At 43.0% G+C, this 567035-nt stretch overlaps 2 protein-coding genes, 2 non-coding genes and 1 pseudogene across 8 annotated transcripts; 3 read left to right on the forward strand and 2 right to left on the reverse strand.

Moving 5' to 3' along the window:
- Positions 1–42388: 42388 nt before the first annotated feature.
- Positions 42389–67871, reverse strand: LOC126272655 (gamma-glutamylcyclotransferase-like). 4 transcript variants are annotated; one of them, XM_049975659.1, is made up of 4 exons: positions 67694–67871; positions 65553–65674; positions 65349–65482; positions 42389–43209 (listed from the first exon to the last, which is right to left on the reverse strand). In XM_049975659.1, exons 1-4 carry the CDS (start codon positions 67788–67790, stop codon positions 42912–42914), a joined length of 651 nt encoding a protein of 216 aa, XP_049831616.1. In that variant the 5' UTR covers positions 67791–67871; the 3' UTR covers positions 42389–42911. The 4 variants fall into 4 exon arrangements, with proteins under 4 accessions (XP_049831616.1, XP_049831615.1, XP_049831619.1 ...); XM_049975658.1 differs by lacking the exon at positions 67694–67871 and adding an exon at positions 65953–66091; XM_049975662.1 differs by lacking the exon at positions 67694–67871 and adding an exon at positions 65902–65996.
- A 77611-nt stretch (positions 67872–145482) lies between these two features.
- On the reverse strand, positions 145483–484795 carry LOC126271976 (nascent polypeptide-associated complex subunit alpha, muscle-specific form-like). Of its 2 annotated transcripts, none has more exons than XM_049974441.1 (4): positions 484392–484795; positions 358950–359140; positions 220374–220510; positions 145483–150848 (listed from the first exon to the last, which is right to left on the reverse strand). In XM_049974441.1, exons 1-4 carry the CDS (start codon positions 484532–484534, stop codon positions 149331–149333), a joined length of 1989 nt encoding a protein of 662 aa, XP_049830398.1. In that variant the 5' UTR covers positions 484535–484795; the 3' UTR covers positions 145483–149330. The 2 variants fall into 2 exon arrangements, with proteins under 2 accessions (XP_049830398.1, XP_049830397.1); XM_049974440.1 differs by having other exon boundaries at positions 358704–359140.
- Trnat-ugu (transfer RNA threonine (anticodon UGU)) lies at positions 327645–327718 on the forward strand. The gene has a single exon. It is a non-coding gene; the product is annotated as a tRNA-Thr (tRNA).
- LOC126274939 (U6 spliceosomal RNA) lies at positions 465987–466097 on the forward strand. The gene has a single exon (XR_007550483.1). It is a non-coding gene; the product is annotated as a U6 spliceosomal RNA (small nuclear RNA).
- Positions 484796–518216: 33421 nt separating the features above from the next.
- On the forward strand, positions 518217–518334 carry LOC126274358 (5S ribosomal RNA; annotated as a pseudogene).
- Positions 518335–567035: the final 48701 nt, after the last annotated feature.

Genomic DNA, 567035 nt, shown 5'->3' on the forward strand with positions numbered 1-567035 from the left:
ATCGAGTATGCGAACCAAGCAGTCAGCAGTCTACTGGGGGCGTCGTCCGGAGGACATTGGTCGCCCCGGTGGAAAGCAGGGCAGACGGATCAGGAGCCAGCATAAGTCACGTGTACGATACACGAGGGAACCTTCTAGCATCGAACCACAGAGGTCAGTCACTGTGCTACAAACGTCACGCCGTCAGCAGGAACACGAAATAAATACCCCGGAAAGAGGCAGCTCCGTCTCGAAGTTTGCAGCTCCTTCTGAAGTCTGCTGGGAGTCTGCTCGAAGTCTGCTGGAAGTGCTGGTCAACTTATGGAGTACGCTTGTCATGTTCCGGAAGCCTCGTGACGGTACGCATGAAGAAGAAGCGGCAGCTGTGGAGGTCATAGGACAGCATCGAACCTGATAGCAGCGTCTAGTTACCACGACTTACGAAGAAAGAAGATGTCGTCCCTACGCCAGTAAGTCACAGAAGTCGAGTCTTCGTTCTGAGTCAAGTCATTAAAGTCGAAGTCTCACCAATAGCAACGGAGGAAGACGTATAGTGAATAACCTGGGTGACTGGTTCGGACGAAGGGATGCGGCCGCCAGTGAAGTCACCCGTGAATTGGGAAGAACTCCAGTTCAATGGACGCCGCCCACAGCCGCCGAATCTGAGAACACGGGTTCGCTCGTAGCACGGGGCAACTTTCGTCATCGCAGTGGCCGGCCAGCCGCCCGGAATTGCCAGCCAGTGCACTCGCCGGCACACAGTCTTGCCGCGTAAGCAGCGCTCGCCACGTGCGGCCGTCGTCAGCTGCTGCTTCTGGGGCATTCCTTGCAGTCTACGTTAGCATCTCCCGCCGCCGCCAGCACCGAGGCCACTACGCCGTGTTGCTACGGAAGCACTGAACCAAGCGAGTAAGGTAAACCGGTTGAAATCCGCTGAATGCACTGTTGTCAAGGAAATGTTTGTCAATAAATAACTCTTGGAGTAAGGGATGTTTTATTGTACCTCATCCTCTGAGCCCAGGGAAGAACCCATGTAGTCCAGCTCTCCATGCCTGACAAATAACAAGAAAGAAATAAAAAGAGACCCTACAATGTGAAAACAGGATCAGTAAAATTTCTACACATATCCAGAAGGTGTGGCTAAAAGAGGCCCTGATGAGGTATGTAACCTACTTTGGTTGAAGATTCAGGATATGAGTCCAACTGTTAAAGATCACATTTTTAGCGAAGCTTGCGGTGGACAAAACCGAAATAATACTGTCGCCAGGTTTCTACTTGCCTTGTTATCACGTGGCTGTTTTGCTACAATTCACCAATATTTTCCTATTCGTGGGCATTCGCTCTTGCAGTGTGATAGGATCTTTGGCGGTATCGCCAAGCGTAAGATTAGGAAAATGGACAGAATATTCACTCCGGATGAGTACTGTGAGTTGCTACAAACATCGAGAGAATCTCGATATTCTGTAAGAAGGGTGACTTCAGAACAAATCGTGAACTATAAGGATTGGTGGCCAAAGTCTTCAAGAAATCAGCGAAAAGTTTCGTATTTCTATATACCGACACCTTCAATATTCAACTGATTTGAAGGGTTCTGTAATAGCCTCCGAATTCATTGATGGCATCGTTCAGACAAGATTTGTCCTTCAAAAATCAAAGTTATTGGATGAAATAAAGCTTCCTACAGAGACTGCAGGAAAAATACCCATAAATGAGAAAAAAATGCAAGACGTAGAGAAGATAATCACCTAGATAACTACAGAAAAGAAAGACTTGTACGAGGACTTAATGCTCTGGCCTACCGCCTAAGATCCAGATGATCATGATGATGAGTGATTTTTATGTCCAAGTTTTTCTCTCTAAAACATTCTGCGCATTCTTGGGGTCATTTGATTTTTCAGCTATGTACATTTTTCCAACAGCCTATAGTGTTATGTTTTTACAGTTTTGAATAAAATTTCTTTATTGTTAGTCACATTTTCAATCAGTTGGAAGATGGAAACAAATCCATCATCTTTATTTTAATTTGACGAGGCAAAATACAATACCTGGAAATTGTCTGAACACTACAAGCAGATGGAAATTGTAATATTATTGGATTTCAGATACTTTGCATATGAGATGTTTGTCATAAAAGGAGAGGACAGCCAACGAGCTGTAATTCTTAAAAATGCTAAACGTCTCAGCGCGAGAGTAAAGAGACGAAATAATTTTTTTAATGTGCACCTATACCAAGACGCTCGCGGTTCTAGGCGCGCAGTCCGGAACCGTGCGACTGCTACGGTCGCAGGTTCGAATCCTGCCTCGGGCATGGATGTGTGTGATGTCCTTAGGTGAGTTAGGTTTAAGTAGTTCTAAGGTACAGGGTACTGATGATCTCAGATGTTAAGCACCATAGTGCTCAGAGCCATTTGAACCATTTGAAACACATAAGCATGCCCAAATTGTTCAGCCTTACTAGATAAAGTGCAGAAATGAAATTCAGTGTGCATTACTGTACTTAAAATTACTTTTGTTGGATGAAAAACATCTTTCAGAGAGCCCCACAGCTATAAGTCACACGGATTAAGATCAGGTGGTCGGGACGGTCAAGCTGTAGGGAAAAGGTGGCTGATAATTTAATGATTTCCGAAATGGCCCTTCAGAAGCTGCTTAACTGGATTTTCAATGTGCGAGGGTTCGCCATCTTGCATAAAAATGATCCCATCCACACATCCACGCGGAAGGCTGGAATGACGTCGTTGTGCAAAAGACACTCATAGCCCTTACGAGTGACAGTACAGGTAACAGGGCTGAAAGCACCTGTCTCTTCGAAAAACTATGGCCCTATGATAAATAATGCGGTAAGCCCGCACCACACAGTGACCTTTTCAGGATGAAGTGGTATTGGTTGATTTTCGTTTAAATTTTCCATTGCCCATATTCGACAATTCTGTGTATTGACATCCTATCACATGGAAGTAGGCTTCATCTGTCCACAAAGTCTTCAATGGCCAATCATTGTCCACTTCCATGCGAGCAAGAAATTCTAAGCAAAGGATTCTCTTGCTGACAGGTCGACAGGAAGCAACTCCTAAACATGGGTAATTTTCAATGGATAGCAAAGAATGATGTTTCGTAGGATTTTACCCAACGTGCTCATGGGTATGTCCAATGTTTGGGCAATTCTCTGTGCACTACATGTTTGCACAGCACCTCTCGTCTCCTCCTGCATTGCTGTGGCCACTGCATCCACTGATGTCAAATCAATTCGTTTCCTCCCCCTACCAGGTTGAACACTATAAGAACCCCTCTTTACGATTTCAGAATCATTTCCTCCAGACTCACGGCAGTCATCGGATCAACAGCTTTTTTCGAACCCTGCAGCGTCTGGAACTTTTGCAGAGCGACGTGTGCACAGTCATCATTCTTGTAATATAGCTTTACAAGCATAGCGTGATCCTGCATTGAGACAGTCATGGCGAGCATCGCAGATGCGAAAGGAGGAAAAGCCGTGTACCCGGCATGTTTATACCAACTTCAGTGGATTGTGCGAATGACAGGTTTTCATTTATGTATTCTGACCCCCCGCCCCCCAAGAACCATGGACCATGCCTTTGGAGGGGAGGCTTGCATGCCTCAAAGATACAGATAGCCGTACCGTAGGTGCAACCACAACGGAGGGGTATCTGTTGAGAGGCCAGACAAACGTGTGGTTCCTGAAGAGGGGCAGCAGCCTTTTAAGTAGTTGCAGAGGCAACAGTCTGGTTGATTGACTGATCTGGCCTTGCAACACTAACCAAAATGGCCTTGCTGTACTGTTACTGCGAACGGCTGATAGCAAGGGGAAACTACAGCGGTAATTTTTTCCGAGGGAATACAGCTTTACTGCATGATTAAATGATGATGGCGTCCTCTTGGGTAAAATATTCCGGAGGTAAAACAGACCCCCATTCAGACCTCCGGGCGGGGACTACTCAAGAGGACGCCGTTATCAGGAGAAAGAAAACTGGCGTTCTACGTATCGGAGCGTGGAATGTCAGATCCCTTAATCGAGCAGGTAGGTTAGAAAATTTAAGAAGGGAAATGGATAGATTAAAGTTTGATATAGTGGGAATTAGTGAAGTTCGGTGGCAGGAGGAACAAGACTTTTGGTCAGGTGAATACAGTGTTATAAATACAAAATCAAACAGAGGTAATGCAGAAGTAGGTTTAATAGTGAATAAAAAAAATAGGAGTACGGGTCAGCTACTACAAACAGCATAGTGAACGCATTATTGTGGCCAAGATAGACACGAAGGCCACACCTACTACAGTAGTACAAGTTTATATGCCAACTAGCTCTGAAGATGATGAAGAAATTGATGAAATGTATGAGGAGATAAAAGAAATTATTCAGGTAGTGAAGGGAGACGAAAATTTAATAGTCATGGGTGACTGGAATTCGACAGTAGGAAAAAGGGAGAGAAGGAAACATAGTAAGTGAATATGGATTGGGGCTAAGAGATGAAAGAGGAAGTCGCCTGGGAGAATTTTGTGCAGAGCATAACTTAATCATAGCCAACACTTGGTTCAAGAATCATGAAAGAAAGTTGTATACATGGAAGAATCCTGGAGATACTAAAAGGTTTCAGATAGATTATGTAATGGTAAGACAGAGATTTAGGGGCCAGATATTAAATTGTAAGACATTTCCAGGGGCAGATGAGGACTCTGACCACAATCTATTGGTTATGAACTGTAGATTAAAACTGAAGAACTGCAAAAAGGTGGGAATTTAAGGAGATGGGACCTGGATAAACTGAAAGAACCAGAGGTTGTACAGAGTTTCGGGGAGAGCATAAGGGAACAATTGACAGGAAAGCGGGAAGGAAATACAGTAGAAGAAGAACGGGTAACTTTGAGGGATGAAATAGTGAAGGCAGCAGAGGATCAAATAGGTAAAAAGACGAGGGCTAGTATAAAACCTTGGGTAACAGAAGAAATATTGAATTTAATTGATGAAAGGAGAAAACATAAAAATGCAGTAAATGAAGCAGGCAAAAAGGAATACAAACATCTCAAAAATGATATCGACAGGAAGTGCAAATGGCTAAGCAGGGATGGCTAGAGGACAAATGTAAGGATGTAGAGGCTTATCTCACTAGAGGTAAGATAGATACTGCCTACAGGCAAGTTTAAGAGACTTTTGGAGAAAGGAGAACCACTTACATGAATATCAAGAGCTCTGATGGAAACCCAGTTCTGAGCAAAGAAGGGAAAGCAGAAAGGTGGAAGGAGTATATAGAGGGTCTATAAAGGGGCGATGTTCTTAAGGACAATATTATGGATATGGAAGAGGATGTAGATGAAGATGAAATGGGAGATATGATACTGCATAAAGAGTGGAAGAGTGGAAGACCTGAGTGGAAGGAAGGCCCCCAGAGTAGACAACATTCCATTAGAACTACTGACGGCCTTGGGAAAGGCAGTCCCGACAAAACTCTACCATCTGGTGAGCAAGATGTCTAGGACAGGCGAAATACCCTCAGACTTCAAGAAGAACATAATAATACCAACCCCAAATAAAGCAGGTGTTGACAGATGTGAAAATTACCGAACTATCAGTTTAATAAGTCACAGCTGCGAAATACTAACGCGAATTCTTTATAGACGAATGGAAAAACTAGTAGAAGGCGACCTCGGGGAAGATAAGTTTGGATTCCGTAGAAATGTTGGAACACCTGAGGCAATACTGACCCAATGACTTATCTTAGAAGAAAGATTAAGAAAAGGCAAACCTACGTTTCTAGCATTTGTAGATTTAGCGAAAATGTTTGACAATGTTGATTGGAATACACTCTTTCTAATTCTGAAAGTGGCACGGATGAAACACAGCGAGCGAAAGGCTATTTACAATTTGTACAGAAAGCAGATGGCAATTATAAGAATCGTGGGGTATGAAAGGGAAGCAGTGGTTGGGAAGGGTGTGGGACAGGGTTGTAGCCTCTCCCCGATGCTATTCAATCTGTATATTGAGCAAGCAGCAAAGGAAACAAAAGAAAAGTTCGGAGTAGGTATTAAAATCCATGGAGAAGAAATAAGAATTTTGGGGTTCGTCGATGACATTGTAATTCTGTCATAGACAGCAAATTACTTGGTAGAGCAGCTGAACGGAATGGACAGTGTCTTGAAAGGAGGGTATAAGATGAACATCAAGAAAAGCAAAACGAGCATAATGGAATGTAGTCGAATTAAGTCGGGTGATGCTGATGGAATTAGATTAGGAAATGAGATGCTTGAAGTAGTAAATGAGTTTTGCTGTTTGGGGAGCAAAATAACTGACGATGGTCGAAGTAGAGGAGATATAAAATGTAGAATGGCAATGGCAAGAAAGCGTTTCTGAAGAAGAAAAGTTTGTTGACATTGAGTATTGATTTTAGTGTCAGGAAGTCGTTTCTGAAAGTATTTGTATGGAGTGTAGCCATGTATGGAAGTGAAACATGGACGATAACTAGTTTGGACAAGAAGAGAATAGAAGCTTTCGAAATGTGGTGCTACAGAAGAATGCTGAAGATTTGATGGGTAGAACACATAACTAATGAGGAGGTATTGAATGGAATTGGGGAGAAAAGGAGCTTGTGGCACAACTTGACTAGAAGAAGGGATCGGTTGTAGGACATGTGTGAGACATCGAGGGATCACCAGTTTAGTATTGGAGAGCAGTGCGGAGGGTAAAAATCGTAGAGTGAGACCAAGAGATGAATACACAAGCACATTCAGAAGAATGTAGGCTGCAGTAGGTACTGGGAGATGAAGCTTGCACAGGATAGAGTAGCATGGAGAGCTGCATCAAACCAGTCTCAGGACTGAAGACCACAACAACAACAACAACAACAACATTCTGACACACAGCGCCACCTATTGACCAATTTTCACACTATTTTTTTCTTATGCCATACGTTTCCCCCCTTCACCGATAATATTCCGTTGTAATTTGAGGTCATTCTGGCCAGTGGTGTTATTTCTACAGCGTTCTGAAAGTTTAATTATAATCATCCTGTATATTTTCCTTCACTATTTACGACTGTCTGCCAACACTGGGGTATCTTTCCGATTCCGTGACCGTAGGAATCACGTGGTTTTGATGTGAAGAACTCATCGAGCCTTGTTTGGAGCATCTTTTCATTCGGAAAAAAATTCCTTGAAGGTTGTTCGATATAGAGCGGAAAAGGTGAAAACATGAGGGCGCAACATAAGGCGAGTAAGGTGGGTGCACAATTACTTCCCAATCCAACTTCTGTATAGCGTTTCCTGTCAGCCTAGCGGTATGTGCACAGATGTTATCGCGGAGTAGCATCACTTCACGCAGTCTTCCTGGTTGTTGTTGTTGTTCTTTGACAGCGTCTGCAAGACGTCTCAGCTGTTGACAGTAATGTCAGCAGACCTCAGAGAAGCAGTTCATAGTTTACCACTCCATCGCTGCTCCATCAGATGCATAACATCTTTTGTGGACAGATACAGATCTTCGTATGGGTAGTTGCTGCTTTGTCTCTGCTCAACCATTCCTTTTTTCCTTGTGTTAGCATAAAGACACTTGATTTTTCCTGCCGGCCGGTGTGGCCGTGCGGCTCCTGGCGCTTCATCCTGGAACCGCGTGACCGCTACGGTCAGGTCAGGTTAGAATCCTGCCCCGGGCATGGATGTGTGTAATGTCCTTAGGTTAGTTAGGTTTAAGTAGTTCTAGGGGAAAGACGACCTCAGATGTTACGTCCCATAGTGCTCAGAGCCACTTGAACCATTTGATTTTTCCTCAGCAGTAGTGATACAGGATGGGAAATGTTAGTGTTGTTGACGAGTCAATTGATGATGAACAATGAGCAAGCAGAGATGCATGTGGCCACCTGCTGATTTTTGTGATTTTTGGCTAGAGCACGCTAGACTCACATATCCAATACTTGAACCTTCTTCACTGCATGAAAATCCACGACAGTGGAATGATCACAGTTCATCACATTTGCCAGTTCTTGAATACAATGACTTGGATCGTTACAGATTAACGAATTTAAAGGATGTACATTAAAGCGCGAAGATCTTCCTAAATGTGGAGAGCGGCTAATGTCAAAACGATCCTCCTTATAACGAAAAAAAACAACATTTTTTGTCATGCACTATTCAATAGGATTATCCACATACACGGTGCAAATGTTTCTTGCTGTCTCCACTGCTGTCACCCCTCTATTAAACTCAGACAGAAGAATATACCGGAAATGTTCCGATTTTTCCACTTGGCACTCCGTTTTCTAGCGTCCACAACTTCACTCGCTTTCTCTAAATGACAGTGTGTAAATTCAAATAGCAACAGTGAACTACAAAGAAAAAATGACAAACGATACGTAAACTCATACAAACGGAATACGAACACGCCAAACGAAAATGCTACGAACTTATGCACCACCCTAATAACTTTAGTAGTTCATTGTTTCCTTGGTAAGAACAGCAACTGAAATAAAATCATCTAAAATCTGCCTGGTGAGGACTGGCTTTTTCTCGAAAACGTAGCAATTGCAAACACTGTATTGCTGGCAAGTAATATTTATATTCTTGTCCTCTACAACAACAAGAAATTAGGAACAGTTACTCTGAAACGCCTCTATATAAACTTGATGCTCTGCATTGGAACATTGCACTATTTCTTTAAGGGCATTCGCTTTTTAAATACAGTGCAATTACATGTCACAGTATGTAAAATTTCCTCGTATGTTTATATGGTCAGTAGTACAGGACGACAATGCACCCAGCATGCAACAAGAGTTAGTACTGCTAATAGAGGCTCGATGATACAAGTGTGTATACTACCACACACTCTGAGTCAACCTACACTGACCATCTACCTAACAGCCAGTATGTCCATGTTTGCCAAGGAAGCAATGAGGTCTTTGGCATCACATCTGAAGACGTAAGTCCCCTAATTCCCAATAAATTCTGAGCGGGGGGGGGGGGGGGAGGGGGGGAGGAGGGAAGCAATGAGCTCTTATGCCACATTCAATTACATCTCAGATGTGTTCGATCGGTTTTAGATCTGGCGAGTTGGGGGGCCAGCACATGAATTGAAACTCGTCACTATGTTCCTCAAACCACTCCATCACTCATGGCCTTGTGACACGGCACATTGTCTTGTTGGAAAAAGCCGCTGCCATCGGGAAACTTGATCATGAAGAGGCATACCTGATCTGCAACTAATGTACGATATTCCTTGGCCATCGTGGTACCACGCACGTGTTCCACTGTACCAATGAGTGCCCATATGAACGTTCCCCAGAACATAATGGAGCCACTGCCAGCTTGTCTCTTTTCGCAGTACAGGCGTTAAGGAACTGTTGCCCTGGAAGACGACGAATTCGCGCCCTCCCATTGGCTTGATGAAGAAGGTATCAGGATTCATTAGACCATCCAACACTCTGGCACTGCACCAAAGTCTGGTGCCCATTTCAGTCGTAGTTGGAGATGTGATGTTAACATTGGCACATGCATGGGTCGTCAAATGGGGAGGCCCATTGTTAGGAGTGTTTGGTGCACTGTGTTGTTCAGTCATACTTTTACTCTGCCCAGTACTAATTTCTGATGTTAGTTCTGTCCAGTTTCCGACTGTCGCTGTTTTACCAGTCTGCACAGCCTGCAACGTCTGACGTCTGTAACGATGGATGGCCGTCCAACCCCACAAAGTCTGGACATGGTTTCGCCTTGGTTTTGCCATGTGTCCAACACACTAACCGCAGCACTCCTCGAACACCCAACCAGACGTGACATTTCCGAAATGCTCGTGCCAGGTCTAAGCAATAACACAATCTGTCCTCAGTCAAACTCAACTAGATCATGTGTCTTTCCCATTCTACGTGTAGACAGCACACTCACTGATAACACATCCACTGTGTGTGTGTGTGTGTGTGTGTGTGTGTCTCTAGGAGTCACTCCTGGTTAGGTGACACTGCTATCGCCTGGAGGGGGTTTATATCGAAATGGGTCGATGGTCATAAAGTTCTTGCTGATAAGTGTATTGCGCCATGAACAGCTATTAATTCGCTCGAATTTTGCTGGCAATATATCGTGCGACGTATAGTACCGTAGTGCAAAACAGTGGAAAAACGCTCCTCTTGGAGTACAAAAAGGCGAATACGTCTCCCTTTAAGAGACTGACAGGAAAGTGGGGAACCAGCTGCCTCAGTCCTCCTACAAATTTCCTCACCAAAAATTTATGCATACAAACATTTCTGCGGTTTTTCAAAACAGGAAATTCTAAATCTTATTATCCCGTCACCCTCTCAGCCTTCATACTCAGGATATCCCTCCCATTGCCATTATGTCACTCTCCAAGTGTATTTTTCCCATTGATTTACAGTATATCCCACTGTCACTGTTTCCGCTCTCACTTAGATTATCCTCTTTTGTCTTTCTTTCCCACTGCATGTGTCTCTAGCATACCTCAGCAGCTCAAAAATGGGTGGGGGGGGGGGGGGCAACTAAATTTCCCCTACAGCCATGCGTTTAAAATTTAGCTTCAAAATGCATCCTCCCTTATACCTGCTTTTCCTGGCACTGTCTCTTAGTACCATCAACATCTCCCTCCCTCCCTCCCTCCCTCTCTCTCTGTCTCTCTCCCACTCACTGATGCTGTCTCTCTCCCACCACAATCACTGTCTCGTCTGTCCTCTCCCACCGGTATTTTCTCTTCTACCATCATCGTCTTTCTGCCATTCTCTTTCAGCATAAAAAGGCGCAGTCATGTTCGAATGCCAAAATTTTTCGCAAGGGTGGCAGAACGCGGATTGAGGCAGCTGGTTCCCCACTTATCTGTCAGATTCTTTTGAGGGGAAGATATTCACCTTTTTTGTGCTCCAACAGGAGCATTCTTCAGCTGGTTCCCTTTTTTCCCTGTGACAGCAGTATATGCACCTCATTGTGAAGTTTTACATCTTATACTCTTAGACGCATTTATATACTTTGACAAATATAACCAACAAATAAGTATGCGTAACATATGCTTGACACAAAATCATTTGTTTTACGTTTTTTCTCAATACTTTGCTCATCGATCACAATTCATCGAAAATGCAGACCTTTTGATTTTTTTGTATGATTAAAGAGTAAAACTTTTATTAGAAATATTTTCTGAATTTGCAGTTTTTCTAGCTGTACATAATTTTTGACGGCCGTTAAGTTCTTTCAACTCTTTTTAGCCCATTTTTTGTTGCTGTAGTGCCACTTTGGGCATGTTTGTATAGACTTGAAGAGCCCATTATACAGATATAGTGCGACATAAAATATTACTTGTGGACAAATGCTGGCTAGAAACATAGTTTGGTGACCTCAGAAACCTTGCGATAATCCTAGAACACTTGTCAAGCGTTCACATCAATTAAAACTACATTTATGCCTTGGACTGGATATTATGACCATATCTTACTGCATAAATACAACTCCGAACCCTGGATCTTGGTAATGGATAACGATACCGAAAAAAGTTTCGTAGTTCCACGAGAATATCATAAGATATCATCTTAAGAACATACCATATAGATTGACGATATGCCATCGGTAGAAATGATCGAAGTGACGACGTCCACAATTAGTACTTTTCTTGCCCAAAAAAATCCTAGTTTTTCGGGATTCTCAGGAATTGCCCATGAATAAATGTTGTTTTTATAAGCCGCGTAGCCGGCCGCTGTGGTCGAGCGGTTCTAGGTGCTTCAGTCCGGAACCACGTGGCTGCTAAGGTCGCAGGTTCGAATCCTGCCTCAAGCATGGATGTGTGTGATGGCCTTAGCTTAGTTAGGTTTAAGTAGTTCTAAGTCTAGGGGACTGATGAGCTCAGATATTAAGTCCCATAGTGCTTAGAGCCATTTGAACCATTTAAGCCACGCGAGGTCCACCCTAGACAACACCTAATACAGCAGAACCAACCAAGTTTGTCAATTTATCTGGCATGGAGAAAGTTTGTAATGTTTAAATTTTGGCATTGCACTGTAAGATAGTTACTGTATGCTAGTTCTTTTGATAGGTATACACATAATCGCTGGGCCATAGGCTGCCCAAAACAGTTGACCTCTTAGCTATGTAATCAATAGAAGCCGATATATGACATTCTGAAAGACAGCATTTTTGCACACGACTCTTGTGGAACATATTGATGCCATGCACGGATCGATTGCATTTGTGAAGATATGTTTAGTGCTTAATAAGAAGTTATAGTTCTTCAGTATTTCATTCCAATGCACATTTTTGTTTATGTCCAATTTTCCCCGAATTGCGTTATGTTTAAATTATGTCAAACCTTCATAAAAGTAATGACAGAATTAAGTTTGTATATTTGGAGATGGGGTCCAGTCCTGGCTCTCAACAGCCCTGAATGAATCACAATACAAACTTGTATTATACAATCAATGAAAGGTTTTGCAGAAGTGACTCGAATTGTAAAATGTGCGACTCTAGAATTCCAAATCGACACAAGCAGTCTCGCACAAAAGAAAATTCCTAAGTTCTCTTTTTCCTGAGAAAATGAGAATTGCACAGAGGTTTTAATTAGCTGATTACGTGTCGACTTGTACTGCAGCGTGAGTTTGTCAGTCAGAATACAGACTAATGTACAGCATGTCTTCTGCTGTCACAGCTAACAATGCAATGTCTGAGTGAAAACAAAACTATAAAACAGCGTCTTACACAAGGCCTCTCGCTTTTCTTAGCATGCACGAAAATAAAAAGCTCTTCAGCGTCCTCTCATTAGTACCTGCCGGTCGATAATCAGCATTCTGACTGCGTCCCTACTGGTTATCAACCGGCCAGGCCTATTTTTTCTCTGACTATTGGAAACTTGTATGACCTGTTTGTAGAACGACTTTGATCTTAACTACTGATGTTACAGGAGTTTCGCTTTTGTTGGAATCGTCTAAGGTGGCTAGGATTTCTAGTGATTGTTCTGAGCTGATTATGGTGAAAGTTAGCAGCTACCTCTGCAAGCATTTAGGCATCCTCTAGGTAAATCAAAGAAGTCCTCATCTCACGGTCTATTGGTGGAAATGTCCAACACTCTGCGGACACGCCCAACCCCAGATCTAGGCCAGAAACACTCAAAACAGTTGTGCAAAAGCTCAATAGTTCCACCCTGTACTCTGATAACAAAAACTTGCTTCGCATTTCAGCTGCTGCTCAAACATATCTTTTTCCAGGGACCAATGTTGAACCTGTATTATTGACCCTTTGACTACCAATGGGAAGTATAAGTCCCTTAAGAGATTATCAGAGAATCAGCTGCAATTTATTACATGTTATTGATATGTAGCAATGTTCCACTGGTAAAGTGAAGACTGTTAATGGTTAGCAGAGTATTGGAACAAGGGGGTTATGGACCCAAGTACCAAGATGGCAACGATGACGTCATCCAATATGGCGGCGATGTTGTTGTCTTCAGTCCTGAGACAGATTTGATGCACCTCGTCATGCTACTCTATCCTGTGCAAGCTTCTCCATCTCCCAGTACCTACTGCAACCTACATCATCCTGAATCTGCTTAGTGTATTCATCTCTTGGTCTCCCTCTACGGTTTTTACCCTCCATACTGCCCTCCTGTTCCTCCTGCCTCCGAACTTCACTAATTCCCACTATATCTAACTTTAACCTATCCATTTCCCTTTTTAAATTTTCTAACCTACCTGCCCGATTAAGTGATTTGACATTCCAATCTCTGATCCGTAGAAAGCCAGTTTTCTTTCTCCTGATAACGACATCCTCTTGAGTAGTCCCCGTCCGGAGATCCGAATGGGGGACTATTTTACCTCCGGAATATTATACCCAAGAGAACGCCATCATCATTTAATCAAACAGTAAAGCTGCATGCCCTCGGGAAAAATTACGGCTGTAGTTTCCCCTTGCTTTCAGCCGTTCGCAGTACCAGCACAGCAAGGCCGTTTTGGTTAATGTTACAAGGCAAGATCAGTCAATCAACCAGACTGTTGCCTCTGCAACTACTTAAAAGGCTGCTGCCCCTCTTCAGGAACCACACGTTTGTCTGGCCTCTCAACAGATACCCCTCCATTGTGGTTGCACCTACGGTACGGCTATCTGTATCACTGAGGCATGCAAGCCTCCCGACCAACGGCAAGGTCCATGGGCGGCGATGACGTCATCCAATATGGCGGAGATGACGTCATCCAATATGGCGGAGATGACGTCATCCAATGAGCGCATTTTGGCCGGAAGTTTGAACTTTGGCGGGAAGAAGAACTCAGCTACCTCCACTAACGTAACACCCTCCCCTCCCCCAGAAAAATGGTGCAAAGTTCAAATTCCAACAGGATAATCCATCACACCCTGGTTATCTCTGCTAAGCAAAGGAAATGGTGGGAAGATAGCTCACTTGGGCTAACGTAAGTCACCCGACCGCCACTTCCTCCTACAAACTGGCATTAAGTTTGAATTTTGGTGGGAAGGTAGCACTTGGGGTTTCGCTAATAATTTAAGAAAATTGCGGGAGAGAAAGGACACTTCTACTAACTTCAGTGGCCACCTCCTCCTAAGGATTTGTGAGAAAAAAGTACTTGTCTTTATTATTTAACCAATTTCAAGCAGGTGTGTTCACCACTGGGTCTGGACTCCAACTGGCTTAGTTCATATCGGTGCCATCAGAGGGCGATACTGTCACGTCGGGTGATGACGCGAGTACCATTGTTCAGTATGGCTGCATACACTTTGTTCGTCATATGCTCTTGGACACAGCCACTGCACGATCCCATTACGTATTTCAAGATCGTCTGATCTTTCTCTCACACGATTATAACGGGATACACGGCGCGTGTACGGCCAGCAAGCGCGTGACTGACGATATCACAGTCTTCAGCCAGCACGTTCATACTCGCACCACAGATAGTCTTCTGCAAATACCCTAACGAAGGTAACTGAACACATATAACACCCACATCGCGCATCGAACGTATCAATTGCCCAAGTACTTAATTTCATTTCAATGTTAATAATATTCAGTGAGCAAATAAGAAGTTACACATTTTCCCACTAGGAGCGCAGTGTTCCTTCATAACCTAACACCACCAACCCCTAGAATGCTACTCTTCTATTGGCTACTTCATTAGTCACGTGATTCGACGGCATAGAACCCCAGATAGTGGTCTGTAGAGGGAAAATGGCTTGGCTTCACAATACACAGTCTGCAGACACGCATACAACTCCTAGTTTTCCAGGATAATTTCACTACAGACCTGAAAACTGTTCCTAAATAATGAAGCCCAGTGACCCGTAGACACGCTCAGTACTTGTAAACTGTCCAAATAGCTCATGGCACAGCCTACAGGCCAGCTTGTAAAATAATGCAATCAACACGTGCAAGCACCGCCTCCCTACAGCCTGTCCACAGGACCGCGAAGTGACGTGGCCGCAGGTTTCAAACCACGTACAGACCCACGCTCGGGACCTCCAAGCATGAGGAAGCCACATCCCTTTCATACTTAATATGTCAAATTCCTATCATAATACGTGTTCACTAGACACAGGTCCTGGCGCGACCGGCCACTGTTACACGCGCGGTCACAGTTGTGAGCCACTGCCGAACGCAGGTGAAAGCTGCATCTTGGCGCCATTGATAGCGCAATCGGACGGGAGTGAAGACTTATTTACAGACAGCAAATGCTCCAAGCCTGTCCGCACACTTGGGTTCATCGCTACCCTCGCTGTAACTGCGTCCGGCAAAGGAATGCATATGTCCATTCCAGAATAGCACAAGCTGCTTTCTCCTTAGCAATTCTAACGGACAATGCGTCACGTGTGGTTCACTCTTCGCCATGTGTAGCTACTTACCGTCGCAACCCCATATAGCAATGTTCTCAATGTTATACTGCAACCACAATGCTATCTAAAATAATAGCCAAGTCGAACTCTAGTAAATTGCATATTCCCCCCAGAAATACTTAATGTGCGCTTTTGTAGGAGTCTTCATGTTGCCTCAGCTAGAATGCACGGAAATTCTTGCCCTAACAGAACCTCTTTACGAAAATAACGCACAGTAACGTCGAATGCAGTCTTCCTCGCTGACCTAACGTGGTAGCCACTCCATCACAAGCTGCCCTTCCTACTCTCAACATACGCAAATGTACTCACCACTGTGCAGAGGCTCCTATATCCCACCACATAGGATGTCAATGAATCGAGCATTAATATTTGCTATTATCGAATTTACCCGCCGAATTACTGATACAGCCGATATCAAAGCACTGTCAGCTTCTTTTCCTTCTGCAGACGAGAGTTCAGCCATTATTTTACACATCGCCATACTGCACTGACAAGTAAATCATACAAACTAACATACATATCTTAAAACAAGGAAGTACTCTCACCACACGACACACAGTCATCCTCTCTACTCTTGTCATAACATAAACCATACTAACTTTACAATGCAATATATACACACATTTTACACAACAAAAGCCACAGTAACTTTACAATACAATATATACACATTTTACATAAAGATTGCAAATATCTTTTATATCTGTACAGCACCCATAAAAATTATAGTTTGCCTACACTCAGGCTATATGGCACCTTACTCCCCAGTCCTAGGGAAGCACCGTCAGGCTTTACTTTCTTTCTTTTTTTCTGCAGACGTGACATTCAGCACCATACAAAATCATACCTTTTACATCAGAGCACCCTCAGCGTACCAAAGTCGCACTCAAAACTCTTCTACAAGTTCGAGATCCTTTCCCCTCGGCACAAACGGGTTACTATTTCTGCTTCGAACCTGATCCCTTTTCTGCAGACATCTCCAGTCTCGGCGATTACAAGAACACACTTATTTTCACCATAATATTATAGCATTTTCGCCGTACTTCGCGATATCAAGCACTAGGCAGCATCGTACCGATCGCTAGCACAACATAATTCCCAGGGTATAGACTGGAAATTATTTCTACACAAACGCCAAATTTTAGCGAGGTCCAGCGTGCTGTAAACCACTCAGTAATTAGAAATAAATAGAGCAAACTGGTATTTCCGCTCTCGAATACGGAAGTCGGCGATGTAACAGATTCCAAATCACTCCTATAATTTACAAGCGAACTAAGGTATTTCTCATGTCTAGAGAACAGGCAAACATGTCTTCCTCACTCCATCTTCTCAAATTTCCACTTGATTACAAAAGCCGCTCAACACGTACATCAGTTCGATATTCGGTCACCTTCAGGAACGGAAAGTTAACTCACATACATTGCTACATTCCAACAGGCCTCTGCATTCGGATGGATGCCGCAGTTAATGGGAAACGTGAATCGTTCCCACCACAGGCCATGAATGCACAGAATCATTCTAGGAAACCTTTCACAAATATATTTTATCATTATACTCACAATTAAATCACATGATCGCGGTCTCAATTGAACGCATTCGACAATGAGCGAAGTATCGGCAATAGACCCTGCTGTCGGCAGTGGCTCTGGAAACAGAAATATCACTACCTTTCTTATCACTTCACATACTCTTCCCTTTGCTATCACAGTACTCCAAGTCCAATCCATACCATCCTTACGACTGGACATAGTCATTTCCGTTCCACAAACACATACTTTATAAACCTAATGCTGAAATGCGAACATATCACACACACACCACTACTACTAAGTGAGATGTTTTTTTTTGTGGACAAATACCCTGACGGTGATCGTAGGAGTGTGTGAGCTGCGGGCATTCAAATATAAAATGCAATGATGTTGGCCCTCAACTATGTACCCTCCGACTCATTGTTGTTGAAATATTAAAGGTTTGGGATGGTTTCGTTGTGTAGGGGCTCGGATACGCAGTTGCCACATTACAGGCCAAATATTGATGACTCTACAGTATACGATAAGAATCGAATGATCAAAGGTTTCTATCACTGGGAAATTGCAGATTATGATATTAACAAGTAAATTTATCAGTGAAAGACTGCAATTATATAAAATCTGTATTTACTATCTTAACGAATTTAAATGATGAGTATGACAGTAGAAGTACTTTTGAGAATGCGATATATTTCTGCAAAACACTTATTGGTGTCGATGGTCCAGCAATTACATAAAATATAAGTTGAATAACAGGAAATCAGTAGATTCCTACAGCATGTTCGGATGAGAACAGTGGACACTATATGTTTCCGAAAAGCTATATTGTGCTCGTATCACGAAGAGCAAGTGTGTTACGGTTCGATAACATAGTTTTTCGTAGAGAAACCGGGAAGCAGGATGTATGTTATGAGGTTGAATTTTATTTCCCACAAAGGAATATTAACAAGGCTACATTCCATACGCTTGAAAGGTCGGAAACGCAGTTGATCTAACATTATAGGCCCGTTTTAAGCGCAGAATGTTGTAGCCTTAGGAGTGTGTGTGTGTGTGTGTATTTACGTTCTCTCTTACCAGTCCGATCCTACACTCTAGAACAGTACTTTATAGTTGATAGCTTGGTTAATTTACGTAAAAAAGCGTCGAACTCCATGCGTCTGGAGCTCCATCGCCTATAAAAATCATTCCTTTCTTGTTCTTCTTAACTCTCCGCTATAGCAGCACGGCAATTTGAAACCTGGTACTATACATCGATAAGGAGTGCTAAGCCCCTCGACATGGACGCATCTCGAGATTGGTGAGGGATTGGGAAGCTCCCTTCATTGACGAGAGGTGGAGTGTAGCGGTCTTCTTCTGATGTACTGCAGATTAATTCGCTAAAGTTGCATTGCGGGTTGGTCATTGACAATGTGAGGAGGGTCTTCCAGTCTCTAATTTTACCCTAAGATATCGAGAATGCTCTGTGACTCCCATACGCAGAGAGATATATCGTAAATTTATGTTCGAGCTAATGGAAATATGTCAAGCACTGCACTGTCTGGTATAATTTTATTATTTATTTGTTCCAGAATGTATGGATGTATAGCATAGACATTTTCGCAGTGATACTCGCAAAGTGGAGAAGGGGTGGTTTAGCTATAATACTCAAATTGGGGAAACATACTGTCACATCAGTGGGCTGTGTTGAAGTTAGCGTAAAATTGTTTGCGCTATCAACTGTAAATGCTTATTATTAGAGTAAATGGATGGTGACTTCCATCCCATCCATGATCTGGTTACCACATAATGATTGACTGATATCACTTGTTTGAGTTGGGGAAAACGTTTTGGTGGATGGACAGCAACTTCTGGGGTGGATAGCACAGAAACACCGTTCGCGTACATGAATGAAATATGAGGAATCAGTCGAAAGGGACTGCAGAGTCATCAACTATTCGGGCAATATGAGAGAAGAGTTTACATGTAGAGCTCGCGAATGACCAGACTGTAGTTTGGAGACCTCCGTGAATCCAGTAAAACTGCTCCAGTTTGCTTATGTTGTATCTGTCTTTTATTTAAAATCAACTGGTGTGTGGTGTGTTATGTTATCCAAAATAAGAATATGATTTACATCGTGCAAGGTCTAGTTTCCTGCGAAAGGCTGTGGATCAGAAATTCTTAATCTCAGTTTAGAACCTGACACTGGCCTCGAAGTCGTGGCAGAAAAACTAAATGTTTGGCATTGTAAAAAAGCGTGTTAGAAAACATTGTTTGAACCAGGACCAGAGGGAGCGTCTCTTGCAACTTAGTGTAGTATGTGGGATACGATCATTCGCATAGAGCATAGGTGATCAAACTTTAAAGTGCCGACTGCGCTGTCTGTATATTTAATAGGCGGCAGTACCAGCAGCAGTTTGAGGTGTGAATTCAGTGAGGAATTGGGTATACCATTAGGAATGCTTGGATGGTTTCACGCTTCACTATTCTGGGGTGAGCATTGCGAAATCGCTTCCTCCGCACTGCAGGCTTACCGCAGCCATGCGTCATTGCGGCAGCATCGGTGCCTATGTGACTTCTATATCAGATGAAGTCAGTGGAACTTGTATAGTTCGTAATTTTTCTATGTTGGGAGGGGGGGGGGGGGGTACAGAATAACGATGATAGCATGTTGGGCTGATTGATTTGAATGGACACGGATCTGTAGTACTTGTATGTAATTTGGGGAGGTACCACAATGTGCACATTTCCACCGAATGGTGTAAACCTGCTCCTGTTGCACTGACTCAGGTCATTCTGTTTCTACACGGGATGCAGAAGGTGGTGGATCTATCTTTCTCCTACTTCTGCTCAGTTACAATTTAATATGGAATGATCATATGCGCGGAGCTGTAGAAATGGGCGCGGCTGCAAGATGCATATGGGTGACTAAAACTAGGATGGAATTTTAGTGCAGCAGACAGGTTCGAGGAAGGTGACTCATTTTGAGATGTGATAGCGCCACAAATATGATTCACTTGCGGGTGTGATCAGATGCAGGTATGTCCTTGAATGGAAAAACCTGATTCCAAATGATGGACATAATTTCTAGCAGACAGAGTAAGACTACATATCTGAAAAAGTTAGTGTACGTTTCATATGGCTTCAATCGGCTCAACATCTACTACTACAGTTTGCGTTCCTTCTCAATCAGTCAACGCCTATAACTCAGTGGATATACAGGGTGGTCCATTGGTCGTGACCGGGCCAAATATCTTACGAAATAAGCGTCAAACGAAGAGAACTACAAATAACGAAACTTGTCTAGCTTGAAGGGGGAAGCCAGATGGCGCTACGGTTGGCCCGCTGCCATAGGTCAAACGGATATCAACTGCGTTTTTTAAAATAGGAACCCCCATTTTTTATTACATATTCATGTAGTACGTAAGGAAATATGAATGTTTTAGTTGGACCACTATTTTCGCTTTGTGATAGATGGCTCTGTAATAGTCACAAACATATGGCTCACAGTTTTAGACGAACAGGTGGTAACAGGTAGATTTTTTAAATTAAAATACAGAACGTAGGTACGTTTGAACATTTTATTTTGGTTGCTCCAATTCTGATACATGTACCTTTGTGAACTTATTATTTCTGAGAATGCGTGCTGTTACAGCGTGATTACCTGCAAATACCACATTAATGCAATAAATGCTCAAAATGATGTCCATCATCCACAATGCATTTGGAAATACGTGTAACGACATTCCTCTCAACATCGAGTACTTCGCCTTTTGTAATGTTCACATATTCCCTGACAATGCGAGAATGCATGTTGTCAGGCTTTGTCAGTGGATCACGATAGCAAATATCCTTCAACTTTCCCCACAGATAGAAATCCAAGGAAGTCAGATCCGGTAAACGTGCGAGCTATGGTATGGTGCTTCGACGACCAATCCACCTGTCATGAAATATGCTATTCAATACCGCTTCAACCGCACACAAGCTATGTACCGGAGATCCATCATGTTGGAAGTACATCGCCATTCTGTCATACAGTGAAACATCCTGTAGTAACATCGGTAAAACATTGGGGCCAATTATCCTTCCTCCCATAATGCCGCACCGTGCATTAACCCGCCAAGGTCGCTGATGTTCCACTTGTCGCAGCCATGATGGATTTTCCGTTGCCCAATAGTGCATATTATGCCGGTTTACGTTACCGCTGTTGGTGAATGACGCTTCGTCGCTAAATAGAAAAAAATTGTCATCGGCCCATAATTTCTCTTGTGCCCAGTGGCAGAGCTGTACACGACGTTCAAAATCGTTGCCATTCAATTCCTGGTGCATAGAAATATGGTACGGGTGCAGTCGATGTTGATGTAGCAATTATCAACACCGACGTTTTTGATATTCCCCATTCTCGGGCAAATTTGTCTGCAACTGATGTGCGGATTAGCCGCGACAGCAGCTAAAACACCTACTTGGGCATCATCATTTGTTGCAGGTCATGGTTGATGTTTCACACGTGGCTGAACGCTTCCTGTTTCCTTAAATAACATAACTATCCAGCGACCGGTCCGGACACTTGGATGATGTCATCCAGGATATCGAGCAGCATACATATCCACGCCAGTTGGGCATTTGGATCAAATTAGCCATACATCAACATGATATCGACCTTTTCTGCAATTGGTAAACGGTCCATTTTGACACAGGTAATAATGTATCATAAAGCAAATACCGTCTGCACTGGAGGAATGTTACATGATACCACGTACTTATACATTTGTGACAATTACAGCGCCATCAAACACAAAGCAAAAAAAGTGGTCCAACTAAAACATTCGTATTTCTTTACGTACTACACGAATATGTAATAAAGAGTGGGGGTTCCTATTTTAAAAAACGCAGTCGATATCCGTTTGACATATGGAAGCGCCATCTAGTGGGCCAATCATAGCGCTATCTGGTTTCCCCCTTCAAGCTAGACGAGTTTCGACCTATGTAGTTTTTTCGTTTGATGCTTATTTCGTGAGATATTTGGCCCGGTCACTAGCAATGGACCACCCTGTATAGCAGAACCTATGACATAGTATTGAGACAGAACGGGCTACCAATAGTATACAATTATCAGTTTGAGAGAGTGTCAAATACATCTTACATACTATGTTCCTTAGCAGAATCACTTTCAAAATGAGGTAATTTTATCCCGAGGGTGCATCATGAGATTACAAACTCCTACAATCACCGTCAGGGTATTTGTCCAGAAAAAAACATCTCATTTAGTAGTAGTAGTGGCGTGTGTGTGTGATATGTTCGCATTTGAGCATTATGTTTATAAAGTATATGATTGTGAAACAGAAATGACTATGATCAGTCGTAATGATGGTATAGATTTGACTTGGAGTACTGTGATAGCAAAGGGAAGAGTATGTCAAGTGATAAGAAAGGTAGTGATATTTCTGTTTCCAGAGCCACTGCCGACAACAGGGTGTATTTCCGATACTTCGCTCATTGTCGAATGCGTTCAATTGAGACCGCGATCATGAGATTTAATTCTGAGTATAATGATAAAATATATTTGTGGACGGTTTCCAAGAATGATTCCGTGCATGCATGGCCTGTGGTGGGAATGATTCACGTGTGCCATTATCTGCAGCAGCTGTCCGTATGTAGAAGCCTGATGGAGTGTAGGAACGTATGTGAGTTAACTTTCTCATCCTCTAGACGACCGAATAGCGGCTTTCGTAATCAAGTGGTAATTTGAGAAGATGGTGCGTTTGTGCTGAACTGTTATTCCCTCCCATTTAAATTATTGCGTTGACTGCTTGTACACATTTCGTGCCTTTATTTAGTTGAGAGAAGATCGATTGTGGTGTGTGGAAGACATGTTTGTCTGTTCTCGAGACATGGGAAATACCTTAGTTGGCTTGTAAATTATAGGAGTGATTTGGAATAGGTTACATCACCGACTTCGGTATTCGAGAGCGGAAATACCAGTTTGCTCTATTTATTTCTAATTACTGAGTGGTTTACAGCACGCTGGACCTCACTAAAGTTTGGAATTTGTATAGAAGTAATTGCCAGTCAATAACTTGGGTATTATGTTGTGCTAACGATCGGTACGATGCTGCCTAGTGCTTGATATCGCGAAGTACGGCGAAAATGCTATAATATTATGGTGAAAATAAGTGTGTTCTTGTAATCGCCGAGTCTGGAGATGTCTGCAGAAAAGGGATCAGGTTCGGAGCAGAAATAGTAACCCGTTTGTGCCGAGGGGAAAGGATCTCGAACTTGTAGAAGAGTTTTGAGTGCGACTTTGGTACGCTGAGGGTGCTCTGATGTAAAAGGTATGATTTTGTATGGTGCTGAATGTCACGTCTGCAGAAAAAAAGAAAGAAAGTAAAGCCTGACGGTGCTTCCCTAGGACTGGGGAGTAAGGTGCCATATAGCCTGAGTGTAGGCAAACTATAATTTTTATGGGTGCTGTACAGATATAAAAGATATTTGCAATCTTTATGTAAAATGTGTATATATTGTATTGTAAAGTTACTGTGGCTTTTGTTGTGTAAAATGTGTGTATATATTGCATTGTAAAGTTAGTATGGTTTATGTTATGACAAGAGTAGAGAGGATGACTGTGTGTCGTGTGGTGAGAGTACTTCCTTGTTTTAAGATATGTATGTTAGTTTGTATGATTTACTTGTCAGTGCAGTATGGCGATGTGTAAAATAATGGCTGAACTCTCGTCTGCAGAAGGAAAAGAAGCTGACAGTGCTTTAATATCGGCTGTATCAGTAATTCGGCGGGTAAATTCGATAATAGCAAATATTAATACTCGATTCATTGACATCCTATGTGGTGGGATATAGGAGCCTCTGCACAGTGATGAGTACATTTGCGTATGTTGAGAGTAGGAAGGGCAGCTTGTGATGGAGTGGCTACCACGTTAGGGCAGCGAGGAAGACTGCATTCGAGGTTATTGTGCGTTATTTTCGTAAAGAGGTTCTGTTAGGGCTAGAATTTCCGCGCATACTAGCTGGGGCAACATGAAGACTCCTACAAAAGCGCACATTAAGTATTTCTGGGGGGAATATGCAATTTACTAGAGTTCGACTTGGCTATTACTTTAGATAGCATTGTGGTTGCAGTATAACATTGAGAACATTGCTATATGGGGTTGCGACAGTAAGTAGCTGCACATGGCGAAGAGTGAACCACACGTGACGCATTGTCCGTTAGAATTGCTAAGGAGAAAGTAACTTGCGCTATTCTGGACTGGACATATGCAGCACCTTTGCCGGACGCAGTTACAGCGAGGGTAGCGATGAACCCAAGTGTGCGGACAGGCTTGGAGCATCTGCTGTCTGTAAATAAGTCTTCACTCCCGTCCGATTGCGCTATCAATGGCGCCAAGATGCAGCTTTCACCTGCGTTTGGCAGTGGCTCGCGACTATGACCGCACGTGTATCAGTGGCCGGTCGCGCCAGGACCTGTGTCTAGTGAACACGTATTATGATAGGAATTTGAAATATTAAGTATGAAAGGGATGTGGCTTCCTCATGCTTGGAGGTCCCGAGCGTGGGTCTGTACGTGGTTTGAAACCTGCGGCCACGTCACTTCGCGGTCCGGTGGACAGGGTGCAGGGAGGCAGTGCTTGCACGTGTTGAATGCATTATTTTACAAGCTGGCCTGTAGGCTGTGCCATGAGCTATTTGGACAGTTTACAAGTACTGAGCGTGTCTACGGGTCACTGGGCTTCATTATTTAGGAACAGTTTTCAGGTCTGTAGTGAAATTATTCCGGAAAACTAGGAGTTGTATGTGTGTCTGCAGACTGTGTATTGTGAAGCCGAGCCATATCCCCTATACTCACCACCGTCTGGGGTTCTATGACGTCCAATCACGTGACTAATGAAGTAGCCAATAGAAGAGCAGCTTTCAAGGTGTTGCTGGTGTTAGGTTATGAAAGAACACTGCACTCCTAGTGGGAAAATGTGTAACTTCTTATTTGCTCACTGAATATTATTAACATTGAAATGAAATTAAGTACATAGGCAACTGATACGTTAGATGTGCGAAGTGGGTGTCATATGTGTTCAGTTATCTTCGTTAGGGTATTTGCAGAAGACTATCTGTGGTGCGAGTATGAACGTGCTGGCTGGAGGCTGTGACATCATCAGTCACGCGCTCGCTGGCCGTACACGTGCCCTGTATCCCGTTATAAACGTGTGAGAGAAAGATCAGACGATCTTAAAATACGTAATGGGATCGTGCAGTTGCTGTGTCCTAGAGCACATGGCGAACAAAGTGTATGCAGCCATACTGAGCAATGGTACTTGTGTCATTACCCGACGTGACAGTATCGCCCTCTGGTGGCACCAATATGAACTAAGCCAGTTGGAGTCCAGACCCAGTGGTGAAAACACCTGCTTGAAATTGGTTATATAATAAAGAAAAGTTCTTTTTTCCCGCGAAGGAGGTGGCGACTGAAGTTAGTAGAAGTGTCCTTTCTTTCCCGCAATTTTCTTGGATTAGCAGTGAAACCCCAAGTGCTATCTTCCCACCAAAATTCAAACTTAGTGTCAGTTTGTAGGAGGAAGTGGCGGTCGGGTGACTTACGTTAGTCCAAGTGAGCTATCTTCCCACCATTTCCTTTGCTTAGCAGGATAACTGAGGTGTGATGGATTATCCTGTTGGAATTTGAACTTTGCACCATTTTTCTGGGATAGGGGAGGGTGTTAGGTTAGTGGAGGTAGCCGAGCTGATCATCTTCCCGCCAAAATCCGCCGTCTTAAATGACGTCATCGCCGCCATCTTGGATGACGGTACTTGGGTCGTGCTCCCTTTGTCACAATACTTAGCAGAATCCTTATAATTACAAACTGGACCTGTAAGCTGTGCTGTCCTAAAGTTTCATGTTAACCCTTGTCACTGTATGGACATGTTGAATTAGTTCGCACCTGTAAATAGGCAACCCAATTACCAGAGTCACAAAGCGGGCTGCCTTCGCGTCTTTCCAGACACGTTGTGTCAAAGGGACACCCACAAACCGACACCTGGTTCAATCGTCTTATGAAACCCTAGACGTACTTATGAACAACCCCGTATAACCTAGACAGCCCCCCCCCCCCTCAAATCCTCTTGGAAAATAAAACTGCTAAAAATATTCATGTTGCTACTCTAAGACATTAATTAAAATAACCATATATTAATGTTTTGACATAAAATTGGTTGTCAAAGGGTTAACCAATGAAACTTTGTAAAAATTCAATCTGATGAATTTTGGAAGACAGTACAGCCAAGTTCCAATGCTGATAAATACTTGCAGAAACGTGTTCAATACTCATAGGTCAAATGTTGTGTGTTAGTGGCAGCCATAACTGTCTGCACAGTCCCTGATCAATTTAAGTAATTTTTTATATTAATCTAGCTTACTGCTCCTGGTAATATTGCAGATTTTTGTTGGGAGCACATGAGTTATTTTGTTTAATTACGCAGAAAAAACGATAAATATGGAATGTTCTTTACGTTTAGTATTTTTATTCATTCTTTTTATAACTCCACACTGAGTATACAGGTTATTTTTAATATGTGATCATAATATACATGCAATAGATCGACCAGTTGCAATAGCGTCACATATAAGGATGGAACAAATCTTTATTGTATCTCGTTAATTCCAAGGACTAAGCAGACCTAACTTACCTCTCTGGCCTCATCTTCATACCGTACTCCGAGACACTGATGTAAATCCAGAGAGCAATAAATATCTTTGTAGTTAAAACGAGTCTGACTTTTCCTATAATGCAAGTATCAAAATGAGATATTTTACACTTCGTATCCCTGACTATTGAAGTAAATGATTGTACCTGGTTCGCACTTTCTGCCTCAGGGGCCATAACATGAGGGAAAACTATGTTCAGAGGAGTCGGCACTGGCACAGACCACTGCAGCATCCAACAGAGGGACGGAGTGCGGTGCCATGACTTCAAACATGATGTCCTCACTATGGTTGTTGCCACTTCAAGTGGTTCCCCAGGCAGAGGGACCTGCCCAGCGTCTAGCAACTGCAACGTGACGTGACTGCACTCAGCTGATTCAGTCGCTGGTCAGCCATGACACTTAAATTTCATTCTTAACTTACTGGATAATTCATGTTCTAATTCTACATACTGCACAACAAGTTTATCAACAAGAGCTGACTCAACAAAGGGGCACTTCAAAGAAATCAAAAGTGTAGTAGCTGATAAGATTTCATAGAATTAGAACAGAAATCATCCACTGAATAAAGTATTGAAATTTTAAGTGTCATAGCTTACCAGCGAATGAATATGCTTTTTATGCTCACATCCCTGTCGCTAACACACACCATATTGCCCCAGCATGCCATACTTAAGGTAACAATCAAAATGTGTAATCTCTAACATATGAAAGAAAAACATTCAGCCTCAGAAAATGTGTGTAACATGCTGTTATTAGTCCTACCAGCACTAGCAATCTACAGAGAGGAGCATATAATTGCCCTGAAATATTTCAAGATTCTTTATTCCGCTTTTGAAACCAATATACCATAGGCTAATATGACATTGCACTTTATTTTCTGGAACATCACTGAATATTCTAAATCTCACGTTTTCCACATCAATGTCGTCAATACGAGGTGTGATTGGAGAGTTTTAAGAATGGGCTTGTAATTGTACAGTGTTGGTACTTACGCGCTACTGTGATGCATCTCCTTCAGAATAGTCTCCTTCTGACTGAACACACCGACTACAAAGGTGTTTCCACGTTTGGAAACATTCCTGGTATTTTTTTTGTCCTGAAGTGTATTATGGAAGCTCTCCATATTTACCTGGATATCTTCAATCGAGTCAAATAGCTTCCCTTTCAGCGAAAATTTCAATGCAGGAAACAGCTAGCAGACCACAGGGCCCAAATCAGGGGAATATGGCAGTTGTGGAAGCACAGGAATTTTGAATTTGGTCAAAAATTCAACATTGGAGAAGACGCGATGAGCCGGAGCATTTTCATGGTGCAGCACACAACTCCTATCTTTCCACGATGCAGGCCTTTTCTTCCACACCTTTTGGGACACACACTCAAGGACACATTTGTAGTACTCCTGGTTAATTGTGTGTCCTCCAGGTGTAAATTCACGATTCACAATACCTGTAGGATCGAAAAAAAAAATCACCAATATTGTCTTCACCTTTGACCAGCTTTGCTGTGTTTCTTTTTTGGTCATCGTGAACCTGGAGTCTTCCACGGTGAAGACTGCACTTTGGTTTCAGGATCATATCCATATACCCACAATTCGTCACCCATAATAACCCTACTTAGCAAATCTGGGTCATTTTAGTCCGATTAATCAGTTCTTGGCACACTTCAATATTGTCTCTGGTCACTTGACAGCTGCCACAACGAGCTGAATAAAAGAAACACAGTTTCCTGTCAGAGGACGTTCAAGGACTCACTCCCCACCCTCCATGTACCTGACGCTAAACCAGTAAGCAGTAGCGGATCCATTCTTAAAACCTTCCAATCACACCTCGTATGCACTTCAAGAGTTGTGTTCGTTTGTATGTTAATAACCTAGCAGAAAAAAAATAGCTAATGTGATCACAGTACTTCCTTCAGACTACACAAATATCCCAATCAGATCAAGTGATGAAGGCAGCCTACAGGAAACTGCAGTACTTTAAGTAAAAAATTGATCAGAATTGTTCAAAATTAGCTGCCTTGTATGAATCCTGAGAGGAAAAGCTCAGCCAATCAATTTGCACAATGCAGTCAGCAGCTCATGGTGTTGCAGTGCCTTGGGTTCAGTTCCTGGCTGGGTCAGGGATTTTCTCCACTCATTAGTCTCATCATCAGATGCAAAAGTCGCTGAAATGGTGTCTAAAAGAAAAAATTGCACTCAGCAGCCAAACAAACCTACTTGGCACCTCACAGGCAATAATGCATTGCGATCATTTCATTTCATTTCCACGACGCATGGAAACTAACATGCAATACCAGTTTTTCACATGGAGAAGAACTTGAAATGGGAGCTACACATACATATTCTAAATATAAAGCTAAATACATTCACATGTGCTGTAAAAATCCACATGCAAAATACAAGCCTTTCATCTGTGAGAACAATGTACCACAGCAGTATCCAGTCATTACTGACATATGGAGTTATCTTTTGGGGACGTCCCCCAGTTAAAAGCCCAAGCTTTCAATGACTGCATCCGTTACTGTCATTAGGGGCTAGATTTGAATGTCGTGGAAGTGATAAGGCTCACACTTTTATGCCTACAGGACTGCTAGTGATTCACCCTGGGAGTTCCCGTTTTAATGGAACATGTTAAACTGGTTGAATTTGGAAGGTATCGCATACTTCAGTAAAGTACAGCCTTTAATGAGTATTTATGACTATATAAGAGTTATTGCGTATGTTAACAATTATTGCATAACATGTCTCCATAAACAGTCAACCCGTTAAATTATACGGTATAACTGACCCATACAAAAGTTAATATCACTTGATCACTGATGCAACAAATGTCATCATGCAAAAACACTAAGTTCATCTTAAATAATTAATATGAAGTACGAAAAATAGTGGCCAACTCACGTATTTTGGATCTCTTAAATAAAAATACCCAGTGAAACCTATTTGTTCACTAGAGCCGTTTTCACTCAGTATTCACATAAACACTTCTATTTTAGACGAAAACCAATGTAATTCTTAATAATTCATGTTATTTACTTATTTATGCAAATTAGAGAAGTCAAATGACCAACTTCTAAAAACCTGCCTTTTTGTAACAAGGAATTATTCTGTCAAGTCAAAAAATCTGTCATTTTAATAACCTGTTAAATTATGTCACTCGATATAAATTAATAACTTTTCTGCACAAATTACGATAACAGATGTACATGTGACCTATAAACTATATCTCTTTTTATTAGTTCTTTGACAAGGTTATAAATACAAGCAGGAAGAAGGGTCAGGAGCGCAGTCGAAATGTCACTTTGGTAAAGTGTGTATGTGTGTTATTGCTCAAGGTGGATAAACAATGCAAAGAACATGTAAAAGAAGTACTACTTAGTGTTGTGTCATTGTCTTTGGTGGACAGTGGAATTAAGATGGCCACCAGAGTAATAAATATTTGATGTTTAAATATTTGTTGGTTTCGCTCGTTATTTATCATCAAAAGCACGGGACCATCTTTTTATCCCTAGACAACCAGAGTTAGAGCCAGCATCAACATCGAGACACAGCGGAGATCCAGCAAGCAGCAGCGAATACCACAATCAGAATGCATTTTAATGGCGCCAACCTAACATCAAGTGCTAATAAGCTCCGTAAATGGAAGTGAAATAGTGCGATTATAGCAATATCTACGACTAGGCGACCATTACACCGTGCAGTGAGTCTTCTTATCCAGGAGCAACTTTGCCAATGCGAAGCTATTATAGTAATTGTCCATGTACATGTGGTGACCAGCATTCAACTTTTCATCCAGTAAATGAACTATTTTTTTGCACTTGGACTCTTCCTCCTAAATCGTCCAGCATACCAGTGTATACCACGAATTTTAGGACCATTCCAGTGGGAGTTGTCAAACTATATAGCTCTTTGCCATACTTCTGCTTTTTATTTTTGATGTATTGGCGGAAAAGTAATCTTCCACGGCAAAGGATCATTGATTCGTCCAGTGACAGTTTCCATCCAGGGTAGTACACTTGGCCCATCCAGTCATTGAAAAAAAATTGATAACTGGTCGTATTTTATACAACCTGTAGGATGGTTTTGGTTCGCCGTCTTGGATTTTCGGAAAAATGCAATTCATGTAGTATCAGAAGAAAACGGTTTTGTGAAATACTATCGGCAATTCCTTTCACGTTGAAATAAAGAGTCTTTTTTCCAATAGTCCTGCAACTACCTCATCTTTACATTTCTCGTGTGCAGGAAAACTCCCAAAACACTAACAATTCGCCAACCGTCACATCTTTCCCACAATTTATTGGTGATTGTTCTTTGGTTCCCACAGAAAGGAGTAATTCAATTGCGTTTCGATTTGTTCCATCTACAACTTTCAATACAAATTCGTCCGTCAGCAAAAGACGAAAATAATCTAAGGGAGAATTTCCCATTGATTGAATTAGCACTCCCTCAGTTTTTATAAACAGGCAATTTACCATTCCAACTGGCTCGCTTTCCAATGCAACATTTGTATCAGCTACGTTACCACGTTATCATTCCTTCTGCCCTTTCCCTGTCACTTGGATTTACAGCCATTTCTACAGTCTCATCTAAAGCAAACTCGGCTCCATCAGACTCTTCACTGGATACCGCACTGTCGTTCTCACTGGCCAATTCCGTTTCCGAATCGCTTTCTTCTAATATCCGTAATAATTCCGCATCCGTTAGTTTTTCTACATTTATTGTGTCCCATGTTTTACGTTTCTTAGGTTCTGAAGGGTCCGCCTAGACACAGAAAAAGTATCAATATTTCTGAGTATCGTGTACATTTATATCAATACCGATACTTTTCTACTCAATATTTTGAAAATCGATTCTTTTACTCAATGATTACTTCATGGTAGGTATCACAGTTTAACATAACAGTCGCGACACTCACTGCTGTGAAAGTTGTTGCCGTTTGACAGATGGAGCGACACTAGCGCTCCAAGCGGCAGGTAAGGTGAAGGTCAGACGCGTCGTAAGCATAATTTCCGAATTATTCGAGTTATTTTCTTGCCTCCAAGAGTTTGTGTAGTATCAGAAGGCATATATGTTTCTAAAAGTGATCCTAAAATAAGTGCAAGTATGGGCAAAAACCATGAATAGAGTGGCAAGCTACAACACATTCGTGAAAAAACACTTGTGACATTGGACAGAACTGCAACTTACCATGTTGATATCAAAAGAATATAAACACACAGATTCACATGTAAGAAACACAGACATGTACCTCTACATGCAAAAGCGATCGACAGCTCATTTATTGTTCTGTAGGCCTACTGTGTTTGTCATTGTCGCCTGTCGCCACAAGTACGACCTTCATCTTTATATTAGTCTAAGTGGGACAAGCAACTGCCAAATAGTGGGAGAAATATACTGAAAACATTATAATGAGCTGATTACATTACATTTCACGAAAAACCAAATATTTGAATAATTTTCAGACAATCTGTCTGTAGGCATTTTCCTTGTCCCATAATAGTTTCGCTCGAAGTCTAGCGATCTGCACATTCTGACACTTCACACGCTTTTGTAAAACACGAACAGCTGCACTTAATCTAACCACTTCATCGTCAAAGCAGGTCTGTGTTGACGACTCACACGAATCTGGCACTGATACATTTAGAGTTGAACTGGCTTCTTCTGTGTCATAGGACTGTTTTACAGCTTTAGATTGACTGTCGAATCTTTGTGGCAGTTTCCTCTTCATCGTCAGCTGAGGTGGCTTATTTGGAATGTCAAACTGTGTGGGTACTGCATTCCACACGAGTCTGTTATTGCCTGCGTTCCTGAACTGGTTTTGTTCAAAATATAGCGAACAAAACCTCATTATTATACAGGTAAACTGGGTCTTTCTTCATAAGGTCTTCTCGTCTGCTATCAACTAGCCATTTTCTGCTCCTAAAACGAAACAGTCATCATTTGTACACATACAGTTTGCAAGTGAATCCTGACGATACAGTTTTGTAACATGATGGTATTTACCTCTGAGGATCCTTAGGAAACCTAAAAAAGACAGCTGTGGTGTCTTCTTCCTGTTACTGCTGCATTTTATTTCGCTACAAACGCTCCCGATGATAAAAACCACTGTATAAATCAAAATAAACAATCACTATTCGCTTTCACGATCGCGCCGAACTCACAGTTGAACTTACCGGCCGCTTGGGGCGCTGAAGGCAACAAAATCGAGGCGAAGTGTCGCGATTGTTATGTTAGACTGACGCGACGCGACTGCGACGCCACGAAGATTAGGTTGGCTATACTGTCACGACGCTATCAGCTATTCGAAACGCAAAAGAAATACTGTATGTCCGCACGTGGTACTTTGTATTAGAAACGTTAAACGAACAATTTAGCTTTCTTGAAAATAAAAATTGGTTTGTCAGGTGTCAGTAAGTGGTTTGTATGCACGCCTACGATGGTGCCTGTGAAAAGTGAGCTGTGCAACTATTACACTCGATTAAACACCAGTGAAGTGAAATCAAAATTTGCTTCAGAAAATTAAAATCATCAGGGAATACGTCGAATATGAAGAAACATTTGCAAAAGCATAGCACAAGCACAATATCAAGGTAAATTTATTAATATTCTTAGAATATAATGCTTTTTAGATTTTTACTTTTTCTGAAACCAGTTCATTTCTATTTAGAAAAAAAAACTAAATCGTCTATCTGAGAATACAGGAAAAAGAAGATGTCTGAAGTGTTCTACGCTGTAAGCTCTTATGTTTTGTTTCATAAATGATCACTCGTTCTGTATTTTTAAGTGAAAAAGGAAATCTGACACAGGGACAAATGACAATCGAGTTACCACCAAAATGGTTGAAGATAAAAGAGCAACAACCATCACTGCCATCACCCAGTGGGCCCATCGACGTCACTTCTGTGGATAAGGTCTTCAACCCAATCATCAGAAAATTCAATGGACGCAGAAAGCAGAGCAGACAGTCTAACAAAAAGAAGCAACTTTCCATCAGAGGAACACTACAGAGAAACCTATCGTATGGGGAGGGAGAGCGAACACTGTTATGCACATTGTTTTTTTTTTATTTGTGTGGACAAACGACCATTCGACATTGTTAAAAGGTCGTGGATTTCGGAAACTGATGCGTCGGGTTTGTCCATCTTTTAAAATTCCGAGGGTAGGCATTCAAAGAAAATCTAGACAGTTTCGAAAGAGTTATGCGATCGAAAATTGAACTGAGATTAGAAACTTTAAATCTTATCTCGCTAACCTGTGATGTATGGACCGAGATAATGACTACCTCTTGTTATGCAGGTGTCACTGGCCACTATTCCGATAACAATATACTTACTTCACACTAAATTGTTACTGTTGCGCTAGATCAACGGCATACTGGTGACTACATTTCTGAACAGATGTAAGAAATTTGTCGAGGAATGAATATCAAATCTGAGAAAATCGCCGTTATTATTACTGATAATGGTGCAAATACGGTAGCCAGTATTACGATATTCATAGGTAGAGGGAAACATTTATCTTGTTTTGCCCATAACATCAATCTTATTGCTGAATCGACTAGACGATCAACGATTTTAATTTATTGTGTAATAAAGCAAGAGATGATAAATATTTCAAGTCAAGTGTGATTCAAAGTAATTTATTATGGCAAAAACAAACTGGAACTACTCTGAAGTTGATCTTGAGTGTAAAGACTCGTTTGAATTCTGTGTATTATATGCTTGAGAGGTATAACGAACTGGCTCCTTTCGTGCATCAAATTTTGATGCTCAATGCGAAAGCACCGTCTACGCCATCGGAAATAGAAATGTAGAATATTAAAGATCTGCTTCACGTTTTGAAGCCATTGGAACACATTTATAAAGAAATATCTGGAGAGTAGTATGAGACCATCAGTAAAATTATACCGATGATCAAATGTTTAAAAGCATAGATAGATGCTTTGAATCTGTCGAGTGACAGTGTGGCAGGAGCCCTTACAAGCGAAGTCATGAAACAGATTCAGTGCAGGTTTGGACAAGTGGAAGACGGTCATTTAGTAGCCATGTCTTGCTTACACAATCCCAGATACAAAAACATCAATTTCCAAGATGCCAGAGCTTGTGCCCGAACAATATCTCTGATAAACAAATCCTGTCACCACCAACACTAGTACTGAGACAGATAGTGATTCGTCAGCTGAGACACATCTTATGACTTTGGGAGCCATCACAAAACGTTGGCCAGTAACACAAAGTGAAGCCACTTCCTACTTCATGAACCTGCAATCTTCAGTAAATCTGAATAATGAAATGACGCTACATTTACTCTATTATTAAAGATAGATAATTTCCTCAGTACAAAATAATGTAAAATCAATTTATTAAAAATTACTTGCAAATATGTTCTCTTGACCTATCCAATATCATATGTACAACCATACAGTTCTATGATTTGTATTAACTGTTTTGTTTAAGATAGATAATTTCCTTGATACAAAATGTAAAAAATCAATTTGTACAAATTACTTGTAAACATGCTCTCTTGACCTGCCCAATATCATGTGTACAAATGTACAATACTATGATTGCCTGGATCAATAAAATACATCTGTGTCGCCACTATCTACAAACCCATTTGAACGGTGGGAAGATATGAAAAGTGTATCTCCACAATTATATACGCTGGCTAAAGGATATCTGGCAATCCCAGCTACGTCCGAGCCTTCAGAAAGATTGTTTTCGAAGGCAGACACTACTATGTCTAAAACGAGAAATAGGCTATCACCGAAACGGTTGGACAAACTTCTATTTTTAAGTGGTTGTACAAATGAAGACTGGGAGGTTTGAAATATAAAAGGATAATTTGGATTTCATATTGTGAAATATTTATACTAAATAAAATGTTAGATTACTTGAAATATTGCTTATTATTTTCAATGTTAACACATTTATAGGGCCTGCAGTGTATCTTCTGAGTAGATATGTATTATGCTATACCAAGCAGACTGTACTGTGTCTTGTGCATTACATTACTACTTACCAACTGTATCTTACGACTAGACGAAGTTGTAAAGTTCATTTAAATTTCTCAAGTCTCAAAATATGGATAGATGTTGAATTTCTATGAGATAAAGAACAAATTACATAAAAAAAACTTCATAGAAAATTTAAAAACCATACCCTGGAGTATTGATACTTTCAATTTTTCTACCATGATATTTTGTAGACGTTCATATTTTGTTCGAAAAATCTATCTATACCAAAAGTGTCGTGTCCATACCTTGGGGTATCGATGCTTTTATGATTACGATACTTTTTGAGCGATACAATGCCTTAATTCATACGACATTAAGTTATGACATAACTTTGTGAGGAGGTACCTCGAAAACAAACATTAATAAAATATTTAAATTACAAAAAAGAGCCATAAGAATGATATCCAACATTAAATGGAAAGATTCATGAAAACCAGCATTTAAAGCTCACAAAATACTAAAATTACCCAGTATGTACCTATATGAACTACTCTGTTGGAAAAAATCCAAATATTCTCTCGATACTAGAGATAACAAAACACAACCATGACACTAGAAAACGGAACCTCTTCCATGAGTCTACTAACACCACCACAAAAAGCCATCATATGCTGGACCAAAAGCCCTTGAAAAACTCGAATCTTGAGAGAAATAGAGAATAAAAATATTTTCAAAAACTGTCTCAAGAATTTTCTAATAGGAAACTATTCTCACAGTGTAAATGAATTTATGCGCACTACAGTTCAAAACAATTGCAATACCATTATTGTATCAAAGGAAAAATTGTACAAAACCTAATTTACTATGAAGTAGCCCTAGAATAATTCTGTAATTATATTTTTGTTAAACAGCAGACAGTAAATGCTATGTACCTGTCGGTGCATGAAATGCAAAATATATCTTGATCCATACAACGTACTTTGTCAAAGGATAAATACTCTTGAGTACAGTATCCATACTTTTCATTCGATATCGCGTCCCTAGGCCCGCCATGTAAACGCTAACCACACCTCTAAAAATTGAAAACAATACGTTCTTAGAGTGCCTGCGCAATAAACCACACCGAATGGCTGTGCAAGACTAAACCGTGGTGCCTCACAACAACTGAGTGTCCCACTGCGCAGACGCGTCTCTGGCATGTGCACCTGTATCGGCCGAGCACGCTGGTGCGCCGAACATGCTAATACTACTGACAAGTCACTGTTGCACTACAGAAGTCTACTGGCTCAGTGTATTAGGTAGTTCAACAGCTCTTGTATGAGTTGGATGATGAAGAGCTGTGCCGCCGAGATTTAGGCCTACATGTGTCTGCTTTTGATACACAGAAGATATGGGAATCTTCCACCTGCTTCCAATTCAACTAACACATCTAAGATTTCCTCTTTATACCTAATAGTTTGGTCTACACTATGTTCTATGTTAGATGAACTGCAGCTCTCTGCCACACCAAAAAGTTAAAAATTTATTGTCTACATATCTTGAGATGTGGGATGGATGGACAGGGGTCGAGTTGAATCTCCATTCTTCAAAATCCTACAAGATGAAGCACTTTTCATTAAATAAGTTTCATTTGACACTGGAACTATTAGCTATAATTACAGAGAGAAACAGTTTGTTTCAATATTTTTGGTACTCAAAAACAAAGAACACAATGAATAAGGTAAACCAGCACTATGTTTAATCTAACAGAAATTGTTTTGACAATATATATATTCAATACTAAATAAATTATGCTTTGACATCACTTTTCCTGTTGTACTTCCCAGCATTTTACCATACACATTTTATCAAAAACATCATGATGATGTTTGCTTTTGCCATTAATGAATTTTATAAATGTTCGTTACCTAATTCTGATACTATATCCTAGGCTCAGATCTTGGTTTCTATATGTGTGAAGACTGACAATCAACTGGAACTAACCTAGACCTCGCAGTATGCTCGAGATCTGCACAATCAAAATCTATAGGTAGTTTATTTACCCTGACTTCTTATTTCCTAACAGTTTACCACAACAAATCGTGCTAAAAGACGCATTTTGGAGATAGCTTTAATGTTTCTGGTGTTTTTATTTCTAAACTTCGGACTTTTAATATTTTGTATGCTCAGACCATGGCATTTGAGTTCGTGATGAAAGTGATGTTACACGTCTTTTGTTGTGACTGGCTGACATTAGCAGCTGTCATGTTAATTTACATAATGTATGTCGTACTATTTATATTGTGTATTACGAATTTATGCATTTTATGTAATCTTGCACATGAAAGATCTCTCCCAAACATATAGTTTTCCGTAGTTTCTTGCACTAAGATGTCAGCAAATTTGGCATTTAGCACAAGCTGTACTATAAATGAGGATGTGTTTTGGAAATGTAAAGTCAGTGGATAAACATGTCACTACTTTTTTATGCACTTAATTTTATAAGCTAAACTGCTAATTACAACATAGGAAATGCTTCATATCTATTAATGATGCACTTCTGCTTACCTTATTTCATTTGTTTGTAGATGAAATCAGCTTGTCTCCCCTACTGTGTTGCTATGACCACTTCATTGAAATTTGGCCGATTCAGTAATTCTTTTTCGAGAGAACACATCGCAAGTGCACAACACATCACAAGTGCACAAATCTGTCCTTCATAATACGAGGGTAATCCCAAAATTAAGTTTTTTTTTTTAAAGCACATAGACCTGTTTATTTCTACAATGGTTTACATCAGTTTACAGCTTGAACATTAGCTATTTTTCGACATAATCACCATTTCTGTCGATGCATTTTTGTAGATGCTGTGGCAGTTTTTGTATGCCCATGTCATACCGGCTCACCGCCATGCTGTTCAGAAAGTTATGTACCTCTTCTTTCATCTCATCGCCGGAGCTGAACCCCATCTTTTTTGCAGTTTCTTCAGTTTTAATCTTTTTTATTTTATTTTTTTATTTATTTATCCATCCGTAGACAATCAGGATTGTATGGATGTTGTCAACATGAGTATATACAATAGGTACACAAATTTATAATTGTCACAATCGGAATTCATGAATATTATAACAAGATGCATTTTTAAACCACTTAATGACACAGTTGCTAATTTTTACATATTTCTATGCATTCACATCATCTCAAGTAATCATTGAGAGTATAAAAGCACTTTTCCGAGAGATATTTTTTTAGCGATTTCCTCAGGTTATCTATTTTGCTTATGTCTTTGATCCCTTGTGGAAGTTTATTGTATAATTTAATTCCATTATATAACATGCTATTTTGAGTTTTTGATTTGTTTTTCCTATAGAGGTGTAAGTGTTGTCTGTGTCTGGTGTCATGTGCATGTATGGAACTGTTTATCGGGAACTGGTCAATGTGTTTTTTTATGTATATTACTGTCTGCAAAATGTATTCACATGGAACTGTCAATATACCCAAAGATTTAAATAACTCTGTGCAATGGGATCTACTGCTACTTTTTGTTATGATTCGTACGGCCCATTTTTGCAACTTAAATATTGTTTGTCTGTTCTGCTCTGTTGATCCCCAGAAGGTTATGCCATAACTAATTATAGAGTGGACATACGCAAAATATGCAGTTCTAGTACACCGGCTACTACACAATGAATTTATAATCCTAAGTGCATAGCATGCTGAAGCTATTCGCTTTCCAAGTACCGCAGTGTGCTTGGTCCAATTTAGTTGAGAGTCGACATGCATGCCTAAAAATTTTGTTGATGGTACACATTCTATGTGCTCGTCATTAACTTTTAGCTTGCTACTGTTCGGTTTTCTGTTTAAGTGGAAGCTAATACTGTTGGTTTTTTTTTACATTTAGGGTTAATTTATTAGTCTCTAACCATTGGCATACATGCTTAAGTGTTTCCTCAGCTTTTTCATTGAGTGCACTTGGCGACTCAGCTTTGATTCGGATGTTACTGTCATCAGCAAACAGTACTGATTCACCATGTTTGACACTTTGTGGAAAATCGTTTATGTATATTAAAAAGAGGATTGGGCCCAGCACACTTCCTTGGGGGACTCCTATGTTGATGTATTCTGGGTTTGAAAGGTGTGAAAAGGTGTGATTGAGTTGGTTTGAGTGATCTCCACCTGTTGGACCCTGTTTTGCAGGTATGAATGAAACCACATGTTTGTTACTCCTCTTACTCCTAGTGCATTTAGTTTGTTTAGCAAAATTGTGTGGTCTACCGTGTCAAATGCTTTGGTCAAATCAAGGAAGATCCCTGTTATGTGGTCTCCTTTGTCTAGTGCTTCGAGGATAAGATTTGAGAAGTGAGCTACAGCTGAATTTGTGCTTTTGCCAGCCCGGAAACCAAATTGCTCTTTACTCAGAAGATTGAACTTTGTTAAGTACCCCATGAGCCTGTTTTTCATTATGGTCTCTATGACTTTTGAAAAGGATGACAGTAATGAGATTGGTCTGTAGTTTTCTATGATTTCTGGGTCACCTTTCTTATATATAGGTAGGATTTTTGCATGCTTTAGTATTTCTGGAAAGCAACCCATGGAGAAGGATTCATTGATGATGTGCACTAATGGGTCTTTGATGTTGTCTATGCAGTCCTTCAAATCTTCAGTTCATCACCAATAGATTGTGGTCAGAGTCCACATCTGCCCCTGGAAATGCCTTACAATTTAAAACCTGGTTTCTAAATCTCTGTCCTACCATTACATAATCTAACTGAGACCTTCCAGTATCTCAGGTTTCTTCCATGTATACAAACTTCTGACATGATTCTTGAACCAAGTGGTAGCTATGGTTAAGTTATGGTCTGTGCAAAATTCTACCAGGCAGTTTCCCCTTTTATTCCTTACCCCCATCTCATATTCACCTACTAGCATATATAAAAGCCCAATTTTTGGTCCCAAGACAGTCAAAGGCTAATTTTCAGACGGGAAGTCTGTATCAGACAGAGTAACAATAATGGATTAACTTAAGAGTGGAATTAGTGCAACACAAATAGGCTGTGTGTTGACACAATGACAATGTCTGTCCAATTTGAGAAATAGTGTCACACATACCTTATTATTTTGCAAGTATCACACATACCTTATTATTCTGCAAGTACTGTGAACCGTGTGGTTAGGTTTTTACTGTTCATAGGTATTCAACAATAAACTATTGTAGCAGTATGCTGATGTTTGACTGTAATCTATTAATGAGGTTTATCAAAATTTGTCAATAGTGAACTGGTCATATAACTCTAATATGGGGTAGTTGCGAACAGTGAAAAAAGAACTGTGAAATGCAACTGTCGGCTACATCATTTACAGCAGTCAGTGTTAAACAAACTTTTTGTACAAAAGCTAAATGACTGTACACTGGCCTGTGATACCTTTACTTGGTAAGGAGTAATCTGTCCTGTTTATGTAGTATTTGTAATATTTACCACACATGTAAACTAAGTTGACACTCGTCATGGTGGCTGAAGGGAGCAACTATAAAGGCATTTCCCATTTACAGGCACTCCAATCAGTCACAGTGATGAGTGCCAAGTTAGTTCACACATTTATTATTACTATATTATTATTATTATTATTATTATTATTATTATTATTATTACCTACAGCATGAAGTAAAACTAATGCCAACAAAAGAAATTTATAACATGCTACAGTTCAGAGTAAAATCCAAATTTTCTGAAACATTGTCAAACATTTTAGGGCTCTGCAACATACAACTGTTCACAAACTATACAGCTAGCAATTTTATTCACCACAGCCAATATCAACACCGCCTTGACAGATGAGAATGGAGAACTAGAAGCTCAATACACCCAGAGTCCATTGATTCTAGGACAAAAAAGTTATCATCTACATTACTCCATAACAATACTTTCCTAATTATATGCTTAGTAATCGAAAATGCTACATCTTCAGATTTTTTGCACACTAATAATACAGTGATTCAAAATATATCATGAGGACCTGGAATCTGTAACAAAACATCTGCCATCAATGAGTAAATGATGAGACTAAGATAATACATAAGTAAAAGATGACTGGATCAGGACATGTATATTCAATACTACATAGGCAACAGAGTTGACTTGGATTTGCACACTGTAAACAATGAAGAGACTTCCTCCACCTTGTGATTCTATCTTCTCTCTACCACCTTTACATTTCACCATATCTTTCCTGTTCCTTTCCTTATTCTAATGATAGAGTAGTCATTACTATCCAATTTGTAAGAACAATCCAAGAACTTCTTACATGAATTAACATGTCTGTAGCTCTTGCATGAGTAAATACTCACTGGCCTGAGGGTATCATGGGAAAAAAATACTTAACTGGGCATCTTCTGAGGCACGTGATCTGTGGTACACAAATATGACCTATATTTACATTGTCATATTTAAACACACATTCTTTTTATTGTCATATTTAGACATCCTTTTTTTAAATTCTCTCTCCAATTACATGTAGTCACACTTCAAACTGGCTTTAACAAAACCACTTAAGTTTCCATCACTACCGAAGTTCATAACAGATAAGAAGTTTTTAAATTTACACATTCAAGTACCTCACACCTGAAATTTGTGTGATAGTTGTTCATGGGGTTAGTCACAAGAAGTTCAGCTAATGTGATTCCTAAGTTTTTTCAGTGACCTCTATTCTGTATGCAATAGAACAAGTTCCTCTATGGCAAAAAGGCTTGCTTTCATCCACATGTTGCATAACTCTCTTCAAAACAAAACAAAGTATAATACATGTACACAGTATTTAAATACAGAGCATCTTAAATAATTTTTATTGACAAAACCTAATAACAGTTAAAACTATTTTGACCGTTTCAGTATCTTACCCTTGGCATTACGTTAAATGTAAAGTCGTGTGTGTGTGTGTGTGTGTGTGTGTGTGTGTGTGTGTGTGTGTCACATACACCACACTTATGAACTTGATACCAGAGAAGACAATATTGTGCTGTTGTCACCTTTGTAGCTATTGTGAGATATTTTTTCTAATTGCTCTATATATTCATTTGGGAGACCTGTTTCTCGTGCTCCTTGTATTATCACACTCAGGTAAAGTTCAGAGGGAAGTCGGTCTTCTGGAATAGGCTGCCCTGGTTTTAGCTCTGTTGGAGTGTTACATAGTTGATAGCAGCGGCACAGCAGTTTCTTCCCATCTGGTTTCTCAACTTCAACCTCAAACGGAAAGTAAATGTCTGATGAAACACCTTCTTGTCTGCAAAATAAGATACCCAATCTAGAAAGCTGAATTCAAACTTGCATCTTATTTTGTATTAACACCAGTAATAACACCAATTACAGGTTGCAATACAGGATACCTCATCAAAATTTGTGTGTGTATTTATTTCACTGTAACTTCTAGTAAAAGCAGCAGTCTTGCACATACCAAGTAATGGCCATTTTATTTTGCTTAGTTTGCAGACATAAGAATGTCACAACCAAGTCAAAATGATAGCACGTATCTTTTTATCTGCAGGTTAAAGTGTTCACGCAATAGATTTCTCAGCAAAATAGACTGTGTCAGTTCTGCGCAAGACAGAAGAAAAAACCTTATTTATGGGCAAGTTTAACAGAAGTATCACTGAGAAGCAGTGACTAATAAAAAAATGTTTTTTCAAGAATTTGCAGAAGTGTTCCAAAAGCTAATAAATAATGGCAAAGAAAATATATACACTTGATGTACAGAAGGAAATTACCTCTGTCGATAAACTTCAAACTTTTAGGAGCACTATTACCAAAGGAGATTGAGGTTTGCCGACAACATTGTAATTCTGTCAGAGACAGCAAAGGACCTGAAAGAGCAGTTGAATGGAATGAACAGTGTCTTGAAAGGAGGGTATAAGATGAACATCAACAAATGCAAAATGAGGCCAACGAAATGTAGTCAAATTAAACTAGGTGAAGCTGATAGAGTTACATTAAAAAATGAGACACTTAAAGTAGTAGATAAGTTTTGCTATTTGGGGAGCAAAATAATATGATGGTCAAAGCAGAGAATACAAAATGTAGGCTATCAATGGCACAGAAAGTGTTTCTAAAAAAGATAATTCTCTTAACATCAAGTATAAATGTAAGTGTCAGGAAGTCGTTTCTGAAAGTATTTGTATGGAATGTAGCCATGTATGGAAGTGAAACATGGACAATAAATAGTTTAGACAAGAAGAGAATAGAAGCTTTCGAAATGTGGTGCTACAGAAGAATTCTGAAGATTAGATGGGCAGATCATGTAACTTATGAGGAGGTACTGAACAGGATTGGGGAGAAGAGGAATTTGTGGCACAACCTGACTAGAAGAAGGGATCGGTTGATAGGACACAATCTGAGGCATCAAGGGTTCGCCAATTTAGTACTGGAAAAAAGTGTGGAGAGTAAAAATCATAGAGGGAGAGTTATTCAGAGATGAAAAGGCTTCCACAGGATAGAATAGCATGGAGAGCTGTATCAAACTGTCTCTGGACTGACGACGACAACAAGATCTATTGCAGGACACTTAACATTACCAAAAGACAACAGTCTAGGTCTTGAAACGGGTATTTAATGTGTCCGGAAGCTTCATTATAGTGTACACACTGCACAGCTATCGTTCAAAATCTAGGTTAAAACCATGAGTCGCAGTGTAAGAATGATGCAGGCAAAGATTAACAATTGTCTTTAGCAGCACTAATTCAAGCTCTGTAGCGCCGATAAGGTGCTGCTATCGTAGAAATGCATGGACTGAAACTTGGAAGAAATCTAATAGTAAAGAATGTCGAACATGTAAATTTAGTTTCAGGGATGACAAACAAGATTCATTATGCTTTAAATTTAATGATGGCAGTGCAAATCAAAGCGTATTCAAGGCCTGATTTGAGTGCATTTTTCAAGAAAAGTGTCTTATTTGGCCACCTTCCCTTCCCATGTATACTTTTGCCTATGTCAGTTTTTGCTACTAACTGATGTGCACTGTATACAAATCTTGCACCTGGATACCCTTGGTGGCCCCAAGAAACCACAACTAACTGTGATACATCCTGAATAGAAATCTTCCGTGCCCCTAGCATCCTTCTTAGCTTGGTGCCCCAAGCAGTGACTTGGGTCACTTGGACCTTAAACTGGCCCTTAGTATATTCTGCAGTAAAATTGTGCAGCATTGATTATCATGATTTTGATAATCTCCTTACAAGGGACTATCCCCCTATCATAGAACAACTTTAAACACACAACCATGGGGATGTAGCCATGAAAAATCTTCTTCCATAGCTTGTATTACACCTTTATTGGAATAGGCTGCTCCAACACTGCCCCATTGAGCAAGGGTGCCCAAAGGCACCCATCAATAAACCTGCAGGTAGGCACACACAGGGTAGGCAACCTGCCAGGTAGTCTTACTGCACAGTTTTAGGTGAATATAGCTATAACAATGACTTTTTGAAATTCCTATTACCCCTTTGTTGGAAAGAACAATTCTTATTTGTTGGAAAAGATGGATTGCCCTAGTACCTAGCTTACAGTAAGATGCTTAATACAATGCGGACAGACAATAGTCAAGATCACTACGTGAATCTGATGGAACCTGGTCCTACTCCAAATCCCATGCCACTTTCCTAGACGTTGACCTCCATCTGTCCAATGGCCAGCTGCACACATCCGTCCACATCAAACCCACCAACAAGCAACAGTACCTCCATTATGAGAGTTGCCACCCATTCCATATCAAACGGTCCCTTCCCTACAGCCTAGGCCTTCGTGGCAAACGAATCTGCTCCAGTCCTGAATCCCTCGACCATTACACCAACAACCTGAAAACAGCTTTCGCATCCCGCAACTACCCTCCCAACCTGGTACAGAAGCAGATAACCAGAGCCACTTCCTCATCCCCTCAAACCCAGAACCTCTCACAGAAGAACCCCAAAAGTGCCCCACTTGTGACAGAATACTTCCCGGGACTGGATCAGACCTTGAATGTGGCTCTCCAGCAGGGACACGACTTCCTAAAATCCTGCCCCGAAATGAGATCCATCCTTCATGAAATCCTCCCCACTCCACCAAGAGTGTCTTTCCGCCGTCCACCTAACCTTCGTAACCTCTTGGTTCATCCCTATGAAATCGCCAAACCACCTTCCCTACCCTCTGTCTCCTATCCTTGCAACCGCCCCCGGTGTAAAACCTGTCCTATGCACCCTCCCACCACCACCTACTCCAGTCCTGTAACCCGGAAGGTGTACACGATCAAAGGGAGAGCCACATGTGAAAACACCCACGTGATTTACCAACTGACCTGCCTGCACTGTGACGCTTTCTATGTGGGAATGACCAGCAACAAACTGTCCATTCGCATGAATGGACACAGGCAGACAGTGTTTGTTGGTAATGAGGATCACCCTGTGGCTAAACATGCCTTGATGCACGGCCAGCACATCTTGGCACAGTGTTACACTGTCCGAGTTATCTGGATACTTCCCACCAACACCAACCTATCCGAACTCCGGGGATGGGAACTCGCCCTTCAGTATATCCTCTCTTCTCGATATCCGCCAGGCCTCAACCTCCGCTAATTTCAAGTTGCCGCTGCTCATACCTCACCTGTCTTTCAACAACTTCTTTGCCTCTGTACTTCCGCCTCGACTGACATCTCTGCCCTTACTCTTTGCCTTTAAATATGTCTGCGTGTGTCTGTGTATGTGTATGTGTATGTGTGTGTGTGTGTGTGTGTGTGTGTGTGTGTGTGTGTGTGTGTGTGTGTGTGTGTGTGTGCGCGAGTGTACACCTGTCCTTTTTTTTCCCCTAAGGGAAGTCTTTCCGCTCCCGGGATTGGAATGACTCCTTACCCTCTCCCTTAAAACCCACATCCTTTCATTTTTCCCTCTCCTTCCCTCTTTCCTGACGAAGCAACTGCCAGTTGCGAAAGCTCGTAATTCTGTGTGTGTGTTTGTGTGTTTTGTTCATGTACCTGTCTGCCGGCGCTTTCCCGCTTGGTAAGTCTTGGAATATTTATTTATTTATTCATCTACAGAACAATACACATTATATGGATGTCATCAATACTTCACACATTGCTACTTATATATAGTCCTACAACACAACACAACACTAATACTTAGGCTGACTAATGATTTGCCCCTTTATTCTGATGCGTGCCACATTTTGTGTAGTGCTTTCTTTCAAGATCAGCTATGCTAAGATAGAAAGCACTTTAAGTGGACCACCACTCGGTATGCAGTTTATAGACACAAAATGCATAAACATCAGTAAACATCAAAATTATTCTACTATATCGTGTTCATCACAAGAAAAAACCTTATGTAAACATTATACCATGTATTCTTCCGCATTTGCTTGAGTCTCACTGGATTTCATTTTGTGTGGGCAGAAGCCAAGCTATATTCAGTACAGTCAAGTACAATCATAAGGATACATTTTATGCTGTGTTACAGGCATACAGACTGAGCGATAATGCAGAAAACTAAACAGCTTCACCAGCGCATTTAACTTTGACAGCAATGGCTAACCAGGGTCCAAATAACCTGCAATGATGTGAACAGTTGTAGTTCAAATGTAAAAGGAGACAAGCAGAGAAACTATACAGCTTCAAATGTCATTTAATTTTTAAAGAGACTGGAATAATATTTGGCAAAACTCCATGACTACTGCACCAGAAAGCATAAAATGCTCTTGTTCTCACCTAACATAGTATTCTAATTACAAACCAACAGTGATGAAAATTCCTAACTTAAACATAGGGTAATTTTTCTGAGCAAACTATATGCGATGCAAAAGCATACTGCAGGGATTTATTTCACTGTATTGTTGAATGCTAGTGCCACTGAAGGTATTCATTCAGTCAGTCCTCTGGTAATCTCTTAGCTCCTTCCTTATCCACAACCGAGATATACATTTCAGTTCTGGAATTGTCATCTGCTACATTAATAACCGAGTCGACGACCAACAGAATTCACGAAGCCACCCGTTCTACACTCAGCCAGCACTCGGCAGTGATATGTGAAAAAGCTGTGTGCATTAGTTCCAGTATGTCTGGCGGCTTAAGATGATTGTTATTTCTCATGACCCATCCCTTAACTTGGTTCCAGATGTGTTGGGTTCATATAGCAATGGTACAGTGGCAAATGTAAAAATGCAGCAGTTGTATCGTGTACTTGAAGCTGTGAAAATTATTCTTTTTCATGTTTCGATGGCACTTATCACTCTGGTTCATGTGAGACTACATCTGCTGTATAAAACAACTGACATAGACCAAAATAAAGAGTATTTGGTTTTTCATTTTTGTCGTAAAAATTAAATTATGTTTTCTTAATTTAAACAACCTCACATAACACACTTTCATAAGATATCAATTATTACAGATTTATATTTGAAATGGAAACAGGCATTTCGCATGCAATATGCAATTAGAAACAAGAAGACCTGCATTTTTCATAAAATCTGAAAGAGTGATCCATGATCTGCATCAGATTCCACTATACATTCGGCGTGTATTTGTACCTCACCTGTATCAAATATAGTCCTGAGGAAAACTTCAAGATGATTTTTTTTCTGTAAAGTTAGGAAAAAATGTTACGAACAACCTGTTTCTCAGCATATTCCACACACGTGTTTCACTATGGAGCAGGAAGCACACTCAACAATTTTTAAATAAACAGTACAGAGACTGACTGTAGACATTTTTGAAATAATAGCTACATAGCTAAAGCGTGATTAAGAAAAACATTTATGGGTGTTAATGTCACATTGAAGATGGTGTAATTAGATGAATGACTATCACTAACTTCACTTAACAAAGGTTTATTCAATACTTGCAAATACAAGAGCATGGTGCGAACTGCCTCCAGCCAGAACACATACGGTGTATACACACCTGGAAATGGAAAAAAGAACACATTGACACCGGTGTGTCAGACCCACCATACTTGCACCGGACACTGCGAGAGGGCTGTACAAGCAATGATCACACGCACGGCACAGCGGACACACCAGGAACCGCGGTGTTGGCCGTCGAATGGCGCTAGCTGCTCAGCATTTGTGCACCGCCGCCGTCAGTGTCAGCCAGTTTGCCGTGGCATACGGAGCTCCATCGCAGTCTTTAACACTGGTAGCATGCCGCGACAGCGTGGACGTGAACCGTATGTGCAGTTGACGGACTTTGAGCGAGGGCGTATAGTGGGCATGCGGGAGGCCGGGTGGACGTACCGCCGAATTGCTCAACACGTGGGGCGTGAGGTCTCCACAGTACATCGATGTTGTCGCCAGTGGTCGGCGGAAGGTGCACGTGCCCGTCGACCTGGGACCGGACCGCAGTGACGCACGGATGCACGCCAAGACCGTCGGATCCTACGCAGTGCCGTAGGGGACCGCACCGCCAATTCCCAGCAAATTAGGGACACTGTTGTTCCTGGGGTATCGGAGAGGACCATTCGCAACCGTCTCCATGAAGCTGGGCTACGGTCCCGCACACCGTTAGGCCGTCTTCTGCTCACGCCCCAACATCGTGCAGCCCGCCTCCAGTGGTGTCGTGACAGGCGTGAATGGAGGGACGAATGGAGACGTGTCGTCTTCAGCGATGAGAGTCGCTTCTGCCTTGGTGCCAATGATGGTCGTACGCGTGTTTGGCGCCATGCAGGTGAGCGCCACAATCAGGACTGCATACGACCGAGGCACACAGGGCCAACACCCGGCATCATGGTGTGGGGAGCGATCTCCTACACTGGCTGTACACCTCTGGTGATCGTCGAGGGGACACTGAATAGTGCACGGTACATCCAAACCGTCATCGAACCCATCGTTCTACCATTCCTAGACCGGCAGGGGAACTTGCTGTTCCAACAGGACAATGCACGTCCGCATGTATCCCGTGCCACCCAACGTGCTCTAGAAGGTGTAAGTCAACTACCCTGGCCAGCAAGATCTCCGGATCTGTCCCCCATTGAGCATGTTTGGTACTGGATGAAGCGTCTCACGCGGTCTGCACGTCCAGCACGAACACTGGTCCAACTGAGGCGCCAGGTGGAAATGGCATGGCAAGCCGTTCCACAGGACTACATCCAGCATCTCTACGATCGTCTCCATGGGAGAATAGCAGCCTGCATTGCTGCGAAAGGTGGATATACACTGTACTAGTGCCGACATTGTGCATGCTCTGTTAACTGTGTCTATGTGCCTGTGGTTCTGTCAGTGTGATCATGTAATGTATCTGACCCCAGGAATGTGTCAATAAAGTTTCCCCTTCCTGGGACAATGAATTCACGGTGTTCTTATTTCAATTTCCAGGAGTGTATATACAGTTACAGAACATTCTACTAAAATGATTCTTGATGTTTGTGGACACTTCTAGAATGTCCTCGAAAGGAATATACAAATTAAAATTTTACAGCTGAGTTTTGAACTCGTGACCCTTCATGCAATAGTCTAGTATCATAATTGCTACACCACAGTGACGGTGCTACTCAGCTTCTTCTGTGACAATACATTGGAATATCTATACATAAGTAGGACCTAATTCCAAGAGTGTAACAACACTAGTGTGTGTGCTACATCTTCTGACTAATCATCATGTTTGTGCTTGTTTACATCATGTTTATTCTTACGATGAACAATACTCAGTGCTTTCATCTCCATTCATTTGTGGCAGTTTGTTCAATTACATTATGCCACCATTCCATTTTGAACATCCGTTGAATGGCTTTGGTGTGTCAAGCACATGTCTCTAGAGAAGTGTGTGTATAGAGGGAAACATTCCACGTGGGAAAAATATATCTAAAAACAAAGATGATGTAACTTACCATACAAAAGCGTTGGTATGTGATAGACACACACAAACAAACACAAACACAAAATTCAAGCTTTCGCAACTACTGAGGAGGCAGCTCTGGGGCCCACTTCGCTGACGTGGTTTTTCCGAACGTGTTCTTCCCTGTCGAATGGTTAGCCAGAAACATTTGCCACCACACAGTGGCAGTTCATGGGCTGAGCATGTCATATGCCTCAACCTGCCAATGAGTTGCATTAACCAACCAGATTTGCATCAGCATATTACCTTTTGTCAACGTCGGGTCAGTTCAGCTTGTATGAAATGGAACTCAAATGTATTGTATTTATGGCTTAATAGGAACTTGCTGGGTGTCAGCAGCATTCTGTTACAAGTATTGGTTGGTTGGTTTGTGGGATTGAAGGGACCAGACTACTATGGCCATCGGTCCCTTTTTCCACAAACTTGAAGCACCTTCAAAGAATAAAAACAAATAATGGAGATGACAAGAGACGGCACAGGACAAGAAATATACAGAGACTAGACAAAAGGAATTAAAATCCCACCAAGTGTGACAGTGGTTGGCCGACCATAGAAATAAAAAAGGAAAAGCCAACCACCAAGAAATGCACTAAAAACCCCAGTCTAAAATTGGCCAGACTCAACACAAAAATAGGACAAACACTTCGATCAAGCAATAAGAACCTCCTGCACAAATAAAACTCAAAACTTAATCTGCCATCACAACGTCAACTGATAAAAGTGCAGGAAGCGTATTAGGCAGTGCAAACGTCTGCCTGAATGGAGTTAAAAGCTGGCAGTCCAACAAGATGTGGACCACCGTCAAAGCTGACTGGCAGCAACATAAAGGTGGGTCCTCACGGCACACTAAATAGCTGTGTGTCATCCAGGTGTGGCCAATATGCAGCCAGCAGAGGACAACAAAGTCCTGGCAAGAGACACGCAAGGAGGAGTGCCACGCACCAGTAGCCTCTTTGATGGCCCGAAGTTTGTTGGGTTAAGGAAGGATGTGTCATTCTTCACCCCAGCTGCGAAGTACTTTCTGCTGCAAAACTGACCTGAGGCAACTCTCCAAGGCTTGTGCACCGACAGCCTGTATGGCCAGCGTGTCAACGTTTTCATTTCCCGGGATGCCGACATGACCCAGGGTCCACACAAAGACCACAGAGCAGCCGCAATGGGCAAGAGTATGGGGGGACTCCTGGATAGGCATCACCAGACAAGAGCAAGGAAAACACTGGTCAATAGCTCGTAAACCGCTCAGGTAGTCACTACATGTAACGAAGGTCTCAACTGAGCAGGATCGGATATACTCAAGGGCGCGAGAGATGGCGACCAGCTCGGCAGTGAAAACACTGCAGCCAGCCGGCAATGAGGGTTGTTCATAATGATTCCCTAGAGTAAGAGCATAACCGAAACGACCAGCAACCATCGAACCATCAGCATAGACAACGTCAGAGCATTGAAACGTGGTAAGGATTGAAAGAAAGCAGTGCCTTCAGGCCCTGTGCCAAATCGAGCCAAAGGCGTGGGCGGGGCACACACCACAGGGGTATACGCAGAGGTGCCCAGAAAAGGGGTGGAAGAGAGAAAACCTCAAGCCCAGGGAGAAGAGCTCTGATGTGAACCACAATTTTACACCCTGCCGCCATTCCGGAAGGTGGACGACCAACTGAGGGAACACGAGACAATAATTGGGATGCCCGGGCACGCTACAAACGAGTGTAGCATAAGCGGCCAGTAATCATTGGCACCAGAACTGCAATGGAGGGACACCTGCCTCCACAAGTATGCTGTTAACAGGGCTTGTCTGCAAAGCTTGAGTGGCGAGTCTGATCCCACTGTGAAGGATGGGTCCAGTTACTGCAATGCGGAAGGGGATGCCGAATCGTAATCCAGGTTCCCATAATCTGGACAGGACTGAACTAATGCCTGGTAGAAGGTTAGACCGATCGGCACCCCAGCTTGTGTGACTCAAGCAATGAAAACATTAAGGTGCCACCAGCATATATGTTTAAGCTGCCAACTATGAGGGAGCCAAGTCAACCGGGTGTCATAACCAATCCCAAAAACCGATGTTTCTCCACCACAGCAAGAGGTTCAACACCAAGAAAAAGCCATGGCTCAGGGTGAACAGCGCGTCGCCGGCAGAAACGCATAACGCAGGTCTTGGCAGTCAAAAACTGGAAGTCATGCGCTACAGCCCAAGACAGCGCCTTGTGCATAACGCCCTGCAGCTGCCTTTCAGCAGCTGCAATGACAGTGGAGCTTAAGTATAGGCAGAAGTCGTCAGCGTACAAGGAAGCTGAGACGGATGTTCCCACTACTGCAGCGAGCCCATTGATTGCAATTAAAAAGAGGCAGACACTTAAGACAATTCCTTGTGGTACCGCATTCGCCTGAACTCAGGAGGAACTATGGGAGGCCGCAACTTGCACACAGAAGGAACGAAGCAACAGCAAATTTTGTATGAAAATCGGGAGCAGACCCTGAAGACCCCAACCATGAAGCATAGAGGAGATGTGATGTCACCATGTCGTATCATATGCCTTCCGCATGTTGAAAAAGACGGTGACCAGATGCTGATGGCAGGCAAAGGCCATACAGATGGCAGACTCTAGGCACACCAGATTACCCGCGGCAGAGCGGTCCTTACGGAACACACCCTGAGACTGAGCCAGAAGGCCTAGAGACTCAAGCAGTCAACTCAACCTCCGGCTCACCATGCGTTCAAGTAACTGGCAAAGAACATTGGTGAGGCTAATGGGGCAGTAGTAGCTGTCCACCTCCAGCCTACCATTGCAACGGGAACTCACTCTCAAGCCAGATACGGTTGAATAGGTCTAGGAGGCGTCGCTGGCAGTCCACCGAGAGGTGGATGCGATCTGGCCTGAGAGCCATATCAGTGCGGGCGGCTAGAGCACTTTGGAATTCCCACTCACTGAACAGAGCAATGTACGATTCAGGGTGGTGCGTGTGAAATGAAAGGCTCCAACGTTCCAACCGCTCTTTCAGGGAGCGGAAGACCAGTGGGTAATTCGCAGAAGCGGAACTCTGAACAAAATGCTCCACTAAGCGATTTTCAATTGTGTCAGAGTCAGTACAGACTGCTCCATTCACTGGAAGCGCAGGTACGCTGACGGGGATCCGACAGCCATAGAGTCACCTAATCTTGGCCCAAACCTGCAATGGTGAGGTACGAATGCCAATGGTGGAGACATAGCTTTCCCACCACTCCTCCTTGCGTTGGCAAATGAGGTGGCGGGCTCTAACACGGAGCCATTTAAAGGAGGTGTGCCAATGAGGGATGCCGCCTGTGATGCTGGAGTGCCCGCCTGCAATCTTTAATTGCCTCAGCGATCTCGGGCGACCAACAAGGCAAAGTCCTCCGCCGAAGGGACCCAGAAGAACAGGGAATGGCAGATTCTGCGGCAGTAGCGATGCCGGTGGTGACCGAGTGAACCACTGCATCAATGGCATCGTTGGTAAGAGGCTCAATAGTGGCAATGGAGGTGAACAAGTCCCAGTCAGCCTTATTCATAGCACATCTGCAGGGGTGCCCAGAAGACTGACACTGTGGCAGTGACAGAAAGATCGGAAAGTGGTCACTATCACACAAGTCATCATGCACGCTGCATTGGACAGATGGTAATAGGCTAGGGATGCAGATTGAAAGGTCAATGGCTGAGTACATGCCATGCGCCACACTGAAATGTATGAAGGCACCAGTATTTGAGAAATACCGAGCTATGACAATACTTGTTCAACGATGCTGCCTCGTCCTGTTGCCACTGATCCACCCTACAGAGGGTTATGGGCATTGAAGTTCAGTAACAAAAAGGGTGGCGGCAGTTGGTCTATCAGTGCAACCAGGACATGCTGCGGGACATCACCATCCAGTGGAAGATAGAGACTGCATACAGTTACACCCTGAGGTATCCACCAAAACAGCAACAGCCTCTAAAGGTGTTTGTTGAGAGACAGACTCGCTGTAAAGAGAGTGAATGACGTAGATGTAGACACCACCACATACCCTCTCATAAGCTGCCCGGTTCCTATAACAACCCCAATAACCACGGAGGGCGGGAGTTCGCATCACTGGAAACCAAGTTTCCTGAAGAGCAATGCAGTGGAAAAGGTGAAGACGGAGAAGTTGTCGCAGCTCAGCAAGATGGTGGAAAAAATCGCTGCAGTTTCAGTGGAGGATGACAATGTCCATGGTCGAGAAAGGCGTGAAGGGATGGAGGAGGCCGATTACGCTGCTGGGTCACCTGCTGCCACTGACTGCGTACCAACGGGAGCAACATCCATCATGTCTGATGGACCAGCGAGATCTAGGTCCTCAGCGAACACCAGAATCTCCACCGCGTCCTCAGATGCAGAGCTTGTAGGTAGCGGTGGAGTGGGTGCCACTGCAATTTCCTTGGTCTTAGGGGCTCTTTGATTTCTATTTCTCACACTGTTCCTTTCGTTGCCCTTGCTGGGAGGGCTTCTTTGATTCAGTCTCTGGGACTGAAGAGGACCGCGAAGCCCTACAACCAGCTACCTGGGGCTTCTTCAGCCCCTGGTGGGGGTCTGGTTTGCCACTGGTAGGAATCTGGGAAGGGAGTGACCCAAGGGATCCCTTCCGAATGTGAGAAGTGGGGACTGGTGTCCCCAATGGTTGAGCAGGTGCTGCTCCCGAGGTAGCTGGTGCGGGAGCAACAGGAAGAGAAGTGCTCCCCCACCATCAAGGGGGCAGGTGTGGTCCTTCGGCTTGAGAGCTGACTGTATGAGGTGCGATGGATGGAGCTGTAACAGGAGTGACAGTGGCGGCATAAGATGACATCATGCGCACATAGTGAAGCCGTTCAAATTTCCGTTTAGCCTCGGTGTAGGTCAGTCGGTCTAGGTTCTTGTATTCCATTATTTTCCATTCCTTCTGTAGAATCTTACAGTCCAGCAAGCAAGGGGGATGGTGCTCTCCACAGTTGACAGTTAACACAGATGAGAGGCGGGGTACATGGAGTATTGCCATAGGATGGACAACCACAATCGCAACATATGAGGCTGGAAGCACAGCGGGAAGACATATGGCCGAACTTCCAACACTTGAAGGACCGCATGGGGGAGGGATATATGGCTTTACATCACAGCGGTAGACAGTCACCTTCACCTTCTCGGGTAATGTGTCACCCTTGAAGACCAAGATGAAGGCACCGGTGGCAACCTAATTATCTCTCAGCCTCAGTGGACACGCCGGATGAAATGAACACCTCGTCGCTCTAAGTTGACTGTTAAAGAAGGTCCCTGTGGAAGATAATGCCCTGCACCATATTTAAGCTTTTATGGGGCATGATAGTAACTGAAACATCCCCCAGCTTCTTACAAGCAAGTAATGCCCGTGACTAGGCAGAGGATGCTGTTTTTATCAAGACTGACCCGGACCGCATTTTTGATAAGCCCTCCACCTTCCCGAACTAGTCCTCTAAATGCTCTATGAAGAACTGAGGCTTCATGGACAAAAAGGATTCCTTCCCATCATCCCTCGTCCAGACTAGATACCTGGGCGAATACGTCTCGCTGTCATTCATAGCCTATCATTCCTCCCATGGTGTGACCAGGGAGGGGAGTGGTTTGGTGTCATACGTGTTTGCATTAAAGTGAGCCCTCTAACACTTAGAGACTGCTGGTGGTTAGCCACCAGCAAGAGAAGACGTGCCACGCTTCATTGCGTGTCGTCCACCCTGATGCCACCTACACCAACCAAGGGCCATCCCCACAGGTGCCACCCAGCCACAGCAAGGGCCACCTGGCAGGATGGCCATTGTGGGAGTCCTGATGCCTCAGGGAGAGAGAGGTATCTACTCATTGACGTACGTGGGGAGTTAATGCCGCAGGTATCAGTAGAGCAATCCCCGTGTTGTCAGGGAGCTACAACCAGCTACCGTGCTGGATATTAGGTGGCAAGTGGTCCATGGTCGACGTCAGCACAGAAAGCGACACTGCAGAGTGCATGGCGGAAATCACACCCAGGAATGTATCCTCATCCAAGAGATGGAGAGCGAGTGGGACTGCAATGCAACGACAAATAAGCTGGCTAAAGGTCTCAATGCAATAATTACCATTGTCATGCCTGCCAGAAGATATGGCAGAGAATCCGAGAAAATTCTGGTCGTATGTAACATCATTAAGCTGGTCTAAGGCTTCCATTCAGTTTCTTGCTGACCAGTCTCGTGTGGCAGTTGGAGATAGTAAAACAAAAGATGAAGTTTTAAATTTCATGTTCAAGAAATTGTTCACACAGGAGAATCGTACAGACATACCATCATTTGGCCATCAGACAGACTCCCATACGGACAACAAAGTAATAAGTATCCCTGGTGTTGAGAAGAAACTGAAAGAGTTGAAATCAAGGAGGACACAAGGTCCAGATGGAATCCGAATTCAGTTTTTCATAAGAGTACTCAACAGCATTAGCCTCCTACCTAGTTCGCATTTATCACGAATCTCCAACATGAACAGTCCAAAGTGACTGGAAAAATGCTCAGGTGACCCTGTATATAAGAAGGGCAAAAGAATAGACCCTCAAAATTACAGGCAACATGCAAAACTTAGCTTGCCCTTTTTTCACTCGATATACTGTAAGCTATGGATGAAGGTCAACAGGCAAATTCCATACTTCTAGACTTCTGGAAAGCGTCTGACACAATGCCCCATTGCAGGTTGTTAAAGAAACTTCAAGCATACGGTTTAGGTTCATAGATATGTGATAGGCTCTAACAAGTTATAGAACCCAATATGTTGTCTGACGAACATTTGCTGTCGGGAAGTGTAATAAGACTGCTATTACTTTCTATACATGTAAATGATCTGGAGGAGAGGGTGGGCAACAATCTGCAGCTCTTTGCTGATGATACTGTGGTATACAGGAAGGTGTCGAGGTCGAGTGACTCTAAGAGTATAAAACATGACTTGGGCAAAATTTCTAGTTGGTGTGATGAATGGCAGCTGCCTCTAAATGAAGAAAAATGTAAGTTAATGCAAATGCATAGGAAAAACAAACCCATAATATTTACACACAGTATTAGTAGTGTCCTGCTTGAAACAGTCACACCATTTAAATATCTGGGTATAGCGCTGCAAAGTGAAAGGAAATGGAATGAGCATATGTGGAAAGCAAATGGTCAACTTCGGTTTAAAGGGAGAATTTTATGATAGGAAAGGAGACTGCATAGATGACACTAGTGCTACTCATTGTTGAGTACTGTTTGAGTGTTTGGAATCCCAAGAGATCAGATTAAAGGAAGACAATGAAGTCCAGAAACAGACTGCTACATTAGTTACCAGTAGGTTTGAACAACACATCAGTGTTACGGAGATTCTTTGGGCACTCTAGTACCTGTACAGAAGAGGACATTCTTTTCAAGGAAAACTATTAAGAAAATTTAGAGAACCAGCATTTGAAGCTGACTGCAGAATAATATCAGTCGTTTTTCCCTTGCTTTATTTGCAAGTGGAAGAGGAAAGGATACTACTGGTGGTGGTACTGGGTACCATCCGCAAACAATGCCTTGTGGAATATGTTTGTATATGTAGATGTAAACTATGAGAAATGCAAGCAGGGTCCACTATGGAATCCACCGAGTTAGGTGAACTAAATTAAGTATAAGCTTTTGTCACATGCTGAATAGTTCAATTTATATTGTGACAAAAATGGCAGTGTTACTGTTAATAAACTGAGTGTTAATAAACTGAGATACAGAATTGCTGATCATTACTTACCATCAGAAGGAAAACCATATAGTACTGGCCACAGACAAATAAAAGTGACACCTTAGCCTTGCTTTTTGGAACTGTTACTTTCTTTCTTGGGGGAGGAAAGAGAATTTGGAGCAGTTTAAAAAGATAGGATAGCATGTAGCCATATTTACAAAATAAGTGTAAAAGGACATTCCACATATCTACAATTTATCATGCACAACAATCCATGGAACATGAAACTAACTCAGACTCCAAGATGAGGGAGAATGGCTAAATCTGTAGTGAGGATGAAACAGATGAAGCCTTAGTACTGCCAGCATAAGCATGTACTACCTGGTAGACAGCATACAAAATACAGCCAAAATCTCAATTGAATAAGTGTGTCATGTGTGAGATTCGAGGTCATTTAGATGGACAACTTATACTGGCGGTTTCAAATGTGAGTAAAGTAAAATTATCACAAACACTCTCTGCATTTGGCACAGCAGACTGACTGCTGTTAAACATGAGGATATACAATAAACTTCCAGCCTACACTTGACTGTAGGTTACAGCTATCGTTCTACACAATGTATGCCTTTGATAACACATTAACAAATGTTACAATGTAAGGTGACTAAGCAATTCCATGTATTCTAACAGTACAGCACTAAAATGGGTTTAGATGGTGTTTGGTTTATGGGGCACTCAACTGCGCACTCCATCAGTGCTCGTACAAAGTCCCAATTTTTACACAGTCAAATCTAGCCACTGTCATGAATGATGATGATGAAATGATGAGGACAACACAAACACCCAGTCCCCAACCCACTGGGAATCAAACTCGGGACCCTATGATGCAGAGGCAGCAAAGCTAGCCACTAGACCACAAGCTGCAGACTAAAAACAAAATGAGTTTAGGTTGCTGGTATGCTCTTTTAGAAGGCCATTAAAAACCACATCCCATGAGGGGTTGCTTGTCCCCCATCGGACGCCTCCCCAGGTGGCGGATAGGGGAATGCTCACCAGATATGGTGGGCCCCGGAGAAATAAAATACCCGGGCTGGACCAAAATCAGTGAAGAGCATTCGAACGGCAGAAGAGGTGGAGGGCATCTCTACGGGGCAGGCAGAGCTCGGAGCCTGGGAAAGGCAATCTGCTTACGAAATGGTAATCCAAAATATTACTCAGCAAACTTGGAAGCTGTGAGGTGGCAGCCCCATCACCAAGCTCAACCTGAGCAGCGTTCTTAACGCGGCCAGGGGATTCTTTACCTACCAGCTCACATCAATGATTTGCCTCGGATAATGGATTCAAAGGAAACAGGCATAGGCTATGGAACAGGAATTTACGAGATAGAAACAAGAAACATTGCTTCACATTTGAGACGTGGAATGTTCATAGTCTGAACTAAAAACATAGAAGACAGATATTGTAGCTCTACAAGAAGTTACATGGCCTGGAGGAGGGATACACACGGAGGATAATTGTGTCATTTTTTATGGGGGAGATGAAAAACACCATGAATTTGATACTGGTTTTACTGTTAATCAGGTTAAGGAATTCCATCCCATTAACAAAAGAATGTCTTACATAACAATCAAACACCAGTGGTATGATAGAACATTTATGAATGTCCATGCACCAACTGAAGATTTAACTGAGGATGAGAAAGATGAGTACTATGAAGAATTAGAGAGAGTAGTCAAAAGTATTCCAACAAGAAATATGAGAATTATCTCAGGGGATTTTAGTGGAAAAATAGGTAAAGAGGATATGTTCATCCCCACAACAGGAAAACATAGCAAGCACTCAACCACAAATTAAAATTGATCAACTTTGCACTGTCAAAGAATATGAGAATTTGCTTAAAGATGTTCCTTCACAAAGATATACACAAAGGTACATGGTGCTCTCCACGTGGCAAAACAGTAAATCATATTGACCATGTTATGACATATCAACATTTCACTTCATTTATAAGAGACATCAGAACGTACAGAGAAGCTGAAATTCGCTCAGATCATTTCCTAGTGGTAGGAAAGATGAAAATCAAGGTGATTTTGAACCAACAACCAAAATCCACACCAAAACCTAATTTAGACATCAAACAACTGAAGGAACTGTCTGTTAAAGAAGCCCATGTGATGGAAATAAATAACTGATTTACAGCATTGCAAGAAGCTGAGGAGGAAAATAGTGTCAAGAAAGCTTGGGAAATAATAAAAGACTGTAGTAACAAATGCAGCAGAAAAAACAATTGGCAAGCAAAAGAAAACGAAGAAACAGAAATGGTTCAAAAAAAGTGTCAGAGCAGTAGAAAGGAGGAAAGAAGCCAGGATGATGTGGCTGCATAATAGAGAGAAACAGCAAGAGTTCTACGAACAGAGAAAAGGAAATATCTAACTGGAGTCCTAGAATCTATGGAAGTGGAAAGCAGGAATGGAAACTCAAAGAAGTTGTTTCAGTATACAATGAAAAGCAAGAGATGTTATCAAAGTGAAAACCTATTCATAAAAGATAAAAATCAAAATATGCTAATACAACTGGAAGGTATCCTAGAGAGGTGGAAAGAGTATTTCTCAGAAATGTTAAATTGCACTGATCCGCAATTTAAATAGTAGTGTTTCAACCAAAATTTACATGAATTATTTTACTTAAACCTTAATCTATGAAGTAAAATAAGAAACATGCATTATGGTACTAATAGTGCCAAACCACACACATTTTAGAAAATACATATTTGCATGTAATGTAACAAAAATAAGTATTTCAATAAATACCTTTTATAAAAAAAAAATGATAGTTCATAGTTCTTCTGATCTCCATAACTTACATCAAATTGCAGCCTTCTATTATTGCTATTAAATGGTTTGCAGCAAAATGTAATTACGTAATGCGAGTGACTGTATTAACATTAGTTATACTCCTTGGGAGAGTTCCATCACAAATTTTGGTAAGAAAATAACATAAAACAATTATTTTCTTTGCTCAGCTGGCAAAATATCATCTATGGTAAAATAAGGCAGAAACAATGGCGAGGAGAACTATAAAAGGTAACATGAAAAACATCATGCAAATACAGGAAGGGGAAAGAAGAAAGAGATGTTGAAGTGCTATGAAAAAGAAACAAGAATAATAGCAGAAAAAGAAGAAAGAACGGATACAGTAGTTTGTTGCAAAATGTTGATGCTTAAAAAAGGGAAATCTGAACAAAGGCAAATGTTATTTCCTTTAAAGAATGCAAGCCACAGCCCGTGTAGAGAAAAAAAAAAAACCTACAAAATTCACCATGAAATAAAGTGTCCTGTTAAGAAACTTAAAGTTTTATTGGAGATGTTTCGCTCACTGGTAGTAAGGAAAAAGAATTCACCGCTACTTCCAATGAACTAGTTGGCACTTGTCAAAATCAACTAGTTGGCACTTGCCTCAGTTGTTAGAGGGGTTTATTCAAGAGATGATGGAGATCACTAAGCACCAAGCCTGAAGGATATGAAAACTATTTGAAATACAGACTGTCCATGAAAGAAACTGCAAATCACACATTTTTATTCTTCTTTGAGTGACACACGTTCTTTTCGGGGTCGACAGAAGCGTCCGATCCCACGCGTCAGCTTTGACCCGTGACGTAAGGGTGTTGTCGTGTGTGACGTCATGACGGCGCGTAGTTTGGCTTGTGGGTGTAGCGTGTTTGCAGATGTCGTCGTGTTGTGGTTTGTTGTGCTCTCTGTTGGTATGTTCAGGGTTTTCGTTTGTGTGGTGTAATGGGCTCAGTTTGCTTTTGCTCGTTATCCAGAATTGTTCGAGTGTCGACTGTGTTTGTAGTGGAATTCGTTTCAGTGAGTTAACGATTTTAGAGTTGTTCGCTGTACATCGTGTGGTAATTTTAGTCAAATTAATCAGTTATTGTTTTTGTTCAGGAATGGATATGACGGATAACATTAACAGTGCGCATGTCAAGGGAAGTGATCGATCCAAATGTGTGGCTGTGTATGTTGATATTGGTATCAGGAGAAGTTTTTGAGCTATATAGGCCAACAGAAGTGTCACATTCTAGATGATATTGTGTTTAGTGGTATTTGGGGAGTTTTGTGATGTCAGTTTTTTTTTGTCATTTTGTGTGGTTTTGTATGGGGGTGGATGTCTAAATTTCTTTATATTTATTAAAAACACACACGTCTGCTTATGTCTGTACGTGTGTGTGTGTGTGTGTGTGTGTGTGTGTGTGTGTGTGTGTGTGTGTGTACACCTGTCCTTTTTTTCCCCCCTAAGGGAAGTCTTTCCGCTCCCGGGATTGGAATGACTCCTTACACTCTCCCTTAAAACCCACATCCTTTCGTCTTTCCCTTTCCTTCCTGAAGAAGCAACCATCGGTTGTGAAAGCTAGTAATTCTGTGTGTGTGTTTTGTTCATTGAGCCTGTCTGCCGGCGCTTTCCCGCTTGGTAAGTCTTGGAATCTTTGTTTTTAATATATTTTTCCCATGTGGAAGTTTCTTTCTATTTTATTTACATCATCATTAATTTGTTTATATTTAGTTTGCCCCCACCTAAAAACACTCCATTTCCCGCACTTGTCTCGTTAGTGTCATTAGGCTTTTTGTGGAAAGTGAAAGTGTGTGTGACAGAGAGAGAGAGAGAGAGTGTGTGTGAGTGTGTGTGTGTTTTAGATTTTCGATGTATTTTTGTCCTCATAATGTGTACGTACCGACTTTGTATGTGCCATATTGGAATTGTGGTTTATGGTCGTTTCTGCCATATTTGTACATCATGGGTCAAAGGAGACGGGCGGGATCAGACACTTCCGTATTTCCTCTTTTTGTTTCTGAATATGGCATGATTGTTAGCAAGTGAAGATTTGCTGAACTTAAGACCTAAACATGTGGTTTTGAGTTCTGAAGTACCACATAACATCCATTTATGTAAACGCCACGAAAATTTTATTTAGGTTGCAAACACTTTAAGCAAAGTTTTCAAGCACTTCCTGCATACTAAACCTCCTATTTAAACACAATCGAATGTGAGCCACCTAAAGAAGACTGTTGCACTATGACGTTCAGTGACTCAAGATAGTAGTTTGGTGGAGATGTATTATTAATGATGCTCACACTTCTAACCTCAATTGTTCCTGGCAAATATGGGAGCAAGGAGTCCACCTCACCAGAGTGCAACGAGAAGATATTGCAGTTGAACTGGCACAATGTACAATTTCTTTGCTGCCATTTTTACTGGAGCACTTTTTTCTGAAAAGAAAGTTTGCAAAACTGTGCAACAAAGAAAGAGCAATAATGTCATCTTCACTGCTAAGTCTAATTTGCGAATTTTTCTAAAAATTGTACTGGCTCTGTACAGGAGGAAATAGGGTTTTCACTGTATGCAAGCACAAGTCTGTTTACATCATGAGTCTGGTACTCTAATAAACACAATTTCATACTAACAGTCTCAGATCAAGAACACTTTGATTGCTTACTCTGATAGTTTGCTTGGAGAAATTTCATCTAAAGTCAGTGAAATGTATATTCAGTCAGATAGACCCAGATCATGGTTCAAGAATAGATATATTGAAGCTAGTCTAAAAGTAATTTGAAGGAAGTAATGTGGAATTATTTTGCCACTTCACATGGGAGAGGTCCTGTAAACAGACCTTGAAGTGAAGAGACAAATTAGAGCTCATACCTCAGCAAGAAATTGTCAGCTTTTTTATGAAAAACAATTTGCAAAAGTAGCTAACAAAATATAACCTGTAAAAGTGAGGGAAATATATGAAACAGGTATAGAAAAAAGAAACTGTTTTTAAAGACAAGTACCTAAAGACATATCAAAAATACAGGTCACCTTTCTTAAAAATGAATTGAAGACTTATCCCTTGTCAAAGCATAGTGATAAGACAAAAGATTTAGCAATCAGAAAGGATACATTTCATAAAAACTGTTACTAGTAGCAAATATACCATTATGAAGCTACATGGAAGGCATACTGTGTATTGTTATGCAGCAATCTGTCAGCCTTCGGTTGGTGACCAAGTGGAATTGAAGGGAAGGTGGGAGAGAGTAAATCTCACTTCAGTGTGAATGATGGGGGCACATTTTGAAACAGTGGCCAAATTAAGTATGTCCTTTCAGATCTTTAACTAGAATGGATGAGCAATAGAATATACTACAACCTTGATGTCTAAGTTCATGCCATTTAATATGGTTTCTGCTCAGGCAAATGGCAGAAATATTAGCTATACTGTCTCTTCTCTTTGTTACTTTTCTTATATTGGTTGTAAAGGTATATACTGTAATGGCTGTATTTCTCTCATTTCTCTTTATTATGCAATGAGAGTGACAGGACTACAATGTCAGTGGCATATTAAACAATTCTTTCTGTGTTCAGGGTAACTGTGGAAAACAATACTGTCAACTTATTCAAGAGCAGAAACATTTGATCACATTTAAAAAGAGATTTCCTATGTTTTCTGTAATATGAGTGACAGTTTTGTTTTTAACAGTCTTCACTATGTGGTACAAGCAAACTATACAAAATACAAACTAAAACAAAAGAAATGTTATCAGTAATAAGATTATTTCACTCGAGCGTAACATTTGAAACTTAAGTTCATTCATATAAAAAAATATGAAAGCTGTCAACCTATAATGTGAGTAACTGCAGAATGACCCTGTCGTCTTGGGTGATCAACTGAGTGGTGGCATCATCTTGTCAGGTGTGTGTGTGTTTTCCACGTTACAGATCTTAGAAGACTTACCGGTGGAAAAAATTTCTATAGGTAAGTAAGATCCTAAACAGAGTGTAAGAACCTGCAGTTACAATAAGATTAACGTCTGCCTACATAATTGTCCAAGTACCCTTTGATGGTACAAAAATTTGATTACCTGTCCAAGTTGTCCATATCGGATTTGTCCATTTGCCATACAGCTCCCCATACATGTTTTCCTTGGTGAGGAACAACCGTGGCAGCAGCACCTTTCCAGCGTCGAGACCAGTATCCGAAATCAAGCCGATAATCCTGTAGGAGTCGGGCGGTTATTAACTATCGAGATTATCACTGTTTACATGGTGGTGCTTGTACCACTTACCGCAAGTTTGGCCTTAGAAATTCTAACAGCAGTTGGGTTATTTATATGTATTCTCTTCGCCAACAGGTTACTGCCATAAGCAAAGTATAGAAATTTATCTTCAAGGTAATCCTTTGTGTCATCTGTAACAATAACAATATCACAAGAAACAGCCATGCCAACGAAATGATCGCTAACGTATACTGTGCACCTTATCATCCATGCATCATTCGCTCACAATTCCTAGATAACGTTTCATGTCGGATGATTTTCAGCATGTTTATATATCATAACGAATGGAAGCAGCATATGTCTCTTGCAAATTATCCAAAGAAGCATAACAAAGAATAACTTTCTCGGTGCTTCTTACGCATTTTTCACCTATAGCACCACCTGCTACAGAAATTAGTTTACTAATTACTTTTTTCCTCCCATTTCACTGCCTGCAAAGATAATGCATCGAACATACTACAGATAACCAATATTAACGGGGTAGCTTCGAATTCTCTTTGGTTAGACGTTGATGATGTTTGGTTTGTGGGGCGTTCATCAGCGCCCATTCAATGTCCCAATTTTTTCACACTACAGTTTTTTTTTTTTCCACTGTGCGATATAGCCAGTATAATGAATGATGAGGATGAAATGATGAGGACAACACAAACATCCAGTCCCTGGGCAGAGAAAATACCCAATTCGGCCGGGAATCGTACTCGCTACCCCGTGATCCCAGAGGTAGCAACGCTAGCCACTAGACCACGAGCTGCGGACTCTATGGTTAGGTGTAGCGTACTTTACATTCTCTACGTTTACATGCGACTTATCTTCCGAAAACGTTTTTCGCTCTCGTTTTTACATATTAAGGATCCCACTTAAAAATGACAGCATGGAAAACAGCTGTTATAGTTTTTTATTTCATCAGCACAAACGCTGTATCTCTTCAATAACAGCTTCAGTCTAATATTACTACTTTTACTTCATTGTACAAAAAGCTACACCGTCCATGTTAGCCGGATTTTTTTTTTTTAAATAATACGAAACCTGGCAGCCCAAGTCACGTTTGAAAACCAGTTTTGTTTACATGGGAACGAAAATCGATTGCGAAATTTGAAAACCGGCAACTAGAAGCGGATTTCCGGAATAGATTTCGAAGTGTTTACAAGATCACCCGGAAGAGGTATTAGGAAACCTGTTCATGAAATCCGGTTTTGGGAACCCCATGTGAACAGGGTGATTACAGAATTTATTCTTTAATACAGTTTTGAGTAACCTTACCGTATGGGTAACAGCATTAAATGAAAATCATCACCATTAAGTAATAACTACAATCCACATGGTCCTCGGACAAATGGCGCCCAGAAATGTCACTATCAGATTTTTTACACTTCCCCAAGAAAGACAAACATACCGCTCTTCCAACATATCGCACCTCAATTGGCTCCATTGTTTTCGTGTACTTCTTGTGGTCTCTCCGTGCGCACCGGATTTACTACCATCGATGAGACGTTTTAATCATTGTTGTTTGAGAAAACAGTCTTTCACACTTGATTAATGGTCAATACGCAGCTCTTATTCTTCCTACGCCAAACTCAGATCTGATCATATTATATGTCCGCTAGGGTGAGTTACCGATCATTACAAGCCCCAGGATTTAGAGTAAAGTCGAAAACAGGAGTGAATTTTAATACTTGGTGCCTGTGTTATTTTTTGGCGGCGGATATCCATAATTCTGACAACATTAAGATAAATGCCTGCCCATGAAACAGTGTCTAGATTGCTGCAATCGAAAACAATCTTTTATATGGCGAGGTAAAAGGGAAACTACAAATATAGGCTACATTTACAAGCAATAAGGGGAAAACTTTATATCTGCATGAAGACTGGGTTATTTACATCTCGTGCCTCGGTAATCTGTGTAAAATATTTGCTTTGACCTGCTATGAAAGCAGTTTTCGTGGCACCTTCGATATGAGAAAAATACGAAGTAAGATCCAGAATATTATTGAACTGGTAACGGAATTAACGAAACCTGACAAATGGCTTTCGTAAACACTAGCAGTTTCAATGAATCCCTGTTCAAGCTGTACGACAACTGTGCAGTTTCAAATATAACAATAATAACGTGTAACATAATTATCTATTGTAGCACAATTATAGGTACTTACTTCTGTCAGCAGTAGTATTAACATCAGCTGTTGTTACTTGGCACGCCACAAAGACACCAGTCACTGCTAAGACCACTGCAACGAGGCGGCAGAGCATGCTGCAGGTTTGGTACCTCCGCTAAGACTGCTTAACTCCCGCCAATATAAAGCGGCACAGACCTTGACTAGACAGCGACTAGCGATATGGCTGACGATTTACAGTGTGTCCTCCACGATGCGCGCAACAAGACGAAAACGAAATCCGACAATCGTGGTTTCCAAGCCACGTTGGCTGCTTGTAGACTTTAGCAACTGCCCCACTAAACGCAAAAAAAGCTTTTAGTAAAGCACAAACTAGAAAACAGAAAATCGTCAACGGTGCGTTGCATCAAATTCAGACTTCAGATAACAGTCTTACCGAATTCACGCAATTTATGATGGAACAAAGTTTATGTTACATTTAAATTTTCTTAATTTGTCCTGAATGTGGATTAAGGTATTAGTTTTTCCTCGGAAGTCTGAGGTCCAGCAGCATCCAATACACGTTCACTGTCTCATATTAGCGTAGGCGCGAAACACTGGCTGTAATATTGAACAGATACTTTTGCGCAAGTGTTGACCTTTGCACAATACTTGAGATCCAAGACTTATCTGATGCAGCTCGCCAAGCAAGTTTATCCTGTCGGAGCCTCTTTATCTCCGAATAAATTCTGCAATTGTTGCCCCCCCCCCCCTCCCCCCCTTCTAGCACTTCCTCGAGTATCAAAGTGACAGTTCCTTGATGTTTATGTACTTAGATACCGAAATTTATACATAGCTCAAGAGCGCACCCATCTTTTTTCGTTGATTCGGAACTGAATTTATACATTTGTGTTTTTGATGGGGCGGGATGCGATTTCGGCCTGCCCCTGGCTGCGTATACTTATGACTCGTTCAGTGTAAAGCTAACTAAGCGCTAATTCGGGCGCGTATAGCACATGTGAAGTGACACGGCATATAGCGCGACGCGCCCTTTCCACACGTGCCGTGCAGGTCCAGCGCATATTGAGACACGTAGACATTCTTCGCGCGTTCCTGTTGACACACTGCGCTGAACTAGCAGAATCGAGGCGCGCGTCCTGTAATTTGTCTCAAACAGATTTACAAAGCAATCTTGTAAATAAATTTGATTTTTGCGTTGCTTGTAGCTTTATAGGCTTATATGTCAGCTCTCACTAATGACCAATGACATTCGCATTTAAGTAAGACACTGCGCGAAATTCGAAAAGTTTACAAGAAAAATTCGAGTCGCTACGATTTTACATTTGGTGCATTTTACATGAAATGCTGCAGTGTATTAAATTTAGCTAACACATCGATTTTTTCTTTAGACTCGGGAGGTTGTCTCTAAATGTCTCCAGTCTCGAGAAAATGCATTGTATGTAGAGCGTTCACTTGCGATCGCACACGCGCTAGAATGAAATACACATAACAGCCTACATAGCTCCTAAATCGCTCGATATATCGAAACCGAATCTGGCGAATGATAGCATACGAGGAGGAGAGTATTTTGCCAAGTCGTGATGACTGGGTGTTGTGTGATGTCCTTAGGTTAGTTATGTTTAAGTAGTTTTAAGTTCTAGGGGACTGATGACCATAGATGGTAAGTCCCATAGTGCTCAGAGCCATTTGAACCATTTTGCCAAGTGGTTAACACACGGAAATTTCTATAGCAGAAGGTTTTATTTTATTTTTTCAATCCACTACTGTAAATTTTTAGTCACTGACGGCTAATAAAAAGGCAATTTCCCATTATGAAAATAAACATGAAATTTCTTCTCTTGCGTTACTGCAAACCGGGACAATGGGTTTTACCATAAGCTATTGACCTCTCTAGTTGCCAGTTGCTTGGTTGATGAGACACTGTTTCAGGAATCTGTCGCAATAGCTACTGTAAGATGAGTTCGTTCAAGTTATACTGTATTTTGGCAAAGAAACACAATTCACACTGTCACGATTCAAACATAGCCGCTACTCATAAATTACGATTCTTCTTTGATTGAGGAAAGGTTAATAACTCACACAAAAATAAAATTCTGTTGCAATTCTGTTAGAATACTCGTGACACATCGTATTTTTAATGGCGAACGACTAGAATGGAAACTTACCAAAGACTTGGCACACGTGCCTAACACTGGTTACTCACCTACGTATTGCCAAACTGTGTGGTTCGCTAATAAAAGAATTATCATTGATAAAAGCAAACAATCGATCCACTGCACAACACGGTGATTGGTGTACTGTCAGCAGCTGAGAATAATGTGTGCGACATGTTGTTCGAAAAACATTGTCATGAATGTTGGCCTGCCTCTGTCAGCAATACATTTCAACAAATTAAATGTATCAAACCACCACGTTCTTTCAGGATACTCATACTTTGGGAATAATGCCGACCACATTCTTCATTTGTGTAGACTGTTGTATAATTAGTTTATTGGCGCTGAGGAGCTCACTGTTGTCACTACACACCAATGAAAACATTGTCATTCGTGGTGGTTTCTCGACTGTTTATAGCTCGTAGTGAAAATGTGATGTCTGCATGCATGTAGTATGTCTCTTATCACATCCACATCCAATTAATCGAAAACTTAGATACTTCAGGTCTAGAGCACTTTTTATCAGAAGCAAAAAGGGATTCATCCATGAAAATTTCCACTTTTCAAATTTTTGTAACAGATCATACAGATACGCTGGCAGAATAGGCAATATTGCTAATAGTACAATAGGACAATATTGCTAATTTCCTGCTTCGCTTTTTGATCATATAATTTTATAATATTGCTTACTATTTCACTAGCCTCACGATGAATCATCTGTCCCATCTTGCGATCTGAAGACACTGTGGTGGCAGAAAGTATATCTCAGGGGCCAGTGCTGCACCATTCATTGGATTGTTCACTGTCTTTGACAAAATGAAAACGATAACGAAACAAAACAGCAAAAGTATATAGATATAAATAAGTGAAAAATAAAATATCATAAGATCGAGTGCTTTAATTGCGAAAAACTAAACACTACTCAACGACAACAAAGTTCAGTAGTAAGACAATATTTTCAGTCCCGGATCTACGGTATTTCCGAACGGGTGGGAACTTGGTAGTGGCGCTCCCCCCCCCCCCCCCCCCTCCCCCTCCCCCTCTCGTGAGTTTGTGATAGGATGTCAATTTTTTTTAAAAAATCGATTATTCACAAATATGTTCATTTTGTAGGACACATCTTTCTGAAGACTTTTTGATAATTAAAACATATATGTTCGAGGAAACTTGAGACGTGTCACTTGGGCTTAAGTGTGCCAAGGTGCAGTGTCATGTCTCTTCACTCAGCATACTTCTGTCGCACGTCAATGTATTTCACTCTGTGGAATTCAAACATGTATATTCTGTAATGGAAGCGATCAGGCCTCTCCTGCTCTTAGTCGGTAGATTTGACATCCTTTACTCCTTAAAAAAAACTCACAATTAATACTGAGTGGAATTATTTGTGACAGGGAAAATAAGAACTCTTCAGAAAATTTGCACTCTTTGTTTCGTACTAGCTAATAACTTTCTTTTCTGTGTGACATAAAATTAAATACAGGAAACATAAAACCAGTAAAGACAAGAAACAAGCAACTTATTACACATTTCTTCAATCCTTAGGTCTTAGCATTTTTTTCTGTCTAATCTTGTTACAGCTTTACACGGCGTGCTTTCATTTCTCGAAAGAATCTATTACCTCATCAAAGTTCGTCAAACGTTTTGCTACATGAATATCAAAATGTCGTCGTCTAAGACTGAAAAAGTTGTTAGTACGAATAGTACCCAAGACTGGTGTGGTTTCCAGATTTGATTACGTCTACTTTATAGCCGTCTGCTAGATAAAACGAAATAGGCCATTCTAATATTGCAGCAATTGTAACACATGCCAAATAAACAAGACTGTTTGGCAGAAACGATCATTTTTATCAACCTCATTTACACAAATAGCACGACAGAATATAATTCGCAAAGTGTCAATATCAAATGCCTATTAGGTCTACAACAAACAAAAAGTTTTACGTTAAAAATGATTTCACGATTCATTCACATGTCCCAGTTTCTCAAGTATGAGGTCGAAAAGTAGTAGTACGAAATTTTTATATACATTTGGCACCGTCATACTATTCCGTGTAATTAGTCTGATGTTCCCATTTCTTCTCCTTCCTCCTTCTAACAAACAATCTTGTCATCACTAATTCTGTAACTATTCCTACCATTGTCAAAACTTATTATCTGATTAACTTCACTAACTCTTCCAGAATCAGCGGTTTAGTTATCCCACGTTTATTCTCCGGTTGGGCGTTGTTACATGTTCGTACAACGCGATTTCGCGCTATTCCAATAATAGAACTTAATCAGCTGTTAACCGGGACTGTACAAGTGCCCCTGCGTAGTGTAGTGATCTGGCAAAATTTCATTTTCTTGGTTACACCGAGAAGATAACATGTAATCTTTCTTACCTGTTAGTCATTTATTTCCACTCTGGTAGCCTCAATCTCTGGAATTCGCTAATAATTATAACAACGCTTGTCACTCGCACACCCAATCAACCACATAAACAAACAGCGATCGACATTCACCCGTTCTTGTTTATTGGCTCAGTTCGTATAGTCGCGTCCTCTTTCGTTTGCAGGAAAGTTTTTTTTTATTTCTAATGCGACGGGGATTCTCCGGGCAGGGACGTCATGTACATTATGCACGCATTCGATAATCAACTTATGGTTTGTTCAGATATCAACTTAGGATGTGCCCAAAAATGATTAAAAACCAACAGGTATGCACTTCAAAGTCATATGAATAATCAATAGACAAACGTGCGCTGGATGCTAGGCGCTTTGTGAAACAAGACTTTTTTTTTTTCTTCAAGAATATGAATTTGGCGCCTTCTGAAATTACGGCCCGGACCAGATACTCCGGTTTGCCCCCCCCCCCCCACCTTCTCCCACCGCTATCCCTATCAGGGCCTAATATTTTTCGGACTGCCCATATGCGCGGTGTCGAAGGGAGCATTTGGGAGAATTGCTATCCAGCCTTCCGCCTGACCTCTCCCATAATGAGCACACTGGCTGGCTTCATAAGACTAGCAAGACAGTCTGAACTAGATCGAGTCCCAGCGCTGGGTAACAATCGTTGGTTATGGTGTTTCTTTCTTGACCCTTTTCCATACCGTATAATAAAAGTACTGGTTGATTTCTTGTCTTCGTCTGGAACTCAAACACAAGAAGTTGATCTTTTAGGAAAGAATCGATTATCTTTGAAACTGAGTTTTAGTTTTGCTACTGAACCACACTTGTTTCACTTTACTTAATAGTTTTTGGCATCTTCAGCGGTTTTTACATGTTATAATCAAGTGGGTTTGGTTGAGAGAAACAAAAACAAGGCTAACAGACTAAGAATGACTACAAATACTATACATAAAGAGCCACGTCCTTACCTGCCATTAAAAACGCGTAGATTATTTATGTCTTAGGTGAGCAATAGAATTTAACGTAGTATATTATGAGTAGTGATTCACGTCAAATATACAAAGAGCCAAAGAAACTGGTACACCTGCCTAACATCGTGTAGGGCCCCCGCGAGCACACAGAAGTGCTGCAACAGCATGTGGCATGGACTCGACTACTGTCTGAAGTAGTGCTGGAGGGAACTGACACCAAGAGTCCTGCAGAGGTATCCTTAAATCCGTAAGAGTTCGACGGGTGGAGATCTCTTCTGAACAGCACGTTGCAAGGCATCCCACATATACTCAATAATGTGCTTATCGGGGGAGTTTGGTGGCCAGCGGAAGTGTTTAAACTCAGAAGAGTGTTTCTGGAGCCACTCTGTAGCTGTTCTGGACGTGCTGGGTATAGCATTGTCCTGCTGGAATTGCCCAAGCCCATCGGAACGCACAATGGACACGAACCGATGCAGGCGACCAGACAGGATGCTTACTTACGTGTCACCTGTCAGCGTCGTACGTAGAGGTATCAGGGGCCTCATAACATGCACCACAGCCTCCATGAGTTTGAACAGTCCCCTGCTGTCATGCAGGGCCCATGGATTCATGAGGTCGTCTCCATACCCGTACACGTCCATCCGCTCGTTACATTTTGACACGAGACTCGTCCGAGCGGGCAATACGTTTCCAGTCATCAACAGTCCAAATTCGGTGTTCACGGGCCCAGGCGAGGAGTAAAGCTTCATGTCGTGAACTCATCAAGGGTACACGAGTGGGCCTTCGGCTCCGAAAGCCCACATCGACGATGTGTCGTTGAATGGTTCCCTCGCTGACACTTGTTGATGGCCCAGCATTGAAATCTGCAGCAATCTGCGGGAAGGGTTGCACTTTTGTCACTCTGAACGATTCTCTTCAGTCGTCGTTGGTCCCGTTCTTGCGGGATTTTTCTCTTGCCGCAGCGATGTCGGAGATTTTGATGTTCTACGGGATTCCTGATATTCGCGGTAGACTCGAGAAATTGTTGTACGGTAAAATCCCCACTTCACCGCTGTGTCCCATCGCTCGTGCCCCGACTATAACACCACTTTCAGACTCACTTAAATCTTGATAACCTGCCATTATAACAGCAGTAACCGATCTGACAACTGCGCCAGACATTTGTTGTCTTACAAGGCGTTTCCGACCGCAGCGCCGTATTCTGCCTGTTTACATATGTCTGTATTTGAATACGCATACCTATACCAGTTTCTTTGGCTCTTCAGTGTAGAAGACAGTAGGTAGCGGATCCCTGGTTGATGTGTTTCTTGGCTTATAGAAAGCCTTTGCATGAAGAATTCCTCTGAACAGAACTCAGCGCCTCATTCATAATGGAGCAAAGTCAGGGGCTGCCATACCTAGTGACACGGAAAACTTATCGGTACTTCTTGATACTGACAAGGGGAACCCTACATCGCACACCCTACAGATTTAGTGAAAAGATGACCCAGTGGGTAGCAAGTCAAAAACTGAACACATATCAAACACGAAAACAGAAAGAAGGTGTACTGAACTATGAAAAAAGCGAAGTAGAAACGGCGAACCGGTCAAGAACAAGAAGTGCAATGAAGAAGAAAAGGATTTAGCAACGGCGGCCTGGGTATGTGGTCATGGTGGTAATTTGCAAAGCGGGCGAGCCGTGTTCAAAACTTCCTCATGCTAATTTTTTTTCCCATAACATCACGACGTGTCCGCCCGGTCACTGAAATGTTTGTTCTCTTTCTGTAGTCTTTGCAGTTATCATACTATGCACTGAATACAGAATGTGATTCATCTGCTAAGGATACGTTACCGTCGTAAGAAAATGTGATGAATAGTGAGAGCAGGCGAGATACCACACACACGTCTCACAGAAATGAAAACAACAAACAAAAGGTGTGAGCTATGTTACAACAAAGTAATTGCAAGAGTCAAGACTTCCGAAGCGGAACGCAACTTCAAGAACGTTAAAAACGTATGTTTTGACAGAGCACAGAGAAACTGTGTTATTATGAAACTGTTGCTTTCATTTGTTGCATCGTATGTGACATAACTACTATGTTTTCATAATTTCCTTGGGAGTGATCAAATTCTCATTCATACCTATATCGGGAAAGGAGGCACATCTCACTCACTCTCCAGTCATACAAATTAGGTGCTTCGGCTGCTAGTAGTGTAGTTGTACAGAAGCAATTGTCATTACAGGTTCAGCTTTGCTACTTTGATCAAGTGCTCGTAACGTTTAAGGTATGCGTTTTAGAGCACATATTTGCTGGACATTTTTTTCTTATTTTTGTCCATATTACCACTCCCCAAAATACGGAAAGCGATTTAATCACAGCATCTAAGATGAAAAATTGCTCGTAGTTCTTAAGGTATGCATTTTCGGCCCATGTTTACTGAGACTTTTTTGCTTCTAGATCGTATACTTTCAAATGTATGCGTTTACGCCATTAATTATGACACAGCCTGTATAGACTTGTGATGTACTTGGAAGACCGAAGAAGACCCTGGAGAAAAACGAACTACAACTGGCTTTTAAAGGTATGAAGAACAGAAAAGCTACTGGAAAAGATGGAATAAATGCGCAGTTAATTCAATATGGAGTGTGGATAATAGACTTTTAGAATTAATAAAGGAATGTTGGACGAACTGCAAGATCTCAGATCCTTGGTATACAGCAGAAGTAACCTCTCTTTTCAAAAAAAGAAAAATGTAATGACTGTAAAAACTATCGTGTGATAAGTCTTCTAAACACTTGCTACAAACTATACTCAAAGGTAATCAATATCCACATGAAGAATATCACAGAAGCTTATATTTTGGAAGAAAAAATAGATTTAGATCAGGTCGTTCATGCGCAGACAATGTATCTGTAATTAAAAACATCAGAGAAAAACACGGGAATTTAATATAGAAACCCATACGGCCTTTACAGACCTTGAGACGGCCTTTGGCCGTGTGAGCAGTGATAGCTTATGGAATATTATGTCTGAATGAGGATATTCTTATCACCTAATACAGGTAGTGAAAAGTCTATACAAAACTACACGCATTGTAATGAACACAGGTAGGAACCGATTAGAAAAAATAATTATTAACCAAGGCGTTAGACAAGGGTATGGACTATCACCTACCCTTTTTAATATTTACATTGACTTCATTCTTCGCAAGTGGAAATGGAAAGTAAACGAAAGAATTACGATAAGGAATGAGGAATATGTGAATGTACTTTTGTTTGCTGATGACATCGTTGTTATTGAAAAGAATGAAGATGACTTCCAAAGCTCAGTATACCAACTGAACGAAATTTGCAAGAACTACAACCTTAGAATTTCTAGCAACAAAACGAAAGTAATGGCATCTGAGCAAAATATTAAGTCAGATCAAAAATTGTTTTGGATAATTCAGTTTCAGAACAACTGTTTCATATCTCTTATTTAGGCTGTGTTTTGATTTGGACCCTGATATTGAATATAAAATACACAAACTCCGAGCTGTTGTGGTACCATGAGTAGAACATTGAACCATTACATCTACATCTACATCTACATGACTACTCTGCAATTCACATTTAAGTGCTTGGCAGAGGGTTCTTCGAACCACAATCATACTATCTCTCTACTATTCCACTCCCGAACAGCGAGCGGGAAAAACGAACACCTAAACCTTTCTGTTCGAGCTCTGATTTCTCTTATTTTATTTTGATGATGGGCTCAACAAAATATTTTCGCATTCGGAAGAGAAAGTTGGTGCCTGAAATTTCGTAAAAAGGTCTCGCCGCGACGAAAAACGTCTATGCTTTAATGACTTCCATCCCAACTCGTGTATCATATCTGCCACACTCTCTCCCCTATAACGTGATAATACAAAACGAGCTGCCCTTTTTTGCACCCTTTCGATGTCCTCCGTCAATCCCACCTGGTAAGGATCCCACACCGCGCAGCAATATTCTAACAGAGGACGAACGAGTGTAGTGTAAGCTGTCTCTTTAGTGGACTTGTTGCATCTTCTAAGTATCCTGCCAATGAAACGCAACCTTTGGCTCGCCTTCCCGACAATATTATCTATGTGGTCCTTCCAACTGAAGTTGTTCGTATTTTTAACACCCAGGTACTTAGTTGAATTGACAGCCTTGAGAATTGTACTATTTATCGAGTAATCGAATTCCAACGGATTTCTTTTGGAACTCATGTGGATCGTCTCACACTTTTCGTTATTTAGCGTCAACTGCCACCTGACACACCATACAGCAATCTTTTCTAAATCGCTTTGCAACTGATACTGGTCTTCGGATGACCTTACTAGACGGTAAATTACAGCATCATCTGCGAAAAGTCTAAGAGAACTGCTCAGATTGTCACCCAGGTCATTTATATAGATCAGGAACAGCAGAGGTCCCAGGCGCTTCCCTGGGGAACACCTGATATCACTTCAGTTTTGCTCGATGATTTGCCGTCTATTACTACGAACTGCGACCTTCCTGACAGGAAATCACGAATCCAGTCGCACAACTGAGACGATACCCCATAGCTCCGCAGCTTGATTAGAAGTCGCTTGTGAGGAACGGTGTCAAAAGCTTTCCGGAAATCTAGAAATACGGAATCAACTTGAGATCCCCTGTCGATAGCGGCCATTACTTCGTGCGAATAAAGAGCTAGCTGCGTTGCACAAGAGCGATGTTTTCTGAAGCCATGCTGATTACGTGTCAATAGATCGTTCCCTTCGAGGTGATTCATAATGTTTGAATACAGTATATGCTCCAAAACCCTACTGCAAACCGACGTCAATGATATAGGTCTGTAGTTAAATGGATTACTCCTACTACCCTTCTTGAACACTGGTGCGACCTGCGCAATTTTCCAATCTGTAGGTACAGATCTATCGGTGAGCGAGCGGTTGTATATGAGTGCTAAGTAGGGAGCTATAGTATCAGCGTAATCTGAAAGGAACCTAATCGGTATACAATCTGGACCTGAAGACTTGCCCGTATCAAGCGATTTGAGTTGCTTCGCAACCCCTAGGGTATCTACTTCTAAGAAACTCATGCTAGCAGATGTTCGTGTTTCAAATTCTGGAATATTCCATTCGTCTTCCCTGGTGAAGGAATTTCGGAAAACTGCGTTCAATAACTCCGCTTTAGCGGCACAGTCGTCGATAACAGTACCATCGGCACTGCGCAGCGAAGGTATTGACTGCGTCTTGCCGCTTGTGTACTTTACATACGACCAGAATTTCTTCGGATTTTCTACCAAATTTCGAGACAATGTTTCGTTGTGGAACCTATTAAAGGCATCTCGCATCGAAGTACGTGCCAAATTTCGCGCGTCTGTAAATTTTAGCCCATATTCGGGATTTCGCGTTCTTCTGAACTTCGCATGCTTTTTCCGTTGCCTCTGCAACAGCGTTCGGACCTTTTTTGTGTACCACGGGGAATCCGTTCCATCTCTTACCAATTTATGTGGTATGAATATCTCAATTGCTGTTGCTACTATATCTTTGAATTTGAGCCACATCTCGTCTACATTCGCATAGTCAGTTCGGAAGGAATGGAAATTGTCTTTTAGGAAGGCTTCTAGTGACACTTTATCCGCTTTTTTAAATAAAATTATTTTGCGTTTGTTTCTGATGGATTTGGAAGAAATGGTATTGAGCCTAGCTACAACGACCTTGTGATCACTAATCCCTGTATCAGTCATGATGCTCTCTATCAGCTCTGGTTTGTTTGTGGCTAAAAGGTCAAGTGTGTTTTCGCAACCATTTACAATTCGCGTGGGTTCGTGGACTAACTGCTCGAAATAATTTTCGGAGAAAGCATTTAAAGACGTTTTCTGCCTACCACCGGTTTTGAACAAGTATTTTTGCCAACATACCGAGGGTAGGTTGAAGTCCCCACCAACTATAACCGTATGAGTGGGGGATTTATTTGTTACGAGACTCAAACTTTCTCTGAACTGTTCCGCAACTGTATCATCGGAGTCTGGGGGTCGGTAGAAGGAGCCAATTATTAACTTAATTCGGCTGTTAAGTATAACCTCCATCCATACCAATTCGCACGGAGTATCTACTTCGACTTCACTACAAGATAAACCACTACTGACAGACACAAACACTCCACCACCAATTCTGCCTAATCTATCTTTCCTGAACACCGTCTGAGACTTCGTAAAAATTTCTGCAGAACAAAAGGAAACCATTATGAAATTCTATAAAGTAATGACAGTTCTTGTGGCATCCTATAGAAATGAGAACTGGGTTACCACAAAAAAGAAAAGAAAATTCAAACAGCAGAGATGAGACTCCTAAGAAAGACGAACGGCTACACAAGAAGAGATATGATTAGAAACGAAGATATTAGAACAGAATTAAATATTTTCAGCACTAATGAAAAAAATCAAAAACATGGTGAAGACTAGAAACAACACCTCAAGAATGACAGATCACACAGTTCCTCAGAAGATCCTGAGCTTGCGATGCCACTATCCGAATTTACTGTATTATTATTAGACCATGCGGCATCGGACTTCCGGAAAGCTGCTGTCGAGTGTAATAGGTTTGAATAGACAGCCTATGGTGATCCAACTACTACACGGAATTTTTGAAATAAATAATGATAATGGCGCATAACAAACTTATTTTTACGTCTATGTTTGATTATTAGTAGCACTGATAATCTCTTTGAAGTGACTGAACAGGGAGCACTTAATTCTGTATGTTTGATATTGCCTAGCAGGAGGACATCATTCATTTAAAACAATACCATAGCCTGAAATCGTTTCACAGTACATAAACACGCATGATAAACACTTGAACTTGTTTTAGCTTAATGTAAACTACACAAATTGTAATTACTAAATTTAATGTTATTGAGCATGCATTGTGCTGAAGTCACAATGTGTACTTTGGTGACAGCAATTTCCTTGAACGCTTAATTAAAGAACAATATAGATCTGCTTGTCAATATAGTTACTGAAAACACTAATTGAGAATCACGTTTCTCTGACGGAACCGAGTAATTTTTGACTATGGCAATGTACGGAAAGGCTACCACATCGAGCTGCATAGCAATTAAGGTGGCACAGTACCTGGCATCTTCCATGCGTTGCATGAAGCGGCGTCTGCTGGCAAATTCGGCGTTAATTCCGACTATTTTCTCTTGTAATATAGCTACGCCGATACTCAAGCACCATAACTTTTCACTGAGGTTGCAGCACATAGATATCACTGGATTTGGGGTAATAATGGGCTATTTCCTTCAAATAATTGATTACACTCGGAGAATGCAATTTAAACCACAAAATTATTAAGGCCTCCAAACTTCACACACTGTAGAGAACTTGGTTTGACTATTACACAAACGGATTCACAAAATATAAATGTACTGTTAATGGCGTCGGTATAACCACCACTGTTCATAATAATACTCTTGTAAGATAACTTCTAGTTCGTTGCTACCGAAGTGAGCTCACCAATGGATCTCATCAGTTATTGAGACACAATATGCCGTTGGATGCGGCTACTGGCTCCTTCACACCTCGCCGTTGGCACAAGAAACTCGTCGCAATTAACACAGCATTGCACCATGCACTGCCATGTACCTCAGAGCGGGAAACCGTACTATATTGCCGCTCACAGTCCATCTCCGTCGCAATACCGCGTCTTACAAGCCTTAGTGTCCATTTAGCTTGTAGCCATACGATAAACCAAGTCCATATCTGTTTTCAGCTCACTTCTAAATGGCCTGTATCACACGCCGGCAGTCACTTGTTGCGCCTCAGAGATACGCCAACTTATTTCTACCGCCAATATTAGGCGCCAACCTGTCACTGTTCTCATTATCGGGGATTCCCGCCACACCTAAACGTTATTTTACGTTATGCCAAGTTCTCTGTTTACAATTAAACATACCATAGCATTACAATATTCAATTACAGTCATTTTCATATACACTACTGGTCATTAAAATTCTACACCACGAAGATGAGGTGCTACACACGCGAAATTTAACTGACAGGAAGAAGATGCTGTGATATGCAAACAATTAGCTTTGCAGAGCATTCAGACAAAGTTGACACCGGTGGCGACACCTACAACGTGCTGACATAAGGAAAGTTTCCAACCGATTTCTCATACACAAACAGCAGTTGACCGACGTTGTGTGGAGAAACGTTGTTGTGATGCCTCGTGTAAGGAGGAGAAATGCGTACCATCATCTCTTCGACTTTGATAAAGTCGGATTGTAGTCCATCGCGATTGCGGTTTATAGTATCGCGACATTGCTGCTCGCGTTGGTCGAGATCCAATGACTTTTAGGAGAATATGGAATCAGTAGATTCAGGAGGGTAATATGGAACTCCGTGCTGGATCCCAACGGCCTCGTATCACTAGCAGTCGATATGACAGGCATCTTATCCGCATGGCTGGAACGGATCGTGCAGCCACGTCTCCATCCCTGAGTCAACAGATGTGGACGTTTGCAAGACAACAACCATCTGCACGAACAGTTCGACGACGTTTGCGGCAGCATGAACTATCAGCTCGGAGACCGTGGCTGCGGTTACCCTTGACGCTGCATCACAGACAGGAGGGCCTGCGATGGTGTACTCAGCGACGAACCTGAGTGCACGAATGGCAAAACGTCATTTTTTCGGATGAATCCAGGTTCTGTTTACAACATCATGATGGTCGCATCCGTGTTTGGCGACATCGCGGTGAATGCACATTGGAAGCGTGCATTCGCCATCACCATACTGGCATATCACCCGGCATGATGGTATGTGGTGCCACTGGTTACACGTCTCAGTCATCTCTTGTTCGCATTGACGGCACTTTGAACAGTGGACGTTACATTTCAGATGTGTTACGACGCGTGGCTCTATCCTTCATTCGATCCCTGCGAAACCCTACATTTCAGCAGGAAAACGCACGATCGCATGTTGCAGGTCCTGTACGGGCCTTTCTGGATACAGAAAATGTTCGACTGCTGCCCTGGCCAGCACATTTCCCAGACATCTCACCAATTGAAAACGTCTGGTCAATGGTGGCCGAGCAACTGGCTCGTCACAATACGCCAGTCACTACTCTTGATGAACTGTGGTATCATGTTGAAGCTGCATTGGCAGCTGTACCTCTACACGCCATCCGACCTCTGTTTGACTCAATGCCCAGGCGTATCAAGGCCATTATTACGGCCAGAGGTGGTTGTTCTGTGTACTGATTTCTCAGGATCTATGCACCCAAATTGCGTGAAAATGTAATCACATGTCAGTTATAGTATAATATATTTGTCCAATGAATACCCATTTATCATCTACATTTCTTCTTGGTGTAGCAATTTTAATGGCCAGTAGTGTATTAAGGTAATATTACATTTATAATTTTTGCTACACATAACAATATTATTTAGTTTAATTCTTTTGTTATTTCGCTGTCAGAGTGCAGCGCAAGCCAGACACTGTCTCCCACATAGAGTTCTTTAATTTAGCTGCCACCAGGCGGAAGAACTTTCGCTTTGCCTTCGATTCTGGCCCACAGATTGCATAAGCGTCCACTTTCTCTACTGTTGCGCCTTGACTATGCCTGGCATTCACTAGACAGCACATTGTCACATTACAAGCTACAGGCCGAATGACAAAAGAAATGTTGGAAGACCTAGAGAAAGATGTGAATTATCTTGTTTGTGAGTTCGGAACAGGCAACAGCCTAATCCTTGAAAGGAGAAGATGATGATGATGAATCTCTGAACTCGTAAAAAAAACATAACACATCTGAGTGAAAATTAAAACTACGATTAACACTTGTATTATTGTATTTACAATACTTGATAATAGTCTACTTGTCTCTGTTATCGATAGATTTCAAAACCTGGAATGGAGTATTTGGACCCAAGTGTCTACTTTAATCTTCTTCTCAAAAATAAGTCTGGATAGTTAAGGTATCGATACTTTTTTGCACACACTACTCCTGAGTGAAGTATCGATACCGTGTCTCAAACCATTCCTCAAGTGTACCAAGCACATCGTAAGCCCTAGCAGCAGAGAACTAGGGAACCACCATCCCATTTAAAGGCTGCCTTTGACACAATACAAATGACTGCGTCTGGAGTGATCGCGTGACCAGGAAGCATGGAATGTTCATGAATGACATTCCATTGCGTTCAACGATGATTGATTGATTTGGGGGTGAGGACTAAACAGCAAGGTCATCAGTCCCATCAGATTGGGGAAGGATGGAGAAGGAAATCGGCAGTGCGCTTTCGAAGGAGCCATCCTGGCATTTTCTTGAAGAGATTTAGGGAAATGACGGAAAATTTAAATCAGGATGGCCGGACACGGGTTTGAACTGTCGTCCTCCTGAATGCGAGTTCAGTGTGCTAACCATTGCGCCACCTTGCTCGGTGTTCACCGATGAATCGCTGTTTTGCACACCGGATGACCGACCGTCGTTAGCGAGCAGGGGCATCCACGGGTTTTCATCTCAATAGAGGCAAAACATTTTCAACATACATGTAATTTAGAAATTTTGAGGACATTATTATCTGTTCTCATTTTCTCCTATTTGTTTCTACAGTTTTCCTGGCCATGAGTTTGGAAGACAGAAACTTTTGGAGGGAAAAGTAAATTTTTGTTTTTGCGTTCTGTAGTGTAATTTGGTATCGACATGTCTTCTATATCAGTCATTTATATTCACACCAGGGTATTTGCCGTTGGAAGTGTTCTTGAAAGTAGAGTTTTCTATGTGTAGGTCATCATATTGTTCTATTGTTATGTTCTCCCCTTGAGTGATCATGTATTCCACTTTCCTTCATTAATTTTTAAACCGGTTTTCACGTAATTTCTTCAACAGCGTTTCAGTTTCTCCACTGTTTTTTCCTAGCAAAACGACATCATCTACATATCCGAGTTTATTTGATTGATTATCTGTAATGTTTCCATTTGTTGCTTGTTTGGTTTCTCTTAATGATTTATCCACGACGTGGTTGAAGACACGTAGGGATAGAGCATCACATAGCTTCATTCCGGTTTTTTTGTCTCAAAACAGTCCGATAACGAGCCACAGTATATCACCCTACGTAACTCCCCACGCTTTTTCATTGACGGTCTGGATGCAAAACATGCCGTGTCTTGTAGACCTGTTTTTCCGAAAAGCATTCTGTAGTCTCTATTATATCCTCGGTGTGGTGAGTCGTTGCAATATTATGCATGACAGTACTTCTTATGCCGTGACTGGCAGGAAAATTCCTCTGTAATTCCTCTATAATTCGTTCGTCTCCTTTGCTGTGTACAGCGATTCTTTCCATTCACCTGGTATTTTTCCATCTCGCCAAATTTTAAGAATATGATGAAACAACTTCTCATGTATCAAGAATGAGATTTTCACTCTGCAGCGGAGTGTGTGCTTATATGAAACTTCCTGGCAGATTAAAACAGTGTGCCGGACCGAGACTCGAACTCGGGGCCTTTGCCTTTCGCGGGCAAGTGCTCTACCAACTGAGATACCCAAGCACGACTTATACCCCGTCCTCACAGCTTTACTTTTGCCAGTACCTCGTCTCCTACCTTCCAAACTTTACAGAAGCTCTCCTGCGAACCTTGCAGGACTAGCACTCCTGAAAGAAAAGATATTGCGGAGACTTGGCTTAGCCACAGCCTAGGAGACGTTTGCAGAATGAGATTTTCACTCTGCAGCGGAGTGTGCGCTGCTATGAAACTTCCTGGCAGATTAAAACTGTGTGCCGGACCGAGACTCGAACTCGGGACCTTTGCCTTTCGTGGGCAAGTGCAAGTTTCATATCAGCGCACACTCCGCTGCAAAGTGAAAATCTCATTCTGGAAACATCCCCTAGGCTGTGGCTAAGCCATGTCTCCGCAATATCCTTTATTTCAGGAGTGCTAGTTCTGCAAGGTTCGCAGGAGAGCTTCTGTAAAGTTTGGAGACGAGGTACTGGCAGAAGTAAAGCTGTGAGGATGGGGCGAAAGTCGTGCTTGGGTAGCTCAGTTGGTAGAGCACTTGCCCGCGAAAGGCAAAGGTCCCGAGTTCGAGCCTCGGTCCGGCACAAAGTTTTAATCTGGCAGAAAGTTTCAACTTCTCATGTAGTTTATGACCGCAACATTTCAGCAATTCCAATGTTATTCCATCAATTCCAGATACTTTTTTTTAAAATGTTGGTTGGTTACCTATTTGTATGTTGGGTGATTTACAAAAGGTCAGCTGCTGGAGGGCAACTTTTCTTCAGTTTGTTTTCCAACTCAGGGCAGTTCAGTAAGTCGTTAAAATGTTCTCTCTAAGCCCAAAATATAACGTAGGGCTAGGATAGCTTAGCATGAAGGATAACGATCATGAAGGTATCGCTGTGCCGTAAGGGTGCCGCAGACGACAGCCAAAGGGGTCCTGTTATGTAAAGAAAAGCATCCCAGAAGATCACTCATTGTCGGGTTGTAAGTCGGGCGACATTCAGGTTGGTACCCACCCACTGTCCGGGGCATCTCCAGGCCCATCTTCGGTCTGGAATCTCATTGACTTCAGCAGAATTGTCCTCAGATCTGAGTTCCACTTCGAATTTAACCCCGATGACCAGCGAAGACTTTTCTGGAGACGACCAGGACAGCGGTTGGATAGCGATCTGACTGTTGCCCGTCATACAGCCCGACAGCCTGGAGTGATGGTCTAGGGTGCCGTGTCATATCTCTGCAGTACCCCTTTGGTTGTCATTCGCGGCTCTCAAACAGGACAGCGGCACGTCATCATATTCTACGCACTTTTTTGTGCCCTTTATGGAGAGCATTCCTGGCCTACATTTCAGCAAGATACTGCCTTGCCACATACTGCATGTCTTCATGTTTTCCAAACCCTACTCTGAGTCGGCCGGAGTGGCCGTGCAGTTCTAGGCGCTACAGTTTGGAACCGCGGGACCGCTACGGTCGCAGGTTCGAATCCTGCCTCGGGCATGGATGTGTCCGACGTCCTTAGGTTAGTTAGGTTTAAGTAGTTCTAAGTTCTAGGGGACTGATGACCTCAGAAGTTAAGTCCCATAGTGCTCAGAGCCATTTTTGAACCGTAGTCTGACCAGTAAGGTCGCCCGTCGTATCTCTCCCCAACTGAGAACATTTGGAGCATTATGGGCAGGGCCCTCCAACCAGTCAGGATTTTGACCATCCAACTCGCCAATTAGACAGTATTTGGCAAGATAGCCCTCAGGAGAACTTGCAACAACTGGATCAATCGATCAATGCCAAGCCAAATAACTGCTTCCATAACGGCCAGAGGTGGATCAACGCGCTAGTGGATTGCTCAGTTTGTAAAGCTCTTTCTCTTGAATAAATCATCCAATTCTTCTGAACTTGTAAGCATCTGTTTGTCCGTACATCACATCTACCGATTTTCGTCCCATTCGGATTTCTTCCTGTGAGTGTTTTTCATTTAATTTGATTTTTGCCTTAAAGTGAATTCGCAGTAGTTATTAGGAAATTAATTGAACGAAGCTTATTGCACAGCAGGTATTCAATGAACGCCACCCATTGTTAAATCGCATGCTCCTGTGTCGGCAGCAGTTCCAATGACGACGACTTGTTACTTTACCGACAAGTGCCGATTAGCCTTAATCAAAAAAATGGTTCAAATGGCTCTGAGCACTATGGGACTCAACTGCTGTGGTCAATAGTCCCCTAGAACTTAGAACTACTTAAACCTAACTAACCTAAGGACATCACACATCCATGCCCGAGGCAGGATTCGAACCTGCGACCGTAGCAGTCGCACGGTTCCGGACTGCGCGCCTAGAACCGCGAGACCACCGCGGCCGGCTAACCTTAACCCCTTCAGTAAATGAAAAGAAATATAACACAATATGCCTGACAACTGTTAGGCATTATTTTAATTATGAAGGTGTAGGTTCATGTCGAGTGAATCTTGTCGTGGAATTGATTATTATATTTTTTTTATAATAATAACCATTTGAGGCTTAACGAAAATGTGTGCACCTGGGGACTTAGAAACTCAGAGGGTGACGTTTTCATTCCCTAGAAAGGCAATATTTCCGAGATAGAGCTTTCACCATGGATATCCTTCATAATGGTATTATATACATTTAACAGTTTCATCACTCAGTTGATCAGCGGCTTTATTTCATTTTCTTATAGCTTATCAGTGGCGTCCAGAGTTTCTTGACGTGTAATCTACACTACTGGCCATTAAAATTGCTACACCACGAAGATGACGTGCTACACACGCGAAATTTAACTGACAGGAAGAAGATGCTGTGATATGCAAATGATTACCTTTTCAGAGCATTCACACAAGGTAGGCGCCGGTGACGACACCTACAACGTGCTAACGTGAGGAAAGTTTCCAACCGATTTCTCATACACAAACAGCAGTTGACCGGCGTTGCCTGGTGAAACGTTGTTGTGGTGCCTCGTGTAAGAAGGATAAATGCGTACCATCATCTCTCCGACTTTGATAAAGGTCGGATTGTAGCCTATCACGATTGCGGTTTATCGTATCGCGACATTGCTGCTCGCGTTGGTCGAGATCCAATGACTGTTAGCAGAATATGGACTCGGTGGGTTCAGCAGGGTAATACGGAACGCCGTGCTGGATCCTAACGGCCTCGTATCACTAGCAGTCGAGATGACAGGCATCTTATCTGCATGGCTGGAACGGATCGTGCAACCACGTCTCGATTCCTGAGTCAACAGATGGGGACGTTTGCACGACAACAACCATCTGCGCGAACAGTTCGATGACGTTTGCAGCATCATGGACTATCTGCTCGGAAACCATGGCTGCGGTTACCCTTGACGCTGCATCACAGACAGGAGGGCCTGCGATGGTGTACTCAACGACGAACCTGGGTGCACGAATAGCAAAACGTCACTTTCTCGGATGAATCCAGATTCTGTTTACAGCATCATGATGGTCGCATCCGTGTTTGGCGACGTCGCGGTGAACGCACATTGGAAGCGTGTATTCGTCATCGCCATACTGGCGTATCACCCGGTGTGATGGTATGGGCTGCCATTGGTTACACGTCTCGGTCACCTCTTGTTCGGATTGGCGTCACTTTGAACAGAGGACGTTACATTTCAGATGTGTTACGACGCGTGGCTCTATCCTTCATTCGATCCCTGAGAAACCCCACATTTCAGCAGGATAATACTCGACCGCATGTTGCAGGTCCTGTACGGGCCTTTCTGGATACAGGAAATGTTCGACTGCTGCCCTGGCCAGAACATTCTCCGATCTCTCACCAATTGAAAATGTCTGGTCAATGGTGGCCGAGCAACTGGCTCGTCACAGTACGCCAGTCGCTACTCTTGATGAACTGTGGTATCGTGTTGAAGCTGCATGGGCAGGTGTACCTGTACACGCCATCCAAGCTCTGTTTGACTCAATGCCCAGGCGTATCAAGGCCATTAATACGGCCAGAGGTGGTTGTTCTGTGTACTGATTTCTCAGGATCTATGCACCCAAATTGCGTGAAAATGTAATCACATGTCAGTTATAGTATAATATATTTGTCCAATGAATACCCGTTTATCATCTGCATTTCTTCTTGGTGTAGCAATTGTAATGGCCAATAGTGTATCTTTCCTTACGAGATATGCATTGTTCACAAGTACTAAAACTGCGATTATTCTGGATATACAAATATAAATTTAACTTTGCATTTTTCGTCATAGATGTACCACCTTTTATTAATTTTTTAAACATAATGTTATTTTTAAGGTTTTACTTCATTTTTTTACTTTTTTGTATTTGAAGTCCATTTATGACACAAGAATTCATTCTTTAAATGTTGACACCAATGAAAAATGCACGTGCATCTAGGAAAAATAGAACAGTATTGCTGAAGAATATATTCGTACATGTTGGAAATAAATAGATGGTTCATCTGTTTACTATCATTGTCACGTCACCTGCTGCTGTTAACTTGTACCATGTATGGGTATTGACACAAATATATCGACATTTTTATAGCCGAATCCGCAGGTTGGTGCGGCGGCTATGTTGTCAGGGGGCTGTCCGAGAGGTGAGACTGGATGTCAAGCTGATGAGACCCAAGAAGAAGCGGCTGTAAAAATTAACACTTTGTATCCAATTTCTGTATTGGTTCTGCGGCGTGGTGAGGAGGTGATCACGCCCGTCCCCCTCAGGAGTGGTCCGGTAGCCTGTCGGTCGACGGCCAGCGTCCGTCCAGAAGGCCATAACACAGGCTGGCGGCCAGCTTTGCTAACGTCTGCACCGGTCGCCCGGTCCGCGGCTGTATTGAGTGAGGCGCAGCTTCGGCGCCAGTGGCGCGTACTAATATCTGGCAGAGGTAATCTACCGTCGACGAATGACGACGCCCAGGCAGCTGGGGCGAGCGGCGAGATACATGCCAAGGTGGCTGCTGTGCTCGGGGTGTGACCTGCTGCCCCTAGCATGAGTCCGACTGCTGCTGGAGTGGACCAACAGGCACGTTGCGCTGTGGCAGCAAGTCCGGTGGGCGGACTTAGTGTACCCCGGCAGAACTCGAAACTGTGGCTGGTCCGTGTAGTTCCTCATCTGCCGCAGCCCGCGACCTTATGGTACTACTGTACTCCCAATGATCTGCTGCAGAGTAAACGACATTTACATCAGATGGCAGCGCACTTGTGACAGCGCTCCTCTCCTGCTCACGTACGTTTGGCAATATTGTTTTAAACCCTGCTGATGGAGGTACTGCCTTGCCAGCACCATGCGTTAGTGCTGTTCGCACAAGTTAGTGAGCGAAGCTAACCTGTCTCACCATAACCTGACGTGACAAAACTCATGGGATGCCTCCCAACATCGTGCCAGACATCCTTTTGCTCAGCGTAGGGCAGCAACTTGACGTGGTATGAACTCAATAAGTCGCTGGAAGTCCACTATAGAAATTGAGCCACTGCCTCTATAGATGTACTGCGTGAGGTGGCGTAGCATTCGGGAGGACGACACTTCAAACCCGCATCCGGTCATCCACATTTAGGTATTTCCTGATTTCCCTAAATCGCTCACGTCAAATGCTGGTATGGTACCTCTGAAAGGGCACAGCTGGTTTCCCTCCCAAATCCTTGACACTATCCGAGATTGTGCTCTGTCTCTAATGACTTCAATGTCGACGTGACGTTAAACCCAATATTCCTTCCTTTCTTCTTCTATAGAAGTCAATAACTGAGAAAGTGTTGCTGGAGCATGATTTTATGCACGAACTGACCTCTCGATGTTGTTGTTGTTGTCTTCAGTCCTGAGACTGGTTTGATGCAGCTCTCCATGCTACTCTATCCTGTGCAAGCTGCTTCATCTCCCAGTACCTACTGCAACCTACATCCTTCTGAATCTGCTTAGTGTACTCATCTCTCGGTCTCCCTCTACGGTTTTTACCCTCCACGCTGCCCTCCAATGCTAAATTTGTGATTCCTTGATGCCTCAAAACATGTCCTACCAACCGATCCCTTCTTATAGTCAAGTTGTGCCACAAACTTCTCTTCTCCCCAATCCTATTCAATACCTCCTCATTAGTTACGTGATCTACCCATCTAATCTCTCGATTACGTCCTATAAATGTTCGACGAAATCCATGTCTGACTATCAAGGTGGGCAGAATGTTCTGACACGGCGCAATGTCACCCACAAATATTCCATTCTTTTTAGGGAACATGAAGTCCATGAACTGCTGCAAATGGTCTCCAAGTAGTCGAACATAACCATTCTAGTCAATCATGGCTCAGTTAGACCAGAGGACCCCGTCCATTCCATGTAAACAAAGCTCATACCATTAAGGAGCCACCACTTCCTTGTACAGGGCCTGGTGAGAACTTGGGTCCATGACATCGTAGGGCGTGGGGTCTCTGCTACACTCGAACCCTACCATCAGCTCTTACCAGCAGAAATCTGGACTCATCTGACCAGGGCACAGTTTTCCAGTCATCCAAGGTCCTACCGATGTGGTCGAACCCAGGAGAAGAGCAGCAGGTAAAGTCGTGCTGTTAGCAAACACACCCAAGTAAGGTGGATGTGACCTTTTCCTGTAAGGAAATTGTTACTCAACCCACCAAAATGCATACCAAGGGCTGAAAATCATTTTAACGCCACACCATCAGACTTTCTATCAACAGTTTAATCGTTTATTTAAATAACAATGCATCAAGGTAAAATGTTAACATTAAAACCGTAGATGATAACAGGATTGCAGACTGGCAGGTGGAGCTCAAGTGATGAATCAGCAGTGTTGAGCATAGCCTTCCACACATTGATGAAGAGGTGTGGGCAGTATCTGCACTGACTGCATCTTCAGCCGTCTCTCTCCAAAACACTCAGTTGTAGATGTGTCGAAAGCGATAAATTTCCCACAACTGATATTTCTGGAGAAAACAACTGAAAATGCTTAAATATACGATAAACGGTATTAAAGATTTAGACATATACCAAGCAACAGTATTAAGTACTAATCTAGGTCGTATAGATGAAATATGTGCTACTTGTGGCCAGCAAACGTCTTCTGATTTCAGCTACAGTAATGTCAATTGTGATGCATGTGTATTGATTGATTTTAAATTGCATCATAATATTTTTATGATATCTTATACATATGACATGCAGCTGGCATGTATTGGGGCATAGCATTCAGAGTGAATGAGATTACCATTTACTCATGCACACAGAACTAGTGCACATATGACAGTTCCGTTTTGGCACCAAGTCTTATCTAAAAAGCGTCGTCTTCCCAGTATTACAGCACATGTGGTGTCTTTCCTTCCCTAAGAGGTAATCATGACCTCTCCTCTCTACTGATTTCTCCATTTGTATAATGTTTTTTTCATTTCTATGTGTATGTGTATGACACCATGTGTTCTCTCCTTCCCTCTTTGTCAATAAATATTTTTTTCAAGGAGAATGCGTGCTCTGTCAGTCTTTACCACAAATCTTGCAGTCTATTGGAGCAGCTGGAATTTTAATTCTAATAGCTCTCTCTTCCTTGGTACAAACTTGTAACTTTCTAGGAAATTATCCAAGATATCTGCAGACACTTTGATCTAGTGCTTACATCACAAAAGATTTAGACTACTTCGACCATCTCCTATCCGGGTTTTACCGTTTTTTCGGGTTTTTTACCCCTTTTTTCATATTTTTCTATTTTTTCCATTTTCCAGTTTTTTCCATATTCTATATGTAAATGTACAAGTGTATATATGTTATTATTGTTTACATTAATAGTTGTGGGTTGCTATTTCTACCATCCAGCTGAGATACAGAGTCCCAATCCAGATAAAAACACACACATACATTTCTGTGGGAGTAGAGTATTGACATTATTCTGTTGTAAACACAGACATAGTTCAGTTACGCTATTTTGTGTGAGATCTTCCCACAAGGACCCCCACTCCACCTCCTGGACCTACCACAGGTGAATCAATTTCTGGACGCGACCTGGAATTTTTGCACAGATAGATCCATCCCGAATATTATCCTGGAATCTGTACAGATCAATCCACCCAACCATTCTCCCAGAATTCACATTGATGGATCCACACCGAACATTATCCCCAAACACAGCGTATGGTATATTCACCCTGAATAATATTCCTGAACGTAATGCATTCTGGATCCACCGTGAACAATATATTGTACCCAATGTGGGCAGATCCATGTTTCGGACGCTTCTTGAAACCCACACCAGACAGTGGAGATCCCCATCAGAAAGCATCACACAAAATAGTGTAATTGAGTTATGGGTGTATTTGCAACAGAATAACGTCAACACTCAACCCCCACAGCAATCCATGTATGTGCATATGTTTCAGCATTGGCTTGGCACTTCATTTAATGTGTGTTGACATTTGGAAGAAGTATAGTTTGTTGATATGATGGCTGGGTTGGCACACTATACTACAGATGGATGGTAAAAATAGCAACACATACCTAATAATGTAAGCAATAATAATGTATACACACATGTACATTTACATGTAGAATGTAGAGAAATATGAAGTAATGGATGGTAATATGTGTCAAAACGTCTGTGAAAATGCAGATAGGACATTGTCATACAGAATATCTGTATTTATACACAGGAAATAGTCGAAATTTTTTGTGACATAAGCACTAGGTCGAAGTGCCTGCAGATATATCAGACAAGGAAACCTTAAGAAATATTTTCCATCAAAAGCCATCTGGCTACTTCCAGCATCCCATGGTATAAGGGCGAAAAACGTATGATACTGCAAAACTAATAATGCTTCTTTACATATCTGCCAACACAGTTACTAACTGTGAATGCATAATTTTATTTGCAAAATATAATATTTTCCTTCTACTTATGTGTAACACATGAGTATTTGAAAAACGTGGACTGCCTGGGAGTCTGAAGTGAGTAATGTCTTAGTAATTCATGCACAGTATATTTTAATAGCGTGTTCCATTATTTTACTGAATACAACAGTAAACATCGGAGAGAAATTAATTATCATCAATACAAGATGCCCCATGAGGAACGGTCAGAACTCACAAATATGACATCAAAGATCATTCAGTTCAAACAGTCTAATAAAGAATGCTCTGAGATGTATACATATTCAATGCTATGAAACAAATGATCTCTTCTGTTGCAAGTTCTTAGCTTTCCATACTTTGAGAGCTGGTAGTATGGACCAAAAAACATAAAAATTAGGTAAACATGGGGCCCAAACTATGTACATTAAGGGTATGAGCATTTGTTAACAAACTCCTGGATAGTTTTGTTTGTGACATCAGTAAAGCGCCGTTTTCATAGTAGCAACACGTGACACAGTTTTGTTTGCTTACACTGCGACTGAAACGTGTCTGACTTGTTGGCAACTAATACCATCTGCAATGGACACACTGCTGGGGAGTAGTTCATAGAACACAAAACCATTTTTGAGCCACCACATGAAAAATATTGAGTTGACACTGTCTTTTGCTCGAGTATACGTTTTTTGTTAGGGCTCAGCCGTCAAATTCTGCTTAAGAAGTTAACATAAATACATAATAACTTGATTTAAAGTGTGCAGTACTATTAAACCCGGTTTCTGAATCTTGGCTTTTGAATGCAAATATAGCACGACATTTTAATAGCCCCAATTCATCACATATGCCAGTTATCGAGACCCTCTGGATGTTGAAAATTATTCATGCCAGAACTATCATTCTTCAAACAAACAAAATCTTCTTATTACATGTCTGGCTTGAAAGCACCAGCGTATCACACAATATGAAGGATTCCAGTTGCCACTGCTGCCTTCACTTCTCTATTAAACTCAAAGCGAACGATATGTCACAAATGTTAAGATTTTTTCCACTTTTGACTCTATTTTAAAAACTTTCACAAGGTTGATATGTTTCACGTATGGAAAAACCAATAAGTAGCTGCAAGATAAATACTACGACTTCATACAAAAAATGGCAGTTGATAAACACATTCATGATACCACACTGCAGTCATCTGACGCAACGGCACTTGACCTGAAATGGTGGGTGTGGCGTGGGCAGTTGCCATGGCCGTGGCCGTGATCTTGACGAAGCCTCGAGCTGTTTTGTAGAATTCTTTGTGGAAGTTTTTGCTACTACTGAAGCAAATTATCTTTGAGTTTTTTGTGAATGATAACTTCAGCAGACAATTTGAAAGATAAGAGAGAGAGAGTGGGAACGAAATCGAGGCCTCGTATCTACATCTTGCGACGTTGACCACTTTTTTGGGCTACAATACTTCCTCCAGATACTCCCAAAATTTACAACGTTGCCAAACTGTGAATATGGCCAGTCTTAGAGTTCTGTGGAGCGACTGGTTTTATTGGCCCCCTTAAGTGGACGACTCAGACTTAGGCTCTATGGCGGCCAGGTTTTATGTCTAAGACATATTGTGATACTGTGCTACAGCTGGAAGTAGGGCAGTTGCATGATTATGACAAATGGTTCATATGTGAGTATGGGATTGGCACCCTCTTGTACTCATTCTGTGTCACTGTGTCATTAATTTATTTACAAATAGTGAATCATGGTTAAATGATGATGATGATGATGATGATGATGATGATAGTGAATGTATGAGTGAAATAGTTGGAAGACCTCTTGTCATAGCAGCATTTGTGTATGAGTGTGTGAGTGAGTATGCAGGCCTGACTGCAAACTACTTGTATATATAAGTAATTTGCATGTAAATATCGCGTGTATTTGTGTGTGTGTGTTTTATGTTGTCTGTGGTTTTTTCACTGCTGCTGCTAGTCCTCATATCCCCCCCCCCCCACACACACACACACTCATATATATATATATATGACCTGAATGAAGTGATTACAATGCAAGTACTGTGTATATGTATAGAAACAAATAACAGAAATGGAAATTTTGTATATAGAAATAAAATGTAAATAAAATTATTAAACTGGAAATACTGTATGTAGAGAGATAATAAGAACTGTAGTATTTAGTATCTTCTACCTTCTACCTGATAGTCATAAGTTATCAGAAAAATAACATTGTAAATAAAAGTATTGGCTGTGTGAGTACACCAAAACAAATTTTGACTGTAAATAAAAGAATGCTGTGTGTACAACAAATGGCCTTGTAAAAGAAAAAAAATGTTAACAAACAATAAATGGTTGTAAAAAATGTATTATAAGAACAAAATTGTTCATAATAAACTGTTAGCTAATTTGTTATATCACTGTTATTATTTCTAAACCCTGCGATTGCCAATGTTCGTAATCATTTGCTTATAACAAACCTGATCCTCTCCCCCAAGACATACAGAGCTCCAATGAAGAGCCTTAAACAGTTGAGTTAGTTATAAAGGATGATAGTGGGCAGCCAACTCGAATCTTATTGGTCCATAGGGATTCCCGCCATTTTAATGAGCTTTCATTTGTCCAGAGGTTTACCACCAATTTTGTATCATACGACCAACGTCAAGCTATGTCAGGAACTTGAATGTAACTAGTCCACTCGCCCTCGGTGTGTGGGGGGTTTGCTCTGGACGGCATTGTGTGGTTTCCAGGAGAGAGGGGAGTGGGGCATGACCTTAATTGTGAGTCACCAAAGTGTGTAACCTAACACCAGGAGTCCTCATCAGTGACTTTGAGATAACATCCTTATCTGTTCCCATTCTCTATTTCATAACCTACTGATTATCAGTTACAATGTTATCATATCACTGGATGAGCAGGTTGCCTATCCCTCTTGTTTCTGGGTTCGTACCCATCCTTGACAACTACTGGTGTGGGATAGTAAATTTGTGGCTCTGTGGCTTTGAACACAATTAGTATTTTAGTGACACCTTGTGTGCTGGATGGGCCTTTGGCGCCCCCTTGGGGCCAGCACCTGGATGCAGTGGGCCCCTTGCTGGGAGATGCTACAAGACGGCTTGCATCGCGGGGAGATTTGAGCAATCCTCATGTAGGACGATGCAGCTGACCTTGGCGTGGACGCAGAAGGGACACCTGATCCAAGAAACACAGCGCTGCCGGCCCACGGGGCGACTTGGTTAACGTGATTTACGCTCTCACCGTCCTCCAGCAGCAGCTGCCAGCTTTATTTGGCTTGCAAACCACATAGTTTGCTTACGGAAATGATCGTGGTTAAAAATTCTACATTAGCTGTATTAAAACGCCCATTTCCTTCCTTTTCCATACCCCAGTCATATTGCTCTACCCGTAGTACTCCTAAATAAAAACTCCAATACCCATAACATGTTATAAGACAAAAAGGAAAGTTCCATTACCTGTCAATAAGGACATCAGCTTGTAGAACGTTACAAAATCAGGTACTTGTTTACTTACTCCTGAGAGACAGCATACTTACGTTTGATGAAAAAAAATCTGAACACAGAAGGATGGAAGCCCGCTACACATCTTTTAACAATGCGGCGACTCTACCAACTACATTATGCTGTATTTCTATATTGAATGATCTGGTATTTCATGTTTTGATCTTCTGAAGACTTTAATCGCCGATATGTTATTAATTATAACAAATCATACCAATCACGACGAGTTTTCGATACAACCTCAATATGCTGGAGCTTACAAACTGCATATAGTAATAGGTTGTAAGTGTTAGTATAAAACCTCACAAAGTATGTGCTTCAACTGAAAAGTACACATACAATATAGCGTCTCGCAAGTTCTGCTTCTGACATAGAAATCTTTCCTACCTCTTATTGGTCTAGTTTAGCGGCACGTTGCCAAAATATCCCAGAACTTATTTTGTGTTTCACGTGGCGAAATGGCTCCTCAACGTTTAGTAGCAGTAAGTGACTTCACAAAACTCGTTCAGTTCCACGTCAACATTAGCTAAATCATTCCGTGTGAGGATGTCTTCAGGCTGCGGTCACAGTGGCACCGACAACGCTTCAGTTTTTGGCGGGATCGGTGACGTTAGAATCTGTTATATCGGGGAGATTAGAATCTACTCTATCCTCTGTGGACGGGATGTATGCCCCGACGCCTCTGTATGCCTACTTGGAATTGAGTGCTTAATAAAGACTTTTGCCATTAAAATGACGCATAACGCTTGTGAATTACCTATATCTGTCTCGAAAAGAAACTGGTGAGTACTATACATTCTTTCTTCAGTTATTGGAATAATGAAACAAGTTTTACAAATATATTAAATGAAGAGAGGAACGTTCTATTACACAGTCGAGGTACTTTGAGGTGACACTGAAAAGCTAGATTACGAACAGCTTCAAAAAATTTTGTAAAACAGACGTATATAAGATAACCTTCAATTACTGTCACTCAACAAGTGGGTGAAAGACAAACAAAAATTTTAGATTAAGATACCCTAAACACCTAAACCACTGAGAAGAGGAAACATACGCTACATTCGCACATCAACTCATATGACAGAATCACCATCCTTCTGGCATAAAAACACCAGTAAGCGGTAATACACGGAAGCACAAAAGAAACTGGTATAGGCGTGCGTATTCAACTACAGAGAAATGTGCAGGCCGCTGTGGCCTAGCGGTTCTAGGCGCTTCACTCCGGAAATGCGATGCTGCTACGGTCGCAGGTTCGAATTCTGCCTCGGGCTAGGGTGTGTGTGATGTCCTTAGATTAGTTAGGTTCAAGTAGTTCTAAATCTAGGGGACTGATGACCTCAGATGTTAAGTCCCATAGTGTTTAGAGCCAATTTGAGCAGAGATATGTAATTAGGCAGAATACGGTGCTGCAGTCGAGACACCTATACAAGACAACAATTGTCTGGCGCAGCTGCTGCTGCTACAATGGCAGGTTATCACGACTGAAGTGCGTTTAACGTGGCGTTACAGTCGGTGCACGAGCGATAGGACACAGCATCTCCGACGCAGCGATAAAGTGGAGATTTTCCCGTGTAGCGTGAATATCAGGAATCCGTTAAAACATCAAATCTCCGACTTCGCTGCGGGTGGAAAAAGATCCTGCAGGAACGGTACCAACGATGACTGAAGAGAACCGTTCAAAGTGACAGAAGTGCAACCCTTCCGTGAACTGCTGCAGATTTCAATACTGGGCCATCAACAAGGGTCAGGGTGCGAACCGTTCAACGAAACATCACCGATATAGACTTTCGGAGCCGAAGGGACACTCGTGTACCCTTGATGACTGCACAACACAAAGCTTTACGCCTCCCCTGGGTCCGTCAACACCAAAATTGGACTGTTGATGTCTGAAAAAATGTTGCCTGGTCGGACGAGTCTCGCTTCAAATTGTATGGAGCGGATGGACGTGTACGGATATGAAGACAACCTCATGAATCCATGGGCACTGCATGCTAGCAGGGGACTGTTAGAGCTGGTGGAGACTCTATAATGGTGTGAGACGTGTGCAACGCCCTCTTCAGAAGAGATCTCCGCCCCTCGTATTCCTACGTAATTATGCACAGCCCTGGGGATTCATGGTGTCAGTTCCCTCCAGCACTACTTCAGACGTTTGTCGAGTCCATACCAAATCGTATTGCGGCGGTTTTGGATGCTCGAGGGGCCTTACACGATATTAGGCAGGTGTACCAGTTTCTTTGGCTCTTCAGTATAGTAATTCATAGTCAGCTAATGCTCAGCTACCACCAAGCGAAAAAGATCCACTGCTGTAACTTTAAGCAACAAAATTAACATAGTCACCTTTCTCACTTCAACACATCCTAATTTTTGGAGTTTATGATCTGGGTCTAAAATTTCCAATGAAGATTTTCTCTGTGTTGCAGATGACATTGTGCAATAACCAAAAGCGTCAAGCTGAGATGGGTAGACAGTCACAGAACACACTTAAAATTAATACAAGGAAATGTTCAGTGAATTACACAGGCCAACGACGGAAAAACTTTTTTGCTAAAAATACCCTATTCTTATGTTTTTTAGGGTGGGAAATCCAAATATTATACTTAAAAAACTGTATCACCCATCATTTCTTCACATTTTACGGTTAAATTTATTCTATTAAGTGACTTTTTAAAGAATTTTACAGCTTGTATATAGTTAAAATAATTTAAAAAGGAGATGTAATGAATGTAGATGACGTTGGTACCACTGCTGAAAAACATTTGCTGGCAAATAACGTCGATTCTATTTTTGTGTTAACAGATGGTGTTTGTTTACTGTCAACCTAACCTCACTTTCCGTTTTCTGTACGTGTGCTCAGTACAATGTCTTATCGTGGTTTCAAAAACTCTGCTGACAGTTTTTGTTATATTTATGGTGAATTTGTGATTAAAAACACCAAAGAAACATTACAGGCTTTGTGAGAAAGGTTTATCTATCATACTTTGGATCTAAACTTGGTAATCAAGATAAGTCTTGGGCACCACATAAGGTATGTTATGTGTGTGTTGAAGCTCTGAGAAAATGGTCCAAAAAGGAGAAGAAAAATCTTTAGATTTGCGCCTTTAGATTTGCTGTTCCTATTATATGGAGGGAACCAAGAAATCATTCAGATGATTACTACTTTTGCAGTGTTGATATTACTAGTCATAATTCGAAAAACAAGAAGGTAATAAGCTACCCTAACCTTCCGTCCACCATCCGACCAGTTGGGCATGGTGTGCCAGATGATTTAAATGCTGTTCCAACAGAAGTATTTTCTATTGTACTACGTGATTTAGATGAACCAGATGATGATGAATTCCATTGTAATAAGGACGTCTAGAGTCCAAATTGTTTACTCAGACCGAGCTTAATGATTTCGTTAGGGATCTGTCCTTAACGAAAGAAAAAGACGAATTGCTTGGCTCTAGATTAAAAGAAAAGTACTCACTGGCAGTTGGAACCAGTATATACATGTGTAGAAAGAGGGAGCAGCAATTTTCCATGTTTTTCCAACAAGAGAGTGATTTAGTAGGCTATACTATTCAGACATTCCCAGTCTGATGAATGAATTTGGTACTGAACACAAACAGGAAGACTGGAGGCTGTTTATTGACTCATCCAAAACTAGTTTAAAGGCTGTTTTATTGCACTATGGTTACATGTAGCATCTACACCTGTTGGACATTCTGTACATATGAAAGAAAGCTATGAAAACCCAGAAACAGTGCTAAATAAAATAGACTATTCTGCTCATGGTTGGATGATATGTGGCGATCTAAAAGTAACATGCATGCTCCTTGGTCAGCAAGGTAGCTTTACCAAATTCCCTTGTTTCTTGTGTGAATGGGCCAGTAGGGTTAGGGATCAACATTGGTGCAGAATGAAATGGCCTGTGAGGGAGTTTTTAAAACCTGGGGCCGGCCGGAGTGGCCGAGCGGTTCTAGGTGCTACACTCTGTAACCACGCGACTGCTGCGGTCGCAGGTTCGAATCCTGCCTCGGGCATGGGTGTTTGTGATGTCCTTGGGTTAGTTAGGTTTAAGTGGTTCTAAGTTCTAGGGGTTAAGTCCGATAGTGCTCAGAGCCATTTGAACCTTTTATTTTTTAACCTGGTGATAAGAACATTCTAGGCAAAAACCTTGTAGATCCAAAAACGTAGGCTACTCCTACCACCTCTACATATAAAGTTAGGCCTAATGAAACAGTTTCTTTAGCCTTTGCCTAAAGATGGACCATGTTTGAAGTATCTCTGCCAAAATTTCCCACCACTTTCAGAAGCTAAACTACAAGAAGGCGTCTTTGTCGGACCTGACATTAGAAAATTGACGTTTGGCGTTAACTTTGCATCCAAAATGACCTTAAATGAGAAAGAAGCATGCGTATCATTCGAGAAAGTCGTTACAAAGTTCTTAGGGCATGAAAAAGACCCAGAATATGTTTTTACTATAGCTACAATGTTGAAGAAGTTTAAAACTTTAGGGTGTTTAATGAGCCTGAAAGTTCACTTTTTGGACAGTTACCTTGATTACTTCCCGGACAATATGGGAGGTGCTAGTGAGAAGCAACTAGAGCGTTTTCACCAGGACGTTAAAGTGATGGAAAAACGCTACCAAGACTGCCGAGATGTTCAGCAAGGGACTCATCGTAGAAAAAGCTACACATGGAGCTTCAAAGAAAAAAGAGGAAGAAAATACAAACCAATTCCAGCTCACAAGTGAAACCTCAATTAACACATATCATTGTTTTAAGTAGGTTAGTGTAAATACAAACCATGCTTATATTGTAACAAAGTATATCATTAATTTCCCCGTTTACAGTATAGCATAGGATTTTTATACTATATAATAACAAGAATATTGCTCGAAAACTATGGGTGATACAAAAAAAACTAAGGCTACATTTGTATTCAGCTCATAAAAATCTATAAAGATCAGCTATCAAAATAAAAAAGTTTTTAAAAAAAACTTCGTTGGCCTGTGTTATTATAAAATTTTTAAGTTGTTCGAAACTCGTGGTTTCCAATAAAGTTGCGATTTCAGCCCGCAGGTACCGAAATATATAACTGTTACTACATTTCTCATTCTCAGGATGCCACAAACTCCTGTCTTGTTCTAAACTCACAAGTTTCTCAAAATTCGTGTTCTACACGTGAGAACGCCGCTTAATTCGACAGAAGAAAACAATCCGAATCGAATTCCGCCAACTGTTGTCCGAAATCTGTACGTTGGCGCATTAAGATCGGTTGCACGAAGACCGCGCACTTGCTGGCAGGCTGTTTCTGGAAGATCGGCCATCTTCGGCCGCTGTTGGTGATCGGGGGAATCCCTCGATTGTCACTGCCACTGTGACACAGCCTTATTCAGGAATTCGGAGAGCATCTGTTGCAGCGTAAATCAACAAAAAAATGGCTCTGAGCACTATGGGACTTAACATCTGAGGTCATCAGTCCCCTCGAACGTAGAACTACTTAAACCTAACTAACCAAAGGACATCACACACATCCATGCCCGAGGCAGGACTCGAACCTGCGACCGTAGCGGTCGCGCGGTTCCTGACTGAAGCGCCTAGAACCACTCGGCCACCAACGGTCGGCGTATATCAACAAATGCACCACCTCTTCCAACACATTCCGCACATAATGACCGCGACGCTGAAGTTCTGACTCATACGGAGAGATACCGTTAGAATTTCTATGCGCCTACCATCTGCAGATGGAATAGGAAGAGGCGAAAAATGAAACTGGTATAGAATGCGCCCACCGCCACACACCTGGCGACGGCTTGACGGAGTACAGGCGTAGAGCCAGGTGAACGGCAATCACGTACAAAACGGTTTTCACACGATTCACAGACACAGCTGGCCCACATGAGATGGCTCCAGTGTGGGTGACTTACGATTAGAGCAACACACAGGCCATCCGGCTACTGAAAAAAAAGTAGTAAATCATGGATGGATTACTGCTCGTCATTACCGATCCTTGCTGTAATGGGAAAATCAGTGAATAAAAAAAGAAAGAATTATAGTGCAAATAATGGCAGCGTCACACACGTAAGAGAAGATGCGAGCTTTTGCTGCATTCACTGACAAGGTCAGTTACGACATCACAGAGATGCGCTGAACCGTCACAGAGGCCAAAGTTCTGTTCGTTGACGTTAAGAAATCGCGTCCGATAAGAGCAAGATAAATGAACATAAAACGTAGTAGATGATAAAGTCTCTTAAACACAGCGAATTGCTGCAGAATGTAATGCCACTGAATATCTTATTTCATAACTGGCGGGAAAAGACAACATGAAAGTCTTAATGAGTGCGCATAGACTCCAGTAGTAAGATGGTGGCAAGCACCACGGTGGTAACATTAGAGAGATTCGAGCTCGCACAGATGTTTACCAAAAATCGTTCTTCCCGCGCATCATTCGCTACTGGAACAGGAAACCGGGAGAGCGACAGTGCTGCATATACGAAAAGGTAGTTTGCGGACTATATTTATTTATTGCTTCTTTCCCGTGACCAGATTATGGCCTTAAGGCACTTTCTCAGATCTAGCCAGGAATAATACATTCCAAAGATACTACAAAACTCCCCAATAATAATAACAATAATAATGATAATAACTGACACCAGTAACAACGACAATAATAATAAAATCAAAGTGCGTTTAGAATGCTATGTATTAGCTTAGGACATTTGAAACCATGTTAAGTATTATCAGGCGATCTGTGTGAAACGTTCGCACTTTTATATTTTTAAATAATGACAGTATTTGGAATAAATGTAAATGTTGGTATAAGGGTAACTGTGGGAATGATCAGAAAACATGTTTAAAAATGAACCGAAAGAGCCGGCCGGTGTGGCCGAGCGGTTCTAGGCGCTACAGTCTGGAACCGTGCGACCGCTACGGTCGCAGGTTCGAATCCTGCCACGGGCATGGATGTGTGTGATCTCCTTAGGTTAGTTAGGTTTCAGTAGTTCTAAGTTCTAGGAGACTGATGACCTCAGAAGTTAACTCCAATAGTGCTCAGACCCATTTGAACCGAACGACGTGAAATAATAGTCATGAATATATGATACACCCTTGTATATACATTTCCATGTGTCTGAAGTGTGTGTCGTATTTGGAATGTTTTTCCCGGTTTGTGCGCGGGTAGAGATCAGGGACTGTCATTAGAACCACATAGCCTACTATAATTTTAGCTCGACAAACATTTTCGGTTGCAGTAAGTGCGATAAGCCGTAGTAGCAATACGTAAATAACAATTCAAGCCAGCTATCCGTTTGTCATTTCGGAAAGTACATTCGTTTAGAAAAGTCAACTTATACGATGAGAAGAGATAATGGACTATCGTTGTGGTCGCAAGTATTATCTTTGACAGTGCTGTAAAGAAAGTATCCAGTTAAAAAGTGCTTTAAAACAAATAAAATAGTATTTTTAGTGTATGAAGAGGGAGTCTCTTGTTCGTTATTAATGCACTGAGGTGACAAAAGTCATGGGATGCCTCCTAATATCGTGTCGGACCTCCTTTTACCTGGCGTAGTACAACAACTCGACGTGGCGTGCACTCAACAAGTCGTTGGAAGTACTCTGCGGAAATATTGAACCGTACTGCCTCCATAGCCGTCCATAATTGCGAAAGTGTGGCCGGTGCAGGATGTTGTGCATGAACCGACCTCTCGATTTTGTCACAAAAATGTTCGATGGGATTCATGCCGGGCTATCTGGTTGGCCAAATGATTGGCTCGAGTTGTGCGGACTGTTCTTCAAAGTAATCGCGAACAGTTGCGGCCCAGTGACATGTTATGGAACATGAAGTCCTTGAATGGCTGCAAATGATCTCCAAGTAGCCGAGCATAACCATTTCCATTCAATGTTCGGTTCAGTTGCACCAAAGGAGCCAGTTCATTCCATTCAAACACAGTCCACACCATTATGGAGCCAAAAACTGATGATCTTGTTGAGGGAAAACATGGAGTATTTCAGAGTCTTTTGGATTTTCGTGTGGATGCTGGAGATGAAGATTTAAAACATCATTTCAGTACGTGGGGCCGAAACAGTTCTATGATAAGTAACACAGTCCAAAACGAAGTCATACATTGCATTGGTGACGCTATTCGCTCCTCAATATCGAGGGATGTGAAAAAGGCTAAATTTTTTAGCATTATGTGTGATGAAACAAACTGATGTCAGCACTACGGAACAGATGACATTTTGTATTAAGCGCATTGACATAGAGACCTTTGTTACCAAAGGAGACTTTCTGGGTTTTACTGAGCTTAAATAAACTACTGGCACTTCGATTGCAGAAGCTATCGATGAAGAACTCAGAACACTGGGGTGAGCTATCAGTATCTTTGTGGACAGGGCTATGATGGTGGATCAAACATGGCTGGAAGATTTAAAGGAGTTCGAGCTCTTATTTTAAGTAAACAACCGTTGGCTATTTGTAACCACTGTTTTAGCCACTCTTTGAACTTGTGCATTTTGAAGTCTTGTGATACTCCAATAGTTAGAAATATGATGGGAATTGTAGGGTCAGTTTCGGCATTCTTGTCTGCCTCTGCAAACAGAGAAAGTTTCCTAGAGGAAGTTATATCACGACTATCGTTCACAGAGTCAAAGAATACAAAGTTGAAAGCAATGCGTCCAACACGATGGGTGGAAAGACAGGATGTGAGCGTGTGGGTGCTATTCTGTCATTCTGCGCAACGGATTAATCTGAGATGTACCCTTTACCCGGTGGCTGCTGCAAGATGTAATTTCCACCCCCACACTACTACAGAAGTCAGACAGTCGCCCCTAACGTTCTAAATAGCAATGCCTGAAAAACTTTCAGCAATAAATATTTTCTGGAGTCGTCCGCTGTAAGGAAACGACACAAAAATTCAGAAAATTTCTTACGTAACTAGTGGGATACTTGGGTACTGGAGTAGTTGAAAGCAAGTGTAAGAAAAACATGAAACTAACGAAAATTATTATTTATTTTGCAAAAGTTCTGATAAATAACAATGGCGCTTTTAGTTATGAACTAAACAAGTAGTTTCCGGGTTCTTTTCGGAATGTGAAGTTACCTCTTAAGAATAGGATTCGTTAATGAAATGTCTATTCAAAATTTAAGATTGTTATTGACTTGGCAGAATGGCTGAGAGCTGAGCCTACTGAACTTGAATCATTATCCTTTAGAATGTTGCTAGGTACAGTCGAGGCAGTCGCATGTGAAATGCAGTGAAGTGTACTGTTGTGGAGGAAACATGGGGCTCACAAGAGCTGTAGCACATAATATCGTAAGCTGCGATGACTGCTGTCTGCGACGCTCGCTGCTGACAAATAAGATAACTCTCGATCTATCTGGACTGACCTTCGCCAATCAAACTCTCCCTATGCCTTGATGAAGTCAAGGACTCCTATGCGCCCCTAGTCTAACTATTGGCGTGGTACACCAGTCAGATAACCAGTCTACCGTGATGCCACTCAAAAATTCGCTCGCAGGCGTTTAACTATAACTCTGTCCGTTCACACCGCATAATAAGTGTTTCAGCCACCACAGTGAACAATGCTTAATCGCAAGGACTCAATAAAGAGTGGCACTTCGATTCGCACTCGACAGAGGTGCTCTCCTAGTGAAGTACTGAGAAGAGACTTCTTCCTCGTTCTTTGAGTACATGTACGAGCACACACGCTCTCGTTACGTGTTCTCGCTCCAAGAACGACAACGGAACAGCCCCTCTCCACACCAGACGTGAAGGGGTATATCTTTCGGTCTCTTCCCTTACTCCTTCAGCTCAAGGCGTCAGGAATATCATCTGCCAATCAGCATTGCTCTTCTAAAACGGGAGAATGACGTTTCGTTTAAATGGACCAATCCGGAAATCTGTAGCATCGGCGTTTGGCGTTTGCTGTCTCCCTGTGAAGAACTCTGTAACTGCGTGCTATGTTTGTAAAGAATGCATAGGCTGGGCACTCCCACACAATGTAGCGGAATTTGCTTTTAAGCTGTCTGCTCTACAGGCGTTCGCCGGCCGACATAGATAGGTTGTCTCGTCCTCTGAAGGGACTGGCGCCCAGGCATCCCGTTTGCGTCTCCCGAACTAAAAGCCCCTGCAACAGTCGTGTCTGGAATGTGTGTGAGTACGCCAGCCTCGAGTATTTCAATCTCGGTGCGCATCTGCGATTTACTAGTTATTTGCATATCGTTTACATGAATTCATACAACACTGACTTTATCTTATCGAGTTTGGGTTCGAATGAAGCGTCTTGATGTGTGGAATATGATTGTGAGGGCGGAATATGTAAGCAATGAAGGTTAGGAGACCACGACATCTTACAACGATACCCTTATTACTTTCAAGGAGCTATTTGTCCCGGTCGTGACCTTGCTTGACGAACTTTCAAATGGTCTTGAAACCAATGCAGAAACAGCTAGTAAAGCTTGTATGTTTAGTTCTACTGTCCGAAGAGGAGACTTCGTAGTAGCTTTTGCAGCATATTGCTTCTCTTTAAGACCAAGCAAACAGCTCCAAAGTCCTAAATTGGATTTAACAAGTGCCTTAAATCATGTCAATGATGTGCTTGAGGTGTTCAACCATATAAGGATGGATTCGGAAATAGAATTCGGAAGTATTTTTGAAGACGCTGTGAAACTGGCAGAAGATATTGGAAGTGTAATAGCAATGCCAAGAACTATTTCAACACGAACCAAAAGAGACAATGTTCCTGCTTCAAACGCCGAGGAATACTTCAGGCGAACAGTATTTTTACCTGTTGTGGATCGTTTTATTGCAGAGCTAGAAACAAGATTTCGCCAAGATTTTCGCGCCATATTACCACCTGAAGGTCTTATTCCTGCATACCATTTAAAATACAATGAGGATGAAGTGATCGTGGCATCCGAGAAATATGTACAGTTTTTGGAGATTTCTTTGCTTTTAATGAAAGGAGAGCTGAAACTATGGAAGAAAAAGTGGGTTGATGAAAGTAACAGACCTGAAACAGTAACTGAAGCATTAAAGAACTGTGACAAGCAGTTTTTCCCAAATGTATATGTTTTACTTCTAATATTTGGGACTTTTCCTGTCACCACAAGCACTCCTGAACGAAGCTTCTCTGCTTTGAGACGAATAAAGATTTATTTGCGTAACACAATGGAGCAGGTGAGACTAAATGGATTGGCTCTTGCAAATCATTGACATATTCAGTAAAAAGAAACAGAGGCGAATGAGCATGACAAATTGGGCAGAAGACGGAAATATACAGTGAATTTTGTAACATAATTTTTTTTTATATTCATGTCAAGTTCAAGTTTTTACATGCATGTCACCTTCTGTATCCAGAAAATTAATGAACTCTTATTTGTTATAAGTTGGCGTTTTTCATGGTTTATGTAATTTATAAAATCTCCCATGTGAAAATAAGTTTCTTTTACCCTTAACTCCGAAAGAGTTACCAAAAACTACTTTAAGCCACACCAAATTTTTCCGGTTTGTCGGCGGAGGACCCCAACTCCCCTTTTGTTAAGAGATATTCCACTCCCCCAACCCCTGCTCCTCCAATTACCCCCCGCCCCCCCCCCCCCCGACCGACTTCTAGAACCACCCCTGTCCACAGTTATAAACTGTTTGGAGGTTGAGGGACATAAAAATTCCTAACTCTTTTGTTGTTAACGTGATGGGTACGAGGTGAGTGGAGTACAGTAGTTGATTATTGGAGGAGCTGATGTGAAATTAGTCTCAGTGATTATTTTTTGGAGGGGAGAGGGGGGTTATGAAACAGAATTTAATGAAAGAATGTTAAGAATTGCAAGCAGTTAACGTAGATTTAACAATACACGAAGTGGGTCTAAATTGTGAGCTGGAGAGAATCCGAACTGAAGTAGGGTAGCGAAGTTCGCAAATGTGTGTCAATAACATGAACTTAACATGCATGCAGTCGCTGCGTCTGGAGTAGTAACTGAGCCACACAGCAGCAGTTGCTAAGTGAGGTGCAAAGCTATAGCCACAATAAGGCTGCTCATGACGCAGAAAACAAGCAAATCCACTTCCGAGTACCACTTCGCATATGCTTAGGCAATTTAGCATGCAACTTTGAACTCGAATACTTATTAGTGATACAGTGTTAATAATCGATGGCTAAAGACATGTGATGCATATATATTAATGGTTACATCGCCTTAGCTGTATAAGAAGTGTAAGAGTAGTACGGTTGTGCGGGATATCTTCACAGTTATATGATTGTGACTATAAGGTTTTGGCTAATAGAAGCCAGTACGTCGTACAGGAGGGCGAATGCTCCACAGAAACAAAAGTTATATCAGATCTACTCCAATAAAGCGTAGTAGCACTTCTGATGTTCTCAATGTACATAAATGATTGATCTGATGGAGTGAGCAGCGTTATCATAACGTTTGCTGGCGATGTCGTTGTCTCCCCGACAGTACCGCCGACAAGACGATTTTAAGGAAACGGAGAAAATTTTGGAAAAAATTTGCACTTGGTGTAAGGAAGGGCAATTTTCTTCAAATACTGATAAATACTGTTAAATAGGCGACAATACCGATACCAAAGAGAAAGCAAACAGTCTTGATCAATTACAAGATTCGTGGCGAACATCCAGAGTACGTGACATCGTTTGAATACACTTCTAACTTTCATGGTGGTGTCTGTTTGTTCTATATCGTGTCTCCCTACCACTTTCGCGCAACGACGCTCTGAGCGTGTTTTTTAGGGAATTGACTAGTTTGAACCTGGGACCTGTTGCTGGTAAGGAGACGCGAGACCACACATGACATGTAGAATTCAGAAGATTTCAGTGAGATTAGCGATGATATAACCAAATACTTAATGATTTCAGCGTCAGCTCCACTGCACTCCCTGTAAAAGAATCTTAATACTAACTAAATTTAGTGGAAGGGGTGCAAGGGTTTCCTATTTTTAGTTAGCTGGTAAAATAACGTCGAAAAAGCAGTTAAGTTTACCACTGGAAATTTTATTCTATTCACAAAACATTGTTTATAAATTGCACTATTGATAACAAGAAATGTTTCAATACAGGATGGTAAAAACCAACTGGGTTCAACAATAATGTGAACAAATATTCCCTGAATGGGTTTCCAAGTTCTACAATGGATAGAAGGATGACCTATGCCATATCACATCTATAATCTAAGTTTAAATTAAGTTTCACAAGAGAGAAAACTATCAAAATGGTCTACAGTGACCCTCAATTATCTTTAATTACTTATCTAACTTGTCGTAAATTACAGTGGCTGAGGTGGCTTCTCAATAATTATGTAACAGAGAAATCATCGCGTTTCAGATTTTTACTTCAAGTGGCAAATGTGAACACCATGAGCTTTAATTTACGATCGACACTAGTATTACGCAAAAAGGAGGTGTAACAGATGAGACTTGTGCAGTTCTGAGTGAAGCTTTATGCGCTGTTATGCGTCATCGCGTGCTTTCATTACCTTGTCGTTGGTTAGGCAGCTTCAGGGGGGCAGCGGCCGGCGCAGCAGCCATCCAGATGGCCGTCTCGGAACTAACTAACTTCTCCTTACGACAATTTACCGAAGTTCGCTTAAAAAAAACTATCTGGCTGTGTTTTGATCTGACCAATCAGGATCTCAACGTTAGCCTTAAGCTTCGCCTACAAAAATTCTGTCTATCCAATGAGAAACGTTTTACTTTTCGTGGTGGGGCAATGTTTTTAAAGTTTGCAACGTAACAGAGACGAGAAAAAGTCTCACGCTAAAACTTGCAGCTGGTGTGGTCCTTTTAGCGTTATCGTAAGAACTATACTGTTCTTATGGAGGGCTCTTTCGTTTAACATGGGTTGGGGAGTGGTCCTAACGTAACAGAGACGCGAAAAAGTCTCACGCTAAAACTTGCGGGTGGTGTGACCCTTTTTGTGTTATCGTAAGATCTATACTGTTTTTCTGGAGGGCTCTAGCTTTTAACATGGGCTGGGGGGTGGTCCTAATGTAACAGAAACGCGAAAAAGTCTCACGCTAAAACTTGCAGCTTCCGTTGTCCTAGTGGTTAGCTGACGACGTGGGTGTCCAGTCCGTCCCTTATCGTAGGGCCTTCTAGCTTAACACGGTTCTGCTCTCAGCTTCTGTTGTCGTTTCTGCCCTCGGCATGCATTTAGGCATTCTTGTGTTAGTCTGTGGTATTCCACTTTCTCACTCGTTACTCGTATTACTTTGGTTAATTTAATGTCAAGATTTATTCGGAGCTATGTTCCATACTGCTGGATTTGCTTATCATGTCAGAGTTTTCATGTAAGGTGTTGGATTTGCCTGAGACCTTACACACTGATGAGCAAAACTTGAGGGTGGAAGTAGCTTTCGCATGATGTGTCGCTGCCTAGTAACGTGGGTGGATGAAGTGTAGGAAGAACTGCACAGTGTAGCACGAAAGGTAACTGAATGAAATATGCAATGGAACGAACGGAACTGACACTTTGATTCAAGGACAATAATTACACTGAAGTCACCGCGATTTATGATGATCTCCTGCACGTTACAAAAGACGGGAGATGGTTCTTAAAAGCGTGTGCGATCACCACGGACGGCAGTGCATGCTGTGCGCCGGCCGCTGTGACCGAGCGGTTCCAGCGCTTCAGTCTGGAACCACGCGACCGCTACGGTCGCAGGTTCGAATCCTGTCTCGGGCATGGATGTGTGTGATGTCTTTTAGGTTAGTTAGGTTTAAGTAGTTGTAAGTCCTAGGGGACTGATGACCTCAGATGTTAAGTCCCATAGTGCTCAGAGCCATTTGAACCATTCTGAAGCACGCTGTATAATGTGCCCCCATGCTGGCCACAAAGTTGTTAAGGAATGCTTGCGGTAGGGCCTTCCAGTCTTTCACCAGCGTGGCTGACAGTAGTTGTGATTTCCTCCCTTTACCTTCTGTACTATACCGTAGCACTTGCTTCTGAGTATGGCCCAAGTTACTTGCAGTAACACATCAGAACGAAATTTACTTTCTTCCTTAATTTTTCACACCAATACATTTATTGGTAATAAAGAGAATCGAAACGAAAAGGAACGAAAACATAAATGGTAGGAAAGGCAAATGGAAAACATATGTTGGAAATGTTCTAGGTAAGTGCAGTGAGTTTGTAAGGGAAATCTGATGTAACGCACTCCATCTCCCGTAGGGACAGAGAGAATAAGAAGAGAGAGACAAAGGCACGTGTAGAGGTTACAGTCATTTTTCCCTCGACGTAATTTTACATCGATGTAAAGAGGCCAGCCGACAGCCAGCGCCGAGAAAACGTACTGGATTCTCTCAAATAATATCGTAAAAAGAAAGAAATGAATGAATACTGATTTTGGTAACACTTACGTGTTGCATGTCTTTGAGCGAACGTTGCAAGCCTTGGAAGTATATTTCTAGTCGTACACGTCGTTTTTATCTGAGTGGTAGAATTACGTGTGGTGAGAAGAATACATTTTTAATCATTGACGGTAGTAATACTCAGAAGTCAAATAATTATTCACGCCATCGTATTAGACGAGAACAGAGTGAGTGACACGAATAACGATTCTATTAGTCTCAACCAATAGCTGATATTAATAGTGTTAAGAAAGGTATGACGGGAATATGCTGGAGAACAGTGAATAGTATTATCTTTGAAAAGTCTTTCAAAATAAAGTAGGAATTTTTACTATTTGAGTCAAACAGTCGCCTTGTTGTGTGAAATTATCTATTTTCTTCGGACTGTTATAAGGAAATGACGCTCTTTACTTGCATTAATAACGAATCAAGAAATAACCAGTTGAAAAATGCTCCTATCGGAGCGTTAATAAGCGAATATCCTCCTGTTTAAAAAACTGACTGAAAAGTGAGATATCTTCTTCCTTATTCTTCCTTCCTCAAGATCTTTAACAATTTTACCAAGAATTTTGGATACGAAAGTATGCGCACTCTTTCTAACATGCAACTCACCTCCCCTCTACTTGTAACTCGCTTACATCCACCAATTCAACGTTGTAAATCGCTCACACCCATCCAGTCACACTTACCCATTTCATTCACTCATGCGTCCAACTCATTGTCATTGTCTCTTTTTGTCTCTCCGTCATTGTCTTCTGTCTCACAGCCAAAGTCTCCTCCGGACTCGCATTCGGGAGGACGACGGTTCAATTCCGGGTCCGGCCATCCTGATTTAGGTTTTCTGTGATTTCCCTAAATCGCTCCAGGCAAATGCTGGGATGGTTCCTTTGAAAGGGCACGGCCGACTTCCTTCCCCGTCCTTCCCTAATCCGATGACGCCGATGACCTCGCTGTCTGGCCTCCTTCCCCACTCAACCCAACCAAACCCACAGTCTCCTCCGTTCTGTTCTAATACTACTGTTTCATCTCTCCATCACTGTCTCCCTCTTGCTGTCTCTTACTGCTACTGCCTCACTCACTCCTTTCCATTGCTGCTGTCTCTTTTCACTTTCATTGTTTCTCTCTTCTGCGTTGTCATTGTGACAGATTCTGTCTCACATTATCACAGACTCTCACTCGCTTCCACGTCTCCTTCTCTTTATTCCTCTCCCATTGGCACTATTTCCTTTACTCTCAGCATAAGAATGTGACAATATGTTCGCATGCTAAAATATTTGGAAAATTTTTTAAACCTGCTCAGGAAAGTATAATGAGGCAGATGGTGCCACACATTTCAGAGTCTTTTAAACAGGAGCATATTCTCCTTTTTGTGCTCCGATTGGAACGTTTTTCCGCTGGTTCCCTTCTTTCGCCTCCTACAGCAGAGCACATTGCTCTTACGAAAAGAACTCTATGAATGCCGGCCGCAGTGGCAGAGCGGTTCTAGGCGCTTCAGTCTGGAACCGCGTGACCGCTACGGTCGCAGGTTCGAATCCTACCTCGGGCATGGATGTGTGTAATGTCCTTAGGTTAGTTAGGTTTAAGTAGTTCTAAGTTCTAGGGGACGTGTGACCACAGATGTTAAGTCCCATAGTGCTCAGAGCCATTTTTTGTTAAGTCCCATAGTGCTCAGAGCCATTTGAATTTGAACTCTATGAGTCAGTAAAATTTTGATGCCTACTAATGTAAAATAGAAATAACGCAAAAGTAATTTTACACCTCAGACGGGATTTTACACATACAAAAATTTTGCATGTGCTTCCAAGAACCATTCTCATGATAAAGGAGACCCTTTAGAGCATATTTCTCCGTGCTTCATGCTACGTCACTTTATAAACTAGGGCTTCACCTCACACCGGATTTTACGTGCGTATTTTACGTGTACAAGTAGGGTAACTTTGAACGTTTGTATTACGGAAACGGTTGAAGACATCAAGAACATTTTCAAAGCTGTTAGAGATCGGGATCTTAGGAACACATCGTAAAAATTTGAACCATTTGCGTCTTAGGATCCTCGGTACGGTTTTAGTATCCAAAAACCTTCTAACTGGGTTGTTAATCGATAAAGGATAAAGATTTTTGAAAGCGAGATGCACTTGTAGATGAATGCCTAAAAAATACACCGTTTAAATTTGAGTAATTTTCTGCTGTTAGTTATTTAGATATACGCCGCTGACGGCTAAAAATGATGATAAGCGCTATTTCCGGGGTTTGTCAGGAACCGTCTGTGAACTAAATAGTGCCCTCATAATCCCCTTTAGCGCATCGTAGACCACACCTAATGCAAAACGAACCAACCGTTTGTTCCTTTTGCCTAAGCTGGAGGAAGTGCGTAAAAGTCAAACTTTGACCCTGCACTATAGGATAGTTACAGCAAGACGCTCCTTGTGTTGGGTACACAAATGGTTCGTAGCCTAAGGGCTCTCCAAAACACTTGACCCTACCTTTCCATCACCAATAGAAGCCGAGGTATGAGTTCCGGAAAAATCTCGTTTCTATGTAAGGTGTTTTGGAACAAATTGCTAGTGCACGCTGTCGCACGCGTTCTGATTGAGTTGAATGCTGAAGAAAATATTTGGAAGTTATCGATATTGAAGACGACGTGTGACTGTTTCACAATGTCGATAAAATTTGCCAAACAGTTAAAAAAAAGTTACGTAATGGTCTCCTCTGCATTGGCAAAATGAATCTGGTACTGAGTTGTACAGTAATTTACTGGAAGAATAATAAACGAATACTTATAAATAGCAAAAGATATACGAAGCTAAGAAAAATCTAACGCATTCAGTTTTGTGTTGTGGCGATAGTAGCCATCCAAGTAACATAAACAACTTCAAGCAGGAACCTTATCCAGTCGATCTGAAGATCAGGACTTCGTCGTGAACACCACAGCGTCGCAGTCCGAGGAACGCACTGGAGCTCCATGCGGTGGTGGGGCCTCCTCTGCCTCCATGGTATTGTTCCCCACGAAAGGCCGCTCCCAGAGCTCGGGTTGTATGTGAAACACGTTGCGCGAAGTTGATATACGGCTGACATTAATGTCGCAACATAATATATGTCGCACGAGTACACTGTTACCCAGACAAGTGCAACTGTCGCACTTCAGATGAGTGAGTTTCTTGTATCACAATGGCTGTTCGGTAGCGATTGAACTGGGATGATGACTAATGAGCTTAATCCAAATTAAAATTTAGCATTAGATACTGAAATAAAAATTGACTGAAATGCCACTTGTTTGGGAAGGAGAACGAATCTGGGACCAGTTACTGTCAAGACAAAGCATTTTAACAGCAATCAATGTCTTCTTACTGATGATCTAATTCATCTTATTACTGTAAGTATCATCTTGTACGAGAAACGATTCATCTGGTGCGCAACATACACGAGGCAAGCGAAATACCTCAGGTTTCAACAGGTAATTTTTTCTGATCCTCAAAAGACAAGCACTCAAAAGTGAGAGTACTACAAAGTCACCAGTTTTATAAGTCATGGAGCAAAGTACTGACACGAATTGTTCACAGACGAAGAGAAAAACTTGTGGAGACTGACCGTGGGGAAGAGGAACTTGATATCCAGAGAAATGTACCAACACGCGAGTTGACATTGACCCTACAATGTATCTTAGAAGTTAGGGCAAAGAAGTTCAAACCTATATTTATATCATTTGTTGATTTAGAGAAAGACGTTGGCAACGTTGATATGAATATACTTTTTGAAATAAACAACACAAAGAGAAAAATTATTTGCAACCTGTACAAAAACCAGAGCAGAGTGCAATTGTAACAGTCGAAGGACGTGAAAGGCAAGCAGCAGTTGAGAAGGGAGCAGTACCGTCATGCTCAAATTTATCCGAAAGACTTGAACTGCGTTCGGCCTGATTTGCATGTAGCTCACATAACGTGAATGTCTTGTATGTCCTCTAACCACTTTCCGGTATACAAAATGGTTATCACGAGTGATCACTAGAGAATAATGCTCTGTATGGCAGTAACTCCTGATGTAAACAAATAACGGGATACTGCAGATATATCAGCAAACACCTTGCCAGCCCTTAATACTTGTAAACTCAAGTTTTTTTTCAATAAGTAACGTTTCTAAAATGTTACACCTCTCCTTAGTATCTGTGACAAATAGTACCCGTAACCTTACCACATAAACCATTCCATAACCCTTACTCAAAACTAATTTCATTTGCAAATAAGACATTTTTCAAGAACGTCTGAATAAAAAGTCCACGATAATTTGGAGTATTCTTGCTCTCTATAAGTTTTTCCAACGCCTGTTAACTTTGTTCGCCTGGCCATGATTAACAGCGCCAAGCTGCCTGTCATTACCATCAACAACGTGACATTAGCAATTTCACTGTATTCATGGTGACACTGGATCTATGTGCAATTCAAAAGTCACCTATCTCCCTTGTTATCGAACACAAAGTGACATTAAGAATCTATATACTTTATGACAAACTAGTTGTGCGTGTGCATTAACTTTAAATGGCGTGACGAATTCATCAGGATTGGAACACGGCACATATAGGCAACGCAAGTAACCGATTCTTTGTATCTGACCGAGATTCGAACACAAAACTGATTTTCATTGGTGACTCGGTATAAAGTGACTGGATGTAACACATTTTAGCCAGCATCAGTTAGCGAATACGAACTTGATATTACATGATGAAAATATTTGTACTGTACGGGCAATCCTATCCAGCAACTATTGTCCTTGTTAAGTAACCGCGAAAGATATTAAATACTGTTTGAATCGCAAGTTAACAAATATGAAATGATGTAAAATATTGTGTTGGACGGGTTTTCAAACCCAGCACCTGAAGGATTGTTAACTAGACACAGTCAAATGCCAGATATCGAATTTTCTCATCTGTAGGGAAATGTCTAAAACTGGAATGACGAGACAAATAAATAATTTCTGACTTCCCGGGATTCAATCCCGTTGTTTCTTAGTCACGAATGGACATTAAATGTACGTTTATTTCACCAGTAGCGAGATTTGCGGATGTTTAAATTGGAAATAAAGTGACGAAGAAGTCAGTGCTGCGAATCGAACCCCTCACGTATCGTCTTTGAATCGATAATTAGCTAGGAATGGATATTTGAATTTGTAATGATGTGACGAAAAGTTCTGTGTCTCACTAGGATTCGAAACCTTCACACATCTTTATTGCGTCCACGAATGAAGAAACGTTAAAAATCAATATTATTTTCCACCAGCAGTTAGATGCGTCCCTGCTGCAGCTTGAAGGGTCATAATGAAAACTCTTATGCCGGACCAGCGTACGAACTCAGACACGCAACTTACATTGAGACCTTGAGGAGTTTAAAATTTTGAGCCAACAACGAATTGATGGAATTGTTTCGTGACGAATGGACCAAATCCCGTGAACAGAAAGATGCTGGTTAGAATCCTAGTTCGGAACCAATATACTCAATATATAAAGCTCAAAAGAAAGATGAAATAAGTGCTCTGTGACCTTAAAAAGGGTGTGGTTCATTAACAAAAATAAAATTACAAGTGTAAGAAAGGTAACTGACGACAGACTTTCTACAAACCGCCACTTCCGCCTCTGTCATGGCTCAACCTAACCTCTAGTTGGTAGTGAAGGGACATGTTTAATGTGAAATAGGAATCTGGGTACAACCATACATGGTTCACTTTGCAGAACTGGAGGTAAATAGGATTTGTTTGAGCCTACAAAAATTACCGCCTTAGGTAGAAATTGAACCCAGACCTTACGTACACCATCCTAGCAGCACTCCACCACCCCACCGAACTCCAGATGTCGCATGGCCATAGTTTTGTCGTAAAGCAAATGCGCCATACTGGGTAATATTTCTGATTCCCTGGAGTGGATTACACCTTGTTCAATATACTCATTTCCTTGTTCGACTGCCGGACGGATTAGCCGCCCCGTGGTCTTGGGCGCCTTACCACGGTTCGCGCCAGCTCGATTAGGTAATCACTGAAATAAAATCACATAACGGCCATTTACACAAGCTGCCAACACGGTAGGATGTGGAAGTTTCCACAGGAGGTGTGGTCTTCCATTGCGCTACTCTGCTGCACAACCTGTTCGTGATAAACGTCGTGCAGCGTAAAAGAAAAGCAGGTTTCCTGAGCCCGATTTTTCCGTAATTTAATAAAAAAAACCTCGTCTTTCTGTTAACAGTATCGATCTGTTGGAAGCTCAGGGTAATTTACCTCATTTCCTAGGCCTCCAGTAATAGCAAAGCGTTGGAAAAATATATCTACGAAAGAGCTTGTGGCTGGCTGTTGTGATCAGAACAATTTCTGCGAGACAGCCTTCGGCCCAGGTGATCGCAACGCATTGGGCCTTGAGTATACGATCTATAGTGGAAGTTTCTGTACTCACAAGATTATTTAATATTGTAGTTCGCTTTTCAGCGTGAAATATTTTCGGTAAATTAAGCGTTCGCCATGCAGTAACAACAAAGTTGTAACCAGTGCTCATGCAGCATAGTATGCGGGGAGTACTAAGTTAGTAAGCTACCGTTATGGTCAAAATTTACTCGTCAATTTTGTGTGGCGTACTGGTACTCAGGTTGCTGTAGGTGCTATTTTTCATCTGAAGTTCTAGCACTGTTTTTGCAATGACATCTTGAACGTTACATATTTGGAGGTAAAATGGAAATGTTTAGCGTCATGGGCTGGGAGGCCCCTTACGAGGCAGGTCCGGCCGCCTTGGTGCAGGTCGTTTTACATTCGACGCCACATTGGGCAACCTGCGCGCCGTATGGGGATGAAATGATGAAGACAACACAATATCCAGTCCCTGAGCGGAGCTCCATCTTGCATGAACCACATGTTGTGTCGTACTTGTAAAGGCACATGTTCTAGCAGCACAGGTAGAGTATCCCGTATGAAATCATGATAACGTGCTCCATTGAGCGTAGGTGGAAGAACATGGGGCCCAATCAAGACATCACCAACGATGCCTGCCCAAACGTTCACAGAAAATCTGTGTTGGTGAAGTGATTGCACAACTGTGTGCGGATTCTCGTCAGCCCACACACGCTGATTGTGAAAATTTACAATTTGATCACGTTGGAATGAAGCCTCATCCTTAAAGAGAACATTTGGACTGAAATGAGGATTGACACATTGTTGGATGAACCATTCGCAGAAGTGTACCCGTGGAGGCCAATCAGCTGCTGATAGTGCCTGCATACGCTGTACATGGTACGGAAACAACTGGTTCTCCCGTAGCACTCTCCACACAGTGACGTGGTCAACGTTACATTGTACAGCAGCAATTTCTCTGACGCTGACATTAGGGTTATCGTCAACTGCACGAAGAATTGCCTCGTCCATTGCAGGTGTCCTCGTCGTTCTAGGTCTTCCCCAGTCGCGAGTCATTGGCTGGAATGTTCCGTGCTTCCTAAGACGCCGATCAATTGCTTCGAACGTCTTCCTGTCGGGACACCTTCGTTCTGGAAATCTGTCTCGATACAAACGTACCGCGCCACGGCTATTGCCCCGTGCTAATCCATACACCAAATGGGCATCTGCCATCTCCGCATTTGTAAACATTGCACTGACTGCAAAACCACGTTCGTGATTAACACTAACCTGTTGATGCTACGTACTGATGTGCTTGATGCTAGTACTGTAGAGCAATGAGTCGCATGTCAACACAAGCCCCGACGTCAACATTACCTTCCTCCAGTTGGGCCAACTGGCGGTGAATCGAGGAAGTACAGTACATACTGACGAAACTAAAATGATCTCTAACATGGAAATTAAGCGTTTCCGGACACATGTCCACATAACATCTTTTCTTTATTTGTGTGTGAGGGAGGTTTCCTGAAAGTTTGGCCGTACCTTTTTGTAACACCCTGTATATATAGCTTTACTGGGCAATGATGTAATATAGCTGCCACTTTACTGGTATGTGTTTAAAAGACAGCTACGATGCTTAAAGCAGCGCTAGTAGAATGTAGCGAATTACAGAGGATCGATGGTCAGCACAGGGATTGAATGAGGGTTTACTATATGTGACAATATGCAACGTCAAGACTATTTATTTTTTTGTCCAGCTTTGAGAGCGTTGCCGGCCGCTTTATAGCGTTCGTAGCCAGCACAGCGCTGTGGACTCGTCCTGGTATGTGTGATTAACTACTGCATACAAAATGCAGATCGTGCTGCTAGTAACCACGCAAAAATCAAGTGCAGTAAAGTTACGTCGCACTTGAATAGCACGTGGGAAAGAATGTACAACGCGCTTATTATAAAAGCATGTTTCTGAACCATCTGGAGGCTGTCTATGCATGTTAAATAGTAACAAGCAGTGGCTAAATGTATCTAAGTAGCTCAGCTGACAGTTTTGGCGGGCAAGGTGATGGTGACATCAGCAATGCGTGCCCTATGAGTCTGGTGGAGCTGTCATGTGACAGACGACTTTCAACCATCAAAAAACATTGCTGACACATGGAACTTCGTTGTACGTATCGCTTTACTGCTCAAGGATGCAATATAGGTGGCATGCACACACACAGACATGTAACGGAAAAAGACGAATTTGTCACGGAACACTATTGACAGAATATGAATTCAACGTGACTGTCCTTCCATTATGTGGTCACCATCGTATATCCTGCGTAGCGATCATAAGAGGGATTAGGGTACACCGTAAAATACCTAGTTATAAGCGCCTGGGGCGACCTAATGTAGGATGTATCAAACATATTCCGGGTTCGGATTCACTTGCAGGAATGCACTTCGTCCTCCATCCCATCAGCCTAAGACTCTTACCAATCTGGATTAATACAAAAAAGTGCATGTTTAGCCAGCATGAGAATTTTATAGGGATGCTCGACAACAATAACCACAGTAGCAACATACAACAAGTTTCTACGGACATGCTACACAAGCTGTGCTGTACATCATGAAGACGTTTTTACTGTATTAAAATAAGATTCGAGAGCGAATGTATATTACATCATTCTAATACATCTCCCAAAGTAGCTATGATGATGAATGGCATATGATAACTGATATTTTTTCTTCCTTTCACATGGATTTGGGATGATGGCTGTTGTACCCCCCACGACATCCCTTATGGTTGCATACAAGTGTTAAACATCTCGTTTTCGGCGTGGGCATTAGCATCTAGCATCATCTGGGCACGACCATCGTCATGCTGTACTTCTTCCAAGGAACCCCGTTTATGTTCCTGTAGAGCGTTAAGTTAGGTGATTGTCGTAATACACTACTACGATTAGAAAGCACTGATCTCTATGGTGGTCAAAAAGAGATGCGCTGACTACAAATGTTTGTTAGTACAGATTGCTTTCCCCCTCCTCTGCTGCTGGTGGCTCCTCATCGCCTTCTCCCTCTATCAGGTGGAGGGCGTGGGCGTATGGTGTCTAATGGAGTGTCCTACAGCTGTTGCCTGCTGCTACGGTGTGAGGACAGCAGTTTTTTCCGGCCAGCTTCGCATTCAGTCATTTGTGGACACCAAAGGGACTGCATTTTAATAAAGTGCAATTCCTCTACCATTTCCTATACTATAGCAAAGAGACAGTTTAGGGTGCAATTTATTGTTTGAGTGCTACAGGGCAGTGGCATGGCAGAAGCCGTGCTTTCGCGCGGTGCTGCCATAGAGTAAATATTCTGGAGCGAGCATTGCGATCTGCGCATGTGGTCAGCATTAAACCAGGATTGTCACGTGTTTTCGGAACTTCGCTATGCGTGTGTGCTTTCCGCAGAGTTTGAAGTTTATAATATCAAGAGTTTTTGTTGTGTTTTCACCGTTTGTTGATAGCATAGTAGTGATGGTGAATTACTGTTGTTGCTACGTATGCAAAGAAAAATATGTGAATGGAGGGATAGTAACTTTTCATGGGTACATACCATGTAGCTCTAATTATAGTTAGCATATTAGTAAGAGAAACTATATATGTTTAAAAATTTCGAGACGCATTATAATTAAGGCTTCATTCTGTAGTCCTATTTTTCTACAAATTTATGACTATATAATAGATATTACGGCTCGTACAAAAGCTTACAAACAATCGCTTCCTTTCGTAAATTTGCTAGTGGAACAGGAAAGAGAGTGGTGAGTTGTTTCAGCAAATACTATCCTCTATAGATTTATCAGTGACTTGTCATTATGTATATAGATTTGAAATACGGGAGACAGATAAATTCAATACAGTGGGAGTCTGTAATTGTCTTCGTATAATATCTGTGTCCAAACCTTTTTGTTTACTATAAAGTTACAGTTAAGTGTGTCTAGGACATGTAGAATGATTATTTGTGATTTATATTTTAGTTTCCCGAAGGATGAACAACGAGTAATGACGTGGCTCCAGAAAATAAGGAGCAGTAATTTTGTCCCCACAAAATATTCCAAAGTATGTTCAAAACACTTTGAAGAGGAATGTTTGGACAGAGAAAAATTTGGACGTGTGTGGCTGAAGGTAGCTAATCAAAGTACACATTCATCTTCTTTGGTGTATTTTACCTTCAATTTATTTTCTTCACCATTTGATTAAGAAGCGTAAAATATAAGTAAACACGTCCCCAAACTCTTTCATTTGTGTCACTTCCCACTTCTCTTAATGGTGTTATATGGGTTGACTGTTACATGGACAACTGTATTTGCTTTACAGTACATTTATTCTCCGATCGCATCCCCCCCCCCCCTTCTTACCCAGTCTACTATTTATTTAATAAACTGGGAGCAAGTACGTAAAATTCGTTAAATAAATACGTTCAAAGTGTCACCAGTAAGAAAAATTGTGCTTTAGGTCGCCAAAAAACGAGAAAATAAATACGCAGAAATAGCAGAAAAAAGGACGAATTAGCAGGCATATAATCGCTAATGTGTGGCAAATTCGGTGTTTTTCGGACACTTGCAAAAGTACTAGCGTACTGTCAAGTCGTTTTGCAAGACTATCACTGCAAAAATGTACGGCAGGCTCTGTAATACTATTAAGTGCCGTATCATACCGAAAACTACCAAAAATCGAGTGCATCTGAAGTGTGACACCTATCGCAAAGAAGCAGAATGCAATATCACTTGCTCTTAAAAGTTGCGTAGCTGGTTTATTCCCGATATCAAATGGATAGTGTTAAAATGTCTGCGCAACATACACTCCTGGAAATTGAAATAAGAACACCGTGAATTCATTGTCCCAGGAAGGGGAAACTTTATTGACACATTCCTGGGGTCAGATACATTACATGATCACACTGACAGAACCACAGGCACATAGACACAGACAACAGAGCATGCACAATGTCGGCACTAGTACAGTGTATATCCACCTTTCGCAGCAATGCAGGCTGCTATTCTCCCATGGAGACGATCGTAGAGATGCTGGATGTAGTCCTGTGGAACGGCTTGCCATGCCATTTCCACCTGGCGCCTCAGTTGGACCAGCGTTGGTGCTGGACGTGCAGACCGCGTGAGACGACGCTTCATCCAGTCCCAAACATGCTCAATGGGGGACAGATCCGGAGATCTTGTGGCCAGGGCAGTTGACTTACACCTTCTAGAGCACGTTGGGTGGCACGGGATACATGCGGATGTGCATTGTCCTGTTGGAACAGCAAGTTCCCTTGCCGGTCTAGGAATGGTTCGATGACGGTTTGGATGTACCGTGCACTATTCAGTGTCCCCTCGACGATCACCAGAGGTGTACGGCCAGTGTAGGAGATCGCTCCCCACACCATGATGCCGGGTGTTGGCCCTGTGTGCCTCGGTCGTATGCAGTCCTGATTGTGGCGCTCACCTGCACGGCGCCAAACACGCATACGACTATCATTGGCACCGAGGCAGAAGCGACTCTCATCGCTGAAGACGGCACGTCTCCATTCGTTCCTCCATTCACGCCTGTCGCGACACCACTGGAGGCGGGCTCCACGATGTTGGGGCCTGAGCGGAAGACGGCCTAACGGTGTGCGGGACCGTAGCCCAGCTTCATAGAGACGGTTGCGAATGGTCCTCGCCGATACCCCAGGAGCAACAGTGTCCCTAATTTGCTGGGAAGTGGCGGTGCGGTCCCCTACGGCACTGCGTAGGATCCTACGGTCTTGGCGTGCATCCGTGCGTCGCTGCGGTCCGGTCCCAGGTCGACGGGCACGTGCACCTTCCGCCGACCACTGGCGACAACATCAATGTACTGTGGAGACCTCACGCCCCACGTGTTGAGCAATTCGGCGGTACGTCCACCCGGCCTCCCGCATGCCCACTATACGCCCTCGCTCAAAGTCCGTCAACTGCACATACGGTTCACGTCCACGCTGTCGCGGCATGCTACCATTGTTAAAGACTGCGATGGAGCTCCGTATGCCACGGCAAACTGGCTGACACTGACGGCGGCGGTGCACAAATGCTGCGCAGCTAGCGCCATTCGACGGCCAACACCGCGGTTCCTGGTGTGTCCGCTGTGCCGTGCGTGTGATCATTGCTTGTACAGCCCTCTCGCACTGTCCGGAGCAAGTATGGTGGGTCTGACACACCGGTGTCAATGTGTTGTTTTTTCCATTTCCAGGAGTGTATATAAATAATCCACGACACGTACGAAAAGAATCCATATGACATTCTAAATATACAGGACGCTATACGGACAAACCCACGACGTCCTGAGAACACGTGACCAGGCCGGCAATGTATGTTGACAAGAGGCAGGAGCTGCTAGGGCTCACCATAGAAGCAGTGGCCTGTAGATTGTGATGTCCCTCATGCAACGGACCTTGCGCAGTGACAACAAGGGGAGGCCGCGACGTTTGGAACGCGGATTTACTGCAAACTTCGTACACTCGTAGTACTCCACGAGGACAACAAAATGTGTAAGCAATAGCGCGTACTTCTCAAGCGTTATTGAGAAAGTCGCTAGATAATTTCGGCCGTCAAATATGCGTGGCCATTTTTACCATGAAGCGACTGCAACCCAGTGGTGCCGGTACGGTAGCTCAGCGTGTTCGGTCGGAGTTTTAGCTACCCTTTCTAATAGAAGAACTGAGCGAACGGATCAACGAACAAACTGAACGGGTGTCATCGGACGTCCGCCCTGAACAAATTCAACCAAAAATATAGAACAAAATATTCTTATTTTTTTAAAAAAAGTGGTTGGCGTTCAAGCTGCTGCATCGCTAGATCGAGTTCCGTTCGTCAGTTTTTTTATTTTATTTTCAACGTAGTCATTTTCTTTACTATTTATATTACAATTGATATAACAGGAAAAATACGTGTAATCGGATGAACTTTTATTAAATGTTATTTGGCAGTCTACTAATTTTTATTATAAGATATAATATTCATAACTATCGACTAGTAAACGACCAAACGCATAAAGTGATACTAAAAATGTATGCTTGTCTGTGATTTGAGGAATCCCTTATACCTGGAAGGAGCCCGAACCGACTTCTTACCTCCAAGTTTTGACCGGCACAGACGGCTTTCGAAAGATGTACAATTAATCGTCGCTTTCGACATGACGAGTACAAGTTGCAGGATGGTATTTTTCGTAAAAACATGGAAAACATAAAGTTAAACGGCACCAGCTGCACCGAATAAATGCTATGTTTCCGCATACGCAGTCTTTTGACGTTTTCGGCGGAAAAACAAATCTCGTTAACATTTTCAAAAACCTCTCTTTCATCCGATAGTTTGGAAGCAAACCATGCATAACGCAGTATTTCCTTAAAAATCGGCGCTGATAATTGGTTATGCAGAATCGAGTGTATTTTAATAGCGTCTTCCGAGAAGAAATTTCTCGTTCTCTTTCGATTAAATACGAATAGTTTTAAAGACGTGGACAAGCATACATTTTCAGTATCACTTTACGCGTTTGGTCGTTTACTTGTCGATAGTTATGAATATTACATTATTTGTGATAATAAAAATTAGTAGACTGCTAAATAACATAGTAAATTTAATAAAATTTCATCCGATTACACGTACTTCCCCATTATATCAATTGTAATATAAATAGTAAAGAAAATGACTGTGTTGAAAATATAAAAAACTGACGAACGGAACTCGATCCAGCGATCCAGCGGCTTGAACACCAACCACTTTTTATATAAAAAAACATTTTGTTCGTTGAATTTGTTCAGAGCGGACGTCCAATGACATCCGTTCAGTTTGTTCGTTGATCCGTTCGCTCAGTTCTTCTATGAGAAAGGGTACCTAACGCTCTGGATGAACACACTGAGCTACGGTGCCGGCACCACTCGGCTCTAGCCGCTTCATGGTAAAAATGGCCACGCATATTTGACGACTCAAATTACCTTGCGATTTTCTCACTAACGCTTGAGAAGTACACGCTACTGCTTACTCATTTTGTTGTCCTCGTGGAGTACTACGAGTGTACGAAGTTTGCACCAAATCCGCGTTCCAAACGTCGTGGCCTCCCCTTGTAGTGGCCACACCTCCAATGGTAATGTTTCGTAACTATTGGGTCGGCGAATAAGTTTTCTGGGTGCCCCCAATGCTGTCAGCCCACTACTGACCTCGAACAGAAGAGTATGTCGGAAATGATCCGATTTCTCATCTTTGCACTCCACTTTCTGGCGTCCACGGCTCCACCCACTATCGCCAGATGACAAAAGACACTATGTAAACGCTGGCCGGAATGGCCGAGCGGTTCTAGGCGCTACAGTCTGGAACCGCGCGACCGCTACGGTCGCAGGTTCGAATCCTGCCTCGGGCATGGATGTGTGTGATGTCCTTAGGATAGTTAGGTTTAAGTAGTTCTAGGTGACTGATGACCTCAGAAGTTAAGTCCCATAGTGCTCAGAGCCATTTTTGAACTATGTAAACTAAAACAGCAACAGTGAACTACAAATAAATTAATGACAGTTTCTAAATAGACCCACAGCAACCGTAATACCAACATGCGAAACAAAAACGCTATGAACTTATGCAGCAACCTATTAAATCCTTGCACCCCCACTATCATGATGTCACACACTAATTATGCAGAGAGAATGTAGAAAGCGTGAAGTTGTTGCATTGCAAAAATTGTTGTGTTACCATAATATTGGTTCAAATGGCTCTGAGCACTGTGGGACTTAACATCTGCGGTCATCAGTACCATAATATTACACTGTTCTATTTGTCTAGTGGGGTTTTTTCTTAAATTAGTGCTGCAGTAGTGATTAAACATTTAAAATTGTGTATTTCGATACATCTTACAATGGAGGTGGCGGTATTTGGGGAAAGTTGGTAAAATTATAGCACTGAGATGTGGGTGTGCTTACAGTAAATAATGTCATGATGGCTTTGGGGGAGGGGAGGGAGAACTTAATTCATACTGGCCCACAGGGCATGACCCCGTCATCTGTTTGAGCTCCCATGGTACAGTGACCTCGCCACGTGTTGGGGAGTCTTATCCAGGTCATGGTCATGTAGAACTCCAACAGTCGTGCAGTGAAATTTTCCCGACTTTTTTAAACGCATACGGCAGACCAAGAGGTGGTATCTTGGTTCGCAACGGCGCAGAGGATAGGTGCCTTTATTTTCATGTCAATTTTAGGTCATACAGTGACCTCAGAGGTGGCGGCGGCACGTCACACGTAATTGCCCGACTTGCGGGGTGTCATATACGTGGCCTTTTAAATCTAATATATGTCAGTGACGTTTAAAATGTGTCCCTCTAAACATTCATGGTGGTGTCGGTTTGTTCTATATCGTGTCTCCCTACCACTTTCGCGCAACGACGCTCTGAGCGTGTTTTTTAGGGAATTGACTAGTTTGAACCTGGGACCTGTTGCTGGTAAGGAGACGCCAGACCACACATGACACGTAGAATTCAGAAGAGTTCAGTGAGACTAGCGATGATATAAACAAATACTTAATGATTTCAGCGTCAGCTCCACTGCACATCCTGTGAAAGAATCTTAATACTAACTAAATTTAGTGGAAGGGGCTCAAGGCTTTCCTATTTTTAGTTAGTTGGTAAAATAACGTCGAAAAAGCAGTTAAGTTTACCATTGGAAATTTTATTCTACTCACAAAACATCGTTTATAAATTGCACTATTGATAAAAGGAAGTGTTTTAATACAGGATGGTAAAAACCAACTGCGTTCAACAAAAATGTGAACGAATGTTCCCTGAATGGGTTCCAAGTTCTACAATGGATCGAAAGATGACCTATACCATATCACATCTATAATCTCAGTTTAAATTAAGTTTCACAACAGAGAAAAACTATCAAAATGGTCTACAGTGACCCTCAATTATCTTTAATAACTTATCTAACTTGTCGTAAATTACAGTGGCTGATGTGGCTTCTCAATAACTATATAACAGAAAAATCATCGCGTTTCAGATTTTTACTTCAAGTGGCAAATGTGAACACCATGAGCTTCAATTGACGATCGACACTAGTATTACGCAAAAAGGAGGTGTAACAGATGAGATATCTGCAGTTCTGAGTGAAGCTTTATGCACTGCATCGCGTGCGTTCATTACCTTGTCTGTGTTCGTCAGGGGGGCGGCGGCCGGCGCAGCAGCCATCCAGCTCGCCGTCTCGGAACTAACTAACTTCTCCTTACTACCATTTACCGAAGTTGGTTTAAAAAAACTATCTGGCTGTGTTTTCATCTGACCAATCAGGATCTCAATGTTAACCGTAAGCTCAGCCTACAAAAATTCTGTCTATCCAATGAGAAACGTTATACTTTTCGTGGTGGGGCAATGTTTTTAAAGTTTGCAACGTAACAGAGACACGAAAAAGTCTCACGCTAAAACCTGCAGCTGGTGTGGTCCTTTTAGCGTTATCGTAAGATCTATACTGTTTTTCAGGAGTGCTCTAGCTTTTAACATGGGCTGGGGGGTGGTCCTTGACGTAACAGTGACGCGAAAAAGTCTCACGCTAAAACTTGCGGGTGGTGTGGCCCTTTTTGTGTTATCGTAAGATCTATACTGTTTTTCTGGAGGGCTCTAGCTTTTAAAATGGGCTGGGGGGTGGTCCTTGACGTAACAGAGACGCGAAAAAGTCTCACAATAAAATGTGCGGGTGGTGTGGTCTTAGCGGTAGGCTGGCGATGTGGGTGTACAGTCCGTCCCTTATTGTACGGCCTTCTAGCTTAACACGGTTCTGCTATCGGCTTCTGTTCTCGTTTCTCCCCTCGGAACTGCGTCTGTCTCACGGTGGGAAGGTATGACATGCATTTAGGCATTCTTGTGTTAGTCTGTGGTATTCCATTTGCTCACTCGTTACTCGTATTACTTTGGTTAATTTAATGTCACGCTTTATTCGGAGCTATGTGACATACTACTGGATTTGCTTGTCATGTCAGGGTTTTCATGAAAGGTGTTGGATTTGCCTGACACCTTATATCACCACCCTCCGAACTTAATTTTTGCACTGAATCTAGGCAATGATTGAATCGTTGTCTAAGTCAGTCAAAAATTTTCTAATTTGTTAAATTTTGTTGCGTACTGTTCAGCCACATTATTCTGTTCTATGCTAGTTTGTATTACTAATTTATATTTTTATATTCTTCCACATTATAATTAAAAGTGACAAGAGAAGTATATTTTTATACTATTATTAATTTTTAATTATTTTCTTTCTTTATTTAAGTGTGAAGTTTGTTTTTTAAGAAGTTTGTTATCGAAAGTGAGGAGTCTTTCTCATCGATTTTCTTAGAAATATTGTTTTTGTAAATGAAGTAATTAAGGAAAATCTATTCCTAACACATTTTCTAAATATCATGTACAAGTAAAATGTTTTTGTTTCTAGACACTCATTTCAACATTGTTACACTAACAAATAAGAACTATTTCCAAGAATTGCTTTGACAAAGAAATATATGTACACAAGTATTGAGATATTATCCTAACAAATGGTACAAATGTTAAAAAAAGGTAAAACATCCAACAAGAACTTTTGTTCTTTATATACTGTCCATTTCAGAACTAATGACTTATTTTTATCGACAGTCTACTTTTTTACTTACGTCCATAGTCAATTAATGTTATTTTTTAGTTTATTTGCTGTCTGGTGTGCTTAACTTATTTCGTTTTTCACACGTTTCGTTTGCACAATTCCAACATCACATAATTTGATTTCACACATTCACACAATCCTATGAATGTTCAAGCATGAGGTTGGCGAATGTTTTTGCACGAAGGTGATGGACTTCAGCGAGATGGATGTGGGCAAGTATTTGATGTACAGCTTCGTTCGTCGTTCCTTGTTGGCTTTGCAAGTGTGTGTTGCTGTTGTGGAGGTCTCATAATGGAACGGAGCTGTGAGTGCAGAATCTCGTGGTTTACTGGCTTTGTATGCGTGAAAGTCATCGTTATGTGTCGATGAAAGCGGTCGTTGTTCATTGTAATACTTTACAGACGACTAGTTTACAATAGGATGGGGATTTGGGAAGGTATGTCGTCTATTCTTCACCCATCTTCTTTCTTGGTCTCAATCTTGCGAATCTTCAACTTCTTCCTGCTTTTTCTCTGCTTCTTACTTGCTTCTTGGTTCTTCTCTGGGCAGGATATCGAAATATTTATTTATAACTAGCCGCTTTGAAGTTTTCCTCCTAGTAACAGTTTGATAAATTGTTTGGGCGTGTCATTTTTAATTTGTGGAAGTTCTTCTTCAGTTTCGTGCATCAGCATGCTGCTTAATAGCAGTAGTGTGACTTTTACGCATATTTTTTGCCAGCGGTGGCTTGCCCAAGCGGTCTTCTCGTCGGGCCGTTTGTTGCTCGCTCCGCTGAGTCGGGGGCGCCCTGGGGTTTACGAGCGGTGAAAATCCGGTGTCCTGGCGTCCCGTGGCGCCTCTGCAGGGCTGTCAGTGTGCGGCTCCCTGTTCCATCCCAGCAAGGTTCTACCTAGCGGGCAAATTTATTGCCCACTTTCGCTACAAGGGCATTCTGTTAGTTTCGCTGTCTCTTCCCGTCTCCGGACCCTCCTGTTACGTAGGAATCGTGTCTTGCTAATTACGTCCTTGTCTTTCTTGATACTTCTCGTATTGCAACTTGTGGGTCGTTGCATCTCTTCCTTGCTGGAGTTTTTACAATGGTTCTTACAAAAAGTTTTGTTTATAATCATCTAACATATGTCTAGTACGTACATTGTTTTGTGCCTACTTAAAAAGCTTTACAAATTTCGGCGCCCTTTCCATGTTACAATTCTAAGATATTTGGAGTCTTAACGTCTACTCAAGAATCCTCAAATTCGTTTTTTATTTTTGTGTAGTGTCGTGGTGTATAGCATTTTAGTATTTCATGCTGTTAGACTATTTACGCTTCATCCCTTCGCCTTAATCTATGGTACTATTGGTGTTATTATTGAAACTACTTTCTTTTTCCCACCTTCCTCTCTCTTCATTTTTCTTTCTCCTGACGATCTTATCTGCAATGTAATCTTGAAATATTGTGCTGATTATTTACCAGTAATAAAATTAATCTTCAAACTTTTTGATATGGCTCACATGGTGAAGTCCTAAGGTTTTGCCAGTTTTTGGGTTCATTAGTTCCACAGCATTATCATGACCAATTCGGCTAATTATGACAGGTCCTTTGTATGCAGCGTAAAACTTATGTATTTTGTGTTTCTGTTTGCTGGAGAGATGGTGTGTTTTTACAAATACTTTCTGGCCTACTGAGAATGTTCTTTTAATTGCTGTTCTATCTCCTCTTTCTTTTCTTTTAATGGCTACCTTTCTGATGTTGGAGAGTGCTGTTGTTATGACTTGTTTGTGCTGTCTATGTGGTACAATAGGAAATCTAACATTTTCTCTGGTTATGTTTGGAGGTTCAATATTTTTAAGTACAGTAACTGGAGGTAGTAGTGTAGTGCTATGTGGCATTTCATTTATTACTTCTTGAAAATCTTTAAGGTATATATCTCAAGTGTTGTGTCTTTTGCCTGCATATAATCGGCATAAAGTGCCTATGTCCTTCATAGATCGTTCTGCTGGATTTACACTAGGTTTGTACTTAGATATGTAGATGGGTTTTATTTTGTGTTATTTTAATGTGTTCTGCCATTGCACTGATTTGTATTGTGGGCCATTATCAGGAATTATTCGTTCCATTCGACCTACTTGTCTGAGAAAATCTTGTCTAAATGTTTTACTTATTAGCAAGACCTGTTGCCCGTTTTAATGGTGTCAAGGTAACATATTTAGAAGTAAGTTCCAAAACGACAAATATGAAAATATACCCATTTTTTGTGCGTGGGAGGGGCCCCATCAAATCTGTTGCAGCTATTTGTTTTAATATTTTAGGGATTATTGGAAACATAGGTGGTTTGGTTTGGAAAGTGACGTGTTTAGCCCTCATACATTTTTTGCATTTGACTAATACTGTTCTAATTCGTCTTTCCATGTTAGGAAATGGCTCGTTTGTTTTATTTTTGAAAAGCATTTCTTTGATCCAAAGTGGCATTTACTTAAATGTGTATACCATATGTACGTATTAATTAGTTCATCTGGGATATAAATTAACCATTCATTCGTTGCAACATTTCGTCTAAAAAATAAAACATTGTTTTTTACGAGATAGGGCTGTCGAATGTCTGGAAAATCCTTACTTCTCCGCTTGTGTTTGATTCCTAGTATTTCGGGATCCTTGTACTGTTCTTTGCCCATGTTTTTCAATGCTGTCGTAATGTAGTTTTCGAAAGGTACTTGTTTCATATAGTACATTGTAAACTGGTCTTCTGCTTCTTCCAAACCTATGTTATTGGGTGCACCCAGTGGACATGGTGATAACGCATCTGCTAATACATTCGCTGATCCTGGTATGTGTGTAATAGTGAAGTATAATTCTTGTAGTATTAACATCCATCTGGCTAACCTCCCATGAGTTAGTATGGCGGATAACAGAAATTCTAATGCTTTGCGGTCAGTATATACTTTTGTTTTTCTTCCGAATAGGAAGTATCGTAAACGTTGGAAGCCCCATACAATGGCCAATGCTTCCAGCTCCGTGACTGAATAGTTTTTCTCGCTTTTTTACAGTACCCGACTGGCAAAGGCAATTGTCCAATATGATCTTAGCCCTGCCTGTTAGTATTCTTGGAATAAAACAACTCCTAAACCTGTTTTCGCGCTATCAGTGGCCATACAAAAATTTTGTGTTAGATCAGGATGTGCTAAAATCGGTGCTGTTGTTAGTGCGATTTTCACTTTTAAAAATTCTTCATTGGCTTGTCGATCCCATACCCATGGCGTGTTTTTTCCAGTCAATGCACATAGGCGATGTGTTGCGAGAGATTCGATCCAAATAAATTTTTCATAGAATCCGGTGAGACCTAGAAATCCTCTGAGAGTTTTCTTATTATATTGAGTACAAAATTCTTTGATTGCCGTTAGTTTTTGTGGGTCGGGCATTACCCCTTTCTCAGAAATTATGTGTCCTAGAAATTTGACCTCTCGTCTTCCAAATATGGATTTTGTTATATTTACTGTGACCCCATGCTCTTTCATGATCTGAAAAAACTGATTTAATGTGTCGTTGTGATATTCCCAAGAGGGTTCTGCTATAATCACATCATCAACATAACAAGTAATTTTTTGTAAAATTTCAGGACTGAGTATAGTATTAAATCCCCTAATAAACGCTGCTGATGATATGTTTAAACCAAATGGCAATCGTTTAAACTGGTAACATCTACGAATACGTTAAATGCTGTAAATTTTCTACATTCTGGGGCCAATTCTACTTGCCAGAAACTACTCTGTAAATCAATTGATGAAAATATCTTAGCACCATGGAAGTTTTGTATCAATTCCTCTCATTTTTCTGGACAATCTGTCTCAGTGATTATGATTATGTTGATCTGTCTGGAATCAAGCACTAACCTGATGCTCCCATCTCGTTTTTGTACAATATGGAGCGGACTGTTATATATGGAGGTAGCTGGTTCAATAATAACATTTTAGATATCTTCTGGAATACTTTATTCCTGTAGCTTAATGGGATTGTAGAGGGTGGTACTCTAAATGGTTTGCGCTGTTTTACTTCAAACTTGTACTGAAAGTGTTTGATACTGCCAGTGTTAGGTAAAAATACCTCTGCTTTAGCTCGTAAAATACCCTCTAATTCTCTTTTACTGTGTTCCGAAATACCTTGAACTTCTTGCAATTTTTCGTCGATTTCTTTATGGACTTCTAACATGAGTTGAGGCGATTTCTTCTTTTGTGCATACCATTCTAATTCTTCATCCTCTTCATCTCGCGTCATTCTTAGTTGTTTGTTTATAACTGGTATTTCTTCTAATTTTAGCTTTTACTCAAAGAGAAATGTGACATTCCCGATTGTTGCGCTACCTTTCCCCATATCTATTATCGCTCGACTCTCATTTAAAAAATCTGCACCTATAATCAAATCTACAGTTAGTTTAGGTATAATCACGAAGTTGGCTTCGATCTTTTGACCTTGCCACGAAAGAGTTAACTTTGTTTGTCTCGTAACTTCCGCAGCATTGTTTCTAACAAGATCTCTTACTTTAATCTTACGTGTTTTCAGAACTAGCAATTCCTCATTGGCATTACACTGCATGAATAAATTTTCTGAGATCGCAGTCAGTTCACTTCCGCTATCAATTACAATATTGACTGGGATATACTTTAGCATGGCCTTCACAATTGGTTGAATTTGAAAGGGTTGGTTCTGTTCTTCTTCCTCTTGCATCAACGAATCCTCCACTGAATCATACATGAGTCTTTTTAGGAATTTCCGTTGTGAATTCGAACTTTCTGTAGGATGAGCTTCGATTGCTACTTCTCTCTTTTTTATTTCCTCTTCTCTATTTCTTCCTTCATTTACGCTTTCTTCTACATCCTCTATGTTTTCCTCATCCTCGTCTATCTTCTCCTTCTTCGTCGCTACTTCCACATAGTCGCATCTAAATGCTCTAATTATCGCTTCACAACTTCCTTCATTATATACGTTGGGTTGTGTGCCCACTCGTAACTTATTTTCAACTTCTGTCGACTGCGCATTATCCTCATTGAATTCGCTTTCCCTGGTTTCCATCTCAAATAGCTCTGCAATACTCATTACTTCGTCCTTTCCTCCTACATTCGTTGTGCCTGCCTCTGGTAATTCATCTTCCTCGTCAGTATTCTCCCAATTAATTTCGTCCCAACATGATATTCTTATTTTCTTGTCTTCGTTTTCATCTGGCCCCTGCGGATTTGTTTCTTCCTTCTTCTCTTCTCGTGATAAGATTTTTACTTCTCTGTTCAAGGTGCTGCAGTTGTCCTGGGTCGGTGCGTCATTCTCTTTGGCATGGGCGCTTAGCTGTCAATCGAACTTTTATTGGGGTTTGGTGGTCTTACCTCCACGTCTTCTATCTGTATTCGCTTTTCTTGTTCAGCTTGTTGATAGTGGTTTCTGGGTTGATAATTTGTCGGTCTATTGGTTCTCCAGTACCTGTTCCGCTTGTCGTTATTCCCTCTGTAATAGTTGTTGCCGTTCCTGGGTGAATTACAGTTATTGCCATATTCTCTTCTAAATCCATAACCGGTTCTTTGTTGAAATCTATTGTCGTTTCTTGTTGCGAAGTTATCACGTGGTTCGTAATTATTGTTTCTTCCTACTGTGTCTTGTGGATTCCACTGCTTTTTGCTTTCATTTTCACGTGCGCTTCGTCTTTTTCTTGCGTCATCTTCCGAAAATATGAACTCTAGTTCCCTTAGAATACCTTTAAATGCTTCGACGTCATTGCCTCCGCGACCTATTAATGATTGCTGGTATTTCAATGGCAGCTTCATCGCGCAAAATTTAATCAACTCTCCGTCGCTGTATGGTACATCTAAGCATTGATATTTGCTTGCCATTACTTCGAAAAATTTCACGGGACTCTTCTCTCCTGAATTTACAAAATATGGGTTCTGCAATAATTCGTACTTCACTCTGTTCTGTGCTTCGCTGGACCAATATCGTGAGAGAAACTTCTCTCTGAAATCTTCGGACGATCGGCATGTCGCTGCAACATTCTGCATGGTTTCTGCGACTGTTCCTGACATGTGTGCACATATAAAGTCTAATTTGTGTGCTAGCGTCCAGTGTTCTGGTAATCCTACTCGGAATTGATCAATAAACGTTCGTGGATGTAATGAGTTTCCTTCTCGAAAGTGCTGAAATTTTCTGACTGTGAGGAAATGATCGTTGTCGTACTTGGTCATAGTTCCATATGAAATTCGCGATTCTTCGCCACTTTTGTTTCTGATCATTTCTCCCGTCGTTCTTTCCGGTTGTGGTAGATCCATTGGATATTGTCCATTGCAACTTTCGCCTACCCTTGCGTAGTATCGTTGGAGTGGTACGCAATAATTTTCTTCGATCGGTTGTGAACGTGTTAGCTGAAAGCATTGCACTGTACTCTTCGCGACCTGGCTTTCCATTATCACGTATTGGTTAGGTATCTTGTCTGGCTAACCTTGCTGCTTCATTGCACGATCCAAACTGTCTTGAAACATACATCTGTGGTTCCGCATGTGTTTGTGATGACGTTTGTTCATCAAGAATTTCGAAACGTGTTTGTTGCTGTGCAGGCTGTCTGATTTCACGTATGTTACTTTCCGCCTGTGATTGGAATCGCAAATGCGCAATATCTTCATTAATTGCTTGTTTTTCCGGTGCTGTTACAGATACGGATGTGGTTGCAGACACTGTAATTGTTCGATCCTGTTCACTACGCTCTTCAATGGTTTGCAACAACTCTGTTCGCAATTTCTGAAACTGTCGCTTCATTTCCGCTTCTGTTTTGAATATGCGATTATTATATCTTTTCAGCGCTGCTTTTGTGATACGTTTGTGTAACACACTGTTTTCAACAACTTCACGCGCTGTACCTGCTGCTTGTCTAGTAATTACGTTTATCTGTTTCTTTCGTTTCTTGACTTCTCCCTGGGTATTGTTACGTCCTGAGTGTCATTACGCCATGCTTGTACGTCCACTTGTACCTTGTCAATGTCTGTTCTTAATTGATTGTGACCTGTTTTTAAGTTTCCTATCACTTCTCGAGATTCTTTTTCCTCGTCTTCAATATGACTTAAGTGTAACTGATTTTTTTGTTTTTTTTTTTTTTTTTTTTTTTGTTTTGTGGTTTCTGCATTCTGAATTTGAATTTGGTTCGCTATGTCTTTATTTTGCCTTGTCATGGTTTCCGTAATTTGTTGTAATAATTCTGCCAGATTTGTGAGTCCTCTTGCGTTTTCTTCCGACGTCCTACGCTCTGTGTTTTCGCCCGAGTGTTGGTTCGCAACCGATTGCATTGACCTCTGCTGTGACACGTTTCTGCTCGGATTTCTTGTACTCTGTGGTGAGGGAGCTCTGATTACTTGTACTATGGGTTCTACGTATTCAAGACGCAAGTTAGAATCCTCATCGCCTGTCTCACTACTTTCCTGCTCCTCTGTAGTATGCTGACCTACGTTTTCTGTGCCTTGGCGTACATTATCCTCGTTATGGTGCGTTATCTGTCCTATTTCTCGCAATATTGCATCGCCCGTTGTAATGACCTCTATTCTCTGTCCATTTTCATGCTGGGTCTCTACCTTAATTCGGTCAAGGTCTCGATCTGCCATTGCTAACTTTCCGAATCCCTTATTTTCTGTTTTAAAGGCAATTCACGCGCCCTACTTCGCGTCAACATGCGCTCATACGCTCTCACACGTTCATAAACTTTTTGTTCACACGACTTGACAAACAATTCACTTACTTGTTGGGTCAGAACCAACTTGTCAACGATGTATCCGCCACCTGTGCGTATGCATTAGAGAGAAAACTTAATTCTAACAATATTAAAATTCATAACTTAATTATGGTATTGTCTCTGCGAGACTCATTTCTATTGAATACTTTTACTATCTATCGCTGCAGCTACTGTTTCCGACTATGTATAGCTTTAGAAGAAAAAAAATTTTACTACGAAAATTTTTCAGCAGGTATTTTTCCGACCTAGTTAGGCATGTGGTCGACCTTCAATCATGGTATTTTACCATCCTGGCAGTGTCGCCATTTTCTAAACATTCATGGTGGTGTCGGTTTGTTCTATATCCTGTCTCCCTACCACTTTCGCGCAACGACGCTCTGAGCGTGTTTTTTAGGGAATTGACTAGTTTGAACCTGGGACCTTTTGCTGGTAAGGAGACGCCAGACCACACATGACATGTAGAATTCAGAAGAGTTCAGTGAGACTAGCGATGATATAACCAAATACTAAATGATCTCAGCGTCAGCTCCACTGCACTCCCTGTAAAAGAATCTTAATATTAACTAAATTTAGTGGAAGGGGTTCAAGGCTTTCCTATTTTTATTAGCTGGTAAAATAACGTCGAAAAAGCAGTTAAGTTTACCATTGGAAACTTATTCTACTCACAAAACATTGTTTATAAAATACACTATTGATAAAAGGAAGTGTTTTAATACAGGATGGTAAAAACCAACTGCGTTCAACAAAAATGTGAACGAATATTCCCTGAATGGGTTTCCAAGTTCTGCAATGGATCGAAGGATGACCTATGCCATATCACATCTATAATCTAGGTTTAAATTAAGTTTCACAACAGAGAAAAACTATCAAAATGGTCTACAGTGACCCTCAATTATCTTTAATAACTTATCTAACTTGTCGTAAATTACAGTGGCTGATGTGGCTTCTCAATAACTATATAACAGAAAAATCATCGAGTTTCAGATTTTTACTTCAAGTGGCAAATGTGAACACCATGAGCTTCAATTGACGATCGACACTAGTATTACGCAAAAAGGAGGTGTAACAGATGAGACATCTGCAGTTCTGAGTGAAGCTCTATGCGCTGTTATGCAGCGTCGCGTGCGTTCATTACCTTGTCGGTGTTCGTCTGGGGGGCTGCAGCCGACGCAGCAGCCATCCAGCTCTCCGTCTTGGAACTAACTTCTCCTAACTTCTCCTTACTACAATTTACCGAAGTTGGTTTAAAAAAAACTATCTGGCTGTGTTTTCATCTGACCAATCAGGGTCTCAATGTTAACCTTAAGCTCCGCCTACAAAAATTCTGTCTATCCAATGAGAAACGTTATACTTTTCGTGGTGGGGCAATGTTTTTAAAGTTTGCAACGTAACAGAGACACGAAAAAGTCTCACGCTAAAACCTGCAGCTGGTGTGGTCCTTCTAGCGTTATCGTAAGATCTATACTGTTTTTCTGGAGGGCTCTAGCTTTTAACATGGGCTGGGGGGTGGTCCTTGACGTAACAGTGACGAGAAAAAGTCTCACGCTAAAACTTACGAGTGGTGTGGTTTTAGCGGTAGGCTGGCGACGTGGGTGTCCAGTCCGTCCCTTATTGTACGGCCTTCTAGCTTAACACGGTTCTGCTCTCGGCTTCTGTTCTCGTTTCTCCCCTCGGAACTGCGTCTGTCTCACGGTGGGAAGGTATGACATGCATTTAGGCATTCTTGTGTTAGTCTGTGGTATTCCGTTTGCTCACTCGTTACTCGTATTACCTTGGTTAATTTAATGTCACGCTTTATTCAGAGCTATGTGACATACTGCTGGATTTGCTTATCATGTCAGGGTTTGTATGGAAGGTGTTGGATTTGCCTGACACCTTACATCCCTTTACAGTATATCTTTTTAAATTTCGTCCCTTTAAATCTAGAACTGGCTCTGTTACACTACTTGCACTAACACAAAAGAATGTAGGACAAAGTCTGTCGACGTCAAAGCGAACTACTTCGAATTAAGGAATTAAGATTTTTTTCACTTTTCCATGGAAGGTCAGAGAGCCTTTCCTTTTATAAAGCCGGAATGTGAAGAGCATTTGCAGAAGATGGTGCTATGAACCTGGCCATCCCCATCGAAAAAAAGAAAAACGCTAGAACGACGAGTGTTGTCACGCAATGCATATAAAAAACAGCTGCGAGGGAGGCTGCTGATTCTAGATGCAAATAAGACATCACAAGCCACAGAGAGATGATAGCCCGTCCGAAAAAGTATGTTATAGTCCGCACTTTCCAGTTTATGACAGAGGAAGATTCTGTAACATTTCTCCCTACTCCTTTGCCATTCGCAAATGGTGCACAAGCCTCTATATTAACCAGAGTTTTTCATATTTTCCTGCCATGATCTTTTCACTAGACTTATGTGAGGGTAAATGATTTGTTGCGTGACTCTCCTTGAAACGTACGATCTTAGAATTTCAACAGTAATCCTCTTCATGATGAACAACATGTCTTTTGTAACGTCTACCACTTACGTATGACGAGCACTCGTATAACGTTTTCGTGTTTACTAAAAGATCCAGTAACGAAACATGTCGCTCTTCGTTCGACCTTCTGTGTTTCTTTTGATAATCCAATACGGTAACGCTCCCAGACCGATGATCAATAGTCTAGAACCTGTGGCACGAGTATGCCGGACTTCTTTCGTAGAAAAATTCAAAAATGTTCAAATGTGTGTGAAACCTTATTGGACTGCTAATGTCTTCAGTCCCTAAGCTTACACACTACTTAACCTAAACTATCCTAAGGACAAACACACACCCCCATGCCCGAGGGAGGACTCGAACCTCCGCCGGGACCAGCCGCAGTAGAAGAATTACATTTCTCAAGATTATTCTTGGCATCTGCTTTTCCTGCAGCTAGTATTATGTGATCATTTCAATTTAGGTCGCCCCGGGCAGATAGTACAAGATATTTCACCGTTGTTTCTCTTTCTAGTGACTTATTGCTCAAATGTGTGTCAATTCCTAAGGCACCAAACTGCTGAGATCATCGATCCCTAGACTTATATACTACATAAACTAACTAAAACTACCTAAAACTAAAGACAACACACACACACACACGCACATACACACACACATGCCCGAGGGAGGATTCGAACTTCCGGTGGGAGTGGCCGCACGATTCGTGACATGGTTCCTCTAACCGCGCAGCAGTGATTTATTTCCAACACCGTAATCTTCTGCTTTCACGCAATACATTGCACTTAATTTACTGCCAGAAAGATCACAGTAATTAACGGAAAGTCATGAAGTCAAATAGAAGTAATGACTGGCGTTCTCCAAGGAAGTGGTGTAGCTCCTGTGCTGTCCCTATCTACGTAAAAGATTTAGGAGGCAATCTGAGCAGCCCTCTAAGATAGTTTGCAGATGATGCTGTATTCAGATGACCAAAAAAAAAAAAATCCAATACGATTTAGACAAGATATCAGTATGGCGAGAAAAATGACAATTGATTCTAAATAATGAAAACTGTGAAGTCATCCAGGTGAGTATTAAAAGGTGAGTATTAATTTCGGTTACATGGATAAATCATACAAATCTAAAGGCTGTGAATTCGACTGAGCACTTAGGTATTACAATTATGGATAATTTAAACTGGAACCATCACGTAGATAATTATGTGGGGAAAGCTAACCAAAGACTGTGATTTATTGGCAAAACAGAAAATGCAACAGGTCTACAAAAGAGGCTGCCTAAACTGCATTTGTCCGTCCTCTTCCGGAGTGTTGCTGCGTGGTGTGGGATCCGCATCAGATAGGGTTGACGGCGGACATCAAAAAAGTTCAACGAGAGGCAGTTTTATCGCAAAGCAGAGGGTGTCACGAATATGATGAGAGTTGGGGTGATATTCATTAACACAAAGACTTTTTCGTTACGGTAATAACCTTTTATGAAATTTAAATCGCCGACTTTCTCCTGCCAAGTACGAAAATATTTTGTTAGGGCACCCATAAACAGGGAGAAATGATGTTTGTTATAAAATAAATCAGAGCTCGCACGGAAAGATTTAGTGTTCGTTAATTTTTTGCGCGCTTTTGGACAGCGAAATGGTAGAGAGATAGCTTGAAGGTGGTTCGATGAACCCACTGCCGGCACTTGACTGTGAATCGCAGTGAAGTCACGTAATTGTAGATTTAGACGTTCAGGACCAAAAGTAACTCCTCGTGTCTGTCATCGATCTTGTGCAGGTCTGTAACCAATTCACTACAATTTGCCTGAGTTGCTACTTTCGTATATACAACAGCATCATCTGCGAACATCCTAACGGAACTTTCGGCAGTGTTCACCACATTGCCTATACCGTGAATTGTAAAGTGCCCGAACTTAGTTTGAGATCTGACGATTTCGTCCTGTTAACAACGACGTGCTGATTTACATCTGCTGTCAAGTCCTATCACGTACCTAGTCCGATCTTGGAATGTTTATTATTTTTATTAAAATGTAGAATTGTATCCAATAAATTCGTGGGTCAGTTTTTGTCTTTATTTCGGATCTTGTTACTGCACACATTTTCACCTCGTCGTGTACGGCCAGTGCGGCATGTACTCTGCTTACACCAAAAACATATTTTTCTCAAAACATTGGATTTCTTCAATTAACACGAATTTCCAAAATTCCCAGAAGGAAATCGGCCATCACTTACCTTTTTACTTACCGTATTCGGGAGAAAGACGCCATACTCTTCCACATCAAATTCCGCACATGTAACGACCTTTACTGTGGCATTTGAAATGTCTTCTTGAGTACGGGGTTCGTTCGTGTTTTGGCAGATCAGAGGGTGAACAGGTGCCTAGACTCGTACGCTGCTACACGTAACGTCCTTCACATAACCCCATGTGACCAAACTGCTTCTGCTGTTCCTGATCTATTAAGGGTTCTACAAGCAGCGCAGGGTAGGCGGAAACCACAGCTATTTCTTCCCTTGGACTGAAGCCTTCTTGTTGCAGAGCACTTTCTTGCCACAGGAAAACGCGTTTAAAATCTAGCTTGACGTCAGATGGTAATGTTCATTGCAAATCTTTTTCTAGTCTTAAGGCTATGTGCTGCAACCGTATAATTGTACATCAACTGTTTTTAATTGTACATCAAGTGTTTTGGGTCTTCCATCTGCTTTTTCCGTTCTATTCCCCCGCCGCTCTGTATCTTAAGGGTGCAGGTCCTGTGCTGGGCAATGCTTAGTTCTTTGGTAGTTGTGTTGGGCTAAGGCACATTTAACTAAGAGAACTGACTCGTTTAAAGCCACGTTCACACACAGCTGGCCGGAGAATCTGGGACTTTGTTCCCCATGTAGCACTCGTCAGATTTCTCAAGATGTTTCTGTAGCAGACTTTTCCTTGGCAATCTATACAGTGTGTTCTGAGACATAACTTCAACTACCTAAAACGCCCTCCATTGGACCGCCACATTAATGCCACCGCCTTGCATCTGAAACATATGGCTGACGATTCTTATAGATGTTGCAGAGAATCAGGGACAACATAATGCCTTGAGGCAATCCATTCTCCTGGGTCCTCGAGACCCTCTTCTGACCTTACAACGTTACATATGATCTTCTGCTCTGGAATGTACCTCTGAAACGTTTATCAGCCTGAAATTATTTACCATATCGTATAGTTCTAAGCCTTTTGATATTCACCGTATCGTATGGAGCACCTAGGTCTATAAAAGCTGCATCAGTGACGGCCACTACAGTGGCCACATCAGATACCAAACACAAAGAGCACCGGTATCGAAATAGTGGTAGCTAACTGTTCATAGGAATGTTCCTGGAATCAGCTCCCTTTACGAAAGCAGTCGCCGTCACACAATAGCAGCTCCTGTGACTCGTTTCAAACACAAGGGGGACAGCGCGGAAACACTGTATTAGCATGTGGAACGCATACCGGAAAGACACGACGCCACAGGAAGGGGGGCGTTTATAGCAACTAGCGGAGGCATTAGATATCGCGTCGATAGGAACGAGTCAGACTGCGAACCGCGAGTCCATAGTGTTACCAGTGAGGCCCCTAGACCCATGCGAACGCACGAAAAATATGATAAAATATTGTATACTCTGTCTTTTCCAAAGCTTAGCTGCAGTAGCCTAAGAGTATTTCCATGCACTTTAGAATATCTACATTCACATATCTGTGACAATTTTTGTATTAATTTGCGAATAAAATGAATTCCTGTTTGATTTGCATCACATCCTTGAGAACCATTTCTCGCAAAATCTGTACAATGAAAAGTAAATCTAAACACACAAGAATTTTGTGTGTAATATGTACTTTGTTTATGACATTTTGCTTACTAAAGACGGTCCTCTGGAACGAACAGTGTATCTATTTTATTATACAGTAATCTTATTTGCTATTCCAAGAATTGCAAATAAAACGCCTCACTACACTGATGTAAAATGTTTATACGTACTTTCGGCCCTTTATATTTCTTTCTTTCTTTCTTTCTTTCTTCTCGCTACTTTTCGTTGAACTCTAGTAGTCAGCCAGGTGATTACTGCAACTGCAGAGTAGAAACTGAAAACTTTCTAAGCGCCAGCTCTGATGTTAGGTGGGAGAATGAAAAAATACTTTATCTCGTTTGCATATAATTGATTTCTATCCAAAGATTACGAAAGTATTCTGATGCCACAGAATTATGATGCTCACCACAAAATACAATAAGAAATATTAGAAAGTAAATACTTTATTAAAACGTTCTAAGTGCCATACCACGAAACTGACTGTTCCAAGGTGCCAATATGAATTTTCTTAACATACCCGCAAACTAACTGTTTTACGTGCCAGTAACAAAATTTTTACAACTTGATTCATGCAAAGAAAAAAGCTGCAACCAGCCGCTGTTAATAACGCTTTTTGCTTACACAAATAACGACGTTACAGGTATCGAACGGACAGGTTCATCTTCATACGGCTGTTCACGTTTATATTAGATTTGTTCTTGTTTACAATAGTTGTTAGCTGTTTTTTCCTATAACTAATGTAAACAACAACTAAAATATATGCCTGAACAGCCATCTAAAGATGTACTTGTCGGTTCGAAACCGGTAATGGCACTATTTGTGTAAATAAATAGCATTATGAACAGTGGCTGGTTACTGTTTCCTTGTTTATAAGAAGCGGCTTGTATTTTGTACATAACCAGGGGCCAAAATTGTCAGTTTTCAACAAACTAGCAGGAATAAAGTTTTTGTTCCAAGTGACATTAATACTAAGTTCTACTAACGCATGTTTGAGAGACTTCCTGCAAGATTTGCACTTGGATGAGATATAAAGACATGTAACAGAGTACCGACAAAACAATAGCTTGAAAACGCATTCTTAAAGAAAATTGAACTTCGAGCGTTTTCCATTTCTACTTTTCAACTGATTATAAAGGATAGTAGGGAAAGGAAAACAGAAGTGAATGTGTTACATCATTTTAATTTAGTTGCCTGCAGCGCAGTACAAATGCACAAACTTAACAACATTATATAAACATTAAATATTTGCATTACTGTACAATGTTATGCATATTACTAAAGTTTCTATACAGTCTCACTAATTTGAGTTTGTGTTTTGGCCCAGACAACCAATACATCACAATTCGTGTGTTTCCAGCGACCATCAACTAGTTTCGTAAATAGCACCATAGAAGTACACACTGAACATTAGAAAAAAGGCACACAAATGAATGAAACTGGTGACTGTAGGAGTATTCTGTAGCACGCTGTATCGTGTCTCGCCCTTTTACACACATCCAATTGTATCTGAATACAGCTTTAGGAAATGTTCGCTGATCATAGTTCCTGCAGCTCGTATCATTTCGCGACAAAATTACTGCTACTGGAAAATGGTGAAGTTCTGCTGTAGACAGTAGGAAGCATTTGTGCTAAGTATCCGACATTCCTAACTTTAGGCACTGAACATAAGGCACTCCTGATATGCAGAGGACGCAATCTTATAAGGAGGAAGCAAAAAAGTATCAGGTGAATAAGATAAAGACAGAAACTAATAAGACTTCCCAGAAACCGCGTACCAATCAGGGGAAAAAATCACAACTTTGGCAAACTACGGGTACTGTGATTAACATAATAGAAACGTAAACTTGTAACCAACCGCAGTTGACGTATATGGTACGCTCAAACAGGAAGATTGTCTAGAGTTACAGGACTTTTAGTCAAACACAGGCTGATTAGCACACGCTTTCCTAGACTGGCACATTGGATTGCTTAACTCAGAACGAAACAGCTGTAGGTGCATCTGTACTTGCTTGTTGATGACGCATGCCGAGAATGCATTGGGCTGCCGGACCTACCAACGAACATACCACACAGCTGACTAAATTAAAAATTTCTCTTGTTAGCAGAACAGTGAAATGATACTAGTTCACTTTGTCAGTGCAACAGGATTTTCTCTCCGAGAAGGAGTGTCATTCCATCTACGATGAACAGAAAAAATTGAACTAGTAGCCTCGTGTTCACGGCGCATTAAACATACAAAAACAGAGGTGAGCTTAATGCTGAGCGAAAGGGAGCCATCTACAATGGTTCATTAGGGACCTGAACGGAGCCAGAAACGATCCTGACGGAATGTGTGGCCAGATATGAATCTTCTACACAATCGACAAGCGTTGTTTCCTTTTTTTGTTTGGCGCTGAAGAAGAAAGTTACGATTATGTGCAGTGTCTTGCATGTAAATAGGAGGTTTTTGTCATTATACTGATCTCGTAAATTCCGGGCAACAACTTGCGTCACGGACTGCCGGCATCAGAGAGTGAAGTTGCTCTGTTCTCCACAAGAGTGGGCTACGTACTAGGACGTATGCAAGAAATCGCGCCCTGTTTGCCAGTAGGTGCCGCGAAGTCGCTTTTGGGAGATACTGAGAATAAAGGGGAGTTTACTGACGAGAGGGATTAAGAAGAAATTCCTCCTCTGTGCAATTATGTGCGTGCCAGTGAATTTGAAACTAGCGATGAAGAAGAAAGTTACGATTATGTACAGTTTCTCGCATGTAAATAGGAGGTTTATACTGATCTCGTTAAGTTTTCGAACTCTGTTAAAAAAAATGGGATTCACCTCTCCGCAAAGTGCTTGGACAACAACGGAATTCCAATATCTCCAAACCTTTTTCTTTCTTTCTTTCTTTTTGCAAGCTACCTTTTTCATAAAATTAAGAGCGCAACAAATGAGTAAGCCACAGAGAGAATACAGACGGTCAATCCACTAATAAAACATTCTACGAGACTTACATAAAAGATGTTTATTCGCAAACAAATGAAGACTCAATTCGAAACGGAACTACATGACTGTTCCACCGAAGGTGTGCTGTAACGAATCCCATTCTTCCAGAATGTTTTCTTTCGTCTCCAATTTTTGCGGGTGTCCACTAATCCTGTTTCCTGCCACCCGCATGTTTCCCATCGCGGACGCTCCCCACCATCTTTGCCGTCTCGTATCCTTACCAAAGCGCTCCCCATAAAAACAGTCATCACCCAGTCCTCACTTGTTTCTCAAAATGAACGTATCTCATTTTTTCAACCGTCCCTACTTCCTGACAGACCCAGATCGTGAACCACAGTCATCAGCAACAACGCTAAACACCAGAGGCTTGTATCAGTTTGAATTTATGGAAACATCGAGTAATTCCATTTTTATTTTTTAAGAAAAACTTAAAGAAAACGATTGTTTCTTCTAAATTATTAAATTTCTTTTCAAGGCTCTCGGGCTCAAGGACAGATGAGCAGCCGCTCGTAGTACAGCCCACACTAGTACGGGGGTGAGGAGGTTGAAGCAACAATAAAAAAGTGCGTTTCCTCATTATCGGCTTACTGTCTATTCACACTTGACGGAACGGAACGTCGAAACGTCAACAATAGATTTCAAATGGCGGCACTCAGGCAGTGAACGGTACGGCCCAGCACGTCAAAGATTTCTCGGAAAGATGGTTTTGACGTTGGCGTCCTTGACCGATGGTGTTTTTGTCTGCCATCATCGGAACTTAACTTGTTCTCTCTACATCGCTGATATTATATCCGTGAATTTTGGGATTTTGTGTCTTGTTCGTCTTTATTTTACTGTTTTCTCTGTTTCCGTGATACACTGCAAAAGTTCTATGACGACACGGATATTTGTCCTAGGAATGTGCACCAAGAGACCATATACCTGAAGCGAAAAATGATTTAGATTTTAGAATACCTCGGCAAAGAAGACGTCCACCCTTTTTCAATAACAGTGAAAAGGCTCTGGTGAAGGAGCGAGTTATAGTTCCTTGCTTTGGCGTTATTTAGTTATTAGAAGGGAAACAAAAAAAAAAAAATCGGTAAGGTAAAAAGGCTATATGTATTGCCTTCTAAATATCGTCTGATGTACTTATATGCACATACCTTCCTAGCAAATAAATACAGATGACTTGAAATGGAGGAGGAGGAGGAGGAGATTAGTGTTTAACGTCCCGTCGACAACAAGGTCATTAGAGACGGAGCACAAGCTCGGATTAGGGAAGGATGGGGAAGGAAATCGGCCGTGCTCTTTCGAAGGAACCATCCCGGCATTTGCCTGAAGCGATTTAGGGAAATCACAGAAAACTTAAATCAGGATGGCCGGACGCAGGATTGAACTGTCGTCCTCCCGAATGCGAGTCCAGCGTGCCAACCACTGCGCTCGGTGACTTGAAATGTTTGGACGACACTTTTCCAATTGTTCCACTGTCTGCAGTTTACCATTCACCCTTTGTCAAGCACATTTATCACGAATTTTGCTTTAGCCTTTAATGTACTTTAACACTGTTAGCGACTTAATTCCGGTAAGGCATTTCGACTTTTCCTGTCGGATATGGTGTGTCATAAACTGACTTTCACCGTTCGGTACGCCATGTAATGTGCAGCCTAGTGTGAGGACGCCGCAATATGAGGGTAATGTCGCCTTCTGTTCCATTCCACTGAGTCCATTGTGAATCGCACTTTACTCGGCAGATGATTGAAAGGCACGTGGTCGAAATGTCGGTAGCAGTATTGGAGTTACTAGTGTTTGCACGTCGAAAATATAACGCGCTGTCAACACCTGTAGATGCACATAATTTACTCGTGTTTAACTCCCACAGCCCGTATCACAGTTGACCGTCGCTTGTGTTAGTAATGAGGACGTTCCACACATCCCCCTGTGTTCTCGACAGAGGCTTGCATAGGAAAGGTGAGATTGCACCGGGAGAGTGCCTGAGCGGTCTAGGGGTAGCACGGAATTGGGTGGGTTTGTTGTATGTGAGGGAGGCGTGGCGCCTAGGCGTCGCGCGGGACCGGCTGGTGGCGTCGGCGCGGCGTGGGCAGCGGCGACTTGGTGCGCGGGGGCGACGCGTCCCCCGAGACGGAGGCGGGGGCGGGGGCGGCGACGCCGTTGCGCAGCGGCGGCTGCGGCTTGGGCCCGCGGCCCGGGGGGCTGGCGGGCGGACCGAACGTCTTGAGCTGCGGGGGGCCGCCGGCCGCGGCCAGCGGCGGCAGCACGCGGAAGTAGATCTTGCTGTTGAGCTCCTGCGCCGAGGACTGCCGTGGCGGCGGCTGCGGCGACTCCCTGCGGCCGCCGCCGTCCAGGCTCCTCCTGGGGGAGGGCTCCCCCCTAACCGCCGGGCTAGGCCCGTTCGCCGCCTCGCTCGCCTCTTCTGCCTGCGGCTTGTCCCTCAGATCCTCTTCACTTATGTGCAGCACCGGCAGAGCATTTGAGAGCTTCGTCACTTCAGACTCCTCATCCGCCAAATCCGACTCCGTTATCTGGAGGACCGGCAAATCGCTCTTGTAATGCTTGGTCAGGTAGTCTTCGCGAAAGCTCGCTAGCGCCGATTTGGGGGATTCCAGTTCACCATCTTCCGTGGCACCGTCCACTAACGGCTCCTTTGCGTCAGCCTCCGTCGGTGGAACATCGCTCACAGTCACGTCTGCTCGTTCGGTAGCAGTCGCGGTCTCTACCTTTACGTCGACTTCTACGGTCGGGTTTCCCATTTCTACAGCTGTCACCGGTCGGTTTTGCCCTATTTCGTCCTCCGCGTCACGCTTCGTTTCTTGCGAGACTTCCGCTGCGTCAGTTGAGGTTGCGGTGGGTTCCTTATATTCGCGGATGGTCAGCGTCAACACTTGTGGCGTATTTGCCGCTGGAGCTTCCTCAGACACCAGTTTATCCGAGGGCGACTCTGGCGAGGAAGCAGCCTCGCCTTCTGCTGTAGTCAACTGCACAGTGTAGCTATTCCCCACTTTCTCTTCCGAAAGTTCTGTGATTTGTTGTTCTGTAAGTTCCACCGTCTTAGTGGAGAGCGGCACTGCTTCTGAAGGTGCAGGTCGTTCTGTCCCTTCAGCTGACACCGCCGCATCACTGCTGGGATGGTCTTCAGAGGTGTTTTCAGTCGGTGGCTGGATGGCCTCATCCCTCGGTTTACCTTCGACTCCAGCCTGCCTAGAAGCGTCAGCCCCCACCGACTCAGCGTCATCGACGGCCATGTCTTCACCCTCGGCCAGCGGGGCGACAGCCTCCCGGTCGGCCGGTCCCGCTGCAGAGACAGAAGTCTCCGAGTCGACCGCCACTGCTGCGGGGAAGCCACTACCTTCAGCACTAGCCGCGTCCTCCACTGCTGTCTGCTGTGTCAGGGAGACTTCCGTCACCGGACACTCTTCTGGGCTGCTCGCTGGAGGTGTAGGTGCTGCCACGGTCACCACCACTGTCGTGGTTTCTGTCACCTCTCCCGACGTCGGGGCAACCACCGCCACGCCCACTTCAGCCTGCTGCTCTGCGTTCTTCGTATCGCTTGTCTCCTGAAACAAAAATAAAGATCTACGTTAGGTTCAACTGCCGATATTCCCGAACAACTTCTCCAAGAAATACAAATTTATTCCCATACGTGCAACCTCCCCCCCCCCCCTCTCCCTCGAATGATCAAATAGAACTAATCTCAGATTTCTTTTTGGAGGAGTTCCGAATGCGAGTCCAGTGTGCTAACCATTACGCCAATATTTTTCGGGAAAAAATATTTGAGTAATGGTTAGCAAACTGGATCCGCATTCGGAATTCCTCCGAAAAATATCGATCCATCTACCAACTACCCGCCTAAAATCCAGGAAACCTATATGGGAAGACGAAGTCCTCAAATTCCCAGAAAGGTACGACATAGCAAGGGTATGGATGCAATACTGGTAGCTGAATAATCACCATCCTCTCATCACTGATTTTGATCCTTCGATACCGGCAGAAGGAATGCAAATGCCCAGAAGAACTTGGTGCAGACTTAATCGTGTGAGGACTAACCACGGCAGGTGTAAGACCATTCTCCACATATGGAAACTCACTGATGACCCACGATGCGACTGTGGTGCCTAGGAACAAAGAATCCCTCACCTGGTCTTCGAATGTCCTGCGAGGAGGTTTGAAGGAGAATGGAGGGATATCATGAATGCTACTCCACGTGCTGTTCAGTGGGTGACCTGTTTAGCTGTAGACAGGAGAATGGAGAGATATCATGAATGCTACTCCACGTGCTGTTCAGTGGGTGACCTGTTTAGATGTGGACTTATAATACCTGCAGCGGTTGTCTCCCTAATCTTTCGCATATTGTTGTTTGCAATCAATAATTTAATAATATATTAGTAATTCGTTTATTATGTTAATTAATAGTTTGTGTGGAATTTTACTCTGTAGATGCCATACGCTAAATAAATAAACCATTACGCCACCTCAATCGATCTGTGAAACACAGGCTGAATTACTTTGAAAAGTGGTTAATATCTGTTACAAACTAGTGGTTAGGTGCGAAGAACCAGTCCATAAAGCATTTGTATCCAGTGTTAACCTTGCAGTTATCGCAGTGTATTTTAACGTTTTTATTTGAAATTCCAACCACGCCAACAATCAGCAAACTATTGTCATATTTGAAACTACTGAATAATCAATGGGTATGTGATAACTGCTTGACAGCGTTCCTCGGATATATTCTCACGTTTTAGTGACACACACACACACACACACACACACACACACACACACACACACACACACACACACACACACGTTGTTGTATTTTAAATACAATGTAAGTCGCTTAAAAGAAAGCCATACAACATGTAAAGGCGACAACATGAGTGGGGAACTGTTAAGTGACGTCTCTGAATTGTATAATATCTCTGCTTTTGTCATGGAAGATGTTTTGTAACTTCTGTGATATAGAGTTCCGTGTAAATAAACTTGTATGCTACTTGGAGTTAAAAGCACACATTTTCTGCGGCCGAAAGCTGGTAAAATTCGACACAGACGGAAACGCTGGGAATCCGTGGGACGTCTACAATACTTCGAGGGAACTCACATACCGATTTCTAACGACTAAACGGCGAAATTTCTTCACGCGTAACATACAACGCACTCACTCAGGTACGTCATCTACGCATTACAATCTTCAGCTACTGCAATGTATCAGCTTATTGCGCTTATACTAGCTGCTGGAGTAATATTTGAGTAGAGGGTAGAGCTGACCCTGAGCGAGAAAGTTTACCGTTTACGCTTGTCAAGTGCTGCTACCTGTTAGCGAAGCTACAACTACGACTAAACGCGTGCTAAAATATTGAACTATCCAACCACCTTCCGTGTTAAGTTGAAACGTAAAAAATACTGAAGTAACAAACTGTCTTCCTTCAAACGTAAACTACGAACGCAGCGATTCAACGCCAAACGCCTTGTTAACCAAATAAATTCGTTTGACGCTTTCACGCTAAATACTGAGATAGAATAAGTTCGCAGTCGATTGCAGGAAACATTGGTTAGTGCTATCCAGGACTTATTTGACGACCTGGAATACAAATCCGAAGTCTTAGCGTGTGACTATACAAACTCTGAGAAGCAGGCGATCCTGACGGCAAATAGAGCACTGAAGGCACACTTAAGACATCATGGCCGACACGACGAGTTTTGGGGTTTCTTGTGGCAGTCATAGTGTTCGACTGCCGCTTATTAAATCTGCGCCATTTTCTAGTGACACAGAGCACTGAGCTCGTTTCTGAGAACAGTTCCAATCCTTTATCGATACAGATCCTAAATTGCCAACTGTCAACGAACTCGAGGAGAAACCAAGAGTTGGATAAAATGTATCACCGAACTGCAGCTGTTTATGAACAAACGTAGGAAATTTTATGAAGAGTTAGTTCCTTGTTCCATCGATCAAATTCACGAACATGTCAACGGAACACAGGACACTTGTAGCTGGCTATTTACAGTTTTATAATAACTAAATATCTCTAATCAAGAATTTCTCTATCGTATAGGAGTTGTTAAGAAGAAACATTTTTAGTCTACATTTTGAAACACCAGAACTCTTTATCACATAATTTATTTGCATGGGAAGATTGGCAAAGAGTTTTACAGGTATAAATTTCACCCATTTCTGTGACAAATTCAGTCTCATTAATATGTAACACATATCATTTATACCTCTATTGATGTACGTAAAAATATCTCGCTTACTTTCAAACTTGAATTGGTTGTTGATAAAAATTCTTAAGTGAATAACATTGCCAGCTGCTTAAAGAGATACATGCAAGAGGTATATGTGTCAGCTCCACACACAATTCTAATTACTTTCTTTTGTGCAAGGAATACTTTTGCTTAAGTGAAGATTTACACTATAATATTATTCCAGAATGCCAGTGAAAGAAAATATGCAAAACATGTTAACTTATTATATCATAGCAATTATTCTTGTGACAAAAGTAGCTACCGTTTTCGGAAGTCTACTATTTGGTTTCGCCAGTATAAGTTTTCATGATATGCACACCTAAGAAATTACAATTTTCTACCCTCTTTTATTACTTTTTGTTGGCAGATTATGTTAGTAGGAATTCCTTTTTTTTTTCAAAGTTTAACGCTAGCCCACTTGTGCAGAACTATTCAGTAACTTCAATAAAAAAAATCATTTGCTGTTTTTTCCGTTGCTGCTTCTTTGGTAGGTTTCACAACAATGCTTTTATCATCTACAAGTAGGGCTAACTATGCTTTCTGATTCTATTAAGATGGCAGATCATTAACATAAAGCTAGAACAGTAAGAGACTAATCATCGAACCGTCTGCTGCTCCCATTATAATTTCTCTCCATGCAGATGACGTGCCGCCCTCTTCGTGCTACTCGAACAGCCCTATGGTAGCTTTCTACATGCAGTTTATTTATGGAAACCTGGCATTTACAGAACTACATACTCCATAAAATCTTAACTTCCCTAATATAATATTATGACTGACACAATCAAATGCCTTTGATTAGTCGCAGGAGATCCTATTATGTGGTATCTTACCGATCAAGATTTTGTTATTTGCTCAGTAAATATATCAATAGCTGATTCATTAGACTGGCTAAGTGTCCCATTGCTTCACATGTGGATGACAGCCCTGCAGTTAATTACCGTCTCAAAAATTTTCGAAAACGATATAAGAAGTGACTCTGGGCGGTAGTTACTGACATTTGTACAGCCATCCTTTCTATACACAGGCCTAAGAATGGCTTTCTGGGAAACAGCCAGACTTAATGATGCATTACAGAAGTGATTAAGAATATTACATATTACAGGTCTACAACTTTTTAGTTTATTGTTGCAGATATTATCCACACCACACCAACTTTTACATTTTAGAGTCATGATGATAAACGTTATTTCAAATGATCAAATGTGTTCAATTTTTAAATCACTAAATTTCCTCTGCACTGGTTCTTCAGTGCACTGTTTTGCTTTGTCCTCTGAATTATTTGGACAAGTTTTCTCATGTATTTTTAAAAAAGTAATTATTAAAGATACCTGCTACACAAGAACTCTTTTAAAATAATCCCTTTCTCTTCAACAGAAATAAAGACACTTCCTATACCTTCTTCCCCTAACTGTCTTTTAATAATAATCCATACTGATTTGCTTTTGCCATCTGATCCGTCAATTTCAGACAAGCTGTACGTACTCCTGGATTTTTTATAACTTTCCTTACTATGTTATAGCACTGTTTACAATAGAAAAGTATTTCTGGGCCGTTACTTGTTATGGCTACCTTGTACACGTATTTTTTTCTTTGTGAAGAGAGAGTGATACTTTATTAATGATCCAATGTTTCTTCAACGACTTGAAATTATTTCATTTAACTCTGTTTTTAGGAAAACTACTTTCAAATACAAATACGAACTCATTAAGAAAAATGTTGAATTTTAGAGTTAGCATTAGGCTCGTTGTAAACTACACCCCCATCAACATTCTTTAACCTTAATTAAAATCTTCCGTAGTTTTTATGTTAATCAGGCTCACTGTTTTCTTAGAGCGATGCCCCGTAAGGTCTCTCGTGCGACAGGATGATTGCAAACCGCTCGTTTTAGCATGGCCCCTGCATTCGCAAAACAGTTTAGATTTGGAGTAAATTGAGGCCATTCCATCCGCCTGATTCTATGCTCCACTAGGGACGTAGTCACGAGATTGTGACGATGAGGGCATGCTTTGTCGCCCGTCAGTGTGGATCCGGCTCCAATATGTTCACCAAATGGAGCCTCAATGCGTGCGTGGATGTCGCCCGGGGCACTTCACAGCAGTCATCCTCCCGTGTATTGGCGAAAAAGGTGTCCTGCGGCCATACACGATTTCACTCCAAAATGTGACTGAACTGCCTTGATAAGAGTGGCGGTTTACGATACAGTTAGGGTGTAAAAGTTGTCGTCGTCGTCTCCAAACACGGATATCATTATTGTGAGGTTGATGACTTATACGGATCTCATCAGAAAAGAGCGTTGTGTCCCAATGCTGCCTAGTGCACAAAGAATGGTTACGTTCCCGCGTGACACGAGTCCCTCTCCAAACCCGATTTAGGAGAGGAGCCTTGAGAGGTCTTCCGGCACATAATCCCTGTTCATGGTGCCTATTCCCTGTCGTTAGCGTTGACACCTGCACTGCCGTAGCTGTTGACTCATGTTTACTGTTATACGCAAATATCGTTACTGCTTTTCTTCTGCGGCCACTTCTGTGCGATCCTCAGCTTCTCCTGTCGCCAGACACTTCTTTCACATTCTGGAGGCAACGCTGGGACTCACGACATAAGCTGTGACGCCGACCTGTCTCACTCCATGCTCCATTAGAGTGGCTATGCGGAGCCTCTGGTCGGCATACGTTACTGTTGTCCGAACCATCCTGAGGCAACACAACTCTCGTATGGACGTACAGCCCAAGTGATATGGTTTTCACCGACTGCACATACTGTCCCGTCAATGAAGAACATTCACTGTTTCCGCTACGAAACCATTGTATTGATATTAAAACGTATTTCTGGATCACAATGTGCCAAATTAAAGTTTTAGCAATATGCAACATTTATTTTGACCACTGTATTTTCTGCCACTACACTACATTTATGTATGATCAGTGTTCTATGACTGCGAGCATAATACAGTGTGATTGTGCTGACACGAATATAAAAGTGAATATGTTTCTGTTCTTTTCGTCTTAGTGCTGCTTCCATCACATTTCTGCGCCGTTGCTGTATTGTGAGTAAATGGGAGTTGTGAATCAACGCTGCAAAGAACTTTGCTCATTTGAATTATATTTTTATCAGAAGTGTTTTACAAAAGTGGTTCGCTTTGTTTTTGTATGTTTTTTTTTGTGTGCAGCAATCTTTTGGAGCAGATAATTCTATTCAGTTTTTGTATCTTGGTGTGTGATTACGTAATTGTAAAAGTCAGGGACATAACAAGTTCACCATGTTTGTATTCTATACTTAATTTTTTGGGTGAGCAATTGAGTCAAACGTGTGTCGCTGCACTAGAATAATTGTAATTTTCGACACGCAAGCAGTGGCAATAGCTCAGGATATTCAATTTTTACGCAGTTCAGTGTTATTTCAAAACGGTCATTCTTTTATTACGTTCTGCTCGCTGCAATAGAAATATCAGAATTAATTCATATAATACTTTAAACGTTTACGATCCAATGGACCCGCAGCGTATAGAATATCTGTTAGAGACTTTCTGTAACAAAACCCAGATTGCTGCTACCCTAGTTTTATAATGTCTACATTTAGTCTAGCTTGCCATCTTCAGATCATCTGCGAAAGTTACATAACTTTTTTTATTTTATTATAATGTTGGTTAATCATATTTTCGGATATACCGATTTGGTACTTACGTCTATATATCATCAGTGGTCACTGTCTCTCTGTATCGTATACAACGTGGCGTAGCTTAATCTATAAGCTCTCCTGTTGTTTGCTCCTGTTGCTAATGGCCCCTTTTTCTTATTTTTTATGATGTGAGGTTTTATCGTCGGAAGTGACAGATGGATAGTGGTGACAGTTGGCCACGCATACAGCCCGAAACGATAACTTCAACACACCACAGCAACTTAAACATATGGCATCTTTGGTCAGCTGCCGCAACTGATAATCTGCCAAATCTGACGACTAAACGTCAAATTACACAAGTTACAAGATAGGATCATTAACAACCGAAGCGGACCACAAAACAGCTTATAGCTTACGAGTTCTAAACCTACACCCCACGTTATAATACAAAACTGAGTGACAATGACCAGTGATGACATATGGACGTTTAAGTGCCAAATTTTTATATCCGAAAATATGATTAAACAACATTATAATAAAATAAAAAGCTTATGTAACTTTCGAAGATGGTCTAAAATTGCAATATAACCGAAACAGATCCATCAGAATAAATAGATCATTAAGCTACTATAGCAACAATCTCGATTTTACTTTATAGTTAGTTCGAGAGCTGTTCCGCTACAGGCTGTTCCATACCGCACCTGGCCACGCATGTTTATATTTTCCGTGGTTTCACTAAATGCTTTAGGCAAATGCCAGGGTGGTATCTTTTAAAAGGACACGACTGATTACTTCCACTATTCTTTCTCGTTCCGAGCTTGTTGACCGTCTCTCTCATCGACTGGACGTTAAACTCTAACCTTCCTTTTCCAGTCAGTTAGAACAATGTGGGGAACTGATGTTATCGAAGATCTTTGCATAAGGACCTGCGTTCACTTTACAGTCGGCAATTAATTCAGGAACAAAAACCGGGCCCGACTCCGACAGCTGTTGCAACAATGAGATTCGGGGTATATGGCGAGGCACATTCACGGTGATACCTTGCGCGAAGCACCAGATTGACTACACAGGCCTACGACAGATGATCGCCTTCCGTATAAGCCGGAACCTTCATATCTGCCCGTCGTGGAAACTTCACGAAATGCATGTGAGAGTAGGTAACACGCTATCCGACACTGTTTAAATATTTCCTACATATTCTCCACTGCACAGGTATTCAGTCTTCCGAAAATTTAATTTCAGTTGCTACTTATCATATTCTTCTAATGCTTTTCTTGGCATAAAACATATCATCCTCTCCACTGATCACCACTACCTGACCATCTGCGAAGAACAATGTGTATAAACACTTATCCTTTGCTATCTCAATGATAGAGCACTTGCCCAAAAAAGACAAAGATACCGAGTTCGAGTCTGGAACCGGCACACAGTTTTAACCTGCCAGGAAGTTACACTAACTGTTATTTATCAAACACAATAGGACTACAGCATGAAAAACTGAAGTGTGTATTAATCTGATGTAAACACAAAACTAAATGAAAAGTCGAATACGGTACTTCCCTATTTAAACAGTTTAAGGGTCAAAGTGTTAAATGGTTCAAATGGCTCTGAGCATCGGTGCTATCAGTGAGGTCATCTCAGGGCGACGGGTCGGTCCGATTCCTGCAGAATTGCTGCTCTCGTTTGGAGTAGGGGTCTCTGCAGCGCGATATGATCTTCCTGTGGAGACACTCTATAGTGATAACCTGAACTGCTGCTTCCTACTTGCCGACTCCGGGTCACGACGTATCATACTGTGGTACCGCTCACGTTGGTCATCGCTCAAAAATTGTTGAAATGGCTCTGAGCACTATGGGACTTACCATCTGAGGCCATCAGTCCCCTAGAACTTAGAATTACTTAAACCTAACTAAACTAACGATATCACACACACCCGTGCCCGAGGCAGGATTCGAACCTGCGACCGCAGCGGTCGCGCGGTTCCAGACTGAAGCGCTTAGAAGCGCTCGGCCACAACGGCCGGCTGCTCAAAGTGTTAGAAAAGTTCAGTATAGTTAATGATTTCTTGTACGTCTTTTACGAAATAAACTAAGCACCACTGTTTTGAAAAGATCAAGAACAAGCTAATTGAAAAAAAAATGCTACCGAGAACTTAGTGCAGATATCTGACGTTGGCAAGCGCGTGTAATACGTCGGTTTACTTTAGTATCTACCACTGACTAGTTTAGCTGAATTCTTGTTCTAAGCCTTCTGGAACATCGCAGAAACGTTAACTTGTTTTTGGTTTGAGCTCTTTTTTAAATAAAAGTTACTGTTATGATATGTAAATTCAAAACTTCTGAAGCGTTGTATTGTTGGCTACTCTAAGCGAATTTTACAAAGGAGCCTCAACTTAAGAGATGTGAGTTGTAGACGTGTCTTCTCCGTCAACCGCCGTTTTTGGAGCCTCGTTTGGGTTGAAAACTCTCCGCAATACCATATCGTCAGTCAACTCCTCTTCAACAGCTAAATTTCTGGCTGTATCGATCCATTCGTCAACTTCTCCTGCTGAAAACGCACTCAATTCATTGGCCGACACAAGATTTACCATTTACATCGCTTTCCATTCGGCTACTTCGACCAGTGTATGGCATATTTTTCTCTAGGTCCTACGCAAAGCTTAGCAGCTTTTGCTCAAACATTCATCTGTACGAGCACTTGGAATTTTGTATGGTCCTTTGGTCCATGGGTTGAAATACTGACGTAAACTTGTCAGAAAGGTATGTGCGGATAATATTACTTGACACAAACTCTGATTCTGGATGGTGAGCTCTGAAATTGTCAAGAATGCGAACCGCCTTAGAATTCATAAGTGGTTTGTTTCTTCCAAATTTTCTTTCATATTTGGAACGAAATGGTAAAAGAACTAGTCTTTGAACGACTCGACTTTAACCCAAATATTAATATGTGCACAGTACATAACAGGCATATGTGCCACAACTTTAAGGGGTCTAGGTTTTTGATATTTTACAGTCACAAACAACGAAAGTTTATGATCGCCTGAAGCATTCCCACATAATAAGGCAGTGACTCTATCTTTATTCTTTATAAGTCCTTTGCACTGGACTCCTCGTCCGCTAGAGTTGAATTTGGCAAACACCGACATAACAGGTCAGTCTCATCAGCGCCGCACTAAAAATGTGGAAAAATTTCTATCGGATCTACCGCATTATCGAGTGCTAGATTATCTTGGTCTTACTGCATTTTGGTATAAGGGGCCTGGGGTCTCCGGTGTTTCGTAATTTCATGTCGTGTTTCTTTCTTACCTTCTTTTATCTTCGTATATGTGTTGCTCTGAATATACCTGCGCAGCAGTCGAGTATGTGCACTGTTGTTCTTGTTTGGCAATGAACTACGTAGTTCCATCCACTGAAGGTACTTGGTGTTGACGACAGTGAATCTCTCTTCGCCCTCAAGCGTGCAATTCTTCCTTCTCGTTTGCTTGAAACGGATCACTAATTACACAGATTATACCCATCCATTATTTCGTAATACGAGCACTTAGCGGCTTCCTACAAACTTTAAGTATAATTTCAAACCTTTCGTAGCCTTTTTATCGCTTAAAGTCAAATATTTAAGACATAACTCTCGAAATAATCACACGTTGAAGATGCATTACATAAGGGAGTTCGTTTCTTTAGAGGATCAGGGGTTTACTGTGTGTACTAACATTCAAAAGTTGAAAATTTTTGTTAGCTACATGAACGGAGCAATATTAATTCTAAAGCTGCATGAAAAATAATAGTACGTTGTAAAGAATCCTGTGACATTTTGATGTGTGCATCTATATTCTTTGTAATCCCCTACATATTAAGTTACCAATACAGGATCAATATAAATACAGATACTAAGAGTTGCTTGTCTAATGTTAATATACGATGGCGTGCCGAAAAGTAATGTCTACGATTTTTTTATGTGAAAGCTTTGAAGACTTTTTAAATGAAATAAACTTTATTAACATGTCATATCTACACATTTATTTCTCAATATAGTTACCCTGGCGACGAACCGCCGTCTCCCAACGAGAGACCAGTTTGTTGGTACCGTCACTGCAGAATGTCTGACTTTGTTGTCGGAGCGACAACCAACCTCATCTGTGCTTGCACCGCTTCAACACTATCAAAGTGATTTCTCGAAGGTGTTGTTTAAGTTTTGGAAAAAGATGAAAATCGGATGCGGCCAAGTCGGGGCTATACAGAGGAAGATCGATTACAGTGAACCTAAGACCCCGGATTGTCAAAGATATCGTAGCCCTCGTGTGTGGTCTGGCATGCCAAGCTGAAGGAGAGGGTGGACGAACTCTTCGAATTCGTGTTTTCAGCTTTCTGAGAGTCATTCACTCGTACTGGGAGCCCTCTAGCAGCAGAGGGTTGCAACTTGCTTGAGTGAAGCGAAAACGTCGACAGAGTAGATGCACTGCATGTAATACCTCAACAGATATTAAGAGCGAAATAAAAAATTCGGAGGCATCACTTTACATGAAGTCATCATACAGCTTGATACGATTCACATCCCTGCTGAGCGTTCTCCTTTTTGTTGAGACGTATGGAACACGAAATAGGAGTGAAGGAATGAGACAGTGACAGTATCTGTGAGGGTAGAGGACAGCAGAGGCGTGGCTGGGTGAATCACAGCAGCGTGCATCGTGCCAGAAGCCAGCCATCGACTGCTAAAGATTAGCTGAACGGGCTAGCCGCAGTTCTCTTACACGACTTCCCGTGCTTATCACACGCTTACCGGCAACCACTGAACTACCCACCTCTCATCCTCGCTGGCGCCTACAATTTATCACACAAAAGTAAAATAGATACTACAGTGATCACGTCTAAGAGACGCCCGCCAGTGCATTGATATAGATCATTTGCCAAGAAGTCGTGTCACGTTGCATTCCTTGACAGTGTATGGCTCAGTGACTGTCAAAGGAAGGCTTGGCTTTGGCGCCCCCTTGACTACGAGGTCATCAGAGACGGAACCCAAGCTCGGATTGCGAAAGACGTTGGGCTGTGTCCTTTCCAGGAACCATCCTGGAACTCCGTTAAGCAACTTCAGGAAACCATGGAAAATCCTAATCTGAATGGTCGGACTGGGATCTGAACCGCGGCCCTCTCGAATGTGGTCCAATGTGTTACCATTGCGCCGTCTCGCTCGGTAGATGTTTGTTTACGCGTCCTCCCCCTTGTGTTGGGTGGGGGTTGAGTGGACCTCTCAACTGCGGTTCCAGTGGGGCTCGTCAGTATTATTCTTCCGCTTCCTGTGCGAGAAAATTTGTTGTTGTTTCTCAGCAAGATTGGTCCTACAACGGCGCAACGAAAACTGACAAAGTCTACGTTGGAAAAAACCGTTATACAAAATGCTCATCTCGCTCGGGCTTAAAAATTGTTTTCATTGATCCACATAATTGTTGCAGCTGGATTAAAATTGAATATAAACAGTCACAACCGCAATAAACTTTTTTCTTTTTATATAAGATTACCGGTTTCAGCCTGTTTTAGACCATCTTCAGATCCACATCATGATGGTAGATGTTGGCTCTGAACGGAGCAGACGCTATACCTCCACGAAGCAGTTAGCGTCCGTGAAAGTGTAGCGTCTGCTCCGTTCAGAGCCAAGATCTACCATTATGGGGTGGATCTGAAGATGGTCTAAAACAGGCTGAAACCGGTAACCTTATATAACAAGAAAAAAGTTTAGTGCGGTTGAGACTATTTAGACTCGATTTTAATTCATATAAAACTGCTGTGCTCCATGTTCTCAAAAATTACTGAAGCTGGATTAGTTTTCATATGTTACCGTCTGCTTCCAGAGCATATATCCGCAAGAGTTACGACTGATCGGCTACGTATTAGCTTGCTTAGTAAGACTGTAGTGATTATGTACTAAGTACGAATTGATCCACACGCTCTTCACATATCCCAGAAAAGGAACGTGGGAGGTCAGAGAGAGAGAGAGAGAGAGAGAGAGAGAGAGAGAGAGAGAGAGAGAGAGAGAGAACTTCGTATCTTATCGACAACGATGGCATCTACACGAGGTGTGATCAAGAAGTAACGGGAAATTTTGATTTTCTTAAAGTATCTTTCTCTATTCATCAACTCTAACTTCGTCCCCTGCACAGAAATCCCCCCCTCAGATATAATACACTTGTGCCAGCGCTTTTTCCAGTGTGTGTGTGTGTGTGTGTGTGTGTGTGTGTGTGTGTGTGTGTGCGTGCGCGCTCGCTTCGGCCAGTATTGCACTATCATATTTCTTTGTTAAAGTTGATATGTCAAATATTTATATCAAAGAAATTTGATAGTGTAATCGCCTTTCGTCAAAGAAATATGATCAAATCTAGAGCCACGCCGTAGATTTGATCATAAAAATTGTTCTCTTTTGTTTACTGAGACGTGAAATGTAACCGCTACACCTATTTGACCTCTTTTTATTGTGTTTGCGGACATGGCTTCAAAGTTTAGTTGGTGTTTAATAACTTTGATTCGACTGTAGGGGGGGGGGGGGGGGGGGGGGAATCAAGAGGCACATTGTATACTGCTAATCGTGTGCTGATGGGCAGGTGAAATACGCTTTATAAATCTCTTCGTGGAATTATTTTAGTTGATGTGCACTGTGGCATTCGAGTCCTGTATTGTAAACTAGAGCAGCTCTGTCCTGTATCAAGAAATCGCATTACATATAATTTATATAAGACTTGACGCCCTGTGTTTTGCTGAAAGCTTTTATTATCTTGACATAAAACCCAAGACTTCACCCAAGTACGTTTCCTTTTTTCCCGCACAATGCACTTGTGGTACGAGAAACTACAGCGCATAATAGTAAATTGTTGTTGTCTGTCATCTTGAAGCCTGACGCAAAATATGATGACAGTGTAATACCCCTTTTTAACGCCATGTCAAACATCTTTGTCAAAGAAATTTGACGAATATTTGATCAAATTACTGCGTGTTTATCGGCCTTACGGGCGCTCAACGTCCAGGTTACCAGCGCCCTTTGTCACTCACTTCTCGTTACGGAGTTCAGCTCCTTGAACAATTCTGTTTTTTACCACATCAGTGGTAGCAAAACAACTTCATTTCTGGTTCTCTTGCGCCTCGTGAATAGAAAGAAGTCGCACAGGCCATGTCCGGCGAATATGGTGCCTGAGGCAACACAGCGATTTCCTTTTTTTGGCATTATCGTGATATAATTTCCATGGGTGGTTTTGCCACATTTCTCGTCGTTTCCTTCGGATTCACGCAACCGGCGCATGACTTATAGGTAGGTAGTATTCCTTACTGACCGTACTAGCGTAAGGCAGGAGCTCAGGATGCACCAGCCCATTATAATCGAAGAAAACAGTGAGAAGAACCTCCACATGTAATCAAACGTTTCGAACTTTTGTCGCTCTTAGCTCTTCAGACGGTTTCCAGTGGGTCGATTGGACGCTGGTTTCGGTGCCATAGCAGTACACCCATGTTTCGTCACTGCTATAACCTGCTTCAGAAGTTCTGGAGCGTTGTCGACTTCATTCAGCAATTCCTGAGCGATGTCTGTGCTACGTCGTTTTTAGTCGAAATTCAAATATTACGAAACAAACTTTGCTGCTACACGTTTCGTACCCAAAAAACTTGCTTGGTCAAAGGACCATATGGTTAAAATATTTTTATTATATTGATTAATATTTATTAATTTACTATTTTGATAGTGCCGACATCATCAGCAATCTCTCTGATGGTGATTCGGCGATTTTCCAGAACCGTTTTCTTTACTTCTTTCACATTGCCGTCAGTAACTGATGGCGCGAGGGCGTCCACGGCGGCCGTCGTCTTCATCTTCTCGCCCCTCTTTGAAACGTTTATACCACCCTTAAGTCGTACTTATAGTAGATTCGCCGAAATCAATGGTCAACATTTCGAATGCGGTGCAACATTTTATTCAGTTTTTCAAGCAAAATTTAATGCTGTCACTTTGAAGAAGTTATTCACTGAACAATTCCTGCCATACGCATCTCCGATGTCCGTCATTGTAATTCCGCGCCAGTTATTATTCAGCTGTTACAGAGAAATGACCAAGTACGAGCACCAGGAAAGGGGGTAATGTTTTCTGGCTGAAAAATAAAAATTTTCCTGACAATTTAAGCCAGACTCGCGCTAAACTCGTACAGCTCGCTAATTTGTAAAAGTCACACGACAGAATGTACAAATTTGACTTTCTTGCATGTGAACGTCGTCATACAGTTTTGTGTTTGCCCACATATTACTGTTAGTATACTTTGATAGAATTAATTTGCGCACAGGTTACAAGCTATGTGGGGTAAAATACAAAACATTCAAGACAACAGACACTGAAAGGCTTCTGCTTGATGTAATAGACAGCATCCCCTTTCAGAGTAGGCATCTGTGTGTGTCACGCTGAAAAGTTTCAAAAATAAGACTTTCATTGGGAGTGAAGATGTATAAAAGCCTTGAACGTATCATCCTAAATTTACAATCAGATGGTTTCTTACATGGTGTCAGATAGTAGATGATTTTACGATGTAGACTTTGTAACAAGGTAATGATCTTTCTTGGTTTTAACGACTCATGGGTTAAAAACGTTTTTGTTAACATATTAATTGCGTACATTCTACATGAGAACTTCCTAGCTCTCATTGATCACGAATATGTAGCCTGTGAACTATTCAGACTGTAATATTGAACACATTGCTCAAGGAGAACTTAAGCTTTTCCCAGCCTGTTGTATTACTTGTGAGAATGCGGCTGGGTAAATTCGTCAAAACTCCAGTATTTCGAAACACAAACACTTTCGTTTTCATGTCACGAATTGGAAAAAGCCTTAAAATGAAAGGGAGCGTAACCTGTCCAGATATCGGTGGTTTTCGACGTTATCGGTCATCATTCCGTCGAGTTATTCACAAAAGATGGTTAATTGTTAGCTTGTTCAATGGATCATAAATGCATACTCCCACTGTAATATCGGACGAGTTAGTTTAAACACATAATGCCTGTTTCCACCGAAAAATGTGATAACATACTGACAGTTTTTACGACAGTCTTTTGCACTGGTGTTTTTTACCAGTAATTCTTTTTTTACACATAGTGATTTAAACTGAACAGCAGTGAAACACCCCCAAATATGTGCATTATACAAATTTTAAAAAATATATGGAGTAAAAGGAGTTTTCAAATATAATGATTTCGGTTTGAGTTTGAAGTTTATATTGTTATGTATTACATTTTTACTTCTAATAATGTCCAAATCGCAATAAATGGCAATTATTGCAACTATTTTCGATGATCTTGTGATTGGACAATCGTCGTTTTGAGAAAAATTATTCTTAATTTCTTCACAAAGCTGTATCAGCTGTTCTTGCTTTCCCACGTCACACAAGCAAATGCAGTGGAACAGTGGACACAACCTCAAGACTCAAAAGTAAGATTACTCTCATGTAGATGAATGATCGAAATCGGTTTTAAAATAAATTATTCTCTCATAGATTTGAACGTATAATACGATGTACCAAAGGCAAATGAACGTGATTGTTGTTCGTAGCTACATCGTTCGGCAACAGGTACTTCGATAACTGCCTATCGCTGCGCCTCTATGCGCGGAATCGTCATCCACGTGAAGCGGGCCTTAGTCCTGGCTCACGGTTACTGTAACAACATTTATGTTGAGTGTGCTGCATCCGAATAAAAAAACAGCCCTGGCCGCTTCATTTTTTCGCAAGAAAATGTAGTCCTTTATGACTACGCCATCTCGTTCGCACGTGATACACTTTTTTGTTTTTGACACCTTTTAAAACCAAATCCAACAGACAAACTAGTTTCCAAAATTGTGTAATTTAAAGTTTTCCCGGCGAATTAGATGTTCAAAGAGACTTCGGGATTGCAACCGTTGAGATAAATTTCATTTCACGATACTTCAACTGGACACCTGCCATTCATTTTCGAAGATGGCTGGCAGGTATCCAGTCGAAGTATTGTGGAATGAAGTTAACGAAGACCAGCTGCAATCCCAAAATCTCTTCGAACATCGCTTAAATTGCTGCCTAATGACACATTTATCCACATCGTCTGTGGGATATTTTATTATGTCCACTCTCCTCCTCTTTCTTCTTCTTCTTCTTCTTCTTCTTCTTCTTCTTCGCGTTACATTTTCAACCCCACTCCGCTCAGCATTCCGTTCTTCCTTCCGTAATTTACACACTATCGTGTTAACAGTTTGACTGCACCTTCTGCACACCTGTCATTCCTTTCATTTTCTCATGGTCAATAAATGCTAATGGTGTTAACAACCAGACGTCGCGCACTATCCGTGATCATTTTCCGTGCCTGCACCGCGATGTGTCAGCTCGCACTACTCTGAACTGGGAAACAACTATACTATTTCTACGGACCACTTTGGCGAGTAATACAGCATTTTTCCTATTAAATGCCGTCGTTGTTTCCAGCAAGATTTTTCTCTCTTGTTGATCACGATAATGTAGAATTAGATGCTGTCTTGCAGGACTATACGTGTACAGCCGAATGAGAGTAGTTCCAACAGCTGGTGTGGACACAGTTTCAACACCGAGCTATAGACGCTTAGTTGCTGCGGCCACGCGACAGAGCTGTGCAGTCTGTTCTCAACACCCTGCCCCCTTAGACCACAACCAGCCGATTCCCCAGTCACGTAGTATCTCATCAATCCTCGCGTCACGGCGGTATTCATTCGGTCAAGCTGTATACACGAATAGCACGTTCTTAGAAAAAAAAGAAAAAAAAAGGAAATGCAGAAACACTTTTAGCATCATCATCATGCTCAACGTTTCGTGCAAGGACTGGCAATTGACCCTAAACAAAAAGTACTATAATGAAATTGGCGTAAATATACGATAGCAGCCGACATAATTTGATTATTCACTCAAGTCAGTCAGCCGTCAAGTATCTAGCAGTGTCTGCATAAAGCGATTTACGGACAGAAAAATCATAAATATCTGGCTGTGAGGAAAGGAGATATCGGATTTACAGCTTTATCGTAGGGAAATTAAGGAAAACGCTCTTTAGAGAGATCCCTAATTTAGTTTTCAAACTAGGAGTCATACTTAGTTCAGTTAACGCATGAGTTGGAGGGGACTGAAAGAAGAACATCGTAATGAGTTCCCGACTGCACGAAACCGCCAGAGAAATCCTCAATGAACTCTAGTGGGAGACGCAACAGAAAAGACGTTGTGTGTCGTGGAGAACCTTATACTTAAAGCTGGTCTGAAGACGTGTCGTGACGTTACACGTTTGCAACAACTAGCCTGTTAGGACCCGCACAAGGCTGTACGTGATGCAGCGGGCAAACTACTAGTTGTAACGCTTTGTCACGCCCGATGACAAGTGGATTACGACTCATAAGAGAACACTACGTCCCACGCCCCACTTGCTCGACTGACATTTGGTATTTCAGCGTGGCGCCATCGCCATCCGTATTAGCAGGCAGCGCGGCTACAAATGAGGAAGCCGTCATTTTTCGATTCGCGCCGTTCTCATACCCGACTACTACCTACGGGCGCACTTACCGGCTTCGCTGGCTGAAGATGTGTCAACCAGTGAGTTCGCTGTTAATGTGTTTATGAAATTAAGTATACTTTCGTCCCTTATATCCCCAGCTTTTTCACTAGTTTGATCCAGTACTTACCTTTTATAGCGTTGTACAAATCTTTTGTGTCTACGTAAATGCAACAAACGACATACCTTAATATGTAGTTTCTCTACAGCTACTACCTTTCGCCGCTACTGCCCTTTTAATTACAAGTTAACTATTCGTGGAGGCCGCGGCGGATGTATCTCTAACCTGTACCTTTTCTGATAAACGTCATCAATATACTTATTTTCTCGCATCTTGTTTATACTAGTTCATTTGGTACTTTATCCGCCCACTTAATTCTGACGTTTTACTACGGTAACACATTTCAAATGCTTCAAGTATCTTCGTTTCCGGACTTCCGAGTTCCACTTCCATACAATGATGTCCTCCGGACGTACACGTTCATGACCTTCTTCCTTATTTCCATATCTATATCTTATATCACCAGAGCTCGTGTACTGAACTAAAATTTCTTCTACCCTGTGCCGGTCTACCTCTTAAGTCTTCCTAGCTTTGGCCATCCTGTGTAAGCTGGCATCCGAAACAGGAGGATTCTCTCGCTACTTGCCGCTGCTCTCACTTCCAGTTTTCAAAATGGCTCTGAACACTATGGGACTTAACTTCTGAGGTCATCAGTCTCCTAAAACTAAGTAACCTAAGGACATCACACACATCCATGTCCGAGGCAGGATTCGAACCTGCGACCGTAGTGGTCGCGCTTCCAGACTGTAGCGTCTAGAACCGCTCGGTCACTAAGGCCGGCACTTCCAGTTTTGATGTTTAACAACCCTTATCATCCTTTCTGCTACGCTTCATCGTTTTCGACTTCTCTTTGATTCTCCCTAGGCCGCATTCTGTGTTAAGGATGCTGTTCAACCCTTTCAACAGGTCTTCGAAGTTTTCCGGAATTCGTCCTTTGCGAAGTTGGCACTGGAATGTTAACCTCTTTTATTTCGATGCTTCTTCCGAAATTTTGTTGCTACTGCTTCACCTCACTCAATGTCGCCAATTACTTACGTACAGATTCTAATATCTATCCTCTCCTATAGTTTATGCCCCCGACGGCTAACTGCAATATTATGGATGTTATTTTCTGATATCGTATCACACATCCTTCCAACCATCCCATTGTTTCTTCTAGTTAATGATTTCCATATAATCATTTTCTTGCCGAGTCTGAGCAGAACCTTCTCAATTATTTTCAGAAGAGTTCACTTAATTTTGAACATCCTTCTATAGAACCACGCCTTTTTTTCCGGTTTTCCCTCAGTTCACGACAGATTCCCATACAACTCTGTGCTCCAGAGAAAGAACATTCTGAAAAAATTATCACTTGTTTTAAGGCCTATATTTGATGGACTTCTTTTAATGAGACATGCTCGCTCTGGCTATGCTCTTTGCTTCGTCCGTCATACATTAGTTTGGAGCAAGATGGCAGAATTTTTTCACTTCCTAATTCTGATGTTACGTTTGTCGTTGATCTCCTTGCTTGCTGCTCCTCCTTAATTCCTTCAATAGGTCTTGTAATTCTTCCTTACTTTTACGGAGGATAGCAACGTCACAAACGAACTTACCACTGATGTCCTTACGTCATGAATTTCCCTTCTGCTAGGAGAAAGATTAATTCTTGTTTTACAGCCTCTTCATGCCGAGCACTTCTTTCTTCGTCATCCATTTCTGTTGTTTCCTCTTGATTTTTGCACAAATAGAATATGACCAGTCTCTCTCATATAATTACAAATCCTGTGACACGCCCAAAACACACTGAAAGTTGATCCACGGATCCATACATCTAATACTGCTAATACTGATACTACTTAATCTACAGCGATTGCAGAACAAGAATTGCGAGGCACGTCTACAACGGCCTGCTCGGGGTTCGCCAACTGACACGGTAAATCGTTCTGACTGACTGCTCTCCTCTTTCCCGAGCATTTCCGTTTGAATACACACTTGCGGCCGGTAGATACGATAGCACAGAATACAATACGATGAAGTAAACAAGCCTAAGCGCTTAGACATCCGAGGCAGCAGTGATTATTATTATTATTATTATTATTATTATTATCATTATTATAGAGATGGTTGAATTTAATTTTTGTTCAGTATTCTGAATGTGATACATCAAAAAGAGCTTTCCACTTTCCTTCAATCACCTTTGGACGAGACTAGTGACACCGACACTTAAATAAATTGTGTACTGTAGAGGAGGCAGGCCCACCATTTTAACTCTTACTGCAGAGTTCGCAGCTCGTGGTCGTGCGGTAGCGTTCTCGCTTCCCGCGCCCGGGTTCCCGGGTTCGATTCCCGGCGGGGTCAGGGATTTTCTCGGCCTCGTGATGACAGGGTGTTGTGTGGTGTCCTTAGGTTAGTTAGGTTTAAGTAGATGAAAGTTCTAGGGGACTGATGACCATAGATGTTAAGTGCCATAGTGCTCAGAGCTATCTTACTGCAGAATTTGCAGTCTTGGTGACATTTAAATTTATTTGAATATATAACCGGTTTCGGCTTTACAGCCAGCGTCTGACCTAAAAGAAATGCAGCGACACAGAGAACACATCCTATAAGTCGCTGCCCTCCCCCCCACCCCCTAAAAAAATGATGGCTGTAAAGCGGAAACGGTTTAGCTACTCAAATACGTTTAAATGCGACTGAGACCATAATTCCTGCAGAATGATGTTAAAATAGTACACCTGTGTGATTATTTGTGCTCTGGTCGCATAAAAAATTTCACTTCTGTGTCTAAAAATGTATGCACTGCGTTTTGTTGCAGTTCACCTTCAATCAGTCCTCTGTAATCCACGTGTTAATGTCATTTACTGCCGTATTCACTGAATCAGTTATATTATATATCATTTCTGTCACTATAACATTTGTGTAAACTTCAAATAGAAAAATTCTTGAATCACCTGCTATGTTAGACAGCGCGTGTCATTTAAATACAGAAGCCTGTATCAAACCCCTCTTTAAGCTCTTCAGATCCATTCCCTGTTTGTTGGCATAGGACAACCTTCTGCTTCCTGTTTTCCAGAAATGAAATACAACCTGCAACGGCCGCACGCTTAAGCGCGGATGTTTTTACAAGTGTAAATGCACCTCTACGTTAACCGTCGACTGTGCGACGGAACGGGCATCCAGTCACTAGAGGTTATAAAAAAAATTTCGTTAGTCATGACGTGATGAGCGCTATGACAGCGACGGAAATGCTCTCCATATCCCCATTTGAATTATTTCAGCTTGTGGTTGTCAGTAATGCTTTGACTTTGCTTAAATCTGTGATGCTTTCTCTGCTCACGTGGCATTTTTATTGCATTTCTACACTCAGAAAAGGAGTGGTGATGTCCCAAGAGAACAGTTAACGCTTTCGCAATTACTCAATGATCCTGTAACGAAGAGCGCTGCTCTCCGTTTTATCTTCTCTATCTCTTCTGTCAACCCTATCTGGTACGGATCCCACACTGCTGAGCAGTATTCAAGCAGTGGGCGAACAAACGTACTGTAACCTACTTCCTTTGTTTTTCAGATTGCATTTCCTTAGGATTCTTCCAATGAATCTCAGTCTGGCATCTGCTTTACCGACGACTAACTTTATATGATCATTCCATTTTAAATCACTCCTAATGCGTACTCCCAGATAATTTGTGGTATTAACTGCTTCCAGTTGCTGACCTGCTATATTGTAGCTAAATGATAAAGTATCTTTCTTTCTATGTATTCGCATCACATTACGCTTGTCTACTTTGAGATTCAATTGCCATTCCCTGCACCATGCGTCAATTCGCTGCAGATCTTCCTGCATTTCAGTACAATTTTCCATTGTTACAACCTCTCGTTATACAACAGCATCATTCGCAAAAAGCCTCAGTGAACTTCCGACGTCATCCACAAGGTCAATTATGTATATTGTGTATAGCAACGGTCCTACAACACTCCCCTGCGGCACACCTGAAATCACTCTTACTTCGAAAAACTTCTCTCCACTGAGAATGACATGCTGCGTTCTGTTATCTAGGAACTCTTCAATCCAATCAAACAATTGGTCTGATTGTCCATATGCTCTTACTTTGTTCATTAAACGACTGTGGGGAACTGTATCGAACGCCTTGCGGAACTCAAGAAACTCGGCATCTACCAGGGAACCCGTGTCTATGGCCCTCTGAGTCTTGTGGACTAATAGCGCGAGCTGGGTTTCACACGATCGTCTTTTTAGAAACTGATGCTGATTCCTACAGAGTAGATTGCTAGTCTTGAGAAAAGTCATTATACTCTAACATAATGCGTGTTCCAAAATTCTACAACTGATCGACGTTAGAGATGTAGGTCTACAGTTCTACACATCTGTTCGACGTCCCTTCTTGAAAACGTGGATGACCTGTGCCCTTTTCCAATCCTTTGGAACGCTACGTTCTTCTGGAGACCTACGGTACACCGCTCGAAGAAGGGGGGCAAGTTCTTTCGCGTACTCTGTGTAAAATCGAACTGGTATCCCATCAGGTCCAGCGGCCTTTCCTCTTTTGAGCGATTGTAATTGTTTCTCTATACCTCTGTCGTCTATTTCGATATCTACTATTTTGTCATCTGTGCGACAAATATGATAGAACACGAACCTCATGCACAAACTCTGGACTTTTCTACGTATGAATTTACCGTTAACAAGCAATACATTATATTTTGTTCCGCTTTTATGACATCTCAAACGCATCCCCCTATGCTTCGGAGCGATTGCGCCCACTCGCCTTGCAGATGGTTGCACCTTCGTGTACCTCTATTCCCACCCCCCTGGAGCAGCAAGTGCCCCACTTGACACAGCAGCACCGTGCTATGCGGTGAAGGAGAGGCCCCTAGGGTCATCTGAGACGGCAGGCAGCCGGCGTCGTCGGATACGTCGCGGCCTGCTCGGCTCAATGGCTCGCCAGCTGAGCCTAAGCGGCTAATGCCAGGAAGCGCCTCGTCACGTTAATTGCGACCGCCGCAACGCAAGACGCTCGTTTCGCGAACGGCTTTCGCGCGGCCCCGATTCCGCATGCGCCCGCGAAGCAGGGGCAATATTTGCGAGGCGTCCGACTCCAGCCGGACACGTCCGGCTTTTACGGTCGTTTCTGACCAAATATATACAAGTAGCGAAAACGCGCAACTCGGGTCCGTTCCGAGCTAATGACGTAGGCGCGAAGAGTAAGTGTAGGGAGGATATATAGATAAATCGATCAGTACTATTCTAAAACTAATGTAAAGTTGGATCTTAGTAAATTCTTTGATAAATAATAAAATTTGACGAAATCATAGAACAAAAAGAAAAAGACTACTCTGTCGTTAGAAGGCCTACAATTCATGAAGAGAGAAGTCTATTTCAGATCACAGTATAATGAAGACAATTATTCGGATTTATTGAAATTGGCAGACTATTGTTTTCAATACCTGACCATAATGCAACTGTCGAAAGTATGTTCTCTTTTATAAACGCCCAATGGACAAAGGAACGCAATAAACTGCAAACCGATACAATTACAAAGATCGCGTTATTGTTGTGTGATTAAAAATTACATTGTCAAGAGTTCCACGAAATAATTTCCAAGAAAAATATCGTTCTTCATAAAGTGGGTTCAAATGAAAAATATTATTAGTTAACTAAATATTATTGTCATTCTTTTGAGGTCTAATTGAAATGGCCACAGTTATTCAATATTTTTTCCTTCCTGCCCCAGAAGAATAGATAATTGTTTATTTTGCTTAATGGAGAACATTCAATTTCTTTTGATATAAGATTATTTTAGGAAGAAGACTGAACAGTTGAGAAAACTGAGCACTTAGTTGCCATCATAACTGCCAAATGATAAGGCTGTTTATTGACGGTCTTTTTTCTGGTTGAAGTACGTTTAAGGTTGATTTCGAAAAAAACTTAATGTAACTGATTGTTAATAAACGACTGAAAATGTCTAATTACTTCTATTTAAAATAGGTAGTTCGGCGTTTAGAGCAAAAAGTCCGCCTGAATACAACGTCGAGTCCGGATTTTCTGTTTCTAGACTACCAGAGGCTATAGTAGACACAGGCTGCAGTGTCGCTAACGACGACACTGCAAAGTTCAGACGGGGAACCGGCACAGAAATTCTGGGAAACAGTTGAAAATGAACCACAACAACATGTACACTATCGTAGCGGCAACAATAGGGTGACGACTCTATGAGACTACAGTCCTACCAAACCTGCTGAGCAATTGCACTACAAGTTACAACCTATACAAAATAACATCCCAAAGTCGAATCTAAGAGCACTACCGTGGGAAGCAGCCGCCCACATGGCAGATAAAATTTGTAAGTAGGCGTCCTTCAGTCGCCCACATGACAAATAATTTTGGATCTTGACGCTCTTCAACACCAGATAATGGAAATTGCATCCAGAACAACATGCCAAAATTCCATAAAAGTCATAAAGCACAACTGTAAGCGCAATTTACAATTAACCCCTAGTTACGGTGGTCAACCAATTTAACATTATTACTGTAGTAGGATTTGTGTAACCCTATAATGAATTTCTTATTTGGAATTAAAAAAACATATCTTCTGTTCGAAATATGTTGGTAACATTATTAATGAGCCTTGACAACATTCATCAATTACAAAAAAGTTTTGCTTTTTTCATAACAGCATTATTTCTGAAAGTTCTGAAAAGTTTTGTAATTTTCAATCATAATGATCACACTCTCAATAAGAGAAAAAATAAGTACACTTTAGTTGAATCTATAGTTTGCCTACGTATAATATTTGAAGCAAACAAAATTAATTCAATGTTTTCTTCATTCTCGAGACACCATCCTCCCTTGGAGCAATGTGTTCTAAGCACATATTTACTGCACTTATGGCACCTAGGTTTAGTCCTTCGCCCTAGGAATTACGGTACACCTACTTTGTGATGATACATTTTACGGGAACTTTCGCTGGAATCTCTCTCACAGTTCCTTTCATCCTCAATTGAAGATTTAGATTAAAATTCATTACGCCAGGAAAATTTCCTACGTCACAGTTGTCCTGAGATCCTTACTGAACAACTGAGTTACAAACAGTCAACTCATAAACGAAAAAGAATAAACTTATATTATGGTTTCAACTTGCCATATTTGTGAAAACAGAGACACGCCACTAATGTGGTGGTGTTTGATAAACCCAGCAACTACCTTCCTTCACAGACGAAGCTAAACTGATGTAAATTACAATAACTACAGCCTATAAAAGTAAACTACTTCTTAAGTAAGCTTGAACACACTTTTAAGTACAAATTATGCGCCCTCTCATTACAATGTGAGGAATACGAATATATTGACTGGCGTGTGTGAAAACCCAGCACAGAAACGAAGGATTGAAATTTGTCTTAATATTTTTGCACACGCATCTTAACCCTTAACGTCTCAGGTGCGGTCTCACAGACTGCTAGCGTTTTTTGTTAATCTGTTGCTAATACGTAAACGTGAGGTAGGAGATTACAGCGTTGTGTACTTCCTATTTTCCGGAGCTGTCGTGGTTTCCTTTGTCAATAGCATCTATACTATATTACTCCTTCTTTCGTGCTGGCGGTCTCTTAGACCGCACCTGGGACTTCTTGTTATGGATTCAGTAGCCAGATCTACCTCTACTGTTCATGTTGAACGGACCCTGACTTAGAGGATACTGTTTTAAAATGGTTTGCGGACAGTTTAGCAACTGATGGATCAGATAGTGACAACGTAATTCAACGTGAACATTATTCGAAACGGGAACGGTGCGAAATTAAAAAAAAAAAAAAAGGTTCAAATGGCTCTGAGCACTTTGGGACTTAACATCTATGGCCTAGAACTTAGAACTACTTAATCCTAACTAACCTAAGGACATCACACAACACCCAGTCATCACGAGGCATAGAAAATCCCTGACCCCGCCGGGAATCAAACCCGGGAACCCGGGCATGGGAAGCGAGAACGCTACCGCACGACCACGAGCTGCGGAATGCGAAAGTGAAGACGAATTTATTTTGCCACATATGAAATCCTTCAATGAAACAAGTGACCAAAGTAATGATGACATAATTGAAGAGACTATCTTTAGCTACAGTTTCTTCTAGAAATATATTTACTTGAAGCAAATATCGCTGGTCGTCTAAGCCGCTACCAACGATTTCCAATGGCATTATTTTTCCGCATGTTGGATATAAATGGGGTGAATGCGAGCAGAAGCCGTCGAACGACTGGAAAAACGCAAAACATGCTCCGCGTGTGACCCAAAAAAGAAGAGGAAGACATCTTATATTCGCCATTATAGCGAGAAGTCAATCAAACCTGATATCTGTATACAAATTTCCAGCGAATGCAAAGAAAACCTCTGAGAAAAAAAACTGACCACCTAAAAAGCACCAGGGTAATTTTCATTTTTATGTTTGTGGGAGTTTTTATGTTTGTTTTATTATTATATGTGTAATAAACAATTTTTGTTTCTTTTTTTTGTCACAGTGACTTAATATGTCAGCATAACGCCCAACACAGAACAATGACAAAATTTTGAGCCACTCTTCAAATGTACTATCGCGCAGCCATTCGGCACTAAATTTCTGTGTACACTGTGCCCCCACTTTATCCATGTTTAGCCCTAAAACAACATTCACTGATGTAAAAAAACACCACTTTGACACGGGTACTACAGGTATCACTCGCACAATGTATCCTGGGCTTTGGCAGTCGGCTAGGAACGTAAACAAACGAGGACTTGCCCGCAGGGTAGGCAGCCAACGCCCGTGTTCTCTGCTTCTGCGAAAACTGGACTGACTTAATGGTCATCTGCGTCGCTGATCTCGTCCATAGAGTAGAAATATCTTTGAAGTCAGCATTCAGAAGCGCAGAATTGATTTTGTGTTGTCAACATACGTTGCCACAATGGTCACGTGATCTCGGGACGTCGTAGATTTGTCCGACATTTGTCCTATAAATTTTGAATGTTGTCATGTCGCTAGTAAAGACAGATTCCCTTCTTAAGTGCTGTGGATTTAGTACAGACGTTTTGCAGGCACCATAGCAGTTTACGCCTGATATTTGAAATAAATTGGGCTCTTAAGATTTGTAGAGCAAAATGAACGAGCATGACGTCACAAAAGCTTCACGTCAGCATGTATTTACAATGTGTTTCATGTCACATCTCGTCAAGTCGCTTAACACAGTACTGAATGGCGAAATTGGGGTTTAGAGTCACCATCCCTAATATGCATAAAATGTTAGCGTATAGTATCAGAACTGAGGAGCTAAGAACGACAAAATTTGTCAATGGCCGAAGCAAACTTTATAACCTATGTTCTTGATCAACTATGTTTGGTAAATTACTGAGAACTGAGACAACGTTTCAAAACATCGACAATTATTTGCTAGGGAAAATATGTACATTCATACACATCAAAGAAAGCTTCAAACGAATTAATGAAGCCTGTTAAACTTATCCAATATGTTTTTTCTTACGTAATTAATAACGTCATAAACAACTGTATTTTACTCCTTCATTAAAGCTGACTTTTTTGCTTAAAATGTCATATGGTGGACTTTGCTTCTTCTACTTATGTTCTTATACATATACATCGTGGGCGTCAGCGCCGTTGTGTTTTCGTAAAACCTAAATAACTTTACACCTTCAGATAGACGACCTCGGTTGTGTAAGGAAGTGGAAAAAATATCCCAGTCGTCATGGAACATCTCCAATTTGTCACTAAAACAAAGCGCTATTATAAAATAAAGATTATGAAGATACAACAGTACAAAGTCCACTATTATAAGGAGAATAAGCGCGGCGAAAATAGATTAACTTAAGATGTTAACAGACTGGTACCGTTAAAATTTGCTTCCCGAGAAACCTTGACGTACCGTGAAATGACGTGACGTTCCGTTGACGCCCTTTGCGAATGCCTCCATTCGAAAGGTCTTGTAGAATGTTTTGGTGTTACGTGACGAGACGTGACGCTACCTGATGGCGGACGCGAACTGGCGCTAAACCATCGACGTCGTCCCTAGAGCTCGTGACAATTCCAGTTTAATGTTGACAACATGCGCAGGACGCAATGCTCACTCCAAAGACAATTCTATTCTATGATCCCGTCAGGTGTTGTTGACAGTCGTATACGAAAACCAAAACAGATCAACATTAGTCTCCACAAAATAAAAAAAATGGAGGCATCGAGCAATGCAGAACACAAAGCAAAGCGAAGTACACGAAGCATTCTATAACGGCTATGGCGCAATTGTAAATTGACACAGAAGATTTTGCAGAATATATTCTATGCATCCAGGTGGAGATTTATTATTACTGCAGTGCAAAACAATATGGGCGTCCAACAACACGGGAACGAAGATAGCATAACGTGTATTATAAATGTTTAGCACATATAAATGTAAGAACTATTAGTCGTTAGGAAATTAATAGTGCTGTTACTGTTTTTTGCATGGACCCTGAGTTTTTTTAAAAATATTTTATGTTAAACTACGCAAATATTTTTTTTTATTCTCCATAATTCCCACAAGCCAGTAGATGCAAAATTTGCACACCTGACAGGCACTCAAAAGATTTAGTGAGAAAACCACTAACTTGGAAACGCTGCTCTGCGCGAAGCATGTTTGTAACACTGTATTGTTACCCGTAATTCGCATCATCGCTGCCCCCTGCGATCCTCCGCCAGGCGATGATATCGAGCTGGTTTGTGTTTCGCGCTGCGACCATCGCTCTTAATACCCTCAAACTTGGCTGCCCCAAGGTCACTCCAGCAGTGCCGCGTTTGACGGTGTGTGTGTGCTTCATATGTGAACATCTGCAGGGAAATTACACCGCGTCGGGCAGCGCGAAGTGATGCTGCACCGAAAATGCAACAACTCTACCGCCTAGCAGCGAAGTGCCATCAGCTAGGATGCAGCGTAAACGAGACAAACTCACAACCATGGGGCGTACAAAGAGAAACATAGAACACCGTCATTGTCGTTTTATATCCTTATGGTACATCTTATTCCTTGTCTCAAATGAGCTCGATGCCGGCGGGCCGTTAAATCCTAACCTTCCTTCCATTTATTATTCCTCCTCGGGCTTATCCCTCGCGCTTACGTCGTTACCTTGGAACGGGCTATAGTTCTGCGTTCACTACTTCATTGCTAAAAATCTTATCAGAAGCCAGGCAAGCAGACTTGCAAATATTTATTTGGCCGGACACGACCATAAAAAACCGGACACCGGGCAACCCTAGGAAGATTGAGTACCAACTAAGAATGTTTCGGAGGAAATTTCCTGTTCTGGCATTTGCCTTATGACCACGTGAAACCTCTCAAAATCGTGGTCGGAACAATGAGATGGGATCTATTTTTATTTAAATACTGTAACAAAATGTACCAGACAACATACGGCAAGCCTGGTGTATTTGTTTACAAATATATAGAGTAAAGTATATAAATTGCTCAAAATGTTGCTGTACCTACCGATCGCAAGAAACTTAGCCAACAGCGATCTGCCCAAACCAATAGACTTGGCGAACCGCAGTGTAAATTTATTGTCTACCTGTAAACAAGTCTAATGGTTTAATATATCAGATTTGCTATGCATAATGTAACCTGTATGATTTTGTGCTGTGCCCGACGTCAGCACATGAGTTGCAGATAACAGTAATTACTTAAAATTAACCAGATAAAGTGCATAGAGTCTCTGTCACAAATCTCAGATAAAAGCGATATTTTGTTATCAGTATATGATAAAATAATCAGAGGTCTATCACAAAACGCAGTAGATCAGGAACAGCACGCCTTCCCTGGACAGAGAGACAGGAGAGGACATTTTGGTCCCTCTTTTCTCTAAAGATAGGACAAACGAAATCACTGATGAGCATGTCCCCTCATGCTCCAACTTGCACAAGGTCAGAATTGGTAGGAGCCACACATATTCTCGAATACAACATTGTAACCATTGTTTTCGAAGTCAGCGTTTCACACGTAAGGAAGGGTGGTTCCAAGAGAGAAGCAGGAGGTGTGTTTAAGAAAGTACAGCTTTTAAACGCGGCCGCTGCTACGCTGTTGTCGGCGATTCACACATGCACGATGCCTACCTGCGTTTATTGCCTAACCGCAGGCGCCTAAACGGAAAACACTCAATAGTTTACTTTTGTATGTGATTACATAAATGTAGCGGACCCGGCAATGCTTCGCAATTGCTAAAGATGTATGTGAGTTATATATATATCCTAAATTCGTTAGCCTCCTCTCTCTCTCTCTCTCTCTCTCTCTCTCTCTCTCTCTCTCTCCCTCCCTCCCTCTGCACATCTCCTTCGCTCTCCCCTCTCGCCGTCCATCCCTCCTCCCCCCCCCCCGCGGTCTGTCCATTTTCGTCTGAATGTTCAGTAGCTCCGTACATCTCCTCCTCCCTACCCACTCCCTAATCATAATCTCCTCCTCTTTCCTCTCCATGCTCATTTCTGACTTAATGTTCAGCAGAATATAGCGTAAAAATTTGAAGAAAATCGGTCAAGAAGTGTTCGAGATGTTCGGTAACCACATTTTCCCTTTATACATTACTCATGAAAATGCCATTAGCATCCAAATAACGAACCAAAAATTTTCTTTCATACAAAATTGTTCTGACAATAACGAAGTGATGATCTTTGATACATGCGGCAATTGATTTTTATTTATAAAGGGTGTTTCACGAAGATGTGCAGTTATTTTAATATGTTATTATACAAGTAAAACTAAAGAAAAAAGTCCATAAAACGTAGATCAACAAATGTTTAGTTACGGCTAATAAAAGATTTTTCCTGAAATTTAGCAACTTCGTTAATATGAAGCCATCGCAAAACTGTACGAGGTTAAAGTAAAGCAAGATTTCCATTAATTTGGTTGTTACTGGTCTGGAGAATCTAATGAAACATGTCCCAGACGGGTATCTGCAGTAGTTTTCCAGAACATCCAGAGAAGCAACTCCTCTAATGGTTCGTGCTTTCGGCATCCTTCGAGTTGGATAACGTTCGCGATATTCGTTAACTGCAGCCGTAGCATTACCATCACATTTGCCATAAACAAACACCACATCGGCGCATCCTTATACCGTATATTTGAAGTTATCTATTTTATAAATGCTCTACAAACTACAACAGTTACTATATGGTTTCACTTAGATACACTGTTGTTATTATGTTATTTCACTGAAAATAACAGGGAACTAACTCGTTTCAAGATTAGGAAACGACTGAAACAACTCACCAACAATGACATAAACCTTTCCACATTCTTAATGGAAAGTAATCAAATTTACTTGTATAATAATCTTTGCTTCTCTGCATGTTTCGAAAAACTACTGGAGATACACATCTGGGACATGTTTTATTAGATTCGTCAGACCAATAACAACCAAATAAATGGAAATCGTGCAGTTTTGCGATGGCTTCATACTAGCGAAGTTGCTAAATTTTAGGCAAAATAGCCGTAACTCTGTAACTGAACATTTGCAGACCTGTGTTTATATGAACTGTTTTCTTTAGTTGTAGAATAACATATTGAAATATTTGCATATCTTCGTGAATCATCCTGTATAGCTGTTCAGTAAACTGAAATAACTGCCGAGTGAAGAGTACTAACAGCAAATCATTTTCTGTGTGCAAATGAGGGGAAATCAGTCGAAAGTCAGCAGCACATTAATGAAGTTCATGGAGAAAATACTATTAGCAGTACAGTGATTTTTTAAAAATGGATGAGGTCGTTTATAGCTGCTCGTGCCAATGTTCTTGATGAAGTGCAATGTGAGCAACCTTCTGTCATATTCAAAACTTTGTGTTGTAAAGTTGCAAAAGCTCAAACAAAACGAACGTTTTGTTATTTAGGCCTCTCAGACTGAATCAGTGTCCTTTATAAAATTCTTACAGAAAGCTTAAACACAGTTATTTTAGCTCTAGATGCGCAGTGAAAATCCTGACTAAGGAGCATAAATCCAATCGTGCAGGCTAATGCTTTTAATTTCCCCGAGAGGTACAAAGATGAAGCTGATTAATCTCTACCCGTCGGCCGGCTGGTGTGGCCGAGCGGTTCTAGGCGCTTCAGTCTGGAACCGCGCAACCGCTACGGTCGCAGGTTCGAATCCTGCTTCGGGCATGGATGTGTGTGATGTCCTTAGGTTAGTTAGTTTTAAGTAGTTCTAAGTTCTAGGGGACTAATGACCACAGCAGTTGAGTCCCATAGTGCTCAGAGCCATTTGAATCATTTTTGAGTCTCTACGCCGAATGGTCACTGGAGACAAAAAGTGCTACACCATGTTACGCCAGAACTGATAACAGCAATCTATGGAATGGACGCACTCAAAGTCACCAATGAAATATTAAGTACAGTAAACTCACGTTTATCTATGCATAGATTATCTGCGGCCCATTTTCTATTAACCCAGGAACGGTTACAGGTAAGCCATAACCTCACTTTACAACACGAGAGCAGTAAGCCATGTGCCTTTCGAATACTGTAAAGCCTGGACTGTATTTTGTTTCAAAGTAGTGGAAGATAATGTGAAATTGGATTGTACTGTGTTCGTCGTAAGTACCGAATTTTCACATATACACTCCTGGAAATGGAAAAAAGAACACATTGACACCGGTGTGTCAGACCCACCATACTTGCTCCGGACACTGCGAGAGGGCTGTACAAGCAATGATCACACGCACGGCACAGCGGACACACCAGGAACCGCGGTGTTGGCCGTCGAATGGCGCTAGCTGCGCAGCATTTGTGCACCGCCGCCGTCAGTGTCAGCCAGTTTGCCGTGGCATACGGAGCTCCATCGCAGTCTTTAACACTGGTAGCATGCCGCGACAGCGTGAATGTGAACCGTATGTGCAGTTGACGGACTTTGAGCGAGGGCGTATAGTGGGCATGCGGGAGGCCGGGTGGACGTATCGCCGAATTGGTCAACACGTGGGGCGTGAGGTCTCCACAGTACATCGATGTTGTCGCCAGTGGCCGGCGGAAGGTGCACGTGCCCGTCGACCTGGGACCGGACCGCAGCGACGCACGGATGCACGCCAAGACCGTAGGATCCTACGCAGTGCCGTAGGGGACCGCACCGCCACTTCCCAGCAAATTAGGGACACTGTTGCTTCTGGGGTATCGGCGAGGACCATTCGCAACCGTCTCCATGAAGCTGGGCTACGGTCCCGCACACCGTTAGGCCGTCTTCCGCTCACGCCCCAACATCGTGCAGCCCGCCTCCAGTGGTGTCGCGACAGGCGTGAATGGAGGGACGAATGGAGACGTGTCGTCTTCAGCGATGAGAGTCGCTTCTGCCTTGGTGCCAATGATGGTCGTATGCGTGTTTGGCGCCGTGCAGGTGAGCGCCACAATCAGGACTGCCTACGACCGAGGCACACAGGGCCAACACCCGGCATCATGGTGTGGGGAGCGATCTCCTACACTGGCGGTACACCTCTGGTGATCGTCGAGGGGACACTGAATAGTGCACTGTACATCCAAACCGTCATCGAACCCATCGTTCTACCATTCCTAGACCGGCAAGGGAACTTGCTGTTCCAACAGGACAATGCACGTCCGCATGTATCCCGTGCTACCCAACGTGCTCTAGAAGGTGTAAGTCAACTACCCTCGCCAGCAAGATCTCCGGATCTGTCCCCCATTGAGCATGTTTGGGACTGGATGAAGCGTCGTCTCACGCGGTCTGCACGTCCAGCACGAACGCTGGTCCAACTGAGGCGCCAGGTGGAAATGGCATGGCAAGCCGTTCCACAGGACTACATCCAGCATCTCTACGATCGTCTCCATGTGAGAATAGTAGCCTGCATTGCTGCGAAAGGTGGATATACACTGTACTAGTGCCGACATTGTGCATGCTCTGTTGCCTGTGTCTATGTGCCTGTGGTTCTGTCAGTGTGATCATGTGATGTATCGGACCCCAGGAATGTGTCAATAAAGTTTCCCCTTCCTGGGACAATGAATTCACGGTGTTCTTATTTCAATTTTCAGGAGTGTACTATGATGATTAGTGACCGGGGTGAGTGGGGATGTGGTGGATTTTCTTGGAAGGTAGCATAATCAGTGGGAGATATTGTGATGCCTTAACTGAACTTCATCCAGTTATGCGCACGAAAACTCGTGTCAAGCTCAGTAACGAGATGTTTTTGCTTCATGACAATGCCCGACACCATACGAAATACGAATCATAGCCCTGATTCAGCGCCCGCTAATGACCACTTGTTCGAGTAACTGGAAAAACATTCAGGCTCTCATCGTTTCGACAATGATGTCAAAACGGCAATTCAACAGTGGTTGGTAAACGAGGCGGCAGATTTATAGCAGACACGAATTCAGATGTTGGTTGTTCATTACAACACGTGTTACAACATTGGAAGTTATGTGGAAAAGCAGAATAAGGTAGGCTTACGCATCCATGTAATAATAGGGTAGTTTAAAAAAAATGCATGTGTGCTTCATCTGAAAACGGTACTTAGTTAAAAACGCACGCTTCATATTTCCTATGGCTAGTGCTTCTTAGTATCCCGTATTCCAGTTAACAACAGTGGAAAAGAAAAAATAATACTGGAGTAACACGGACCAGCACGTTAGCGTCAAACATTGGCTTCCCCGTCCGCAGTGTGTGTACAGAGATGGGAAGAAGTGCGGGGCCCCTGTGCCCAGACATACCGCAAATTGTGAGCAGCTGCGGGCAGAACGGGAAATGGGGATGACGACCTCCATTAGCGCAATGGGAGATGAATGCGCGTATCATGTCTGGCCCGCAGCCCGGCGCTGCATGTGACGGCCAGCTCACTCACCGCAGGGTCACGCAGCTCTTAGCTGTGTGTGTGTGTGTGTGTGTGTGTGTGTGTGTGTGTGTGTGTGTGTGTGGCGTCCACCACTAATCCCCTAGTGGAGAGCCGCAGCTTGATCTTCAGGAAGAACTCGTGCGTATATCTGGGTAGACGAGTCCTCTGCGCTTTGGGTAACGACTAATGTGCGCTAAAGTTTTCATTCTCGCTTTAACTCTTTGCTTGAATCGGCTCATCCTACATCTACGTGACTACTTTGCAACTCACAATTAAGTGTATGACAAAGGGTTCAACGAACCACCTTCAAGTTACTTATCTACCGTTCAACTCTCGAACGGCGCGCGGGAAAAAAGAAGACTTCAATGTTTCCTTCCGAGCTCTGGAAAATTTTCATACTCGGAGGAGAAAGTTCGTGATTGCAATTTCATGAGAAGATCCTGCAGCAACGAAAAACGCCCTTTTTTAATGATTGGCAACCAAATTCAAGTGCCATGTCCGTGGCACCTTCTCCGCTATTTCGCGGTTAATACGAAACGAGCTGCCTTTCTTTGAACTTTTCCAATGTCCTCCTGATGCGGATCCCATACCGTGCGCAATACTGTAAAAGAGCACGGGCAAGCGTAGTGTAGATAGTCTCTTTAGCAGACCTGTTGCATTTCCTACGTGTTCTGCTAGTAAATCGTAGACTTTGGTTCGATTTTATCACAACACTATCTACGTGCTCCTCCCGATTGAAGTTATTCGAAATTGTAATCCCTACGTATTTAGTTGAATTTAAAGCCTTCAGATCTGTGTGATTTCTCGTATAACCAAAATTTTCCCTTTTAGTACTCATGTGCATGACTTAACATTTTTCATTATTTAGTGTCAACTGCCACATACATACAAACATTTTCTATAAGTCATTTTGTAAGTGGTTTTTATCTTATGATGACTTTACCAGATGTTAAATGGATGCAACAGCTGCACACAACTAAGATGGCTCCTCAAATGGTCTCCTAAATCGTTGATGCGGGCCTCTGTGACCGAGTGGTTCTAGGCGCTTCAGTCCGGAACCCCGCTGCTGCAACGGTCGCAGTTTCTAATCCTGCCGCGGGCATGGCTGTGTGTGATGTCCTTGTGTTAGTAAGGTTTAAGTGGTTCTAAGTCTAGGGGACTGATGACATCGGATGTTAAGTCCCATAGTGCTCAGAGTCATCTGGACCATTTGAAATCGTTGATATAGATCAGGAAAAGTAGAGGTCCTATAACAACCACTTCCTTGGCGAAGACCAGATATTATTTTCGTTTTACTTGATGACTGTCAGTGGATTACTAAATACTGTGACCTTCCTGACAGGAAATCTTGAATCCAGTCGCTCAACTGAGACGGTACTTCTTAGGCACGCTATTTGATTTTTCGCTTGTGAGGAACGGCGTTAAAAGCCTTTTGCAAATCTAGACATTTGGAATAAATTTGAGATCCACTGTCGATAGCATTCAATACGTCGTGAGAATAAAGAGCTAGTTCTGTCTCACAAGAACAATATTTTCTGCATCTGTGGTGGCTTTTTGCTAGTAAATCATTTTCTTCGGGGTAATTCGTAATGTTAATCACAGCATATGTTCCAAAACCCTCCTGCAAATCGCCGTTATTGATATGGATCTCTAATTACTCGTATTTCGTCCTTGAGTATTTATGTGAACTGAGCAACTTTCCAGTCTTTAGGTAAGGACCTATGGTCTAGCGAGCGGTTGCATATGATTGCAAAGTGTGGATCTATTTCATCAGCGTACTCACCTTTAACAAGTGACTAAAGGTGTTTCGCTACACTGTGGATATCTGCTTGTAAGTTACTCGTGTTGGCAGTTGTTCTTGATTCAAGCTGTAGCTGACTTGCTTCGTCTTCTTTGGTGACGGAATTTCGGAAAACTGTGCTTTAGTGGCACTGTCATCCGTAACATTACTATTGCTATCGCGCAGAGATGCCGTTGATGTACTTTACATACGATCAGAATCTCTTTTGAGATCTCGAGACAGAGTTTCGTTACGGAAACTATTAAAAGCATCTCGCACTGAAGTCCGCACTGAGTTTCGAGCTTCAATAAAACGTCGCCAATCTTAAAGGTTTTACGTTCTTTTATATGTGGTACACTATTTACGTTGTTTCTGCAACAATATTCTGACATGTTTTGTATAACGTGTGAGATTCGTACCATCTCTTGTTAATTTATTTGATATATAACTCTCTCAATTGCCGTCGGTACTATTTCTTTGTATGTAAATCATATCTGCTCTACGCTTACAGATTCAGATTGGAAGGAGTGAAGACTGTCTCTTAGGAAAGCGTCAAGTGAATTTTTATCTGCTTCTTCAAATAAAAATTTTTCCTTTATTTTTGGTAAATTTTAGTGATTTACTTGTGAGACAAGTACAAACAGAGTCTTACATACGGCTAAATAATATCGGCTTTGTTACTGTAGCAAAACTTAGAAGAAAACCGAAGAAAGGCAAGCATTCACACAGAACAAAATTGTGTATAATGGCAAAGTGGTGAAACGGACAGATTACACTCTTTGAAGAGTGTTTCCTACAAACATTGAATCTTATCGTTAGCTTAAAAATATATTTTAGGTAAAAGTAATCGGAATTGAAGTGCTTTATTACATGATTTCTTTCCCTTAAACACTTTTTCGTTAGCCTTCTGTCAGTTAGGGTTTTTAGGATAATGACTGTTTTTTTAATTTCTAATAAAAATGTAACAGCATTCTTTAGCTTACGGTTGCTACAATCCTTACCTGTGGGCTACTGACACACTGCGGGGGCCGAGAGGAAACCACAGGTCTGCAGCTATTTGCCGAGTTCGCGTACTGGTGGTAAGCGTAGTTGTGTGCGAACCGCAGTATGTTCGTCTTAGCTATTGCTGCAGTCATCATTATCATCAGCTATTTGACACCACTGCCGCATAAAAGTCTTCTCGAGATTCAACCAAGCTGCCACCATTTAGTTTGAAGCAACCACATTAATCGCACTTACCAACAATGACGTCATCTGAGAAAAATACCCATAATTTCATGGAAGATTACCAGATCAAATCAGCTAGATGGAGCTGGGTGAGCAGTCGGCCGCGTTTGTATGGGAGTAAATATCGTGCACTCGCCCGGAGCGAAGGAGGAAATTCGCGGGAAATCTAAATCTGGATGGCCGGACCGGAATCCGAATAGCCGTGCACCCCAATGCGACCGGAATACGAACCTGGTAATTAAACAGGGAAGCACCTCGCCCCATGCCACCGAGTTATAATGCTGGTTTACCGTCACTCAGAATCTTGCTCCGAACATACTTTCTCTGCCCGGGTACTGGGTGCTTGTGTTGGCATCTTCATTTCATCATCATCATCATCATCATCATCATTCGCGACAGTGGCAAAATTGAACTGTGAACAATATTGGAATTTCGTACTGCCGCTGATGACCGCGCAGTTGAGCGGCCCACAAACCAAACCATCATCATCATCATCATCATCATCATCATCATCATCGAACATACTTGTCCAATGTACTTTTGATTCGATCCATTAGCAACGGTTAGAGAAAAAGGGTGCGACTATACAATGGATTTGTTTGCAAACAATCTTTTGGTACCAGTCTTTTATTTATATTTTGCACGACACATTTCCGGAAATGATTCCCATTTTCAAGTGCACTTTTACATAAATATTTATATACGTTTGTTATTTATGATTGTATACTGAGTGCAGAAAATTGTGATGGATGTTTAGTATGCGTCTTCATGACCATAGTCCACATCAAGCAGAGTGACGTTAGTTCTTCAGAGAAATATGACTGCAAATCCGAGAAAATCATTAATATCTGCATGCGCAATAGATTAGATATCTAGGTCTCAAAATAATAAGACTAAATTTTAGCTTTCACTGTTGGAGCTGCTACCACATCGTGGTGTCCTGCAGGTTGAACGCTCCAGTCTTTCATTCCCCAATAATGTCCAAATTTCCGCACCTTCGTGTAGTTAACTTCATTCAAACGATCTGGTAAAACTATTTATAACAAGGAAATATCCAAATCGAAAATCGAGGCTTTCACAGGTTTCCAGAAAAGAAATAAAACCAGAACGTCACGGAACGAAGAAGATTTCGGATTGAAATTCCGCTGCATATTAAAACTGAGTGTCGTACTTGGACTCGAACGTGGAACCTTCTCCTTTCGTAGACAAGGGCTCTCTATCGACTGAGCTACCGAAGCACGAGCCACCTTCACACTAGGGATGGGAACAACCGACCGGTTAAAAACGATACCCGTATTTTAGTTCTGAATAACAGGTATTTTTTGGTTGTTGTTTGTTCTACATTATAACCAGCCTTTTTATTTTTCACTAACAACTGGGTAAAAAACGAAATATCAATTAGCCATAGCAGTAGTGATATTTTTTTATTTTCAAATCAACCTTTTTTGAAGAACAGTATTTTTTTTATTCGTAAAACTTCATTTGCTTTGTAATATTGCGTTATTATAGAAAAAAGGAAAAGCGATCAGTGTTATTTTAATGAAATGCCAACGGAAACGAGTAACGAACACCTGGGTTAAGAATTGGTACAGCATTGCTGAGACAATATTTTACTTGTTACCATGTGGTGTGGCCTGTTAGCTGTTGTGTGTGTACATGCAGTGCGGCTACAAGACTTGGCTGCATTTTGTCTATATGGTAGTTTCTCACTGTCGTCGAACGTCAGTTGCGTTACAGAATGGCACCATCTCTAGTCTGGGAATATTCTACAAAATGCAATGCTCTATTTGTTTTAAAATATTATAAAATAGAGGAGGCACAATAAACTTGTGACATAATGAGAAAAGCTGAAACTTAACGATTCAGTCGTAGTTTACAATGAAAATAGGAAACAGCTAATCTACTTCCTGGGTCTAAATAATGTGCCCTTATATGCTCGCGGCCCTCGAAATCGGTCAAATTAACACGAAATATATTCTTCAACCTAAGTTTTCACCCTTTATCACTGACTGTTTGTAGTGTCTAGGTAGTGGTATTAGTGGCATGATCCCCAGTTACAACAAGAGTTTTGAGCAAGGTCAGCAACTGGAAGCAGTTAATTCCATAAATTATCTGGGAGTACGCATTAGGAGTGATTTAAAATGGAATGATCATATGAAGTTGATCGTCGGTAAAGCAGATGCCAGACTGAGATTCATTGGAAGAATCCTAAGGAAATGCAATCCGACAACAAAGGAAGTAGGTTACAGTACGCTTGTTCGCCCAATGCTTGAATACTGCTCAGCAGTGTGGGATCCGCACCAGGTAGGGTTGATAGAAGAGATAGAGAAGATCCAACGGAGAGCAGCGCGCTTCGTTACAGGATCATTTAGTAATTGCGAAAGCGTTACGGAGATGATAGATAAACTCCAGTGGAAGACTCTGCAGGAGAGACGCTCAGTAGCTCGGTACGGGCTTTTGTTAAAGTTTCGAGAACATACCTTCACCGAAGAGTCAAGCAGTATATTGCTCCCTCCTACGTATATCTCGCGAAGAGACCATGAGGATAAAATCAGAGAGATTAGAGCCCACACAGAAGCATACCGACAATCCTTCTTTCCACGTACAATACGAGACTGGAATAGAAGGGAGAACCGATAGAGGTACTCAGGGTACCCTCCGCCACACACCGTCAGGTGGCTTGCGGAGTACGGATGTAGATGTAGATGTAGAACTTAGGATAAGCAAGAGAATACTGATGATTTTTCGTAGTAGTCAACCAGTTATCACTTTTCGAGAAATGCAGCCAACAGTCCACGAAGTTAAGTTTCCTTTTATTTCCGTATTTAGTTTCATATTTTAATTCTATTTCTCTTGAAACCGAGCCAAAATTTTACAGTCTTTGTTTGATTTCTATGTTAATTACAAGAAATAATAGGAATAAAAAACAGAAAACGGTTATTTTAAGCGGTTTCTACTGTCCGGTTAAACTAGCGTTGAAAAAATCGAAGTTTTTTTTTTTAGTTATAACCGCCATCCTTATTTCCCAACTCCACTTCCAAAAGGTTCAAAGTTGCGAATTGTGAGAGTGATAGAATATCGAACAAGTAGAAAGACAGAAGGAAAGAAGTCGATCCGAATTAACGTGATGTACAGATGGGTAAAATGAAAAGAAAAAGAAGAAGAAAGCTACGTGTCGCTTGTCGGGTGGAGACATGTTGATGCACGCAACGGCCAGCGTTGTGTCCAGCTGACCGGATTCCGCTGCGCCCATGCGGCTGCCGGCACAAAAAGAGCGGGAGGAACCCGGCCGCCGCTGCTGTCGCCTTTTAAACGCGAGTCGTCGTCCTTGGCGGATCCGCCCGTCAGCTGTTCGCGTGACGTCAACGGCCCAGCAGCGGCAAAGACGAGCCGGCTGCTCCGCGAGGTCAGGGCCGCCAACGCACGAAAAGGCCGACCAAAAATAGTGCACGTTACGTCGCTGGCCGCGCAGTGACCGTCAGCTGCAACGAGAGCTGGCCAGCTGCGCAGTTTGGCTACATTTGTTCAGACCGTACGCAGCTGAAAACCGATCCTGAGAATAAATCTAAATCATCACAACCATATTACAAAACAAAACTCTTTTTTTTTTTAACTATTTCACTTAGGCAGATGGTACTGTATTTCCTCCTTTAAATCGTTGCACGAGCGTAAAAATGACAGATATCGAAATATGTAACCATAAGACAGAAAAAAGACGGAAATCGTTCATTGCAAGAAAGGCCTCTGGACACGATGGGTTATGATCATAAATACGAGTACAGTATGCGGAAGAACTAGCTCCCCTTCCGTCAGCGTGTACCGCAGGTCGCTGGAGGAGCGAAGCGTTTCTAATAATTTAAAAAAAACCGCTTGTCATTCCCATTTTCAAAAAGAGTCTTCGAAAAGACATACAAAACTATTGGTTTATATCACGAGTGGGCAACCCAAACGATTGGTTTCTATCTGGAACGTGGAAGGAATTGGGAGAGAGCGAGGCGCTGGCGTTATATTCCCTCCGGGGGTATTTTCGGACATTCGCTGTTCTATTGTTCCTCTTTGGCTTCTGTATGATACAGCCGATGTATGCTCAGTTCAAGCTGTTTAGACGCTTTAAAATGAAGAAAGAAATGATGGCTTAATCTACTTAGTGTTGCAAAACCAACCCATGCCTATGCGATAAGTCATCAGAAGTATTTTTGGACAAATATTTAAAAAATGCTTACTAATAGTGTTTGTTCATGTTAACACACTAAATATCAAACACTAAGGCTAGTCGGCTGGGATAGCCCGTCTTATGACCGTATTTTAATTTTGTATTCTTTCTCGTGTCAGCATTAGTAAATACGTTTTGTTCACTGTGTGCAACTGTTGAAAGTGGGTGGGAGGGATATATGTGTGTATGTGGGGGGGGGGGGGGGGAGGTTGATTGTTCAAACCCCCCGAAATGTTGACAGCTAGAGAAAAGGTAGAAGCGATCTCAAAGTCGATTGAAGAGTAATCTTTATTTCACAATAACAGCGTTTTCAAGCCACGGTTGTTACCTTTGTGGCGTGATGCGCGGGGAAAATAAGCAGCTAGGGAGCCAGCGCTAGCGGCGGTATTGACATCAATGTGTGGAAGGACTCTCAAAAGATGTGATTTCTCTGAGCCCTGGAAAGTCCAGGTACGGCTGTCCCTGCATGAGAGTTATGAAAAGTTATACATAAGTAGTCATTAAACGAAAATCGCCCCTAAGCTGTTCTAGAAGTAAGTAAAACCTGGCAGTAACTTGCCAGTGCCAACCTCAGTGATCCAACACTGTTGCATCACTCATAATTTGATTTCATATTCATTACAACTAATAAGAACCCAACTGAATATAACGTACCTATTCTGCCCCTTTTCGTCTGTCATTCCTATTATAGCACTGTGCGGGATGGGTATTGCCAAACGCAGTAGAATCGTTTTCGGGATAGCTGGGTTCAGCCCCAGAGTGGGTCATCCAGATTTGGGTTTTCCGTGGTTTCCCAGTTCACTCGGATGACTCCCGTCCATTAATTAAAAAAGTCCGAGCACTCCTCCGTCTCTATTGACGTTAGCTGTCAACGAGACATAAAACACTTAACTCACTTCGTTACTCGTAACATATCAGATATTCAGTGGGTCTATGAAGTGGAAACTGTGCATGTGTTGTCAGCCATGAGTACTTCTCCTCTTTTTCGTGACGGTCATTGTGCTGCTTTCCCCCTCTCATTAACTCGTTATTGTTTGAAACTGTAGCACTTGTTGGAAAGACGTGGATTGCCGATGTGTATGTGATAATGTTTACTGTCGTCAGAAAACAGCCTTTACTGCGATAGAAAAACACATTTCCTTAGAGATACTATCGACAAAAGAATTTTACTGACTGATCTGTGCTTGATGATGAATATTAATATATATTAGCTAAGTGACCCACAATAACTGAAATTACACATCTATTTTGTGTTCTACTACAAATCCATTTTTTACAATGTCCATTAACTGAACCCCCCTCCCCTTCCCAGAAATTGAAACCTGGCTATGCCTATAATTCATAGAGAATTAGCAACATCGACTTGCTTTTACAGGCGTTTATTTTTCCCCGACTACATTCCAACATCTCTGAAATCCAGTCTTAAGATGCTGATATTTATTTACGTGTTGTGAACATTGTTTTTTTACTAACGGCGTTGTAGAATTTTGGAGCGGAGGTTTTCAAGACAGCTGTTGTAAATTGTAGTAAATAATCAAACCTTTTTTTATAGACGACAATCAACAGCATGTATATATTTCAAGAAATGTATGACAACTTTGCTGTATGAATTTATTCCAAACACTTTGCTTTCTAAACCATCGTCCACTGAAATACAAGAACAAGACTATTTTTACATGTCATACAACATGCCGCAGATGAATGGCATACTCTGTTTTGACATCTGAAAGTCGTATTGCTTTTCTATTTCTCTGGGCGTAGAGCCGGAACATGGCAGGAATAAATTTATGAAATTCAATACAACAAAGTTGTCATGCATTTTTTGAAATAAAAATGTTCACGACGCGCAAATAAATGTAAACGTCTGAGAAGAGAATTTGAATGTACTCTCAAAAACGCGTGTTTTGAGGCATAATTTGCTGGGACGGTGCGTCGGAAAAGCGGAGGGCATTACCGTTATGATTTTATGCGCTAGGAGTGTTGCTATCGCATCACGTGCGAGCCGGCCCGCGAGCTGACTTAGGTATGCAATGAGGCCCGCGGGTGAGCAAAGGCAGCCGATGCCCGCTCTGTCTCTGACGTCGGTCTGTTGTAGAATTTTGGAATACGTATTGTGCTCGCACATTATGAAAATTCTGTAGTAATCACAATGGGTTTCTAATGCTACGATCGTGTGAAACCCAACTCGCTCTCCTCGTCCACGAGACCCAGAAAGCTGCAGTAACAGGCACCCAGCTGTGTTCCTTGACTTCGGAAGCCGTTCAGCACCGGCGCCTAATGAACAAACTACGAGCTTACGGAACATCAGACCATCTGTGCGGCTGGTACAAGAGTTTACAGCAAACAAAACACAGCATGTCATTCTCAATGGAGCGAAATCTTCAGGCGTAAAAGTGAGACTTTTTCTGGTTTGAATGATCGTCTCTGTCATATCCCTGAGCGACAAATTGTGTGTTGGCTTCTGTCTCGGGTTCTTCGGCTGACGTTTGTTTGACGATTTTTCTAACGTTTCGCTAGCACGAGTGCCTGGCATTGTCGAAGCCTCACCCTCCGTTGTGGTGGACAGGAGTCGAGCTCGCGATTGCAGATTAGATTATATGTATGTACAGGTGACAGGCAAAATAATGTGAACAGTGGTAGTAATGGGATGGTTGTGGTTGACGGTCAGCAACGCAGGTAAGACACGCGTGCGTGTTCAGTAAGGGCTAGGCATCAGTGCAGGTTGTTTGGAACAGTGCACTCTCCGAATATGCATTCAGAGACCAAGTCGACGTGCAATGAAGGACCTAACAGAGTTCCAAAGAGGTCAGATTGTGGGAGTCCGATTAGCTGCAGCATCAGTAGCCAAAATAGTCAACTTATTAAATGTTTTAAGTGCAACTGTTTCAGCAGTCATGAGAGCCTACACAACACATGGAAAGACTTCACCGTGTAAACGTAATAGCGGACGCAAATCAAAACTAAATGACAGAGATCGTCGTACGCTAGCACGAATTGTGTCAAAACAACATAAAACTACGGCGGCTAAAGCGACTGCAGAGCTCAACAGCCATCTTCGAGACCCAGTATCTATCGACACTGTCCGCCGAGAACTCCATAAAGCGAATATTCATAGACGAGCTCCTCTGCCGAAGCCAGTAGTGACGACAACCAACGCAAAGAAACGTAAAAGATAGTATCAGGAGCATAAACTCTGGACAACTTAACAGTACAACCACGTCATATGGTCCGACCAGTCAACGTATTCGTTATATCCAACATCGGGCCGCTTTACGGCTGGAGAACGCCAAAAGAAGCCTACAATCCTGATTGCTTGATGCCAACGGTTTGAGCATGGAGGTGGAAGTGTGACGGTGTGGCCAATCATATCATGGTATTTGCTGGTTCCATCATTACTCTCAAAGGCCGTGTTACAGCCAACGATTATGTGGACATTTTACGTGATCAGGTGCACCCCATGATTCAAAAGTTGTTCCCCAAAAATAATGCCGGTTTCAGGACGATAATGCACCCAGTCATACAGTCAGGACAATGCAATTGTGGTATGATGAGCATGGAACTGAACTGCAGCGTCTTCCCTGGCCAGCACAGTCCCCGGACTTGAAAATTATCGAACCCCTGTGGGCGGTATTGGAGCGCGGATTCTGGAGCAGATTTCCGCCTCCCTCGTCATTACGGGAGTTAGAAGAGGTTCTGATCGAAGAGTGGCATAACATACCACTGGAGAATATACAATCATTATATGCCAGTACTCCAAGAAGAATCGCAGCTACATTATGGGAGTACAACCCTTTATTAATAAGCCATTCCCAAGTACAGGTGTTCACATTATTTTGTCCATCCCCTATACTTGTCACGCCAATGTCCGAGGGCTTTTCAGTGGTTATTACCGCAGCGGTTGTCCTCTTGCTACCTGCAACGGTCGTTCGCTACAGCATGGGAAACCAGTGTCGGTTCACCCTGTGTCTTCCTTCTATCTTGTTGAAGCTACTGTCATGTTTGTGTATTTCTATAGCTTTCCTGATCAAGCGGGCGTGATAGCTAAAGCAAGAAATTCTGTATCAGCGAATTTTACTCTTTTTGCGAATGTACAGAGGAACCTCCGCAACACAGAAGCCCTACCACCTCGGCTCTATGGATTAACAAAGGTCCAGGAGTATAAAGTTCCATTTGGGCAAAACCCTTCGCCTCTCTGCCCCGGCCGCACGTGGAATAGTCTGACACATACATAAAGGGCTCAGCACATTTCATTTAGAAGGGCAAGAAACTAAAACTTGGACTAAATGACATTCTGGTCAGCTCTGACGTTGTCTCTTTGTTTACATAATATCACAGCGGTTCCAATGTTCCTTACTGTATAAGGGGCGATCAAAAAGTTTCCGTTTGAAGGCCACAACAACCCCTCGCCTACATACTGATGCCCCACATACAAGGGAGACAGCTTACAAAGCCGTTTTCCGACCAAAACTAAAATACAACACGTTAGTGTGGGATCTGCACCAGATGACATTGCTAGAGGAAACACGGAAGATCATAAAAAGAGCAGCACGTTTCGTTATAGGTTCGCTTACTAAGCGCGGAAACGTCACGGAGATGCTCTGCCAAATGTGGTGGCAGACGCTGCAAATGAGGCGTCCTCCATCAAGGTGTGGTTTAGTGTTTGCAGTTCTGAGAATCAGTCAGTATACTGATTCCACTTTCACGTATATCTCGGAAAAGAACACGAAAGTAACGTTTCGGAGATCCGAGTTCACAGGGGCGCTTACCAGCAGTCGTTCTGCCCGCGGGCTATTCGCGACTGGGACAAGAAAAGGGGGAGGAGTGACAGTGACCTAGAAAGTATCCTCCGCCATACACCATAAGATGACTTGTGGGGTATAGATATAGATGCAGGCATTTCCTGAATGCGAGTGTGATCACTGTGAATGTTTACGAATAAAGCCGTCTACATCACTTAACATTTTCAGATTCGAATCATTAAAAATTAAATGTTTTGAATTTTAGTGTTTTTATTAGATTATTAGACATACATTGGGCCAGAACAAGAGGAACAACAAGTGTTACATAATTAATTGAACACATACGGGGTGGTTTCAATTTGAGTCACTGGTCTTGAAATGCCGTTACTTTTGTTGGTAACGTAAAATGCAGTTCCTTTCTGCAGTTAGGCATAAGGCTACTGGACAGAGCAAACTTGCATCTGTTATGTGAGGTTCCTTCTTTGTGCTACAGTGTACACAGTGTCTTGAGGTACCATGTATTGGTAGACGCTTTACTTCTGTTGCATGTTTTTCAACTGAAACAACAGTTTAATTGGTTCTTTGCTCTCGCGCTCTGAAATAATGCAAGACCACTGATGTTTTCGTTCGAAAATCGAGATCACTGTCTTATGCTAACACAGCTCCACCTTCAGTGCTATTGTCAATCTAAGTGAGCATCAGAAAAAAAATTCTTCCAGAGTAAGTCAGAATTTCCTCTTCCTTCATTTTGCGAGAGTATATCGTGTGAAACTGGAAATATAACAGACTGTCACAGCTACTCATGTTGCCCTTTAGGCTGCGATGGTTTCAAAAGGAACCACCACAATACTTACGAAAATAAATACATAAATTTAATTATTGTCGCAATACACAGAGTATGAATTTGAAAAAGACAGTTTTCTGTATACTCCATGCGGAAAACCTGCTTTACAGACACAAATTCAATCATAACTTGATACCTAAGACAATCGTCGACCTCATACGAAAATGACTCCGTTTGCTCGTCTAACTGCTAACGTAAGATTGGAAGTAGTTCAAGCTGTAGCCGCCAGAGGGCATCATGTACTGAAAACGTAAAGGTTGACTACAGATGTCGCTACTGTGCATATGTCACGAAACGAGAAAATGCTAGGTGGCTCCAAATAGAATTACATCATCTGAAAGGGTTAATTCATGTGGTAATTATGCCTCACTTAGCAGTCCGTTTAATTGCAAATAACAATGAATTTCTTTTACCAAGCTCAAAGTTCTCATGTAATGATAGCAAATGCTGAAGAATCGTTGTAAACAAAGAAATTTGTTTAGGTAACAAGATAGCCTTGTTCACAAAAAAAAAAAAAAAAAAAAAAAAACCATAATCTTCTTCATCGTGAATTCGATACTCTCGTCCATTCTGATCCACCGCACGTGCAAAACGTGACATAATGGGAAATCCTGAAGCGAACACCAGATGAAAGGTGTTCACTGTATAGCTTTGTATGGTTCGCCTTAAAAGTTATTCTTTTTGAAGGCAAGGGCAGAGACAGTCCATAATCCGTCAGTGAGTAAGCTTCTATCAGTATTGTTGATGACGTAAAAAGTTACGATTGTCGGCTTCATGAGAAAAAGAGGAGATGTAATTAATAAATTTCGAATTAACCGCACTTTTCATTTTAGTACATGAAAGTAGTTTCCTACACAGTACAACTGCGAACGACCGGCACTTAAAGTAACACGTGAAGTTAGCAGGTTTGCTCGCAAGCAAATACAGAAAGGGTCTAATCCACTAAATTAACATTTGTTTTCCTTTGTTGTGTTATTTGAACGTATTATTACCAGACAGGCTAAAAAATCTGTACACTAAAGATAGCGTATCAGCAGTAGTAATTGCACAGCATTTTACACAAATTAGCAGTGGCTCGTGACGAAACCTCTTCACGCGTTCTCACAAAAAGTGACACCCTCCTCTGTAGCCCTTGTAGCCGGCACGGTAGCTCAGCCTGTTCGGTTAGAGGGCTGCCTTCTGTAATAAAAAGAATTGAGTGTAGTACTCAACGATGAACTTGAAGTGGTGTCATGTGACATGCCGAGAGCAAAAAAAGTCGCCAACACACGCCTCTGCGGTGGCGCTCGACTCGTAGTAAACTGATTCGAATCCTGGGGTCGAATGAAATTTTCACTGTCCGTATTTGGCTGACAACGGGAGGAGAGGTGGCGTTAAGTTCCTGATCACCAATCCTGGTGCCATATTGTCATGAATAAAATTCCAAACCTTTCCGCAATGTCTCAAGAACTGAGGGCATTGCCACAGTCGATGGTAGTCCGTCCGTCGGGTGACGACGTTAATACCATTAGTTGCTTTTCCAGAGGAATAGGCTATGCGCCGGCACCGGGTTTCACCCTGCCCCTTCTCTCGTCGTCTCCAACACAAACTCGGGACTACACTACACAGACCCACCCATTACACTCACCTGCAATTAACAGATACTCTTACAAACACAGCTCGTATTTCGCGAACGAAAGGTGCCTGCAGGCGCGGATGACAGGAAAAACCTTTCCAGTTATGCGGCTGAACCTGCCCTTCGGGGTCTCCCAGCCATTCATATCTACGACTTCACTAAAGTGTCGTAGTGTGCGCAAACGTGGGGCAGAAGAGCAAGGAAAGCATAAGCTAGAGATAGGCAAACGATTTACCACAGCCGCGGCTTGTAGCCACACTGCAAAGGAGGCTGACACGGTTGCTCTACGATCATGTCTCACGCCTGAACAAAGTCTGTAGCTGTTTACACAATGAAAATTGCAATATCGGCGGCAGTTATTAGTAGCTTTGGCGCGTGTACTTAAATATTACGGGATTTAGCACAGGCGGGTTCTGAGTAGTAACTGAAATTATTCACACCGTAAACACAAACATCACACGTTCAACTGCTTGTAGCATATGTGGAATTCTTATTTTAGGGTAACATACCCGGTCAGTACAAAAACTTTCGGGACGGGATTACTAAAAAATAGAGAAACATTAAGATCGTGGTTTTCATGCTTCGCCCGCCTCGTGGTCGTGCGGTGGCGTTCTCGCTTCCCACGCCCGGGTTCCCGGGTTCGATTCCCGGCGGGGTCAGGGATTTTCTCTGCCTCGTGATGGCTGAGTGTTGTGTGCTGTCCTTAGGTTAGTTAGGTTTAAGTAGTTCTAAGTTCTAGGGGACTGATGACCATAGATGTTAAGTCCCATAGTGCTTAGAGCCATTTTTTTTTCATGCTTCATGTATTCTACAGTCTCCCTTCACTTGAGTGCACCGCACAGAACTTCCATACAACCTTGTGAAAGTGTAAGAAATGTCCTTTGGAATGTTGTTCAACCCGCGCTTCGCTCTGGCTTGAATGACAGTTACCATATGTCGTCAAGGCGTTGACCCTTCACGTAAATTTCTGCACCTAATCGTTTTGTGGTAGATTCGTGTTCATAAAGCGAGCGATAATTTCTTCCACAAAAGAACTGTCCACATTTTGCATTTGAATAAGATCGCGGAAGACGCCCACGCGTCTTTGTTCATGTTCTGGAGGCTTGATGTGTGGGGGCAAACTTTGCACATGCTTTTCTCTTCTTCAAAACATTCCGAAGAGTGTCCTGAACACTTGATTCAGAGATGTTGCTCCGTTGCGTTTGCGACAACAACAACGTTGGCACAGTATGGCCGCACGTCTACTACTTTATACTGCCCTCTTACGTCTGACTGCTCGCATGCACGTCTGTTGTTTACATTTGTTAGTTCCAGCTGCCATCGTAGCTGTTACTGCGCAGACGACTCTTGTATGCCCGGAATAAAATCAGTTTCGGAACTTTTTAGGCGGACATGTATATTCTGTAACAACTGTCGCAAAAAAAGGACTTTTTGGAGCGCTAACACTTTCAGCAGCAACAACAATGATCGATGCTCACATAGCCACTATTACTTCCGCTTTGCTTACTAACAATAAAAAAAATAAAACGAATATATAATAAGCGACTCTGACAACGTGGATTTTCAGGGACCAAACAATTGATAAGCTTACACATGAATTTAGTCAGCTCTCTTATACTTTCCCTATGTTGAAGCAACATATTAATAACTTCACAATAACTCTTACCTTCGATGGTCATATTTAATATCAATGAACCACGAAGAGATATTGAGTAGGTATAAAAAAAGAAAAGATAGCCCATTCGGTAAAACCACTGCGTGCGAAAAATAAGGCCCCTGGTTCAAGTGCTGCTCTGACACACAGTTTTAATCTGCCGGAAATTTCACTGTTTAGTTTTGTTTTCTCGATGAATTGTTACATCCAAACATTTGAATGCCTAACACAAGAAGCAGTTCGCAACTGTCTTTTGGACCTAACTCAGCAAGAGCCTGACATTTGATCTGACTTAATATAAATTTACTTAATGTTTAATGTAAACACCGAACCACGGTGCACTTAGGCATTTTTCACATACATAAATTACTGCCGGAGATGAAAGAAGCGATAAGTGACACAAAGAATCCTACAAGATACCGATGATTGAACCCTTGACCGTCGGAATTGTGGTCTGATACTTTGCCATATCTACTAATTATACAACTGTATGTTAAATGAGAAGCTTCAGTTTAAAGTCCTCACTAAGTTGTTAATTGCTCCTTCCAGTAGGTTTCAGCAGTGCATTTCAGCTGCACTGAACCCTTTTATTGAGGACAGATGGCTAAATTGAATATTTATACATTATGACTCTCATCCGACGGACAGATCTGACTCTCATCCGACGGAAGGACCAGTGCCATAAATGTCACACGCCAACATCCCACGAGACAATGTGGATAGGTTTGTAATTTAACCCCCGAACACTATCGCAACGTTTTGTGATCTGTAATTTTAGTGACGACCTCTGCTACCCTTGCAGAAGAAATTCTGGCCATTAAAATCTTACCCATTACGATTCGAACCGGGTACCTGCGAGCAACCGTCAGTGATCTCGCCTGCGAAGGCGGTTTATGGATACTACTTGGCAGGCAAGGCAAGCGCAAACTGTCTTACCCAGGCAGAGAAATGTGTACTTGAACACTTCGGCACATTAACTGACTTTTCAAGAAGGGCGAGACATTGGGGCTCTACACAGACATCTACTCAAGGATTTCACTGTAATAAGTGACTTCGTGCTGACACTGGACCAATACCCTGTCAGTAACGTAGGGGGAATGTTGAAAAGGCTTTTCAAACTGGATGCACCGTTACTCCTTTCTTCAACTGGGTGAGAGATTTCAGTATGAACATCTATGTTTTGGTTTGAGCGGATCTGTAATTACAGTGTGAAGAACGAGGATGTGAGTAGCTTGGACAGACGTTCCAAGTCACACAAACGGTCACTGGGGAAGTGCTAAATGTGGATTTCAACGTGTTAAAAAATTCTGGCGAGGAACTGTGAATACATAGCACTTAAGAGAACAAATTTAATCTGTGAGCTCGCATACCGGCTTCCACAATTTTGGCGGCAATCCCTTCAGAAATACTGCAGGACAGGAAGCCTATGTCTAAATGGGGCTGTGGTATTTACAGTTTGGAGTGTTAAGGCGACTCAAGTGGAAAGTTCACCAAGTCGTACTTACCAGCATTTAATGCACATATTACGGAACGCACAATTAGACCATATTATTTTCTGAACTTCCACGTCCTCACCTGCCATTAAAAACCGAGCGAGGTGGCGCAGTGGTTAGCACACTGGACTCGCATTCGGGAGGACGACGGTTCAATCCCGTCTCCGGCCATCCTGATTTAGGTTTTCCGTGATTTCCCTAAATCGTTTCAGGCAAATGCCGGGATGGTTCCTTTGAAAGGGCACGGCCGATTTCCTTCCCAATCCTTCCCTAACCCGAGCTTGCGCTCCGTCTCTAGTGACCTCGTTGTCGACGGGACGTTAAACACTACCCACCACCACCAACACCACCACCATTAAAAAGTATAGATTATTTACGTCTTAGGTTAGCAATAGAATTTGACGTAGTGTTTTATAAGTAGTGATACACGTTAAATATACACTGAAGAGCCAAAGAAACCGGTACACATGCGTAATGTCGTATAGGGCCCTCGCGAGCACGGAGAAGTACCGCAACACGACGTGGCATGGACTCGACTAATATCTGAGGTACTGATGGAGGGAACTAATAACATGAATCCTGCACGGCTGTCCATACATCCGTTAGAGGAGAGGAGATCTCTTTTGAACAGCATGTTGCAAGGCAATCCAGATATGCTCAATAATGTTCATGTCTGGCGAGTTTGGTGGCCAGCGGAAGTGATTAAACTCAGAGGAGTATTCCTGGAGCCACTCTGTAGCAATTCTGGACGTGTGGGGCGTCGCATTCTCCTGTTGGAATTGCGTAAGTCTGTCGGAATGGATGCAGGGGATCAGACAGGATGCTTACATAACGTGTCATCTGAAAGAGTCGTATGTAGAGGTATCAAGGGTCCGATATCACTCCAACTGCACTCCACATTCCCCACAGCATTACAGTGTTCCCACCAGCTTGAACAGTCTCCTGCTCATATGCAAAGTCCATGGATTCATGAGGTTGTCTCCATACCCATACAAGTGCATCGGCTCGGTACAATTAGAAACGGGACTCGTCCGACCAGGCAACATGTTTCCACTCAACAGTCCAATGTCGGTGTTGATGGGCGCAGGGGAGGCGTAAAGCTTTGTGTCGTGCAATGGTACACGGGTAGGCCTTCGGCTCCGAAACCCATATCCATGATGTTTCGTTGAACGGCTCGTACGCTGACACTTGTTGGTGGCCCAGCATTGAAATCTGCAGCAGTCTGTGTAAGGGTTGCACTTCTGGCACGTTGAACGACTCTCTTGAGTCTTCGTTGGTCCCGTTCTTGCAGTATCTTTTTCCTGCCTCAGAGATGTCAAGAGTTTGATTTTTTATCAGATTCCTGATATTCAGGATACACACGTGAAATGATCGCGCGGGAAAATCCTCACTTCACCGCTACCTCAATGATGCTGCGTCCCATCGCTCTTGCGCCGACTGTAACACCACGTTCAAACTCATTTAAATCTTGATAACCTGCCACTGTAGCAGCAGTAACCGACTTAACAACTGCGCCAGACACTTGCTGTCTTATATAGGGTTTTCCGAACGCGCCGCCGTATTCTGCCTCTTCCAGTATCTCCATATTTGAATACGCATGCTTAGACCAGTTTCTTTGGCGCTTCATTGGACTTTTTTTTATTCCGTTCTTAATATCAGTTCAGGCACTGCACATCTTGCAACATTGCTCGGTCAACTTTCCCGTTTTACCAACGCCTCTTGCAACTCCCTGTCGCTAAAGGGACCGAATTGTAGGCGTGACTTGAAGATGTGTAAGTAACTGTGTCGGCGCGTGAGAAACAGCGGCCTGTAATCGGATTTAAAATTCGAAGAGATCCACACATGGAGCACTCTCTCCTTCAGCATGACCACAGAATCGCTGCGACATCATCCGACGCGTTACACTCACTGTTGTCGATCACTGTCCCAAGAGTCCCGACTCGGCCCCATCCACTTTTCATCTATTTCCATAGCTTAAAGAACACCTTCGGGGCCTTCACTTTGATGGTGTTGACGCGGTGTGAGCCGAGGTGAGGTTGTGGCTCCGTCAACGAAGTCAAACATTCTACAGTGACGTATCAACAGCCTGTTCTCTCCTCGGGAGAAGTGTGTTCGTTGTCAGGGTGACTGTTGTTGTTGTTGTTGTTGTGGTCTTCAGTACTGAGACTGGTTTTATGCAGCTCTCCATGCTACTCTATCCTGAGCAAGCTTCTTCATCTCCCAGTACCTATTGCTACCTACATCCTTCTGAATTTTCTCAGTGTCTCCCTCTACGATTATTACCCTCCACGCTGCCTACAATGCTAAATTTGTGATCCCTTGATGCCTCAGATAATGTCCTACCAACCAGTCACTTCTTCTTGTCAAGTTGTGCCACAAACTCCCCTTCTCCCCAATTATATTCAACACCACCTCATTAGTTATGTGATCTACCCATCTAATCTTCAGTATTCTTCTGTAGCACCACATTTCGAAAGCTTCTATTCTCTTCTTGTCTAAACTATTTATCGTCCATGTTACACTTCCATACATGGCTACACTCCATACAAAGACTTTCAGAAACGACTTCCTGACGTTTAAATCTATACTCGATGTTAACAAATTTCTCTTCTTCAGAAACGCTTTCCTTGCCATTGCCAGTCTACATTTTATATCCTCTCTACTTCGACCATCATCAGTTATTTTGCTCCCCAAGTAGCAAAACTCCTTTAGTACTTTGTCTCATTTCCTAATCTAATTCCCTTAGCATCACCCGACTTAATTCGACTACATTCCATTATCCTCGTTTTGCTTTTATTGATGTTCATCTTATACCCTCCTTTCAGGGCACTGTCCATTCCGTTCAACTGCTCTTCCAAGTCCTTTGCTGTCTCTGACAGAATTACAATATCATCGGCGAACCTCAAAGTTTTTATTTTTCTCCATGGATTTTAATACCTACTACGAACTTTTCTTTTGTTTCCATTGCTGCTTGCTCAATATACAGATTGATTAACATCGGGGAGAGGCTAGAACCCTGTCTCACTCCCTTCCCAACCACTGCTTCCCTTTAATGTCCCTCGACTTTTATAACTGTCATCTGCTTTCTGTACAAATTGTAAATAGCCTTTCGCTCCTTGTATTTTACCCCTGACACCTTCACAATTTGAAAGAGAGTATTCCATTCAACATTGTCAAAAGCTTTCTCTAAGTCTACAAATGCTAGAAACGTAGGTTTGCCTTTCCTTAATCTTTTTTCTAAGATAAGTCGTAGGGGCAGTATTGCCTCACGTGTTCCAACATTTCTACGGAATCCAAACTGATCTTCCCGGAGGTCGGCTTCTACCAGTTTTTCCATTCGTCTGTAAATAATTCGCGTTAGTATTTTGCAGCTGTGACTTATTAAACTGATAATTCGGTAATTTTCACGTCTGTCAACACCTACTTTCTTGGGGATTGGAACTATTATACTCTTCTTGAAGTCTGAGGGAATTTCGCCTGTCTCATACATCTTGCTCACCAGATGGTAGAGTTTTGTCAGGACTGGCTCTCCCAAGGCAGTCAGTAGTTCCAATGGAATGTTGTCTACTCCGGGGGCCTTGTTTCGACTCAGGTCTTTCAGTGCTCTGTCAAACTCTTCACGCAGTATCGTATCTCCCATTTCATCTTCATCTACATCTCTTCTCCACATTTGGATATTAAAGGGAATAGAAGAGAATGCCATAATTTTGGAAAAATACGCTGGAAGCCTCATCTGTTTCAGACAGTGAAACATAAGACGCAGTTTACTCTTAATTTTAACATTATGATTGTGAACAAGTTTGAGAAAGAAAATTTCAACCGATTGAGCATGCAGTTTCACTTCTTGTTGCTTCAGCACTTGTACTGAATTTAATAAAAGCCATAAACCTAGACGTCTGCTTGTGTAAAAACTGGACGCAATGGAAAAAAGCAAATATTACTCCTGTCAGTAGAAATAAATTAGACGAATTTTCGTAGCATCACTTGAAATGAAATGCTTCCAACAGATTTATACTATACAAGTGCCATGTGACGACTGAACTTAGCGTTGTAAAGAAAAAAGAATCGTTGTCCAATGTTTGTAAAAATTATCTACAGACATAGTAGTAAATAAAATGTTTCAAACATAGTTTATTATACTTTAAGCTGGCCAAATTTTAAAATGATAAATGTTACATACGTATATTGGAAATGTTGCAGAGACACGTTAACTGTAATACTATCGCACAGGGTGATTTTTTTCCACCGTGTGCAAACTCTAGGGATTGATCGATGAGATGATACGGAACAAAGAAGGTCTAATGACCTTGTGTCCGGAAATGCATGGTTTCCACGCTAAAGACCATTTATTAAATCACACTTTGTTAGAGAGACTGCGGTCTTATACACTCTGTACCATGTCGCATCAGTTACAGTACGCCTGGGTTTCCCCTACAGGGTGGCACTGTTCCTCATACGTCATGCCCTAGCGCCCTCTCCTGCCATAGTAATTACTAAAGTTGTGTCCGATTCACTTTTGTTTCTGACTCACCTTGTAGTGGATATGATAGAGCGCTGTACACGATGGTTCTGTATTCGAATTCAGAGCTCGGACATGCTGTTTACTTTCGGAAAGGCAAATAGAAACGGACGGCGGGCAACAAGGTTGTATCAGGGGACCTTACCTCGCCGAAAACTACCACAGCATTCAATGTTTGCAACAGTGTTTCGCCGTTTGTCTGAGACAGGGTCATTTCAGGAAGCAGGAAAGGACGTACACGAAATGTTTGGACAGCAGACTTGGAGGAAACTGTTATTAACAGTGTGGAGGGCGACCGCTGTGTCAGTACCACGAAGTTGGCCAGCCAGTGCTGGGTAAGGCAGACGACCGTGTGGAACATTCCCCATGACAATCGTTACTACCCTTATATCTTACAGCGTGTGCAGGGCTTGCTAACGACAGACTTTCCACGTCGGGAGCAGTTTTGTCACTTGTTTCTTCACCAGGCAACCACGCCTCCAGATTTGAATCGTGCATGTTATTCACAGTTGAGGCCTCCTTTACGCGGAGTGGTATCTTCAGCTTTCATAACAGTCATTTGTGGGAGAGTACGCAGTACCCCCATGGTATAGTGACAGCGAATCATCAGCTTCGGTGCAGCCGGAATGTGTGGGCCGGGATAATTGGCGACCGTATTTTGGGACCATTTTTCACTGAACGTCGCCTAATAGGCAGCCACTACCGGCTTTCTTGAAGGTGAGTTTGCCTCCCCTGCTTAGAAGTGCCATTGATGATTCGAAGGGTTATGTGGCTGTTACATGATGGAGCTTCAGCCCATTTCGTCGCTAATGTCCGGACGCATCTCAATCATGTCTACCCTGGTCAATGGATCGGACGAGGCGGTATAGTTGCATGGCCTGTTCGTTCACCGGATCTCAACCCATACCATTTCTGGTTATGGGGCCATCTCAAAAGTATCGTGTATGCAGAGGCCATTCGATATGTAGATACACTGGAGCAGCTATTCATGCTGCTTTTGACACTGTTCGAATGCAGCCTGGCCGATGTGATCTTGAGAGACAGAACATGCTACGGCGCGTAGGTTGGGGCACATGGAAACCATTTTCAACAAGTACTTTAACTGTTTAACTGTAGCTGCATGGTAAAACGCGTATTAAGACTGCAGTCTCTGTAACAGTGTATGATTGAATTAATATTCTCTACCCTAGAAACCATGCATTTCAGGATATAAGTTAATTAGACTTTTTTCCCGTATCCTCTCATCGATCAATCCCTGGAGTTTGTATACGGTGGAAAAAAATCACCTTGTATATATTATACTATTAAAATACGTCGCTTAACTGAAGACGTCGGCGGAAGGAAGTGCTAACCCACAAGAGCGTATTTTGAATTGTGGTATATAATATGTTTGGTTACATTCAAATACAAGAACATTAATACAGTACGACAAGACAATTTATATAGCAGGCACCATATTCTAGCGGTTCATATGGAACCACTTCTTACTAACACGTGATATATTAGAAAACAAAACAGATAACGTGAGCAAATCAACCCTCACTAAATCGAGGGTAAGTACTTCCTTTCGCTGACCTCTTCAATAGTTCTAAGCAGTGCTTGATATCAGCTAAAATGTGACTGACGTCTCCACTTGTCACAGCGGGTAATGACAAGGATTTTCCTTATTCCACCCATCATATGATTGCGATGTTCGCTTTCAAAGCTCAGCATGGTAAAGGCAGGAACATGTACGGTTTAAGCATTGCATTTATTCTCTTTAGAAACAAGAATTATTATTCCACTATTGTCAAGTAGCAATGCGCCTTGGAAGCCATATACTTAGGCAGGATGAAAGTCACATAACACCGAATATCCGATAATCCGGTTACAAGTGACTTCTCAGCACTTCCTGTTTTTATACGAAAAGTCATCATTAACGCGTACACAACAGAGAAGAAATTTCGAAGTTATTATGAAAGAAAACGAGAAATTTTGCAGCTGTGTGAAAGATGGCATTGATAGAAATAAGGTTTTTGATCGCTGTTCACAATTTACGGGGAAAGGATTAGTACTTAGATAAGTAGGAGCATAGGTGGCGATCGGACGGCACAACACTTGCGGTAGGCTATAAGGAGGGCCTTAAGTAACCCGTTGAAGCACCAAGTTTCTTTAGAAACAAAAAAAGTAAGGTGATGGATACAGTAATAGTAGAAATGAGAATAATGACTTTATCAATAGAAAAACTGGGAACAACACAGCAGTGAAAGAATTATTATTTTTTAGGGAGCTGAGCTACACAGGAATGCCGACGCAAGGAAGCAGACTAGCGAAGACAAAGAAACGGTTACTGACGTAGACATGACGAAGAAATTGCTTAAGTCTGGAGCACAAGCACTGTATGAAAAAGAGACAAGGACCATCTGAAATCCGGAGCAGAAGAAACTGCAAGTGTAGTGCAATCGAAGAACGTTACAAATTAAGTAGACATATTAAGCAGAGAATGAAGAATTATTAACAAGTGCTACACCACTACCAGAAAGATGATCTACATCTACGTGATTACTCTGCTATTGACAATAAAGTGCCTGGCAGAGGGTTCAACGAGCACTTAAATTTATCCGTGCGAGCCCTGATTTCTCTTATTTTATCGTGATGATCATTTCTCCCCATGTAGGTGGGTGCCAACGGAATGTTTTCGCAATCAGAGGAGAAAACTGATGATTGAAATTTCATGAGAAGATCCCATCACAACCAAAAACGCCTTTGTCTTAATGATTGTCACTCCAATTCGCGTATCATGTCTGTGACACGATCTCCCTTTTTTCGCGACAATACAAAACGAGCTGCCCTTCTTTGTACTTTTTCGATGTCATCCGTCAGTCCTACCTGATGCGGATCCCACACCGCATAGCAGTACTCCAGAATAGGGCGGACAAGCGTAGTGTAGGCAGTCTCTTTGGTAGACCTGTTGCACCTTCTAAGTGTTCTGCCAATGGATCGCAGTCTTTGGTTTGCTCTACCCGCAATATTATCTATGTGATCGTTCCAATTTACGTTATTTGTAATTGTAATGCTTAAGTATTTAGTTGAATTTACAGCCCTCAGATTTGTGTGACTTATCGCGTAATCGAAATTTAGCTGATTTTTTTTAGTACTCATGTGAATAACTTCGCACTTTTCTTTATTCAGGGCCAATTGCCACTTCTCGCACCATACAGATATTGTTAGGATTATCTTAGTGGGACACCTGCTATACCATCGACGAATAGTTAACTCGACTGTGGAAGGAGCAGAGAAAAAGACTGGCGTATGCAGAATGGATTATAGACGGTACTCGGAGTAGTAGTTACGTAGTTATGGATAGACTGGCACAAGATATGAAACTATGGAGAACTGCGGCAAACCACACGAGAGACTGGTGACTACTGGCAATTACTAGCCTTTCGCAAATGAATGGATTTAGATTGAAATGTTTTCTTGAGCGTTGACTCCATTTGCCCGTCGTTATCGGCGCCTGTTCGTGAGGAATCCGCGACGGCACGTCGCGGCAGCAGCCAGACTCTGGGGTCAGCTCGTGCGATTGACCGGCGTGATCCACCAATAGGCGCTCGTCAACAGCCGTGTCTGCTCGCCAAGGAACGCAGAGTTTCGTCTGGTGGGGCGGAACAGCACATTTCAGTGGCAACTCACTCACGTGTACACAAATCCGCCCTCAGTGTCACTTCAGCAAACACCGACTAGTTTCAGACACTCTGAACTTTAAGGTATTTGTAGGGTGCTGGTGGCAACAGTTCTCTACGACCCACTAAGTTTTTCCTCGTATCGAACTGGCACGAGGATTCCATTTCTACGTTTACAAAACTTGTCCAGTACCTGATCAAAAGTATCCGGACACCTCTTACGGAATGCGGAATTCACCACTCGATATCACGAGAGATGGAGCCACCAGTATAAAAGACGGCAGGGAGTGTTGTGTTGTCAGCAGAGTAACGTTAAGACCAGAACAGGTCGAGCAGGAGAACTCAATGACTTCGAACGTGAACTGATCATTATATGTCAACTAAACAGCAAATCCATCGTGGACATTTCAACGGTTCTTAAGCCCCCCAAGTCGAACGTTGATGATATGAGTGTGAAGTGGAAACGCAACGAACCACTACAGCTAAACCGAGACGGTCAGACTTCACGTACTGATGAATAGGGACCGTCGAGCAATGAGAAGGGTGGATAAAACGTTCGAACAGCTCCTCATAAGCCACCAATTTCTGTAGTCAGTGCTAAGCAACGCTTGAGGAGGTCTAAAGAGCGACGGCACTGGAGTGTGGTGGATGGAAACGAGTGATCTGGAGTGAAGAATCATAGCACCCTGATATGTTTCTGATCATATCTTCACGTTTCCGTACTAGTTTGGTATGTTGATCGGTGAATATCGTCAGTAGTTACGCCCTGAAAGTCAGTATTCGTAATTTTCTATGGTGTTAACACTGGAAATACACTTGAAGAACGTTTATTAAATGCAAATGTAAAGACAGACAGATGGCAGCAGTGCATCCAAGGCTCGTGCGATGAAGAGGAAGTGTCTTGAAGTGTGCTCCAAAAGCAGGAGGGAAGCACCTACCCAGAGGATGTTGGAGTGGGTGGCAGCTGACCCCATCCCCCTCCAAAATCCTGGCTCGAAACCCGCTCCGTGTCAGGTAGACGAAAGGCGGAACGTGTAAGGGGCCCTTTGCCAAGTGTGCCAGCACCACAACTGAAATCTTAAAACTATTTCGCTACTCACCGCGAAACCAATGCTAATCTTCGTCCCTGCTTCCCATCTACCCACCTCACCCCTACTTCAGATCCTGAGCACATTGCTGATGCGAAGTTGATTGGAATAAATGGCTGGTACAGAAATGTGGTCAGAGTCTGTCGGTTTAACATCGTATTTCTTGAGAATATAATTTAAGGCGTTTTCCATTTTTACTTGTAATTAATAGGGAGTGCAACATTTTGACCACGGCTCCCGCAGTTGTATTGGCTCTGAGCACTATAGCACTTAACTTCTGAGCTCATCAGTCCCCTAGAACTTAGAACTACTTAAACCTAACTAACCTAAGGACATCACACACATCCATGCCCGAAGCAGGATTCGAACCTGCGACCGTAGCAGTCGCGCGGTTCCAGACTGTAGCGCCTAGAACCGCTCGGCCACTCCGGACGGCGCAGTTGTAATTCTGTAGCCACTAGCTACCAAATGAGCGACTTTCAACTCAGGAAGGGCTACGGTAAGTTGGAGAATACGCTGCTCCCGCAAGGGCGTGGGCCGTAAGGAGAGAAACTGTGCTACAATTTCCGCTTCGCAGCATTTAAGTGCCACATCAAGCCTTATTGCTACACCCACTCACTCTAATTAGTGCCGACCACCGTAAACAATTGCCGACCTGGTATGCAAACCAGCGGAGGGACGGCTCCGCATCTTCCGCATGACTTGCGTCCTAAATTAAGGATGTCAGGTTCTGCTCTTCTCACAGGGGATCCTTATTTGAATATGCACCAAAAAGAATTTTTAAAACAATATACATCGTAGTAGTTGTACTATAAAAGAATTGTTTCGAATTAGACGGTGATCAGTAAACCTCTGATTTTTTAAAGAATCCAATTCCCACGTATAAAACAGCTCCAACGTCTGATTACTTTAACAGTTAGTTACTGTGTTAAATATTTGACGTGAAGTAAGTAACGGGGAAAACGTTTGGAAAGGTTTGACGTTATGCTTAAAGTTCGTTGGAAGTCGCTAAGTGCCCTCATTATGTAACTATGTATGAATATAGCATGGCAAATATTAAGCAGAAGTACGTTTTTGACGGATTTCAAAGTGTATGACGTCATATCTCCCGAACTACGAGTCGTACAAAGATTTTGTAGGGGGTGTCAGGGAGAAAAAGTTTCGTAAATGTCTGAAATTGTGTGTAAAGTGTTTTGAAAGGTGCTCTCATTTTCAAATTGTGGATGAATAATGTCCAGGTATTTGCGCGCCGTCAGTTACGCTACGTCAAAAACAACACACAGTTTCTAACTACAATGTCCGGCTTTTTGTTTTAAAGTTATAAGATTATACCCCCCCCCCCAATTAAACCTGGACCTTGCCGTTGGTGGGGAGGCTTGCGTGCCTCAGCGATACAGATAGCCGTACCGTAGGTGCAACCACAACGGAGGGGTATCTGTTGAGAGTCCAGACAAACGTGTGGTTCCTGAAGAGGGGCAGCAGCCTTTTCAGTAGTTGCAGGGGCAACAGTCTGGATGATTGACTGATCTGGCCTTGTAACACTACCCAAAATAGCCTTGCTGTGCTGGTACTGCGAACGGCTGAAAGCAAGGGGAAACTACGGCCGTAAGTTTTCCCGAGGGCATGCAGCTTTACTGTATGATTAAATGATGATGGCATCCTCTTGGGTAAAATATTCCGGAGGTAAAATAGTCCCCCATTCGGATCTCCGGGCGGGGACTACTCAAGAGGATGTCGTTATCAGGAGAAAGAAAACTGGCGTTCTACGGATCGGAGCGTGGAATGTCAGATCACTTAATCGGGCAGGTAGGTTAGAAAATTTAAAAAGGGAAATGGATAGGTTAAAGTTAGATATCGTGGGAATCAGTGAAGTTCGGTGGCAGGAGGAACAAGACTTCTGGTCAGGTGACTACAGGGTTATAAACACAAAATCAAATAGGGGTAATGCAGGAGTAGGTTTAATAATGAATAGAAAAACAGGAATGCGGGTAAGCTACTACAAACAGCATAGTGAACGCATTATTGTGGCCAAGATAGATACGAAGCCCACACCTGCTACAGCAGTACAAGTTTATATGCCAACTAGCTCTGCAGATGACGACGAAATTGAAGAAATAAAAGAAATTATTCAGATAGTGAAGGGAGACGAAAATTTAATAGTCATGGGTGACTGGAATTTGGTAGTAGGAAAAGGCAGGGAAGGAAACGTAGTAGGTGAATATGGATTGGGGCAAAGAAATGAAAGAGGAAGCCGCCTGGTAGAATTTTGCACAGAGCACAACTTAATCATAGCTAACGCTTGGTTCAAGAATCATAAAAGAAGGCTGTATACATGAAAGAAGCCTGGGGATACTGACAGGTTTCAGATAGATTATGTAATGATAAGACAGAGATTTAGGAACCAGGTTTTAAATTGTAAGACATTTCCAGGGGCAGATGTGGACTCTGACCACAATCTATTGGTTATGACCTGTAGATTAGAACTAAAGAAACTGCAAAAAGGTGGGAATTTAAGGAGATGGGACCTGGATAAACTGAAAGAACCAGAGGTTGTACAGAGTTTCAGGGAGAGCATAAGGGAACAATTGACAGGAATGGGGGAAAGAAATACTGTAGAAGAAGAATGGGTAGCTTTGAGGGATGAAGTAGTGAAGGCATCAGAGGATCAAGTAGGTAAAAAGATGAGGGCTAGTAGAAATCCTTGGGTAACAGAAGAAATATTGAATTTAATTGATGCAAGGAGAAAATATAAAAATGCAGTAAATGAAGCAGGCAAAAAGGAATACAAACGTCTCAAAAATGAGATCGACAGGAAGTGCAAAATGGCTAAGCAGGGATGGCTAGAGGACAAATGTAAGGATGTAGAGACTTATCTCACTAGGGGTAAGATAGATACTGCCTACAGGAAAATTAAAGAGACCTTTGGAGATATGGTTCAAATGGCTCTGAGCACTATGGGACTCAACATCTGTGGTCATAAGTCCCCTAGAACTTAGAACTACTTAAACCTAACTAACCTAAGGACATCACACACATCCATGCCCGAGGCAGGATTCGAACCTGCGACCGCAGCAGTCGCGCGGTTCCGGACTGAGCGCCTAGAACCGCTAGACCACCGCGGCCGGCGTTTGGAGATAAGAGAACCACTTGTATGAACATCAAGAGCTCAGATGGAAACCCAGTTCTAAGCAAAGAAGATAAAGCAGAAAGGTGGAAGGAGTATATAGAGGGTCTATACAAGGGCGATGTACTTGAGGACAATATTATGGAAATGGAAGAGGATGTAGATCAAGATGAAATGGGATATATGATACTGCGTGAAGAGTTTGACAGAGCACTGAAAGACCTGAGTCGAAACAAGGCCCCCGGAGTAGACAACATTCCATTGGAACTACTGACAGCCTTGGGAGAGCCAGTCCTGACAAAAGTCTACCATCTGGTGAGCAAGATGTATGAGACAGGCGAAATACCCTCAGACTTCAAGAAGAATATAATAATTCCGATCCCAAAGAAAACAGGTGTTGACAGATGTGAAAATTACCGAACTATCAGTTTAATAAGTCACAGCTGCAAAATACTAACGCGAATTCTTTACAGACGAATGGAAAAACTGGTAGAAGCCGACCTCGGGGAAGATCAGTTTGGATTCCGTAGAAATGTTGGAACACGTGAGGCAATACTGACCCTACGACTTACCTTAGAAGCTAGATTAAGAAAGGGCAAACCTACGTTTCTAGGATTTGTAGACTTAGAGAAAGCTTTTGACAACGTTGACTGGAATACTCTCTTTCAAATTCTAAAGGTGGCAGGGGTAAAATACAGGGAGCGAAAGGCTATTTACAATTTGTACAGAAACCAGATGGCAGTTATGAGTCGAGGGGTATGAAAGGGAAGCAGTGGTTGGGAAGGGAGTGAGACAGGGTTGTAGTCTCTCCCCGATGTTATTCAATCTGTATATAGAGCAAGCAGTGAAGGAAACAAAAGAAAAATTCGGAGTAGGTATTAAAATCCATGGAGAAGAAATAAAAACTTCGAGGTTCGCCAATGACATCGTAATTCTGTCAGAGACAGCAAAGGACTTGGAAGAGCAGTTGAACGGAATGGACAGTGTCCTGAAAGGAGGGTATAAGATGAACATCAATAAAAGCAAAACGAGGATAATGGAATGTAGTCGCTTTTTAAGTCGGGTGATGCTAAGGGAATTAGATTAGGAAATGAGACAAAGTACTAAAGGAGTTTTGCTACTTGGGGAGCAAAATAACTGATGATGGTCGAAGTAGAGAGGATATGAAATGTAGACTGGCAATGGCAAGGAAAGCGTTTCTGAAGAAGAGAAATTGGTTAACATCGAGCATAGATTTAAGTGTCAGGAAGTCGTTTCTGAAAGTATTTGTATGGAGTGTAGCCATGTATGGAAGTGAAACATGGACAATAAATAGTTTGGACAAGAAGAGAATAGAAGCTTTAGAAATGTTGTACTACAGGTGAATGCTGAAGATTAGATGGGTGGATCACATAAGTAATGAGGAAGTATTGAACAGGATTGGGGAGAAGAGAAGTTTGTGGCACAACTTGACCAGAAGAAGTGATCGGTTGGTAGGACTTGTTCTAAGGCATCAAGGGATCACCAATTTTGCATTGGAGGGCAGCGTGGAGGGTAAAAATCGTAGAGGGAGACCAAGAGATGAATACACTAAGCAGATTCAGAAGGATGTAGGTTGCAGTAGGTACTGGGAGATGAAGAAATTTGAACAGGATAGAGTAGCATGGAGAGCTGCATCAAACCAGTCTGAGGACTGAAGATCACAACAACAACAACAACAACAACAACAACAACAAGAACAAGATTGTACCTCTTAATGAGTAAATTAAGACAGCGTCTTAAATTTTTAAACTCGGTCAGACATCACGCTAAATATTGAAAATAAAAATTATGTTGCCCCTAGAAGCTGTTAGGTAGGCAACTAGCCACTGCTACTTGTTCCAGGATAGTCTTTGGTAGTAAACATTAAAAACTCTAAACTCCGCGCAAACAGCGCCATGAGGACCCAATGGTACCAACCGGCCGTCGAGTCATCCTCAGCCTCAGCCGTCACCGGGAACAGATTGGAGGGGCATGTGGTCAGCACATCGCTGTCCCGGCCGTATGTCATTTTACGAGACCGGAGCCGCTACTTCTCAACAAAGTCGCTCCCCAGTGTGCCTCACAAGGGCTGAGTGCACCCCCCGTACCAACAGCGCTCTTCAGTCAGGTGGTCATCCACCCAAGAGCCAGCCGGGCTGTTGGCTAGTAGTATATTTTATAAGGGAAAAAAGACGACGCACCCCGAAGGAATTATCCGGATGGGACAGAAATCGGTATGCGTGATAGACATGTACAAACAAGCGAATGGTTACAGTTCCAGAAAAATTGGAGGATTTATTCAAGAGAAAGAGCTTCTCAAAGTGAGAAAGTCAGTAATGCGTTGGCGCACCTGATGTCTTTATGCGAGCAGTTATTCGGCTTTGCACTGATTGACAGAGTTGTTGGGGTGGTCCTGAGGGATATAATTGCAGATTTTGTCCAAATGGCACGTTAGGTCGTCAAAACACAGAGCTGGTTGACGGACCTTTTCCCCCTGTTCTCAACATTCTCAATTAGGAAGAGATCCGGGTGGCCAAGGTAGGGTTTAGAAAGCACGGAGAGATGCAGTAGAACCTCTCACCGTGTGAGGGCGGGCATTATCTTACTGAAATTTAAGGCCAGGATGGCTTGCTATGAAGAACAATAAAATGGGGCGTAGAATATCGTTGATGTACTGTTTTGCTGTAAGGTGCCACCGGTGACAACCAAAGGGGTCCTGCTACGAAACAAAATACCACCCCAGACCATCACTCCTGGTTGTCGGCTATATGGCGAGTGACAGTCAGATTGGTATTCCGAAGCTGTCTGGGGCGCCTCCAGACATGTCTTCGCTTGTCATCTGGGTTCAGTTCAAAGCGGTGTTCACTACATATGACAGTTATACTCCAAAATCTTAAACATGGCTGCGAAACAGCAACTGTGTAAATCTGAAGAGGAAAAAAATCAGCCAACCAGTTGCAAATAAAGGTTTGTCAGCCCATGACCTAGGTTTCGATATTTGTAAAAGTATCTTCTTCAGAAGTAAACGGGTCCTAAAAATCTATACAACCAGTTACAAAATTTCAAAAATATTTGTGAGGTAAGCGTACTCAGTTGTTACATCACATGCTGATACATTAGATTAGATGAAGCCGAACGGCTCTTGTCAGAAAGAAAACAACAAAAATTATCGCAAGCCATGGCTTTAGGTAGCAGCCAGATTACATATATCGTATTTCAGCATGAATGCTCACTAGTAAATGCCCACAGGTGGAAGATCCTGTCAACATAAAATTGTAATAGGCCTCACACGATAAAATATTTGCCTAAGTTACGTGTACCTCACGTCAGAGACCAAGGCCAGCTTCTACAAATATACAGGCGCAAGCGACCACCAAAAACTGGGCTGCAGAGCACGCAAAATACATGCATTTAAGAACTGCGTCTTGGTTGTGTTGAATAACAGCATATTACATTAAACTGAGCATGAAATTTCCTCTACCAAGGCTATTACAAATATAACAGATTTACAGGTATACATTACGTATAAAATTACTAATACATTTGCTGTCAGAATAATACTGTACAGACGGCCGCTGTGATAGAGCGGTTCTAGGCGCTTCAGTCCGGACACGCGCAACTGCAGCGGTCGCAGGTTCGAATCCTGCCTCGGGCATGGATGTGTGTGATGTCCTTAGGTTAGTTAGGTTTAATTAGTTCTAAGTCTAGGGGACTGACGATCTCAGATGTTAAGTCCCATAGTGCTTAGAGCCATTTGAACCATTTTTAATACTGTACATAAATTAAGCGTGCAGAAGGTTGAGTTCTGTTTACAGAAGATAACTGTTACAAATGCACGGGGAAAAAAGAGCAAATATAAGCGACAACAACTTCACTAAAAAGAATAAACTTCGTGGCAATGTTTTCGGCTGAGAAAAAATGCGGTGTATTACTTTCAGGGCAACCCTCGTATTTCATACCTCCTAGGATCTTAATTCTGTTCTTAAAAAACGGAAGGAAATGTTCACAATGGCTACCAACAAAATGAAACACCTTTAAAAGTTAATACTTTCTTGAAAATGCGATTACTGTACTGTTCAAGATGCCGTCCTCGATCTTTTTTTGGTGTATGAAGAAAGGAAATGGATGAAAAACAATATGAAGAACTTAAAATCGGCGATTACTTCTCACTGCCATTAGTTCTATTTTCTTTGGACTATCTAATCTACAAAGGTTCTTCTAATTTCATTAGACTTCGCAAAACGAATCTTTAATGGTACTTCAATTTTGTAGTTACCACATGACCGGTTTCTTAATTTATTAGCCCACAGAAAAAAATGCGTACTACGAGGAATTTTCCGTATAGGATGGAAATCGCTGTTGTACATGTACAGACAAACAAATGCTTATAATTTCAGAAAAATTGGATGATTTATTCAAGAAAAAAGCTTCAAAAATTGAGAAAGTCAATAACGTATTGGTCCATATTTGCTCCTTATGTTATTCGGCGTAGCATTTATTGATAAAGCAGTTGGATTACTTCCTGGGGGATATCGTGCCAAATTCCGGCCAGTAGGCGCGAAAGATCGTCAAAATGCCGATCTGGGTGGAGGGCCCGGCCCATAATGCTCCAGACGTCCTCAATTGGGGAGAGATCCGGCGACTTCGCTGACCAGGGTAGGGCTTGACGAGCAACAAACTAACGCAGAATATCGTCAACGTACCGCTGTGCTGCAAGGGTGTTGCGGATTACAACCAGTGGAGTCCTGTTATGAAAAGAAGTGGCACCACGGCCATCGCTACTGTTTGTGATTCGACACGCATATTTTCCGTTGATAAAAAAAAAAAAAAGCTAGCGAGATGAGACTTACGGCAGGTGGCGGCGTGACGCTGACGGTCGGGGGTGCGGGCGCTGCTGCTGGTGGCGGAGGCGCTCTCCTCTTCTTGGGCCGGTAGCTGGGGATCCTCTGGGGGAAGCCGCCCTCTGCCAGCGTCCAGTTGGAGCCCGCTGCAACACAACAGGCGCACAACGTCTCAGGGGCTGAAGCTGCCGGCGTAGCAGCGTGCAACTAGCAAGTAGCGCATGCAATCTGGCTTACACGTATACACTTAGCAGGCAATTTTTTCCATCCTCGCATATGCCAATGCACCGCCCAGCCAATGTAGCCCATGCTAAAACAACCAGTCCACCTCTGCTGTCCAGCCCTGTATCTCCCACACGTTATACCAACTGCATTGGTTAATAATCTTCCACCACAGGGCCCATCACTAACAGCAGAACACACCAAACACTACTGCCTTTATGGTCTGTCTGCAGACGTCCGTACTCCCATGGCCAGCAAGATTCCAAGATTTGTCCCAGATACAAGATAAGTGCGACCAGCTCGGATATCAGCTCTATCCCAATGCCAGTATCCAGAATGTCAAGAACCACTTACAGTAGTTGTGGGTCAGCTTAATTCCGAGAGGCTTAAACAGCGCTATGGCACCCTTCTCAACCGAATCAGTCCACCCATCCAGACTAGACGGAATGCACCGACATAGTGATAAGTGGGCTCATACTGTATCAATGTGATCCACCTGATGTGAAAACAATTAAGGAATGGTATAGGAAGTGTTCTGAAATATTCTGGCGGTGCACGTTACGGTGTTTCAGAAAAAGACATCAGACAAACGTTTCTCAGAAGCCCACATAAGTCAATTCGTCAAGCAGCTAGGCAACTTTTGTACCTCGCTCAGCATTGCATCGTGTAATTCACCAGCGTCTTCGTATGTGTGCTTACGAAGTGCAAATTCTGCAACATCTGGCGCCGGACGACAAACCACGCCGACAACAATTTGCTGCGGATATGCCGCAACGTATTGATATGGATGCCAGCTTCCTGGAAAGATGTTTATTCTCAGACGAGGTAACCTTTCATCTATCAGGAAAGTTTAACAGGCATAATATTCGGTTTTGGGGTTGAACATGTTCGCGATAGCCCTAAACTACACGCCTGGTGCGGGCTAATGCACGACAGGATTGTTGGACCGTTCTTCTTTACAGACCAAACAGTGAGTGGGTCTGTGTATCTGGACATGTTGGAGCAGTTTGTGTACCCTCAGATATAAGACTTGCAACCCAACATCATTTTTCAACAAGATGGAGCTCCGCCGCATTGGTCAACGGCTGTTCGCGAGTTCCTGGGTAGGAAATTTCCCAATCGCTGGAACGAACACGGAGGACCCATTGCCTGGCCATCACGTTCTGGCCGCTTGATTTCTTCATGTGGGGATTCGTGAAGGACCACGTGTATGCGACCAAAGTGGACGATATTCCTACGTTGCGATATCGTATCACTAATGCGATTGCAACAATAACAGAGGAAATGTTACAAAGAACTTGGTAAGAAATTGAACATACACTAGACATTTTTCGCGTTACAAATGATTCACATGTAGAGGTGTATTGATGATAAATAAATTCTTTGGGATGCTCTACAATGTGGTGTATTTTTCATCGACGTATCTACTGTGTTTTTTTTTCCTGGGTCTTTGAAATCAGGGAGGTTTATGTGGTACACCCTATATAATTACGTTACAGATCAGGTTGTTCTCATTCTGCTTGTTCCCAGTGATGACTTTATATTTACTTCAGAGAACAACATTTCTTATTTTCAACAGTGTTTCCAAAACCAGCTGTCCTACTGCGACCCCTACAACAAATGACCTTCAGTCTACATAGCGTCAGATTTACAATTACGATGTTGGGCTCTGTTCGCCACACATATTTGATGAAGATGCAGCACATTTCATGCAAAGTAAGCTCATTAGATACATGCGACAGTTACATATATTATTTTCTCCTGTATTTGAGAGTTAACAAAACAGACAAAACATTCAACCAATCTGCAAATTTGGAAGTACCTCATCTGTTATTTTAATGTATTAAACATACAGCAAAAATATGAAATCCGCATTGTTAAAATGTAAGCGCTACTTCAGCTTCATATGAGTACGACTGTTATTCGCGGTTCGATCAGTTAAGAGTATTTTAGCTCGATGTGTTGCTCTTTACCTGTATCAATGAGATCGGGCTTTCTTCAAAAATAAGTGCAGTGTATGTCAGTGCAGAAAGTTGAAGTAAGCAGTTCACATAATATGCAAAAAACTGGTGATTTCTCAAATTGGGGAACAATCAAGAACGGGGTGCCGCAAGGTTCGGTCTTGGGTCCTCTGCTGTTCTTAATACATATTAATGACTTGCCATTCTATATTCGCGAAGATGCAAAGCTGGTACTTTTTGCCGATGATACAAGTATAGCTATCACACCAAACAGACAAGAATTAACTGATGAAATTGTAAACGATGTTTTTCAGAAAATTATTAAGTAGTTCTCTGCAAATGGGCTCTCATTAAACTTTGACAAAACACAGTATATACGGTTCCATACAGTAAATGGAATGACACCATTAATAAATATAGACTTCGATCAGAAATCTGTAGCTAAGGTAGAATATTCAAAATTTCTAGATGTATGAATTGATGAGGGGTTGAACTGGGAAAAACGCACTGAGGATCTGCAGAAACGTTTGAGTTCAGCTATTTATGCTATTAGGGTCGTTGCAAATTTTGGCGATATACATCTGAGTAAATTAGCTTAACACGCCTATTTTCATTCTCTGCTTTCGTATGGTATCATATTCTGGGGTAACTCATCATTGAGTAAAAGAGTGTTGACGCACAAAAGCGTGTAATTAGAATAATTGCTGGAGCTCATCCAAGATAATCATGCAGAAACTTATTTAAAGAGTTAGAGATCTTCACTGTAGCCTCACAATATATATATATATATATATATATATATATATATATATATATATATATATATATATATATATATATTCATTTATGAAATTTGTTATTAACAATCCGAACGAATTCAAAAGTAATAGCAGTGTACATGGCTACAACACTAGGAGAAAGCATGATCTTCACTACTCAGGATTAAGTCTAACTTTGGCTCAGAAGGGGGTAAATTATGCTGCCACGAGTCTTTGGTCACTTATCTAATAGCATCAAAAGTCTGACAGATAGCCATATAACATTTAAAAAGGAAATTAAAAGAATTTCTTAATGGCAACTCCTTCTACTCATTAGATGAATTTTTGGATGTAGTAAGTGGGTAATTTCCCCAACCCCCACAAAAAAAGAAATATTAAGTGTCATGTAATATTTTGTGTAATGTAATGTCTTGTATAGACACCTTTTATTAACCTGACACGTTCCACATCATTACGAAGTGTCGTATTCATGATCTATGGAACAAGTACTAATCTAATCTAATCTAATCACGCCTGGTGACTGTCGTAGGGGAGCGTGTGTAGGTGGCCAGGTACCAGTGGCCGTCACAGTCGATCACGTCAGTTTAGCAGACAGGAAGTGGGTCTCCCACATTTTGGCTCGGTGTCATGCACGGATGTAGGACGTCTCTGATCACTGTCGGGGTACATCTGAGGGCTGTGTAGAAAAGGAACGAGATCATTCAACCGACAGTAAAGCCCTAAAACCAGCATTTCGGCAATGGATCCGTCTTTCAAGATTACAATGCACTGCACCGGTTCCTTCTCACAACCACCTTCCTCCAGGAGTCAATAATCAACCGAAGGGAAAGGGCACGGAGTGTTTGCAGACATGAAACCGGTTTAGTGCGTCTGGAGCCATCGTCGTCACAACACCCGGCGTACAGTGGGCCAGGCTTTGGCGGTCACCTTGCCAAGGACGATGCGAGGATGTTACAACGCACGGGATGGATCAAGAAAGTACTGGACGTTCCAAAGCATTTTGGTTATACACATGAGGAAAAAATGTGTACTTCTAAACATACAGCTTTTATTGTGGTCATTGTTTTGTTTTTAGTTCAAATCAAAGTAATTATTAAGCTCCTTAAGGCCTAGTTTTTTTTTAACTTTTTAGTTTCCCATGAATCAAGCCCATAGACGTTCGCAGATTTATGTACAGTGAAAAATATTTGTTTAGCTGTTTATATGAACGACAATATAATTAGCTCTATGAGGGTATTAACAGACGAAGTAATTGCACACAGCGAGAAGCCATCGTTAGGAGATTGTTGCGGCATTCAGAGAGACTTGCAGATGATCAGTGCTGGTGCAGACGTTGATAGCAGACTCTGAACATCAATTGTCATCTGAAGCGCGACAGTAACTGAAAACCGTCGTAGCAATAACACTTAAAAGAACAGTGTTGTAGTACCAATATCAAACAAGGAAAACGCGGACTGATGTGAATACTACTAGGGTACCACTCTAATGACTTTTGGTCCAAAATACTAACACGAATTACCTACCGAAAAATGGAACGAACGACAAAAGACAATTCGGGGGAAGATCAGTTTGGATTACCGAAAAATGAAGGAATACTAAGACAGTACTGACCCTATGACTTATCGTAGAAGGAGATGGAACACCCTGCGACATACCAATTCCCGCAAGCCATTCAAAAGTAACCTTTGCGAGGGGATTTCGTTCACCATACTTCCGTTTTCGAAAAAAATCTATATCTAATGCCATCAACCAGGATCCGTTTGTGTAATTATTATAACACTCAGAAATGACGTAATTTTGTTTATAAACACCAGACCCGGACGCCAGCAGAGACCGAGGATGCCAAGAATTTATGATTTCGGTTCTTCATAGATGTAGTATGGAACGGATATAATACAGATATGGAACCGTAGTCCGCTCGTTTAAGCTGTGGCTTTGCAGAAGCTTGTTTGGCAAGAGAATGAGGACTATCGCGATATATAATTTGCAACTCAGACAGAACAATAAATGAGAACTATCTTAAATATCTATAAAGTTGCTGAATCCCTCAAGACGATTATATCCACTGTATTCAATTTCAGAAATGTTGGATGATTTATTCAAGGAAAAGAAGAGCTTCACAGATATAGCAGTTTTTTGGCTAGGCATTGACGGGTAGATTCGTTGGATGTACTCCTGAGGAGTATTGGCCCTAATTCTGGGTAACTGGTGCGTTAGATGATCAAAATTACGAGTTAGTTGGACGGCCCTGCGAATAACGCTCCATCCGATGCCAGCCAGGGGGGGATGCTGGCCGAGGTAGGATTTTGAAGCACGAACACAAGCAGTTGAAACTCTCGCCGCGCGACAGTCTGGCTAGTATCCAACCGCTGTCTGGGGCGTCTCCAAACACGTCTTCGGCCTGGAATCTCTTTCACCGGAGTAGAACTCCTTTCAGTGATGAGTACCGCTCCGCTTCGAACTGAACCCTGATGACCAGCAAAGGCGTGTCTAGAGACGCCCCAGACAGCGATGGGAAACCAACCATATGGCCCGGTGTCCAGGGTGGTGGTCTGGGATGGAATTTCTTTTCACAGCATGGCCTGTTTGATCATCATCCGCGGTACCCTACGGCTCAGCAGCACGTCGACAGCATCTTGCACAATTTTTTTTTTTTGTTTGCCCTTCATGGCACGTCATCATCAAGATGCTGCCCACCCGCACAATGTGAGATTTCCCACTGCTTATCTTCATCCTTTTCAAGCCCAACCTTGGACAGGAAGGTCGCCTGATCTCTCCCCATTTGAGAACTTTTGTACCATTACGGACAGCGCCTTCCAGGCATCTCGGGATACTGACGATCTAATGAGCCTGTTGTTACTCCACGTAAAAAAAAATTTCTCAGGAGCAGGGAAGAAGGCGATCGGCCCATATGCCAACAAACTTGGGTAAAAATGGAAATGCCGTGTGGCTAGGGGGCCCCCGTCGGGTAGACCGTTCGCCTGGTGCAAGTCTTTCGAGTTGACGCCACTTCGGCGACTTGGGTGTCGATGGGGATGAAATGATGATGAAAGACACACAACACCCAGTCATCACGAGGCAGAGAAAATCCCTGGCCCCGCCGGGAATCGAACCCGGGACCCCGCGCGGGAAGCGAGAACGCTACCGCAAGACCACGAGCTGCGGACAACAACAACAAACTTGGGTGACGCGAGTTTATTCCTCGGTTAGATATAATTTTTCCATTTTTACTTGCAAAACGTAGGATTATTAATCTCTTTTATGATTTGTAAAGACTGAAAAGAGACCAAAAGTTTTGTCCAATAGTGACACACGATTGTTACGATCGCCTAATTAATGGCACATAACAGATAAAGTTAATAACATAAATTTGCAGCAATGAGCTGTGTGCAACTGCACATATTTAAGAATTCTCCTCTTTAAATTACACTAGTTTATCCAAAACGATACGCGCTGAAATTAACAAGCAAGGGAAGTGCCTCCGTATGCGTAAAAAAAGTATGCGTGCCTCGGTGCAGAAGATTCCCCTGCTTTTGCAGGCGCGAGAAAATTCGAAGCAATGTATGCAGGAGATGGCTCTGACGTTAACGCAGTTAACCGGTGTCGTTCCCAAAAGACTTCCACTTGCAGTATCTGTGTGCAACTCATCGAAATCTGATTTCTGAGAAACAGTTGTGTTACGGATCTGATAGGTGTAAGCCACATCATCGAGTGCTTTAACGGTTCCACTTCCTACTAAACGGATCCCGCTTCATGACATTCGACCTTGATTATTGCGCAAACGGAAGGGCAGTCACCTGTGCTGTTTCGGAGGTAGCATCGAGTGACGCCACGGTCTCACACTGGCTCACATTTATCTACATCTACAGCCACAATACCGGGCACGGTGGACGATATTTTCTATCACTCTTGTCTGTTCCACTCGCAGATGGAGCTAGGGAAGACACTGTGCAAACCTTCGTAAGTTCCCTAATTTCTTTTGTCTTATCTTCGTGGTTCTTTCACGAAATGTACGTTGGCGGCAGTAGGATCTTACTGCAGACAGCTTCAAAAGACGATTTTCTAAATTTTCTCAACAGTATTTCGCGGGAAGAATGTCTTCATCCCTCCAAGGATTCCGATTTGAGTTTACGGAGCAACTCCGCAATACTCTTGTGTTGATCGAACGTACCTTAATTTAGCAGCCAGCCTGTCAGTTGCTTCGATGTCTTCCTTCAATCCGACGTTGCGGGGATACCAAACACTCCAGCAGTACTCAAGACACGTTTTGTACGCGATTTCCGTCATATATATGAGCTACACTTCCCTAGAATTACCCCAATAAACCGAAATCCACCATTCGCCTTCCCTACAGCTTGTTCCGTACCATTTCATTTCACTTTTGCAACGTTACGGTTGGATATTTAGTCGATATAACTGTGTCAGGCAGCACACTACTGATACTATATTCGAACATTACACGATTGTATTTCCTATTCATGTGTTTTAACTTACATTTTCCGTATTTAGTGCAAGTTGTCGTTCATAACACCAAATAGAAATTCTGTTTAAGTCATCTTGTATTCTACTACAGTCGCTCAAAGACGACAGTACAGCGTCATCAGCAAGCAAGAGCGGTCGTATCGCTCTTCCCTGGGTCACTCGCGACGATACCTTTGTGTCTTACGCACACTCACCTCCCATCCCAATGTACTGTGTTCTTTTAATTAAGGTGTCTTCGTGCATACGGAATAGTGTGTCAGACGTACGAGTCACTCGGACCTCCGTTTGCGGTCTGCAATGGGGCAGGGTGTCAAACGCTTTACGAAAATCTTGGAGTATGGAATCTGCCTTTTGGCCTTCATACAATATATGGTTCGCAGGATATCGTGCAACAAAAGATCAAACTTGAGTTTCGCACGAGCGGTGCTTTCTAAATAATTTTCGATTCTTGGGTAGAACCTTAACTCTCTCAAGGAACTTGATTATATTCCAGTCACCAATGCGCTCAAAATTCTGCACCAAACCGATATTAATGATATTATACTTTAAGTTGGTAGGTCGGTGCGCTTTTATCAAACGGTTGGGACATCGCACTGGGTGAGAAACTCTCGATAAATTCAAGCTAATGGCAAGTGCTGTAGAGTACTCTCTGTAAATCCGAATTGGAATTCCATCTGCTCTTGACGACTTGTTTGTATTCAACTTTTTTAACTGCTTTTCAAAGACAGGGATATACACTGACGAGCCGAAGAAACTGACACGCCTGCCTAAAATCGTGTAGGACCCCGGCGAGCACAGAGAAGTGCCGCAACACGACGTGGCAGGGACTCGACTAATGTCTGTAGTAGTGCTGGAGGGAGCTGACAAGCGCCTCCTGCAGGGCTGTAAGATTACGAGGGGAAGGAGATCTCTTCTGAACAGCACATTGCAAGGCAGTCCAGATGTGCTCAATGATGTTCATGCCTGAGGAGATGGTCCCACGGGAAAATCCCCACCTCATCGCTACCTCGGAGGTGCTGTGTCTCACCGCTCGTGTGCCGACTATAACACCACGTTCAAACTCACTTCCGTCTTGATAACCTGCCATTGTAACCGATCTAACACAGTCTTATATAGGCGTTGCCGACCGCAGCGCTGTATTCTGCCTGTTTACATGTCTCTGTACTTGAATACTCATGCCTATGCCTGTTTCTTTGGAGCTTCAGTGTATATTGCTATGTCGCCTATACGGAAGTTCGTGCACGCCCGAAATTTAATGGACTATTCATTACGCCGCGAGAAGTTGAAAACGCACAAATTGACGTCATGGTACGAAGCTAGTAGCCGCAAAGGGATGACTATGATCGCAAATGTGACGATATTGGAAAAAAAATAAAAATGAGGCATACATCCTGATGTTGCGACTATACGGAGTTCGGAAGGTAATCTAATACTCGTGCGGAAATGAGACTGCAACCGTAAGAGTTGAAGGACATGAAATGTAAGCAGCAATTAGGAAGGTTGTGAGATACGATTGTGGCCTATCCCCCATGATGTTGCTCATTCTGTACAATGAGCGAGCAGTAAAAAAATCCAAGGAGAAATATCGGGAGGGAATTTGAGTTTAGGGAGAAGAAATAAAAACACTGAAGTTTGCACATGACATCGTAATTCTCTGAGTGACGGTAAACATCTCGGATGTTAAAGTGAATTGAATAGGTAGTATCATGAGAAAGAGTTACAACGTGCACAAAAAAATGGTGGTAACGGAATGCAGCTGGATTAAATCAGGCGACGCTGAGGGAATTAGATCAAGAAATGAGACGAAAGTAGTGCATCAAATTTGCCATTTGGACAGCAATATAACAGACGATGGCTACAGTAGAAGGATATAAAATGCAGAAAGGCTACAGTATAAGTAGTATTTGTGAAAATGATGAATTTGTTAATATCTAACATAACTTTAAGTATTGGGTAGCCGTTTCTGAAGATATTTCTCTGGAATGCTGTCCTGTACGGAAGTGAAACGTGAACGATAAGTAGTTCAGACAAAAAAAAAGTTTTCGAAAAGTCGTGCTCTACAAGAATGTTGAAGATTAGATGGACAGATAGAATAACTAATGGAATGGTACTCAATCTAGTTGGGGACAAAATAGCTACGTGGCACAATTTGACTAAAAGAGGGGATTCGTTGATGGGACATATCGTGCTGCATCAAATAATAGTTAATTTGGCAATAGAGGAAAGTGTGGGGAGGCAAAATTGTACAGATTACAGAACAAAAAGGTTCGTGTGTGTGTGTGTGTGTGTGTGTGTGTGTGTGTGTGTGTGTGTGTGTGTGTGTGTGTGGACGAGTGAGGGGGAAGGAATTATAAAGAAAGACCTAAGCGTGACAACAGTAAAGAGGTTCAAATGTATAGAGATTGGAGGAGTATGTTGCTGGTGCTGATTAACGGTTCAAGGAGTCTGAACATCTAAGGTCATCAGTCACCTATTCATAGTCGGGTTGAAGTCAATGTACCTCATCTATCTTCCTCTAACGTAAATTCTAGGTGCTATTGTGAGAGAGCTTGGACGCAGGATGCAGGAGTTATGTATAGACGAACGGGCCTGCGCAGGTTAGACGAGTGTGGAGAGCTGCGCCAAACCAGTCTTCGTATTCAAGAGTTCAAGAGTTCAACAGAAATTTCGTACTGGACTGGGAGTCGAACACGGAACTTAACCTAGGCCCAGTCTAATCTTCTCTTCCAGACGTCCCTGTGCTATAAATTTTTGCAGTAGAATTTCTGTGGAAAATAGAGTCGCACGAATAGTACCGCAATTATTTTCATTTATTTCATGAAGCGTTTATTCACAAATCTGTCTTAGTTGCAGTGCAAAGTAGTGTAAAGCACCTACCGCCATTTTTATATTCGTTATTAAGGTAAGGCACTCTCATTGCAGCCTCGGTATGTCAGGCTTAGTACGACAGTTCATCACGAAATACTATCGTCAGTGGAAACAGGATCGATCCCACGTCAAACTCTGACGTATTACAAGTTTCCTCTGCGTCCAGAGGAAATCTACTGTGTATGTTCAACTGTTGTTAGCCAATGGATCCCTCTGACTGGTTCACACCGGGCGTGGTTCGTACCGTGGAAGTCCCGAGGTCGATATCCGCATCAGTGGTTTTTCCCACACTGGTTGCGCTATAGATAACTCGCATGCTGGAAAAAGGGGTTTTTCCATGTTAGCTATTTTTATCTCCGTAACGTATTAACTGCCATTTGTCTACCTACCTATAGAGGTAGCTCATGTACCTGATGCATTTACGTCTTTCTTATTGTATTCGTCACACATCTATCATTATGTTCCGTCGCAGTCAGAGCACATTTAACCGCTCAAACAACAGATGTGTTTCAGATGATTGTTTTTGAATATGTTTACTACCAAGGCGACACATTCGATGCATGTAACTAATCATAAATTGATATAATAGCAACCTGAAAATTTAACTACCAAAAGCCTGTGATTACGTTGTTACGAGCGGGCATGAAATGAGAAGTTGAAACGGATGAAACTTGCTAACTCACTGCAGAAGACATGTAAGTGCAAAGTGATCACCTGAAGGCTCTTCTGTAACAAGTTTGGTGTGCAGTTGGAAATGAACATTTCTTTCGTCAGAATTCGTGTCAGTTATCACCAGGTCCTTTGCTACTGAAGGTTCGACCACGGAGACATTAAACCGTGTTAAACATATGTAAGTGGTACGTACTGTGAAGCTTTCAGTAACACTTGCCGAATAAAAGCAGGAGGGGAGGAAGAGAAAGAGGATCCAAAAAATTTGGAGGTAAACCAGGAGAAAGATTTGGAAAGCGTATCAACATGCGCAAGACCAAAGTGACGACTAAAACACAGACACACAGTATATTAAATACAACATTCCTCGGAAAACCGCCATAAAAAGGTTTTTATACTATATTTTCGCCGTCGGCAGCGGATTAAAACCAAACCGAATATTCCAAGACGACATGCACAGCAAATTGTTGATTTTTTTAAAAGATATGTCTAAGATCCCGGTCTCGAACAACTCTGAAAATTTTCTTGATATCTTTATCAGCTTGCAAGGGACAGAGGTTCAAAATTATCTCGCTTCTACATGTAACATCCGGTATGAGGTGAAATCTAAACAATAAATAACCGCAACAATTTTTCAAATTTTAACGTTATATTGACTGGGCATTTATCTAGAACAGCCCTCTTCCCGTTTTCAGAAATGTTTATCTGCTGTGGATAAACAGACCAAAAACTTATTTTTTGGGTGTCAAAGCCCAGCCGCGGTTTCCGAGACGCTATTAACAACAAATGGCTGCAATTTTTACGATGTATTTCTAAGATCCCAATCTTGAACAATCTTGAAAATTACCTTGATGTCTTCATCCTATTTCGAGATAGGGAGGTTCCAAGTTATCCTACTTGTACACATGAGATGTGCACGCAAAATTACCTGAGAGGCGAAAAGTAGTTTATGAAGTGTCACAGCACGGAGAAATATGCTGTACAGTGTGTCTGTTATAATTGGAAACCTCATGTTGTAGCACTGAAGCACATGCAAAAAATTTGCACATAGTATCCTTCTGAGGTAAAATTTTCGTAATTTCAATTTCACATTAGTAAAGAACCTACAGTTTACTGATCGATACATTTCATACGAAGTAAATGTCCTGCTGAAGCAGGGAAAAGAAGGGAACCAGCAGAAAAATGCTTTTATCGGAGGACAACAACTGTGAAAACGTCTCTGTTTGTTTAAAAACTTTGACTGAAAAGTGGGGTACCACCTGCCCCTACCTTCCTCAGCAACTTTAAAAATTTTTCCAAGACTTTTGATATATTCGCGCTTTATTATGCCGAGAGAGAGAAGAAGACAATGGCAGTGGGAAAGAGACTGAAAAATAATAAATACTGAAAGATAGCAGACTGTGGTTGTCTTATGGAGAGAGTGAAGGAGACAATGGCAGTGTGAGAGAAAGAGGGGGAAGCACTTGGAGTGAAATACAGTTGACAGTGACGGAACAGTGCTAGGTGAGGAGTGAAGGCGACAGTGATAGGGGAAGGGGGGGAGCGAGGAATAAAGAGAAACAGAAAGTGGAAGTGAGTGATGACAGTGATAAATGAGAGGCAGATGATACGACAATGACAACGAGGAAGGAGTGACACTGAGAAAAGACGGCAGCTAAAGGAAGGAAGGAATGAGATGTTAACAGTAAGAGAGAGCAAGGGGAAGACAGTGACAGAGAGAGGAGAGTGTAGCAGTAGGACAGGACGAAGGAGACAGTGGCAGTTGGAGACACGTGAAGGGATAATGACAATGATTTGGGCTGAATAGGTGACTGAGGAAGGGCAGCTGGGAGTGGGTGGGTATGAGTGTCTTACAGTGATGGACTATTGGGTGTCAGTGACTTACAGCTAGGGGAGCTAGTGGGAGTTTTAGGTCAGTTGCACGTTACAAAAAGTGCGAATATGTTCGCATGGCAAAAAATTTCGGAAAAATTTTAGTGCTGAGGGAGGTAGAACGAGGCAGCTGGTGTCCCACTTTTCAGAGTCTTTTAAAGAAACAGGAAAATGTACGAATTATTTGTGCTCGCCGACAGGTGCATATTTCCGCTTGTCGACAATGCGCACCAATGTTTTATGATTTTTTTCGCAAATAAATACTCAAGATTTATTGCTACCCTGACTTTTAATGCTTTCGTTGAAGTAGCACGCCATCAGGCAACAGCGAGCCACACATCTGTGGCTGAGACCGACGCTGTCATCAGGAGGAAACCCGACAAGCAAGTGACTTTAATCCGGCCAGAGTTTGTTCACCAGGTTGCAAGCCAGAGAGTGAGTCCGCTGGGCCACAGTGTTGACCAGTGGGCGCTGTTGCCGCCCTCGGGCCATCGCTGCCGTTTAGCGATGTGCGCAGATCCTTGCCGGCGCGGCCGCCCACTGCCCCAGTTAGCGGCTGCACGTCAACTGGTGCGGGGGCTGCAGCCGACACCGACATTCGCACTTCCTAAATGCCGCCAACCGTCGCCGGCCTTGCGCTGCTTCTGGCGTATTTCGTATCTCAGTGATTATCGATCGTTCACTAATGAGGGGACGTTGCGGTCTCGGACATTCACTTCGGGATGAGTCTTCAAGGGTGGCCACCCATAAAAGTTGCAAAGCGCGCTAGTCACAAGATTCCAAGAAAAGGGCCCCAAGTTCTACGCGCAGCTCATATACTGATCAACTTATACGCTATGGCAGCAAAGCTAAATGGTTGCGCGTGTGGTCTTGCATGCCACACAGGCGATCTAGGTTCCATCATACCTTCGGATAACTTCTTATTTTGTTGTTTTTATTGTTTTAAAAATTATAACAACTTTTAAATAAAGTTACAGAAAATCCGCAGCTGTGATACATTTATGTAAACTGACGCAGAGAGGAAAGGAAAGGAAACGTAAGGTAAGGAACTATTGATGTCACTACTGCGCTACTTTATGCGAAATCAATGGTGACGAGTGGAAATGTGTGCCAGACCAGGTTTCTAATCGGGGATCTCCCGCTTACTATGCACCTGCGTTAACCACTGCGTCATTCGGACACAGTGTTTATCGCACTTGCAGACCACGGGGGTGAAGGCTATATGGGCGAAGAGGCAACAAGCCACGTAGTTCCATTACCGACCGCTAGAGGCGCTAGGGTTCAAATGAAGCTGGAATTGACCAATAAGAGCTGTCTAAACTCCAATGGTGGTTGTTTTGAAATATTCTATCGTCTTGCTCTGCACTGAAGTCTGTGGTCCTCGGTTACAGTCGTCTTTGTATTTGTTCCGTATTTACATACTACTTATCTTCATTATAAACAGATTTTTTACTTTAAATTCATAAAGTTCACTGTGGAATTGAAGAGATTTCGTGCTGAAAAACGTCCACAATTAATTTTAAGGTAAGACATTTAATTTTTCATTAAATAATCTCGTAGCCTATGAATGAAATGTGTTCTCTTCTATCGTGAATTAAGCAGTGTGGTTTCTGTTAGTTTATTTAAATATCTTTGATATGTCTGTAGTAGTTTTATTTAATGAAGACTTTTATGTTTCTTTTCAGAATATTCAACACAACAGATTGACGTTGAAATACTCCTGCAAGTTCCCCAGCTGTTCATCTGGCTATTACGTGGATTAAACGGAGGAAATTTGCAACAAGCATTTCTACAGGTTTCCAAAATAACCTCAAGAGTTGCTTCTAAAGTGGAAGAGTGTTTGTAAACTGTCACCAGATGTGAAATGTGCTTCTTATTTTGTTTGTGAAGATAATTTTTTCGAAGAAGATTTTATGAATAAAAGTAGGCATAGGCTAAACAGGGGTGTGTTTCCAAAACATGTGACAGGTGTTCCTTGTGAAATTGCCAAAATCGATAGTGAATCAGGCGACGCTGATGTTAATAGTGAATAAAAAGTACGTTTTGTTTTCATTTCACTGTTTTTATCAGCCTTTCCTGCTTTTGGTACTTGATATCGATGTTTTCTTTTTTGTGTTAAAGCATTTACAGCAGTAAGATGTAGGAACATTTTTGAGAAATTAAGGGTCAGTAGTGCAAGTTTGCAGCGCAGTTACTCAGAACTTATAGTCCTGAAACACAGTTGTAACAAATTTTAGAATTCTTCATTAATTAATACTGTGATAAATATTTCTTAACTGAACCTCTTTTAGCTGCTGCTTATTCTCTTAATAATAGGCTTTTTTTCCTCCATTGATCCAGCAGCTTGTATGACGTAAAAATTATGACATTATTCAGGAATATCTGTAGTCCAGTTTAGCTGCTACAATGTTATTTTTCTTTTGCTTCAATTATTTACACTACAAGCTTGTTTCTACTTACTCTCAGTGTTGCATCTAGTTCTTATGAACCATAAAATATGCTGGAGCTTTTTCATGTTGATAAATAACAATATAAGCATGCCAATTTAAAAGTCTATTTTTGATGTTTGCGCCTGACAGTCGCTGCTCCTATCATGTTTTCTTCTCTGTCAGAAGCAAACGTCAAAAATAGACTGAAAATATTACTGAATAGGTATCTCTCTGCTGTAGTACAGTGTACTATGGCTGTGTTTCAATTATTTTATTATGATGCCAGCAAAATTATTACATAGTACGCACAGAAAATAAGGTAATATAATTAAAATAAAAATAAAAACCTACAACGTAAGTAAACTTGGGGGTAGCGGGGGGGGGGGGGGGGGGGGGGTTCAACCCGCAATGTTTTCATATTTTAGTTCATCTCCATACAATTTGAGGCGCTGCTGTCGATCTGTGTTTCCCACTTGTAACATGGGAGTTGCGTTTCTCTTTTTTCTTGTTCTGTGTTGCAGACTACCTCGGCACGCCTTGTGGCCGACCCACGTCCCGCCTAGCGCCAAATATCCGCCATGCGCGCTTCTTTGAGATAAGCGCACTTTTGTGTATGCTTTACTAGAGTTTTTTTCCTGCCTATATAAACAAACATCACAGGGCTGAACAAGAGGAGTACAATTTTTAGAAATCACTTTAATGTTACATGTGGGTGATTTCTCGTCATCCAGAGGGATTTCGTCATACAATTCATGCATCTCCTGTCCTCCCAAGGAGTCAGTAATTGATAGAAACTGTTTTTTCCCCACATAAGACCTTAAAAAACAGTTGAGAATATCAACATACAGTCCGGTAATTGGCTTCCCTGATTTCGAAAATAATATTTGGGTCCTTGACTTTATTTAAAAGTTATTATAATTATAAACAATTAAAAAACAAAAAGTTACACGAAGGTAGGAACGAGCCTGGATCGCCCGTGTACCAAGTGAGTCCGCTACAGGCGCAGCCATTTCGCTGTAGCACCAGGGTGTATGAACTGCCTGGCATGTGAGCTGCGCATAGAACTTTACAGCCCATTCTCTCGGAATATTATAGCTAGTGCGCTTTGCAACTTTCATGGGTGGACACCTTTGAGGTATACTACGACCTGCGAAGTCTCATGGCGAACTGAATTTCTGAGGCCGTACTATCTCATTGTAAGTGAAATTCTAGAATGTTTTGGCTGTCTGATGTGTTGTCATCATTAGGTGAAATGATGCACCTAAAATGCAAAGGCTTGTCTGTGATGCGCATTTTCCTTTCTAACACGAAAGTTATCTGCCTTTTATGCTTCGCCTTACTTCCCAAAGCCTGGCACCGATACATCAGATGTTAGAGCTTAGCATCTGCATATTTTGATGTAATCAGGCCTGTTACACATTCTGGAGGGATCAATACCACTGGGTATCGATAACTTCACTAAAGAATAGAAAAATTCGTACGTAACTATGTTAATCAAAATGTACTACCGAGCGACGTGTCGCAGATGTTAGTACACTGGACTCGCATACGGGACGATGACGGTTAAAACCTGCGTCCGGCCATCCTAATTTGGTTTTTCCGTGATTTCCCTAAATCTCTTCACGCAAATGCTGGGATGGCTTCTTTGAAAGAGCACGGCCGACTTCCTTCCCCATCCTTCCCTAATCCGATGGGACCGATGACCTCGCTCTTTGGTCCCCTCCCCGAAATCAACCAACCAAAATTTACTATTCTAGGCATAATTATCTATATTTTATGCAGTTAAGATGGTTCTTAAGTTTTAATGTGAAAAACCGCCTGTTTGCTTCTGTCTCGGGTTCTTCAGCTGACGTTCGTCTGATGATTTTACTGACGTTTCGCCAGCACGAGTGGCTGGCATTGTCGAAGCTTCACCTTCCATTGCCGGTGGTGAACTGGAGCCGAGCTCGCGACCGCAGACTATATGTAGTTGGCGCCCCAACGTCCGAGGGCTTCTCCGCAGTCATTTCCTGTGCGGTTCTCCTCTTGCTACCTGCGACGGTCGTTCGCTGCATTACGGAAAGCCAGGATCCGTTTACCTTAAGGCTTTCCTCTTTCTTGTTGAAGCTGTTGCCGTGTTTGTGTATTTCTACAGCCTCTCTAAACAAGCGGGTGTGATAGCGCTTCTCTACAGCCAGAACTTCCGTGTCGGTGAATTTCATTACGTGGTCGGTCTCACTCAGCGCGTGCTCTGCCATGGTCGATTTCCCCACCTGCCTCAATCTGCAATGTCGCTTACGTTCTTTGATCCTGGTGTTGATTGATCGTCCAGTCATTCCGACATAAACTTTTCCGCATGGGCATGGTAAGCAGTATATCCCCGACAGTAAAATCATCAGACAAACGTCGGCCGAAGAACCCGAGACAGAAGCAAACAGGAAGTTTGTCAACAAGTGGCCACGAAAGCTTTAACAATTTTGTTTTAATGTGAAAATTTGTAAATCTGTTTTACCAACTTTTCCTAAATTATGTATCAGCTAATTGAAACAGTACCTTGAGAGAAAGACGTTAATCATTTAAACTTCTTTGCCACCAATGTTTTCTTTGTACTTCCGCTTGTTGGTACTCGCGGGAAGAATGATTGTATAACAGAGTGTTGGAAAGACGGTTGTCTAAAACAGTAATGTTTAGTTGCGGGAAGTATGGCCTCAGTTGTGCGACTGGATTCACGACTTCCTGTCAGAAAGATCACACTTCGTAGTAACCGACGGAAAATCATCCAGTAAAACAGCAGTGATATGTGGCGTTCCCCAAGGAAGTGTTATAGGACCTCTGCTGTTTCTACTCTATATGGAGGATTTAGGAGACAATCTCAGCAGCCCTCTTATTTGCAAGGAAAACTGTCATCTATCGTCTAGTTAAGTCATAAGAAGATCAAAATCAACCGCAAAATGATTTAGACATCTGTACGATTAGAAAAGTGCCAATTGACCCTAAATAATGAAAAGTGTAGGTCATTCACATGAGTGCTAAAGGGAATCCGTTAAATTTCGGTTACAAGATAAATCACACAAATCTAAAAGCTGTTAGTTCAACTAAATACACAAGAATTACAATTACGAACAATTTAAATTGGAATGATCACATAGCTAATGTTGTGCGGCAAGCAAACCAAAGACTGCGACTTACTGGTAGCACACTTCGAAGATCGAAACAGGTCTACTAAAGAGGCTGCTTATACTAAACGTGTCCGCCAACTGCTGGAGTATTGCTGTGCAGTATGGGGTCCTTGCCAGAGAGGGTTCAACCTCTCGCAAAAGTTCAAAGGAGGGCAACTCGTTTTTTATTCTCGTCAAATAGGGGTAGAGTGTGATGGATGTGATACAAGAGCTGGGATGGCAACCATTAAAACAAAGGCGTTTTCCATTGCGGCGAGATCTTTTCACACGATATTTCAATCTCTAATGTTCTCTTCGGAATGCGAAAGTATTTTGTCTGTGCCAACCTACATTGGAAAGAATGATCATTATAATAAAATAAGAGAAATCAGAGCTCTCACGGAAAGAGTCGATTGTTCGTTTTTCCCACGCTTCGAGAGTGGTGCGGAAGAGAAATAGTGTGAATGTGGTTCGATGAACCTTTTGCAAGGCTCTTAACTGTGAATTTCTGAGTAGTCATGCAGGTGTATATGCAGAAGAAGAGTTTTGTGGAACCTTTTGTAAGCACATCTTGTGAATCTGTTTTCTGTGTGTTTATGATGACAGAAAATTCAATGAAGAAACTGTTTTGTGACAGTTAACAAACCTAGAAATAGCAAATTTGTTTGTACAGTCAAAACTGGAGACCTAAGACATACCCTGAAAAGTAGGAAACGAGGTGAAATCCAAGGCAATCAGCTAAGTAAAAAGTCATATTTAAGTAACGTGAACACGCCCTGCAATAACACTTCCTTCAGAATAATGACATCACTATATAGATGTAATTGGTATGGTGTAGTACTATCTATACTGTTGTTGTGATTTGATGCAGCTCTCCATGCTATTCTACCCTGTGTAAGCCTCTTCAACTTCAAGTAACTACTGCATCCTACACCCTTCTGAATCTGCTTTCTGTATTCATCTGTTGGTCTCTCTCTACGATTTTTACCCCATACGCTTCCCTCCAGTGCTAAATTGGTAGTAATTCCTTGATGTCCCAGAATGTGTCCTACCGACCGATCCCTACTTCTAGTCAGGTTGTGCCACAAATCTCTTTTCTCTCCAATTCTATTCACTACCTCCTCATTAGATACGTGGTCTGTCCATTTAATCTTCAGAATTCTTCATTAGCACCACATTTCGAAAGCTTCTATTCTCTTCTTGTCTAAACTGCTTATTGTCCATGTTTCGCTTCCATATATGGCTACACTCCAGACAATACATTCAGAAAAGACTTCCTAACAATTATATCTGTAGTTGACGTTAACAAATTTCTCTTCTTCAGAAATGCTTGCCATTGGCATTGCCTGTCCACATTTTATATCCTCTCTACTTCGACCTTCATCAGTTATTTCGCTGCCCAAATAGCGAAACTCATCTACTACTTTAAGTATCTCATTTCCTAATCTAATTCCCTCAAGCATCACCTGATATAATTTGACTACATTCCCTCATCTCGTTTTTCTGTTGTTGATGTTCATCTAACATCCTCTTTTCAAGATACTGTCCATTCCATTCGACTGATCTTTCAAGTCCATTGCTGTCTCACAGAATTACAATATCATCTATAAACCTTAAAGTGTCTGTTTCTTCTCCCTGAACTTTAATTCCTACTCCAAACTTTCTTTTGTTTCCTTTACTGCTTGCTCAATATACAGATTGAATAGCATTGGGGACAGGTTACAGCTCTGTCTCACCCCATTCTGAACCACTGCTTCCGTTTCATGCCTCTCGACTCCCATCTGGTTTCTGTACAAACTACAAATAGCCTTTCGCTCCCTGTACTTTAACCCCTGCCACCCTTAGAATTTGAAAGGGAGTATTCCAGTCAACATTGTCAAAAGCTTTCTCTACGTCTACAAATGTTAATGTAGGTTTGCCTTTCCTTAACATATTTTCTATAAGAAGTCGTTGGGTTAGTATTGCCTTGCGTGTTCCGACATTACTTCGGAATACAAGCTGACCTTCCCCGAGCTCGGCTTATAGCAATCATTCTATTCTTCTGTAAAGAATTCGTTTTAATATTTTGCAACCGTGATTTATTAAACTGATATTTCGGTAATTTTCACACTTATCTGCACCTGTTTTCTTTAGAATTGAAATTCGAGGGTATTTTGCTTCTCTCAGACATCTTGCTCATCAGATGGAAGTGTCTGGTCATGGCTGGCTCTCCCAAGGCTATCAGTAGTTCTAATGGCATGCTGTCTACTCCCAGGGCCTTGTTTCGACTTAAGTCTTTCAGTGCTCTGTCAAACTCTTCACGCAGTATCATATATCCCATTTCATCTTCATCTACGTTCTCTTCCACTTCCATAATATTGTCCTTGTATAGACCATCTACATACTCCTTCCACCTTTCTGCTTTCCCTTAGGATTGTTTTACATCTGAGCTCTTCATATTCATACAGTTGGTTCTCTTTTCTCCAAAGGCCTCTTCTGTTTTCCTGTTGGTATCTACCTTTCCCTTAATGATATATGCTTCTAAATCCTTACTTTTGTCCTCTAGCCATTTCTGCTTCGCCATTTTGCACTTCCTGTCGATGTCAGGTTTTAGAAATTTGTATTCCCTTCGGCCTGCTTCATTCACCGTCGACATTTGCGCCTGTAAATGCCTCACACTTTAAAATATGGTTCCCAAATCTCTGTCTTACCATTATACAACCAATCTGAAACCTTCCGGTGTCTCAGGTCTCTTCCATATACACAGCCTTCTTTCGTGATTCTTAAAACTAGATTAAACTATGCTCGGAACAAAATTCTACCAGGCGGCTTCCTCTTTCATTACTTACCCTCAGTCCGTATTCACCTACTATTTTTCCTATTATCGAATTCTGGTCCCCCATGAATGTTAAATTTTCGTCTCCTTTAACTATCTGAATAATTTATTTTATCTCATCGTAGATTTCTTCAATCTCTCCATCATCTGCGGCGCTTGTTTGCATATAAAATTGTACTACTGTGGTGGGTGTGGGCTTCGTGTCTATCTTGGCTACAATAATGCGTTCACTATGCTGTTCATGGTGGCTTATACGCGTTCGTATTGTCTTATTCATTAATAAAGCTACTCCTGCATTACCTCTATCTGATTTTGTATTTACAACCATTTATCGACATGACCAGAAGTCTTGTTCATCCTGCTGCCGAACTTCACTAAACCCACTATATGTAACTACTGCCTATGCATTTCCCTTTTTACATTTTATAACCTACCTGCCCGATTAAGGGATCTACCATTCGATGTTCTGGTACGTAGAACTCCAGTTTTGATTCTCCTGATAACGACATCCTCCTGAACAGACCCGCCTGGAGATCAAAATGGGGGACTATTTTACCTCCGGAATGCTTTACCCAAGAGGACGCCGTCATCATTTAACCATACAGCAGAGCTGCACGTCCTCGAAAAAATGTCAGCTGTAGTTTCCCCTTGCTTTCAGCCGTTCGCAGTACCAGCACAGCAAGACCGTTTTGGTTGATGTTACGAGGCAACATCAGTCAATCATGCAGACCGTTGCCACTGAACTACTGAAAAGGCTGCTGCCCCTCTTCAGGAACCACACGTTTGTCTGTCCTCTCAACAAATAACCCGCCATTTTGGTTGCACCTACGGTACAGCTATCTGTATCACTGAGGCACGCAAACCGCCCCACAAACGGCAAGGTCCACGGTTCATAAGGGGTGGACTACCTACACTGAAATTCATAAAAATTTCAAAACCCACAGAGAATGGTCAAAATCACTGCAAAATAGGGCTCTCTGTACAGCAGCGGAACCATAAGTGATATAAATTGCAGAAGAGGCGTATTAGGCAGGTCGAGCGCGGCCCTCTTTAGTGTGATCGAACAAATCAGTGTGGCGTCACGCTCAGTCGGTGCAGAGAGTCAAACGAAGTCGAAACGTGTAAGCAAGTGCCGGTTTGCCTCGTCGGCGTCAAAGGAAGCAGTATAAGACTGTAGTAGAGATCGAACAACGGGGCAGAATGATGAGACTCTGGGAAACGGCGTTTGTCGTAGCGTCACATTACGGTTCGTACAGGACACGATGCTACGACAGCGATGCGTGTGTGGAGGGAGTTGATATAAGACGGTCGCACACGGAGATAAGAGGGCACTGTACCTCACAATGCGATCACAGCTAAACATTGGAGTCCTGCAACAGGAGTGTACGCCATCTGCTGCGGGCTGCACTTCTAGTACACATGGCTTTGCGTCGTCTTCCACTGGGGCCAGAAACGACAAACGTTTCAGATTCTAATGGCGCCGTCAACGCCATCACTGGCGTGCTGAGTGGCTATATGTGGTGTTTTCGAACGAGTCCTGCTTCAACTGTCCTATAGTGATGGCTGCGAACGTGTTAGATGCTGCCGCGGTGAACGCAGCACGATCGAGCCGCATTGTGGAGATACGACAAGAGTGATGATTTGGGTCGCTATTGCCAATAGCGTTCAATTTTACAGGGTGTTTCAAAAATGACCGGTATATTTGAAACGGCAATACAAACTAAACGAGCAGCGATAGAAATACACCGTTTGTTGCAATATGCTTGGGACAACAGTACATTTTCAGGCAGACAAACTTTCGAAATTACAGTAGTTACAATTGTCAACAACAGATGGCGCTGCGGTCTGGGAAACTCTATAGTACGATATTTTCCACATATCCACCATGGGTAGCAATAATATGGCGTAGTCTCTGAGTGAAATTACCCGAAACCTTTGACAACGTGTCTGGCGGAATGGCTTCACATGCAGATGAGATGTACTGCTTCAGCTGTTCAATTGATTCTGGCGGTACACCTGGTTTTTCAAGTGTCCCCACAGAAAGAAGTCACAGGGGTTCATGTCTGGCGAATAGGAAGGCCAATCCACGCCGCCTCTTGTATGTTTCGGATAGCCCAAAGCAATCACACGATCATCGAAATATTCATTCAGGAAATTAAAGACGTCGGCCGTCCGATGTGGTCGGGCACCATCTTGCATAAACCACGAGGTGTTCGCAGTGTCGTCTAAGGCAGTTTGTACCGCCACAAATTTACGAAGAATGTCGAGATAGCGTGATGCAGTAATCGTTTCGGATCTGAAAAATGGGCCAATGATTCCTTTGGAAGAAATGGCGATCCAGACCAGTACTTTTTGAGGATGCAGGGACGATGGGACGGCAACATGGGGCTTTTCGGTTCCCCATATGCGGCAGTTCTGTTTATTGACGAAGCCGTCCAGGTAAAAATAAGCTTCGTCAGTAAACCAAATGCTGCCCACATGCATATCGCCGTCATCAATCCTGTGTACTATATCGTTAGCGAATGTCTCTCGTGCAGCAATGGTAGCAGCGCTGAGGGGTTGCCGCGTTTGAATTTTGTATGGATAGAGGTGTAAACTCTGGCGCATGAGACGATACGTTGACGTTGGCGTCATTTGGACCGCAACTGCAACACGGCGAACGGAAACCCGAGGCCGCTGTTGTATCACCTGCTGCACTAGCTGCGCGTTGCCCTCTGTGGTTGCCGTATGCGGTCGCCCTACCTTTCCAGCACGTTCATCCGTCACGTTCCCAGTCCGTTAAAATTTTTCAAACAGATCCTTTATTGTATCGCTTTTCGGTCCTTTGGTTACATGAAACCTCTGTTGAAAACTTCGTCTTGTTGCAACAACACTGTGTTCTAGGCGGTGAAATTCCAACACCAGAAAAATCCTCTGTTCTAAGGAATAAACCATGTTGTCTACAGCACACTTGCACGTTGTGAACAGCACACGCTTACAGCAGAAAGACGACGTACAGAATGGCGCACCCACAGACTGCGTTGTCTTCTATATCTTTCACATCACTTAAAGCGCCATCTGTTGTTGAAAATTGTAACTACTGTAATTTCGAAAGTTTGTCCGCCTGAAAATGTACTGTTGTCCCAAGCATATTGCAACAAACGGTGTATTTCTATCGCTGCTTGTTTAGTTTTTATTGCCGTTTCAAATATACCGGTTATTTTTGAAACACCCTGTATATCCCGCGTATTGAAGGCAGTCTGAACAGCAAACGCTAAACCACGGAGTGTTTTAGAGTCCGAATCGTCGACCGCTGTGACCGAGTGATGTTCTTACGTTAGTTAGGTTCAAGTAGTTCTAAGTCTAGGTAACTGATGACCACAGATGTTTAAGTGCCTTAGTGCTTAGAGCCATGTGAACCATTTGCGTCCGAATCGCTGCACCTCCTGCTGTCAGGTTCACATGACATTTTTCAGCAGGATAATACCCGGCCACGCATTTCGAGGAATGCAAGCCTTCTTAGAAGAACCACGGGTACCACTGTCTGGGGTATGGTGTGTCGGTCCTTCTGAAACCACTCTCGATGTTTTCTGGACGCGCCGAAACACTGTGTGGCAATGTGTTCCACAACAGCGCATCCAGGCCCTCTCTGATTCCATGCCGCGACGTTTAGATGCTTTGATTGCAACACGTGACGACTTCACTCTGTACTGTATTCTCAAGGTCAAAATGCACGAACCGTTCTCTAATTCTAATATTTATGTATTGTCGTGTCTCTAATCTGTGGAATAAATGTAACCACATCTCCATCTCTGCGCGATCTCCTGGTACAGTGCGTAGACGGCTGAAGTACATTCGTGGATTCTGCCCTGACGTTAGAAGTTTCCTAAACCGGTTCTCGCAACATGTAGAGTGTCGTTCATGGAACGTTTAGCACTTAAGATTTTTGTTTCACTTTTCCGCCGATCAGACAAAGTTGCGATCATTCGAAACACTCTTTTTTGTATACGTGCGATGTTCCCTGTTAGTCTGACTTGAAACGATTCCCAAGGACGTGGGTAATATTCGAGTATTCACCTGCGAGTTTTTTGTATGCAATCTGTTTTGTAGAAAAATCGCAATGCCCAATATCCTGCCAATGTGTCACATTTGCTTCACCTAAAACTGAGTTGAGGCGGCCTCTCCACTTTATACGTCTACGCACCGTCCCTTCCAGATATCTGCACATGATTGACTCAAGCTGTGACTCATTTATCCTCACGTACACCAATACAGAGTGCGTTCCATAAGTAATGCGAATATTTTTTTTTTCTGACGCAACGGTACGCTACAGCGTGTTGTAACCGGCTGGGCTAAGTGGAGGGGGTGTCAGCTTCAAAACGCTCTTTGTCTCATTCGGCTGCGGGCTGCCGGCGAGTCAGGACGTGCGTTTCCGTCAACACCGTTTTATGTGACACGGCACAATGGATCATTCTGTAGAGCAACGGTACGCTATCAGATCTTGGGTTAAACTTGGGAAGTCTGCCACCGAAACGTTTCCATTAAATCAGCATTCCTTTGGGACTGATTGCTTGTGCAAATCACAAGTTTTCCGATAGCACAAGTCGTTCACGGAGGACCGAGAGGAGATCACCGACGAACCTAGCAGTGGACTGCCATCAACTGCAGGAGTCGACGAAAATATGACGCGTGTGTGAGATTGTTTGAACTCTGACAGACGGCTGAGCCTTCAATTGGCAGCACAAACTCTAAACGTGTCAAAAACAAGCGCTTTCCGCATTGTGACCGAAGATTAGAACATGAGAAAGGTGTGTGCTAAACTCGTCCCAAAAGTGTTGACAAACACAAGCACATGCGAGTGCTTTGGTGCCGAGAAATATTGGAAATGTGTGAAAATGAACCTCATTTTTTAAACTCAGTTGTCACTGGTGATGAGTCGTGGGTTTTTGAGTACTATCCTGAGACAAAAAGGCAGAGTTCAGAGTGGCACACCCCATCGTCGCCCCGTCCCAAGAACGCATGCATGAGCAAATCAAGGATCCAAACCATGCTCATTGTCTTCTTTGACGTCAGAGGGACTGTCCACCACGAATTAGTACTTACTGGGACTACAGTGAACTCAGCTTTCTACCTGGAAGTGCTCAAAAGACTGAAAAGGAGGGTCTCGCGCTGCCGAAGCGACATCAAGGACACATGGAAAGTTCACCACGACAACGCGCCCAGTCACAGCGCCTTCATTGTCAACGACTTTCTGGCCAGCACCACGACCCCATTGGTTCCGCAGTCTCCCTACAGTCCTGACCTGGCTCCCGCAGACTTTTTTTTTATTTCCTCGGATAAAAGGAGTCATGAAAGGAAAACATTGGGACAAAACTGGAAGCATCTAGGAGGATGTTACATCAGCTCTAAAGGACATTCCGGAAGAGGCATTCCAGGATGCCTTCTGCTCATGGAAACACCGCTTCCAGAAGTGTATCGATGCAACAGGGTGCTAGTTTGAAAATTTCTGATTATTTCTACGAATATATTCAATAAATGACTTTTTATGAACTTGGTTGCATTACTTATGGAACGCATCTTGTATTCATTTCTCTGCATTAACAGCTCGTTGCCAGTCGCCTCATGAGGCTGCTGTTTTGTCAAGGTATAACGAGAGACTGCTTCAATCATTACACAATGCATTTTCCTAATACGGAAACGCATCATCTGCTGAAGGCCTGAGATAGCAACACTTGGTTCGCGAGGCTTGTTTAATGTATAATATTGAACGGCTATCCTTGTTCACCGTTTATGATTTAGTGGCTCAATCCAAGGCAATAAAATTTGATTTTCAATCTTTAGCATAATTATTGAACTAATTTAAAATGCTGTCATAATCCACTCATTAAGAGGTCTAATATTATTTTAAGGGTTTAACACAGTATGTGTCTTCAAGCACCGAAGCTGCCGGATCGCAGGTCACCCAGTATTTGAGAATGAAAGCATTAGTGACGGCCAACATACTTTTCGCAGAATGCCAAACATTTACGAAATTTTTTATCGCCGTCCACAAAATGATGGTGTAAAAGTTCAGCATAAGACAAGGCGTTTTAATTTACGATTTCTTTACTACTAATCATATTCGGAACACATTTTGCAGTCAGTACCCACATATACAATGAATGAACCTGCAAAATTATATCATTGTACGATTCATAGTTTAGGAGATATGACGTCATAAATATTGAGATGCGTGAAAAACCAGTTCCTGCTTAAAACAGAGTGCAAATTACCCACACTGTGCTCATCCACTGTTTGATAATGACAGCACTTAGCGACTTCTAATAAAATGTAAACATAATTTCAAACCCCTTCAACACTTTTCTCGGTTACATGCAAATCGTCAAATATTCAACACATTAATTCATTTGTAACTTAATCAGACGTTTGAAGTTGTTTTGTACGGGGGAGTTCGATTCTTTAAAGCTTCGGAAGGCTGTTGGTTAGAACCTGAGATACGATTCCGTTTACAGTCGTACAAGATCTGTTCAAAAAATACTGGAACATTCGTAATTTCGCACCAGTGATGTGTTGGAGTGAAATGCGGTTGGCATCCCGACACACGCATGTGTTTAATGTGTAACTGCCGGACTGTTGTATGTCTGTCAAGTTTTTGTTCAGTGCTGTATTGAGTAGAACTCTATGTCGCACAATCTGCGAATTTCGAGATGGGAGAGCTGCAAGAGCAACGCATTTGTATTAAACTCTGCGTGGAACTCAAGAAAATCTTAACAGAGACATTCGAATGATGTAGGAAGCCTACCGTGATGAATGCTTAAGCCGTACTCGGTATTACGAATAGTTCGCACGGTTTAAAAATGGCCGGACAGAAGGTAAAAACGGCCGTCGTTCAGGACGCCCTTTGACATCTACCGACGACGCTCACGTCAAGAGCGTCAAAGAAATTGTGCGTGTCAGTCGAAGACTGTCTGAGAGATTGCAGAAGAATGTGACATTTCAGTTGGATCGTGTCATGAAATCGTGACAAAGCATCTTGGACTGCGTCCCATGGCTCATGAGTCAAGACCAGAAAGACCTTCGCCTCATAATCTGTGAAGAGCTTTTGGATCGCGCAACTGAGAACAAAATGTTCCTTCAGAGAACCATAACTGGTGATGAGACTTGGTTGTGCGGTTATGATGTTGAGACCAAGGTTCTATCTTCAGAATGGCTCGGGAAAAGTTTTTCCACGACCAAACAAATATTGTTAGGTCAGGTCAAATGTCAAAGTCAAGCTGGCAGTTTTTTCTGACTTTAAAGGATTAGTTCATCATGAATTCGTACCACAGGGACAAACTGTTAACCGACGGTTCTATCTGGGCGTGTTGCGACGCCTGCGAGAAAATGTGAGGAGGAAACGGCCTGAAATGTGGCGAGACAATTAATGGCTGTTGCATCACGATAGCGCACCCGCACATTCATCCCTGTTCGTGCGTAACTACTGACCAAGAAACGAAATCACTATGCTGCATCATGCTCCGTATTCTCCAGCCCTACCCTCTGCAAATCCGGGTGAAAGGACGAAGATTTGCAAGGAGAGACGAGATAAAAGACAATTCGCAGACGGCACTTCGCGCGATCAGCAAGAGACTTACCAAGACTGTTTCTGGAATGAAAACGGCGTTAGGAGCGGTGTATCAATTGTGGAGGCGAGTATTTCGCAGAAGACCATGCACAATAAGCGAAATGTAAGCGTAAAAAAAACTTCGTGGTCGAAGTTCCGGAATTTTTTGAACAGACTTCGTATGTCGAACCGGCAATCGCGAAACTAGTCTCACTTCGCGCGTGTGCAGTTGCTTACGTCCGTCCACCACGATCGTCGGAGCAACATAACTTTCTGTAAGAAACCAGTATGCCAGCACCCAGTTTATTTTGTAGCCAAGTTTTCTCATAACTCGACCCCGACTATGTTTGTGACTGAGCACGAACACCATCTATTTTGGTTGAAATACGATAAAACACGTATGTGAGATGCATCTTGTGCACTAAAAACGTTTTAATACACAACTGAAGATGCGTGCAATCGCCAATAGTTACTTCGTTAAGACTGCAGCAATATCCACATTAGGCAGTTTCAGTCGATATTTTTACATCAACTATTATGTCCAACAAAGGTCAGAACATGAAAAACTAATTAAAATCTAGTACACACCAAAACAGTATGTTCAACACTACCGCTATACCAACTGCATAACGCTGGCATACATAAGTTCACGTTATTTGTATTTGTTTGCTAACAGCTATTCACATAGTTGCAGGTGACATATGTATGTCGAAAAAAAAAACGCGGAAAATATGCCGGAAAAAGCGGCAACAATCGTAAAATCATGCTGTGACGTATAATAAGTGAGGCATTATAAAAGTTATTCACGGAAAACAATATTTGGAACAAAACAATACACACGCAAAAATGTTTTACAATGTTTTGTAAGTATGCTACTTCTACATGTTTCAGAATCAAAGAACCCACTTATGATCGCGATATTTGAAGATGAAATTAGTTTGGGGAATACATAACGAAGGTGTTTTGCATCAAGGCGGACCCACAATACCCTGTTGTTTTTATATGCTAACACGGACAAATGGAAGAGTTTCAAGATAAAATTAATTATTAAGTACGTTCATGTGGTCGTTTTCATCAGGAAGTGCTGATTTATGAATATTCGTTTTATAAATTAAAGTCCTTTTTCTTGCTGCAATAATAATATTTAGTTTTCAGACGCTTTTTGCCTTTGTAGTGAAGGCATCCTCGGTGAATTTTTCTTGAATATGGAATAAAGTTGTGCCTTATTCGAGCAAAATACATAGAAGATGCCCTTGACGTAATGGCGAAACGCGTCTGGAAGTTAAATATAGTTACTACAAAAACAACAGACTTTTACTTGCAGTGAGCCAGGTTAACTGCTGTTATTCAGAACGCGCAGCAACAGTGTCTCGAGTCGCATAGCTTGCAACATTAATGCGAATCCTTTTCCGTTGTTGCACTGTCAGTCAATGTAAATCCGTAAACAACAAACGCAACGCATGCCGTTTACATGTTCGCTACATTGGTCCACTTGGAGCGACTCTGTCTTTATCTACAGTACTAGCTGAAAACAATGCGTCTCCGTATCAGGGAGAGATACTACTCGACATCGATCTAGGCCGTTGCTGAGTGTTTTGGCGCCGAAGGCGAGAATTGAATAACGATGCCCTTATTGTTTGCTGCCATCGTTCTTTTCAATATCCTCTACCGCCATCAACATCTAACGGCACAAAAATGCAAATCTCCTATTATACTTTTAATCATTAAACTAAGATGACCAGACGTTTTCATGCTCTGTCCTCGGTTCCTTGAAAGCAAATTGCCGGTAACAAATGTTATAAATTTCTTTTTTTTTCCTCAATTGTTGAAATTTTCCAGAGTAACTGAAATAACGAGAATGTGTTCAACATTTTAAACTAGGACTCAACTGAAATACCAGTGCAACTAAAATTGCCATCAATTAATCCATCATTAGTAAGTAAAAACCTTTCAGGTCACTGTTCCGTATGCTTTTGAACACAATTCGATTCTCTGTTTTACATTTTTCTCCTCATTTGCTCAATTTATTTCGCTGTTTGATTTGTAATTAATTTTTTCGGTCCTTTCCATCCCTAACATTTTGCCACCTTAAACGGCCGCCTAGTCTTGTCTAAAGGTAGCAGTGGTCACAACCACTTGGCCTCCCGTGGAGATGATAGGAAACATTCGTTGGCGTACAGTTAGACAAGTATAGTGGTGATGAAAGGAAACGCTCGCACTGTGAACGCTGTCAGGACACTCGTGCGTATGTCAAGTGTTTCAACGTGTCTTCGTGAATTATCGCGATAAAAGCTCACTATAAGCAGTAAAGGAAACAAAAGAAAAATTCGGAGTAGGTATTAAAATCCAGGGATAAGAAATAAAAAGTCTGAGGTTCGCCGATGACATTGTAATACTGTCAGAGTCAGCAAAGGACTTGGAAGAGCAGTTGAACGGAATGGACAGTGTCTTGAGAGGAGTATATAAGATGAACATCAACAAAAGCAAAACGAGGATAATGGAATGTAGTCGAATTAAGTCGGGTGATGCTGAGGGGATTAGATTAGGAAATGAGACACTTAAAGTAGTAAATGAGTTTTGCTACTTGGGGAGCAAAATAACTGACGGTGGTCGTAGTAGAGAGGATATAAAATGTAGACTGACAACGGCAAGGAAAGCTTTTCTGAAGAAGAGGAATTTGTTAACATCGAGTATAGATTTAAGTGTCACGGAGTCGTTTCTAAAAGTATTTGTATGGAGTGTAGTCATGCATGGAAGTGAAACGTGGACGATAAATATTTTAGACAAGAAGAGAATAGAAGCTTTCGAAGCGTGATGCTACAGAAGAATGCTGAAGATTGCATGGGTAGATCACATAACTAATGAGGAGGTACTGAATAGGATTGGGGAGAAGAGGAGTTTGTGGCACTACTTAACTAGAGGAAGGGCTCGGTTGGTAGGACATGTTCTGAGGCATCAAGGGATCACAAATTTAGTATTGGAGGGCAGCGTGGAGGGTAAAAATCGTAGAGTGAGTCCAAGAGATGAATGCATTAAGCAGATTCAGAAGGGTGTAGGCTGCACTAGGTACTTGGAGATGAAGAAGCTTGCACAGGATAGAGTAGCATGAAGAGCTGCATCAAACCAGTCTCAGGACTGAAGACCACAACAACAAAGAACAATAAGCCGACCGAAGGGCCCTCACTCCTAGGCTACAGTCCGCGACAGAGTTTGTCGTCTCTGGGCTGGGGTTGCTCGGTGGACAGCTGCGCACTAGCCAATCAGCGCACAGCGTGTTTCCGCGCTCTGTACTATGTAAACTTGTCATTCTTGAGAGTTCTGTCGCGTTTTACGAGCGCGAAACAACGACTGACTGATTTCTGCGTGTTCTGTGATTTCTCATAATGGCTGGAACACCTAAAAGGCGCCAAGTGTTTCACAAACGGCAACGGGAGTTATTTTAAAGTGCATTCGTTCTTCAAACGTGGAGCAGATCAGGCGAGCCAGCCTTGCTACGTTGTCGAGGTGCAGAGACGTAACGTTGTTGTCGTCTCTGCACTTTCAGCTGGGTTGCAGCATTTCTTGTTTGCTGCTCGGCCAGAGGCCGTTAACGCAGTTACCGATTATAAGAGTTCTCAGAATCGTTGATCAACACAGTCCAATGCAAGTGTCCTCAAGATTCCCCTTCATAATTCTCCACCTCTTTCCCGTATTAGTGCCATCCAATGCTTTCTCTTCTTTCCTTTCCTACTTCTTTCTCCCTCTATCCCTTTTTCTTTTGCGCTTCCTAATTTTTTCGCACGTCCCGAAACTGCGCCCCACGGCACAGGTGGCCAGAGCTCGCGCCCCTGCCGCCGTAGCCTGGCGACTCGCGACGCACGGTACCGTCGCGCGCGTTAATTGTGGCCGTTATGACGGCGGCGGCGGCGAAGGCGACAAAGCAGAGTTAAGTGGCGGGGGTAGGGCCGGCCGCCGCCTGCCCCCGGCTGGCTCCGCTCCCACGCAACGCTCGCACAATGCCACGCTTAACTCACCCCGCTAGCCGCCAAACGACCACATTAACTACCGCCTTCAGTAAGGGCCTTCCTGCGTCCAGCAGCTGGCGGCACCCCGGTCTAACCGACAACTATCTAGGTTGGTGCTCCACTGGGTTTGGGTTGGGTTGTTTGGGGAAGGAGACCAGACAGCGAGGTCATCGGTCTCATCGGATTAGGGAAGGACGGGGAAGGAAGTCGTCCGTGCCCTTTCAAAGGAACTGCCTGGAGCGATTTAGGGAAATAACGGAAAACATAAATCAGGATGGGCGGACGCGGGATTGAACCGTCGTCCTAACGAACGCGAGTCCAGTGTGTTAGCCACTGCGGCACCTCGCTCGGTGGTGCTCCACTGGGAGGTGGCCGGATCCAATCCTGCTGGCGGAAGACGTTCTCGAAAACACTATTTGGCCAGTAACGGGAGAAATGGTTAAGCGATGCGCTTCCCGGTCGCCGGACTCGGCAGCGAAGTCACGGTTAAGCCGTCGGCACACGGACCGTGCTGTCGAACGTCAACGTTGAGCGTGCTAAGTTCAACGTGGTGCTGAACGCTCAGGAACGATGCGACTCGTGCATACGGTACGTGGGCCCCGACGTGGTACACGCTATCGCAGCGCACTCCAGCGGCAGTTGCGGGAAGTTTCTAGTTCGTAAATCACACTGTTCACTAAACGGGCGCACGTAAAATTCCCACGTTAGCTCTATTAAAACGCACATTTCCTCCATCGTCCACGAAAAGGAAAGTACCATCTACAATCGATAAGGACACAGGCTTATAAAAGTTCCATTACAAACAGTGAGATACAAATTTGCAATACTTCTCCACATAAACATTATTTCATCATTCCCACATTTGAGTAAAACCCCATGCCAGTCTCAGTCGATCGCTGGTCCTACTCCGGTAGCAGAATCTTTGCAACACGTGAATTACGAAGCATAAAAGAAAAAGGAGCAAAATAGCTTAACACAAGTAGCGCAAGGTGTCCTGTAGATCAAGCCAATCGAACACCCAAAGAAAGGTGAACTTGTATTTACATAACATCAAAAATTATAGTATATACATATATTAAACTAATAATAAAGTAACAGAACCTAATAAAACGCAAATGTTAGGAAAAAAATAAGTACTGGCGAGTCACGAACCACTGCTTAGACATAAATATTTTACTAATCAGTGAAGCTACTCACCATGCTAAACCAATATCATGAAGTTAGTCGCCATTTCTAGATTGTTACGAATTTTAGCACTTGCTGAAAGCTTTAATCGTTGTTATGTTACTAACTGAAATTTAATTATAACAAATTGTGCCAAGAAGAATGCGTTTTTGGTGCATCCTCAGTGTACTGATGCCTTCAAATAGCATACTCTCATAATACGCAAGTTACAATAATTCTTTTGCCACTAATATGATGTTTCTCATTATTTTATTGCAACGGTTCACACAGTTAACAACACCGAGCGAGGTGGCGCAGTGGTTAGCACACTGGACTCGCATTCGGGAGGACGACGGTTCAATCCCGTCTCCGGCCATCCTGATTTAGGTTTTCCGTGATTTCCCTAAATCGCTTTAGGCGAATGCTGGGATGGTTCCTTTGAAAGGGCACGTCCGATTTCCTTTAAACACTAATCTCCTCCTCCTCCTCCTCCTCCACACAGTTAACAACGGGCTACCCAGTTATTCTCAATTAGCTGGTGCTCGGAAACGGCATACATACGTATAGGCTTGAAATGAATGCCAATATGGCGCCTCGCAACTTTGTGCTGAAGGGAGATGGCGTGCCTGTGACGTAGTTGGCGTTGTGCCATCTCATTGGTCGACGCTCAGAATATCTGGCATGCTAGATATTGCTCTGCACGTTCGGAAAGACTCTCGAACGTGCTATTCCACGCTATGACGTCAGAAACTCGGCACGCTCAACGTTCGGATGCACGGTCCGTGTGCCGACGGCTTTAGGTACGAAACGTGTCCGGAGCGTCACGCGGGGCTGATACTATCCGATGTTGAGGCGTTACTCTCAGCGCTCCTCCAGAGGAATACTCGACACACCGGAAAAGCGTTTCACCTTCTACCTTACGCCCCATAATCATTAAAAACATCTATTGAGGTGATGCAGTGGTTCAGATACTGGACACACGCACGCGGGACAACCGAGATTCAGATCCCTGCCTGGCCTGTCGGATTCAGGTTTTCCGTCTCTCCCAAAGCTCTTTTGATGCATACACCGGAGTGATTGGTTCAAAATGGCTCTGAGCACTATGGGACTCAACTGCTGTGGTCATTAGTCCCCTAGAACTTAGAACTACTTAAACCCTACTAACCTAAGAACATCACACACATCCATGCCCGAGGCAGGACTCGAACCTGCGACCGTAGCAGTCGCACGGTTCCAGACTGCGCGCCTAGAACTGCGAGACCACCGCGACCGGCCGGAGTGATTGCTTAGGAAAGGACACAACCGATTTCTTTCCACATCTTTAGATAAAAATCACTTTGCCGCTAGCTGCATCTATTAGCGTAAAAATATTACGTGAGATCGTTCTTCGAAACTAAACTGTTTCATCATCAGGTACGTAAGGACGTAGATAAGCGTCTGACGATGAAGCGTTTTTGCTTCTAAATCGACCCCACACAGTACAGGGAGTTTCAAAAACATCTCTCACGACGCATCATTTCATTTATTGCACTCTGAAAGACCTGCTGCCCATTTTAAAAATCAGGTCGTACATTTTACACTTTTACACGTTACAATACATTGTTCCATATTTCTAATGTTTTTTTCTTCTTTCCTACGCAATAAAAGAAGAGTAACAATAATGAGTTGGTACTGGAATAAAATGAATATAAATTGAGGAAAAGAAAACAGAAACAATTTAAATTTAAGAAGAAGCTAATAGGTGAGAGGAGAGGTTTTTAATGGAAGAAAGTGTCCCACCACCTGGCTGTTCTAGGTGGGAGCGCATCGGAGCCAGTCCCCCATTAAATATAATAAGTTAGTATACATTTCTTATATTAATTTTGCTATTGATTACTGGCAATGTCATAGCTTTTCCTGCGGGAAGGGAGTTCGTCGAGGCTCTTCTTCCCTGGAAGTATCAGCTCAATATACGCTCCTGGAAATTGAAATAAGAACAGCGTTGGACCAGCGTTCGTGCTGGACGTGCAGGCCGCGTGAGACGACGCTTCATCCAGTCCCAAACATGCTCAATGGGGGACTGATCCGGAGATCTTGCTGGCCAGGGTAGTTGACTTACACCTTCTAGAGCACGTTGGGTGGCACGGGATACATGCAGACGTGCATTGTCCTGTTGGAACCTCACATTCCCTTACCGGTCTAGGAATGGTAGAACGATGGGTTCGATGACGGTTTGGATGTACCGTGCACTATTCAGTGTCCCCTCGACGATCACCAGAGGTGTACGGCCAGTGTAGGAGATCGCTCCCCACACCATGATGCCGGGTGTTGGTCCTGTGTGCCTCGGTCGTATGCAGTCCTGATTGTGGCGCTCACCTGCACGGCGCCAAACACGCATACGACCATCATTGGCACCAAGGCAGAAGCGACTCTCATCGCTGAAGACGACACGTCTCCATTCGTCCCTCCATTCACGCCTGTCGCGACACCACTGGAGGCGGGCTGCACGATGTTGGGGCGTGAGCGGAAGACGGCCTAACGGTGTGCGGGACCGTAGCCCAGCTTCATGGAGACGGTTGCGAATGGTCCTCGCCGATACCCCAGGAGCAACAGTGTCCCTAATTTGCTGGGAAGTGGCGGTGCGGTCCCCTACGGCACTGCGTAGGATCCTACGGTCTTGGCGTGCATACGTGCGTCGCTGCGGTCCGGTCCCAGGTCGACGGGCACGTGCACCTTCCGGCGATCACTGGCGACAACATCGATGTATTGTGGAGACCTCATGCCCCACGTGTTGAGCAATTCGGCGGTACGTCCACCCGGCCTCCCGCATGCCCACTGTACGCCCTCGCTCAAAGTCCGTCAACTGCACATACGGTTCACGTCCACGCTGTCGCGGCATGCTACCAGTTTTAAAGACTGCGATGGAGCTCCGTATGCCACGGCAAACTGGCTGACACTGACGGCGGCGGTGCACAAATGCTGCGCAGCTAGCGCCATTCGACGGCCAACACCGCGGTTCCTGGTGTGTCCGCTGTGCCGTGTGTGTGATCATTGCTTGTGCAGCCCTCTCGCAGTGTCCGGAGCAGGTATGGTGGGTCTGACACACCGGTGTCAATGTGTTCTTTTTTCCATTTCCAGGAGTGTATATATGTAATGCACGTCGTTATGAAGTTAAACTTAGCAATTACTTTTCTATAGTTACAATCCTTAAACATTTACACATTATATTTTTATACATTTCCTATCCTTGGATAATGTTCAATATATACTTTTTTCCTTATTATTATTTTTTTTATTATTCTATGACACCATATTGTCTTGTTCTGAGTTTGTTGAGGCATCCGAGTCAGTGGTTGAGTTGTCGGAATCGTTCCATGTGTTTTATTGCCTTGTGCGGTGATTCCCTATTCTCCGTCTCATGTATGGTCGTTCATCTCTGTATATTGTGTGGAGTGCTTGCGAAATTTTGTCGGCGACGGTGTTTAGTTCTAACCAGTCATCTGGCGGTCTTATCCCTTGTCATATGTCAGTGTAGTACTTTTGCGGTCGTATGTGTCTAAATATGTCGCAATATAATGTGATGTGTTCCGCTGTGTCGATTTCTACACATGTGCATATGTCTGTGTCACTTAGTCCCACATGATGGAGATGGTGTGGGTACGGTCCATGTCCTGTACTAAAGTGGACCACACCACGTGTTGGATCTATATATTTCATGCTCATTCGTTCTCGGATGTTCGGGAAGAATGTGTGTGTGTCCTATTTCTATTGCGTCCCATTCTGTCAGCCAAGTATCATTTCGCCATTTATTGAGTTGTTTCTTGTCAGTTATTTGTGCAGCTGTGAAACGTTCTGTACTGTCTATTTGGTACATACGCAGGACGACGCATAATGCTTCTACAGATGTTGTCCTAAACGTCCGTGACATTCTTAAAATGATACTTCTCTGTCGCGTCGTACAATAGTTTTGTGTGATGTGAGGCAGAGACGATGGGTTCATATGCTGGCTACAAAGCTCAAAAAATGGACTCAAACAAGGCGATATGATAGTTTAGTTTCATCTACAGTGGTAGACTAAACTATGCAGTGTTGAGTCTGGCTAATTAATGCATCAGTTTCGTCGCTTTGTCAGTCGCGAGTTTTGTGTGGACTTTCAATGGAAGTTTTCCGTCAACATATACTCAGAGGTATCTCGTCGTAAGTTGTCGTTGTATGGTGGTATTGTCAAATGTGACTCTTTGTTTTGTTGTTGTTGTTGTAATGCTCGCTTTCGCAGTACGTAGACAGTTTTTTTGGCTACTATTTGCAGTTTGTTGTTGTTGCACCAGTTATTTACTTTTTGCAGGATCTGTGTTGCCTTTAGTTCTAGTTTTGCTCTTGAGTTGACCGATGCAATTACCATTACGTCATCTGCATACGCAATTACTCCTATTACCCTGTTGTCCTCATCAAGAGTGCTTAAAAGGGGTTCTACAGTGATGTCCCAGAATTTGGGACCGCATATAGACCCCTATGGGCAGCCTTTCGTAATTTTTTTGATGACCCTTTGATGGCCTGCAAGCCATTCTACAACTCTACTGTCGCAGTAGTCTGGGAGACTGTAAAATAACGGTGTGGGTATCTGCATTTCCTTAAATCTTGCAAATAGTGCAGGCTACCACAGGCTATCAAAGTCGCCGGCTCTATCGATTAGGATCGCAGTTACATATTTGAATGGCGTCATCTATAGACTTTCATGGATTGAACCCGAACTGGTGGGGACTAAGCGGGAAAGCTTTCTGTGCGACTGGAGTGTATCGCACAGAAGTCTCTCCTGAACCTTAGCCAACGTGTTTATCAAGAAAATTGGTCTGTACGTCTTCGGATCCGTTGGGTCTCTGTCCTCAGGCTTCTTGATCATTATTGCATCTGGAGATTTCTAGGTTGTGGGTGTCTTGTGTCGTTGTAAGACGTCATTCAGTAATTCAGTCAGACATGGTAAGATCTGCAGTGCAGCATTCCTCACAGCTTCTTGATGAATTTCGTCGGGCCCTGGGACCTTTTTGGATTTGAGTTTGTTAATTGTCAGGGCAACTTCCTCCTGGGCGAAAGAGATGACTACTTGGTCAGTAGCTTAGCTAATTTCAGTTAGTCGGTGGAGATTGATGTGTTGTTGTTGGTCCTCAGTTTGGTCGTCCGGGAGAAGCTTTTGAAGAAACTCTGCAGAGCTTCCCCAGCCTCGCGTAGTGGAGCCATCTGGACGTCTCAGTGTCGACTCTACAAGTGGTGTTTTGATTTTGTCAGTCTGAAGTTTGTACGGGTCTCCCCACATAGTATTTTCCAACTGAGTACGCCCAAAGATGTCCCATTGGTTCCAAAAAATGGTTCGGAGCACTATGGGACTTAACATATGAGGTCATCAGTCCCCTAGAACTTAGAACTACTTAAACCTAACGACATCACACACATCCATGCCGGACGCAGGATTCGAACCTGCGACCGCAGCGGTAGCGCGGTTCCAGACGGAAGCGCCTAGAACCGCTCGGCCACAACGACCGGCAGTCCCAGTGGTCCTGTCTTGTCTTGTTAAGTTCGGTTTTATACCTGTCTTAAGCGTCGCGATAGATTTGGAATCTAATTTCCCGTTCTCATGCCGTTTTTTACCTTTGTCGTGTCGTCTTGTGTCTCGTGAATCTTTCCAGAGTCTGATCAACGGTGTGGACCACGGAATTTTCTGTTTCCGTCCTTCGTTTGCTACTGCGATTGGGCTTTTAGTAATATGTGTGTCAGTGTGTAAACTCTGAAATCAATGCTACCGTGTGTGGTATAGAGGCTAGAGTTATTAATCTCCTCTCTCAGAGTTTGCCAGTTTGCCTTGTGTAGCAGCAACCGTGGGTGCTGTGTTCCATGTGTGTTTGTGTTAGTAGTGGTTGCTGTGTGTGTGTGTGTGTGAATTTGTCTAGGACACGCCAGTTTAGAATGTGTGTGACTATTTTTCATTTGCGAGAGTAATGTCGATGTTACTGGTTCCAACTGCATATCCAAAGAAGGCATCATCATCTACATGAATGAAGATAAAAACCTGGGGTAAATTTTAACTTGGTACGCTTCTGTAGCTGATGATGAGAACACGGCAAGTGCCGTAATCCGATTTCCGAGAAACTTCGATCTGTGGAAGAGGAGCCAAAATAAAAGAACACGTGTCTAGGCTTATCCGTAGATACTCGACCGTTTCTGAGAGAACGACCAGCAAAATTTTCGACGTAATTTTGATACCTTTCAGCGCGCGATGTGGTCGGCCGAACTGGTAGTTTAGCCGGCCGATGAGGCCGAGCGGTTCTCGGCGCTTTAGTCTGGAACCGCGCGACTGCTGAGGTCGTAGATTCGAATACTGCCTAGGGCAAGGATATGTGTGATGTCCTTAGGTTAGTTAGGTTTAAGTCTAGGGGACTGATGACCTCAGGTGTTAAGTCCCATAGTGCTCAGAGCCATTTGAACCATTTTTGAACTGGTAGTTTAGTGGCTAGCGTCGCGGCCTCTCACCTTTGCGTCCTGTGTTCGAAACCTGATTATTGTTATTATTACATCTTATTTTTTCATTTATCTACTCATGTGCATTGGAGATTAGTAAACGAATGTGTCTTATCAAGTTATGGCATACAATGGTGTTAATGTAAAATAACAACTGGGTTTCACAATAAGTGTCATACATTTATTATATGAAATACACTGATAAGCCAGAACATTTATGACCAACTACATGATAGCCGGTACGCCCGCCTTTGGCACGGATAACAGCGGCACGCATCTTGACGTGAAAGCAACGAGGTCTTGGTAAGTCGTTGGAGGGACTTCGCACCACATTTGCGCACCCAAGTCGCCTAATTCTCGTAAATTCCGGGGAGGGGGCGATGATCTCTCACGCCACGTTCAATCACATGCCAGATGTGTTCGAACGGATTAAGATTGCCGAGTTGGGGGGCCGGCAGATCAACTGAAACTCGCCACTATGTTCCTAAAACCGCTCCATCACACTCCTGGACTTGTGACACTGTTGAAAAACGCCACTACGTCGGGAGACAACATCGTCATGAAGGGGTGTATGTGGTCTGCTCCTTGGCCATCCCGGTGCCTTGCTGGAGCTCCATTGGACCCATGGATGCCCACGATAATGATCCCCAGAGCATAATGGAGCTGCCGCCAGCTTGTCTCCGTCCCGCCGCATAGGTGTCAAGGAGCTGTTCCCTGGAAGACGACGGATTCGCGCTCTCCCATCGGCACGATGAAGAAGGTATCGGGATTCATCAGACCATACAACGCTCTGCTACTGCGCCAACGCCCAGTGCCAATGGCCACGTGCCCATTTCCCGATATCGTTGTGTTAACATTGGCACATGTGTGGGTCTCGGCTGCGGCCGCTCATGTGATCAGACACACTTGTACTCTGCCCAGCATTAAAGTCTAATGTCAATTTCGCCACAGTTCGCCCGCAGCCTGTCATGTTTTACCATTCTGCCCAGCCTATGACGTCCGACATCTGTAATCAGCGGTGGCCGCCCAACCACAACGTGTGGACCTGGTTTCACCATGGTTTCGCGACGTGTTGAAGACACTCACCACAGCACTCCTCGAACACCCGACAAGTCGTGCAGTTTCCGAACTGCTCGTCCTGAACCCCCAGGCCATCGCAATCTGCCCTCGGTCAAACTCAGAATGCTCGCTTTCCGCATTCTACACACGAACAGCACTCTCACTGATGTCACACGTGCCGTGCATGTGTCTGACTAGCAGTCATTCCTCCTCCGGCGACGCTGCTATCGCCTGGGCGGGTTTGTATCGATAGTAAATGGTGGTCATAATGTTCTGGTTGATCAGTGTATGTGTATATGGTATTTTCACATGCTACATTATTTTTAAATACTCATTTCTAACGTTCATATATTTGAGTCTTCTCTCACTTATTAATTTTCGTATTTTATTCTTCAGGAAGATTTGGTGCATTCCCTTAGATGATACCCATTGCAGAAACATTCGAAACAGAGAAATTCGGAGCGTTGGCAATAATTAAGAGTCAAAACACGCTTAACGGATCACTTTTTCGAAAACTGGCGCTTGCATTGATTTAGAATCAAGATACACTAAAGGAATTTCGTCGAAAACAATTTAAAATAATTTTTCCATCATTTACTGATTCTTTCTTTTTCTTTCTTTTTTTAGATTCATTCATCAGACATACAATCAATAGACGAAGAAGGACAACATTATTTCAATAGATATTGGAAAATATTCGTGTAGTAATCTTCGACGAGCATGCGTAGATACTCGTAAATGAGAAATAAAAATCGGGTTTGGACCACAGGCTGCAAAAGTGTGAAGCCATGGCGCTAGCTACTGTGCCACCCCTTCCTTTGGACCGTTTACTCGCTGAAACGCACATAAAATACCTCGAAAACGTTGACCGTCATTTTCTCAGATATCGAATATCTACGGATAAAACGGGACACGAGTTCGCTTATTCTCTGACCCCTCCTCCTGTGAGCGAAGCTTCTGGGGCGTCGGGTTATGGCACATACCGTATTCCTCTCGCTGGCGGCCAGCTTGGCTGATTGCTATGCCCGGTATTCGGATTCGTTTCCCCGTACCGCCAATGATTTTTCCTCGGTGAAAGGTCTGGAACGTGTACTCAGCCATGTGACGCCGACTGAGGGCCTACTTGATCGAATAGTGCAACGACCCGGAGTGCGGTGTGATGACTCCCACCCCTCCTAAAGTGGCGGTCGGTCGGGGTCGACTGGCTCATTTGTGACCGGAACTGCTGTGCTGCTGCTGCTTTTTCAATTGCGCTTAAGATAACGAGTTTTTATTTTCGAAAGAGCCATCCGATTTTATAAGGATATATTTTTGAAATGGTTGCAACCTTTGGGTACATTTTATATTACGTTTATGTTCCAAGTTGTAATATACGATTCACAAATGTCCAGGCTGAATGGACTGGGTACGATTTGAAACAAACTTAGCTGCACTTCACACGGACACATGACGAATGGCTTAACTCCCGGCTGGCACGACCAATTATTTGTCGAAGTGTTGTGCTCTGGACGAAAATCACGGCGCGCACAGTTGAAACGGATTGCACCTGTTGGAACGCAAATCAAATCGCTTTTTGTTACTGTGTTACTGTCATCTAGACGCAGACTGAATGGGCGAGGAAGCAGGCGCTCTGCACCGAGCACACCACCATGTGAACCGGCAAGCTGTAACTGGCGCCACTGAAAACCCTCACTTTCGAAATGTAAGTTACAAGTAATAAGTACCATTTCTATCTACAACCAGCAATCCAATTTTCTACCGGAATGGAACCAAGAAGAGGTCCTAATCGCTCTCGTCGTGCCGAGACGTTAAACCTTCTCGTTTTTTCCTCCTGATCACCAAAACTCCTTTACAACAATATGCATTCATCCCAGTTACCTATAATAAAACAGGTACACTTGAGACACCTGACACGCAAGCAAGGCTTCTAAGAGAACCTGAAATAACGCCTACTTCTGTTGCAGGAAAATGAACGAGGGGGGCTGAGTTATTAGCAGAAGAACAGGAACCGACATATCAAAGTTTTTCGTCGATATTAATCTGTGAAGGTGCAATGGGAAACTACAGAAACAATTGCGATACACATACGTTTTCTAAATTTCGTATTTCATAGTCAGTTACTCACATCCCTCGGTAGACATATTGTATGAGACACATCACACAAAACAATTGTTCCAAAAAATGAAGTGTACAGACATTTAGAGGCATCCTAACGAAGTGTCATAACCACAGTGAAAGTGCAGAAAACGTAAGCATGTCTTTTATAGACTGTCTTTGTAAGTTACGGCGAGGCTGAACGAGAATTTAAAGGTCGGCTCGATCTTTCAAAGATTTCAGAATTGTGTCACACAATTTGGTGGAAGTACATGAGAATAATCCGAAGAATGGGGGCGATCGTGAAACAAATCGTTTAGTGTTTTCCTAAGCTAATATTATGAATTTGTACTAGTAAATATGTATAATGTTAAACAGCAAGCATCTACACCTTTATTAAAAATCATTTTATAAAAATCCATTGCTACCAGTTTCAAAATTTACTTTGTTGGACGATTTGCATGGTTTTATCTTAAGACCTTGTGCGCATTATTTTACAGCTGTACTGCCCTAAACTAAACTGAGATTAACAATTCAAAATAATTATATAAAAGCCGGCTTGCACTTAAAAGCCAATGTTAGAACATAACATAACGCGATATTGCCGTATGTGACACTTCTTTATCGTGCACTACATCATGGGTCATTTGTGAACTTCCTTAAATTACGAACAAGAAAATACGATTTTTATATTCGGTGTTTCAAAAGGGAGGAAACTGTAGCTTTACTCTCGAAATGTTCTGTACAAAATAATGACCACTGTTGAGTTTATAAGACCCAAAGTAAAGTTTTGGTTTTTGTTTTTCACAAATAGTCAGATACGAGGACAGTCAACATTAGAGCATTTCTTACCGTCTGCTTAAAGCAATCGGTACGACAACTCTACAGATGTAAGGATGCGGCAAGAAGCAGCGATTCCAGTTATGCAACACGACATTCGCTTCCCGAGCGAATGCCTACGACGCAGTTAACGCGAGATATGGTAGGTCGAGGATTTTTACTCGTCGTATCGTTCCCTCCTTCCGCCTGCTTGCCCTTTTTGGCTCCTTTGGCGGTACGTTGTGTGACGATCTCCAAGTGGCGATTGTGGGCGCCCGGAATGATCCTTTTACAGCCTTCCCGTCAACTCCATCTATCGGATGCCTTTTGAACTACGTAAACCGTCATGCTGATGGTTTAGACGTTGCTATCGAGGAGTTGTTAATACTTAATACATAATCTGATGTTTGTTTCTTTGTTGTGTGTGTTTATGTGTGTGTGTACAAATTTCGCTAAAGCTGATTTTCAGCGACATAGACACTTGAACTGATTCGGAGGGTGTGCCGCGATTCATCAGAATCGGACAACGGTATTTGTGGGGGCAAGCGTGAGGGCATAACAATTTCGTACACGGAGAACATTGCAGTCGTCGCTAAACTGGGTAAAGAGGACTGGAAAGTGACATCCTGGACACAGAAGAAACGAAATAATTCCGAAAACAGAACTTTTGTGGATGTTATACGAACATTTGAGCAAGAGCAGCTATGAGCAACTTTTGTCCAAGATGCTCTGACACAGGAGTACATGGATCATCGAAATGAGTTTCCTTAAGACATTTTAGACAAGGTTATTACAGTTGGTGAGACATTTATTTCGCGACCCTGGAACGAAACTGTATTGTTGCGAGAAGGTGGGTGAGCATCACCAAGATACAAAAAAAGTACAGAAAGTGTCATTGGAAAGTTGACACGTTTTCAACTTATTCTGGAATTCTAGGACTCCCTTGCACAAGCTTCTGAACAGGAACCATTTGGCTACAATCTTTTTTCTCTCCAATGAAATACGGAAGTTGTAGTGTGTCGAAGACGCGAAAGCACCGTCAGACAGGACTGGGGAACTTCCGTGTGAGCAACTGTAGTAATGGTAGTGGTGGTGGTGGTGGTGGTGGTGGTGGTGAGGGCAGGACGGGGGGGGGGGGGGGTGGTTGTTTGAGGAAGGAGACCCGATGGCGTGGTCACCGGTCTCATCGGATTAGGGAAGGAAGTCGGCCGTGCCCTTTCAGAGGAACCATCCCGGCATTTGCCTGGAGTGATTTAGGGAAATCCAAAAACCTAAATCAGGATGGCCGGACGCGGGATTGAACCGTCGTCCGTCGGATGCGAGTCCAGTGTCTAAACACTGCGCCAACTCGCTCGGTGATGGGGGGAATGACCAATCCACTGGTTGTTCAGCGGCAACATGTGTTGGGAAGTCTCCCAAGCCGCGAGGGATTAACCGAGCGGTCTGGGGCGCTGCAGTCATGGACTGTGCGGCTGGTCCCGGCGGATGTCCGAGTCCTCCCTCGGGCATGGCTGTGTGTGTTTGTCCTTAGGATAATTTAGGTTAAGTAGTGTTTAAGCTTAGGGACTGATGACCTGATGAGTTAAGTCTCATAAGATTTCACACACATTTGAACATTTTTAGTCTCTCAAGAATTTGTTTACGGGTATAAGTGACAACCATCGCGTCCTGGGCCCCACGTATGTACACACAACGGTCCTTGTCTCACGCGCACAACCAGTCGACGTTAGTTTGAGTGTCCACATACAACCTGGAAATCAAATGCGCTAATGCACCTGACTAGTTCAACTGCCACCGTTCAATCTGACTCAAAGGAAAAAAAATTACTGTGTAGAAAAATGACGCACACAAAATTATTGACAATTATTAATTAATACAATTACCATATTACAATATAGACTGAACCGGTATAGGCATGCGTATTCAAATGCAGAGATATGTAAACAGGCAAAATACGGCGCTGTGGAACGCCTATACTGTATAAGACAACAAGTGTCTGGCGCAGTTGTTACGTCGGTTACTGCTGCTACAATGGCACGTTATCAAGATTTAAGTGAGTTTGAACGTGGTGTTGCAGGCGGTGCATGAGCGACGGGAAACAGCATCTCCGAGGTGGCGATGAAGTGGGGATTTTCCCGTATGACCATTTCATGAATGTACCGTGAATATCAAATCTCCGACATCGCTGCAGCAGGAAAAATATTGTGCAAGAACGGGAACTACGACGACTCATGACGCTCCTTCAACGTGACAGAAGTGCATCCTTTTCGCAAATTGCTGCAGATTTCAGTGCTGGGCCATCAACAAGTGTCAGCGTGCGAACCATTCAACGCGACATCATCAATATAGGCTTTCGGTGCCGAAGGCCTACTCGTATAACCTTTATGACTGCGTGACACAAAGTTTTACGCCTTGCCTGGTCCCATTCAACACAGACATTGGACAGTTGATAACTGGAAACATGTTGTCTGGTCGGACGAGTCTCGTTTCAAATTGTATCGAGCGGATGGTTGTGCACAGATATGGCGACAACCTTATGAATACATGGACCCTGCATGTTAGTTGGATATTGTTCAAGCTGGTGGCTCTATAATGGTGGGGGCGTGTGCGTTTGCGAGTGATACGGGGCCCCTGATACGTCTAAATACGACTCTGACAGGTGACACGTACGTAAGCATCCTGTCTGATCACCTGCATCCTTTCATGTCCATTGCGCATTCCGACGGCCTTGGGCAATTCCAGCAGGACAATGTGACACCCCACACGACCGGAATTGCTTAGTGTTACTAGCAAACAAAGAATGGGTGAGGATGTTTTATTATCATTTATTAGGATTCAGTTTCCTCACCAGTGGCCTACGCTGTTACATTTAAATACTAAACGTCGCTGATTTGGTTTTAATGTTATTTTATAAGGGATGTAAACCAAGCAGTTAATTATCTCATTTGTGATTTTTCTGACCCACAAGCAATGTTTGTTACTGACCCGCCCCCATAGACGCGCGGGTTAGCACGCCGCTTCCGAGATTCGGGGAGTTGCGCCGTTCACTGATCGAATACGCCTGATGTGTTAACGAGGACCGGTGTGCCAACCGGCCTGGCAGTAGTTTGCAGGCAGTTTCCTACTTGTGAATAAAAAATTATGACACAATTTGACAAAAAGAAGGGGTCGGCTGACAGGATACATCTTGAAGCGTCAATGAAGCGTGAATCTGGAAATGCAGACAGAAGTGGAGATGGGTGAATACCGGGCTGGTAGCCACGTCCAGCATAAGTTACATGACACGCAAATTTTCGAAAACATTCTCACACTTTCACGTGGGATAACGGTAGGCACAGACAGGTGGGGATGGGCAAATTCCATCCGCCGAGGTCGGGGGTGGGGGTGGGGGAGGGCAAGGAGGTGTGGCGACAGGAATGGGACCCGGTCACCTTGTATCAAATCAGGATAAACATGCAAAACCCGCGCAGTTACGGATAAGGTCAGGAAAAATAGGAATGAATGTACTCGTATACTAATCTGCAGTCTCATTTGAACGTACATACGCTTTAGCGTGAAGTTGCTTAACATTTTGTTTATTTATTCTTCCGTCTCATTGCACATTTAAATTACATGTTTCGATTACTCAGGATCATCTTCAGGTCGCATAGTTGCGGTAGCACCCCGTCTTGTCTACCCAGAAACACAGACCATTCTATTTTTTAGTTTAAGTAGATAGATTTCAGTCATTTGCTCTGTTCTGTTTAGGGGAATTGCTATAAGGCTTTTAAACATATGGACTTATCGTTAGCCCAAAACACCTTTAAGCACATATGTCACTTCTACGTAGATTTTAAAATCACGAAAAATATTTACACGCAGCTAGCAAGCCTAGAGGGATTCTTAAATACTATATCGACATAACGAATGAACAATTTAATTAGGAAGAAAAAGTTTATATTTTATATTCACCTTTAAAGAACGGGTGGATCATTTCTAACGAAAGAAAATTGGAAGCTTCTACACAATTGACTTAAAATTCGATATAAAAGATTCTAAAAGATTAGAAACGATTTTGGCAAGATCGAATTAAAATGGGAAGACCTCTCAAATCGATGAGAACGAAACCGCCGCTGGACGGATAAGCAAACCAGGCGTCCAGAGGAGAGTGCTAACATGCTGTGTAACGAACAAGGTGGTCAGAAGTGCAGAGAGCTGACGAAAGTCATGGGGTAGCGATATGCATATATACAGATAGTGGTAGTATCGCGTTCACAAGGTATGGAAGGGCAGTGGACTGGAGGAGCTGTTATTTGTACTCAAGTGATTCATGTGAAAAGGTGTCCGACGTGATTATGGCCGCACGACGGAAAGTAACAGACTTTGAACGCGGAATGGTAGATGCAGCTAGGCACATGGAACATTCCATTTCGGAAATCGTTTGGGAGTTCAATATTCCGAAATCCACAGCATCAAGAGTATGCCGATAACACAAAGTTTCAGGCTTTCTTCTCACCACGGACAACGAAATGCGCGACGGCCTTCAGTTAACGACCGAGAGCAACAGCGTTTCCATACAGTTGTCAGTGCTAACAGACAAGCAACACTGCTTGAAATAACCGCGGAAATCAGTGTGGGTCGTACGGAAAACGTATTTAGGAGTACGTCGAAATTTGGTGTTAATGAGCTTTGGAAGCAGACGACCGAAGCGTGCCATAGTAATATAACGTGACCGTATCAGTTGTACACTAGACGAGTGGAAGACTGACCTAGTCAGATGCGTCCTGATATGAGTTGGTAAGATCTGATGGTAGAGTTCGACTGTGGCGCAAACCCCACGAAGCCACCGACCCAAGTTATCAAGGTGGTAACCACACAATGGTGTGGGCTGTGTTTACATGGAATGCATTGGGTCCTCTGGTTCAACTGAATCGGTCATTGTCTGGAAATGGTAATGTTCGGATACTTGGAGATCATAGACTTCATATTCCGAAACAACGACGTCATGTCGCCGGGTCACATTTGCCGCAACTGATTTGAAGAACATTCTGGACAATTTGAGTGAAAGATTTGGCCAGGCAGGCCACGCGACACGAATTCCATAGAACATTTATGGGGCATAATCGAGAGGTCAGTTCGTGCATAAAATCCTGCACCGGCAACACTTCCGCAGTTATGGACAGCTACAGGCATAATGACTCAATATTTCTGCAGGGGACTTCCAACGACTTGTTGAGTCCATGCCACTTCGAGTTGCTGCACTACGTTTGCAAAAGGAGGCCCAATATGATGATAGGAGGCATCCCATGGCTTCTGCTCCTCAGTGCTATGTCAACGTAGGCACTAATGGCGCAGTACTAACAGTAAAAGCACGAGAAGTACCCGGTTTCTAGTGACGACGGATGTGATTTTGTTACTCGTCGCTTTGTGACGTCACGGGACGGAACGCACTCTTTAGTACAGCAGTACTAAAGGCGCTGCAGTCATGGACTGTGCTGCTGGTCCCGGCAGAGGTTCGAGTCCTCCCTCGGGCATGGGTGTGTGTGTTTGTCCTTAGCATAATTTAGGTTAAGTAGTGTGTAAGCTTAGGGACTGATGACCTTAGCAGAACTCCCATAAGATTTCACACACATTTGAACAACTTTTTTTTCCATTTTGGGACACAACGCGCACAGAATGAGCCTGCATCAAACCTGAGCCTCTAGTGTGCCGCAAGCTGCCAGCTCCGTTTACCGTCTGAAGCTGCTTATTGTACCCTCCCCCCCCCCCCCCTCAATTCACACACACCCATACCGACCTTTTCAACCCTCCCCCCCCCCCCCCCTACACACACACACACTGACTTCCATTGCCAAATAGACAATTTTTTTAGGCCCCAAAATGTGCTACTGTCCGATCCACCCTTTTAGTCAAACCGTGCCATAAAATTTCTTTTTTGTCCGATTCGACTGAGTATCTCCATATTTCTTGTTCCGTGTGCTTATCTACAGCTCAACATTCTTCAATAACATCGCATTTCAAAAGCTTCTATTTTCTTTTTGTCTGAACTGCTTATCTTCAACGTTTCACTTTCGTACAAGAATGCGTTCATTCAGTCGCCATAATATAACAACTCCGCGTTGGTTTTCTTGAAAAGGCAGGGGAGAGGGGGGGGGAGGAGGAGGAAAGGAGCGAAAAAATACAGATTTTCTTGCCGTAGAACACTTTGTATTGTACGTGCAGTAAAACTGCGATGCATATGAAATATCAATATATCGATATTTTTTCCAAAATGTAGCTATATACATCGGGGTATTTTTCTCCGCTATGCCGATATGTAAATGGCAATATCGAGTGTCGATATTTTTATTTTATGTAAAAATTTTCTGCCATTTTCGATATTATTTGAAGTTTTTCTTTTGATATCGTAGTAGAACATAGTTTTACTTTCACTATGTGAAGGATTCGTACTACTTTTTGAGCTTTCATCACGTCCAGTATTTCTCTTTGACTCTGTGAAGCAATTGTGTATGTGTGTGTGAGGGGGGAGGGGGGGAGCGGGGGGAGGAGTTTGCCGCTGCGAAGGGAATAAGGTATCCGATGTGAAGAACTAACACACCAGTTGCATTAAAAAAACAATTTTTAACCCAACTCGTGAGTTATTTCATCACATCGGCATTCTTCAAAAACATTTGCTGACACTGATGAACAAAAATATTAATAAAAAGACTGAGTTTGGCGGAGACGTGTGACGGGCAATGCTGACGTAATCGGCACTCGGCGCTACCAAGGGAAGCTGCAACGTTTAGCTTCAGCCCGCGATTTTGACACAACTTCTAGTCATTGCCGTTTGCACGAATGAAAAAAAGTGAAGTCGACATTAAGTGTTCCAGACAAATCCGATATGTGACGAAACCGAACGACGGACCCATCGGACAACTTTTACAGTGCCACTTACCTGCAGTTACCATTGTTAGCAAAGTGGTGATCGCTAAGCGTTAACGTGCATCGTTTTCTTTTCAATTCTTAGTCTAAGGGGGATAAGCAGATTGCTAGCTTGTTGATGTACAGAGTATCTAATAATATGTCAACACTAGGAACATATAGCTCTACAACTGGCAGTATATTTACAAATGCGCTGCCGATATTTTTTTCAGCCGTTACATCAATGATTTCCCGTCGACTTATCGATAATGTTTCCAATACCGATATATTTTAAGTATCGATATATCGGATGCCCGATATTTTTAAAAATACCAACACTCCCATTGGTAACACTTTGACTGCTAATTCAGTCAGTTGACGAGGATCGGAAAATTTGGGAGAATCCCAATCCCGATCCCGTCATGTGGCAGCGTACGATTTCTCTCGCTTTTAAACACAAAATCACATGTGTTGACGGGTTAGATCGGTCTTCTTTGTACTGTGGGTAAAACGTAGCTTCTAAAACAGCCATAAATATGGCCGACATTCTGAGAAACGGTAGGTTTCGGTGGCGTGGAGTCAAAGAGTTACGATGCCCCAATGGTGTGGCGGCCTCAGGCATTTTTAAATGAAGTGGCAAGGAGCCAGTGTAGCTCAGTGCAATGTATAAAATTCGTGTTTGATCAACAAATTTACAGAAATGGTTTTCTTATAGGCTGCAGAGAACTTTTGTGTGAGTGACCAATCACTATCAGCTTGCTAATTGCAGGGCCACATTTGAGACACAATAGCTACAATACATCTACATCTACATCCATACTCCGCAGGCCACCTGACGGTGTGTGGCGGAGGATACCCAGAGTATCTCTATCGGTTCTCCCTTCTATTCCAGTCTCTTATTGTTCGTGGAAAGAAGGATTGTCGGTATGCTTCTGTGTGGGCTCTAATCTCTCTGATTTTATCCTCATCGTCTCTTCGCGAGATATACGTAGGAGGGAGCAATATACTGCTTGACTCATCGGTGAAGGCATGTTCTCGAAACTTCAACAAAAGCCCGTACCGAACTACTGAGCGTCTCTCCTGCAGAGAGTTTCACTGGAGTTTATCTATCATCTCCCTAACGCTTTCGCGATTACTAAATGATCCTGTAATGAAGCGCGCTGCTCTCCGTTGGATCTTCTCTCTCTCTTCTATCAACCCTATCTAGTACGGATCCCACACTGCTGAGCAGTATTCAAGCAGTGGGCGAACAAGCGTACTGTAACCTACTTCCTTTGTTTTCAGATTGCATTTCCTTAGGATTCTTCCAATCAATCTCAGTCTGCCATCTGCTTTACCGACGATCAACTTTATATGATCATTCCATTTTAAATCACTCCTAATGCGTACTCCCAGATAGTTTATGGAATTAACTGCTTCCAGTTGCTGACCTATTTTGTAGCTAAATGACAAGGGATCTTTCTTTCTATGTATTCGCAGCACTTTACACTTGTCTACATTGAGATTGAATTGACATTCCCTGCACCATGCGTTAATTCGCTGCAGATCCTCCTGCATTTCAGTACAATTTTCCATTGTTACAACGTCTCGATACACCACTGCATCATCTGCAAAAAGTCTCAGTGAACTTTCGATGTCATCCACAAGGTCATTTATGTATATTGTGAATAGCAACGGTCCTATGACACTCCCCTGCGGCACACCTGAAATCACTCTTACTTCGGAAGACTTCTCCCCATTGAGAATGACATGCTGCGTTCTGTTACCTAGGAACTCTTCAATCCAATCACACAATTGGTCTGATAGTCCATATGCCCTTACTTTATTCATTAAACGACTGTGGGGAACTGTATCGAACGCCTTGCGGAAGTCAAGAAACTCGGCATCTACCTGTGAACCCGTGTCTATGGCCCTCTGAGTCTCGTGGACAAATAGCGCGAGCTGGGTTTCACACGACCGTCTTTTTCGAAACCCATGCTGATTCAGACAGAGTAGATAAATGCTGTGAAGACTTGAGCGAAGTTCAGTGTCACAGGTGTGACACATAAGGCGGACTTTGCGATGACCGCCGGCTGCCGAGCGGTTCTAGGCGGCCGAGCGGTTCTAGGCGCTTCAGTCTGGAACTGAGGGACCGCTACGGTCGCAGGTTAGAATCCTGCCTCGGGCATGGATGTGTGTGATGTCCTTAGGTTAGTTAGGTTTAAGTAGTTTTAAGTAGTTCTAAGTTCTAGGGGACTGATGACCCCAGATGTTACGTTCCATTTTTGACCGATGACCAACGTGAGCGGTACCACAATATGATACGTCGTGACCCGGAGTCGGCAAGCAGGAAGCAGCAGTTCCGGTTATCACTATGCAGCGTCTCCACAGGGAGATCAGCTAACACTGCAGAGACTCATACTCCAAACGAGTGCAGCAAGTCTGCAGGAATCGGACCGACCCATCGCCCTGAGATGACGGCTCATGACGGCGAGAGGTGATTGCATACGCAGGCCTTACGTGACGTCACGAAGTGGCTGCCGGGCGACACTGCCAAAGCTGTGACTGCTGACGCAGCGTCACGTGGCGGCGCGGCGGGAGGCGAGCCGTCAGCAGTTGCAAATAGCAGCCACGTTGGAGGCGAGGCGCTGGCGTCGCGCCACGCGCAGAATTCAGCAGCTGGTCCGTCGAACCAGGTGTCGCTCCGGCAAGCGCACATACAGCACGGTACTCACACTACAACGTTGGTCGCAATGTTTAGAGCATCTGTCCACGCATTCCCAAACACGATGGGGAGAATGCTCCACTGAGACAGCTCGGAAAATAATTCTTCACTATTACTGAAACAAAAGGCTTATCTCAACAATACACGTGTGCGACGTAACAGTATAATGTACAAAATGTGTGTTTGGTTCAAATGGCTCTGAGCACTATGGGACTTAACATCGGAGGTCATCAGTCCCCTAAAAAACTACTTAAACCTAACTAACCTAAGGACATCACATATCCATGCCCGAGGCAGGATTCGAACCTGCGACCGTAGCAGTCGCGCGGTTCCGCACTGAAGTGCCAAGAATTGCTCGGCCACCGCGGCCGGCAAAATGTGTTTTTATGACGTTAATTACCTATCCGTATTCAAAGTCCGTGCAACATATAACAGAGACAACAGGTTGCTTTTGTACAAACGTTCATTTTAGAGGTCACAATTGCTCTTCTTTCATTTCACCCTGGTTTGGGGCACGTTAAATACATCAGTTTTTAATGGTCTTTGCCCTTCTATTAAAAAATGGTTCAAATGGCTCTGAGCACTATGGGACTGTGGTCATCAGTCCCCTAGAACTTAGAACCACTTAAACCTAACTAACCTAAGGTGATCACACACATCCATGCTCGAGGCAGCATTCGAACCTACGACCGTAGCGGTCACGCGGTTCCAGACTGTATCGCCTAGAACTGCACGACCACACCGGCCGGCGCCCTTCTATTAGCTCAAAGTTATTTCACTCTTTCCGATCTTGCTTTCCTTTCTTATTCACAGATTTGGATTGTTCTTTCGGTTTTCATTTTGGCTTGCAAACTCTCTTTCCTGGCTCTGGTTATTTTTTCGCAGTTTTATCCCTGATTTGGAGTTCTTTTAAGTCCTTCTCCGTTTTTTTTTAAACCAACTTTTGTTGCGGAAGTAGTCAAAACATTTTTTGTTGATCTATTTGGGTTCATTCCGAGGATGTGTCCATGCAAGTAAATTCTTCTTTTGTTCGCTGTACCAGAGTTTCTCGGTTGTTTGGTAACGCGTTTCATTTTTATGTGAATCAGTTTGTTGTTGTGGAATCTGGAACCAAGGAATTTTTCTTGATATCTTCCATTCTTTGATCTCCAGCCTTTCAAATGGTCCAAAAGGCTCTGGGCACTACTGGACTTAACTTCTGAGGTCATCAGTCGCCTAGAACTTAGAACTAATTAAACCTATCTAACCTAAGGACATCACTCACACGCATCCAGGCCAGAGTCAGGATTCGAACCTTCGATCGTAGGGGTCGCTCGGCTCCAGACTGTAGCGCCTAGAACCGCACGGTCACTCCGGCCGGCAGAGAAGGTGGAAACTAGCATTAGCATATTTTGAGAAGTCAACCACTAATTCATGTCATGTCGCACTAACATCAATGGTTTTCATATTCACAACGCGTAAGTATAGACCGTCTACTGTGACAAGCATACTTCTATAAATCTAAGCGAGACGCTGTACGCAAGCGAGATTTAAGTCAGCGGCGCCATTATTTTTGGAACAGGATTTTTATACACCCTTTTAAAGAAAGAAGTCATGTCGCACGTCCTCCCGCAGGTAGTGGAGTGCCCTAGTGAGTCAGCAAGCCAGTTTTTTCGGTTCGATTCGTTTCAGCGACTTTCTTCCCACGCGCACTGGTTTATTGGCGCAGTTAGCGGCGTAAACAAAACCTCCGCTGCGCCACCAACAATAGCGGCTCCGCCCGCTAACTGCTGGGAACACATTCTGCGCAGCCGTGTGTCCTACCATCAACGCGTTAAGTGGCCGCTAACTGGGTCCACAGCTATTCTTTTTTGTCGCCAGCCACTTGTAGCACGATGCGCCGCAAACGTGTCCAGTCACACACACATCAATTTTTTTTCCTTCTTCAGCGTTATTTAATACCCCTGCCCCACACGGATTTTACTGGGGTGTCAGCAGAAATACAACCGTTCTTCGCACAGATTTAGAAAGCACATTAATCTGATTTAAAAAACATTACAAGATGTTAGGTTACATATAGATTGTACACTGAAGAGCCAAAGAAACTGGCACACCTGCCTGATATCGTGTAGGAACCCCAGGGGCACGCATACGTGCCGCAAAGCGACGTGGCATTGACTGGACTAATGTCTGAACTAGTGCTGGAGGGAACTGACACCATGAATGCTGCAGGGACGCCCAGAAATCCGTAAGAATACGAGACAGAGATCTCTTCTGAACAGCACGTTGCAAGGCATCCCAGATATGCTCAATAATGTTCATGTCTGGGGAGTTTCGTGGCCAGCGGAAGTGTTTAAACTCAGAAGAGTGTTCCTGGAGCCACTCTGTAGCAATTCTGGATGTGTGGGGTGTCGTATTGTCCTGCTGAAATTGTCCAAGTGCAGGCGTGGTGGTGGTGGTTAGTGTTTAACGTCCCGTCGACAACGAGGTCATTAGAGACGGAGCACAAGCTCGGGTTAGGGAAGGATTGGGGAGGAAATCGGCCGTGCCCTTTCAAAGGAACCATCCCGGCATTTGCCTGAAGCGATTTAGGGAAATCACGAAAAACCTAAATCAGGATGGCCGGAGACGGGATTGAACCGTCGTCCTCCCGAATGCGAGTCCAGTGTGCTAACCACTGCGCCACCTCGCTCGGTTGGATGCAGGCGATCAGACGGGATGCATACATACGTGTCACCTGTCAAAGTTGTATTTAGACATATCAGGGGTCCCATATCACTTCTGCTGCACACGCCCCACATCATTACAGAGCCTCCACCAGCTTGAACAGTCCCCAGTTGACGTGTAGGGTCCATGGAATCATAATGTTCTCTCCATACCCGTACACGTCCATCCGCTCGATGCAATTTGAAGCGAGACTCGTCCGACCAGGCAACATGTTTCCTGTCATCTACAGTCAATGTCGGTGTTGACGGGCCCAGGCGAGGCATAAAGCTTTGTGTCGCACAGTCAGCAAGGGTACACGAGTGGGTCTTCAGCTCCGAAAGCCCTTATCGATCATGTTTCGTTTCGCACTCTGACGCTCGTTGATGGTCAAGCACTGATATCTGCAGCAATTTGTGAAAGGGTTGCACTTCTATCACATTGAACGATTCTCTTCATTAGTCGTCGTCTTGCATTATCTTTTTTCCGGACGTAGCTTCGGAAGCTGTGTCTCATCGCTCGTGCGCAGACTGTAACACCACGTTCAGGCTCACTTAAATCTTGATAACCTGCCAACGTAGCAACACTAACCGATCTAACAACTGCGCCAGACACTTGTTGTCTTCGATAGTCGTTGTCGACTGCAGCGCCGCATTCTGCCTGTTTAAATATCTCTGTATCTGAAGACGCTGGTCTATACCAGTTTCTATGGCGCTTCAGTGTAAGAATGTCTCTAAAGGAAGTTTATATTTCAAGCGCCCTCTAAGGATGCGCAACAGGTCGGAGGAGAGTGGAGGGCCGGTAGAAGTGGCCGAGCGGTTCTGGGCGCTGCAGTCTGGAGCCGAGCGGCCGCTGCGGTCGCAGATTCGAATCTGCTTCGGGCATGAATGTGTGTGATGTCCTTAGGTTAGTTAGGTTTAATTAGTTCTAAGTTCTAGGCGACTGATGACGTCAGAAGTTAAGTCGCATAGTGCTCAGAGCCATTTGAACCATTTTTGAGAGTGGAGGATACGTTCAACGCTTGCTTGGCCTTTAGGAATCCAGTAGATATAAAGCGCTTCTGGGGAGCAGTGCGCACGTTCTGAGTTCGAGAATTTTTCAAAAATGGTGATTTGGCGACTGTTGAACAGGGGAAATTTTGCAGTGATCGTGAATTGCATAATGTAAATGATGCTCCATTCGTTACCCTTATTCAGAAATGGATCAAAACGTTTGAGTAGTTCAACACGGGCCAAACCGAAATCCGGGTGACAAAGGTGATCAAGAACGGGCGAATCCGTGGAGAGTGTTAATCGATCTGTTCACGACGGTCCTAACTTCTCCATTTGCAAGCGTGCAAAATCCTTTAAATGTACCTGGACCATCACTGCGCCGAATTCTGCAGAAAGACCTTAAACTGCACCCTTACAGAATCCAGTCGATGCAAAAATCACAGCCTCAGGATGCCAGATGTAGGCTGCAGTTCGGTGTGACTGCGTGCCCTTCATTAAACGACGTCTTGTTTTCTGACGAGCCTCATTTTCACCTGAACGGTCACGTCAGTAATCATAATTGCCGCTACTGGAGCTTCTCAGTTATTGTATGGGTTGCGATGTCGGTTCGAGAAACAATTGGCCTGTACTTTTTCGAGGATAAGAGTGGTCGTGAAATTACAGTGAATTCGGAACGTTATGTGACGATGTTATACGACTTTTTCTTTCCTGAATTGCAAAACTTTCCTGGTTATAACCAAAGAACACGGTTATAGCACAACGGAGCCACAGCACACACGTTCAATGCGTCTATACTGTTAGTTCGTGAAATTTTCCCACGAAAATTGATCTCCGCGTAGGGTGACACAAATTGGCCCCACAAAGTCTAGGTTTGAGCCCTATGGATTTTTTCTCATGGGGATATGTCAAATATAAAGTGTATGTCAATAATCCGACTTCTCTGGAACAACTGAAACAGAAAAAAATCAGTAGCGAAGTGTATGTCACATCTCGAGCCTACACGCAAAATTTTGTTCATCGTTTAAACGAGTGCCATGGGGGTGCTGGAATGCATTTAAACGTTATTTTTAAAAAATAAATTTCTGAACTGCATATTTTATAATAAATAAAGATTCTGTCGAAAGACTTCAACCTCTAATTTGACAGATCATATACTAACTGTATGTTAAAATAAAGAAACTTCCTTTAAATATTCTTAAATACAAAATCGGGATTTCTGCACAAAACTGTCGCCTTGCACTGATGTTCCTTGGTGATAATGGTGGTGTACGGTGTTAGGATAGAGAGGGAGTAGGAATGGATGAGAAATGTAATTTGTTGATTTTAGCGGGAAAGAGTTTCGGAAACGAACTTGAGGATGAAGGTCCCAAACCGAGCTGCTGGGAAGTGAGAGACAATGGAGGGAAGGAGAGGGGCCCTGACATGGAATGGAAAAGGGAGTGTTCTGTTAAATCTGGAGGGATGGGCGGATTTCATGTCAGATGGGGAAACGACTTTGAAGTCGTGCTGAGACAGATGTGGATAGTGTGTAGATATACGAGTGGGAGATGAGCTGGTATAAGTACTGCGCAGGACGAGCGAGCTGTCAGAAATTAAACGTTTGGGTGGTTGGCGTCAGTTTTGTGTGAAACAGGTGTTGCTTAAGAGAGAGGAAATGGAGGAAATACGAAGCTGACCTGGGGTGCGAGAGAGAGAGAGAGAGAGAGAGAGAGAGAGAGAGAGAGAGAGAGCGTAGAGTGGCATGGAAGGCGAGGCAAGAGAGCATGGCAGTAGAGAATTTCGATGGAGTGGCAGAACTTGGGGGGCGGAAATACATACATAATACGGATTCAGGACTTGAAACAGACGTGTAGTGTGGTGGAGAAATGCAATACCTATGAGCAGCTTTCTGTTTGTTGTGGGCTGCTTGTTGTGTGGTCACTAGGCGGGGATCACGTGTTAGTTAACAGTCGATGGTTAGTTCGAGGTATTTATTTAGGGACATCGTATTACCGTTCCTCATTTCCAACATCATATGACAGTGAAAATAGCAGATATCAAAATTAGTAGTTTAAGTTAAAAAATTAACTAATAAAGTAAAGCTGCTGGACCTGACTAGACACCTAACCCATTCTACGTTGAGTATGTGAAAAAACGTGCTCCTCTTTTGCCAGCCGTCTGTCCTGTACGTTGCAGGAAAGAAGCGTTGCAATTGATCGGAAAGTCTTATATGTTTATCGGCTACAGATATCGATAACGTACGTTCTACGGGCGGCGATAATGAAGTATTATAATCCCCGTCCACGCCAACCTGCCGCGGAGCAAACTACAGAAGGGCATTGTAACCGACCGCAGAAGGGAACTACAGATTCTACTCGGGGAAGAGTGCCGTCGCAATGGAAGCAGCCGCGGTCGCAGAGTACTTTGCCGGATTTCACCGCAACCGCGCCTCTAAGGACTTTGACACCATGGGGCGTAGCGCCTTCGCATCGCTCCTGTCACTTGTTAGGACGATATCGTTACAGGCATGAGTCATCGACAGATGTCACCAGCTGGCATGGACCTGAGTTACAGAGCTGCACGTAGTTGTATTAGTAGGCGGCAGAAGTCGGCAGTTGACGGGCAGTGCTAGCAGTCGTAGTCAAAACAATGTTGTAAAGTTATGTTTGATTAATATTTAATGTATTTGCATAATTATAACTGTTTTATATGTGTAGTAATTAGCAGTGTGAGTGTTGTATGAGTGAAGGAGAACAGAAGTAAATGAAAATTTTTTATTCACGAAGTACGAGTTAAAATATACAGGGGATTTACTATAATTAAATGTGCAGTCAGTTTATGGTACTAATAAATCGTGAGTAGAACACAAACTAATCGGTAATTTCGGAAGGAGTAATTTTATATTTGATACTTTTCTAAATTTATTTATTTAGGAACTGCCATAGAAAGAAATGTTTTACTATGATTGGTCATCGAAGTAAAGCGCGGGTTAGCGCGGGATAATACTGCAACCTGATTTGCTGCTTGTGACATCAGCCAATCAGAAAAAGGCAGGCTCGCGCCAATCTATGCTGGGAACAAAGCCTTTGGTTCGCGAAATAGTACAAAGTGCATTTAAGTGAACGGTATAGTGGAAGTCGTGTGGAATTTCGGACGGAATATCAAAATTATTGCTCTTGACTGTTAGTTAAAACCGCGTGGCTACTTGTGCGATCTAAGACTGGAACAGGTATTACGTGTAGAGCAGAGTGCACAACATTTGAGCGAGCATTTTCATAACCAAACGATCCAGTGAACTCTATTAACTTCGGTAACGGGTGTAAATACCATAAACTGGCTACGTGTGTGGTTATGGTGTGCGTGGGAGCTTTACATTGTGTAGACGCTTAGTACGGACTTGGCAGTATTAACTGTGATCTTTATCGTAAAAATACACCTGAAAATTTACATTGCCAAGTTAAAACTTTTATTTCAGTACTAGCCACATCCCGTTAAGTGGATAATTCGATGTATGTTGCGACCTGCAGTAGACAGTAGTGGTCTAGTATTTTCTACTACAGCTTTTAGCTAGACAAGTGAACATTGCCGAACACTGGAAGGGCGGTAAAAAGAAACATGCCGCGCCGCAACCTGCCGCACTATCGCTAACAGGTGGTTAACTCAGAAATGTCCCCTGGACTCGTTCGAAGTAGCCTTCCCTGCCGAATTCCAAATCGTCACCGATATGGCAAGTATCACTTATGACAGGTGATAGACTTCAGAGGCCGCCGGAACCTTCTGAAGATACACTGAGGAGACAAAAATCATGGGATATCTCCTGATATCGTGTCCGACCTCCTGTTACACAGTGTAGTGCAGCAATTCGACGTGGCATGGACTCAACAAGTCGTTGGAAGTCCCCTGCAGAAATACTGAGCTATGCTGTCTCTGTAGCCATCCATAGCTGCGAAGGTGTTGCCGGTGCAGGATTTTATGCGCGAACTGACCTCTCGATTATGCCCCATAATTGTGCGATAGGATTCACGTCGAGCTACTAGGCCGCCCAAATCCTTCGTTCGAATTATCCACAATATTCTTCAAGCCAATCGCGAACATTTGTGGCTTTTGACATGACGTTGTTGTCTGGAAACGAATTCCATGAATCGCAAGCAGGAAATTGTCTCCAAGTAGCCAGATATAACCATTTTCGCCGAATAATGGTTCAGTTGGATCAGGGGACCCAGTCTATTCCATGTAAACACAACCCACACCTATGTGGAGTCACCACCTTGATTTAGCTCGTCCATGGCTTCGTGGGGTTGGCGCCAAACTCGGACCCTGCCATCAGCTCTTACCAACTGAAATCTAATCAGGTCACGGTTTTTCTAGTCATCTAGGATCCAACTAATATGGTCACGAACCAACGAGAGGCGCTGCAGACGACCCTTGGCATACACTTGACGCTGGGGATCTCGAAATATTGAATTCGCTAACGATTTTCAAAATAGAACGTCCTTTGCGTCTAGCTCCAAGTACCATTCCGCGCTCAAAGCGTGTTAATATCCGTCGTGTGGCCATAATGACGTCGGAAACCTTTTCACGTGAATCACCTGAGTACAGTTTCTCGTCTGGAAGGATCTATTTCATTGTTCCGTGTAAATTTACTGTTCAAGTAAACCAAATTGATGCAGAAGAATACTGATTATCTACTGTACGCCGCAGCAGGAAAATCAACAGGTTATTACCGTTTTCAAAAAACGATCGTCCAACAGATGCACCCAAATGCACATCTATACTGGTAACGTTAGTCTGTTGTTTAATTTTGGAAAATGTTTTACAAACTGGCGTGTTATGACCTTTCTGGAGACCGAAAATGTCATCGTAGGAATTAGCATGGATTTCGCAACCAATAGTACGAATCTCAGCTCCCTCTGTTCGTTCACGAGATCTACGAAGGCAGTAAATGCCATCGTCCAGGTTGATGCCATGTTCTTTGAGTTACGGAAGTTGTTCGATACATTTACGCACTGTAGTCTATGGGGAAAAAATACGAGTGCGTGGAATAACAGACCAGGTCTGTCGAGACTTCCTTGCAATGTAGATGACAGCACATTGTTCTTAACGGAGAGAAATCTTTAAAAGTAAAAGTAGCCTGGAATGCCAAACAAAGCGCTATACAGTAATTACTGTTCCCAAAAATGACGTTGTGTACAATGCTGGAGGCACCATAAGGCTGTTCGCGGGTGGCACAGTTGTTTATAAAGAAGTCGCAACGCTAGAAAATTCGAGCGAAATGTAGCAAGAACTGTACGGAACCGACGATTGGTGCAAGGATTTTTAGCTGACACTCTACATATACAAATAAAATATTGCAGACAATAGGCGGAAAGGCCCATTAAAGTTTCATTACACGATTGCGAAAAAGAAATGGAAACAGTCACGTCCACTGAATACCTAGGAGTATGACAATGGAGCGATTTAAAGTGAAACGACCACAGACAAGATAGGAAAGGCAGGTGCCAGACTAAGACCTCAAGACTTGCCGTCAACCCACGAAGAACTTACGAACCCTCGTGCAATCGATACTTGAATACTACTTTGCAATCTAGGATCCGTACCACACAGGATTAGGTGAGGAAATTGAAAACCTAAGAGGAGCAGCGCGTTTCGCCACAGGTTTGTTTATTAAGAAAGCAAGCTTAGACTCGAGTGGCACACGCTACAAAAGAGGAGTTGCGCGCAACGCTGTAGCTTACTGTCAAAATTCCGAGATGGTACGTTCCCAGAAGAGTGGATCAACGTATTACTTTCTCGTATACAAACTGAGTGACAAAAAAAAAGAAAGTGAACCACCCAACAGAGATGGTCGGATTTCAAAGTAATTTCGTATACGAATACACCAGTCGCGGGAGTTGCAATTCTCTGTGATAGGTACGACTGTCATGACAGTGCATTAGTATTGTTCGTGTTTAATGTTACAGCCACGCCTAGTAGCGAAAAAAAGAGGCGTGATCCGTGTCAGATGTTGAGTATCACTGAAGGACACGGTGCGTAATCGTGTGAGGAAGCGTTATCAGCACGTGTGAGAGTTTGAAAGGAGCCTTATTGTGAGCCTCTGTTTGACCAAACGGTCGAATCGTGCAATATCCGGATTCGTGGGGCCATCGAATGTGACGGTGAGCCGCTGTTGGACTACGTGGGAACGTGAGGACAGACGTACTCTTGGTGAAGGTCTGACCACTACAAGGGGAGGTTACCACAAAGCACACCGTAACCCTTTATATACGGCTTTTCCTGCAACACTGGGTGTCATCCCATGCGTAGGCTACCACTAAAACCTCAACACAAAGGTGTTGGAGCGGTGCCTTCATTGGGAAGCATGGACTTCTGACGAGTGGCTTTACATTGTGTTCAGTGATGAATGGCAGTTCTGCACTACTCCGGATGATCACCAGTGGCGACCTGGGCAGATGGCCCACTATCCAATGTTTTGAGAGGCGATACTGTGTCTCCTCTGGCGTCGTGGTATGGGGAGCCGTCGGGTATGGCTTCAGTTCACGGCTGATAGTGATTGAGGGACCTGTGATAGCACAGTGATACGCCACGGATGTTCTAAATCATAATGTGTGCCCTGTAATCTGACAGTATTGTAGTATTATTTTTCAACAGGACAATGCCTATCCATACACGGCATGTTACCTCCATGATCTGTCTGCATGATTATGAGGTACTCTCGTCGCCAGCAAGGTCCCCATGTCTGTGGGACCAGCTCGGGCGTCAACTCCATCCCAGTACCTGTACCCACGGTATAAATGACCAATTATAACAATTGTGGGCCACCTTACCTCGCGAGAGGTTACAATGGCGTCATTAGATCCTTCCCAACAGGTTCAGTGGATGAATCCAGGCCAGAAGTGGTGCAACATAGATCAGTCAAACACTTTTCAGCACAGTGCAGAAGGGGCTATATTATAACTGGCCCTTTCATTTTAATGGTGGCTAAAATACTAGGCTCTTACTGGAAGAGATGAGAGGACATTGGTGCATTATGTAGTTGTATATATATATATATATATATATATATATATATATATATATATATATATATATATGTGTGTGTGTGTGTGTGTGTGTGTGTGTGTGCGGGCGCACGCATGTGCTTGTGATTTACATGATCTTGTCATTTTCACGGATCATTTAAATACTGCACTTTGATTGGCTGGAGAGGAGGGCGGGAAGGGAAAGGGTGGAGGATAGCTTAAAAAGTAGAACTACGCCAATTCCGCCATCACGGACTTTTTAAAATTTACTTTGAATTTCCCATCGTCTTACATTTTTAAATTTCTCACCAGCACCGTCCTTAATTTTTAAATTTCTCGCCATCTGCGACTGCAGCGCCAACTAGCGGTGGAAACGTTAACTATGTGGTAGAATGCCAATATCCAGACCATTTTATAGGGAAGTTTAATGTTAATATTCCGGAAGAGTACGTTCCAAGAAGTCAGGCACCATTCGTAAAAGGAACAGCGCACGCGATGAGAAGGGGGGAGGGGGGGGATAGGGGTAGAAATAGTGGCACCAGAAGTACCACCGCCACACGGCGTAAGCGGGCTTGCGGAGTACATTGGAGTATACTTTTACGAAGCCTCGTGCAGTTCATGTGTAGCGGGAAGCAGTGTATGCTGGCTAGCAGATGGCGCGCTTCCGGTGCGGCTTCCGAGAGGGCATTTGCCACGGCTGCGCGCTTTGCTTATCAGCTGCCACTAACTGCAGCGGAGCTGCGCACTCAACAAGCTCCTGTAGTTACGCAGTGGGCGCCACTCCGTGCCACGCAAGACGTAACTTACTCTCGTCCTCAATAGAAACCCAAGGAAGCTATTGGAAAGTTCAGGCAGGAAGGTCGGCTGCGGCTTTGAAAACGAAATTGGAATACAGTAAAGAAAGCCATAGTTTAGCGTTCACCGAAATGTAGGCCACTGAAGAGAGTTTGATTAGGAGCGGTATCAGGAGGCATCTTCACACAGAATGGGAACGCGGACGTGGTTCCAGCACGATCACACGGGACGCGCTATCAGGTGCGTGATCAGCGACAGCAACGCCCTCCAAGGGCAGTTGCCGGCTACATATGGAGCGTATTACAAGCTTTTTCTTTCGAAAAGGGACACGTTTGAAATGGCTGCGTCAACTTCATTGGTTGTTCTCAGAGTTGCACGGAGAGAATCCTGACTATCATTGTAGAGATGACAAGAGATTAAACTTAAAAATACATATTTAAAAATATCCAAAGAGGTTTTCCGTGGTTCCCCTAAATCGCTTATGACCAACGCAGGGATGGTTCCTTTGTGAAAGGATTTGAGTTTGTGCTCCGTCTCTAATAAAGTCGTACTCTTCCTTCCTTCCTTGAAACAAACGTTTTAAGTACTTTTCACAACTGAAAACTGATCCGCAAATTTCAGATGCGATATACGTGCACATACACTGCTGTATGTTGCTCAGTGGTTTTCAGTACGTGCCACACTACAAACCCAAACGTCTGGCGTTCGATCTGCACTCAGTCTCAGCATATTTTCTGCCACTTATCCTACTTTCAACTCTGGCAATAATTTCTTAATGTGAAGCATAGAAAATTTCACTATGGAACAGGGTCCAAGTTAAACTATACCCCCCTCGTAAGTGGGTGGGTATATCAGTTAAAGATTGGCAAAGGCGTACTACCTCCAATTGTAATGCCTAGTAAAGCGGTCAAAGCATTTTTCGGTGTGTGGACAGCTTTCTCTTGATAATGGAGAAATTGTCAAAGTCTGTAGTTCTTGGCTTTAAACTTCTTTACCTTAATAACAGCCGAAGATGTAAACGCGCCGCTTACGCGATTCGGTAAGGCGAGCCAGCTCCGGATCAAATTCACCTAGCGGCGTAACGAAGAGCGCTGGATAGCCGACCAACCTGGGTGTAGTTTCCAGGTGAATATGTCAAGAGCCTTCTGGAAGTGAACGATAATAGGAACAACTTCAGTTCCCTTTTCCAAAGTACTCATTAATTAGCGCGAATACAGGGTCATTTGTATTTCACAATGCTGGCATTTTATGGATTCTTGATTGTTAAGTGATAATGCAGTATTCTTCGAGGTACCTGATACTCTTAACTCAATACATATGCGAAACTTCTCGTAAAAATCAACGTTAATGAGACGGGTATAAAAGATGAGCTGTTTCGCCAGCATGTTCTGAAATCAACCTAATTGTGTGTGATCAGGACCAGAATTGCTTTCAAAAGCAAAGATCCGAGAGCACGAAATAAGTTCTCAATCATGTTTAACTGATTCGAAGAATTTTTGAGGAATAGAATCCAGTACGTTGTTCTGGACGGTGAGTGTTCGTCAGAGCAAAAGTTCTTGAGAAGTGTGACAACACCACTCCTATTTCCATTAACATAACGATCAGTCGGATAAGGTGGGCAGCAGTCATAGACTGTTTGCCAATAACCGGACATATCGGCGTTGACGACGGGGGGAGGATTTGGGATGAGTTGTACGGAGTCTGTCTGGTGCGATGAATGGAAGCTTGCTTCAAATTGGACAAATGTACGTTAATACGAATGGGAGGCACAAATATATCCGTTAGGTCTGAATACTGGTTAATGGTATTCTGTTTCACTCAGCCTCTTCGATGAAAGATCTAAGCGTAACTTAAAATATTGCGCCCCTAAAAAGGAGACCTCGTTACAGAACGCTTGTGCAACCCAATATTGGGTACTGTTCGAGCGTGTGGGATCTATACCGGGTCGGATGAAAGGAGGTGATCGAAGTAATTCAGATGCGTGTTGCTGCGTTTTTACCGGTCGTTCAATGAGTACAGTATTGTGGACATGCTCCGTGTGCTCGAATGGGGATGCTCGTAGGGAAGAAAGCTATTTCGCGAAAAGCTATTGAGAAAGTTGAGAGAAAAAAAAAAGGCTCTGAGCACTATGGGAGTTAACTTCTGAGGTCATCAGTCCCCTAGAACTTAGAACTACTTAAACCTGACTAACCTAAGGACATCACACACACATCCATGCCCGAGGTAGGATTTGAACCTGCGACCGTAGCGGTCGCGTGGTTCCAGACTGAAGCGCCTAGAACCGCTCTGCCACTGCGGCCGGCAAAGTTCAGAGAACCGGAATTTGCTACAGACTACAGAACGATTCCACTGTCCCCCCATTTTCATCTCGCTTAAAGCCCATAAGAAACAAAGTGAGGTAGGTCTGTTACAGAGGTTTCTTTTCTTTCGCTCGATTTACGCGAGGAGCAGGCAAGGAATGACCATCAGTTGTATCATGTACTCTTCGCCAGGCACTGAACATTGAATGTGTATGTAGCTGTAAGTTACTCGTGCTTATAATTCCTGATTGAAATTTATGTACAGTGGTAAGCAGCGAAAGTCCGCTTCGAAGTCCCTTCACATGACAAGGAAAGAGTTCCGGCGAAAGAACGCAAACGGTTCGAGAAGCTGACCATTGGCACCAGTAGTCGTCCCGGCAGATCCGTGGGCGGCAGCTAAGACGTCAGATTGGTATACATTACGGGATGTGGGCCATTAGGGGCGGATTTCTCCGGGAAGTGCGGCCTGCCAAGTGGCGCAGCGCCTCGCCTCGCCTCCGCTCCTCCAGCTCCAGTTCTCCAGTTCTGTGCCCGGACGCGGGTCAGCCGGTGTCGCGCAGGTGTCACGCAGTGCCACCAGCTAGCGGGCCCACAGTTTGGTTATGACGGCACACCACTTCCCAAATATATACGTTCTTGATAGATATACTATACTTCTAGAGTTCTCAGTACGAAATTTAAATAGGTCTGCTGAGTTTTCCGAAGAGAATATCGTAAACAAACTAGAACTGTCAATTTGAGAAAAAAAATTATCGTCAGAAATCTGAATAGTTCTGCAAGAGTTCTATAGAAAACACAAATGATATTGAAACTTGCTGGCATACGAAAACTGTGCGCAGGACCGAAACTCATTACACAAAATTACAAGTAGATGTTGTCGAAAACATTGTTTAAGTTCGTTTGTACGAACTTGGAAACTAATAACATCGCTAGTTAGTACAAAACTCAATGATGCTTCTTCATTTACGACTGTCAGGAGAAAGATCTCCTAAACCTTTTAATAAAATTTGTCTAATAGCTACTACCTGTTGGCGCCTATTTGTTATCCACGCGAACGATGGAGGATGTATAAAATGAATGGCTAAATTTTTATGTGACTCGTATAGATTTATTAAAAAGAGGCAGTAGTAGTAGTAGTAGTAGTAGTAGTAGTAGTAGTTGTTGTTGTTGTTGTTGTTGTTGTTGTTGCTGGTGGTGTCGTTTGATGCAACTCTCTAAGCTAGTTTATCGTTAGCATCATATCCGCATAATTACTGCAGCCTTCATCCATTTGAACCTTCTTGCTGTAATCAAGCCTTGGTCTCGCTCTACAGTTTTAGCCCCAAGACTTCTTCCATTATTGATTTCTTCTTTTAGTAAAGTTATGCCATAATAGCCATCAAAAGAAAATCTTGTACAACATGTATATTAAGAATCCTTGTAATACGTAGATGGCTGTACGATCAGGATCGCCAAACACCAAAAGGTATTAATAAACAAGCACAAGCAGTTCTAACGGCAGTATTTCTGAAGAACTGAAGTGCTGTCGGCGCAGCGTCCTGAGGGGAGTGGCCGAGGTTTGGAACTGTGTGTTAAAGGCTGCGAGCACCACATGATGCTCTGTTGCTGATGCCCAGCGACGTTGTACGCAGAGAACGAAGCGATGGTGGTCCAGCCGTATGTAGTGGTCAGTTAGGAGTTTCGACAGCGCGATCTCTGCAGACCATGGGTGGCCAAGAATTCGGCCTGCGGGCCGTACCCTGGGCTGAGCCTTGCTGCCGCGTTTCTCCCACCGTCACGCTGAGCGTGAGGGGGGGGGGGGGGGGGGGGGGGGACTGCGAAAGCACCGCGTTTAATTGGCATGGCAGTCGTACTGCGTAAAACTTGGTTTTATATTTCATATTTCTCAACAACGTAGATAAAAAACAAAACACATTTTCAGTATTACTTAATTATTTTTGGCACGCAGAAGGCATAATTTTCATCTTACAAAATATAGGCATACAGACAGACGCAGACAATTTCACAGACTTTCGCACTCGCGGTGCCAGGTGATCGTAACTTAGTTTCATAATCGAAAAAAACGTCTTTCAGACACACATATTGGTCGGAATATTGTAGTACTTTTGAAACGTCGTTATGCAGATGTCGAAACTCGTCCTGAGGAAAGCAATGCAGACGGCCTGACAGTTAACGATAGAGGGATTTATCTTTATATCGGCAATTACCTTTTAGATGAGTCAGTTACATCTGCACATGCAAAGGGGCGTTTTCAACTGAAAGGACAAGTGTTCTCGAAAACAGATGTAAGGTTGGCAGTGTACCGAAACTGTTTAGGAAACTAGCCGCATAATTCTGTCAAGTGCACAATGAATTTTTCAAACCTCCCATTTTCTTTAAAGCCAGTGAGTTCAGAGAACTGGACTGTGTTTGCCAGAATGCGTTCCTTCTACAGCACGATTTTCTCTTTGAATGCATCTCCAACAAATCAAAACCGAACTGAGTGTCCGATTGTGGGCAATGTGCAGTCCAGTTCACTTCAAATGCGGGGGTCTGCAATCCGTGCTGGGTGTTCCAATTTTCGTTCCTTCACTTCTTTTTCCTTCATAAGTTCAACAAAATGAGTCTAAATCGACAAATTTCCACGTATGTCCAACGTATTTTGAAGTAAGTAAGTCTCTATACTCATCGTTCATTTCCATCGGAAACTGTAGCAACTGACAGAGGAATAATGCGAACGACTTCAGAAATTTTTCTTTTCGCATCGCCAGTTCCTTCACGTACTGGATGATCATACATTTAGCACAAAGTGCTAAGTAATGTACTGAAAACGAATCCTGTCTGTCCAGCGTAGTAATTTTTGGCTCTTTCATTGCCAGCTAAATCTCTGAACTCTTTTTGCATTGTATTGTAAAGCTGTTTCAGAGCAAATTGCAGTACCCCTCCCTAGTGAGACTGCGTAATATGCATTGAAAATTCTCATCCCTCTCTTCTGTCACTCTAATTCATCTTAAAGGATTGCGACCACAGAGAACTTCCTTCACACCACGAATAAACAGCGAAGGAGCGCTGGCACCGCTATTACGCCGAACTTAGAGAGGGTTTTTTTGTGTTCGAGCGGATTTGTGTGTTTGTTACCCCAAAGCTTTGAGGGGAGTTTGAGAAAATGTAAGGGGAAGTTGTATGAGGCTTGCTAGTTGTGCGGTTTTTCGTCGACCGAGGTCCCACGATATTACTCCATCGACCGCAACATGAACATAGCAATTGAAGTTCTCACAGTAAGGGATGGTTAAGCGTAGTCGTGTGACCACTTAATGGACTGCAGTGTAGATTCACCAATTTATTTACTAATTCAACCTCTGCAAGGCATAGCCTCTTTATCCTAAAGCTAACAAATACACTGAAGAGCCAAAGAAACTGGTGCACCTGCCAAATATCGTGTCGGGCCCCCGCGAGCAGGCAGAAGTGCAGCAACACGACGTGGCATGGAGCGACTAAAGTCAGAAGTAGTAAACTGCAGAGCTGTCAATAAATCCGTAAGAGTACGAGGGGATGGAGATCTCTTCTGAACAGCACGTTGCAAGGCATCTCAGATATGCTCAATAATGATCGTGTCTGGGGAGTTTGGTGGCGAGTGGAAGTCTTTAAACTCAGAAGAGTGTTCCTGAAGCTACTCTGTAGCAACTCTGGACGTGCCAGATGACTCATTGTCCTGCTGGAATTACGAAAGTCCGTCGGAATGCTCAAAGGACAAGAATGGATGCAGGTGATCAGACAGGATGCATACGAATGTGTCGCCTGCCACTCGTATCTTGACGTATAAGGGGTCGCATATCATTCCAACTGCACACGCCCCACACCATTACAGAGCCTCCGACAGCTTGAACAGTCTCCTGCTGACATGCAGGGTCCATGGGTTCATGTGGTCTTCATACCCGTACACGTCCATCCGCTCGATAAATTTGAAACGAGACTCGTCCGACCAGGCAACATGTTTCCAGTCATCACTAGTCCAAACTCACATAAATCTTGATAACCTGCCATTGCAGTAGCAGTAATGTCGGTGTTGACGGGCCCAGGAGACGCGTAAAGCTTTGTGTCGTGCAATCGTCAAGGGTTCACGAGTGGGCTTTCGGCTCCGAAAACCATATCGATGTTGTTTCACTGAATGGTTCGCACGCCCACACTTGTTGAGGGTCCAGCACTGAAATCTGCTGCAATTTGCGGAAGGATTGCATTTCTGTAACGCTGAACGATTCTCTTCGGTCGTCGTTGGTCCCGTTCTTGCAGGATCTTTTTCCGGCCGTAGCAGTGTCGGAGATTTGATGTTTTACCAGATTCCTGATATTCACGGAACACTCGTGAAATGGTCGTGCGGGAAAATCCCCACTTCATAGCTACCTCGGAGATGGGTGTGTCCCACTGCTCGTGCGCCGACTATAACACACGTTCTACTCACTTAAATCTTGATAACCTGCCAGTGCAGCAGCAGTAACTGATCTGACACCTGCGGCAGACACTTGTCTTATGTAAACGTTACCGACCGCTGCTCCATATTCTGCCTGATTACATACCGCTGTATTTGGATACCCTTGCTATATCAGTGTCGTTGGCGCTTCAGGGTATATGCCTTTGCCCATCTTCCGACGTTCTTTGATGCGATATATCCTGCCCACTTTCATATTAGAATATTTATACTGATCTCCTGTTATTGCTTAGGTCTGCACTTCTTTTCGAGTCTTTCTTCGTGAGACTTTTCCACAGCTAACGTCAGCAGACGTCCTGATTTGGTCGGGACAGTGCCGGTTTTTGGAATCCAGTCCCCTCGTCCACATCGGGTTCTGCCCAGCGCCTAAATGTTCCGGTTTTTGGAAATCAAATCAAATTTACAGTCATGTGCGATTTGAACACACAACTTTCTATATTAACATTGTAAAAGTGTCTACATTTCAATAACGTATCTTTAATCTAATTTACAACGACGCTCCATATTATGAAATACGTTCACAAGGCCTACGTGATGTTGACTTGCGCTGAAGTTGATACTTCTGAGCTGCATTTGCTCAACGGTAACCCTACGCCTTCATATGAATTTCATTGGCGTGAGTACCGTAGGAAATGTGGCACGGCTAATAGGTTCTTCACTTTGTTTAAACTGTAACCAGCTCTGCAAATCCCAAACGGCACTGTATTTCCAGTTCAGACTTTCAGGAGAAGTAAGCAACGTATTCATAATCCAATGTCGTAAACAAAGTGATTTAGCTCTATTTATAATTAAATCAAGGTTAAGTAAATAAACTCTCACGCATTACCGTATACAATTTATTTACTTTTAAAACAGGCGTCCATTAATAATAAAGAGATTTTGGAATTCTATGACTTCTTAAATTTAAAGGGAAGCAAAGATTTGCTGAATCAAATTCATTCATCACAGCAGTATGATGGTATGAACAACAAGTGTTTAAAGCTGTGTGTAGTTACCGAAGGAAATATTGTGCTCTGTGAACTATCTTTTAAGACTTAAGGGTGTCATAATTATACAGTAAGTAGGAATGTGGCTATATTTTAGATTATGTTTGTTTATTATCATTTGGTGCCTACTACTCATTCCGTTGTAAGCTTCAATAATGTATAACAATTACAGTGCATTGTTGCATTCCAAGCAGTAAGCAGTTACAGAACTGGTCCCAACTTCGACTGCCAGGAACACAGTCACCTGAAGCTCTCTGAGCGGTTCTAGGCGCTACAGTCCGGAACCACGCGACTGCTACGGTCGCAGGTTCAAATCCTGCCTCGGGTATGGATGTGTGTGATGTCCTTAGGTTAGTTAGGTTTAAGTAGTTCTAAGTTCTAGGGGACTGATGTCCTCAGATGTTAAGTCCCGTAGTGTTCAGAGCCATTTGAACCATTTCTTGAAGCTCTTTGAGCTGTTCGAAGTTTTCTTCGGAAAAACTCGTTTAAAATCCAAGTTTCAAAGCCGTGTGTTAGGATGGGAAGAACATACTGTTCGAAAACAAGATTTTTTTTTAAATTTCTTGGCATATTAGATTTGAAACCGGTGACTTTTCTTCCACAAATCCTTCAACCTAGCTTGATTCAGCGGAAAATTTCATGTTTTAAATCTCCTTGGACATCATCAGTTAATAGTTCCAGATAAATGTATTCATAAACATTAAGTAGATGGTTGTTTTCAATATTATTCGCCTGGTAGTTACCTACTTGCGAGTAATTTTTTATCTATTAGTACTTGTTAGTATGTTGGCGTAATTTACGAAAGCAGCTCGTTAGGGGGACCAGAGTGATTGAAAATACCAAAATAAGAGCTGAATGGATGGAGATTACATCCGAAATGATGAAACCCAAAAGTTTATTACTGACATAACAGGAGAGTTTTGAAACGGAATTTTATTGGATTGGATTGTTTTGGGGAAAGAGACCAAACAGCGAGGTCATCGATCTCATCGGGTTACGGAAGGACGGGAAAGGAAGTCGGCCATGCCCTTTCAAAGGGACCATCCCGGAATTTGCCTGGAGCGATTTAGGGAAATCACGGAAAACCTAAATCAGGATGGCCGGACGCGCGGGATTGAACCGTCGTCCTCCCGAATGCGAGTCCAGTGTGCTAACCACTGCGCCACCTCGGAATTTTATTACATGCCGTTACTTTGTCGACGTTTTCAGTACTGTGATGGTATTATGAATTATTTGCAGTTCTTTTAACGTTTCAAGACACGGAATTTGTCGTTTCACATCACAAAACTATATAACACTTTCAAAAAACTTTTACATTTTCGTTTCTAAATAAGAGGCACTGCAAGTGATTATCTTCATACAGACATTATCTATTGAAAATTCCCACACCTTTCGGCTCTTCTGTAAACTTGACTCATTTATCAAGAACTGAAATTCTCAAAGCATCTCCTTATACCACCGTTTCCATCTAAATTTCTACATGTCCGACAACAGCTACAGTATCAACAGTGATTGTTATTATGTTGCCGTTCGCAATAGCTTCTTTAACAATTTTTACGTTTCAGAAAATACTGCGTTTTTTACTTAGTTCGTGCCACACATGGTAATCATCGCATTCTTCTCTCGAATCGTCAAAGGCCGCACGCTTGCGTTCTTACGTGAGCCCCGCCACAAAACTCAGCCAAGGCCGAGCACGCGTTTTATTTTTATGACAGTTCCCACGACTGTGTGTTTCGCAGCTGCGCATCGTTTCCGTGACACACACTGCGAATGTGGTGAACTCGAGGCAAAAGGCAGATTTCCATTTGTGAGTCAAAAAAATTGGTTGAAATGGCTCTGAGCACTATGGGACTCAACATCTGAGGTCATCAGTCCCCTAGAACTTAGAACTACTTAAACCTAACTAACCTAAGGACATCACTCACGTCCATGCCCAAAGCAGGATTCGAACCTGCGACCGTAGTGGTCGTGCGGTTCCAGACTGAAGCGCCTAGAACCGCTCGGCCACTCCGGCCGACTGAGTCAAAAAACATCCCACTTGTTCCCGTCTCTGATATTCCACTCCTCCGCACTGACGGCTCGCCGTGTATATTGCGCTCTTCAATCGAGAGCACTTAAAATATGCATGCATAGTTTAAAAAAAATGATGAAATACGTACAAAATTTTTAAATTAATAAAAAGAACAAAAGGACATTGAATATGAATATGATAAAAACTGCCTGTATGTTTTAAAATGCAAAACGTGGTGGTGGTATTTACAATGAAACAACTACTCGACCTAACCCAGGCAAGTTGTCACACCTGCATAGCGAAAGTACAAGCTGGGAATTGCGCGGTTAAGTGCTGTTAGGAGGAGAGGGGTATTTACGGAGCTGAAAATGAAATGATCGTATGGTATTTTTGGCCCGGAGACCCCAACTACATCTACATGGCTACTCTGCAAATCACATTTAAGTGGCTGGCAGAGGGTTCATCGAACCAACTTGACACTAATTCTCTATTATTTCACTTTCGAACAGCTCGGAATTCCTGTATTTTGCTATGATTATCGGTTTTCCCTATGTAGCTCGGTGTCAACAAAATATTTTTGCAATCTGAGGAGAAAATTGGTGATTGAAATTTCCGTGAGAAGATCACGCCCGCAACGAGAAACGTCTTTGTTTTGATGATTTCCATCCCAAATCCTATCCGTGACACTCTCTCCCCTATTTCTCGATAATACAAAACGCACTGTCCTTTTTTGAACTTTCTCGATGCACTCCGTTGACCCTATCTGGTTATTCTATCAGTACTCCCAAAGAGGACGGACAAAGAGTCTAGGCAGTCTTCAGTAAATCTGTTGCAGTTTCTAAGTGTTCGGCCAATAAAACGCAGTCTCTGGTTCGCTTTCCCCACGTCATCTGGGGTTAATTGGCAGGCCAATGCAAGCCTTTTTATTTGACGTCACTTTGGCAACTTGCCCGTCGGTGATGTTGAAATGATGATGGGAACAACACAGGACCCAGCCCACGGGTGGATAAAATCTCCGACCACGCCGGGAATCGAACCCTGGGTCCTTCGCATGGCAGTAAGGTGTTCAAGCGGTCAGTAATGGAGCTGATGGGTTGGTATGCTGGGATGTGTACTGTGAGATCGTGGGTGGATGATTTGTAGAAGAAGGTTTGTGCAGGTGCGAATGGGCAGCTGTAGTATTACTGACTATGCGGGTGAAAACCACCGGTGATGTGGATATCCGCAGCAATAATAACTTTGTGGTTAAAAGGCGAAGGGCAGAGTCAGTAATACGTTAGTCTATTTTTGCATGCGATCGATAACAACAATTGTTTTTGTTACAAGCCATTATTATTATTATTATTATTATTATTATTATTATTATTATTATTACACTCCTGGAAATTGAAATAAGAACACCGTGAATTCATTGTCGCAGGAAGGGGAAACTTTATTGACACATTCCTGGGGTCAGATACATCACATGATCACACTGACAGAACCACAGGCACATAGACACAGGCAACAGAGCATGCACAATGTCGGCACTAGTACAGTGTATATCCACCATTCGCAGCAATGCAGGCTGCTATTCTCCCATGGAGACGATCGTAGAGATGCTGGATGTAGTCCTGTGGAACGGCTTGCCATGCCATTTCCACCTGGCGCCTCAGTTGGACCAGCGTTGGTGCTGGACGTGCAGACCGCGTGAGACGACGCTTCATCCAGTCCCAAACATGCTCAATGGGGGACAGATCAGGAGATCTTGCTGGCCAGGGTAGTTGACTTACACCTTCTAGAGCACGTTGGGTGGCACGGGATACATGCGGACGTGCATTGTCCTGTTGGAACAGCAAGTTCCCTTGCCGGTCTAGGAATGGTAGAACGATGGGTTCGATGACGGTTTGGATGTACCGTGCACTATTCAGTGTCCCCTCGACGATCACCAGAGGTGTACGGCCAGTGTAGGAGATCGCTCCCCACACCATGATGCCGGGTGTTGGCCCTGTGTGCCTCGGTCGTATGCAATCCTGATTGTGGCGCTCACCTGCACGGCGCCAAACACGCATACGACCATCATTGGCACAAAGGCAGAAGCGACTCTCATCGCTGAAGACGACACGTCTCCATTCGTCCTTCCATTCACGCCTGTCGCGACACCACTGGAGGCGGGCTGCACGATGTTGGGGCGTGAGCGGAAGACGGCCTAACGGTGTGCGGGACCGTAGCAAAGCTTCATGGAGACGGTTGCGAATGGTCCTCGCCGATATCCCAGGAGCAACAGTGTCCCTAATTTGCTGGGAAGTGGCGGTGCGGTCCCCTACGGCACTGCGTAGGATCCTACGGTCTTGGCGTGCATCCGTGCGTCGCTGCGGTCCGGTCCCAGGTCGACGGGCACGTGCACCTTCCGCCGACCACTGGCGACAACATCGATGTACTGTGGAGACCTCACCCCCCACGTGTTGAGCAATTCGGCGGTACGTCCACCCGGCCTCCCGCATGCCCACTATACGCCCTCGCTCAAAGTCCGTCAACTGCACATACGGTTCACGTCCACGCTGTCGCGGCATGCTACCAGTGTTAAAGACTACGATGGAGCTCCGTATGCCACGGCAAACTGGCTGACACTGACGGCGGCGGTGCACAAATGCTGGGCAGCTAGCGCCATTCGACGGCCAACACCGCGGTTCCTGGTGTGTCCGCTGTGCCGTACGTGTGATCATTGCTTGTACAGCCCTCTCGCAGTGTCCGGAGCAAGTATGGTGGGTCTGACACACCGGTGTCAATGTGTTCTTTTTTCCATTTCCAGGAGTGTATTATTATTATTATCACTTTGGGATGGATTGCCACTTCGTTGGCTGGGGTGCACGGTTATCCTGGAGAGAATGTATGTGTCGATGATACCTGCAATGAAGAGGGCGATGTGCTGTTCCTCTCACTTTACACATGCACATCCTGTTTTCCCGCCGCACTGCGGCTGCCTTACGTCTGACTCTTCCCGTTTCGTTTGCAGTAGCAGCCGACAGTTATGCTGTTACTGAAAGCTGCCAGAAAGTGACATGAAAGCTACTCTAGCTGGAATACTCCGTCGTTTGAAACTTCTGCCTCATGTTCTGTCTCCTGTTTCTGTACCAAATACGACATAAATAATGTACAGTATAAAACCAATGAATCTCTCAACACCTCTCTTAAGTACAAGCAGATATAGCAACGTTTATTGCATTGAGAAGTTAGCATGTCAACAGGATTTAACATTATAGCAAAGTAACTTACGTTGGATAAAGTATGTATGGCTAATATTTGACACTGAGCAAGATGTCACGTCAACCTGTGGCACAACTTCATTTGTCTTCGCAATGTTCAGGAAGTATTCTGCAGAAAATTTCACACAATCATTTTCAGTAATTACGTCAGAATATTCTAACTTCAGGGACATATCGATAATATGACAGGGTGAGTTGTTTTGAACAGACGAAAATTCAGACTTGGTGCAAGTCTGCAGACGGAGCTCCTGTATACCTAAACGGTTAAAGTGATCTTAAGATCCGCACAGACTTGTCTCGGAAGTGATGCTATTTGGGATACGTGTGATTAGTATGGAGCCCAGGAGATGGTTATCGAGAGAAAAGGACGGACTCGGAAAAGAGGAGGGAACCCTTATTTGATACAGGATAGTGAGGAATGGGTTGCATCTGATAAGAGGGATAAATGTCTGGGCTGATTTCGCCGTAGGCTGTAGAGAGGTGTTTGGTCGGTGGGATTTGTTGGTACTGACTCGGCACGTGCCAATATGCGTAATTTGGGACAGAATAAAAGGTTTGTTGAGATTCAAGTTAGTGAGGTGCATAGGACAGGCAAGTTGGTATCCCACCACTGTCCGGGGCGCCTCCAAACACGACATCGCTGGTCATCGTGGCTTCATTTGCAGCAGGGCTCATCACTCGAGACAGTTCAGTGAGATTCAGGGCGACGACGTGACTGCAGTGGGATACCAACCTGACTGCCACCCGCCATACGGCCCGATGACCAGGAGCGATGGCATGGGTCCCAGGACCCCTCTGGTTGTGGTCCGCACCACCCATACAGCACAGCGGTGCGTCGACAACATTCTGCGCCCCGTTGTGCTGCCCTCCACGGCTAACTATCCTGTGCGTGCATTAAGGCAAGGTAATGCCCGCACAGGTTCAGATTTTCTACTGCTTTTCTTCGTGTTTGTCAAACCACACATTAGGCAGCAGATCTCTGCCCTACTGAGACCATTAGAGCACTGTTGGCAGGGCGTCCAACCATCTCAGAATTTTGACGATTAACGCGTCAGAATCTGTCGAGATATCCCTCAGGAGTACATAAAACAACTCATCAATCAATGCCAAACCGAGTAACTGCTTGCATATGCGTCAGAGATGGATCAACGAGTTACTCACTTGCTCAATTGTTGATGCTCTTTCTGTTGAATAAATCATCTATATTTTATGAAGCTGCAATCATTCGTTTGTCTTGTCTGTACATATCACCACATCTCCAATTTCTGTCCCATACGGATAATTCCTTCGCGGTGCGTCTTTTTTTGTCTTAAGAGTTTATTTGCTAAAGAATCAGGTTCGGGATTGACATCTCCAACGACTGCTGTCTTGGCGTGTTCTACCTGGAACAGTATTTTGAAGTGGTGACTATCTCTCTCAGCACGTGTAACCGCTCTTGCGCAAGACAGTTTGCGGGCCAACCGCCAGATGGCAACAGAACTATTCACGTTGCCGATAAGAGCGACTGCACCAATCCGTTCACCTGCCACGGTACAGGAAACCGTGTCGACTCCGGTTTATTCTGGTTGCTAATTTTGCCTTTGGATGCTTTACATAACTGGGACGAAACGCAGCACTCGTGCATAGTGGCGCTATGGTACATGAGCAATAGTTATAATTCCTCGTTTCAGTTACTGAATTACTGAAGAGAGAACACGTTATCTGTAAAATATCCGGAGGTAATATCAACGATATTGACTTTGTACGGAACACTAAAAGATGTTGGGCAGCTAAGTCGTTAAAACATGAGTAGCTGTATTTCTAAAAAGAAACGTTAACAGGAATGTACTTGCGATGTACATGGAACTGGTTTGACCTATTCTGAACTTTCGAGCTATCGGCAGTTATTATGATGTTGACTAGCTTACCTCGTCTACCTCCTTTAGCGTGTCATTTTCTAATCTAATGCTCTCGACATGGCCTATTTAATTCAACCTCATTTCTTTACCCTTCTTTTACTTTTTATTACTGTTCATCTAGTAATATCTTTTCAAGACGCCATCCATTACGTTCAGCAGTCCTTTGTCATTTACGGCAGCTCTGCATCATCGACAAACCGGAGAATTTTTAAGTCTTTTCCTTGAACTTTAATGCCCTTTACAAATTTCTCCTTGACTCCTTTCAATGTTTGATCTATACGCAGATTAAATAACATGATGCACTATGGGACTAAACTGCTGTGGTCATCAGTCCCCTAGAACTTAGAACTACTTAAACCTAACTAACCTAAGGACATCACACACATCCATGCCCGAGGCAGGATTCGAACCTGCGACCGTAGCACTCGCATGGTTCCGGACTGCGCATAGATTATATCCACATTTCAAAAGCTCATATTTTTATCTCGTATGTACTATTTATCATTTACTTTTCTATTCCGTGTAAACCCACGCCCTGAATAAGTAGTGCCAGAAAGGAGTACCTAATACTATTTCGTTCTTTTCTTGACTAACGCTTGCCTTTCATGTCCTTCATCTCATAAAGCTACAGACTGGTTTCTAACAAAAATGTAGATAACTCTACACTCCCTGTTTTTTATCTCTAATAACTCCTGAATTTCATAAAGCGTATTCTAGTCACTATAGTCGTAAGCCCTTTTCTAAAACTACTGAAGTTATGAATGTGGGTGTGACTTTTCTCAACCAATTTCGTAAGATATATCCCTGCCTCAATAGTATTCCAATCCCATTGGATCTCCGACGCAGGGTAGTTTCTGTCAATGCTTAATTCTGCTGTAAATGGCGCTTGTTGGTATTTTGCAAGTATGACTTATTAAACTAATATTTCATAATATTCACATCAGTCAGAATAAGTCTTCTTTGGTACTGGATTTTTGCTATTCCGTTTCTTTTTTAATCAGAGGGTATTTCGGCTGTGGCACACATCCTGTATATTATGGATGATTCTCTTGAGGTTCGTAACAGTTCTGAAGGAATGTCATCTACTACAGGTGCATTGGTTCGATTCACAACTTTCAATGCTCTGTCAAAATCCTCTCGCCCTCTTGTATTCCCTATCTTGCCTTCATCCATTTGCTTTTCTCTTTTCATAATATTATCTTCAAGTTTGTATTCATTTTGTATAACCTTTCTATTTATTTGTTCCACCTTACAGTCTTATCTTCTTTGCTTCATTTTTGGATTGTCATCAGCTCTTTTCGTACTGCTGCTCCCGTTTCCTCCAAAGTTTTGCTTAATTTTCAGGTTCTCTCAGTCTCATTCCTTAGGTATTTGTATGGTTTTTTTTCCTTGATTCATTTTTACATCTGTTTGTCCTTGTCTTTTTCCTAGTTTTCCTCTGCTGCATTCACTATTTCATTTTTCGAAGCTACGTATTCCTCTTGTGTTGTATTACTTTCGTAGGTCCCCAGTTATGAGCTATAAACGCAGGGCAACAGAAAACTAAAGTGGTTCGTTGGTACCTAAAAATATTAAAATTGAAAAAAAAAAACGTAGTTGCTTATGTCCCTCACCTTCTACTACTCAGAGTGGCTGCCGAGTAAAAGTCCAGTTTTACAGCAATAAACAGCCCACGCAAATAGTTACCTGTCACGTGGGGGACCTGTGTTCGACTCCAGGCACCGGCGCCGCACGTTGAACTCAGCAACCGCAACGAGCGCAGCTAGGCAGGAGGAGGCGGCCAACAAGCTAATTCTGGTCACATCCGTTAACGATATTTCCAGCTGCGCATACTTGGCTGGTGGCCCGCGCAAATGAAATTATGCTGCACAGAGACAGCCACTCGGATTGCCCACGCAAAGCACGGGGTGCTCACACATCTCTCTGGATATTCCTACCAGCGTCTCGTTTTGCTGCCGGCAGTTCCTCGCTGGCCCCTGGTGACGATGGTAAGAGTGAACAACCTTGTCTAACTCTTCTGTTATCTGTCTCTCTCTGTGTGATCAGATAGATTATTTATTGCAGTCAGAGTCTTCTTCTGTATTAACCTCTAACGGGTGTATGTATCTTTTCAGGGCTGCTGATATAAAGCTTTCGGACCATTTCCACACTACGAGCACTCAGGGCGTCCAAATCCAGTTAAAGTCAACGATACTGGCTACAGTTCACGGTGCCGCAGCCGGTAGCCGCCACTGCTGTTGCAAGGCTCCTGCTGGGCCGTGTACTGCACATTTAATACGAGGTTTTCAGTATTACAAAGCTTTCTACACTTAAATACGACGTTTTCTGCGTGTAACAAAGCTTTCTGCACCTAGCTGCTCCCGAATGCGCGTAAAATGTTTTGACTGCACAATCGGACAATTTCTATACAGATCTGCACCGAACCCCACTAAACATAATACGTCCTTACGAAACACTGCAACAATTATACGATACGATCAAGGAGCACAGCATGTCATCATCCTCAAACAGGACTAATCAATGGACTGCAATCACTAACAACCTTCAAGTATCTGTGAGATAATGAGTGTCTGAGAGGTGCAGAAATCAACCTTCTATGTGATGTATGCATTACACTTCACAAAATTGAAATTGTCGAAATTCAAGAAATGTTCACAACAAACCATTAACTAGCACCAAGAACACTGAATGAAAAATGGCGCGTCACAGTGATCACAATGGTTCGCACCATTAATATCGAAGGCGAACTCCTTGGGAATTAAAAAGCCGTGCAGGACGCTCAGATTGGTATTCGCTGCTAAAGAATGCATATAGAATCATATTCGGGTAACGGGGCGATGAGAACTGTGATGGCATGCAAACAAAATGCGAAACTGTCTGTCGTGGAGCTTAACGAGATCTTGATACAAATCTCGTGGTACTTATAATTTTGCCTCGATAAGCTTGTGGATAGTATGCCACGACGAATACAGGCATGTATGAATGCTACTGGGTACTAGAGGTACGGGTGTGTACAGGAGTCTGGACCACCACCTCTGAAGGTCTCTGTGTATGGTGGTACAACATGCAATGTGAGGCTTTCATGAGCAATAAAAAGGACAGAAATGCTGTTTATGTTGATCTCTGTTCCAAATTTGTGCACAGGTTTCGGAACTCGTTTTGATCTGTGCATAAAGTAACTGACTAGACTACAATATTTTCGAAAATTGGCCAAAAAGTACCCCCCCCCCCCCTCCCCGTATTGCGCAGGTCAAAAGAGCACATTGGCTGCTTTGGAGTTCTATGCAAAACTCGTAACAGGTGGTCACGTGACCCTCTCCTGCTGAAGCGACTCACGGCAGTGAAATGGAGTGCATGTGGCAGTCGCCTGCTTGGAATGAAGTTCCCCTATTTGAGGCGTATCAAAACAAAGTGTTCAATGTACCTACAAGTAATGGAGCGACACACACTACCATGTAACAAGGTGTGAGAACAGCGGCAGTAAAAAGATCCTAACCGACGGGCACCTGAAACTAATGTCACGTATATTCAATGACAAGAGGCTTCCAGTACGATACAAGTCACTACTGCCAGTTCCATCTCAGCCAGTTTCCGTGTGAACAACGTGCAGTCCGGTGAGTCTCGAGTCTGTCTTTTCACATGACGCACGCCGCCCAGTGCACTGACATCCCAGTGGGGCGTTTCACCTGCGTTCTGTGCAGGGTGTAGTGTAGGCCGGAGTTGGTTCTGTGCTATGGTGGCGCTTTTCGTATCATAAATAGGGAAAATCATTCTAGTTACCGTGAGTATTGATCATGACTTTATTTCAATACTAGTTGACAGAGCCGACAATTCATTATGCCAATTTTCTATTAAAAAGGAAAACAAATGACTGTGTTTGTAGTGTAACATCGAAAAAATTTCGTTTCCATGTATTCGTTAAAACGCTTTCGAAATTATGAAATACTCGTAAAAAGAAATATGCATAATGTACAAATGTATAAGTACAGCTGCTTCGCGTGTCACCAACGCATATCTTAAGCGTCTCTATGGAAATGCCTCCTCATAGCTCTAATAAGGCCATTGTTTTCGCTTACAGCCGTTTGCGTTTCGCAGTTGAAAGCTGTCGAAAGCGCTGCCATTTGTCAAGGGTTTCCTTAAGCTGACTCGATATAGGAGTGTCAGATTATTTGTATTAAAACTTCCTGCATGATTCAGCATTTTTTCATGCTTCTCAGTGTATATGACATCATACCTCCTGATCTAAGGATCATACAATAATATAATTTTGTAAGTACATTCAGTGGCAAATGTGGATGGTGTCGTCAAAAATGTGTTGCGAATAAAGTTTTTAGCACAAAAATAATAAATTTAAACTTGCATGACGCGGGAGCTTTTCACGCATCTCTTTGTGTATGACATCAATCCCCTAGACTCTGACAGGTAGATAGTTCTTACCCAGACAGCGATTGTTGCCTGACATTAAGGGATGTTCCTACAAAGTTTGGTGGAAATCGCTCCGCTGGTTTACGAGGGGATGTTGAACATACATACATAAATACATTTTTATGACGTGTACAGATGTTCGGTGACCAATTGTCACCGTCGCCGAATCGAGGCCATTATCAACGCTACAGGTCATGCTGCAGGGGTATTGGCGTCCTGTCTCCTGGGACTGACAAATTTTCGTCAATGTGCCATTTATCGGACGATTTCTAAGGATGTGTAATTCATCCACGAAGGAAGTCTCTTACAAAACCCTCGTTTCTGCCCAATTTTTGAAAAATTTCATTCGATCTCAGACTCACACCACGTTCGTTCAATAGAAGAGATGGAGAATATTCAGAGACGGGCAGCGCTATTCCTCACTGGTTTGTCTAGTCAGTGCGAGTGCATCACAGAAATGCAGAATAAACTTCTGTGAGAAATGCTACAGGGAAAACGTTGTTCAGCACGGAGTGCTTTACTCACAAGACGACGGGAACTCGTGTTCCTGAGGGAAACTTCTGGTCAGTTCACTACACAGCTCCACTAATAACCACGATGCTAAAAACAGTTCTCTGAGGCTACAGACACAGCTATAATACATACCACAGTGTGGCGAGGAATGGACATCTCTAGAACAGGCCATAACAGAAGCTGGGTAGAAAGACACAGATACAAGAAACGTAACAGCGAACAAGTCGTTGAATTGAAACAACGAAAGAAGGAAATACAAAACTGTCGATGAAAAGAAAGGAATATATCAATATAGGTCACTTATAAATGAAATTAATTGGTATTGCAAGGAAGATACGAAATGGGTGCAGGAGAAATGTTAAGAGAGTGAAAAAGTAATGGTCATTGCAAGGACATATCAGTACACAAAAACGTCAAAATAAATTCCGCAGAACTTAAAAGCAAAGGCGTATACATTATTAGCGCTAAGATAATTCCATTGTTAAACGCAAAGGAGAGAAGGAATGTGAGGAACTGATACATTGACGCCCTCAACGACAGTGAGGAACTGTCTGCTAATGTAGTAGAAGAGGCAATTAGTGTCCATTTGGAAGACAAGGATATTCAATGTTGAGTAAGAGTTGGACAGAGCACCGGAACTCTTGAGTCCAAAAATATCAGAAGGGATTCCTTTCGAATTTCTAAAATCATTGGGGAACGGGCTGTTCAGTGATAACTCAATTCCATGCGAAGAATCTGTGAGGCATGTGGCACAATTAGGGCGACACTATCGAAAACCTGCCGCACAGAGTCACAGATGGAATTCTACAAGACAAGAGAATGGCAGTTCCAACTCTTCTGCGAGACATCCAACTGTGAATCCCGAACAGCAACGACAGATGGCAAATTCAATCGATATCATTTAAGTTTTTGAGATGAATCGCAGTTTGCAGCAGACTGGATCACATCTGCATTGAAAAAATTAGAAAAATATGGACGAAATTGTGTCCACACTAGAAAAATTCAAAGCGTACAGGGAAGATGGCCTAGCTACGTCCTTCGAAGGGGCAACACGCAGCTATCAAAGTAAGTTATTGAATACCGACAGTAAGCAAAAAATGACAGGCATGGACACGACCGCAGCACTAACCTGTGCAATAGATGGTGATTAAGATGAATCTACGACAGCGGAGAAATACTACTGGGATTTGGAAGCATTTCGTCCACATAACCCGGAAAATAACAGGGACAAACAAATGAGAGAATGTAAATAGTCTTCATGGGAGTGCCGCGGGATGACGTTGGAAAAAATTCCACAATATCCAAAAGAAAGTCCAAGATCTGTTAGATGACAATCAGTTTGGCCTTATGAACGGTTAGGGCGTTGCGGTTGATAATGCAGGCAAGAAGAAACAAATCAAAACCTGTTCATAGGACTTGTCGATCTAGTAAAAGCGTTCGATAATTAAAATGGTGTAATACGTTTGAAATCCCCAGAAAAATTTATATACCCTATAAGGGGTTGGGTTGTTTGGGGGAAGAGACCAAACAGCGAGGTCATCGGATTAGGGAAGGATGGGGAAGGAAGTCTGCTGTGCCCTTTCAAAGGAACCAGCCCGGCATTTGCCTGGAGCGATTTAGGGAAATCACGGAAAACCTAAATCAGGGTGGCCTGACGCGGGATTGAACCGTCGTCCTCCCGAATGCGAGTCCAGTGTGCTAACCACTGCGCCATCTCGCTGGGTATACTTATGCTATAAAGAAAGACTGTAATAATATGTACAAGAAACGAAAGCTAACGATAAGAATATATTTTGGTTAAAATAACAGTGCAGCGAGAAATGGTCGGTTTAAAAAAGAGTGCAGGACAAGGATGCAGTCTTTCTTCTCTACTGTTGAACCTGCATACTCAAAAAGCACCGGAAGAAATGAAAATGTGAGAAGACGGATCAGAATTAAAGGTCAAAGGATATTTATGTCAAGATTCGCTGATAACTTAGAGAACTGTGAAAGTACGGAAGAATTACAGGACGCTGAATGGAATGAACAGTCTAATGAGCATAGCATGTGGACTAAGAGTAAACCAAAGACGGACGGAAGTAATGAAGAGCAGCTGAAATGAGGGAACCACTTAGTAGAGAAAGTGAAGGGATTCTGCTACGCTGCAAACAAAATGAGCCAAGATGAACGTAACAAGAAGGAAATAGGAATCAGCCTGTCACACGCAAATAGAGAATTTCTCACCAAGAGAAAGGAGAGGAAATCGTCGTCCGCGTTGCTGCAGCACGCATTTGTTTCATTGCCGTTCACCTCCAATGTAAGACTCAACAGCTGTGGATCGCTTTGCATAAACGTAAATACAACGCGGTAATCGCTTGATACGGCAAACCACGACGTCGGCGGGATGCATACTGAAACCTGCAATAAAATGCAAGCCTGACCCGTTAGACGACAGTATTTTGGGTCTTCCTCTGTTAAGACGCTGAATACAGGAAAGTGCTTCAGTAAGACAGGTAGCAGAGCAAGTAGGCCGTCCGCGCCTTGAGCCTTCCTTCTATAAATACGACGCCGTCACAGAGAGCTCGTGACGCGACTAGCGTGCCTTGCGCTGGCAGCCGTGACGTCATGCGCTGCCTTTCCGATAGTGGAGCATCACGTCACTTCTTGAGGCCTCGCATGTTGTGGCCACTTATGGCTCTTGTATGTGTTTTCGGTAACGTAATTTTTTTTGTTCAGTTTTTTATTCCATTTTACCATGTAGGTTTCTCATTTAGATTGTTTGTTACGATTTCAACTAAATATTTACATTTATCAACAATTTGATTTACTCTTCTTCTACTGTAATTTTGTTTGCAAGTTATCGATCATTTGATGCAATCTTGTTTTTTTTTCCAAATGATATTCTACGGCCAATTTTTTGTGCTATCTCTTGTAGTGAATTAACTTGTTGCCTGGCTTCTTGAGCATTGCTGGCCAATCCCAAGCAGTTGAAACTTATACTATTTTTCGCACTCCTTGTTCTTATGTTCTTTGGGTTACCCTTGTACCATTCTCTCATTATATATTCCAGGGCACAGCTGAACAGTAATCGTGACAGACAGTCACCTTGTTTTAATCCTGTTTTTATGACTGTTCAGAAATTTCTCCTCCAAACTTCACTATCGATTTGGTGTTGGTTTGAGATAAGTTCTATTGGTTTCATCAGTTTTGGATGCACTTCTAGATTCCTTAAAAATTTTAAAAATGAAGATCTACACAGTCACATGCCTTCGTAAAATCTACGAATATTATTGCCAGAAGTTTGTTCCGTTTCCTACAATATGCCAATTTTAAACTAAAGATTTGCTCTGCATAGTTACTCCATGGTCTGAAACCTCCCTGATAGTCCCCTAACTCGTGTTCCAGTTGTTCCTTGAGAGTTTTCCATACAGGATCTTGGGTAAAACCATGAACGTGCGGTCTAGGAGAGAGGTTCTTCTGTATTTGTCCCGACTGCTCTTATGCCCTTCCTATGTAGTGGATGGATGGCGGCCGTGGTCCAAAGTTCAAGGAATAGTTATTTATTCAAATTTTTGTTAGAGCCTTGGGTAAGGAGGTTTGACTGTGCCACTTGAGTATTTCCACCTTTCAACAAGAACCTGGTCTTCCCCACACGCCTCATAATTTTTTTTTCTCTTCACCATGGCGTTGACAATAAACAGTGTTTGCATGAGAGCATCTTTCATAGTTATTGGCTTTAATTAATATAAGCAACAAGTATTGCCGGTCTGGCGGCTATATCGGTAGCCCTGAAGAGCAGTAGCATTATCAACTTCAGTGCTCCGTTCCAGCTGCACTACTCTACAGTCAGGTTGCGGATAGCTAGCTGATCAGCCATTGTCACTGAAATGAGCCACATGCTGTTCTGTTTTGTGTGAACGAGCCAATTACTACTTTTAACCAGCAATCCTATTCGCGTTATTGAACAGCTCTTTATTTATTGTACTGAAGAGTCTTTCAGCCAGCTGTGTTAAAATGAACCGAATAAAATAAAATAATGTACGAAAAGATGCGACTGCTATTATGGAGATGTCAAACATAAACTAACATCTCTTAATACATTAATGTGATTAAAAATGTTAAAAGATAACCATTCCCTAAAATCACATGTATACAAACACACACACACACACACACACACACACACACACACACACACACACACACATGCGCACACGACATTAAAGTAAAATCATATTTAAGTTATAAAACTTTCTAAAGCAAAGGAGAAATATATTAAAATAGTGGAACGGATGGATGTGGCTGATTGCTCACTGGACTAAACAAGGCTAAGCCATTCACTCTACAACACAAAATCTCCAGCCTGAAAGCCTTGGATGGAGTCCAGAGAATATGCAAAATTTTACGAGTTTCACGAAACTCGTTTCATCGTCATCCATGACAGACTGGTTCCCACTTAAATGAGCTGTTTCTCAATGTCACAGGAAAATACATCTAACTTGGACGGCGCAGCCAATTGTTTGAACGATAAAAAAAAGAATATGGCGCTGCCAGACACAGACTATGATCTGCATTCACCTCATTGCTGCACACTATTGTGTCTACTCTATGAAGCGGGAGTAACTATCTACGAAGGCGCACTGCTGCAGTAGAAAAGCTGTAGCTCCATGACTTACCTCCATTCTCTATCATTCAGGCTGGCGCCACACTACGTTACCGCATGTGGGCGTGTTGTGGATCGTTTTAACCATTTCTTTGCACAGTATTACCAACATACTTGATAGAAAGCAATAATGCGAATTGAGCATGTTGTTCTGGCCCTGGTATACGTTTAGAAAAGTTCATCTTAGAAGGTTGCTCTGATTTAAACTGTACAATCCTACGTGAATCTAAAATGTACCGTTTTTGCTAAACGCAAGAAGCAAGCTTTGTTAGTTTTCCTAGCTCTAGTTTTTACACAGAGGTGCGCGGTTAGTGCATTGATGGCCCCGCCTCGCAGCCGCCCTCTGGGGTATCGTCAACTACAACCTAACACTTATTTGTTCGCCTTCTACACGTTCCTGCACCATTCATCCGATTACGACGAAACTTTGCTGAGTTGTGCTCACGCCCGAGAATGTGCAGGGGTGAAATAGAAGCTTATCTCAGGAACGTCTGAAGCAATTTCTATCAAATTTTGGGTACAAATGCCTCATTATTTGTATAAAAATATTGTGGGGTAATATACCCCAACCATACCGGGGAGGGGGGGGGGGAGGGGGGGAGAAAAAGTGGCATGAACAATTTTCGACAACGACCGGCATTAGCACCGAGTCCACAGTTTTTGGGGTCGCCAGACTTACTGGTGACAGTCGCGACGACGTTTCACACTTACAGTTAGGGGTTTGGGGTGGGGATGCGAAGACAGTGACACACCAGCATATCTCAGTAACGCCTGAGGGATCATCTACCGAAGTTGGCACGCGACTCACCTGCTGACTAAGAAACGTTACTGTGAAAGTAAGACACCCCTAGCCTCCCGGTAACTCATGGTCTGAGGTGAAAAGCCATAACTCAGAATTGCCTTGAACAATTTCAAACACATTTGCTTATACATTAATCGTTATCTGCATCAAAGAACTGTGTAGTAAGGTACCCTGCTGCCACTAGGGGTTTTGGGGTGACGAGGAGAAGGGTGACTTGTAAAAACGCCCGAAAATGACCTGTTGGTATTTCTTTCCTGTAGGTACTTCACCTGGAATACTTTAACAGTACGAAGAGCCATCTGTCTCGTTTGAATTGTTCAATGCATCAACCACATCGTGCTTCGGGGCCGAAGATGAACCCACGAAATACAATATTACAGATGCATTTAACGTGCTCCCTAGAGTCTCGAGGTGTAAAAAAGCGGGCAATCAGACAGCTGCCAGCGGCAATCCTTTTTCTCGAAACGACGGTCAGTTACTGGCATACATACGACAATCCTGAGAAATCTGATGAAAATGCAGGGCGAAATTCGCTGAAGATACGGATAAATACGTGTGAAATCTGTTAAACGTATGATCAACATAAATAATTATGAAATGTGTATGAACACCTACTCACAAAGGAAAAGATACATTGTAACGTATGCCGTGTACGGCTAGTTAACAAATAAAACTACGTGGCGCCAGACAAGGATGAGAACACACTGTGGAATGGGCTTGACAAGATGCACGTAGAACTCAAGACAGCATTGCACACTAGCATTGTTAAAATGTTAATTAGTCTGCTCTGAGGTATTCTGGAGAGGTGGTATGGTGAATTATACTGCTGACCGCACTGGTTGCTAGACTGGCTGTATAACTGTACAGCTTGCTGTAAACGTATCCCTACAAAGATTGGTTGTCAGTGACGACGGCAGACCTACCTGCGTCCACATTAAATCCCGCGTCGAGATTCCCATATGGAAATACCGATACCGACAGGTAGTTTACGCTGACTTTCGATGTACTCGTATCCTTGCCATCAGCGTGCACCTATGTGAAAAGGAAAAAATAATTTTTTCCTCGTTTACAGAGTTTAAATTAGTCACAGCTTCTGTGCACCGAAGTGAGGAGAGCCGACCGCGGTGGTCGAGAGGTTCTAGGCGATGCAGTCCGGAACCGCGGGACTGCTACGGTCGCAGGTTCGAATCCTGCCTCGGGCATGGATGTGTGTGATGTCCTTAGGTTAGTTAGGTTTAAGTAGTTCTAAGTTCTAGGGGACTGATGACCTAAGATGTTAAGTCCCATAGTGCTCAGAGCCATTTTTTTTTTTTTTAAGTGTGGAGGCAGCCGTGGTGGGTAGAGCTCGCAGGCCGACGTTCAACACTGATGATGTGAGTGAGCTGCTGCCCCGTGTTTCGTCTAGTAACTGTTGACACGTGACCTGGCCAGTGCTGACCATGCTCATTCACACGTTATTGGCAGATGTCGACTCTGTTTCCAGTAGTTTTACTCGAAGCGCGATTATAAAACAGAACGGTGGTAAGAAACGCCAAGCGCCTACAGACTGCCTCTTGCCCATGCTGTGCGGGTCTGTCACACTGATACCCCAATACTGTCCAATGGGGCAGACATCTGCAATGTAAATGCTCTTTAACACGTTCAGTGTAATGTTCGCTACGACTGCACTTTTAAATGTCTTCTTAAGGAATGATTACTAAGTTTGCAAGATGTCTTCTTAAGGAGTGATTACTAAGTTTGTAAGATAAGAAAACTTCGTCTAATGCTCTGAACGCTTTACACTGCTGCATTTTCTTTAGAACTTTGGTCTCTCAATTACACTGAGATGACAAAAGTAATGGGATATCTCCTAATATCGTGTCTCACCTACTTTTGCCCGGTGTTGTGAAGCGACTCGGCGTGGCATGGACTCAACATGTCCCTGGCAGTCCCCAGCAGAAATATTGACACCTATGGCTCTATCGCCTTCCATAATTGCGAAGTGTTGCCGATGCTGGATTTTGTGCACGAACTGACCTCTCGATTATGTCCCACAAATCTTCAATGGAATTCGTGTCGGGTGATCAGGGCGGCCATACCATTCGCTCAAATTGTCCAGAATGTTCTTCAAACCAATCGCGAACAGTTACGGCCTGTTGACGTGGCGTATTGTCATCCACAAAAATTCCAACGTCGTTTGTGAACAAAAGTCCACGAATGGCTGCAAATGGTCTTCCAGTGATTCAGCTGGACCAGAGGACCCAACACAGCCAACACCATTATGGAGCCACCACCAGCTTGCACAGTGCCTTCTTCACAACTTGGGTCCATAGCTTCGTGGGGTCTGCGCCACGCTCGAACTGAAATAGGCACTCATCTGACCAGGCCACGGTTTTCCAATCGTCTGTGGTCCATCCGATATGGTATAGAGCCCAGGAGAGAGAGTGCAGGCGATGTCGTGTTCTTAGCAAAGATACTCGCACTGATCGTCTGTTGCCGAAGCTCATAACCCACAAATTTCGTCGCACTGTCCAAACGACACGTTCGTCGTACCTACAACATTGCTTTCTGCGGTTATTTCACGCAGTGTTACTTGTCTGTTAGCACTGACAACTACACGCAGACGCCACTGCTCTCCGTTCGGTAAGTGAATACCGCCGGTCACTGTGATGACGGTAACGCTTGGAATTTGGTATCCTCGGCACACTCTTGATACTTTCGCTCTCTGTATATTGCATTCCCTAACGATTTCCGAAATAAAATGTCCCATGCATCTCTGACCAACTATCGTTCCGCGTTCGAAGTCTCTCAATTCCCGTCGTGCGGCCGTAATCACGTCGGAAAGCCTTTCATATGAATCACCTAAGTACAAATGACAGGTATGCCAAAGCACTGCCCTTTTACACCTCTTGTACGCTATACTAACGCCATAAGTATTTGTGCATGTAGCTGTTCCGTGACTTCTGTCACCTCGGTGTATATGTCTATGTCATTCTCATATTTTGCGATCGCAAGAGCAATAAAGCTCTTATTTCGGTCAAAGAGTGTTGAAGTTAGTTGACTAGTCAGCGAACTTTCACTGAAGTAGGAGTTAGCTGTGATTCACAATGGATAAGGTAACACTTAATTTGTCTATCGAGAGACGGACAAAGTTCATTCGGCAGGATAGAGAAACGATATTCCGAATTTTCTGTGACTTTTGCACTACAAAACATTTTCCGGGTAAAGAACCGACAAATCTGGCATGCCCTCCGCCTTTAACGTCATTCTGAAGCTAAGTTAAACTCTGACAGATGAAATTATGCAACAGTGACAATGCCAGTCACACAGGATGTTTTCTAGGCAGTCACTATGCCGTATCAAAGCGGTCTCGCCACAAAATTAGGAGAATAAAACGATCGACTTAAAATGATATGAATGATGTACTCAGCTTATTAGCTATGACGCGAGCTATGCGGCACAAGAAATTTAGAAAGCTATTTTTAACAATATGGCTGAATAATGCCATCCGAGGTGCCACAACAAAGCTCCTAACCGAAAAGTCAAGTTTTTGGCTGCACCGCAAATGAAGTGTCCTTTAAAGGGCAACGACAAAAATGTGATGCTCAGTAATCTCTCCTCCCGCCCCCCCTCTCCCTCCCTCCCTCCCTCCCTTCCTCCCTCCCTCCCTCCCTCCCTCCCTCCCTCCCTCCCTCCCTCCCTCCCTCCCTCTCTCTCTCTCTCTCTCTCTCTCTCTGCTTGTGTGTGTGTGTGTGTGTGTGTGTGTGTGTGAATTACCACAAAACAACAAGGTTAAACATGATCAACATAAAATTACATTTTCTTGCGATCGTACTAATTACTTTCCCCAAACAAAGCCATACATGTTTTTGAAGGCGATGTACAGTGAAACACATGCCGAACAAGTCCTCGACTTCATTCTGTTACACATACTCAGAGATATGCATGACAGCACTACATATTCATATTGTTGTCTGGGTCCCAGAAATAAAATAGAAGTAACTCAAATTCCCTGGCTCCGACCAAAGTTTCCCGGATATTTTTCTTGGTAACACCGTCCAAATATTCCCTCTGCTCACTCGTGGGATAGAACAGCCCGTTCTACTCTTTGAGGCGATGACAAAAGGTATTATGGTGAAAAACTGCCATTCGTCGTCATATGAGTGCGTTACGGTGAAATCTGTGTGGGGTATTGAGTGCTATTCAGTACATTAACTCCTCAGTATGCAGGACTGTATTTCTATGCGGGCGAAGATGCTAAACGTAGGAAGTCGAAATCCTTCACAGTAAAGTAGATGTAAAACTCGTCTGGTCAGCGAATTTTGAAACGAGGACAATGGGCGCTGTTAAAGGCGGTGATCTGATTTTGGTTAGCTCGATCGGAACAGCATCCAGTGCGAAAGGCAAGGCTCGAGTTTGGAGTATGGAGTTCCCGCCCAGGATAATGTTTTAGTCTGTCTGTAAGTTTCGTAACAGCGCATACTGCACCGCATAGTGGAAGATTCTAGATGTCATATCTTTGCTATTTAACTAAATAGAAACAACGAAAACGCTACATTGATCGCTGTATGCTGTCATTTCTTCTTCCTTCGTCATAGGCTACTTCTTGACCTACTGAAGCAGCTTAGATTTACCTTTTTTCTAATATTCATCTGTTAACCTTTTCTTTTCTTTCTTCTGCTTTGCATCTTTTCCCCTGCAGGAGTGAAATTTTCACGCTGCAACAGAGTGTGTGCTGATATAAAACTTCTTGGCGGATTAAAACTGTGTGCAGGATCGAAGCTCCTACCTTTAGATGAGGTTCTGGCGGAAGTAAATCTTTGAGGATGGGTCATGAATCGTGGTTGGATAGCTTAGTTAGTAGAGCACTTGCTCGGAAAGGCAAACGTCCAGAATCCGAGCTTCAGTCCGGCACACAGTTTTAATCTGCCAGAAAGTTTCTTCCCCTGCGTGCTTGGAAATGTTTGAAATCTTCACAATGATTAATTTGTTTCTGTTCTTTGATCTGTCTTCAATTTCTTCTTTATTATACCAATTTCTTCTACATATTACTGCATTTTACTAACTCAGTTCGGTTGGTCTTCAGTTGTTCGAAACATTGTATGATTTTTCTTGTCGATGTGCTAGGACTCATCCTCTGAACGTGCTGATAAGGAATTTTAGTCTCTCTCTGTAATTTTGTCCGTAACTTTTTTGGCATGTTTGTGCATTTCTGCGTTACTTCCTAATTTAAGTGTTTCTATCTCCTAGTAACTTCAGAACAATCTTTCTTCAGTTTTTCCTGACCATTTTCATTGGTAGATCATCACATTAGTGTTTCTGATAAACATGTGTGTTATGGTTGCATTATCGTTTTGTAAGGATGAACTTCTGCTTTTCTAGAGCGAAATTTTGGCTACACAGTGCTAAGTCCATCCTCCGTCATTTTGCTCCAATGTGTTATTTTTCTCCGGCAATAAGGGAAGGCACTTAAATTTGTCTGTTCTTCTCCTAATTCCATACTTTGTGATTAATTTTGGTTGTGCAATCTTGTTGTTTGTCAGTACCTCTTTTTTTCTGAAAGAGATTTGAAGTAATACTATTGTGGTGTTTAAATGTCTCTCTCTGTTCTTATATTGCGTCTACACTGTATACCGGAATTTCTAAATCATTTGCACATGCTGAACTAACAGTTTTGAGATAACACCTTTCCTCGCCAATTTATAATTGACTTTTGATGTGAGATCCTGATAATCTGCTCCTCCATTATCTCCTGTCTTGACCTAGTGGCAGTAGGGGGACAAGGGCGACTCTGGCACATTTTGTTAGTGAAAGTTTCCTACATTAGGGACAGGTATGCACACAGGGGCAGACCTAAAGTTCTCCTTTGACTGACAGGTTAAGTATCTGTCCATCAAGGAGATCAATAGGTCTGCCCCTGTGTGCATACCTGCCCCTGATGTAGGCAACCCACCCCTACTGGCAATGACTCGAAATGAGTCTCAAATATCAACGTGGGCACAGCAAACTCACACCGCGAAGTAAAGTCCACAACTACAGAGCATTGCCAGAATATAAGGAGCAGCATGGATTGTACTAGAGCACTGCAGATCTCCGAATTGCTACTGACATGACCTGAATCGATCGTGCATACCTACCGTTGGCTGTAAATTTCGACACGTAGTCGATAAAGTATAAAAGGAGTTTTGCTATTTGAGGAGCAAGATAACTGATGATGGTCGAAGTAGAGAGTATATAAAATGTAGACTGGCAATGGCAAGGAAAGCGTTTCTGAAGAAGAGAAATGTTTTAACATCGAGTATAGATTTTAGTGTCAGGAAGTCTTTTCTGAAAGTATTTGTATGGAGTGTAGCCATGTATGGAAGTGAAACATGGATGATAAATAGTTTAGAGAAGAAGAGAACAGAAGCTTTAGAAATGTGGTGCTACAGAAGAATGCTGAAGATTAGATGGGTAGATCACATAACTAATGAGGTGGTATTGTATAGGATTGGGGAGAAGAGAAGTTTGTGGCACAACTTGACTAGAAGAAGGGATCGGTTGTTGGGACACGTTCTGAGGCATCAAGGGATCACAAATTTTATCATTGGAGGGCAGTGTGGAGGGTAAAAATCGTAGAGGGAGACCAAGAGATGAATACACTAAGCAGATACAGAAGGGTGTAGGCTGCACTAGGTACTTGGAGATGAAGAAGCTTGCACAGGATAGAGTAGCATGGAGAGCTGCATCAAACCACTCTGAGGACTGAAGACAACAACAACAACAACAACAACAACAACAACCCTGTAGTCACCTGACCAGAAGTCTTGTTCCTCCTGCCACCGAACTTCACTAATTCCCACTATATCTAACTTTAACCTGTCCATTTCCCTTTTTAAATTTTCTAACCTACCTGCCCGATTAAAGGATCTGACACTCCACGCCCCGATCCGTAGAACACCAGTTTTCTTTCTCCTAATAACGACATCCTCTTGAGTAGGCCCCGCCCGGAGATCCGAATGAGGGACTATTTTACCTCCGGAATATTTTACCCAAGAGGACGCCATCATCATTTAATCATACAGTAAAGGCCCGCATCTCGTGGTCGTGCGGTAGCGTTCTCGCTTCCCGCGCCCGGGTTCCCGGTTTCGATTCCCGGCGGGGTCAGAGATTTTCTTTGCCTCGTGATGGCTGGGTGTTGTGTGATGTCCTTAGGTTACTTAGGTGTAAGTAGTTCTAAGTTCTAGGGGACTGATGACCATAGCTGTTAAGTCCCATAGTGCTCAGAGCCATTTGAACCATACAGTAAAGCTGCATGCCCTCGGGAATGAATCCCTTATTGCTGACGAGAACAAGCATGTCCCTGCTTTTGACCTGCCAAGATCTGGACAAGGTTAAACACAATAAGAACTGGACCCGATCGCTGTAAAGGCGTAATGCAAAGTGAAATCTTGCAACTGATCCTTTCTCTGAGTGCGGCGAACTTCAAAGTATGGACCATATTTTAAATCGTGATATTTATGGTTTCACAGGAGGAGGAATTAAAGACATCCACTATGTACGAGGAGAAACCCTCCAATGTGCATGGTTCAAATGGCTCTGAGAACTATGGGACTTAACATCTATGGTCATCAGTCCCCTAGAACGTAGAACTACTTAAACCTAAGTAACCTAAGGACAGCACACAACACCCAGTCATCCCGAGGCAGAGAATATCCCTGACCCCGCCGGGAATCGAACCCAGGAACCCGGGCGTGGGAAGCGAGAACGCTACCGCACGACCACGAGCTGCGGACTTCAATGTGCTTTTTGACTCGAGTGTGTCTACAGTACATCCTCCTCATTATTAGAATTCTGTTTTCTTTTTTAAATAATTATTTTAGACTAGAGAGGTTTTGTGCTTTTCATTTCAGATGTGCTATATGTTTTGCAGTGTGTACTGTGCATCTTCGTATCAACTTTATAATTTTTCCTCATATGTTATCTGGTTTATTATGATTCGTGTTTTTTACTTTGTGATATAATATTGTGTTGGCCATATCGAACGAATATACATATCCGTCGTATTTTATTGTAGGTTTTGTATTTCTTGTAGAAGCTCCTGCAGTTTCTTGTTTATTAAATCTGTCTGCAAAGGTATGTCAGTATCAGCTCATTAGTTCTTGCAATCGGCTTCAGACTGATGATTTGTAGTGAACAGTTCTAGTATTTGAAGTAATTTCAATATCTTTGGAGGTCGCTAGTTTATAACAAAAAATTAGAAACAAGAGACCATCTTACATTTAATTATTACCATAAAACTGAACACTGTGTAATATAAACACAGGTGTTATCAGAGAATTATTATGTTGTCTGAGTAAGAAGTTTTGCAAACAATTTCCACGCGTCTAAAAGACGCTCCGTGTAACAACGGGCACGCTCTGACAACGCTCCAGGTTGCTCTGACCGGATAACACCGACCGAAAAGAACGTGGCTTCGGCTTTCTAGTATTGCGTCCAGCTTGTTGTCGGAACAATGGGCGTTATCTGTGTGGGAGGCGAACAAGACTTTTCCGGTTGACTCCTTTGTGTCTGTGTGTTAAGTACGTACGATTGCGACCGCTAACGCCGTTAAATTGCAACCGCTGCCGGCATCGTTTCGAAACAATTAACAGCGTCCATTAGCAGAGGCAGTTCCAGCCAAGTACCTGAAGAGACGACAAACGCCTTGTTACTGGCGACTGCTGCCAGGCAGAACAGGGCTTGTAGAACTACTGCGCCTAGGTTCCGTCCTCGTTGGTCGGCAGTATCTTCGCTTTCCTACCTACGGTGTAAGGCGGAGGGCACTTTGTACCGTTTATATTATTCTAAATCTACATCCATACTCGGCAAGCCACCTGACGGTGTGTGGCGGAGGGTACCTTGAATACCTCTATCGGTCCTCCCTTCTATTCCAGTCTCGTATTGTTTGTGCAAAGAAGGATTATCGGTATGCCTCTGTGTGGGCTCTAATCTTTCTGATTTTATCCTCATGGTCTCTTCGCGAGATGTACGTAGGAGGGAGCAATATACTGCTTGACTTTTCGGTGAAGGTATGTTCTCGAAACTTTAACAAAAGCACGTACCGAGCTACTGAGCGTCTCTCCTGCAGAGTCTTCCACTGGAGTTTATCTATCATCTCCGTAACGCTTTCGCGATTACTAAATGATCCTGTAATGAAGCGTGCTGCTCTCAGTTGGATCTTCTCTCTCTCTTCTATCAACCCTATCTAGTACGGATCCCACACTGCTGAGCAGTATTCAAGCAGTGGGCGAACAAGCGTACTGTAACCTACTTCCTTTGTTTTCGGTTTGCATTTCCTTAGGATTCTTGCAATTAATCTCAGTCTGGCATCTGCTTTACCGACGATCAACTTTATATGATCATTCCATTTTAAATCACTCGTAGTGCGTACTCCCAGATAATTTATGGAATTAACTGCTTCCAGTTCGGCAACTGGAAGCAGTAGCTAAATGATTATTCTCTGTTACTGCACCACTAATGAATGGTGTGCGAATAGAAAGGGTTCTCACTGTATGCAGAACCCACCTCCGTGGTGGATATCGCTTACGGTCGATCCATACTAGACCACAGTGATTTAGTAAGCAAACGCGTTCAGAACAAACAGAATTAGTCCAGCAGTTTAGAAAAATGGTTAGTGGTCTTATCCAATATCGCAGTTGTCCAACAGAGGACTGGAAGCATTTTTTGCGTCAATCAGCTACCAGTAGCTGTCCATTAACAAGTCTCAACATTCTTTTTGTTTCTTTTTTTGGGATTAGCAGTGTTTCTTCGTTAGCTAAGGACAATGCATGGCAAATGAAATGACTCAGCAACATTAGAGTTTTCAGATTTCAAAAGTTGTGTTACATTAATAAAGTGTGTGTGTTTTCCGTTGGTCGTTTATAATGGGTTTGGTGAGGTATTGGCGAAGTATCCTCACAACTCAAGATAAGGTAATAATCCCTCTATCAAAGAAGGTAGGTGCAGAAATGTCTGATCATTACCACAGTATCACTAAGTCTTAGTCGTAAAATTCTGACACAAATTATCTGCAGACACCTGGAACGAGTACTAGAAACCAGCCGGAAGAAAGACTGGTTTACTTTCCGGAGAAATGTGGTAATATGCAAGGCTTAGCTTTGAATATAGATTGAAGAATGACAAATCGACATTTACGGGATTTGCAGATTTAGAAAAACGTTTTGACGATATAGAATACAATATAAGATACAATCTTCGGAATTTTGGGATAAAATGCAAAGAGCCAGATGTTGTTGACATTTGCAGAAACCAGACCGCGGTTACAAGGAAGGATGGAAGAAAGTTGTGTGGTTAGCGTCGCGTCGGCAACGACGTCATTGGAGACGAGTTAGAGCTCGGATTAGGGAAGGATGGGGAAGGAAACCGGCCGTGCCGATTTAAAGGAACTATCCCGGCATCTGTGTAGTGCTGTTTAGTTTGGCTGGTGCTATCAAGGAAAACCTAAATCTGGATGGCTGGACGGAGATTTTCTCGAATGCGAGTCCAGTTTGTTGACCAGTATTTGCAAGTGTCGATTATACAAAGGGGAGGCGGTAATACAAAAGGTTGTAATATGGGTCTACAGCGTGTACACCATGCTATTAATTTTGCACGAAGGCAAAATAGCAAAGGAAACGGAGGAGACATTTGGAAAAGAAAGAAATTGGATTGTCGATAACATTGTAATTCTGTCAGAAATGGCAGAGGACTTGGGGAGATCAAATGAGCTTAAAGAACATAATCTTGAAGAGAGGTGCTGCGATGAAAATCTATCCGGAACCGCGCCGATGCTACAGTCGCAGGTTCGAATCCTGCCTCGGGCATGGATGTTTGTGATGTCCTTAGGTTAGTTATGTTTAAGTAGTTCTAAGTTCAAATTTGTTCAAATGGCTCTGAGCACTATGGGACTCAACTTCTGAGGTTAACAGTCCCCTAGAACTTAGAACTACTTAAACCTAACTAACCTAAGGACACCACTCACATCCATGCCCGAGGCAGGATTCGAACCTGCGACCGTAGCAGCAGCGCGGTTCCGGACTGAAGCGCCTAGAACCGCTCGGCCACGCCGGCCGGCAGTTCTAAGTGTAGGGGACTGATGACATCGGATGTTAAGTCCCATAGTGCTTAGAGCCATTTTTTATGAAAATCCATAAAAGTAAAAAAGAGCAATGGAATGTAGAATAATTGAATCGAGTTGCTGGGACGAGTAGATTAAGAAATATTTTCGAAAAATAGTAGACTTGTTTTGACATTTGGGGACCAAAGTAACTAACGACGGTGGAAGTAAAAGAGGATATAAAATGCAGGCAGCATATGGATATATAAGCATTTCTGAAATTGATATGTTAACATCAATCATAAATTTTAATGTCTTTACTGGAAATATTTCTCTGGAGTGCAGTCCTATATGGAAGTGAGAGGTGGGGAAAAGAGAGCAGAAATTTTGAAACGTAGTGTTGAAGGAGACAGCTGAAGATTATAAGTGTAGATTTGGTAACTACTTAGGTAGTGTTGAACCGAATTAGGAATTTAAAAAAATCTTTTATAAAACTATACCAAAAGAAGGGACATGTTGGTAGGACGCATACATAAGGATCATGCAATCGTGAGTCAGATAATGGAGAGAAGTCTGGGAGGAGGGTGATGTAAAAACTTTAGCCCAAGACATGAAGACAGTAATCAGGTTCAGCTGTATGCAGATCTCAGAAGCTGTGCAGCTGCTAAGGTCATCGGTCCCTAAGCTTACGCGCTACTTAATCTAACTTAAACTTACGCTGAAGGACAACACACACATACCCATACCCGAGGGAGGAATCGAACCTCCGACGGGGGGAACCGCCCGAACCGTGACAAGACGTTCTTCGACCGCGCAGCTACTCCGCGCGGCAGCTGTGCAGAGATGAAGAGGCTTGCACAGGGTAAACCAAAGTCGTAAATTTCATCAAACCAGTCTTCGGACTGTCAACAACAACAAAGCGATAAGTTTTCCCAGCTATACCTTTTTTGAATGAGCATCAGTATGCGGATCCAAGTCTGTACATTTTGTAACAGCAAGAAATGCCTCAATGTTCATCATCTTCCTCGCGTTGGGCGTGTGTGCCTGTTTTACGATTGGTCCCGAATTTTGTTTCTAAAATCTTTACCAGGGGTACATATTGGAAACATCAGACGAGCTGACAAAGGCCAGGCTATACGTATAATCCGTATAAACTATTATGGACTGCTACAATGAGTAGCGTAACTATTGTTTGGGTAGACTGAAAGTCTGCTTGGTTTATCCATTGAATAACTAAAAGTCTGCTTGGTTTATTCGTTAAATAACTAAAATGCAGGCACCTGGAAAGAACTTGCCTACGGATGTTACGATATTACAGCAGAAAATAGGTAAACAAATTGAATAAAATCTTCTCGGGCTTCCAGCCACGTCAAATGGTTAGAAGCAGTAGCTTTTTAAATTACGACTTGACTTATTTGTTCCCCAGCCGCTGCCAGGTGGTTATTGACTAAGATGTGCTTGCTGGCCTCGCGAGCTGGCGGCGACGTCCCTGGTGCGCAGTATATAGCCGACGCGGGTCGGAAACGTAGCCTTGTAAGGCAGTGGACTGCACATCAGTGACGTCACAGCTGATATCACCGAGGCTCACGAGACAGACTGTGGCGTGTACGTCACAGTACGTGACACCGCGGGTCTGAGGAGTGCCAGCAGCCGTCTCCGACGGGAATCCAGTAGCTATTGCAGACGAGTTTAATACCTGTTGACTGCGTTTTGAAATGGATTCAAACTCTTGACAGCACACGACAGAGTTAAGAAGATTAATGAGTACCTTTCAGATTACGCATTGATTTCACTTGGGCCCTGCACGGAGCTGAGCGTTCGCGAAGTGTGGCGGGCAAACCAACTGCTGTGATGTCACAAGTTGGTTGCAGGGCCCGTGTTTCCCGTGCACCCTGTGATACCACAGGCATACGAGGATAACGGTATCACCAGTCGCTGCCGATAGATAGCGACGTTGGTACAAGCACGTGTCCAGCGAGTCATCTACTTTACCCTGGATACGCACAAACAAATATATTTGCTCTAAGCTTACACCTCATATTGTCTGGAATATGATTTGTCTCACAGTTAATTAAAAATGGTTTCCATTCCCAGTTCTGACCACGGTTTTCAGGAGCTTTTCATTTGGTTGCATGACACGTGCCGGAAATGGAGATCCCCTCCCAGATGCTCCAGTTGAGATTCGTTCTGCCCGACTACCAGCTGGTGTGGTATATTGCCTGACTCTGTAATGAGGCACTACTGGAGGTGGCATAAAAATGAAAAGTGTATGGAAAAAGGGATGGAAGACAATAACAAATTGATAATGGCAGAGGATTACCCGCGGTAAGAAGCTGTGAAGATTTTATTCAGTTATATCATTGCAAAACGGTGCTCTCCCACATAGTATATAAATTTCGTAAGTTCTGAAATGAATACATACAGAACGGCCTCACTATCACAGGTATATCTCTCACATCAGACAATGGGGTCGGTACCCCGCGGTGTGTAATATCGGTGTCTCCTACGGCAGGCGGTAACAGGCGCCATCGGGTGGTCACATGGGTCAGGCCGCTGGTGTCAATCCGAGAATAAACACCGACCGCCCGGCCGCTTCGAATCGTGTTACCGAGTGAGGTGGCGCAACGGTTAGCACCCTGGACTCTCATGTGAGAGGGCGACGGTTCAAATCCCAAATCGAGCATTCAGATTTGCATTTCCTGTGATTTCCCGGAAGCCAGGATAGTTCCTTTTAAGAGGGCACGGCCGATTTACTTTCCTATCCTTTCATAATCCGAGTTTGTGCTCCGTCGCTAATGGCATAGTTGGTGGCTCGATGTTGAACTCTCATCTTCCTTCCTTCCCTCCTTCCTTCGAATCGTGTAGTGCTGAAGTCTCTACTTGGCTTACACTGTACTTCCGTGACCCGACTTTTTAACGAATTTCAACTGTAATACCGAGCGAAGTAGCGGAATTGTTACCACATTGGACTAGCTTTCGAGAGGACATCGGTTGAAATCCGCGTCCGGCTATGCTGATTTAGGTTTTCCTTGATGTTCCTAAATCGCTTCACGCAAATGGTTCCTTTGAAAGGACGCGGCCGACTTCCTTCCCCATCCCTCCCTAATCCGATGGGAACGATGACCTAGCTTTTTGGTTCCCTCTCCTAAACCAACCAGCCAACCAGCAACTAGAATGCTTTTGGATTGCTGTTCTATGGATTATTGATGGTTTCGTTTGAAAATGGATTATCAGGTTCAGTTTCTTCGTGTCTTCTACCATTTACGACGACCTGGCCAAGGCTCAACAATCTGCTGATTACAGCGCATCCATATTTTTTGTGTAAAGGAGAATGCGTTACATCGTAGTAAATATAATAATTCTGTTACAGATAGCTGATGACGTGAACAGAAAAAATTACGTTAAGTGATTGCTGCTTTCATATCCCCGTGATAGATACGTTGTGTGGTCACGGTGTTGGACTGTAAAGTTGGAGATCTGTGTTCAAATCACCGCCGTGCTCTTTTTTTTTTTTAAAAAAAAAAAAAAAAAAAAAAAAAAGAATTTCTGGACTTCACGTCCCGTTGCAAGCAAATAGTGAGAGCAGGCGAGTTGCCGCATAGATCTCTCACAGAAATGAAAACAACGAATAAACGGGTGTGAACTATGTCACAACACTGGAATTCAAGAGTCAAAACTTCCCAAACGGAACGTAAGAGTCGTAACATGAGGGACTTGCGTAGAACAAACAGGGGGTACGTACGTCTGGAGGTCCCTTCCTTACACGTCGCTGTTGCAAACGGACGTTACACCACGACACAGACAAAAATTTAAATACAACAGACACTGCAATGACCAGACGGATAGTCTAAAAAAAAGGCCCGAGGAACATTTCAACACGGACCTCCCCTTTTCCAGTCCAATGCCTTCAACTCCGTGACCAAACAACAATGACGCCTTGGCTGTTCGAATTCGCTCGATGTCGCACATCTTGACCTTGGACCGTTCACTGTTGCGATTTTGCTTCTGTTTTCACAGTTCATTACACTTTCTTCCTGTTTTAACGCCTGATCTGTGTTCAGTTTTCGACGGACTTTCCACAGGGTCACCTTAACAATAAATCTGAGGGAGGTCCGATGGGAAGTTTCCCTTGCAAGATGACAAGAGTTATGGGACAGAGATATGCAGTAGTGTCGGGCGGTAGTGTCGGGTACACATGGTGTAAAAGGGCAGTGCATTAGCGGAGCTGTCATTTGTGCTTGGGTGAATCATGTGAAAAGGTTACCGATGTGATTGTGGCACGACCACAGGAATTAATAGACTTTGACCGCGGAATAGTAGTTGGAGGTAGACGTTAGGAAATGCAGTACTCCGAGATTACCATTGTCAAGAGTGTGCAGAGAATATCAGATTTCAGGCATTACCTCTCACCACGGAGGTCATAGTGGCTGATGGCCTTCAGTTAATGACAGTGAGCACGGCGTTGCATAGAGTTGTCAGAGCTAACAGACACGCAACACAGCGTCAAATAATCGCAGAAATCAATGTGGGACGTACGACGAACGTATCCGCTAGGAGACTGCGGCGAAATTTGGCGTTAATGTGCTATCGCAGCGGACGGCCGCCGCAAGTGCCTTTGCTAACAGCACGACATCGCCTGCAGCGCTCCTCCTGGGCTCGTGACCGTATCGAACGGAGCCTTGGCGACTGGAAAACCGTGGCCTGATCGGGTGGGTCCCGATTTCATTTGGTAAGACCTGATGGTAGGATCCGAGTGTGACACTGACCTCACGAAGCCATGGGCTCACGATTTCGACAAGGAACTGTACAAGCTGGTGCTTGCTCCATAACGGTCTGGGCTGTGTTTACACGAAATAGACTGGTCCAAATGAAGCGATCATTGACTACTTGGAGACCACTGCAATCATTCGTGAACTTCAAGTTCCCAAACAACAATGGAATTATATATATGAAGACAGTTCTGGAAAGAACAGAATACTGTTGATGACCGTGCAGCTTTTCCCTGGAATAAATGATGACTAACTGAAACCCTCAGCTGCCGACAGGTGTTGTTGATGTACCTCGATGTGGACAGCTGAAAATGTGTGCCCCGACAGGGACTCGAACCCACAATCTCCTGCTTACATGGCAGACGCTCTATCCACCTGAGCCACCGAGGACACAGATAAATAGCGCGACTGCAGGGACTTATCCCTTGCACGCTTCCCGTGAGACTCACATTCCCAACTGTCCACAGTTCTGGATATGTAATTTACCTTATAGACATTTGCCCATTCACTCATTACTCGCGCACGCTTTGGCGATTCCCGTAAGAGTTTGGGCAACCTGTGTGCATTCGCACAGACGAAGGTCAATGGCTGGGTAGCCTTTAGCTATATATATGAAAACAGTAGCTGTTCTCGAAAGAACAGAATACTGCAGTCGCGCTATTTATCTGTGTCCTCGGTGGCTCAGATGGATAGAGTGTCTGCCATGTAAGCAGGAGATCCCGGGTTCGACTCCCGGTCGGGGCACACGTTTCAGCTGTCCACATCGAGGTATATCAACAACACCTGTCAGCAGCTGAGGGTTTCAGTTAGTCATCATTTATAACAATGGAATTTTTAAGGATGACAATGCGCCATGTTAGAATGTTCTGGTCAATTCAATTCGAGCCATCAACATCTCACAACATTAATCCCATCATTTATGGGACATAAACGAGAGGTCAGTTTACGGACAAAATCCTGCACCAGCATCACTTTCGTGACTATGGACGGCTTTAGAGGCACAATGACTCAATATTTCTGCAGGGAACTTCCAACGACCTTTTGAGTCCATGCCAAGTCGTGTTGCTGCACTACTAAGGGCAAAAGAAGGGCCGACACGATATTAGGAGGTACCCCATGACTTTTGTCACCTCAATGTAATCACTTCGCCGTCGACAAGACACTGACCCTGCTGCTAGCTACCGGTAATGTGCCAGGCACCACAGAGACAGCTGGTGAGCTGCCGCGTGCGCTCGTCTCTGGGAGGGGGTGTGCGACGAGAATGAAGAGGCGGCAGGCGCGAGGCAGCGGCTGCGTGTCAAGAGGTCGGCAGAGGGCGGCGGCGGCGGCGCGCACCTCCATCACCGCCAATTTGCCGGGCCGGCCGCGAGCTGCAATGAGCTGCCGCGTGCAGCTGCGCCCATTTAATGCCGGCCCGCACTCTGCGCGTGTATCCGCACACATCGCCCCGCCACTAGGAGCTGAAATCGTCGACCCGTCGTCTCGCAGAACTGTAACACGAGCCCAGCAGAACAGAATTACCGAGGGCCGGCGAGCCCTACCGTTGCGATAGGCCTTCTGTTACCACAAAACGTTCGCGTGACTCACACGTCCAGAATTGATAGAGTGGCTCCAGGAACACTCTTCGGAGTTTAAACACTTCCGCTAGCCACTAGTCTCCCCGGACAAGAACATTATGGAGCATACAGGGTGAAAAGTATTTAAACCGACAAACTCTGGGAGGTTGTAGGGGACATCAAAACAAATATTTTTCCCTAATGTCATTTTTTCCTATGAGGAGTATTTAAACCGGCGGAGGCCGTATTATGCTCTTCAGTTGTAGGCAACTGCTGTCCACCAGTGTATTAGTGCATTGTCTCTGTTTACTAATGGAGCGATACAGCTGGAGTGAGTACACTGACATGCTTGGTGCGTACTACGTAGCGCACCACAACGGGCGAGCTGCACAGCGGGTTTATCAACAACAATATCCTAATCACCGTATCCCGCATCATGCGACCTTTGCTGCTGTGTACCAGCGTCTACGTGAGACCGGGTCATTTAGCAGATTACCTGGACAGGAACGCCGTCGCACGGTAAAAAACGTTGCAATTTGAGGAAGCTGTCTTGCAGCATGTGGAGCAGGATCCTTCAATCAGCACTCGTGCAATTGCACGTAACGTGGGGACGAATCAGGCGAATGTAAAAAAAGTCCTTCGAGAGCAGTTGTTACGTCCATTTCACTTACAGCGTGTCCACAACCTGGAACCAGTTGATTAGCCACACAGAGCAGTTTTCGCAGTAGAACCTGGGACACTGTGAAATGCACCCTACATTTCCATCCTCTATGCTGTTTAGCAACGTGATGGAGTCTTCAACATGATAATTTGCATGTTTGGAGTGAGGATAACCCACATGCGACAGTTACTAGCGCTCATCAAGTGCGGTTCTTCGTTAATGTGTGGGTCGGTGTTGTTGGGAACTATTTAACTGGGCCGTATCTGCTACCTAGGCCATTAAATGGCATGCACTATTACAATTTTCACACCAGAGCATTGCCAGAATTGCTGGAAAACGTCCCGCTCCCTACAAGACAACGCATGTGGTTCCAACATGACGGGGCGCCGGTACATTTCAGTCGTCGTGTGCGTCGATTCCTGGACCGACGGTTCCCAGAAACATGGCCTGCTCGATCCCCAGATATGTCCCCTCTGGACTTTTTTGTTGGTTTAATTAATTTGTCGCGAGAGAAATCTTCCTCTACCAGTTTAAATACTCCTCATAGGAAAAAATGATGCTAGAGAAAAGTATTTGTTTTGATGTCCCCTACAACCTCCCAGAGTTTGTCGGTTTAAATACTTTCACCCTGTAATTGGGATGCCTTGCAATGTGTTGCTCAGAAGGGATCTCCAGCCCCTCGTACTCTTACGGATTTATGGACAGCCCTGCAGGATTCATGGTGTCAGTTCCCTCCAGCACTATTGCAGACATTAGCCATTCCATGCTGCGGCACTTCTAGCGTGCTCTGTGGGGCTCTATACGACATTAGGGAGGTGTACAAGTTTCTTTGGCTCTTCAGTGTATTTTACTTTTCAGTATTGACAGCTGTAGAATGCAGTGGAACTGAATGTAAAGCCACAAGATATTATGAATGAAATATTATCTTTTTTGCTTGTGCCTCTGTACCGCATCGGCGCAGGGTCTGAACGGATTTGGCACGGTTAGGCTAATGGGTGTCCGAATGCCTCTGCTGTCGCCACCCGGTTATCTCCTGAAACGGAACAAGTGTATCGCAACTAACTGCGTGGAATGCTATTCAAGGGAAAGTGGGTGAAAGGTTTGTAAATGTTTAAGAATCGTGTGACTGATGCGGGACTTGGTATTCACCCTAGAGGGATGTAGGAAACCGCACAAAAAAAACTCATCCAGGCTGGGCGGCACATCGACCCTCGTCATTTATTCCTTGAAGCTACGCTTTAACATGCACGGCCATGCGGGAGGGTGTGTATGACGTAATGTGACACACTGAATGCATCGTAGAAGGAAGCATAACTTTTTTCTGTCTGACCTTGACGAGTTCTGCGAATGTTCAGTGAAACAGTGAGGTAATCGTGAGATCCGTCCTCACGAAAGTCGGACGATAAGCGACGGATTAACGAACCGACTCCTTAGGCCGATAAGACGACTGATAAGTGCTCGCCCAACGCTCACGGGCACACGCCGAGCAGCCGGCCACATCCCGTGCGTTTACGAGGAGCACCTGCTCTGGCAAACTGCACATTAATCCGGATGTTCACATACCAAGACTCGTAAAAAAAATGGTGCAACGTGACAACTGTCGTGAGGTATACACAGCCGAGCTACCCACATAAAAGCCTGACTCTTCAATTATTCGTTTCCCTTTGAGCTCTGAGGCTTAGAAATTTCCGCCGGGAATCTACACAGCGTCTCCCAAACTTTTGGATCAGAATTATACAGGACACTTTGAGATACGACTCTAAAAGTCGGAAGAAAATATTTAGTTTTTTTTTTATTGATGAATATTTTACACATCGTAGCAACATGATGTTTCCTGTCGAGAGCAGCACGAAGCATCACATTAAATGTACCAACATCTGTCTCTTCTAAAAAAAGTTCTGATAATCTGGTAAGCATCTGCTTGTTTTTCCTTATCTGTGACTATTGTTCATGTTATTCCTCCAAGCTGTGATTTCCCTAATATAGCTCCAGGCAAATGCCGGGATGGTTCCTGGGAAAAGGCACGGCCGACTTCCTCGCTGTTTGGTCTCTTCCCCCAAACAACCCTCCAAGCTCTGTCCACGTAAGGAATAGAATCATTTTCCAAATGTCTATAGTAGAATTCCAGACATTATAGAAGGATTCTGTTGACAAAAAGATTGGTTTAACTCTTCCAAGTTTCCACTTTTATATAGTGAAAAAATATGGTCAAAAAAATGAGACCGATAACCTCGCTGTTTGGTCTCTTCCCCCAAACAACCCTCCAAGCTCTGTCCACGTACGGAATAGCAAAAGTGGTTCAAATGGCTCTGAGCACTATGGGACTCAACTGCTATGGTCATTAGTCCCCTAGAACTTAGAACTACTTAAACCTAACTAACCTAACCCAACAGTCACCCTGGCGACGAACTCATGTCTTCCAACGATAGACCAGTTTGTTGATACCTTCGCTGTAGAATGTTTGACTCTGTTGACGGAGCCACAACCTCACCTCCGCTTCATCTACTCCTAGAAGTTGTTCTTATGTTTTCGAAACAGACGAAAATCGGATGGAACCAAGTTGGGACTGACTATATGAATGATGATCGGTGACAAGTGAATCCAGAGCGTCGGGCTGTTGCACATGTCGTAGCGCTCGTGTATGGTCTGGCGTTGTCAGGCTGGAGCAGAGGGTGCTCCGCATGTGGATCAAATCATCGAATCCGCACTTTCAGTCAGAAATTGTTACAGAATGCTGTTTCTCACGCACCGACATTGTTACATTACACATCGCCAAGTTACACGCTACAATTAAGAGTCCTGTAGCAGCAGACGGTTACAACTTGCACAGCGAAGCGCGCAAATCGAAAAGAGTGATGGGCAATACATGTAATACCTCAACCGATATTGAGAACGGAATAAAAAATTCGGAAGCATTACTTTTCAGAACGCCCTCGGACTAGTAATCTAGTGAGTTCAAGACCATAGTTGTTAACCGTTCCATGAACAGATACATAGTCATTTCCATACTTCTTCGTTATTTCACTTTGTACACTTTTTTTTATTCCTAACACAAAACCTGAAATTTTAACTGTGGATGGAGTTGGCGTATCGTGTCTTGTGGTTTGTAAAATAGCACACACTCGAGTTTTCTATCCGTACTCATGCCTCAACACTAGCGCCATCATACTGGTGTCTGACGGAGGTAGGGCACAGATTATAACACTGTTCAGTGTTGTACAGATCTTGTTTTGTAAACAGGTGTATTCCTTCCAACTTCGAATCAGTCCCAGAGTCCCAGATTTTGGCCAGAATAATTTAAAACGGAATTTGCTATATCTGCCGCTATGCTGTCCTCTTTTCCTGATAAACTTAAACGACGGAAGATCATTTTCAAATCCAAAGTGAGTCGAGATAAATGTCACGAGGCATGTCCATCTTAATGATGATGCCCTATTGGACATACGCCTGAGATTTTAGTGCTGCCTTGGAGCTTTTCCTAAATGTCTGACACCTTTACCTTTGGAGATAAAATAGCCTGAACGATGGCATAAACAATAATGTGTCAGGGAACTGTCAGTAGCAACTTTACTCCCTCTGTTTTGACATACAATGAATCTGTCGGCGTCTCTTGCCCCTTGCTTCCAGCTCCGAGTGTCGTCAAAAGATGAGAAATTCAGTTCTTCGCACTTCAGCTTTATTTACAGGATGTCAAATTAAACACTTTTCAGTCGTCTAGTTACCAAACTTAATTTCTTTGGTTACTAGTTTAGGCGATTTACTACGCCATCTTCAGGCCCCTGACCAACTTGTAGGAAGATTCCACCTCGGTTCTGATCAAAAACGGGCCTGAAGATGGCGTAGTAAATCGCCGAAACTGGTAGCCAAATAAAATAAGTTTGGAAACTAGACGGCTGAAAGATGTTTAATTTGACATCATGTACCGAACAGCCAAGTCCTGCAGCCATCTCTGGAAAGACCCGAGCTCCACAGCCATCTCTCAGACGACGCACATACAGCGACATTTCGTGTGCCAGTGCTAAATGTTCTGAGAGTTTTCTGTGAGCTCTCATGCTCACAAATGTAGCGCTCTGTTTCCACCAACATATTCACCGCTATCACTTCCTTGATGTCGTCTCAGGTTCTTCTGTGACGCCACAACTTCCAGCTTCCTTGGAAGCGCTTTAGTTATATAGTTTCTCAAATTTTTTTCTCAGCGTACGCCCTACCGCGCTCTGATCATCACAACTGCTTCGTTTCAGTCGTGGTGTGAGACGTTAGTTATTTCAGAGAGTCCCCACCGCCAAGCGTTGGGTTGGTAACATTTCGTCTAACGGCAGCAGCGTTCGCAGCGAGCCCTCCAGTTACCTTCCTGTCGCTATGATCGCGTTAGGGACACAACATGCTCGGCCTGCAGTGTAGCGAAGTATCCGTAGGATTTAGTGAGCCGCTTTGTGTCTAGGCATCGCGCTGCGAACGGCACCTGCAGCGGTTCGGCGCAGCGCGGCACTTCTGCCGCCAGCAGCCCCATACGGCACCGCCAACGGCTGACCCAGTTTTCTGTCTGCAAGCCACGGCCCTTGTGCGGCGACTAGCAACACACACGCGCAGTGCCCACAGTATAAATGATCGTAGCTAAAATACGGTGACCAAACGTCCCGGAAAACCGTGATTGTCCCGGTTTTCATCCCTGTGTTTCAGGACGCTCAAAAGTCCCTGAATTCAGTTTTTAAATGCATTTCGTGAAACTTTCTCAAATTTTTGGGATTTTACTATATTAAAGGAAATACAACACAAGAAATTAATATATTTTAGCTTATTTGTCTAAAACCTCTATTGTCCCATACTAGTAATCACAGTATCAGTATTGACACACTCAGGCAATAATTTACTTTGAGCGGTACTTTGGCCAACAAGTAGTAAGTTGTATTATTGTAAAAGAGCTATGAAACCGTCCGATTATCGCGCCACTTACACACTCATTGTCAGAATAGCGTAGTAGTTAATGTTTTGTCAGACAAACGCTGCAGTACTGTGAAACGCAATGCCGAAATGTGCCTGCAAGTTCAGTGACTGTTATTCCAAAGAATGGAATTTCATTAAGAAAGAAGCAGAGTGTTTATTAGTATAAGTCATGGTAGACGTTCCGACATAGTTGATCACATCAGGTCAAAGAAACGCATTAACAGATACAGTGCACCAAGCTGCAGTAAAACTCTACAAAATTATTTTGTGAAACATAAGTCAAGTGAAGAGACGAAAGTTGAAGCAGCCGAGCTTACACTAGCCGCCCACACGGTAAAACATCACCAAACTTATAGATCTAGTGATTGTACTAATAAACTTAACAGCATTATGTTTGATGATTCTTCCATTGCAAAAAAGTTTAGTTCAGCACGAACTAAAGTGTCAGCCTTAGTGAATTGAGTTATTGCTCCCCAGAGTGTATAGGAAAGCCTTGAATACATCAAAAAGTCTTCTTTCTACGGTATATCCACTGATGACAGCAATCATAAGGCCACTAATATATATCCGTTTGCTGCTCAGTTTTTCGATATTAATCAGGGAATTCAGACCAAACTTTTGAAGGTGAGTTCCTTACCTAATGAAACATCTGACGAAATTTCAAGATTTTGTATGAATACTATCAAAATGTTTGATCTTGAGAAAAATAAATGTGTGGCATTTTGTGGAGACAACACCAACACAAACTTTGGTGGTTTAAAAGTCAAGGCAAATGCAACGTATATACCAAATTAAAGGCAACATTGCATGAAAACATTGAAGGTATAGGGTGCCCTGCACATGTTTTACACAATAGCGTGCAGACATCAGCTAACAGTTTAAGGCTAAGCTGTGATGCTGAAACTATCGTCATGAAGGTATACTCAAACTTTTACATATATACTGTTAGAAGAGAGAGGCTTAAGGAGTTCTGTGAATATGTGTGAACTAAATATATTAATGTAATGTGTCACTCGAAAACTCGCTGGTTATCACTGTTTCCAGCAGTTGAAAGAGTAATCTACCTGTTTGAATCGTTAGATTTTTTCCTAAATGAAGACAAAGCCCCCAAAATATTGGTTCAGTTTTTCAGTAACCCTTTACGTGAAGTCTACTTATGGTTCTTTCACAGTCAGCTTAGCACTTTGCAGCTTGGGATCAAGGAAATTGTGGGAAGCACGAAAAGTGTAATAGACGTAAATGATGTTTTGAAAAATACTCTGGAAACTGTTACCATGAGGAGAGAACAGCAGTTCATTTCTTTTAATGTTAAATCTGTCCTTAAAAGAGCAGAAGTATCAGAAGCAGCGGAAAGGAGTTTTAGAGAAGAAATTAACAAGTTTTATGACACTTGTGTAGAATATCTCAGCAAGTGGAGTGCCTCATATTTAGCCTCATCGCCGGAGTTTGATTGGATGTTACTGAAGAGAGTGCCAAAATGGGAAAGTGTTGAAGAGACAGTTTCTTATTTGAAGAGTAAAGAGATTCAAATCGATGATTCCATTCTCTTTGATCAGTTCGGCATACTGACAAATTTTGTTGAAGAAAGTCTTTACAAGACAAGTGGAATGATGGGAAAAAACCACCACTGGAATGTCATGAGAAGTGGGTGAGTTTTTTTAAAAGCTGTGACTGTCTTCAGCATTACTCTGAGTTGGTAATAATTGCAAGTTATTTATTTGCAATCCCAGCCCATAATGCCAATGTGGAGAGAATATTTTCGTTCATGAATATCCAGTGGACTGATGAAAGAAACAAATGGAGGTGGACTCTCTTGAAGCAATCGTACAGATCCTGTACAACTACAAAATGGATTGTGCCGAGTTTTATCACTGTGTCTCAAAGAACAGAGACATGATCAAGAAGGCTGGAGGCAGTGAAAAATACCCCTTTCTCCATGGACAGTCAATTCCATCTACATGTGCTCAGTAATATTAAAGGTCATATTAATATTATTTGATTAAAAGTTGAATGGCTGTAAAATTTTGTAAAATCGTAATACATTTCTTTATTACTGTATACGTTTATTAAATGTCATTAATTATACAGATAATCTAGATTATATCAATCTTTTGTATCCTCTTATTAGTTATAATAATCGGGTTAACAAAATGTATCAACAAAAAATTAATATTTAAAATTAAGAAACCTGGGTACATGTGGAATGAGGTGTGCATTGGCACCCGGGTGAATGTGTCCCGGTTTTCACCGAAAATAACTTGGTCATCCTAAGCTAAAACCACATTGTACGTGCACTACTTCCACATGACCTATCGAACACTGTCTTCCGCTAATAGATTTTCCAGTTCTGCTTCCGGTTGGTCGTGTTAAGATGTCCAATATTCCTTCTGGCCGTGTGGTTCTAGTTTCTGGATTTCATTATCTACAAAAGGTTTTCGACGCCGTATATACGTTCTAACGTGTCAAGAGTCGTGACAGGATCGTGAAGTTGCTACTTACTTTTTAAAATATTCGTTAATGCGGAGTAAAGGAAAAGAAGTGGTGGGCTGACCACGAACCTATTACTTCTCTTGTTTCGAAAATAACTATTTTCCGGTATAATCACAACGATTTCAATATAAAATTACCATTTTGAGCGTGAACCATGGCATCTGTCTTATAATCGTAAGTTGGCCATTGTACTGAAATTGCTATGACTGTGCTGCTAAATAAATAATTTTCAAAAACAAACATTTCAACACTCGAGAGTATCTTCAATATGGCGGTATTTCTGTTTCGTGTGATGAATGTCAGCTTGTTCTAAATGAACAAAAACGAAGGATAATGCAGATGAAAAGGAAAAACTATCCTGTAAGGTGTTGGTTGCGTGCCACTTCGAGCAAATATCTGAGTATAATGTTGCAAAGCTGAATGAAATGAGACAAGGACGTAAGGTCGGCTTTACGGAAGGCGAATTATTTTGGGAATTCTAAGAAGGCGTAGCTCATCTACAAAGAAGACCGCGTACAGAACACTTCTGCGACCCAGTCTTGAGTTCAGCTCTAGTGTTTGGGAACCCCATCAGGTCGGATTAAAGGAAGACATCGAAGCTGTCCACAGGCTGCTAGATTTGTTACGGTAGGTTTGATCAAAACAGGAGTATTAAGAAAATGCTCTGTGTACTCAAATGGGAATCCGTGGAGGGAAGAAGACGTTTCGCGAAATACTATTGAGAGAGATTAGAGAACCGAAATTTGCGGCTGACTGCAGTACGATTCTACTGCCGCCAACGAACATTTCGCGTAAGGAGCGCGAAGACAACGTAACAGAAATCAGAGCTCCTGTGGAAGCTTGTAGACAGTCTATTTTCCCTCGCACTATTTGATTACCAATGATTCAAAGTACACTCTGTCATGCACCGTAGGGTGGCTTGCGGAGTGTGTATCTAGATTTAGATGTAGAAATGGCGTTCTTTTCTCATAATTTCCCTTATTTGACGTAAAGCAAAATTTTGCCTTTATTATAATATGGAAAAATAATTAATGTTGATAAATTTGTGGAATTTACAAAAGTACCTAGTTGGCTACAATTCTTTAGCAGGCTAGTTCGCGAATTACCTACTCTCGCTTACAGTGAGAATGGCTCTCGTGCACAATAAATGGCTGGTGACAAAATATTTGAAAATTCAGTACACACTGTTAAGACTGTGTCTTTATTCACTTGGAAATTTTCGCGGCATTGCAAGTCTCCAAGAAAGGGAAGCCTAATAATGTTAGAGCGGTTACTATTTCACACCTTATCTCCACAACGCGCGTAATGTAGGTGGGTGTAAAACAATAATTCCCCACGTATTCGTATCCTTACTTTTTAAAATATATTTTCTTGGAGATTTTTGAATACATTTCTTTGAAAAATCTCATTTGCCCCTCCTCCTCAAGAGTTCACCGACATTAATAAGATAGTCGTACTCTGCATTTATTAAGAATATTATGAAGACACTGGAAAATTTGCTTCTTCGTGCTGACTAAATCAGAACAGCTGATTTACAGACACCATTCGCAATTCGTGTTGTGGCTGTCTTGCATGAGTCCGCCCCGATAGCTGAGTGGTCAGCGCGACAGACTCATGCTATGGAGCCCGGGTTCGAATCCCGGCTGGGTCGGAGATTTTCTCCGCTCAGGGTTAGGGTGTTGTGTTGTGGTGTCTTCATCATCGTCTCATCCCCATCGACGCGCAAATCGCCAAAGTGGCGTCAACTCAAAAGACTTGCACTTGCACAATGCTGTAAGTAGCAAATCAATTAATCTGTTACTGTGCTACAAATCAACTGTCAAAGCTGAACAGACAATTATCTCAGTTCCAAGGAGCAACATACGTGAAATCGGGCGGTCGGTCGGTCGGTCGGTCGCTCGCTCCCTCGCTCTCGCTCTCTCTCTCTCTCTCTCTCTCTCTCTCTCTCTCTCTCTCTCTCACACAACACACACAAATCACTTTGCATGTTACCTTTCAAGTGATGGTTCTCACAGTGGAACAAAAAAAAACTGTCGTTTTGAAAACCGATACTTTTTTAAATTCAACGCAGGAAATGCTATATTACAATGTTTTGACAGTCTATGGCAGACATTAGTTGAGTCGTGCCCTGGTACGAAATTACATAGACACTTTCAGACAGTACACGCAGCAACTGACTCAAACACAGCCGCCGTGCGCACTCCACTACTTCAACTGAGCTGTCAGGTAGACATCGGAAATGCCAAGTGACTAACATCCTTCATATTACGGCGGTGTTGCCACTACTTTTTATCCAACCCAAGTACGTTAATGTGTTATGTGTTGCAACGAAATTATAAGAATACATGATTTGGATCAACTTCCTGTCCACAGTCATACAGAGGGGGTGGTGCTTACTTTGAAGCCGATAGAGGAGTTTGTTGAATTTCCAATGATCCTCGACAATTCCTCTTGCCTGTCCGAGGACAACCGCTTTTTGAACACTGGTATCGTATCTGTTAGAGGGAGTTTGTCATATTTTGTAGTTCCATGTAGAGATTCGTCTTTCGCTAGAACATCTGCTTTTTCATTTCCATCAGTGAAGTGATTAGCGACGCAACCATCGCGGCTCACAACGCAGACCAAATCAGCGTGTTCCACCTGTCGATGTAAGTACAGGAAGAGACCTGCAGCCCTTGCAGAAAACGCCAACGGGACCACGCAGAGGAAGGAGGACAAGAGTACCAACGGGACAAAATGGAGAAAGTGCTACGATTCGGCAAAGCCTATGGAAGTAGAACAAATACCTGAACGAACTACCACTGTATACACTGAGCGACCACTCGCCGGGTAGGAAGTGTTTATACTGCAGCGTCCCGATTTTATCTCTTTCGCCTCTCGAAGCTAACTGAAAACTGATTATTTGATACAGCTAGAAAATCATTTCTGGGCTTCCACATCAAGAGGACAGAGAAAATCAACTTCAGAAATTCAGTTTTAGTCTTCTGAAAGTTGCGTTGTATACAACTTCTGTGTCACTAGATTAACCAAAACCATTTAGGGTAGCATACTTTACGTAAATATACATATTTCATTCACTGATTGTCATAGGTCACACCCTCACTTACGATATAGTTTACTGAATTCCGACATATAAGTCGCGTTAATCTGGATTTGTGATTCGTGACATGTTAAGAGTTCGGTTGTTTTTGTATCCGGAAGTGAATCCTTACGTCGTGACTCGTTTGATCAAAATCAATCACCTCCGGTACAGTGGATGAGCAGATTTCTGCAGCTGTGTTCTATCGCTTTGCTGGAACCAAAAACGGAAAAAGAAATGTAGAAATATTTTTAGCGGGGAAGTAAGTCAATGCAGACGTGTGTGGACTCTTATGACTTTTAAGGCGACCTCCACTTTTGAGCCTATTTGACCGCGACACTTATCAATCATCAGCCTTGTTTCTTTCCTGTCAAACTTCTTACACGACCGCAACAACACGTCTACAATAAGCTGTTCGGCCACTGCCGCTGAGTTCATCTAGCAGGCTGAATCTCGCCACAGCACAAAAATACAATTATAGGTCGATGGGCAGTCGGAAGCAATACTACAACAAATAGTTCCTTAACAACGCGGCCACTTTCGTTTCAGTCCGGCTGAGAAGTGCTTACTGCTTCTCAGCAAAATTCCACTTGCAAGATGAGTAATCGAGCAGTTGCGTAAACACATACGTGGTCTTATCTCTCTCAATGCTAACTCAATGTTGAATCATGCCTTGCTCGGGCATGTGTTTGTTCAGTTATTCTACTACAAACTTCCTGGCGAACCTTCGTAACATTCGGTGCAGAGGTAGTCTCCCCCTCCCCTCCAACATACACGCGCACACTGATGCTCGCGTGACTAATCTGCGCGTGAGCGCAAACCCACAAACCGGGTGCGTTCTGAGTTCATTGTAAATGTAGCTTAGGGACACAGGAGGCACCGAGCGAGGTGGCGCAGTGATTAGCACACTGGACTCGCATTCGGGAGGACGACGGTTCAAACCCGCGTCCGGCCTTCCAGATTTAGGTTGTATAGGATTTACGTAAATCGATCATGGCAAATTCCGGGATGACTGCTTTGAAAGGGCACGGCCGATTTCCTTCCCTATCCTTAACACAATCCGAGCTTGTGCTCCGCCTCTAATGACTTCGATCTTAACGGGATAAATCCCCAGCTTCCTTCCTTAGACTGAACGCTATATTTATTATTTGTGTTACACTTCTTTCAGGCGTTATATTATCTAAAATGGTGGTCATGCAGTTTGCGGTCGAATATCGAAAATTGTTTGTATCGGCATCTATATTTGCGACTATAACAGTAGTCGACTGATTATGTCTTGTGATCTAGTATAGCCCCTTTCCATAGGAGTGAATAGAAGTGAACACAAACGAGTGCGCATTTGCAGCTAATTCGCCAGTATTTACTACTATTCGCTTGTATTTGTGAACGAGAGTTTACACTAGACAGAACATAAAAGAACACTGGATAATGAGCACAGCCTATGAACTTTGTGTTAGTGATTTTTGGTGCACATACGATACTATAAACAGGGAGTCCGTCCTAAGAGCTGTCAGGCGCAATTTCTCTGGCGTTTCGGCAGATATTTTTAATTTCGTTTTTGCAATGTATAGCTGCAGTCGACCCAAACATTTGCCGCTCATCACATCTTTCATGCAGCGTCCAGTGTCGACGGAAAACGACGGCTTGTTTCCGTTTGCAAACAAAATTATTTTTAAATAAAAATTTTGCATGCCCATTCGATATATGTATATCAACGTAGCGTGACTCCGACAGCGGTATATAAGCACTGACATGTTGGCATGGGATTAGTGTGGTATTCTTGTGTTTCCTACGTGCGTGCGCTAAATGCGGAAACACCACCACGGGGACGTTATTACCAAACGCGCCCAAATAGGACCAACGCACTGTTGTTTTTTTTCTTGGCTGTCGAAGGAGAAACACCGGTAGACATGCCATCGGAGAATGAAGAATATGTATGGGGCACCATATCTGTCGAAAATTACCTTTGTGGAATGGTGTGACAAGGGGTGAGCTGCTTACGATAATGCACGTCTCCGTATCGCGAATTTCATAACGGAAAAGTTATACCAACTCAAGTGCGAGACACTCGAGCATCAGCCATATAGCCTGATCGCTCGCCACGAGACATCACGCTTTCTGCCCCCCCCACCCCCTCCCCCCCAAAAAAAAGAAAAGAAAAAAGGGCTGACGAGGATGTACAGCACGCAGTTACGGACTTCTTCACGCAGCAGGACACAGTGTTTTGCTAAGCGGGTATCTTCAACCTGGTGCTTCAGTGCTCACGACGATTTCTCCTGATGGGCGTACCGATTCTGAACTGTGCGGCCTTGGAACAGGAACTTTTTGATCGCCCCTTATATTTCGTTGGTGCATAAGTTCCTAGCATTTTCCATACGTGTAATAAACACAACAGATACTCGTAACAGAGACTTTAATCATCGATAATATATTTCCTTCACTGTTTACAACAGTCTGCCAACGCTGGGGTAACTTTTCGATTCCTAAACTGTCGAAATCGCGCGGTTTCGAGGCGAAGAACTCGTCAAGCCATATCCGGAGCGTATTTTCATCAAGAAAGCAAGTTCCTTGAGGGTTGTGCAATAGAGAGGAAAAGGTGAAATTCTGAGGGCGCAAGATCAGGTGAACAAGGTGGGTGCGGAGTAACTTCCCAACTGAACTTCTGTATAGCCTCGCAGAGTGGGAGCGGCCGTTACCGTGGAGTAGCATCACTTCACGCATTCCTGCTGCGTCTGCCGGACATCTCAGTTGTTCACAATAAATGCCAGCACTGATGGCTACATCTAGGGGAAGCTGTTCCAACAGATGCCAAACATTATCTTTTGTGGATGCGCGAGTCTTTGTGCGGGGAGTTGCTGTTTTGTTTCGGCTCAACCATCCCTTTCTTTTCATTGTGTTACCATAAAGACACCAGTAACAATACAGGATAGGAATGGTCAGTGTTGTTCACGAGCCAACTGATGACGAGCAAGCAGAGATGCATATACGACAACCCGCTGATTTTTGTGACTTTTGGCTTAAAGCGCCTTACATCCAGTTTTCGAACCTTCCTCATTGCATGCAAATGCTGCACGATGGTGGAATTATCACAGTTCATCACATTTACCAGTTCTCGAGTACAATGAACGTGAATCATTGTGGATTAAAGCGCTTAAACGATCTTCATCAAATCCCGAAGGTCCTCCTGAACTTGGAGGCGAACTAATGCCAAACGAAACTCCTTAAAATGACAAAACAATTTTCTTGCTGTGCTCTGTCCAGTGACGACATCCCCACACACGGCGCAAATGTCCGCCGCCGCTACCGTCACCCCTCAATTAAACACGAACGAAAGAGTATGTTGGAAAGGTAAGATGATGTCGGAAATGTTCCGATTTCTCCACTTGGCACTTGGATTTCTAGCGTCCACAGCTTCACTCACTATCTACATATGACAGAATCATAATATATAGTACACACAAATAGCAACAGTGAACTACAAATAAAAAATGATAATCGATAAAGAAACCCATAGCAACCAGAATACGAACATGCAGAACAAAACGATACAAAATTATGGTTCGTTTGTGGAGGTTGAAGGACCAGGCTACAAAGGCCATCGGTCCTTACAAACTTGTGCACCAACCTAATATTATCATCAAAAAACTTTAACATAACAGTGAGACATCAGCCGTGTACTTACGAATATCATGAACCTATGCAGCGTAAACGATCAGGTCTTTCGTATATTTCTATTTTTAATTATCGCAATAGCTACACGTTCGCATTTGTTTACTTTCAAAAAAATTTATTGTACTATTCTTTTTTAATAAAACCAAATAAAAATCTTGTGCTTAAGCATTCCATTTTCGACTGATGTAAACGTTCATTCCGTCCAGCGGTACCGACCGGCCGCCGTGTCATCCTCAGACTACAGGCGCCACCGGATGCGGAGATGGAGGGGCATGTGGTCAGCACACCGTAAGTCAGTTTCCGAAGACCGGAGCCGCTACTTCTCAGTCAAGAAGCTCGTCAGTTTACCTCACAAGGGCTGAGTGCACCCCGCTTGCCAACAGCGCTCGGCAGACCGTATGGTCACCCAGCCAAGTACTAGCCCCGCACAACAGCGCTTAACTTCGGTGATCTGACGGGAACCGGTGTTACCACGACGGCATGGTCGTTGGCCATTTTTGACTGATGCAAGCATCTAATGCGCTTTCGTCTTTCTCATGTCCCCAGTTGGACCACTAATTGCTTCGGCAATTTACTAGAAATCTTATTTCTTTTTTCCAACATTTTTACTGGGATTCTCTTGGATCTCACGGACCTTTGACTTCTCATCACATCACTCCATGGCTCACGCAACTGTCAGCAAAAGAAGACAAGACAGCACACGAAAGGTTTATGTGGGGCTAACGCCGAAGCGGAGAGAACGCGTACTTCCTCTGGTAGTTAGTTAAAAGAACAACAACTAGAAAAACGTGAGCAAATACGAGTACAACCGAATGCGAATGACCGAATGCCGTTCGTTCACGTGTCCCTATCATGTACAGCGGAGAGAATTATAGACTACTGTTGCACGTTATCTTTTGTTCGCTTCGATTTATATAGTGATGTAGGTGGCGTCGATTTTGCTGCTTTGTGAACCATGTGCCATAAAGACGTACACCCCTTGTTAAAAGTTCTTATTAAGGTAACGATCTAGCTTAAAATTGAATTAATTCATGTTGTTTGAAAGGTAAGATGCTTTTTGACGAAGGGTAACTTTCCCATTCTATTGAGCAAACCCAGATCCCGTCTGTGACTAAGACGTTTTTTTCGAAGCGATCGATCTCATTTTATGTGTTGCTATTCGAAGCAACTAGTGTTTCGCTTAGCGCTCACTTGTCAGTCTTACAGTTAAGTACTCTTGGCTGTGACCAACACTACTGGTTTAATATCTTCTTCAGATTTCTACACATTACTCATTTCCATTCATCCAGTACCTACGTGTCCCTGACCAAACATTAACTCCACATGTCCTTGATGAGTTTTGTAAGTGCGTGGTAAGTTTCTTGAGATCTGACTGATACAACCGGGCTAGTTCAAAATTTGAGCTGCTGCCAGAATTCTAAGCGAGTATATTTCAGTCTGTACTCTCGTCGCTGTTCCACGAAGACTGCGTGCTGAACACAATTTGCATTCGATTAAAACACATGTTTACATTTTTTCTTTTATCCTTTGCAATGAAGTATTTGTTTTTGTTTGATGCTTAGATATTTCTGTGTGCATTTATGTTGTTACATTTGGTTTCTGGGACATACGCCACGGTTTAAGAGTAACGTTTCACATTTTACCGTGGAGACATCGTCGGAGGCTGTGGAATTCACTTGTTAGATTCACTGACTTGTACTGTTTCAAAAAGCGAAAATGTGAAACTCATTGCAGTTAAAGATGACTAGAAAATCTTAGCTTCAACAGCTGATTTTGTCGCAACGTCGTCGTTTCTGTCGTTATTCGAACATTGACGAAAATAGACCAACTGATGCTTAAGTGGGCGCAAGGGCTTTTTCAGTAGATGGGTTAGCTCTGTTTACTTTATGTAATTATTAATCCCCAACACTTCTAATTCATGTCATGCTTTTCTGTTGTTGTTCTGATCCGTTGGAATGAATTTTTTTAAAAAAATGAAAACATTAAATCAAATTGTCCCCACAGCCTCTCTCACTGTAGAACGAAACTTGGGGGAAAAATATACCTTCGACTAATCTGAAACACAATATGTCACCAAGAAAATGAGTGATTAGTTTGAAAAACTGAATGTTCACAGTACTGAACTCCGTGTAGTACAAAGTTAAATTACCGTTCACTTACGGAAATAAAACGAAGGTCAAGGATGAATTATGTAGTTTTGTTAGCTTACTGTTGCAAGTCATAATGATAGGTTGGTGTTGATTGCATATTCGTAATTAGAAGCGCAATCATTGCATGCCAAGACATTATTGAATTAAAGTTAATACTTTTAGAGTTTAAACATCGCCACACTTCAGCAACGGTGCACGTAGAAAACTCGATAGAACTAGTCATAACAGCCAACCAGTTGCAGACTTACCAAAGGTTTATTAATCCTTTCAATGGTTTCGACAAATATAAATTTGTCTTCTTGAGAAGCGAAATGAACCTATTCAACAAATCGTTACAAAATACACTCCTGGAAATGGAAAAAAGAACACATTGACACCGGTGTGTCAGACCCACCATACTTGCTCCGGACACTGCGAGAGGGCTGTACAAGCAATGATCACACGCACGGCACAGCGGACACACCAGGAACCGCGGTGTTGGCCGTCGAATGGCGCTAGCTGCGCAGCATTTGTGCACCGCCGCCGTCAGTGTCAGCCAGTTTGCCGTGGCATACGGAGCTCCATCACAGTCTTTAACACTGGTAGCATGCCGCGACAGCGTGGACGTGAACCGTATGTGCAGTTGACGGACTTTGAGCGAGGGCGTATAGTGGGCATGCGGGAGGCCGGGTGGACGTACCGCCGAATTGCTCAACACGTGGGGCGTGAGCTCTCCACAGTACATCGATGTTGTCGCCAGTGGTCGGCGGAAGGTGCACGTGCCCGTCGACCTGGGACCGGACCGCAGCGACGCACGGATGCACGCCAAGACCGTAGGATCCTACACAGTGCCGTAGGGGACCGCACCGCCACTTCCCAGCAAATTAGGGACACTGTTGCTCCTGGGGTATCGGCGAGGACCATTCGCAACCGTCTCCATGAAGCTGGGCTACGGTCCCGCACACCGTTAGGCCGTCTTCCGCTCACGCCCCAACATCGTGCAGCCCGCCTCCAGTGGTGTCGCGACAGGCGTGAATGGAGGGACGAATGGAGACGTGTCGTCTTCAGCGATGAGAGTCGCTTCTGCCTTGGTGCCAATGATGGTCGTATGCGTGTTTGGCGCCGTGCAGGTGAGCGCCACAATCAGGACTGCATACGACCGAGGCACACAGGGCCAACACCCGGCATCATGGTGTGGGGAGCGATCTCCTACACTGGCCGTACACCTCTGGTGATCGTCGAGGGGACACTGAATAGTGCACGGTACATCCAAACCGTCATCGAACCCATCGTTCTACTATTCCTAGACCGGCAAGGGAACTTGCTGTTCCAACAGCACAATGCACGTCCGCATGTATCCCGTGCCACCCAACGTGCTCTAGAAGGTGTAAGTCAACTATCCTGGCCAGAAAGATCTCCGGATCTGTCCCCCATTGAGCATGTTTGGGACTGGATGAAGCGTCGTCTCACGCGGTCTGCACGTCCAGCACAAACGCTGGTCCAACTGAGGCGCCAGGTGGAAATGGCATGGCAAGCCGTTCCACAGGACTACATCCAGCATCTCTACGATCGTTTCCATGGGAGAATAGCAGCCTGCATTGCTGCGAAAGGTGGATATACATTGTACTAGTGCCGACATTGTGCATGCTCTGTTGCCTGTGGCTATGTGCCTGTGGTTCTGTCAGTGTGATCATGTGATGTATCTGACCCCAGGAATGTGTCAATAAAGTTTCCCCTTCCTGGGACAATGAATTCACGGTGTTCTTATTTCAATTTCCAGGAGTGTAGTTACAAATTCCATTCAGAGAAGGAACTAAATTTTATACACAATAATTACAAAAATTGGCTAGAAGAGCAAAATCGCTCGTAAAATCACATATTGCTATAAACGGATGGTAAAGTCATAACGCTCTTTTCTAGTACAATGTGCATGTCACCCACAAATATCAAATGTTAAAGTGCATAATTGACGATAGTAGGCCAATACAATAGGGCCTCGCCGTAAAACTTTAAAAGAAAACAATCGTGACTTATTCTCCAGCAGACATTTAGTGTGGCAAATACAAGGCTAGTGACATGAGCCAACTTTCTAAGATGTGAAGGCGATGGCGGTAGGTGAACTGTGGTAAGTGGAGCTTATTGCGCGAGCTAGTGTGCGCGTGGACGCACGTAGCAGCCAAGGCCTCGTCCAGCAAGAAAAACAGTTAACAGCTAAAATTAAAACATAATAATACTAACGAAAATAGGAAAAGGGAGGAAAGGGCCAGGGAGGCGTTACACTCATATGGCACGTAAAGAGCGAGCGGACTCAGGTAAACAGAGCGTGCATAAAGCAGAGTGAGGATAACTTGTTAATAAATTAGGGAATGTGCCAAGTATCAGCAAAAGAAGCCAATACACCTCGTAAGACAAGTTAACTTAATGTAAAAAAAAAAGGCATAATATGTATAGCCGCGTTAATCACCACTTATCATTTCTATTTTGAATAGTTTTATTCTGTTTTAATTTGAGCTGTTAACCACATTACTTGTTTAATGAGGCATCGGATGCTCACTGCGGCTAGGCGCAAACTCGTTCGCGTGGTAAAGACCCCTACCATAATTTGCCTGCCGCCAGTGCCTGGGCTAATGACAGCCGGACCACGCCACTAGCCTTGTTTGTGCCATACTAAATGTCTTTCCTTTTAAAGTTTTACGGCAAAGCCCAAGAGTACCTTCCGTTATGCATCTGATATTTGGGGTGACTCAGATGGTATTAGACGACAGCTTTATGGCGTCAACATCCTTTATGTCAACATATGATTTTACGAGTGAGTATGCTCCTCTAAAAAATGTTTGTAATTATTATTTATCGAATATGGTTCCTTCTCTGGTTGACATTTCTAGCAGTTTGTTCTCTAGGTCCATTTTCTTTCTGAAAAAGACAAATTTATATTTGTCGAACAATGGTAAAGGGTTAATAAACCTTTAAGCCTGCAACTGGTTGATTTTATTCCAATCCTAACATGTTTTGTAGTTAAAGTTATTATTAGTTTCATCAAAAAATAACTTGAGTTAAGCAGTTAGTGCTGTTTAAGTATCTTTCAGGTCCATACATGGAATTTCAAAACTTTTGCCACAAGGAAGTCTTCCAACATCGCGTGCACCCCCTAATTACTTTTTTTTTTATGAAAACCAAAGCAAAGAAATTCTCCATAATGGTACAACCCCTCAGCCTCGCTTCCATCCTTTTGTGGGCACAAAGCACCCGAACCATATGTTCCCCCAATTTTCCGCGTAATCTGTCCAGGTGTTCTCAGTTAGAACCAGTAAGTATATCGTTTTCGCCCAGATGTTGGAATCCATTCGTGAAAGGCACTCGAGAGAAATATCTGTCGGCAGGCCTTAATGTGAGTTTCGAATCCGCCGTATTGGTCATTTCGTTGGTTGGGTGGTTGATTTGGGGAAGGGGACCAAACAGCAAGGTCATCGGTCCCATCGGACTCGCTCTATCAAAGGAACCGTTCCGGTATTTGCCTGAAGAGAGTTAGGGAAATCAGGGCAAACTTAAATCAGGACGGCCGGACGCGGGTTTGAACAGCCGAAGATTAATTTGATGCAGCTCTCCATGCTTTCCTACCTTGTGCACGCATCTACACCTGCACCCATCTGATTCTTCTTACTGTATTCGTCTCTTGGTCTTCCCCTACGAGTTTTACCTCACTCCCCCCCCCCCCCTCTCACGCTTCCCTCCGTTTCTAAGTTGGTGATCCTTTGATATCCCATTATATGTCCTATCAACCGATCTCTTCCTCTAGTCATGTTGTGCCTCAAATTACTTTCCTCACTAATTCAATTCAGTATCTGCTCATTAGGTACGTCACATCCATCCCAAATAATCAAGAGTTAAAATTACAGACCTTAAAGGATCCTAGGATAAGTGTTATCAAATGGTCGCAATTGTGTGTTTCATGATGTACAATGTATCGAACGAGCAGCGTCTGTCAGAAAGATGCCTGTAAAATGCGTTTCATAACAAACAATGGCTTTCCGTATCAACGATGTTGGCGCTACCTTGAATACCGTTAGGCAATAGAATTGGCGTGTTCACGTTAGAGTTTACCGCTCATTACAGTTCATGATTGGTTTTTGAAAATGGAGCATTCCTCGTTGCAGAAATTCGCGGATACGCAAAAATGGCTCTGAGCACTATGGGACTTAACTTCTGAGGTCATCAGTCCCCTAGAACTTACAACTACTTAAACCTAACTAACCTAAGGACATCACACACATCCATGACCGAAGCAGGATTCGAACCTGCGACCGTAGCGGTCGCGCGGTTCCAGACTGTAGCGCCTAGAACCGCTCGGCCACTCCAGACGGCGCGGGTATGCATTTTTAAGCGTGGTGCAGCAGGACGTAGTGGGCGGAAAATCGAACGAATGAAAACACCACACTTTCGCAACAAACATAGCGCTACTTGGAAAGAATTATCACAGTGGACAGAAACTTGTGAAAAATTAGATCGTTCAAGCTAAACTGCCATCCTTGCCGAAGAGTAGCTCCCTCGTCAAAGAAATGGTCGCACAGAAGAATAAGAGATGTTTGGATCGGTTGTGGAAAGATCGCCAGTAAGCACCCGTCTACTTGCCCATGAAATTCACACTACGAAGACAATTGTGCAGAGAATGATGTTGGAGAAGCATATACACCCATTTCATAAAAAGTGCAAATAAATGACCAAATGATTTTGAACCCAGAATTCAGATGTTTCGGTAGATTTTGTGCGAGGCGCGCTTTGAGGTAGGAGATCGTCGCTTTGAAAAATCGCTATGGCCACAAGTAGCTGCTACTATGTGTTTGTTGATTATGTCAATAAAAAACTAAATATTCACTTTTGACCATTAACTGATTATTAGAAAGCACTCAGTTTAGGTTGTTCTACGAACTATGAGGGGCGTTCAATAAGAAATGAAACGCTTTTTTTCTAGGGCAATTTCGGTTGAAAATTGCGGAATACATTGCAGAACATCTTGGAATACTTCCGCTTCAGCCCATATAGTTACATGAAGTTCCGGTAGGTGGCGGCACTTTACGTAGACTTCAAAATGGAGTCTGCAATGGAGGCGCGTTCCAAGCAGAGAGCTGCCATTGTGTTGGATTTGGCGGAAAACCAGGGCATCTCAGATACTCATAGGCGCTTACAGAATGTCTACAGAGACCTGGCAGTGAACAAAAGCACGCTGAGTCGTTGGACAAGGCGTCTTTCATCTTCGCAGCAAGGTCGCACAAACCTGTCCGATCTTCCGTGCGAGTGGCCGGCACACAGCTGCGACTCCTGCAATGTTGCAACGTCCGGACGCTCTCATTCGACGGGATCATAATCAAAGACCTCGCTGCACAACTTGACGTCTCTGTCGGTAGTGCTGACACACTCGTCCACCAGTTGGAGTATTCAAAGGTGTGTCCCCACTGGATTCTTCACAGTACGAGTTCCGAGGCTGATCGTGACAATTTTTTGTCGAACATCATCACAGGCTATGAAATATGGGTTCATCACTTCGAACCGGAAACAAAACCGCAATCCATACACTGGCGCCACACTACTTCTCCTCGCATAAAAAGTTGAATGTGCGCCCTCAGCTGAAGGGGTTATTCTGTCTGATGCCGTCCCTCGTGGTGCAACGATCAACTCTGAAATGTATTGTGCTACCCCCAGGAAATTGATGAAACGACTTCAGTGCGTTTGTCGACACAAAAATGCAAACGAACTTCTCTTCTCCATGACAACGCAAGATCTCACATACGTCTGTGCACCCGAGAGGAGCTCACAAATCATTAGACTGTTCTTCCTCTCCTACACTACAAGCCTCATATCGCATCTTCCGACTTCGATCTCTTTGGCGCAATGAAGGATGCATTCCTCGGGAAGCAGTACTTGGATGATGGGGAGGTTACCGATGCGTAAGGCCGCCGCCTTGAACGTAGATTTTATTGAAAAATAGGCTTATGAGCAGTGCGTGGCTCGTGTTCGTGCCATACCTCATTTTTACTGTACTACCACCTCGTTTTGTTAATTTCAATTACTGGTGTCACTGAGTTGCTGCCTTGCCTGCCCGTGAGCGGCAGCAGCGGCGCTTATCGATATAAGCCCTGGCGTATTATCTATGCTGACTGCTATTACTTCCCGATTGTGATGTGTTCGGAGTTAGTTCGGGTGAGTTGGGAGGCGCTAGCGTGCAGTTCGGACCTGCCAGTGTTTGGATTAGGACACGGTAGAACTTCAGTCGGGGCGCGGCTGCAGCGAGGTTCGGACAGCTATGACTCGACCGACGGTTGCCGAGGCGCGGCTGCAGCGAGGTTCGGACAGCTATGACTCGACCGACGGTTGCCGATACATACCTGTATCACTTGATTGCGGACCACCTCCATGGGTCGTCGGTCGTTCGTCTTGTCGGACGACGTGTATTTGGCCGGCGATCGCTTATGGGTTGGCTGCGTGTGCCGACTCGTGATTCGTCCTGCTGTTAGTATTGTCTAGTCCTTCGTGCAAGTGTTCGTGAAACTGTGTGCAGCTCGTGATGTCGACTGCTCAGTTATTGTAGTGCTGTCTCCGTGCTGATGTGTGGCAGTCGGTTGGCGTGGAGCAGCGGGGAAATCTCTGCGGGGGCTTAGTTTGGCCGGGCCCCCTGGCGGTATCTACGTATGAGGCTGTTTCCCATTGGTACGAGGTCCGTGGCTCACCGACCCTGGACACGAAAGTCGAGCTTGGATTTAATTTACCAGCAAGTCACGACTGTTCACATTGTGCCGTTTGGTTCTTATTGTTACCTGCTGGGACATTGCTGTGAGCAACAACGTGTGTGTTCCAATTGGCGAGGGTTTAGCCACCATCCGGTAGAGTGTAACTGTATTTGGTTATTTGCAATTGAAGTGCACCAGCGGAATTTTCTGCCTTGTGGCCGTTAACGATCCGGTTACCTGCCCTGGCCATTGACGTAAATTTAGGCAGTGTCCTTTCCTCACCGTGTTGTCGCTGTCCAGCTCGGTGTGTAGTTTGACAGCTTAATGTATGCTTGGTTGTGTTCGTCCATGCCTTTTACGGTTGCACTGAACTCCCGGTTGTGTGCTGGTCGAGTGGAGCGCCAGTCACCTTGTCGGTGGGTCTGTTGATTGGGTTGTTGTCAGTTCGAGAATGGTTGGGCCGACTGTCTGTCTCACCTAAGTGATCGTTAGTATTTACAGCGGTGGCCGACTCCCGAAACTTCTGAACGCCGCTAGCTATCCTGCCTTTTCTTATTTTCTGTTGTAAGTATTTGTATGGCTCATAGCCGATGGTTTTGAAATAAAGTTGTATTGTTTTTACTGGTGTTTTAAGTGATGGGCCTTCAGCCACTTTAAAATTAAAATTCCCTGCTTGTCAAGTGTTAGGTTGTTTGGGGCTTCAGCCTGATTAATATATTGCGATGCTGCGAGGGCGTCCGTTGTGGCCGAGCGGTTTTAGGCGCTTCAGTCCGGAACCACGCTGCTGCTGTAGTCGCAGGTTCGAATCCTGCCTCGGGCATGGATGTCTGTCATGTCCTTAGGTTACTTAGGTTTACGTAGTTCTAATTCTAGGGGACTGATGACCTCAGATGTTAAGTCCCATAGTGCTTAGAGCTATTTTTTGATGCTGCGAGGTCAGATGCTAGTTGCGGTACAATAGTAAGGCAGTACAGTCGTGTCCTTACAGGCAAATAACAGTCCTCTCTTCCTGATGTCCCACGCGGTCGGCCCTATCCTGGTCTCTGGGATACAGTTTCGGTCTCTATAAACTGTCGTCTCATCCGAGAAACAACAGAACGATTCACATTAAGCCATCGACTCACACCAGTTTGCAACTCTCCTGCTTCCACTCTTCCTATGGGCCTCGAGGGCAGAGAGTTTGTACCGCTCTTCTCTGTGCCATCTGGACGTCTGTGACTGTGTACAAAGTGATTGTGGATGTAGGACTATCCTGCGAACACTACCCGGTTTGACAGATGCCCTGACACCATTGCTGAGGTGTTTGTCCTTTGATCGAAATGCCATCTTCTGTGCAGAACACGTACGTAACGGCATCTGTTGACACTTTATATGATTATATCGTGAATTAAACACAGGATGGGGAATTATCAGTTTATTGCTTTAATTTTGGACATTTTGGTAACGGAGACAGATATTTCTCAGAGATGCCGACAGCGGTCACCCAATGACGCGCGCCCTCTGAGCCACGCCTTCAGCGGGTCTGACTACCAGCGCCCTCTGCCGCCGTGATGTAGGGTGGCCGATGGCGGCTGCACGATCCCGTCTCAGTCACAGTCTACAGTCTACAGTCTTAGCCTTTGACAGTTCGCTCCTGCATCAGTAGCGGGAGCCTCACACTGCACTACGCTCTTTAGTTTGCTTCTTGTAATAGCCGAACTTCATTGCTGTCTGTAAAGTTTCTTCTCAATGCTTGGAGAAAGCTACAAGCTAAGTAAAACTTCTGTTTACTGTGTTAATCATTTCTGCTCTTGCCCAGCTTTCCTATGACGACAGCATCTCACTTACCGTTGTGTACGATGTAATACTCAACAACCTGTGTAACCCCTTCTGTTATTGTGAATAATGACTTCAGTGTCATAGAGGGTAATGTTCCACATGGAAAAATGAGAAATAGTATCTCCTGTTATAAATGAAGTAGGCTATGCGGTCCTGACTGTACAGACAATACCAAATCACAGAAGTCCTGCGGTCTTCGACAAAGCGCGTGGTGTCAAAATGACGTCATGTTTGCCTCGAGTGTTGTGAACGGAGTGTTACCCGTCTACGACACACGCGAGCAAGCGCCGTATAGGTTATTGCCCCCCTCCACATCTAGTCTCCTTTCATTTCGTTCCTGCAGTCGGATCTGCGATTGTAAAACGAGAAAGGTGTGAGTGGATAATCATTGAGCGGTTAGTCTCGTCAGTTGGCGAAATTAGAGCGCAGGAATGCCGTTTCAGAAATATAACTGCATCAGAAATCTCGCTAAACTCGATAGTTTGACGTCTCTAACGACCTCGATGTCGACTTTAAATCTCAATCTTCCTTTTCATTCGACAATTTCCGCAACTTTGTGATTTCAAACGAGGAATACTGTATGAACCGTGCGATGCTATATACATTGTCAATTAATCAGTTCAATCGCAATTTTCGCGACCCAATGCATGGACACCTGATTCTAATCCCAGTTCGGCCGTTACAAATCCGCACGCTGCCTCAATTGAACTGTGCACGGGCTAGTTTCAGCAAGGCAAGATAGCTCCATGTATATGTTCAGTAATCTTTGGTGGATTCCGGATTACAATGCTGAAGCCAACTATAAGATATATTTACAGTTTATCGTAATACTTTATCGTAATACGCTTCAGTTGTGCCCTAAAATTCATACATTCTTCAGTTATGCGCTAGTAATTTATATACTCTTCATTTATGCGCTATTAATCGTCCTTGCGTATCACCCGCATGTCTTAACTGAGAAATCTCTCTCCCTATGGGACTGGCCGTTGTAACAAAACAGGCTGTATTGGGTCGTGTGGAGTACCCGATACAGCAGGTTTCGTAGTATGCGATACGCGCTAAAATAGATGTGAGTAGTGTATAAGGACACTTAGTGAATAAGGTCACTTAGTGCAACAGTGTGAAATACTTGTAACGAAAATGTTAAACTGTGTCACAGGCCAATTAATGTATGTTCTTTATCAGGTACAGTAATATACAGTTACATTATCACTTTGATATGAATTTCGGGATGTTTTGAAGAGAAAGAACAAGTTCTGGAATCAGTGTTAATAGTGTATAAATGTTAGTAACCTTTTTCATTCAGTTTTGTAATTATAATTCAAGTAGTAAAATTCATTGTTTACCGTAACGCATCGTAACTGTGTAAACCATTAATATCGGAAAAGCGTAACATATATGTATCTTTGCAAGTCAGAACAACACATTCTTACCAACTAAAAACCTGTAATTAAACTCGTAATTAATGTTTCTGGAACATTCTATAGAGAAATTAAGTGCAATGGCCACATACTACGAAAACTAGAGAAGATTCGTTTAAACCGGAGACATAACCTGATTCAGAAAGACAATTTGTATCATAAATAATGTTAGAAGAACGATTCATTAATTTTTTGTAACACGATTTAAAGATTTTGTGATGTGCGTAATTATTTCGCATTTTAGCCTTCAAATGTTGTAAAGTCATTTTGAACGTTCGGTTTGTAATTTTGATGTTGTAGAAATATCATCAGCTCAAAATTGTTTAATAAAATCACATAATTAATTAAATTACCTAAAGATATTCGAGAATGTTCTGGACTGAATAATAAGAACTTAATTGTTAACATAATGTATGTTTCAAAATTTCACTTGTAAAAGATAGTTAATTTCGGGAATATGAATTATCATTGTACTCGTTTTGATTTCTGAAAAAACTCTGTAATGTCAGTTTTAGATACATTAACTTACTGCAACTGTAACATCAAACATGAAATAACATAATAATGTCAAGGAAGGTAATTGTTGAAAGATGTATAAGTACACCTTGTCCAAAGCCTTGGGGGGCGTGACGAGGGCGGTTGGAGTACTATCTGGTGTGTCCTGATTCCTGTAAACTTGTGACAAATAAACAAGTGTTGTCAACAGATTAATTGGTTTACGTTTGATAGTGACCCAAGACTTTCTGCAGCGAAATTATCGCCTCCAAATATGTAAAAGATGGTACTATCAGCTGTACCATGTTAAACCTGAATTGACAGGATTACCACGTTAGATTTGGTGAATGGAGCTGGTATGAGAAGTTACGTTAGATTGAGCTGGGCTTCTAGATCCGGTTACGTTTTACCGTCTGTGCTAAGACAATGCTACCTCCTATCCTGCAAATAATCCTTTACCCGGTTTAATTTCTCCCTCGTCTAAATAAACGAAACGCTTCCAGTATGGCTCGAAGAGTCGCAACGGAAAACTTAGTTACTGAGTTGTTCAAGAGGATCTACGGTAAAGGACTGTCCGTACAATACTTGGATATAAGGCTGAAGCCATTCAGGTTAAGTTGGAGATGGAAGCGAATAATACATTGTCTCTCTTGCTTGACATTTAGCAGTTTATCGCACGTGCGTCCAAAAGATTAGTTTATTTTAATCGCAAAGTTCATGCAACTTTGTTACCAACATACGCGTAAAAATATCTCGATGTGTAACCCGCGTCAGGTTTTAGTAAAATCACGAGTTTTCCAAGATATTCATTAACTTTATCGTCCGGTGCTCTCTGACTGAGCAATTTGTGTCTTTTGTATACTGCAGTGGTCTGGCGTTGCAGTTGGTGGATTGATGTTATTTGGGGTGGAATTTGCATGCGCAAATGGGAGAAAAGGACAGCGCGGAGAGTACGGGTTCTGCTTTAGTTTGGGGATTGTAAGGAATACTGAGGGAATATCTTTTACTGTTGGCAGAATAGGTTCGCACCATTATTTAACAGTGAACGCATTTCTTACTTGGAGCAGTTTATAATATTTTTTTGTTTAGACACATCCTTCAAGTCTTTTAATTCAGACTGCGGACTGATATTGTCTTAGTTCCGTATATTAAAAATTTTTTAGTCAGAATAGTTCTGGGTAAGTGTTGGACACTCGGTTCGTTATAGTTGGTTTCCTACACATCGAATGGCTCAGTTGCCGATCTTATGTTCCACCGAGTCAAAAATTACATTGTTTTCTTTTCTTTCTTATAAATCTGATACCCATTGTATAGAACTAATATGGTCCAAGAACTGGTTTACATCGTCCGTTCTTTGAGGACAGATTAAGAAAAGCTATCATCCACGTATCGATAAAAACAGGTAAAACAGAAGGTAACTGAGTTTGTCAGGCCTTCATAATCTTCCATGACGAAGTTGCCAGTGGTCTGACATTACGAGGGAACCCATTGCTGTACCACCTCCGGTAGTTGTCCATTTCCCGCACGTACACAAGCGAATCTCACCCCAGGTGACGTCGCTCCACCAGTAATAGACCACTAGTGTGGACTACGAGCTTAGCGCCCGCTGCTTTGCTTGCTTCGACTGTATGGTCTGTACAGGCGTTTTCTTTCTTTTGTTTTTCTGTAATCTAATTTTTATGTTGTTCACAAATTGCAACGGTTTCTAAACTTTTCACGCTATTTAATGACATAAAAGCATTATAGGCTCATTTCATTTCATTGTCTTTTCCGAATGTACTTTTGACCAAAAAGCAATTTTGGTAGCTAAGAGTCCAGAATTTTTCTTAATCAAGGCTTTGGCGTTTTTGTAAAAATATTTCCATAGAAGCTTTCATTCCCCAACACATATTTCTTTATATCTAACCGAGAAGTGAAATACCAACTTCATAGATTTATCTTTCGATTTTTCAACATAACGAAATATTTTGTTAACATTTTTCTTCCCGTATTTCATTCCCTTAGGGAGTGAATTTTCACGGAGAGTAGAACACGTATTTTTTTTTAATTTCTGACAGAAAAGCCAATTACAAATTTTCATAGATTTCCCTTTCTAAGCTCCAAAAACACTGAAACCTGCATTTTTTTAATCGTAATCGAGAATTCTTTTTTATTTTAGTAAAAACATTCACCCAAAATTTCATGTACATATTTGTTAAATTTCCAAAAATGATGAAACACGTATTGCTTTATTGCTGACCAAGAAACCCATTACCAATTTTCGTTCGTACAGCTTCAAAATTGTCTTAATAACGACTTATTTTCAAAAAACCTTTCATCCTCTATTTTACCCCCTTAGGAGTGGAATTTCGAAAAATACCTTCTTAAACGAAGCCTACAGTATAAGATCACTACCCTCTCCAAATTTCACCCTTCAGTCCTTACAGGTTTGGGCGGGCGTTGATGAGTGAGTGAGTCAGTCAGTCAGTCAGTCAGTCAGGGCACTTACTGCGGTTCATATCTGTACATATAAAAGGCAGTCAGTTAATGACGATGAAGGTCTTGAATATCTTCGAAAGGTCGATTTTTAACTCACACAAGACGCGGTTTCACAAAGAGATAATTTTATGCACGTATGTTATTTTATTACCGAGCGCATGCAAAAAGTAATACCATATCCACTGCGGGTTAAGTCTTCAGTAAACGTCCCGTTGTTAAAGTCCTCGGTTCGTGCACCGTCGACACGGGGTCCGCGGTACTCACCCCTAGAGTTGAGGCCGGAGGCGTCGCCGATTGGGGGTGGTGTCGTGGGGATGGCCTGCGACTGACTGCGGCGGATGCTGCCGCGCAGGTCGGGGGCGGCGGGGGGCTGCGAGTCCCTGGTCGGCGGCTTGGAGGAGGCGGGGGCGGCGCCGGGCCGGAAGCGGCGCAGCAGCGCGGGGGACAGCAGCAGGCGGCTGCCCGCGTCCAGGGTGCGGCTGAACGAGAAGCGGCGCCGCGCGGGCTTACCGGGGGTGGCGTCGGGGGCCGGCAGCTGCGGCGGCGGCGGCTGCGTCAGCGGCCGCGGCGGCGGCTGCCGCTGCACTTCCGACGGCGGCGGCGGCGGCGGCGACAGGCTGAGGCGCGGGGGCGGCGGCCGCGCGGGGGTCGGCCCACGCACCGTCACCGCCACGTCCAGCGCGGGGCTCGGGCTCGTCTCCCTGCGGACAGAACGGGGCCAGCTCAGCTCACCGCGTGTGACTGCAATCCGCCCCGTCGCCAGAGCGCTACTGCTTCACGAGCAGCGAAACGCTCGGTAGCTGTCACCGAGACCCAAGCAGCTACGTTAAATTACGTTTCCCACTGTACGGCCTCGCTTGCGGCTGCAACGGAACTCCCCGATGCGACGCGCGGCTGACGCAGTTCCTGTCATAGCACTGCATCAGTAAGCAGTGCTGAGACGGTGTTGTGACAAGGGCAGGGTCTGACATGTGGGTCAGCGATTTTGATCAAGTTTTCACGACGGTCTGTACTGAAAATAGTGAGACACGTGTTTCGTGTTTTTGCTAGACACTCTGCAGTTTTTTGAAAAAACCGAGGTCAGAGTTGATGAATGGAGATCAAAGTTGATAATGGAAAATCGTATTTTAAATGCTATACATCGAAAGATCCTCTAAAAACAAACATGTTTCATTAATATAATACGGGGTCAAAAGTTAATAATCGCGTTATTACATTTTTGGGTTTTCATGCTTTGGGTATTCGTCACTCAGTCTATCTAACAGAACGAAGTTGCCGGTCGGATGGTCCAGGCAATAGACTACCTAATCTCTGGTCCGCATTTGAAACGTGGTCATGGCATTTTTACATTTGAAATTGTTTCGGTGTATCTTATAACATTCCTATAATCGGAATACTTTTCTTTGCCTTTTTTTAAAGTAAAACATCGGTAGGTGTGATTAATAATCAAATAAGTATAGATTATAATGTAATGACAGCTGTTTTCATCGTGACACACTGTACAAAAATATGTCTGAAGTATATTATTGCGTAATGCTAACAATCATGTATTCGTGGTCGTCTGTAATTTACATTCCAAAGAAAGCATGTGCTGACAGGTGTGAATATTACCAAACTGTCAGATTAATACATTATGGTCGCAAAGTACTAACACTTCTTTATAGAAGAATGGAAAAACTTGTAGAAGCCAACCTCGCGGAAGATCAGTTTGCATTCCGTAGTAATGTAAAAACACACGAGGCAATACTGACCCAACGACTTACCTCGGAAGATTGTACAGAAACCAGACGGCTTACTGTATAAAAGTGGAGGGCCATGAAAGAGAAACAGTGATAGAGATGGGAGTGAGACAGGGATATAGCCTACCCTCGTGTTATTCAATCTGTACATTGAGCAAGCATTAAAGGAAACCAAACAAAACTTTGGAGTATGAATGGAAGTCCGGGAAGATGAAATAAAATCTTTGAGATTTTCTGACGACATAGTAATTTTGTCAGTGACAGCAAAGGACTTGGAATAGCAACTGAACGGATTGGACAGTGTCTTAAAAGGAGGATATACGACGAACATCAGCAAAAGAAAAACAATGATAATCGAATGTAGTAGAATTAAATCAGGTTATGCCGAGGGAATTAGATTAGTAAACGAGACACCTAAAGATGAGTTTTGCCATTTGGGCATGATAGAAGTAGAGAGGATGTAAAATGTAGACTGACAATGGTAAAAAAAGCGTTTCTGAAGAAGAGAAATCTATTAACACAATATATGGAGTGAAGAGTTAGGAGTCTTTTCTGAATGCATTCGTATGGGGTGAGCCAAGAATGTAAGTGAAACATGGACGATAAACAGGCAATAAGAGGATACTTTTGAAATGTGGTACTACAGGAGAATGCTGGAGATTAGATGAGGAGATCTTGTAACTAATGAGGAGGTAGTGAACAGACCTGGGGAGTCCAGAACTTTGTGGCACAACCTGACTACCAGATCGGTTGATAGGACACATTCTGAGACATCAAGAGATCACTAACTTAGTGTTAGTGGTAAGTGTGGGGCGTTAAAACCGTAGAGGGAGCCTAACGGATGAATGCAGTATGCAGATTCGGAAGGATGTAGTTATTCGCAAATGAAGAGGCTTGTACAGGAAAGAGTAGCATGGAGAGCAGCTTCAAATCAGTGTTTACATGAATCCATATGAAAAAGTTTTTAGGGACATCTCTCTTCTCCACACGTTCCATTGAAGTTGATGAAAAGTTCTCGATACGTGAATCACGAACTTGTTATGCCATGACCTAATAATTATCGTTTCCGACCCTGTAGGGACACATTTTCTCAGCAGCAATCTACTGAATTCGGTTTCTGTTTCAGACTATACTATACTATACTAACATTTAACACGGCGCGTGGGAAGTGATTTTTCCCGTCAAGGGAACCAGTGGTAGACGTTTCAGTGGATTTCCCGCTATACGTGCAGCCCTGTTCGAGCCGACAGAGATGTTCTCCTTTATAACAACAACTTTAGCGAAGGGCTGATCTTTCCAGAATCCAAGAAGAGTTTGTTCGGGACGTTTCTAGTGCTCACAGTTATAAATCTTCGGAGAGCTTTCTGGGCTGCCTTACGTGGGCCGCTCAGTTATGGAATAAACTACAGTAAAAGAAGACGTTCAAAGAAAAAGTAGAGCAAAGTGGAGCAATGCTGTTCAGAGGGTTAACATCGTGCACCGCTTTTTCCAGTTTCCTAGAGGGAGTAAAGAGGGCTGCAAAGCGCAAGGAACTTAACAAGCAGATCCAAAGAGCTCGTGAGATTTTAACGCCCCAGTCGTTTTCGACAACTGGTTTCATTTGATTTCGACTGCTTTGTTATAAAATGAGCAGATCACGTGTTTAGAAGTAAGTAAAGAATGTTAATAGTAACAATATTTAAATTAGCTCGATCTAATTGCGCACTTTTTTGAGCTTGTTTTAAACATCAAATGTTAACAAACATCGCGATTGTTGCGTTAGATTAGAAAGTCTAAAGTAAGCTTTAGTATAAAAAAATAAATAAATAAACTTGCATTTTCTAACGACCAGGGAGATGACAAAGCTAATAGCGTGCTATTGATAGCAAAGACATTTCTGGAATATCTTCAGTGGAGCTGATGAGATCAATGTATAAATATGTCAAGGCAAATAATATTCACCATACTTTTAATAAGTCATCCAAAATAGCTGGAAGGGACTGGTTCGCAGGGTTTATTACAAGAAATCCGTCAGTCAGCATTCGGAAACCTCATGTTACCAGTGTTAATCGGATCTCAGCTTTTAACGCAAGTGGAGTTAAACTTTTTTTCTCGAACGGAGATTCAACAGTTCAAAAGCTAGGAAAAATTTTAGCCCTCAAAGAAGCTAAACAAGTTGGCCCAGCAAGAAGCTGGGAGCGTGGGAAGAACATTACAGGGTGTTGTGCAGTGAGTGCCAGTGGGGTGTATGTGCCTACCATGTTTATTTTTCCTCGGCTTTGGATGAGCATTGCCCAACAGGGAGGGGCGCCACCAAATTCAATATATCGATGTAATAAGAATGGTTGGATGACAGAGGATGCATTTCCAAAGTGGCTAAAGTATTTTGTTAACTTACCAAGGCATCTCAGAACCATACAATTCCTTTGATTTTAGGCACTCACACAACACACGTATCTTTAGAAGGCTACAACTTTTACAAAGACAATGGAATAGTAGTGGTAACACTACCACCTCACTGCTCCCACAGGCTACAACCTTTAGATGCGGCCTTTCTCAGCATATTGAGGGCTTCATTTAATCATGAATGTGACAATTTTACGAAGTCTAACCCCCACCAGATATTAACACTGTATGAATTTTGTCCTATCTTTTGAAAACTCTTCGAGGATTGCAGATATTGAAAAAGGTATATGTCTGACTTTAGTAAGACAGGAATTTTCTCTTTAGATCCTACCAACTTTAGTGACGACGACTTCATGCTATTGCACCCAGAAGAAGAGACAGCTTTACGACCACCAGTTGTTGAGAATGGGAGCGCTAAAAATGATGAAAGTAATGAGACAGTGGCACTTTGTTCTTCAGAGACAGCGACTGGTGTCCTCGACGATGCAGACAGAGACTTACAAGTTCAGCTTGCAGTTGAGCTACAGTTCAAAGATATTTCTCCATTACCAAAGTCTCTTAAACTAATGAAAAGAGCCCTAACAAAGATAGTTTAGGAAAAGCTACAAAGAATAAAAAATCAAAATTAAGAAACAAAAGAAGTTTAATTATCTTTAGGAAAATCAGAGTTAAAGCCTAAGGGAAAAGTGAGTTTAGAAAGTTTGCATCAAAGATAAAATCTTAGGAATCTGAATATCTGAATCTTGGTCAGATGATGACTTAGACCACTGTTGAACAAACTCTGTAGTGACGATGACATGGGTGACGCTGACCCTTTCGGAGGAACCAATGTCAGGGTCCTGTAGCCTGCCGGGTGCAGGACAGAGAATTATTTTTGGGAGGTCTTCATTTTCTTAAGACGAAGCAGTCATTCACTTTAACCGATAATTCAGTTTAAAATTTAGTCATTTAGCTAACGTGCAATCGCAATTTTCTCGACACTGGCGAGGAGTTTTGTCGCTAGTTCCGAGTTTGCGGCTAGTGTTGTGATATAGCGCATCCGCGTGCAGCTGACACAGGCTGTAATAAAGCTACATATACAAAATTCAAGAGTGTTTAGAGGAGATAAACAGAAAAAATGTTTTACATGACAAAAATATCACAGGTGCATCGCTTCCTTGCTAGGGGTCCTTGAAGGTTTTGACACTACTGATTTTCAGAGACTGTGTCAATCTAAAGAGTAATAAATATTGTTTTAGAAATGTTGCCAGAAATGTCGTCGTCTGGTTAGATCAATGTACACCAGGAATCTGCACACTAATGACTGTCTAATAATACAATCAAAACAAACACGTGTTTCATGAATAACGGCTGCAGCTTAGCATGCAGATGCTGGTAATTCATTAACGTAAACGGACAACATTTGCAGTAATATCTTTAAAACAATACTCGTATCACTGTAGTGTGAATACTGTCTCTTGACATCACTAGCTTCAATACCTTCATTGGCTCCTAGCAGGGACATGGTGGACCTATGACGTTTCGCCAAAATACTCAAATTTTGTTTAATTTAATTTTTACACCCTGTATATCTGTTTCAGCCCAGGTCTCACTCGGACAGTTAGTGAACTACTTACCTTTTCGTTAACGCTCTTAGACATTATGATATTTCGAAACTGGACAATTCACAGCAATAAATTAGAATAGTCTGCAGTGAAAGAATTACAGCCGGCCGAGCGGTTCTAGGCGCTACAGTCTGGAACCACGCGACCGCTACGATCGCAGGTTCGAATCCTGCCTCGGGCATGGATGGTGTTCAAATTGCTCTGAGAACTATGGGACTTAACTTCTGAGGTCATCAGTCCCCTAGAACTTAGAACTACTTAAACCTAACTAACCTAAGGACATCACACATATCCATGCCCGACGCAGGACTCGAACCTGCGACCGCAGCGGTCGCGCGGTTCCAGACTGAAGCGCCTAGAACCGCTAGGCCACCCTGGCCGGCTGGATGTGTGTGATGTCCTTGGGTTAGTTAGGATAAGTATTTCTATGTTCTAGGGGACTGATGGCCTCGGAAGTTAAGTACCATAGTGCTCAGAGCCATTTGAACCATTTTTTGAAAGAATTATCAGTTTACTTTTGGTGCACGTTAAGTAATACATTGCTGTGTATGGAATGTAGTTAATATGCAGACAATTTGTTTAATTTTATAGTGGACTCTCCCCCCCCCCCCCCTGAACCATGGACCTTGCCGTTGGTGGGGAGGCATGCGTGTCTCAGCGATACAGATAGCCGTACCGTAGGTGCAACCACAACGGAGGGGTATCTGTTGAGAGGCCAGACAAACGTGTGGTTCCTGAAGAGGGGCAGCAGCCTTTTCAGTAGTTGCAGGGGCAACAGTCTGGATGATTGACTGATCTGGCCTTGTAACACTAACCAAAACGGCCTTGCTGTGCTGGTACTGCGAACGGCTGAAAGCAAGGGGAAACTACGGCCGTAATCTTTTCCGAGGGAATGCAGCTTTACTGTATGATTAAATGATGATGACGTCCTCTTGGGTAAAATATTCCGGAGGTAAAATAGTCCCTCATTCGGATCTCCGGGCGGGGACTACTCAAGAGGATGTCGTTATCAGGAGAAAGAAAACTGGCGTTCTACGGATCGGAGCGTGGAATGTCAGACCCCTTAATCGGGCAGGTAGGTTAGAAAATTTAAAAAGGGAAATGGATAGGTTAAAGTTAGATATAGTGGGAATTAGTGAAGTTCGATGGCAGGAGGAACAAGACTTTTGGTCAGGTGAATACATGGTTATAAATACAAAATCAAATAGGGGTAATGCAGGAGTAGCTTTAATAATGAATAGGAAAATACGAATGCGGGTAAGCTACTACAAACAGCATAGTGAACGCATTATTGTGGCAAAGATAGATACGAAGCCCACACCTACTACAGTAGTACAAGTTTATATGCCAACCAGCTCTGCAGATGACGAAGAAATTGAAGAAATGTATGATCAAATAAAAGAAATTATTCAGATAGTCAAGGGTGACAAAAATTTAATAGTCATGGGTGACTGGAATTCGGTAGTAGGAAAAGGGAGAGAAGGAAACGTAGTAGGTGAATATGGACTGGGGCAAAGAAATGAAAGAGGAAGCCGCCTGGTAGAATTTTGCACAGAGCACAACTTAATCATAGGTAACACTTGGTTCAAGAATAATAAAAGAAGGCTGTATACATGGATCAACCCTGGAGATACTAAAAGGTATCAGATAGATTATATAATGGTAAGACAGAGATTTAGGAACCAGGTTTTAAATTGTAAGACATTTCCAAGGGCAGATGTGGACTCTGACCACAATCTATTGGTTATGACCTGTAGATTAAAACTGAAGAAACTGCAAAAAGGTGGGAATTTAAGGAGGTGGGACCTCGATAAACTGAAAGAACCAGAGGTTGTACAGAGTTTCAGGGAGAGCATAAGGGAGCAATTGACAGGAATGGGGGAAAGAAATACAGTAGAAGAAGAATGGGTAGCTTTGAGGGATGAAGTAGTGAAGGCAGCAAAGGATAAAGTAGGTAAAAAGACGAGGGCTAGTAGAAATCATTGGGTGACAGAATAAATGTTGAATTTAATTGATGAAAGGAGAAAATATAAAAATGCAGTAAATGAAACAAGCAAAAAGGAATACAGACGTCTCAATAATGAGATCGACAGGAAGTGCAAAATGGCTAAGCCGGGATGGCTAGAGGACAAATGTAAGGATGTGGAGGCTTTTCTCACTAGGGGTAAGATATATACTGCCTACAGGAAAATTAAAGAGACCTTTGGAGATAGGAGAACCACTTGTATGAACATCAAGAGCTCGGATGGAAACCCAGTTCTAAGAAAAGTAGGGAAGGCGGAAAGCAGAAAGATAAAGCAGAAAGGTGGAAGGAGTATATAGAGGGTCTATACAAGGGCGATATACTTGAGGACAATATTATGGAATTGGAAGAGGATGTAAATGAAGATGAAATGGGAGATACGATACTGCGTGTAGAGTTTGACAGAGCACTGAAAGACCTGAGTCCAAACAAGGCCCCCGGAGTAGACAACATTCCATTGGAACTACTGACGGCCTCGGGAGAGCCAGTCCTTACAAAATTCTACCATCTGGTGAGCAAAATGTATGAGACAGGTGAAATACCCTCAGACTTCAAGAAGAATATAATAATTCCAATCCCAAAGAAAGCAGGTGCTGACAGATGTGAAAATTACCGAACTATCAGTTTAATAAGTCACAGCTGCAAAATACTAACACGAATTCTTTACAGACGAATGGAAAAACTAGTAGTAGCTGACCTCGGGGAAGATCAGTTTGGCTTCCGTAGAAATGTTGGAACACGTGACGCAATACCGACCCTACGACTTACCTTAGAAGAAAGATTAAGGAAAGGCAAACCTACGTTTCTAGCATTTGTGAACTTAGAGAAAGCTTTTGACAATGTTGACTGGAATACTCTCCTTCAAATTCTGAAGGTGGCAGGGGTAAAATACAGGGAGCGAAAGGCATTTACAATTTGTACAGAAACCAGATGGCAGTTATAAGAGTCGAGGGGGAAGCAGTGGTTGGGAAGGGAGTGAGACAGGGTTGTAGTCTCTCCCCGATGTTATTCAATCTGTATATTGAGCAAGCAGTAAAGGGAACAAAAGAAAAATTTGGAGTAGGTATTAAAATCCATGGAGAAGGAATAAAAACTTTGAGGTTCGCCGATGACATAGTAATTCTGTCAGAGACAGCAAAGGGTTTGGAAGAGCAGTTGAACGGAATGGATAGTGTCTTGAAAGGAGGATATAAAATGAACATCAACAAAAGCAAAACGAGGATAATGGAATGTAGTCGAATTAAGTCGGGTGATGTTGAGGATATTAGATTAGGAAATGAGACACTTAAAGTAGTAAAGGAGTTTGGCTATTTGGGGAGCAAAATAACTGATGATGGTCGAGGTAGAGAGGATATAAAATGTAGACTGGCAATGGCAAGGAAAGCGTTTCTGAAAAAGAGAAATTTCTTAACATCCAGTATAGATTTAAGTGTCAGGAAGTCATTTCTGAAAGTATTTGTATGGAGTGTAGCCATGTATGGAAGTGAAACATGGACGATAAATAGTTTGGACAAGAAGAGAATAGAAGCTTTCGAAATGTGGTGCTACAGAAGAATGCTGAAGATTAAATGGGTAGATCACATAACTAATGGGGAAGTATTGAATAGGATTGGGGAGAAGAGAAGTTTATGGCACAACTTGACCAGAAGAAGGGATTGGTTGGTAGGACATGTTGTGAGGCATCAAGGGATCACCAATTTAGTATTGGAGGGCACCGTGGAGGGTAAAAATCGTAGAGGGACACCAAGAGATGAATACAGTAAGCAGATTCAGAAGGACGTGGGTTGCAGTAGGTACTGGGAGATGATGAAGCTTGCACAGGATAGAGTAGCATAGAGAGCTGCATCAAACCAGTCTCAGGACTGAAAACCACAACAACAACAGTGGAGCTGTAACTCCAATGTCGAGAAAATGGAGTGTATATTTCTCACTCACTTCCATCGTTAATGTAATTTTTAATGATAATCGATAGCGTGTGAAAAGAGAATTTGTGTACGTTTGTAACAACACAATTGAAAACATTATATTTTTTTACGTGCGTTGTCATAAGTAAATGATCTGTCTTGTCCTCAGCTGCTTGTTTAATGATAAACGCTGTAATTGCAACTGGATTCATTTGTCAGTGAGGTAAAGTTGGGTAAACTTTTCTGTTTAAAAAAAATAAGCAAAAAATAATATGTCAACATGAGAAACGTAGACGTTAACCCAAGCTCGCCACTTTATTTTATTTATTTAATCGTACGGCTAGGGCCCCCCGGGGGTAGACCGTTCGCCGGGTGCCGGTCTTTCAATTTGACGCCACTTCGGCGACTTGCGTGTCGATGATGATGATGATGATGATGATGATGATGATGGCGACAACACAATACCCAGTCCTTGAGCGGAGAAAATTCCCCGACTCAGCCGGTAATCGAACCCGGGCCCAGAGCATTGACAATCCGTCACGCTGACCATTCATCTACTGGGGACGGACAACTCGCCAGTCATGACGCTTCTGTGAAGGAAATAATCGGTAACACGTCTGGAGAAAATAAATCGCCACTTCTGTTGAATTTTCGGAAGTATCCTGTAACTCAATTTGTTTTTAATAATGAACTGCTGTGGCTGACACGTAAGACAGGGTTTTCTTTCTATCCTGCAATGATCTGTGAAACAAGAAAAAAAAATTCAACAACACACAGCGCACCACCGTTTTGTTCCTACCACTGTACAGAACGAAGGGCTGAAATTTTTCAACTCTTTTACTTCACTAGGGGTACTGATCAGCTATTTTCATCTAGATGAGTAGTACAAAGGATTCCGCCAGTCAGGTTGCTCACAGATTCAGAGCAGCGCAATAGCTAATGAAGTTGCAACTCTGAAAGTCTTGTACCAGAATGTATTATTTAACAAGTAACTGGGGACAAGATAGGCCAATAGCTCATGAGAAAGCTTATTAGTATAAAAGTTGTTGCGAACCCATAGAAATTCTATCTTCACCAGATTACGGTTCTCATTAAAAAAATTGTTATTCCATTGAAAAAAAAAAACACTAACGCCACAGTCGGGGTGGATAAGAAAGCTTCACATGTTTACCATTTGGCAAAATACTCCCCTCTTTGCTCGCTATCTTTTGCCAAAATCTCGTTTCGATATCCTGAACCGGCGAAATTTCAAAATATTCTGTGACCACTAACGAAAAGATAGGCAGTTCACAATGAAGCTCCCAAATAGGAACTATAATTCGTGAAAGGATGATGTTTTGTATTATGTGAAAACGGTAGCAGTGGACCTCTCCTCCCCCCTCCCCAGGGAACGTTTCACACCAGACGAGTGTAACCCCTATGTTTGCTTGGTAGAGTAATGGTGGTTTACGCGTACGTGGAGAACTTTTTTGCGCAGCAATCGCCGACATAGTGTAACTGAGGCGGAACAAGGGGAACCAGCCCGCATTCTCCGAGGCAGATGGAAAACCGCCTAAAAGCCATCCACAGACTGGCCGGCTCACCGGACCTCGACACAAGGCCGCCGGGAGGATTCGTGCCGGGGACCAGGCGCTCCTTCCCGCCCGGAAAGCCGTGCGTTAGACCGCACGGCCAACCGGGTGGACTATGCAGCTGATTTTACTTCGTGTTGCTTCAAGCCGACACACGCCCACATCCAGTAAGCGGGTAACCTCCCCCTTCTCTGAGCGGACCCTATTCGACTGTCGAGAGCTGTGAAGTCGAGGGTATTGTGATTTAGCCCCAACGCTGGTTTCTCTGTATGGCAACAGGCTTGTGCTACGTTATTAAGTTGAGGGTCAAAACGCAAATGGGGGTAATAAAAGTTAAATAACAAGAAAAGCAGGGTAGCAACCAGTGGCTAAACTAATGGATCACTTGTCGGTAAGCTTATCTTATAACTTTTTATTCCGGAGGTCCATCCGTTGATTCTTTTTAGTAGCGAAGTTATCAATCACGTTATCTTTAAATTTCTTATCACTTGTAAGATATTTAACCAGCTTTTTTTTCTAAGGCAACTGTGCAGAAAGACCTTAACCTCTCATTTGTCATTGAATTGCAAAGGCAGTTTGTGATTCTTTTATGGGTGCTCAAACTTCTTTCAGAAGAAGCAGCAGTGACAGGGAGTGTATGAATCAATTTGTTAAGCTTTCTTACTTCGTTATAAATATTTTGGAGATCCATGTTCAGTATAAATTTCAGAAGATCTGCAGTGATAAATATTTATGTTTATCAATACAAATGTTTCCTAACTAATTTTCCTTTTGTTCTTCGTTTAAGAATGCGAAAGTTGTGAGGAAGCCTTTCAATTTAATTGTTGGGAAATTTCATTTATAATTTCCAAACATTTTCTTATCAACCACCTCTATAAACTGAATAATCTCATGACCTTCAAAATGCATTTCCATTTGCAGTATCATATTATCTAAGATATGATACGATAAATCTTAAGGGACTGGAAGTCTCGTCACTAACATTCATTTCACTGTGAAATTTCTTGTTACAGCTTTCAGTGCATGAGGTCACTGTTTCTTCTGACCTCATCTCCTTCAACAAACTGACAATTTCTTGATTCCACTATTACACTTAATAATATCACAGGCAATTTTGCGTTGAAGTAGTGCATGGAAATGGTCAACAAATACAAATATTTATACACATCTTCACCCGCTGTTCCTTCTGTTGAAAATACTTCAGCATCTCTGTTTCTTGCATTCCGGCGAAGCGCAAGAACACGTCTGCAGTAAGCTGTTGGTCACTGGCTACTGAGAGGGTAGATTTCGCTAAACCATGTGGCCAACAGTGACACAATTGCACGTCGTGAAAAGCCATTCACTAATACAGTACGACAAATAGTTCCTGACAGTTATTGTTATATGAATTGTTCAGTAAGGCTAGTTTAAAACAAAAAGGTGGTTCCAAACGGTTTAGTAACGAGCTTAAATTGTATGGATTGGGGAAAGTATATCACAAGAAAAAATTATTTCTGTACTTTATATTTCAGGCTCATAATTTACGATGTGCCAAACAATTACTTTAAATTAAGAAATGTTACTTAAATGATTTATTTCTTTTATTCTAGGCAACGATTTTACACTTGGATTAGAAGACAAAACTATAGCAAACGAGAAATAATAACACCTCCCCTTGAACAAAGGTAGCCCTTGATATGCCACGTAATTTACGATTCACGATTGCTGACGCGCTGCAATGTAATAAGTTTTTAAATTTACAAAGTTAATGCCTCAGTTTGCAATATACTGAAAGTCATGGCAGAGAGATATGTTGTGGAGGACTTTGTACACCTCCTGTATCAAAATACAATATCTGTGTTTCCACTGAACTGAAACAGTTTGCCGGCCGTTGTGGGGGAGCGATTCTAAGCGCTTCAGTCTGGAACCGCGCGACCGCTACGTCGCAGGTTCGAATCCTGCCTCGGGCATAAATGTATTTGACGCCCTTAGGTTAGTTAGGTTTAAGTAGTTCTAAGTTTTAAGGGACTGATGACCTCACATACAAAGTCCAATAGTGCTCAGAGCCATCTGAACCTTTCCTGAAACAGTTTTTCGGTCCGTATTGAAGCCAACTGGTTTCGAACTTTTGTCTGAATATGGCCATTAGCGGGTCAGCTGCGTTCTGCCGTAAGCGATGTTGGTGGTATATTTGAAATCATTGATGCCAAAAGCTTGCACAAAGGTTGCTTAGTGCACAGTCTTCGCCACCAGCTGCACTGATATACGTGATAGGCATCAGCGCAGAGATAATCTCTCGGAAAGAAAGTTTAATATTTTTTTGTGTGGCATTCAAAAAATTTAAAAACCTCTCTCACACCGGCCTGATCTAGCTTCACTGATCAGGATAGTAAAAACATGCGTATGTTAAGGGAATTTTCATTCACAAAGCAGGCTTATCACATTCACACAGTTCAGTACGGTTCTATCCTGATTAAATTGAGCTTAACTTAAATTCCATAAGGCAGTGAAGCAATTTAGAAGTCTCGGTGCGACGACAATTGTCAGTCGATCTCCTGAGAACATTTGTAATAATTATTAATTTTCGGTAATTACATGGGGAAGACCGGAGATCTGCTGGTAAGACCGTGTTAGCCTATTTATTTGAAGTAACTGGATATACTGAGCATACAAAACGGCAGGTTCGTCCAGTGTAAATCAGACGTTCCCCACTGATCCCGTGCAATACAGCGTAGTAAGCAGACACTGTCAATAATAATGTTAAATAATACGCGAACACACTTACTTTAGTTTAGTTCATGTATTAAATTCCTTCTCATACAGAATCGCATCAAGATGGTGACTAGCTCAACAATACTTACATATACATCCTCCTCCTTTCACGCCTAATCGGCAAGCCCCTTCATTCTTTTCATAAGAGAAAACAGATAGCAGAGAAGCTATTCCATGGAGTAAATGGACGCTCCAAGGAATAACAAGGCTTGAAACTACTTTGAATTGATAATCATCGTATATTAAAGTTTAGCAATCGGTAAGATAAAAAGAGATATTTCGAGATATGTACTGAGTTATATAATTTAAAAAATTTCTGAAAATATCGCGGAGAGACCGCTGCAAGACACATTACAAAATCTGCACCAACTCGAAATTTTGCTAGATTTGTTACAGTTGGAGCAAATTACTTAGTGTTGCCCCATAGTCCACTGCTTGACTTCCCACATCTGCAGTAAGAGCGTCTACCTTGTAGCAAGGGTACAGAAGATTTGTTACTGTGGGGATAATTCTGCATGTAAATTCTTTTCTCCGTTTTAGGATAACTTCTATAACTGACTGGTCTTCTGCATGTTACTCTGCTTCAGAACTGCTGTAGTTGTTGCTTAAATCACAGAAAAAGCTTACGTCATGTATAGGTTTCAGGAATCGCAAAGCCTTTTCCAATTTCTGCCAAGTCTCGCCCTCTAGCATGTCGGTGCTCACAGCCTTTTCGAACTGCACATTTGGTCAAACAACTGTTTCCTGTATAGTCCCTGTTCTTCAACAAGCTATCAAAACACATTACTGAAGCAGCCCATCGCATTCGAGATGGACGTTTGAGTGTGACAAATGACGCACCAATTTTTTCTTTCCTCTTATCCTACAATATTGCAAAGGGAACATGGATGTACTTAAGAGATTTAACTATCTTTCTGGTTAGATGGTTAAGGTCGTGAAGTGCTTCTAAAGCCATAATTTCTTTTCTGAGGAGGTTGACGCTGTGCGCACCCCATGTTGACGATAAGCGGATATCGATGGCCTATAATATTGCCTGCAGTCAGCATATTTCGAGCATTGTCTGCTATGACAGCAATGAAATTTTCATTGCCTATCGCATCGACAGCATCGGTGATAGTATCTATACAACAATGGGTACTTTCCTTTTACCCTCCAGGACGAACGCTCATGTGAAATACTCAGTGCGAATGGATATTACGAAATTACCACACTATCACCGCAACATCCGTCCAGCCATCCACAGTGAATGCGAGTGAATGTGACGTCTGGATCTTTGTCAAACCAGCTGCCTGCACACGTTGTTATTTTGGGACTAGAGGACCTCCTCCGAGTGCATGACGCATAGATGCCTCATGCGTAGCTCGAATCTTTTGGAAGGTAACTCGCCAGCCACTACTTCATTAGTTCTTCTTGCGAGTGCCTCTGTTTCTACCGTGCCGTAGTTTGTGGCGAACCCCTGTGTGTAACATATTGTGGGCGTACCTTGCAATAATTACATCTGATTTCTGTTTTTCCACCATGAATTCGTGCTCCCTACTGATACTATATGTTGTCAACCGGCAGAAGGCTTGATAACAACGGTGTACACAGACACTTCCACAGAGTTAGACACGGCGATTCAACAGCTCCTACCAATAAGTTTTATGCAACCTTCAAAAACCACATGCGAGATTTTCATGTTCTCTCGCTTGCTACACTCAAATTATTAGTCTTACAGAAAAAATGAAACCGATCTTTTTGTAGGAAATTTAATGTAGTCAAATTTTGTCGAAACAAGGCCCCGGGAGTAGACAACATTCCATTAGATCTACTGACAGCCTCGGGAGAGCCAGCCCTGACAAAACTCTACCATCTGGTGAACAAGATGTATGAGACAGGCAAAATACCCTCAAACTTCAAGTAGAATATAATAATACCAATCCCAAAGTAAGCAGGTGTTGACAGATGTGAAAATTACCGAACTATCAGTTTAATAAGCCACGGCTGCAAAATACCAACGCGAATTCTTTACAGACGATTGGAAAAACTGGTAGAAGCGGATCTCGGGCAAGATCAGTTTGGATTCCGTAGAAATATTGGAACACGTGACGCAATACCGACCATACGACTTATCTTAGAAGAAAGATTAAGGAAAGGTAAACCTACGTTTCTAGCATTTGTAGACTTAGATAAAGCTTTTGACAAAGTTGACTGGAATACTCTCTTTCAAATTCTGAAGGTGGCAGGGGTAAAATACAGGGAGCGAAGGCTATTTACAATTTGTACAGAAACCAGATGCAGTTATAAGAGTCGAGGGACATGAAACGGAAGCAGCGGTCGGGAAGGGAGTGAGGCAGGGTTGTAGCCTCTCCCCGATGTTATTCAATCTGTATATTGAGCAAGCAGTAAAGGAAACAAAAGAAAAATTTGGATTAGGTATTAAAGTTCACGGAGAATAAATAAAAACTTTGAGGTTCGCCGATGACATTGTAATTCTGTCAGTCTGTCTGTGGACTGAAGACAACAACAACAACAAATTCGGTTTTGGTAAATTTCGCTGGAGGCTTTGGTTTTCGAGTTAGTTAAGAAAAACGCGTTTGGTCACTTTTGTACGTTATTCTTGACTAATTCGACAATTGCAGCCTCTAGCGAAAACGTATCCCAGTATAAAATTCAACTACATTAATTTACCTACAAAAAGGTCCTGTTCACTTTTTCTGTAGCAGTAATAGTATGCTCCCCAGAAAACATCGGCCTTCCGGGTTGCAGCAATTTAAGGAACCAAATAAACTCGCAATAAAACCGTTTAAAACCTTGCCTATTGCAATTAAACAATTTAATATGGCAGTTTTAAATCTCTAGTAGACAGTAGTATGCTGAATGGCTGTAATTTGAGAGGGTGTGGAGACGATTTTGGGGCACAACCATGCATAACATTTTCGACATGTGTTTAAGCACGAAATTTTCCACTTGTAATTGACCCTACAGTCCGAATTACATTGTTGGTAACTGGAAATAAAAGCTAGTAGCAAAAGGCCAGAATAGCGTCCATAAAATCGGGTCCTAGAACCACACAAACATGTACTTAGAAACCGTAACTAATCGATTTCCACAATATATTAAAAAAACAACTTTTAGCAATATAATTATTATTATTGTCATTATTATCATTAACGAGGCCTCCCGAAGATCGTTCAGAATTTGAGGTAGATCATCAGAGACTGCTTACTCGTCGTCAATAGTTTGAAGACTTTTCCGAGAACAGGACTGATCGATTTGTCTTCCAGAGAAGTAATATTTACTGTGACTGTTCATCAGTGCATTTAAGATATCGATTCTCTGTCAGTAGGCTGTTTCTGAATGAACTGCCAACAAAGATCAGTACGCTTTGCCAAGGCGCGCTCCAATCGTTCTCTAGTTATACTAGGTGGTCCTAAACTATGAGTCAAAAATGTAAAGGCAATTTCGTATAGAAATGTGAGTGCAGTAATGACACATTACAACACTAGCTTGTACAGCAGTATGAAACACAGAAAACTGAAAAAGCATGTAAAGGCGAATGACATCAGAAATTTATTACTAGTTTACAAGAGGTGTTCGAAAGATCGGCCACCAACAGCGGTACACAATTCACAGCGGCCGCGCATAGATCGGCATACATTAGAAAAGATGTCAGGCATATCGATCACAAGTCCAGCAGCAACAGACACGCGGGCGACTAGATCTTCTTCCGGCTTTTCATTTGACGCCACAAGGAAAAAAAAAATCCATGCAGGTTAAATCGGCAGAACGCGATGGCCAGGGAACTGGACAGCCCCGTCTGTCCACTGCTAACCGTAGACAGCGTCCAGGTGATTCCAGAGCTGGGGCTCCATCGTGGTGGAACCACATTCGTCTGCGGAAAGCGAGGGGAACATCGCCCAGAAGTTCAGGTAAGAACTACTGTAGGAATGTGCTGTATCTGTGGCCACTTAAACGACTAGACAGAATGAACGGTCCTACTAAGTTATTGTGCACAATGCCTGCCCAAACACGTGCTGTTGTGTCGTGTGGGTTACCATGAGCCCACAGGTGAGAATTATGGATGTTCAACAGCGTAGAGGTTACCTTATCAATAAATAAAACATCTACAGGGGAGGTTTCATTGGCTGCAGTCTGGTGTGTTGCAACGAGCAAACTTGAGACATGTAAGGTAATCGTCAGGCATCGCTGCTTGCACTGTCTGTAAATGATACGGATGCGTTCCTTCTTCACGTAAATTCTTCAAAACACTCCGATGGCTAACACCCAATGCACATCCTACACCTACCGAGCTTGTCCGAATATTATTCTTTAGTGTATTTACTATTCGTTGCTCAACTGTAGGAGTTCTGCGACATGTTCCAATGCCAGTCCACGCCCGGAAGTACAAAACGATCCACTCGTGCGCAACCCCAGATAAAGATGCTCGAATGTTGGCGATACGGCTGATTCCTATCCGGGAATCGCTCCCTCTACATCCTCTGCTTAGCTAATCCATTTCCTTGTGCAGTCCCATGTATGAAATGCATGTCGGCCAGCTCCACACTGGTGAAACAATGCATGCGCTTTTTATACACCGCAGTCGTCATCAGCGCTTTCTACCGGCTCAAGGCGGTACTAACGCAGACACATTCCTATACGACCTACTTATTTCAGTGTCCTCTACGCACAGTTACATTTTTAGCATGTAGTTTAGGACCACCTGTACACTGGACCGCGACCTTAGTCGGCTATAAGCAGGTGCTACAATGGCCGACTGTGAAACACGGCGGCCTTCCTTAGCCGCGAAGTAAACATCCGACTGGGGTTACGTCAGAGCGGAGAGGGCCGAGGTTTCCGCCGCACGTGTGTCCTACCGCGTGTACCCAACCTGATTACGTAGCCACGTGGCGGACTGAAAACTAAAAAGACGCCGCCTGGAAAATCTAAAGCGGCAACATTTTATGTGAAGGCGTTAACAACATGTTCATTTCTTGAATGCCTCGCTCAGTGTCTAAGACGTTTGGATGACAAGCATTCAGACAAAGATTTCCGTATCTGCAGACATTTAGGCACTTGATAAAGTAATGTAGAACAGTGGCACATCAGTACTATTAGGATATTAACATAGTACGTTAAATAAAAGAGAAATTAATTCTTTTAGATTAAAATCACTGTGGATTCTAAAAAATCTATCATTAGACACGAATCTCTCGCTTTACATATTTTCAAACGGTTCTCTAAATGTTCTAAGCAGGTCTTTGTGGGATGTGTGGCAACTTTCTTCGAGTATCTGCCAGTTAAGAGTTTTCAACATTTCTATTACTCTCTTTCGCCACTCAAGCACGTGACCATTCGCACCGTATTTTTTGTAAGCATTCTGACTTCCCCTGTCATCCCAACCTGCTAGAGATCCCAACACTTGAGCAGTATTGAACTACGGACATAAACGTGTTTTGCGTGTCACTGTTTTGTTGACACCCGCTCCAGCATTCCTCATTTTGTGCAGTGTATCGTAGGCTACCTTTTCCTTTACTTACAACTGTGTCTGTATAGTTGTCCAAACACACATATCTACACACTGCTACAAATATTTATATGATGATTAACTATCAGCGGCTCATTAATCCAGCAGCTCCATGATACCTAGCTTTTATGTTTCGTTAGTTACCAGTTACCAGACTAGTTTAACTCGATATTACTGAAATTTTTAGCAGATAGAATTCGTCATAACAGCAACACAAGTGAAAAGTTTGAGACTGGAACTAATATTATCCGCTAACTCATTAATTTATGAAATAAGCACCAATGATCCTACTACACTAACCAGGTATTACTTCAGTGTCTGTAGACGACTTTCCATTCCGTACACTGAGCAGTGTCCGAGATGTTGCGAAACGTTCGATCCAGATCTCATTACATGTCCCATAGGAAGGTATTTTCTTTAGAATTTTATCGAATGTAACTGAATCAGACGCCTTTCGAGAGTTCAGAAACATCCAGTCAACCTGTTTTCTTCTGTACACTGTACTGATAACTGTTACGGCGTAAAGTCAAGCGCAGACATCAATTTCGAAAACGTTAGAGCAGAGAGGGCTGTGAAGAAGACGTCAGCCAATCCCAACCCGACCGACCCCTCTCTAGGACAACCCGTCGCGACGGAAGTGCCCTCGACACGAAGAGGACATAAGCGCCGCGCCGCAGACTGCCCAGCTCCGCGACTTCCAGACCAGCGAGTTCAAGAATAGCGCCAAGACTAATCATTTTGCTTCTGCCATGTAGCATTGTCTATAGGGAAGAGATTTCTCATTTTGTCTGTCGTCCTTTGCTTGCGGCCCATCTGTATAAATACACTCCTGGAAATGGAAAAAAGAACACATTGACACCGGTGTGTCAGACCCACCATACTTGCTCCGGACACTGCGAGAGGGCTGTACAAGCAATGATCACACGCACGGCACAGCGGACACACCAGGAACCGCGGTGTTGGCCGTCGAATGGCGCTAGCTGCGCAGCATTTGTGCACCGCCGCCGTCAGTGTCAGCCAGTTTGCCGTGGCATACGGAGCTCCATCGCAGTCTTTAAAACTGGTAGCATGCCGCGACAGCGTGGACGTGAACCGTATGTGCAGTTGACGGACTTTGAGCGAGGGCGTATAGTGGGCATGCGCGAGGCCGGGTGGACGTACCGCCGAATTGCTCAACATGTGGGGCGTGAGGTCTCCACAGTACATCGATGTTGTCGCCAGTGGTCGGCGGAAGGTGCACGTGCCCGTCGACCTGGGACCGGACCGCAGCGACGCACGGATGCACGCCAAGACCGTAGGATCCTACGCAGTGCCGTAGGGGACCGCACCGCCACTTCCCAGCAAATTAGGGACACTGTTGCTCCTGGGGTATCGGCGAGGACCATTCGCAACCGTCTCCATGAAGCTGGGCTACGGTCCCGCACACCGTTAGGCCGTCTTCCGCTCACGCCCCAACATCGTGCAGCCCGCCTCCAGTGGTGTCGCGACAGGCGTGAATGGAGGGACGAATGGAGACGTGTCGTCTTTAGTGATGAGAGTCGCTTCTGCCTTGGTGCCAATGATGGTCGTATGCGTATTTGGCGTCGTGCAGGTGAGCGCCACAATCAGGACTGCATACGACCGAGGCACATAGGGCCAACACCCGGCATCATGGTGTGGCGAGCGATCTCCTACACTGGCCGTACACCTCTGGTGATCGTCGAGGGGACACTGAATAGTGCACGGTACATCCAAACCGTCATCGAACCCATCGTTCTACCAGTCCTAGACCGGCAAGGGAACTTGCTGTTCCAACAGGACAATGCACGTCCGCATGTATCCCGTGCCACCCAACGTGCTCTAGAAGGTGTAAGTCAACTACCCTGGCCAGCAAGATCTCCGGATCTGTCCCCCATTGAGCATGTTTGGGACTGGATGAAGCGTCGTCTCACGCGGTCTGGGCGTCCAGCACGAACGCTGGTCCAACTGAGGCGCCAGGTGGAAATGGCATGGCAAGCCGTTCCACAGGACTACATCCAGCATCTCTACGATCGTCTCCATGGGAGAATAGCTGCCTGCATTGCTGCGAAAGGTGGATATACGCTGTACTAGTGCTGACATTGTGCATGCTCTGTTGACTGTGTCTATGTGCCTGTGGTTCTGTCAGTGTGATCATGTGATGTATCTGACCCCAGGAATGTGTCAATAAAGTTTCCCCTTCCTGGGACAATGAATTCACGGTGTTCTTATTTCAATTTCCAGGAGTGTACAATGTTAAGTATTGTCATTTATTTTCTGTAATAAACTTCATTAACACGACTTGGTGCAGGGAGTGGCAACTGACCCTTAACATAGACAAATGTAATGTATTGCGAATACATAGAAAGAAGGATCCTTTATTGTATGATTATATGATAGTGGAACAAACACTGGTAGGAGTTACTTTTGTAAAATATCTGGGAGTATGCGTGCGGAACGATTTGAAGTGTAATGATCATACAAATTAATTGTTGGTAAAGCGGGTACCAGGTTGAGATTCATTGGGAGAGTCCTTAGAAAAAGTAGCCCATCAAGAAAGGAGGTGGCTTACAAAACACTCGTTCGACCTATACTTGAGTATTGCTCATCAGTGTGGGATCCGTACCAGATCAGGTTGACAGAAGAGATAGAGAAGATCCAAAGAAGAGCGGTGCGTTTCGTCACAGGGTTATTTGGTAACCGTGATAGCGTTACGGAGATGTTTAGCAAACTCAAGTGGCAGACTCTGCAAGAGAGGCGCTCTGCATCGCGGTGTAGCTTGCTGTCCAGGTTTCGAGAGGATGCGTTTCTCGATGAGGTATCGAATATATTGTTTCCCCCTACTTATACCTCCCGAGGAGATCACGAATGTAAAATTACAGAGATTCGAGCGCGCACGGAGGCTTTCCGGCAGTCGTTCTTCCCGCGAACCATACGCGACTGGAACAGGAAAGGTAGGTAATGACAGTGGCACTTAAAGTGCCCTCCGTCACACACCACTGGATGGCTTGCGGAGTATAAATGTAGATGTAGACTTGCTTTGTTGTCTAGCGATCCGAGAAGGAGGTTTCCTAGGCACCCCATATTTAACTAGTAGGCAGGATAAAACAAGAGCATCATACGTGTATAGTGCGAGTGTGGAGTCTCGTATTCCATGATTTTTTCGGAACCCATGTTTATTTCGATTGACTATTATTTTCCTGCAAGTAGGGGATAATGTTTGAGCTCAGAATATGCTGGAAACAGACGCGACTGATAAAGTACTACAGATCTGTGGGTGAGTGTAACTTCCGTAAATGTGTGTAAATACTTTTCCAATTATGGGGAACATATATCTTCTCAATGGACACAAATTGTTCAAATGGCTCTGAGCACTATGGGAATTAACATCCGAGGCCATCAGTCACCTAGAACTTAGAACTACATAAACCTAACTTACCTAAGGACATCACACACATCCATGCCCGAGGCAGGATTCGAACCTGCGGCCGTAGCTTCAGCGCGGTTCCGGACTGAAGCGCCTAGAACCGCTCGACCACAACGGCCGGCTCAATTGACACAAGTCTGATTGTTTCGATCTGCGCTTTTTGTTCTCGGGTATCCCCATTCAGTCACCAACAGACATAAGAACACAAAAGGAAGTACACTATTTGATCAATACTATCCGGACAACCCTCTGTAATGCGAAACTGACAACTAGGTACCACGAGAGTCGGTTCCTCCATTATAAAAGGAAGAAGCTAGTACTGCGTTATCAGTAAAGAGGCTGCACGAACAGAATGGAGCGGTCAGTGACTCCGACAGTGAATTAGTCATTAGATGCCATTTGAAAACGAATGGGTCAGTGGCATTTCAACGCTTCTAAAGCTGCCCAAGTTGACTGTTGGCGATGTGACGGTTCAATTGAAACGTGAAGGGACAACCACAGTTAAACCAAGACCAGCCAGATTTTGTGCACTCGTAGAGCATTACAGAAAATGGTTGTAAAAATAGCATCAAATCATTGGAAGGAGTCACTCGTGAGTTCCAAAGTGTCACCGGCAATCGCGCTAGCACAATGACTGTAGGGAGTTTAAAGAATGGTCGAACAGCAGCTCATAAGCCACACTTTTTTTTTAGTTCGACGCTTGAGATGGTGTAAAAATGACTGGAAATGAGTGATAAATCACGCTATAGCCCCCCCCCCCCCCCATGAACCATGGACCTTGCCGTTGGTGGGGAGGCTTGCGTGCCTCAGCGATACAGACGGCCGTACCGTAGGTGCAACCACAACGGAGGGGTATCTGTTGAGAGGCCAGACAAATGTGTGGTTCCTGGAGAGGGGCAGCAGCCTTTTCAGTAGTTGTAGGGGCAACAGTCTTTATGATTGACTGATCTGGCCTTATAACATTAACCAAAACAGCCTTGCTGTGCTGGTACTGCGAACGGCTGAAAGCAAGGGGAAACTACAGCCGTAATTTTTCCCGAGGGCATGCAGCTTTACTGTATGGTTAAATGATGATGTCGTCCTCTTGGGTAAAATATTCCGGTGGTAAAATCGTCCCCCATTCAGATCTCCGGGCGGGGACTACTCAAGAGGACGTCGTTATCAGGAGAAAGAATACTGGCGTTCTACGGATCGCAGCGTGGAATGTCAGATCCCTTAATCGAACAGGTAGTGTTGAAAATTTAAAAAGGGAAATGGATAGGTTAAAGTTAGATATAGTGGGAATTAGTGAAGTTCGGTGGCAGGAGGAACAAGACTTTTGGTCAGGTGAATACAGGGTTATAAATACAAAATCAAATATGGGTAATGCAGGAGTAGGTTTAATAATGAATAAAAAAATAGGAGTGCGGGTAAGCTACTACAAACAGCATAGTGAACGCATTACTGTGGCCAAGATAGACACAAAGCCCACGCCTACTACAGTAGTACAAGTTCATATGCCAACTAGCTCTGCAGATGATGAAGAAATTCAGGAAATGTATGATGACATAAAAGAAATTATTCAGGTAGTGAAGAGAGACGAAAATTTAATAGTCATGGATGACTGAAATTCGTCAGTATGAAAAGGGAGAGAAGGAAACATCGTAGGTGAATAGAGATTGGGGGGAAGAAATGAAAGAGGAAGCCGTCTGGTAGAATTTTGCACAGAGCATAACTTTATCATAGCTAACACTTGGTTTCAGAATCATGAAAGGAGGTTGTATACATGGAAGAACCCTGGAGATACTAAAAGGTATCAGATAGATTATATAATGGTAAGACATAGATTTAGGAATCAGGTTTTAAATTGTAAGACATTTCCAGGGGCAAATGTGGACTCTGACCAGAATCTATTGGTTATGAACTGTAGATTAAAACTGAAGAAACTACAAAAAGGTGCTAATTTAAGGAGATGGGACCTGGATAAACTGAAAGAAAAAGAGGTTGTACAGAGTTTCAGGGAGAGCATAAGGGAGCAATTGACAGGAATGGAGGAAAGAAATACAGTAGAAGAAGAATGGGTAGCTTTGAGGGATGAAGTAGTGAAGGCAGCAGCAGATCAAGTAGGTAAAAAGACGAGGGCTGATAGAAATCCGTGGGTAACAGAAGAAATATTGAATTTAATTGATGAAAGGAGAAAATATAAAAATGCAGTAAATGAAGCAGGCAAAAAGGAATACAAACGTCTCAAGAGTGAGATCGACAGGAAGTGCAAAATGGCTAAGCAGGGATGGCTAGAGGACAAATGTAAGGATGTAGAGGCTTATCTCACTAGGGGTAAGACAGATACTGCCTATAGGAAAATTAAAGAAACCTTTGGAGAAAAGAGAGTCATTTGTATGAATATCAAGAGCTCAGATGGAAACCCAGTTCTAAGAAAAGTAGGGAAGGCGGAAAGGTGCAAGGAGTATATAGAGGGTTTATACAAGGGCGATGTACTTGCGGACAATGTTCTGGAAATTAAAGAGGATGCAGATGAAGATGGAATGGGAGATACGATACTGCGGGAAGAGTTAGACAGAGCGCTGAAAGACCTGAGTCGAAACAAGGCCCCTGGAGTAGACAACATTCCATTGGAACTACTGACAGCCTTGGGAGAGCCAGTCCTGACAAAACTCTACCATCTGGTGAGCAAGACGTATGAGAAAGGCGAAATACCCTCAGACTTCAAGAAGAATATAATAATTCCAATCACAAAGAAAGCAGGTGCTGACAGATATGAAAATTACCGAACTATCAGTTTAATAAGTCACGGATGCACAATACTAACACGAATTCTTTACAGACGAATGGAAAAACTGCTAGAAGTCGACCTCGGGGAAGGTCAGTTTGGATTCCGTAGAAATATTGGAACACGCGAGGCAATACTGACCCTACGATTTATCTTAGAAGCTAGATTAAGGAAAGGCAAACCTACGTTTCTAAGATTTGTAGACCTATAGAAAGCTTTTGACAATGTTGACTGGAATACTCTTTCAAATTCTGAAGGTGGCAGGGGTAAAATACAGGGAGCGAAAGGCTATTTACAATTTGTAAAGAAACCAGATGGCAGTTATAAAAAGTCGAGGGGCATGAAAGGGAAGCAGCGTTAGGGAAGGGACTAAGACAGGGTTGTAGCCTCTCCCCGATGTTATTCAATCTGTATATTGAGCAAGCAGTAAAGGAAACAAAAGAAAAATTTGGAGTAGGTATTAAAGTCCACCGAGAAGAAATAAAAACTTTGAGGTTCGCCGATGGCATTGTAATTTTGTCAGAGACAGCAAAGGACTTGGAAGAGCAGTTGAACGGAATGGACAGTGTCTTGAAAGGAGGATATAAGATGAACATCAACAAAAGCAAAACGAGGATAATGGAATGTAGTCGAATGTCGGGTGATGCTGAGGGAATTAGATTAGGAAATGAGACACTTAAAGTAGTAAAGGAGTATTGCTATTTAGGGAGTAAAATAACTGATTATGGTCGAAGTAGAGAGGATATAAAATGTAGACTGGCAATGGCAAGGAAAGCCTTTCTGAAGAAGAGAAATTTGTTAACATCGAGTATAGATTTAAGTGTCAGGAAGTCGTTTCTGAAAGTATTTGTATGGAGTGTAGCCAAGTATGGAAGTGAAACATGGATGATAAATAGATTGGACAAGAAGAGAATAGAAGCTTTCGAAATGTGGTGCTACAGAAAAATGTAGAAGATTAGATGGTTAGATCACATAACTAATGAGGAGGTATTGAATAGAATTGGGGAGAAGAGGAGTTTGTGGCACAACTTGACAAAAAGAAGGGACCAGTTGGTAGGACGTGTTGAGGCATCAAGGTATCACAAATTTAGCATTGGAGGGCAGCGTGGAGGGTAAAAATCGTAGAGGTAGACCAAGAGATGACTACACTAAACAGATTCAGAAGGATGTAGGTTTCAGTAAGTACTGGGAGATGAAGAAGCTTGCACAGGAGAGAGTAGCATGGAGAGCTGCATCAAACCATTCTCAGGACTGAAGACCACAACAACAACAACAACCCTTCTGGAACCCGACGGAAGCGATTGGTTTCGGCGAATTTCTGGAAAACGTTATCTGCTATCACGTGTAATGCCACCATCGAAGTACGGAAGAGGTGGTGTTACGGTGTGTCCGTTGGTTCACTAGCGACAAGCTGTCTCTCTAGAACTGGCGTGTGCTCAAGTTTTTCAAGACAATCACGAGTCTCATTGGGTTTTGCTCTCTAATTTGATAATAGCACCATCAGAGACACTGGGATTTACAGTTTAAAGTACAGTAGTTGTCTGTTACATTAAACAAAGAAACCAATCAAACATACTGAGTGCAAGTTGTGGCTTTACTGAAAAACTTAGCTATTAGATAGTGATATGCACTGTGTGAAAAAGAAAATGTCTCCATTGACATATTTTCTTCATGAACTACAAAGAGGAACAAACAAAGCTGGGAGTGACTATTAAATTTCTGCTGCAGTTGAAGCTTTCCTAAAATAAGTATTATCTTTGGAAATTTTAGGGCCTACACAATTCAATAACAATTCGAAATCTGTAGCTTTTATTTGAAAAAAAAAAAAAAAAGTGAAATAGCCCACACCCCAATTCAGCTTTAAGGCAGACGTTAATTTTGTCCCACCACGCTGCTTCCCACTTTTTAAAAGTGAGGTCGTTCACCCTTTGTTTCTTCTTCTCCTTCAGGCCATCAGCTTCTTGCTGTAAAATAAATCTTGCACGTGTGACGACTGTTAAATACTCGTCTTCACTCATATCGGACGGTGTAATTGTAATTAAAACGCTACCGTATAACAATAACAACACAGAAGCTACGTCGGCAAATTACCAGACCCAACTGTGATTCCACGAGTCGAAATCCGTTGGCCCCAAGCCAAGTGAATGAGAAACCGAACGCCAGCGCACTGGCGACCAACGTCCGGCGGAATCCAGCCTCTGTCGTTCGTTGGCCCAGTGTGTGCGCGCCTTTACGGCAGGTCGGCGGCCGTGTCCGGATATGACGCCATCCAGCGAACGGACGCTCGAAACTTGCATAGGCCGGTGGTGTCAAGATTATGCGTGGTACGGGGTACATTTACACGGGCTTCCGCGGTACCTGTGGCACTAATCAAAGGCACCATGACAGGCGTGGACTACAGGAACACCTACTCTGCTTCATGTCTGATGTCTTCCCCGACGGCGAAGGCACGTTTCAGCAGGATTACTACCCGTGTCACAGGGCCAGGGTCGAGATACAGTGGCTTGAGGAGCATGATAGTGAATTCACGTTGAAGTCTTGGCTACCACATTCGCGCTGATCTGAACACGAGGAAACACACCTGGGACGCTATCCGGCACCAGTTACGCGCCCGCACACCATCGGCCCGTAATTTACGGCAACTGCGTGACCTGTGTGTGGATACCTTGTGTCACATACCCCCGAAAACCTACCAAGGATGTGATGAATCTGTGCCGTGCAGAATAGGTGCTGTACCGCCCTCCAAAGATGGACGAACACGTGGTTAAACAGGTGTTCATAAGGTTTTGGCTCATCTGCGTTTGATCCTGCACCGGAGGTTGACAAACACACCACCAACTACAGCAATCAGTACGTACGTTCTTGCTATTCCCTCTGATGGAGACTCCCAACTTAATGTGTTCCTAACAAATACACCGAAATCACACAAGTGCAGACTCGTGAGACACTTCAATACCCTAGTTGGTACTGTCTAAATATGGTCTGTCACGACTGGCAAAGATGCTATGGGTAAGCCCGATTCAAATGGAACAGGTTTCCTCACTAAATGCCTGTTATCTTGGTACCAGAAACGCCCTGTTTAATAACTCGTGGGAACATTATACGTCGAAGCTTTGGCACCTAATTGATTACCTAATTCTGCTTGCCGGAGATAAATTGTGCACAGTATCTGTTCAAAAGTACCTGGAAACCTGATAGTGGACATCAATACGAAGTGCATGCATCCTTACTCTTTGTGAAAGCTTCAGCTCGACAGGCAGCTCTTTCAATGCGTTGTCTCAGTGTCTGTGCCGGAATGGCAGCCCACTCTTCCTCAAGAGCCGAAACTAGGGAAGGTAATGACGCTGCATGCTGGGGTCCGGAACGAAGTCTACGGTTAAACTCATCCCAAATGGGTTTCACTGGCTCCATTTGAGGAACGTCAGTGCTTACACACGATTGCAGCACAGATGCTGCTTTATGACAGGCTGCCCAGTCATGCTGATAAAGTCAACGTTTCTGAACTGCTCCTCTGCCGCGTGCACTGCACAATGCCGTAAAATGTGTTCATATCCTTTCGCATTTAGTGGTTTCTTAAGCGCAATAAAGTGTCACACCCTAAACACAAAAAACACTCACATACCGTAACAACACCTCCTCCGTACTTCAGTGGCGGCACCAGACGTGACATACTATCACACCGTATAGCGTGGTCCATCAGTCAATGCCACTCGCTCCAGTCATCCGTTGCCCAGTCGTGTCAAGCAAGGACTACAGAAGTGTGTGCATTATGAGGGGCTGCTCGACCATTCCACCCCTTTTAAACTCCGTACGCACAGTCCTTGTGCTACCTGGACTGCTTGACACGAGTGAATCCTTCCGCTGACCTCACGACCTGGCAATGTTCCACAGTCTCTGTTCCTCAGTACATCAGGTCTGCCTAGTCTGTAGTTGTTCCTCCGTGTTTCCACTTCACTATCACATTACGACAGGTGACTTGGGAACCTTTAGGAAGGTCCAATGTCCCTGATGGATGTATACTCAGGTGACATCCAATGGCTACTCAACGTTCGAAGAGATTAAGCTCTCCTGACCTACCCAGTCTGCTGTTACTGCTTTTCTGCTGACAATACTGCCCGCCTCCTATTATAGCGGCGGGACCGCCTCTCATGGTAGTCAGTGATCAGTTCCGCATCACATAGCCGTGTCTGGATTCTGCTGATCACGTAGTGTAACTGAAGTCGAACCCTCCACCTCTAGATTTCTAACCTAAAGCTCTAGGCACTGCGCTAACTGGGCAATGCTGTAACTGGGTGCTGAATGAATTGTTGAACAACTACAGTGCTTCGAAAATAAACACAAGATGAAATTTTTGTCGCACAGATTTTTCTATTCCTGACATGCACAGAATCACGCTGTGTAGCCCAAGTGCTAGAATTTTTCTTACCCTGCATATTAAAACATCGCAAGATGTACTCTATCTGTGATCAGTAACTGATGTTTCAGGTGTTTGAGGCTTTTTACTAACGCTGTCGGCGTTGTCATTTTGGTACATGCAAACAAAGAATTTTTTTTAGGTCTTCCTATTCGTCGCAGTCGCACACAGTTGATTCTAGGATGCTGATCCAATAAAACTGTTTGAACCAACCTTTAATAAACATCATGCGAGATATACCGAGTGAGAATTCCCTTCGCAGCTGATCCCACGGTGCCGGACTCTCACCGGCGTGGTCACGACGAAGTTTCTTCCTTACGTCGACTGCGGCGGTCTCGTCCCTTTGTCCTACTTTTTCCTGGCGAGTGCTGTACCTCGCGGATTACGTCTCGTCGCAACAGCGTCGTTATTACTTTTCACTGCAGGCATGCGGGGATCTACTCGTGCATTATGGCAGACAGATGTAAGACCATCAGCTCTGTTAATGGAGCAGCTGTTTGCACACCGTGTGATCACTCGTTAATTAACATACGGGCAACGGAGTCCTGCGCTCTGGACACATGACGCACTAAGGTGACGGGCTTCGAGTTAGGAGGTTAGGCATTTCTAAATGTACAGTTCAGCTGCGCAGGCCAGTATACAGTGTGTGGTGCGGGGTACTTAAGAGTGCCATCCCTCATTACCCTCACGACCCCCCCCCCCCTGCCCTTTTTTATTACAATCATGGATGGTACGCGAGATGAAAAACTCTCTAATCCTCCACGTGAGTCCGAATTTCTCCCATTTAAAGATAATGGTCCTTACGCGCAATGTACAGGGTGATTATACTTAAACATTAAAGCCACTGTACAGATAACACCACTGTCCAGAATAACGTCAAATTGCAACGGAATATTATCTGAGAAGGTGGAAAATGTATGGCAGAAGAAAAATAAATAGTTACAAAACGTAGCAATAAATGGCGCTGTAAGCATCATAATAGCAGCCGACTGCAAGTGACAAATGAATCATACAATGACGCATAAGGTGTACGACTGACTTTAAACAAACTGTACTACTGAGTGAGCACGGATCTACAGTTGTCATATTGTTGCTTATTTAAGCCCATCCAACACAGCACAGTCGTATCACACTCGCACCGATTTTTAATTGTCCTGAGGCCAAAATTCGCATAAAAAGCGCCAGTCAAAATCAAATCGGAAAGCTCCTTTCTGGCCGCACATGGGGTCTGGACCCCTCCACCGTCCTCCACAACTATAAATCCCTCATCCGCCCTATCCTCTGCTACGCCCACCCTACCTGGATCTCCGCCCCTCCTACCTTTTACAAATCCCTTCAAATCCTAGAACGCCATGCTCTCCGCCTCGCCTATCGCATCCGTCTCCCCTTCCCCACGCGGATCCTGTACGACCTTATCCCGTTCCCACACCTCTTCCTTTTCCTCGAACGGATACAGATCCTCTGCACCTCCCGTAAACTTGATCCCCCTCATCCGCTTGTCTCTCCCATCCTCTCCCACCCCCGGCTGCTGCTGCGCCTGTATTCCCACGTCCCACCTGCTCTCCATCTCTCCACTCTCCATGCCCTCTCCCAAGGTGGCTTCCACCAGTTCCCCCTCCCTGATGATGGCCTCATTCCCCCCATCTACCCCTCCTATCAACTTTGATCCTCCTCTTCCACTTCCTTTGTTTTTTCCTTAGGGCACCCTCTCTCCCTTCCTCCCCCCTCCACCCCTCAGGCTTCCCCTGCCCCCCTACCTTCTTTCCTCCTCCCATTTCCTCTGCCACTGGCATCTCCACTCTCCCCTCCCCCTCCTCCCCCACCTTTTTCCCCTTATGGCAGGTCACTGGACTCGTACACGTCCCGTGAACATTAGCGCGCCAGAGATCTTCGCCATCGGTTTTGTGTGTGTGCCATCGTGTTTGTGCTTCAGTGTTTTCGCCGCCCACGCTCCATCGTTCACGTACTCATCAGTGTTTATGTATAGTGCTGACAGTTTTTTGTTTTTTTACGCGTGTGAACGGCTTCGTGTTTTTTTAATTACTGTGTTTACTGTTTTTTGTCCACCGTTATGTTACGTTCATTCTGTGTCTCCATTGTTTTCTCTTTGTACTGCCTGTGGCTGAAAAGCGGCGTACTGTTGCCGCTGCCAGCCCACCTTTTGTATAACGTGTAAAATCACAAGAAAGAAGAAAAAATGTCAAATCGGATTATTAATTTCCGTGTGACAGGCGCAAAACATGTTCAATATGCTGTCCACCGTTTTCTGCAACAAGCTGAAATGGAAAAACAGCATGTTCCACAGCTGATCGAAGTGTTTCTGGGGTCACGTTCAGAAAGTGTTGCGCAATGCGTGCCTTCAATGCAAGTAAGTCTGTAATCGGAACACTGAACACAACATCTTTCAGATAGCCCCACAGCCAGAAATCACACGGATTAAGAACAGGTGATCGGGACGGCCAGGCTGTACGGAAAAGGCGGCTGATAATTCTAGCATTTGTGAAATGGCGCTTCAGAAGCTGTTTAACTGGATTTGCAATGTGCGGAGGTCCGCCATCTTGCACAAAATGTCACATCAACGCTGTTGGAGAGCTGGAATGATGTGGTAGCGCAAAAGACACTCATAATGCTTACCAGTAACGGTACAGCTAACAGGACCGAAACACCTGTCTCTTCGAAAAAATATGGTCCTATGATAAATGATGCCGTAAACCCGCGCCACACAGTGAGCTTTTCAGGATGAGGTGGTACTGGTTGATTTGCATAAGGATTTTCCGTTGCCCATATTCGACAATTCTGTGTATTGACATATCCTGTCAATGGCAAGTGGGCTTCGTCTCTCCACAAAATCTTCCACGGCCAATCACTGTCCACTACCATGCGAGCAAACAATTCTACAGCAAAGATCTGTCTTGCTGGCAGGTCCACGTGATGCAACTCGTGCTCGGGAGTAATTTTGAATGGATATCAAAGAAGGATGTTTCGTAGGACTTTACGCACCGTGCTGACGGGTATGTCCAATGCTCGGGCAATTCTCCGCGCACTACACGTTTGCCCACCACCACTCGTCTCCTGCACTGCTGTGGCCACTGCTTCCACTGACTTCGGGAGGACGACGGTTCAATCCCGTCTCCAGCCATCGTGATTTAGGTTTTCCGTGATTTCCCTAAATCGTTTCAGGCAAATGCCGGTATGGTTCCTTTGAAAGAGCACGGCCTATTTCCTTCCCAATCCTTCCCTAACCCGAGCTTGCGCTGCGTCTCTAATGACCTCGTTGTCGACGGGACGTTAAACACCAACCACCACCAACCATCACTGACGTCGAATCAATTCGTTTCCTGCCTCTACCAGGCGCCAAAGGAACCCGTCTTTTCGAATTTCCGAATCATTTTCTCCAGACCCACAGCAGTCACTGACCAACGCCTTTTTTCAAACCCTCTCAGTGTCCGGAACTTCTGCAGAGCGACGTGTGCACAGTCATCATTCTTGTAATACAGCTTTACAAGCAGAACGCGATCCTGCATTGAGACAGTCATGGCGAACGTCGCAGACGCGAAAGCAGGAAAAGCCGTGTACCCGGCGTGTTTATGCCAACTTCATTGGACCATGCGCATGACACGTGTTTTCATTTACGTATTTTGACACATATAGCGGCATCTACTGATCAATTTTCACACTGTTGTTTTCTTCTGCCATACGTTTTCCCCCTTCTCCGATGATATTCCGTTGCAATTTGACGTAATTCTGACCATTGGTCATATTTCTACAGCATTTTAATGTTTAACTTTAATTATAATTACCCTTTATATTGGAGTAAGTGGTTTCATTTTCTTAACTCGCTGTGGAATGCTGGCTTACAGAGATTTGTAAGGCGCTCCAATAAAGGACAACTCGTTTCTAGTAGCGTTTCTCACTGCAGTTGCACATTTCTACGAGGCTCTCTTAATGATCAGAGAAACGTATGACGAATCGTTTGCTCTTCTTTAAGTCATCTCTATCTTTTCCATTAATCCGGCATGATAAGGGTCACCAACTGGAGAGGAGTACTCAAGAATTGGTGAAACATGGGTTCTGTAGAATGAGATTTTTACTCTGCAGCGCAGTGTGAGTTGACATGAAACTTCTTGGAAGATTAAAACTGCGTGCCGGACCTAGACTCGAACTCGAGACCTTTGCCTTTCGCGGGCAAGTGCTCTACAAACTGAGCTACCCATCATCATCTTTCTTCATGCGTGAATTGCTCTTCGTTACTATTCTGCCAGTAATTCCGAGTGTGGTATTTGCCTACGCCACGGCTATGTTGTGGTCGTTCCATCGTAAATCGCTCCGCGCAGGGTCATTTTTGGGCGGGGCATCTACACTCTTACAAAGTTTCAATCAAACCATGGTAGCTACTTTACTTTATAAAAAGATTACCTCACGATTTCCAGGTTTTCCACAGCAAATTTTACTTTACTAGTATTCGTGGCCCCAAAAGAAACCTTTTTGCATTACCACCATATACGAGTATATAAGCAATTATTCCAAGTTGACTATTGTTTTGTTTCTCAAAGAATAATATCACGTTTGTAACACAGATACTGGAGGGCCATTCCATGAAAACTTAAAAGAAATGGAAAATTTCTTTCTGGCGGCAACGATTATTGAAAGAACTGGTTGGGCAGATCCATTTAAGGAATATTTCTTATAGGTAAGTTTTGAATAACTTTGAAAATTAATCTTTTTTTACTTGCATGTAGACTCTAAAGTACATTTGCATTTAATATATTTATCATTGTTACTTCATATTACCTCACATTGCAACTTTAATTATCATAGTTAAAGTGTCACACTACGTCACATAAAAAATGGATTTTTTGTATTACATTGTAACAATTACCATTTATTCAATGCTGTTCTGTATGATAAGTGAACGTTATATGATAAACGTTCAACAGAATCCTCGCCAATGTCTCTATAACCTGAGAGATAAAACAAAAACAGAATAGCGATGCCCTGTGTGAGATTAATGATTTAGTCAAGCAATTTTAACAAAGGAATCACTGCAAGGACGTTGTGACAATAAGAGCGAATGAACAAAAAGAAAAATTTCAGAAGAGATTTGTGTACACTACTATTTCAGAGGCATGTCAAATACTCAAAAAGTAAAACCCTGATACGGAAGTGGGGAAATCAAAATTCTTTTCACTGCGTCCAAAATTTGTCCTTCCAATCAGTGAAGTGCCTCACCACAGCTGCTTGTGTCGCTATAATGAGAACATCAATTTACTCTTGAATGCTCTATGTGGGTATAAGAAGGATATTCCTAAAATGTCATCAGCACTAATCAAATGGTTCAAATGGCTCTGAGTACTATGGGACTCAACATCTGAGGTCATCAGTCCCCTAAACTTAGAACTACTTAAACCTAACTAAGGACATCACACACATCCATGCCCGAGGCAGGATTCGAACCTGCGACCTAAGCAGCACCGCGGTTCCTGACTGAAGCGCCTAGAACCGCTCGGCCACAACGGCCGGCTCAGAACTAATCACGACATCAGTATGCAATCCTGAAAATGAACTCTGCATGTGAGTCACATGTGATAGTTGTCGTATCAGAAATCTGCTCAGTCAGCTTAACTGCTTAACAGATGAAATAAACTACTTAGCCTGGTTTGTTTGGAACATTGTTAATGAAAAAACTGAAAAGTTATGAAGGAAAATATTGTCTCTGAAGCATTTGAAGAACTTGTTGAAAAAATACCTCATTTCTTAAAACACTGCTTTTTGGTGAAATCTCAGGGTACATGTTTTCAAGAAAAGAAAGGTGCTGTAGATGGTAAAGATAATGCCGAAAATTATGCTGTCAGATTTCAAAACGAAATTCAACCTGCGTGATGGAACTCTCACCAGATTACAATCTTCACAGCAGTTGCATGGATAAGTCCTGGAATGGTACAAACTTATGCAATCGTTAGTGACGAAATATCACATGGTAAACATGCTGTCAACACACTCCTTCGACTACTGATTTCTGTGACACACTCCTTCGAATACTGATTTCTGTGATAAGGGAACCTTATCCACTGGCATCAACAATAAACATTTTTTCACTTTAAACTTTGTTATTCTCTCTTAATTTTAACTCGGCTTCAGGAAGAGTTCAAAGATCTGTTACGATGGAAGATTCTAGCTACAGATCAGGGTAAGGCAGTGTCGATGGTGTTGGTGTGGAACTGAAGAGATTAGTATGGCACTAAATATTATGTGAAAAACATCTTGTTACGGATCACAGTCTTTTTGCTTGTGTGCCACGAAAGTGACAAAATCATTGGAGATGACATTTTGTTCCAAAGATGGAGTGGATCGACAGAAGCCACAATATGATGCCAGTGTTAAAGACATTCAAGTGACACCTGACACTCACTCTAAACACTACAGTGACGTTGTATACCCATATGTAATGTACAAAGAGCATGCTTCGGAAATAAAAACGTTCCAACTCTGATTGTATAAGGGGCACATGTGTCCAGAGTGAAACATTGGAAGTACATTCAAATGCTGAAGTAAGTACATTCGTAGTAGTAAAGTTTATGATAAAAAAAACCAGGTAAAAATTTTAAGGGCAAATTTTACAACTCGACAACACCGAATGTGAGACCACTTTTATGAGAAAAGGCAACTCGGATTGCAAATTTTCATTCAAAAGCAAAGATACGTCATGGGTTCAAATTTGTGATATATTGTAAGAACTCTCGGTTCCTGATATTGATAATCGCCTGAGATTTTCATTTCCTGTTGTCTTCATCATAATGTGAGTTCTGATAAAGAATATTGACACTGTGACAATAGTAAAGTAATTATTTTATGAAAGGAGAAGTTTCAGAAGTTTTCACTTGGTATCTATCCCTTTGCGTCACACTAACTGTCCCTTTCAGTCATATAAGTAAAAGATGGTAACTGAAAAGCAATAATTTCGATATAGTTCTACATACTCTTATATTAATAATACATACGTGGCTATTAATTACTGAAATTATGTGACAGCACATTTGTATAGTTTCACAGAACTTCAGAGATTTTATTTTGTATGAGTCACTTTCCGTCACAAGAAAATTAGTGCATATATTTTTACTTCAGTTAACAAGATGTTTTACCTATCATGCTTTTTGTATTAGCCTTAGGATTGAAGCCATCTGTTAAGAAAAAAATAAACATTTATAATTTGTTTTAAGTATTAATTTTGTAACAATACAGAACGAACAAAATCTTCCAATTGTCGCAATCCGTCACGCGGAATGGCCCCGGAGATTAGTTCTGAATCATCATAATCATAATCATCATCATCATCATTTAAGACTGATTATGCCTTTCAGCGTTCAGTCTGGAGCATAGCCCCCTTATAAAATTCCTCCACGATCCCCTGTTCAGTGCTAACATTGGTGCCTCTTCTGACGTTAAACCTATTACTTCAAAATCGTTCTTAACCGAATCCAGGTACCTTCTCCTTGGTCTGCCCCGACTCCTCCTACCCTCTACTGCTGAACCCATGTTTAATATGTTTTATAATAAACTTCTTTTCCTCGGAGAAAACTTAGAAAATGCCTTATTTTATCATCCAAGTTTGTTACATTTAAGTCAAAGTCAATGAAGAATAATAGGCATTTTCACGGTACTTGGCACGGCGAGGACATCAGCAAAGTACTACTTTGAATAGTTAGTGAAAAAGAACTGAAGTCTGAATTACAGTCCAAAAAACTGATGCATAAAAATATGGATCCGCATTTATATTTTTAAACTTAGACACACATTCAGTCTCGTGGCTGCTCTAGCACCCGAGGGTTAGGCAGCCCCTTCGACACCCCTCTGGTGGTGTTTGCATGCCTTCAGGCGCTAGAGCAACCGTAAGGCAGAGTGGTGTCGAAGTTTCTGACTGGTTAAAATGTAACATCCTCAACTGAAGCGCGTGATGGCAGCGAGGGTCTTGCTAAAGTGGGGAGGGAGGTTTCGTAGAGGAACCACTGCCGTTTCGTTCACACACATCTTAATTTTGCATTCCCCCACCCCCGTGATCACGAGAGCGCGAAAAAGAAGGCATGAAAAAGCATATGAACCATTTACTGCTTCGGACCACGTTAAGATTTCACAGACCCTAATGATTGCAAGCTGTACTGCAGTGCCGAAGTTGCGGTACAGCAGTGCCAAATGGCGCTGCAGCCCCACGATGTCCTTATAGAAGGATAGAAGCGTTACGTGGTAGCATCAATGTCGAACGTTGTGAAGAACTTCGTCCTGTTGCTCATCAGAACGCGAACTGTCATTTTCGACCGCCGAGTCTGTGAGTGGGGGTTGTTTCAGTGACGTCCTTCATGCCACCCCCTGTGGCGTTTTAGTGTCGATTCTGGTGTGCATGAAACATTCTTCTGGGCCACCTGTAAGAGAACTGCTTGGTTTTAACGCTGAGTGTCGCGGTTCTAATTTCCATCACAGGAACCTCTGAGCTGTGATCTTTTTTCGCACGTTTCGATACCTTGCTGCTCGAAGAACAGCCGAGCCTGCGGGTGAAGTCGCAGGGCGTCACGCTTGCGCACTATTACACAGAATGTTCGTAGGCATCTATGAGTCAAATTTCAAACACAGAAGTCGGAATGAGAGATAATTACGAGGTAATGCGGGTGCCAGCACGGAGTGCGGAGATGGTGGCTGATGCGTGTGCACATCGGCCTACTGGCGTGGCAACAAGCTGAACTACTGCCTCGACGCGTCACTGAGCGCCCTCGATCTGCTCAGCAGGCGAGTGCTGAGGGGGATCTGCAGGGCCAGCCTACTGCTGCAACTCCCACCCACATCACACTGTCTGCCTTGGTCCGAGGACGACGTCTGCTGCCCCATTTAACGCACGCCTCACCTGCGCCCTAGCTGCAACGGAGAGCGCTCTGCTGTTCGCCTTTTAAAAATGCGAGATAGCTACGTGTGTGACCTTGTGACCTCACTGGCAGTCCCGTACTTGTCCGGGAGGCTTCTTGCCTGCAGACGCTGTGTATCTCGCTGTACACTTTCATCGACGCTCGGTGAGTTATTCAGGTGGCACTCACGACCCTTGGAGCAACGAACATTACGTCTGAGGCTTCTTCTGCCCACATACATACTCTGTCGCTACTGAGAAATTGCGACAGCACATATTTGGCGAATTCCTGTCCCAACACCAATCTAGTACTCCACAAAGCAAACCTGGACAGCATGAACAAACCTGATCACGTGACTACCTACAGCAGCGTTCCCGTTCAAAGTCACGTTGTTACCTGGTGACAGCGGAAGTACGGAAAGTGACCACGGGAGACGCCGTCGCGGGCAGACACGATGGCTTGCTGCTAACTCGATAAAATTTATTGGCGATGAGATGGGGAAAGAAATCACTGTGGCGAAGGGGAACGAGATGAACAGTGTGATCAAAATGTTGAAGCCAGTGGTGTGCACACTGTAGAATGGGAGACGCTCTACCTAGCAGAGAGGGGTTCAGGTGCCTCTCACAAATAAAAAGAAATAACGTGCGAACAATAAATATTTCACGATGGTATGGACAAATATCAGCAATCTCTCCCCACTTCCGCCTGCACCTTTAAACAATGCATCAAAAAACTATTTTTTCACGTTTCGTAATGTTTATGATACCACACCTGCACCATTTGAGGTGCAATAATTTAATATTATAGGAAACTTCAGTGGTACGAGTATACCTGGATACCGCCTGCCAAACGTGTTGCAAACACAGTTTGTAGTAAAGAAGTAATAAATCTAAAGAAGTAATAAAACATCATGCCTGACGCGGGACTTTTATTGCATGAACGGCAAAAACGTTTACGCCGTTAGATAAGTAATCTCGGTGACCGAATAAGCATCTTGTACTATTCAGATATTACGAGGGCTAATCGGAAAGTAAGATCCGATCAGTCTCGAAATGGAAGCCACTGTGAAAATCAAAAATGCTACACCTTCCAGCTACTTCTCTATGTAATCGCCATTCCGACTCAGGAATTTATCGTAGAACTGTACAAGCTTTCCAATACCCTCATCATAGAAGGCAGCCGCCTGTGCTTGTCGCCAACTGGCCAATTCTCTACGCTGGTCGACAGCTCGTTGCCTGTGCTGCCAAAATGTTGACTTTATGGCCAGCCGCTCATGTGAGCAGAGATGAAACTCACCGGGAACTAATTACGTGTTGTACTGTAGGTGATCAAACACTTCATATCGAAAACGCTCAGGAGCATCTTCATTGTCCCTGTAGAGTGCCGCCAAGAATTGTGATGAAAAAGGAAACGCAATCACAGTTATGTTACGTTGGCTGCATGACATATCTCACCCATCCCTTACATTTCGCGGGAGACAATACCTTGTAGGCATCTTAACGTGCTTACTGTGCGTTCTGAACAGAAAAGAGCGACCTGACGCGATCGATCGGCATACTAGAGACACCTGTCCGAAGCTTAATCGAATTTGCACTGTGGTTTCCATATCACGCTGGATCGGACCTTCCTTTCCGAATAGTCCTCGTATTAGGCAGATGTGTCTGTAATACTATGAACAGTACATAGAAATATCGAATTTGCAAAAGCTTCACAGCTCTTGTCGCACACAACTGAACTTGAAGACAAGCAATAAAACTTACGACAAAAATGGTTCCGTCTATGGGATTTTATTTCAAAAGGTGATCGAATAAATGAGTCATTATGTGGGAACGAGAGGACCTAATAGCAAAAAGTGTATACTACATTAAATTTTTGCGAAGAAGTAAAGTATCAGAATTAAAGCAGACAGTTGTTCATTTAGACGAAACGTTTATTCACTCATACGAGTCACATGGTAAATAAATTTGTGAAAAAAATGACAGTGTGGAACAGTATTTTCACACAAGAGAGCTGAATTATCTTGTAGAAGTACTGTCATACTTGATAAAGCAACATATCACAACACAAAATTTGATAAACTGCCTCCCTCTAGTGAAACGCAGTCCTGCCTCGCCAGCAGTCACACTCACTATGAGGCAGACGTACGGAAAACATAACGTTGGACATTATTTACGCACCATGAATCTTCTCCTGTTTAATCCATTGACAAAATTTTGCAAGAAAATAAATTTCTTCAAATGGTTCAAATGGCTCTGAGGTCATCAGTCCCCTAGAACTACTTAAACCGAACTAACCTAAGGACATCACAAACATCCACGCGGTTCCATACTGAAGCGTCTAGAAACGCTCGACCACAGCGGCCGGCTGAATTGCTTCTCCTTCGTACTACCGCCGTATCATCCATACTTAAATTCCACAGAATTAATCTGGGATCTTACAAAGAATAATATCCGTAGTCGCAATTGGTCAAGGATGGCCTACTTTCAAATGGGCAATTAGCTCACCGTGTGACAGCGTGTGAGAATACCGGAGTGTGTGCTGTTACTACCGCCGGCCGCGGTGGCCGAGCGGTTCTAGGTGCTTCAGTCCGGAATCGCGCGACTGCTACGGTCGTAGGTTCGAATCCTGCCTCGGGCATGGATGTGTGTGATGTCCTTAGGTTAGTTAGGTTTAAGTAGTTCTAAGTTCTAGGGGACTGATAACCTCAGATCTAAGTCCCATAGTGCTCAGAGCCATTTGAACCATTTGCTGTTACTCCGCCACATCCAATTCCTGCTACCCGGGTGTAAACACGGCAGTGCTGCTACCCTTCTCAGGTCTTCTACATCTACTACATCTACATCCGTACTCCGCAAGCCACCTGACGGTGTGTGGCGGAGGGTACCCTGAGTACCTCTATCGGTTCTCCCTTCTATTCCAGTCTCGTATTGTACGTGGAAAGAAGGATTGTCGGTATGCTTCTGTGTGGGCTCTAATCTCTCTGATTTTATCCTCATGGTCTCTTCGCGAGATACACGTAGGAGGGAGCAATATACTGCTTGACTCTTCGGTGAAGGTATGTTCTCGAAACTTTAACAAAAGCCCGTACCGAGCTACTGAGCGTCTCTCCTGCAGAGTCTTCCACTGGAGTTTATCTATCATCTCCGTAACGCTTTCGCAATTACTAAATGATCCTGTAACGAAGCGCGCTGCTCTCCGTTGGATCTTCTCTATCTCTTCTATCAACCCTACCTGGTGCGGATCCCACACTGCTGAGCAGTATTCAAGCATTGGGCGAACAAGCGTACTGTAACCTACTTCCTTTGTTGTCGGATTGCATTTCCTTAGGATTCTTCCAATGAATCTCAGTCTGGCATCTGCTTTACCGACGATCAACTTCATATGATCATTCCATTTTAAATCACTCCTAATGCGTACTCCCAGATAATTTATGGAATTTACTGCTTCCAGTTGCTGACCTGCTATTTTGTAGCTAAATGATAAGGGACCTATCTTTCTATGTATTCGCATCACATTACACTTCGCTACATTGAGATTCAATTGCCATTCCGTGCACCATGCGTCAATTCGCTGCAGATCCTCCTGCATTTCAGTACAATTTTCCATTGTTGCAACCTTTCGATACACCACAGCATCATCTGCAAAAAGCCTCAGTGAACTTCCGATGTCATCCACCAGGTCATTTATGTATATTGTGAATAGCAACGGTCCTATGACACTCCCCTGCGGCACACCTGAAATCACTCTTACTTCGGAAGACTTCTCTCCATTGAGAATGACGTGCTGCGTTCTGTTATCTAGGAACTCCTCAATCCAATCACACAATTGATCTGACAGTCCGTATGCTCTTTGTTCATTAAACGACTGTGGGGAACTGTGTCAAACGCCTTGCGGAAGTCAAGAAACACGGCATCTACCTGTGAACCCGTGTCTAAGGCCCTCTGAGTCTCGTGGACGAATAGCGCGAGCTGGGTTTCACACGATCGTCTTTTTCGAAACCCATGCTGATTCCTACAGAGTAGATTTCTAGTCTCCAGAAAAGACATTATACTCGAACATAATACGTGTTCCAAAATTCTACAACTGATCGACGTTAGAGATATAGGTCTATAGTTCTGCACATCTGTTCAGTGCGCTTTACCGGGTTATTTTATTCCTTTATTTATTTTTGGCTTTGGGCAGTAACAGTAGTTTCAAAAGTGCCGTATTAAAATAATTGCAATGTCCACAGTAGAACAGTTACAAATAATTCGCCATACAAACATAAATTCTTAATATAAAATAAAAACACTAAAAGACGAACACCAGACATGCAGCAGTAGCGACGATAGTGCCAAGTTAACATTAGTGCAATTTTCACAATGGGATAATGATAAAAGTTAAGTTCGTTAGATAAATTAAAAAACACTAAATGGCAACTCATAGTTCGAGAGGAGAACGCCATCCACAACAAATTATAATTGAAAGCAGAACAACGGCGTCATTTACAAAGGTAAATTTTTTGCAAAGTAAGAACACAAAAAAAGTCCCTGCTATCGAACCGTGGAGGACAAGATCCATACAACTTATAGGCAAAAAGTGGATACCGGCGGCGTCTTTTAAATAGTTCGCAAGCAAAGAATATCTATGTGTATCAAATCGGTGAAGTAGAGCAATTAAACGTGTAGGTTGTAACCCTCCCTACCTTTTGTACAAAATGGCGTGTGCGGCCGTGTACTTGGTACACACCAGTATGACGTGGATCAGATCCGCCACCACCGTTGTGTCCTTACAATAGTCCAGAAGCGATGATTTGCAACTGGTACAGGTGGCGGAATAACACCTGTCGGCCTCATGCGGATGAGAGAGGTCACATTACGTCTACCGAGCTGAACCATGAGCAAGAGGTAACGTTCGGTTATTGCCGCCCTTGTAGTGGTGGAATACGTGTTACCGTTTAATAGTTTCATAGGTCGCGGCAGTGAAGTTGTGTCTACTTAGTATGTGGCAGTACCGTGCTGAAAACAGGATATGAAGATGTTTGATTTGTGGGGCGCTCGCATAAATTTCGAATCTTTAATGTCCAGTCTCCCCAGTTCCTCGAATGATGAGGACAACACAAACACCTAGTCCCTGGGCAGAGAAAATACCCGACTTTGTCGGGAATAGGACCCGGGACCCCCTGATTAAAGGCAGCAAAGCTATCCACTAGACCACGAGCTTTGGACTGAAAACAGGATATCAGATCAGATATACGTTATGTAAAGATAAACTTATGTTGTCCATAATGGACTGTTGTTAGGAATTGGAGACCGTTTACGACAAAAAAAGACAAAATATGCTAGATGATGCGTTGTAACTTTTGCTGCTATCTGATTAAGTGAGGTAAATCATAAAATAATTCAAGGTTTTTTTTAATGTCTCAAATTTTTTGTTTGCAATAATGATAATCTTAAGTAAAGAGGTTGTAAACAATTAAATAATTATATATTTGTTATCTGTATCTTTGATACCCAATGAAATCTAGTAACGAATGCCTTTTTGACTTACAAGGCACTTCATCTCTACATTTGTACAGTCTGTGGACTGATTATGTTACTGGTTAGCGTGACATCTAAAGATGAAAGTGTATATCTGTGACGAATCTCTCGGGGTTCTTTCTGCTGGAAACATATCGTAACTGGCTATATTATTGTTCAAAACTTGTAATCCTAGTGCCATATAACTTTAAAATGTCCTGATTGTGCCATATCATCCATAGCGAACCATGAATCGATAGGCATGGATGGTTCCTTTTTCCGTCTCCAGAGCGAACTCGAGCTGCCACCAAGGACCCCGATGTCGACAAGGCGAAGTCTTTCCTTCTTCCCATAAATAATTTTACTTTAAAAGGACGGAGCGTCTTCACTGTCCTAAGCTCTTCTGCAGGGAACAGAGGGGGTATATCGTCAATAACGTGCAAGCTTTTCTTAACCTTTTTTCTTTTTCTTCTTTCCTTTTCCTTTCGCCTATCGAGATCTAACCGCTCCACCAACAAATGGATGTTTGAAAATTCTGAAAGCTACCGTATTATTAACGTGAAACACTACAGACTTTAGAGTAATTTAAGCTAAAGACCACACAAAGACGTATTTTCCATGGTCCCGGCAGTAGAGAATTAGATTGAATTTTGTTTGAGCGAATTTTGCCTATCACGTGTTTCTGAACAATCTTCGCTGCTGTCTCGCCTTGGAGCACAGGCACTGTTATATTATACCGATCACGCAAATAGAGAAAAATATGTGACAAATATAGAACCTACTTTTTTTCTTGGAGTTCTTATTTTTTCTTAGAGACCTAATCCCATTCTATTATTAATCTAAAACTTATGTGAGTTAATGCGAAGTTCCAGGTTTGAAAAAATAAGTTGGATTTTTCCGGATATAGATTCCACTGGAAAGTAAAACATTTAACTTCAATACTACTCGTTACACGCACCAAAAAATATGTATGAAAGAGAACTTCAGGATGATTAACATTCTTTTGATACCGAACATAAAAGAAGCCTTACATGAAAAATTACTAAAATTAATAATAATAATATTTGTGTACAGAAATCAAATTAATTACTTCTTGCGGACGCTACACTACGAACTTTCGGAAACCAAACTGATCAAAAGTAGAAGAAATGATCAAAGACATGTAAGTTTGGGCAGAGGAAACGAATGGTTTCGAACTGGTCAGTAAAGCGGTACAAAGTAAATTAATTCAGTCATTCACCAATTTCACTTTTACCCAAGTGTCTGTAAACTTGGAGCAATGATACTTAGTCCGCAATTTTTAAAAGTCTGCTTACAGTTGTCGGTAACCATTGGATAAAACATGCGTTTCCTCTGTCCCTTTCTGTAGAATGGACTCGTGGTGCCGTGAGACCGGATAGCCATCGACGAACAGTGTGGCCTTTCAGGCACTCCCAGACGACACGGCAAACGCATTTACAGAAGAAGAAAGACAGCACGAGACGACACAAGATCCCGCCACCGGCTGCTGCTGTGGACGACACACACGCGCCCGTCCTACCGTCTCCCGTAGCTGAAGGAGTGCGCGCGGCCCAGCTGCGACTGAAGTGCCCCCTGCCGCGCGCCGCCGCCGCCGTCCACCGCGTCGGCCATCAGAGCCTGGTAGCCGCTCCTGCGAGCGCCACACACAAAACGTTACTCCGAGGCACGGCCACAGCTGAGCACCAGCGTCTCACCGCAGTCTCAAAGCTACATGTCACTGTCCGCTCCTCTCCTCCCACCCACCCCCGTAGTCTGTCCAGCCCCAGAGACATAGAACCCAGTACGTTGTCATCGGAGGTGAGGGTATCATCTGGAGTGCCCCAGGGAAGTGTGGTAGGTCCGCTGTTGTTTTCTATCTACATAAATGATCTTTTGGATAGGGTGGATAGCAATGTGCGGCTGTTTGCTGATGATGCTGTGGTGTAGGGAAGGTGTCGTCGTTGAGTGACCCTAGGAGGATACAAGATGACTTGGAGAGGATTGGTGATTGGTGTAAAGAATGACAGCTAACTCTAAACATAGATAAATGTAAATTAATGCAGATGAATAGTAAAATGAATCCTGTAATGTTTGAATACTCCATTAGCAGTGCTGCGCATGATGCAGTCACGTCGATTAAATATTTGGGCGTAACATTGCAGAGCGATTTGAGGTGGGACAAGCATGTAATGGCAGTTCTGGGGAAGGCGGATGGTCGACTTCGGTTCATTGGTAAAATTGTGCGAAGATGTGGTTCATTTGTAAAGGAGACCGCTTATTAAACACTAATACGACCTATTCTTGAGTACTGCTCGAACATTTGGGATCCCTATCAGGTCGGATTGAGGGGGTGAGGGGGGGGGCATAGAAGCAATTCAGAGGCGGGCTGCTAGATTTGTTACTGGTATGTTTGATCATCAAGCGAGTGTTACGGAAATGCTTCAGGAACTCGGTTGGGAGTCTCTGGAGGAGAGGAGGCGTTCTTTTCGTGAATCGCTACTGAGGAAATTTAGAGAACCAGCATTTGAGGCTGACTGCAGTACAATTTTACTGCCGCCAACTTACATTTCGTGGAAGGACCACAAAGATAAGATAAGAGAGATTAGGGCTGATACAGAGGCACACAGGCAGTCATTTTTCCGTCGTTCTGTTTGGGAGTGGAACAGGGAGAGAAGATGCTAGTTGTTGTACGAGGTACCCTCCGCGACGCACCGTATGGTGGATTGCGGAGTATGTATGTAGATGTAGACACACGTACTGCTGGCGGGATTTGCGTGTGTGGGGACGACTTGTTGGTCGTGTCTGTAGAGCTCATTCGGTAAAAGTCCGTACACCTAAACCCGTTCGACACGCAGTTATAAAAAATGGTTCAAATGGCTCTGAGCACTATGGGACTCAACTGCTGTGGTCATCAGTCCCCTAGAACTTAGAACTACTTCAACCTAACTAACCTAAGGACATCACACACATCCACGCCCGAGGCAGGATTCGAACCTGCGACCGTAGCAGTCGCACGGTTCCGGACTGCGCGCCTAGAACTGCGAGACCACAGCGGCCGGCCACGCAGTTATAAGTGGCCACTAATGTAATACTGTAACACTATACCATCAGCGTTATACTGATACTGTTTTATTAGGCAACCAGTTCTGATATTCAATTCACGCCATTCTCAGGCCCATTGCATGAAACACATCAAGTACCACTCGCGTATGCATAAGACAAGGCACCAATACGCGTGTCTGGTTCCGTAGAGATGCCGCCACATGAGTGAAGAGTACACGTGCATATGAAGTTCGGATATCTACGGAACCAGATACAAGTATTGGTGCCTTGCCTTATACACTGATGAGACAAAACATCATGACAACCTGCTTAATAGCGTGTTTGTCCGTCTTTGGAACTCCATACATCACCAATTTTGCATATCACGGATACGTCAGTTTGTGGAGGAACGTGGCGTTACGTGTCTACGCACAAATAATGTAATTCGCGTAAATAAAGGGCTGCAGATCTGCGTACTTGGTGGTGGGGCCCGATAACGACCCAGATGGGTTTCATATAATTTACATCAGGAGAATTTGGGAGCCGAGAGATCAACGTGAGTTCACTGTAGCACTGTTCTGGCTCCGAGGCAATGACAATTACCATGCTGAAAAATGATATCGCCTTCTAGGAAGACATCAGACATTAATGGATGCAGGTGGTTCTCAGCTGTCAGGATGTGTTCAATTACTACCACAGAACCCATTCAAGCGCAGGAGAATGTCTCCTGCAGCATTATACTGCTCCCACCAGTCTACGTCAGTGGCACGCTGCACGAACCACACGTTCTGTGAAGAGTTGTGGACCCCTAACCATTCAGCACCTGTCCTACCTCTTTCCGTAGATGATCACGACAGCAGCACCTGAACATTCGACCAGCTTCGCCATTTTCGAGATACTCGTTCACAGGCTTTGCTTGATAATAATCTGTCTTTTGACAAATTTTCCCGTCTGCAGTCCATATCTTCACTAGGATGTCTCCCAATTGCCTCTGCTCCGCTTACATACTTTTCATGCGTCACGTGCTCGCAACATTATCAGGCGGCATCCAACGTCGTGGTGGACGGTGGTCATAATGTTTTGGCTTATTGGTGTACATGTACGAATGGCACTTCGAGTCATTCATGTGACAAGCCGGAAGATGACGTCACTGGAACGTCGCAACTGGTTGCCTAATAAAACAACATTAACATAACGGTTATTGTTATAGTATTACTACATTTCGTCGACCAGCCGCTATGCCATGCTCTTGAACCCAGGATGGATTTACGAGTACATTTGATGTTCCATCAGGGGCAGGCTAGTCGATCAGAGTGCCAAGTCAAACCTGGGCACTTGACGTAGAAACTGGAGTAAAGACGGGAGGGAGCCAAACAGGAAGCGACAAGTAGTAGGGATGCTCGAAGAGTGAAGTATAAAACAGATCATTTACAACACTGGCGGCAGCATATACACAAAGAAGAAGAAATAAATGCTGGGTTGCATTGAGCTAGTCAAAACACGGACCCCAGTCCTAAAATTTCGGTTTCTTCAAGATATAAGAACAATGTTTTCGCCAACTAAATCCACGTAACTATTTAAATATACAGGATGTTCGGGAATTCCCGTTACAAGCTTCTAGGACTTGTACATACTACTTGGAGTAGGAACCCACGTCTGCAAACGTACAGTTTCCGTTCTACGGCGGATTCAGTTCAAATGTGTAACACATCCACGTCTGCTGCACTAGAAATTGAAGAGGCACCAGGTGGGATGGAGAGAGTGTATCAGAACATGCTTCGTAGGTACAGTGTCTGTAACAGCGTTGGCGTCTCCACATCCAGCCGCTGTTGTGAATCACGTACAGTATGCTGGGTTCTGTTTGCTTTTTGGCATAATGTAAACACGTATTTGCTGATGCTAGGTTCCTTTTTATTTTGCAATAATATAAACACGTAATGTTTATGCCCGGTCCTTTTTTTATTTTTGGAATAATAAAAACACAATTTTTAAGCGGTTATCCAAGAAAATGTCCTTAAATGATAAATGGATGTTTCGTTATGTTTCCTTTCGAATTGTTACCTAGTAATTGTACTGCATCACTCCTAATTCAGTTCTTCGAGCAGAAGAGAATGAGCTAAACAACTGAACTGAAACCGTTGTAGAGCGGAAACGGTACGTTTCCGGGCAGGAGTTTCTATTATGTACTGACTCCCATCTATTATAACGGGAATTTTCGAACACCCTGTATTATTTGCTGGCGCCTGCAACTTGTTATCTGTCTATAAATCAAAGCATATACTTTTTTTTACTGACTGGAAAGACGTGCTTTATTTTTGCAAACTGATACCTCTCAAAAGAAACACATGTACACCTTGACTCTGAAAATCACTTTACGGTGTGTGACGACGGGTACTTCATGTTCCAGTACCATTACGCCCCCTTTCCTGTTCGATCTGCGAATAGTGTGGTAAGTCTTTAATAAATGCAAACATGGTACCTCGTCAGTACCTAAGCACAGAGGATGTGGGAGGACACACATTTCGGTGCTATAGGACCAACCACGTGTTCCAGGAGCCTAACCTGTGGCATCAAGGGTGTGTCCTATTTATTAGTTCCCTTTTTTTTGAGTAAAACACCTGTTTCAAACTGTAATGAATAACTGCCTACACAATACGTGGGTCATTTGTTAATCATACATAAATCAAACAAAAAATGAAGATACAATTTAATCGAAGATGGGAAAGTGTGGTAGGACCAACTTTACCAAATAATTAAAAAATGAAAATAAAAACGTGTAATATTACAACACGAGTCGGCACTGCGTTAACAAATAGAAGCAGCGAAACGTCTCCCAAGACCACAAAACAAAACAAAGACGGACGAAAGATAAAAAGCAGAAAAATTATACATATTCTCAGATGGGTGCAATCACAACATGAAGACAGAGTTGAATGACAGGGAATTAAACTGAAGGTACTGATAAAAGGATGCCATAGTTTTCTACCCTGCTCGGCATACGTACAGCTAGCTCTATGGTCACTGACGCTGTCTGTGACGCATGAACCGGTGGAGCAAGCGGATAGATGCCGTGGTTAATGACGGCGGGGTTCACGATTTGAGCGACTAGGCATAAGCAAAGTCTAGAGGGGAGCCGAGTCACCGTAAATGCGTGCAAACACTCCAGGTAGCGATCCGGATCGAAAGACGCACTCACAGACCAGTTCGATTACTGTACTACTAATGGCACGTATGGCAGACTTCAGAGAATATCGGACCGGTGCGAAGTCGCGCTATTCACAGCCTCTTGCTCGCGTCAGTGGACGGATTGGGCGGGGTATGCGAATCCGTCTCAGCTTTCACACGCTACAGTGTAGCTGAAAGTATAAAATTAAAGAAAAATGTGATCAGTCGCCATGTACAAGTGCGTTATTTAAGGCAATGAATCGAGATTTGAGTACGTTGATCTCATTTTGAGGTTAGAACAGTGATGTTCGTTTGTAGAAGTCGTTTAACTTGAAAATTCAGAAGCAATTCAAGCAAACGTTGGTGCATAGGTTCGTACAGTTTTTTCGTCAATACTACACTACTGTCCATTAAAATTGCTACACCACGAAGGTGGCGTGCTACAGACGCGAAATTTAACCGACAGGAAGAAAATGCTGTGATATGCAAATGATTACCTTTTCAGAGCATTCACACAAGGTTGGCGCCGGTGGCGACACCTACAACGTGCTGACATGAGGAAAGTTTCCTTTCGATTTCTCATACACAAACAGCAGTTGACTCGCGTTGCCTGGTGAAACGTTGTTGTGATGCCTCGTGTAAGGAGGAGAAATGCGTACCATCACGTTTCCGACTTTGATAAAGATAGGATTGTAGCCTATCGAGATTGCGGTTTATCGTATCGCGACATTGCTGCTCGCGTTGGTCGAGGTCCAATGACTGTTAGCAGAATATGGAATCGGTGGGTTCAGGAGGGTAATGCGGAACGCCGTGCTGGATCCCAACGGCCTCGTATCACTAGCAGTCGAGATGACACGCATCTTATCCGTATGGCTGTAACGGATCGTGCAGCCACGTCTCGGTCCCTGAGTCAACAGATGGGAACGTTTTCGAGACAACAACCACCTGCGCGAACAGTTCGACGACGTTTGCAGCAGCATGGACTATCAGCTCAGAGACCATGGCTGCGGTTACCCTTGACGCTGCATCACAGACACAAGCGCCTGTGATGGTGTACTCAACGACGAGCCTGGGTGCACGAATGGCAAAACGTCATTTTTTCGGATGAATCCAGGTTCTGCTTACAGCATCATTATGGTCGCATCCGTGTTTGGCGACATAGCGGTGACCGCACATAGGAAGCGTGTATTCGTCATCGCCATACTGGCTTATCACCCGGCGTGATGGTACGGGGTGCCACTGGTTACACGTCTCGTTCACCTCTTGTTCGCATTGACGGCACTTTGAACAGCGGACGTTACATCTCAGATGTGTTACGACTCGTGCCTGTACCCTTCATTTAATCCCTGCGAAACCCTACATTTCAGCAGGATAATGCACGACCGCATGTTGCGGGTCCTGTACGGACCTTTCTGATACAGAAAATGTTCGACTGCTGCCCTGGCCAGCACATTGTCCAGATCTCTCACCAATTGAAAACGTCTGGTCAATGGTGGCCGAGCAACTGGCCCGTCACAATACGCCAGTCACTACTCTTGATGAACTGTGGTATCGTGTTGAAGCTGCATGGGCAGCTGTACCTGTACACGCCATCCACGCTCTGTTTGACTCAACGCCCAGGCGTATCAAGGCCGTTATTACGGCCAGAGTTGGTTGTTCTTGGTACTGATTTTTCAGCATCTATGCACCCAAATTGCGTGAAAATGTAATCACATATCAGTTCTAGTACAATATATTTGTCCAATGAATACCAGTTTATCATTTGCATTTCTTCTTGGTGTAGCAATTTTAATGGCCAGTAGTGTATATTCTCCTTCACTATTTACAAGTCTGCTATCCCTGGGGTAGCTTTTCGATTCTGCGATTGTTGAAATCACGTGGTTTTGAGCCGAAGAACTGGTCGAGCCACGTTCGTAGCGCATTTTCATCCGGAAAGGGTACCTTGAAAGTTGTTCGATAGAGAGCGCAAAAGGTGAAAATCTGCGGGCGCAAGATCGGGTGAATAAGATTCGTGCGGGGTGCGGAATAACTTCCTAAGCCAGCTCCTGTATAGTGTTTTTCGTCAGTATAGCAGAATGCGAGCGATCATTATCGTGGAGTACTATCACTTCAGGCGGTCTACCTGATCGTTGTTCTTGGATTGCATCTACAGGAAGTCTCAGTCGTCAGTAGTGACGGTTACCCCACCGGGCAGCAATTCGTAGCACGCCACACGGTCGTCGTTCCACCAGATGCGTAACATGATGTTTTGTGGATGCGCGCTGTCTCTGTTCGGGCAGTTGCTGCTTTGTTTAGGCCCAGCCGCCATTCCTTCCTTTTCCTTACGTTAGCATAAAAACACAATTTCTCGTCACAGTAAAAATACAGCATACGAATTATACGTGTGTTCGCGAGCTATTTGATGACGAGCAAGCAGAGATACACAAATGGCCGCCGGCAGATTTTTGTGATTTTGGTTTAGAGCCTTCGGTACCCATAAACCCGGTTTTTTAGCCTTCCCCGTCACACGGAAATCTCGCACGATGGTGAAATGATCACAGTTCGTCATCCATCGAATTTGTCGGTTCTCGAGCACAATGGCATGGATCACTATGAATTAATGCGTTTAAACGATCTTCATCAAATCCCGAGTGTTCCTGAACGTGGTGGGTCACCACTATCCACACGATTGTCCTTAAAACGAGAAAACCGTTTTCTTGCCGTGCTCTGTCCAAAGGCATTATCCCCATACATGCCCTCCGCTACTGTCACTCGTCTAGTGAACTGTTGTTGTTGTTGTTGTTGTTGTTGTTGTGGTGGTGGTGGTGGTCTTCAGTCCTGAGACTGGTTTGATGCAGCTCTCCATGCTACTCTATCCTGTGCAAGCTTCTTCATCGCCCAGTACTTACTGCAACCTACATCCTTCTGAATCTGCTTGGTGTATTCATCTCTTGGTCTTCCTCTACGATTTTTACCCTCCACGCTGCCCTCCAATAATAAATTGGTGATCCCTTGATGCCTCAGAAAATGTCCTGCCAACGGATCCCTTCTTCTGGTCAAGTTCTGCCACAAACTTCTCTTCTCCCCAATCCTCTTCAACACCTCCTCATTAGTTATGTGATCTACCCATCTAATCTTCAGCATTCACCTGTAGTACCACATTTCGAAAGCTTCTGTCGTCTTCTTGTCCAAACTATCTATGGTCTATGTTTCACTTCCATACATGGCTACACTCCATACAAATACTTTCAGAAACGACTTCCTGACACTTAAATCAATACTCGATGTTAACAAATTTCTCTTCTTCAGGAACGCTTTTCTTGCCATTGCCAGTCTACATTTCATATCCTCTCTACTTCGACCATCATCAGTTATTTTGCTCCCCAAATATCAAAACTCCTTTACTACTATAAGTGTCTCATTTCCTAATCCAGTTCCCTCAGCATCACCCGACTTTCGACTACATTCCATTATCCTCGTTTTGCTTTTGTTGATGTTCATCTTATATCCTCCTTTCAAGTCACTGTCCATTCCGTTCAACTGCTCTTCCAAGTCCTTTGCTGACTCTGACAGAATTACGACGTCATTGGCGAACCTCAAGGTTTTTATTTCTTCTCCATGGATTTTAATACCTACTCCGAATTTTTCTTTTGTTTCCTTCACTGCTTGCTCAATATACAGATTGAACAACATCGGGGAGAGGCTACAACCCTGTCTTACTCCCTTCCCTAACACTGCTTCCCTTTCATGCCCCTCGACTTTTTATAACTGCCATCTGGTTTCTTTACAAATTGTAAATAGCCTTTCGCTCCCTGTATTTTACCCCTGCCACCTTCAGAATTTGAAAGAGTATTCCAGTCAACATTGGCAAAAGCTTTCTATAAGTCTACAAATCTTAGAAACGTAGGTTTGCCTTTCCTTCATCTTTCCTCTTAGATAAGTCGTAGGGTCAGTATTGCCTCGCGTGTTCCAGTATTTCTACGGAATCCAAATTGACCTTCCCCGAGGTCGACTTCTAGCAGTTTTTCCATTCGTCTGTAAAGAATTCGTGTTGGTATTGTGCATCCGTGACTTATTAAACTGATAGTTCGGTAATTTTCACATCTGTCAACAATTGCTTTCTTTGTGATTGGAATTATTATATTCTTTTTGAAGTCTGAGGGTATTTCGCCTTTCTCATACGTCTTGCTCACCAGATGGTAGAGTTTTGTCAGGACTGGCTCTCCAAGGCTGTCAGTAGTTCTAATGGAATGTTGTCTACTCCCGGGTCCTTGTTTCGATTCAGGACTTTCAGCGCTCTGTCTAACTCTTCCCGCAATATCGTATCTCCCATTTCATCTTCATCTGCATCGTCTTCCATTTCCTGAACACTGTCCTCAAGTACACCGCCTTTGTATAGACCCTCTATATACTCCTTCCACCTTTCCGCCTTCCCTACTTTTCTTAGAACTGGGTTCCATCTGAGCTCTTGATATTCATACAAGTGGCTCTCTTTTTTCCAAAGGTCTCTTTAATTTTCTTGTAGGCAGTATCTGTCTAGTGAGATAAGCCTCTACATCCTTACATTTGTTCTCTAGCCATCCCTGCTTAGCCATTTTGCACTTCCTGTCGATCTCATTTTTGAGACGTTTGTATACCTTTTTGCCTGCTTCATTTACTGCATTTTTATATTTTCTCCTTTCATCAATTAAATTCAATATTTCTTCTGTTACCCACGGATTTCTATTAGCCCTCGTCTTTTTACCTACTTGATCTTCTGCTGCCTTCACTACTTCATCCCTCAAAGCTACCGATTCTTCTTCTACTGTATTTCTTTCCTCCATTCCTGTCAATTGTTCCCTTATGCTCTCCCTGAAACTCTGTACAACCTCTTTTTCTTTCAGTTTATCCAGGTCCCATCTCCTTAAATTAGCACCTTTTTCTAGTTTCTTCAGTTTTAATCTACAGTTCATAACCAATAGATTGTGGTCAGAGTCCACAACTGCCCCTGGAAATGTCTTACAATTTAAAACCTGATTCCTAAATCTCTGTCTTACCATTATATAATCTATCTGAAATCTGTCAGTAACTCCAGGCTTCTTACATGTATACAACCTTCTTTTATGATTCTTGAACCAAGTGTTAGCTTTCATTAAGTTGTGCCTGTGCAAAATTCTACCAGGCGGCTTCCTCTTTCATTGCTTACCCCCAATCCATATTCACCTACTACGTTTCCTTCTGTCCCTTTTCCTACTACCGAATTCCAGTCACCCATGACTATTGAATTTTCGTCTCCCTTCAGTATCTGAATAATTTCTTTTATTTCGTCATACATCAATTTCTTCGTCATCTGCAGAGATAGTTGGCATATAAACTCGTACTACTGTAGTAGGCTAGAACAGAAAAATGTGCCGATTTCTCCAGTTGGCACTCCATTTTCTAGCGTCCACAGATGCACGCACTATCTCCAAACGACAAAATCTAATATCAAATAGCAGCAGTTAACTATAAATAAAAAGCCCGCAGCGGCCGATATAACAACATTTTATTATTCACGCAGTGTTTTTCATCTGTTAGCAGTGACAACAGTACGCAAACGCCGCTGCTTTCGGTCGCTGAGTGGAAGTCGTCGGCCAATGCGTTGTCTGTGTGAGAGGTAATGCCTGACATTTAGTGCTCTCGGGACACTCTTGATACTGTGGATCTTGGAATACTGAATTCCCTCACGATTTCCGAAATGGAACGCTCAGTGTGTCTAGCTGCAGCTACCATTCCCGTCATGTGGCCATAATCATGTCGTAAACCTTTTCACAAGAACCACCCGAGTGCTTATGACAAGTGCGCCAATGCGCAGACCCTTTTATACCTTACGTATGCGATACTACCACCATCTGTACATGTGCATATCGCTATACCATCACTTCGTCACCTCATTATATGTTACTCGGAGTTACTTCAATAGCCTATAGTAGCAAAATACGACGATCACGCAGAAAACTTTACTATTAATCATGTATGCCAATCGGTACGGTATTGTCAAAATTCCTAAAACCTAGATGATGCAACAGGCATGCGTATTGAACGGACTCCCAGTTATCGAAGTAACGTCAAGAGAACAGCAATAGAACATTAACAGAGCGACAAAATTTGAATACAGACTGGTCATTCACTGCCAGTCGCCAACAAAGGTCACAAAGAGAACCCATCACCAGCAATGTCCACATATAACGTACATAGTTCAAGAAAAACGACAGTAGAGCCTTAAAACAATTAGAGATAGTTGAAAGAATACTGATAACATACAACATCAACCATCCACCATTTGGTTTCAGTTTATTTTATTGAAAAAACATCTTCAAGGCTTCATCATCGGTTGGCTAACATATTTTACGTTCGGAACACATGGTTTATCGTTTTACAGTTGCGTTGGCTTAGGACAGACGGAGATTGACACTTTACAATGTTTGGTACAGATGGTGGAAATCGAGGCTGAGTTATGAACCACGTTTCGGTATGGAGTTTATGTGAGATAAGCGCACGATATATTTGTTTATCCCCAGCGAATAAGATTATATAGTTCTTCAGTTATGCATGATCACATAAAGCGTTTCTTAATTTAAACAGATTTATTTGGTAAAAACATTTGTTGTCGAATAGCATTTACTTGAACAGCACTTACTTACACAAAATAAAAACAGAACACATTTATATGGTATAAGAGCGTCAAAGACGTTGCAATACATAGATGCGTCTTAAAGATAAGGCACGTAAAGAAAAAGAGGCGTATATCACTGTCAAATTAGACGTTAATGTAGTGTTTTAGAGTTCGTAGCGTACTTTCGAGTCACAACGTAGCATTTAGGGACGTACGTTATTGCTAAAATGCGTTAAAAAACGTTTAAATAGATAATGAATAAAACAAATGTGATATTTATACGGTGCTGTCAACGGTGTTTTAGGGTTTTGTCTAGCAAACGTGGTTAATGAGGACCACTGTTTGCGATTGTGCATGCTTTGAGAACAATGCGAATTTTATTCGCTGGCAAAATACAATAAAAATAAACGTTCCATGCGGCCATCTTGCGTACGATGCACTCCAACACGAGAACCTCAATTCCCACCGTCACTGTCACACATTTCAAACTTCATTTCTGTTTAGCCTAGGTCACACATCTGCAAAACGGCCTATCATTTGTTTTAAAAGTAAGAGCATGTAAACTAGCTGAGTATAAATTTTGTTAATTTCTAACCAGTAACTGCGTTTTTTAAAACAAAATAAACTAAAGCAAAGATGGGACTGACCGCTACTTTATGTTATAGGCTAAATACTGAGTACGTGGAGTAGCCGTAAGATTTTAACTTCCGCCTCGAGCAAATAAAGTTACGTAACTACTTGTTTGTTTGTCTGCAGGTTCAGCGCTGCATATATGGGAGCGTAGGAGTTCCCGCGCCACAGTACCGCTCAGCAGCACACAGCTAACGGAAACCAAACAGAATGGCGCAGCCCCATGTCCCCTTCAACGGGCAGCGCCACTTTGTTTTGGCTCCAGCAGCGGGATTTTAATGTGTACTACAATAGTGGAAATCAGTACGAAGACAGGGCCTCGTGAAAGTAATAGTACAATGTCTGAAGCTTGCATGTATCCAATATACTATGAAAGTAGTACATACGTATAAGACGTCATCGGTTACGACGGAATTACAAAGTTTACATTTCCTGGATGGGAATTGGTATGAAGGCACTCTCTGTCCCGTTGTGTTATTGCACTGTTAGTACTTCGTCCAGCCTCTGTTTTTCCTAATTACCTCAAAAATTCTCTTCGGCATTGGTTTTGTTAGCGTTTGTAGTTCTTGCAAAGAAATTGTCGTCGGCCAGTGTGGCCGAGCGGTTCTAGGAGCTACAATCTGGAACCGCGCAACCGCTACGGTCGCAGGTTCGAATCCTGCCTCGGGCATGGATGTGTGTGATGTCCTTAGGTTAATTAGGTTTACGTAGTTCTAAGTTCTAGGGGACTAATGACCTGAGAAGTTAAGTCCCATAGTGCTCAGAGCCATTTGAACCATTTTTTTGAAATTGTCGTCACTCTTCTCGTATCGCTCTTTTCAGCTCACACACGGCCTCATATTGCCTTCCACTGCGGTAAGCACCCCTTGCAAGTATCCCACGAAGTTTTTGCACGGGGTTTAAATCCGACTACGTGCGGGCCAGTGCACTTTTTTTGGTTTGGTCTGGTTTTAGCAGAACCATACAGAAATCCATTCTGTTTTTCAAACATGCGTCCCCTAGATCCTCATACATTGTAATCAATTCTGTTTGTAGTAGTGTACACGGAGTCCATTCTAGTGTTCAGCCAAGCAATGCGAAGTTACCTTTAGTGCAGAAGGCTGTGCAAATCATAAACACCAAAATTTCTTCTCTGTTCTCAGATCACGCCAATAATGCTTAAATACATCCTGTCCATCTAAATTAAACTTACCCCATTCGGAAGCCCATGACATACGCTTTTCAGCAAACCCTAATCCAGCCAGTTTACGTTTGGATGTTACAGTCGTTTCTCGAATGCAAGATGCTTCTCATGTGACAAAATTTGTCGTACACGTCTAGCAGTTACTGGCAACTGTAACTCAACAACAAGCTGAAAAGAATAACCGTTTATGGCTCTTGTCTTGCGCAGAGGTAACACTTTGTATCCTTCCGATAATTTTCTACTTTGCCAATACTTTCCGTTCTGTCCACATCGTGTGTCCAATCTAACGAAATTATCGATCACTGTACTTGAACAGTTCATTTTCTTGGCGATTCTACCACTAAAGAGTCTCATTTCCTTGTATATGCCGGTTTTTGCTTTTCCGTCACATAACTGTCTTCCGTGTGGTACTGCCGCAATCGTGATTTACTCACACAAAATTCACTGCCACTACTGGTGTATGTTTACCGGTCCCCGTGAGATCACCGAAGTTAAGCGCTGTCGGGCGTGGTCCGCACTTGGATGGGTGACCATCCAGGCCGCCATGCGCTGTTGCCATTTTTCGGGGTGCACTCAACCTCGCGATGCCAATTGAGGAGCTACTCGACCGAATAGTAGCGACTTCGGTCAAGAGTACCACCATAACGACCGGGAGAGCGCTGTGCTGACCCCACGCCCCTCCTATCCGCGTCCTCCATGAAGATGACACGGCGGTCGGATGGTCCCGGTAGGGCACTCGTGGCCTGACGACGGAGTACTTTAGAGTGCTGGTGTATGTTTCGTATCTGCAGCAAAGGCACGAACGCTCCCACTAACACCGAACAGAGCTGACTGTCTGTATACCGAGTTCCACCCTCTACCACCTGAATAGTTGATGTCTTGTCATATACTGTCCTACTGACAGCAAATGCGATACCATTTGACAGCATTTGTCGGCATACTGCATTTCATGCTATGACATATACATTGGGCACAATGCTAATTTTCCTGCAATTATCCATGGCTCTATACTGACTTCCACTACCGTAGATCTGCAGTATTATACCTGAAAACAAACAAAATGATTACGTGACTTCATTTATTTTAGGTGATAATTAAAACTTGATGGCTACCCCTCATATAACTGCCACGGATCAACAAAAATGTCGATATTTGACAAAATGACAATTAACAGATCGACGAAGCGAGACGGCAAAGACACGTACAAGTGACATATCGAAAAGAAAAAAAACAGTTCACGGAGGCAGACATGAAGACACGAAGGGAAAGTACGGGTAACGATTGCACAGCAATCGTCAAACAACGAACGCCGGAAGACGTAACAGGTGTGGCACACCATCCACGGTCACATGTCCGTCGACTGCAAGGCTGAAGGATGACATGTGGCAGCGATCAGCGCTACCCCGCCCACACAAAAGCCCACATAGCTCTCGAGACACCGGACTGAGACAAAGACGGCAGAACAGACACGGCTGTGACGTCAGCACCTGGAGGTGTAGCGCAGCCGGTAGCTGTCCGACTGCGTGCGCCCCAGCGCGGCGGCGCCGTAGCGAGGCCCGACGCCCGGCGACGCCGACGCCGACGCCCGCCGCACGTCCCCGCCGCCTGCAGGCGGGGGCGGCTCCGCCCCCTGCTGCCCACCGTCCGCCTCCCAGCCGCCAGACCTGCGGTAGTCAACAGCGCGACCGTCATCGCAGGCGGAGACTGATGCAGGACGGCACCACACACAACACACTCACCTACAGAAGTCACCTTCTTCTTCCTCCCATGCTGGTGGATGATCCAGACAATACAGTTGGTGAAACTTCCTGGCAGGTTAAAACTGTGTGTCGGACCGGGACTCGAACTCGGGACCTTTGCCTTTCGCGGGCAACTGCTCTACCAACTGAGCTACCCAAGCACGAAATCACGCCCCGTCCTCACAGCTTTACTTCTGCCAGTACCTCGTCTCCTACCTTCCAAACTTTACAGAAGCTCTCCTGCGAACCTTGCAGAACTAGCACTTCTGAAAGAAAGGATATTGCGGAGATATGGCTTAGCCACAGCCTGGGGGATTTGTCGGTCCGGCACACAGTTTAATTCTCCCAGGAAGTTTCATATCAGCGCACACTCCGCTGCAGAATGAAAATCTCATTCTGAATACAGTTGGTCGTGATACATAAGTATAATAACGTTTCCTTGGGCTGTGTTTGTTGATGTAAAAATATTACTGGCGATTGATTTCAAGGTTAATACAACTCATTATTAGGAACCTTTACTTGATAAAATCCTCGCCCACACATCATTCAATCAAGGGTAGGTTCATGGTCATGAACCTTATCAGCCTGGAGATCAATCACTTGTAATATTTTTTACATCAACGAACACCGTCTGCATTCCCCGTCCACAGTCCCTAAGTTTAAATTAATTATTTGAGATATGCTAATTAATGAGTTGTATGTTTGCATATAAATTTTATGTTTGTTGGAATGACGGATAAAAGACGATATACAGTGTGTTCAGATATTCCCGTAACAAACTTCTAAGACTTGCAGAGGGGACAGTACATAATATTTTGAATAGGAAACTATGTCCGGAAATGCACGGTTTCCGTTGAACGACGGTATAAATTAGGTGTGTAACACGTCCACGTTTGCTGAGAGAAAGACAGTAGCTAGTCTCGGTATGAAATAGGGTAGAGACTGCTGTGTCGTCAGACACAAGACACAGCCACGCCAAAAGCACCGCAGGCGCAACGATGCGAACTTGTGCCAGTATCAGAGACTCGCCACTTGCGCGATTTCCATCAGCGCCACAGCCGGCGCTGAGGAAGAAGACACCGAACCCGCCTCGGCCAACTGCCTGCGAGTACAATTCACCAATGACCGGACGACAACGGACAGAAGCCTACTCGGAAATGAGATCATCGTCCAGTGAACATCGTTTAGTGAACTTTTAGAAATGAACAGACAGTTGTCGTAATTGCATTTGCTGTGTACTCTGAAGTTTACCAATGATTATTTGCGCTTTGCACTTAGCTACTGAGGGCCTTTTCTGTGTTACATTACAAGCAGTGTTGCAGACTCCAGCATTCAACTAGGCACTAATATAACTACACATTTTTAACTCATTTGTGTTGCTTTATTACTAATTTGTTGGAGTGCTGTAGACCCTTTGTTGTCCTATCCTGTTAGCTGATTCTGGGGCGTAGCTGTGTAATAGTGACAGGGAGAAATTGTCTTAGCAATGTACTGCACCAGAAGCCGTTTCGGGAACTCACACACTCGTCCTACCGTAATAACAGGGGCAACTCGGCCTCGTCAAAAGTAGTGACGAGGCCTTTACAAAGCTGGCGACGAGGGTTTACAAAAGAAAGGCGACATGTACATCAGACTGTCACCTGATGTCAGTTAACATCGTATGCAAAGTTTAATGTACGAGATTTCTGAAGACACACGAAGACCTGCTTGCATGAGTTCTGGCCGCTGCAGATTGAAGAGGCACCAGGTGGGATGGAGGGTGTGTACCAGAACATGCTTCGTAGGTACAATGTCTGTAACAAAGTTGGTGGTCGCCAAGTCGAGCCGCTGTTGTAATGCATCAGTATTATTCTGTAGGTACAGTATGCTGGGTTCTTTTTTGTTTTAGGATAAACACGTAATGTTTTATGCTGGGTTCTTGAAAGATTATCACTTGAGAACGGCTCGATCGATGTGGTTGATTTTTTTCCCTTGTGTTCGTAATTGTGGATGGTAATCGTTTGGTATATGACAGTTACATATACAATATATAAATACATAAAGGGGAAACATTGTGACCAAAAGTGTCGAAAAGATCTTGACGGATGTACTTCAGATTTTTACACGATATTCTACTGAACGTCCAGACGGAAATGGACATAGAGAGCGGGGAGGAGAAGGTTACACACAGTGATATGGTGGGAGGAGATGTAGGGAGGTGCTGAACATTTAGACAGAAACGGCCGTAGAGAGGTGGAGGAGATGAAGAGAGAGAGTGTGGAGGAGGAGGTTATGCACAGACAGGAGATGTACGGCAAGAGACGGGGGATGAGAAGATGGGCAGAGAGAGAAGAGGGCAAGGAATTTACGATGTACAGTATATCCAGTTCCCATAAATATTTAGCAATTGCAAAGCATTGTCAGGCTCGCTAGTGGCCTATACAAGTTGAACATTTTGAGCACAATTTGCGTCATTTCTTTGCTATTACATTAATTGATTAAGTGAGTTCCTTGTATCTGTATCTGAGGATTTTACTGAATATATTTGTTTCTTTAAGCCTGTCTGCAACTATTATTTGCATGGTTTTGTAATCTCCCCACCTCCCTTAATTCCTGTTAGTAGCTTTATCACAATCATTAAGCGAGAGGCCAGGTTAATTACGCCTGCAAGTACGAAAGGAAGGTGATTCCTGGGTCACAGGCGGTACAGAAGCCTGTAAAGTGGCTGTCCAGTTGAGCAAACGCAGGCGGCGTGAGGGTAGTGTTATAAACGCTGTTTGAAACCTAATCTCTTGTTATCAGTTCAGATAACACTGGAAGTGGGAATGCCACAGGGGTACTACATAATGTTAGCCCTTCCTTCTTGCGACCAAGTATTTCAAAAATGGCTCTGAGCACTATGGGACTTAACATCTATGGTCATCAGTCCCCTAGAACGTAGAACTACTTAAACCTAACTAACCTAAGGACAACACACAACACCCAGCCATCACGAGGCAGAGAAAATCCCTGACCCCGACCAAGTATTTATAGCTGGAGATATAAAGCTACGTGGTTGGAAAACAGGACAAGATCACAAAAACCCCGTGAAAGGTTTTACTCTTCTGTTAACGCTCTTTTGCTCTTCTGTTAACACTCTTTTGCTCTTCTGTTAACACTGTCAGTGGTAGAAAAATAAGTATCCTGACACGAGCGGAAATAGAAAATACGAAAACAAAAGCTCAGCAATGAATTCTGCTTTCAAAAGTTGTTCAACAGAGTCAAAGTCTGTTGCCATCATGGAATAGATGTATTGTTGCTAAACTGAGTGACATGATAATTGGTACTAGTGATAATGTTGAAAAAAACTTAAATGGATGAAAATTAATAACTTGCCGAGACCTAATGCAGTCATTTCTTCACATGATTTGCGAACGTATTAGTTACGCTCTTGCTTACAAGTTGAGGCGTATCCTTTGAGCAGAGACACGTTTCCGGTGATTTGAAAACAGTATAGATCACATACATACAAAGAGAAGGAAGTGCAACTCATTCGCAAAACTGCGGTCCCACACCACTCATATTTACATGTAGCAGAATACTAGAACATAGTCTGAGTTCAAACATGGTGCTCTAAGAATTTCTGGCATCACGCTGGAACTTCAGTGACTGCACCAGAAATAAAAATAAAAAGTAACAGTCGAAATCGCAGCTTATTTTCATTCTACTGAAGGTAACCGATTACGTTTGTAATAATTATCATCAGATCAAGATTCCTGACCACATGAAGGTGCAAACTTGGTTTGATGACGGTTATTATAACAGACGGAAGCTTCAGTAGAACGAAAGTAAATTGTGACTTGTCGTGTTACTTTACATTTTTATCATGAAATTCCAAGAATATAATAATCATCAGTGCAAATCAGCATAGGTTTCAAAACCACCAATCATAACAAACACAACTTCCGCTCTTCACACAGTGCTATGGATAGAGGAAACGAAATTTATTTTTCTAGTCCTTAGAAAAGCTTTAGACTCAGTGGGATATCAACACATCCCATGGGGTATCTAACCAGGTTTGTAGCTTATGGCAGTTCTAGATAAAAGGTTTAATATCCGCGTTTTCCTGAGTATGTTTGAGCTAATTCCAGCCATGCTCTGACCGTCACAATAATGCGAGTATCTGTGTCTGTAATATCGCATATTTTTAAGGCGTGTTACTACAAATGCACTCATGCCTATGCCCTTGTCTCGTCTTTCTCTAGGTCTTGAAGTAACTGTCTTAATCAACTGATTAAAGCGTGCATTAAATGACGAGGATATTTAACTATTTCTGTCTTTACTATTTGCATCTGAGATTTCTCCTCTTGTTAATCTCAAGGAATTTCTATGTGATTAACCGCCATTAAAGAAATTCTGCTAAATGATTTGCTCCGTGTTTTATCTGATGACCAAACGATCCACCGTCTTCACGCTCTATCCTTACATATTTAGTCATTAAAGTCGAGCCTGCTTCTGTTGGTGACATCGTCTTTGAGTTTAACCATTGACAATCCAGGAATGTTACACAAGTACTGGCGGGCTGTACATAAATAAAAGAGTACATGCAAAACTTTTCATAGCAGATTTTGATATTTTCAATAACCCTAGGAAACACTGAAGCTTGCAAGGTGTTCACAAACGGCATTACTTTAATGACAATCCTGTAACAGTTCATGTTATTCGCATTAAACGTAATTGATAGTTTAATAAATTGATCAGTCTATGTCAATTACTTCTTTTACGGAGTTACTTCAAGCGGGATCGAAAATTTTCCGGCAGACTGAACGCAGCAAGCTATCCTGGATGGAGAATCATTTACAGACACTGAAGTAATATCTGTTGTGTCACGGGGAAGTGTAATAGGACCGTTACTGTTTATAAGAGGATAGGCCGAAAAGTAATTTACACATGTTTCTAGAACACGAACAAAAACAGTCAGAACGATCAGCCACAAAGTACATTGAAGTATAGTTATTAATCTTCAAAAGCACATATTTAATTATCAACATAGTCACTTTTCTCCGAACATTCATTTTTTTTATTCTGCCACTGAAAAATCATTACGACTTTTCTCGAATCCAGCTGCCTTCACCTCATCGTCCGAGCTGTAATGATTATCCGTGAAGTCTCTTTCTCAGAAAAAAAAATCGCAAGGCACAAGATCGGAGGAATAGAAAGGGTGTGGAATCGGTCCAAACTTCAGATTTCGCAGAGCCTCTTCAGTTGCACGCAAGGAGTTTGGACGAGCATGGGCATGTTGCAAAATTATTGGCGCCAGGTCGTCTCTAACAGCACAAACTCGACTGCAGAGGTGTTTTAGCCTCTATGTACTGAAAAGAATTCACAGTTGCACCTTGTAGATATAACTGGTCCCAATATTCAAAAGGAAGCCGCTTCAATAAAATGGCTCTGAGCACTATGGGACTCAACTTCTGAGGTCATTAGTCCCCTAGAACTTAGAACTAGTTAAACCTAACTAACCTAAGGACATCACACACATCCATGCCCGAGGCAGGATTCGAACCTGCGACCGTAGCGGTCTCGCAGTTCCAGACTGCAGCGCCTAGAACCGCACGGCCACACCGGCCGGTCGAAGTCGCTCCCTTCACTAAGATAGCGCAACAAAAGTTGCTCGCAGCATTCTAATCGACGCTGTTTGTTCTCTTCTGTGAGACGGCGTGTTACAAATCGTGCACAGATTTTACGGCATGGTCAATAACGAAGCCGACACGTTCCTTGGGTATTCCAATATGGTTCCCGAGGAGCTTTTGTGTTGATTCGCCGGTCATTTGAATCAGACCGTCGATGAGTTTGCGACGTTTGTCGTCTGTGGCAGGCCGATGCGCGTGTCATCAACAATTATGGCTTTTCCAGGCTCGCGACCACAAATTTTTACTACACATCCATTTACAGTAGACCTATCAATAGTATATTCACCATCAGCAGCCTTTAAATGACGATAAATCTCACTAGGAGTCACTTTGTCAGCGTTAAAAATTCGAACAGCACGTCGTTTAACTCACGCTGACACAACACTAGAACACGTCTCCGTACTTCCACTACTCAAAATAAGCTGGATGAACGCAACACATTTAAACCGCAATTGCGTATAGGGCAAGGTGGGGAGGGGGGGGGGGGGAGAGGGATTTACCCGTCACACGGCGACTTCCGTCCTTAAGGTAATTTAGATCGCGTTCTGCGAGCACGTTTGTATTATTTTCCAGCTTACCTTCGTGCCATACATTAACTATTGCCGGCCGACGTTGCCGAGCGCGCTGCAGTGTGGAACCGCGCGACCGATACGGTCGCAGGATCGAATCCTGCCTCGGGCGTGGATGTGTGTGATGTCTTTAGGTTGGTTAGGTTTACGTAGGTCTAAGTTCTAGGGGACTGATGACCTCAGAAGATAAGTCCCATAGTGCTCAGAGCCATTAACTATTAAAAGCATACCTTCACTGCAATTTCAGGTTTTTCGTAGTTATCAATGAGAAACTCTTTCCTTTAAAATATATTTAGTAAGACGTAAACAAATTTCGACCTTGTGCAAAGAAGGGCAAATTGCTCTTAATGTAGAGGAATGCAATGTTGTTGCACTTAATGAAACGAAAATGCGTAGTATACTGTGACTACCGGATTAATGAATCACAGATAGTCAGTCGTATCATACAAATATTTGGGAATAGCAGTGTGCAGAAATATGAAGTGGACCAAGCGAGCCGGTTCAGTTGTTGGTGAAACATCGATTCATTGTTAGAATGCCGGGAAACGTGAATACTGCTCAAGTGTATGGGCCCGTATCAGGTGGGATTGACAGGGTACATCGAGCGTAAACAAAGAAAGCTGGTGCCGCTAGTCACAGCACGCGCTTGTTTGCCGGGTTTTAGAGTCTGATAGAAATGTCGAAAAGTGCTGACTGACAGGCACTAAGAAAAGAGAGAAATTACTTACGTAAATTTCAGGACAGGAACTACGAATATTGTTCAACCCGCTCTCTCAGTTCTGCAGAGGTCACGAAGGTTAAACTGATCAAGTAACAGTTCGGACAGAGCCGTACCAGCTGTTGCGTTTCCCATAGACCATCCGTGAAGGCACACTATGTGCCAAAAGTATCCAGACACCCTCAGAAACATACGTTTTTCATATTATTCGTGTTGTGCTGCCACCTACTGCCAGGTACTCCATATCAGCGATCTCACTAGTCATTAGACATCGTGAGAGCAGAATGGGGGTGGTCTGCGGAACTCAAGGACTTCGAACGTGGTCAGGTGATTGGATGTCACTTCTGTCAAACGTCTGCGAGATTTCCACACTCCTAAACATCCCTAGGTCCACTGTATCTGATGTGATAGTAAAGTGAAAACATGAAGGGACATGTACAGCACAAAAGCATACAGGCCGACATCGTCTGTTGACTGGCAGAGACCGCCGGCAGTTGAAGAGGGCCGTAATGTGTAATAGGCAGACGTCTATCCAGACCATCACACAGGAATTCCAAACTGCATCAGGATCAACTGCAAGTACTATGACAGCGGGAGATGAGAAAACTTGGATTCCATGTTTGAGCGGCTGCTCGTAATCCACACATCACGTCGGTAAATGCCAAATGACGCCTCGCTTGGTGTAAGGAGCGTAAACATTGGACGATTGAACAGTGGGAAGTGACGAATCACGGTACACAATGTGGCGATCTGATGTCAGTGTGTGGGTATGGCGAATGCCCGTGAACGTCATCTGCCAGAGTGTGTAGTGCCAACAGTAAAATTCGGAGGCGGCGGTGTTATGGTGTGGTCGTGTTTTTCATGGAGGGGGCTTGCACCCCTTGTTGTTTTGCACGGCACTATCACAGCACAGACCTACATTGATGTTTTAAGCACCTTCTTACTTTCCAGTGTTGAAGAGCAATTCGGGGATGGCGATTGCATCTTTCAACTCGATCGAGCACCTCTTCATAATGTACGGCCTGTGGCGGAGTGGTTACACAACAATAACATCCCTGTAATGGACTGGCCTGCGCATAGTCCTGACCTGAATCCTATAGATCACCTTTGGGATGTTTTTGAAGGCCGACTTCGTGCCAGGCCTCACCGAGCGACATCGATACCTCTCCTCAGTGTAGCACTCTGTGAAGAATTGGCTACCATTCCCTAAGAAACCTTCCAGCACCTGATTGAACGTATTCCTGCGAGAGTGGAAGCTCTCATCAAGGCTAAGGTGGGCCAACACCATATTGAATTCGAGCATTACCGATGGAGAACGCCACGGAATTGTAAGTCAGGTGGCCGGATACTTTTGATGACATAGTGTATATACGGCACGGTGACAAGTACCTCATGCACAGACTTCACAGCGATTCACCGAGTATGGATGTCGATGTAGACAAGGGCGTATTTGGTAGTAAAGTTTAAGTGTGTTAATGAATACAGGCCTGTTGCAGAAGCTGAACATGCTGACAGGAGGAATTTTAACTCGTGAACTCCACACCCATCTGGCGAATAGGTGGACTGGAAACTGACACACATCCTAACTACTGTAGCAAAGGTGAGGCACCCAACATAAGCTCTTTCTATAAGGCAGTCGTGTGATAAGATGAGCGTAGGGTTGACCTCGGAGGACGCCAAGCGCGGTAACGTAGCTCCTGTCATCCTTGATCTGTGCCTCGGCGACGTGCGGGGGCGATTAAATGGGGAATATCATAAAGAAACGTGACACTGATAAGTTGTGTGTGTGTGTGTGTGTGTGTGTGTGTGTGTTTTCCCACGAATTACGATAGCTTTGACGTCGAAATTACACATACTCTAGGCGTTACTAAACAAAGCGTTCTGAGATGAGAGTCCATGGTCGGGAATGCGGAAATCAGTATTTCAGGCGTTAGGAGATCTTGAATGAGCAACGCGGATAAAGAACGTTTCTGTAAACTGCTGACGTTTTGTAACACAGAAATGGTTGCAGCAAGGACGTTGGAGGCAATATATTGGGAAACGATATTTGTTATTACTTGTATGTATATGGTGAAACAGTACTCCACCGACAAACTTCCACAGGTTGTTCAGGACGCCTTCCGAGTATTTTGCTATAAGGGATCCACGTTCTCCGGCGGCTAATTTCAAAGTTGTTGCATTCTGTTTGGTTTCTTGCCCCAATTAGCTCTGTATCTGTATTGCACTGAAAGCAGTGCACAACAGTGCAAACGCCGGCGGTTTGCGCTCGCCCACGTTTCCTGCTGTTGACAATGGTAATGCCGTCTTTAACTTGCTGCCCTCAAGCTGGCAGTCAATAGTGCTCTGTTCTGTCTAGCGTTTCGTTTTCCGGCAATGTCAGCTGTGCATTAACAGTGATACACAGCAGTAATGTGGATGGGGTTACTAACAAATGGTTGACCGATATGAACCTCCTGTATGGGGATCACAAAAAAACGACAGGAGGGAGGCACGGCGACGCTATGTTAAGCTGTTCCGGCAGTCACAGTACTTTAAGATTATGGGAGTTGCTGCATTACTCTGTGTTGTGTGTTGTACGTTGTAGCTATTACGTATTACAGGCTTCTTCACTGTTGGGGAGATGTTTTCACACAAACAAAGGTGATTGTGGTAACAAACCGAATAAATCATAATTACATTATTACTCTGACGAGACGCCGCTCATAGGGGTCTTTCTTGCAAAAAGTTGGCCAAAATTAGAATTTGGTAATTTCTGTAGTATGAGACTCTAGAAATATACTTGTAGGGTAATAATGTACGAATATTCTTGGTAACATGAAATAAAACAAAACTGTGGTATTTTTATTTGATTCCTTATATCTTACCTACACTACTATGTATTATTCCGATGATGTCCCCTAGCTATTCATCTGAGGAATCTGTTTCTATTGGGGACACCTCTTCATCGTTAGTTTCAACTTGAGGGACGTGCCTAATCCATCCTTCGCTTGGCACCAACACGTGTAATTCCTCTTTTAGGAATGGTTTGCTGGTTTTCGTTGGCTTCGATCTCACAACTGTTATTTATGGACCGAGTTTCAGTAGTAGTCTGTTAATTACATCCAAATTGTATTCCTCTCGTGAGAATTTCCTGGCAAACGTTTGTCTGTGCAGACGAAACTTCCTATTACGAGCCTCGGCTGTATATCCTTGTGAACTGCCTGTGGTTAAGAGGACATATTCAGTGACAACTGGGCCATGCACGAAAATCTTGTGTGCAGTGGGAGATATATGATGCCATGAATGTAAATCAGTATACAGTCTTGGTGTGTCAACATTATAAGCAGCAAATTTGTCTATCTTATGTCGACCGCAAATAGCCTCTAAAATAACCCTGAATAAATGAGTTGCACACCTGATATTTCTGCTGACGTTTCAAAGTTCGCAAAAAATCTTCTACTGGTAATTCTATCAATTCTGTTCTACATCTACGTAGATACTCCGCAAGCCACCATACGTTGCCTGTGCCTCTATTAGTCATTTCCATAGCCTTGTTTAGCAACATCTACAATTAATCCCAATCGATTTCTAAACATTTCTTGTGTGACACGTTTCCTATCAGAAATAAGGTCCTCTTCCTCTTTTGAACAGATGTGCCACTTTTTGATCTCTACTCTCTAGAAAAATGCAAAATTAATTCGAAATATTTAATTCAGGCATGGTCTGTAGACAGGACGAACTGAAGAGCTCTACATTTACTACTTTGGTTTTTTAAAAGTCATTGTAGTTTTTTGAGGTAGTCTTGCAAACAAATATAGCATCTCACTGTCGATGCTTTCTGTATTGCTGCATTGCAGACCTTTGCATGTATCATACTCATCGGAAGGTGTTATATATAACACCCTCTGTTCTGGCAGCTTCTGCTTTTCGCAACGTTTCAATTTGACTGTTGATATAACTACTTTCTTCATTAGTAACACCAGCTGTTTCATGAATAAATCTAAATCTTATTGGTCTACAATAGCCAGCAGATGCTGGTGCAGGACTTTTTCCAAACAATTGGGTCTTTGTTCGAGCGACTAATAAGCTGAAGAGGCATTAAAGATAACAAAGATGTTCGCATCAGAATCGTGGTTGTTTTCAGATTTTCGTTTGAACTGAATTAGCTGGGAACCATCACGACTTCATTTATAGATAAGTTTCTATGCATTTATGTCATCATTTGGAAGATCATTTAAAACTTCTTCCAAGTATAATATTAACCGTTCGCATGTATCTAGCAACGCTTGAAGTTAAATCTCCGCACATGTAGCTGTCATCTAATAGGATTCTGCCGCAATATAGCTCTGCTTTTTAGCCGCTTGAAGGATACTGTAACCTTATCGGCTGTTCGGATTACTTCGTATTGTTTCCTTGTAAGCGAGGCTTCCACAAAGATTGACAAGGCTTGGATATGTTAATTCGTTTTTTGCTTGTAAGTCTCTCGAACTTCGATACAATGCTTGTCTGTATTTTGCTCCTCGTTATAGGAGATGAAGTAATATCTCTAGCCACTTTGGAACGTTCAACATTTTCAGATTCTCGGAGCATCATTTGACTGTCATACGTTATGTGGCTCCAAAATTTCTTCTCAGTATCTGTGTCTTACGCCTTTCAGCGTGTGCGTTTGATTCTACGAACGACTTTGATTGCCAACCAATTCGAGTTTCGCAACATGGAATTTTAATCGTATTTTGCAGAAATTATGTTTTTTTTCTTTTTTTAAGAAGGTACTTTCAACATTGTGGTAACAAAGCCATCGTTTATTTTTTTAATTGTGCCTTACATGAGACAGTTTGTGTTTAAAACCTTTGGAACATCTCTTCATATGGTCACAGAGACGTTTCCCTGTCATAATTTTGATTTTCGAAGGACCCAGGATACAGACAAAACGCTTTCAGAATAATTCATTTCGGGGACGACTTTTTTTATAACTAACATCTCATTTATGTAAAAAAAATCGTACAAAATCAAATATTCGGCGGCTACTTTTTTTTTAATTTCCAGTATGGAAATAATTTTTCTGTCACGCTGTATTAACGAATTGCAAGGAACTACCCTGAACTATAACAAAAAGAATGATTACTAAAAAAAGTAGTAAATAATATGAATGAAAATAATAAATAACGGAAAATACCCGTGTTATCGGAATCCATATTGCTTTTCACCAAACTTCTAGTAAGAACACAGTTTAGCGCATTGACAAACGAAAAGTAATTTCAGGTACTAGACAAGCTTCAGACGCACTGCAAGCGAGACGTAAATACAGACTAGTTCTAGAGCTGCGTATCAGTGCACAAATTTCTCCGGGCCAGGAAAGCTCTATTTGTCGGCTCTAATCTGCTTTTTATGTTCTCCTTGCTCGGTCCGAAGTGTGTTATTTTGCTTCCAGAGTAGGACAGTTCCTTCGCTTCATCTATTTTAATGTTAAGTTTGTCGCTAATATAATTTCTTCTACTACTCTTTGCTTTTGGCTTTCTATGGTATATTCTCACTTTATATTTTTTACTCATTAGACTATTCATTTCATTCAACACGTCCCGTAGTTCTTCTTCACTTTCATTGAGAACAGAAATGTCATAATCGAATCTTCTATTCATATCCTCTCACCCTGAATTTTAATTAGGTAAATGTGCCATCTCCTTCCGTACCCCAACCTTAGCTTCATCACTGTCTGTACAGATCTCGTCATGGCAGGTTAAACCACAAGCTTCCTTCCTTCCTTTCACTGTCTCTACGGATCTCATTATGGCAGTTTGAACCGCAAACTTCCTTCCTTCTTTGAAATTCTTCTTGCAATATTTCCTCTCTTTTAGTGATTAAGATTTCGAATGCCACTAAGTAAAGTTTTTTTTTCTAGTTCTGAGAAAGAAGAACGGATCTTCGGAAATACAGCTTGTCAGATGTAAAACGTCCACTGGATATTACTCTTTTGCTGAATTTTATGTAGGGTCACGAGGCTGATTAATTTGGAAATTCACATAAAACGTTTCCAAACAACCACCGTTAGACAATGTAAATAAGGCATAAAGAGTTTCGAGAGTTCATCTTTCATTTTCAAATGTCACGTGTGGCCATTTAAAAAAAAAAAAAATACCCCTTCGCCAATAGAACTATAGCAGTAAATTTGGGAGGTCGACCTGGCAGAGAAAGAAAACATCGAACTAGCCGGCTACTCACATCCCTCGCCCATGAGTAGGCAATCGGATGTTCGTAAGCTTGCCCGGTAAACGGCTCACACGCTTCTTTATGATTCTATTTGGGAAAGCCGTTTAACCTTTTTTCCGTGGTCGCCACACAATAAGTGATCTTTGTAACATGTGTAGAAGAGAGCTGAATTCTCGAAACCAGGTACGCCTCATATAAACCAAATAACGATGGTTGTTTGGAAACTCTTTAATGTAAATTTCCACAAAAAATGTTCATTTCGCTTTGGCGAGTTAGACTACTATGAAAACTATGACCCTGCTCGCTCGGCGCTAGATGAGTACGATGATGTGTGTGTGGGGCCATCTGGAAGCGGTGGCAAGCACTAACGGGCGCCCAACAGGGATCGATACTTTTCATCTAGGTCAACCTTCGCACGCTGGCGACGACCACTGCATGCACTGTTCTTTGGCTTTCGAAGTTTCAGAAATGTATTCTCTTTTGCGTTCCATTGATTTTTCTTCTTTTTTCTAAAACAGTTAAATAATGAGAGTATAATTTTACTCGTGGATAAAGCCATCCTCATCCCCGGCGTTTGTAACACCTCCTGATATCGCAGTATCAAGACATGGAGTACACACGATTGCAATGAAATCAAATAGAGAAAGGTAGGAGGAACGTGCATAACATGAGGTCTATACTAAAGACCAAAAAGTAGTCACATGCACAGAAAGAATAAGTAAACTGCACCATTGATATTGACAACGTAGCATTGGAGTTAAAGGTAGTGCAAGGAAAGTGGGTAAAGATGAAAATGACATCTTCATTATCGCCAGAATCACAGAAGTCCCTCCTGTTATGCTGTCAAAAATAAGGACCTAAAACTATCTAGGAAATTTTTGTGTTTTAGTAGCACCTCTTCCTTTAAAACTAAGCGATCTTTATCAGTAAAATGCTTAATAAATTTCTAATTCTTCCAACAAGTTTAATATGTAGCTTTTAACTCCCTTACGCAAGAGCTCTTGACTCTTGCTTTTTGCGTTGAAGAAGGAAGTGTTCGGCAAAAGTTGAGATGGACGGATTTCTATCTCCCTTACGTAGCATATCTTGTTTTAAAAGATCTCCCTTCTTTCGTGTACAATAATCAGGACAGTCATTGCACACAATTTTATATACACTTATCTTTGTGAACTGATGTTCCTGAGCACTAGGATGACGCTCGATGAGTCACACCGTCTAAAACAAATCCCTTGCGGAGTATACGTTCAGGGATAGTAGTTAGTATTCTGAGGCCTTACACGAAGTTCGAGGACTTGTTTCGGAGATCTGCCTGACCGCCGTTTTGTGGATTACGAATATTACATACGACCGTCTTTTTTCCCCCATTGCTGCGGGCTCTTTCTTGCTTTTCTTTACATTCAAAGAGAGCTGCCATCCATTACACCGAATGGAAATTTTCGTCTGAGTCTTTCTGTATTTTTTTACGATCGTCCAACTACGGTGCTGTCCAGGACACACGAGTCTCATCAGCGGACAATCTGACCATGCTTCGTTTAGAGAAGTATAATTCAGCTCATAATGAAGATGGGCAGAGACTGAAATTAAGCTCGCAGAGAATCTGAAATTTTAAAAGACACAGGAGATTATAGTTAAATAAGATATGTGCAGTGTCTCGACCGGTAAAAGAATCGAAACACGCCAAGTGCCTTAACCAGTCCTAAAAATCAAGTACACATATTTTTCAGATGAAGCAGCGAGGAGAAACGACAAAAGAAAAATGTCAGGAATCACTCCCACCTACCAGGAAAAAACCCAACAGCTGGATTTCACGCCTACATTGAAACCATTTCGGGCCTATTACTACAGAGTGGTCTGAAAATATTTTTTTTTCTTTGTTGTCCCCTAAGTATTTTTCTGTTCGGGTAGTAGGTTGTTCTGGAAACAGCGGTGTGTATTGCGTATTTATGCCATATTCCATGTGTAAGCACGGACGCCTAATACTTGAGCCACATCTTGTAGCGAGATCGGGGGTGGATAAACACCCACACGTGGGAAACAATAGGGTGTGGAAGCGTTACTGTTGTCAGGCTTAGAAGACATTCCATTAAAAATTAAGATATTGTACTTGGAACCGCCTTAACTTTGTATCATCAGAGAACAGACGTCCTTCGATGTGGCACGTCCTTCGTCGTGGCTTAGAACATGCAGCGGGCAAAATTTGTGATAAAATCTTTCGAAAAGCCACAGCGGAAATGATTAGTGAAATCAAAAATTTCGCGAACACGCAATAATGTTTGGATTTAAAGACGGCTAAGTACTGCTAATGCGAGAAGTCTCGCTTTTGGACTGTTAACCACAATAATACAAGAAGAAAATACCAGAAAAACTGAAGACTTAACTGACGACGACCAGTTTGGATTCAAGTAAGGGAAAGGTACTACGCAATCAGTTCTCACGTTGTGCACGGTAACGGAATACAGTTTGATGAAAAACCAGAAAACGTTAGACAGTGTGCGATGGAATAAAACGTTTGTAATCCTTATGAAATAAGGGTTAGCTTTAAGACCTCGGGTATAGACCGAACACAGAAAAATAATTTAAAACATGTACAAGAAGCCAAAGTGAAGTAGTGAAAGTGCAACATTTCTTCATTGCAAGTTTTACTTCGATGCCCCTTCGTTGGATGCAATTTCTTTGCACCATATGTCCGGACCAAGATGTTTGGCTCATTCTCATCTATACAATTATTTTTCCTCTTTCGTTTTCACTGTGCACTATTCGTTGCCATATAATATTACACACAAGACAAAATAGTTGCGAATCTCTTTCTCAGCTCTGTGGTAATTCTTCTTGCTGTCAACAAATTTTTCCCCGTTTTCAGAAGCTCTTTTAACCATCGATTTTCTAACTCCTATTTTCTCCACACAGCTCTTATTTTGTGTCACTAAACTTTCGAACTACCCAAAGGATTATACGGGTTCCAAGGTCTTTCTTTCTAATGTTGTTTTGATGAAACTTTCATGTCTTCGTCTCTCCTACATTTATCCCCATATGGTACTCTTTGAGGATCCTCCCCATCATAAAATCCTCCGGGTCTACCAACTACACACATCTGTATCTGGAAGCTAATATCTGTACCCCACATAAATGAGCAGAAGTCCTTGTGTACAGTTGCAAGCTTATCAGTGCAGATACTCTAATCTGTAAGATCATAAACGCATGGCCGCCCTCAGCGATTGTAACCTGTTGTCGGCCGCACTGTCTTATCTGCTGGCGTGTCTACAGCCCGCAGCCTTTGTGGTGGCTGTCCATGCAACAGATGCAGGTCTAAAGTCCGGGATGGCCACCCCAAAATCATGGCTGAAGATACGAAAGTCGATATCAGTTTCTTGCCTCGATAACCTGTTCCATTTCTGTTTCATCAGTGTGAGTAATGTACCTCAGTTTTGCCTGAGTGCCTTTAATTGTTGCCCTGTGCTCTCGACTGCTGGCCTTCTGCCAATCTGATAACTGTTGGAAGAGTTACCTCTCCTACGAACTAACCTGTCGTGGTAAATTGCCTCTACTTTCCCGTACTCTGTCTACCGCTTTTTCAGTTCGTATTTGTCTGCTGCATCACTGAGTATTGCCATCTTAATTAAGTTCTAGCAGCCTCTCGTAATATTTGTGATATATTCGTTCGTATTACTTTTTGGAAAAGTGCTCTCTATATTATATGGACGCAAACCGTATCCCGTTCCACACATTATGCAGAACGACCCCGTCACCTCTTTACATTCTCTGCGACTAGGTATCACACACCTACGAGCAGCAAGCGTTCATTAGTTTAACCTGTCCATTCGTATTTGTTCCTCGTACGAATACTTCATTAAATGTCATATCATTTCTCTATTTGGCCAGTGAATACTTTCCTACGCTTGCAACTTGTCGGTAACAATTATAAGCCTTTTTATTAGTGTTTCGGCAATGCAAATTAAAAAAAGCGAGTATAAAAAACAAGAAAGTGACAAAGTTGGTGGTCGCCAAGTCGAGCCGCTGTTGTAATGCATCAGTATTATTCTGTAGGTACAGTATGCTGGGTTCTTTTTTGTTTTAGGATAAACACGTAATGTTTTATGCTGGGTTCTTGAAAGATTATCACTTGAGAACGGCTCGATCGATGTGGTTGATTTTTTTCCCTTGTGTTCGTAATTGTGGATGGTAATCGTTTGGTATATGACAGTTACATATACAATATATAAATACATAAAGGGGAAACATTGTGACCAAAAGTGTCGAAAAGATCTTGACGGATGTACTTCAGATTTTTACACGATATTCTACTGAACGTCCAGACGGAAATGGACATAGAGAGCGGGGAGGAGAAGGTTACACACAGTGATATGGTGGGAGGAGATGTAGGGAGGTGCTGAACATTTAGACAGAAACGGCCGTAGAGAGGTGGAGGAGATGAAGAGAGAGAGTGTGGGGGAGGAGGTTATGCACAGACAGGAGATGTACGGCAAGAGACGGGGGATGAGAAGATGGGCAGAGAGAGAAGAGGGCAAGGAATTTACGATGTACAGTATATCCAGTTCCCATAAATATTTAGCAATTGCAAAGCATTGTCAGGCTCGCTAGTGGCCTATACAAGTTGAACATTTTGAGCACAATTTGCGTCATTTCTTTGCTATTACATTAATTGATTAAGTGAGTTCCTTGTATCTGTATCTGAGGATTTTACTGAATATATTTGTTTCTTTAAGCCTGTCTGCAACTATTATTTGCATGGTTTTGTAATCTCCCCACCTCCCTTAATTCCTGTTAGTAGCTTTATCACAATCATTAAGCGAGAGGCCAGGTTAATTACGCCTGCAAGTACGAAAGGAAGGTGATTCCTGGGTCACAGGCGGTACAGAAGCCTGTAAAGTGGCTGTCCAGTTGAGCAAACGCAGGCGGCGTGAGGGTAGTGTTATAAACGCTGTTTGAAACCTAATCTCTTGTTATCAGTTCAGATAACACTGGAAGTGGGAATGCCACAGGGGTACTACATAATGTTAGCCCTTCCTTCTTGCGACCAAGTATTTCAAAAATGGCTCTGAGCACTATGGGACTTAACATCTATGGTCATCAGTCCCCTAGAACGTAGAACTACTTAAACCTAACTAACCTAAGGACAACACACAACACCCAGCCATCACGAGGCAGAGAAAATCCCTGACCCCGACCAAGTATTTATAGCTGGAGATATAAAGCTACGTGGTTGGAAAACAGGACAAGATCACAAAAACCCCGTGAAAGGTTTTACTCTTCTGTTAACGCTCTTTTGCTCTTCTGTTAACACTCTTTTGCTCTTCTGTTAACACTGTCAGTGGTAGAAAAATAAGTATCCTGACACGAGCGGAAATAGAAAATACGAAAACAAAAGCTCAGCAATGAATTCTGCTTTCAAAAGTTGTTCAACAGAGTCAAAGTCTGTTGCCATCATGGAATAGATGTATTGTTGCTAAACTGAGTGACATGATAATTGGTACTAGTGATAATGTTGAAAAAAACTTAAATGGATGAAAATTAATAACTTGCCGAGACCTAATGCAGTCATTTCTTCACATGATTTGCGAACGTATTAGTTACGCTCTTGCTTACAAGTTGAGGCGTATCCTTTGAGCAGAGACACGTTTCCGGTGATTTGAAAACAGTATAGATCACATACATACAAAGAGAAGGAAGTGCAACTCATTCGCAAAACTGCGGTCCCACACCACTCATATTTACATGTAGCAGAATACTAGAACATAGTCTGAGTTCAAACATGGTGCTCTAAGAATTTCTGGCATCACGCTGGAACTTCAGTGACTGCACCAGAAATAAAAATAAAAAGTAACAGTCGAAATCGCAGCTTATTTTCATTCTACTGAAGGTAACCGATTACGTTTGTAATAATTATCATCAGATCAAGATTCCTGACCACATGAAGGTGCAAACTTGGTTTGATGACGGTTATTATAACAGACGGAAGCTTCAGTAGAACGAAAGTAAATTGTGACTTGTCGTGTTACTTTACATTTTTATCATGAAATTCCAAGAATATAATAATCATCAGTGCAAATCAGCATAGGTTTCAAAACCACCAATCATAACAAACACAACTTCCGCTCTTCACACAGTGCTATGGATAGAGGAAACGAAATTTATTTTTCTAGTCCTTAGAAAAGCTTTAGACTCAGTGGGATATCAACACATCCCATGGGGTATCTAACCAGGTTTGTAGCTTATGGCAGTTCTAGATAAAAGGTTTAATATCCGCGTTTTCCTGAGTATGTTTGAGCTAATTCCAGCCATGCTCTGACCGTCACAATAATGCGAGTATCTGTGTCTGTAATATCGCATATTTTTAAGGCGTGTTACTACAAATGCACTCATGCCTATGCCCTTGTCTCGTCTTTCTCTAGGTCTTGAAGTAACTGTCTTAATCAACTGATTAAAGCGTGCATTAAATGACGAGGATATTTAACTATTTCTGTCTTTACTATTTGCATCTGAGATTTCTCCTCTTGTTAATCTCAAGGAATTTCTATGTGATTAACCGCCATTAAAGAAATTCTGCTAAATGATTTGCTCCGTGTTTTATCTGATGACCAAACGATCCACCGTCTTCACGCTCTATCCTTACATATTTAGTCATTAAAGTCGAGCCTGCTTCTGTTGGTGACATCGTCTTTGAGTTTAACCATTGACAATCCAGGAATGTTACACAAGTACTGGCGGGCTGTACATAAATAAAAGAGTACATGCAAAACTTTTCATAGCAGATTTTGATATTTTCAATAACCCTAGGAAACACTGAAGCTTGCAAGGTGTTCACAAACGGCATTACTTTAATGACAATCCTGTAACAGTTCATGTTATTCGCATTAAACGTAATTGATAGTTTAATAAATTGATCAGTCTATGTCAATTACTTCTTTTACGGAGTTACTTCAAGCGGGATCGAAAATTTTCCGGCAGACTGAACGCAGCAAGCTATCCTGGATGGAGAATCATTTACAGACACTGAAGTAATATCTGTTGTGTCACGGGGAAGTGTAATAGGACCGTTACTGTTTATAAGAGGATAGGCCGAAAAGTAATTTACACATGTTTCTAGAACACGAACAAAAACAGTCAGAACGATCAGCCACAAAGTACATTGAAGTATAGTTATTAATCTTCAAAAGCACATATTTAATTATCAACATAGTCACTTTTCTCCGAACATTCATTTTTTTTATTCTGCCACTGAAAAATCATTACGACTTTTCTCGAATCCAGCTGCCTTCACCTCATCGTCCGAGCTGTAATGATTATCCGTGAAGTCTCTTTCTCAGAAAAAAAAATCGCAAGGCACAAGATCGGAGGAATAGAAAGGGTGTGGAATCGGTCCAAACTTCAGATTTCGCAGAGCCTCTTCAGTTGCACGCAAGGAGTTTGGACGAGCATGGGCATGTTGCAAAATTATTGGCGCCAGGTCGTCTCTAACAGCACAAACTCGACTGCAGAGGTGTTTTAGCCTCTATGTACTGAAAAGAATTCACAGTTGCACCTTGTAGATATAACTGGTCCCAATATTCAAAAGGAAGCCGCTTCAATAAAATGGCTCTGAGCACTATGGGACTCAACTTCTGAGGTCATTAGTCCCCTAGAACTTAGAACTAGTTAAACCTAACTAACCTAAGGACATCACACACATCCATGCCCGAGGCAGGATTCGAACCTGCGACCGTAGCGGTCTCGCAGTTCCAGACTGCAGCGCCTAGAACCGCACGGCCACACCGGCCGGTCGAAGTCGCTCCCTTCACTAAGATAGCGCAACAAAAGTTGCTCGCAGCATTCTAATCGACGCTGTTTGTTCTCTTCTGTGAGACGGCGTGTTACAAATCGTGCACAGATTTTACGGCATGGTCAATAACGAAGCCGACACGTTCCTTGGGTATTCCAATATGGTTCCCGAGGAGCTTTTGTGTTGATTCGCCGGTCATTTGAATCAGACCGTCGATGAGTTTGCGACGTTTGTCGTCTGTGGCAGGCCGATGCGCGTGTCATCAACAATTATGGCTTTTCCAGGCTCGCGACCACAAATTTTTACTACACATCCATTTACAGTAGACCTATCAATAGTATATTCACCATCAGCAGCCTTTAAATGACGATAAATCTCACTAGGAGTCACTTTGTCAGCGTTAAAAATTCGAACAGCACGTCGTTTAACTCACGCTGACACAACACTAGAACACGTCTCCGTACTTCCACTACTCAAAATAAGCTGGATGAACGCAACACATTTAAACCGCAATTGCGTATAGGGCAAGGTGGGGAGGGGGGGGGGGGGAGAGGGATTTACCCGTCACACGGCGACTTCCGTCCTTAAGGTAATTTAGATCGCGTTCTGCGAGCACGTTTGTATTATTTTCCAGCTTACCTTCGTGCCATACATTAACTATTGCCGGCCGACGTTGCCGAGCGCGCTGCAGTGTGGAACCGCGCGACCGATACGGTCGCAGGATCGAATCCTGCCTCGGGCGTGGATGTGTGTGATGTCTTTAGGTTGGTTAGGTTTACGTAGGTCTAAGTTCTAGGGGACTGATGACCTCAGAAGATAAGTCCCATAGTGCTCAGAGCCATTAACTATTAAAAGCATACCTTCACTGCAATTTCAGGTTTTTCGTAGTTATCAATGAGAAACTCTTTCCTTTAAAATATATTTAGTAAGACGTAAACAAATTTCGACCTTGTGCAAAGAAGGGCAAATTGCTCTTAATGTAGAGGAATGCAATGTTGTTGCACTTAATGAAACGAAAATGCGTAGTATACTGTGACTACCGGATTAATGAATCACAGATAGTCAGTCGTATCATACAAATATTTGGGAATAGCAGTGTGCAGAAATATGAAGTGGACCAAGCGAGCCGGTTCAGTTGTTGGTGAAACATCGATTCATTGTTAGAATGCCGGGAAACGTGAATACTGCTCAAGTGTATGGGCCCGTATCAGGTGGGATTGACAGGGTACATCGAGCGTAAACAAAGAAAGCTGGTGCCGCTAGTCACAGCACGCGCTTGTTTGCCGGGTTTTAGAGTCTGATAGAAATGTCGAAAAGTGCTGACTGACAGGCACTAAGAAAAGAGAGAAATTACTTACGTAAATTTCAGGACAGGAACTACGAATATTGTTCAACCCGCTCTCTCAGTTCTGCAGAGGTCACGAAGGTTAAACTGATCAAGTAACAGTTCGGACAGAGCCGTACCAGCTGTTGCGTTTCCCATAGACCATCCGTGAAGGCACACTATGTGCCAAAAGTATCCAGACACCCTCAGAAACATACGTTTTTCATATTATTCGTGTTGTGCTGCCACCTACTGCCAGGTACTCCATATCAGCGATCTCACTAGTCATTAGACATCGTGAGAGCAGAATGGGGGTGGTCTGCGGAACTCAAGGACTTCGAACGTGGTCAGGTGATTGGATGTCACTTCTGTCAAACGTCTGCGAGATTTCCACACTCCTAAACATCCCTAGGTCCACTGTATCTGATGTGATAGTAAAGTGAAAACATGAAGGGACATGTACAGCACAAAAGCATACAGGCCGACATCGTCTGTTGACTGGCAGAGACCGCCGGCAGTTGAAGAGGGCCGTAATGTGTAATAGGCAGACGTCTATCCAGACCATCACACAGGAATTCCAAACTGCATCAGGATCAACTGCAAGTACTATGACAGCGGGAGATGAGAAAACTTGGATTCCATGTTTGAGCGGCTGCTCGTAATCCACACATCACGTCGGTAAATGCCAAATGACGCCTCGCTTGGTGTAAGGAGCGTAAACATTGGACGATTGAACAGTGGGAAGTGACGAATCACGGTACACAATGTGGCGATCTGATGTCAGTGTGTGGGTATGGCGAATGCCCGTGAACGTCATCTGCCAGAGTGTGTAGTGCCAACAGTAAAATTCGGAGGCGGCGGTGTTATGGTGTGGTCGTGTTTTTCATGGAGGGGGCTTGCACCCCTTGTTGTTTTGCACGGCACTATCACAGCACAGACCTACATTGATGTTTTAAGCACCTTCTTACTTTCCAGTGTTGAAGAGCAATTCGGGGATGGCGATTGCATCTTTCAACTCGATCGAGCACCTCTTCATAATGTACGGCCTGTGGCGGAGTGGTTACACAACAATAACATCCCTGTAATGGACTGGCCTGCGCATAGTCCTGACCTGAATCCTATAGATCACCTTTGGGATGTTTTTGAAGGCCGACTTCGTGCCAGGCCTCACCGAGCGACATCGATACCTCTCCTCAGTGTAGCACTCTGTGAAGAATTGGCTACCATTCCCTAAGAAACCTTCCAGCACCTGATTGAACGTATTCCTGCGAGAGTGGAAGCTCTCATCAAGGCTAAGGTGGGCCAACACCATATTGAATTCGAGCATTACCGATGGAGAACGCCACGGAATTGTAAGTCAGGTGGCCGGATACTTTTGATGACATAGTGTATATACGGCACGGTGACAAGTACCTCATGCACAGACTTCACAGCGATTCACCGAGTATGGATGTCGATGTAGACAAGGGCGTATTTGGTAGTAAAGTTTAAGTGTGTTAATGAATACAGGCCTGTTGCAGAAGCTGAACATGCTGACAGGAGGAATTTTAACTCGTGAACTCCACACCCATCTGGCGAATAGGTGGACTGGAAACTGACACACATCCTAACTACTGTAGCAAAGGTGAGGCACCCAACATAAGCTCTTTCTATAAGGCAGTCGTGTGATAAGATGAGCGTAGGGTTGACCTCGGAGGACGCCAAGCGCGGTAACGTAGCTCCTGTCATCCTTGATCTGTGCCTCGGCGACGTGCGGGGGCGATTAAATGGGGAATATCATAAAGAAACGTGACACTGATAAGTTGTGTGTGTGTGTGTGTGTGTGTGTGTGTGTGTTTTCCCACGAATTACGATAGCTTTGACGTCGAAATTACACATACTCTAGGCGTTACTAAACAAAGCGTTCTGAGATGAGAGTCCATGGTCGGGAATGCGGAAATCAGTATTTCAGGCGTTAGGAGATCTTGAATGAGCAACGCGGATAAAGAACGTTTCTGTAAACTGCTGACGTTTTGTAACACAGAAATGGTTGCAGCAAGGACGTTGGAGGCAATATATTGGGAAACGATATTTGTTATTACTTGTATGTATATGGTGAAACAGTACTCCACCGACAAACTTCCACAGGTTGTTCAGGACGCCTTCCGAGTATTTTGCTATAAGGGATCCACGTTCTCCGGCGGCTAATTTCAAAGTTGTTGCATTCTGTTTGGTTTCTTGCCCCAATTAGCTCTGTATCTGTATTGCACTGAAAGCAGTGCACAACAGTGCAAACGCCGGCGGTTTGCGCTCGCCCACGTTTCCTGCTGTTGACAATGGTAATGCCGTCTTTAACTTGCTGCCCTCAAGCTGGCAGTCAATAGTGCTCTGTTCTGTCTAGCGTTTCGTTTTCCGGCAATGTCAGCTGTGCATTAACAGTGATACACAGCAGTAATGTGGATGGGGTTACTAACAAATGGTTGACCGATATGAACCTCCTGTATGGGGATCACAAAAAAACGACAGGAGGGAGGCACGGCGACGCTATGTTAAGCTGTTCCGGCAGTCACAGTACTTTAAGATTATGGGAGTTGCTGCATTACTCTGTGTTGTGTGTTGTACGTTGTAGCTATTACGTATTACAGGCTTCTTCACTGTTGGGGAGATGTTTTCACACAAACAAAGGTGATTGTGGTAACAAACCGAATAAATCATAATTACATTATTACTCTGACGAGACGCCGCTCATAGGGGTCTTTCTTGCAAAAAGTTGGCCAAAATTAGAATTTGGTAATTTCTGTAGTATGAGACTCTAGAAATATACTTGTAGGGTAATAATGTACGAATATTCTTGGTAACATGAAATAAAACAAAACTGTGGTATTTTTATTTGATTCCTTATATCTTACCTACACTACTATGTATTATTCCGATGATGTCCCCTAGCTATTCATCTGAGGAATCTGTTTCTATTGGGGACACCTCTTCATCGTTAGTTTCAACTTGAGGGACGTGCCTAATCCATCCTTCGCTTGGCACCAACACGTGTAATTCCTCTTTTAGGAATGGTTTGCTGGTTTTCGTTGGCTTCGATCTCACAACTGTTATTTATGGACCGAGTTTCAGTAGTAGTCTGTTAATTACATCCAAATTGTATTCCTCTCGTGAGAATTTCCTGGCAAACGTTTGTCTGTGCAGACGAAACTTCCTATTACGAGCCTCGGCTGTATATCCTTGTGAACTGCCTGTGGTTAAGAGGACATATTCAGTGACAACTGGGCCATGCACGAAAATCTTGTGTGCAGTGGGAGATATATGATGCCATGAATGTAAATCAGTATACAGTCTTGGTGTGTCAACATTATAAGCAGCAAATTTGTCTATCTTATGTCGACCGCAAATAGCCTCTAAAATAACCCTGAATAAATGAGTTGCACACCTGATATTTCTGCTGACGTTTCAAAGTTCGCAAAAAATCTTCTACTGGTAATTCTATCAATTCTGTTCTACATCTACGTAGATACTCCGCAAGCCACCATACGTTGCCTGTGCCTCTATTAGTCATTTCCATAGCCTTGTTTAGCAACATCTACAATTAATCCCAATCGATTTCTAAACATTTCTTGTGTGACACGTTTCCTATCAGAAATAAGGTCCTCTTCCTCTTTTGAACAGATGTGCCACTTTTTGATCTCTACTCTCTAGAAAAATGCAAAATTAATTCGAAATATTTAATTCAGGCATGGTCTGTAGACAGGACGAACTGAAGAGCTCTACATTTACTACTTTGGTTTTTTAAAAGTCATTGTAGTTTTTTGAGGTAGTCTTGCAAACAAATATAGCATCTCACTGTCGATGCTTTCTGTATTGCTGCATTGCAGACCTTTGCATGTATCATACTCATCGGAAGGTGTTATATATAACACCCTCTGTTCTGGCAGCTTCTGCTTTTCGCAACGTTTCAATTTGACTGTTGATATAACTACTTTCTTCATTAGTAACACCAGCTGTTTCATGAATAAATCTAAATCTTATTGGTCTACAATAGCCAGCAGATGCTGGTGCAGGACTTTTTCCAAACAATTGGGTCTTTGTTCGAGCGACTAATAAGCTGAAGAGGCATTAAAGATAACAAAGATGTTCGCATCAGAATCGTGGTTGTTTTCAGATTTTCGTTTGAACTGAATTAGCTGGGAACCATCACGACTTCATTTATAGATAAGTTTCTATGCATTTATGTCATCATTTGGAAGATCATTTAAAACTTCTTCCAAGTATAATATTAACCGTTCGCATGTATTTAGCAACGCTTGAAGTTAAATCTCCGCACATGTAGCTGTCATCTAATAGGATTCTGCCGCAATATAGCTCTGCTTTTTAGCCGCTTGAAGGATACTGTAACCTTATCGGCTGTTCGGATTACTTCGTATTGTTTCCTTGTAAGCGAGGCTTCCACAAAGATTGACAAGGCTTGGATATGTTAATTCGTTTTTTGCTTGTAAGTCTCTCGAACTTCGATACAATGCTTGTCTGTATTTTGCTCCTCGTTATAGGAGATGAAGTAATATCTCTAGCCACTTTGGAACGTTCAACATTTTCAGATTCTCGGAGCATCATTTGACTGTCATACGTTATGTGGCTCCAAAATTTCTTCTCAGTATCTGTGTCTTACGCCTTTCAGCGTGTGCGTTTGATTCTACGAACGACTTTGATTGCCAACCAATTCGAGTTTCGCAACATGGAATTTTAATCGTATTTTGCAGAAATTATGTTTTTTTTCTTTTTTTAAGAAGGTACTTTCAACATTGTGGTAACAAAGCCATCGTTTATTTTTTTAATTGTGCCTTACATGAGACAGTTTGTGTTTAAAACCTTTGGAACATCTCTTCATATGGTCACAGAGACCTTTCCCTGTCATAATTTTGATTTTCGAAGGACCCAGGATACAGACAAAACGCTTTCAGAATAATTCATTTCGGGGACGACTTTTTTTATAACTAACATCTCATTTATGTAAAAAAAATCGTACAAAATCAAATATTCGGCGGCTACTTTTTTTTTAATTTCCAGTATGGAAATAATTTTTCTGTCACGCTGTATTAACGAATTGCAAGGAACTACCCTGAACTATAACAAAAAGAATGATTACTAAAAAAAGTAGTAAATAATATGAATGAAAATAATAAATAACGGAAAATACCCGTGTTATCGGAATCCATATTGCTTTTCACCAAACTTCTAGTAAGAACACAGTTTAGCGCATTGACAAACGAAAAGTAATTTCAGGTACTAGACAAGCTTCAGACGCACTGCAAGCGAGACGTAAATACAGACTAGTTCTAGAGCTGCGTATCAGTGCACAAATTTCTCCGGGCCAGGAAAGCTCTATTTGTCGGCTCTAATCTGCTTTTTATGTTCTCCTTGCTCGGTCCGAAGTGTGTTATTTTGCTTCCAGAGTAGGACAGTTCCTTCGCTTCATCTATTTTAATGTTAAGTTTGTCGCTAATATAATTTCTTCTACTACTCTTTGCTTTTGGCTTTCTATGGTATATTCTCACTTTATATTTTTTACTCATTAGACTATTCATTTCATTCAACACGTCCCGTAGTTCTTCTTCACTTTCATTGAGAACAGAAATGTCATAATCGAATCTTCTATTCATATCCTCTCACCCTGAATTTTAATTAGGTAAATGTGCCATCTCCTTCCGTACCCCAACCTTAGCTTCATCACTGTCTGTACAGATCTCGTCATGGCAGGTTAAACCACAAGCTTCCTTCCTTCCTTTCACTGTCTCTACGGATCTCATTATGGCAGTTTGAACCGCAAACTTCCTTCCTTCTTTGAAATTCTTCTTGCAATATTTCCTCTCTTTTAGTGATTAAGATTTCGAATGCCACTAAGTAAAGTTTTTTTTTCTAGTTCTGAGAAAGAAGAACGGATCTTCGGAAATACAGCTTGTCAGATGTAAAACGTCCACTGGATATTACTCTTTTGCTGAATTTTATGTAGGGTCACGAGGCTGATTAATTTGGAAATTCACATAAAACGTTTCCAAACAACCACCGTTAGACAATGTAAATAAGGCATAAAGAGTTTCGAGAGTTCATCTTTCATTTTCAAATGTCACGTGTGGCCATTTAAAAAAAAAAAAAATACCCCTTCGCCAATAGAACTATAGCAGTAAATTTGGGAGGTCGACCTGGCAGAGAAAGAAAACATCGAACTAGCCGGCTACTCACATCCCTCGCCCATGAGTAGGCAATCGGATGTTCATAAGCTTGCCCGGTAAACGGCTCACACGCTTCTTTATGATTCTATTTGGGAAAGCCGTTTAACCTTTTTTCCGTGGTCGCCACACAATAAGTGATCTTTGTAACATGTGTAGAAGAGAGCTGAATTCTCGAAACCAGGTACGCCTCATATAAACCAAATAACGATGGTTGTTTGGAAACTCTTTAATGTAAATTTCCACAAAAAATGTTCATTTCGCTTTGGCGAGTTAGACTACTATGAAAACTATGACCCTGCTCGCTCGGCGCTAGATGAGTACGATGATGTGTGTGTGGGGCCATCTGGAAGCGGTGGCAAGCACTAACGGGCGCCCAACAGGGATCGATACTTTTCATCTAGGTCAACCTTCGCACGCTGGCGACGACCACTGCATGCACTGTTCTTTGGCTTTCGAAGTTTCAGAAATGTATTCTCTTTTGCGTTCCATTGATTTTTCTTCTTTTTTCTAAAACAGTTAAATAATGAGAGTATAATTTTACTCGTGGATAAAGCCATCCTCATCCCCGGCGTTTGTAACACCTCCTGATATCGCAGTATCAAGACATGGAGTACACACGATTGCAATGAAATCAAATAGAGAAAGGTAGGAGGAACGTGCATAACATGAGGTCTATACTAAAGACCAAAAAGTAGTCACATGCACAGAAAGAATAAGTAAACTGCACCATTGATATTGACAACGTAGCATTGGAGTTAAAGGTAGTGCAAGGAAAGTGGGTAAAGATGAAAATGACATCTTCATTATCGCCAGAATCACAGAAGTCCCTCCTGTTATGCTGTCAAAAATAAGGACCTAAAACTATCTAGGAAATTTTTGTGTTTTAGTAGCACCTCTTCCTTTAAAACTAAGCGATCTTTATCAGTAAAATGCTTAATAAATTTCTAATTCTTCCAACAAGTTTAATATGTAGCTTTTAACTCCCTTACGCAAGAGCTCTTGACTCTTGCTTTTTGCGTTGAAGAAGGAAGTGTTCGGCAAAAGTTGAGATGGACGGATTTCTATCTCCCTTACGTAGCATATCTTGTTTTAAAAGATCTCCCTTCTTTCGTGTACAATAATCAGGACAGTCATTGCACACAATTTTATATACACTTATCTTTGTGAACTGATGTTCCTGAGCACTAACTTTGTGGATTAAATTGTGTTTAAACTATTATTAACAGGGATGACGCTCGATGAGTCACACCGTCTAAAACAAATCCCTTGCGGAGTATACGTTCAGGGATAGTAGTTAGTATTCTGAGGCCTTACACGAAGTTCGAGGACTTGTTTCGGAGATCTGCCTGACCGCCGTTTTGTGGATTACGAATATTACATACGACCGTCTTTTTTCCCCCATTGCTGCGGGCTCTTTCTTGCTTTTCTTTACATTCAAAGAGAGCTGCCATCCATTACACCGAATGGAAATTTTCGTCTGAGTCTTTCTGTATTTTTTTACGATCGTCCAACTACGGTGCTGTCCAGGACACACGAGTCTCATCAGCGGACAATCTGACCATGCTTCGTTTAGAGAAGTATAATTCAGCTCATAATGAAGATGGGCAGAGACTGAAATTAAGCTCGCAGAGAATCTGAAATTTTAAAAGACACAGGAGATTATAGTTAAATAAGATATGTGCAGTGTCTCGACCGGTAAAAGAATCGAAACACGCCAAGTGCCTTAACCAGTCCTAAAAATCAAGTACACATATTTTTCAGATGAAGCAGCGAGGAGAAACGACAAAAGAAAAATGTCAGGAATCACTCCCACCTACCAGGAAAAAACCCAACAGCTGGATTTCACGCCTACATTGAAACCATTTCGGGCCTATTACTACAGAGTGGTCTGAAAATATTTTTTTTTCTTTGTTGTCCCCTAAGTATTTTTCTGTTCGGGTAGTAGGTTGTTCTGGAAACAGCGGTGTGTATTGCGTATTTATGCCATATTCCATGTGTAAGCACGGACGCCTAATACTTGAGCCACATCTTGTAGCGAGATCGGGGGTGGATAAACACCCACACGTGGGAAACAATAGGGTGTGGAAGCGTTACTGTTGTCAGGCTTAGAAGACATTCCATTAAAAATTAAGATATTGTACTTGGAACCGCCTTAACTTTGTATCATCAGAGAACAGACGTCCTTCGATGTGGCACGTCCTTCGTCGTGGCTTAGAACATGCAGCGGGCAAAATTTGTGATAAAATCTTTCGAAAAGCCACAGCGGAAATGATTAGTGAAATCAAAAATTTCGCGAACACGCAATAATGTTTGGATTTAAAGACGGCTAAGTACTGCTAATGCGAGAAGTCTCGCTTTTGGACTGTTAACCACAATAATACAAGAAGAAAATACCAGAAAAACTGAAGACTTAACTGACGACGACCAGTTTGGATTCAAGTAAGGGAAAGGTACTACGCAATCAGTTCTCACGTTGTGCACGGTAACGGAATACAGTTTGATGAAAAACCAGAAAACGTTAGACAGTGTGCGATGGAATAAAACGTTTGTAATCCTTATGAAATAAGGGTTAGCTTTAAGACCTCGGGTATAGACCGAACACAGAAAAATAATTTAAAACATGTACAAGAAGCCAAAGTGAAGTAGTGAAAGTGCAACATTTCTTCATTGCAAGTTTTACTTCGATGCCCCTTCGTTGGATGCAATTTCTTTGCACCATATGTCCGGACCAAGATGTTTGGCTCATTCTCATCTATACAATTATTTTTCCTCTTTCGTTTTCACTGTGCACTATTCGTTGCCATATAATATTACACACAAGACAAAATAGTTGCGAATCTCTTTCTCAGCTCTGTGGTAATTCTTCTTGCTGTCAACAAATTTTTCCCCGTTTTCAGAAGCTCTTTTAACCATCGATTTTCTAACTCCTATTTTCTCCACACAGCTCTTATTTTGTGTCACTAAACTTTCGAACTACCCAAAGGATTATACGGGTTCCAAGGTCTTTCTTTCTAATGTTGTTTTGATGAAACTTTCATGTCTTCGTCTCTCCTACATTTATCCCCATATGGTACTCTTTGAGGATCCTCCCCATCATAAAATCCTCCGGGTCTACCAACTACACACATCTGTATCTGGAAGCTAATATCTGTACCCCACATAAATGAGCAGAAGTCCTTGTGTACAGTTGCAAGCTTATCAGTGCAGATACTCTAATCTGTAAGATCATAAACGCATGGCCGCCCTCAGCGATTGTAACCTGTTGTCGGCCGCACTGTCTTATCTGCTGGCGTGTCTACAGCCCGCAGCCTTTGTGGTGGCTGTCCATGCAACAGATGCAGGTCTAAAGTCCGGGATGGCCACCCCAAAATCATGGCTGAAGATACGAAAGTCGATATCAGTTTCTTGCCTCGATAACCTGTTCCATTTCTGTTTCATCAGTGTGAGTAATGTACCTCAGTTTTGCCTGAGTGCCTTTAATTGTTGCCCTGTGCTCTCGACTGCTGGCCTTCTGCCAATCTGATAACTGTTGGAAGAGTTACCTCTCCTACGAACTAACCTGTCGTGGTAAATTGCCTCTACTTTCCCGTACTCTGTCTACCGCTTTTTCAGTTCGTATTTGTCTGCTGCATCACTGAGTATTGCCATCTTAATTAAGTTCTAGCAGCCTCTCGTAATATTTGTGATATATTCGTTCGTATTACTTTTTGGAAAAGTGCTCTCTATATTATATGGACGCAAACCGTATCCCGTTCCACACATTATGCAGAACGACCCCGTCACCTCTTTACATTCTCTGCGACTAGGTATCACACACCTACGAGCAGCAAGCGTTCATTAGTTTAACCTGTCCATTCGTATTTGTTCCTCGTACGAATACTTCATTAAATGTCATATCATTTCTCTATTTGGCCAGTGAATACTTTCCTACGCTTGCAACTTGTCGGTAACAATTATAAGCCTTTTTATTAGTGTTTCGGCAATGCAAATTAAAAAAAAGCGAGTATAAAAAACAAGAAAGTGACGAAGAAGAACCGGGGGCAAAATGGAGAGAAAATCACTTTAGGCAGTTCCACCAATAGCCTTAAATATTAATGTGTTTAGTACAAGCCAATACTGGTTGCTCAAAAAAAAAAGAGCAGGTTAGCCTCCAGGAAACTAAAAAATTGTTTTAAGAAATATCATATTTAACCGAATATTACTTTTAGTAATCTTACGTGTAACGTAAAATCATTTTTTTTTTTTTACATTTCAGATTGTTTAAATGTTTGCTATTGCCTACGGAACCATGATTGTAACCAGGCGTGTAGATCTTCGTCCCAAGAAAATCGGCGGCTACAAACGTCTTTCTTCAGGACTCCAAAAATATGGAAATCGTATTAGGAGAGATCAAAACCGTAGGAGCGATGTGTAAGGGCTTCCCAGCGAAACTTCTTTAGCACAGTGGAAACAACTTTGGCGCCGTGTACCGTCCGATCTCTCCCCAGGCTATTTCCATATTTTGGAGCACTGAACAAAGACATTCGTGGCGGTCGATTTGCTTGGGATGAAGATGTACACATCCGAGAACAATTATGATTCTGTAAGCAACAGCAAACATTTTTCCACGAAGGCACTGACCGTCTTGTCTCACAGCGGGACAAATGTATTATTCTTTTCGTATCTGTCTCGTTTTCGTTTGACTGCCGCTTATATATAAAGGGTGTTCCACGAGAAATGGCCAATATCCAGGGATATAACAGGAACGATCGTTCAACACAAAAACAGTTAACTTTTTTATTTAATCATATGTCTGGGCCTCCCCGTCGGGCAGGCCGTTCGCCGGGTGCCGGTCTTTCAATTTGACGCCACTTCGGCGACCTGCAGTCGATGAGGGTGATAGGATGATGATGATGATGAGGACAGCACAACACCCAGGCCCTGGGCGGAGAAATTTCCGCGACCCAGCCGGGAAGCGAACCCGGGCGCAGAGGATTGACAATCCGTCACGCTGACCATTCAGCTACCGGGTGCGGACAGAAAGTTCACTAAATGTTGGTTCTAAAATGCTATTAGCACTTCTTCTTAAAAGCCGGCCGCCGTGGCCGAGCGGTTCTAGGCGCTTCAGTCCGGAGCCGCGCTGCCGCTGCGGTCGCAGGTTCGAGTCCTGCCTCGGGCGTTAATGTGTGTGATGTCGTTAGCTTAGTTGGGTAGTCCCTGACATGTTACGTCCCGTAGTGCTTAGAGCCATTTGAACCATTTGATTTACCCGCTGTCGACGGAAAGCGTCAGCTTGTTTCCCTTTACAGACAAAATTATTCTTAAAACGTTATTTTACGTTACCATTCGATAGAGCAGTCCCAAATTAGTCTACTGTTATATTTGTTTTATGGATATGTATTAAGAGGGCAGTAAAAGACGAAGCAGCGATAGAGCTGTTGGCCCGTGCTGACTGCTACCTCCAAACAGCGGCACTGCTCATTCGCTGCTGGGGTACTCGTTATTCTTCGTGTATTATTGCCCCTGTTAATACCTATGGATAAAACAAATATAGCACTAGACTAATTTGGGACTGCCCTATTGAAGGGCCAGGCAAAACAACGTTTTAAGAATCATTTCGTTTGTAAAGGGAAACAACCCGATGCATTCGGTCGACACAATACGCCGCATGAAAGACTTGCTGAGCAGTATTTGTCTCCACAGACTGTAGCTTCACATTGCAAAAAATAGATTACGAATATCTGCACAAACACCAGAGAAAATGCGCCTGGTGTCTCTTAGGAGATACACCGTCTATATCTCTAGTGATGGCAAACGATTCATTACACTATTTCCTTGTATCTGCTTTATAAAGTTGACTTCATGTCCCATGATTGCTCATTTAGGTGACGTACAGTAACTCTGAGACGCGATGTTGACTTCAGACTTGGTTCGTTAAGCGCAGCTGCGAGTGCAGCTGTTCCTCATTCCAGAGCTCTCTGACGTTCACAATCACGCAGCGAAGGGTGTGTGTTCACTTTGCCGCCGCTCCATCAGACGCGTCGTAGTTCGCAAGGCTGTTGTCGAAGTAAACTGAACATTTCACTGAGGAACACAGGATCTTCGCGAGTCGGTGACACTGGTTGACGTGAGTGTACGTCATTCGCAAGGGCTGCATAATCTGTACGCGCCCTTATAATACGGGCCAGAGGCGGGTGACACAAAATGGGAGAAACGACGAGTACAAACTGATGTTCTGTTTACTTGAAGCAAGAGCTGCAATTCATTACACCGCCTGGAAATTTTCCCAAGTCGTATTGCGCTACTTCACGATAATCGAACGACGAAGAATTCTTGTAGGCATAAGCATCGTCAGCGTACACTGTAGTAGGGTTCACTGCCCTATTTTGCACACCGTCTACGTGTAAGAAAAGATCTCATGTCATTGTTGACTGGGAAACCCCGAGGGTTTGTTCAGCCGGCTAAGCGGAAAACGTTTCCTACCTCCGCCCACAATTACCTCGGTCGACACAATACGCCGGTGCGTAGGAGTTGCGTCTTTTAAGTACATATGACGAGTGCTAGTATGAGAGAAGGAGGAGGGTCGAAACCTTACTCCTCTTGATCAGCGCCGGCTTAAACATCCGTCCCTATACGACGGTCGGGTCGCCATCAACAGTGTCACATGTCCTCGCTTCTTGAGATTCTGTTGAGAGGTTTCGAATTTAATGCAGGACGTTCGTGTATATTGTAAAGTTTGGTAATAAGAAACTTCACATCTCCTCCGCTTGCCGCCAAATGCTGTTGGTGAGATTTTCTTCCACTACCAGCTACCTCCGAGTCGAGTGCCACCGCACGGTTACTGAGGCGACTTGCTTATGTGCAGTGGTAAGTCAGTGGTCGTATTGTAATTCCATGCGCACGGCCAGTCTTGCTTCTGTTTGTGTTCGCCAGTCAACGTGCGGCATAACGTACAGGGTTCTATCGGCCAAGATTTCTTCACAGCTGTCACATGCCTGTGTCGCTACCCTAAAAGACCCTATCCTGTTTATTAGGCGAGGATTTGGTGTAACAATCGGGTCCCCAACAACACTCTCGCGGTCACCATGGCGCCTGCGGAACGATTTACATGTGCCACTCTACACCACGATAAAAAGGTAGGTATTGAACAAAATGTTAATTTACTTCTGATGGAGCACTAAAAATGGTAGGTAATATCAATGGAAAAAATACAAATCATTTCTAAGCTTTATGTCATATCGCTTCCTTCCTTCCTTCCTTCCTTCCACCCCTTCAAGCAAATCATGAAAATTGTTCCGAAATTAGTAACGCTTCATTCGAGCAGCCCCTTGTAACACCGTCTTTTCACAGCCATATCAGTTGATCCTGTGGATTTTAAAGTCATCCTTCATACTGAAGTTCGTTGGCTCCTTAAAGGCAAAGTCCTTGCACGCCTTGTAATTCTGACTGAAGAAATACAAAATTATCACCATACCGCAAATAAACATTTTGTGTGCATATGGACACAAAATAAACAACTGAAGACGCCTGTCAAATTTTTATGTCTAAACAACTAAAGACGCCTCTCGTATTTCGAATGTATCAAGACAACCGTAATACAGTCAAGTAACATTTTTTATACTGATCCGATGTAAAAATGAAATATTACAAATCCAGGTGCGTCACAAAAGATATATTGCACGGCTGTAACCAGTGCACACAAAATATTTGAAAATTTAGTATTTCATGTTCATGCCTTCTAATACAGGGTGTACGGAAATTCCCGTTACAAACTTCTTGGACATGTAGAGGGGAGTGAGTATATAATATTGTAAGTAGGCTGTGTAGGTTTTTATGTTGGTAACGCCACGTAGCAGTCTGTATGAAAATCACTGACTGTGCTGTGTGCAGTCTGTGGCTGGTTGGCATTGTTGGAGCATTAGCTATTGTAGTGTTGGGCAGTTGGATGTGAACAGCGCATAGCGTTGCGCAGTTGGAGGTGAGCCGCCAGCAGTGGTGGATGTGGGGAGAGAGATGGCGGAATTTTGAGAGCGGATGATCTGGACGTGTGTCCATCAGAGACAGTAAATTTGTAAGACTGGATGTCATGAACTGATATATATTATGACTTTTGAACACTATTAAGGTAAATACATTGTTTGTTCTCCATCAAACTCTTTCATTTGCTAACTATGCCTATCAGTAGTTAGTGACTTCAGTAGTTTGAATCTTTTATTTAGCTGGCAGTATTGGCGCACCTGTATTGCAGTAGTTCGAGTAACGAAGACTTTTGTGAGGTAAGTGATTCATGAAAGGTATAGGTTATTGTTAGTCAGGGCCATTATTTTGTAGGGATTATTGAAAGTCGGATTGTGTTGCGCTAAAAATATTGTCTGTCAATTTAGTGATGATCAGAATAAGTAAAGAGAAAACTGAGTACGTTGAGTTTTGCTCAGCTGTTTGAAAATCAAATAACGTAGAGGTTTACCAGCAGTCATTTATAATTTTCCAAAGGGGACGTTTCAATATTTTAAACGGAAAACCGTGTCCGGAAACGTATTGTTTTCATGCTACAACTGTTTGAAAACATGTTTGCTAGGTATGTTTGCAACAGGGTAGTCTTGGGGGAGGGGGGAGGGGGGAGTGTTTACGTCGGATTGTTTGACGTCTATCCTATCTCTCTCACCTGGTTCGAGTCTCATTCACATGTTTGTGAGCGTTAAGAGTTGGTATGGAGTGTCGAAGGTGGTATAATGTAGTAGTTGGTCATCTATAACATGCCAGATGGTGCAAGGACCAACATCCGTTACTCATGTTCTCACTAAAGGGTTCTCTTCAACATGATGAGTTCCAGTTTGGATGTGCGGCGTCTCCCTGGCGTACCAGAGTCACGCCTGCTGACAGTGAAGGTACACTTTCTCGAAGTCGCTGCGTAATTGTGCCGAAAAAGAGTATGCGATGGAGTCGGACGCTGTGCATAACCATGTTGATAGAGGGTATAGAACTATCATGTCAACAGTATTCTGCAAACAAGTACTCAACCATGTTGCTGTAACACTCAGACACATGGATGAGGGTCGAACCAGGTCAGAGATGTGGGATAAACATCAAATGACATCAGCCAATCCGACATAAGCCCCCCCCCCCCCAACCATAACTACACTATTACAAATCTAGTTATAAAACATATTTTCAAACGGTTGTAGCACGGAAACCGTACGTTTACGGATATGGGTTCTTATTCAATATATTATACTCTCATTCCCATCCATAAGTCCTAAAAGATTGTAACGGAATTTGGTTTGAGGATGAACGGAAGATTCGAAACTAGTCACTAATAAAAATGTTATTTGCAAGTCTGACACAAACTTTAATTAGTAAATTACAATTTTCTTATTTTAGTTAAGATTATAAACAATAATTATTGTGTGTTAAATTTATAGTTTTGGAATCATTTTTGTTTTATGTGGTGTGTGTATTATTAAGTATATTCCACTACAAATTTAATCTAAAGAAACAAAAAGCACATGGCACCCGCCACTGTTTGATATTGCAGAATGTGCTGTTACATATAAAACGGTTGGACGACCTTATAATACCGTATATTGCCCAATTGGCGCGGCTTGAAAATGGAGGGTACTTGATTGTGCCACGCTATCCGCTGTCGTGAAAGGCCCCGAGGCCGGCAATGACCACAGCTGGCGAGTCCTGTGGCCTTCGAACAGCAGCGCTGCCTCATGTGCTGCCAAGAAAGCGTAGTCGCCACGCCAGACAGCTTCCTTCGGCCGAGAAAGCAGGCCGGGATTTGAATATGACTGAAGGGTTGTGCTTGGATCTAGGGATGGGGAGAGGGAGGGGTCATTCTAGGGAGCTGGCCCGCGTGGGAACTGGCCGAAAGGTTACCTCTACACATCTGGAGAACGGGTTCGTAGCATTGTGTGCCGCCAAGAACGTAATCGGGGCCAGCGAGACATTCATCGCTTGCTCGTATAGCGGCTCCATCCTGTGTTCATAGCTAAGGGGCGATGTTGACGGCAGAGCGCTCGTGGCCGAAAAAAGAGGAGATAATTTACAGGCCCCTCGACATTTGTGGTCAGTAGTATCGCAGCAATCGCCTGCAAACCGATTCCGATGAATACGGCGTAATAGTCGGACTACAGCAGAGAGTAATTCCTGTGAAAGGATTTAGGTTATTGGGGATCCGTTTTCGCAAAAACGGTATTCGAAGGTTCCTTTTGGCTCATATGGAATCCTTACAGCAGTGGAACATAAGAAAACTTTATTTGTAAATGTAAGGCACGTTACCTAACATTTGCCGAGAAGTGGAAGAATTAGTAGCTTCGATCAGGTTCTGAAAAATTGGAAAGCCCCTGCTACCAAATCTACGATTAAAGTACACTGAGGTGGCAAGTCAGGGGACACGAAAGCGCACATATACAGATGGAGGCAATGTCGCGTACACAAGGTATAAAAGGCTAGTATTTTGGCGGAGCTGTCATTTGTACTCGGGTGATTCATGTAGAAAGGTTGTGGCCGCATGACGGGAATTAACCAACTGAACGAGGAATGGTCGTGGGAGATAGACGGATGGGGCATTCCGTTTCGGAAATCGTTAGGGAATTCAATATTCCGGAGATCCAGAGTGTCAAGAGTTTGCCGAGAATACCGAATTCCAGACATTACCTCTGAGGACGGACAACGCAGTGGCCGACTGCCTTCATTTAACAACCTACAGCAGTTGCATTTGCGCTGAGTTGTCATTGCTGAGAGACAAGCAACATTACGTCATATGCCTGTCGAAATCGATATGGGACGTATAGAAGAACGTATAAGTTAGGACAGTGTGACGAAATTTTTCGTTAATGGGCTATGGCAGCAGACGACCGACGCCACAGCGCCTTTGCTAACAGCAAAACATCGCCTGCAGCGCCTCTCGTGGTCTCGTGACCATATCGGTTGTACCCTAGACAACTGGAAACCCGCGGTCTGGTCAGATGAAAACGTGGTGCTATGCATATGATTGTGAATCGAAACAACAATCAAGTCAGTGGAAGACTTCCAGTTCGCCAAACCCGAAGACAGCATGTCGGGTTAAATGAAACATTGAGAAAATGCTGACTTTCTTCGATGTGAGACGAGTCATCCATTCAGAGTTTGTTTCGCAGGCTCAGACGGTTAGCCAGGCTTTCTACTTAGAAGTTTTGAGAAGATTGTAGCAGTGTGCAGCGCACGTTGCCTGATTTGGGGCAGTCGGGTGACCAGCTTTTCCATCACGACAATGCCCCAGCTGAAACAGTTCTGTCTCTACGACAATCCTTGAACAAACCTCCACACCACCCCATACTGACCCGATCTTGCCTTGTGCAACCTTTTTTTTGTTTTCTAAAATGGAAAAAAGACATGGAAGGAAAGCGTTTTGCTGATGTTACTGAGGGGAAGGAAGAAAACGTCGGACCTGCCGCCACCCATCACAAAAGATGAATGTAAACATTGTTTTGAAAACGCAATAAAATATTACACAAGTGTATTAGTGCAAGTAGAGAGCACTTTGCACGGGATTGAAGGTTTATGCTGAAAAACAGTAAGTTCGGTTTCTTTTGGGTACCCCCTCGTATATAAACGTGCATATCGCACAGACAGGATTATTCAAATAACAGATTGCGCTCAGAAGTACACGCCATCACTGTTTTCGGCTCCCTCCGTGAATGAAAAAGCAGGAACCTTAATATGTGTCTCTATCATTAGTATCTTTAATTCCAGAATTTCAAGACAGTCTCAAAATAGAATGAAAAATTGTCGTGTGGCGTTACCTACGGCTCAAGAAGGGTATAAATTTGTTAATTGTTATAAGTAATTAATTTATTTTTCAGAAATCAGTTCCACAATTCAATTCATCACTTTTAACAGCTGAACCCGATTTTCGTGGAAAATCTAGATGATCGAAGAAACTCTAGAGCTTGAAGCAACATATACTGCAGCGAACCATTTCCAGATTTCCAAGGTGCTTCCAGTTTTTTTTCCGTTTCCTTTTAAAAGTTTCTTCCAGTATTCCAGTATTGTTTACTTTGGCAACTGCAATCTGCTTGAATCGTACTATTGTGTCCAAGAAGACGAGCCCCAGCACCGTAATCTTCACTTGCTGCACGTCCGCCTGCAGGCACGCCGCCAACACTTGACAACTGGGGCAGTCCTCGTAAGGAAATGGGCTCTCTCAGGAAATCAGGCAGCGAGCCAGGGCTCGGCACGTGCTTCTACAGGGAGAAAGGCAGCCGCACGGCGACCACAACACTGAATGGACGAATGAACTTAAGGGAAAGAAAAAGCAAACGATTACAAGTTGCTGGTCGATGTTATAAATCTACATTTCACTGACGGTAAACATAAGACTATAGTGATCTTATCGTTTTAAAATTACAGAGCTATCAGGGATACAATATAGGGAGCGAAAAGTAATCTATGAGTTTACGTATTGTCATTTTATCATTTGGAGATAGTGAATGAAGCTGTGGACGCTAGGAAATGGAATGTAAAGTGAGAAATCTGTACATTTCCGATAGATTTTTCAATTTGAGTTCAATAGACGGGGACAGCGGCGGAAGCAATCAGAAATATTTGCGCTGTGTTTGCTGATAATGTCACTGTACAGAGCACAGTAAGAAAATGGTGTAAGTAGGATGTTTATGTTTTTATGTTGGGAACGCCACGTAGCGCTCTGTATGAAAATCACTGACTGTGCTGAGTGCAGTCTGTGGCTGGTTGGAATCATTGTTGGAATATTAGCTTGTGTAGTGTTGGGCAGTTGGATGTGAACAGCAGGTAGCGTTGGGCAGTTGGAGGTGAGCCGGCAGCAGTGGTGGTTGTGGAGAGAGACATGCCAGAGTTTTGAGAGGTTGCTATAAGCGGACGATCTGCACAGGTCTCCGCCAGAAAAAGGAAATTTGTAAAGATGGATTTCATGAACTGATAGATCTATATATATATATGATGACTTTTGAACGCTATTAAGGTAAATACATTGTTTGTTCTCTATCAAAATCTTTCGTTTGCTAACTATGCCTATCAGTAGTTAGTGCCTTCAGTAGCTAGAATCTTTTATTTAGCTGGCAGTAGTGGTGCTCGCTGTTTGCAGTAGTTTGAGTAACGAAGATTTTTGTGAGGTAAGTGATTCATTAAAGGTATAGGTTATTGTTAGCCAGGGCCATTCTTTTGTAGGGATTATTGAAAGTCAGACTGCGTTGCGCTAAAAATAGTGTGTGTCAGTTTAGTGATGATCAGAATAAGTAGAGAGAGAAATGTCTGAGTACGTTCAGTTTTACTCAGCTGTCTTTGTATCAAGTAACGTAGGAGTTTACCAGCACAGTAAATCATAAATTTCCAAAGGGGACGTTTGAATGTTTTTCTCGTTTCAAGAAGGATCGTTTTGGCATTAGTGATTCTCCATCTGCAGGAAGACCTTCGGGGTTTGCTGGAGATCGTTTAAACGCATTAAGCCACAATGATCCACGTCTTTCTAACTGAGAACTGGCAAATATGACGAACCGTGATCATTCCACCATCATTGGTATGGGTACCGCATGCTTTAAGCCAAAAATCACAAAAATTTGCGGGTGGCAGTATGTGCATCTCAGCTTGCTCGTCACCATTTGGCTCGTGAACAACACCGAGAACTCCTGTCCTGTATCATTATTACTGGTGAGGAGAAATGAAGTCTCTATGCTCACATAAGGAAAAGAAAGGAGCTAAAACAAAGCAGCAACTCCCAGTACAAAGAACTACACGCATCCACAAAAGATAATGTTATCCATGTGGCGGAACAGCGACGGCGTGGTGTACTACGAACTGCTCCCCAGAATGTAAACATCACTGCTGGCATTTATTGTCAACAACTGAGACTTTTGCAGACGATATCCAAGAAACGACCAGGGGGACAGCGCGAAGTGATACCACTCCACGATACCGATAACGTTCGCCGGAATTGGGCTGCATTGGGAAGTCATTCCGCACACACTACCTTATGCCCTTGATCGTGTGTTCACAGATTTTCACCTGTTTTGCTCTCTATTGAAAACCCTCAAAGGAACTTCCTTTCCCAATGAAAATGCGTTCCGAATGTGGCTCGGTGAGTTCTTACCCTCAAAACCACAAGATGTCTACAGTCGTGAGACCGAAAAGTAGCCTCAGCATTGGTAGTGTTGCAAATATTGAAGGAGAATACGTCTCTGTCGTTTTTATTAAATTCAAGGAAAAACGCTACCAACTTATGCATCAATCCTTTATATTATACATATATTTCAAATTCTGAAGGTGGCAGGGGTAAAATACAGGGAGCGTAAGGCTATTTACAATTTGTACAGAAACAAGATGGCAGTTATAAGAGTCGAGGGACATGAAAGGGAAGCAGTGGTTGGGAAGGAAGTGAGACAGGGTTGTAGCCTCTCCCCGAGGTTATTCAATCTGTATATTGAGCAATCAGTGCAGGAAACAAAAGAAAAGTTCGGAGTAGGTATTAAAATCCATGGAGAAGAAATAAAAAGTTTGTGGTTAGCCGATGACATTGTAATTCTGTCAGAGACAGCAAAGGACTTGGAAGAGCAGTTGAACGGAATGGATAGTGTCCTGAAAGGAGGATATAAGATGAACATCAACAAAAGCAAAACGAGGATAATGGAATGTAATCGAATTAAGTCGGGTGATGTTGAGGGTATTAGATTAGGAAATGAGGCACTTAAAGTAGTAAAGGGGTTTTGCTATTTGGGGAGCAAAATAACTGATGATGGTCGAAGTAGAGAGGATATAAAATGTAGACTGACAATGGCAAGAAAAGCGTTTCTGAAGAAGAGAAATTTGTTAACATCGAGTATAGATTTAAGTGTCAGGAAGTCGTTTCTGAAAGTATTTGTATGGAGTGTAGCCATGTATGGAAGTGAAACATGGACGATAAATAGTTTGGACAAGAAGAGAATAGAAGCTTTCGAAATGTGGTGCTACAGAAGAATGTTGAAGATCAGATAGGTAGATCACATAACTAATGAGGAAGTGTTGAATAGGGATGGGGAGAAGAGAAGTTTGTGGCACAATTTGACCAGAAGAAGAGATCGGTTGGTAGGACATGTTTTGAGGCATCAAGGGATCACTAATTTAGTATTGGAGGGCAGCGTGGAGGGTAAAAATCGTAGGGGGAGACCAAGAGATGACTACACTACGCAGATTCAGAAGGGTGTAGGTTGCAGTGGGTACTGGGAGATGAGGGGATCCCGACGGGCAGGTTCAGTTAGCTAATTGGAAAAGCTTTTCGCATCCTCAGCTCCCGCAGGCACCCACCCTTCGCGAAGTGCGAGCTAAGTTTATGAGTTAAGTGTAGATGACCGTAATTGTGCCTGTGAAGTGTAGTGTCTGTTCGCGTTGGAGATGATGAAACACGCAACAGGGTGGCACCTGGTGCCGGCGCACACCCTAGTTGTCTCAAAGACCACCAACGAGGCAGCCGAGCTTAGCCCTGCATTGCTACAGCTGGGTCTCGCGGACTCTGACTTGTGTGAGTGATTCGTTTTCGTTAGGTTCGCAACGCTGCACACGAGCAGCGTTCCTTGTAACTCTCTACCTGACACAACTGTGCCATTTGCTCGTCAAGTGACAGTGGAAGTCCACTGTCTAGGAGTGCTTGTAGCGTGTTTTTGTCTGCCAGACCGACCATAGCAAGTAGGTGAGTACTTGTTGGGGCTGTAGGACCCAGAGTAGCAATGATGGTATCTTTTGTCCCAACACAAATACGTTGTAGCACACACATTCACATTGCTGAATCAGCCTATTTATTTCAGACGAGGGCTATAATGGACGGAACAGCAGTTCTGTGTAACGATGCACTGCGAAATGAAATCGTTAGTGACGAATCTGGTGCGGAGGTGAAGACGTAGACTTCGAACTGTATAGTGAACACGATACGGAAAGCGACGAAAGTGGGGATGACAGAGATAGATGTCAGAACAATAAGAAATATTTTGTTGGTAAGGACAAGCCTACTAAATGGATGAAAGACATGGCTACTCCTCGTATCAGAACGAGGTCACATAATATTGTGTCACATATTGCTGGTGTTAAGGGAATGGCAAACAATAAAAGGACAGACGTAGATATATGGCGGCTGTTTTTCACGGATGAAATAGTGGATTAAGTAGTGATACATACTAACCAATGTATCGCATCCGCTAAGTCGAGATACTCTTCGTCTCAGACCTTTATTCAAGAGACAGATAGAGGTAAAATGAAGCATTTCTTGGTCTGTTGTATTTGGGTGGAATCTACAAGGTTGGTAGGTTTAATTTAGAAGAACTCTGGGACACAGGTGGAATAGGATTGGAATTATTGTACTCTACAATGACCCTGCAGAGATTCAGGTTTCTGGCACTGTGTCTGAGATTTGACGATAAGTCAACGAGGTCCGACAGCCGAAAAGAGGATAAATTGGCTCCTATACGAAATATATTTGATTTGTTCACCAAAATGTGCATTCCACCCTATTCTCTTGGAGAATATGTCACTGTAGATGAAATGCTTGTTAAATTTCGAGGACGATGTAGTTTTCGAATGTACATTCCTTCCAAGCCTGGCAAATGTGGAATAAAGGTGTTCACTCTATCCGATACAAGAGCGGCGTACACGTCAAATTTGGAAGTTTATTTAGGTGAGCAGCCAGATGGTCCGAGTAAGTTGAGTAATCGTGCAGCTGATTCCATCAAAAGGTTGTGTAATCATATTTCCAAAACCTCAAGGAACATAACGATGGATAACTGGTTTACTGATCTGGCCCTGTCACTTCTGAAAGACCATAAATTAACACTTTCGGGAACAGTAAGGAAGAACAGGATAGAAATTCCCTCAGAATTCGTGAACACAAGAGGTAGAAATGCTTTTACAAGTATCTTTGGCTTTCAGAAGACATGCACATTAGTGAATTATGCATCAAAGAAAAGCAGGTGCCTAGTTCTAATGAGTACATTGCACCTTGACAACAGAATTGATGCGAGAACTGGGGAAGAAATGAAGCCGGAGATGATAACTTTACATAATGCTACTAAGGGTGGGGTAGAATTAGTAGATCAGATGTGTGCCAACTATGACGTAGCAAGAACAGCTAGAAGGTGGCCGTTGGCGTTATTCTTTTGCTTACTGAATGGAGTTAACAAAAATGGTTCAAATGGCTCTGAGCACTATGGGACTTAACTTCTGAGGTCATCAGTCTCCTAGAAATTAGAACTACTTAAACCCCACTAACCTAAGGACATCACACACATCCATGCCCGAGGCTGGATTTGGACCTGCGACCGTAGCTGTCGCGCCTCCAGACTGTAGCGCCTAGAACAGCTCGATCACACCGGCCGGCTCGGAGTTAACAACCAGGGGGAGGCCACGAGGAGAGACTTTCTGATATCGCTTGGGAAGGCTCTTGTCAGAGGCCAATTACTACACACGGTTGGCTGTAAGCATATCAACCGACCTCTCAAAAGATCTGTCAACAGACTGGCGGGGGGGGGGGGGGGGGGGGGCGCCGTAGCAACGGTGGTACAAACGAACACAGTAGCAACGCAGGGTTAACGTCCCCACCAGACCAACGGATCACCATCAACAGAGTCGCATGACCTCACTCCATGAGACACTGCCGAGAGATTCGGAACTGAATCCAGGACATTGGCGCAAAGAAACTTCACGCTCCCCCCCCCCCCCCCCCCTCCCCCCTCCCCTGCTCCTCTGCCATCAAAATGTGACACAAATGGACTAAAAGAAGGGATAGGCCTATGGGAGACATTCTGAGACAACAAAGAATCGTACAGTTGGAAAAAGAATGGGTCTGTATAAAACTTTCATCATAAGAATTAACCTGACGTAAACAAACACAAACGCGATGGTTGGTCAGAAGCCCTAGCACACTTACACTGGTGTTGTTACGCTCTTGGAAGTAGGTCCTACTTGTGTATTACATACCTTATTACTAAGTTACGTTATGTGAAAGATATTCAAATGTATTAGCAGCCATCAAAGTTTTTCATACTCACGCTTTAACTACGTAGTTTTTATTTCAAAAATCGTATACAGTCACAGCGTCTTCAGTGTTGTGCTCAGATGTCGCGCTGTTAATCCGCAGTATGAAAATGGCTGAGGCTGCTTTCTGTTGCGTGTGAAACACGGTTAAAAAGTGCCGAGAAATGGGCTGTTCTTAATGATTTTCTCAAATTTATGGAGATAATTTGCTTTTAAGTTTTCCCAGCGTTGTATATAATGCAGTTGATAAAAAAACCCACACTGGACGTACTCGCTTCGGCGGTACATATATGTACTACATTTGTAACGATACAGAGAAGATTAGCATGGCCCCTGCGCAAGGATGACACGCAAAATCGTGAAGCGTTTAATATTTAAAAAATCAAAAAGAACTAAAAAAATAAAAAGTGTAGCGCAGTAGATACCACAATAGAATGTAAACCAAATGCGGCTCTTCGTGCATTGGTTCAAATTTCCCCAGAATCATTTTTTTTCTCATTCAATTTCAAATGCCTACATGTCGCTCATCATCATTTTTTATAAACCATACACGTCTTCTTGTTTCTAATTACATATCAGCCGCAAAATTCCTGTTTCCATTTGACATACAAATTCTTAATTATCGATGTTTCATGAACGACTGTTCATAAACATTATTTAAATTAAGAACACATAACAATTTAATTTTTTAAAGAAAAATGAAAACCAAATCCTCTTTATTTGGACTATGTCCACCGTTTTATACCACAGAGATAGATAAGTATCGTAGAAACATGAAAGACAATAATTTTCACAGCATCGAGCACATCATACAAATGCTGCATTTTTACATTTGCCACTATACCATTACGATATGAACCCAACAGAACTGATCTGGAGCCAAGCTGTGGGATTTGGCCTGAGACGTAACAAGACTGTTAAGCTACCAGACGTACTAGAACTAAAGCACGCAGCTTTTTCACGCGTCACTGCCGAACGCTGCCTGGATATAGAAGGACTCGTCATAAAAAGAAGAAGAAAAAATGCTGCGCCTGGTTGGCTTCGTGGATTCTGTTGTTGATAGCCTTGTTATCAACGTAGCAGGTGACACTTCCAGAACTGAAATCTATTTCTCGGATTCCGATAAGGAAGGAGCTACGAGATTACCAGACGACTGACTGTAATACCTTCAGTGGTTCAAATGGCTCTGAGCACTATGGGACTCAACTGCTGTGGTCATTAGTCCCCTGAACTTAGAACTACTTAAACCTAACTAACCTAAGGACATCACACACATCCATGCCCGAGGCAGGATTCGAACCTGCGACCGTAGCAGTCGCTACCTTCAGTGGCTTCAATATTTAATTATACGGTGATATCCTTCAATACTCTCTTACGCTACACACAGCTCATGCAGAGAAATTATCATGCGGTTAAGTCAGGGATTTTCATCATTCTTGTTTTTAATTACAATAGTACGTTAGCTGAAAATGATAACGTGTTGCGGTTTTCGTCCGCTCGTCTAAGGAGCGTATTGTGGGAGATTTGCAGTGTATTATTTCATTCCGCTTAAAATTTAAATGACATTCGAAGCAGTATTGCTCCTCCGCTCGTCTCTTTTTGCGTGTGAACTGCAGCTGGCCACGGCACTGCAGGCTACCTGTGCCAGCTGACCGGCCAGTGCTCTCCAAGTAAAATGCGTAGGTAAAGCCGTTGTCTCGTATTATCGCTAAGTCCATGTGCGCGTAACGCACTGCGCAAAACGTTCCCTTATTATCGTACTGGACGGTACTCGAGATTGATTTGCTGCACTCCCACGTAAAACGGAAATCCAATGAGGTTCCAGCAAACGCGGAAGAAAACATAGTGCAATGTTTACATCAGGTTTATTCTTGTGATGAACGGATTGTAGATATGAGGGAGTAGTAGGGGGTGGGGGGGGGGGGGGAGCAAAAACTGTAGGGGCAGAGAACTGCATCGAATCTTCGGCCTTTACAACCACTATATCACTATCTCAAAGAGGATTATCTGAAGTATAGACATCAGCAACTGGTAGCATATGTCACACTATCGGAATTTGGCACACGAAGGAGAAAAGCTGAAGAAAATTAAGAAGGTACGTTGGGAATGCAGTTTTGTCGCGCCGCTATTCCCAGATAATACTTCCGCCCATTCCTTGCTGCGTCAAATTTATAAGGGAACTCCATCTTTCGTGGACTTAATACCTTTTCAAAGAAAAATGACAATTTATTTTTAGTATTTAGTTATGATGTTTTCAATTTTTTCTTTTTGAAATGTCAAAACTAAAGTGGATAGGAAGTAACGCAACATTTTAACCCCCTTTCACTCTCTAATGAGGAGGAAATCAGACAAAAATACGGGTCTTAAGGATCTGAATTACACAAAGGCAAGGTGTTTTCCATTTTTGGATGATTAGTATAATAATGGAAAAATTGCAGATTTTTTCTGTTACTTATAAAGAAAATTTGTTTAAAATATGCAATTTTAATGAGAACTATACTCTGTTGATCATAAGAATAACTTTGACTTTGTGTTCTGCCTAACGGCAGGTCTTGCCATGGAGGAAGCCTCGTCAGAGAGGCCCACCGCATGAGCGTCTAGAGAAGTGATTCCAGCGGTGGTTTCCCGTTGCCTTCCACTGATGACGATGAAATGATAATGAGGACAACAAAACACCCAGTCCCTGAGCGGAGAAAATCTCCGACCCAGCCAGGAATCGAACCTGGGCCCCTTGGCGTGACAGACTGCCGCGCTGACCACTTTTTTTCCCCAATTTGTTTGTTGTTGATCATTGCGTTTGGTCGTTGCGGACGTCACATGACACCCGTTCAAATTCATTGTCGACCCATTCACTCAGTTTCTTTTATTAATGAGGGCAGCTGACCCTCTGACCGAACACGCCGAGCTACTGTGGCGGCAGCACTCAGCTATCGAGACCCTGTTGTAAATATTACACTGTGTGTTCTTCCGCGTCTGGAACCTCATTGGATTTCGTTTCACGTGGAGCAGAAGCCACTCTCTCTAGAGTATAGTCAAGTACGATAATGAAGGTACGTTTTATGCTGTGCGTTACGCTACATCGACTCAGCGATAATAGGAGACAACAGCTTTACCGGCGCAATTAACTTGGAAAGTACTGGCCAGCCACCTGGTCCAACTAACCTGCAGTGATGTGAGCAGTTGTAGTAAAGATGGAAATGTCATTTAATTTTTGAACAGAAGGAAATACTGGTAAACCTCGGGCGATACGCTTCTTAGGTGATGTGAAGGAAAACATGCTCTCAATTTTAGCAAACATAGTGCTGTGAAAATTCCTGACTTTAACAAGTGTAATTTTTCTGTAGGAGCTACGTGCGGCTTAAAAGCACACTGCTGGGATTTCACCGTGCAGTTAAATACTGAAGCCACTGAAGGTATTGCAGTCAGTCGTCTGGTAATCTCTGCGAGCCTTCCATATCAGACACCGAGGTAAGCGGTACATTTCAGTACTCCACCGAGGCGATCAACAACAGATTCCCAAGTCACCAAGAAGTCGACTTTTCCTCCTCCTCCTCTTTTATGATGCGCTATTCTGCATTTCACCATCGGACGGCAGTGACATGTCATAACGCATCGTGCATTAGTTCCAGTAAGTTTGGCAGCTTAAATGTCTTCTTATTTCTCGCGACAAATCCATTAACCTGGCCCCAGATCAATTCTGTTGGGTTCAGGTAGCAGTGGTACGGCGGCAACAGTAAAAATTCACCACTTGTACAGAGTGCTCGACGGCGTCAAAATTGTTTTCCGTTTTTCTACGACGCTTATCACTCTGGATCGCGTGAGACCAGATCTGTCCTATAAAACAGCGGACACATTCAAACAAAGAGTATTTTATTTTTCTCCAAAAAATTTAATTGTGTAATGTTTTCTTAATTTCAAAATCTGTTCAAAAATGGCTCCGAGCACTATGGGACTCAACTGATGTGGTCATCAGTCCCCTAGAACTTAGAACTACTTAAACCTAACTACCCTAAGGACATCACACACATCCATGCCCGAGGCAGGATTCGAAACTGCGACCGTAGCAGTCGCACGGTTCCGGACTGCGCGCCTAGAACCGCGAGACCACCGCGGCCGACCTCAAAATCTGTTACAATCTTTTATAATATATCAATAATCAATGAGTATTTGCAATAAAAACCAGAATTCTGCATGTGTTATATAATAAGAAACCAGAAAACGTGCAGTTTTCCTGAAAAAAATTGTAGTTAAGAATGATTTAATTACCACGTATTGGTAAATTTCATATTAAAATGATTTAGGTATACAAACGGAGCCGGCCGCGGTGATGGAGCGGTTCTAGGCCCTTCAGTCCGGAACCGCGCGACTGCTACCGTGGCAGGTTCGAATCCTGCCTCGGGCATGGATGTATGTGATGTCCTTGGGTTAGGTTTAAGTAGTTCTAAGTTCTAGGGGCTGATGACCTCAGATGGTAAGTCCCATAGTGCTCAGAGCCATTTGAACCATTTTATACAAACGGAACAAAAAAAAATTGTTGACCACAAGGAGTTCCAAACCGCCGCCCCCGAATCGCTCGATTATGACGTATTAATACTACCGAATACTCCAAGATTACAATTACCCCCTTGCCACTTATATTTATTACATCGTGTCTCTCAATAAACGCCAAAGCTCATTTTTATCTGTAATATTGTGAAAAATATTAAGAACAATTTGTTTCTAGCCATGAACGATGTTCTGCATGCGTGTTTCACTACGGACCAGGAAGCAGTGTCATCAGATTTCGCGGTACATGTGAACAGTGAGACAATCAGAGCACTAGTAGCGCTTACTGAGACTGTACACAGTTTTTGAAATAAAAATTGCTCCGCTAAACTATGATTAAGAAAAAAGGTTGTTGGCTGTTAATACACCAGAATGTCTTTTAAAGTTTCATTTACAGCGACATAGTAATAAAATATCTACTACGTAAGTTGGACCTACTTCCATGAGCGGAACAACAAAAGTTTTCCGGAGCTACGGCTGCTGACCAACCATCGTGTTTGTGTTTGTTTACATCAGGTTTATTCTTATGATGAACGGTGTATAGATGACACCTCTTTCGGTGAACTGCGATCGGCGAATCGCGACAAATTGCTGGTTCATTCAGGACAGCCTCAACTATAATAAAAGAAACAAAGCGGCGAAAATTTGAGATGGAAGATTTGAAGGGGTCTCAAACGCATCAGAACGAGAGTGGGGAAAGTGAAGGAAAACTGGATCGAGAAGGGCCTTGTAGACGACAGATGTGATTGTCACAAATATCAGGATGCAGAACATCTCGAGACCTGTCCTAACTGTTCCAGTAAAAGTAGCCGATGTCAATTACGGCAGCGAAGCAAGGAAACATTGGCTGTAATTCAATTCCGGGCTGAAAAATTCTGATCTCTAGACACGAAAAAGTGAAGCAAAGCAATTGAAGTGAGTGAGAGATGCTGTTTCGATCTCTGAAAGAAATAGTTTCCCTTGTTAACGTGCTACAGAATCATGAACTACCAGCACCGTAATAGGTAATAAGAATAACATTTTATGAAAGAAATAGGAAGCTCAAGATTATACAAGGTATTCACTGAATGCTGGTGTAGATTATACAGTGTGGTCCACTGATAGTGACCGGGCCAAATATTTCACGAAATAAGCGTCAAACGAAAACACTACAAAGAACGAAACTCCTCTAGCTTGAAGGGGGAAACCAGATGGGGCTATGGTTGTCCCGCTAGATGGCGCTGCCATAGGTCAAACGGATAGCAACTGCGTTTTTTTTTAAAAAAATACCCCATTTTTTATTACATATTCATGTAGTACGTCAAGAAATATGAATGTTTTAGTTGGACCACTTTTTTTGCTTTGTGATAGAAGGGGCTGTAATACTCACAAACGTGCAAGTACGTGGTATCACGTAACATTCCGTCAGTGCGAACGGTATTTGCTTCATGATACATTACCCGTGTTAAAATGGACCGTTCACCAATTGCGGAAAAGGTCGATATCGTCTTGATGTATGGCTATTGCAGTCATAATGCCCAACGACATCATCCAAGTGTCCGGACCGTTCGCCGGATAGTTACGTTACTTAAGGAAACAGGAAGTGTTCATCCACATGTGAAACATCAACCACGACCTGCAAGAAATGATGCCCAAGTAGGTGTTTCAGCTGCTGTCGCGGCTAATCCGCACATCAGTAGCAGACAAATTGCGCGAGAATCGCTAATCTCAAAAGCGTTGGTGTTGAGAATGCTACAACAACATCGATTGCACCCGTACCATATTTCTATGCACCAGGAATTGCATGGCGACGACTTTGAACGTCGTGTACAGTTCTGCCACTGGGCACAAGAGAAATTACGGGCCGATGACAGATTTTTTGCACGCGTTCTATATAACGACGAAGCGTTATTCACCAACAGCGGTAACGTAAACCGGCATAATATGCACCATTGGGCAACGGAAAATCCACGATGGCTGCGACAAGTGGAACGTCAGCGACCTTGGCGAGTTAATGTATGGTGCGGTATTATGGGAGGAAGGATAATTGGCCCTCATTTTATCTATGGCAATCTAAATGGTGCAATGTATGCCGATTTCCTACGTAATGTTCTACCGATGTTACTATAAGATGTTTCACTGCGTGACAGAATGGCGATGTACTTCCAACATGACGGATATCCGGCACATAGCTCGCGTGCGGTTGAAGCGGTATTGAATAGCATATTTCATGACAGGTGGATTGGTCGTCGAAGCACCATACCGTGGCCCGCACGTTCACCGGATCTGACATCCTTGGATTTCTATCTATGGGGAAGTTGAAGGATATTTGCTATCGTCATCCACCGACAACGCCTGACAACACGCGTCAGCTCATTGCCAATACATGTGCGAACAGTACGGAAGGCGAACTTCTCGCTGTTGAGAGGAACGTCGTTACATGTATTGCCAAATGCATTGAGGTTGACGGGCAAAATTTAGAGCATTTATTGCGTTAATGTGGTTTTTACAGGTAATCACGCTGTAACAGCATGCGTTCTCAGAAATGATAAGTTCACAAAGGTACATGCATCACACTGGAACAATCGAAATAAAATGTTCAAACGTACCTACGTTCTGTATTTTAATTTAAAAAATCTTTCTGTTACCAACTGTTCGTCTAAAATTGTGAGCCATATGTTTGAGAATATTACAGCGCCATCTGTCATAAAGCGAAAAAAGTGGTCCAACTAAAACATCCATATTTCTTTATGCACTACACGAATATGTAATAAAAATGGGGGTTCCTATTTAAATAACGTAGTTGAAATCCGTTTGACCTATGGCAGTGCCATCTAGCGGGCCAACCATAGCGCCATCTGGTTTCCCATTCAAGCTAGACAAGTTTCGTTCTTTGTAGTTTTTTCGTTTGACTCTTATTTCGTTAGATATTTGGCCCGGACACGATCAATGGACCACCATGTATAGCAACAATAGGGCAAGAAAGCGTGTGCGGTAACTCAAATTTATATCAAAGTAATATTTGAATAACTCGCTGTGTCCCGCCCCCAATATTAAGGAATCATTGTGTATTGTTAGTGTTTTTGTTAGTATTAGCATCATTTTTTCAAACAGTAACGAGCAGTAGTGAAGAGTGGTGGGGCCCTTTGCCCTGTATTCGTGCTTGCGACGGAAAGTTTTCAAGACTGGCTACCACCTGTTGCAAGAGGTGCGGACCCCTCTGGAGTTGGCCGGGAGCCGTTAAGGAGATTAGCAGGTGTCTGCGAGGTGCTGGCGCGGCCTCAGGGGCAAGCGTAGCCCAGTGGGTCTTCTGCAACGACTCGCGACCGCCAGCACCGCCGCGTCTCCCACGTCTCGTGCATCGCCAGGGCAAAGCGCACAAGCCAACATGTACACCTCCGGGCTGCCGCCGCAGATTCTAGGCAAGTTCATCTCAACTCTTTCTTTTCTCTCTGTTGCTCGTTGCCTTCTGATATAGTGATGGCAGAAGCAAACTGTAGCGAAAGCCCTTGTTCCTTCCTCTCTCTCTGCCTGCTTCAAAATCATTCCGCTGAAAATAATATTGTTCTTGTACGACTACATTGAGGGCCGTCTAAATGGTCTGCGCATGTGACTAGGTGATTGCGGAATGTGCAAGCGCCTAAAGTGTCCTTGATGTGTGTGTGTGTGTGTGTGAGAGAGAGAGAGAGAGAGAGAGAGAGAGAGAGAGATGGGGAGGGGAGGGGAGAGGAGGTAGAGAGGGAGAGGGAGGGTGGGGTGGCGGCAATGGGAGTCGGGAGGGGCAGTGCAGTATACGAATGATTTAAACGAGAGAGAGAGAGAGAGAGAGAGAGAGAGAGAGAGAGAGAGAGAGAGAGAGAGAGAGAGAGAGAGAGAGAGAGGGGGGGGGGGGGGGGGGACTCGGAACGGGGGAGCAGTGCCGTATACGCATGATCTAAACATGTAATCCGAGAAGAATTTTTGTAGGAGAACGTGTAAAACAGTCTGGAATTATATCACAGAGTCCTGGTTTTGATAGCCAGCAGCCAGAACGATTGTTTTAAACCTCTGAGGAGGCTTAACTTGTTAATAAGGGAAATATATTCCTGGTATCTGACAGCAATTTTTATTTTACGAATAACGCTGTCTTGATCGCTTCATTAAAAATATATAAGTTAATAAATGAAACATTATGAAGCGACTTAGGAAGCGATATTCGTAAGATAAGGCTACATAACCGCCTCCATTTCGGTTTTTTGGAGATGAATTAAACCAGTATGTACTAAATGGAAAATAAGCCACTAGTTATTGCTTGTACATTTTTTCCCTCTTCCTGTTACCCGTTCGTCAAATTATTTTGTTCTTACGCTGTAGGTATAGCTTAGGAACTAACTTTTGGTTTCCTGTGTCGAGTGAAAAGGTCTCAAAGTTTATGAACCTTTCCAAAATTCAAAAACTTCGGTTGTGGACCCATTACGCTGTCGTCTTTGAATACCAGCATTGCAGTATTTTCTTCTATCCGGTACGTCTGTCGTTGAAAATAAACAGTTGAGTACCAGAGTACAATTTATGGCATCGCGCGTCTAATACTCCTGTTGCTTGGATTTGAACACAAGCAATGACAACTGAAATTATATAAGCCGATAGTGACGCATTTCTTTTTACTCTCGCAGTGCCAAAGACAGTAATATATTGCATGGGGGGGGGGGGGGGGGGTTCGTTGGAAACGCTGTCTACTGGAAGACTCGGCTGAACGCAATGCTTATTTTCATTGTAAAGTGTTTGACAGAAGACTTGTCTCATTACACCACACATAATGATTGAAAATAATCATAAAGGGTATGCGTTACACGAGTGACTGCTTGTAACTATGCTTCTGCCTGAGGCTAAAAGCACGTCTTACTTTTACGATATTGTCGGCACAGTGAAATATTTCAAAATGCACCTCTAAAAAAGGCGTTCTTAAAACTTTGTGGGTGCTTTTTCGCGCGATATAATTTTGTCTGCAGTACTTTCGAGTTAATTATATTCGTCATTAAAAAGCGTTGGAAACGTGGAAGTAGCCTTCCATTACGTCTCGTTTGCTACACTGGCATTCATGTGAAGACAAAAGCCGATGAAAAACGATCCACACATGTATATGCACCTGCTAGACGATAAAGCTACTGAAAGCAAGTGTGCTCACTAAAGAAACTGAAATATACGCGTCGCTTTTCATTACTTACGATACTTGTTTTGCAGTGAGGTTTCTGGGGTATGTGAGTGAGGCACAGTAGGATGAAGATACAGCAGTAAACACTGAACCTAATCAATGCTTCACCCACAACGGAGGGGAAAACTACTCACATGAAACACTTACTCACTTTTTTCACACAATAACAGTGGATTCATATTCCAGGGATGTTCGCGAGATGTTTCCCTGTAGCCACGTACGTGCGGCAAAGCAGCTAATGTTCTCCGCATAATATTTAAATAACTCACCTCATAGGATCGGCATTCTCAGAATGACTACGATGTGGCTGCATATGAAATAGCATCGCCCGGAAATCGCGAGAAAATGAAAATCGCCTAACCAGAATTTCCTCTTGATGTAATCAATGGTTCCGCTTTTAAATTGTGGATAAGTGTAACACATGCAAAGAGTAAGCACCCGATAGTATTCGATTACATAACTAGTATACAAAACGCGATTAGCTCGTAAAATCAGTAACAGAGGAGTAGTTCTGGAATGGCAGTGTTGTGGAACGAGAAAAAAGTACGACGTTCTTCTTATGGAATCCTGTTTGTTAAATTTAGGCAGTGCTGCCGAGGAAATTGTGCTGCCAGCATGGTATATCTCGCGCAGGGGCCGTGAGAACAAGATAAAGAGAGATTAGATCGCGTACACAGGCGTACAGATAGCCATTTTCATTCCGTCCATCCCCTAACGGATTAGGGCAAGGTCTCCCGTGACCGGCGGAGTGTGTATGTAGGCGCAGGCTGCGGTACAACGCGATTGTGGAGCCACAACCGGTTATGTGCACCTACAGTGATAAAAGGAAAACGGTTGCATCTCATTACGTGCTCAAAGCGCACAGAGTGGAAACTCACTAAACATACGATTTAAGAAGCATTTGCTTTGTTTAAATCAGTACCGAATTCCGAGCATCTACCAGTGCTCTACTAAACATTTAGTATGCTCAATGTACATCAAACATTACCCATTGCTGTAGTAAGGCAATAGCAAAAACAGAGTGTCCTCCATTATTCCACATCCACGTTTTCCCAAGATTTGTAGTACCACCTGTACACAAGACGGTGCTGATACTTGCTAATGTGTCATTCCCTGCATGGGAGTGACCGTGTCACACCTAAGAATGGATTGCTGCGCTTTTACACACGAAGTCTGTTTTCTAAAGCAGTCAGCTAGTTCAATGAGATGCAGACAAGTTGAAAATGGGTGTGTGTTCTTGAGGGGCCAAATTGTAGAGGTCATCGGTCCCTAGACTGACACACTACGTAAACTATCTTAAACTAACCTCTCCTACGAACAACACACACACACACACCCATGCCCGAGGGAGGACTCGGACCTCCGGCGGGACAAGTTGCAACAATTTGGTATTACTCTCTCTGGAAGCCAGTCAAAACATTATATCACAATTGTAAATTAATTTCATACTACACTTTTGTTTCAGGTCAGAAATTAATTTCAGTTCTAGGTGACAATTATGGTGTTTCATTATTATGCCTAACACAAATTAATAGTTTCACAATTTTTACTGCACTTGATTTACAAACAATAAAGAAATGCAGAGGTGGTAGCGAATTATAGATGAAACTAGTTAGAGCGTAACAAACAAAGTATCTGCAACAATACGAAACTACAAATCCCTTACAGAACGCCCTGTCGAGCACATATTCGTCAAGAATTGGTACAAAGAGAAAAAAAAATTATTGGATTCGTCGAGGTACGACATAGTACGCAATTTCAGAGGAAACTGAGTGTGTAGTTGAGTAAGCGTAACTCAACACCACCTTTCCGCCCTTACAGGGCGGCCTGGTGACATCAGCAGCGGCGCTATCAGAAGCTCGTTCCGGAACACGAGATAAGGCAGCGCTGCGGGTTCTTTGTCAGGTAGATCACACGCCGTACTGGACGTCGCACTCAAAACACCAGTTTACATGCGGCGCAACTTGCCTTGGAGGAAAACGGAATTTCGGGAACCCATTTTCGGTCGGCCGTTTGTTGGTCCTCAATCGATTTCCCTAGCTCGATCAAACTACGCTGTTCGACCGCAAGTTGTTTTACGCAAATGGTGCCCGTAAATCAGCTGTTCTGATGTCGTCGCTGTGGCGAAGTAATGAACCAATACCTTCGTCGTATATTATTATACTTGTAAGATACCCTTCATAGGCGTCTGTGAATCTATGGGGAGGAGGATATTGTTGAAGAAGAGGTTTACAAATCATTTCCACTACAATCAACTCGCACAGAACTATTATACCCACCTAATGTCCGCTGTGGAAATAAATATTAAGTACTTACAGGTGGTACATTATTGTACTTCCACCTTCCCGAAACTAGGGATCGCTATGGCTAGAAAGCTACCCAATGAGTGAAGTTACGATTCTTATCACTGTCCACAAGATTAGTGAATGTTTTCTCTCCTGCCACTGACTGTCTACGAGAGCCTTGGCTACTTAGAGAGAGAGAGAGAGAGAGAGAGAGAGAGAGAGAGAGAGAGAGAGAGAGAGGGGAAGCAGTAGAAGAACAAAGGAATTGAATTACTTCCTAAACACTCCAATACGCTTTCCCTTCACACCACACACAACCAACATTTCAAAAGTCAAGTAACAACATGACAACTCTCTACTTAAATGCGGCAGTGTTTATATGGAGTGAAGACTTATTGCGAGATATCCAATCCCGTAGACAAACCCGTTCTCCAAAATCGCTGGTGGAGTGTTTACATGTTCAGCAGAAATCGGCATTTGCAAATCAGTTTTCAGAAAACCAGATTTAGGAACTCATTATAGTAATCAAGACGTAGGCGACAACTCGAACAGGCCTTTCTCGATTCTACGACAATGAAAACAGCGCCGCGAGTGACGCAGTTTAAAAATAGGCCACCAGTTCAGTCTCCTGTCGCTGCGAGCTTCCCGTAGGCCAAGCGGGAAACGGAAATGGGGAGTGTCGTTTTACTCTCAGATGAGCTAACTCAACAGCAAAAGAAAATTATGAGAATTCTACAGTGAATTCCATACAAAACACTAATAATTCTGCAAGAGTCAAAAGTTTTTTTTTTCTTTTTCCCGTACGCTATGCGTTTCGACGTTTAAACCATCATCGTGAGGACGGCAGCTCTTACAAAACGGATTTTAGTGGAAAACATTGGCGATTTCTCCCAGCGGTGAGGTAACAAGGAATAAGTTGCCCCTTGCACTGGTGATAATCATCTATGGACATGTTTGTAGACACAGCTAACAGTCACGATTTTTGTTTACTGCTTAAATTTTTCAAATTTGGAAAACCGTATTGCACTACGTATTTCAAGGTCTACCCTAGACACATCTTGCAATCCGGTATTAATTTAAGCAAGTTAACAAAAAAAACTTGAGACTGACAGCGGTCTCTAAAATACCTCTTCAAAATTTTAACCAATAATCAAGGTCGAAAAAAAGGCCAGTTTGGCTTCAAAATGTAAATAACACATTGCATTAGCCACGCGTCTACAGATATGACATGGCAGATAGTTTTAATGATGTAAAAGGTACTTGCAGTGGATGGGGAAGATTATGTGTGCTGTATTCCGTGGTAGAAAATCGCATTTACTTTTCACAATACATCAAGTGTCGGGGCTGAAGTTGTGTTGCAAAGAAGTTAAAATTTTCGTCAAAGATTTGAAGGCCAAAAAATTTTCTGCGAAGATTTACGACAAACAGACGATGGACACTGGGACGTATGGCCATGACTGGTGTCATTGTGGCACAAGCAGAATTTTTTCTATCAAGGAAGAAACAAGGAACATTTTGAAGCATATATTTAACAACAAACAAAAGTAAAACGAGGATAATGGAATGTAGTCGAATTAAGTCGGGCGATGCTGAGGGAATTAGATTAGGAAATGGGACACTTAAAGTAGTAAAGGAGTTTTCTATTTGGGGAGCAAAATAACTGATGATTGTCGAAGTAGAGAGAATATAAAATGTAGACTGGCAATGGCAAGGAAAGCGTTTCTGAAGAAAAGAAATTTGTTAACACCGAATGTAGATTGAAGTGTCAGGAAGTCGTTTCTGAAAGTATTTGTATGGAGTGTAGCCATGTATGGAAGTGAAACATAGATGATACATAGTTTGGACAAGAAGAGAATAGAAGCTTTTGAAGAGGAGTTTGTGGCTTAACTTGACTAGAAGAAGGGATCGGTTGGTAGGACATGTTCTCAGGCATCAAGGGATCACCAATTTAGTAATGGAGGGCAGCGTGGAGGGTAAAAAAGGTAGAGGGAGACCAAGAGATGAATACACTAAACAGATTCAGAAGGATGTAGGTTGCAGTAGGTATTGGGAGATGAACAAGCTTGCACAGGATAGAGTAGCATGGAGAGCTGCATCAAACCAGTCTCAGGACTGAAGACCACAACAACATTTGATAACAGTAGTGATGGAATAAAACACTTTTGTATGTTACACAACTTACTGTAAGTTACAAAATTTTCTGTGGTTGTGTAATGAAAACGAATTACAGCTACTGGAATTCTCGACAAATGCACTGTAACTGGCTCCATATTTATTTCTTACATTTTAACATTTATTAGATGTCACAACAACATTGCAAATGAGTATAAACGTTCCCAAGTGTCTTTTGTTTGCGGTAAATATGCGATGTATATACTTTGGCCTTAAATCTGTGATGAAAAATGTGATTCCTTTGCAACTCGACCACAGCAGCGTGTTATGTACCGTGAAAAACGCATCCAGTTTTCGGCGTCAGAATGCAGCACAAACATTGTTTGTTATTCTTGTCCTATAAGTACCAGCTGGTGAGCAAGATGTATGAGACAGGCGAAATACCCTCAGACTTCAAGAAGAATATAATAATTCCAATCCCAAAGAAAGCAGGTGCTGACAGATGTGAAAATTACCGAACTATCAGTTTAATAAGCCACGGCTGCAAAATACTAACGCGAATTCTTTACAGACGAATGGAAAAACTGGTTGATGCAGACCTCGGGGAGGATCAGTTTGGATTCCGTCGAAATGTTGGAACACGTGAGGCAATACTGACCTTACGACTTATCTTAGAAGAAAGATTAAGAAAAGGCAAACCTACGTTTCTAGCATTTGTAGACTTAGAGAAAGCTTTTGACAATGTTGACTGGAATACTCTTTTTCAAATTCTAAAGGTGGCAGGGGTAAAATACAGGGAGCGAAAGGCTATTTATAATTTCTACAGAAACCAGATGGCAGTCATAAGAGTCGAGGGGCATGAAAGGGAAGCAGTGGTTGGGAAAGGAGTGAGACAGGGTTGTAGCCTCTCCCCGATGTTATTCAATCTGTATATTGAGCAAGCAGTAAAGGAAACAAAAGAAAAATTTGGAGTAGGTATTAAAATTCAGGGAGACGAAGTAAAAACCTTGAGGTTCGCCGATGACATTGTAATTCTGTCAGAGACGGCAAAGGACTTGGAAGAGCAATTGAACGGAATGGACAGTGTCTTGAAAGGAGGATATAAGATGAACATCAACAAAAGCAAAACGAGGATAATGGAATGTAGTCAAATTAAATCGGGTGATGCTGAGGGAATTAGATTAGGAAATGAGACACTTAAAGTAGTAAAGGAGTTTTGCTATTTAGGAAGTAAAATAACTGATGATGGTCGAAGTAGAGAGGATATAAAATGTAGACTGGCAATGGCAAGGAAAGCGTTTCTGAAAAAGAGAAATTTGTTAACATCGAATATAGATTTATGTATCAGGAAGTCGTTTCTGAAAGTATTTGTTTGGAGTGTAGCCATGTATGGAAGTGAAACATGGACGATAACTAGTTTGGACAAGAAGAGAATAGAAGCTTTCGAAATGTGGTGCTACAGAAGAATACTGAAGATAAGGTGGATAGATCACGTAACTAATGAGGAGGTATTGAATAGGATTGGGGAGAAGAGAAGTTTGTGGCACAACTTGACTAGAAGAAGGGATCGGTTGGTAGGACATGTTTTGAGGCATCAAGGGATACAAATTTAGCATTGGAGGGCAGCGTGGAGGGTAAAAATCGTAGAGGGAGACCGAGAGACGAGTACACTAAGCAGATTCAGAAGGATGTAGGTTGCAGTAGGTACTGGGAGATGAAGCAGCTTGCACAGGATAGAGTAGCATGGAGAGCTGCATCAAACCAGTCTCAGGACTGAAGACAACAACAACAACAACAACAACATAAGTATGTTTCATGTCTTTCAATTGTCTGCTGCGCAATGTATGCTAATTCTGTGGTTTATCCTGTTAATCAGTACCAATACAAGGTCCAACACATCCGCAGCGGTACATCGCACGCTGCTATAAGAAACTGCCAAAGCTTACCTCTAAAAACAGTTGTGCAAGCCATGCTTTCCATCTGATGATGATTAACTGTCGGTACGCATGCGCAAGTTGATGAAATGAAAAAGATGCTCCTGACTGATGGAGAGAATGTTTTACTTTTTTATTCCACGAAGCATTCGCAAGTCTCTCAACACATTTCACACTGGATGAAATGCAACTACAGTTAACGATCATACCACAGTTCATGGCTAATTTAAATGAACTGTCATTCGATTTACGATCTAATAATGACACAAGTGAAACACGTTGGCGACGGTATTGCCAACAACATTATTTGTTTATAAATAAAAATACCCTGTGCTACCAAGAAGCGAAGGAAGATTCAGGTAACACAACATTATTTATGAAACGGCAACGCGAAGGAATGTCGGCACGCCCTGAGACTTTGCGGCCGCGGATCTCGGTTGCGGTGGGTGCGCCGACGGAAATACTTTGCACCTGGGCAAGACTCTCTCTCGGCAACTAAATAGACATCGCCTAGACAGGAATACCGCAGGCTACTGCTGCAAGCAGCGCAAAGTCCCGGCGCACTGAGGCGTGTCTGAGCACGCAGAAACAGGAAACAGGCCTGGCTCTGTGTTAATCTTGTTTCTAGGGGATTACGTAAAGCCAGTCACTCTTGATACCAACTTGCAAAAACTAAAGCATTAGTGCGTCAAATCATCGTAGAAAGTTAGCTGCCCTGCCGATATAAATAGGCTAAGGATACGCCAGGCATATTTTTGGTGACCAGTAGCGCCTGACGGGGCAGGTATTTACTGATTAGAAAGTGATATTCATCATATTAGCATCTATCAGCCCCTGCATTTCTCCTACTCATTTACGGTGTCTATTCCACCCTGAGAAAGACGAAAGTCAGAAAGTAATACAGCACCACCCAATGTTGTAAACCATCAAAACCGTTAAGTGCTGCATAAAACAGTACTCACACATCAAAGTTCAGAGATTACCATATGTGACAGTGTTTTCATTATTTTCGCATTAGTCTACTTCCCTCATGGAAACGTTTCAGAGTTCCAGAAAGTGATTCCTAATCGACTAATATTACGATAGCCCATTCGCCGCCGTTGATTTTCCTGCGACGGTACTCCCTGCTGAACGTGAGCTGTCCCTTCTCGTCTACATCTACATGAATACATTGCAATTCACGTGTAAGTACTTGACGGAGGGTGGAAGATATCAGTTTCGAACTGTATCCTAGAGTCTTATCCTGTGAGCTCTGGACTGCCTTATTGTAACACAATTGCCATTCACCCCAGTCTACGCCGCAAACAACAAAATATTTTGACACTTGGAGGAGAAAGTTGTAGACTGGAATTACGTCAAAATATTTCGCCTCTACGAAAACCGCCTTTATTTTAGTAACTGACAACCAACTCGCTTGATGCATCTGTCGCACTCACTGTCCCATTTCGGGCAACACAAAACGAGCAGGCCGTCTCTGAACATTTTTATGTCTATTCGGTCCATCCTCTCTAGCACAGTTCCTACACTGCGCAGTATCATATTGAAACGGGAGGACAAGCGTAGTGTGAGCACTTCTTTGATGGATTTGTTGCCTATAAAATACTCTATTTGTTCGGCTTCTGTATAACTTTTCTATACAATCGTGTCAATTTAAGCCTTTCGTAACGATAACAACAATTTCAAATTTGTACTGTGTGTCAGATAACTTCGGTCAACGGAATTATATAGAGGACCTGACACTTCACATGTTTAGAGTTAACTGTCACTCTTGGTATCATTCATTTGTAACTCCAGAATAAGACTCAGTAATATTTTTTATACATGGAACGGCTCTCACGTTAAACTTGTAGAAAAAATGTACTTTATCTGCATCGGGCGGCTTTTTAATTGATACTAATATTTACAAAAACTCATTTTCATGCATGAGGCTGATTTTTATTTGAAATAAATACTTTGTTTCACTGGAGATTTACTAATTTCACTACCTTGGGAATGCCTCCTTGCTTCGTAATGACCAAGGAGGCTAAATTTGACAATCGGTAACTAAATAAACCGACAATTTCACCGAATGAAAAATTTTCTCATGCATGAAAATGACGTTTGTCAAGATATACCCCCCTCCAATTTAAAAAAAAAATTACTAGCAACTCAGAAACTCTCACTTGTGGGAGAAAACGTTGAAGTTATTGGTCATTACTTCTTAGCTGCTGACCAAGGAGCAATTTGCAGACATGGGGACTTGTGCACACAGGGAAGCTGATAACGCTGTTGCTTCTCTAGCAGGTGGAAATTATCAATCTTCTACACAGCTGGAAGACTTCGCAAACGCCACAGTGAATCAGAACCACGGCTTCTTAGCACGTAGCACTATCCTGCTAAAACCGATCATGTTATGTGGGCAGGAGCTTGAGAAAAACACGAAGCTTGTTATGTAACATAAATTTGAAACTGCTCTAGCCGGCTAAATATCGGTTCACATCCATGTACGAGAGGTTCGCAGAGATCGTGCAGTAACCAGAAGAAAATCAACTCAAAATTTGCAGCTCAAGCGGCTGTCGTACGGCACGCACCCACGCGCGTGACGTTGCAGCAGGCAGCGGCGGCGACGGCTCTTTAAAAGTCTCACCAGGCATCCTTGAGCGATGGGCGTGCCCTCCTGCGGCCGGTGGTGTTGAACCTGTTGTTGCGCAGGTCCTCATTGTCGTCGGCGAACGGGTTGAGGTGCTCCGGGTAGTCGTCGACGCTGATCTTGCGGCTGCGCGTTATCATATTGTGTGCGTTGTCGGCGTTCGCCTCTTCTTCCAGTGGTGTATCACACGGCGGCGCCTTCTCCCGTCATCACCGAACTGGCACGGTCACACGTCACTCCGGAACACGGCGATAATCGACCCGTTATCTCGCTATCGGCAAGCGATCGCGCCGTCGCGAGCGCTGCGGAGACTCCCTACGCGGCAGTGCCTGTCGCGTGACTTTCCGCTGTGGGGGTCTGGTAAGGACTGAGAGGGCCAGGCGACGCCTGCCTGGCTCAAGTTCTGCTATCCCCCGCCAGGTAGCGCGCGCGAGGAGGCGATGAGACGGCGCCGACTGCAGACGGGCTAGCGTCGCGTGACATCACACGCCGCATCTGGATAAGGGGAAAGTGGGAAGGGGAGCGACTGTGGCAGTCAGCTGTTTATGCGCTCGCCGCTGGAAAGTGACCTTGGCTGCGTGGACGCAGTGGGCCGGCGCCCCACTGCATCCAGACAGTTAGGGGCCTCAACTACCCGCCACGCTATTGTCGTCATGGACAAATTATATCGCAAAGCGTACTGTAGTTCTGTCACCAAACCAATTAGTCCTTTTTATCTTCGGATCATCAGCTTCTTGACTGCTTCAATCCGGCCCGATCCGATTTCCTGTGCTATGCCAGTATTTCCAACTCAAGAGCAGCACTTATTCTCAATGCCATAAATTATTTGAGCTATATATACTATTTACCTGTTTTTGGCCTCCCTGCAGTACTGTAGGAGTTATTCTCTGATCTCAGAACACATGTCTTATCATATTGCCCCTTGTTCCAGTTAATGTTCTTCACATATTCTCTCCCTCGCCTAATTTCTTATCTTATTAGTGAATTTTCAGTATCCTTTCGTTACATCACATTTACGCTTCGATTCTTTTCCGGTTTTTAACTTTGGATGAATCACTTGCATGCACCACTCGTAGGATTCAGTAATCGCTAGAGGGCATGTTCCCAATTAGTAGGTAGTGGGCGCATCGCTGATATGGGGGAGGGGGGGGGGGGGTGACTGGAGGAAACTAAACTACCTGGCAGTTACCAACAGACAAGCTACCACCTTGTAATTGAGTGTTGGCTCATTTAAGGGCGTAGCTTAATACTGTGGATCGGTGATAGTCGCATGTGATAGGTCGGCTGATTACTTGCCACGTCAGTACGGCTCATTTAGGTGTTGGCGAGACGCTGGGATGCCCCCCTCCCGTAGGTGTAGGTGACACGTGTGGACGGGCCCGATCGACGGATGCGACTGTTACCTGCATTATCGGAGCGGGCCTGTTTAAACAAGCGAGCTCTGGACGTACGCCCTGCATCTCCCAGTATTGGTATGATGACTGGAAGAGCGCGTGAACTACCTAATGTTCTAAAATGGAGAAGATTTGACGTCGCCATGGTGCAATAGATAAGGAATGATCCAAATCATACGAAGGACGTTTACGGCCAATTTCAGTTGAAAAACTGAGGAATTTGTTGTGTGGCATTGCGGAATTTCATGAAGTTCCAATAGGTGGCGGCGCTATACCTTGCCTTCAAAATGGCGTCTCTAACGGAGGAATGTTCCAAGCAGAGATCTGTCATATTCTTTTTTTTCCCTCGAAAACCGAGCATAGCAGATATTCACAGCTTCTTGCAAAATGTCTACGAAGACCTGGTAGTGAACAAAAACACGGTAGGTCTTCGGGAGAGGGATACGTCATCATCGAAACAAGGTCACGCAAACCTGTCCATCTCCCACATATCGGCCGGAGACAGCTGTGACTCTTGCAGTGTTAGAGCGTGCGGACACCCTCATCCGATGTAATCGACGGATGACAATCGGACACCTCACTGCTCAACTGGAGGTCTCTGTTGGTAGTGTTCACCCACTCGTTCACCAGCTGGGGTACTCAGAGGTGTGTCCCCACTGGGTTCCTAGTCACCTAACAGAAGCCGAGAAGACCTTGCGGGTTACGAGGCTAATCGTCTTTCTGTCGAACATCGTCATCGATGAAACATGAGTTCACTGCTTCGAAACGGAAACAAAACGGCAATCGATGGAGTGGCGCCACACCTCCTGTTCTCTGAAGAAAATGTTCAAAGCCGCACCTTCAGCCGATAAAGTTATATCGACTGTCTTCTGGGACTATGAAGGGATCATTCTGCTTGTTGTCCTCCCTCAACGGTCAGCTCTGTAGTGTGTTCCGCTACCCTCGGAAAACTGAAGAAAAGATTCGGTGCGTTCGTCGCCACACAAATGCAAACGAACTTCTCCTTCTCGATGACAATGCAAAGCCTTAAAATTGTCTGCGCACCCGGGAGGAGCTCACCAAACCTCATTGGACTGTTCTTTCTCATCCACCCTACGACCCCCATCTCGTACCTTCGGACTTCAATCAGTTTGGCCCAATAAAGGGCGCACTCCTTGGGAAGAAGTACGTGGGTGTAGGGAGGCTATTGACGCAGCATGACGTTGACTCCGTCGCCGACCAACAGTGGTACCACGCATACAGGCCCTCCAGGTAAGGTGACGTAAGGCCGACGCGCTGAACGGAGATTATATTGAAAAATAGCCAAAGGACTGGGGAATAATAAGGTGTACTGGAATCCTGAGTAAAACCAACCTGCTTTCAGAAAAAAATCTGTTGCATTACTTATGGTAAGCCCCTCGTGTAATGTAATGACAGCCCAGAACTAAAGGTGTTCGAATCATTGCTAATGAGAATTTCCAGGGTTCTGTTGCTGAATAGGATGTTTCGGCGATAGACTCTTGAAGACCGTTCTAGTCACAAGTGCCCAGAAGAACCATATTTTCTCGTGTTATTCTCTGTAAACGGTCTGCCTCAAGAAGTTAGAAGACGATTTCCAGAAGTTGCTTGATGAAAATATTCTGGAGATGCCACGGAAAGATACTACAAGCATCGCTGGCGATTTCAAAGACCGTGTTGGGTGGCAAGAAGACATCTATCGATTACCTGGCAGAACTGGCGCAGGTGTAATTACTGAAGAAGGTAAGAAAATGCTAAATTTTGCTGGAGCTCACCATTTAATTATCACAAATTTTAAAAGAATTAATTTTAATTTTAATAATCAACAGCCTCAGTTGCACCGTTTACCTAGAATTTACCTAGGTTTCAGTCGGGATAATCCAACCTTCCTCAGAATAACAGTAACTACCCTTTGTCCATAGTGGACATCGTCAAGCTAATATTTATACAGTTGCTGACAGGGCCACGAAATGTTTAAGATATTTAATGTTTTAAAAGAACCATCTTCCAACAGTGGCAGCAACATCAGGTAGATTAAAAAGTGTTCAAAAGCTGTTTACAGATACAAAAGCCATTACTTATGAAACAGTGCTTCCTCAACAGCATTCACTTGTAGCCCGACTGCGCATCAAAATAGCGACTCAAGAAAATGTAGAACAAAATGGACCAGGATAGGTAGAATGGTAGCGGTTCAAGGAAACTGAGGCACACAGCATCTCAAACATCACCTTTCCCTCTATTACTGACGTCAAAACAACATGGGGTCTATTAAAAGAAACTATTGAAGCAGTTAACTTTGAACAAATAGGCATGTCCAAATCTGGATGCCATAAAGTAGGTCGTCGGACGTGGTTGTGGACAGAGGTTGGTTCAAATGGCTCTGAGCACTATGGGACTTAACACATATGGTCATCAGTTCCCTAGAACTTAGAACTACTTAAACCTAACTAACCTAAGGACATCTCACAACACCCAGCCATCACGAGGCAGAGAAAATCCCTGACCCCGCCGGGAATCGAACCCGGGAACCCGGGCGCGGGAAGCGAGAACGCTACTGCACGACCACTGCGGACTGTGGACAGAGGTTAAGAGCAAAGTGAGAGCTAAAGAAGAGTACTATAACAAGTGAAAATGAACCTGCGAAGAAACAACATAGGCATATGGCACTAGTAGATACGTTCTGTTGCATCAACGACCAAGTACTTATTGTTGACGGAAATAAGGCAGCAGAACGCTGGCGGCGGTACTACGAAGCGGTCTCCAGTGAAGAGTTCCCACATTCCACAGTATAGCAGCCGGCGCCCTTCAAGGATGCATGGTACCGATCACGAGGCCTGAAGTTTATAAGCCCTAGGGGAAGATGAAACTTGAGAAGGTGACTGGGCTGGATGATCTGCCAGCAGAACTGTGGGGATCAAGGCACCGAACAGCAGTTTCTCTCGACAGGATCACTGAAGACAGAAAGATAGTAAGTGGAATTCAAAAAATGGCTCTGAGCACTATGGGACTCAACTGCTGCGGTCATTAGTCCCCTAGAACTTAGAACTACTTAAACCTAACTAACCTAAGGACATCACACACATCCATGCCCGAGGCAGGATTCGAACCTGCGACCGTAGCAGTCGCACGGTTCCGGACTGCGCGCCTAGAACCGCGAGACCACCGCGGCCGGCGATAGTAAGTGGACACTGAGCGCTAAGTCCCAGTCTGGACTCAGAAGGGGAGCCCGGATGAATGTTCCAGCTATCATTCTCAAGCAAACTATGACAGTGAAGACCTTAGAGAGCATCACAGAGTACAGAACGCGTAAGATTTTCAGTACTAGCACCAAACCGTGTGGCTGTGTGAAAGGCTGTGACATCACCGATGCTATTGATGCAACTCGCTTGCTTATTGAGACACACTATGAGAAATCTAAGCATCATCTCTTCGCTTTCCTGGACATGAAAAAGGTTTGCTACCGAGTTCCATGTTATCTAATATGGTTGGCCTCCGAGAGCGTGAAGTACCCGAACAATTAAGTGAATAGATTCAAGTACTGTATCACAATCCTAAAAGACGAGTACTTTCTGCTGCTGGGCTCTCAGATGACTTTCAGTTTTCTGCAGCTGTCCTTCAGAGATCTGCTCTTTCTGTCCTTGTCTTCATTATCATAATTTACACTATCGCCACAGATCTTCAGAAATTAGTACCTTGGACACTGTTCTATGCTGATGAGGTTCTACTGGTTGATACCGACAAGGATGAACTTAAACGATGTGCCTCAATATAAAGAAGACTGAATATCTCTCAACAAATACAAATAATAAGGCCACCATCAAGATCGACGGTGTAGATCTTAAAATATCTTAGCTCATCGTTGGTAACTGCTCATTCGTACCAGAAATCACAAACCACGTTAGCAGTGCGCGAAGAATAACTGTTGTGCTTTGTGATAAGATCCTGGAGCTACCCAAGTCGAAAACATACCACTCTGCAATCCACACCGTTGGCTTGGGTGGTGCAGAATGTTGACACGCAACAAAAGAAGCAGAGATACCACTTGTTGTAATAGAAACATAAATGCTACGGTGGGTCTGACGCTTCGTCATCATGTGACCAATCACGAAAATTTCAGGTGGTACGAAATGACACCTATCGCTGGGAGGATGACGGAAAGTCGTCTGCGATGGTATGGACACGTACTTCGAGCAGATCAAGAAACAATGGCTAAACATAGGCATTTGGGAGACCAGCGCAACGTTGGGTACCCTGAGCGCAGACCTCAAGGTAGTGGGCCTGCCCGTCCCGCCCAATCACAGGATGGCGACAAGTGGAGACTGTCTCACACGCCGCGGCACAGTTTATGTCACACTTGCTGTTCGTCATCATCATAATCATCATCATCAGCAGCAGCCACTAATAGCCAATGCCAGACATAGGCCTACCTTCCCAACACTTGTCCAGCATTAAGACCTTTAACCACACACACTGATGCCACTGTTACATGTTTACCGAAGTCACCTATCCACTTCCCATTGCGTTGTCTTATAGGTCCTCCCTTGTATCTGGGAACTCAGCAAAGTACTTCTTTGATCCATCTACGATCACTTCGCTGACATACCTCCATTTAATTTTCATTACGGTCACAATTACATCTTACACTCGAGTTGGTTGACAAACCATTTTGTTTTATTTTTCCAACATAAGAGTATCACTCTCAGCTGCTCGCTGCAGCATCTGACTAGTTTTCTCATTGAAAGTCCATCTCACATTGCCATAAGTCAGCATATGCCCTAATTTCAGACATGCCCTCATTTGACCATCGGGCAGACTCCCGCATGGGCGACACAGAAATAAGCATGCCTGGCGTAGGGAAACAACTGAAAGATTTGAAAACAAATAAAACACTGGGTCCGGATAGAATCCCAGTTCGATTTTACAAAGAGTACTCTACGGAAATGACCACTTACCTACCTTGCATTTATCGTAAATCTCTCGCCCGCCACAAAGTCCAAACCACCGGAAAAAAGCGCATGTGACTCCCGTTAAAGGACGGACCCGCAAAATTACACACCAATATTCCTAACTTCTGTTTGCTGCAGAATCCTTGAACATATTCTCAGCTCGAATATAATAAACTTTCTTGAGATTAAGAAGCTTATGTCCAAGAATCAGCATGGTTTTAGAAAGCATCGCTCGTCCGAAACTTACCTTGCACTTTTCTCACATGATGTACTGAGAACTAGGGATGAAACGCAACAGGCAGATTCCATATTTCTAGATTCCCGGAAAGCATTTGACACCGTACCCCATTGCAGACTGTTAACCAAGGCAGGAGCATATGGAATACGTTCACAGATATGTGAGTGACTCGAAGACTTTTTAAATAATAGAACCCAACATGTTGTCCTCGACGGCGAGTGTTCATCAGGGACAAGGGTGTGGTCAGGACTGCCCCACGGAAGTGTGATGGTTCAAAAATGGTTCAAATGGCTCTGAGCACTATGGGACTTAACATCTGAGGTCATCAGTCCCCTAGAACTTAGAACTGCTTTAACCTAACTAACCTAAGGACATCACACATACATGCCCGAGGCAGGATTCGAAGATGATGCCGTGATGTACTCTAAAGTGTCGAAGCTGAATGGCTGTAGGAAGATACAGGACGTCTTAGATAAAATTTCCAGTTCTTGTGGTAAATGGCAGCTAGTCCTGAATGTGGAAAAAGGTAAGTTAATGCGGATGAGTAGGAAGAACAAACCTGTAATGTTGGGATACAGCATTACTAGTGTGCCGCCTGGCACAGTCAGGTCGTTTAAATGTCTGAACGTGTTGTTGTAAAGCGATATGAGGTGGAACGAGCGTGTGAAAACTGTGGTAAGGTTGGCAAATGGTCGACTTCGTTTCATTGGGAGAATTTTAGGAAAGAGTCGTTCACCTGTAAAGGAGAATGCTTATAGGACGCTGGTGCGATCTATTCTTGAGCATAAGGTAGAGATCGAGGCAATTCAGAGGCGGGCGGCTAGATTTGTTACCGGTAGGTTCGAGCAACACGTAAGTGTTACCGAGATGCTTTGGGAACTCAAACGGAAATCCCTAGAGGGAAGGAGACGCTCTCTTCGGGAACTACTATTGGCAAAATTTAGAGAACCAGCGTTTGAAGCTGACTGCCGAATGATTCTACTGCCGCCCGTGTACATTGCTCCGTATCCCGCCATTGTCTTCAACTATTTTCGTTGTGTGGAGCCATCGTGAAGAATAGCTCGGCAGCTCGGTGACTTCCTAAGACACCTGAACAGCCTCCATGCCAACATGAAATTTACCATGGAAGTAGAAAAGGTCAAAAAACTACCGTTTCTAGATGTGCTGGTCACAAGGGATGGCGAAAACCTGGGACACAGCGTGTATCGAAAAGCGACACACACGGACCGATACCTGCACAAACTATCAAACCACCACACGAGCCAGAAAGGAGGCGTCATTTATATGCGCTTAACGCGATCAGGACCGGTATGTGAGTCGCAAGCACCTCAGACGCGAAATGCGACACATGGAAAGTGTCCTGAGTAACAATGGGTACTCCACAAGTTATATTAGAAGTGTAACAGAGCCAAAGTTATTACAAAAAGAAATATCGGGTATGGTCTTTCTGCCATACATTCCCAGAGTGACGGACAGAATCGGCCGGGCCGTATATAGCTCAAACATGGCGTAAAGACGATTTTCAACAAGTGGCCACGTAAGCCTCAACATTTTTAGACATGACTGACTCACAATGAAAAGAATATAGGATCTAATACCGACGCCTGATACTACCTGCCTCCACTGGGACACTATGGTGCGAACATGACGTATTGCTGGCGATGCGTCAGGTCTGAGCGAAACAGTTGCAATGCATTTGGCAGATATTTAGACTGCTACGTTTGGCAAGTAAAATGTCTAAGTGGCAAGTTTTAAAGTCTTTCCTGAAGTCTAAGAAGCACATGATAGTTATTTTTTGTGCATCCATGGAAAGCTTCAGGTCATCTGTTACCTTTATTAAGACAGAAGTTTTTGCTGCAATGTTTACTGATACCGGACTGGTATTTGTGTAGTGGGTTGTTTGTGGTTAGGCAATTTATTAGCTGGTCGTGGACTATATATTATAAGGCCTTAGACAGTGCAGAAAGAATGCAAATAAATCGGTAACCAGGGAGTGGTGTGGCAGCGTCTTTTTTAGATAGTGGATTAACGAGCCCCTGTTTACAGGCCTCAAGGAAAACTGATGTGGTTAAGGAGCGTTTGGAAGTAGTTATAGAGGGCAGTAGTAGGTCAATAACAAGCTTCATCATTTGGACTCTGATGCCATCGTGTCCAGTAGATGCTGATCGAATATACTTCAGGGACTTTTTGAGGGTATTGCACTAACATGCTTTAGATAGAATTGTTTGTGGGTACAGCCGTTTACGTCCGTGAAGTAATCAATGAATCTCTCTTTCGTTTGTGGTGCAGTTGTGGTTGGAGGTAATGTGAAGCAGCGGTCATTTCTCTGGCTGGGACATTTGCATCAGCTTCCATCATTATCGTATGTAAAGATGATCAAGCAAAATTTAATTTTGTTTGTGTTCGAGAAAGTAATAGAAGACATCCACCAACTATTTCTTGCACCTTAGTTGCAAGTTCAGTTAAATTAATGTTTGCAGTCTCGGATTGTAGTCAGTCGTGGTTTCTTTCCGAGACATTCTAAAGATTACGTCATGAAAATTGTGTCATAGGCAGACAAGCCAGATGCACGCATTTGGGAGATACGAGTTACACTTGCTGTTGAAAACTGACTTTAGTTCCAAATGTGTTCATTGTGAGAATTCACACCTAAAAAATGGAACTGTGACCATAGAATTCGGCGATAGTGTTAATCCTTCAGTACATATTTACGCTTCAGCGAAACAGATTTTTCAAAAAATGGTTCAAATGACTCTGAGCACTATGGGACTTAATTTCTGAGGTCACCAGTCCCCTAGAACTTAGAACTACTTAAACCTAACTAACCTAAGGGCATCACACACATCCATGCCCGATACAGGATTCGAACCTGCGACCGTAGCGGTCGCTCGGTTCCAGGCTGTAGAGCCTAGAACCGCACGGCCACTCCGGCCGGCAACAGATTTCTCCTAACGATGGATGACTTGGCTGACTCCTTGGTTCAGAAGCCTGCATTTTGTTGTTGAGGAAACTTTCTACCTGGAATGTCACCTCGTCATCATTTTGGGAACACCTGACTTGTAATGGTTGTTTCATCCGCTTCACTCGGCTCTCAAATTTTGCCTCACAGCTCTTACGAGTATGCTGCTGCCACGGCACTCAATGACGTGGGACGAGCAAAAAATTGAAAGCCTAAAGGAGCAGCAGAGATGGCTTTGTCCTGCGTAGGATGAGCTGGAGCATTGTGGAGGAGCAAAAATACTCCATTCGACACTTTCCCATGATCATTTTCTTTATTGGGGTTCCACAGTCATGTACCTGCTGAACGCGTTTACTTTATTTAATTTAGCACGATTGTCCAAGAAAATCGTGAAAAATTAAATAAAGTTGCAAGCATTACAATGTGCTTCGGCTGCCCATGATGTTTCATCTTTGCAGTCTCCCGTAGCATACTCCTGTGACGGTTATCCTGTTACGACTGTACCCTGTTATATCCACGCCAAGACAGCTCGAAAAAAATCTGTCGACATCACCTTGCCCTATGATATACATGAAATGTATTCGCAGTTGTGAATACGAACAACCATCAGCTGTATAAGCCTCGGTTCGGCGCCGTTTTTGAACCGGTGTGAGCAGTCGCGGAACAAGGCGGGTGGCGATCTGTGTCGTGTTCAAAATTTCAAGTAAGATTTTGAAAAATGATCTGCGAATAATTACCACTTTTTCCGCTACCATTTCTACGGTATCGTCGAAAGATCGCGGTGCCACACCACAGTCGGCAAAGAGTCTCAGTACCACAGACATTAACGATGTGTCGCTGCAGTCAGCAACGTCGAATGGGAGATGCTAAAGAAGACACGCCCTCTCTCTCAGCACAGCAGCGCCCTCGCACGGAGGTCGACATAGAGCTGCCCCAATTCAGGACTTCGGCTGAAGCAGTCACAATCATCATATAGGAATAAAGAGTTATTCGAGTCTCAGACGGTAAATGTACTTTTGTAAATGTCGAACCATGTACGTCAGGAGAAGAGTTGTAACTGGAGGCCTCGGGCGATGCTTTAATAGTGTGACAGTTGTAAATTATCAAGGTCTCCTGTGGCAATGGATTGCATCAAGTTGAGTAAAGCTTCTTATTCATTAGCGTAATAAAGTGAACCAATATATCATATGTTATGGTTCCAACGAGCCATCTCACTGAGCAATCAAAGAACCCACAGTTACGCCTGGACGGTTGTACTATAGTCTGGTCACAACAACTTCGATCAAGAAACGCCGGTTCTTCATAGCGAGATGGTCTGTCACTTCGTTCTATGTCATTCAGATTTGTTGAACCACACTGAAACTGTATGCGCCACCCAGCCACTCTCTCATATGATGTATTGTTTCCAGGGTCGTTTCTATCATCAGGCAAGACCAGAAGGCTGCCTAGGGCGGCAAAATTTTGGGGGGAGGGGGGAGCAAGAGACGGAAAAAAATGAGCAAATGAGGATAAAAGATGAAAAACGCGAAAAATTAAAACATCGAATTCCTTTCAAAAACATACGAAACGGTTGCTTAATAAGTCTTCACGTACTATGACGAAAGTAAACACATTGCCTATTCCTACTTCAAAACCAAGCCAGGCGCTACTGAGTACGAAAGGGAAAGCAAACATGACGTTGATTCATCTGTCGAGCGCAGGGGCGGGTCACGTGTGTTGACTTGGGACCACGTTGCGACTCACGGAGTCCCTCTCCTTGTTTTTACCTCCGCAGATCATTTGTCAAGCGTCTGTTATATTGCGCGGTTCTATTGATGTTTTATTTCTACTATTATTTACTGTGGTCAATCGGTCACATATTCACAAGTTAGGTTTTGCACTTCTCTTTCAGCAAATCTAAAAGGAGTAAAAGGTAAGTGCAGTTCATCACATCCATCCATACAAATGAGTTGGTGTCTGTTTGCAAGTCCGTCTCTGGGTGTCCGAGACTCGCGTTACGAGAAAGAACTACACTGTCTTTTCTCAAACAGTTGAGCTGTCGTTTCCTTAAAACTGAGGACAAAAAATAAGAAACTGGGGACATTTCTTGTCCTCGATCAGTTTTAAAGGACTGCGGGACAAAGTATGAAAGTTGAGGACTGTCCACAGAAAATGAGGACGTGTGGTCACTTTGGTTTAATGATTAAAAGTATAATAAGAGATTTGCAATTGTTGTGCCGCTGGATGTTGGTGGTGGCGGGTGACGTGGGGGGAAGGGACCGGGGGGGGGGGGGGGCGGGCGATATCAATCAGGGAGTCTGATAGTAGTAAGAAAGAGGGGGCTTCGTTTTTCAATTCTCGCCTAGGGCACCAAAACACCTAGCAACGGCCCTGGTTGTTAGCATACACTTCCACCAACTCAGTACGGATTGTTGCGGCGTTTTCCTCCTTCAAATGCAGACGCACTCTCACACGACACGGCACTTTATCAAAAAGATTGCGCAATTTTGTTTTGGCTGCTCTATCGGCGAGCTGCTGTACTGTGGCGCAGGGATATCAGTGTGTACCGGGACTGCACTAATGTAGCTGAAAAAGGGAAAAAAGTTACTATGTTTCTTTCGGCGTGACATTTAAAACTTTACGATTATCTTCGCTTCAAGATTCACATAGCGCACCCGCAGTTGTGAGACGGCGGTGACATTTGAAGTTACTGTGCGTGTGCCCTACAGCCACGGCGGCCCACGTGAGTCGTCCTTCACGTGCGTGGGAGGGCGTGGCCAGTCGAATGCGGCCACCAGCGGCAGCTGGAAAGCCGGCGCCTCGCCGCAAACACGGCTAATTGGAATGTGGCGGGTCGCATTACACCGCAGTGAGGCGACTCGCCGCAGTTGACCCGTGAAGGGACTGACGGGCGCAACGGGACGTGACCTCGACAACTGCGCGGTCGCCTGTCAGCTGGGGCCTTGTCGCCCGCTGCCGGGTCGCAGCTGGTGCTTACCCACTTCTCGCATTCGCTACCCGCGGACCATTTGCATCCTATGAAGACGGTGCTCCATGTCACCGGGCCACACTTGTTCGCCATTGGTTTGATCATTTTGGACAGTTCGAGCGAATGATGTGGCCACCCACATCGTCCGACGTGAATACCATCGGAAATTTGTGGGTCACAATCGAGAGGTCAGTTCGTGCACAAATTCTTGCACAGACAACACTTCCGTTATTATGGACGGCTCTTTATTTTTGCAGAGGACTGCCAATGACTTGTTGAGTCCATGTCACGTCAAGTTGCCGCACTGCACCGGGAAAAAGGAGGTCCGATATTAGGATGTACCCCATCGCTTTTTTCACCTAAGTGTATAGATGTCGGACTCATTCCAGAAGTCGAAGAATTTAGAAACGTTGCAAATATATTTGAGTATTTAAAACTGGGAGGTTGCCCAGATGTTATAAGGCCTGCATCCAACTCACAGTCCGCAGCTCGTGGTCGTGCGGTAGCGTTCTCGCTTCCCACGCCCGGGTTCCCGGGTTCGATTCCCGGCGGGGTCAGGGATTTTCTCTGCCTCGTGATGACTGGGTGTTGTGTGATGTCATTAGGTTTGTTAGGTTTAAGTAGTTCTAAGTTCTAGGGGACTGATGACCATAGATGTTAAGTCCCATAGTGCTCAGAGCCATTTGAACCATCCAACTCACAGCCGACTTCCTTATGCGTGGTTTCCGAATCGCCCTTTTTGCAATGTTCTCTACAGTTCGGCAAAGGATGAAACAGTAATATATACATCGCTCTTTCAACTAAACAGAATTGTGAACAAGGAAAAAAGTGGTCAGCACCAAGTGGAAACGAACTTCGTGTGTTTTGCTCGTAACAAACTGTAAGTTTTATGTTCTGTCAGTGTGTTTCCTCACAGAGTAATGAATGTGAAGATTAAATGGTTCAAATGGCTCTGCGCACTATGGGACTTAACATCTGTGGTCATCAGTCCCCTAGAACTTAGAACTACTTAAACCTAACTAACCTAAGGACATCACACACATCCATGCCCGAGGCAGCATTCGAACCTGCGACCGTAGCGGTCACGCGGTTCCAGACGGAAGCGCCAAGAACCGCACGGCCACACCGACCGGCAATGTGAAGATTAAAAGCGACTCGACTGTTATGCAATTCTACATTTACATCCGTACTCCGCAAGCCGCCTGACGGTGCGTGGGGGAGGGTACGTTGAGTCCCTCTACTGGTTCTCCCTTCTATTACAGTCTTGTATTGTTCGTGGAAAGAAAGATTGTCGGTATGCCTCTGTGTGGGTTCTAATCTCTCTGATTTTATCCTCATGGTCTCTTCGCGAGATGTACGTAGGAGGGAGCAATATACTGCTTGACACCTCGGTGAAGGTATGTTCTGGAAACTTCAACAAAAGCCTATACCGAGCTACTGAGCTTCTCTCTTGCAGAGTCTTCCACTGGAGTTCATCTATCATCCCCGCAACGCTTTCGAGATTACTAAATGATCCTGTAACGAAGCACGCTGCTCTCCGTTGCATCTTCTCTATCTCATCTATCAACCCTATCTGGTACGGATCCCACACCAGTAAGCAGTATTCAAGCAGTGTGCGAACAAGTGTACTGTAACCTACTTCCTTTGTTTTCGGACTGCATTTTCTTAATATTCTTCCAATGAATCTCAGTCTGGCATCTGTTTTACTAACGATTAATTTTATATAAAAAATGTAGCAGTGAATGTGCTTGAACTCGCGACGTCGATTCTACGGTGCGTGACGCTTACCGTTGCGCCACTAGCTGACACAATTATTGCAACTCTACCCAATCTCTCTCTCTCTCTCTCTCTCTCTCTCTCTCTCTCTCTCTCTCTCTCTTCCTTTCTTTCTTTTCCTCCAACACTTACTTATTTCCTTTTTGTTATGGATAAGGCTCCACAGTTCATCGTTGATATTCAACATAGTAGCAGGGAAAGCACATCCCAATATAGGACGGAAAGCATACTTCACTTACGTTTATGAACACATTTTACTTGCCCGTTAATTTCGACGCGGTCCACAAAATAAATGTTTGCACTGGCAACAAATTACACTGACCAGCCAGAACATTATGACCACCTACCTGACAGCGGATACGTGCACGTTTGGCACGGATAACAGCGACGACACGTCGAGGCGTGCAAGTAATGTGGTCTTGGCAGGTGTGTTTGATCGGGTTAAGATACGGCGAGTTTTGGGGGCCAACACATCAACTGGAACTCGTCACTGTGTTCCTCGAACCACTCAATCACACTCCTGGCCTTGTGACAGGATGCATTATCCGGCTGAAAAATGTCAGTGCCGTCTGGAAACATGGTCGTCATGAAGGGGTGTACGTGGTCTGCAACCAGTGTTTTATGCTGTTTGGCGTCACAGTGCCTTGCACGAGCTCCACTGGACCCGCGTGGATGTTCCCCAGAGCATAATGGAGCCGCTGTCAGCTTGTGTCCGTCCTGCAGTTCTGGTGTCAAGTACCTGTCCTCTGGAAGACAAAGGATTCGCGCCCTGCTATCGTCGTGATGGAGAAGGTGTCGGGATTCATCAGACCACCGCGCCAACGACCAGGGACTATGGTCACGTGCCCTCTTCAGTCGCAGTTACTATGTCGTGATGTTAACATCGGCACTTGCATGTGTTGTCGGCTGCGGAGGCTTATCTTTAGGAGCGTTGGGTGCACTGTGTGTTCAGACACACTTGTACTCTGCCTAGCATTAAAGTCTGACGTCAGTTCCGCCACAGTTCGCCGTCTGTCCTGTTTTACCAGTCTGCCCAGCCCACGACGTCCGGCATCTGAATGAGGCGTTGCCGCCCAACCCAACGACATCTGGACGTAGTTTCATCTCAGTTTCGCCACGTGTTGAAGACACTCGCCACAGCAGTCCTCGAACACCCGACAAGTTGTGCAGTTTCAAAAATGCTCTTGCCGAGCCTCCGAGCCATCACAGTCTGCCCTCGGTCAAACTCAGGTGGATCACGCGTCTTCCCCATTCTGCACACGAACAGCTCGCTCACTGATACTACATGCACAAAAAATGCGTGTGTGTGTGGCTAGCAATCATTAGTCGCCAAGTGACGCTGCTGTCGCCTGCATGGGTTTATATCGACTGTAGATTGGTGGTCGTAATATCCTCACTGATCAGTGTATTAAAGGGTGGATAATAATTAATAGCAAATTCTAACAAGGATGAAATTGGATGACGACAGAAGCATAAAAGTTTCAGTGAAAGTTAGTCCGTAAAATAACCGTTTGTGAGATATTAGCAAGTGATTGGTCACGTCTCGGCACTGACATTAGAGAGGAATATTGCCCTAGTTAATAAAAATGTATCTGAAATGTAAACTTTTCGATTAAGTCCTCACCTAATTGGCCTCAAGTTCGTCGTATGCTAATTATTTTTCCCTGGATTACAATAAAACTAAATTTAATTAAAATAACAACATCAAGGCATACCAAAAATCAAGGGCAAAAACATACGTAATCTCCTTCATTGATTTAAAAAAAAAACGTATGATTCGATTGATAGAGAATCTCTATCATCAGTCCTTTAAGAAATGGGTTTGGATGAGAAAACAATATTATAAAAGAGACCCTTACAAATACGTTTTCGAAAGTTAAATTTGTGGGTGAATTATCGGAACCCTTTGAAATAAAATGGGAGTGCGACAGGGGGATTAGCTCTCGCCGTTACTGTTCAATTGTGCGCTCTAGAAAGTAGTCAGAGAATGGAACACAAATATTAAGAGTGGTATAAGCCTGGGTTGCGAAAAGAAGAACCTTAAAGTAAACGGCATTGCTTTTGCAGATGGTATGGCCCTGTTTGCTGAAACAATGGAAGAAGCACGGAAGCAAATCCTTGAACTAAAGAAACAATCAGCTAAAATAGGTCTTCACATCTCCTTTGAAAAAACTAAGATATTAACAAATATCAAGCACTCACGTAAATACCTCAAAGTTCAAGAATAAAAGATTGAAATAGTAAAAGAATTCAAAAATCTCGGAGAATGGGTTAGTTGGAAAGCTGGGGAAAGCAAAGCAATAGAATCCAGAAAAAATAAACTGGAATTGGCCTTCCAACTAACAAAATTTACATACAATAAAAAATCCCTTTCATGGGGGTCCAAAATTACACATTACAAGACAGTGATTAAGCCAGAAGCACTGTATGCAGCAGAAACACTAACCACGAATTTCAAAGGCCAAATGGAGGAACTTGAGCTAAAGGAAAGAAAAATTTTAAGAAAAATCATAGGATCAAAATTTCAAGACAATAAGATTATATACATCAAAAATGAAACTCTTTACATGAAAATTGAAAGACTTTCAGTTACTATGCGAAAAAAGGAGGATACATTTTTATGGTCATCTTCTCAGAATGAATTCCTACAGCTTAACTAAACAAACCGTAACCGCAAAACGAAACCCAACTGGTTTAAAGAAACTGAGAAAGATCTAGTAGAATTGAAGATTTCAGAAAATTCACTTATTGATCGAACAGCTAAATTAATTACTAAAGACGAAAACGTAAGGTTCCAAGACAAATCTACACAAAAGTCCAAACCTTTCATATCGGAAGAAGAGGATAAAAGAAGATCAGAAAGAATGAAAAAAATATTGGGCCCTAAGAAAAGAACAACGCACAATGAAATGATTGATCCAGCGTACACCAAAGAGGGTGAAACGAAACAAGAAGAAGAAAAACATATACGGGGAGGTCATAAACGGTCTGTAAAGCCTGTAAGGGTGTTACAGGATGTTGTGCTGAGAAATAATTGTTAAGGAAAAATTCGATACGTTGCGCCGTTTCGCAGTGAGTTAGTACTGAAGTTAATCTGTCAGGCCGTTGCGGGCGCAAAGTCAAGCGGCCCACCAGAGACGGTGTCACTAAACGTGGACTTGGTTTGGTTTCCTAAAACCGAACAAGCGAGCGATTCAAAAAGTGGATTTGGGCCACGAGTGAGCGTCGAATCCGAGCCAAAGGTTTAGCAATCTCGTGTGCTTTCGTCTACGCTATGAGGACCACTGACGCTAACTGTGTCTGCCGGGCAACTTGACTTTCCGCGCGACGGCCTGAATGGCTAACTTCAGTGTTAAGTAACTCTGAAACGGCGTAACGCATCGAATTTTTTCCTGAACAAATATTTCTCAGCCTGCAACAGCCTTAGAAGCTTTTCACGTTAGTGGGTGTTAATCCGCCCTCAAATAAATACGCACTACACTCTATGTGCCGAAACCAGATTTAACCATATCCCTTCTAACAATACAGTTTATTGCACTAAAAGCTTTAGAGAAAATGTTGTGTCGATGCCGCTTCCCTCTTCAAAGTAATTAACGATCGCTCGACTGATAAGTCGTGTCCAGTGGCTGCTTCTTGATTCGTAGAAAACTTGTGAGATAAGAGGAGCTCGTCCTGCGTCACTTAACATCGGTGTGCTGGTGGGAACCTCACGTCTCGCGTGATGCTCGATAAGCTACGGTGCAGTTCATCACCAAGAGCTAGCAGATAGCTGTAAGGTGGAAGCTGGTATAGCCATAACGTTGTTTTCAGCAGTTTTTGACTGTAGCAAACTTCGTTGATCCTACTATTCTCGCGGTTACTCACGCCTAATACGGCAAACAAAAACATGTCAATTACTTTGTCACACCAAGTATATGCATCATACACCTCCCGAAGCAATGTTATGTTCAATGCACAACCCACACTTTCCCTGTTCGAAACCATGTCGCGCAATAGATGGCCCATACCTGATTCTTTAGCAGCCTGGGCAAATTTTCTATTTGAAGTGGTTAACACCGCATTACTCTGTTATTATAACAGCAAGTTAGCGTTATCCTATTTCAGGAGTTATTACAGTAATTGTCTAAGTTGTTGTTGTTGTTGTGGTCTTCAGTCCTGAGACTGGTTTGATGCATCTCTCCATGCTACTCTATCATGTGCAAGTTTCTTCGTCTCCTAGTACCTACTGCAGCCCTTCATCCTTCTGAATCTGTTCAGTGTCTCCCTCTACGATTATTACCCTCCACGCTGCCTCCAATGCTAAATTTGTGATCCCTTGATGCCTCAGATAATGTCCTACCAACCAGTCACTTCTTCTTGTCAAAACTCCCCTTCTCCCCTTCTCCCCAATTCTATTAAATATCTCCTCGTCAGTTATGTGATCTACCCATCTAATCTTAAGCATTCTTCTGTAGCACCACATTTCGAAAGCTTCTATCCTCGTCTTGTCTAAACTATTTATCGTCCATGTTTCACTTCCATACAAGGCTACACTCCATACAAATACTTTCAGAAACGACTTCCTGACACTTGAATCTATACATGATGTTAACAAATTTCTCTTCTTCAGAAACGCTTTCCTTGCCATTGTCAGTCTACATTTTATATCCTTTCTACTTCGACCATCATCAGTTATTTTGCTCCCCAAATAGCAAAACTCCTTTACTACTTTAAGTGTCTCATTTCCTAACCTAATCCCCTCAGCATCACCCGACTTAATTCGAATACATTCCATTGTCCTTGTTTTGCTTTTGTTGAAGTTCATCTTGTACCCTCCTTTCAGGACACTGTCCATTCCGTTCAACTGCTCTACCAGGTCCTTTGCTGTCCCTGACAGAATTACAATGTCATCGGCAAACCTTAAAGTTTTTATTTCTTCTCCATGGATTTTAATACCTACTCCGAACTTTTCTTTTCTTTCCTTTACTTCTTGCTCAATATACAGAATGAATAGCATTGGGGAGAGGCTACATCCCTGTCTCACTCCCTTCCCAACCACTGCTTCCCTTTCGTGCCCTTCGACTCTTATAACTGGTTTCTGTACAAATTGTAAATAGCCTTTCGCTCCCTGTATTTTACGCCTGCCACCATCAGAATTTGAAAGAGAGTATTCCAGTCAACATTGTCAACAGCTTTCTCTAAGTCTACAAATGCTAGAAACGTAGTTTGCCTTCCCTTAATCTTTCTTCTAAGATGAGTCGTAGAGTCAGGATTGCCTCACGTGTTCCAACATTTCAACGGAATCCAAACTGATCTTCCCCGAGGTCGGCTTCTACCAGTTTTTCCAATCGTCTGTAAAGAATTCGCGTTAGTATTTTGCAGCTGTGACTTATTAAACTGATAGTTCGGTAATTCTCACATCTGTCAACACCTGCTTTCTTTGGGATAGGAATTATTATGTTCTTCCTGAAGTCTGAGGGAATTCTGCCTGTTTCATACATCTTGCTCACCAGATGGTAGAGTTTTGTCAGGACTTGCTATCCCAAGGCTGTCAGTAGTTCTAATGGCATGCTGTCTACTCCCGGGGAATTGTTTCGGCTCAGGTCTTTCAGTGCTCTGTCAAACTCTTAACACAGTATCATATCTCCCATTTCATCTTCATCTACATCCTCTTCCATTTCCATAATATTGTCCTCAAGAACATCGCCCCTGTATAGACCCCCTATATACTACTTCCACCTTTCTGCTTTCGCTTCTTTGCTTAGAACTGGGTTTCCATCTGAGCTCTTGATATTCATGCAAGTGGTTCTCTTTTCTCCAAAGGTCTCTTTAATTTTCCGGTAGGCAGTATATATCTTACCCCTCGTGAGATAAGCCTCTACATCGTTACGTTTGTCCTCTAGCCATCCCTGCTTAACCATTTAACATTTCCTGTCGATCTCATTTTTGAGACGTTTGTATTCCTTTTTGCCTGCTTCACTTACTGCATTTTTATATTTTCTCCTTTCATTTATTAAATTCAGTATCTCTTCTGTTACCAAAGGATTTCTACTAGCCCTCGTCTTTTTACCTACTTGATCCTCTGCTGCCTTCACTATTTCATTCCTCAAAGCTACCCATTCTTCTTCCACTGTATTTCTTTCCCACATTCTTGCCAATCGTTCCCTATTGCTCTCCCTGAAACCCTGTACAACCTCTGGTTTAGTCAGTTTATCCAGGTCCCATCTCCTTAAATTCCCACCTTTTTGCAGTTTCTTCAGTTTTAATCTACAGGTCATAACCAATAGATTGTGGTCAGAGTCCACATCCGCCCCTGGAAATGTCTTACAATTTAAAACCTGGTTCCTAAATCTCTGTCTTACCATTATATAATTTTTGAACCAAGTGGTCGCTATGATTAAGTTATGCTCTGTGCAAAATTCTACCAGGCGCTTTCCTCTTTCGTTCCTTAGCCGCATTCTATATTCACGTACTACGTTTCCATCTCTTCGTTTTCCTACTGTTGAGTTCCAGTCACCCATGACCATTAAATTCTCGTCTCCCTTCAGTACCTGAATAATTTCTTTTATCTCATCATACACTTCATCAATTTCTTCATCATCTTCAGAGCTAGTTGGCATATAAACTTGTACTACTTTAGTAGGCGTGGCCTTCGTGTCTATCTTGGCCACAATAATGCGTTCACTATGTTGTTTGTAGTAGCTTACCTGCACTCCTATTTTTTAAATTCATGATTAAAGCTACTCCTCCATTACCCCTATTTGATTTTGTATTTATAATACTGTATTTGCCTGACCAGAAGTCTTGTTCCTCCTGCCACCGAACTTCACTAATTACCACTATATCCAAGTTTAACCTATCCATTCCCCTTTTTAAATTTTCCAACCTACCTGTGCGATTAAGGGATCTGACATTCCACGCTCCGATCCGTAGAACGCCAGTTTTCTTTCTCCTGATAACGACGTCCTCCTGAGTAGTCCCCGCCCGGAGATCCGAATGGGGGACTATTTACCTCCGGAATATTTTACCCAAGAGGACGCCATCATCATTTAATCATACAGTAATTCCGCATGTCCTCGGGAAAACGGATTTTAAGTGAGTGGACTGTTGGTTTGACCTCCTGAGCAACACATTATTTTATACAGAATAGTATGGATTCGAAACAAGTGTTCCAACAGGCATTCGTTTAGTAGCTGTAATTACTTATAGCCAGGTAAAAATACAGTCGTCAGTCCAAATTAGATATAATTTTTTTAAAATTATTGATGATAATATTAACTTCATAGATTCTTTTTATTACGAACCTCAGGAGTCGAGGAATATGCAAAATCAATTAACAGCTTTTATATTGTCGCTTCCCAGCACTGGTCCTACGACGTGAGAGGAAGAAAGTCCCCTTGGACATTTCGCACAGGCATTTTGGAACAGAGAGGGTCTAACAGCCCTACCACAACGAAGGTCAAAAATTAATTATGGTTGTAGTGTTGCTCACGCTGCTAAATATTTCATTTTCGGGCAACAACAAAGTTATATTATGTGGTATGTGTCATTAGAGCGCAGTTAATAAAGTCATTTCTTGAAACAATGGATCAACTAGGCACTCAACTTTTCATGTTTCCCACGCTGGTCTCGTTATGAACTCATGGCTCAATCGTCGAAAATCTAGGTAGTGATGATTCCAAGCTTGGATGCAAAGAGGCCTAGGTGTTATTCTGCGATATTCAAAAGTTTTTTTAGATGTGTTTCATAAACCATTCTTGAGGATTAAACTTTTGCAAGTTAGGACAATGGTGATGCAAAAAAGTAACCAGCACTCCTATTTTAAATTACACTTCTTTTTTATTACTTTTGTTGCAATATCGTGCAACTCGTTCCAAAACATCACTTCACAATATAAAACATACTTGAAAATATCTTCCTCACTGTTAAAGTTCACATTTCATAAACTGTCTACTATTTGCGTCTTTTTAACATGACGACCAAAGCTTGACTCTCCAATAACCGCTTACGCGGCCAAAAATCAGAGTTACAAGTACGTCAAAGATCATAGTGACAAAAGAAAGAATACACATAAGAATAATATCATTGCAATATATACGTATCGATGTATCGAAGTACCTCTACATTAATGAAATCAAATGTGAATCCTGTCACAGAAATCTGTTAACTATTTTACAGAAACACAGTAGAATATTGCTGGTATCGAGAGGTTGAGGTGAGGTGCCGTAATGGTTACGTAATTCAAGCACCACTACAAGCGGCAGTTGTTGACTTTGTAGGAAGTGAAGAAGGGCGGAAACACTTAAGCATACAATTTAAGAGCAAAGTCTTTCCCAACAGTTAGCCTTATTCGGAGAGTTGTCTTAAGTGGCTTTATATCACTGCAAATCAAAGAGTACACCCTACCACTCCATATGTTAGTCCCTTCCAGCAACTCCCTGTCCCTGAGTTTTACCTTTCTCTGTCGGAGATGAGTGCTCTGCTCGCAGTTCATTTTACACGACACAGTCAAATACCTGATCCGCAGTGGGAGAAAGGTGCGATAGAGCGCTTTGTCCTCTTCAATTCTGACACACCAAGAATATCAATTATTATTCGTTGACACTATGTGCAATCATTCACAGTAGGAGACAAGTGTTCTGCCTGACACACAGACATTGTTAACTACTACTCATTGCTACTACCAGATACAACCTCTGCAGAGAATGTTCTTTTGTAACACGATGATTATGTACGTGTCACCTGTCAGAGCCTTATCTAGATGTATCAGGGGTCCCATATCACTCCAACTGCGCACGTTCCACACCATTGCTAAGCCTCCACCAGCTTGAACAGTCCTCTGCTCTTATGCTGGGTCCATGGATTCATGAAGTTGTCTCCATACCCGTACACGTCCATCCGCTCGATACAATTTGAAACGAGACTCGTCCGACCAAGCAACATGTTTCCAGTCATCAACAGGCCAATTTCGGTGTTAACGGGCCCACGCGAGGCGTAAAGCTTTGTGTTATGCAGTCATCAAGGGTAGACTAGTGGGACTTCGGCTCCGAAAACCCATATTAATGACGATTCATTGAATGATTCGCTCGCTGACACATATTGATGGGCCAGCATGGAAATCTGCAGCAATCTGCGGTAGGGTTGTACTTCTGTCACGTTGAACGATTCCCTTCAGTCCTCGTTGGTCCCGTTCTCGTATGATCTTTTTCCGGCCGCAGCGATGTCGCAGATTTGATGTTTTGCCGGATTCGTAATATTTCTGGTACACTCGTGAAATGGTCGTACAGGAGAATCCCCACTTTATCGCTTCCTCGGAGATGCTGTGTCCTATCGCTCGTGAGCTAACTGTAACACCACGTTCAAACTCTCTTGAATCTTGATAACTTGCCGTTGTAGCTACACTAACCCATCTAACAACTGACCCAGAATTTGTCGTCTTATATAGGCGTTGCCGAACGCAGCTCCATATTCTACCTGTTTAAATATCTTTGTATTTGAATATGTATGCCTACACCAGTTTCTTTCGCGCTTCAGTGTACATTTATAAACAGAAAATAATAGCGCAGCGATAGTTACATTAATGGCACAAAGAGCTGGTTTTAAGTTGTACTGCTGGCTGTGTGATGGATGTCGAAAGGAGGAAAAACAATAATTAATGAGCGCCACACGACTACCAACACATCAAAGGAAGGGTACGGAAGGGAGGAAGTCAAACACCCAGCATTCGTCTTGAGAGGTACAGGTAGACCACGGGAAAGCTGGAGTTTGGATGGCCGGATGAGTAATTTGGAACCCGGCTCCAGCTGAATGAGGCCTGTGCTTTAACCCATTACGACACCCTGTCAAATCAAGAGTATAACTGAGTTGGTTGAACGCATTATTGTGGCCAAGACAGATACGAAGCCCACGCCTATCACAGTAGTACAAGTTTATATGCCAACTAGCTTCGCAGATGACGAAGAGATTGATGAAATGTATGATAAAAGAAATTATTCAGATAGTGAAGGGAGACGAAAATTTAATAGTCATGGGTGACTGGAATTCGACGTAGGAAAAGGAAGACAAGGAAACGTAGTAGGTGAATATGGAATGGGGCTAAGGAACGAAAGAGGAAGCCGCCTGGTAGAATTTTGCACGGAGCATAACTTAATCATAGCTAACACTTGGTTCAAGAATCATGAAAGAGGGTTGTATACATGGAAGAAACCTGGAGATACTAAAAAGTTTCAGATAGATTATATAATGATAAGACAAAGGTTTAGGAACCAAGTTTTGAATTGTAAGACATTTCCAGGGGAGATGTGGACTCTGATCATAATCTATTGGTTATGAACTGTAGACTAAAACTGAAGAAACTGCAAAAGGGTGGGAATTGGAGTAGATGTAACCTGGATAAACTGAAAGAACCAGAGGTAGTAGAGAGATTCAGGGAGAGCATTAGGGAACGATTGGCAAGAATGTGGGAAAGAAATACAGTGGAAGAAGAATGGGTACCTTTGAGAGACGAAATAGTGAAGGCAGCAGAGGATCAAGGAGGTAAAAAGACGAGGGCTAGTAGAAATCCTTGGGTAACAGAAGAAATATTGAATTTAATTGATGAAAGGAGAAAATATAAAAATGCAGTAAATGAAGCAGACAAAAAGGAATACAGACGTCTCAAAAATAGATCAACAGGAAGTGCAAAATGGCTAAGCAGGGATGGCTAGAGGACAAATGTAACGATGTAGAGGCTTATCTCACTAGGGGTAAGATAGATACTGCCTACAGGAAAATTAAAGAGACCTTTGGAGATAAGAGAACCACTTGTATGAACATCAAGAGCTCAGATGGAAACCCAGTTCTAAGAAAAGAAGGGAAAGCAGAAAGGTGGAAGGAGTATATAGAGGGTCTATACAAGGGCGATATTCTTGAGGACAATATTATAGAAATGGAAGAGAATGTAGATGAAGATGAAATAGGAAATATGATACTGCGTGAAGAGTTTCACAGAGCAGTGAAAGACCTAACTCGAAACAAGGCCCCGGGAGTAGACAACATTCCTTTAGAACAACTGACAGCGTGATACTCTCAGACATCAAGAAGAATATAATAATCCCAATCCCAAAGAAAGCAGGTGGTGGCAGATATGAAAACTACCGAACTATCAGTTTAATAAGCCACGGCTGCAAAATACTTAGACGAATTCTTTACAGACGAATGGAAAACCTGGTAGAAGCTGACCTCGGGGATGATCAGTTTGGATTCCGTAGAAATGTTGGAATACGGGAGGCAGTACTGACCCTACGATTTATCTTAGAAAATAGATTAAGGAAAGGCAACCTACGTATCTAGCATCTGTAGACTTAGAGAAAGCTTTTGACAATGTTGACTGGAATACTCTCTTTCAAATTCTGAAGGTGGCAGGGGTAAAATACAAGGAGTGAAAGGCTATTTACAATTTGTACAGAAACCAGATGGCAGTTATAAGTCGAGGAATCGCGAGATTAGCCGAGCGGTCTGGGCACTGCAGACATGGAATGTGCGGCTGATCCCGGCGGAAGTTCGAGTCCACCCTCGGGCATGGGTGTGTGTGTACGTACTTAGGATAATTTAAGTAGTGTGTAATCTTAGGGACTGACCTTAACAGTGAAGTCCCATAAGTATTTCACACACATTTGAACATTATAAGAGTCGAAGGGCATGAAAGGAAGCAGTGGTTGGGAAGGGAGTGAGACAGGGTTGTAGCCTCTCCCCGATGTTATTCAATCTGTATATTGAGCAAGCAGTAAAGGAAACAAAAGAAAAATTTGGAGTAGGTTTTAAAATCTATGGAGAAGAAATAAAAACTTTGAGGTTCGCCGATGACATTGTAATTCTGTCAGAGACAACAAAGGACTTTGAAGAGCAGTTGAGTGGAATGGATAGTGTCTTGAAAGGATGGTATAAGATGAACATCAACAAAAGCAAAACGAGGATAATGGAATGTAGTCGAATTAAGTCGGGCGATGCTGAGGGAATTAGATTAGGAAATGAGACACTTAAAGTAGTAAAGGAATTTTGCTATTTGGGGAGCAAAATAACTGATGATGGTTGAAGTAGAAAGGATATAAAATGTAGACTGGCAATGGCAAGGAAAGAGTTTTTGAAGAAGAGAAAGTTCTTAACATCCAGTATAGATTTAAGTGTCAGGAAGTCGTTTCTGAAAGTATTTGTATGGAGTGTAGCCAGGTATGGAAGTGAAACATGGACGATAAATAGTTTAGACAAGACGAGAATAGAAGCTTTCGAAATGTGGCGCTACAGAAGAATGCCGAAGATTAGATGGGTAGATCACATAACTGACGAGGAGGTATTGAATAGAATTGGAGAGAAGAGAAGTTGTGGCACAACTTGACTAGAAGAAGAGACCGGTTGGTAGGGCATATTCTAAAGCATCAAGGGATCACCCATTTACTATTGGAGGGCATCGTGGAGGGTAAAAATCGTAGAGGGAGACCAAGAGATGAATACAGTAAAAAGATTCAGAGGGATGCAGGTTGCAGTAGATACTGGGAGATGAAGAACCTTGCACAGGATAGAGTAGCATGGAGAGCTGCATCAAACCAGTTTCTGGACTGAAGACCACATCAACAACAACTGAGTTGGTATCGGAAAGTCCCCGATATATTATTACATCTTACCTAGATCTGCTTCTTCACCATCATCTTGAAGTCAATGCCGTTGGGAGCAAATACACCGACCTGAACGGTTCTGCCGTTTGAGAAATGCATCCTGGGAGTCTGTCCTTAGTACTCTCTGCGATTCCGCTAGAAACTCCTCCACTGTATCACGTCTTCGCCCTTTCAATTTTACTTTCAACTCGGGGAAGAGGAAGGAGGCGCACAGAGTCTGTTGAATACGGCGGGTGGGAAAGATTGTCATATTGTTTTTTGTCAAAAATTCCTGAAAATGTAAGACGGATGCAGTCGCCAGCTGTCATGGTGGGATATCCTGCTATTGGTACGTCACTTTCTTGAATGTTTATTCCTCATGTCCTCCTTCAGACGCCTTAGATTCTTATAACATCGCGATAGAACTCTTTATTGACTGTCTGACAAAAACCGAGAAATTCTTAACGAAAAATCTCGTAAAAATTTAGCTTAGGTTAATGTTACTTTTGGTTGTTGAGCTATTTATTTATTTATTTTGCCAAGCTGAAGATGACTCTTCTGTTGCTACAATTGCTGCTTAGCTACGCTATCTTAGCCATGAACTCAAGCTTCGTCAACAGTGGCAACCTTTCGAATAAAGTATCCATCGTCTTGAAGCAGCCGTTTAAGTTCCCTGAAGACTTCCACGTGATGCTCGTTCTGGTCGTCTTGACGCAGTCGTGGCACAAACTTCGCCGCAATCCTCCTCATGTTAAATTTATCTGACAGGATAGGTGTAAATGTACGATAACTTATTCACGCGGCATTGCAGAGGTCTTGGATGGTGTGTACCAAATCTTGCAGAATCAGATTCCTCGCTTTGTAAGAAATTTCTCATGTCAGTCCAGTTGAGCCAGCGGTCATCATCATCAGTTGACGTCCACCTGTTTTCGAAACGCTTATACGAGGGATATTTCATAAGTAATGCACAGGTCCTGGATTGTTTGGTGCAACAACAATAAAAATTGTCAGATGGAATTGGGAGCTTGAAAAAAAAACCACGTTTTTATTTTCACTGGGTCTCGGGTACTGTGACTATTGAAGATCAGAGGTTGTCCATGAAGATGGAAGCTTCAAGCGGAAAAAACACGACAGAAATCCACAGTGCGTTAAGTGAAATTTGTTGTGAATTTACAGTGGATCCTAATACAGTTTCACGTTGGTTAATCGTTTTCGTGGTGTTCGTATGAACATAGACGATAGTCCAAGATCGGTAAGGCCAAAAACGTCAACAGAGGAACGAAGTGTGAAGCTTGAGGCAGATGCTGTTTAAGAAGACGGCAGTAAAACTTGTGAGGAACTCTCTGAAGGCACGAGAATTCCCCCAACGCCAGTCTTCCGTATTCTGACAAATGATTTGAAGAAAAGAAAAGTTTTTGCGAGATGAGTCCGACACAATTTGACTGTTGAAGAGAAAAAGAAACGCCTGGACATTGCAACATTGCCCAAACAACGATTGGACCCTGAAGGACAAGGATTCTTGTGTCGAATTGTCGCTATTGATGAAACGTGGACAAGAGGCTCTGAACCTGAGTTGAAATCGCAGCCCAATGAGTGGAGAGCTTCAGATTCACCACATCAAAGGTCAAGCAAATGATGATTTGTTTCCTTATTACCACCAAGGAATCGTCATGACAGATAGAGTCCCATGTGGAAAAAGTGTCGCAACAGTGTATCATGCAAAACTTGCGCCGAAAAATTCACAAAATCCAATCCCACTTTCTCGATGCTGGGCCGCTCATTCTCCACGACAATGCTCGCCCACATACCGGCGATGTTACAGAATAAAAACCGCGCGATTGCGGATGGGATATGTTGCCGCATTCTCCCTGCACCCGGAGATGAGTCCACCAGACTTCTAATTGTTCCCGAATTTGAAAAAACCTATACGTCGACGTCGTTATCTTTCTCTGGAAGAGGTCTGTACCACCGTTACACGAGCCATTCGACAGATGAACAGAAGTATCGTCCAGGATGGAATAATAGAGTTGCCGAGACGTTCGTTCGAATGGTTCAAATGGCTCTGAGCACTATGGGACTCAACATCTGAGGTCATCAGTCCCCTAGAACTTAGAAATACTTAAACCTAACTAACCTAAGGACATCACACACATCCATTCCCGAGGCAGGATTCGAACCTGCGAACGTGACGGTCGCGCGGTTCCAGCTAGAACCGTTCGGCCACACCGGCCGGCGAGACGTTGTGATTCACACATAGAGAAGCAGGTAGACTAATTTGAACGACTACAAAGAGACACTGAAAAAAAAAGGCGGACGTAAAAAAATAGTGTGTATTATTTATGAAATATCCCTCATACATCCGTAAGTCCTTGGCTGCGTGCTTCAACATTAGGTGCGTGTTTGCAGCGGTTTTTCCAAGTTTACAACGAAACTTTATTCAGAGACGCTGCTCTTTCAGATCATCCATCGCAAAATTGCAAACCAACAGAAACATGACAGTGGAAATATGCTCACCAACAACTAACCAAACCAAACACGTCGCAGGCGCTGGTCACACCGAGTGAAGAAGAACATATGGGGAGACACCTGGCGGTGTTTTAGTGTACCCGTAATCGTTTGAGGGCAAAATTCAAATTTTGGGAACTTTCGTATATCACTTGGTAGCAAATCCTTGATCCACTCCAGCCTCTGTTATGCCAATGTAGCTTGGATTTCCGCCTCTCCCCGGTTCTAACAAGCCCTCCAAATCGTCGAACGCCATGCGAACCGCCTCGCCTTCTGCATCCACCATCCGTCTGCCATGTGCATCCTCTACGACCTCATGCCCTTCTCCCACCTTCTCCTTTTCCTTCAACACATCCGCACACTATATATTGTTTGCCGCCTTGATCCCCCTCACCCCCTGGTGTCTCTCTTCCTCTCCACCCCCAACCAGTTGCTTTACCTTTACCATTGTGTCCCACCCTCTCTTCATCTCCACACCCTCCATGTCCTTTCCCAATGCCACTTCCACTGTCTACCCCTCCAGGATGATGAGCTTCGCCCTGACATCTACCCTTCCTACCAACTCTAACCCCATCTTCCTGCCTCCTCCTCAGGGCTCCCTCTCCTCCCCCCTCCTCCTGAGCGGCTTCCCCCTCCTACCCCCTCTCCCTCTCTTGTGCCCCCTTTCAATGTCTCTGCACTCCTTCCTGCCTTGTCTTCCCTCTTCATCTCCCGCCCCACGTGTCTCCTGCCTCTTAGTGTACCCGCTGACCCCCTACTCTCTTCATCCCGCCGCTTCCCCTGCTGCCCCTTGCTCTCCCCTCCTTTTCCATTATCTCTGATCTTTCCCTCGGTAGGTCCCACCTGGCAGTTTTATTCTTCGTGGTGTGTGCTCCAAGTGGGTTTTAAGTGTGTTGTTCCGGAGTGTTTTTAATACTGTGGCCGACTTTTGACGTGTGCATTCGCATTCAGTGTCTTCTCTGTGTTTTAAGAATCGCTAACTGTGTTTTTTACTTTCTGGTGACTTTTTTTTAACTGTCCACCATGAACGTCTCCATGTCAGTATATTTTTACCTCCATTTTCTCCCCTTACTCCGTTTTACATTCTCCTTTTTTTATCGCCTTATGTATGTATCATTTTATTCTTGTTGTAGTTGTCGTGTCACTCGGCTGAAGAGCGGCGGATTGTGCCGCTGACAGCCCTCCCCTGCCCACATGGGGCAGAGGAATGAAATCACAATAAAGGAAAAAAAAAATCACTCGCGATGGTTTGGGCGCCGCCGTGGGCGAGTGTGGCGTCATGTGGCGGCCGGCGCTGGCCGCTGCCGCAGATCACGCGGCTGGCGGCTTTGTGCGGGCGGCGGCACAAAACGTGACGTCACTGGCTAACTGGGCGCGCCGCGGCCGCAGGAAGCTCGCATTGTCGGCCCGTCCAGCCCGCCCGCCCAGTGGCTCGAGGATGGGCCGCCTCTGGAAACAAGAGGCCGCTGTTTCCTGGCTCTGCGCTCGCCGGCAACGCCACTTCCGCGCTCGTTTCTCGCTCGGCCGCCACGGACGTCGTGGCCCAGGCGGAAATGTTGCATCCCGTGCAGCGATTAAGGCCCGATTTTCGAACGTAACTTCTGTCGCTGGCTGATACAGGATAACACATATAATATAAAACACTTCGATAAAAACATTATAACAGCAGTTTCTTCTTTCATAAACTACACCACTCTTTAACATGGAATGAATGTAGACAGTCGATTCTTTTCTCTCGTACGCAAGGGAAAGTTTCGCATCACTGGCTTCTTCGAGGAAGCAGTGGAAAACAGCATTATAAGGAGATAGTCTGTTACTGCCGGGTGGTTATAATTAAAGTGCAGCTAATGTTGGCGCCTGCCCGGTTTGCCGTGTGGCCTAACGCACGGCTTTCCGATCAGGAAGGAGCGCCTGGTCCCCGGCACGAATCCGTCTGGCGGATTTGTGTCGAGGTCCTGTGAACCGACCAGTCTGTGGATGGTTTTTAGGCGGTTTTTCATCTGCCTCGGCGAATGCTGGCTGGTTCCCCTTATTCCACCTCAGTTACACTACGTCGGCGACTGATGCGCAAAACAAGTTGTCCGTGCACGCGTAAACCACCATTACTCTACCACGCAAACATAGGGGTTACACTCGTCTGGTGTGTGTGACATTCCTTGGGGGGTCCACCGGGGTCCAAGCCGCACAGTAACCCTGGGTTCGGTGTGAGGGGGGATGTGGACTGCGGTAGTAGTCGTGGGGTTGTGGACCACTGAGGCTTTGGCAGAGATGGGGCCTCTCCGTCGTTTCTAGGTCCCTGATTAACATACAATACAATACAATACAAGAATGTTGGCTGTACCAAAGAAATGCCAAGTCAGAGACTGCAAATATTAAAGGACAATTAATTACATAAGCTCATTACACAGATCGTGTGTAGCCTTTTCCTCATAAAATTAAAAAGAAAAACAGAAGACAAGATTGGGGGGATCAGATTGTATTCGGGAAAGAAAAGGAATAGAGACGCGAGAAGTTACTGGAAATTTTTTTTTGAGCGAGTGGACCGGAATATCCTCCTGATGACCTTAGAAGATGATGCTGTTCAGTGTAAGAACGGAAGACATATAAAGGAAGTCTATGGAAGACGGAGAGAGTGAGATGGCGCACTGGTCGACACGCTGGACGCGCCTTGAAGAGGACGGCCTTGACGAAGGTTCAAACCACGTCCGGCCATCCTGATTTAGGTTTTCTGTGATCTCCCTAAATCGCTTCAGGGAAATGACTGGACGGTCCCTTGAGAGAGGTATGGCAGGTTTCCTTTGCCATCCTTCCACAATCCGATCTTGTGCTCCGTCTTTTCTGACCTCGATGTCGACGGAGCACTAAAACCACACTTCCTTTTAACACAACAGAAAAGGGTAGTAAGGATTGGCAATGAAGAAAGAGATGAGACAGGTATCGTAAGAGATATTAGACGGGAGTGTTGTTTGTCACCAATGCTTTTCAATATTTCTTCTAAGAAACTAAGAGGCAAAGCAATGGGAGAAGAAAGAGTCAAAGTAGTAGGAGGAGAAAGGAAAAGACAACTAACTACGCAGATGATCAAGCCGGTGTGGCTGAATAAGGAAAAGAACTGCAATTTATGATGGAGGTGATCGTAAAATTGGGAAAAGAGTATGGAATGAAGACAAATGTAGGGAACACTTAACTGATGATAATCAGCGAGGTGAAGTTCTACCAAAATGTCATGGGAAGGAAAGACTTTGCAAAAAGTAAAATCTTTTAGATGCTTGTGGAGGAAATGATAAGTAGAGTATCTATGAGTAAAAGAGCTTTTGAAAAGGTGAAAATATGTTGAAAGCAAAAAGAATTTCGATATAATTAAGAAAAGAGTTCCGCCAAATCATCGTGTGTTGCCTTTTACTCAGAAGTGTAGTATCGTAATGCCATCGAATTGTGGAAAATCAAAAAGAAATGAGAAAGATGCTTGCATAATTTTGAAATGTGATTGTGGAAAAAATGCTGAAAGTGAAAGAAGTACTTGTAAGAACACGGAAGGAAAGAAAACTAGTGGACGTTATAAGAATGAATGCATCTTACTATGAGGTTCATTTTTTTAATAAATCGAAATGGCTGAGCTAAAGCTGAATCACCATTCAGGGAGAAAAGTTTATTAATCATCATTCAGTTCCTTAGGTTCAGTTAATATTGATTATTACGGTCACAGAATTTTTGCAAGAACAACATTGACGCTAGCCTCGGCTATCAGGACACAGGAAGATGGGCAGTTAGGAGAGAGCGAGTGCTACAAACCTTTTTCCATGCATCTCGGCCTTCTGCATCCACGCCGGTGCCGTCTGCCCACTTTCCACTAGGCCGCCGCCCCGCTGGTAGATTATCTCATGGATGCCATAAAAGAAACTCCTCGGTGCACCAACTGTCCATTCGCCTGTCCTCATGTCCCCTCCACATCCATTCCACTTCCACAATGACATCCTGCACTGCAGCGTGTTCTCTGACCCACTCGTCCGTTGTTTTGTGTCTCCCAGTAATTGCCATCGTCCATCAACTTCTCACTGAGCAATACAGTTTTTGAACAGTTTTCGCAATAAAGCTACACGCCTCACTTCCATTGGTGAAAATTAGTAAACTATTATATTTACTTTTTAGGCACATCAGAAACTTTATTCTGAAAACACTGTTTATGAAAATCAGTGCAAGGGATTTTTACTCAACCGTTTATTTCTTTTGCTATTCATGTAGTCATTCAGATATCGTAAATACGAAAACTTATAAACCCCGGCACCTACCGCAGCTGGAACCCTTAGAGCATTTTATTCCTCTTGTTCCATGCAGGCGACCTTCCTTTAGCAACGCAATCACAGACGTTTGGGGAGGCTGAACAGGTTCTTACAACAGCACTGACAATTTTCACTGAATATGACGATAAGAGCCAACGGGCTTGCCGCAGTGGCGACACCGGTTCCCGTCAGATCACCGAAGTTAAGCGCTGTCGGGCTGGGCTAGTACTTGGATGGGTGACCGTCCGGTCCGCCGAGTGCTGTTGGCAACCGGGGTGCACTCACAAGGGGAATTTTTCCAAAGGACAGATACAACTCGAAGAGTGTGTCACGTATGCCACTGTCCATGCTGCCCTGAGTCATGTGGTGATGAAAGCTGGAGGCGGTGCAGTTGCTGTCGCTCAATTCTGGGCGAAGATCTTTTAGTTCTGATTGTGAACTACCTGAACTACAAATTATGCAGATTGTTGTTTTAGTAGTATCCATTAATATTGTGCAGTCATATGATGTAGAGTCTTGTGCGGCTTCTAACTCGAGTAAATAAATAAATAAATAACTCCATTGTTAATTGGTTCCATTGCCTTCCACACATCATTATTATTCATTACTTTAGTGGTACTGTATCTGATTTTCAGATCAACTTCGAAAGTTTCAAACTTGCTTCTTTAAGTTGTTACATTGGTGGCTAAAGTTTGTTTGCACTAGAGACAAACTATATTGTTGAATAGCGAAGGCGGTTCAGGAATATTCCATTAACGCGTATTCCATCTTCGTGTTGCGCGTACAAGGATCTGAAAGCTTCATTTGGGGCTGGTGACAATACTTTCGGTAATTTGGAATCTGCTTGTTTAACTTCTATTTCGCTCTTGGATTCGTCACTATCTGATAAAGTGTTCCTTAAGTAATTGCAGTAACACACATTTCCTTCAGTATGGTAGCACATCTTGAATCAATACCGTGATGAATGCTATTAGTAGAAATTTTGGTAGATCGTAGTCGAAAGTTTTCTGAGAATTTATTTACGTCATTCAGAGTAGTAATTCATATACATTAAACCGCTCTTTCCGCTCTTTACGGTTCCCAGACAGTTGATTTTGCAGGGGTCCACTTCTAAAGGCAACCTGTACCTTTGCTAGATTAAAATTTAATGTTTTTCTATGCTTCATAAGATATACTTATAATATATTGGCGTTTTTTTGTATGTCGCCAACTTGATTTTCTTCTTTTCCCTCTCAGGTTTGTTTTATGTGTCCTACTTACAAAAGTGTCATTTAATAATAATTTAAGGTAGATTGCGTAGTTTCTACAGTATTCACAGCAGTGGAGTATTGTTACAAGAGTATCTTATTAGCGTTGTGGAGAGAAGCTAAACAACTTCACGATCTTTCAACCTAACCACCACGAGTTCCTAAAATATTTTTCGAGCGACAAATATTGCGTGCCCTATACACTTGGCGAACGAAATGGCTCTCACCGCTAATATGTAGAGTGTCTACGATTCTCGCATGGATTCTGTTTAGACCAATAAATTATTTTACAATGCTATATCTGCAACTATGCCGCTTCGCACAGGAGAAACGCGAGATAAATATTTAGGCTGTACTTACCGTTCGGAAAGCTGCATTTTGCAATTTTGCCTTCACGATGTGTCTACGTGCAGTGGCCAGTAACGGTCTCTGTTGTTAACGTTTCTCCGACAGCTTAGCAAGTGAAGATGGGAAAAAAGGCGGACTCTGTTGCATGCTATTGCATGTTCTAGATCAAGCCTACTGGACTGCCGGCCTCTGTGGCCGAGCGGTTCTAGGCGCTTCAGTCTGGAACCGCGCGACCGATACGGTTGCAGATTCGAATCCTGCCTCGGGCATGGATGTGTGCGGTATCCTTAGGTTAGATAGGTTTAAGTAGTTCTAAGTTCTAGGGTACTGATGACCTCAGATGTCAAGTCCCATAGTGCTTAGAGCCATTTGAACCCACTGGAATTTCCATCCTCCTCATTTTTAGGTTTGATGTTCTTTTACTGTACTGCCGTCGTTACAGGTGCCTTATAATGCCGTTGCTACAGTTACGCAAAAATAACTGAAAGGCAAATAGAACGTCTGTAGCGAACGGCAGCGTCAGATTGCCCTATAGCATTGCAGGCACAGTGCGACAGCCCGGCGTCGTCGTCTTTGTTTCTCAGCGGGCGACTGTGAGAACCTTCCCGTTGTTCATTATTCATTCAGCCGTCGATACTGCAAACGAATTACGCCCCTCTGGCGCGCGAGCGCTTCTGCTGTCAGGGCTGAGCTTTCGGCTCAGTAAAATTCTACCTGTGCTGATGGCGGGATTGAACCCCTTTCCCTCGTCGCTGACGATATGGCTGAACGGCGTCATTACGGACGAAACTTCGAAGTGATCACCAGAAAAATTCCTAGCGCAAACCAGCGATGGAAGCCTGAATCTTCTGATTTGTAATTTGGCACTTATGAAACGAGAGACCAAGAGCCCCATAGAGAGTGAATATTGTGAGAGGCTGAGCTAGGTTTTTTTAACGCTCCTTGGGATGCCACACCGTGTTTTTCTGCAGTGTATATTATAAGTTTTCATTACCCGATCTAATGGTCACGGCGGTCTGTCAGATCTGGCTCACTGTAAGGCTCGTTTTATTTTCAGCCAAATCCCAACGAGTCTGAACGTGGCCAAAAGGTTTTCCCATTTGTACTGGGGGGGACATCCTTTCCGAAACTTGCCTTACAACCAAGGGAAACCTCCAGAATACTTTGGTCAGAACCAGGGGTGTATTTATTTGAATCGTGGGGCTGAGAAACTGTACTGTACAAACTCGAACACATACAGTACGCAAACAACAGCACAGTGTGTGGCGGAGGGAGCATCAGCCTGACACCTCCTGAACACACTAGCAAACACTCGACGAATTTCGGCTGCCGAAATCTGCGAAATGACTAGCCGGACCCTGTCTTCCAACTCTTCGAGCGTGTGGGGATTGGTTGCATACGAACTTGTCTTTTAACACTCCCAATAGATAAAAATCACACTGATTTACATCTGGAGAACGAGAAGAGCATTCAACTACCCTATCATAAAAAACACTTCTTATTGCTGTCATAGAAGCATTGGCGATAAGTGGTCTTGCATTGTTCTGCATGAAATAAGCGTTCATCTTTTCGCTAAATGTTAGTTATCTCATAGCTCTTAAGGTATGCGCCTTTGTGCCCATGTTTACTTGACATGTGTGCTTCTATTATCGTGTAGTTTCAGCCGTTTAAGTTTGCGCCCTCCTTTTTGATACACTCTGCATGTCTCCATAGCCAGAAATCTACGGGATTAAAATCATGTGAATGAGAAGGCACTGTCACTTGACCTCCTCTATTAGTCCACTACACATTAACGTTTAGTTTTAGGTACTGTCGTACGAGGCGTAGAAAATGGGTTTGTGCCTCGCCGTGCATTAACTGCATCGTATTTCTTTCTGCAAGGATAATTTCTCGCGGAGAAATTTGTGATTAACAGCACTTTTTAAGTTTTCAGCAAGGCTTATGGCACTACGAGTCTGTCACACACAATTCCTCCGTACACATCCATTGTAAGGCGATCCGCATGCCTTGCCTCCATGGTCGCCCGAGGATTTGCAAAATGATTCAAATGGCTCTGAGCACTATGGGACTTAACATCTGAAGTCATCAGTCCCTTAGACGTAGAACTACTTAAACCTAACTAACCTATCTAACCTAAGAACGTCACACACATCCATGCCCGAGGCAGGATTCGAACCTGCGACTCTAGCAGTCTCGCGGTTCCGGACTGAAGCGCCTAGAACCGCTCGGCCACCGCGGTCGGCGAGCATTTGCATCTGCCCATATTTGGTTACTGCGTATTCCGGATAATCCATAAAGTTCTACCTGTGAGCTATGGACATTTAGTGCTGCGTCTTAGAGTCCATTGGCAAAACTAATTTGGCGTAGTGAGCTGAGAGGTTGGGACGCCGCAAGTGACACGGGGAGAAGTAATTATTCGTACGGAAAAGACCACATAAGAGCGCGTGGTTCATTCCTTCGCAGCCGGCCGCGGTGGTCTAGCGGTTAAGGCGCTCAGTCCGGAACCGCGCGACTGCTACGGTCGCAGGTTCGAATCCTGCCTCGGGCATGGATGTGTGTGATGTCTTTAGGTTAGTTAGGTTTAAGTAGTTCTAAGTTCTAGGGGACTGATGACCACAGCAGTTAAGTCCCATAGTGCTCAGAGCCATTTGAACCATTTTCATTCCTTCGCCAATTCCAATTCTTCACACACTGTTTCAGGGTCACCTTGTATTCGACGCAACATTCCCTCTTCCATATCCAGCTTGCGAACTGCGCTGGGTCTACCGTGATCCCACGAGTATGTTGCTAATAATCTTGTGTCTACAAGTCGCCGTTGGCTGTGACATAGCAGAATGCCATGGCTACCACTCACTGTCTGGAATAATAGGACTACGTTTCACTGTTTACATTGTTTACACTGCACGAAATGGCTTATGCAGGACGCAGTTGCAAGTGCTACGGCATCACAGGCAGAGGACTAAATCCAGATGTGAACACAGACAATGAGAAATGAGCGATGAACGATGACATGAATACAGGTGCTACCACTGGGAGCTGACCGTTCTCGGCACAAGTAAAATGGCCCATATATCAAAGAGTATTTCATATTAGAGGAATGTTGATAGCATTTTTAGGGTCCTGTGCCTCATTCCGTGAAAACGGAGCCCCTATGGGTTCAAATTTGCGCTCTGTCTCTCTCTCCTACTGTTAAGACCCCATTTTCTCAGGCCCGGGTAGAGTTACAAAGTTGAAATTTATGCCATCTGCTAAGGTCTGCAGTCCCTTAGCGGCGTAAAAAACTTTAAGCTTCTAAGTCAATGCTCCCGAAAGATACTGCCAGTTTTTGATACTCGCAATTCACTCGTCAAAACCTGTAGGCTACTTCCAATCTACCTTTCTGAGACTATTACCCCTGAGTGCCATCAGGTATTGGTCAGTACCCCCCTCCCCTCCATCAACAACATTAGTGCCTAACTAAACTGTAGAATGAAAAAGAATTTTCTTTTAACGCTTTTATTTTTTAAATGATGGAAAATAAATGATATTTAGTTTTCGTAGGTGTCTCATTAAACGCCGAAATAATGAGTCAATGAGACAAGTGGTACCGCTTAATTGTAACAATATTTTATTTGTATTTGTAGGAAGATCAAGTAATTCTCAGTGCATGGCGAGTGCTACCTACAACTCCTCCTCAGAAACAGAAAAGCTAATTATCCACTTTCACGGTAATACTCATTACAGAACGTGCTTCGTCTGCACCTCTCCTCTCCCCAGCGACACTTGCTTCACTCACAGCCTACAACCCCATTTTAAAACCAACCAAGTCAGAGTGTGTACACTATACCTACTGCTTGTGTACCACTGTATTCCTGGACTCCTTACCCCTGAAATGGTAGAAACTGGAAGTCTTTAGACTGCCAATGCTTTGAGTCTGACCGACGCCACACAGCCATTACATGATTACAGCTGCCTTGTGATCTCAATTAGACCATTTATTGTAGCGAAGTGAATAATGAACCAGTTTCTGCTCCATTGTGGGAACGACATACAACGCGGAGAAGTCATTTTCATGAGATGTTTAAGCAGATGTGTATTTATGAATTTTACCGACACAGATGTATGAGACGAAGTATATGTGCAGTAGATGGACTACGTGAGGAACAAGGAAGATGTTGGTACATTCGTTTCACAAGTTGTAACATCCACCACATTGCCTCACGCATTAATGCAAGTATTTGAAATAAAAAATATAATTATTGGTAACTTATGTAATCAGTATTACAGTTCTACGAAGTAGTGATGATAATAACAATGATTTTTTGGAAAATAGTTCAGTTTCGAGTCGCAAACATTACGAAACTTTTTTTACCCCTTATAAAGTTTCATTTTACCCCTTAGGGGCTAATTACCCCCAGGTTGGGACCACTGACTTAGAGTCACGAAATTTGGCAAGAAACAAAGTTTCACAGTACAAGTAAAGGAAAAAAATCCGAAAATTGTTAATTTGTAATTATATCAAATACATAATTTTTTGCATTAAAAAATTACATTGCATTCGTAATTTGTCAGAAATCTCAGGAACTTCTGTAGGGGCTTGGATCTGGTTTTCAGTAACATGTGATTCACGAGGAAGGTTTGCTTATAAAATTTAGAAATATTTCATGCTAAGTGGCTGAATTATGATGAAGTGAAGTCCCCTGCCGCTGTGAAAACGTTGCCTTTGCCATCTAGCTGTAACGGGCATAAGGTAGCCCGATTTCTGTGCCACTAGCATCGAAGGCCCCTTACGAACTGCTCATTCGACATACATACCCTGACGGTATATGCCCACGACATGTAAGGCATCGACGGTGTTTCAAAGCAAAGTAATGCTTGCAATTGATGCAGGATTGTATTTCCATTATTTGGGATGAGGGTCCGACATCCCATAAAATATCCATTGAACCATTCCACAGAATAATTCGATATTTCCGTAATAACAACTGCCCTATGGCTGGTTGTACTGTTTTCTTCTCTGGTGACTTCGGCCAAATCTTACCTGTCATCCCAACAGGGACGAGAACAGACGAAGTCAACACATCTGATATTGTCAATTGGCATAGCATGTTGATATAAGTAGGTAGACAAGAACAGTTCTGAAACAAAGTAGGTCACCAATGGCATCATCGATTATGTATTCGCCGAGTCATCAGATTTCCCCACCCCTTCCCACTTATACATCTCTGACACAGGCCGATTGCCCTATATATAAAATAGCAGGAAATTTTAAAAATCGCCAGGAAATTCAAAAATAAGCTGCATTTTCCCCGACTCCTACGATGTCATTGTGGAAATAGGGCTGTTGTCCTAAAAGTAAATTAGCGGGAAATTCAAAATTCCAAACTGGTGCATTGTCATACTGAAGGAAATAGGTCACTTGTTCTAAACAAAGAATTCAGGATGGCCACTGTGTTTTCTCCTGATATCACCGTGGAACTAGGTCACTTTTGATAGGTATACAATCCCCTGGGATACAGGTACAGTCTCTATGATGTCAGAATTTAAGATGTTAGGACAAAGGGAAGTAACCAGTCTGCCGACCAACTTAACACGTTTTCTGCTAAGTTTAAACAAGAGCCCTTCTGATGTCACAATTTAAACAAGCTGTTCTGCAACAGTTACTTCTTTATTTACATATTTAAACTAACACTGGGGGCAATGGCCCTCTATGGAGTCCAGACATGCTGTCGCCTCCACTGCCCTGTGCCAATGATGCCATCTGTGAACTTCTTCTGCACATCTGAGCTGTGGCTCACTGCCATTGGGCTATGTGCTCTGCAGAATCAGCTAGCGCTAACTGCATCTGACACTTAGGTATAGATGCTCATATTTCAACACACTTTTAATGATGTGTTAATTCATCCCTTCTTCTAGAAAGAATGTGTGCAATGCAGATGTGACTGCCCATTCTAAAAAAATTGAACACTTTATGCAGATGTGTGTCTCTACCTACAGTAAAGGAATTCAAGTGTAAATGTATCCATTCTTATAAAAATGGATGTGTTCAATACAGATGTAACTGGAAATTGTAAAGGATGTTATATATATTATACATGCAGGGTAGACTGAAAGAAAACCAATTACTAGAGTTTAACAAAACACATTTATTTTTTCATCAAAATAGATTTCTGATAATAAGTTTTGTTACAGTAAATATACATATGCCACATGCTGGATTAGTTCATTGTCGTGTGATACATATATTCCAATACACAAACAAGCCATATACCTCACAGGTTCTGTTTTACATAGTATGTTTGTTTCCAACACAGAAAAAACGAGATACAAAGACTATATATGTTACTGCATATATCCAATATTTACATAAAATAAGTGATATATATAATGCAGGTTAATTTCTTTTGTTTCTACAGTTGATGCACTTTTATTTTTCCAATAACTTGGAATATTCATTGCACAGTTACTTATGCACTTATATGTTTTTTCTTCCAACAGCTTGGAATAGTTGTAGCACATTTTAGAAACAGTTGATGGATTTACTCATATACATTTTAACTAGACTTGACATGAAATATTTATTCACAGCTCCCCTGTGTGGTCTCTTTCAGCATGGTGAGCACCAGTGGAACTTAACCTGCTGTATACACAATGCACAAATGGTATGCAAACAGTATAACTCATACACATATTGTGCAAAAACAAACCCACTCACATACCCAATATGCAGTGACACATTCAGCACTCACAGATATAGACACCTATGTACATAAACTATGATAGGTGGGTCATACTGTTCCACATACACACTCACATTTTCACTATATGAACAACACACACACACACACACGCACACACACACACACACACACAGTATTATCCAAGAGAATAGTGAACCTACAGTAGTGTTTTCATCCTGTCAGCACAAAAGACTCACTTACTGCCATGTACCACATACTGATTCTCTGTTGCGATGCAGTATGCATCTTATGTCATCGTGACTGAATACTGAACTACTATACTATACGTGAAGCTGGAGACCATGCACCACAAACATCACCATGCAGGCACTTTAAGAAATCTTCAGCTGTGAGAGCCATTAATGCTGCACACTGCACATCCATAGCCCGTCTAAGAGTGGCACCTGTGTCTGTACACAAAGTGTACATTTTGGAGAAGCGACCTTCAAAGTGCACAATCAACAACCCATTCACCTAATCTTTCAACAGGCCAATAATCCTACTGCTGGCCAGCTTTGTGCCATAATGTTTATTGGCCACATATCTAGCTATATTGAATAAGTCAGGGAGACACGTTGTTGCTTCATATGGATCGCAGCCCTTCACCTACTAGTACTCACTGTCAGTATCCATATAAAGTCACTTTGGATCTGCAGAATGAGTTTTTGCAAACTCATAATGAAACTGGTATATGTGGAGTTGGATAGCTCTAGTATCTACATGTGCACATAAACAGGTTTTGTGAACGCTGTCGAAACATTAACCATCTCCAAAGCGACGAAATCTTTATTTAAGATTGTGGCCTGCTTAAAATTTGGCACGGTAATACAATCTTCAGCGCCAAAACGCCCCTTCCAGCGGATAACAAAGTGAATTTCGCAATGTTCTCTTACATTTTGCGTAGTGTTCCCGAAAACTGTATTATTCATAAGGTAGTAAAATTCTTTCCCTTTTTTCGGTGTTTAATTCGATATATTCATTCAACCAGGGACACTGCTTGAAGGAAATAGCGGACTCTATACAGTTTCAATCCCAACTTGAGACATTGCTGGAGATTGCGTGAATACAGTATGTACCTTGTTTTTTTCTTGCAACGTTGCGATCAGCTTGGGATGCGAACTGTTTTCCAGAACTCAGCACTCTGGAACAGCCACAAATTTCCGTGTCATGTAAACTAAGAAGGTACATAAAATTTGCCTCTAGACTCTAACCCATTTCAAAATCCGCAGGCCCATTTGATTTCGGTTTTACCCAGTCCAGTAATTTGCTTACCATACAGCCGCCCAAATCCTCCAACAGGTGGAGGTTGTTCCATGGCTTACCCATAGAACTCGTTTACGTCTGGTACATAACGCAACTTGAACACCGGATTTTTTTCACACATTAGTGGGTTTTGCCTTGGCATGCCTATGGACACGTTGACAAAGCCCACCACGATTCCATCATTCGAAAAATAACAGCATGTCAACAATGGTCAAAAGCTCAATCTTGACGTGTGTTTTTCAACGTAGTCCGCCGCATGTATTGGTAGGCAGGGTCCAGATCACACATATCCGGACATACACTTTGAAATCATTCGAAAATATCTACAAGTATACACACATCTGTGTTAATACAAAGTTTTGCCTATTCTTTTGAATTAGGTATGTCGAAATCCTGCCTTACACTCACCACTTGCCCATACCCTGCTTCTGATATGGCAGTGCCTGGAAGTTTGCTGGAAACGAGGAGGTAAGTTGGACAATGTGGTTCCATTTAGTTTCTCGCATGAGTCCAGATATTTATGTGGAATAGCCCCAGTCTTTGTTGTGAGATGCAACGTAGCAGCAATGGGAAATATAGCTTCAGTGAGATTTAAGTCCTCCTGAAGCATCATTTCAGGAAGTTTCTGTAGTGGTGTCTGTTTGGATCTTAGTGAGTTGAGGAAAGTCAGTGTGAATTTCTTAGTGATCCTCTTATAAAACAGTGAGATGGCAAAAGCTACAGCATACCTCCACTTGCCTAGTGTAGTGCAGCAGCTTGACATGCATGGGCTCAACCAGCCATTGGACGCCCCTTCCAGAAATTCTGAGCCATGTTGCATCGATAGCTGTCCACATTAGCGAAAATGTTTTCAGTGCAGAGTTTGCTGCCTGACCTGACCTCTGGATTATGTCTCATATATGTTCAGGCAGTCTTGGTGGCCAAATCCTTCGCTAGAATTGTCCACAATGTTCTTCAAACCAATTGTGAGCCATTGTCATCCAGTGAAATGTTTGCAAAAATGAATTACACGGATACCTGCAAATGGTCTCCAAGTAGTTGAACATAACCATTTCCAGTCATTGATTGGTTCAGTTGGATGACAGGACAGCGTTCATGTAAACACAGCACACACGATTATGGAGCGACCATCAGCTTGCACAATGCCTTGTTGACAACCTGGATCCATGGCTTCGTGGGGTCTGCACCAAACCCGAACCCTACCAGTAGTTCTTAATAGCTGAAATCAGGACTTATTCAAGCAGGCCACTGATTTCCAGTTGTCTGGGGTTCAACCGATATAGTCATGAGCCCAAAAGAGGTAGTGCAGGCGATGTCGTGCTGTTAACTAAGGCACTCGTGTCGGTCATCTGGTGCCATAGACCATTAACGCCAAATTTCATTGCACTGTCCTAATGGATGTGTTTGTCGTACATCCCACATTGATTTCTCTAGTAAATAATAAATAAATGTTGTGTGACTAGGGCCTCCCTTCTGGCAGACCGTTCGCTAGGTGGAAGTCCTTCGATTTGACACCAGTTGGCTGACCTGTTGCTTGTCTGTTACCAATGACAACTCTATGCAAACGTCGCTGCTTTCTGTCGTCAACTGTACGCCATCAGCCACTGTGTTGTCTGTGGTGGGTAGTAATGCCTGAAATTTGGTATTCTCATCACGCTCTTCAATCTGTGGATGTCGAAATATTGAATTCCCTAACGGTTTCCGAAATGAAATGTCCCATTCATCTGGCTCCAACTACCATTCCGCGTTTCAAAGTCTGTTAATGCCCATTGTGTGGCTATGATCACGTCGGAAACCTTATCACATGACTCATCTCAGTACAGATGATAGGTCCGCCAATGCACTACCCTTTTCTACATACCTTTTGTATGCCATCAGTATATGTCCATATTGCAATACCATGACTTTTACACAGTGAATTTCTAAGTGGTGTGGAATAGGATACTAACATGGTCTCTGTTCATTCTCTAATCAGTCAAGGGGTCGACTAGGAAGTGAGAATCATACCTGCTTAAACTGTGGATGAAACCAAGTGTGTGTCATGTTAGTTGTTAATTTAAGTTGTATGCATCTTCAAGCTTATTTATTTACTGATTAAGTTGTATCAGTTTTGAATCAATGTATTCTTTGATTACCACACTGGGAAGTTCATTTATTTATATTATTATCTGGTATTGCCAAATTTGTCCATCATGTGAAATGTTTGTTCAGATTCCTCAAATGTGATTTTTTCGGGGTCTGTTACTAAATCCTGCTGAAGGTAGACCAGAAATTACTGTTGAGAGCATAATAGGAAGGGAAAAGCACAGTAAGTGATTTTTCATGTTGTAAGATTGTTACTGCCTAAATAGGATACCTGTGCGATAAATATGTCTGAATACTTTTCCACGTTGTGGAAAAGTTTGCCAGCTGTAAATAAAACACTGTTTTATCACATGTAGTCTCAATAGTGAATAACGGTTATTCTTACTACACGTTGAAATGTCCCCTTGGAAAAATTGTGCAAGACTGCTTAAGCCAACACACAATATTTTTTAGCGCAACACAATCTGATTTTCAAAAATCCCTACAAAAGAATGGCCCTATACCTTTCACAATCACTTACCTCACAAATATCTTCGTTACTCGAACTACTGCTATACAGCGAGCGCCACTACTGCCAGCTAAATAAAAGATTCAAACTACTGAAGGCACTAACTACTGATAGGCACAGTTAGCAAATGAAAGATTTTAATAGAGGACGAACAATGTATTTACCTCAAAAAGTGTTCAAAAGTCATAATGTATATAGCAGTTCATGACATCCAGGCTTACAAATTTCAAAACTCCGCCATCTCTCACCCCACATCGAGCACTGCTGGCGGCTCACCTCCAACTGCGCAACGCTACGTGCTGTTAACAGCCAACTGCCCAACACTACAATGGCGAGTATTACAACAATGCCAACCAGCCACTGACTGCACATAGCACAGTCAGTGATTTTCATACAGAGCGCTACGTGGCGTTACCAATATAAAAAACCTAAACAACGTACTTACATAGCCCCCATGCTCCCCACATTAATTTTACATATTGTTTTGGGCACTGGCCAATACAGATTTGAAAAAAAATTTCTTGATTATAATTACAATAACAAAGAAATCAAATGCACACACTTATTGATACAATGTTAGTCAAAAGCTAAAATTTTCTCACAATCCATAAAGACAGTCCTGATCGTTCATCACAGCAAAATAACAGTGTTTTTCTCAATATCTGAGCAGTAAAAGAAAATGCACATGGAAATAGTGGATTTCCATGCAGTCTTGAAGAAGTAGTGTTGTCCTTCCAACGGAAAGACAGTGCTGACTCTTGACATGCTGACAGGTAATGGGCCACAACAGAGCAAACCCACAGCAGAGTCAATCGAAGTTGAAGAATATTGGTAGGTAGGTCATCACAGAGCAGACCCACTGTAGTCCTGGTAGAGAGTATGGTATTGGTGGGCCACCAGAGGTGCAGACCCACTGCAGTCCTTATAGAAATAATGGTATTGGTGGGCCATCGAAGGTGCAGACCCACTTCAGTCCTTGAGATGGCTAGCAGCCATCTGTTGCGACTGTGCAGGTGCACAGTCACGATCGAAGAGTCTTGCGGAGAATATAGCAAGTCCATGAACCACCACTTGTGCACTCACAAAACATTTTTTGAAATGTCCTTAGAACCAGCAATACTGTTATCCAGTCCCTTGCTGAATTATTAACACACGTGCAAACACTATCAGTCCCTACTTCTCACATATTGTCCACATACTATGACCAACAGAAGTGTGTGCAGTGAAATGAATCTTAATTTGAAGAACTGGTGTCTACACAGTTATAAATTTACAACATAAGAATACAATTACAAAGGTACAAAATATATTATTAAAGAACATAATAGTACAAACAACATTTGCAGTAATACAGGCTTTACAAAAGAATAGAAATAAAGATATACATCAGAGTTATAGGAATTATGACATAAGTAAATACATAAAATAATGAGAATAGTTTTCAAAACATTAATTTCACACATGAACATTGAAACAGAACAGGACTAATAATGTCTAAACATCTTTACAAAGAAAATAACATAGTATTTGAAAAATTCTACAACATAAATCTTATTAGCTAAACACATAAAGACAGAAAAAAGACAAATACACAAGGATACATAAACACATAGCGGAATAAACACAGGAGGAAAGGACAGGGTTTGTTTTCAGTGAAACATTTTGTACTGCAGTCCAACCCAAAACTTCATTCCATATATCTTTCATCTTATTTCAACATTTGTTTCCACCAAAAAAATCCTATCCAAGCATGTTTTCTGTATTTATATGTTCACATATTTCTTACCTCATTATTTATTTTCCAGTATCTTACCTCATCATTTATTTCCAAGAAAATCCTACCTATACCTGCTTTCTGTAATTTTTCCATATAACTTCTCAATGCATTTCTTCCAATTCATTGCAACTCATTCTCTTATATAGTCTACCCCCTCTTAAGCTAACTTAAATCTACTGAGCTCAGATGCTAAACTAAGGAACGAGGCAATGCAGCAGCACAAAACAATTAATACAAACAGCAATGACAAAAAATTGCAATTGGCAAAGCAAGCTACAGTAAATCTAAATTACCAAGCAATGCAACATTACAACTAATATGAGCCAATGTGTGGCAACAAGAAAAATAAATTAGTAGTAAAACTACATTAACAGAGTAATACAAAGTCAAATTCAGTAACGCTATGCCTGGCAAACAGCAGCAGCAAATGCAATTACTTATATTTAAACATGACAAAGCTCAAGCAGAAAAAATATTACAGTAAAAATGGCCATGTTTAATACATAATCACATCTTAACACTAGAGTGATGCATCACAAAAACTTACTCTGCAAGAAAGTTACCAAGTCGTTAAAAAAATTAATTGTACAATTCCTGTGAGTGGAAATGTCTATTTGTGTTCCTCCTTTTTTACGAAAGTACATCATAAAATTATTCTTTACTGGGTCTGTAGACAGAAAGTAGTTATATTAGTACATGTATTAAATTTTAATTTAAACAATGCTGTGGTGCAACAAGAAACTAGATATTAAACAAAATAGGCAAAGCAAGGCGTGAAACGTCATTCGCTAGCCATAAAGCATTTCATAATGCAGTAAACAATATTCCAACTAGCAAGACAATAGACGTGACATGTTTCTCATCATTTCATTTCAGTAAATATCATAAATTAAGAACTCTACAGTGTAATCATGTTTTCAAGTATGAGGGTGTCGTATTTACGATGCTTTCTACAAAGGAATATCTATAGCAAGGATAATGGCCTCTTTTTTTTTCTCCGCCTGTGCCGCTGACAGGCACACACTAATGGCTTTTTTCCAGGTAGCTGTCGCACAGCTGGGTGCCCACGATGCATTATGTGCAGATGGTCACTTAACTTAACACCAGTTTCCGCTACAGTGGCAGTCTCATATAAAAAATTTCACAGGTCAAGAATTTGCGTTAGAAATCTGTAGAAACAAAATCCTATTGATATAACAGTGTCTAAAAAAAAGATTTCGTCGGCATTGTAATACATTCACGCATTTACATTCATTTCATAACTCTTAAAGTATGATTCTTGGTTTCCAACAACCTTTTTCACAAACCAGAGTCCCTAACCACTAATCATTATTCCTTGCTTTATTACACATTACATATTCATCAACACGTATTCAATATTTCATCATAATGAATACATAGCATAATCAGATTCCTCATATAGCATCATATCATTGATCATAAACATATCTTAAAAGCATAATACACGTCGTCGTCTTAATAATATCATTACACCTCACTCAAATCTCAAAAACGTCGTAGCTTTCTGCAATAATTTCAAAACCTAAAAAAAAATCTCTGCTCATTTCAATAGTGTCATCTACGTCAACCGTACTTTAAAAATCATGATCCCATACCAAATACGTCATTCAAAGCTCTCATAGTATCACAATGGTTCCGAAAAAATATGAACAATTCACAAAGTACAGACAAAATACAATTTTGTAAGTGTGAAATTATCCAACTGTGTAATTGCGTAAACATGTGACACTGACATAGTAAAAAAAATGTTTGTCTCTCTCTCTCTCAGTTAAATGATCAGATAGCTGTGTAATTATGTGTTACAGAGATATGGAACCGATGTGAAAAGTTGTATAAGCAAATACCATATTAGCTAAGGCTCCTTGTGCTTGCCAAACACATGGTACACAAAGTAAGCGTGTACCCCCCTGATGATTAATGTAATTGTACCCTCAGGTGTTACACATTACAGCAATGGAATGAAATGTATCACGGAAAACCTTTGTATCACTGTACTTCAAATATCTTTAAAAATAAATGATTTAAGTACAAAATTAATCACTCAAATACGTGTACTGTAGCGCTAAACTGTGCGTCTTGTTGTAAGATAATCTCTGTGGAAGTGTTGTAGTTATAGTCCTCCGAAAGCTAAGTTCTGCAGAAGTCAATGTACTTGCCTCATGATAAACAAAAGTGAAATGCTATCCGTATGGATATCGTAGTTATTACGTACCTTATCGTGATCAAGAAAATACTATAATTAACGTATTGTTCTGCTACAGAAAAGGCTGTCTCATTGTAGCTATACCACAAAAGTTACTAGTAAAACATGTTTTACTTTCCAGAATAATTCAGAAAAACTGTGCAGATATAAAACAGATACACCGCAAAAGCAACATTTTAAATTGTCACTCATTAGTAGCGTCGGGATATAATCGTGTAGCTGTCACATATACTAACCACTGTGTCATATGGTATCTCACAGAAAGTACTTTAAATCCAGACTGTATTTTCAAGTAAACGAAAATGTTGCATTAAAATCTCATAAGCAGTACTGGTAAATGGTCTAAGTATGTAAGCCTTATGGTCGTTACGTAATCGTGCCACTAACAAGCAAGAATGTACACACACAATAACACTGTGTCGTCTGTTCACTATAACAATGCTTTCGTACTTTCTGTTTAAGTAAGTGCTCTTGGTTCTTGACTGGATATGTAAATTCAAACATTGCAGATTATCTTTCAATAAACGGTTTTACATGTGAAATGTGGTGCAATCTTTTACCCTTTATAGTGAGCATACTTTCAACTTCAAAGCAATTATCATGTGGTATACGTCGCTAAAGAATGCTAAAATTGTTCTCAAGGTTAGCGTGTATGTTATTTTTCTCTGAGCCAGCCGGCGCACGTGGCTGCCTGCGGTGCGTGTCATTGTTTCTTTGTTGTCGCGCGTCGTTATTGGGATTAGGAGACCTAACTTCTACAAATTCACCTTGATGAGAAGGCCCTGACCTGTTGGAAGCTCGCCAGTTCTGATGGAATTCAGGTCTGTCGTTTTGTCGGTAGTTTACATAGTTTCTTGTTTGTCGGTCATGTGGTGGAGAATTTCTCCCGGAATCGTGGTGGACCGTTGCGTTTGAAGTTATTCTGTCTCCCTTGATAATAATTATTTTGGTTCCCATATTGTCTGTTTCTATGGTTGTCTCTGTCACATTCATTACTATGAAAAAGCGATCTTTCTCTGTAACTATTACTCTGCCAGTGGTTGTCATATGGGTGGTGTCTGTTTTGGTCATGATTTGCGTTGTAACAATAGCATTGTCGTGTCCAGTTATTATTTCGTTCATCGCGGAATTGCGACGGATGTGAACTGTAATTGTTATGTTCCTGTTTTCGCGTTCCGCGATTGTCAGTGTCAATTTCTAATTCTTGTAAGAGTCCCTGAAAAGCTTCAATGTCGTCTTTGCAACGTCCTGCCTAAATAACATGTCGTAAATGTTCAGGTAATTTGACTAAGCAAATGCGGATGAGTTCTGAGTGGGCTGTATGGGTCTGACAGGTACTGATTCTTATGCAACACGTCTTCAAAATATTTCACAAGACTGGAAAATTCAGATTGTTCGAAACGTTTCATCATTATGATGCTATGTTTTACTCGGTCTTGTGTAGCTTGAGACCAATATGCTGAGAGGAAGGCGTGGTAAAATTCTCCTTCACTGTGGCTATCGTGAATGACCGATCGCATTCTTACAGGTGGTTTATTCTCTAAGTAGCCACACATAAATTCCAATCTGTGCTCTAATGACCAGTTGGGAGGAAAACAATGAGAGAATTGATGAAGCCACGCTTGTGGACGAATGTCGTTGCCAGAATTCTTAAATGTTTTGAAATTACGTCTAGTAATGAACAGCTTATAGTCAAAATCATCGTGTCGGCGAGTCGCATATCGGTCATTGTTACGTCGTGTCGGCGGTTCCATCTCAAAATTCGGTGTACCTTGCCAATTTATTTCATAATTTCCGAAGTGCCCTGTGTTATTATTTTGTGCCTTTTCCGTATTTCTAAGTCCCTCTTCCCGTGTTGGAGCGCGAGTGTCCTCTGAAATATGTAATTTTTGTATTACCTGCGTCTACTGGTCTTGTACTTCCAGGATTTCTCTTTTGTATTGTGTATTGGTTTGATTTTGATTTTGTTTGAATTTTCTAATTTGTTCATACTCTTTGTGTTAGTGAAGGCTACGGGTCTTGTGTCATTCAGATCATCATCTACCTTTGTAGATAAGTTAGTGAACTGATCCGAAAGTTCGGCTACTTTCTCCGATAGTAAATACATTTCCTCGGTGTGTTTTTCTGAACCAAGTTTCAGAGTGTCCATTTGTGTTGAAATCGAATCTACTGTGTCCTTTAAGTTTTCCTGAGTTCTTGCAAGTTGCGTAACCGAATCGGTGGACGCAACTGAGTCCATTTTAGCTTGCAAGGTGTCCTGATTTTCACGAACAACAGTTTGCAGTTCTTTTATGGCTGCTTCGTGATTCTGTAATGCATTTTCATGACGCGAAAAAATAGGTTGGAAATGCTCACAAATTTGTGTTTTTACGTCATTACAGACTTTTTGGCATTTCGATTCAATTTTATGTAACTCAGTAGTTAAATCTTCACGTGTTTGTTCGGGTGTGGTGTCTAACTTCCGAAGATTTTGTTCCATTGCGTCTAAGTTTTGAAGATTTTGTTCCATTGTGTCTAACTTTTGAAGCTTTTGCTGTGTTTGTCTCTGATTTTGTTCCATTGTGTCTAACTTTTGAAGCTTTTGCTGTGTTTGTCTCAGATTTTGTTCCATTGTGTCTAACTTTTGAAGATTTTGTCCCATTTGTTTCTGATTTTGTTCAAGCGTTGTGTCTAAGTTTTGTAGCCTTTGTCCCATTTGTTGCATTAACTGTAATAACAGTGCACTGGTGTCTGAAACATGTCCCTCAGTGCTATTCGGCAGTGCATTTGAACCGGCAATATTCGCATTTTGAAAAGCAGATAATGTGTCTTGATTTATTTGAGAAAACGGTGAGGACACAAAATCTGAATCTACAGTATTTGCAAGATTGTGTCCTGTCATTTCGGAATCCTGAGGCGAGCTGTTGCCGACCGATCGATCGATAAAGCTTCCCTGTTTACTACCTGTTTCACTGTCTACACCATTATTTGACGCCCTCTCCATTTCCCTATGCACAGTTACTAAATTACTACTTTGAATGTCTGTTAATTCATTACACAGTGGTGCTGGTAAGCTACGCTCGTCGTCACTATTATTTCTCAGTTTACTTTGGAGCCTAGTATTACGTTTTTCACACGCCATTATTATCACTATATTTCACACGAAAACACAGAAAAACACATTTTGAAGAGCAAAACAAGGAAACACATTAACATAACATTGAAAATAATATCTCGTTAATTGCAAGCGCAGCTGCGAAATACTTGGTGCAAATCTACATGCACGCCACAACTGTTTTACTGTACAAGAATGAAAAACCACAACCACAAAGGAAATTTTCTCTACAATTACGCGCTAGCAATAAACAAAGGCTGCACTAATTTCACAAACTACAAGAAAAAATCAGAAGATTCCAGTGAGGTATCCTCGGCTGAGGGTCGACATAGGAAACGTCCCCTTGGAAAAATTGTGCAAGACTGCTTAAGCCGACACACAATATTTTTTAGCGCAACACAATCTGACTTTCAATAATCCCTACAAAAGAATGGCCCTATACCTTTCACAAATTACTTATCTCACAAAAATCTTTGTTACTCGAACTACTGCTATACAGCGAGCGCCACTACTGCCAGCTAAGTAAAAGATTCAAACTACTGAAGGCACTAACTACTGATAGGCACAGTTAGCAAATGAAAGATTTTAATAGAGGACAAACAATGTATTTATCTCAATAGTGTTCAAAAGTCATAATGTATATAGCAGTTCATGACATCCATTCTTACAAATTTCAAAACTCCGACATCTCTCTCCCCACATCCACCACTGCTGGCGGCTCACCTCCAACTGCGCAACGCTAAGCGCTGTTAACAGCCAACTGCCCAACACTACAATGGCGAGTATTACAACAATGCCAACCAGCCATTGACTGCACACAGCACAGCTAGTGATTTTCATACAGAGCGCTACGTGGCGTTACCAATATAAAAAACTTAAACAACCTACTTACAATGTGAGTTATAAATAAATCGAGAAAATCCACGCGTCTTCAGAACGCAACAAAATGGCTGCATACGGTTGCGATTAACTGTGTGCGAAGCAAGCCTGAGGCAGGTGGAGTTAGCGTCTATTACTGTGGCGTCAGATGCTGCACCGTGCTGCTGCAACAGTCTGCATTTGTAGACTGGCCTCCGAACTGTTGTGATATGCCAGCCCACGGACTGGCATACCACGAGACTGACAGTAGATGCTGTGTGTCAGTAATGCTACGGCAGCGGGGCCTATGTGCCAGTGCTTATTCACCTCCACGCCAGCGGCAGCTGCGGCTGGCGCTACAGGGCATGTAACCCAGCGGCAGTGACTCGCAGCTTGGCCCTGCTCCCTGGTCTGATCCACAGTGGCGCGGAGGCCCACGTGGTCGGCCGCAGCGGTGATCGGCGAGTCTGCAGTCCGCAGAGTGCCATTCTCCCCCCGGTGTTGGTTTCCATAAATAAACGTTAAAAATTCTTCTATAAAATTTTATTTGTTAAAGTCACCTAAAAAAACTTCTGGACACCGCATTACCTGTAGGTAATCCTTTATTCCAACATTATATAGGACCAGGTTTGCATTATTGTAAACGCATCTTCAGAAGAATAAATATGAAACTGAAACTACCTGGCAGATTAAAACTGTGTGCTGGACCGAGACTCGAACTCGGGACCTTTGCTTTTCGCGGGCAAGTATGCTACCATCTGAGCTACACAAGCACGACTCCCGCCCCCTCCTCACAGCTTTACTTCTGCCAATATCTCGTCTCCTACCTTCCAAACTTTACAGAAGCTCTCCTGCAAAGCCTAGCAGAATTAGCACTCCTGAAAGAAATGATATGCAGGGACATGACTTAGCCACAGCCTGGGGGATGTTTCTAGAATGAGATTTTCACTCTGCAGCGGAGTGTGCGCTAATATGAAACTTCCTGGGAGATTAAAATTGCGTGCCGGACCGAGACTCGAACTCGGGACCTTTGCCTTTCGCGGGAGAGCTTCTGTATAGTTTGGAAGGTAGGAGACCTGGTACTGGCATAAGTAAAGCTGTGAGGACAGTTCGTGAGTCGTGCTTGGGTAGCTCAGGTGATAGAGCACTTGCCCGCGAAAGGCAAAGGTCCCGAGCAGCGCACACTCTGGAAATACTTAATTGTTCTAAAACTGCATGATTAAACCGTGATGTCAGAACGCAGCTGCTTAAACTTAAGAGAAAACATGTTACAAAAAAGAAAAAGAGGACAGCAGACAGGTTACTTTCCTTTGTATTAGCATCTTGAATTCTGACATCACATTGACTGCGGCAGTATGCCACGAGACAGTATGCTTAGAACAAACGACCAGCCTCCTCAGTGATATCAGGGGAAAATACAGTGGCCATCTTGAATTCTATATTTAGTGAAAGTGGCCTAATTTCTCCAGCATGACAACGTGTCATCTTGGCGTTTAGAATTGGTCACCAATTTATACCAAGGACAACAGCCTACTTCCATAGTGACATCACAGGACGAGGGGGGGGGGGGAGGGGGGTAGGGAACCCTGACTACTTTCAATTTCCCGGCAAATTTTTATCTTTCCCCACCAATTTAGTACATAGGGCAGTTTGGTGGAGAAATCCGGCGACTCATCGATTACGTCATAGAGGGCATCTTTGGTGACCTACTATGTCCAGAACTACCCTTAGCTGCCTACTAATATAACTCCAAAATCAATAAAATAAATGAGTAATTACAATAGCTTATGCCAAATTACACCAAAAATTTAATCTTAAAACTAAAAAATCCTCGAAGTGCTTTGAATTCCTGGGGCCGACATTTCTCCAGTGTTGATACTGATAACGAGTAAAAATTTTCGAGATTTTCAATTCCCAGGATAGATGAACTGTCTATACACGCACTATTGTACGAGTCGCTCGGAGCATGAGTCCTACTCGCACCTGTTTGTTTTTCTTCCCTACTTTTCACCAGCATTATGTTCTTTAAAAATGTGAGAATCTTTCTTTAAAACACCATGTGTGTATACTCATGGGAAAATGAATCAAATGTAGCTGTGTGTTTGCAAAGAGTGTAGTACCGTAGCCTTGGCGAATCCACTAGCTGGGTATGACCTGTGGTGCGGTAGGAGCTTCTACTGGCCGTCAGCCTGAAGGGTGGGTCGCAGGATGGACAAGACGCGCGATACGAATGCTAATGATTGCAGCCTAGTCCTGAGTACCTGATGCATGGGACAATCCACCTGCGAGATGGTTCGGGGCGCAAAGTAAGAAACTCGATTCGGGGAATACAGTCGTCGCGAGAATCAACTGCCGTCGGCAACAACGGGATGATGAGAGGGGTCCAGTTTGGCGGATTGTAAAGACCCACTCTGTAACAAATCACTGGCCACTTCAGAGCTGCTGTACAGCAATGGGTTAATAGATACAGCATGGAGAACCAACTCCTCATCGTGGGGTACAGAAACTACCAGTTTCCTCATGTACCTCTGATCAGCGAAAGTCATATGGTACAGAGATTAGAATGGGCACGGGAATACCATTTCTAGATACCTGAAGTACCGGAAATGCCACCTGCAGAGATGATTCACGTTACTCTATAACGTAACTGGGTTTTTGCATTGCGGTAATGGAAAGTGCTGCTGTAAAAGTTCAAATACTCATATAAGGTGGGAAGTTGCTGCACTGTTGCAGAGCACTTTGAATTTCAAGGGCAGTGTGTGGGCGACCATTTTCCTCTTGGAACAGCACATCACCTTCCTGCTACACGAACGACAAAAGAACTGGTCTAACAACATTGAGCACCGGTTGGCATCCGCTCCAGAAACACCAAAGGTGTTGTAGCTTATCGCACTGCAGGGTACAAGGCACGGGGTAGGGCCAGTCGAATATACTCTATGAGACAGCGCTCACCAGACGTACGTCGTACTCGCAAACGACCATCACTTGCTCGCACGCAGGATCTGCTTCCATTGCTGAAGACCACCGCGAGCCGTTCTGCATCCCAAGTGACCCTCTGACGGCATCCGTCGAGCCGTGCACGTCGAGGCTGCGCCGCGAGTTAAAGATGGGCTGGGGGTGTCGTTCGCAACAGTTCTTGCTGACACGTCTGGGATCACACGCCCTCTGATCTAGACTGTGTTACCTGGATCATCTGCCACTGCTGCCCTTCCAGTACATCGACCCTGGCGGGCGTCTGTGCTGCATGGACGTCCAGAACTTCGTCTACTGATGTGAGCATGTCCACATGGCCGCTGATTGCACAACTGACGCACCACCTCCAATTTGTGTGGCAAGTCTCCGAAAGGACTATTACGCCACTCGGGAGGCCCAATTTGACCCCTCAGTTGGCCGTAGGAAGCACGAATGCGTCTCCTGGGCAGGTTCGCCTGCTTGCTTCACTCGTTTGCAGCACCCTAAGCTTTCTGGCTGTGAGCGTTCCCTATTAAAGGGAACGCTGTCTGTTGGAGGACGACGAGAAAACCTTTAACAGTACAGCTGATCAAAATCGACGTCGTCTTCCAGTTGTACTGATTTTTTTCCTGGCAGTGTACACTGATAAGCCAAAACAATATGACCACTATCCACTGCGACGTTGGATGCCGCGGGTACGTGACGCGGTAACAAAAGTAACGGTAGGGGTGTAACTTCCACCTCACTTATCGACCTTAATGACAGTGAAAAATTAAACCGTGTGTACCTAATGGACATTTGAGAAAAAGCAATCGTCACCGAAGTTACTCTGTCGGTAAAGAGAGAGGAAGGGTTACATCTAAATGAAAGGAAGAAATGCAAATGAAAATGGTGGAAATTAATATTGAAAAACGGTAAAGTTAATAAAGTAAGTAAAAGTGCTTCCATTAAGTTAACAATTAACTGACGTTAATTAGATATTTGAGATTTGGGGAAAATTACGGTCGCCAGTCCTATGGACAACTACTATAATAACTGAAAAGGAAAGATTATTGCACATATAATTAGCACTAAAAGCGTGGCAACTGAAGGTTGATACGTGTTGTGTGAAAACTGAACGTTTGTCAGAAGTAATAAATTTCGCTACACTCTGACTTAATTTAGCACAAGAATTAATAAAACCGGAAAACTGAAAGTTAATTTAGTGACTGATATTAATAGTGAACTTTGTTTCTGAAACACTACGAAATTAAATAAAATAAGGTTAGCCTTGCGCTACCTCAACAATCATCTCAAAAGCTACTTGAATCTACGCAATTTAGAAATAAGAGATTTAACTTTGAACTTGAATTTAATGATTTTGAACAATTAACTATAGTAAAATTTAGTACGTACCAAGCTGAGCTGCAGTCACAGGCAAGCTAAAATATGATAACAAAACTCGCACTCTTAATTTGTGCTCATGTAATCTAAATATAGTTCTGTTTGGTTATTGTAGCCAGCTATGAATATTTTAAATGAACTTTGACATTAAAGCAGGAATGGAATGATATTACTTTAATGCTGGCTTTTGAATTTCAACGACATTCGGGTTCATTTCGGAAAAGGAAAGGACCCTGCTTGGTAATGTACTTGGGACAATGAGCAACACGGGTTCATGCTAAGTTGCTGTATTTTAGTGATGCAAATGGAAGAGTTTGAAAAGCTGAGGTCTGCCATACAGTTCTAAAACTTTTCGTGCTTTCAGTCTTCCTTGTTGGTTGATTGAAGGTTCGAAGTCGTCGATCGAGGAGGTGGCGGCAATCACTTATTGTCGGCCTTCGCTATTGCAGAAGCTGGATGTTGGCGCGTCTTCTTCTCGACACGGTCACCAAGCGAAACGGGCTCTTGATGTGCGCCAGCTAATGCTTCCCGTCCGCGACACCGTGCCAGAAACTATCATAGCAAGTCGAGCGCAATGACATGCTGCCAAACCCCGAAAGCGTGGCAACTCGCGGGAGCGTCACACAACATACCTGCTCCACCGCCCTACTCCAGCCAGACTCTGCTCTGTCCGTGCCCCACGCGGCAGAGTTAACACTACCGAAGATCCTAAACACTTTGGTTCTCCACACGACCTATCGAAGTAATCGTTCGATAGCATAGTTTTCCCTAGGCAAGACCCAGCGTAAAAATACAAATAATAATTACAAAACAAACCAATTATAAAACGACATAAAGGCATAAATGTATATGTACAAATTGGACATCAATTACAATATATAAAGACACAGAAATATCATATCTTCAGGTAACAGAATAAGGAAAAAATTTACAATACAATAGATCGAAATAGGAGGATATGCATTTCCGGCGTTACAGGGGGATCACCCCAGTGAAGGTATCGGCTGCAAATAGAGAAATCCAGTGAGGTAAGTGACTTTGACAAAGGGCAGATTATTATTGCGCAGAGCCTGAGAACGAGTATCTCAAAAATGGCGAAGCTGTTCGAATGTTCACGTGCTAGTGCCGTGAGCATGTATGGAGAGAGGTAGAAGGACAGTGAAACCACCACTGGGCCATAAGTGGTTGGGCGTCCACGACTCTCTACAGAACGTAGAATTCGGAGCCTTGTCTGCTCTGTAAAGTAGGATAGATGGTGATATGTGGCATCTTTGTCTAAAGAGCACAATACTGGTGCATGTACAACGGTTTTGGAGCACACCGTTCATCGTACATTGTCGAACATGGAGCTCCTCAGCAAACCACCCCTACGTTTTCTCATGTTGACCCAACGACATCGTCAATTGCAATTGCAGTGGGCATGGTGTTATTGGCATTCGACCGTCAATCAACGAAAACGTGCCGGCTCTTCAGATGAATCATACTTTTGCTGCACTAGATCGACAGTTGTGTCCACAAACCCCATTAAGGAGGTGAAGAGCGGCTCGAACGTGCTCTACGCCGCTGATGCAGGCTGGCGGTAGCAGCATTATACTACGGGAGACATTCTGCTGCGCTTGCATGGGGCCTGTGGTAGTAATGGAGAGCACGCTGACAGCTGAGAACCACCTGCATCCCTTCATGCTTGATGTCTTCCCCGACGGCGATGTCATCTTTCAGCAGTATAATTGTTCCTGTCTCGGAGCCACAGCCGTGCTACGATGGTTTGAGAAGCATTATAGTGAACTCACGTTGAAGTCTCGGCTCCCAAATTCTCCTGATGTTAATAGTGTGGAACCCATCCTGGTTGCTCTCGGACGCCATCACCACGTACGCAAATCAGGGGGACTGTTATTTAGGCGAATTACTTGACCTGTCCGCAGACGCCTAATGCTTATACCTCGACAGACGTACCAACAAACTGTCGGTCCTCTGATATGTCGAGTCAGTGATGTATTTCGTTTCAAAGACAGACAAAGACGCTATTAAGTAGGTGGTCATAATGTTTTGGCTCGTAAGTGTATAATAAGCACATTTATGAAACCAAAGACCAAAGGACAAACCTGTCAGCTTTCACTGCGACATGGTCGTGCGGTAGCGTTCTAGCTTCCTGCGCCCGGGTTCCTGGGTTCGATTCCCGGCGGGGTCAGGGATTTTCTCTGCCTCGTGATGACTGGGTGTCGTGTGCTGTCCTTAGGTTAGTTAAGTTTAAGTAGTTCTAGGTTCTAGGGGACTGATGACCATAGCTGTTAAGTCCCATAGTGCTCAGAGCCATTTGAATCAGCCATTCACTGCGACATGTTCAAGTCAGCGTCTATACGCTTTCGTCCCCAATTTGAAACTTGTCCTTCTCCTTCTAGAGAAGCTGGGTATATAATCGTTCCTGCAACTCGAAACTGTTGTTCTCTATCTCCCAATAAAGGCGACATAAACTAGATAATCAGGGGGCTTCATTACCTCCACTTCATTACCTCCACTTTATATCCTTATTATGTTATTTATTACGATTTAACCTGCTGTACTTACGACCTGTCCAGCCACTTCCGGAATTCGGGCAGGCGCGCCTGTCCCAGATTGAATCTGCCCCAGAGGATTAACCGACGACGGTCGGAGAGCTGGCTATCCTGGATGCGGCTTTCAGGAGGTTCCTCACATCCAAGTATGCGAATACTGGGCTGGTGCCCACCTCCCACCTCAGTTACACAATTCACAAACATTTAGGAAAACTTCGCACGCTTTCACGTTGATGAAACCATATGAAGACAGTTGGGGTACAGAATTTCCATCTGGGGGTTATTAAGGGGTGGTGAACAAGAAATGCATCCGGCCATCCTCGAGCATAACAATGCCAAATCTGATAGTGACTATGCTGACCCCATGTAGGTATGGGATAAAGGGAAAAGAAACAGAGGAAAGAAGAGAAATTACGATACTGCTCTCTCTGCATCTTCCCGTACACAGTTTTACATTGGGTCGTAGTCTTGTCCTGAGATACAGGCCCCCAAAGTCGTTGGCGTTCTCTGTTTCCCATGCATGAGGTGACACTGCTTGATGCCAGAAACTTACACCATCAGTGCTGACCAATGGCTCTCGCTTCCAGTGTGAAAGCCTCCGAATGCCTTGTGCACTTCGACAGAGTAAAACCTCCTTTTTTGAACCTTAGTTTTGGCCTGTTTTTTGTGTATGACTTTGTACACTATGGTAATGTGAGGTGGGATACCGAGTGGTGCATCAACTGACATTGTAGGAATGCTGGACAAAAACAGAAAGGATTAACGAACAAGTTAACACACTAAACAGTAGATTTACTTAAGTTATATTCCTCCGAGCATATGAAGATTTATTACAAATAATGCCGCGAGAAACAGTGTCCAGCAATACAATAGCAACAAGGATGGGGCTCTCCTAACTAAAGGACAAGTGACGGCTTCGGAGCCGTGACTATGTGGCATCTGCATAGCATCACTTAGTGAAGAGGTTCCAAGTGCGAGTGCGCCGCGCGGCAGAGGGCGTTCGTGCTGCAGAGCTGCTGGAGGCTGGCTGTGCTGTTGTGCACCAGTGGCTCCGCAGGATCTCATGGAAACTTGCAGCACCACTGCCAACTTTGTGATGCATTGGGGTGGTATCGATACGTGATGCCTCACCGTTATTTTGTGATACGTCACAACATTTTGGTACACGCCAATGGCAGGATGCAACAGGCGATGCATCCCTCAAGCCAACACGGCACCGTCGAGACGTGAAGGTTGTACCCCCGTGAGGAGGCTGTCTACCTGAGGCCCAATTACATGGGCCCCAGGTGCGTGTGCCCTCTTGGTGCAATACTAGGGTGAGTCAAATGAAAACATTAAATTTGTAATAACAAATCGAAATTTCGCGCCGTTATCCTGTAAGTTGGTAAGCGTGCTACAAACTGCGTGCAGAATGGCCTGTAGGTGGCAGCATAGTGCAGATGCACACATACCTTCGCAGCATCAGAATAAATATGGCCGCCCCACTTGCGACTTGCAACAGGGAAGAACAGCGGTCTGCTATTCGATTTTTGCTTAGTGAAGGTGTAAAACCTATTGAAATTCATCGACGAATGAAGGTTCAGTACGATGATGCGTGTTTGTCACAGCAGCAAGTCTACGAATGCAGTAAGAAGTTCGCAAATGGCGTGACTTCAGTGGAAGATGCTCCTCGTCCAGGTCAGGCACAACGAGTTCTAACTCCACAGAACATTGCAGCAGTTGAAGCCATAGTGAAGGAAAACCGCCGAGTGACACTGAATGACATTGCAGCATGGTTACAGATTAGTCATGGGTCAGCACACCATATTATGCATGATGTGCTCCAGTTCCACAAAGTGTCTGCAAGATGGGTGCCACGGCGGCTGACTCCTGAAATGAGAGAACGACGTGTTGATGCTTGTGAAGAACTTCTTTGGTGCTTTGAACGAGAAGGTGATGGCTTTTTTGCAAGAATCGTTACTGGGGACGAAACCTGGGTTCACTTCCACCAACCGGAAACGAAGAGAGCGAGCAAGGAATGGCGCCATTCCTCATCACCAAAACCAAAGAAGTTTCGAACAGAACCATCAGCAGGGAAGGTTAAGCTGATCCTCTTCCGGGACGAAAAAAGCGTCATTTTGGAGCATTACATGCCTAGAGGGACCACGGTCACCAGTGCATCGTACACAGATCTCCTAAACAATCATCTGCGGCCTGCAATCAAATCAAAGCGACGTGGATTGCTGTCAGAAGGTGTCCTTTTGCAACATGACATTGCAAGGCTCCACACTGCCCGTACAACAGTTCCAACAATCACAGATCTGCATTTTGAGTGTTTTCCTCATCCACCATACTCACCAGATCTTGCCCCAAGTGATTTCCATATGTTTGGACCACTCAAAGACGCAATGGGAGGAAAGAAGTTCCGTTCTGATGAAGAGGTACGCCACGCGGTGCACGAGTGGTTGTGATGAATACCAAAAGAATTTTTTTCTGAAGGAATTTATGCACTTTGAAACGCTCGAGGACTTGCATTGAGCGTGGGGTAGATTATGTTGAAAAGTGATACAGCCTTGTACCACTTCCGCGCAATAAATAATATTAAAAAAATTTAAGGTTTTCATTTGACTCACACTCGTATTCAGAAATCTGTATCTCATCATATGCATCCTACAGAATCCTGTAGGCAGCAAGACAATGTACAACCCCATGATCAAGTAGCTTTGGTTCAGTAATTCAGTAGCTGACAAAACGGGATTTCGATGTACCTTAATTCAGTGATCAGTAATTTGTTTCATAAAGATCAAGCATTTTGTCTTCATTCATCCTTTTCTTGCATTCTATAAAATTTTGATAACAGCAAGCGCACACACACACACGCACACACACACACACACACACACACACACACACACACACACACACACACACACGCACAGCAACACTGAGAGAAAAGAACAAAGCTGATCGTTTACATTAACACAATCTAACTATAATTTCAAATTTAGAATTTTAGGATCGACTCTACGAAATCGGCACAAATCACAAATTCACAACTGCCGCAACATCTAAATCAGACCAAAAGTAATGTTAATGTTGCGACACTCTGACGCTGAGTGTGTGTGATATGGCATTCTTCTCGCCCAAGTAAAGAAGAAACAAAAAAGAAAAGAAGAATTAGTCTCCAGAAACGGAATCTCTGTATCGCGGTTGTTTTATGGAAGCTTTAAGACAAGTAAAAATGAGGCAGACGTATAGAAGCGACGGCATGGCTTTTTTCGCGGTACACATAAGGTCAGAGAGACGCTGCCGCAGTTCTTGTGAGAGTTTGCACAAGCGGTCGGACTCCCGCTTATCGGCATCCGGTACAGGCGGTTCCATCGACGGCCTCAGCTGCGTTGCAGCTTGTGTACTGACGGGCGTGGCGGAGAAGACAATATGCACAGTCTACATCCTTTACTTGTAGGTAGTCTCGGTTTTAAGCTAACGTAAACGAGCTTCTATGAAACCATGCACACTGTTACCCATTAAAATTGCAACACAAATGTGAAATTGACATGAATCGTACTACATGCGTATTTCAGTTGAACTGCACGAATTAGAGGGGTAGATACAACTAAGGAAAAACCACAAACTAGGAGGGATGCAACAATTCATCCTCGTGCTCACAAAAACATTCCTGGACAACGAGCTCTATATGAACAGGAGCCGTGTCGTCTTGGAACACAGCATCAGCATTCGGAACAAACATTGTACCATGAGATGGACCTGATCAGCCAGAGTGGGCACGTGATCTTTGGTAGTAACGCAACGTTGCAGAGTAACCATGGGGCTCACGCAGCACCACGATATCACTGCACAAGTCACCACCGGACACACGCCGTGTTTCACTCTTGGGATGTAAACATGGGCTGAAGTTGGAAACAGTGTGCAGCAAGACCCGTCCGACCAAATGACAGTCTTCCGTTGCTCCGTAGTCCAGGGTTTGTGGCTTCGGCACCACGTTTTCCCATTACGGGAATCTGCATCACTGATGAGCTGTTTCGGAATTCCTGGCTGCCGGAGCTCCCTTCGTGTTTCTCTGGTGCTGACAGGGTTCGAAAGTCCAACATTCACTTGTTCGGTTGCCTTTGCAGCTGTTGACTTCTTATGTTTCGTCAGAATCCTCTTCAATGACTGTCCGTCACGATCACTCATCACACACTTTTGTCCGCGTTGCGTGTATCTGATGCTGTTTTTCCTCATTCGTTGTATGCTTTATAAATCTTCGCTGCGGCGCCTGATGAGACACCAATCACTTCGTCTACCTTGGTTACGAAAGCACACACAATACGAGCACCAACGATTTTCGCTTTCGAATTCATTCAGCTCCGACGTAATGCACTCACGACTGCACAGAACACTGTTCTGACCACAACTGACACCTATGACGTATTGAGGGCTTTACGCAGGTGCCGTTCGTGGTCAGACACAACAGCGCAACCTGCAGGCTTGTTTCTCGGGTTCTTCGGCCGACGTTCGTCTGATGATTTTACTGAAGTTTCGCCAGCATGAGTGCATGGCATTGTCAAAGCTTCACTCTCCATTGTCGGTGGTGAACTGGAGCCGAGCTCGCGGTCGCAGACTGTATGTACCTGGTGCGCCAACGTCCGGGGCTTCTCCGCGGTCATTTCCGGTGCGGTTCTCCTCTTGCCACCTGCGACGGTCGTTCGCTGCATTACGAGAAGCCAGGAGCCGTTTGCCTTAAGGCTTTCCTTTTTCTTGTTGAAGCTGTTCTCTAAACAAGCTGGAGTGATAGTGCTTCTCTACAGCCAGAACTTCCGTGTCGGTCTCACTCAAAGCTTGCTCTACGGCCGCCAGCTCGGCTCCAGTTCACCACCGGCAATGGAGGATGAAGCTTTAACAATGCCAGCCACTCGTACTGGCGAAACGTCAGTAAAATCCTCAGACGAACATCGGCCGAAGAACCTGAGAAAGAAGCAAATAGGCAGTTTGTCAACAACTGGCCACGAAAGCCTTAGCAATTTTGTATATGCATTTATGTTCAAGCACACATTTCTCGCAGTGTTCCCATATTTTGTCCAACACTTGCAGGTGCAATTGTACCGCCAAGTACCTTGTGTACCTAAGAAAAGATTACGCTTCCGAAATTGCATTTGAATGTTATTTATTTGTGAGAAGATCGTGTTGTGCCTCCTGTACGAGCGATAAACATCTACATACAGCGACAAAATGGGCGTAACCGTGAGTCTGGTCTCCGAAGGAAATAAACGTTGCCATATTGCATTCTCATCGTCATACAGGCCTAGCACACGGCTTGGTGGTATGCCGTGCCATTGTGTTCACAAGACGATCACCTCTGACCAGCACAGCCGATAATTCGGACAACGGGCGTTACATTTCAGACGGATTAAGGCCGGTGGCTGTGCTCTATCTGAGTGGTCTTCGTTACATTATGTTTCAGCAAAATCGCAAGGTCGCATGTTATCCCCACTGTCCTGTCCTACTTCGGTACGTAGGGACTTCCACAGTTATGCCGGTATTACACTATCAAATTTCTTTGTCAAAGATTTGATCAAAGATGTGATCAAATATTCCGTCAAATACATTTGACAAAGATTTTGACCTAGCGCTAGAAGGGGTATTACACTGTCATCATATTTTTCGTCAAAGTTCAAGCTGGCTGACAACAACAACTTGTTATTAACCGCAGCAGTCGCATGTGCCACAATTGCACTGTGTGCACATGCGGTAGAGAAGCGGGGGAAAAAAGGGGAACGTACCTGGTGAAGCCGTGGGTTTTACGACGACACGATAAAAGCATTCAACAAAACTTGCTACGTGAGCTTATTGTGGAGGACGTCAAGTCGTACATCAATTACTTAAGAATGGATGAGCACACATTTCTGTATGTCCTCAATGAACTGTATCCTCATATCACAAAGCACAATACTCTCTTAAGAACTGCTACATCTGCAGAAGACAGGCTCACTGTAACACTCCGATTCCTTGCTACAGGATAGGGTTAGGTTAGGTTGGATTAGGTTAGGTCAGGTCAGGTCAGGTCAGGTCTCTAATCTTCTTAATCTGTTTTTGTATTCAGGGTGCCTCACGTTGTAAAGCGCCTCATTAGCTTCATACATCTCTATTAATTTTGCAGTTGTCGGCACACACCAATTGTATTTACCGGCAATGTTTATAAAAACACTACAGACGACAGAACGCTGCAGCGATGCTAGCGCTCCACGCAGTAACATGTCACATGACAGTGAACAGAAGACAAGCTGCTTCTTTGATCAAATCTACAGCGAGGCCCTAGATTTGATCAAATATTGGACGACGTTTGACAAAGTTCTCTATGACACCATCAAATATCTTTGACAAAGATTTTTGACAAAGATATTTGACAAAGAAATTTGATAGCCTAATACCGGCCTTAGCTTGGTCAGCACGTTCTACAGATCTCTCACCCACTCAAAACAAATGGTCACGGGTGGCCAATGGACAGCCACGTCACCGTTCGTCGGCCATTTCGAGTGGCAGCACGGAATGGCGTACTCACCGAACCTCCGTTCGACACGACGCCCAGCCGGTTTAGGGTCGTTGTTGCTACCAGAGATGACGGTGCTGTGTACCAAATTCTCCGCTTATTCCTCCTGGTATACCGCATACCCACAATAAGTAAAATTTCACTATTTGCTGTTCTAGTTGGTGATGAAATTTTACTGGGCAAAACGAAATATACGTAGCTTATCAAACGATTTCTTTAATTTCTTCTGTAGATCACCGCAGAAACGTTTATGGTTCGAAACAAAAATGTATTTCAGTTTTAAGAGATGAGATACAGTTATTACTTTCTACTTGCTAAATAACATTGAATTATTAGGCCTGCAACTTTGCTTCTGGTGTTTTGCAGTAGATGGCAATAGCGGCGAGTGATGGAGCAGGCGGTAGGTCATAGGTATCATACAAGCTTAGGCGTTTCTAATCATAACCGCATCAAAATATTAGTCGATTTGTGATTGTATCATAAAATTATTCTACATTGAATACATCAGTTATGAGCGCTATTTTCGTCATTGCCGGGAAGTTTCAATTTTCCGTTTTAACACGAAAAAGTCTGCAGCTGAGGTTCATAAAATGCTGGGTAATACCCATGGTGGGTGAAAGAACGTGGAGAGAATGGTTTCAACCTTTGAAGAACAGTGATTTTGACGTATAAGATCTGCAGGGCGATGGAAGAGAGAAAATTTTCGAAGCTACTGGAATCGACGCACGGGAGATCGTAATCGAAAGCAATTGATGCGTTTGAGTCGAACACTGAGAGACAAACGGCCATAATTCGGCGATCGAGAGGAAATGGCGATTCTATAGCATGACAATGCCTGACCGCATGTCGCAAAACCTGTCAAAACATACTTGCAAACGTTGAAAGGGCAAATCCTACTCCACTCTCCGTATTCTGCAGCCAGTGCTCCCTCTTTGGTACCGCCTTTTTCGATCAATGGCACACGTCCTAGCTGACAAGCACCTCCCATCATATGAACGAACGCAAATTTGGATCGATTCATAGGTCTCCTCGAAAGATGCCCAGTTCTTCCGCCACGGGGTTCACATATTACCCGAAAGTTGAGAGAAAGTAGTGGCCAGCGATGGCCAATACTTTGAATCGTAAATTTTTTGTACGATTTTCACAATAAAGCCTCGAACTTGGAGAAAAAATGGCGGAAGTAAACTTTTAGACCTAATGGCAACTGAGGAAGAAAGACTGCGAACGATAACAATATAATTTCTTCATATACTACTTTGCTTAAAGCAAGGATAGCTACTCGCAAGATATTAGATCAATTACAATGAAACTTCACAAATGAGAACAACGCATGAAACTGCATTTGAATAACTTGCGAAGTTAGATCTAAAGAGGATCGACTCTTAGTACAGAGCCTTGTAATTGAACTCGTCATAGAATAATGTAAAGCATAGCTTATAAATAGTTGTAAGAACGGATTCTGATTTGAGAAAACGACTGGCAGTCAGTCACCAGAAGCAATCATAACTGTCGAAAATATGAGAGAACTCGTCCCGGGCGATTCAAAGTTGAGCGGTCAGATAGAACTGGCTTTAGCAAAGGAAGATGTCACAATGACATACGTTGGAAGAACTCAAGTGGACAGTAAATCAGCCAACGAAGAAGATATCGTATAAAACCTTAATGGTTCAAATGGCTCTAAGCACTATGGGACTCAACTGCTGTGGTTATCAGTCCCCTAGAACTTAGAACTACTTAAACCTAACCAACCTAAGGACATTACACACATCCATGTCCGAGGCAGGATTCGAACCTGCGACCGTAGCAGTCGCACGGTTCCGGACTGCGCGCCTAGAACCGCGAGACCACCGCGGCCGGCAAAAACCTTAATGGAATATGCGGGATGTTTCAGAATCCCTGTCACAGGCTTCTAGTGGTCGAAGCGCGGACTTAGCAGGTAATGTGATAAAGTTTGAGAACTTTTAACATTGCAGTGCGTCAGCAATCGTGAATAATTTAATGGTTATAAAGAATCCTCGTCGATTGGAAATAGAAAGCGGATGTTGACCTAGGTTTCGGCGCTGATAACCATGCCTTCTTCGGAACACATTAAAACTACAAACTGCCTAATGAGTCATGGTCCACCATGGTTCTGTATTAATGTTGGACCATGCCTCTTCAGGCCATTTGGAGCTTTAGTGTGTTCCGAAGAAGGCGTGTTTATCCGCACCGAAACCTGGGTCAATATCCGGTTTCTACTTGCAGTCGAGGCGGATTCTTTATAATCATTATAATAAAGTATCTCGAGACTGAGAAGCTTATGTCCACGAATCAGTATGAAGCATCGCTCGTGCGAAACTCACGGTGCCCTTGTCTCACATGATATACCGCGAACGCCAGTGAAGGCCAACAGGCAGATTCCATATTTCTAGATTTCGGCAAGCACTTGACACGGTGCCCCATTGCAGGGTGTTAACGAAGGTACGAGCATATGGAGTAAGTTCACAGACATGTGTGTGCCCCGAAGACTTCTTAAGTAATAGAACCGAGTACGTTTTTTTCGATGGTGAGTGTTCATCCGAGGCAAGGGTATCGTCAGGAGAGCGCCAGGGAAGTGTGACAGGACCGCTGTTGTTCTCTGTATAACAAATGATTTTCCTGACACGATGGGCAGCAACCTGCGGTTGTTTGCTGACGATGCTGTGGTGTACGGTAAGGTGTCGAAATTGGATGACTGCAGGCAGATGCAAGATGACTTAGACTAAATTTCTAGTCTGTGTGATGAATGGCAGCTAGATCTAAATGCAGAAAAATGTAAGTTAATACGAATGAGTGGGAGGGACATATCTGTAATTTTCGGATACAGTATTAGTAGTTTCCTGCTTGACATAGTCAAGTCGTTTAAATATCTAGGTGTAACGTTGCAAAGTCACATGAAATGGAACGAGCATGTGACACCTGTGGTAGGGAAGGCGAATGGTCGATTTCGGTTTATTGGAAGAATTTTAGGAAAGTGTTGTTCACCTGTAAAGGAGACGGCATATAGGACGCTGTTGAGTACTGCTTAAGTGTTTGGCATCCGTGATAGGTAGGACTGAAGGAAGACATCGAAGCAATTCAGAGGCACGCTGCTAGATTTGTTATCAGTAGGTTCGAACAACACGTAAGTGTTACAGAGATGCTTCGAAACTTTAAGTGGGAATCCCTGGAGGGAAGGCGGCGTTCTTTTCGAAATTTTTGGAAATTTGTGGTAAGATCTTACGGGACCAAACTGCTGAGGTCATCGGTCCCTAAGCTTGCACACTACTTAATCTGACTTAAACTAACTTACGCTAAGGACACCACATACACCCGTGCCCGAGGGAGGCGTCCAACCTCCGACGGGGGGAGCCGCGCGGACCGTGACAAGGCGCCAGAGACCGCTCGGCTACCCCGCGCGTCTCTTTTCGAAGAACACTGTGGACCAAATTTAGGGAACCGGCATTTGAAGCTGAGTGGCGAGCGATTCTGCTGCCGCCAACATACACCGCGCGTGAGGACCACGAGTATGGGACACGAGGAGTTAGGACTCCTACGGAGACGTATAGAAAGTCGTTTTCCCCTCGCTCTGTTGTGTGGAGCAGGAAGGGAAGTGACTAGTAGCGGTAGAGGGTACCCTCCGCCACGCACCGCACAGTAGCTTGCGGAGTATCTATGTACAGGGCGTTTCAAAAATGACCGGTATATTTGAAACGGCAATAAAAACTAAACGAGCAGCCATAGAAATACACCGTTTGTTGCAATATGCTTGGGACAACAGTACATTTTCAGGCGGACAAACTTTCGAAATTACAGTAGTTACAATTTTCAACAACAGATGGCGCTGCAAGTGATGTGAAAGATACAGAAGACAACGCAGTCTGTGGGTGCGCCATTCTGTACGTCGTCTTTCTGCTGTAAGCGTGTGCTGTTCACAACGTGCAAGTGTGCTGTGGACAACATGGTTTATTCCTTGGAACAGAGGATTTTTCTGGTGTTAGAATTCCACCGCCTAGAACACAGTGTTGTTGCAACAAGACGAAGTTTTCATCGGAGGTTTAATGTAACCAAAGGACCGAAAAGCGATACAATAAAGGATCTGTTTGAAAAATTTCAACGGACTGGGAACGTGACGGATGAACGTGCTGGAAAGGTCGGGCGACCGTGTATGGCAACCACAGAGGGCAACGCGCAGCTAGTGCAGCAGGTGATCCAACAGCGGCCCCGGGTTTCCGTTCGCCGTGTTGCAGCTGCGATCCAAATGACGCCAACATCCACGTATCGTCTTATGCGCCAGAGTTTACACCTCTATCCATACAAAATTCAAACGCTGCAACCCCTCAACGCCGCTACCATTGTTGCACGAGAGACATTCGCTAACGATATAGTGCACAGGATTGATGACGGCGATATGCATGTGGGCAGCATTTGGTTTACTGACGAAGCTTATTTTTACCTGGACGGCTTCGTCAATAAACAGAACTGGCGCATATGGGGAACCGAAAAGCCCCATGTTGCAGTCCCATCGTCCCTGCATCCTCAAAAAGTACTGGTCTGGGCCGCCATTTCTTCCAAAGGAATCATTGGCCCATTTTTCAGATCCGAAACGATTACTGCATCACGCTATCTGGACATTCTTCGTGAATTTGTGGCGGTACGAACTGCCTTAGACGACACTGCGAACACCTCGTGGTTTATGCAAGATGGTGCCCGGCCACATCGCACGGCCGACGTCTTTAATTTCCTGAATGAATATTTCGATGATCGTGTGATTGCTTTGGGCTATCCGAAACATACAGGAGGCGGCGTGGATTGGCCTCCCTATTCGCCAGACATGAACCCCTGTGACTTTTTTCTGTGGGGACACTTGAAAGACCAGGTGTACCGCCAGAATCCAGAAACAATTGAACAGCTGAAGCAGTACATCTCATCTGCATGTGAAGCCATTCCGTCAGACACGTTGTCAAAGGTTTCGGGTAATTTCATTCAGAGACTACGCCATATTATTGCTACGCATGGTGGATATGTGGAAAATATCGTACTATAGAGTTTCCCAGACCGCAGCGCCATCTGTTGTTGACAATTGTAACTACTGTAATTTCGAAAGTTTGTCTGCCTGAAAATGTACTGGTGTCCCAAGCATATTGTAACAAACGGTGTATTTCTATCGCTGCTCGTTTAGTTTGTATTGCCGTTTCAAATATACCGGTCATTTTGGAAACACCCTGTAGTTGCAGATGTGGGTAGAGTCTTGATAAGGACCTATCCCCCGCATCACGGCACGCACACAAACCGAAAAGGGGGCGCCGTCGTCGGTCCCTGTTGTAATTGTGACATCACATACCATTTTCGTCTGACTCCAAGCATGGTTACGAGAAACTGGTACGTTCGCAACCTGGGCGATTGATTGTGGTGCTCCACGGACGGGCAGCACTCTCGACTTTGAAGAGGATGTCCTTTATCAAGCAAAAGACAACCCGACTTGAAATATCGCCCATGCCAAGGGCTCCTGTAGAGCACTCTGGTCAGAGCTCATTGTGTCCGTTCCTCACAAGCGTCTTCTAATCAAACTGCGTGCCTACGGAGTATCGCCTCAGTTGTGCGACTGGATTCGTGATTTCCTGTCTGAAAGGTCACAATTCATAGTAATAGACGGAAAGTCATCGAGTAAAACAGAAGTAATATTCGGCGTCCCCCAAGGAACTGTTATAGGCCCTCTATTGTTCCTGATCTTTATTAACGACATAGGAGACAATCTGAGTAGCCGTCTTAGATTGTTTGCAGATGATGCTGTCATTTACCGTCTTGTAAAGTCATCAGATGATCAAAACGACTTGAAAAATGATTTAGATAAGATATCTGTATGGTGCGAAGAGTGGCAATTGACCCTGAATAAAGAAAAGTGCGAAGTTATTCACATGAGTACTAAAAGAAATCAGCTAAATTTCGATTACGCGATAAGTCACACAAATCTGAGGGCTGTAAATTGAACTGTATACTTAGGGATTACAATTACAAATAACCTAAATTGGAACGATCACATAGATAATATTGTGAGCAGAACAAACCAAAGACTGCGATTCATTGGCAGAGCACTTAGAAGGTGCAACAGGTCTACCAAAGAGACTGCTTACACTACGCTTGTCCGCCCTATTCTGGAGTACTGCTGTGCGGTGTGGGATCCACACCAGGTGGGACTGACGGATGACATCGAAAAAGTACAAAGAAGGGCAGCTCGTTTTGTATTGTCGCGAAAAAAGGGAGATAGTGTCACAGGCATGATACGCGAATTGGAGTGATAATCATTAAAACGAAGGCGTTTTTCGTTGCGACAGGATCTTCTCATGAAATTTCAATCGCCAGTTTCTTCCTCCTACTGTGAAAACATTCTGCTGGCACCCACCTACATAGGGAGAAATCATCATCACGATAAAATAAGAAAAATCAAGGCTCGCACGGAAAAATTTAAGTGCTCGGTTTTCCCGCATGCCGTTCGAGAGTGGAACGGTAGAGAAACAGCATGAAGATGGTTCATTGAACCCTCCCCCAGGCACTTTATTGTGAATAGCAGAGTAATTACGTAGATGTAGATGAGAGCTGTAGATGTGTGCGTCTCGTGAAGCGGGTGATTTGAAAGTGAGCCAGTTTTCAGTATTATTTTACAATCAAATGGTTCAAACGGCTCTGAGCACTATGGGACTTAACGTCTGATGTCATCAGTCCCCTAGAACGTAGAACTACTTAAACATAACTAACCTAAGGACATCACACACATCCATGCCCGAGGCAGGATTTGAACCTGCGACCGTAGCGGTTGCGCGGTTCCAGACTGTAGCGCCTAGATATTTTACAATCAAACGATACATTTCCGAACATGGGTCCTTTGCCAAAACTTTATCTGCAACTCCTATTAGCCTGTAATAGGAATTGTGAATCTCACTGCGTTCTTGGGCGTAGCTCGTCAGTCTGGAACCCTTAGCAGATAAGATTGACAGATGAAATTTTGAACATTTTTACTGGTTGAAATCCACCAACCATACGGTATTTAATTACAGGATGTCTGTATAGCCATCTCGGTGGCACAAAATTATCAAATCTTAGATGAGCTCGAAATTTTTGAACACGTTTCTCCGAAGGACGGTCTCAATCTTAACGAACAGTTGCAATTACACAGCAAAAACTTCTTTCAAGATGTAGAGCCACTAATTAAAAATAGTCTAAATGTAGTCTCTTAAACATCATTTTCCCTTCCATTTTCACGTTTTCTCTGTACATGACTTGAACTGTATTTCCTTTGGAGAAAACGACTGTTACGTTATATTGTAACTTTTATACACTGGTTCATGTTTGTTACCTATAATGTTTAGAACTTTCTTTGCAATGCCTCATTTTCTCTTGACTGTAATTCGGTTGCTTTTGCTAGATGGTGCGAAACTGTTTTCGTGTCCACCTCGTGTGCTGACTTGGCCTGTTAGCCGTTTAATCTGACGCTAGCGGCTGCGTTGATGCAGTTCTTGGCCCTAAGCGGGCTCGCGGTTGCCATTTGTATTTCCATGGAATATTTTATCCAGTTGCCAAACATGTTACATTTTTACATTTTAGTTTTTTTTCTTGTGACAATTTCTATTTGACGAGAGCACTTTTTCTCAGACGTTTTTCACCCATGGTGTGACTACATGTAAGTACACTCTGTTTATACAACTTGGGGAAGCAATTCTATTAAGTATATTGTATTTCAAGCCATGTAATTATATTTTCTAGGTAATCCTATGTATTTTTTTTATTTTGATGAAGATTGCCTTAGTGCTGTCGAAAGCATGGTCAATTTGACAATAATTTTGGCAACCAAGGTGCCTATACATACATCCTATAATTAATTAACAGAACACATGCAGAATGTCCAAAAAAACTGCCCTTTTTGTCTTGGGTACACTAAACAAGCGCGAGACCGTTACGTAATGCTCACCAAACTCCTGTGACAGGCAGAGCAAGGAGGGCATTGTGCATTGCGGAGACGTAAGCTGTTAAAATCTCTCCCACCCAAAGCCACTGTAATACCACTTGCAGAGTGTAGATTTTCTACCAGAAGAAAAATACGTATTCTAAGTTAAAATATGTCAAAAATTAAAATGTGTTTGTTTGGAACATCTACGTATAAACACAATGCAAAAAAAACTATGTACACAAAATTTTAGAATGTTTAGAGGCGAGAAAAGAAACTTTTTTATGTGACGAAAATGTCGCAGTTGTACCGTTTTCCCGCTAGGGGTCCACGAAGATTTTGACGCTAATGATGTTCAGAGATGGTGTTTAGAAATACAGTGCCTTCAAGGTGTTTAGTGTTGGTCTCCATGATCACAATAGGGAGTGAGTGCTGTCGTTCGTGCAAATCTAGTCACGGGAAGGCTCTGTTGAGCAGGAGAGTGGGAATTAAAATAAGTCCCAATAGCATACCAGTTATGCTCAGTGGAATTAAGGCCGACTATTACATGCGCTGAATTGTTCACTACACGACTCCTGTGTGATCCAGTATTGTCGCCTCGTAGGGTGAAAGCATCGCATATTGTCTTGCGTAAAGACGTATAAGGAGAGGAGAAAGTAATGCCAACAGCCTGGTGTCGCTCCAGCTAACGTATGAGTGGCGCACAGAATTTTTTCTTGTTTGTTTTACTCTTGTATTATATCATACGTGGAAGTGTTCTGAAGCGGAAATGCGTCGTGGCTGTTGTTATGTAATGTTTATACGCTGTTGTATCAGACCTTGGAAAACTACAACGAGGGCAAATTGGATGTTCTGCTTTTTTGTGGCATCCGAGACACCACTTGAAAAGATAAACAAACAGCACAGACTTTGTGGCATAAATGCACCTACCGAACACTGAAGTGCATAGTGCCTAAAATTATCGATGCAGATATGATTGTACAAAAGAGGATTCTTAACTGTGGCAACTAGGCTACTGACACGAAGGCGACTGCTGAGTTTAATATGCACCTAGAGAACGCACTGACAACAAAAACGGAGCGAAGGGGAAAAAAATATGTTCAATGTAGAGCTGCTAATGTGAAACAACTGAATGTCGATATAATGTGTTAGTGCTGGAAATTTTGACTATCGACCATTGACGACGTGTATTATGGATTACAACACTTCTTTCACACAATTACAACGTGTTTATGAGCGGTGAAATGCGTACTCCTTACTGTCCAACTGTTTCAACAGTACGATATCGAATGTGTGAAACGAAAATCTCAATATGTTGCTTTTTAACTACCAGAGCATTCGCAGTAATACCCTGAGCTCGCATGTTTCATAGAAAACATTCGCCCCCTCACCACATTAGGGATGGAGAGTTGGTTGAAGGAAGGAAGGAAGATTGGTTTTAACGTCCTGTCGACATCGGGGTCGTCGGCGAAAGCACAAGCTCGGACTGTGTCGAGGATGGGGAAGAAAAGCGGCCGCGCCCTTTCAAAGAAACCATCCCGGCATTTGCCTGGAGCGACTCAGGGAAATCACGGAAAACCTAACTCTGGATATCCGGACATGGGCTTCAACCGTCATCCTCCCGAATACGAGTCCAGTGCTAACCACTGCGCCACCTCGCTCGGTGGAGATTTGGTTTTAGACCGAAGTAGTGAGTAGCAAAATTTTCGAGAATACTTGGAACAGCTCGATTAGACTCTCGAGGAGTAGCAGTGCTTATAGCGACAAGCAGAAGCATCATGAGCCCAGTTGGAATTAACATGGACAACAGTAACAGGGGGTCGCTGGACTTTGACCGATAATCACGTGTTTGCACAGACACCCAGATTCAAACCTATCAGTCGTAGTGTCATTCAAAGGTAGTCTAAACGTAACAGAAAGAAATATTCCAAGCACACGGTGGTATGAGGTGGTCAGTTGAACATGCCCAGTATCGATTGGGAAAGCTACGCATACGTATTTGGTGGCAAGACAAAGAGTCATGAGAAGTAACACTGAAAACATTGTCTGACAGCTACCTCGTACTACTAGTTCGACAATCCCCGAGCGAAAGAAATATTTTAGGCCTCCTACAGTCAGAGCCTGGCGAAAGATTTATCATAAAATCCTAGGAAGTTCTGGTCACACGTAGAGTCAGTTAACAGATGTTAACCGTCCATTCATTCTCGCTTATCGAAACACAGAACACCAAGCAGAAAGCGTAAATTATAAATTCCGCTTTAAAACAATGTATTGACGCAAGACGATGTAACGTAAAGTTGAGAAGACGGGTCACGAGACGCGCTCGGGTAGCTCAGTTGATAGAGGACCTGTCCGCTAAAGGCAAAGGTCCGAGGTTCGAGTCCCTGTTTGGCACTAAGTTTCAGACTGCCAGGAAGTTTCATAACGCATCAATGTTTGACCGCCACACAGACTCGCAAAAGAGAGATATAGATATTAGCACCACTGGTATTGAAAAACTATCAACTCTAATTTTGTCAATTAAGACAGCAGATCAGTTAACTTAAGCAACGAATACGCCGCGGATTATCTCCTTTCTTATTTCATGTTTATCGAGAATCGTTCGTGCAGCGTTAGTCTCCAGCGATTGCAATAAGAGTACACGGCACTTCTGCTTACATAAAGGGGTAATAGTTCAGACGGACAGAATTACAGACGAATGTCGCTGACGTTCGTGTGTTGCAGAATCCTAGAACATATTCCAAGTTCAAACGTTATGACGTCCTTGAAGGAAAGCAAGATTATCTCAAAGAATCAGGACGGATTCAGAAAAAAACCACAGCTTGCTGTATTCATGTGCGACACCTGGCGAGCAGTAGATACTAGTGAACAGGTAGATTTTGTCTTGTTAGATTTCCGAATGGTTTTCGATATTGTGCTACGTCGTTACCTGTTAACTAGTATAAGATTACACGCATTAGCATTGCAAATATGTTTCTTTTAGAACCTGGTACGTTACACTGGACGATGAATGCTCTACAGAAAGGTGTGTTCCGAGGAAGCGTAACAGGATCCATAATGTCATCAAATATACGTCGACGCTTTATGAAACAGGATCGGCAACGCTTGATGATTGTTCCCTGACGATGCTGTTGTGTACTGGGAAATACCGTAAGACATTGCAAAAAGACTTGGACTAAACTTCCATTTGGTGTAATGAATGGCAGCTCTACTTAACAGCGGATAAATGCAAGATAATGCCTAAAACAAAGATAAAGAACCCGATAGTATCTGAATATAAGATTACTGATGAACATCTTGTTCATAATCATATAAATATTCAGAGGTAATATGAAATATGCCGATTACTTAAAATTAGTATTAGGAACTTTTTCCTTTACTTGTGCTGTGAAACCTGGCTTCCTACCAAATTTCAGGATTGAACTTCAAAGGGAAGTACCTTACAGATTTTAATGAGTGAATTTGCGAGTATGAAAATATGTGACATAAATGGCCGCATCTCTTGACTGCATAGGCTTAGAAACTAAACATTTTTGGACCATCAGGCAACTATAGAGCTCAATATGTGACATAAATTTCAGCTTGATACGTGTACCCGTTGCTGAGAATAAGTGGTCTTAACAGACTGGAGGACAGACAGTCAGGTAACAAATGACAAAAAAAGTTTTTCGTGTATCATTATTGGCGATTAACATTTTTCGAATGTTTTCCTTTTGTTGTATATGTGGAACTTTGCTTCTTGGCAAATTTCATGATTCTAGGTGAACGGGAAGTACCCCGCAGCTTTTGATGAGTGAGTTTTCGAGCATCAAAATACAGTACGTCGCATAAATGGCCGTATTTTTTAAATGATTGCCTTAGAAGGTTCGATTTCTTGCATCGCCAAAGGGGCGTAGACCTTAATACGTGACATAAATTTGATATTGGTGCGCCTATCTATTCCTGAGAAAAAGGTTTTTGTACAGTCGGACAGACATACAATAAAGTGATCCTATAAGGGCTCCGTTATTACCGACTGATTTTTTACCGATATAGGTACAGAGCCTTAGAAAAACGACGCATCGCGTTGGCATTACCCGAATGGGGCGGAAATCGATAGGTGTGATGTTAACGTACAGACAAATGAATGATCACAATTTCTTAAAAATTGGATAGTTTATACAAGAGAAAGAGCTTCACAAACTGAGCAAGTAAATAACGCGTTGGTTCACCTCTGGACGTTATGCAAGCGGTTAATCGGCTTGACATCGATTGATAAAGTTGTTAGACGTCCTCCTGAAGCACATCGTTCCAAATTCCAGCTGGCGCGTCAAATCATCAAAACCCCGAGTTGATTGGACGGCCCTGGCCATAGTGCCCCAAATTTCTCAGCTGCGAAGAGATCTGGGGATGTTTCTATAAGGTAGCGTTTGACAAGCACGAAGGAAGCAGCAGAAACGCTCGCCTTGTGCGGTGGGAGGGGGGAGGGGGGGGGCATCATCTTGTTGAAATGTGAGACCAGGATGGCTTGATGTGAAAGGCGACGAAACGGGGCGTACCGCTGTGCTCACCCAAGACCATCACTCCTGGTTGTTGGGACGTCACTTTGATGCCCCACTGCTGACTGGGGTTTCTCCAGACTTGTCCTTGCTGGTCGGTTCGAAGCGGGGCTCATCACTGAGGCAATTGTACTCCACTCAGCTTTTGAACCATTACAGAGGAATGCTGTACGCATCTTTGAGCCAAATTTCAAACTTATGGTTCGGGGTTTCGAAAAAGTGCTCCTTTAATTCTGTTGCGGCGTGCAGAACACTAAAAAGTGGCCTCATTTAAAATAATGAATACATGGTTCAACCTACAGACTGTTTTCACTCTTAAGAAATGAATGCGACACATAGAACTGCAACCGACTGTTTTCTGTCTGTTGTTTCCATAACTACTCTTGGACACCCAGATTGGAGACATATTTCTAGCTCCCTACTTGAGAACTTCCCTGACAGGTCGCTAAGCACCACAGTCAACTCCGGCAGAATGTCATACACGCTTTACACAGTAGCACGTCCTTATCGCCTCTCGATGTTCCATGATCAGCAATGAATGACGACGTCTCGAGCACTAAAGCACGGCGACCACTGTCGCAGCTTCTCACGATGCGGCTGCAGAGAGAGCTGCACTCACAGTACTGAGCCCAGCGGCAACAACGAACAAACAAGTGGCAGCACGTCCTCTTTCAGACGTGTTCCAGTTCTGAAGTTTAGCGGATTACATTTTCCATCGTCATATGGTCACACACATGGTGTCATAGTATGGAGTGCAACGGGGTACAGACCAACATCCCTTCTGGTTCGTTTGGTCAGTAATTTGGACAGCAGGCATTACCATTTTTGGCGTGTTAAGACTAGTGGCTTTGACCTATCTTCAAGGTGTCCGTGATGTTATCTTTCAACAACATAACGCAAGACCGGTTGTGTGCCGGCACTGTCCTTACCTACTACGATACGGAGAGTGTTCAAAAGCTGGCTGGCCAGCGCATTCTCCAGATCTCTCACCCACAGAAAACCTCTGGTCGTGGGTCTTCGGGAGACCGGCACCCCACGACTCACCAGCGACTGCGACTGGGGAAACCCAGCGTAGGTGTGAAGTAGTAATGAATGACATACCTGTATCTATCATTCACGCCCATACACAACTGGGCTGGAGCCATTTTGTTGCTAGAGTTTGCAGTCCTGTATACCAAGCATCTTATCCTTTGTATTAGTCCAAATAAGCTACATACTGAATTATGTATTATTTCTGCTGTACTGTACGCGCAGACTGAGTTAAAGTTCGTTGCTTGCTATACAACCTAGTGTCGTAATTTTAATGGCTTGCGATATACAGGGTTATTCAGAGGTGCCTCCAGGGTTTCAGAAGACAACTGTGCGAAAACTTGCAAGACATACACTAAAGATATACTTATCAATCGAAGCGCATTTCTCAAAATTTTTAACTCAAGTTACAGGTGCTCATACGCGCGCCGTTTGTGTTGCGGCAAATGCCAATTCGGGTGGAAACCTGGGCCACATTGAAGACGGCGAGTATTTTTGAGCCGCACGTAATATACTTAACACTTACAGTAACTGACTAGCAAAAAAGAAGAACAAGAAGATAGGGACGGTCGGTGATATATAGTTAACTCGTTTAAGTAACTTGGAATTTATTAATTTATGATTCTCTATTCTGAATAAGCAAGGTGGAATTGAGTCGGCTTTATAAATGGGATTTCATTAATATTTCATTTATTAGGTATTGCAAATCATAGAATTTATGTGACATTTGACTTTGCATTTTGGAAAAAAGTCTCAAAACCAAGTTCGATTGAAGTGGTAGCACTTTTCGAGGTATCAAGGTGTTCATCTAAGAGTTTGGTTCCATTTTTACACTTTGTGTTCTTTACTCTTGAAAAGAACTGTTAAGAAACATCCATCCTTCCAAACAAAGATGGTATGTATAACACATGACTGTACAGCAAGGGATATTTGTCTATGGGCAGGTGTGATTTTTAAAAGTCCAACAAAGATACATGATCAAATTTTTCTTTTAGTTGGATGTCAGACTACAACCCTAGGCACTCCACCTGCAAATCTTCTGGCAAAGTCTCTATATTGTTTGGAAAACGTGTCGCATAAATACAGAACTATTCATTATTTTTTCGAAAATCCTGAAATATTTTTTCAAATTCTTGCATCAAACCGAAAAATATAACTGCGTATTGCATCACATCTTTAGGACAATTTTTCAGTTGATCATAATTTTACACCAACGGATTTCTATGGAATTTTCTCTTTTCCACCGATCGTGGTACAGGTGCTCGCTTCTTGGGCCGCACTGACACTTGCTTTGGACCGCATCCGGGCAGCGGACCACGGGTTGGACACCCGTGGTCTACATGTTCCTACACGTCTGTTCAAAAAATGTTCAAATGTGTGTGAAATCTTATGGGACTCAACTGCTAAGGTCATCAGACCCTAAGCTTACACACTACTTAACCTAAACTATCCTAAAGACAAACACACACACCCATACCCGAGGGAGGACTCGAACCTCCGCCGGGACCAGCCGCACCTTCCATGACGGCAGCGCCTAAGACCGCTCGGCTAATCCCGCGCGGCTCACGTCTGTCCCCTGACACTGCGCTCTACAATTTCGCCACGGCACGTGTTAAATTCCGGACTTAGGTAGATACCTATCCATCGTTATGTTCCCTTTTTCTCTAGGTCTTACAGTTTTCACTTACTGGTCTTCTGAAACCCCGGAAGTGATTACGAGTAACTCTGTACTTATAATTAATTTCCCAAGCAAAAATTTTTGTTACCAACAAAATCGGTTTTTTCCATTAAAATTCCAATTAAGTTCTAATTTACGGGCTGTTGAAAAAGAGTTTTGCTTGTTTGTATAACATTTGTTTCTCAAAAAAAAAAAAAAGAAAAAAAAAGAAAGGCCCGCGCGGAATGGCCGCGCGGCTAGAGGCACC

This window comes from Schistocerca gregaria, chromosome 5, assembly GCF_023897955.1.
Source record: "Schistocerca gregaria isolate iqSchGreg1 chromosome 5, iqSchGreg1.2, whole genome shotgun sequence".
NCBI classification, from domain to species: domain Eukaryota; kingdom Metazoa; phylum Arthropoda; class Insecta; order Orthoptera; family Acrididae; genus Schistocerca; species Schistocerca gregaria.

Bases quoted from the DNA above. Each gene is read 5' to 3' on its own strand.
- LOC126272655 (XM_049975658.1), bottom strand. From the start codon at position 66,091: ATGGGCGCTGATGAACGCCCCACAAACCAAACATCATCAACGTCTAAC. The intron at 65,483-65,552 runs GTAAGTGGTACA...CGACTCCTACAG, and splicing joins TTTCTAAGGCCAAACTTGCG to GATTATCGGCTTGATTTCGG. The intron at 43,210-65,348 runs GTAATCAAATTT...CTTATTTTGCAG, and splicing joins GATATGGACAACTTGGACAG to ACAAGAAGGTGTTTCATCAG.
- LOC126271976 (XM_049974440.1), bottom strand. From the start codon at position 484,534: ATGATAACGCGCAGCCGCAAGATCAGCGTCGACGACTACCCGGAGCAC. The intron at 359,141-484,391 runs GTGAGACTTTTA...TTCTGTCCGCAG, and splicing joins CCATCGCTCAAGGATGCCTG to GGAGACGAGCCCGAGCCCCG. The intron at 150,849-220,373 runs GTAAGTCTCATC...TTTTTGTTTCAG, and splicing joins GCGTCACGCCGCCACCTGCC to GAGACAAGCGATACGAAGAA.